We start from the raw sequence: 564221 nt of genomic DNA, 5'->3' as shown, positions 1-564221 counted from the left end.
AGAGGAGCTAATGTTAGTATTCCCATCGAGGTGTCATCAGAAGGCACTCTGGGTCACTGGTGTATTGACTGAGTCCTCTGGGCGGTACAGCAGGCGTGTGAGGTGTGTCTGCATTAGTGTGTTTGCCGGTGTCACACATCTCCAAGGCGGTTTACAGAGAAAGAGAGAGAAACTGAAACTTGGAAAAAAAGAAAGAAAGAAAGAAAAAGGCCAGTTCAGTGCCACGATGCATATTTGTTTCATCCACGCAACCAACCAACCATCGGCCCACACACACACGAGCGCTGCCTTGACAACGCTCCACATGTTTAAACTGCAACAGAGAGCACAGCCAACGTCAGAAAACTGAAATTTCCTCCACCGGCTCAAGACACGGACAGACATCAAATCCAAAGTACGACCTTTCCTCAGTTCCTCTTTGGCTCGTTTTGGTTGAATTTATCAAAACAAGATCTCAATAAGGAAGCTGAGACGGTAAAACCAGATTGTGTGCATACCAGGAACTGGTGTGTGGGTTCAAATGCAGACAGTAACCTCATGGCATGAGGCCAACACTACCCATCATAAAATCTGCTGCATGTGTGTTTTGACGTAGATAAGGCAGTGGCAACCATGAACTTACAAGAACAGTTGCCCACAGCTCATAATACCATCAGTCAGTCTTATGAGTCATCCTGAAAATGGGTTACAGACCTTTCCTTTTTCTTTGCTTGGTATCCCATGACAGTGAATGGAACTGGAATAGGAAAAGAAAGGAAACTTCCCCCTTGTTGCACAATCTTTCAGACATGGTTGACATGCCTGCTCTGCTTAATGTCTTTATGTGAAACGATAGCGCGTTAACCTGAACTCTCCTGGGCGAGTAATATTATAACTGATAACAGCTCAGAACCTGTAGGAAGCAGGTTATCCCAACATGGGCCATATTCATAGGAGCGCTAATGTTGCGCTGCTGTGTTCCCAGTTGCAAGTCATACAAATGAAGAAAAACTGAAAAATTGATATTGAAAATTGAAAGTGAAAATCTCATATCTCAATGCACAACATATTTGATTTATCCTGTTAGCTTCCGTCTGACAACAGCCAACATTAGCATTCAGCCCGTTCCATGCTAATGTTATTGTTTGACACACGTTACACAGACTGATAGCAGAGACGTAAATGTATTCCAAAATGTCAGCGCACATCTTGGACACATTCATTTTAACCGTGACGTAACACATACTGGATGTAATCAAGTGGTAATGTTAGCTCGCAAGTGGTTGAATGCTAACATTAGCTAATGGGTTATCTATATGTTTTGCCTTGAAATATGACCCATGTTCCTCCAAATTTTCACTCTTTGTTGTCTTTTCTTCTGCTGATCAATCAGATAGCTGTGAAGCACAAGAACTTGTCATGTTCCTCGCGTTTTTACGAAGTGCGACCTGGAGCACAGCAGCACAACATTAGCACTCACCAGCATTCGAGCTCAGCACCCTGAGCACGTCATCAGAGGAGAATGAGTGCCGAGCGAACATGGTCTATTAAAGTAATGAAATGAAGCAACGCCAGTCATGCCACAGGGAAAAAAGTCAGCTTTAATTAAAACTGTAAGTCTTACAGTACATGCCATTGCAAGTCAGTCATCGTTTTTCACTTTAATTTGCGTCTTCTAAAAGCGGTTTGGTCTTTTTGTTTTTTTTTTCAAAACTGGTGAATACCACAGAACAAAGTAAAGTGTGATTGAAATACAGTTATTCGGCCATGGAAAAATCTCAAAGACGTACAAAGTACAAAGTACAAAGTCATTCAGTCACGTCGCTGTGGTTCAGTGAATGAAAATGTCTGAGAACCTCTAATAGCTGCCAAGCTGAACAAAAAGCCCAGGAACACACCAGCCATGGGCAGGGCTCACCAACTGTAAACGTTCAGCACTACTTGCATCAGTTTTGACAATGATTTATTAACATAACGTTTGAAAACCTGTTTTTTTTTGATGATAAGATAAAGTGTTTGAGATAGTTGTCCTTCTAAATACGTGCAGTCAAGATACATTCTGATCCTTGACAAATCCCTTAAAGACCGGATAAAAATCTGGTATTTTATCTATCTAATCCTAATTTTGTATGTTTTAAAGGTCCCATATTGTAGAAAATTAGATTTCCTGTCTTTTCAATTATAAAGCAGGTTGAGGTGCTCTATACTATAAATGCTATGGGAGCTTCAATCCCTTCAGTCCATGGAAGAAAGCGCCCATTACAGAAACGCTGCCTTTAAGTGAGTTATTAGGACTTCAGTAAAGTTGCGATGTCACAACTGTATAGTTGCCACTCTCAGCAAGGCTATAGTTGCAAAAAAGTCAACAGAGCTGAGGTGCAAACACAGTGGACAGTGTCTGCTCAGACACGTGAGAGCTGGCCAATCAGAGTACATTGGGTCTTTGCGTGTGTGTGTGTGTGTGTGTGTGTGTGTGTGTGTGGGGGGGGGTGGTCTTAAAGAGACATAGACAGAACAGAGCGTTAAGACAGGGTGAATAGAGGAGCTGCAGCAATGGTAAGTATAAGAAAAAATATCTGCTTTTTGAACATTAAAGCATGTAAACATCCAAACTAAAAGTATGAAACTAAAGATGAACATAACATGGAACCTTTAAAATATGTTACTAGGAATATACTTCTAAATATTACTTTATTCAAATATCAGAATTTAGACGTAAACTAATATGTAAAGAAGTAACTAATGGGCAGCTTCATAAATGATACCAGCACCAAGTTAAAATGCTACTGTGGGAGTGAATGGCTTCAACTGATGCCACTTAACTACCGTGAGAACTGACTCCAAACAATGGTCAGTTAACTAACAAAGTGACGGGCACAGAGCGGATACGTTTGCCAAGATTTACCATTTGTTTAGCCACAGTGTGAGGTACTTTTAGTTTGTTAATAAGGCAAATTTTGCTCTACACAGTATACACAGTTGGGGTTTGCTAACTAGGAACTACATTTAAAACATGTCTGTACTTTATTCACTTAAGCTACGTTTATTCATGGATTTCATATATTTATATATTTTAAGATTAACATGTCAGCTCTCTACATTTTACAAGAAATGTCCATCAGTTTGGGGTAACCGTGCTCAGTAAAAGTAGGTTAAAAACTTGACGTATGGGACTCTAAAAAGTTTTAAAAAGTAAAATCAAGAAAGCATACAGAGTCGTCCTCAACACGAGGATTTCTTGTGAACTTTAGCAGTAAACAGAATTAGATGTTCCAGGTTCCCAAAAAGAAATCAGTACATTTGAAGATTTAACACCCGGCCGTTAGCGGTGTGGTTCTAATCCCGACACAAACGCATCCTCACTGACTGGGTCAGCGCTGGAAGTTCAAACATCTCTACAATTATGATTAATAATGAAATACTACAATATATGTAAAAAGTGGAGCCACCATGGGAACCTGGTCGACCCTGTTTGCACATGCAGGAAGGCACTCCAGCAAATTTGGTTAACGAACGATTCACAGTCAGCTCCCGCTCCTCGTGTCCATTCAGCTACAGGTTTTTCTTTGCTACATATATTACTGGGTTTATCACTACTCTATAATCACCATGCATTACTCGGGGGTCATATCAACAAGCTGAGTTATAAAAAGTGTCAATTACAAACTGAATAGAATAAATCGAAATGAACATTTAGATGGAACGTGGTCCTCTCAACGGCTGTTTTTACGTCCTACTTGTCTCAAAAACGCCGATGTAGCCAACGAACCGCTTTGAAAAACAAACTTCCCAGGTGTTGTTTGTACTTTGCAGCATGCAGGTATGAGCTACGGTAAAAAGCATGCCGGTGCGGATGACGCAATCGCAAGTCTGTCACTGTGAGTGACAGCGAAAAGTATTCACACGCAGTCAAGAGGACTCGTAAAACACGAATATCACAACTAGATTTCACATCGTATACAAACGGCAGTTGGCTTCGGTTAATTCAAAAGAGGTTAGGTAAACAGTTTGGTGTCCTTGTTGGTCGTGTTTTTAATTACCGGACCCCCCAGAAGTGTCGCCTGGATCACTGGTAACAAGTGTCCAGGCTCCGAGGTAACCAGACTCCTAACTCCATGAACATCTCAACAGCTGTCGTCATGGCAACATCTTGCCATCCCAAAGTGGTTTTGATTTAAAGGTGCTCTTTGTAGTTTTTGGAGAAAGAAATATCAATCAGCGGAGAACATTTCTTCATTGACAACTAACTAAACAAACTCTCAGTTAAAAAAAACAAACAAATCTGCCGGTGAAGATCTTTCTCTTCTGATTGAAATTTCCACATAATGCACCTTTAACCTTGTCAAACATCCATCTTCTTCATGTCCTTTTTTCAATTGAGTGACCACACTCAAAGAATGCATGCTTGTTTCTTCCCCATTAGTACAAAGTTAAAACCTAAATAAAGATTAAAAAAAAAATAAATAAATACAGACAACTCAAAGCAGTTTTTTCTTGGACTCCAGCTGTCCGTTCACCTCCACACTCTCCCCGCTGGGCCCGTCCTCGGCTCTGGTGCACTTGATCCTCAGCAGCACGTTGGACAGCACGTCCTGGTACAGGCTGAGGCAGAGCCATCCCGGCAGGTACAGCAGGGTGATGAGCCCCATGAAGTTATGAGGGTAGTGAGAGTAGTCCCAGGAGCAGGCGCCGAACTGCCTGAGCGCCAGGCCCCAGGAGAACTCCCAGGCGTAGATGAAGCAGATGTAGATGGGGAGCCTCCGGCACGTCCCCCAGCCTCTGCCGAAGTGCAGGTGGAGGTAGAGCTTCTCCACCACGAAGCTGCAGCTGCCGTACATGAGGAAGGACCACAGGGACGTGTGGCCGCTCAGGGTCCGGTCGGACTTCTCCACCAGGTTGAAGACGGACGTGAAGATGACCTCGTCCAGGAAACCGTGCATCCCGAAGAACAGGAACCGCACGAGGCCGGGGAGAGCGCGAGGAGAGGGCCCCCGGTCGTGCGCGCTGTCCTCCGGGACGGGCCGCCGCGGGGGGTCGGGGTGGTACTGCAGCCCGGACAGCCATCTGTGGAACACCTGGGCGAAATACAGCGCCAGGACGTAGTGCACCACCAGCTGGGTCCCGGACACCAGCCTCACCTGCTCGGTCAGGGTGTTGATGTTCCCGATGAGGATCTGCAGCCCGATGTAGACGGACGGGTAGAAGACCAGGTGGAACACCACGGGCCGACCTCGGAAACACCTCTTCTGCGAGTAGATCTTCTCCAGCGCAAAGTGGGTCAGCGAGTGCATGACGCAGAGGTACGGGGAGGAGAAGCCCAGCAGCTTCGGGTCCCGGTGGTTCACGAGCCCCTGTAAGGACGAGAGCAGGACGTCCAGAGTCACCCCGTGCATCCCGTAGAAGTACAGCCGCATCCACCGCGGCAGCTCCCGCAGAGGCTCCGCCGCGTCCTCGCTCCCTCCGGGCGGTTCGTCTCCTTGCTGGCGGGGCGTTCGCGCCGATTTCAGGCCACCACCGGCGGGGTCTCCCGGGCGGCTGCGGGGGCCGTCTCGGCACCGACCGGCCATGATCAGTCAGTGTGCACGGAGAGATCCAGCCGTCCTCTTCCTACACATTGTTTTCTGTAGTGTTCCGCTGCTGCAGCATCTCCCGCACTGTAGAGTCGGTGTTGCGTTCACGGGCCCCACGGAAGAAACTGTGTTTGTGGAAGCAAACAGCAGTATCGAAGCTTAAAGGTGCACTATGTAGTTTTTTGGGGGAAACATTTCAATCAGAGAATAAAAAATTATGATTTTATGACAAACTGACCTTAAATGACAACACAATTTCAGACTGTTTTACTTTGTTTATATGTGGTGGACCCTGCCACCTTTTCTAGCTTCAAACAGTGTTCTGGGGACCTTATTTAGTTGTTTATTCAGTCATGCAAATAATAATAAATAAATAATGATATTGGCTCTGTGCAGTTTGTCTGGTGTTGTCAAAGATCAGCTGGTCTTTCTTGAATACCATCAAGCAGTTTACAAAAAGAAGGTTAGTTCTTGTTGATTATTTTGAAGGAAGTCTGAGTGTAAAATGACGGATTCAGATTCGTTACAGTCATGGTCTGTACTTCCTCATACACTTTATCTAGAGAGATGCTTTGTAGTTAATGGTTAACGTTCTTGTGGTGGACATTCCTCTCAAAGGTGCAGACATGTGTTGACACTGCCCTGACGGATTGATGTCTTGGCGTCAGGTTTGTGAGAATAACAATGTGGCAAAGCATAAGATCTAAAAAATGTTTAATAGGGACAGCTCGAATCCTCTTGAATTAAATCTCAGCAGCTTCAATGTGATTAAAAGCAGCATTTAAAACATGTTAAATAATATATTTGCATGAAAAAAAAAATTAAAAAACCCGAATCATGATTTAAAGTGATGAGGTGTAAAGCGGCAAATCACGGGCTGCTTGCAAACTGCTGTTTTTTTCCATTAGCATTCATGTCCACATTTCCCACAGCACCTGAAGGCGGCACGAGAGAGAACCCGACGGAGGAGGCGGTGTGAGCCGAGCGACGTTTGGACTCTGACGCGGTTATTAATTGAGCTCACGTCCCCCTGCGACGTCCTGACGCTGTTTAATTACGAGCGATTAATGGTAATTACAGCAGATTAGTGTGATGATAGACCTGCACGGGCCTGCGTAAACTCATCTGAACAACTGAAATGAAGCAAAGTAATCCATCATCTGTCATCATCACCACACCTACACCCGTTGCTGTGATAGATAGATAGATAGATAGATAGATAGATAGATAGATAGATAGATAGATAGATAGATAGATAGATTTTATTTTTTAAATTTTATTTCATGCATGTATTCTGCACGATGTGGATGCAGCTCCGTCACATTATCTACTTCCTCTTGTGGTTTCCTGCTTGCTGACTTTCAAGTGTTGCACTTTCATTGACTGTAAATAGACAACACAGTGACAAGTTGTTGTTGTTGTTGTTGTTTTTAAAAAAAACCCCACCCCAAACCAATTAATATGTGTGCAGTAAATCTAGATATGAGACTGTATTTCAGATATTATCCAGCCTGCAGCGATATACAGTATCTGGCCTGTACAGGTGAGGAGGCTCGCAGCACACCTGGATGACCACGGAGTGTCACTGCTGAGTGTGTGCGACCAAAATTGAGAGTGAGACTGTAGATAAGAGTTATTTTCACTGAAGGGAAGTGGCCCGCACTTTCATTAGAGGCTGTAAAGTGAGCCTGTGTGTGTGTGTGCTTGTGTGTGTAACATAACACTCATCTCTTGTCGAGATGTGTCTCATTGGTTCAGCTCTGATGTGCTTTGTGAAGAGGCTGCGTCATTGTGTGCTGAATGTATGTATTGGTGTTGTGTGTGAGTGAGTGTGTATGTGTGTCCTAATCCTTGGTGGAAGGTAATTAAGTGCATTTATTTAAGTACAAATCACAAGGAACGTATGAAATGGTCTCAGTTTAAAACTGATCCTCTGTATCCCGAGTCCTCAACAGGGAGGCGGTGACACTCAGAGATAGGAATTTTGTTTTCAGCTATTTGTTTTGACATGGCTGTTATCCATGGTGACCATATATACCAAAAATGCCCATTACCAGCTGTGTTTTAGCTAAACCTTTTCCACAATGAACTCTTCATTCCCTTTTTGCTGCCCTTGTTACATGTTCTGAGATAGTTTACGCTGCATCACCATCATCATCGCCATGGCCACAGATAGATATATTAGCTTATCACCATCCATTCGGCTAACATCCGTGTTTCAAAAACAAAAAACAGCAAAATTACATTGCATCTTTCGTTCACTCCCTTCCAAAAGAATGTTCACGCTGGCCGAATCAAGATCTTTAACCTGAGCAGGTGATGGTGCTTGTACCGTTTTTGTCCACAGGGGTCGCCAGAATCAACAACAGACATAACTCGTTGTCGCCGCTTTAAGTACTATTAAAGGTATTTGTTCTTTCCTCAAGTATTTCCTTTCTATCCTTTTATGAAACTTGTACTTATACTCCATTATATTTCTGTACTTTTTACTACACTACTTTTATCTGAGCATTATAGTTAGTGTAATCTATGCTAACAATATCCTCAGTAGTGTCTAAAATTGGCTCCATGTTGACGATCCACAATATTAAAACATTAAACATTAAACATTCGTACATATATTTGTAATGATAAAAACAGAATAATCTAATATTCTATAATTATAGAACACCCTCTGCATGATAAATAGGTTTGATGCTTACTTATAAGATACATCTGAACTTTTACGAACATTTTGAAATTCAGGAATTTTTAGACTATAGTACTTTTACTTATAAAGGCTCAGAGTACTTCTTCTAAAACTGCCATCAAAGAGTAGGAAAGTGTGTTTGTGTGCGTGTGTGTGTTTGTATTCTACCTCTCTTAAAACTCTCCCAGGGTTTCACAGTGTGCATTTGTCTGCATGTTGTGAGTGCTGTGTGAGTGACAGCCGGCCCCTGTGGGATGCAGGCTTGTGCACTCAAACGGTTTCATGTGTGTGCTTTTGTGAATTTTTCTGCCTGTGCCTATGTACGTCTGTGTGTGCGTATTTGTGTGTGTGTGTGTGTGTGTGTGTGTGTGCACTCAGAGGAAACAGAGATGTCAGTGGTCTTTCTGGGCCTCGGAGATAACGGCGTGCCTCCGCATGGTTTAAAACTATCAGAATCGCTCCGGCACAGAACGAGCCCACTCGGTCATGACCCAGAACCAGAGCAGGACAAATGTTCAAATAGTTTGTGTCAAATGCAGCATATAGATAAGATATGACCCCCTCTCCCTCTCCCTCTCTCTCACACACACCCACCCACACCTCCTATAGCACCATACCTCCTCCTCTAAGTGCAATGCTGCATGTAACAGCAGCCATAATTCTTCACGACAGCAGCGTTTGAACACTAGTAAATTATAACACCATTTATTATGCGACTAAGTGCAATTACAGTAAACAAATGAGATCATCATTGATATAAACAGTACACTCAGAGCATGTGAATCTCCGTGAATGCTGAATAACAGGCATTAGTTTTAAGACAGACAGCAGCAAAGCAATCTCAGACACTGTGCTGTTTTGTAATCTTGCTGAACATATTTAAAGGGTAAGCGCACTCAAAAATGAAAATGTAGTTATTATCAGCTCATCCAAATGTTGATGGAAAGTCGGCTGAAGCTACGAAGCCCACAACACATTTCTGGAGTGTCGCAGAGAAAACAGCTTCGCAGCATTCTCCTGACCAACTGGAAGCAGATGGGGACTTGTTTTAAAAATGGAAGAAAACAACCAAAAAGAAACGTAGAATGGCTCCATAGCGGTGGTCCGGCAAAATCCAAGTCTCTGGAAGCCCCAAGATTCAAAATTAATTTGAAAAGACATTATTTACAAAGGCAAATCTTCACTGTGGCTAAGCTAAGTGTTAGCACACATCCAGTTTAAATGGGTGCAGAAGCTTTACCACGTGTCAAAGGTTTAAATCACATCTTTCAAAATTGATTTCTGGAGACTTGGAGCCACTCCAGAGAAGTTCTGTGGACTACAAATCTTCACCCGGCTTACGAGGGTTAACTAGACAATGACTGTATTTTTATGTCAGGATATTGAACATGAACTGCCACATAAGCACACAACCATTTCACTGCATTCTGTCTGAAATACAGCTCAGTTCTCTTTTAGGTATTTGCATTAAATGGACAGTTTCGTTATTCTAAAACATATTTATCAATATTATGAATGACCCCTATTATGACGGATGATGAATCGGACAAAGAAGTTAGTTTCCTCGCAGCTAATCTTGAGGTTTTGAATAATATTCTGTGCAGTGAAGCCAGTCAGCTTCCCCCCTGCAGCAGAGGTAGAACAGGTCCGTGCCGCCTCACATATTAGATTCTTTTGTGTCACTGTGCGCTATTTTACAGTTTCATTTCATTTATCAGAGGACACAGAGAACCCCTGACAAACACGAGATGAAAGTTAGAGTAAAACGAGGAAAGAGAAAATGGACGCGTGAATACATCTGTAGCTCGGATAAGAACTGTTTTTGCGGCGCTGTAAATTATCTTGTGAAGTCGTGAGCATTTATTTCTCTGTCCCTTAGGGGCGGTGGAGACACGAACTAATTCTTTCCTCGTGTCTTATTACCGTCTTTTCAAACAACTTCCAGAATCGATGTTGCACAACGGGTAAGTTATCGTGCGGCAGGTTCCGGCTGTGAAACGCGCTCATGCTCCCCCTGTGTGCTGTGCGTCATTGACACTCTGTCTTATGTGTGTCAGGCAGGGCCCCAAAACACAAATTCTTGTGTCCTTCGGTGAAACATCTGCCAGCCAGTGAGTTTCAGTCTGTGTGTACGTCAGATGAAAACGCTGCAGACCTTGAGTTTATGTCCCACAGACAGCCGGTCTGTTCTGTTTTTCGTCTCCCCCGGGAGAATGTTTTGTGCATTCTAATGTGTTTTGGTGGATCCTAGTCAACCAAGTGTTGGATATTAGGGAGCGACAATGCAGCAGACAAATGTAAGACACTATTAAAGGGGCGTTATGCAGTTTTGGAGAAGGAATTCCATCTCAGAATTTTGATGTTTACAATATTATTGAGGTAGTAATACAAACCTAAAACATAACTGCATAAACAAGCTACTCTCAGGGGAAAATAAGGTCCCCAGAACACTGTTTAAAGCTAGAAGGGTGGCAGGGTCCGCCACATATAGACAAAGTAAAACAGTATGAAGTTGTGTTGTCCTTTAAGGTCTGTTTGTTTATTCAGTCATGAGAACAAAGGGAGTTTGTTTATGTAGTTTGTTTGTCAGTCAATGAAGATCTTTCATCTGTCATCCCAACTGGTACATACTGTACCTTTAAAACCCTCACTGTAGATTATTTGTTACGTCACACCAAAAAGAAAAAAAAAAAAAGTCTTTACATTTAGATTTAAATGTACAGCCAAGAATGCAACTTCAAAAACAGGTTTTCCTCAGGCTCAGACACTAGATGGCAGCAGTGCGATGCAGTCTCCTGTGGCTTGGGGTGGGCCCTGTTTTCATTCACAAGGACGAAAATAACACTGTTTGGCATTGAGTGCAATTTGAATGCATAGCGGTCATATGTGCACAGACAGGCCTTGAACTCCTTGAATCTGTGAGCTGATTAAAATGTTAACAATGGGAGGATTCAAGCCTATTCGCCCCGCTGGTAAGAGAGCCTGGGCATGTTCATCTAGTTTCTGTGGACCTTCAGGCTGTTTACACAAAGCATCTTGTAAATAGACCAAGCTGATGCACCATTCTAGTGGATTGATACCCTCCCTTCAATTGCATACAAAAACATTTTTCTCATCAGATGCGTCCTGTTAGGCTCATTAGGATTTGCGAGGGGGGGTGGGGGTGAGGGGGGGCTGTAAGATGAAGCTACGTGATGTTTGATTGATGCGACGCTTGGCCGCGTCCCGCAGGAAATGAATGTGAATCAGCAGCCGTGCACTTACAATGAGAAAACCTCGGAGAAATGTAATTTCAGAAGCCATTTCCTCCAGTTTGAGCCATTATTGAATGGACGGCTGGCCCCTGTACGCTCGCACTGACTCGTATGGTCAGGTCTGGGGTAGGGTAATGTGCTTTGTGTGCGTGCGCTCATAAGCTCATACTGTGTCTGCAGGGGCGGACTCAGGACGTTTAAGGGGAACGGGCTGGTAGGGCACCTGAGAGGACGCTTTATCACGTTTTCTCCACTGCAAAGGCACCCTAGAGGATGCTTTATCGTGTTTTTTCCACTGGAAGGGCACCCTAAAGGACATTATGTCTGGATTTCTCCAACGCTTGTGCGCCTGTTGCTCATATGAGAGACTCTTCGTGTGTGTGTGTGTGTGTGTTTGTGTGTGTGAATATGTGTCTCGGAGGAGGCGGAGGCGGGAGGGTGAAGAGAGGATAAAGATCAGTTTTTCTCGATACGAGGTTTACACTGTTCCCGGGAGTCACTCAGGCTCTTGTTTGCAGTTTTTTTCTCCCTCATTAGGAAAGCCTGCGCCACCCTGAGACCCCTCCGAGGGCTCACCCGGTCACACTGCAACAAAACACCTTGACTCCCTCCGCCTCGCCCACCTTCCCTCCCCTCCCCTAAACGCTCCCTCCATCTCGTATTCCGCTGTAATTTCACGAACCACATCTTCTTCCCGCTCTGATGGCAATATTTTTGAAACGTAATATATTCATTTAATGCCTCTCATAATAAGGCTATTGTTCCAGTTTTTCAGCTCACCTCACCCCTTTTCCCCTCCTGTCTTCTCATTTATTTTCCCGGGTTCTAACTTCTCTCTCATACTCTCCTGCGTAAGTCCCGGCGGATCCACCAGTATAATTAATCTGCTCCTCTCGCCACCCCTCCTCACCCACCTCATTCTCCCGCTGATCCTCTCCTCCTCTCTCGTTTCATCTCCGCAGTAACCTCGGCGACCCTCCTTTTAACCTTGTCATCTTAAATAACCCCTCTGCACCGCCCACTCCCTCCCTCGCTACAACCTTCACTTCCTGCTTTTTCTCCACCTTCCAGTCCTGCTTACCGCCCACCGCATAGCTTCGATTGTCTTTCCCTCCCCTTTCTTACTTTAGCACAGTCTTCACATCAGTGTTGTAACCTCTCACACCCCCCCCCCATGTTGCTCTTCTTCTTCCCTGTCTCTGACCTTTTTTTTCCCTTCTGCTCCTTTCTTTACCTAGGATCTATTTATATATATATATATATATATATATATATATATATATATATATATATATATATATATATATATATATATATATATATATATATATATATATATATATGTATATATTCTATTCATGTTGACATTTTTTCAGCAGTAACCACTCAGTGTAATGTAATTCTGCAATTACCTCTCCATCTCGCAAGTTTTGATTCTTAGTGGCGGAACATTCAGCTAAAACAGGAGATTTTAGATAGAAAGATCGACGCTCTTAACCTCAAGTGCATTGAAGTTATAATCCTCAAGTGTTCCATGAAACCTTTTCCTGTTAGCACCTTTCAATATTGAGCTTTAATTCGTAGTGGCGGGGTCCGCCATTCCCATTTTGTTGTACTCAGATTGCCTTCGAAAGCATGGTAGATTGACATGAAACGATGCATGACTGCGGGATAGGGTTACTGTTTTTAATCACATTTCCCTGGTCCTATCTGTTTCCCTCTCACACACGTCATGTGGTTTTATTAAGTTACCGCCTATGCAAAGACATTATATTTAGCCTCACATTGAAAGCATTCAAGCGGTGAATGAAACATGGCGAAGCAAAAAAACTGGAAATGTAATTTGTCGCCAAAGTTGGCGCTTACAGTGATCATTCATAAGGACTGCATCTAAAAAAACAAACCAGCCAGGACTGAAATCTTAAGAGAAACGTGGCTAAATGATTATAGACCTGCAGTCACGGGCCCCTCAGCTGTGGCGGCAGCGTGCACAGAAGCATCTTACTGTGTGACTCGTGCCTTGCTCTTCTAGTCCTGTATAACCTCCTCTCCTTTTCTAGCTCCTCCTCACTGTCTTGTCAACTTCCCCCGACAATTACAAGTCTTTTGTGTCCCCCTTTGACCTTTGCTCATCCCAATTACCCCTCCTCTCCTCCTCCTCCTCCTCCTCTGCAAACCCAGTTAGTTAGCTCAGCCCAGAACTCCAGATGCCCTCTGTGTACCTGTTGCCAGACAGTCCCTGTCCTCCTGCCTCGGGCTTAGCATTTCTCCCTCAGTCTAGACAGCAAGAGCAGCAGCAGCAGCAGCAGCATCAGAGAATGTCATGATTTAATTTTGCTCGTGAGAGAAAAAAACTGTCTGTTTCATGCTGGGACTACTTCGGTGGTAATTTGCAGGGATGGAACAAAAGAAAGTGGGTGTATGGAGAGACAGACAGGCGCTACTATGGGTTGTGTATTGTGAGCCTTTGTGCATCCCGTCCATTTTGTTTACCATCCTTTGGAGGCCCCCAGGGGGTGTTCCGGGAGATTGTAGCCATGGGATACCGACACTCTATGAGCGCGTGTCATTCTCCGATTGGTTCAGGCTGCCACCGGCTGGGGCATGTATTAGACCTGTGGTGATATGGATATGGATCATTGATGATGCTTCTCCTGTCTCCCTCTCTTTTGTCTGTGTGCGCCTGTTTTCTCTCCCTGTCTGGCTTTCTCTTTGTCCACTCGCAGACAGTTGGAGAGAGAGGGAGACAGGCGGCGTTGAAAAGGAGCAGGAGAGTTATCAGTGTGCCGGGTGACGGGTCAGCGCTGTCTGAGGATGTGCAGACACGAGAGCGTAGGATACTGTCTAATAACTTGCGGCGCCAGGAGGTAGACCAGAGAGTGCAGCAAGTGTGTTAGACTTCAGCTTCACCTGACCTCTGACCTGTGATGTTATGAGTTATATGTATATGTTCTTCCGTTGTCTGTGCTCTTGGTTTCCAGTGCGTGAATAAGAAAGTGGTGGTTGTCTGGGTCTGTTTCCCAGTGCATGCTGGGATAGACAACTTTAATCCAGAGTTACCGTTGTGCATCTTTAACTAGTTTTTAGTATCTGTTTCGTTTTTGTTCCCAATTCAGTTGAGTTACAGTTAACTACACGCACAGCTAACTAGCTAACGGCAGCTAACGGCACAGTTGACAGCTGTTAGCAATTGCTTAGCAACAGGTAAAGCTTTGTGTCCATCGGGAAACAGTGTAAATCAGAGGGGACCACAGATCAGAGTTAATCACCTCCGTGAGCGTGAGACTGTCTCAGACGGCGTTATTTTTTTCTACGAAGCGATCCCCATAGTCCTGCCATACTGCGCCCTGATTGGCTTTGACTTAGAGCCACCCAATTTGCATAACGAAGAACCAACGTATAAAGAAATGTAAAAAAGAAATCTAATCAAATGCAGAAATACAAAAGTTTGTAGATTAAGAAGGGGGAATGTATGATGAGGAAATAATACAGAAATCAAAACATAAAATGATATAAATCAATAGAATATTAATATCAATTTATGTCACTTTTAATAATTTATTGTTCAAATATTATTTTTAGTGCATTTAATGGAATATTCATGTATTTATTTAGAAATTTATTTATCTAGTTAATACGTTGGCAGTTTTGATCCTCCATACACATGCCTGTGTTGGCAAATCCTAATTTAAGTTCTAGTAACACTGCCAAGAAAATGGTTCAAGAGATGCTCTCGTTTACACAACAGTCTGCAAACTATATAATACATATTTCGTGCTTCTGTTTGAGTCTTTGGACTCTTTGGAATAAACAGAGCAACTAGGGAATTAGAGAGAATTAGTCCAAAATAAAATAAAAAAATATATAAAAATACCAAATAGAAATACATAAAACGTTTGTTACTACTTGAATCATTTTATCACTTTAATACCACTTAGTGTATAATAAAGACATACTTAGTTAACATGTAAAAATATTTCATGTCTTATTATCCTTTACTGATCCCCAAGAGGAAACGCAGGTGTTCCAGCGGCACGACGATGGAGCAACAGATGATTAGAGAAATGTAAAGAAAACAAACATCCTACTCATATAAGATGAGTAACAGACGCAAATACTCAGTCGTTTTAAAGATAAACCCATTTTGTCATTAAATATCACTCTCCAAGCGAAGTGCACCTCTGTTCTTGCTCTCTAAAAAGCCTATTCTTAGCACAGCTGGTGTCTTTGATGAATGTGACTGCTTGGATATGGAAATAAGCCACTTTGTTCAACTTCCTGATGTCAAAATGCCTCACAACCCGAAAATAAAGTTACAGCGGTGAATGAAGATGGGTGTTGAGACGCGGCGCGGTTGCTCCTGACGAAAAAAAATTCAATGAGGAAAACACAAAACAAAACAAAACCTTTCCTCTAATGAGGTCCCGCGGCGGGCTGCCTACACGGGGGTTAACAAACGAAAACTCTCCCGTGGATTTTCGTGAATGTTTCACCCTGAAAACTTGCGTGTTTTTTTGCTTTGTTTGCTCTGCAGCAGAGAGCTGTGAGGCAGGTTAAGATGAGGTCGCTGCTGTCGGTGTGAATGACTGAACACACTGTTCGCTAATAAAACTTGTCTTTCAATCAACTTTATCATGAATTACAAATTGAATCGTCACCAATAGACCCATCCTGCGATCTAAGGATGAGTATCAGTACACTGTTCTTTTTCTGCAGGCTTCCCATTTATTAAAAATTGACTTCTTGTCTGATTTAGAGTGATGAGTGGCTGTAGGCGAGCCTCCGACAGCAGCTCACTGTGTTAACATTATTCACAAATGGCCAAACGGTCTCTTTTACATGAATCACTGCCGCCGATCATTACTTCCTGGAAAAAAACAGAACCATTTTCAAAGCCATTAAACTGATTGCGCCAAAAATGTACATTGCACCCGTGTGTTTCCTTTTCCACAGATGATTTCCTGAAAGAGATTGTCACTCTATAGATAATCAGCACGGCGCGTCCCTCACATTACTGTCCCCTCCCCTGAGGAAACTCGTGTTTTTATGCTGTGTATCTGCTTACGAGAGCAACGCTCAATTCCTCATTTGTCTGTCTTTCCATTGGCCTCCAATCGTCTTTTTGTTCGTCTTTCAATTTAGCTCTCCTTCCCCCTCTGTCTTTTCCCCTCTCCCACTCCTCCTCCATGAGCGCGTGCCTCAGCTTTGTATTTTGGGGTCAGCTATGAAATTCGGCTCCTCCTCACTCGCTGCTCCCTGCAGTGCTGCCGAATGCTGAAGAGGATGCAGATGCTGCATGGTCTGGTTGTATTTGCATATCATTTGTATGGAGGTGGTCACTTTTGTGCGTTTTTCTTCCAGAGATTCTCTGTTATTCACTAATAGAGGTGGGTAGGGTTGCTGTGCGGCTATATCATTTGAGGGTAATTTGATGTTGACATTAGAGGTCAGCAGCTAATGGGCAAAAATAGCACTGAGTAATAAGTATTTACGGGTCCTACTGATTACAAATTGATGTCACATTTTGATAATTATACATCTGCAGTGCTTCTAAAAAGGTGCAAAATGAATGTGTCTCCGTTTCTTGAAAACCTGATTATGTTTGTGTAAGTCGACTACGAGGGCAATCTATTATGACTCACATCTGGCGACCCCTAGTGACCGTAATAAATATTATGGGGGGGGGGGGGAAGTCAGGCGAAGTACAATAAAGAGCAGCAAGCTCGGACTTTCATCCAGGTAGACTGCTTTTCCTGTCAGGTGTGAAACCAAAAGTCATTCACCCCTAACACCAACCCGAACCCCAGCCCAACCTTGGTGTTTTCCTAAACCTAACCAAATAGTTTTCTTGCCTAAACCTAACCAAATTAAAAAGTCCTGCTGTACACATCCATTTGATTAAAGTCACGGTTTCCTTCATGGCCTCGTAATGGTTCAAAACTAAGCAGATTGACATTTCAGCTTAATGACGACTGACTGAGCTGAAGCATTACTCCCGTCTGCAGGGGACACGTTACAAGTGGCTCCAAAGGGCAAAAGATGTTGCAGGAGGGAATAAAGACACACACTTTCCTCCACAATTAAAATTTCATCGAGCTACAGAACAGGCGCCGTGAGACTGTGAGCAGCACCAAAACCCTGGCTGCAGGCTACGCTCGAGGAGAGACTGCATCTGTTTTTTTCTTAAACAAGTCAATATCTCATAGCAGTAATTTATGCCAGAGCGAGATTTAGCAGATGAGGCTTCGACTTGCGCACAAAATTCATGCTTACGCTGATATTTTGTACCTGAGTTTTGATACATCCATCAACTCACATGCTTCATTGAACAATGACACGACAAAGAGTGACAAAGAGTGCTTTTGTGCTCGGCTCGCAGCTGTTTTTATCCATGAAGGTAGAAGAGCTTAAAATATCAATCCTCAGTATGTGTGCTGTGCTTGTGAAAAGTCCTAACAGCCAGTAAAAGTGGCCAGCTCATCGCTACCAACCCACAGATGTTCCACCCTTGTGCTCAGGCACATTACTCTCATTATTCTCATACCTCTGACAGCACACTGCGATGTTCAAGTGGCTGGATGACCCACTTATGAATATTTCTGCACAAAAATATATATTTTAAATCATTCATAGGTGCAATATTTAAGGATTTGAGTATAAAAAGGCAAGAAATAATTACAATTATTAACAGAATGTGAAGAAATAACAGTTTTGACCATATGTCATGGCCATCTACAGTATGTGTTGTATCACAGCCACAAGAGCAGACCGTTCAATAGTAAACCACACCGACAATCCCCTGGTTCTTCTAGCTCTGAGTGCAGGCAGAATCAACTAATAGGTAGCTACATGGCTAATTGAGCTAACAAGCTAACAGCAGCTAAAGGTAGCAGTGGTTGGCAGTTGCTCTGGTGATATGCTGCCCCACTGTTTGTTGGTGTTTGAATGCGACACATGGCACCTTTAAGCATGTGAATGGTACAACAAGCCAATAACAGTAAGGTAGCTGCATGGCTAACTGAGCGAACTAGCTGATGGCAGCAACAGATAGCAGCAGTTAGCGGTTGCTCTGGCGATATGCTGCCCCCTTTTTGCTGCTTTATGAATAAGACACATGGCCAGTTCTTACATATTGCAGCTTTAAGCATGTGAAAGGCCCAAAACAGCAATAGCAAAAATCAAAATGAAGTCCCTGCGGGGTCAGAGCCATTTGACACACGTCGTGAAGCTGGCAGCAAAACTTTTGACACAGAAGTGACTTATGTTGCTTGACTCATTGACCAGCCTCCTGAGAGTACTTAGATTTTTTTCCAGATGGTGACTCGTTCTTGGCCTGTGGTGGCTCCAGCTGAGGCAAAACAGTAATAAGGAAATGCTTTCATTTAACCGCTGAAATTCAATGACCTGGATAAATGTTTGGACACAGAGGGGAACTGAAGTCAGACTGGCTGGAAAGCGAGCTGCCACTGTCGGTGGAGAGAAGCTGGCAGCATACGCTGCGGCTGGACGATCGACACAAAATATTGACGCCGCTCACTCCCAATCAGGGTCATCACGACGGGCGCTAATCCCTGCAGTCTAGGATCACTCAGCAGCTGGTCGCATGGTGGAAAGCATTGCCTCTAGCACAGAAAAATCACATGAAATTCAAAAATTCACACATTGAGCGCTGGACTCTGGGTTAAGTGGCATATGTCCTAATAGAAAAATCCCATTAGTCCACAGCAGACCAGCCATACTCGTACAAAAATACTCTTTTTCTGGGTTTTTTTCACATGTGAGAGAGAACTGGCGAGCTGTCATTATCACCATCATTATCTTCATCTTCATCAGCCTGTGAGCATTTAATGAAGCGTTGCAGAGGTCAGGAAATGACTTAAGGTCATAATGACCCTTTTAGCACACTGAGGAAGGCGAGTATCCGCTGTCCATGACTAATGCTGGGGGGTGGGCTTCATACATATAGCTGCACACGCTTCTGCATGCATAGAGTGTATCTATACGACCCCCCCCCAGCCCCTCACTCAGTACAGTGTCACTGACTAACTGGGTTAGGGGGTGGGTATGGCAGTGAGGGGGAGGTTATAGGGCATTTCTCTGTGTATCACTGACCCGCATTAAGTTACATCGTATCCCCCAGAGAGAGGATATGATCCCCTGTGTCACTGGGAAATGAAGGCTGAACGGAAGTCGTAGGGGAGGAAGGGGGAAGGGGCGAGGAAAGCTGCATCTCCCTACGCAGTAAATAGTGATTTACCTTTTCACGTTGTCACTGACGGGTGTTTATTAGCAGTCATGGGTCAAACATATTGTTTCCTCTGCTTTCCTGTGATAATGAATCCATCTGTATTAGGTTTCCTGAGATCGTGAGTTATTCATGTCATCACGGAATAACAAGCGTTGATTTACGGAGATAACGAGATAATTCATCACGAGAAAAGCGGCTTCGTAGGATTCTTCAGACCGGACCATTAGACACACACGGTGCTCTGCGGAGTGGGCTCGGGAGTTTTCTTATGAATAATTGAATGTTTTACCAATTGGTTTGGTATGAGGCTATTTGAATTGTGGGCTACTGCAGGGACAGGTGTAACAAAAGTATTAATATGTAGCGTTTGCCTCTTTTCGCGGGCAATTTAGAGGGAGACACTTGTGAAACAGGAGCGGGCGTTCATTATGCCGTGTGGGTAAGTCCGAGATGGATATAAAAAGAATGTAAACAGCTTTAAAAAGATGCTGTGGTTGGTGTAGAAACGGGAGAATGAAACAATAGTCACACATAAACTGACCAACTGAAGGGAGATGAGTTACAGTCCAGGAGGCTACGATGCTTGTTTGTGTAGGGAAAGGAAGCTCCTCGAGGCTAATAAAGAATGTTTATGAATGAGTAAAACTGAAGTACAGTCTGATGCGTTCATCAATAATCGTTTTTTTTTCTGCCATGTATGCATGCTGGCACGGCACTGCAGATCTAATAACCATTAGACTCTAAGTAATGAGAGGGAGCAACCTTTTGCTTTCTCGTGATTTACAGATTAATTTATCTTATTTTGTCGAGATAAAGACACAAATGAATCAGTTATCTCGAGGGAACATGGATCATGGTTCAATGACTATTTCCCTGGTTTAACTTTGATTCACTGCAGTTGCACACACATTTTCCCTTAAAACAAGCATGTCTTCGTTTTTTCACTTGCAGCTTCACTGCCAAACAAAACTGTTAAGTAAATAAACTGTTGCCTTATAACCAACGTGTCTGAATGTGTGAACACCCACACACAGAATGAAATTAGATTCATTTCACAAGTTGGAGCAACCCCACGAAATTAAGTACGTACGACCGAACAGCAACAACAACAAGCAAATATAATGTGAAACTAATAATCATGTTGCTTATCAGTAACCTTTACCTTGTTGTGTTTAAAGAAGAACATTTTTCAGTGAATGGTTGAAATAAAGAGCAATCAAGAACACAAATGAAAGGCTGAATGAACTCTCTGTGGATATGTTTTTTTAAAAAAATTGACGCTGCAGCACAATGGCAATCTGCGTGTGATTCTTCCGCCTGGTAACCAGACGCAGCGGATCTGGCGTGTTTATCCGCGGTGCCGTGTTCCATTATCGTCCACGTTGTTCGCGATTTAATCTCGCAGCTGAACGACAACCAGGGGCGCCATTGTGAAATTGACACTCAAGTTGCAATAAACGTGAATTGTTCTTCGAGGAGCAACTTCAAAATAAAAAAAAAAACCTATAATATACCAACCGATGTTGGAGTTGAGGCTCTCTTGTGACACTCAGCCGGGCAACAGAAGAAACTAATTGAATATTACGATGCAGAGCAGCACTTCATTGACATTAGCGTGCCGTGCTGGTGAAACCTTGGGTTTATTCTCTGATGGACGCATGCTGCTCCTGGGAGAGAGCGTGGACAGATACTTCTCTCTCGCAGCTTCTCTCTCTCCTTCTGTCTTGACTTCTATGACTCACCTTTGCTCTTTTAGTTCTCTCTCTCTCTCTCTCTCTGCTACAGTATCTCTGCACCTCTCTCTCTCTCTCTCTCTCTCTCTCTCTTTCTCAACCTCTCGCCGTCTCATCTCCTCCACTGTTCTCTCGTGGTTTCTCTCTCCCACTCACCACCCACACCCACGGCCGTCTGCCTGTCTGCTAGGGCCCCGTGAGCACACACACAGACACACACAGACACACACACTAACGCACACGTAGCAGCTGAAGTCCATTTCCAGTGAAATGTCAGGGGAACGCTGAGCTAATGCCAACCATTAGATTCCACCAGCATTTAAAATCTGGCAGACTGTGAGCACATACGCTTGAATATGATAAGGATTTGGGCAAATGTGCCCGATTGTGCTGAACAGGAGCGTCGGAAAAACGTTGGCGCATGTATCAGCGTGCGCGTGTTATCCTGTCATCTGTCATCCATCATCTGTCACGGAGGTCAGGCAGAAGGTATCGAGGACGGAGAAACGAGAAATAGAGGCCACGTTCCACACATTCAATTTTTCTTTTCGCTCGCTTCCCTGGAGTAAAACTGTGTCTGCAACAAGGCAGACAATTATTCACATATTTGTGTGATCAATTTATACCATTAGTAGTTCTCAGGTTCACACGTTTTCCTTCCATGATTTCCCATGACGGTGAGATGGTACTGAGCTGATTTGGAACAAGCAACAAACATTCTCTGTATGTTAATGCCTTTGTCAGTAATGTATTATAGAGCACGGAGCCCAGATCTGTTGGAAATTATTCAATTAAACTCCGCGATTGGTGCGCGTCTACATTTGAAATCTATCTGCTTCAGTGCAGAGTACGTCCCGCACTGCATCACAGACCTTTTGTCACAAAAAAACATTGTTAGATTTAAATGTAGACTACAGTTTTTGGTCTGTTTTTTGTTTTCTGTAGAGATATACTCTCCTCTAAGCTGGAGTTCCAAGTAGGGACCACAGAGGACTGTTGAAGTGAAAACTTGTTAACGTTTCTCGTTTAGCAGCGCCCTCTAATGGCTGTAGTAAATAATACAGCTGCAAACGAGGACGTGCGGTGAGGTGAGTGAATCGACTGTGTAGGTAGGTAAGATGTCGGGGATGGACAGTCGGGTTAAACAAATCCAGGACTAACACAGTTAACCAAGTAGTTGTCTTGCCTAAACCTGCCAGAACTGTGAGTGTATGGTATGTGTGGCTGAGTTCTGCTTGAGAGACAAATATTTTTTCCTTTGAATAGATGCTAAAAAAGAGTTTGGAAACCCCTGAATAAGCAGGTGCTTCTCAAATGCAAATGAGTTTTAACAGGAAACTTCAGATGTCTTGTAAGTCCACGTGAGCCGAGCACCTGTGTGTTCCTGACACAGGACAAAAAAAACCAAAAACAACCAGCTCATCTAAACAGCATTCTCTGATGAGGCACTTGAGAATCTTATGTTCTGCTAACCGAGCTAACCTGGCACATTTCGGTCTCCTGCGTCCTTGCAATCATTGGCAGTCATGGATAAAGGCTCAGACGGAGGATTAAAGTACCTGAATTTAAGCGGCTGTATGCTACAGCGCTGCCTCATTAGATGGTTTAATATATATATATATATATATATATATATATATATATATATATATATATATATATATATATATATATATATATAAATAAGCCAAATTCTTGCTGCAGTCACAGCTGGAGGAACCAGTGGCCTGTGCATACACGTGTCTGTGTTTGTTTGTGTGTGTGTGTGTGTGTGTGTGTGTGTGTGGTAATTTGGGACACAGCACTAATGACCAAATTATAATTCAGCTCATACACGCAAGCAGGAGAGGCACACAAGTACACAAACACACGTGCGAGGAAAAGGCAACGATTGGTGGCTGTGCCTCTTTGCGTTCGTGTCTGTGTGTCTTCTTTTGTGAGCCTGCTTTAATGTGTGTGTGTCTGTGAGTGTGCGAGCTCTGTACGTTGATCCGTCTGCGCGCCCCGTCCCCTGCCTGCGCGAGATGACGAGGTCACTGGGCCGAGCCTCTTAACTTCACAGTTCAATTTGGATTTGCATAATCCTGGCGTTAATTTCCACAGGGTGCATCCATCCGGCGTATCTCGACAGGTGACGGGGGTTAGACAGCTATCCCATGTTCCACTGCTCTGCCGGCGGACCGGAGCGACGGAAACACGCGGGGGGGTAAAAAGACGAGTGCAGGAAACACTCGACGAGGAGCAGGCGATGATTTATTCCGAAACAAAGGGCGAACAAAGCCGGCGAAGTCAGTGTGATGCTGAAATTAAAAGGAGGAGAACGAAAACCATTACGGGTAAAGAAGCAGAAATCATCCATCTAATGCATATAGATGAGGAATAAATTGCAAAAAGAGACAAAGAGATTGCTTTTGCGGCCGCGTTCGTTTGCTCAGAGCGTCGCGACGAACAACAAAAATCGCTCGTTTTTTTAATTAGTTTGAACCACGAGATATTTCTCTATCAAAACGGGCCTGCGAGCCGAGCTGCTTGTCACTCACGCGTGAAAAAAAAAACAACAAAAAAATGAGAATGAAAACTGCGGATTAAAGCTTTGTTTGAAAGTCTCACTCTCACATCAGTGTAAGCTGCTCATTTTAACGTATCTCGCCTCAACACAAACACGGATTACGTGGAGAAACTTATGCATGTAAACACAGCGAGACCCTCCAGTACAACACTGTGGACTCGAGGAAGCAACGATAACCTTCACAGTAAACAGTCACATTACACGCCAGCTGAGTGGCTGACAGATGACACGATTGATCTCTCAATTTTGTTCTGAAACTGCAGAGCTAAAGCCAAGAGGCGATTCGCTTAGCATAAACACTTGAAGCAGGGCTGAACAGTTAGCCCGTCTCTGTTCCCAAAATACGGCTTGCAGCGTCTCTGAAGCTCATTAATTAGTAGGTTTACATACAGAAATATATAAATTATTGCTCGCCGAACAACAGCCAGGAGCAATAACATCTCAGAATCTTGTCATCGCGGTGCAGTTGGTTTTTACATTTCTATTCTTGTTTAATTAAACAAACCATACACAACATGCTAATGAGTGAGCTTTGGTGGTACTATATTTTCATTTTGGACAGAGCCAGGCCAGTTCTTTCCCCCGCATTTCAGTCTCTATGCAAAGCTGAGCTCTTCTTTGCTATAGTCAACCTGAAGTCAGAACTCGCTTTGGTAAACGACTTGCCGACTTTGGCTGATGGTTAGATAGTTCGCCAAACAGTACAAAATACAACTGGGCAAAAAGGCTGATGAGTCAATTTAAGTGTGTGGTCATGCCATACGATGCTAGAAAGCTTAGATTCTTGTGATAAAAAAACACACCAGAAAGGTAAAATCAACACACAAACATGCAGAAAAGCTAACTAACTAGCATGTAGGACGTTTTGCTAACTCACCCAAGTGTCTGGTTGTTCCAGTAGTGCATCGAACTGCAACAAAAACAGTCTTCTCTTAGTCCCAAATGTCCACTAGATTCAGCAACATATTCTGGTCCAAAACACAGTTTTCAATACATTAGTGGTGACAAAATGGCAAAAAAAAAACAACATATTATTGAGGCTTTTTTCATGCTTTTATCTGTTGAATGACAGCAGACAGCGTCATCCCTGAGATGGCACCCATTTGATTGATATAAGCTTATATGCCCGCCCTAGAGCCTACGACAGCCAATGATGGATCATGTAGAAAAGTGTGTTTTCACAGCAGGTTAATTAATTTATTCATAACAATCTTTTGCGCTGATGGAATTTGCAATGTGGCTTTCTTTTCTGATCATTTAAAAAAAAAAAAAAGAGTCATTTGTAAGCATTATATCCTACGCTCTGAAGTCTCTGATTGGTCGTCTTCACAAAGCTTGACTTCAACTGTCAACTCACAGACCAGTGTGGTTCCATAACTTTCCCAGAGACACATCAGTCGCGTCAGCCAAAGATTTTGGTGTGTTTACTGGGGGAACTACAGCTCTCAATTCGCTGTCGTGCAAGAAAACTGAGGGTATCCATAATAATGCTCAACATTATGATCTTTAGGCTCATGAACAAGGTGAAGACGGAACAAAGGCTTCCCAACTTCCTGAAATGGGACCATCTACAGATGACATGAACGCAGGGTTGGTCCACAAACATGGGATTCATCCTTTTGTCTGACTCTCAGATGGAAGGAAAGATTAATTTCCCATTATAAATTTAAAGTTTCTCAGCCCTAGCTGTGATAACTCAACAATGTCCCTTGAGTAGTTTTGTCAGTTGCAGATTGTGGAGAGCACTGGAAAACTCTTTATGCCCTGTGACTTACAAATTGACATTGACATTTAAAGACAACGGAGTGCCACTTTACTGCATTTTGAAATGCTCATGTCTGATATACTTCACTCTCTATCAGTTTTGATGTAATCCCTTCCACATAAACGCAGATCATCCCAGATAGCAACGCCTGAAACGTCTTCGATTTCACACGTTTCATCAAATCAGTCAGGTTGTCATCACTCGGTCTATCAGGAACATGGAAAAACAATTTTCCTTGGCAGCAGTTAATCGTCTCCGGAAAAAAAAAAGGAAGCCTCCCATTTCCCTCCAGGGTTAATAGAGGTGACAGTTGGCTCAGTGGTACCAAGATGGCCGCCGCCGTCTGAGTTTGACCCAGTGACACATTTCCTGTCCCATCTGTCTGTGGGACCCACAGGAGGCGAGAGTCCCCCCTGAACACCAAGGGACCAGGAGTGTATGTGTGTGTGTGTGTGTGTGTGTGTGTGTGTGTGTGTGTGAGGCTGCATCTCTATGTCGACTTAATGTTTACTCAGCGAGTCCCAGCTTGTCTCTGAATAATTCAGTCTTGTTCGTGCACACACACACGGATACACACTTTGCCATCCCAGTGGCACCGAGGGTGTGCTGTCAACCCCTGCTGTTAATTTGTACCAGACGCGCAGGAAATTTTTTTTTTTTTAAATTCAAATTTCTCTCTGCTGCTGTTTTCATTTCTGCATTTTGATATCTCATCTTCTCCCTCTGCTGTACCTTTGACCCTTATCTTTCTTCGCTTGCCTTTTTCTCTACTCATTTTTCTGCTTTATCTCTCGCTCCACATCTTTCATCCCCTCCGTGCTCTTCTTCCTCCTCACTCATGCATAAGTAAATGAAGAAGCGGGGAAACACATCTTACTACTTTCTAAAGTTCCACCTCTGAGCTTTTAAGGATTCATAATTGAGTAGTCGGCGAAGTGAGAAACAAAGAAATGAAATGCCCGGTCGCACCATAAAAAGCGTCATAATGAAGTTAATCTGTGCGTCTTTGTGAAGTATTTGGTTCTGGGAGCTTGGTGACTGTTTGTGGGGCGAGTAGACCTAGACAGTTTATCTTAAAGACGCGTTCGTATCATCAGCTCTTGTCCCATTACAGTGTGTAAACCACTGCTCTGGCAGAGGAGCTCAAAGCAAATGGTACATCCTCTATTTTGGACTCTCCTTCCCAGTCCCCCCCTGAGGTCAGTAACACTTTCAAGACCGCTTGCTATTGGTCAATGTGACAAATTTGTGGGCCAGAGTTACTCTAAATTTAACTCAACATGATTTGCACCACCATGATTGCATCCGCTGATTGGTGCGATTCTATTGGAATGAATCAAAATTGAGAAAATGTTTGTGTTCTTTTTACATGCAGGTGTGACTGAGCTTATTGCTACGTTCCCAGGGTCCTGTGTTTTCCCAGATGTACATATGTGCTCTCTCAGGGTCTTATGTTCCCACTCCAATACTTCCTATGTGATCTCCCAGGGGCCTTTGCTTCCAGGGTCCTATGTTTCCCAAGGTTCAATATACCCCAGGGACCTAAGTTCCCTACATTTACATGGCACATAATGGTACATAACAAAGGTTTTATGTTCCGAGGATCCTATTTACCACAGTTACACACATGTTCTCCTGAATTACTACGTTACCAGGGTCCTATGTTCTCATGGTTCTGTGCTGCTAGAGTCTTATGTTCCCCAGGTCTAGTGTTTGGGTTAGGGTCCAATGAAACCAACCGCAATAGGGGGTTCGTGTGAGTGAGCAGAATATTGAACTGGAGAACACAGGACCCTGGGAGAGCAGAAGCTAGGGAACCACGGAACGTAGGATCATCAAAAAGCATTAAAATACAGAACATGCAGTACGTGACTTACACAGTCTACACGATGCTCCAGTGTTCAAATTAATTTGTTGTACGTTTTAGTGCTTTAAACAGAGTGAATAACAACACGTGCATATCGATTATAAATCACTCATTCATTCACCCGATCATTAGATAATGCTTTATTTAATGCCGAACCACCGTAAATATTGATGCTCGCTGCCATGATGAGAGAGCTTCAAAGAATATCATCATGGACTGAATTGATTAATCAATGCGCCGCATGTAGACGGGGAACAGGAGGATGGGAAAAAAAGAGAGAAGGAGGGAGGGAAGAAGCGAAGGTGGAAGGGACACCAGAAAGGAAAAGATTAGAAAAGATGTACAGGGATTTGACTGAACATGTGACATGAAGGGAAAAAAGGGAGGCGCACACACACACACGAGGCGAGAACACAAACACACTCCCTGGCAGAGTCATTTTCAGTGATCCCCATTTCACTGTATCTCCAGCTAACAATCCTTATAATCTCACCAGCCCCAGAAATCTGACGGATCAAAGTATCACTCCTTCAAACTGCGGTGTTATTCTGCGCTCGGAGATGAAACACATCAAGGCTCAAGTGTGAGTCTGTGTGTGTGTGTTTGGTTGTGTGTACCCCTTTCTCCACTCTCTCTTCCTCCCATCACTCCCTCCCTCCTCCCCCCTGTACTTCCTCCTCTTCAGCACCGAGCTGCCTGATTGTGGCATGATACAGCAAAAATGCAAAGCGCCTTGAATGGATAAAATGGCTGGCGTTGTTTTCCTTCCTCCCCTCTGAGACGTCACTCCCCTTTATGTTCCTAAATTCTTCCTTTATTTCCCCCCCCTCGTTCTCTGATCCTCTACTTCTCTACATCTCCACACTTTCTCTGTTCATTTCCTCCTGTCCTCTCCCCCGCCTCTTTTCTGCCCTGCAACAGAACAAAACTCAGGGGTGAACAGTTCTCCTGAATTTATTCAGAATTATGACAGCGTCTGCTAAACCCACCCTTTTTTTTTTTATGGCCGCCTTTCACCGACTGTACTGTAAATCTGGGTGTGTGGAAATGCCATGCGTGTGTGCTCGCGCAGGCATCGAGCACTGTACATGGAGATGTAATCAATGTGAGTAACGGCTGATGTGTACGTGCACTTGTATGCGTGTGGGCGGGTTTTTATGCGTGCCAGACTTGGTCATGCATAATGAAAATGGTCTGGTCTTGTCTGGGCGTCCCCACTGAGATGGAGTTTAATTGATTAAATGGTTATTACATGCTAATCTACAATTACACACGCTGTCTATAGAGCGCCTCCTTGCTGTGTGCACTCAGGTGCTATCATTGCGTTTGTGCTGTATCTGCATGTATGTCTGTGTGCATCCATGCAAGTCTGAATGTGCATGTGTGCCAACAGTGCATACAGTATATGTGTGTGTGCCAGTATGTGTGTGTACACACACGTAGGGGCGGGCTGATGTATTTCTGTCCAATTAGCCAGTGACCCAATTCTCCCTGGCTGTCTCAGAGTCATTCTGTGGTTGTAATGGATTCACTCTATCATCATATCCAATCTCCCTGTCTGCATTACAGTGGAACACCACTCAATTCAACTCGCACATGACGCTCCCCTAACCAAGGACAGCTGAATCAATATCGGCGGACTTGGCCCCTCCCTTCCTTGTTTCTCCCCCCTCGTAGAAAAAGCGGTTTGCCAGACACGGATATGGGATTTTATCAAGAGCTACAAGTCCGTCCGCAGACACTGATATGTTTTGTGGCTGTAAATGGTGCAAATGTGCACTCTGCTGAACTTGCAAATGAATGACTATCTTCAATCACAGTCTCATCTATATTGTCAGTATGAGGGTGTAAAAAATAACATCTGCCCGTTTAACACAGCCAGATGAAACTGCCACGCTTTTCTTTTCTTCTTTTGGCCATAAGAACAAAACATATATAGATGCTAATAATTTTTGACTTGAGTGCAGTTAAGTTTAATTTAAACTTAAACGCACAGTAAACAGTGCTGCTCATTACTGAGAATAAAACGCCGCTGTTGTTGTGGCCAGTTTGAATCTCAAGGATAACACTGCTTACGCTAGCAAGCTAGCTTTACATCCACCGTACTAGTCTAACATAGATAGATAATTGAGTTTTTTAAACCTTTGTGTATTAAGAATGACAATAAATGTACCTTGTACTGTTGCTGACGCTAGCTAGCTAATGTAAACTTTGCTAACACTAACATTTACATTGCTAATGTTAGTTAATGTTGACCTTGCTAATGTTGGGGCAGTACAGTCTACTGGGCGCATTACTGTAGAACTTTACTGTTGATGTTTTACATCTTTTACAATAATAATTATGTTTTAAATACATAAAAAACTTTCTCATCATGAGTTTATTAGCTGTCAAGGAGACAAAATGATCATCATTATTACCAGACTGTTACATGGCATCAATTAGCCCAGCAGCTAGTAGGCAAGACCTTTTCCCTACCTGTTGCTTAACAACCCAGATGCACACGGAAAACTTTTACTTATTCACAGAACAGCTGCCAAATTCCAAAAATATTTCCATGCCACTGATTCATTCCTGATAGGGGGGTACATATCCTCCTCCTCTTACCCTTGGGACCATCTACCTGGTGTTATTGCTATCTGAGTGAAGGTGGTGCACTCAGGGGGATGAGGGGACAGAGATGGGGAATTTCAAAATAAAGGCGCATCTTAAAAATTATGATATGGATTTTTTTTTGTCAGTTTGCGTCGATCCTATTAGATCATGGCATCTTCGCATTATGGCTGTAATCACAAAATTGACCATGTACATGCATTTACAGTACTTCCTTATCGGCCTTTTAATACCGTTTCCTATTAAATTCTGCTTTGCTCTGTTGGACGGTGCGACCTTGGGGGTCAAAACTGAACACTGAAAACTCCTTCTGAATATTAATGAATAGGAATAATTTGACATTTTGCTTATTAGCTGCTCCCTTTGGACGGAGCCAGGCTTGCTGTTTCCTGCTGTTTTCATACATTGTGCGAAGCTAAGCTAAACAGCTGCCGGCAGTATTCACCTCACAGACATGAGAGAGGCATTCTTGGCAGGGCAGTGAGTGTAATCCATGACTGCAAAGTGAATTGTTAGGATAAAGAACCTTAGTGCTGAACCGGAACTTTGGCTTTACATCGGTGCTGAAGACATAAATACTTTTTTGGGGCACACATTTCTCATTAAACAACACACCACTCACGTGATTTAGTGTTCCTTACTGCCTCCTTATCCGCCTGCGGGTAGTAAGCGAGTCAGCCAAAAGGGAGCTGAAGTCAGCATCATGTCCAGCGTAATTCTCACACACTTGAAACATTTTAGAAGCAGCAGCCATGTACTGGTTGCAACGATTTCTTTTATTTTCTCTTTTATTCTTGAATTTTTGGAGGTCACCAGTGGTCCACGCTTGCAGCTGGCCAGCTGTGCTTCCAGTTTGTGCAACGGAACAGTGAGAAATCTAGCGCCCTATTGGCAATGATGGCACTTCATTACAGATATTTATGTCGCCCCACTTTCACGTTAACCTTTTACCCTTGTTGTTCTGCCCCGCTCGTACAAAACTGGCCGATTTCCAGGAAAGTCTTTTGTCATTGAGTGACAACACAATCAGTTTAGTCAGGATGATTAAGGATCCGAGCGCACACATATCTGAGGTGCTCTCGCCATTCATAGCTCACAGGCTCCTGTAGTCTCTATAGCTGCACACGTTATATATGTACAGTATATATAGGCGCTCTATTGGCGTAAATTAGTTAATTTTCTCTTAAAAGAGACAGTGTGGACGAATGACTCACAAACAAAACAGCAGCGGCTGGCTTTCACTGCTCAGACACTCGCTTTTCACTCGCGTGTATGCACGTGTGTGTGTGTGTGTGTGTGCGCGCACGTGGAAAGTGTTATCTGTCCACACACCTGTGTCAGTCAGAGACTGTATCCTGCTGCCCCACTCTCCTGTTGCCATGGTGAACTCCCTTCGGCCTACTGCGAGCGCATGGGTGTGTGTGCGCGCGTGTGTGTGCCTCTTCATGTGTGCAACTTCATGATTTGCTTTTAACGAACGATGTGTGCATCCGTGTTTGTTCCTCTGACCATTTGGCGCACATGCGTGTGTGTCAGCCTGTGTTCCGCCGGGTGCACGCGTCCTCTGCAATCAAACACAGAGCCAGATGTGGAGCAGGGGTGTGATGAGTCAGAGACGGTGGGAGGAAGAGGTCTTTGTCCTCTTTTAGTCGGGCTGCTTGTCGTCCACATTCTCTCCGGCTCTCCTGTCTTCGCCTCCTGTAATTTCTCTTGTCACGCAGGCTCTTATTAAAGGAATGGCACGAAGTACCGAATCGATCGCTATTAAAAGCAAAACCTGCGTATTGCATCAAGCCGCGGATTACAGCTGGCAGTGTCAACAATAAACTGGCGATTCGATGATGTCTCACTAATCCATCGCACAATCAATAGACAATTATGTCGGACAAACGTATCATTTGTTCGATCATTTCAGAGAAGCGCTGTCACAAAGAGCACAGCAGTGTCAGTGCTATTGACTGGAAATGCCATTATAGCCAACAATGCTCCCCAGAAATCCGTCCAAATCGGGTTCTTATTGGAGACGAACAAACTGCTAATGAGATGCACTTGTTTCCAAAAGCAGGGCTGACAGAGTGGAGCGCTGCACACTTCAACCACACTTGTGACACTCTCATGCTTATAGTGCGTGAGAGGCTGATGGTAGATTACAGGCCCGCCCCGCCACAGACAGGACCCTTACTATGTGCTGACAGTGAAGAGCGCTGCGTGTTCCAGTGTTAACGCTTCACAGCAGACATGAGCATTGAAAACTGAGGAGGCAAATGATAACGCAGAACGATGCTTGCGGCTTGTTGAACGACCACCAAAAGAAGTGATGTCTGATGTGGACGGGGACGGGGTCATGTTTTAAAGTCCGAATCAGTTTTGACACGTTCCCTCCATGACAACTTTCCCCCTCTTTCTCTGATGGTCTGGAAAATATAGCTACAGGAAATACTATGAAATGCACTGTTGCGCTTAATAAAATGACATTTGTCACATCTGGGTGTAAAGATGTGTGAATACTACAGTATGAATGAATGGAATAAAAAAAAAAACTTGTTGTGCTTTTCCTTTTCTGTCGCGTACTTTCATCAACATTTGTGAAAATGGTTTTGCTAGTACGTCACCTGAGAGCCCCTCTCCCAAAATGCCTGTAATTTTGAAAGGTACTACCCACCGAGTGTGGAGTCATAGGGGTTAAATAATGTCCCTCAGCCTGGTCCCTACGGTGGAAACACTCCTTGAAGCCAGGGAAAGTTGCAGTTGAAACTTAAAATTCTTCTTAGAAATTTTCACATAAAAAACCGTTGAAAATCACCATTTGGCTGAACAGGAGTTCACAAGTAAAAGCTGCTGTAGCACATAAAACGTTATTCCGGGATAATAGATCCGATGCACCGCGTCCTCACAGGATTACAACATGTTCAGTGTGAGATAAAGACGATTGTTTCTCCACTTCCTTGCTGACAATAATCGACTGAGAGTTGCTGTATGATTCCTGCACAGACTCAATAAGCTCTCTATCATCTCAGCTGCTCTGTCGTTTTTCGCCTCTTCTTCTCCTCTAACCACTTCGCTCTCTCCTCCTCCTTCTCCTCTCATTCACTTTCTTCCAGTCTGCGCTCATCCATCTCTCCAGTCCTCATCTGTCCTCCGAGTCTCTATCGCTCCCCCGTCCACTTTATCTCCTTCACCTTCTCCTCACTATCTCTCCTTATTACCGTCTCCCAGTCTTTTATCGGCTCCCTCGGTTATTTCTATCTTTGACTCTTGCCTGTTTTTATTCCAGCCTTGCCTCGCTTTTCTGGCCCCCCGCGTCTTCCCCCTCGCCGTGCGTGGGCTCCGATCGCAACACCGCTGTTTGAGTCACAGGGCCGCGGTGTGTTTGCATGCTGAGTATATATATAAATATATATATATATATATATATATATATATATATATATATATATATATATATATATATATATATAAATATGTGCACATTTTATGCATTTGCAAGACAGAATTTTTTTAGTCGTGTAACAAGTTGCAAACATCTGCGCTTCAAAAGCATCAACCCTGCTCCACCTAGCAACAGCCTGCACAGCACACACACACTCTCCTTTATTCTCACTTTCAACCTCCCCCTCCACCCCCGCCGCCCCCCCCACCGCCGTCATGCTGTGACTGGGAATACTTGTGATGAATTTACATGCAGGTATACTGGCACAGCCTTACACACACACACGCGCACACACAGCTCCTCTGCTACCGCTCTTTAAGCAGATCTGATGACGTTGGTTGCGGCTGCGTGAAAGCAGCCCTTTTGAAAGATGATATTCAAAAAGAGACCTTTTGGTTGCCATGGCAATGATGCTGATGTGTATGTGACAGGTTCGTCATAAATGCATTCGGATTGAGCACACCTCCGAGTAATTATACCTAGGATGAGAGCTCACTTCAAATCCATGCACAAACACACACGCAGATACACTTCTCTGCTGCTTTGTGATACACACACATGCACACAGACACACACACCACCACCTCCACCTACTCCGAAATGTTGGTATGAGTAAATATTGTAAGCATAACGACGACAGCTCTGTAATGGGAGCGCTGGTGACCTTTAGTTTTAATATGTTGTATTACACTTTCCCTCTTTTTCTCTCAAACACCAAACACAAGCAATCTACATGTGAGATTATATTTACCTAACACGCACACGAGCAGACACACCCAGCTTTTGCATAAACTGGGGCAGAATCTACATGGAGACAGGGAATAGCGGGCACCCAGGTAATTGTGTTAGTCTGATGTGTTCATTTATTTCAAAAGGTAATTCAAGGAAGTCGGCGAGCAGAGTACTGCAGATGTTTTTTTAAAGGTACTGCACAATACTTTGTTGAATTTATGCAAAATTTGTCTTGAATGACGGCTGGTCTCTTACGGTTTTTCTCCCAGAAAACTTGATTTACCTGAAAGGACTTAAGCTCTGGTATCCAGATTCTGTGGAATCCAAGAAGTGCTTTCACTAATCTTTGATACTTGTACAACTTTGAACATAAACAGCGATTGGAAGTGATTTATCCCAACGGAGCCGAGGTTCCCAAATGTTTTGCCCTCGCAGTTCACCACGGCTATTGTATCATATTGTGCTGTTACAATGCAGAATGCTACTATAGGGAAACCCTGAGAGGCAAGTGAGAAAAAAATGCTAGAATAATCATACTAAATTCCTATTTTCTTTGCCACTCAGGGCTGTGGCAGATCCCAGATGCACTTTATTAACTTGTTCCTGGCTCAGGGTGTCATCCCCTGTGCTCAGATTATCAAATGAAATGTGTAATACATAGGGATCCTACGTACATATCCCAAAAGCATCTTGACCTCACAAAACATTAAACAGCATCTGCAGTGATTCTTTTTTATTTTATTTATTTTTTCTTCTGGCGGGCAAAATCAAACCTTATGGTTCGGGCAGCCCTGCGATGGATGCTTATTGACAGACATATCCTCCCTTGCAGGCACTGCCTTCACTGGATATTAGATCACAGATACGTTTGAATTTTCCCAACGTTGCTTTGAAACCAAAACATCGCTGGAAGACAGGAGCCCCACTGTTAACAGAGCGCTACACCTGATGATGTACTCGACGTTAATGACTAGCAGTAATCTAACATGCCGTCTTCTTTCAACCAGTTCAACACAACAAACCCTCTTCAGTGTATCAGTGCTGGGGGGGCTTTGTTGTTCACGATCAGATAAGTACTTGACGTGGCGGAGACTTGAGACCAGGCTGTCCTCCGTGTTGTTTTTGATGGTTCAATCCGGGTCCATCAAACAACTAAACTTAACTTAGACTCAATGGCACACAGCTATGCCAAAAATACGTGACCATTTTTAATCCTGGAGGGTTTCATCCCCCCGTCTAGCAGTGAAGAAGACCCAGTAACGCCAGCTGCAGAGAAATCCCTCATCTTTGGTGGCACTTGGCATTTATCAGGACGTACGGTGCTCTGACATGTTGTGTAGAGCTCCCCTCAGGTGGGATACGACACACATGGGACACAATCCAGACACTGAAACCTGTGCAGCCAGTCTCTTCCAGACATTTTGAGACCATGACCCAATTGAGAAATGCTCTTTCATGGCTAGGCTTGTGTTAGCAGCACAACCGAGGAAGAGGAGTCCACCACCTAAACCCTCATGTTCATATTTCAGACGGAATTTTTTTATTTCCTCTGCTCGATACAGTTTTGCAATATTCAGAAGATGACTTGACTCGTGAAATCAACCCGTCAGTCGCCTTATTTTCACACTGTGAATCATTCAGTCAGGGCTTTTGTTTACTGTCTGTAAAACTGAACCAGTTATGCCCAGGAACTGATTGGAGGGCGCTTCAGATGGGATGTCGTCCATCTTGAAAGTCACCCCTGTAATTAACTGCTGAATGGGCTAAACTTGAGCAAAACAGCACTTCATCTCTGGCAGCGTCCCTTGAGGAAAGAGCCATCAGTGTAGCGGCCTGGACAGGATCAATCTATGAGGAGGGTAATTTAATTTAACCCTACGTACATAAAGACATGCAATATTACACACAGAAAAATACAGAATACTGTGCTTCTATCATTTTCTGTTATGTTTCCTTATATTCCGTTTTCAATTCTATGTTGTTCTTATAGTCTGGTTAGGCACAAAAAACACTTTATGACTTAACTGTGGGCACAAACACAGCTGGAAAATGTCCTGATGTCTCATTAAAAATATCCACTGCTTTCAGTCCAACAAATAATGAAATGCAAAAATATCTAGAATTTTTTTATGTCATGTGATAGTGAAGCCTCAGACATACAACAACACTGCACTCAAATGTTTGAGCAGATACGATGCGATATGTTGCACTATAGTATGTGTTATCCGTTGATGTAAAATGCAGCAGGATGCAGTTTGAGTCCAGCTCAAAGATGGCTGACCCCGCCATGAACAATGAAACCTCCATCACAGAGCTAATCAAGGAACGTAAATACAACAGGACGGCTATAGTGAAACCATGCGGACCATAAGCAGCTTCCAAAATTCTCATCACTGTGCACAAAGTTTTGTTTTACATGCACAAGCCCCCTCAACCACATCTGGTTACATGTGTGCAGAGTAACATCTGCTGAACTGAGCAGTTTGCTCTTTGCATATTAGTAAGCAGCTCATGTTCGGCAGACGCTAACAAGAGTGACAGAAAGGACCCTGTGTGTAAGCCTAATCTTTTTTTTTTCTAATAAAGGCTTAATATTTCATGAGATTAGGTGTATTTAAATTGCTTTTTTCGAGTGGGAACCGGACTCACGGTTCATTATGAGGCATTTCGTGCAGAACCAATAAATACTTTTGATGGAGAATGCCCTCTTGTAGAATGCTAATCACCACAAACCACTTTTTAAATGTCTTTAATTAACGCATCTGCTCAATAAGAGCCGGCGTACCAGCGGCATTAAAATATTAATAGAGGGAAAGTATCTCATTCTGGTGGGAAGCTGTTTGTAAAATATGTATCGCTGCAGAAAGCAGGACGATTATATAAATGGAGGTTGCTACTTATGTGCCGCCTTTGGTTTTATGTATCAGTTAGTCACTCACAGTCAGTCCAGCAGTTTACAGATATATTTAAATGATTATTCATATACGTACAAACCTAGGAGCTACAAAACAGCCAACAAAGACCCCCAGCAAAGCCTCTGTGTGTGTCTGCTGGCAGTGCTTGCGTGCTCCAGGCATTTCTTTGGACGACTCAAGTAGACTTTGGCCACTTGTAGCCCCGGAGGGAGTAAAAAAAAAAACCCTGACTGAAACAGTGTGACCACGGAGCTCTGTGGAACAAGGGAGCGAGGACAAAAGAGGTAGAAGAACGGGCCAAAGACGAGAAATAGAGATATAAGAGAGAGAGAGGCAGACACACAATGAGGGAGAGAGAGAGAGAGAGAGAGAGAGAGAGAGAGAGAGAGAGAGAGAGAGAGAGAGAGAGAGAGAGAGAGAGAGAGAGAGAGGAGGCGTCGTCACACAGAGAGCAAGGCTGTAGTGTGTCAGACACCGCCCACTTTGACCTTGGTCGCACCTCCTCCATTCATCCATTCACGCTGACGTACACAGTGGACACAAGGCAGCACACACACACACACACACACACACACGGGACAATACATGCCATGACTGAAGAAAACTTGTCGGGCGGCCAAGTCGAAACTGAATGCTGCGACTTCTTTCCTCACTTCCTTCCTGTTTTTGTTTTGTTTTTCTGTGAGCAGGACGGATTTTTTTGTCTCTCTTTACCACCGTCGTGTGTGTCCACTGCCCTCCACACAGTCTGAGTATCTGCGTGTGTGTGCGCACATGCTCGTGTGTGTAGGTGGGCAACTTTGTCGGACTGACGTCTTTGTGGATGTCGGGACACGGAGCCGGCCGGTCCGTTCGGATCACTCCCACACAGCATCACACCACCGAGGCAACGCGAACACACAGACAGACAGACAGACAGACAGACAGACACACACACACACACACACAGCAACTATTGTTCCAACTTGCCCATGTGACTGTGGAAACAACGCCTTTTTTCCCCCACCTTAAGAAACAGCTATAGGCGAGTGTGAACTCACATTGAGAGCCATTTAAAGCGGCTCTCAGGAATCCAACTACCAGCTTTTTACATTTTGTGGCGCACGCTCACATGACAGAACATGTAGCCACATGCTGCAAACATAGTCCATGTTTTGCCCTTTGTAGAATCCAACAATAAGGCTTTAATGTGGCCCCTGTGTTTATTGACTGGTCCTTTTAAAGGCTAGTGGATGAGGAGGAGGTTGCATCCGGATAATGGCAGGAAATATGTTGATATTTGTCAATTAATACGATAACATCTGGTTCTGCTTCCCTTCCAGGCTCAGTTCTGTCTGCCAGTGTGTTCTGAGGCCCTGCAGAGGCTGGCGTCACAGCCTCAGCACACAAGTCTTTTAGACAAGCTAGCCGCATGGCCAAAGGGATGTCAAAAACGGTTTTAAGTAAATTGCCTTGACAACTACTGGATGGATTGCATGTCATGTTGTACAAGGTCCCCGGAGTATGAAGCCAAACCCTGACTCCCCCTCATGCAGCGAGAGATCTAACCCTAACCGGCAAAAAAGTCTTGTGCACACATCAGTTCAGACGATGAATCCCAAAGACTTCTGTTCGCATTTGTGGTTTGAAGTAAAACATTTAAGTATTGGATGGATTTGTTAAAAATTTGATTGACATTCATCCAGCTCACATTATGCATTTTGTCAAATTTGATGATCCCTTAAGAGGAGCAACAGGTGAACTGGCCACCTGCTGACATCATACTCAAAACAAATCGAGGGCAGCAAATCACCAGTGGAAGTGCTAACTGTAGCTGCCGTCGGCTAATTAACAGTAATTATACCTGATTAATGTCAGCGTGCAAGCGTCGTCATTGTGAGCTGCTCTTAGCATGTCGCTAAAAGCACTGCCGTGTTCAAACACAGCCTACCAGAGCTGCTAGCATGGATGTAAACTAGCCTGTTAGCGTGTTGAAAGATGAAAATGCAAATTAAACTTCTGGTCTTACTCTTTCCTCCTGATATTTGCACTGTCTGCAGTAGCATTGTTTTTGCACAGTCTCATAAAACTGTGTGAAAATGTCAAACTCAATCACTCCATTTTCCATTTTCAATTTTCCAAGTGTTCTTATCACAAACTGTGAAACTATTTATTTTCTCCTCAGTTTTCCTCAGTTTTCCATCAACAGCACTTCTAACTCATGATGTATCTACTTTTTTAGTCTGGACACGATTCGTCTAATGTTCTTCCTCTGGCCCCATTCAGAACAAACTGCTTTTTATTCCTCGGTGCCTTTTTAGCTTGCTGTACAGTTAAGTGAGGACATGGAGCACAGTGGAGACGCCACAATGTCGAAATGCAGAACGGCAGCGTGGTACATTGAGCACTTAATGTCTCTCAACACATGAATGATGACAACCGGAGTGACCCATCCTATCCACCCTGCCTCCCTCCCACACACACACACACACACACACACACACAACATGGCCACACCCTTGCCTCTTTTCATGCAGCAGTCCATTCACACACGCCGCTCAACCATGTACAGTCGCGCGCGCACACACTTACACACAACAAACCCAACCAACGCTGCATAACACAAACAGCAGGGAGATGACGGTCGGATAGCGACCCCTCCCATTCTCTCCCTCCACCACGCACACACACACACTTTCTCTCTTTCCTCTCCATCCCTCTCTCTTCCCTCAGTTGGTCTTGCAGCACAAACACTTGACACAGAGTTGCACAAAGAGCGCTCTGTGATGGAGGGAAGCCTATGTGTGCATTGTACCGCAGTGCTTTGTCTTTGACCATCATCACACATCGTTCCCTCTCTCTCTCTCTCTCTCTCCATCTCTCTGTGTGGCGCTGTCCCTCCTACTGTGCTTGTAGGCTCCGGGCGACGAGTGTCTAACTCCCCAGGGTGCTCGCTATCCGGAGAGTTACGGCGCTGACAACGTTTGCTGGAATTGCACGAAAAAAGGGCTGAGGCGGTGTGAATGAATTCTGAGGCATATGTGTTGTAAAAAAGGTGCCCGGAAACTTAGAAAGTTGTGCAACAACAATGTGTTGTTCGCTCAAACTGAGTCATCCATATTCACAGTTTATAATGAGGGACCTTTCGTTGCGTCATCCCTCTCTTTCCTTTGTCATCCACCTCTCCTTCTGATATCTATGTTCACATCAACACGGCTGACAATGAGCTCTTTCTTTCCCTCTGTCTTCGCTCTCTTTCCTCTGTGTGTTATCTGCCACTCTGAATCGACACTCACAAATAAGAAAGAACTAACTGAAGAAATAACTGGTGAAAACTGGAAAAATTCAAGTAAAGAAAGTGTCCGCGAATGTCACAAAGCCTACTGTTGTGATGTGTTGTTAGATAATGTAATAAATGACTTTGATTGGCTGTTTGACACATGAATTCAACAACCAGGAGACAAAATGACCATATTTGTATGGTCCTTATTATAAGCTGTAGTTAATAGTGGTGGCGTAAAGATTCTGTAGACATTAACATTAATATTTCTATTAATGATGTGACAAACCTGGGCCCCTGGATTAATCTAAATGCACTCGGAAGAATGGGGGGGAAAGAAATACATGTCCGGCTACACCAATATGGTTCACAGTGCACCTGACTCAAAAATCAGCACGTTAGCTGATGTTTGGATTTGGTGGAAATGGTAAAAACCATGAGCGTGATGTTCATGAAGTGCAATTAGCTGCATTTTTTTTCAAATTTCTTTCCCCCAGCTGCCAAAGTGAAGCACCTGGGCACGGCTGTGTTCGTACAGCAAGTCACTTTATGTCTGTCAATGACAATTTATTTTGAAATTATACATTTGTGTCCCATTTTCCCCCATGCTGTAAAGTACTTACGGAAAAATACTAGATATACAGCACTTCATCACTTGTTTTTAGAACTGGAGTATTTAATTTGTTTGACTTTACTAAGAAATGTTAAGAACTTTATCAGAATTGCACTAAATCAAATTGTATTGCACTGAATCATTAAAAATTTAAAGTCCCTGGATCGTATTGAAGGTCTAGACGTGTATTGGATCATCTTAGTTGATCGATACAGAGGCCCTTCTAAGCCCTCGTATGATGCTGATTAACATTATTATGAATTGATCAGACTATATAAGTGTCATTATAGCATCATAAACTCTTTAGTGTTACATTATAAGACATTTGTTTTGAGGACTTGAGGAAGAGTTTGAAGAACTTCGATAAAAGTCATATACGTTTCTTGCTTTACTAATACATACATTATTATGCATTTATTAGCAGGTAGTTATGCAGGCCTTATTAAGGTTTATAACAATTAACAACAATCTTACAACACATAATAAAGTTACTAAATACTTTTAAAGGAAATATGAGTACTTAAACAACCTTATTACCGATTAACTGATGCTTTTTACAAGGATGTTGGTATAAAGTTTTTATAAATTTGTGCTAATTAATGCAAATGTTTGATAAAAACACAACTTTTGGTTCCTTCTCACAAGATATAAGATGTGATAACCGTGCACAGAAACTATAATGACAGACCTTTTAGTTTTGTGTAAGATTTAGAACAGCACCACTAAACTGGAATTTCTGGGGATTTTCAGCAGTGTCTGTAACTGCCAAACTGCATGTGTGTTTTCATAAAGCGCCATGCGAAGGAATCACTGCGTACGTGTTGTTTGTTTCTGTGAGACAGACAGAACGAGGCAAGAGGCATGAGAGAAAATGGTTGCTGAACGCTCTTGTTTATGAGTTCATTTTAGTTTGTGGTGAGTGCATCTGCCTCTGTGATCTACTCACTATTCCAAACAACCTGGCACAGATGCTCAGTGTGTGTGTGCGTGCATGTGTGTGTGTGTGTGTGTTTTATTTACAGGTCTGAGTATTCCTTTGTGTAAACTCACCGTCATCTAACCTTAGTCATGCATATGCACATGCTTGCAGACTGTGCATTTACCTTGCTACAGCAGTACATTCGGACTTTAAAAAGGTAACAGTCTAATTAATGGGCCGACACACTCGATGTAAGTTGTGTGTGATTGTGCACATGTGTCCGACTTTGTGTTTTACATGGTTCAGTAAAGCCCTGCAGTCTCACTGCTCTGCTTTCCCCATGACAACAGTGAGTCATTTCTTTCCCCTGTGGCTTATAGGGACACACGCACACGAAATCCTTGTGTAAATATCAGTCTTTTTATGTGCAAACTGTAGGAGGCTGAACAACCAAATAACCTTGTACTCTGACATGCAATTTAAATGCAACATTTTTCTCCGGGTACATGGATCTGAGATATGAGGATGGATTATGCCATGTGTGTGTGTTTGTGTGTGCGCGCGTGGGTGTGGGTTTGTGTGTGTAAGGTTACGTGAACATTTTTGAATCTTGCTCTGAAAGGGCTCTCTTCATTCAAAAGAATATTGTAATGCATTCTTTCTCCTCTCCTGCTGAGAACACAGGAGCAGAAGTCTTAGAGAACTTTGTCAGAATCGCCTAATATGTCCAATATTGGTCGTTCAAATCATCCAAAGAACTTTGACTTTAAAAGCTTAATATCACTGCATATAATGGTGAATATGTGATTTATGATTAATCACACCTCGCTACTGAAAAAGGATGTGGTGCGCCGTACCTATTAATTTTTCAGTAGGCTTCAGTTTGCTCAGTTGGCACTCTCCAAAGCTGTCTCCTTGAAACAGTAGTAAGCTAAAGGAGCAATATTTAAACATTTTGGCTTTTAACAAATTCTAAAATGTACATGAATTTTCAACAGAATGTAAGAAACAACAGTTTTGATGTTATATGGCAAAGACGTCTGTTTTGTGTTGCAGAAGTATCTATAAAATTGAGCATGCTAATAAGCTAACCCTGGCTCGTAATACCACGGTTCCTCAGGTGGGTTAGGGTTATGGTAAGTTTAGAGGAAGACAACTGAAGAAAGTCAGTAACCAATGTTTTTGTGAAAAAATGTGACTTTTCTGTAATATATTCATGAAAAAAAAAAAAATCCTCCAGAAAGTGTTAAGGAGCAGTGCCGTTTGGAGTCGATCGGTAACTATTTGTAGTGACACATATGGATAACATAGTTGGATCTAGGATTAGAGTTAGGGTTAGAGGCAGAACACTGACGTCAGTCAGCGACTGAGGGTTAGCCCTAAAATATTTGTGAAAAACAGAAATTCCACGATAATCCAATAAAAAAAAAAAAAACAGATGTGTCTCATTCAACTAGTAACCAAAGGCATAGTGACATTGATTTTGAGTCAATGGGTCAAATGAACTAGAAGCTATTGAATAAGATGTGTCCCTATGAACTATTTGTGTTTTTTCCAGAAGTTTCACACTTGCACATTGCAGTAGTTACATGCCATCACTTGTGCAGTGCCCGAACAAATCATGCTGTGCGGAGCAGATTATCTGGTTATACGAGAGGTTACACATCCAGTCTTAAACCTCCTCCACTGCTCACAGTCTAACTGTGGACACCCTGATAATATATCAAACATGTTTGATATTTACTGTTTAAAATCTGAATGATAACATCTTTACTTTCCACAAGCCAGACCACAACAACAAAAGAGGCATTTTAGCCCTTGATGCTCACGTTAGCTAGCATACGTCTGTTTGCAGTAACTTAAAAATCACAGCTCAAGTTGTCGCCCAAAAAAATAGAAAACCTGCATTGACCACATCTCCTCACTCATTCAGACTTGTATCATCTATCTATCTATCTATCTATCTATCTATCTATCTATCTATCTATCTATCTATCTATCTATCTATCTATCTATCTATCTGAATACAAATTCTGAAGCAACCATAATGATGGCGGACCTCTTCTGTCATTACAATTGCTGGCATGGTTGTAGACTATAGAAGAACTCTGGCCCAGAGGGAGGACGGACTCTGAGGTCATACAGAGGACACGGAATAAAAAAAGTGTGTTAGGAGTGTGTGCATGTGTGTGTGTGAGTGCATGGATGAATGCATAATATCATGAAAGTGAGGCACTGAGTGACAGTATGACCTCTATCTGGACGCGTTGCAGATGGCAACCTAGCTAACAAGCCAGTGAGATCAACATACATTAAGGTGGGGATGATGGGAAACATGAAAATGTGTTCAGGTGGAGTTATTGGGGCATGTTTTTGTCCACTGTTGTGTGTTTGATATCATCTGAGTGTGCGTCGGCTGACAGGAAATGACTCATTTCGAGGGGCTTTTGCAAACCGCACATGCAATTTTGCTATTTAGGATGCACAGGCACAAAATACACACACACACACGCACACACTTCGCAGGACCACACATTCACATTCGCCGTGTCCTCAGACTGCCACAAAACACTTCACACACACACACACAAACCACAGGCAGGGCCCAGCAATACTAGGTCAAGCTGTCTGTGTGTCATTAAAAATGGATAAACATTTGCCTTGCTGAGCTTGTGTGTGTGTGTGTGTGTGTTGCTATAAAGAGTTTTTTATTGGTCTGCCACTGAGGAAATAAGAAAGTCCCTCACTCCCTGATCCATTTTGGGTGAGTCATTGGCAGGTATGAACAGGAGATTAGACTAATGTGTGTGTGTGTGTGTGTGTGTGTGCAAAATGATCCTTTGAAGTGTATGTGTGTGGTGGTGGGTTAGTAAGTGGGTTTTTAGGGGTATCTGTGTGTGTGTGTGTGTGTGTGTGTGTGTGTGTGTGTGTGTGTGTGTGTGTGTATGTGTGTGGATTAGACTAATCTGTTCAAACGGAACGTTAAAGGTAGAGGTGGAAGGAAACCGGAGAATTAAGCAGAGACGGAGGAGCAGCAGTGATTGTGAGTATCAGTTTAAAGGTCCAGTGTGCAGGATTTAGAGGGATTTAGGGAATGGAAATGGAATATCATTTTTGCAGAAATGGAATAATCATAATATTCATACCTGAAACTAATATATGTTGTGTTTTCATTCCCTCATAATGAACCTTTTGAATCAACAGAAGGAGTGGGTTGACCATGGTGCACATCAATGTTTCTACAGTAGCCCAGAACAGACAAACTGAACACTGACCTTCGACATTTGTGGCATCCACTGATTCAAGATATCATAGCGTAGAACATGTAATGTATAGACTTTAAAAGATCCTGCCTCCATATGTTTCTCACTAATGTTCGATTAGAGATAATTGCAATTTCTTTTGTGTGTGTATATATCAGCCGATGTATTAATATTGCAATTTTTTACTATGAAATATTGGTAACAGCATTGGTCCCAAAAATAGGTTGGCTCTAATTTTAATGTTGTGATACAATAATTACATAATAATCATAGCATTTGGTGTAATGTCACACTGAGGGGGGGAACTAGAGGCGGACCCAAATGCAGACACAAGGGAGGCAGGAGGGGGGGAAGCAAAAAGCTGAAATTGACAAAAAAAACAAAAAAAACAAACAAAAAAAAAACCAACAACTTGAAAAAACAAAAAATGAGTCAAGGACCAAAAACAAAGCAGCAATAAAACAGCTCATACAGAAAAAGCAAAGACCAAAACAAATGAAAATATAAGAAATCTAAATCCAAACATACCAGTTGGGGAGAGGAAGTAGGAGACACCAGAGGGCATCACGGTGAGACGGATGGAGGATCACAGGAAACGTCACGGAACGAGCTGGCAAACACGTGAGGGAGAACACAGACTATATACACAAAGACACTAACGAGGGGATCAGGAACAGCTGAGGTGAGTGAGGAGGGAAGAGGACAGGTGAGGTAATGAACAGAAAAAACCCTGAGAGGGGAAAAACACACAGGAGAACTGAAAAGCAAGAAGTGACACAAGAGGGCATAATGTTAAAAGATAAAACAGAAAGCACAAGAAGAAGAAGAAGCGGATAAGAAAAGTAACTTCATTATCAGAAAACTTCTAAAGGGGTAAGTTAAAGCCGCACTTCTAATATCATGAACAGCAGTGTTAAAGTTATGTCAAAGGCATCTTTTGTACTTTGTCGCAGAGATTTCTGAGGAAGTTAGCGTGCTAATCAGCCAGTGAAGTCGCGGTGCGGACAGACTCCAACCAGCAAATATGGCCTCTTAGCTTAAATGTTAACTTAGCGTCTTGTTCGAATCTTACATATTACACTTTTAAAAGCAATTCAAAGGGGCACAGCTAAAGTCATGGACATGGTCTGTCACTGATTTAAAAAAAAAAAATCTCAAATTTATATTACAGGTTTATTATTTTACTTATGGTGAATTGCCAGAATCATTCACAGTGGCTGTTATGAAGCAGCTGATCATCCTTGTCGATGTAGATGTGGGCTGAACGCGTCTGCATGTACCTGCTGTAAATTGAGAAAATCATGGATTTTTATTTGCATTGTACTCACACATTATCCCTCCAGGCTTCATTTGTTCTCGTGCCAGCCAAGCGAAGATGCCATGTTCTTCCCAGACACAGGCTAAACAGCCACATCCCTCTGCACGTCAGAGAGGCTGCTTTCTCTCGTTAAGTGGGTTTTAATGTGTCTTATTATCCAAATCACTTGAGTATGGACTGTGACTACGTATTTAAAAATCCATGATTTTGGTAATTAGCATGAAAATTACGGTCACACTTAATTGGACCGCCATGGTGTTTCTTAATGCCCGCTGTTTGTATTTCCTGCCACAATCGTTCCTTTTTGACCACAGGACTTGTCTAAAAAAACCAAATAATAAACAGAATGGATTTCATGTTAAGCCATGTTGATTTATACATGCTCCCCCTGATGCTCAGGCCCAGGGTTTAATGTGCCATCATGGTGTGAAGACGGCACAGACACATCAAGAAAAACATCAAATCAACAACAAATCTCACTCGCGCTCACATTATTAATCAACCCACATTCTGTCTTCTTCCCAACTGCGCGCAAGAGCAAAACCATCTCAGAAAACAAACGAGCGGGAAGGAGAAGCCAGAGAAGAGAGAAAGAAAATGAACAGGATCCGAGTGGAGAGACACAGGCAGTGAAAAACAAGAAGCCAGTAAAATCCCAGTCGAGGCCGGGCAGTGTCTGCAGGCGGCAGCAGGGTCATGCATCCCTCTGCTAAATTTAAATCAAACAGAGACGGATCCGAGTTGAAATCAGTGTCCAAATCAGGACGAGCCACTGCGGCGCACACGCTGCACTGAGAAGGATGTGGGTGGGAAGGTAAGGCGGAGGCTGCAACACACAAACAACAAGAAAACAGAGGAGGACGGGAAGATTTCTCCCCTCGCTGTCATAACAGTTTGCGATGCATCCAGACCTGCGATGTCTTCTGACTGCGCTCGGAACAAAAATAACCATTCATCATCATGATGTGAGAGAAAAATCAATCGCGCTGGTGATGAGACGATCGCTCACGGCCTCCAATAAAGTGCAGGCATATGGGAAGTGCTGTGGGTTTTTGGAGCATTAAAAAAACATCTGACCTTATGTACAGATGTATGAACAGGTGACAAATTATAACTGATCAGAGTGAGGAGCTTAGTAAGCATCTGTATTTTTGTCTAACAGACAGTCACAGCAATGCTAAAGAAAGTACTGGCCAAGCAACACATCCTCATATCTGAAAGTCTAATGGCTTGATTGCCAGCGGCTCATTAAACGACATACATGACTTGGTTACAGTCGGCACAGATACGCTGTGCTCACAGTACAGATCCACAGGTGACGCCATACCCACTACCCTCCACTCAGTCCTCACACACCTTGAACAGCAGGTACATCAGAGGTGCTCTATGTTGACTTCAGCGCAGCGTTTACTACAATGAATTACCCATGAAGCCGTTTGGACAACCTCACACTCTGGACTTACGTACCGTGCGCTGCAACTGGATATTGAATTTCCTCGCACACGTCTCTACCAGCTGGCCAGCGAGAGGCTCCGAGGGGAGTCAGCCTGGTTATGCTGTTTGCGCTCATGTATTTTGGATGGGGGCCTGAAGTCTAAACAATGCACACTTAAAAAGATTTGAGATGTTTACTTACGAGGAAGGAAATACGTTGAACATGCTTGTCAGGCTTCATAAACAGTGTGTTCTGGTGCCTGACACCCACTGCAAAGTGTTGACAAGGAAACTCAACGGGAACATGTTCTCCTCTGCAAGGAAAGTTGAAAATGCTGCCTCCTCTCCGTACTTTCCCCGCGAACTATAGATAAGAAACGACATCCTGGGTTTGCACTGAATGTTGGCACGACTTACACAGTGCACTGCAGATTCACACAATTTGAGCTTAATCCCCAGAGAACGTGAGCTGCGACGACGGCACTAAAAGCTGCATAGCCCAGAGCCAAGTGTTGTTTTCCTGTCCCCGCAGGTAGATTCTGGCCCAGACCAGCGTGTTTTCTGTCCTGTTGAGGTAAGACTTAAAATATAATGAAATAAACAACAACCATGTTACGCAATCCAGAGCTCAGTTTAAAACCATAATAAAATCTGTGAGTGCTTTGGGTTTTTTTTTTTACAGGGGAATCTGTGAGGGATCAAGTATTCAGCACATCAGTGCACATTGTGAAATCAGTAAGTACCGTCTGTATATTTTATGCATTCAGTGTATTTTACTTTCATGCCATGGTCCGCCCAGCCTGTGCTTTCCGTGACACACCTTCGGATTATTCAGCCGATGGGTTCGTCCTTTGACCTTGAGCATGTGAAATGTCAGGCGGTGACAACAGACTTTAGGTGGGACGCAGCCGGCTGACAGCCAGCAAGGCGGGAAGCGCTTCGTCCAAGGCGCTGACATTTTGGGGAGGAGAATGTGAAATATTGGCTGACATTTGTGTTCAGGGAGTGTGTGTGTGTGTGTGTGTGTGTGTGTCTCCTTGGGGTTTGCGTGCATGTGACAGTTGTATTAGACGCGAGCCTCAGGAAGAAAGAGCGAGAGGAGGGAGAAGATAATGGCTAGATCCGAGGTGCAAACTTCCTGCTGTCTGGAAGATGTAGCTATCGTCCCACTTTGCACACTCGTACTAGACAATTTAAGAACTTGCTGGCCATCTTCATGGTCCACTGACTGTTTGGAGACTCAGGCAATATTAGAGGGACTTACAGTGTATCTCCACAGCAATACAGGATAATAGTGGTACTTAAGTTTATGGCCTTATAAACTTTCCTTCACCTATTGCTCCATGAAAATAGAAAAAAAATTGTAGGAGATTCGCAATGCATAAACATGATTTTGCACAGCAGAAATATGGCATTTCTCATCCATTTATTCGTCTTGTGACACTTCATCTATCTTGGGACCTCTTGAGAAGTCTTGACCCCAAGTTCTCCTGGTGCACTGAAACCAAGACTGAAATTCTTGACATCAGTACTGTCTGCCCGTCCTCATCAGATAAACAACGATATAGGCAGACTATGAAATTGGCTTCTTACTACCCATATCCAGTGACCTGGAGCAGCTGGAGTAATTATGGGATGGATGGCCGGAGAAAACACGCACAGGACTTTCAACCAGGAGACTGCTGTTCGTGTCTGTTGTGAAACCACTTAGAGTACGTATGTTTGTTTCAGAAGTAACACAGTTATGTTAACCCAAACCCAGATGTTTGCCTATCCCTAGCCGAATTGCTAACTGACAATGGAGGTCCGCTACACCTGTTGCTGGTACACTGCTGGTCATTTCATATAGTTTTGGGAACGGTGACGTACTGTTTGTCTTTAGGGGAATCGAAGGTAATCAACCTTTTCAGTAATTGTGTCTGGTGTACTGAGACTGAAATTTAAGGGAATAGTTTGAGTTATTTACCTTCTCATCATCAATACTGTTCTCATGTCTGTCTGTTGAATATGAAGCAGACACACACAGCAGCGGTTAGCTTAGCATAGAATAAGCAAGAGCCTGGTACAGCTCATCCTTCTTCTACAGCTCACTAATTAACACAATAGCATAATATGTTAAATCCATACAAAATCCAGTAACATTTAATAAGTGAATTTCAAATTTCTGTCAACTTATTGCCAATATATATACATTTTATTAATTTAACTATTGATTTGTACTTTTTCCAGGTACACTTACTGTATTGTTATTATAAATGAATGTGTCTAGAAATGTAAGTGACACTAATAATACAAAAAGGAGAAGAAGTGAACTGGCATATTGTCAGTGAAAAGTTCTTTTGCACCTAAAAAATCTTATTCAGCCTCATTCTTGAATGGGCTCATAACCTAATTACTTTGCTGATTCTAACTAGATATTGTAGCCTCTTGTGCGATAAAAATAGAAATCCAATCTCCGGCCAGGACTTGCAATATTGACGGCCATTCAGCCCGGCCACTAAAAAATCCCTGCTATTAGCGCTGCCAATGCACCATCACTTCTGTAATGACGGCAGCGGATGTCCATAAAGATTATCGTGTCTGGAAACTGTGACAATGCAAGACAGAGGACGTCGATATGACCTCGGCTGTCTCACCCCCGAGAGTGCGGAAGATGGAAGAATACACCGGGGAGAAGAGGGTCACGATCACCTTAACGAGGGAACAGAACATCACAGTCACCTTCTTGTAGAACAACCATGTGGATGAAAGAAAGGAGCGCCTCAAAATATGGAGTTTTATGATGCATTTATGTGTTTTAGTGGATTAAAAAGCACTTACCCAAATTGAGGTTGAGCAGTATTCCATGTCCTATGATGCATGGCACTGCATAAAGCACATTGCAATGCAGTACAGTGCTGCAGGCGTGCCGCAAGGCATTCTGGGATGTGTTTCTGTGTCTCCCAACACCTGCAATCTGGGAAAAAGCCTCAAGGTAATGTGCTGGTGTTACCTGACCAAATCTATTATTATGTAGAAAAAACTGCGGTGGAGCATTTGAGTGACAATGACACAATCGTTGATATGAGAAACCAACGAAATACAGTGAGTCAAGAACTAAAACCCTGTGGGCTCTGCTGGAACCAAAACAGGGACAGTGGAGCAGGACAGTCAAGGACAATCCAATGTAACCCTCCAACCATGACTGCTACACAAAGTAGAGAAAAAAAAAACAGAAACAACATAGTGAGTGCAGTGGAGTATTCCATCGCAGTGAAACACACTGAGTGTGTCAGTTGTATCGACAGTGTTTGGGGGATTTTCTTCCCTTCATACCTGTTGGCAGGTTAGCCTTTCTTTAACAGACTTGGTGTGCCGGGCGAAACAACGTGTGTGTGTGTGTGTGTGTATGTGTGTGTCAGAGCAAGAGCAGGGAGAGAAGAAAAAAGGGAGGGATGACATGGAAGAGGAAGAGAGAGGAAGTCTTATGGGGAGGAGAGAGCGAGCAAGGGAAGAGAGGTGGTGCCAAGGTACCCTGCTGTTTTCTCTCTGACTAGAGGGCACAGCATTTCCTCTCAGTGTGGTGCTTTTCATCACACACACACACACACACACACACACACACACACACACACACACACACACACACACACACACACACACAGGCTTTGAGCGGTGGTTCCCTGGAAGCTACAGTATCCTGAATTGTTGACTGTACACAGTTAGAAAAATACGAGTTTCCATACTGTAATTGCAGGGAAGGTTACAGATAAAGGAAAGAGGATGTGCACACTGGTTAACTGTTAACAAATGCTGAGTTTTCACAGTTAAACAAAGCACAATAAACTACAGTAATTACACTTTGAGAACACCTGATGGGTAATTATTTGGGATATAACAGTGAGCTGCAGTGAAATTTAAAGCAACAAAAATGGTACATTACAAGGAAATAACTAGGGCACCGTACAGCACCGTACAATAAATTAGTGATAAAACTATTGTAGGTAGGTACAAATGCCAAAATGCTAACTTCAGCTAAAATGCTAATAGGCTAACAACAGACTTACAGGCCCCCCAAGTGGTCCTACAAGGTACAGGGGCTGACAGCCTAATAGGCTAATATGCTGACAGGCTAAAATGCATACATGCTAACGGGCTAACGTGCTACAAGCAATATTGTTGTGATTATTAGCATGTTATTATGTGCATGTTATTAGTGCAGTTGCACGCATCGTGTGTGCCAGTTGAGGGTTTATTGTATTCAGGTTTGTGAAAAGTGAGAAAGCCCAACATGCCAGCTGGAGTACATGGCTAGAAGTCAGATCCAACCCCCTATTCCATGATCCTGCCCCGGTACTCTCCCGCCCCGCTCAACAATGCAGTTAGTCCCTTCATCAGCTGCCGTCTCCCCAGGAGGACTCTGTCGGTCGCAGCTTGCAGTCGAGTGGAACAATCATGCAGTCACACCTCAGGAACAGAAGGGGCCCCTCTCCCTCTGTTACAAACCCAATCTTTCCATCTCAAGGCGTCCTTGTGAAACAGCAGGCTGCAGCACCAAATGCTTTTTTTCTCCAAGGTTGAGGACTTGAGTCTGGCCTTGTCTTGTTTGAATTTTCCGAAGAGATGATTCATTTCATCACAGCACTGACCTGCCTGATAGAAATATGTTAATAATTGTTGCTTAGATACTTTGTTTCAACATGATATATAGGCCATATTCAAATGGCGGCCATTCTCCTCTGATATCATTCAGGGTGGGAAGCTCAAATGTCGTTACTCTTGCAAATTTATGTTGTTTCGCTGCTAGCTTATGGATAAGCAAGTGAAAGTCAGGCCGTATTTCAAGGTAAAACAACACTGGATGGTGTTAGACAACGGCTACCAGCTAACATTAGCATTGAACCACTTCCTAGCTAACATTACCGCTTGACATTGCAATACGATTCAATGGGAAATGCAATAAACATCTTGGATACATACTGTATGTTTAAGCCTTGAAGTGATGTAATCAACAGTAACGTTAGCTCGTAAGTGTTTCATTGCTAACATTCACTAATGGCTTATCAAATATGTTATTTTACCTTGAAATGCAGCCTGCTGTGATAGCAATCTGTTTAATTCCTTGTGGTTATACGACTTGCAACCTCAAACAAAGCAGCGTAATGTTCTTCCAGCATTTGAGATTCCCTCCCTGAGCATGAGGCCTCGGAGGACAATGGTCGCCATGAGAATGTGGTCCATGGTGACGGGGCTGAGACGAGCTTTTAACTAGTGGTCAAAACTGCTCATTCTAAATGCCATAAATGCTTCACTAACCTGTCAGACTTTGGGTTTTGGATCGGAGGTGCATCATTTATTTGCTCACCTGCATTATTGGTGAGTCTTGACATACTGGGTTCATTCTATTTTTTCACTGTTTTTAGGTTTCCCTGATTAGCTATCCATCAGCCTGTCTGGTCTCTTTCCGATCTGTCTTTCTGCTGCCCTGAATGTTTCATATCGTCTCATCCTCAGCCCCTTTTAAATGCACTTCTACCTGCATGTTTGGTTTCCCATCCCTCTCTCTCCATCTCTTCTTGTTTCTCACCAGCAGCGCTATCTGCCCGAACAAGTCAGCCTCCTCCTTATTCTTGATTTGCCACGCTTTTGTCACTGTGAGTTTTGTTTCTTTTCCATCACCCCTTCTCCCCTCATCTCACTCCCTCCCTGCTCACTCCCTTCTCGTACCCACAGCGAGTATGTGTCTATGTTAGCGTGTGTGCATGCGTGTGTGTTGTGTGTGTGTGTGTGTGTGTGTGTGTGTGTGTGTGTGTGTGTGTGTGTGTGTGTGTGTGTGTGTGTGTGTGCACAAGAGAGAAAGAGGCGACAATGTGCTCAGCCTTTCAGCCAGTCTGAAGCCAATCAATGGGGGCTTATCAGGATGTGCTGTGCTGTGCTCTGCGGCTGTCTGCAGCCGAATCCAGAGGCAGATAGGACTGAGCCGGGTCTGTCTGGGCTGGACGCAACAGGGGGTGGAAGAGGGGAAGGCTTAACAAGTGTGTGTGTGTGTGTGTGCGCGTGTGTGGACGGGAGTATTCAAGCGAATGTGTATTGCTGGATGTCACAAAGAGCGATAGAAGGAAGAGAGTGTGTTTGTCTTTGTGTCAATCAGGCGGAACGTGTGTGTGGAGAATTTGATGCTCAGGATGTGTCTGTGTTTTTGAGTGAGACTGTGTGTGTGTGTGTGCGGGTGCGTGCGTGTGTGTGTGTGTATGTATGTGTGTGTCAGATAAGGCTGCAAGTAATCAGCTCAATATTTGGTGTATAAATTGTCAGAACATGAAGATAAATGCTCAGGATCATTTTGTCGAGCGTTAGTCCAAGACCGAAAGATATTAAGTTCACTGTAATATGAGACAAAGAAAAGCAGCTCAAGTGTCTCACATATGAGGCTGAAACATGTTTGTCAAGTTTTCCATTCTTGTACGGGACATACAGTGATAACAGTGGTATATTAACCTCTCCAAACACTAATTAGTGAAACGGAAGAGCATTGATTTTAACCACACAGACAAAAAACAGGCTTTTAATTGCAATGGCAACTGTCAACTAATGTGACACGCCAGATGGTTTGTCTCGCATAAGGGTTTGTTTTGCGGAACAATCTGGAAAAGGAGCCGCTAGACATTCTTTGGAGAAGTCAGAGCCAGCACTCTCAAAACATACTTGGCAGATGATCGGACGAACCATCTGTCTATCGCTGTCTATTACATGCTGGCTTCATCTAGGGCGTTGACTCTAGGCTGGGTCAGGGCCGTGATCCACCACGATACAATTGCTGGCCCCCTTCACTCACTAACGCGCTGGTTTGCAAGTGCCCCACTATGTTGCGTCAAAAACCTTCAATGCCATTCATTGCTGTTTTTTCAATGAAACAAACTTCTGGATGCTACACTATGGAAGTTGCCCATAGATACCAGTGGCTCCATCGCTGATCGGTTCAACCCGTGCACGCTCAGCTGCAGCAAGTTTGCAAAGTACTTTCAATGGTTAAATTCATCTGCTATGGCTAGCTAGCTAGTTGAGCTTCTGTTAGCTTCATTAGCTGGTTTCAAGCGCTGTGTTTGCTTGACTTTGTGATGTTTCCAGCCGACTAATTTCAAAACAAGAACCATCATAGCCGTCTCAAACACACTTATGGGCTGCAGGTTTTAGACCATGCTAAAAGACCGAGGCTAAAGCTATATGTCCTTAGCATAAAGAGATGATAAGTGTGGAAGACATGAAAATAAAGTAACAGTACTGATTGTGTACTGCTATATAGACCTAGTTAGTCCTAGTAACCAATTGGCGAACATTAGCACCATCATATCAAATTTGGTTTGAGTGTACAGAGCAGGACAGAGCTGCAAAAGTTAATCTAAGATCTGATATATTAGAATCTCTGACTGGCAATCTTGTTAGATCCATTCTCTACACTTGCTTGAGAGGCTAAAATAAGACACCGCCCACCAAACTCTTTATATTCCTCACCGCGTTGCCCGGCTGCTGTGACTTTGACATCCGCTGTTTGAGGGAGGGGTTTAGTGAGCGGTTAATTGGCCATGCACATGCATAAAAAGAGAGAGCCGGTGATTATTGTGTGATTGGAAGACGGAGGATGAACGAACAAGTGTATGTGTGTATGCATGTGTAATTGTTTCATTTGGGCTTAGAGCCAACAAGCTAATTGTGAATCCAAAGCATGATGAGGGCCTTCAGTTTGGGTTGGGGGTCCTTTCAAACACTACCACAGACACATGCCCAGTTTCAGTTCCTGCTTTTGCACCACACTCTCCTCCTCCGCTCCTCCGCCTCCCTGCACTATGTTAATCACCAAGGCAACAAGTTACCTCAGTGACTTTTATGTTGTTTTGTTTGTCTCGCCCAATCTCCTCAGCTTCCTGCTGTTAGCTTCCAGAGCAGATTGACGCAGATTGCTTGAGGCAATTATAAACGTTAGCAATGAGGGGAGCCCGTTCCTCGCCTGAGCATTTGATTTGCCACCTTAATACATTTTATTAAAATTCAAAGCAATCACTCCAGAAATTTCACCTCCTGATGAAAATCTGATTTTCGACAGGAGTCGCCGCTCCCTCGGAATACTGACTACCAGAGGAGACTAATTGGGGTTTCAATTAGGGCTCCGCCGCACCACACCGCTCCTCCTCTCCGTCTAATTAAAACCTCCAACCGAGTAATTATTGGAAGAGATGGATAGGTAGAGGGATGGTAGAGGGGAGAAGAGGCACATAAAAGGGACGGACGGACTACACGGGGAGGTGGATGGACGGATTGAGGTGGTGGCAGAAAATTAGGAAGCGATGGACAGATGAAAGGGAAAGATGGTTAGGAGAGGGGGTGAGGGACGGAGGTGTGAAATACATGAACGTGGATAAAAATGAAGAGTGGAAAGGAGGGGATAAAGGGGCCATTACGGACAGATGGTGGAGGGCTGATGAGGGGAAGTAAGGATGAGGGGGAGGCAGAGAGGAAGGGTGTGATGGAGGGAGGGGTGCAATTTGCTTGGATCTCAAAAGGAAGGGCGATGGGGGTGGAAGAGGACACAGAGAAGAAAGATCACTAGACTCTAATGATCAGTCTGCAGGCTCAACCGTGTGTGTGTGTGTGCATGTGTGTGTGCGTGTGTGTGTGTGTCCGTGTGTGGGGAGGTTGCCATGGTGATAAGTGCAGCTCATTAGAGAGGCTCCATCAAGTCGTCAGCAGCAGGTGTCCATCCTACACACACAAATATCCATCAATCAATCTCTAATGTGTCGCATGAGTGCTATTAGAGATACCTGTGTTGGTCTATCTCCTAGATACCAGTGGCGGCAGGCATGTACGTATCGGCCATCAGGCGAACTTATTACTGCCGGTTTTGTTGGGCTTCAGCGTGGCTGTCTGGAGGTCACCTACAATTTTTTTCCTCCACCAGTTCTCCGCCACACCCTGCCCTCCTGCGCCGTTATTGGATAATACTTGTAACGTCAATGCAAGTTTAACTCTTAACTCTGGCTTGTAACTGTGAGGTTAAAGTAGGAGGACACAGTATGTGCAGGAAACCAGCTGGGTATTTCCAGCGCACTTCCAGTTGTATTCCAGAAAGAAACTACATAAATTACAGCAGCTTGGTCAGTGGCCTTCAGCGTTGAACTATGGCGTTCCTCTAACCCTCAAGTGGCAGTTTTGCAAAAGAAGTGCTCTGGGGTCAAGGTAGCGCTAATAGAAAAGCCCATGCAACGTCCAGTTAGATCAACATTCCAAGTATTATGACATATCATATATTTTACATTATGTTATCAACGTTGAACGTTTGTTGGTTAGGTTTAGGTTCGTAAATTACTTGGTAAGTTTAAGGCCCTAAAACTGCTCGGTTAGGTTTAGGTTATTTACCTTTCCTCTGGAACATAACTTATAAACAAACTAGTTTTTACACGTTGTCACAAACGGAACTCAAGCTTCACTCTCCTGGGGAAAGGTCCTGTGTTTGACCCGTCCAACCACCCCAACCACTGCCTGGCTACATTTTCTCCATGTGAGCTGGTCCGAAGAAAAAGTCCAGGGATTAATTCTGTTCCAGTGCATCCCTGAGTAGAGGTAAAGCTTCAGCAAACACACCCTCCTTCTCCGTCATAGACTTCACAGAGGCCATCTCAGTGAAGCCAGAGAGGATCTACAGCGTTGGTGTGTGTGTGTGTGTGTGTGTGTGTGTGTGTGTGTGTCTGTGTGGGTGTGTGAGTGAGTTAATGAAAGACATCATTGCACACTCTCCCTAAATCCCTCCTGTCACTACAGGCAGGGGTAGCTGAGCTGGAACAGGAACAGGTGTGTCGGTGTGGAATCAATAAAAGTACCTTACTGTTATTAGAGCCTGGGTAGTCACACGGTTCCTTTTAATGCACACACTGGAGAAGATTTTGGATATTCTCTTTAAAAGTGCTGTTACTTATAGACCTGGGCTTTCCAACAGAGTTCCAACAGATCAGGCTAACCAAGTCTCTAGTATGGCTGCACAGTGGTTAGTGTAGATACCCTGCCACGTGAACAGACTCAGGACTGCTGACGCTGCCTCCTTTTATGACTATTTCATGCAGTTGTTGTCCTTAACGCCTGCTGGAAACACACCGATCTTGATCTGTACTAAGTTCTTAGTATTCAATTCTTGTTATTGAGAAACCTTTATTTGCTCACATCTGCAAGGTACTTGATCCGACTCACACACTCCTCAACAAACACACCTTGAGTTGAAGTAAACAAAGCGTTTGCTGGCAGGACGGGAGCCGTGCATGCTAAACTTGATTCAGTTTTTGGAGTGCACAGCTCTCCCTTCTGTTCTCGCCGTGTTTGTGTACGAGGTCCGCCCTTCATCCCCCGCTTCATTTGAAAGAATCGTCAAACTGACAGACACTCAAGCACCTCTTTCATTTCTTTCTTCTCCACGCATCCTATTATTTCGGCGGACCAGTTATTTGCTCCGAACTGCCCCTATCAGGCGAGGTCTAACCAACCTTGTTATTTGACTCAACTCAACAGCCAGAACAAACAATGAGAAATGCCTCCCACGTTGTTTTGCTGCGAGTTATAGTGTCCATTAAGAGAGGAGTTATCTTTTTCTTTTGCAGTAACAACCACCGTCCAAAGCGGCGGTGGCGGCCTCGTTTTTATTTGATCTAACCATGTTAGACTCTGGGATATCTCATTCTCGGAAAAACAGACCCGGAACAGCTTCAGAATATATCACACCGTGATAACAGCGACGATACACACTACACAAGCAATTAAAGATGATACACGTCTCACAGGCCCCTTATAGACTCGCACACAGTCACACATTGCTTTCGTGGCAGTCCTTAAATTCCTGAAGTGCATCAAATTTAATTCATTTAAGGACACAATGAGCCAAAGATGTGATCAACTGAGTCTGAGGCGCTGCAGCAGACAATATTCGCCACAGCAAACTGGATTTTCACTGTGCAAATAATGCGTCTGCCTCAGTCAACAAGCAACAGCTATTATTTCTGGGCTACATACACGAACGTGAATTGCTTTTCAAATAGAAAATGTGGAGACACAAACTTTACACAAGGAAAGATAGAAAGATTACATGCAAGTTAAGCTAATATCACATTTTTCGGGAAACGAGAAAAATGGTATGAGAGCAAGCAAATGTTTCTTGTTTTGTTTTTTGCAGCATGCTATTTTATTAATGGGACCTTTTATGCTTTTAAAATGTTAATTCGTTCCTTCTGTGTATCTATATATTTTCTTGTGCATGTAAAAGATCTTGAAAGCTGAAAACTTGCAGAGGCTCCACTCTCCCACAGAAAACACTGCTCCTGAAATGCCTCGTCAGCAGTCCACCTTTAATGTTGTATCTTCGCGATATCACTTCATCATCATGTCACACATTCGCAAAAGGGCAAGGAAATATGTATTTAGTACAGCTGCTCCATTGTTGTTTGCGGTGCTGGCTCAGGCATGCGTGTGCTGACCAATCAGAGGGGACTGGGTATTCAGGAGGGTGCCCTTAAAGAGACAGGAGCGTAAACAGATAATTCCAGACAGAGGGGGAACACAGTGCTGGAACACTGGACATTATGAGAAAACAGATGCATTTTCTGTCTAGAAGTAAGCCAAAATAAATCCAATAAAATATGGACTTGAAAACGGGCACAATATGTCTCATTTAAAGACAAAGTGCTCAAAGACAAGATCAATACTGAAAAACCAATGGGAGTTCTCCTGGAACAAAATTACATTTATTTCAGAGCGTTCCATTAGATGTATTAACACCAAATATAGCTCATTAGGAAAAAATATATTGTTATAAAACACCAAGGAGACTCTCAGAGGGCGTTTCCATTGTCTTCCTCGGCTGTAATCGAAGCAGCACAAATGCGGTTTTCTCCAAAACTGACAGAGCATTGATTTAGTAGTGACAGCAATAACACAATGCTGTGCAGGCTATGGCTCCGGGGATGATAAAGCATCTCCATATGAGAACATTAACTCGATTTATCAGTTTGCAACACAGTATGATTGCGCGGCCCGAGCATAATTTTGCGAGCCTCCCACATATGGCCCTCTATAAGACGGAGCTGAGACGCCTTCAACAATAAATACAGCAGTTTGTCACAGCGTGAAGTTTTATATTAAGGCTCAAAGGCTAAGATGACTGTGGCGAGTGAAGTAATTACCCTTCAGTGATGAGTATGTGTAGTCTGACAGTTTAGTTGTTACTGCTGGGAGTCTCTGTGATTGTGTGTGAATGTGTGTGTGTGTGTGTGTGGGTGTCAGCGAGTGTGTCAGGCTGCCTGTGAACGTGTGTGTGCATTGTGCTTTTAAAGCATTTGTGCATTCTTTACTGCGCATGCCTGTGAGCCTTTCCTCCTTTGCCGGCAATGCAGTGGATGCTGCAGAGAGTAATCAGCGTGTCAGAAAACAGCTGGAGCAAACATCACGACTGATCTCCAGACACTGAAAAATGTGCAAAGCCGGCTATCGAGAAGCTGCCGTTATACCATATATCAAGTGCTGAGCTTTTTTACCCCAGACATGATGCTGCAGTATGGCTTATGTCTAATATGCTGATCCAGATGCAACTGTCACTCCTGTTCTAATGCAGCATCTCCGCCCACTCTGTACGATCCCCCTACACACCGTGCATTTTATTTAGCTTTAAGCGCTGTTCACATATTCATTGATTTCCCCGGAGAATTTCCTCTGATAGTGTAAAGGAACCTCGTCTGACAGCATCTGCCAGCTGCTAATGTGCCTGTTGGTGTGAAGTAGTTAAAATGTGGAGATAATGAGGTAAACACAGAACTTTTGAAAGCCAAGCTGCAGCCTGTTTGGAGACATTTTGGGTCTTTTTAGCCACATGGTTTCCCCCAAGTTTGAATACATGCTGCAAAAGTGCCCTCTAGGGTGCCCATCCAGTGGAGAAAATGCGAATAATTGCACTCTAGGGTGCCCTTTCAGTTGAAAAAAATTTACAAATTGCCCTGTAAGGTCCCCTTCCAGTGGGCAAAATGTGACAAATTGTCCTCTAGGGTGCCCTTCCAGTCAAATATTTTTTACAAATTGCCCTATGCGGTGCCCTACCAGTGGTCAAAATGTGAGGAGTGCTGTTTAGGGTAACCACCCAGTGGTCAAAATGTTATGAGGTGCCCTTACATTGAAAAAATACGATGAAGTTCCCTCTACGGTGCGCTTATATTGAAAATGTTTGACAAATTGGTCCCCTTTCAGTGGTCAAAATGTTATGAGGTGCCCTTTAAGGTGCCCTTACATTAAAAAAATGTGATTAAGTGGCCTCTCAGGTGCCCTTCCAGCAAATGTGTGAGGCCCCCCCCCCATACATATGGTGCCTGTTTTATTTCGCCCCTAAAACATCCTGAGTCCACCACTGTACACTGGCACAGTTAGGGTGAGCTGCCCCTTTAATGTCCACCGGCACTTAGCAGAGACTGCAACTCTAGACACTCGGTGTCTACAGATGCTGGTCTAGCAAAAGATTTTAGCTGATTACAGTAATCAGTTTTATGTCCAAGGTGAAGTAATTAGATTATTTAACAGTGGCAGGTGGCGTTCTGTCGTCTCATCAGGCTGCCAAAAGCAGGGAAAGCGCAGGTGTAACACGTAGCACTAATGATGATGCAGCTCCACTCAGGTAGGTCATGATGAACCGTGATGCTGGGCGAGCAGGTCGGACTGGAGAAATTATTAACAGATATGACCGAGATTTGGGGGTTTCTACAGCCAGAAGAAAACTTGACTGACACTTACAACTAAGAGGCTTTTATGGAATCTTTCCCTTTTGTCTTGAGAGGCTTTGTGAACAACCTGGTGAGCCTTTGACATAAAACCTGGGGATATCGGGGGAGTTTCTCCTCTGATCTCTTAATCTGAAATGGGACAGGCTAATTGGAGCTAAACCAGACAAAGCCCTCATAGTGCCTACCCTTTGGGTAATCTGCTGAAGGGATGAACATTTCAAGGTAGTTTGCTGCAGTTCTGCTTTTACAAAAATTCTCCATACTCGTCTCAATTAGAGAGGTCTGTGTGGTCAAATGCATGTCGCTATTTTGTTAAACCCTAAAATATCCAAAGCAACTGCAACATGAAACCAACTGACATTTTAAAAAAGCAGGTGAAAGTCATGTTCGAATATAAATATTGCAAGCCCCACTCTTTAGCTCACCCACTTATATTTTTCACTCACTTTGAGCAACTCTGGTGAATAATCAGCAGCTCATTTGCATTTTCCTCTTCACTTTCTATAATTGGGAGCATTTTCTGAACTGTGCTCTTCACAAGGGGACCTTATTTAAAAGTAAACTAGCAGTGAAACGTGTTCTCTGGCATGAGGATGTGCATAATATCCAGGTGAATATCAAATAACCCTGCTTCTGCCTCAGATACACTTCTTGGTGCAATCCAGCCTTTCCTCTTTGTTAGATTAAAAAAGATACACCTCACACATAAACTTTCTTTTGACCGTTTCCTTAAATAATCTTTTGTGATAATTTGCGGTGGTCTGTTTGTAGTGTATTCCATCAGTCAGTTTGTCGAAGGGATTCAGTAAATATCTAATTTCCCTCTTTTTGAAACTCCGCCATAAGCATCCATCAAGTCTCGGCTGAGTAGAGATTCAAATATCACACAGTGAGAGCCTAGTCGTTATTTTCTGCTGAAGGGTTGCATATTTAACTTACTTACTGGCCTTCCATCACTTGCTGCTGGAATTTAAATGTGATATTGTGCCTCGCCGGAGGAACGTCTTAAAACAGAAGTGGGCAAATGCTCCGTCTATAAATAATGCATATGAGCGCTATGTAAAACTATATTGTTACTTGTTCAAAAGTCCTGCTCTTGCTTCAAGGGAAAAAGATTAAAGATTCCCATTAGTAAAGCTCATTTAATATCCTTTATACATACATATTCAACAAAGGAGACACACTAGTGAATGACCTCATCGTCAGAGTTGGCTATATACACGATGTGATTGGTCGGCTCGCCAACAGTGGTACAAAGCACACCCAAGAAAAGCCAGGTGACAAGTTCAATTAGCATTGGTTATGTTCCATTAGCAATTTTAGCCGTCTGTCCCTCGACAACATCTAACATTTGCAACAACTAGAGCCACCACACTGTGCTCCACACTGGCTCTTCAGGAACCAATGACTGAATTCAAGGAGACTGCATTCATATATTTTTCAAGTACATGGTGACAGTGACAAGTATGAGAGGGTAAGTCACTGGCCAAGATGCTGTGCGTTTGCAGTGCATAAGCTATAAAAGTGCATGGCTAGTATATCTTTATACGTCATTTGACCGTGACTCTTTCAGTCACCGTCCACTGGGCGCTTTCTCTTAACAAGCCATCCCTGACGTGCTGACCTGCAATTCAGCCTTGGCCCTTGCGGAGGAGGGAATAGAAAAGACCTTTGAAGTGAAACAGATCTCCATCAGACTTTAACAAAGTAGCAGCTCAGAGCCCTGAGATGGAAAGAAACGGCAGGTAGAGAAAGACCACTTCTTTTTTTTTACTCCACCGAAGGCTGATAGGTGGTCCGTGTGTGGGCACATGTGCATGTCGAGCTCAAGACGCGAAAACTGCCAAGTCGAATGTGCATCAGAGAGATTTTTGGTTGAGTGTGTGCCTTTTGGGTCTGGGGGTGAAGGTGCCTTGCCTCACTGCACACACACAGGCACGCACATACATCCAAATGCACGTGGGGATGGTGATTTGGAGACCCTTCATTGAGCATGTCTCAAGCTTAGCCAAGCATTCAGCTCTCCCAGTGACCTAGAAATGAATGACAAGGCAAACAAAAGCCAGCTCCCTTCATGAGGGTTCATGAATTCTGCCATCAAGCGAAGAAGAGACAGGTCTGAGGTAAATATCTACACACCGACAACATTTATAAAGTTTACACTCATCGTGCTTTTAACCCTTTTTCTAGCTCGTCTTTATTCAGCGTTTCAGTCTAAATGACTGGATACACACTGCTGATGGTTATTAAGTACATGTTATACCTCAACCCATAAGCTAGAAAGTGTGAAAGTTCCTTGGCACTCCGACGCGCCCGTCACTCATCCATGTGTGCAGCCGACAACCTCTCGCTGAATGTCAGCAAACCCAATGAGCTGGTTATGGATTTTGTGAGTGAGCGGCAGAGGAGCTACACACATCATAGAGAATCTGACATGGCCTACACGCACGGACATCTCGGGAGGGAAGGCGAGGAATCACCTTTACCACCTCAGGCAGTTTAAGAGAGTCTCTGGGGGTCCCGAAGACCTTTTTCCCTCTGGTGCTGTGGAAAGCATCTTAAGAAGGATGGGGGGCATCACCAAGCAGTATTGGAATGGGAACTGCTCTGCCCCGGACCACAGAGCCCTACAGCGATTGGTGTGCTTGGCCGAGCTTACCGGCGGATCTATACTTCCAACTGTGCTGCGCTTATTCACCGGAGGCCACAGAGCCAGAGCTGGTAGGATTATAAACCACCCAGGCAATCTACTTTTCAGCTTCTACACTCACAACCCTTTCTGTACATCCACAGTAAGTCCAAGCGAGAGAGCCAAAGAAACTGTCACCAGGCCATCAGGGTGACACATTCTGACACATATTCAACATTCAACATTTTTTGCACAAGACTTTTTTTTTGGTATATTTTACAATAAGGACTGGACGGACATTTTCATCGGCATCAAAGTATCTCTTCTGTACATACAGGAAGAAATAACAATAAAAAAAACTCTAACCTACCCACCTATGATGTTTGATTTTTATACCTGTGCCTTGTGAAAGCCAGTGAAAGCACCGTGCCCTGGCGCTGAATGAGTCGCCGCCTGCTTTGAGTCGAGGTAACTTGAATATAACCTTAATTGTCATGAGATAGTGGTGATTATAGCACTGAATGGTATCCATGGCAACAGGGGTAATCAGGTGCCCTGGGAAAGTAGGTGGCTGTGCACACAAAAGTGCGGTGATCATGACCCATCTATACTATTTGATATTAATGACTGCGGCACAGGCTTCAGTTGCATATATCACTCTTTATGCTTCACAGGTGCTGCTGCTCTGACGTGACAGACAGCGTCTGTTCATTGCAAAAGCATTAACGGATCAAGGTTCAAATTCAGATTCTCGTAAAAAGACAAAATCACAAAATACTTTTCCCCCCTCTCTACAAAACCTCCAACTGAAATATGCACATTTCATGCATACAAATGTTTAATGACCTCGCAGAAGCATTCGAATCTTAGCAAATTTAACACAACGAGAGCAAAGAGGAGGGTGTGATGTCGCTCCATGCTGGGTGTTTTTCGGTGCGGGATCAGGCTGAAGGGACAGGAAGACCGTCTTTAGCCGAACAAAGAAGACAATCAAAGGACAAACTGCGCAGAGTGACACAGCACGCCCTCGCTCTCACCCACGCTAACTTACATCCAGCCGACATGTCGACTCACGGAGACTGGAAATGAGCAGGAGATGAGGTTTCGACCCACTGAGTCACATCTCGTCTGATCCTGTCTTATACATAAACATGATCAGCAGCAAGTGTGTGTGACCTAATCCGCCCTTTGTGCATGAGCTCGGATGTGCAAGGGCTGTTGCTGCACTGTGCGCTGAAGACCGAATGTTTTCATGGTGTCCTGCATGCTTGTTTTGCATTAAATATTTTATGGATCAGGAATGAATGTGCAGATGAATGTTGTGCCTTTCCCCCCCCCCCCTTTTGCAATGTGACATGTTGCGCATTTTAGCATAAAGGGCAATTACGCAGTATACATACGGAGAATGTCGCGTTTAATGGACCTGACAATCATATGCAAGAAACCAATCAACAAGTGTCAGCACGCACGCACACACACACACACACACACACACACACACACACACACACACACACACACACACACACACACACACACACACACACACACACACACACCATTCCCACCTCTGTTGGTTGCCCTGCACAAGCCTTTGGACAATTTGTTTAAGTTGTTTACTGTGTTGGAAGTATCTGGCTCTCTTCACTCCACTAACAGAGAGCAACAATGACTAATTTGCTCTCTGAACTTCTGTGTTGACGACCAAAGAGAACATCTGTCACGTTTTCTTTTAAACTTCCTGAGCACCCTTCAGCAGCTAATGTAAGTTTAGAAAGGGATTCAGCTAACGTAAACAAAGAGGGCTTCCACAGAGCCCCTTTTATCGCTGGTGCATTTACTGGCTATGCATTTTTATCAGACAGTGTTTTTGCACCTACTAGGTAATACTGTATGCACTGAGACCTGCGATCAACAGTCATACATCACTGGTTCCTTTTTCTAAAAAAAAAACCGAGTCCATAAGGATTCTGACACAAAGCCGGGAGCCGCACACAACTCAGCATCTCATCTCCGACTAAATCCCATTCTACCCACTCTTCAGAAAGTGAAATATTTATCTTGTCTTTTCCACAACACTGAACAGTAGTTGACTTGTGTTGCTAAATTATGTATTTATTCAACACGAAGCGGGCCTATTTGAATGTTTTTTTCCATTTTTTTTTTTGACCAGCCGGATCAAACTGTTGCCATTAAAATGTATGAGAGGGCAGGATGGCGCGCAGAGAAGAGGAAAATGAATGGATGGAAAAGATGGGGAGACAGAAAGGTATAGAAAGAGAGAGGAGCGGGGAGTGAGGGATATGATTAAGCAGTTCCCAGCGGACAATCTCAATATATCTTTGCAGTACGAAGCAATCTTCAAAATGAAAAGTCTCACTTAGTAAATACTGAAATGCAATATCAGTTGTGTGTGTGTCTGCCTGTAGGTGCACATACATGTGTGTCTGCTACTGCTTGACACTCTACACGATTGTCTGCTTGTCACTGTATGCGTGACGCTTGCAGGTACCTCATTGTGTTTGTGTGTGTGTAGATGACATGAGAGGTAAATGCTGCCATGCTGCAGCCTTGCGAAAGTTCCTTCTTTCCTCCTTCTTCTGTGACTGCTGATTTCTCCTTTGCCTCCCGTATTTTCAATAAATACTTGTATTAAGTCTCAGCTGATTCAAACGCATACGAGACATTCAGAACCTCAAAACTGTGTGATTTTCCCATTTAGTTATTCATCAACAGGGTGCATGATAAATGTCCCTTAAACCCATATCGCTATATGCTCTTCTAATTTTTCCATCTTTTACTAGCTTTTCTTAGTCCAGTCACAATAATAAGACAATAAAAATAATAATTAACAATAATTTAGCTCTATTTTGGTCCCCACCAACTCCAGAGGGCTCTAGCTGGCTTCATTTGTCTGCTGTTTGGTGCCTGGCAAGTAGTCTAGAGTGGGTGTTGTGAGATTCTTTGATGCAAACAGCTAATGAAAGTGATGAGAGTGAATCAAAAAATGTAGATAACAAACTTAAACAATGAGCTGAAAGACGCTAAAACGTTTCATAGAGCTGAGGGAAACTGCAGAGTGGAGTGACCCCTTAAACATATTCTAATGACCTGACATATTCATTCATTCTGTTGTTAGTATAAAAGTATTTCTATAGTGCAGCTTTGCAATACCACAGTGAAACAAAGCTCACAGCAGTGTGACTGTGACTGCACCCACGGCTTTCTGAAAGCTAGCCTTACTGCGGGTCACTAATGCACGGTCCCTGAATGGCTGGGCTTTCAATGTGAGATACACTACAGAAAAAGGGAAAATAGGAGAAAGTTAGAGAGATGGTAACTTCACTCCCTGGTTACCTAGCAACCATTCATAAAGCACAGCCAGACGAAAAAAAAACACCTCAGCTCGGCCAGATTGCTTGGCTGGAACTTCCTGTTTTTAATGAGTGCCCAGCCACACTTGGAAAAAAGCAGAAAGGTGGGAGCATCTCTGAGCAAACGCTAAAACCTGCAGCGAGGAGAAGAAAGAGTCTCTGAACAGCAGTCTCAGAATAGTATTTTTTGTGCAATCGCGTTTATGGATTGACAGTCCAACAACAAATATATACCAGACAGCACAAGATATACAGGGATGTTCAGTGGGACTAGGGAGAAAGGAAACGGTACAGATGTGCTTTGAAGTTGCCTACAGCCAAACATACAATAGGCACCAGGGTTTCCTCAGACTGCAGGCAAACCAGATTTCTTGTTCTCAAATCAGATCTATCCGCACTGTTTTTCCTACAAGTGATCATCTTGGATTTGCGCGTCCAGACTTCACCAACCAGCATAGGTTGCTCTGGTAACAACGTGGGCGTCAGTAACAGCACTGGGGAGGCGGATTTCCAACAGGAAAGTATGAGAAATGGTGATCCATCAACTCGCCCTTGAAACAATGTCACCATCAAGTCCTGGTGCAGAACTCCTCCACACCATACTTAGCTGCACAGACTCTGCTCAACCACTCCGGTGCACTTCTGTCAGTCTGGATTTGATGTCACTGTGTGGCGTACTGAGAGCGCCCTTTGAAATCTGATTTTGAGCTCCCAGACTGAATTAAATCTGTAGAAATTGGATTGTATTTCAAGACTGTCCTCCTCAGGAAAACAATATAGGTTGAAAAATGAGGTTGGTCATTACGACTGTGGTTTGTTTTAGGCGGCGGCCTCTCATGGCTGGAGTAGCAATTACAGCCTTGGAGGAGGACGTGAGGAGAAGTGGTATAAAGAGCAAGAATTAAACAATGTCAGGACTTTAAGTCAGGATACCGCTGTTCATTTCCAGTGTGAAACCAATTGTCAACGAGGGGTTCTCTCTGTCACGCAAGCCTGAACCCTAACCAAGTATTTTAATTGCCCTAACCTGATACTGTAACATGGGTGTTGAACTCTGTTTTATTTTAATTCCAAAACCAAGCTGCTTACTCCAACGTTGTTAAAGCTACTGTTTATTTTGATGGGTTCAGTACTTGGATCAGATGATCGCTGATGTGTTCCCCTTCCAGAAATAAACTGCAGTGTTTTACTTACCGGGAGACACGTGGTCAGTTACAGATCAGATACATGTAGTCACCTGCCACGTCACTCCAGTAACTCTATCCACCTGTGATCCCAGTTTGGCCTGGCAGCAGCTGATGCTGACAGGACTTACTGATTCTCTACTGCCTCATTTCAATGCTTGATTTGATATTTCAAAAAAGAAAAAAAAAACAATGGATGTATATTGACTGGAAAGAGAGTCAGAAATCAACAAACAAAAAAGTGAAATGTTCTTTTTCCATTATCCAAATGAGATTCTGTCATAATCCAGCTACGAGGGGCATCAATAAAACAATGCAGCTCCTTCTTCTTGTTTCTTGGGAGCTTGTCAAGAATGATTGTCTGCAGACATCAGACATCAGGTGTCCATGAAAACATTTCTTTGTGGGACTTCCGTCCCAGCAGCGCGAACAATGCCTCGATACTGCCGCACATTGTTGTATAACTATAATCAAGCCCTAGAATTTGGTCCCTCAGAGCCCAAAAATAGAAGCACAATGAAAGGGATTAAACAGTGACAGTGAAAAAAGTGGATCAGAACTTCTCAGCGTTTGATCGTGAAAAGGCTTTGCCACAAAAGGACGCTGGAACGGGGATAAAAGGCTCTCGAAGACTATCGCAAAAATGAAACAACGAAAAAAAGACGGATAAACAGCCACACACACACACACGCTCGCGTGCAAACACATATACACAGTCACAGTCGGGGCTGCAGACGCTTTAGCAAGTATGTCGCTGATTGAGGCTGATTGAGTGTGAGCGAGTGCCCTGGCAGGAGGCCAGCTGTTTTGGGGGGAAATTACGGAGATGAGCGGCACGTCGCCTGTCAGCTTTTTATTTTTTGGGACGAGGTGCCCCGTCACACACACACACACGCACGCACGCAGCACTTCTTCTGCGAGGGAGATAAAGGGAGGAAACAGATAAAAGCGTGAATTGTGGTGCATTTCAAAGCAAACAATCCCTCAGTTTTCATTAGATGATTGAGACCGTTCATTTTCTGCCTGAGAGATAAATGACAGATCGTCGGTGAATTGGATTCAAAGTGCAAAATGAGCCGCTGATTTGACAATAATGGGCTTAAATCCAGACTTCCCGAATGCTTTTCCATGCTAAATAAGTCATTTTAACCATTGGTGTGCGCCTCCATTGGAGCTCCCAGGGTGTCAAGGAAGACAAACGGAGTTCTTGTCAAGTGGAGCATATTCGAATGTGTGTTTGAAAATGTTTAGTCAGATCTGCAAAGGCTGTTCTTTGCTGTCTTCCCCCCCGAATGTCATCTAAAGTCACAACGCAAAAGTGCTGTTTTATGGAGACAAATCCTAAGATCTCCTCTCCCCTGCTGGTCTGCGTCTCTCTCTCTCTCTCTCTCTCTCTCCAGCCGTCACTCTCTGGCCTGACGAGAGTGAGAAATATGGGAGCGAATAAAACGAAAGAGACCTCCTCCTCACAACGGTGGGAGTGAGCGGCGTCCTCCGGGAGACCGAGCAAGGCGTCTTCGGTGGCTGCGGTAAAAGCTTTTTCTGGCATCTGCTCGGCGTTCCGACACGACAGCTAATTCTGTCGCAGGGAGGTATAAACAGTTCTGCTCGGCGTCCTTATCGCAAACACAAACCCGGGCCCGCTATCGTCATCGTTGTATAACACTTTGGATGCAACAGACAAAAGGGAAAAAAAAAAAAAAGGCAACGGAGGGGAGAGCGAGAAGGAGGGTGTGTGTAGGATGTGTTGGGAGAACAGAGCACAGTGATACATCGCTGATGAATATTTTAAAGGGTCCTCTGTTATATGGAGAGAGGAAAAGAAATGAAGACACAGGAGGAGCTTAAAGGAAATCAGGACATGAGGACGCACTCAGAGACTTATTCCCGAGGAGGATCATAGTTTTAGAGTGTTTTCTCTTTATGTTTCAGTGGAAAACGCGGCATTGCTCCACCGCTATAACCTCTCTCATACATTAAACATCATATATATCAAGCCTGTCGTTTCTTGTCCATGTTGTTCTCTTGTTCTTTGCTGTGACAGATGAAGATGCCGGCCGCTGGAGAAGAATAATCAAAGCCTGCGAGTCTCTGGATAGTTTGTGATGTCCAACGACCGTGTCACCTGCCAGCTTGCGCGACCTCGACCCCTTTATGTTTCTGAAACATTCAGAGCATGTCAATCAAAGACAGACTGGTGACGACCACAGTGGGCGTGTCATATTCTACACGTTGGAAAGGGACGATGGAGTCAAGACGCTGCTTGTTATTTGGATCAATGCCATCCACCTTGCTAGGACTGTTTACTTCTGTTTTACATTCTGCAGCACCCTCCACTGATGACGCACCCTTGATTTGAATGCCAACACAAACAGCAACGACGCGCAACACCGGTGGAAATGCGGGCTGCTTCGCTTTGACAGCACAGAGGAATCCCGAGCAGAACCAGAGCCGGAGCTAATCTGATAGAAAAGCTGGCGCACTACACATGTTCGGTTTACCTTCGAAGCTGCAGAGTGTACCCTGAGAGGCCAGACCAAAGAGGCAAACGATGAGTGATGCTACAGGTTTAACGCACGCTGATGTAACAAGGGAATTTACTTTCATTCCCATGGAAGCCGTCGGATTGGCGTCAGAGTCCCGAGGGCTCCGCTTTGAAGACGCTGCACACAATGCACCACAACTCAAGCCTTCATGAAACAAAACCAACTGATGAGGAATTATCTAATTTTGCTTTCTCGGTTTTGTTTGGCGATAATCGTGCATAATGATATGCAGATATCCTCTACACAGAGGTGTATAACACACAAACACTCTGCTTGAAGTAATTATTTGTGTTTCATATGGTCTTTTAGTGATCCTAGTAAAAATCCTTAAAAAAATGCATTGACTGCTTCACTGAAAAGTCAAGAAACTTTGAATGCGTAGATATGATGGACCAAGAAGTCTCTTACCTCAGTGAGATTCTGTACTGTGAGGAGTACAGGAGGGTTCATGTTTCTACATCACACCTCATGAAACTCGCTCAAAACTTGCTGCAGTGTCAAAATTGTAGAGCCTGTGTGTGCTCGTCTTTACCTTCAACTTGCCCTCTTCAGCAGGTGAGTGTGAAAACAGTCCTCCGGGGCAGGCATCCTTTCTCTTTCTCCGGCGCCTCCGCAGAACTGGATCTGTTCCATTTTCTCCTCTATGTTTCTCAGCCAACAGTCAAACATCACACTCATCTCATTCCTTACACCCACACAGTAAGGTGTGTTCACCTGTCATGGGAAACAACTCAGACTTAAAACACTGAAAACAGGGAAAATGACAAAACTCATACTGCAACTATTTGAGTGGCATTATGGGAAATGTAGGATGTAGGATAAAGCGGTTTTGTGGCTTGAAACACAGTGAAGAGCCAGGGGCTTTTGCTGTTGTTCTCCCCCCACTCTATTTTAAAAGTGTATTAAACTGCTCGAGTAGCCCTGGTGTGTCAATTAGATCCATGGCGACGACCCTTTGGCACCGAGGCAAGAGGCTGGATTATTTCTTTGCTCTGAAGACGCCGTGGGGAGATTTTCAGATTATACAGAGTTCTGCTTTTATTCGAGCGAAACAACAAATGATCAAAGATGACAACAGCCAACTTTCCTTTTGCTCGTCACGCAAATTGTTTTTTTGTAGGGGTCTCACAGGGAAGCGACGGCCTCAATACACACAACGAGTCAAGAGAGCAGTGATAGTACATTTAGGATTTTAATATACAGTTTTCAAGATAAAGTTCTTTGATAAACAAAGGGACAGTTTTTTGGCTATATAAAAAGCTATTTAGAAACCAGTGACTAGACTTGGAGACAACAGTGGTCATGTGCTTAACATTTTCAGGTATCAAATACAGACACAACTCGCTCAGAGTGAAGAGGATACTCACAAAACTCAGAATAAACGTCTCACTGACTGATTTTACAAGAATCACTTCATCAATAGTTTGAACCACGTTACTAAACACACTGAGCCATTTAGAATGAGCTATACTCCCAGAAATATGCAGAAAAAGAGAATCCGATTCGGGAGGTCAGTTTACGCTCGCGTCACAACACAGGCGGAAAAACCAGACTGGCTGAGTTAAATACAAAAAAAAAACAAAAAAACCCCACAATGGTCCGGTGCTGGGGCAATTCAATTCCCCCGGACAGGTTTACACACCGGCCCACAATAACCTGATAGTGGTGGTAATAAAAAGAGTTGTCAAACAGGCTGCAGGGCATTGTGTCGCGGTGCTGTTCCGCTCCGCTCCTGCCCATTTCCTCTATTATCTTGAAAAACTGCGGGCGGTGCCAGCCAGAGGCTACATCCACCTGCATCTCTTGGAGCTCATAAACCTGAGTTCATTAGAGCCAAAGGGTTGCTGGGAAAAGCAGAAACCCCAATCTTTATCCCTATCCAGTGTGTTCTGATACGACTGGCCTTCGGGGCTGCCGTCAGACCTTTAGCGATTGATGGTTTGTAGCGATACTCGTCGTCCTGTGTTGACTGAGGTGAGGGCAAACTGACCCCCACGCTAAGAGAGACACCCAGAGATAGTGTGCTACTACCACAAGAGCACGAGAGACAGACAAGAGAGAGAGAGAGAGAAGGTGTTTGGCAGTGCAGAATCGTATGCAAAAGATTCATCGCAATATACAGTATACCAATGAACATCACACACGGGTCATCACAGGGCTCGCCACCATCAATCTTGTAAATATTTTTTTTAAAAATTGATTTTTTTATTCAGTTTAACAAAATAAAGGTTTTTAAGAATACATTTTGGTCATCAACAGAAGCCCTCTATCATAGTACTACTGTATATGCACCAAGTGTTTGGGCTTTTCGGTTTTCAATATAACTTCAATTACCTGCATTGAAATAAGATGTGGTGGTGGCTTGAGCTGTGTTCTGACCCAGGTCTGATTGGTAGGATTAAGAAAACAGATTTACAGTACAATACACTTGTAAATTTACACACTGAAGAACATTTCATCGGTTCGCCTTGAAGACACAAGTAATGAAACTGCAACGGGTGAAATAGCCTGACTAGCCTGCTTTAGTTATGCCTGAAAAGCTTTCTATTGTCACACATGCTGTTTAATGAGGATGGGTCCTTTGTCAGACCTCTTAGCTGTAGCTAGCTAGCTAACTAAGCTAACAATGACAGCGTGAGTTGGTTGAAACTCCCTTCAGCTGATTTGTTAGACTCATTTTAAAACATGAATCTGGAAAAAAGGGAGTTTGAAACATGTAGGCTAATTGACGTCTAGGCCTACATACTTGCTAAGAGACTGAGGCTAAAGCTAACAGGTCCTAAGTATAAATTAGCATCATGACCAGTTGATCCCTGTAGCAGACACGTCAGTAAACAAGCATTGTTCTTGTGTTGTTGTGTAGAGCTAGTTCTAGTATTGTAAGAAAAAAAATCAATGAAGGACTACAAAAATTTGTTGTAACACAACGTTGTTTAACTGCTTTAGCACACATCCTTGTTTGTAACAGTAACAGCGTGTTTTCACTTTAACGTTATCAGATAACAGGCATTTAGGATGGTATCTTACCAATGTGTTTGGCAAACACAGGCTAATGCTATCTCAGGTAAGATAAATTGAGGTTGCTAAAGGGAACTCTTGCAAATCTCTGATAGCATCCACCCTGGAGGCTAGTTAGCAGGACACGTCAAGGACAGGTGATAAACATATTGTTTTATCCTTTCACATCTGATCTTTTTGATTTTGAGAGCACTATAAAAAGAGACACCACCCTCCACACTGTTTCAGTGTCAGACCGAAGCTTGACAAATCTGGCTAGCTGTGATTGCTAAGGCAGGACAGGATAATCAATAATTTTGACTTCATTTTCTCTTTGAATTTAGCTGTAAGCCGTAATCTTGCCTCAAGTTAATTTACGCACGTGTAGTAGCACTTCATTTTAAAGTTCAGCAATAGTAAATAAATAACTTGTACAAAAATTAAGCAACTTTCCAACAATTGGTACAAATATAGGCTAAGATCCTTATAATTACATTACAGCATTGTATTTACATTGTAATCAAACGATAATTTGAAATCCTCCTGGTAGATGATTGATAATTACTGTCCATCTAATTACAATAAACTACATTTCTGTACCAACGTAATAGTACAAATGTTCAGCTCAATATTGCATCTATTAAAGTATCTACAATGTTAATTACAAGTCTATAGCTTTGTCATTTATTAGTATTTACCAGTGACCTAGAAAACACTGAGTGATTACTTTACTGTAGAATTAAGTGCTACCACACTTGAGCTTGCAGTCGAGCAGTCACTCTCAACAAAAGGCAGTATTTACGCTCAGAGCTTCAGGTGACCTGTGTAAACTCTGTCAGCGGCAGCTCGGAGAATCCCCGCATTGATTTTCTTTATTCTCCAAACGTATTATTTTTCAAGTCTTCCAGAGTCGCAGATAACTGTGATCTGTCTTCTTGACCAAAACCAAAGTGCGCAGCTCAATTACTTGCGCTTCCAAGTCAAACCGATGGATTTGTTGTTTACAGCGCATTCATCATAAGAGCACCGAAGAAAGTGTACAGTATATATATATACAGCCCGAAGTGTAAGGCGTAACATGATACAACAGTGTAGTGCAGATATTCGTTTTCAGTCCAGTCCACGCCGAGTCCACCCCTTTCCGTTGTACTCCGCGGTGTTGTGTTCCATTGCTTTCCCCCTCTTTTCATATTCACTCTGTTCAATTGAATCTGTGGCGTTTAACTCGATTGCATTCCACTCCATTCAACGGCAATTAGATTTCAATTAGTCCGTTCCGAAACCCTTTTTTTAAATTCCACTCACGTCCTCTGTGTTTGTGTGTCTCTGAGACCAGCCCAGCTACGTTTGAGTCAACAGGATATTTTTCAATATACAGTGTAAATGTGTACATTTGGATTCTTCAATGCGCTCTCCCTCTCTGTTTCTTCTTTTTTTTTCCATTCCCCTCATGCGGAGACGCCCCTGCGTTGTTTTAATTACGACGAGCCTTGTTCCCGTGTGTGCAGCATTAAATGAACTGTACATGTACAGCTGTTGTCGTCCTGTTTTTCTATAGGCAGTGTCAGCCCGTATGTTTAGCTGGAGTTATTATACAAGGTTGCACTCTGTGATTAATTACTCCCCGTCATTTCGCCGGTGACACGTTTAGAAGGTGATCAGCACTGATTATACAGCACGGAGTGTCCCATACATAAATATCATTTTACAGTGGCCAAATACATTTATCATCACAAACCGAACCTATTGTGACATATTCTGTACAATCATTTCCCTATCTACATTGTACAGTGTACTATTCCCCCGTCCCTGTCATGATCCGCACAAGGCCCGCGGGGGACGCAGCAGTTTTTTTCTTTTTTTTTTTTTCTTTTTTTCGCTGCTTCGGAACAAGTTAACCTGATTCAGACCTCCTGTGAGGAACCAGACATCAGACAGGTTAAGAGACCAACTGTCCAAAGATATTTAGGCATACAAGGTCTACAGCAGGGAGGTTTGTTAGTTTTAAAGGTTTCAGGCAGGATTGCTAAAAATATGTACTGACCCTGTTTTTAGAGCACCCCAGGGCATGAGTGACGAGACGATGTGGCTTTTTTGTTAGATCTCCTGGAAAAGAAGTGTTACACCGTTACTGTAAATGTACGTTACTGTTGTAAGAAGTGAAGGTCGGGGGATGTGGGGCATTGGCTGAATGTGATTATTCATTGTCCAATTTTATCCATGCCCCCATTGAAAATGTAACTAGACCAGGTAAGGCAAATCTCTCCTAGCCGAGTCTGAGAAAACAAGCCAAAGGCTGAGCGGGCTACTGAAATCCCCCTCCCTGATGGGTCTGTTTAGCAGTTGGACCCTGCAGGTGTGTAGTTACTTAGCTCCCTGCGGATGGTGCTGAACGGCGACAGCTCCAGCTCGGTGGTGCACTCGTGTTCGTTATCGTCACTGGCCGTGGCCGAAGAGGGCGCGTGGTTACAGCAGCAGCAGCAGCAGCAGCAGTCCAGGAAGGCCCTCCCCAGGGGGCGACACAGGAGGAGCAGCAGCGCCGGCGTCACGGCGGCCCGGCAGAAGAGCAGCAGCTGGGAGAGAAGATGGAGGACGGACATGGTGTGCTCGGGAACGCCCGCCGCCATGTACGCCGAAACGATGTTGCAGATGTTCTCGGGCACCACGCAGGCGCCGTAGACGATTGCCAGCGCCACAACGGTGCAGTTCATCTGGCTCTCCAGCCGGATCTGCTTCTTGTTGCTGCGCACGCTGGCCTGCTCCGCGCGCCGGATCTTCCGCGCCGTTACCAACGAGCACCCAATGGTGAAGAGGGTTGGGAGGCAGAAGTAGCAGCCGAAGCACCACCACAGCCGGGCGCCCTCGTAGGTCAAGCCCAGCACGTAGAGCATGTCGGGGAGCGAGGTGGATATCCTGATGATGCAGCGCTCGACAGGGGGCTCGTCTGGGATTCCCGTGTCTTCCGTCACCAGCTGTCTGATGAGGAGCTCCGGCAGGGCCAGCAGGAGAGCACCGATCCAGATGACAGCCAGCTTAGCGGTGGTGGAGGTGCAGTTCTCAATCATCTCGTAGTACATCTGGACGTTGGTGGCCGCACGGAAACGGTCGATGCACAGAGCGCACAGGGTGAAGGTGGTCACGCCGAGGGAGGCCACCTGAAGGAGACAGATGAAGAGAAAATCATGTTAATATGTCATGGTCACAGTTTGACTAGGTTTAGGGAAAATAAAGGACTTTGTTAGATTTTCTCAAAAATAAAATAAAAAGTTGGCTAGGATCAGGCAAAAAAAAAAAAAATGTGGTTCCAGTTAGGAAAACATCATTCTTTGGTACTTAGGAGACCTAACTCATTACGTAAGGTACGTCACATCATGTATGTAATATTCCAACAGATGTTAACTTACTCATGTTACCCAAACTACAAACAAATTACTCTTGACTCTTGGTCAGTAACAGTTACACAACTAACCACCCGATCCTCCCTCAAGTCTCTGACTTTCTCACTTGTGTATTCCACTGCAGTAGATGGACGCTTAAACAAGTGACACCGGGGGGGTAACTACAGCACCACACTGTGAAGCGTAGGACCAAGAGACAAGCTGCTGTATTTGACACGGCGGGAGTAAGCACGGCCTTGCCATTGTGCTCGCGTGAATCAGGTTGCCTCGGCGATGCTGTTTACATCTTCAGACTCGGTGCGCGACACAGCACATGACTGCAGGGGAGAATAACAGGGTGAAAAAAGTGAGCCTCAGAGCTATGCTAACAATAGCCTCCCACGAGCTGACAGATGGGCTGAGCTGCGTGTAGCACTGATGTGACGGCTTCGTGAGTTTGAGTTGAGCTCCCTCCAGGTTCTCCGTCTTTAATGAATAAAACCATAACAATGAACCGAAAAAATCATTCGCAGCGTCGAAAATGTCATCGTGCACGTAAACATGTAGATTCTCTTTGCCTCACAACACAAATTACACGGGCCTCTCCACCAGTTGACGAGTCAGCTACCGGCACATACTGTAAATACAAAAAAAAAAGCAGGACACCCAGTAATGGCAGTGGCCTTTGGGTGCACCTGACACGAGTGTAATTACAAGCAGTGGAGCAACAGAAGCACAATGGAAGGCTGTAAGCTGCCATTAACACCGCACAGCATCCTCGAACGTGCACGTGTGTGTGTGTGTGTGAGAAGAGAAGCTGCAGACAGACAGAAATAGAGCGAGCCAACACACACACACACACACACAGTGGATTAAAAGCCGTCTACACTGCATTCATTCATTCACTCAAATGTCTCTCCACACGTCCCATTCAATGACAGTCACACTAATTAACAAAGTTCTGAAATATTCCACTGTTTTTTCTAATTTACATTTCACTCGAAACCTTCATGTATGAGCTAATTACCTCCACATTCTCGGTGTAAAAAAAAAAAGGTCTGCAAATTGTCAGAGAGCTCACAAATTTCCTCAGCATGTGAAAGCATCTGTTGGATTAACAGTCATTTTGGCAGAGTGGGCACCCTGTGAAACATCCCTCTGCAGCTGGAGTGTGTGCACGCGTGTGTGCGCGTGCGCGTGGTTCTATCCTTACATGAACCGGTTCCCTCCGAGTTTTCGCCTCGAGCACAAAATCTTCCAGACCAGCCACTGATCCGCCCCCCCCACCAGCATCCTCCCATCCTGCCTCACCTTGCCTACCTTTTCTTCCTCTGACTCTCAGTTATCTCGCCTCGTTTTCCATCCTCCTCAGCCTCTGTTCCTCTTCACTCACACCCCTCCTTCCCTCCTTCTCTCCATCCGCTCCCCTCGTCATATCAAATTTAATCACAACAGCCAGCTTCCCAGATGGCCCTGGTGAGCCACGGCTTTAGTGCTCTAAACACATACCTCCTGGACAGATATAGATGTACACACACTGCAAGATGCTCTGTGTATCTAGGTCTGACACACACACACACACACACACACACACACACACACACTGACCCTCTGACACACATGGATGTCCTAACCAGACTAATGAAGGGCGACCATGTGAAACAGCGAGGGGTAAGTGGGGCAGACAAACCACCGACGGGCTACGGCACACTGAACAGTAACTGTGATCAATGTGACTGCGCTCTGGACCAGGACGGTTTATCACCTGACGCCACGCCACAAATCTTGTAATTATAACTGTAGGAAATTGTTTTGAATCCAAGCCAAAGCAGCACAATAATTAGTCATTTAAGTGTGTCATTTTTTTTAAAGCCTGTTTATTTGATGGATTAATCCTTTAGGTGGTGTGCACGTTGCAGATGTTGTCACCTCACAGCTGAGTAACTGATGTTTGCAAAACCGTGCAGCAGACTTGAGCTAAGCTTATTTTCATCAATGTCCACAGGTGAAAAATATACTACTAAAAAGATATTTATTCTTAAGGAGACATATTAAGCTCACCAGTTTCATAATTTTACTTTGTGTTACTGTAAAGTAGGTTAACATGCTTTAATGCTCGGAGAACACCTCACTTTTCTCTCCTCCTCCAATATTTTAACTCCTGTCTCTTTAAGGCCCCGCCTCCCAAATACCCAGTCTGCTCTGATTGGTCAGCTCACACATGCCCGAGCCAGCATGGCGCGTCTCCACTCGGATCTCTGCTGATTTTGGCTTTCCGTTAGCTTCACTTCTACGAAGAATTTAGGCATAAATTACGCAAATGTGTTACGCGGTGATGTAGCGTGATGGCACAAAGTCTACTGACGAGGCGTGTCGGGCACTTCAGGAGCAGCGCTTTCTGCGGGAGGGAGGAGCTTCTGTTGGCATTGAGCTTTTAAACTTCCAAGACCTTTTTTACGTGCACAAGAAATTGTAGTATGCAACACTGAGGGAAAGGAAAAACAGCACAACAGGTCTGTGTGTGTGCAATCCATGGAGTGTCAATCAAGCTGGTGATCATTTAAAGAAATACTTTCACTGACGCGAATAAATTCTTCACTTCTTCAGGTTCACATGACGCTCTAAACCGGCGACCCCCTTGATCCAGTGAAAATCTAATCCAATTTGTAGTGTATAGAGATTAAAAAAAAAAAAAGTGCTATTGTGACCTGGATGTTTTGTGCAATATCCATGAAAAGATCACTCTGGTGAGCTGTCACGCTGATACGGAATCCCGACAGCTTTTTCCCTTATCCCCACTCCAGGTCGCTAATACGGCCGCGCCACTCAGTGCGCTCACTTCATTCTCTAAATAGCCCGTCGGCGTGGATACCTTCCGCTGAAATTGCTGTCTGCTATTTATATCGCCCTCTCCACATAACGCTATGTGTTAGCAATAGATTTCAGTGGCAACGGAGAACAATGGGTTTGTTTGACGGCTGCTGGCTCAAGGATTTTTTCCCGACTATCTTAATGGTTAAAGATGTCTGAACCCTGTGGACTTGCCTTACATCCCCTAGAAAATAAAGTTGTTATTCCTTTATAAATAGTTAAAGAAACATCATACCGGGTCGACTTATGAACCACTTCTTTGACTGTAAACATCCACACCTGTGTTTCCCATGTATGATGGCTTTAGTTGAATGCAAACACACACACACACACACACACACACACACACACACACACACACACACCGCTCATCCGGTACACGTGTACAGGTGCATGCACATGGTGAATATTTCATGGCTCGAACAACAGGGCTGGAGCGGCTTTAAAGGCTGTCACGGAGGAGCAGGGAAACACAGCTTTGATCAGCTCGTCGGGGAGGAGAGCAAGGGCAGGGCGAACAAGCATAGCTTTGTACTGGAGGGGAGATGAGAGAGAGAGAGAGAGTCCAAGAGTCAGGCCTGGTGGGGCGATGAAGCTGTGTGTTTGTGGGAGAGGGGTTATGCTAATGAGGGACCGAGAGAAGAGGGGCAGAAGAATGGAGGAGAGAGGAAAAAGGCAGTGGGAGAAGCAGACAATAGCGGAGGGGAGTCAGCCGTCGAGGAGTTCGAGAGGGTCCGAAGTGACGGGAGGAGAGAAACGAGCCCGGACATCTCCGGAATGATTAAAAATGTTAATATGGCATTTCCTCCGAAAGAGCGGCGTCGACCCCGTCATGTTCGCTTTAGCTGCCGGCGAGGTGACGGGCCTGCTCGCCTCAGGGCCTCTAAATTATTATTATTTCAAATCTTAATACTTATCCGTAACAGTAATGAATATTTGAACAAGGTGATTGTATTGTCTTTTTTGTTGTGTTTTCTTTGCCCCGAAACTCCCTTTAAAAGAGCCATTCTCAGCCATCTGGTGGGCCCACAGAGGCGACTGTACTGCAAAAATGGTTAGATGACACTTACAGATCTTGTTTTTTTAGAATTGGGGTAATTCGGGCTTGTCATTTAGTCACTTGCACAACCATGACATGATAATCGACTACTGGCGTTAGATGTATGGTTCCTATATAAACAACAGAGTGGTATTGATCGTTTTTGCTAATTCGCTGCAAGATAGTGAATGTGTGCACAGTGAAAAGCCAGTTAGCTTAGCTTATTAGCACATTATATCTCATTTTTTAAAATTATGGCTATTGGGGCTTATGTGCGCACCTGGGAGAGCATTTTACCCACCGTCCCTCGTAAACATCTGGACATAGACAGGCTGTTTCCCCTTGTCTATTATGCTAACCTCGGCTAGCCAACTACTGCCTGTAGCTGCATCTATTCTGTAGACCTACACACGAGAGTGGTATTGATCCTCTCTTCTAATTTGAAACAAGAAGGCCAATGTTGTTTTTCCAAAATTGTTGAATTATACATATTAATTATGGTTTTATTTTTTTGAAATGCTTTGTATCGACCATCACAATTTTCCTCAACTAAAAAGTCACCCGTCGCGGTCTTTTGAAGTTGCTCAGCACCATTTTTTCCACTTCACAGGTGACATGAAGTGGAAAAACGGAAATTTCTTCTCGACCTTGGACTTCAAGGGTTCAAGAAAAAAAAGGGAAAAGAAAAAAGGGAACATAAAAAGGCCTTTCATCTCCAACACATGTTTTTCAGGTCTTTGGCCGTCTATCTGCGCAGCAGGTGAGAAAGACATTTTCCCCCGGTGCTGTTTTTAATAACGGCCCATTAACTTCCTGATTAAAGGTCCTGCGAGCTGGTGGCACAAAGGCCTTGCGTTATTAATTGGGTTTTAACAAGGACTGGAGCAGCCTGTGCAGCCATACTGTGACTACAGCCACTGTCAGGGGTAATGGGTGTTATCAGGTGATGAATGAGCTGATGTGGACGCACAACAACAACAACAACACACACACACACACACACACACGGCCTTAGAGTAATAAGCCGGGGAGACAAAGGGTTACTCCAGCTGCAGTCTTCTTTCTAGGTTGAGTGCGTGACCCAGTGCAGGCTGCAGCAGACCATAACTCTAACCAGAGAGACCCTGCTGCTGACAGCCACCATCCGTCTCACAGCTGGGCTGTGCTGCCGGGAGAGGCAGAAACCTGATCTGTGTGAGCGTGCACACCCATTTGTGCGCGCGCGCGTGTGCCTGTGCACGTCCACGTTCATGCAGAATTATTTAAATGTCCGTCTTATTGCGCACGGGCAGAACTGTGAATCGTGCATTTGAGTTTAGAGTAATGGCATTATGATGTATTACGACAGACAAACCGCTAAATATATTCTTGGGGGTAGAGGAAGAATCCTCCCTGACGGGGACGCAACAGATCGCACGCCTCACGTCTGTGTCCATGTCACGGTTTGGAGGCACAGATCGGGTCGTGTTTCAACACTGTCAGTTGATAGGACGCCTCGCTGCATGACTGACTGAGTTATCAAATGATATAGGTAGGGGAAGCTTGGTCTCCATGAGGATGTGGTTGAAAGCTTAGAAAAACATAAAGTAAGTTGACTGTGTGTTGAGAATAGTTTTCTAACGCTGCTCTTCTCAAGGTCAAGAATGAACCTTCAACCTCGCCTGCTGGATTCACGTTGAAAACAATCTCACCACAAGGTCCCTTCAGTAGCTGTTCTGGTGCTTTCAGTCACATATCTTGATCTTCTCCAGCAGATGTGGAGTTGCCTATTTGTCAAGGAATTGTTCTAATTCTCAAACACCTATTTTTTTTGTTGAGCTTGGTGAGAAACTCAGTACTCAGACACCAGAGCAGCCAGTTAGCTTAGCTTAGCACGGAGACTGAAAACAAGGGGGAACAGCTAGCCTGGCTCTGCCCATCACCTCTGAAGCTCTCCGATTGACATGTTTAATCTGCCTAATCTTTTTTAAAAAAACAAAACGCTGCATTTTTTTAAGGCCTTTTATGTGCCAGACTATTCTTGGCAGCTTTCCGGAGTCTTGTCGTGACCGTGAGGTCGCCAGGCAACCAGCTGAGGAAGATTGATGCGATCGAAATCTCTCCAGAGCGCTCCTTGGGCTGAGTCTGTCTACTGAATGAACTTTCAGTCTTTTCTCTCTTCTGTTCTATGAACAAAAGGAACAATTCTACCAGCCAGGAACAGAGATCCATAGACTTCAAGAATAAATGGGGCAGGCCCTCACAAATATTCATCTTTCTGTCTGCTTTCTTTAATTAAATTGGTCACAACAATCCACTGCAGTATTCCACTCTATTTAGCTGCTTTACGGCCTTTCACAGCGTGTCTGAGGCAGTTTTTTTTTTTTTTTTTTTTTTTCCGCATGATAAATTTCTCTTCCATCAAATTATATCCTGACCTGCGGCAGATTTCCCCCCCGGACATTAAAAACACTTTAATTCAGCTCTCTGTGCACAGTCACTGCTGGAGGAGTCCAGTTCCAGACCACTGACGGCTGTCTGGAGTGTGACGTCGGAGGCAACGCAAAATATGCATTATTCTGCTCACTTGTCTAACCCACGTTGATCTGAAACATATCACCCATTCTTTCACCCCAACACACTTAATTCATAATGTTAACCAACTAATGAATATTTCATATTTACATGGATAATTATCAGTTTAGTTATTTGCACTCAACTGCAAGCCTAATCTTGGCTTCATGCTGTTGTCTTGTCTTGTCTCATTGTACAAAAAAACCCACAATATCCGCTCATCCGCGGACAAAGAGCTGGCTGAGTGGACTCACCATCATGCATTATGTAGAGCCGTTAATTATATACCCTGAATAATTTACATATCCTCCAATTAACCATCATTCGCGTGCCTAATAGACGGGGCTGAGAAGCGAGTCGGGCAGGAGATCTGGTGCGTACATGATCTGCGTGCACGTGTTGCCACAGTGTGTATACTGTAACTGTACGTGTGCATTCAGTGTATGAAGACTAATGTGTCCGTGTGTGTGTGTGTGTGTGGCCAAATGCTTTCATACTGTGTGTGAGTGAATGTGTGAGTGGGTCCTCCCCCCTGAGGCATGTTTTTAATCACAGATAGCTGATGCAGAGAGAAAGAGAGAGAGAGAGAAATGGGGAACAGCCGAGGGCAGTGATCAGTGGCGAGAAGGCCATCCCACCCATCTGGGGGATCAGCACACCCTACTGACTTTGTGTGTGTTAGTGTGTGTGTGTGTGTGTGTGTGTGTGTGTGAACAGGCAAGGTAGTTAGACGGACAGTCAACGGCTTTCTCGATGTGAGAAGTCGCCAACGAAAGGTGTTTGGACGCGGGCTCTCCCGGTCCAGCGGGTGGCCTCGTATTCTCAGATGCTACACGGACACGGAATTTGTCATTCAGACTTACTTACTCGCGAGTGTGCGTGTGCTCGTGCGTGAGCTGGAACAGTGAGCTGCGAACATGTCAAGCTGATGTATGTCCCGCCATTACCGCCAATTCCAGGACAATAAATGGGTCTACCTCTGGCTCCTTTCTCCCTCGATCCCAATCTATCGCGCTCTCACTTCCCTCAGCCTCCTTCTTGCTCGGCTTCAGTAGTCTGAAGCTGACTGTATGACAGTGAAGGACAGCCCACAGTTTTGGGACCACGGGGTATTGTGCTGCAGGGTCCAGATGCACAGACGAGGCACACGTACTAAAGGATTCACCACACAGTTGGGTGCAGCAGGGACAAATACAACAGAGCAGAGCAGAGCGTATAATTACAAACAGACTCGATATATTCAAATAGTGACATTTGTGTGATAGGGGACATAATTGTCGCCAGAGCCGTGCTGTAGTTTGAAATTGGAAAACGCATTATGACGCATGCACCGTCCATCAACACGAGCCGTCGCGCCCCAAACAATATGGCGGGACTGTTAGTGGAATTGCCAATGTGCCACAAAGCGGAGAACGAGTCCTCGGAGAGTCACTGGATTTATGTCCCGTGATGGAGATTGGCAATTAGCTGTAAATCAGGTTTTTAGAAAAGCAGTGGACACGGCCATTTCTGTCCGCCAGTGGGAGCGGTCGTTAAGCTGCCGCGCGCGAGGGACAAATTCATCCCCATCATTAGCTGTGTGCCATAAACCTGCATTCTGTCTAATGGTCAGAAGGGGGAGCCTGCTTCTCACTTGATTAATTATCTCAGTAAACCATTTCCTAATGAGTTTATGGTCTCAATCGCTAGTTTTAAGTCTTCCTCAACACATTTGGTTAATTATGGCCCCATTTAGAGTAAAACAGACGATAAAGCGGAGTGTGCTTCAGAGCGTGGCTACTTTGTGATTGACAAGTTGCTTCCATAGTGCACCCCGGGGGTTTCAAATTGGATCTAATCAGGATATCCTCTCCAAAAACCAAGATGGAGACGGGTGTGGAGCAGCCCACAAACCAAAAATGGGTGACGTCACGGGAAGTCCGCGCTTGATCCCGATGTATACTGCACTACATACACACATCCTACTCATAGTCTGCCTCGCTAAACTGCTAAACAATAAACCGAGGCGACAGGCACCCTCCAATAAAAGGCACGGCTGCATGAAAAGGCACACATTACTCTCCCGCGCTTTTTCAGTTGGTGATTCGACAGCGTCTCTTTATTTTGGAGTAATGAGACAAAAAAACTTTTTAAAGCCACTGCTTTACGGCAGCACAGCTCTGAACGAACCTTGACAAATGATTTATCCCCCCCCCCAACTCCTCTCCTGGCTTATGAAATGCTTACCGCGCTGCTTATTTGTTATTTTACCCTACTTTCATGTCTTATCCTAATCAACTGCCAGGTGCAGGAACCCAATTATTGCCCATTAGTTTTGGCTGAATTTGCCGCTCGGCGCATCACTTCCTGGAGGGGTCGTCTGCAGTGACAGCGGCATGAAACGGGAGCGTGTCTGAAATAACGCGGGCTGGCTGTAACCCACATCTCTATTTTGTGCAGCATTCTCACAGTTTCCCTGCCGTGTTTTCACTCACATCTCATGCCTAGAATCGCTTTCTCTTTGAGGTTTTGGTGCCTGCCACGCTCTGCTAAACCCTGAATAAAATACAAGGTTTGCTAAAGGGGAGCGCCATGGGAGGCTCCTCGCCCAGGGGGGACCGCGATACATTATCCATACCACCTCGCGATTGTTGGGCGCAGATTCAAGCATGTATGACCGAAAGTGTGTGTGTCCTCATCTCAGGCCAAATGTTGATCTAGGCTGTGACCGAATTTGGGTTAAGTGAAGAATAAAGTCACTCTATAGGGGGAAATCTGTGTGCATATGTGCGTGTGTGTGTGTGTTTCACTGAACGTTCCACAGGGAGAGAGAGTGAGCCCGAGGCTGCATTACTCACGGCCTGTTTTGACACACACACACACACACACACACACACACACACACACTGAAGGGCCCAGTGCACATGTCCTGATAGATATGCAATATAGAACACATATTCGCATGCAGTAATGAATTCAAAGAGACAAGCGAATGTCACTCCTCCACAAAAAAAAAAAACAAAACCGCACGCTCTGCTTTCAGAGTAGCCACTCGGTCGACGCGCCGCATGTTATTAAAGTTATTAAATAATATCCTGTGGCGGTTCTCGGCGAGTGCGTACGCAATACCACAGAGGAGGGGCTCCGTTTTCCTCCGATCCCCCAGTAATTAATACTTTATGCGCTCGCAAGGTGCTTGCAAATGAAATGAGATACCATTTGTGTGTTAGACGGCATGTGGCCGGTGAGAAAAGAAGAGACGATGGTGCAAATGCAAGCAATCTCTTACTTGTCGGTAATGAGAGTCGTACCGCTGCAATTAAATGTATGCATGTGAGGCCTGAAGCTACTGAAGCTGTGCTGCACATTCAGGTGAAGGCGATCAGACTTTGAGATTGCTCCAATTTCTTCGCTGGGATCAGTTTCCTTGCGGGACTATTTAGCGGTATCGTTCTTTAACCGCACCTTTCAAAAAGACAAGGAAAAAAAAAAAGCAGTAGGTGGTCTGTAACTCTCAATAGGTCATTTCTGTTGCTATGCAGATGGATGCAGATGCAGAGCCGGGCCTTCTGGAGGAATAAACACCCGCAGTCACATCGGATTCTGCTCTTAAGACTTAATAACGAGGTTGTCTTTGAGTTTTATTCACGTTAAGTTTAATCTCACTTGCCGACTTCCTTCTCCCGAAAGGAGCGACAGGTGTAACGCACCGTTAACGTGTTGATCTCTGATGGCTGAAACGAGATTTGGAATAATGTAAGTACACGACCCCGCAAAATATGCAACAAAGTTCAAGTCGTTTTTAGGGATTCTAAAGCAGAAACGTCCCATTTAATGTCCCCTTTAAATGATCTCTGTCTCACTGTAAATACTGAGTAACATGATGCGCCTCATCACACCGGCCATCACATGTGCAATCAGATGACTGATTTTCAGGTACACAAATCTGTGCATCGAAGTTTACCCCCTCTCACAGGGCCAGTGAGAGGATAATAACACACTGTTAACCAGCTCCTATTATGGCCTCATGACGTGGGAGCCCTGCCTGTGCTCAGGCCCTGCAGCCTCTGGAGGGTGGAGTCTGGAGGGATCCTGGTCACCTGTTCTCAGCTGAGGAAACTCAGACTCTGGCTGGGCTGGCTGTAATTTAAGATGCATTTAGGTCAAGACAAACCTGTTGAAAATCACGCGCGCTGTCTCCCCTCTTTGTCCTGCCTTTAAACCAGCTTGTGACAATGGCCATTCAAAGACGAGCTCGAGACCCCCCGGAGCTAGAAAACCCCTGTTTTTATTCATACAAAGACCTTGCGGGTGGGATGCGACACTGGTGTAATTGCAGCGAGGGCACAAAGGGGAAGGTATCGTCTGGGTGTAAACAACCTGTCTAGCATCCATCCACTGACACGAGAGCATAGGTGTGTGGAAGACAAACGGGAAAACAGGGAGAGACTGAGCGTGAGTGTGTGTGTGTGTGTGTGTGTGTGTGAATATAGATTACCTGTAATGTGGTTTTATCAGCTGACAGCAACAGTACAATGTGTAACCTTACAGCCTGGTGTGTATTCATGTGTCTTATCTACATGTCTTGAGGGCTCGGTGAGGCTCTCTCCCACCAGAAGCAGGTGTACAGAAGTGACTAACAGAGCCTCCTTGTTATTGGCTGAGGTGAAACCCTATTGTTTTTTTAATTTAAAAAAAACCCTCAACTCTATTAGTCCATTGACTCAGGCTGCAGGAGTGTGAAACTTCATTTTCACGCCCCGACGTGCTCCAGATTATGTCTTTTGTCACCGCAGAGGTGTGATCGCATCCAGACAAGGTTGGATGATATGTAAATGACACTGGATGAGCCCCGTTTACCATCTGTCAGCCCTGCCTGCGAGCACTGCCTCAACACCGCCACGAGTAATCGTCCCTGACACATTCAGAGCGCGCGGGAGGAGGAGAGAGAGGGAAGGAGAGACGGAATACATTTACCTCCACGTAGGGCACCACTTTGCAGGTGAACTCCCCCAGCAGCCACGACTTGGTCAGCTCGTGGAACACCACCATGGGCAGGCAGAAGAAGATGAGCACGAAATCCCACACGGCCAGGTTGGCCAGCAGCGAGTTGGAGATGCTCTTCATGTAGTAGTTCTGGCACACGATGCACAGGATGGCGATGTTGCCCGCGATGCCCACCAGGAAGATGACCCCGGAGACGCACGTGATCGCGTACGCGCCGTAGGTCTCGCTCGTCACCGGGTAGAACGGGTTCTTGATCTCGTCCCCGAAATCCTGCGAGCTGGGCGGCGTGATCGGAGTGGCGTCCCAGGGGTTGTCCTCCCGGAAGGTGAAGAACTCGGGCCTCCTGGTGAAGAGGTCAAAGGGCATGTCGGTGGAGGTGAGGGCCGCCGGCTTGGGGATGGGTTCCCATGGCGGCGACGCGTGAGGCTGTGCCGGCGCCGCCGGGCTTTTGTTCAGCCGGCTTCTCCCCCTCTTCCACGCTTTCTTCTGCTCGTCTTTTGTGCCTCTCTTGTGCCTGTCGCCCTCCTCGGGCACCCCTCCTCCGTCTCCCCGGCCCATTGAAGAGGGCTTAGCCGCATTGTAGTGTCCACCTGCTGGCGTCCCCGTGCCATTCAACTTTATCCTCTTGTTGTGGTGGCGCGTCGGGCCCCAGTGCGAGGCAGCGCTGGGATCCTCCACGGGCGTCACAGTCCTGCCGAAGTCGCGCTTGCCGTGTCCGACCCGCCACGTCTCCTCCGCGGCGACCCTCTTCCAGGGGTGAGTGGAGTTGAGGGTCCCCCGGAAGGTCGCGCGCTCCGCCGAGGACGCACCTGTGGCGTACCCCGGCGAGAGCGCACGGTCCCGGGCTTTATTTGGATGGAGCGAGGAGCCATGGAAAGTCCTGGCGGGGTCCTCTTTAGTCCGCACTTCTCCATTACTCCTCAGAGATAACAGCACATGAGCGTGGGCCAGTAACACAAACAACGTCCTCGGCGGCAGAATCTGCATGATCCAGGAATTTATCGAGCGCAGGTTCTTTTTTTTCCTTCTTCTTTTTTTTAATCCTCACAAGTGCATCCTGGTCCCCCTCCGTGGCAGCGCGGGGCTTACTCCTCCGTTCAGTCAACACCCATGTTGGGGGGGAGCCCGCGGTTTCAAGTACGCAGCCACATCCATGGTGCGAGCTCTGCAAAACTTGGAACTTGTGGTTATCCCAGCTTCTTCCCGTGCGCTATGCAGCAAACTCCCCCCTCTCTCCACCTCCCCCCCCCAAAATAAACCCAATAACGAGTCACTCCAGCTCCCAAAGTCTGGACATTACCGAGCAGGACAGCGGATCCAGAGGGGAAGAAGCGAGGAAGAGGAGAGAGGCTGCATGTCCACGCACACGGCGCCCAGTGTCCAGCTGCTGTGCAGATGCATCCAAAAAGAAAAGATAGATTCTCTCTCCTTCTCTGTCAGCGCGTTAGTTTAGTGGGCTGGGTCGGCTGGCAGCAGCAGCAGCAGCAGCAGAGGCAGCAGCAGCAATGCGGTGCAGTCCGGGTAAAGCCCACTAGGTTGTGATGCACGGGAGGAGAGAGAGAGTGTCAGAGAGAAAGAGAGAGAGAGGGGAGGGAAGGGAGGGAGGGGTTGGAAATGTGTCTGCTCCTCGTCCCTTTCCCCTCCTCAGCGTCCAGGCGTCTCACCTCCTCGGCTGTTCTTGAAGAAAATGGAGCTCCCCTGGCGGCTAACCCCGATCTGTCACTCCTCATCCATCACGGAGCATCCAGCGAGCAGCCCCGGAGCAGACTCCGGCTTCAGCCTCACCCCCACAGACCCATCACCTCCTCCTCCTCCTCCTCCTCCTCCTCCTCCCCGCGGCAGACGAGCCAGCCACGCCCGACAGGAGCGCTGATAAATATATAAGTCGGCTTTTAATTTTTTTTTTTTTTTTTTTTTTTTACGCACTTGGTGAACATCGAAGCAGATGCCGGTTAATGTTGTTAAAAAAAAAAAAAAAAAAAAAAAAGGAGTTGCGAGATTCTTTTCATCTCAGATATTCATCTTCGTGTGATCCGGACAGTTTAACTGAGGACGCTCACGCTGCGTAAAATGCACTTATTTGCCACTCTGGCGTGTTCGTTCACACTAATTACACCCAAGATAAGATATGGATCCATTATTCATGGTATTTATGATTTGTACTACTGCAAAGTCAGCACTAGAAATCTTTGGGAACAGCTCACCAACTGCTCTGACAGATTATTCAAATCCCCCCCCCCCCAGTGGAAGCACCACTGTCCCTGAAAGTGATCCTCATCAGTTTTCTCTGGATTGATCTAACCTAACTGTAGGGGATATGGACATCGATTGCGGCTTGTTCTACGGCTGCCTGCATCAAAAACTGCTGCGGATCGCCATTAAATTTGCTCTTTCACAAGCTAAAGGGCTCTTTTTAATTGATCTAACGGGAAAATCAAACAGACTGTAACGCTCGTGTTGTACGCTTCATTAAAAAGCTGCGCGTGGAAGACCTGCAGACTTGCAGTGGTAGAGGCCGGGCTTGAAGCAGGGCTGAAGTATCCCATTACTGTGAGGTGAACTGTGACCTCGTGCTGTGATGATGCACTTTAACTAAACTTTGACCTGACAGTGACAGTAAATAATTGTAATACTTCATTTAAAAAGTGCTTCTCCAGCCAGTAAAGAGTCGCCTAGATCAAGTGAGTCCCAGCCAGAGCTGCAGTGTACCTGAACCCAGAAGGAGGTAAGTTAGCTCGAAGTGGGAGCAAACTCTAGCAATGAATTGCGTCACAGTGCCGTTTTAAAGCACACCCTGCTTTATCCCCTATTTGACTCTAAATGGGATCATAATTGACATAACGAACATCACGCTGTGTTGAAGAGGACTTGAACAAAGCAACTGAGGCCATAAACCCACCAGGAAAGCTTTTACTGAGGTAATAACTCGAGGGAGAAGTGGGGTCATTTTCTCATAAGCTTATATATAATCAGAAACCAGTGGAGTTGCACCCTGCTGGTCATTCTGTACAGGCTTCACTTCACCTAGAAGCTACGTCCTTATGATACATAGACAGTGTAGGGTGTGTCTGCTGTTCACATAAGTTGGGGTCCACCACTGAAGAAGACCACTGAAGGATATGTGGCTACAGTCATCAGATACACACAAACACGACCCACAACCTGTGACTAGGTGCTCCAGACTATGTCCAGCAGCCCAGTCAATAATTGGAGAGACTCTCAGGAGTAAATGAAATGAGCACATTATGTCTCAAGTGCTGTAAGTGCTCTTAGTGGATCTTTGACACCGCTGCAGGCCAACGTGCTGCAGTCCCACAGGACGCATAAGGTGCGTATATGGGACTTTTTGAGAAACGGAAGCATGTGAAAATGTACCGATCAAATGCAAACACGTGTTTACGAACAAATACTTTGAATATTTGCAGTTATACTTACCCGTGTACTTGTTTATCACACAGGTAGTGAGGGAGGCGGAGAGAGGGAGGGGGAGTGAATTGGCAAACACGGCGGACATCTAGCTGCTGACCTTCTACATCAAATGGGTGATAGGAGCCAATTCCTAGCAGGGAGGCAAACACACACACACACGCACACACACAAACACACACACACACACACACACACACACACACACACACACACACACCACACATTCCCACACAGCCAAGTTCCACCAAGGGGGGAGAATGCTGAAGATAGATGACTCGACTCGCTCCTGCCAATATCTTCATCTGACCTGGATTCGACTTGAAAGAAAAAGTTGCCCACGTAAAGTTTCACCCTGAAATTTTCCAGAGAGCGCCGTAAGGTGCGTTGGATTCAGTGCCAGTTTAATAATCCCCCGTCGGCAAACGTGAGAATTGGAGCGATGAGATGTGTGGTTCGCTCAGACATACAGACGCTGCCGAGGGAGGAGGAAAAAATCCTTGTTCACTCTCAGCATCTTAACTGTTCTTCGCAGCGTGCAGGTGGGCAACGTACTGAAGAGGATTAAGGACAGTTCTGACTTTCCCCCCCCACCAATATGACTTTTCCCCCAAAATCTGAGATTAAAATCAGTATCAGAATTTGGGGTTTAAAGTCGGGACTCTGAGAAAAAAGGGACCATTCTGAGTTTAAAGTCAGAATTCTAAGTTGAATGGCAGAATTCTGAAAAGAAAGGCAGAATTTCTGAACTTGAAATTTGAGTTTAAGGATGGGATTTTGAGGAAAAAGGAATTATTCCGACTTCAAACTCAGAATTCCAGGTTTTAAGTCAGGATTCTGCGAACAAAGTCAAAATCCTGAGTTTAAAGTCAGGATTCCGAATGCCGACCGTGGCACTAATCCTCTTTTATACCAGTGAGCCATGTGTGGCTTTATTGAAATGAACAGGGAAACACTTGATTTCACTCCTTGATATCAAAACACTTTGAGTGTGAGCCAATCCAGGCAAAGCTAATCACTCCATGCCCGCGTACATGCAGGTGAAACTCCTTCAAATTACACTTTGCGTGTCTGACCTTGAAAATACCACCACAGCAACTTACGGCCCATTTTAATCAGCAGGGAAGGAGCGGGGGGCAACACTTTACATGTAATTATCATGTCTATTGTGTGTGTGTGTGTTTGTGTGCGGTCTGGGGAGACTGTCTGCTGGTTGCCGTGTGTGTGTGTGTGTGTGTGTGGAGATAAAGAAGAGAGGTTCTCTCGCAGATGTACTCATGCGTGGAAACACTCAAACAGTTCAGACACAGAGGGACATCAAGGGCACACACCATGCGAAAACACAAACCGCCGCACACATGGCGCAGAGGCTCGAGGTTAGTGGGGCACGCTCGAACCAACGAGGGCTTCGCCGTGTACGCACTGCAATAAATTAGTAATATTCAGGCACCACACTGCACTCAGACAGGCTAAACAAAACAGACAACAGACCCACAAACACAAACACAACAGTGTACGGAGGCCTCGATGAATTATAGAAGCACTCGGTTTAAGTCAACGTGATCAGCGCAACGTTTCTCATACTTTTACCCGTCTGAATTATTTACACCTCCACCATCCCCGAGGTCTTGTCTGTAAAAGTTATTTATCTAAATAAATCAGCAGGAGGAGAGATATTTCTGTTAATCAACTCGCCTGCAGCTGCAATTTGTAAGAATTGTCTCCGTGAAGTCGGAGAGTTAAGAGTCTTTTTCTGAAACTGCAGTCAAGGAGAGCCTTCTTATTCAGGATTCGCCATTGCAGGCATATCAGTTTGACTTCTCGATTTAGGTTTTTCTGAAGAGTTCCACGTCTTTTCTGTCAAATATTGATTTCGTTAGCTGTGGGGGCGTGCTGAGGCTTGACATATTGGGCTGTTGTTCTTGAAAGCCTCTCGCCGCCGACGTTCTTCAGGCTTCGTCTCTTTGTGATGAATGCCATCATCTTCCAGTCGTGTCAGCGCACCTTCAGCAGGCTCTCAGGAGGGATGGTATTTTGCCAGGCTGCGAGCATGATCAACATATGACTCAGAGTGGGCCCGGCACAGGCCAACGTGTAGCCCAATGCTGCCATCTAGTGCTATGAGAAGGAGTAACAAGACCCTCCTATCAAACTCAGTTTCATCAGGGGCCACATCAGAACCTTGTGATTGACCTCAAATAGCCACCTCTAATTATAAGACCAGCCTTTATAACTCTACTTGCTTAAACAAGGTGCAATATGTAAGATTTTTACAGCTAAGAATGAGCTAAAAATATAAACTGTAATATGTATTGCATTACTGAGATATCTACTGAAGTTAGCATGCTAATCAGTTAGCCTCAACTCGGTTAAAAGCTCCAGTGCTAGAGGTGTAAACACCAAACCTCCCCTGGTCCCCCGAGCTCCCTGTCCGGACCGCTGGCTGCACTGCTAACCAAGCTAACATGCTAACTGCAGCTCTGGTGAGCACGCAGCACGAGTGCCTCTGATGGAAATGGCTACATGATATTGAGCTGCTGTCTATTCGCATACTTACACCTGGCAGCTCGATACCTTGAATGCACGGCTAAGAAAATCACGATGCATTCAGGGACATGTAGTTCAAGAATATAGAATTGTATTGTGCAATTTATATTCTTTGCAAACCCTCAAGAAATGTGGTGCCAGGCTAGTTTCTGCACATCTATCAACTTATGTCAGAAAAAAGTAAATACAACAAAGTTTAAAAAAAAAAAAAAAAAAATATATATATATATTTGGCACGTTAAAAAAATGCCCTTTTTTCCATCCCTATGCCTTTCTTTTGATAATCTTTTACAATGTTTTGTCGTTACCTTTATCCAAAGAGTTTCCCTCACTAGTTGTCTTGCACCATCTTTTTCCTTTTAAAATGTCCCCAAGATGTCTTTTCTCTTCATCCCACCTTTTGCACTTTTTTGATTACCCTCCCGTTGGTCCTTCTATCTCATCCCACCTCTGATTGAGAGCATAATTATTCTTGTATTAAGGGCGCCAAGGTGATCTGATTTTGCATACAAGGTGGTGTTTTACCGGAGAAGGAGCCGGAGCAGAGGGAGACGTGACTTTGAATATTCCTGAGTGAAACGTCTCGCTCTTCAGATGCTGAAGTGGAGATGAAGCGTTAGCGGGGGGAACGATCTGTTTTTTCACAGCAGGTAACAGCATGACATACTGTGTGTGCAGAGATCGGGGCATTAGCTGAAGACTCTTCTATATGACGCCAGTAAATGACCCTAACAGAGATGCAATTACAGTAAATCGTCTCATCTCACGGATCCTGACGTGCTTTAAGTGGATGAACGAGTGTCGTGGAGAGTGGAGACATCGAAACACTTGACTTCTTGAACCCGCCGTTTAATTAACCAACAACACAAGCAGCATCCTAGAGGAGAAATACATATCCTTGACTATGGATAGATAGATGGATCATTCTGGGTCAAGTGCCATGTAAGTGCTCTCCATGCTTTGGCTGCTGTAATAAGGTCAGCTAAAGAAACAGTTTGCAGTATGTTGGGCCTAATTTACTCACCTTAGCTGTTGAGCTGATGATAAGTCTTTTATATCACATTGGTGTTTGCTTTGTGTATTTTATCATGTTTTATATTCAGGTCCGCGAGTGTTGTGTTTCTTTTATCGACAGAGATACTGTAGAGTTCCTCTTGCAAACAATGAAGATAAACTTGTTGGTGTCGTTGAAATTAAGAATCCAGTGACTGTTGATTCAATTAGATTTAATGAAATTAAATGGCACTCACAACAATATAAAAGAGGTATATATTTACAATTATTCAAGCATCTGGAGCTGGAAGCTGCATCTCATTGAGTCAATGTCAAGAATGCTTTGAGTGAGTGGTTCTCATCATGGTGAGAGCGAGGAGCGACAGTTTTATACTTCGTGTGATGAGTGGAGAAGAAGCGATAAAGTCACCTGCGATCGAAACTTTGCTGAGCTTTGTATCTTTGAGCGTGGAGCAGATGGAGGAGGTGATTTGGAAACACTAATGTGAAGGGTGGGAAGAAAAAAGAAAGGTACATCTATTGTGACCAGACATATTGACTGTTGATAGGTTTTAAGGGGGAGTCAGGTGTGAGTGATGAGTTGTGACAGCCTCTTACAGAGAGTGGACAGAAACGGGCTGAGCACACAGTCCTGGGTAATGACGGTGGCTTTTGCTGGTTGACAGTGTTGTTATCAACCTTTACTGCCTGAGGCGCGCCACTTTAAAGAAGAAGTGAACTTTAAAGTGCTTTAAGGAGCCTCCTAATCTCGTAAATTGCCGCTGGATGGTATTGGAAGCGAAGCAGAAATCAATGGGGAGGTTTGTTAGGTAGTGTTGTATGAGCGAGTGCAGGGGACAGGGCCACTGCATCGCCAGTTCTCCTGTGAGTCGGCTGGAGGGTTTCTAGGAGTTGAGCGACAGGTGGTTGAATTATGTCGAAAACAACTTTTAATTGAATCACAAGTTGTTTTTTGCAGATGTTCTCTTTGTTATCTCTATGATATGTACGGAGGCCTCGTCATCTCAGGTTGCAAGCTGATGTTTCAAAATCACAAGAGAAAACGTTCTGACAACAAATGGTAAAAGTTCATAAATTAGTTACTGTTTGATTATTTCCCACGGAGCGGTTTGTGTCCGTCGTGACTCACTCTCATGAAGTCAAATTTTATTGATAAACTGTCTCGTCATCCCAAGAAATCAGCCTTTTGTTTCCACAAGACAGCTTAACCTGTTAAAATAAAAACATGATGATTAGATAATGAAATAACTGAATTGAGATCTTGAGATAATGCAAGCGCACCAGTTCTCTACTGTGTTGATTCTAATCATTCATCTGAATCTTTCTGCATAAAATGAAGTTACAGAGTTGTCCTGAATTCAACCGGTGCCGTCTAACTTTTGATGTGAGCGAGCAGCACTGGGGATGACAATCTATCTGAGGTGACTCGGGCATAAATTGTTCACAGATGAGGTGATGTTTCATTATAATTTTATTCGCTTTTAATTCATCTTTACTGACTTCCTTCTCCGGGAAGTAGCGACAAGTGTCCTAATGAAACGCACCGCTGCCTTGTGTAAACCTGTGGAGCTTTTGGGATTGAACATTGTTGGAAGCATTTGAGATAAAGCAGGTAATACATGAGATTCATTTTAAACATTTTGATGCAGAATTATTATATACACTATATCATCCATCATGTACTTTCAGGTTTTTAACATGAATAATACCAATTGTGGTTGGGGGGGAACACAAGGCGAGCTTTAATTAAACAAAGCTCAATGATACAAAAACCAAGAGATCCAGATAAACCAAAAACAAGTCACACGGACCAAAGACAAAGTGACAACAAAAGCATAGTGCAAATCAATGAAAACCACAAGGAACAAAAAACAAAAACATACCAAGAGGAGACGCCGGCGAGATCACGGGTGGGAAATGCAGCGTGGCATCACAGGGGGAAGACGGAATGAACTCACAAAGGCACGAGGGAGAACAAAGACGACACACACAAACACACACACGCACTAATGAGGAGATCAGGAACAGCTGGAGTGAGGTGGGAAAAGGGACAGGTGAGCGGAAAAACACTGAGAGCAGGAACAGAAAAGCAAGACGCGACACATGAGGGAACAATTTCACAATAAAACAGGAAACGCATGAACAACAAAAACTGAGATCCCGACACCTATACCCAACCTTTGAACTTTTTCAATGTATAAGCAGTATAAATATAAATATAGTCTATATACTGACAAAATAGCATTGACTTTCAATCTAATTATGTTAAACAAGTTCTGTGTAAAGCATAATATTTAATGTACAGTTGATGTGAATGGATTGTGATTGTGATCCACAGCAACCCTGATTTACCGTGTTCTGTAGTATATAAGAGCAGCAGCACCCCCTGTTGTTCTGACCACGGTAATGCTGGCTTTTTATCTCAGTGGATGTGTCTAATATCTGCTTCACAAGCTAAATTTCTCCCCTGTCTCTCCCTAGTCATTATCAGAAGTGCGTAGAGTAGATCTTGATTGAATGATTGATCCTCCATTTGTGTTGGTGTGTGTTTCTCTATGACCAGCTGTACGCCCCGATGGTGAATATGAGGGTGAACAAACAGTTAATGTGTGTCTATATATCCATGTGTTCCTGCTGCACATGAATTCCAATGTCCTTCTCGGCTGTGAAGTTCTTCAGAGGGGATATTTCATGCACCTCGGGTCACCGAGGCCCTGCGCCAGCCCCCCCACCCCCTCCACAACACCTGATGCTCTTCCTTTGTCTTTTCATCCTCCCCGCTCTGTCACCTGCAGGTCTGCCTGCCACCGAGGGAGCACAACACATTTTCCGTTATAATTCAACAATGCACAGATGGCGGAGATTGCTATTTAAATATGCAGGGAATACCAATTTCTGCTCAGGCGGGAACGGTAAACAGAAGCACTGAATGCAACCCAATTTTTCTCTCTCTTGTTTTTTTTTTTTTTTTCTTTTTTATCTTCAGCATATTTTTTTTTTTCTTATGGAAGCGCTGGAAAGACACATTTATTTTGGTCTCTAATGAAGTGTGCGGTGTGGGTGTGTGGGCGTATGCACATTTGCATGCGAGCGTGCCTGAGTGTGTGCCGTGTGTGTGTGAGTGTGAAGATGTCAATGTTGCCTGTTGTGTGATTATTATTGCTTTTCTAACTACTCATGTGCAGCTCCTCAGTTGGCCAGCAGGTGTCACTGTGTGACTGAAAGACAGGGGAAGAGTGACGAAGGATAGAAGAACTTTAGATTAGAACATTAAACACAGTGCTTTTTTTATATACATGTATATTTTTTGCATAATCAACGTAGCGTATCAGGATGTATACACTGACAAACAGCTATGATGCTCCATTCACTGCCCTCTCTGTTTAGAGACAGAAGATGCAGTCTTGGCTCTGCTGGCTCGCTGCTGACCTGTAAACAGCGCTCCCCCTCTACACACTAATGACTCCTTACATGTCTCCGTGCTCCCTATAGCTTCATCATTAGGCTACGTGTATTGGGGTCAGAGGAAGAAAACCTAATGCTCATGAGTTTCAACTTGGCCATAGGGGATCTGCTAACAGGCACCCACACTCAACACCAGCTATCTTGCATACTGTACTGCGTACGTGTGTGTAACAGAGAGAAGGAAAATGAATCAGACACTGTCAATCTATCTATCTATGTTTACCTGCTGCTAGGCAACAGCATCTATAAGCCAAGAAAAGACTTAAAGTAACATAAGCTAGCAAGCGGCTAACGTAAATCCTTCCTCATCCGTAACTGAGAAACGTGCTTCACTTTTCACACTTTCCTTTGTATACATTGTTAATAGTTTACCATTTGTTTTTGTATGTAGTGTTTGCAAACATTTTTGATCATTCAGATAATCGCATAGGTGTTTTTAACTAGTCAGCTAGCCTGCCTGGCTTCCTAAGGGCTGTGCTCATGCACAAAATACCCTTCTCTCTGATTTACGATATAAATCCATTATCCACCAATGAGGTCGGAGCTTTGCTGCTCGCTTTTACGAGACCGAGAGTTAAAAAAAGTGAGCCATGCCAACCTAACATTTACATGTATCATTGTTAGCGGTGATCTATCTAGCAAAAGGATCAAAAATGCTAAAAACACTATAAACAAAAATGAACAGTGAAGTATTTACAATATATAAAAAGGAAACTGTTACAAGAGTACTAGTTTAACTAAGTTGTAGAGAGTTAGCACTGGAGGCTAAAGGTGTTCAGTTCTTTCAACAGATATACGGTATGTCACACATGTGCATGCGAGGAATTGAAGGAAGCTAGCGATCTCACTTGCTAGCTTTCCTGCGAGCCATTTAGTTAGCCATCTTGCTAGCTGTCTATATAAATCAAAAGCTAATTTTGAGAAAGGAATGTAACATTTAAAACATCAGAAAGACAACTGTCTTCTCTGGTGCCATACCAAAAGACAAACACTAATCCAAAATTGCTCATACTAGTCCCACCACTTATTTATAAGTGCTAAATCACATACATTACAAAGGGTAGTATAGGCAAAGTCCTTTCAGGAAAGTCTCGCCACTCAGCAGCCATCTTGGCGACGCCTCCAGGCAAGTTATTTCGAGCTATCGATACCAGGTCCTTACTGAAAACTGAGGTACTGCATGTATAGAAACACTGGCCAAATCAGCTCAGTCCAGAGTACCGTGATGTGACACTGTGAGGCCAGAAGGGACAGGTGCAAAATGAAAAAAGCAGCTAGTGGCACATGGTAAGTTGGATTTGTGGAGTCACTAACATACGCAGCGGTGGAGAAAGGAAAATGTAGCGCTCGAGGAGACTCCGGCTCAGCGTGGCCTTGTTTTCTGCTTCATTAATCCTGCATCCGAAGGGCTCCTCGACTACACAAGTTTGTGCACGACCGTGTGCAGACGCAGCGTGCCAGCGTATTGGCACGTCATGTATGTGTCTGTTTGCTGTGTGTTGTAGGTGCTGACTCTGTGGCTCATTACAGACCACCGGGGAGTCCTGTGGCCTCCGACTAGCAAGGAAGAGGAGGAGGAGGAGGAGGAGGAGGAGGAGAAATCTGTGACCCAGACATGAATAAAGATGGCGGTATGGGGACGCTAACTCTGCCAGGGTCCCATTGGACACTCTGTCTACTAGCTGACAGCTTCAAACAGCTAACTCTGCATTTGTGCCACACTCTGCGGACACGTAGGCTTCAATTTATGCATGTGGTTATCATACATTTTGAATATTGTTCACATACTGTGGCTTTAATGAAGGACAGCAATGCATTTTTTTTTTTTTTTTTAGAAATCACTGTCCTTTTATAAGTTGTCAGACAGTCTGAGCAGCAGCAGTGACATCTGTGATATTCGATGGATAGATTTGTTGTCTTTTATGGGGGGAGGTGTTACAGACAGATCAGAGATTCCCCAAGGTCCTGATGTGAGCAGAGAGTTCTCCATATCCAGAAACAAACATGACTTTTTAAAAAAAATTTATTAAACCACCTTAATACAAATAGATAATTCAAAATATGTAATTTACTAAATGTATGAGTATTAATAAGTAATTCTGTTTGTTCACCAAATTACAAAATGTGCATTCAGGGAGGCCCTGAAAAAATGTCTGCCTGGAGCAGTCTGGCCCTGTGCACGGCTGCAGAACAACAGAGGGAGGGGAATATCGAAACAAAGTGCATGGGGGGGCGTCGACAGCAAAACAAGCACTTTGAGGTCATCTGTAAACTTATTTCATGTTATATATGATCGAATAAATAGCAAACCTTGCATAACGGTCGTGTTTGCTATAAGCATGTCTCGTAACTACCCTGTTGAAAATCATCTTGAACTCATCGCTGTTCTTAATTTCTCATAAGCCACGTCTGTTGTCTGCCTCTTTTTAACATCTGTGACATCTGTGAGAATTACCGACACCTCGAGCTAGACGTCATTTCAAAGGAGACGGCTGTCACGGTGACGAGCGTGTGTTGGAATGGGGTAACTTGACTGGCTGTGAGGAGGGGTTAGTGTGTGTCCATGGGCTTTTATACTTTTCAGGAGTTTGTTTAAACTGAATCACGAGTCAGAGAAATTGTTGAAAAAAAAAACAAAAAAACCAAACTGCAGCTGTGTCTGGGTAGCCAAGGCCTCATATCGGTCTGGTGCGAGGAGGAGCTGCCGGTGGCTGCATTTCTTAGACAACAAAGCAGATGTCCGGGAGATTTTCCTCCGTTGTCAATAGTATCATTTGCTTTAAAATGATGCATCTGCTTTGTGTACCTCCCGGCCAGTTACCTTTTTGGAGACATTTTTAAGCAGTTTTAGCAATCATAACACAGCGTTCAGACGCATTTTTCAGGGGCTTCGGCTTGGCCGGAGGGGAATTACTGTGATCAAGGAGATGGGGTGAAAAGGGTCTTTTAAACCTCGCGGCGGCTCGGGGAAGGAGTCGAATCGGTATTACCAAAGTGCACACGGAGACGTATTAGAGAGGGATTTTTTTTTTTTTTTTTAATGCTGGGCTGTGAACTGTGCGAGCGGGGCTGAAACTCAGCAGGGCAGATCTTGTGGATTCAGCGCAGCGACCATTTATTTGTACTTTACAGCATACAGATTCCCTCACAGCGTCGGCCTGAATGGTAAAATACAATAGCAGCTATAAAGGATTAAGAGCAGGAGGAGGAGGGAGGGTTTAAAAGGTTACCAAGGCCTTATTGCCTCAGCTTGACGGAAGTGGAAGTGAAGCAGCGTATGAATCAAGTTATTAGAAAGTGTTAGCTGTGGCCGCCATCGCCGCTCCCTGAAAGAGACGGATATGGCGCGCGTTCCCTCTGCTGTATGAGGCTGTGAAAGCAGTCCGTTTTTTTTTTTTTTTTTTTTTTAAATAATATCCGTGAGTGTCGGGAGATGCTTGATGTACAGTACCGTCGGCATTCATCACATTGTTACATTTTGTATTAGCGTCGAGAAACGAGGACTACAATCCCGATATTGACAGAACTCCGAAAGTATCAGCATTACGGCCAAAAGCTCAGGGATGATATGACGCACACAGAAAATAGGGGGCAGAAACACGGAAATGAGGCTGGATTCATATTGGCGGCATGACAACAACAACAACAACAAAAAACCCATCCCTGACCCCTCCACTGCCGCTCGGGTACATTTGAGAACTATAATAAAATATATGCGGCGGCGTCGTCCGAAAGATTTCATTTGCGCCGAGCCGAAAGACCCCAAACCTCTCATCTTCTCTCCGACCACAGAGCGTGAAGGGGGGAGAAAGAGAGAAAAAATAAATAAATCAACAACATAATAACACTGTGAAAATCCTCCATTATTCCAGCTGAGACATCTGCTTCTGTAATGAAACCAACAAACAAACATGCATTATTCAACCAGCCAGCCGGTTCCACATTGAGTGGAAACGAGCAAAAAAAAAAAAACAGAGTCCAATAATTACTGCTGCAGAAAAATGATGAAGTGCCACACTTACACCTAAACGGCCTTATTTACACTCATTTGTTAGCAGCAAATCGGGAGGTGAAACAGTTGTGTAGTCTTTGCGTGCGTGTGAAGTGTGTAGCGTACTGTACAGCTTCACGGACAGTCCCTCCCCCCCTGCAGATGGGGAAGTGCCTGTGTCGTTTTTTATGATGAAACCAAACATTAGGGTTGCAATCAAGTGCCGCTCAAAATTAGAATTTGTACAGCGGATGAGAGTGATGATGATGCTGCAACAGGGAACAGGCCACACACACTCACACACACACACACAGGAGAAAAGTAGACGACCTCGATCTCGAATGGGATCACTCCAGCAGCGACACCCGTCAACATGTCCACCTTCTGCAATGCTGAACGACTCTGAGCCAGGGACGTTATTCACACAGTGGCCATTTTCCAAATCTGGAGGACCATCCTGCCAAATTTCGAGCTAAAACAACACATTTGATAACTCGTAAGCTGATGTTAGCACTCAACAACTTTCTCGCCGATTTCTTGATTCACGCCTTTTCCCGAGTTGTATCATGTCAAACAGTAACGCTAACTAGAATGTGGTTGAATGCTAATGTCAGCTGTTCGGTCGGTTATGAGGGAATTTCACTGTAGAATTTATGCAGAAAGCAATACATATAATAGTAGTTGGGATATTTCAGTCTGCATCGAAGTGATGGATTGACAACTTGCTGCACACTTCCACACATTCTCAGAGACCTGCCGCAGACGTAGTCACGAATGCAGAATACCCACACTTTGCAGGCAGGCACAGACATTAAGGAAAAGACTTACAATGGATATGGACACCAACTCCTCTGCACTTTCCTAAGCCATCTCTTTCCAACATGCTTTGCATACTCACTTGTTATCTGCAACTGAACAACTTGACGTGTGCGTAGAGAAGACACAGCGCATGAAAAATGGGAGAAAGAGGGTGAAGGGAGACGGAAAGAGATGGAAGACCAAAACGTAAAAGAAAGAAAGGACAAAGAACCAAAAAAAAACTGTAATGAAGAGAGGCAGGCGAGCCGGTGAGAATTAAACGATGCGGAGTGAACCCAGAAAGAAAGGTGCGAGGACGAGGGGAGAGGGAAGAGGGCAACAAAAAAATCGACAATTAACGACAACGAGCGAGGGCGAGATGAATTATGCATCGGCGCGACTAGAGGGCAGCAGGAAACTAATCTGGAGAGGAGGAGATGCCAGACTGATACAAGCTCCATTCATCTCTAAAAGTGACCTTCTATACCTTTCCCATACCTCAGTTCAAAACCAACAGTCAGACTGAGGGCGAGGGCGAGAAAAAGTAACAGAAAAGGCAGAGGATGATTGCCCAAAAAGTGAGCGCGATGGTGAACAGGACAGATGCCGAGTGTAGACAAAAATAAACAAGATGCAGCGAGAGGGAAAACTGTAAAGAGAGTGAGAAGGATGGAGCTTTTGAGGATAGGAGGTGCAGGGGAGAGTGTGAGCAGATGGGGTGAGGGATAAAGAGACGGGGGCGCAGGAGGAGCACCTTGACTTTGACTGCAGAGGTGAGGGGAGATGATGAAGTTGATCGCTATCTCGGCTTGGCTTAAGTGAAAGGATCAGTCCTTCTGCTTTGACCTGGGCAAAAAAAAAAAAAAAAAAACACGCCGCAAACAGCAGATGCAGTCACACATTTAAAGGCCCGAAAAACCTTTTACTTCTCCGTCAGCTGCTTACCATAAGTTACAGGATACGCAAACGCACTAAATCCACCGTTGTTGGAACACATTTGGCTGTTTCCCATGAAAGATTTCTCTATTTGGAAGAAGTGGGCAGGGCAAGGATGAGCAAGGGTTGTAACAGATACACACATAATCAACTCTGTACATGCATTTTAGCTTCTTTCAGTTCACCATTTTTGGTTTTCCAGCCCATAAATGCACTGCTTTGGTTTACTCTCACCAAGTTCACCTGAGTCAATTTTTGGCCAGTGGCAGGCATCGTATGTGCTGCTCAGCATCAGAGGACACGCAGAAAAAAGTGAGCGACTAGCTGGTGAATGAAGCGAAGCAATGACATGCCTATGCTGCCCTCTATCTGCCAGATGGACAACTCGTTCAGCTGGCAAGACATGTTTACAGCCAAACAAAATGAATTATCGTCAGTTTAAAGTTGTAGAGAAGTTGGTGGTTCGTCACATTTTACACTCGCCAGTTGATTCTATGTGAAATCTGATAATCAGTTGACCTTGAATTACCAATGTCCCAATACTCTAATGAAGCTTCAGTTGAGGTTTGCTCAGAGAAGGGTAGCTTTTACTGGGATAAGAAGATGAACAATTCTGCGTCCGTCTGGATTGACCTGTGAACTCCAGGGCAGAAAATCTAAACCAATGCTTGAGTTGGAGTTACTGCAGTTACTTGAACGGCCAGTTGTCATTGGCTCATAAAGCCAGTAAGTCCCCTTTAGACCCCAATGTAAAAATGTCCATACTTTTGAGGAGGCAGCCAAGGGCAGAGCCTGGGGCTTCTGGAGGAATTAACACCCAACACAAGGAGTCGAGGACAGCACAGAGTTTGTTTTTGACTCTTCTGGGATTCATCTTCACTCTCACTTCTCAAGCTGTCTGCAGCAGCGAGCCTCGGAGGCGCCAAATCCACTGTAACGTACTTTAATTGTGAGCGGAGGGGAAATGTACTGCATGAACGTACAGAGAAGAGATGGGAAAGGAAAAGACATGGAAGGATAGCAGGAATAAACTGTCTGTAGCATCAAAACATGCATTAGTCTGATCTGATCAGCCACTAATAAATAAATTGTATGTCAGCAAACTTAAAAACAAACTGTTTCCATCTCCAGTCACACCAGCCTATAAGGTTATAACTGTGGTAACCAGTCACTTTTCCTGCAAGACAGGATGTCACTGACTCAAAGACATGTATATAGAAAGTCAGTCAAATTTACATCCAGTCAACAAAGCAGGCAGTCAGTCAGTCAGGCGCTCTGAAAACTAGCCAGTCATTCAGCTGTCCACAAATCAATCCGTCACCCAGTCAGATGACGGACAAATAGTCCGTCAGCAAGCCACTCAGCTGCTCAGTCACTCTGTCAGATTTGTCACAGCAGAACCCTTCTGAGCGACACAGCAAGGAAGCAATTTTTTGCCGTCGCCTAACACGTCAACACGCGGCTCTGAAGAACCAAAGTGTTTGAATGATATGAGAGAAGGGAAAGGAAATAAAAACAGCCACAAGAAAAGGCCTAAATCACCGTCTCGGTTTGACATTAAACAGACAAAAGGGGAAATAAAACACACATGAACGCATCAGGATTGGGCAAGCAAGTAAAAAGGCAGAAGTCCTTTGGAACAGAACACACACTTTTTCAATATGGCAAGTACGCGCACACAGAGATCAGCGTGATGGGCGAACAAATTGCTTTTATTTTGTTCCGAGGCAAAAGAGCCGTCATATTCACGACAGAATTAAGATTATACGCTTCATACGAATGTGAAGTGCATTTTGAGATGACACACACAGGGCTAAAAGCACAGGCACACGGGAGTATTTGCATAGGCTGACAGAGGCATGCTTTTAAAAAACACACAAAAAAATACATACAAGCAAACAGGCTATGACAAGAATTCAAAAGAAATAATGACAACCCAAATTCCCAGGGTGAAAGCCCAATTATTTGCTGCAAAAAGCTCATTGCAGGCTGTTAACTCTCACAGACACAGCTCCAACCTGTCACCAGCTCTCTACATGATTTTATGCTCTTATGGCAGCTTTCAAAGCTGAAGAAAAGGAGATGGTGCCTCCTGAGAGTCCAAGACAAAAAAGAAAAAAAAAAAAAAAAAAGTGTCGTCCTTCTTAACCATATCCAAACAGATCCCAGCACTGTTTTTTCCCCTCTATTCCACACTGGTCATTTTTATACTAGGCAGCAAGCCAATGTGGCCGGCCTTTTTGCGCCTTGGTCCGTGGATTTAGCCTACCCCAGTGGTGGCCAACTAGCAGCTTTTTTGAAAAGATGGAATATTACACCTCCCTTTTAGATAGCCAAGGCGGCACATTGCAGCCAACCACCTTTTCTATCGAATGTCTGTAAAGAAATGTCTGCTACACACATCTGTCTTTTACATCTTTGATGCCTATTGAGTCTTAGAATATCATATATGCAACCGTTTGAAAATCCAACCACTGGAGGTTTTTTAAGACGTCAAGTGTCAATATCCAATAGAGCAAAAAACGCCCAAACATGTCTATTTCCCCTTTAGTTCCCTAGTGGAGAGGAATAAAGACCTCCGATTGCATATTTCCCTCATGTATTAGTCTGAGCCATTTCTCTGTTGAGTCTACAGTCATACTTCTATGACTTCTACCCTTTGAGCCTTGTAGTGTTTCATTAGTTTTTACAGACATTTGGGATAACGTAAGTAAACAACTCAATAAAACAGGACCATACGGGATTATCTTGAATTACTTCACATAGTAAACTCAGCATATGAGGAAAATAACCTCGACAGACGACGGATACGTTTTACTTGGGAGCTCTTCTTTAATTTCTGTATCAGCGTTTGGGTGTTTACTGGTGTTAGCAAGTTTGCAGCCTTGTTAAGTGGTCTGTAAGCAGTTTCTGATTAAACAGATGAGATTAAAAGCAAAGTCCGTGTGTACCTGATAATGTCTGAGTGGATCAGGCAGCCGAGCTCTCTTTGTTTCTGTCTCTTCAGCCTGTCCGACTCCCTCCTCCCTCTTGTCTCGGCCTTTGTCTTTGTTCCTCTGTATTGTTATCTGTGTTTCTCTCTCTTCCCTTTCCCTTTCAATCCTTTTATCACTGTCTATGGGCTTTCTCCAACTCCTCTCATTATCTCCCGCATCCCCCTCAATCCATCTCCCTTTGCTTTGGCCGTGGTCCTGTTTGGCCTCCTCTCCGTCTCTCTCAGATCACTGATCTTTCTGTACCGAAGCCCGAGGAAATCAGCATACGGTTGGAGCCATTTCCTTCCAGAGCTTGACATCGATCTGAAAAAAAAAACAAAACAAACAAAAAAAATCAAAAAACAAAACCGTTCTGGTTGAACTTGAATCACAGCTGGAAGGCGTGATAGCTTGAACCATTAGGAATACTTTAACATTGAATTTCAAAAGACAAAACGCATTTGTGTGTGTGTGTGTGTGTTGGTGTAAATGTGTTTAGGCCTACGCTGGTGAAGTATGGACTGACAGGAACCAGTGGAGAGAAGTATGAGTGTGCAACTTGGTTCTGACACACACCCACACTCTACTGCCCTCGGACATTACCACAGACCTGAGCATAAACACATCTAAGCGCCAATATGTGAAAAAGGTTTTTCACACATTGTTTGCCTAGAAATACATACATTATACCCCACTGCATCTAGAGTGTAAACAGTACAGTACATTTGTGTTTTTAACTCGATCCAGTTTGGGTTTCGTTGACTGCCCCAGAAATACTCTCCGTTCAAAACTCATCTATTTCTTTTCCAGTAGAACCAGATCCTGCGAGTATACAGCAGCAGTTTGACAGCTCGCCCCGACTGGAAAAACTACCACAAAGGCACATAAGCAGCTTATAACCAACCGTATTTCCAGTTCTTGTTAGGCAGTGACCTCTAGTGGTGGAAGCTGTTATTACGGCAGTACAGGAGGAAATCAGGTGAATTAGGAGGAGATCTTGGATTGACGGGTTTTAGTAGCACAGGACTTTCATGTCAACTTGTGGTTATTTTAAGTAAGTAATTTACGTAATTGATATCAGCTTTACTGTACATAACCTAAGTATGTATCATGTGTCTACAGTAAGTTAAATTAGTAGCCTAGTTAACTGAAACCAAACCATGATGTTTTCCTAAACCTAACTAAGTAGTTTTTTAGCCTAAACCAATCATACCTCCAGTGTATGACAGTCAGATGAGAATGTGTCAACCATGAGGCTGTGATGATTTGAGATACTTACATGCTAATTTACTACTAACAATGCTACAATGTTAGTATAATGTTAAGCCTACCTCGGTTGATCTTACTTTAGCATGTCAGCATGCCAACATTTGCTAAATGTGCTAAACGGTAATAAAACTGTACAGCCAACAGTGAGAGAACTGTTATAAGTTTTGCATTAATTTGGTTATAAATCCAAAAACGGAACCTAGTGGTAGCACCAGAGAACAAAGTGTTACAGAATACAACTTCTGAGGGGGACATAAATGTCTTTGCCACATTTCATGGGACAGTAGTCGCTGAGACATTTTGCTCAAAGTGGAAAAATGTGAATTTCACTTCACTTCTCTCCTTCGGAAGGAACTGTGTGGACACCAAAGTCCACATAATCCGGGAGCTATAGCAGATTCATCTAATACCACGGACACGCAGACCAACACTGCTGAACATAGAACTATGCTGCATCTCAAAAAGATCATGGCAGTGCACAAGAAATAAGACTAATATGAAGATTGTGAAAAAATGTAAACATAAACAAAAACAAAATAGAATGTTATACAAACGTAATAACTGAAGTCTTCAAAACATAAGAGAGACGATAAAAGAAAAAGTCACATTATATGTGTCCCTAAAGACAGTGCAGAAGGAAAACTATGCTGCTGTTCAAATATTCATAAAGACAAGATGTTGAGCACATAGTCATTTTGTTAATCCCCGCTCCAACACACACTCACACTCACACACAATAGTCTGAATAAATGGATGCGCTTCAGCTGTAGGTAACCTTCACTCCTCTGTGAAACATCTGTTACTGCATTGCAGAGGCTGTTGGAAGGCAGAATGAAAAAGAATGTTTTTTTTTTCCCTCAGAGTGAGACTTGATGCAGGGAGAAGTTATTTCACGATAAATGGCGTTGAAGCAGAGGTGCGGAGCCTTGACGGACAGAACATGTTGGGGGCAGATTTGTCTGAAGCCACAAAGTAAGGGGGAAAAAAACTGAGAGAAGGAGGTAGGGAGGGAAATGATGAGGGAGCGAGAGGGAGAAAGGGAAGCCAGACACCAGGTGCTTTCATTAGCAGAAATTGTGAACATACAGTCTGTTTAAAATGGAGCAGAGGTCTGGTTTGTAGGTCTGAACATGAAAAGAGCATCTTCAAAAGGCAGAGAAGTGAAGAGTTTTCACGGTCACAGAATGTAAACATATTTCAAACATTGCCGAGGTCAGGCTCGAGGGTCAGGAGATGAAAAAAAAAGGAAAAAAGGAAAGGGGGGTCGAGGTGGAGGCTTTGGGGCTGTAACAGAACAAACTGTTGAAATGGATCAAAGGTCACGTTAAGGTGTCGGGCAATAAAACGCGCAACGTGGAAGCAGCGCTGAAAGGGAGACCAACGGGGCGAGAGGTGTCATGACATCTGACCGTGCCTTCACAAAGAGAAATGGGTAGGCATTCAAAAACAAAGGGTGTGGAAAGAGCAAGAGGAGGGAGCGTGAAATATATTTTGTTTGGAGTTCCTGTGTGGGCACGAGGTTAAGGATGAAAGTTGCATGGAGGGCCGCCATTGAAACCAAAGCATTACCACAAATACTGTGTCTCTGCACACCGTAAGATCAATCTGCACAGAAATAACACCCGTTTACACCTGCAAATTGCGTGCAGTGCACACACCAGTCAGGTGACCTTGGTCTTCATCCATTGTCAGGTGACATCATTGCTAGTGTTACAAAATGAATCTATAACGGTTGCAGTTGCGGGTTAAGCAGCAAAAGTACTTGGTTAGGTTTAGGAAAAAAATATGTTACACACCCTGTTTGCCAGAATCAGCTTTGGGAATGTCGATATGTTCCATTTCCTTATATTACTTTATATTAAAATTGATCTTGTGACAACACTGTGCTCAACATCTGGTTAGGTTCAGGCACAAAACCTTAGGGTTAGGAAAACATCATCTTTTGGCTTTAAATACTTGCTTTGGTCAGGACAAACGCAGCTGGAGATTTCCCCACTTCCTGTCTAAAATGTCTGGTTTCTGTCTCCTCAAACACACCTGGTCATTTTTCAGAGGTCCTCTCAAAAATATCCAGTGTTAGAGTTATAGAAAGATCATGTCTTTGCTTAAAAGTCCTGCTTCGGTCGCCACAACCATGGCTGGAGAAGATGGAGATGTTTGCTTCAAAAATATCTGGTTTCTGTCTCCACAAACGCGGCTGGAAATTTCCCAGAGGTCTCCTTATTTTAAAAAATGAAATAACGAAACTGTACCGCAGGGATGCTGGAAATCAGTCACAACTGCAGGTCAATCTGTATGGTCACATCATAGTAAATAGTGCACAAGAGTAACACCTGACAGATCAACAATGTCAAGCCCAAGCAATGTAACAAAATGGAATAGGTCCACTGCCACGTGTGTGGGCATTTGAGCGCAAACATTTGTAGAGTTGCAGATTTTCGCATGCACATTTGACGGATGACAGGGTAATGAGTACCTCTGCCCTATGAATTGACAGTTTTTTAAGACCATGCACACTCACAGAGAGATATGAGAGACTTGGAAAAGTAAAAATAACAAGTGAAAAACAAAATGAAAAGAGGAGCGATTTTCTCCTCCCACCAATATAAGGTCAATTCGGCCATTTTAACAAGACCTCCACTGACAATCGAATGCCATTGAAATGAATAAAAGTGCTCGAGGCACTTGAGCGAAAGCTCGGGAGGGGGTAAGACCGCGAAAAATAAGAATAAGGCAAGGAAAAGAAAGCGTGAAATAACGAGGAGATGGGGGATGACACAAGAAGTGAATGAGAAAACCTGAGTCTGAAACAACAAAAGGGACACAGGAAATGATAAAGACGCGAAACCACGGGGGAGTAAGAGTGAGAAACAAGATGATAGGGACAAGGCACTGAGAAAATGTGAGAGCGGCTCGTAACATCTGCTGCTGGTTGTAAAAAAAAAAAGGTTTTCTAAAAGGTCAGATTCGTGGTAGGCCATTTAGGGATAAGTGCGGCAGCGCTAGTCGGGGTCTTTGCTGCCTTTAGGCAAATAAAGGGGTTTGAAATCCAACAGTTAACCCTACGTGCCACGGGGGGAATGGAACGATGTCACCGAAATCAGCACATGACTTTTTATCAAACATCACCATTTGTCATTTTTTACAGTGGATGCGAGGATGGGGAGATGCTGCCAACGGCGGGCCTGACTCAAACCCCTCAGGACAGCGCGATGTATGCAAATTAGGTTTGAGAAGTCATCACTCAGAACGCTCATCCTCCGCTCTCTGTAGCTCGGCCTCCTACCTGGGAAAAGGAGTCGTTATCGAAATGACACGGTGGTCTTTGTGCGTGGCATTAGCGTCCCTTCTGTTAATGGCTCCTCAAGTGGATATGACAAGTGTTGACGCTGATATCGCTGACTGAATTAAATGCTCTGCACTGTAGTTGCGCGGGTTGTGGTTGGTGAATTGTCGAGTTAAGAGCAGCCTCTCTTTTACCCAGTTTACTTGTCTGCCTTGTAGAAGGCGTTTTCATACACTGCACAGATCTGACCTTGTAACACATCCCAGAAAGTATCCTTAATAATATGACAGGGTAAAGGTACATATTAAAATACAGTAACTGTTGTGTAAATTTAATTTTAGGAATAGTGGTGTGTGAACTCATTTTGAACGCATTTTGTTTAGCTTCGCTTGCTCACGTGCGCTCACATGAATCCAGTTTGGAATTATTTTTCCATTACACTGTACTCACGAGCAGTGGGTGTCATAATTGCAGTGGCAGGCTGAGACTTGAGAGTCTCGCACACTCTAATAATCAACACCATTTGTGTCAGCGGCTCCATCAGATGGCACGGGCGGCGTTTGGGATCGCTGTGCTCGCTGTTCTCGGCTGTATTAACCTCGTTCCAAGTGTGGTTGTGTGCCTGCCAAAGGCTGTTTAACTCTAAGTGGTAATTATGCCGTGTTAAACTGATGTGACATTTCCCACACATCAGCGCAGCATATGTCTCCATTACAATGCGTTTCGGCTCAACATGTAACAGCAAAAATCGAGAAGTCTGACACGCCGCAGTTTCTTTATGTCACTGCTGGTTAAGGCCGGTGCCATTAAAGGCTATTTAGGCCACTTTACATTAGACCTGTTGATTCGGTGCAGCTGGAGGACAGATCCTGATCGGGGGGGAGTGATGGGCAGCATACTGTCTAGTGGTGATTACTGCTTATGGCTATTGGACTCCTGTGTGGTGAGGCTAGATTTGCTGGAGAGGCTTGTCTGTTTGTGTTTTATGATCTGGTATCACGTACCTGGTTCAGGTTAAGTTAACTTGGTAAAGATGGCTTATGTTTACAGGTGAGGAGGATTTGGATGTCAAGTTAAGGTTCAGCGTTTGACATTTTTGGAACTCTGCCTTTTAATTTTCTTAGCCAAAGCTGGATGAGGCGACCGGTACCACTGCTGGGGCTGTGGAAGCTGTACATATTGTATGTCTGTATGCTTGTCTACATGCTACTGTGACAAGTGAATTTCCCCGATGTGGGATGAATAAAAGTCTCAAGTCTAAAGTCATGTCTGTGCTAAAGAGGCACCAGCTGCCAGTTAGCTTAGCTTAGCACAAAGACTGCTGTTCATATTTAGCTCACAAACTTGAGAGTGGTATCAATCTTCTCATCTCAGCCTTGCCAGGAAAGTAAATAACATTATTTTCCAAAACACAAGACGGACGTTCAGTGTGATAATCGTCAGGACTCAATGATATTGTCCCGTCTCTGTCCCACCACACATTATAATCTTAATTTTCACAAGAAGTCCATTTTCCTCCGAGCTCTCACCAGACTCTCACTGACCACAGTGCATATTAATGAATGTCAGGTTACATCATTTGCCTTAAACTGGAGGTGCTTATATTATGAGGGAGAAGTTAGTTACATAACATGTGATTACCTTGGACAAAAATTGAATCGGTCGTGTGACGAACGCGCTCTCAGTTTTCAAAATCTTCTAATGTGTCTGTTGAACCTGTGTGCGCCTCTGGGAAATGGATGGAAGGAAGGTGTTGCCCTATCACGTCGCTGTCTTGTGACTGTATGACATTTGAGGAACAAGAAAGAGTATTAATGGCTCTGGGCCACATGGCCACACACACACGTACGTACAGGCCTTGGTGTGGTGATGGAATGTTTGAGACCATATTTTAACATGGTGACGGATTCCTTAAACATTGCTTTTAAAAGAAAACCTTTAAAATTCTCATATTGTTCTCAAAATTGTGGGATTCATAATTTTTACAGGAGCAATTTATACTTTAAATACGAAAAAAAATCTGTACCTTCATTTATTATCCATTTATCTATCTTTAAAGGCAAATCTAACTGCGGGCAGTGAAGAAGCATCTGACAAAAAAGGCAGGAGACTGAGTACCCAAGAAAAAACTAAGAATACAAAACTAAGAACAAACCACAGACGGATTAGGAACACAAAGCTGGAACACAGGACACACAAACGCTGACAAACTGAGGAAAACAGACAAACTGACAGAGTAAGGGAAAAACACAGGGATTAAACACACTGGGCTGATTAACCAACCAAAAAGAAAAAACAAAAAGAAAAAAAAAACGCAGCCGTAAACAGGCAGGAAGAATCCAAAGACAGGAAGTGTAAAGAAAGCACCACACATGAGGTGAGAACTTCCAAAATAAAATAGGAAATAACTGAGCAAAAGCCCAAAAGCACAGATATGTTGAAAGTTGACATTTTCTGTATGCTGCAAATTGATGTTCCGAAAGGGCTGATCATCATGAAGAAGCTGAAGGGTACACCCTTTTGAAATGCAACAATATTTTGATGAGCAAAAACAAGTTGAGCGATTCATTCTTAAGTGGCAAAAAACCTTGGTTCATGGTGAAAAGAAATATCTGTTGGGGGCTTTTCAAGCAAAGCACAAAGACGTTGAATCTTCTCTTGTAAACGCACATGAAGAGAGCGGAGCACATTTTCTAATGCGACTGTTTCTACCAGTTCCCATCTCAGCACTGGTCCACGGACCTCTCTCCTCTTTCCAAAGGAGAAGTAATAATGTTAAGAGAGTGGGCGAGTAAAGCTCCTGTTAAGTGGCAGAGACAATCAGAGAGTGTGTGTCAGCCTTGATATCTGAGCTGCTCCCAATCCCCTGCGTTAATAAGGGAGGGAGAGGAATTCAATACACTCATAGATAAAATAAGTCCACTGAAACCTGTTGCCAATTACCAGGCTGCGGCCATCCCTGGAGTTTTCGTGTGTGTGTGTGTGTGTGTGTGTGTGTGTGTGTGTGTGTGTGTGTGTGTGCGCACACTCGAAGCTACATGTGTGCCAGTGCACATGTTATAGTCCTGCAGATCACGTGTTACATGTGTGTACATATGTATTTGCTCATTTGTCAGATGATGTCTGTTCACTGCTGGTATCACTAGACTTCACACTGCACAGTTTTTGACCATGTTTCCATCTGTGGATTCTCTCATCCATAATCTTGAGAGAATAAAGGCTTTGGAGGAAGAAATAAGACAGGGAGAGACCACGATGAAGAAGAAAAAATAAGGCCTCGAGAGGAAAAGCTAACTGGACTGAGGTATTGTGGGTCTATTCAAAAGATAACACGCTCATGGAGGTGCACAGAAACCAAATGCAATAAATGGAAGACTGTGTGATGGAAGAAGGAGAAAAATGGCAAATTGAATGGACCGTTAAAAAAATGGAGAGAGTGATTAGCTCCTTATCTATGTTTACGATCGTGAGGAGAAAAGCAATATAAAGAGAACACTTATTTGTTTAGTTCAGGAAGCAATTCTGTTATTTTAAAGGTGCACTACGTAGTTTTGGAGGAAGAGGTTTTGCCTGAAAGATGTTTTATGTTTAAACAAACTGCCTTTGTTTTCATGACTGAATACACAAAGGGAGGACAACACATCTTTACTCTGTTTTATTTAGTGTTAATTGTTTATATGTGGCAGACCCTGCCACCTGTCTAGCTTCAAACAGACTTCTGGGGACCTTATTTTCCTCTGAGTACAGCTTGTTCATTCAGCGACGGAAAAAAAATAATGTTCCTGAGTATGTATTTTACCTTTTTTAATATTTTAAATATCAAAACTGGAGTCTGAATGTTAAAAAAAAAATGTTTCTGCAAAGGAAGAAAAAGAAGCGTGAGGAGAAGATGGGAGAAGTGAGTGCAGAGGCAGAAAAAGCTTTTAAAGGCTAAATGATGAATTGAATAATCTCCTTTAATCCTCTAAAGTACTCTTCCCACGAGTGTGTATCTTGAGAGGATGACTTAAATAATATTTGTGATCCGAAGATGACAGAATTTCTTTTTTTTTCTTTTTCCTCTGCGAGGCAACATGAATATATAAACCCCTCCATCACTTTGAGCCGCTCGGCTGTGCGTTCGCCGGGGCATGCGTGCGTACGTGTGACGCGCAGCAGGTGGGGAAAGATTTCTGTATGGTTAACGTGAAAAAAACAAAACAAAACGTGTGTCTGTATAAGAGCTCTTGTGTGCAGTCCGGTGGGTAAAATAAGCATTGATTTTTTTTTTTTTTTTGTTTCAGACCAGCTGGGGTTGTCAGGTCCTTTCGTCGGATCAATAATTTCAGCACATTACGGCGCTCATACAGTAGCTTACCAGCGAGGGAATGAGTCACTCTGTTTGTCTGGTTGGCTGCATATGTGTGTGTGCGTGTGTTAGTATTGCAGGGGGCTCATCCACAAGTTCGCCTTTTTTTTCGTCTTTTACCAAAATTGGCAGGAGAAAAATGTTTCATGACTCTTTGATCGATCAATGCCATTAATCAAACCGTCGAGCGCGTGTGTTCGCTTTTGGTGAGCGTGTGTGTGTGTGTGTTTGTCTCCAAGTTTTTGGGGAGAAGACTGAAAATTGAAACTAAAAACTGGACTGAAGATTGAATTTGTGCATCCAACTGTGAGCACAAGAGCAGCGGAGGGAAAAAAAAAAGTTCGGAAATTCTTTGTTTACTTATGTAAAAAGTTGCAATACTGTAGGAACAAGATTTTCTTGTCTGCAGCGAGTGAGGTAAATCAAATCTGACAGTGAAAATGACTCTCTGGGACTTGATTTTATCTTACTGGATCCACTTTTTCTGCTTCCTATTGTCTCCTTTTGTCCCAAACCAACAATAAATCCCTCAACCAGATTCTCACATGCTATAACCCTTGTTGTACATTACAGTCAAGGGTATGGTATGGTATCATATGGTATCACATTTTATACCATGGTCTAGGGGAATACTTGATTCTGATTGGGTGCAGGGTGTCCATTAATCCCTGATATATGGACACCTACTAAGTTGTTCCAGTCAAATTGTCCGTTCACCGCTCTAAATTAATGCGCTAGCTTGTGTATCAATAAAAAGAATCGAAACGTTAGAATTTAGTGAGCAGACAGCCCTACAATTCGGAGGGACTTACTGGCAGCAGCCTGTTTAGCCTGGGTGACTCGAAGGAATACTTACTGACTCCTGAATGTATGTTTATCCCTGGCTAAAGTTAGCAAGCAAGCTAGGAGCACACGACACGTGGTTTAGACAACTTTGGGACCAGCTGGAGTCTGGAAGCACGGAGACCTCGGGGTGATTTTCAGCCGTATTTCTGGCAACCAAAGCAGGTTGTTTCTGCTATATGTTAACAATATGTTTTCCTAACCATGACAAGTATGTTTAGTGTCTAAGCCTAACCGTCGCAAAGACATTTCAAAAGTAACCTGTGCTAATGTACATCCACAATAACTATGTTGAACAGTCCTTATTTGAGTATCAAACCTTCCTAAATGTGCTTCCTTTCTTTCCGCCTCACAGGATCATTATCATGGCTCATGGCTGCACTCCACTGTTGTTACGCATGTTCAGTTGTGACAGTTATTTTTTTGACGGACGTGCACATCCTCACGTACAGCCTGTTCGGTCCCCCGATAAATCCTTCATGCTGTCAGGGCCTCTGGGAGCGGGGAATGAGACGGAGAGATAAACGATGTAAGGATGAAGATTAGAGGGAGAGACTGGGGGGGGGAGCAACAAACAGGAAATGAGACAACAGGAGTGGAGGAGCTGCGGGTTTACGGAGATAGGCGCCGTGAGAGAGTGAGGCGGATCAGGAGATGTGGCTGTGAGCAACGCTGCGTCGTAGAAGAGAGAAGTGACAGCGAGATGGAGGATCGAACACTCTGGAAAGACAGAGCGCAATGAAAGAAGTCTTGCAATGAATTAGACGATGAGTGGTAGACGAAAAGAATCCCAATGAGCAGGTTGACACCTTGCATGGCAGCAACAAATGTGTGAATGTGGCATGTGTTGTAAAAGTAATCTGAGTCGTCGGTATTCTGGTAAAGCGTGATCTAAATAGAACCCTTTTGCCATTTGTAAGGATACTTTTAGGAAAACTAGTAATAATTATGTTTATCCTCAATATAAACAGTGATAACCACATTTTATTTTGAAGTCCAACCATTATTTATTATACCATTTGTTGGTTTGCGAGCAGGATTACACAAAAACTACAATACGGACCTCTACAAAACTCGGTTGGAGGATGAGTCATGGCCCAGAATACAGCAGACACCATTAACACTGAGAGCAGATCCAGAAAAAGATAATCAGTATGGCAGTGCAGTGGTTAGCGCTGTTGTCCCACAGCAAGAGGAACCTGGATTTGAGTCCTGGTTGGTAGTTTGGTTCTCTCCTCCCAAGATCCAAAGATATACAAGGTTCATCGGTTATTCTAAATTGTCCATATGTGTGTGAATGTGAGCGTGAATGGTTGTTTGTCCCTATATGTCAGCCCTGTCGTGAACTAGCGACTAGGCCAGGGTGTATTTCAGTGTCAGCTGGGACCGGCTCCAGCCCTCCCTGTGACCCTGGACGGGATAAGTGGTTTCAGATAATGGATGAATGGATCCAGGAGTTTTTCTCAGTTTGTTCTCACTTCATTGCCAGATAGGGAATGTTTCATCATTTCTGTTAATTTCTGCATGGATTTTGATGAATTACATGAGAGCCTATAACTGGTAAATTTAATCTGTTGGTGTTTTAAAATCGATGAGTGATGCAGGGCTATTGAGTTTGGTATTGAGTGAGGCTTGATTGAATTAATGGAGATTGTTGCGCTCTCTACCAATCGCCATTCTAGTTTATCAAATTATTTTATTTCCTGAAGAGGCAAACAATAACTAGGATGCTAATTCGACAGCTACGTTTACAAGCCAAGAGATATCTATGGTTTTCAGATTATATCAAGCAACTTACTGATGAGTAATAGCTGCCAAAACGCTAGAAATGTCTGCATGAAATGAGCTGTGTACGCTTGGCATTGAATCAGACAGAGTCCTATCACTTCCTGTACCGTCAGGCCCAGTTGTCTACAAAACCCTCTTCGAGTTAGTCCTCACATGCCAGTGCCGTCGACCGAGGCACTGGCCTAGAACTGGAGTTCGTCCTGGGGCACTGCACTGTGACCGCCCGCCGCTCCTCAGGGTTAAGCGAAGATAACAAGTTTCACTACATTCTGCCGGGTATGATTGTGAAAAGTACTCCTACATGGAGGTACAACTTTGTCTCGGTCCATTTTAGATCACTGTTGCCTGTCAGTCGGATGCAAAACAACCCTCATCCCACCGCACCATTTCAATCCCAATATTCCCCTGTGCCAGACGCAGTTAGAATGTCATTTATCCCACTAAGATTTAGCAAACAGTGAAGTGACTTTTGTGCACATATTTGCACATTTCTGCTTCCCGTTTCGTTATACTTGTGTTTTTATATATACCTTATAGCAGATAGTCGTTTACTTGCTTATCAATGTTGAAATACTCATAAGATTTATGGACTTCACATTGTGTGTGTGTATGGGTGTGTGTGGTCCAGAATGTATTTGATAGTGCCACTGAAAGACAAGAAACAAGATTAATATCCAGTAATCATCCCCCCTCAATAAAGTCCACATTGACAGATGAATCCACAGCTGTCAGAGATGTCTGACAGCTAAAAAGGAAGCTGCAGAATATTAACCAGCGTATAGCCTGCGGCACACGGGATCATAATGTATATAAACCTTTTTAGCCAATCTAAAGGGGATCATGCAAATGAAATGGGAGGAGACGGGATCAAAGTGGGTTTAGTGCCACTCGACACAGGGAGGCTTCTTTACACTCCGTGCTCCCTCCGCACTGCTGCTGCAGTCGGCTGTCATCGCCCCGCCGCCGCCGACAGATGGCGCTGTGGTACTTCAGTTTACTCCCACCAATTCCCGACCGGCATTTGGAGCCAGCAGACGGGGAACGGTGAGCTGGAGCACCATCGGTGAGATGGAATTCGCAGACAAAAGCACACTTACATCTAAAAAAGCAGCGTGTTTATGCAACTGAGACATTGGATTATGCAACTAAGACATCCCCCCCTGCCTGCCTCTCTGCTGTCCAGTCAGGAGGCGAGCGCGGTTGGCTGGCTGGCGTGCGCGTGAGGGGGAAGATTTGTGCGAGGACGGTTATGTGCTGAGCTTTAAAAAGTGCAATTTGGATTTCTCGACTTTTATGTGCTCCCACACCCTGTGTCAGCGTGTCTCTGCTGCTCCCCTCTCCTCTTACTTTTTACGGTTCCTATATTTGAGAAGGACGAGTTTGATACTGTGGCTGCATGCCCCGGCTCTCGGTCTCGCTGTCTGTCTCTCCGCGTTTCCCACTTTCTATGATATCCATTTTCAGCCTGTCTCCTTCTCTTTCACTCACACTCTCTCTCTCTCCCTCGCCGTCTCGAGTCTTTTTGTGTTTCTGGCTTATTTCATTCATTTTTTATTTTTTTTTTTCGCAGAACAATCGCTTCTTTTTGTCACAGGAATATCTATCGTGGACTCTATTCTAGTCTTCCCTCTCTAGCGGAAAAATAACGCCTGTCACCATGTGATATGCACACAAGTGCATGTTTTGCACACCACGCAGACACGGAAATTGGTTGCACCGCAGGCTTATGGTACACACATGTGGGACAAAATAAAGAATCACACGCACAAAAAGAATCACACACACAAACGCAGGATGCGGGTTGAGTCAATTTGCAAAGAAGGTGGCAAACAGTGTCCAGTGTAGTAAACATGAGCAGAGAAAGTATTCAAAACGTGGGTGGTACAATTTTATTGGATGTTTTGGGGTTCTTGCCTACATTTTTTTAAAAAAGTGAATTGGTTATATTATGTATTCTGGTGCAGGTGGTTTGATATATTGTATGTCTGTAGTAAAAATAGAAAAATGGTCAGTATGCCCATATTTTACAATTCTGTCCAGCAAAAGTGCCCAAGATAACACATTCGAAGTTTCTAAAAAGCCAGAAGTATGTAAATTGATTCACTGACTAATTTATAATAGCTTCATGGCACAGGCTCATGATAGATGGTGTTTTTTTTGGCTAAAAATACTAATTTGTTAACATTTCATATGGAAAATAACTGAAAACCACAAAATTCAATGAGATATGTAAATTAATGTGACATAATTAATCACCAACAATGACTTCTGCTGTTTTTTTTCCTATTTAGTACATTTAATAATCATCTAATGTAATGCTAACACTACAACACTAATGAAAAATACAATCTAGAGCTCTTCCTTGCCTTAATACCCTTCATCACTTCTTGATTATTTCACTTGTTCCCTCTTTAACTCCTCGCTTAATCTCTCCCTCTGTTTTTAGTCTCCTTTGCCATCTTTGTCTCCTCTTTCCTGTCATGTTTCCCTTCCTCCTGTCGAGTTTACTCTCTGTGCTTAAGGCTTTTTGTTGTTTTTTTGGCTGGCTTCAGTGACTAGTCTATGTGTTTGTGTGTGCGCGCTGTGTGTCAAGGTAGCATTAAAAAAATGTGTATGGAGCACTCTCTCAATAAGCAACTGGAATGGATTTTTATAGCTAATGAAGCACAGATGCAGCACAGAGTGAATGGCCCAACCCTAGTATAATGGCTGTGACACTTACAGTAGTAAATACGCTCTTGCTTAAATACCGAGATTACCTTTCAATGAAACCCCTTTGAACGCAATTTGTGTCACACTTTGAGTCACATTATGCAACACATTTAAAAAGCCACAAATAATAAGAAGGACATGCGCTGAATGGCTGCATATTATGTGTGTCCTTCAAGGAAAAAAGTCAATTCTCTCTTCACGCTAAGCCCTGGATAATGGATCGTAAATGTCACCAAGGCACAAGAAACAGCCAACCCCTCATCACCCCCACATTATACCACCATATCACAAACACACCAACATACCAGTGCTCCCCATGCATATGATTTATTTTGGCAGCACACAGTCTCAGAGGAATCACTGTGCTGGTGTCACAGGTGCTCCACGATAAAGGCACTCTGCTGCAGGGCTGATAGTCGCACACTCTCTTCAGCTCAGTAAGGTTAGCAGAGGAGCGCTGTTGGATGGCTTGCAGGGCAACGAGGGCGGCAGGGAGCTTTGTTCGTTTAGTTCTATTGCGACATCCATCAGTTGCCACGCCTTAACCATACTGTTGTTTAAAGCAGCTAAGGCATAACTGTAGGCCCCACCTCGCAAGCGTGACTCAGAGGATCCACTGCCAACGCCTTGGTGCCAGACACCACGGGGGAAAACCCCCCGTGGTCCTGTGTTCATGCCTCGATGGGTCGGAGCCAGGTTCGATCCGCGGTGGAGCCTCCATGGATTGGACTTGCTCCCGCATGTCCCACGGATGGCTGATCAAATTGGGATCTGGGTGGCAGCCATATTGAGGCTTTGAGCTCTTTGTCATGTTCTTAGGGTCCACTACTACCAGGGAGGGCCGTTGCAATGAGGGGGGATACTTGGCTTGCAATGGTGTCAGGGTATGTGGTACATGTTAAGGGGACCCAAGGTTTCCCAGCAGAACCTGGGATTTTAATGAGATGACGAACATCAGTCACTTCACCTCACAGGTACATTAGGAACCTGCATGTATCTTTCAGCATGAATGGTGCCTTCACAGATGTGCAAGTTTCCCATGCCATGTCCAATAAAACACCCACATACCATCGCAGATGCTGGAGAATTCAGAAGCATTTCTGGGTGTTGTTGCTGATGTATGACTTTAGCTTTGCGTTGCAGAGTACTTGCAGCTGACCTTGCAATTGCAGATGCCGCAACAAACTATCCTTACCAACGAAGGTTTTTCAAAGTGTTCCTGAGCCAATTTAGAAATATCTTGTCAATGATTGTTGGTTTTTTAAAGTGGTGCTTCCTGAGGGTTCGAAGGTCGTGGGCGGTTTAATCACAAAGTGTTGAACCTCACCCCATCCTTGCTTGTGAACGACCGAGCCTTTCACAAAGTGTACAAAACAATCAGATGTTGCATAACTCGCTTGCTTGGCTTCAGCTTTATACTATAAAATGTCAATGTTTATTTGAATTTTCAAAACTCAAAGAGATTTTGATGCTGACAGCTTCTGGCCACTCTAAATCCTTCCTTTGATAGACCCAGCTCCATTCATCCAACAAACCATAAAACTTCCAGAGTTCCCTGCTTTGCTTCTTCCTCTGCTACCATCTCTGTGTTAAACACAAATCCCTCATTATCTTCATCAGCGCAAGTGGAGTGAAGGTGTCTCTTCACCTTGTCTGTCTGGCTTTAGCTAATTCATTCATGCCTTCTTTACTTCTCTTGACTTTGATTCTCACGCCGCCTCTGTCTTCCCTAATTCCCACACTCTTATTTCATTACTCATTTTTTTTTTCACACTCCTGCCTGGTTATTCCCTCTTTCTTTTTTTTTCTTTCAAGTCTGACACCTCCTTCTTCTCTTCCGTGAAAAAACAAAATTCAAAATCATCATTCAAGAGAGAATGGAGATTATTTAACCAAATTAAAATACCCAGCGATGACGCCATTCATTTAGTCCCATTCCTCCGGCCTTAGAATAATGATTCATGACATATTCATTAAGTGAGTGTCTGCTGTTCTTACGCTACACAGACGTTCACTCGCACAAAAGATACAATAAGCAATCATGGTCATTACACACAACAGAGGTAACCACATTCACAGCCTATACACAGAGGACTCCACACGCACAGTCACTCAGACATTACAGGGACGAGGCGTACAGCAACTTTATGTAATTGCGATGGCAGGAACGCTGCGCGTAAACACGGATTGTGACGTGTGGAGCAAAACCGGAGTCTTTTATGAAGCGCTGGAGCTAGGTGAACACGATATCACAAGATCCAAGCCCTCAGGGGAGTACATGTTCCCTTGTTCGCTGTACAACAGCAGCACCGACAGCTGTTGTGTGTATGACGTGTGTGTATTGTGCATTGTAGTATTCAGTATGTGGGCAAGGTGTCTGAGTTTGCATGAAGGACCGCGAGCGACTGCAGCTTCACGTGGCGGAGCGTGTGCACGAGCCGCCCCGTGTTGTTTTTTTTTTTTTTTGTATTTACAGGTGTTGGGGAACGATTGGAAAAAAACAAAACTAAATGATGGTGATGGATGATGTGGAGGATCCATAACTCACTTTAGGTTCATTTCCTGGAAGACGATCGTGATATGAAAAACTTGTTTGCTCAGCCAACCCCCCCTTGCTGAAATGAGTGAGTCAGCCTGTGGCGAGTAAAGTATCAATACAAGATACAACCTTTGCTTTCATAACGACACTTCTCCCGTCTGCTCTATAGGAACTATCAGCAGGGAGCAAAGCGGTGATGTGGTGGAAGTCCTCAGAATTCATATTATTGCAAGGAATGAAAATGAACTCAATGCGGACGTGAGTACAGCACAATCAACACGGCTAAATGCTTGCTCGGAGGCAGAATGTAAATTGCACAAACTGGCGTCACACTGTTAATAAGTGACTTAACCCCACAGTTCTCTTTGGTTGAATAAAGTCTGGATGTGACTAAGGTTCAGCATCCTTGCACAAAATGGTGATTTTCCAGTGATTTTGCTGCTGCCGAGCTGAATGAAAAGGGCCACGAAGGGCATGTGCTTATCAGATGGAGATGGTGTGTGAGATTGGGAAGTCTCGGGGCATTTTCCTGTTCTTGACTGACAGACCAGTTTGCACACCGAAGTGCGATTCTGACTTGTGTATTTTACACAATAAAGAAATGGCGAATCACTATTATGCATACCCCTACTTTGTCAAACCGCAGTACAGTAAATCATGTTTCCATATCCTATGCCTGTCTGCATTAATCTCCCCAGCCCAGTCAGGAGCTTGAAAATCCATGCGGCTCATATAGAGTGAGTGGAAATGGAGGTGGGCGCTGTATGAATACCTATTGTGTTTATTACAGCGCACAACACCAAACAATGGCTGTTTTTTTGTGTGGCTGGGGAAGGGTAAGCATAAATAATCAGTATACCCATTAGCCGTGCTTGCACTAAACACTGGCAGCTACAAAAGGCAAGTTAACAATGAACCACGACAAATTAGGCGTGAGCCGAGAAGATAATCCGTGGCCCCGAGTGGAGACTTTGCCTCAGTAGGTGAGAGTGGGTGCCAAAACATTCAACACGTTTCCTTGACCCTGATGGAAAATGTCATGAGGTTAGGCAAGATGTGACACAGAATCGTAAGGTGCTAAGAGAAGATCTGACTGCACTTTCACAACAAAACTGTTGGGATGTTATTTTCTCCTTTCCCTTTGTAGAGGATGGTCCAGTGTACCCTATGTCAAATGGGAAGAACGGAAGCATACACAGACTTGCTCTTATCACAAGAAATGGTGCATTCATTTGCTGTTGGAATTATTGGAAAAAAAACACGAGTTGTCTGGAATTAAATTTGGAGTAAGTTGTAGTAAGATCCAACCAGGTTCTCTGCTTAAATGAGCATTTTTAACTCTGATTCAGAACAGCACACTGCATGTAGGATACTAAACACAAAGTTAAAGTTTGCCTCGATAGATAAGAAGATAGCTCTCGCAGCAAAAATATATTAAATCACAAAACTCACTCTCTGCTATGCTAAAGTAGTTAAAGAGTACACATACACTACACGTATGCAATGTCAGCCAGTTAGTCAGTGCGTTAATGTTATAACAGTTATTCAGGACCTCTATATGAATCCCTCACTGGAATGAAAACTGCAGTGTAGTGATACAGTTCAACTCAATTCAATTCAAAACTGTGACAAAGCTTAACTTTTTTTTTGTAATGATTTTCTCTTTTTCTTGACACCGTCTCTCTCTCTTTCACCCTCTCTCTGAAACACAGACAGACACATTGTGAATAGGTCACAAGAGAGTAATTTGTCATGATTAGCAGATGGCTACTGGCAGACCATTCAAACTCCTTTATCCACTGCTGCAAGGTGCAAAGTGATGAAGTCAGATAGAGAGAGAGGAGGTCAAGAACAAGTAACTGTGTGTTTCTGTTCAGATTGTACTTCCATCAAACTATAACATGATCATCAGTCTTTACCTCGTGGCACATTTCTCAGCCAGTCATTTACACACTGAAAGCACTTCCCAGCTTCGGCAGTTACTAATGATATATCACAGATGTACATATTAATGCTGTTTTAATACAATAACCTTTCCCATAAAGGCTCTTTTTGCAGTAAAATTGATTGAACAGTGGGACCGATGCATATATGGTGGATGCCATAAGTTGTAGCTAAATCAAAACATATTTCAGTTTTAGGAAGTTGCAAAAGTCAACTTTTGATTGTTCTCAGACTCCATATTTTATGAATGTTCTGCAAATTTACCAACAATATAAAAACGGCAGAATCTTTATTCGGCCCAATAACTCCTATATCCAAACAAATGATCTCACCTCTGATACAGACAAAGGAGGTGTGCACAGAGACTTTAAAGATGTAAGAGCCAGCGGGCAAACACCGTCCCGCACATCTAATGGGGTAATTGGCCTGTCAGCGTGCAACTGAGGCTCCCTTTGACCCATAATGGCCATGCTTACCAATACTTTGACCTTGAGCAGGGGCCATGATAAAAGAGGCTAATTTCCAGGGTGTGGGAGGCCACTTTGATGCATGGCATCATTTTGAGCCCGCTCTGAGAGGCTCTTGGGACGTTCTGTGTACCACTAAAGGTCAGTTGAAAAAGGTCACACGTTGACAGAATACACAAATAACAATAAATATCGAGCATATGGGAGAGGTTTTGTGATTGTGGGCATGGAAAAAGATCGTGTGTGCATTTTTCAAACATACAAACATACAATGAAAGCAAGTCTGGTGGTATTTTGTTTCCTGACCTGGTTAAATGACCATACAAGTTGCACATATAATATACAATTATGAACTTTATTATGGTTTTATTATGGCCTTTTCTTTTAAAAGCGCACAAAACCACCCACACACACAACTTTTACACATCCTGACCATATGTTGTTGTAACTCAAATGACATCTGAGTTCTATATGTGAAACTAAGTAATCTCAGTTTGTCATCTACATTTCCCTAGAGCTTGATATGACACAACACATTTTCCCTCTCCACACCAAGTGCAGCTTGGCCGAGAAACTTTCCAGACAAGCATCAGATTTTGGAGACGTCTGAAAGACTAAACGCGCATCTGAGATAACTTATTTCACTTCCGCATAATTCCCCACAGACACAGAATGTTTGTGTAATCTGTGGCATAATTAGACAGTATTAGCAGGACTCCTCTGGAGGGGAGATGGAGGTAGAGATGGCAGCGGAGATACCGGGAGGGGGAACAGGGGGAAGACAACAGGAAACAATAGGGAGGTTGAAGGTAGAGGAGGATGATAAAAGAGTAAAGGAGTCAATGGAGACACAAGGAGAGAGATTAATTAGGCGAGATATTCTGTTTTGTTGGAAATTCTTCCAACATTTGAACTACATTGAACTACATTTGAACTGAACCAGTGGCCTGGAAGTGGTCTCAGACAGATGTCTCTTGCTTTGCAACCATCTAAAAGCGCCCAGCGTTTTTTGCTGAAACCAGAAGGGAACGGTGGTCTAAAAGTTCACTAAAACAGTGGTTTCTTTCTTGGCAGCCATATGTAAAAGTACCTGGTCTCGTTGAGTAGATCGGAAAGTGAGGGGTGGTCTCAAACGGTGGCCTCTTGCTTCGCAGCCATCAAAAATGCCGGTTGAAACTGGAAGAGAGCCGTGGTCTTGAAGTTCATTCAAACTGTTTTTTTGTTAAAAAAGGAAAAACGAAAGCTGGTCTCAAAATGGTCTCAAACAGCGGTCTCTCGCTTGGCATCAGTCTCAAAATACATCAATAAGTTGGTTTAGTTGTGAAGCGAACATCTCAAAGTTCACTTAAACAGTGGCCTCTCTTGGCAGCCATTTCTAGAAGCACCTGGCTTTCTTGATCAGGAAGTGAAAGGCGGTCTCAAACACGGCAGTTCTTTTGGCTGAAACGGGAAGCGAACGCTCGTCTCAACAAGTGGCATCCTGCTTGGCACTGTCTCGCCCGGCTGTTCCGCTCTCCTCCTGATAAGAGAATTACGTAAACTCAGCGCAAGATGATCTTAACCTCTTTATCCTATTGACGTAAAGTGTGTTTAAACGTACGCATTCACATGTCTGAGTGCGACCGTGTGTGCGCGGGTGCATGCGTGTGTCAGCGTGTGTGAGCTTCTCTTGGCTGCCGACACCAATCTGTGAATAGGAGTGGGATGAGAGAGGCTCTATTTTGGGGTCTGGAGCCACGTCCGTCTGTCAGTGTGGGGAGAGATGATAAACCGTTACACAACGGCGAGGGAGCGACGGAGGCTGAGTAGGTTTTTCGGAAGCTCGTTTGCTAGTTTTTAAAAATACACGTTTCATACGCTGCTTTAGGGGGGTATTGTTTCGAATGAATGCTGATTAAATTCAAAAGTTTAAAAAAAGAAACAGGCGGTGGGGGGGAGGGGGAGAAGAGGCGGATAGAGAGAGAGAGAGAGAGAGAGAGAGAGAGAGAGAGAGAGCCATAAGGAGGCAGAAGGAAATGGCAGCAGCGGAAAGAAGAATGCGCGTCTAACACGTCGGTGTAGCGGATATGTCGACCGATGTTGGCTTCTTGCGTTTTACGCCAGTCGTAGTTCGTCCACCAGAGAGCACCGATTGTCTGTTTTCTTTGCAGTGTGCGAGTGCTGAAACATGTCGCACTCACTCAACTCTTTCACCATTGTTACATATATAGATGAAAATGTAAAAATGTGCTTCAAATGTGAGGTTGGAGTCACTGGACAGGGGGTAAACCAAATGTATGGCCAAAAGTAAAATCTCCTTGGGGGAATTTCTGATCTCTGTCTATACTCTTCCAACCTCATTTTTCAAACAACATACACAGTCACATCTTCCATCAATTATCTGTTGCCCTCAACTAACTTTAAAGTGAACTTTTAATGTAACATGACCCATTATCTTACCAAACAAATACTAACATATTGTTACCAGGTATTTTATCTCATATGTATGTTATTTGTTTCACAAAACCAGTGTGGCAGGCAGAGAAGATACAACAGTTCGGGCATGAGCGTGAAAGAAGTAAAGAAGGGAGGTAACTTGATCCCACACATGGGGGGACGGAGTGCAGTACAAACACGAATAAACAAAAAGAGGCACGCGCCATCAAAATTTCACTGCTTCTCATTGTCACACCCTGGAACGAGCTCTGCGAGGCTTCGCGGCGCAAAGTACCTTTTCTTTTCCATTTGTTCACAGAGGAAGATGAAAAGTACGAACAAAACAAAAGTTTGTGAATCACGGTGAGTGGGAGGGAGAGGGGGCTGCGAGGACCGCGACTCCAGAGGATGTAGAGAGGAAGAGAGACGACAAAAGAGGGAACATGAGTTCCACAGATTGAGTTCTTCTACTCTGGTAGGACGTTATTACACCTGCTCACACACACACACACACACACACACACACACACACACACACACACTGTCACATCTAAGGCTGCATTGTTGCGATCAGGAAAGACAGAATAAATTACTCTGTCTGACTGAGTTTCATGCATGAGTGCGCACACAAACACACACACACACACACACACACACACACACACACGTGCGCGCCCACATCGACATTCACGACCGTGCAAGCATAATGAAGGCTGGTGCTATGAGAAAGAGATACACATGCAGTATACAGATAGGTTACCCATAGAAACATGAATAAAATATAGTATTAAGAGATTTTCTATTTTTTTTAAAAAAAGAAATTAAGATCCAAGTTCACCTGAGACAAGCTGACAAGAGGGAGACTGAAGAGATTATTACACTTCATGAAAAGATAGAAAAAGAGGCGACGCCTCCACCATGCCAAGGCAAGGCTGCTTTCAACATCCGTCACTTACGAACAAAGAGCTAAGTTATGTCATTTTTAAATTCTCTTTCTGACAAATACACTCTTTCAGCCTCACCTTTTACACTGCTTTCAAGGATGTATGATTGAAAACATTCTCCAGTTCATCTGAGAGTGTGCTTAGCTTGGGCTTTTGTCAAGTGACCCCAGAAGGGCTGCATGTACATCATGACAGTCAAAGCTGGGAGGCTGAGTCACAGGAGTTTTACAATGACAAAGCTTATCATTGAAAAGTTATATATTACTTTGTGGTGTGTCTGGAGGGTAAGTTTGTGGAAACAGTAGCGACAGATTTATGGTTTTTATCAGTTTGTCATTGTGTTTGACACACAGTTAAACAGATTATTGCCATTTCAGTATTCAAACTCAAACTTGCCACTGTATGACAAACAAAGCAATTGGTCAGATATTCATTTAAGCACTAGTTTTGTCTATTAAATGTGAAAAAAAACAAACAAAACAAAACTTGAGTGATGTTCTTCTTCAACTAAATAATGAAGACATGTAGTAATTGTTGTAGTGTGGCAAGGATAGTAAAAAAATATACTTTTATTATCCTATTCGACACTTTATAATAACCATCAATAATACATCGGAAATTGATAGTTACATTTTCAGTTAATAGCTTGTTAGCATGTTAGCAAGCATGGTTTATTGTAATGCAGCAACTGATGTTTATGATATTTTGTAAATATTTTGTAGACATTATCTGGAACGCCATCATTAAGTTTAATAAATAGTTAATCAAGCATTTCCATTTTGAAATTGTTAAAATTAATACAACAAACTATTAGATTCAATTAAGAACAAACTCACCATTTATCAGTGAAGGTTGTTATAAAGTCTTAAGATGTATTTATTAACCAGGATCTAAAGTAAATGTTCACTACATAAAAGTTCACCAGGATGATTACAAACGTCATCCTCGATTGGCTGAAACACAGTAAAAGCTGTAAAATGCAGTAAAATCAAACTGCTTGTTTATAAGAATTCTTACCATATTTATTGTGTTGTTCAGCTATTCAGATACTCCTTAAGAACTGTATTGCATGTCAGATTATGAACATGAAATGATTCAAAAAGCAATAAGCAGCCCGCGTCTGCTTCATGCCTGGCGGCTGTTCTTAAATCACCGTAAAGCTCCGTGTGCACTGCCTGATTGTTTAAATGCCATACAGGAGGAGCGCTTCGAGAGAAACCATCCGTGGGTGTTGAAAGGAAAGAGGAGTACGACTTGGTAATGGAGGTGCTGCAATCCAGATGGGCACGTCCCATTTTTTTTTTGTTTTCCACAAATCATTTTAGAGTTTTATTTGAATACAGCTCAGGGTGATTTGTGAGGCCAGAGCCTACCCAAGGCCAAAACGTTGACAGTCTCGTCCTCACCTGTTGTTCTCGTCAAGAAGCTCACAGTTATAGTTCCGACCTTGGAAGACTTGAAAGAGAAGAGTGAAGAGAAAAAGTTTTTTTTTTTTTTTTTCCCAGACACATACAGCGCTGAAGTGAGGCTGAGCTTTCCGAGCTGCTCTGTGTCTTAAAAGTTACCACTGCCCCACAAAGGTGAATCTGACTGTAGGGAATACGAGAACCTGTTCTACCAAAAGTTTATTAGGAACACTCTTTTTTTGTTTTATCCATGTAACATAAAACAAGCGCTGTGTGCAAGTGTCCAAGATTTCCTCAGTGAGAGATTTTTTTAAAATATATTTTGGGGGTCAGGGTAGAAAAGAAAAGAAAACCTCAGAAAAAGGTTTCTTTTGGTCGAGAAACCATGTTTTCTTTCTCTGACTATACAATGGCCCTAAAATGCTGTGGTAAATTAGAGACAACCAATAATGACCAATAACAATTTAGAGCTGTCATGATTCAATAATCAGTCAGTTGACAGTTATTCGCATATCAAGCATATATAACGTTCATTTCTTGTTTTCAGCTTCTCAAATGTAAACAACTGTTCTACATCAGTGTAAACTAAATGCTTTTTTGGAAACAGTAAGTGGATTAACAAGTCAATCAGCAGGAAATAATCAGGAACTTTGATTATCAATCAAGTGTTTCTGTCACTTTAATGACATGCCTCACTGTATGAAGACGTTGGCCAGACTGTAAGTCCGTTACGTTTGTCCAAACAAAGATGTCTGAACAACTATTGGGTGGACAGTCATTGCATTTTGGTTTGATGTGTTTGTTCCCAAGAGGATGATGGCAACCGAATTTATGATCCCCAACTTGAACTGTGGCGTCACCATCAGGCCGAAATTTTCGCTTTGTAATTATCACCTAACGTTTCCTTTTGTGCATTTGGCAGGTGAAAATTTAAACTGCTGTGCAAAGTACAGCTGCTTTTCTCTCACAGTGACCATGGCAGCCTCACAGAGCTGCTTGTGTGGCTCTGAACTCCTCTGAGCTCGTTGGAGCAAAAATACGAACAATTCTGTGCGACCGGCTCCCCCAAGGTGAGAAATGTAATGTTTTTCTCAGCCTGTAAAATTAAATATCCTTGGTGTTCGTCTAACAAAAAAGGCATCTGAATATGTCCCCTTGGAAAATATGTTTGACATATTTGATTGAAAAAAACATTTGATTGAAAATGAACAGATAAGAAGGCGGCATTCAATAAAGTGTTCAGATCTCCACCTTACAGGCTTACGATCAAGACGGCTGGAAAGATTAAAAAAGAGTGGCTTCATTCACTTTGTACTGTGCTTAACTTAATGGATCGTAACATATCGGTTATGGAATCAATCCGCAGATGTTGTGGTTCAAAGATGAAAAGAAACTTTTCTATTAAGTAATTCAGTAATTCAGAGACATGACAAAGGCAAAAATGTGACCTACAACCGTCTGGATAAGCCTTGTGTGGAGCCTATTTGTAGGTCGCAAAGCCTGCTGTGGAATGCAAAAACTGCTAAAAAAAGATTGAAAATATAGACTCACAAACTTGATCAAATGTTAAAAGGTTCTAGGTACTCCAGAAAATCTATCAGTGCCTTTTAAAGCACCAAGTGTCCCTAGTGGAAACAAGAATCCTAACAAAAACTAAGAGGCTGCCGGGTCCAGTCAATGATATGCGAGATGAGCTGTGAACGGATTCATGCACACAAGACCAAAAGCATGATCCCAGTAATTACCGTTTGCAGCCCTGCCATCTGGTTTGGTGGGTATTTATTTCACAAATGATCAACATTTCTATACAAACAAACAGTTGACTCAAGCGAGACTTACATAACTATACTTTTTTTTTTTTTCCACCTTGTGATGATTCAACATGAGTTGACACGGCGCCATCACTCACATAGAAACGTGGCACCCCCGACACGCACAATCTGCTCAGTGTTTTCTACAGTTTGCCTACATCCTCAGTCGAACTCCGTCGGCTCTGGCTGAGTCTCCCTGTGCTGGTGTTACAACGGCGCCTTGGCAGCCAGGCAGCTCGCTGGCACTCCTCGTGCTCGCGGCAGCAGTGGGTCTCAATCGGCTAATAATGACGAACAGACTCGATGGGCTACAATGCAGCGGTAGCAACAAGTGGGTATTTCGGCGGCACATTTTCATCAGCGGGTCCAACACAAGGTCCCACTCAGAAATGATTCCGATGCAATTTACGGCTGTGAGACTGCGCTGCTTTGCAGGAGAGGGAGTCTGACAGAAAACACGATGGAAGACAGAAACAAACACTGAAGAAATACTTGTTGGCCATTGTCACTTGATTGGGATGTGTCATTCCTCGTCTCTCTCTGGCGTATGTGTGTGTCTATAGGTGGATGCTGACAGTCGGCCGCCTTGCTACCATCTATTCTCATTATCTCCCTGTCTGCCTGTGCTGAGCTGATCCCGTCTGTCTGTCTTCTGCTCCCACCCTCCCTTGATACAGGTCCTGAGCGTGCCCATTGTTGCATTTCTCTCTTGTCAGAAAGGGAGACGTGGCAGAGGGAGAAAGAGGGGAAGGGGAGCGAAAGAGAAAGAGAAGATTTTCACTCCAATTGCTCTCTGTCGCTGACAGGAGCGCGGCGGAGAAGGCCAGTCGAAGAAGTGAGCCTCGACACTTTTTGCTGACACGTTCCGGCCTCATTCCGGGGGAGAAACACCGTCGCGTGTCGGCGCGACTCGAGGCGAAAACGGATGGAGAAAGAGGGCCGATGGGAGAGGAGTACAGGGAGGCCGGCGCGTCCTCATACATTTTGATGACACAGGCTGCTGCCCCGTCGATCCCTGTGCCGTGACATTGCAGAGACATGGCGTGATGACACACACGCGCGCTGTGGATGTTGGCGACTGCTGCCCACCTGACAACTCGACACGGCTCTGCCTATCAGTGCTGACAAGGACATCCATCTTTTTGTCCTGGAGTTACCGCACACACACACACACTCACGGACACAGCAGATACACCAACTTAGATACGCCACAGCCAAGTATGGCACGCGTGACAACAGACCCCCCCCCCACCTGCCGTCTCCAACAAACACTCAGCTTTCATCACTATCCAACTAAACCCCATCAAACGGCCCGAGGCGACCGAGCAGGGGTTAAACAGATTTCTGAGCCCGAGTTTACTGAACTTTATAGATAGATGGGCTTTGTTAGTCATCTCAGGGGAGCGAACCGTGGCGCTGCTTCGACCCCTGCGCACAATGGGACCAGAAGTCAGTGGAGTGAGGGTGAGGCAGGTGGGAAAAAAAAAGAGAAAGAAATCAATTTGTTTGAGGTGGTCTTTTCACCGCGCACCGCTTGAAATGGTCCATCACACAGCACCGAGGCCAAAGCTGGTATCAGATTGGAGCTGGAGCAGCCGGCAAAACAAGGAAAACTCAAGTCCTTTTTCTTCTTTATTGAAGTTGTGTCGTCAAAAAATTTAGGATTGAGAACATTTCGAATAACTTCAATTTTCAGAATGCAGAGTAAGGAGACATTCAGCTGAGGGTTGGAAGCGTCTTTGAAAGTTACATGCTTTACAACACTTTTTGTAAACCAAATCACAGAGTTCCAGTCGCCTGAATACATTTTGGCGATGTACGTTTCAGCAAAAAATATGAATAAAAGGACTTGTTGAAACTTCACATTTCTTTAGTCTCAGTTTTCTATCCCAGACTAGTGATCTGGTGTAGAGGAGATCAATCATAACTTAGTCTTAATGTAGCCAATGTTTAGTCCATTAGAGCTTGGTTGTAGAGACACTGACCTGATTTGTGCTGTTCCTAATGCCAGCCTGATTGCGTTTGAGAAATAGAACCTGTCAGCTGGCGCCGGATGCGTGCAGGTCCGTTCCTGAGCGTGTGTTCCGCGGGCCGTATCTCCACTCCGACCCACGCTCATCTCGACGAGGCTCCGCTTATGCTCCATCGGCTGTGTTAAGTTTGCAGCTGAACTCTGGTCATGCCTTCGCGACGCATTACCGCAGACACACACACACACAAAGGGGCATGAAACAAATACTAAGGACACACGGGCGACAATAACCTCACACACATCCATGTGTATGTACGGGAATAACAGAATTATGAGTGACAGGCGGAGAGCACGTTGTGAGAGTCGCGCAGACAGACGGTGATGGATTCAGGATGGTAATGGGGTGGACTTGGAGACGACTGGTGGTCCGGAGGGAGAGACGCTGATTGACTGGCTGAGTGAGGACGGACGTAATGAGATGACGCGAGTTAATGAACAGGACAACGGAGAGAGGAGAGGGAGGGCAAAAAAAAAAAAAAAAAAGCACAAACGGCAAAAATGCAAAGAGACAATCCCACACAGTGCATCTGTGTATTATGTAAACTGCCTTGATCGGATGAAACACGCACTGAATTATAATGACATAGGCGGTTTCACTTGTTACACTACATTAAGCCATGAAATGCTCCACATGTTATGCAAAACACAAACATGGTAGCTGGGGACACGGACGTGTTTCAGCTGAATCCACTTCTGTGTATGACTAACATGATGATGCTGGCACTTCCGTTCGGCTCTTTGGGGCCCGATATTCCTCAGCTACACACACACACACACAATGTGGAAATACTGGACTGTGGTTAATCGGCGAAAAATCTCGAGGATTTTGACAAAATACACAGCGGAAGTACAAAGCAGAACGAGATCCAGCAGGCTTTAGTCAGGACAGAGCGGGATTTGTGCTACAACTCCTTGTCCGCACAGTTGCACTGTAACCGTTGTACAACGTACAGTTAAGTATCGCTCAGCCGGCAAAAGACTGTGCAGGAGAAGGGACTAACTGCTGAACTGCAAATGAGACTCCTTTTCTGAGAGTACAGTGCAAAAAGGGTCAAGCTGGCTGCCACAGAGGACTGTGCTCTGGCAGCGGACTCCATACATACTGCATGTTTTATTTACAGGCGCAGTATACACTCAGTGGCCACTTAAACAGTGGTGTGTTACACTTTAATGGAAGTCTGACTCATGTTTAACCTTTTATGAAGCACCTGATGGTCAGTTTTGGGTAAAACTTGGCGTTAATTTGGCTGTATGTTTAATCTTGCATGTGTACATAGTCCAATTCAACACCACGGCAAACTATGTCCATGAAAAGTTAAACGGATACTACTCTGACAGTGCCAATCAAAAGCAAACATCCATTTCTTTGCAGAGATAGATTTATTACTGAGCCATCGACTTGGATTGCAGTAGATGGCGTACCTAAATAAAGTAGCCACTGACTGTACGATACCTTCAAGCTTACAGGGGAAGCATAAGTTTTTCCTGTATGCCACAACGCTCGGCTAAATTAAGCACGCACATCGCCTACATTAATATATTCGTGCGCAGTGTGGACGGATTCTGAGAAAAACAGCGGTAAACGCTTCACTTCACATGAATTGCAATATATTGCTGAAGAATTAACAGCAACATGTTATATCACTCTGTTACTGCAAAAACAGATGTATCACAAAAGAAAAAACTGTGGTGCCGAAAAAGCATGGGATGTGATATTACGGCATACATTTGAAAGTCTCATTTCCTTGCATGTGGCGCTGGCATCTACAGCATATTCCTACTTGTCCATGCATAATGTACTTCATCTTGAGGAATTTCTGAGGGGTACCTAAGCATTAAATCCTGTTTACTGTGGCATACGGTGCCCGTGGAGAAACTCACCTTTTCTTTTCTTCTTTTTTTTTTTTTGTCTTATTTTTCAGAGAGAGACTGAGAGTTTTCTGAGAGGATTTCAATTTGGAGACCCTGTTAATGCATTTTCTCTCACTGAATCCTGAAACCTGCCGGGTTGGCAAGTGTAAATGCATTTATATTTACAGTGGGCTCAGTGGGAATGTGCTTACAGAAGGAAAAAGAGCATTACTCACCTCCAGTAGGAGCTTACACCGGGCCGCTGCCCAGAACTAGTCGGCTGTTTTAACCTTCTGCTTACTATCTGAGCAGAAGGTTAAATAAATATTTGTCAAGCTCTGAGAAAGCATAGACTCTGGGTTGAACTATGCAGCGATACATCATACTGTAAATATACAGTATAAAAAACAGAAAATGACTGGAGTAAGCAGAACCTCCCACTGAAATGCTATTTTATAACTCAAAAACTTGAATTTTCGTGTATCTGCACATTTGTGTGTACGTGAGCGGGGAATGTGTTTTGCGTGCGCACAGGTAGCAATTTATCCCGGCAAGGACAAGCTGTGTTAATGTCTTTGTGCACGAGTGCTCCACATCCAGCTGAGACTGTGATACAGAGCAGATGTGTGGTGCTTTATCCACAGCCACTCATCCATCAGAGGTTACTCTCTGGAAGACTGGAGATGTGCGAAAAAGGAGTACCTCGGTGTGTGTGTGTGTGTGTGTGTGTGTGTGTGTGAGAGAGAGAGATGGAGCATCTGTGGTTTTTCAAAATGTGTCTCAACACAGACACATGATATGCCTGAATCCGTGTAAAGGGGATGTAGACGGGGTGAGAAAATACAAGCGGGGAGAGGGAGGCGAGACAAAAACGAAACAAAAAAAAAACGAAACAACCTGGGCTTCTGATAAGACGCGCAGGACGCGAGAGAGGCACAAATACAGGCAGAGCGGGAGAGAAGGAGGGTTAACAGAGTGGAGAAATAGCCTGAAAGTTGGTACTGATATTTAATCTAGGCGATACATCATTAATCATACTTGGAGCAGAATACGATGAATGTTCCCAGCTCAGATAATGAGAAGAAAAGTTAACTAAAGTTCATTGCGTGTGTGTGTGTGTGTGTCTCCAAAGTCCAAAGAGAAAACTGTGTGTTATTCATATCATTACATGATCTGCAACCACACCATATGCACGTACTGCATGTACACACACAGGCTTGGTGCTCTGATGGGCACGCACACAGCGTTCAGAAGACTAGTTTGAAGTTTATGCCAAGCTAATTTTAAACTGTCCGTTTAACCCTGTCACACAATGTTGTCAACCACAATGGACAAAGCATGATGACTCATGGTATTTCAAAATTGTGTGGGTCGTAAATTTGGTGTCGATAACAAAAACGTCAACCTGTCAAACCCTAACTCTAACTTACTGGAGCTCGTACAACACAGTTGTTTTTTTAATTTATTTTTTTATCTAACACAAGGTGCTCTGGCAGTTCCCTTTCCTTGGAACCTCGCTTGAATGTTTTTCAACCATCCACAGGCAGCTTTTTTTCTGAGGTTAAGGCTCTGAGGTGTTTACCTGCTCCCTCATAAATCCTGTACTGCAGCATCAGAGCTAAGCAGTGCTTCCTTTCAGTGCTTGAAGTGTGCCAGTATTCACCGGCCATGCAGCACGGCCACTTTAATGTCTCACTTTTTGGGTATTCCAGCACTGCTCACGAGCAGCCGGTACCCTCTCTTTGCTGCTCCCTCTGTATCAGGTTCTTTGGACTATTCATAATGGCCTCGTGACACACTGCACTGCCAGGGAGCACTACGTGACTCTCACCCTCCCATCCCTGTCTGCCTGCTCGCCTCTGCCGGCGCTCAGAGCGCTTTATAACACTTTCTAATCATCACAAACAATCAGTTGGTAATTATCTTGATGACCTTTACCCGTTGTGTGGGACTGAACGGAAAAGAGACACTTTTTGACTTCATTCGTGAATATTTTAGCACACACAATGTCATTGATCATTGAAAAGAAACAGTAAGAAGAAGAGTTACCAAAAACAAAGAAATACACAATTAAGTGTTTTTTTGTTTTTTTTTCCTGCTGCTGTGGATGCAGAAAGCTGTGAAGCTGATGGCCGTTCTCCAGATCAGCGCCGGTTGGAGTTTGACCGCTCCTGAACTCCTACTGAGATACGAACGGCACCAAATGAATGTGTTCCACCGACATGAAATATCCGGGTAATTATTAAGTTGGCAGCAGCATTAGTGCTGCAGTGTGAATAGACCCTCATTAACCTCCGCCGGACTGCACATCGGATTCTGCGGCTTTTTCACTCGACAAAAACGCAGATACATGAGTGAGCTGTGGTCCTGCGGCACCACAAAAAAGAATGGCATCTGAAAAATGTATGAGTACAGCCCCCCCCCGTTTGGAAGCCGGGGAGCCATCGGCCGATCACCAGCTCGTGCGGTGATCTGTGAAGCCGATTTTAACTCGATTAGGCTGTTTAGACTTTGAAGTCGGCGGAAAAAGTGAAAGACCGGCGGACAGAAAAACGGAGGAGCGAGGACGGCAGAGATGGAGAATTCAGTGTAACAGCTGTGCGCATCTCATATCCTCAGTGAGGCGGCCGGCATTAGAGTTTTTCTGAGGAGGGAGAGATTTGTAAAACATGCACATTACAACAATGGCTGGAGCATAATCTGCCCAATCCCATTACTGGCTAGAACCATCCACAGAGACACACACACACACACACACACACACACACACACGCATAGATGAAAGGAGGAAATCTGTCGCTGTGTGTGTTTGTGTGAGGGAGAGATGAGGGAGGCAGCAGAGATGGGAGGAAAGGAAGACATGAAGGACAGGGGGAATGCTGGAGACAGGAAGTGACAGACATGAAGGGGAGACTGCGTGTTTGTGCGTCTGTGGGTGTCTGGGAGAACTTTGCTGCATAACGGCAAGACGACGTGGCAAGGTGTGCGCATCGCAGTTCTGCAGACATGGCAGTTCAACAAAAGACTGCATTCTTGGGAGCGCAGCCTTGGACTGAAAGCAGCGAGTTATTGATTGTCTCCGAGTGTCGAGCCGCTGGCTGAGGAGCTGAGTCTGTTGCGTGCTGTTCACAAGTGTTGCCAAGTGTCCTTCATCATTGGAAAGTGTTGTGAAATCATTGGCTTTTGGGTTTTGCTTACACTTTTTGTAAGATAAGGCCAGAATCTTAGTTTAAAGCGTTTAAAAAATGAACATTATCAACGGGCTGTGAAGAAACAACAGTGCTGATGTTACGTCAAAGTCGTTTATGCGTTGTGTGGTGGTGATGTCTACGGAAGTTAGCATGCTAACCAGCTAGCCCCGGACTGTCCTGTATCATAACAACACTTTGTAACCAGCAAAAAGGCGTTAGTTTGACGGTTTGTCGTTTTAGTTGGCCGATACATGTCAGTGTCAAGAAATGAACTCATTAACTCGTTGCCAAACACAGTTCATTTAAACTGGACATGAGCTAAATTTGGACACAAGCTAAGTAAAACTCACCCAACAATCTTTGTCTGTCTTTCCACAGATCACGTCTGGTTTGGTCGAAATGAATTCTCTTTGCTAAGTGAGCTGACAACAGTAGTTACTTACAATCAAGGATAGAGTCAAAGTGGGAAAAATGTGTGAAGGTGCCGTCTCTTAACTCTAACTATATCATGATTATCTACCCGTGTTTTGCCCCCGCCACTCAAACGTCTTGAGTCTGCCGCTGGCTTATAAATGAATAGGGAAATAGATTTTCCAATTCTCAGGATTCAATATTGAGTACACAGATTGCATTTAAAACCACATTATTATATCAGTGGTTGGAGGCATGTCCTGGTGTTGAGATGAGCCTCTCGAACAGCGCTCCCTCCCAGGATTTCAGCATCCACCACCAAACTCACACCAAAACACATGAGGCAGGGTGTGTATGCATCATAAAGAATTGGTAACACAAGCGACGAAGTGGTTTGTACTACATGTGGTCTGACTACATCACAAATCAAAAGAGTTTCAAGCCTGATCTGAATGTCCAACCCTGGAAGACTGTGGTATTTTTTTCAAACTGTCTACCCTGAAAGACACTCCAAGTGTTTCCCTCGGTTGTTCACATGAAAACTGACAAAAACAGCTGGGTATTGAATTGAAAAAAAAAAAGACAGCGAGAGAGAGAGAGAGAGAGAGAGAGACGTTTCTCTTCAGAGTGGAGTGGTTGTTTTCCGACGTCAGAAAGGTGTCAGGGGAGCGGGTTTCTGAAGCTTTTTCAAGCGTTCAAAAAGCACTTCTGATCGAGTACACTGGCATTTTGCGAAGAACTTCTTGCCTGTGGATTAAACTAAAGAGCAGCCAGTGTCTTTGCTGTGCTGCTGCAGTTTGCACGAGTTTGTAGCATTGACTGTATAGAATATGCACAAAGCTTCCTGGTATGAAAAGTGAGGCCAACGGAGAAAAAAATCCACTGGTTTCAAAGATAAGTCTGTAAGCTTATGTGAAAATAAGCTTCTTGATTTATTACTTCAGTGATCAGTCTTCAGTGTGTTTGTTTTTTTAATTTCTATCCAAAATTCGAAGTCTTCTTCATTTATGGTACAGTTTAGAGTAAAATAAACATCTCTTCATGCAGTTTCTTCGTATGTGTCTTGGTAAACAGTAAACAATGGCTATGAAACTGCCACTTTCACTGTCTCACTGAGCTACAGCTGAGTTCTGATTAACAACATTAATAATGTATATAGCACAACATCTCATACTATGGCACAACATGTACCAGCAGAGTATATCTTGGTTTCTTGCCCTATAGACCCATGCTGCATTATGGGTGGCCTACATAGGAGTGCAGCTCTCTCAACATAACAGGATTACCAACTAGTCCGAGGGTCAGAAGCTGTGCGTTGAAGCACAACTTCTGACCCCCAGGAATGCTGAAGTGTTGACAACCTAGGCTAAGAGGAAACTGAAATGACCTGAGACGGGCTCAGCTGTTGATAGAGTCAGTCGTTCAGAGGAATGAGCTATCACGCCGACTCTTGTAGACGGTGGATCCAATCATCAGCGTTCATCTGGAGTATGTTTTCTCCTCTCTCGGCGAGCCGGCATCCACGAGGGTAAACAACTCTGAGAATCCAAAAGCTGCACTAAGACTTTTATTATTGCGGTAAGCAGATACAATAAGTTGTCAAGGGTACAGCTTTGATAGCTGACTTTATGCTTCATAAAAGAGAGCTGGCGTCTTGAGACAGCTCGTGTGGAGTAAGTCCACAAGCAGTGAAACTCAGTGGGTCATTTAATCACAGACGTTAACGGCGTGCCCATCCTCTGCTGAGCCTTGTCGTTCACCGGCTTATTAATGAAGTCACTCACAACAACAACATAGAAAGTGTTCTTGGCCGGGGGTGGTGGAGATCTACTTTTGATCTCAGTTTGTCATCTTATTTATACTGTAAGAGTGTTCGCTCCAATAACAAAGATTTACAACCATGTGGGATTTTGCAAAGCAGACAAAGAAATCAAGACGTCAGAAGACATATTTGGATCTTCCTACATGCCGCTGTTTGATGATGCTCTCATCTGATCATATAGAAGAACTTTGATTCAGAAATACGTGACCGGGTGCCACTGAGTGGGAGTGGAGATAAACTTTAGACCTCGTACACATCAAATATAATCGCATCCTAATGAGCTTTCTGCGAGTGCAGACAGCGTGGCTCAGGCGTCGGCTTGCTATTTAAGGGAATCGCTTAACAAACAACTCATGCATAACACTACATGTTCGACAGTAAACACTTGGATGTCATGTAAAAGTTGAGAAGTTGAGAGTTGAGAAACACATTAGTGGGATGATGGAAGGGAGAGGAATACATGTCCTACGATATTTCTACAAAATGTGTCATATGTTCACATTACATGGGAAGGTGGTGAACTTGCGGGTGAGAAGGCAGCCGAGCCAGTAACCATGTCCAGCGTGAAACCACTGGCTATTTTTAGCCTGGGACAACAGCTTTTTAACATTTGTACGCATGACTCCACTGGATAGTTTGAAGGAGGCCGTGGGACAAGTTCCAGGGCTGTTTGTGTCAATTGAAGCAGGTATTTTACACCGAAACATGATGTTTTCCTAATCTAAGGTACTTGCTGTGCCTGAAGCCAACAACAACATAAGCAGTGCATGGGAAGAGATGATGGATCCTGTGGACACATACCCTTACATAGAGAAGAAAACAGTTGCGCATGCTGTAGAATGGTTAATACAGTGAACGATGTCAACAACAACTTGGCTGATTATCTGAATCTGATCTGGCAACAGTTTCAATGCCGACTCATCATCAAGGTCTACACAAATTCATGAATTCTTTCTTCATGACTTCAGCAGGTTCTGTCTTTTCGTGGTCACAGGACGCTGCTGCGTGTGACCAGGCGCAGTATTTAAAAAATGTCAAACACCTGCGGTGTGCTAACTATTACAGCTAGACACTGTTTACTCTGTCTCATCGCCACCAGTCTCAGAGCCAAACGTCTCTTTTTTTTTTAATTGACACAGCACCTGTAGCAGCCTCTGTCGCAATACATTTCACCTTTCTCTCCCCTCTGTCTCATTATGAACTTCATGACTTGCTCCCGCTGCCAATCCTGCACTCCACTAAAGGTATTTTAATTAAGAAAACTTTAATACCTAAACTTTTCTTCAATGGAATGTATCCTCTGCCCTGCTTTCATTAACCTCAAGCAAGCAAGACCTGACCGCAGTGCACTCAAAGAAGCAATACAGTTTAAAATGCTAATGATCCCAACAGATATAAACACATATATTGTCCAAGAAATTAGGAGACTCGCAAAAAAATCTCTCCTACTAGCAAATAAGTGACAAAATCAATGGATGGTAAGGCTGCTCACATATGTGGCAGCAGCAGGGGTCAACATGCCCTCCAGTCGTTTATGATATTTTTTGGATTTTCCGCCCTGAGCAGAGAGCCTTTCTCCTTGACTTCCCTCAGATCTGCAGACCAACACCATCACCTCCTTTAACCTAAACATAACAAACTGACTGGTGAAGCTTGTTTGAGGCAGCGAACAGCCTGGGAGAAAGCGCTTGATGTTCCCACTAAGGCAAAGAAAGAAAAAAAAAAAAAAAATCCTTTAACGTCAACGATATGTGCTCACCTGTCTGACCCGAATTTTTGCCATTTGATGCCTCCTGCTGTGCTGAGAGATAAACATTTTTAAGGTTGCGGCTTCTTTCTTTACAGTTCACTGCCGCTGCATTTTCAGTTCTCCCGCACAGAGAGAGAGAAAATAACTTTCATGTTCTCTGTTGAGCAATGCGCGCCTGATTCTTCAACTCAGTTAACGGCAATACATCGGCCAGGTACTGCACGGCTCTAAGGATGTCTTTTGAATTATCTTGACAGCTATGAGATGGTTTACCCAGAACGTTGTGCAGACCATCATGATAACCAGACGATGAATACTACAGACTTCGGGGATACCCTGACTTTTACTCTAGGGTCACCATGAAGTTGGCATATATCAAGATTGTTCCAGATTGCAGTGGACCATCCGAGTGCCATCAGCACATCACATCCCCGTGGTGTGTGGGCTGGATGGTACCAGATTTCTTCAACGCGACCAGATCAGATGCTCAGCTGTCATCTCCGTTGCAACAAATCACTGTACTTCTGTTCTAATGGTTTGGCAGGCTTTTTGTGTAGCGGAATAGAATCTGAATCTGCAACAAACCTGACGCCTGCATTTGAATTCTGAATATTTTGCGAGGCAACTGTCTTTTTTGTCTGACCTGGTTGGTCAGTCTTATTTACTGTTGCACAGTCCTGGTTTTCTTCAGAGGCACAAGTAATTATTTTCCCATCCATCTTTCAGTCAAGCAGTGGTCAACAGGGGATCGGATGCACCCACAGAGGTCTACGCGACTTGATTGAAATGAAATAATCAGACCCTTCGTCACACCAGTACTCTGTTCTGAGTCTCTACACCGCCACATAGAAAAAAAGCCATTTTTCCATCCGTATTTCTCAACTGTAAAGTCAGACATTCATGAATTTCTGCCTTCCTGCATTTTAAATGGACGACATTAACCTAGAGATGCCGCCCCTCCCTGTCTCATGGCATTCCCATTAAAAGTTATGGTGTTGTGCTTCAGACGCGTCCCCAGCCTCCAATAAAACTCCTGACCAAGCAGGACCTAATTACACCGTAGTCTTCCGCTCTGCGCTCTCTGGAGACGCGTGCACCACAGATACCCTGCTGTGTGAGAAAACATCCCAGTGTGTTGTATGTGGATTAGTGCGAGCAGTTAATCATGGACTTGTGTAGGTGCATCAAGCTCCTCCGACCTCTGGGTTTGCCCACGTAGGCTTGTGTGCTCACCGCATGACAAACCCGGCAGCCATCACGAGGAAGCTTCCTAATTGAGTTGCTGTGAGTCAGCGGAAAAAAAACATAAAAGTGTGCGTCTGTCTCTCCTCCTCTTTTCTCTTTACTTTTCTCCCCATCATCTAGGTTATATTCACCACCGGCCGGTTCCACCGTGATTAATGATGTCTAGGTCAGATTAAATATCGGGCCCAAACACCGACATCCTGACTTCCTCCTCTGTTGACCTCTCTATCACAACCCCGATTCCTTTTTCGATCTCCTGCTCTGTTCTTATTATTGCTCCTCTCCTCCTTCATACATCATTATAAATATGCTCCTCTGACTTTCTTTTTGTACTTACTTTAATCACTTTACTTTTATAATCCCTCCATCACTGTCCTTCTCATCATCCCCCCCCCCCCGTCTATTTCGTCTATTTTTACTTGTTTATCTCTACGTCCTTCTCCTCCATCTCTTCCTCTATCTCGGCCTATCTGTGTCCACATTTGTCTCCTTTCATGCTTCCCTTTATCTGTTCCCTCCGTGTCTGTGTCTTCTCCCCCGTTCCTCCTTTTCTTCGCGTCCTACCTTCTCTAATTGACCAAAGCTGAGGAGAAACCCATTACACCATGACAGACTTTCTGAAAGATGAATAGCTTCGGCGCAAAATGTCAAACCCAGCGTTGTGTATATAATCTGCATCACGCCGTCCCACATACCATTACGGGCTGACTCATATCCGCGCGGCGCGAGAGTTCAAATAGTCAAGTTGTTTTGCCATCTCTCAAAGTAACATGAAGCCCATTAATGACCTGGAAAGTCAAAGAGAAAGTCTTTTAAGGGGGAAGTGGAATAGTGAGTTTGCATGTGCATGACTGTGCATTGTGTGTCCCAACGCCTTTGAATTTACATCACAGTAACCACTGTATTAATAGGGCTTATGTCGTCACCCTGTGTGTGTGTAGGCAGATGCAAGTTAAAGAACGTGTGCACGGCAAATAAGTGATAATAAGAAATATCGTCATAACAGGCCTATCTGTGACGTGAGTTATTTTAAGGTAATAAGTTTATCCAGTGTAAAAGTACATGCAAAACAATAAAAATTGCTCAGTGAGTTATGTATTACACAGACGTAGGCGGTTACATTCCTTCCTCTCAGGCCTCGTGCAGTAATTCAGTTATTGATTGCAGTCACTGTGTTGCAGACTCCTTGTCAGTATGCCCACAGGAGAAGCCAGGGGACCGGCATTGGCTTAACTATGACAATTACGATAAAATATCAGCTAATACTCCATAATCATGACGTAATAAACAATGAAAAGAAAACAGTGCTTTTACGTATTTCAATGAGTGATACATAGTGTGGTAAAGGTCCCATATTATGCTCATTTACAAGCTAGCATCTTCAGTTTTGGTTTTGCACGTTTCAGTGATTGAAAAAACATTATTTTTTTCGCATACTGAAATACAGCCTGACTCTTTAAGTCTCCCCTCACACTCCGTCGCAGGACTGAGCAGGCTTAACCACAGATGTTTCTTTTCCTGTTTGTATCTCTTTTGCTCACAGAATATGAAGAGAAATTCCCTCACATAAAATTCACCTCAGCAGTGCTTTTTGATTGTTTTATCAAGACATTTCTCATGTTACACGGTAGAGACTGGAGAGGATGGTTTGACAGTTCAGCATTTTGTGTGTATCATGCAGTGTGAGGTTCGCACTGGTCTTGGTCTTGACTTGCCTTAATCTTGGGCTTCACTCATTCTCATCCTGCCTTGGTCTTGGTCTTGATTCGGTCTTTTCCTGCCTTTGTCTCGGACTGGACTTGGTTTCAACCCCTTGAAGTCACGGTCTTGTCTCAGTCTTGATGCACTCTTATCCTGGCCATGACTTGCCGTTGATCTAGCACGTCTTGACAAAACACTGGTTACTGGATGTTTTGTTAAAATTACTCTGCACTAATTTAAGTTAGGGAAGGATTTTTCCGTGGTGAAGACGAAGAATAACTAAAATGGAATCGTTGAAGCAAGAAAAAGTTACTCCCTGGAGAAAGCTGATTGACTGTTAAGTCTCATCCCCAGATTTTCCAATACTGTCACTATGGGTTGGCAGCTGCGGTGACACCAACCTGAAGCATCAGTGTTTGACAACCTGGGGATAAGATTTAACAATCACCCATCTCTTTCCAAGTAGGGTTTTTTTCTTTGCTTCAACATAACCCCACTGAATTTAACCACCCCAACTTAAATGTCTGGTAAGTTCAGATTCTGTACACCTCATTGCAATGTCCTCATAAACCAAAGTGTCCTCACGAGGCTGCGCAGTGTCATGTGTTAGTCCTCACACACTCAGGTAAACAGGCCCCGACACACACATAAGATGATCACTGTTTACTCCGCATCCAGAGTGGAGCCATTTTGCTACTTCGTAGTAGTTTTATTACAGCTTTCTGTGTGTGTGTGTGTGTGTGTGTGTGTGTGTGTGTGTGTGTGTGTGTCCTGCATGCCAGATCGCATCAATGAGCCACCCACACTGCCGGCAGAGCGAGCTTGGAGTGTGAGACTGTGCTTCGCTTCCAACACATTTATAATTCAACATACTGTCACAGCTCCACTCATCTCTCATCCCACTCCCATCCTCTCATAGCTCCCCCTCTCTCACCTGTATCTTCCTCTTCTCCTTCGTGCTTTCTCTCTTCCCGACAACAACCGTACCTCTCACCCCTCACACCCTTTCTCATCTCTGCACTCTTTTTCCATTCTCCCTGCCAATCCCCTCCCTTATCTCAACCTTCCTCCCTTTTTTTCTTTTTTTTTTTTTTTTTTACTGCCGCTCTCCCTTCCCGATAATATTATTTCCCAGAGCAAGGGATGGCATTAGCAGTCCATATGCCTCGGCACCAACATGCAATATGCCGGCACATGACAAGATTGTGTCATCCCCCCGCAAACTGCAGAGAGTGAAAGCAGGCATGCATCAATACCATTCACCAGCCAACCGTGACAGGCAGCCATCCGCCGCATGATAACCACACTGGTGACTATTCCCCCTTCTCCCTTCTTACATGTCTCCTTATACTGCTTTTCTTTTTCAGCGCGTCCTGCATCCACCCTTCGTGGCTGGTAACTGCAATAAGCAAATTTACATCAGCCCAAAGCAACGTACTGTGCTCAAAGGGATTACATCTTACATTTCATTCTCTCATTTTTTTTTGTTTGTTTTTTTTAAATTCTTTTACCTCCTACTCATTCTCTGTATCTGTCTTTCTTCATAATCATTTTCTGTATCAGTCCCTCATTGTTCTCCTCATTCTCTTTTTGTTTTATAATTGTTCAATAATCTTTACCTCACGCCGAACGTCAAAACCCTTCCTTTCTTTATCGTGAGTATATGTCTGCTATGTTTTGATATGACAGCAATATACATTGTGATGTTTTTTAGCGTATACAGTATACACCACAAAAGGTCCCCCTGCAAAACTTTTAATCAGAAAAACGTGTCACTCCCTAAAGAAATAACAACATTTGAAATTCTGACTTAATGAGTTAAGACTAATCTCTAATACATGAGGCAATTAAAGCATCCAGCGTACTCAACAAATATAGAATAAACTCTCGGCATAAGTAAAACTTTGTTAAATAACACATTTTATTCTACAGCAAGCTTGCGAGAAAAAGAAGGACATTAAAAGTATATACGCAAACAATTAGAACAATTAAATCAAGTTAAAAATTAATTAGTGCTTCTACAACTAAATGCAGGAAGTTGTAAAATTGGTATTATTTTGTAGCACCCTGATGCTCCTCATGTGCTGGTCGGCACCTTGCACGGCAGCCACCACCATCAGTGTATGAATTACAGTAATCAGTCGCTTTGGACAAAAGCATCCATGATAGAACGCCACGAATGTGAATGTATAATTTTTTTTTCAAGATAGTCCCCGTTTCTGATTAAGCTACGATCGTCAAAAATCGTTGCGATGACTTTGTTAATTAACTGAAAGCACATTGCTACATTGAGAGTCACCACGGATTCCAGGTTAAAAAAACACTGGTAATCTTCAAAATACAGCTCAGTCCGCATTGAATGAATTTATACCGATCAACCACCTGCCTCATATTGTGTAGTTCCATTTTTTAGAGCCAAAACAGCTTTGACCCACTGAGGCATGGACTTTATAAGACCTCTGAAGGTGTGCTGTGGTATCTGGCACTAAGACAGTAGCAGCAGATCCTTTAAATCCTGTAAATTGTGAGGTAGGGGCCTCCATGGATTGAACTTGTTTGTCCCGCAGATCCCACAGATGCTTGATTGAATTGGGAATCTGGAGGCCTGGTCAAAATCTTAGTCCCCAGTCAGATCTCCTCACTGGTGATGAGACTTAAACTATGGTTCTTTTACACCTCGCCTTCACATGAAAGTTGGATGATCTGGACTCATTAGGATCGAAAAAGTCTGATATTTTTCAGTCACAATCAGAGTTTTTGCCTCCTCCACGGTGAAGTCAGAAACAGGCTGCTCATAATTTGATGTGACTGAACTATTCCTGTCTCTCAGCACGCCGCCAACACCTGCACGACTCCAATACTTTTTTTTTTCTTCCTTTACGCGCCATTCGTTTTCAATTTTGCAACCGTTCCTTTCATATCATATCCATCCGTGCATCTCCCTATCTCTCTCTCTCAGAGAGCGCAGAGCGTTGAAGATAAAGATTTGGAATCGAAGTACAAATACGAACGAAGGCGAGCGCTATCTTGCTATGTAAATACTCTGCTATCAGTGACAAGCAGCAATGTCGCCGTTCATGGCAGCGTATTTACCTGCAAGCTGACGCCCAAAAATGAGCTTTGACAGTCACAGTTGGAGGCATTCCGCTATTTCATGAAACGACTTGCAGCGGTGAATACATACATTGATTGGAATATGACATATTAACAATCAAGTGCAAATTATTGTACTCCAGCTGGTGGAGGTGGAATTACTTTGCATTTAAAGCTCCTGTCACAGACAAGCTGTTACAAATCTGAGACTGAGACCGGTTGTTTGGGGCACACACACACGCAATTCTAATTCTGAATGGAAAAATTAATTCTTCCTTACAGCCCTCTGTGCTCAAGAGCCAGAGGGACATGACTGACCTTTGCACACACACACACAGACACACAGACACACAGACACACACACAATATGCCTGTAGCTCTGGGAATCCACATTGAGTCATCTCCCCTCTGAGCTCCACAGCCTCCATTCACTTCAGACGGAGCGCTGCTGAGAGGACAAGAGAGAGATAGCGAGAGAGGGTCGGCACGAGGTGGAGAAGGAACACAACAATGTGTGAATGTGGAGGGAAAAGTCAGAGGAGGGATGAGACCGGATGTTAAAGATCAGTGGTTCCCTTGCTAATTAATGGTCTGATACGATGACGGCTTAGGTGCGCTGAATTCAAAGGGACGTGCACATCTCCGCACGTACATATGTGACAGATACTGCGATGGCCAGAACTAGAAAACGGACCTCACCAGAATACTGAAGTAAAGTCCAAATGCCAAACTCGGTAGCTCAGAGCAATACATAGGAGGGAAGTCAGCAAGGTTCAACAAGGCAGATGAGTGGCAGGCAAGAGCAGGACACAAAAACAGCGTGATGAAACAAACTCATACTGGATCTGGTGAAAAATCGGTATCCAAACAGGCCACGGTGCAATAGGAAGGCTAGTCTGCGACAAGAAGTAAGACAGTCTGCCGAAAAAAGGTCTGTTCTGGTCGTCACAGATACATTCACATTGCATTTTGAAGTTTGCATCCATTTTCATGGACTACACATCAACAAAGACTGTAAGTCTGTATGCACACAAAAGGCAGCAAAATGTAAATGAAGAAATGTAAAAAATAACAAGGAAACCGATTAGTAGACTAGTCAGACATTATTCAGCTCGTTCAATAATAATTCTGAGGTAATCAGACTTTTAACTCTTAAAACTTACAGTGTGGTGACTGAACACACTGAGCGAACCAGCGAGCTGCAGCCATTTTTGGTGATGAAACAACATCAGTCCAGATAAATACTGATATTCTGCATATTGCTGTGAGCATATGTGTAAACTCTTCTTGTAACAGTTGCTAAAGCATTTAGCTGTCAGGCTAATAATAACAAACTAACAACGTGATCTAGATTACTGTAATCATTTGTGCTCTTGTCTCATATGATGAACTTATACAGACTTTTTTTTGTTTGTTTTGGGACTCCATATGCTTGTGCAATACATTCTGGGAGTCAAGATGCATCCACACCAGCACACACAGACACACACACACACACACACACACACACACACACACACACACACACACACACACACACACATCAGTATGCCATGTTGCCAGGAGTAGCGGAGGGAAATTCATTGCCCCTGGCAGTTTGTGTAAACAGCCTTTGCAGAAAATGACAAACTTGATTAATTGAATTCTGCCACCATTTTGCCGCCACAACAAAGAGGACGAGGGCGACTGTCACACACTGCACATATCAGCGGTGGCGGAGTTTCTCATCCCTGCATACTGAAATTTATGATTGATTTCACCAATTTCCTACAGTCTGCCATCTGTATTTAAACATTACTCGTCCCAGAGCCGCTAATGCAAATATAACTAACATGTGACACGCAGAAAATGATGCACGTGGTTTAAAATGATGATGATGAAATGAGTTTAATGAGTCTGCTGTCTCCAGTGGGCGTCTGCTCGAGACAAATATTGAGAATAAAGACTCCATTTCCAGTAGGACGCATGCACACGGCACAAACTGCGACCTTGAAACAGCGGCAAATAAATCAAATTAGCCATACTGAAAAATGATCCGTCCTCCGTGTCAAGCTGATGTTTAAGTCGCTGAGATAACTTTGCTCTGGAGAAAGAGGGGAAAAAAACAGGGACAAGGAAATTTAAGGAACAAGAGATGGAAGCTTCGGCGGTAGAAAAAGAAATTGCCTTGAGGTCACGGAGGTGGGAAACTGTCTTCTCTAATGCACTTTCCATTTGTCAGAGAGTATCAGTCAGAGCCACACAGCGAGAGGCACGCGCAGCAGCCGAACGCTGAGCTACTAAAGCGCACCGTCACCCATTTCAGGCATCATTACTCGGCAGAATTTTCCAAACTCGTTGTAGATACAATTTTCCACGCTTTAACCAGGGAAACAAACCAAGTGGAAATAAACAAAACTTATGTCCGCCGCCCTGAGATGTTATGCATTACAGCGGGAAAGGGGGAGTGTGTGAGGAAGGTTGTGGGAGGGCATCGCTCTTGTTAGCTCAGATTACAACACGCTTCCTCGTGTTTTCAATTAAGCTCCGGTGACTGGGCCGCACTTGGCTTATTGTGAGGTGGTGTCACAGCTGCGAGCCACGGCGAAGTGTTTACAAGAGTCAGATTCATGACGCACGTTTCTCTGTCACTGCACATTCCTGTAGCCTAAGAGCGGGAAACTGGTTCAGTGGATAATGATTCCGCTGTATATCTATATATATGTCACCCGGGTTAATAGCCATGTTTTCTAGCCACATGTGGCCGAACATCCCCCAGTGTAGAGGAACGTCGCTATGCTTCTCCCAGTGAAAAAATGGTGGAACTGCTTCCCCCTTCAAATGAGCACTTGTCCGTCTGAAGGGATTTTCTTGAAGGATGTGAGAAAATTACAGAAAAAGTGGCCGGTGGCGTCGGTAGTTTGGCGAGCGATATAAATGCACCATGATCTTTGCATCATTTCGCATCATGTCAAATGCGCTGCTATGTGCCGAAAAGCGGTGGGGACATCGGGGCTCGAATGAAGGGGCACTTTTTGAATGGTCTTCAACATATGTGGTTTTGGGCAATGTAATGGGGGGGTTAGAGTCAATTACGGCTGGAGGAGAACTGCATAACAGCATATCAAAAGGGCAAAGCCTGGGCTACTACAGAGTCTAATACAAAAATACTCAGGAAAAAACACAATGAAGCTGACTGACCAACCGCAGTGAACTTCAACATGCACAATGCCAACATCACACCTCTTGTAGGAAGCAGCAGTACATGTCAGTCAGCTGTCTTCCTTAATTAACATTTGTTGGTTGCGAGCTATTTGACATAACATTTTGAACAAACTGTGTGTGTGTGTGTGTGGACCAAATTGTCTTGTGGTGCTCTGCGTGTTTTGCTCTCGGCTCTTTCTTGTCTCCTGTTAATCTCGATCTCAGTTAAGTGTCTCGCATAAATGAAGCTTCTGCTAACTCGCTCACTGATCTCAGTAGTAGTTTATATGTCATTTAGACTCGGTGTCGCTGCTTATTCACAGGAGGCAGAGCTCTGTCGCCCTTAGCACAGATGTTCCATTCATATTTTATTGTTCGGAATCGAATTCGCGATTGATTTTTTATCATATCTTTAAAAAGTCGTACCAAAAAATGTCAAAAGCAGCAATCTCCCCTCTCGAGTTCTTAATCATTCTGGACGGCAAAGACCCATTTATTGGTGTCGTTTTCTCATGAGCATAAAAAAAAAAAGCGAGGAACATTTTATTATTTGTGTGGTTTCAGACGGAGTTTACAGTCTGTGTCACTGCCGCTTTAATGACTTATTCATAAACCCTGTCAGGGGCTGGATCTATTTTAACAAATATACAGCGGCATGAGAGTTCTGCGCTTGGCCCCGCTGAATTTTTCATAACATATAACAGAGTGGAAGGGAGGCGGATGGAGGGAGGAGTAAGGAGTTAAGAATCGCACGTTCACACGGGGAGTGACGATTCACGGAGTCTCTCACACACACGGACAAAAGGACTCCTGCTGCTGATACGAGCAACGGCGGGTTTAAGGAAACGATTCTCGGCCTGTTTATTGTTGTGTGTGAGTTGCCTTTGTGTCCGTGGCTCTCACTCCGTCCCTCGTGTCATCTGGACACAGCCTCTGCTCTCATTATCTTCAGGATCTTTTCCTTTTCCTTCCAGAGTTCACATTTGATCTCTTTGCATTGTTCTCCCTTTGCCACTTTATCTGACTTCCTCACACGCACCGTCTCCCATGCTGCGTCATATAAAAAAGAAGGAGATGACTGGTATCAGAAACCTCCCTCTTCTGGGTTTTCCTCACTTATTCGCTGCAGCCCCGCCCGTCTTGCTCCTGCTTCCCTCTCGTTTTCTTTCTTTCTCCCTCAATGTTTCTCTTCCTCGTCGTCGCCCGTCGTCCTTCAGCACTGAGTCATCCCCTCATGTGCATTCAGCAATTGTCCCCCCGTTGAGTCCTGCCTCTCAGCCAATCTCACCTTCCTGAATAAATCCCTCCCACATCACCTCGCCGGGCCGGCGGGGGAAAATTGGAAACTTGTCATTGCTTTTTCGGAAGATTACCTTTCATGTATACCAAAAACATTATTGGAGAATTGTGATGCATTAGATGGCCCGTCCCGCTAATATATAACATCGGGGAGCTGTTGACATTTTGAGAGATATGGTTAGTCAGGCTCCTGTCGAGACTGTAAGGGCCAAACAGCAACGCCCGGCCCAGCAGGCACCAGGGATTAGTGTGCGCTCTTACACGGTAACAAACGTCAGACCTCAAAGGGATGCAACAGCTAATCATATTGTTTTCATGAGCTTAGCATAAACTTTTTCTGTTGTTTCCCTGTCTGAGTGAAGGGATGGCAATGTGTCAAAAATATACACTGCATAAGGTTTTCCTTAACTTGTTCTTGTTCCTTGAAATATATGTAAAACTACCCTGAATGCCTCTCCCGGTCCAGCCTAAAGTTAATTCAAAGCATTCAGAGTACAGGCATGCTTTTGGGCTCTTTTAAAAAGTTTATAAGCTGAATGTTTTTCCTCTTGCTGTCAGAAGCTCTGTGAGAACACACCGTACCATGCATTTTCTCACCTACATTTTATATTACAAAAATAAGTCGACAGATGATCAGTAACTGCCCCTTTTTAAGTGGAAAACAACATCATAAAGTGTTACATGGTCCAAGTTCAAATTAGAAACTAATATAATTGAAAAGTGACACTGAATAATCAGGTGCCTGGCAAAAACAATGCCACTTTGTGACCCTTTGAGCATATAAAATAGTCAAGTGCCTACTGAACGAGCAAAATGCATGAAACTATACAAACCTGCATCATTTCCAAATTTAGGGCATTACAAATTGATATACACTATAAATTGCTGGATTTGAAATGTCATTGGCTACATGGTGCGTCATCTGGAGGAAACAGGCTGCTCATCTGGAGGTTTGCGTTGGAAGCAGCCCGGGAGAGAAGAGAAGGAAGAGAGAGTCGCTCACTTGTCTACACGATCGCTCGCTGGCTGTTGTAGGCTCTAGGACGGGCGTGGAAGCTCTTGTGTGCTCAAATGAGCCATCTGTCAAACGGCCTCTGTCTCAGGATCAGGGATAACTGCATCTGCTGTGAAGCGAGGAGTCTTTATCAGATGAAAGCATGAAAAAGCATGCGCGATCACAGTTTTTGTCTCCACGCATGGAAAACTGTGTTTTTGATTAAATATGTTACTGAAATATATGTAGCACACATGTGGGAATAAGATCTTTTGTTTCCTGGCAACAAGAGGTCGGTGCATCTATTATATGGGCATGTTCAGCTCTACCTTTGTCAAGCTGGTCAACCATGAACGGGTTGTTCCGAGTGGAGGTCAGCTCAGCTTTGGATTATTGTTTGCGTGGTACAGCGCTCCGACCTTCAGAAGTCAGACTACAGCTCATGCTTGTGTTGCATTCAGAATCTCCGCATTTGAGGTCAACATTGAGCTTGTCACTTTGGTTTCAATAGAAAGTCAGTGTCGACAACAATACCCGTGTTTCCATCAGCAAATTACTGGGCACACTTTGAAGTGGCGCATTAGAAATGGTTGATGAAAAATCCCCCATCCAAAAAACAGTGCGTTTTTTAAGTTCTTGAAGTGTTTACATCTTCCATCGAGTGCTTTATTTTTCTTAAGTTCTGATGTAGAGAAAATGACCGGCTGTTAACCATTCGAGGAGAACAGAGATCTGATGTAGCTGTCTACATGCTGATACATGAAATATTTTATTTCAGTGATGTTTTCTTTTGTTTTTCACTGTTCTAAGTTCATTGGCACTTTTTTTTTTAAAATTACATCATCTAGTTGCACTCCCTTCCTTTGCAATGGTGTCATGGTTTTCTGACTGGGTAATTGGTGCTACCTATTGCTTATATCATAAATAACAACTACACTTTACAAAACATTTGGACGGAGATACAACTCATACCACCTGACTTTCTCCTTTGCTCTTGTCATAATTACTCCAGCCACTAGAGGGCTGGTGAAAGATATATGTTGTTTTGGTGGAAGAAAACAAGTGACGCTGCCTCGGTGTTGTACTGATTCCTTATTCACCTCTGCGTTTCCTAAGAGCAACCAGCAAGCCAGCTGATAATGCTGCATCTGTCTCCAGGGGCAACCGAGGCCAACAGATATGACGTCTTAAGAAATTGCTATGAGAAATTAAAACATGATTAAATTAACATAGTTTCTTTTTAAGATTCCGATACCCAGTGGAATCCTGATGTTTGTATGGATGTGTGAAGAGTGACCTTATTGTCGTCGGCTCAGAAAGTGGTCTTCATAATTGGCTTGGCATCACACCGTGTTCCCACTCTCCTCGATCAAGCTCCTATAAATGCGTCTGCGTTAGACATCCAATTCCAACTGAACCCTCTTCAGTAACAAATCGACCTGTTCCCTTGAGTTCCCTCACAGTCGGGACTCGGTACAGCATGTGAAAATTAAGTCATCAATATTTCAAAACTAATTTAGAAACATTCATTTCAGTGATAAGTGATTACAACTGGCTGTGATGATAGCATATATTATAGCAGCCAGATCACAAAATGCTTTTTTTTTCCCAGTCTGGGAACACACACTCGACCAAACACACTGTGATACAACAGGACATAATATAAAAAGCTGTGACTTTGACCCACACTTAGCATGATCCTTCCCACATACTGTACATCTGGTGGAGGTGCAGTGTTTGCGTATGCAGACTGAGTCCTAGGCACTACAACACGGCGAGGGAGTAGTTTTGATGTCGTGACTGATCTGAAAGTGGACTAAGTGTTTTGTCTGCTGGAGTGCTTTTTAACACTGCTTTTAAGGGATACCCGCCCGCTATCTAACCCTGTGTGTGTGCGCATTGTGTTTGCATGTGGCCTCACCGACTTTCCTTAAAAAAGGTCTTTTTTTACAGAGGCACGAATGGAAGAAGTAAGAAGGAAAAACCAGCCTCAGCAAAAACAATAACAGGAGAAGGACAGAGTGTGCTGAGGGTAAAACAGGAGGGGAAAAAAAAAACAAAAAACTGTGAGTGTGCTGAAGTTCAGCAATGCGGTTTCAATTAGTCCATATGAAAGAGTGGCCCTTTTGCGGTCCTTTAAAATGTCATTTCTAATGGCTAGGATTATTGAAGCACTGCGTGATTGTGCTCCTGCACACTTTGAAGCAGCATATGGCTCGATAATGTAATAAGAGCAATAATGACGGTAACAACAACATAAAAGAATAGTTTCGACTGTTTCAGGAGGTTTTTATCAATCTACCTGTCTAGAATTTAAACAGCATACATAAGCAGTTAAGCAGGATTAGTCAAGATACAACTCTTATGAAACAGCCTTATTAAAGGAGACATGTTGTGCTTCATCATGTTTTCCCTCTCCTTCAGTGTGTTGTGCAAGTTTTTGTGTAGGTACGACGTCTTGAAAGTTGAAAAGCTCAATGACGGCACCAGCAGGAGCTCCACGCTCCCACAGAAAACACTGCCAAGCCAGTATTCCCACCTTTAATTTCTGTTACCTTGTGACATCACACATCACCATGTGACACATTGGCATAATTAATGCATATATTCATGGTAGAAATCTGGAAACAGGAGAAATTGGAACTGTGAGCTGACCAATCAGAGCAGAGTGGGGGCTCCAGAAGGGATAGACAGAGGGGGATCTATCTATCTATCAATCTATCATCAAGTTCATTCTCTCAGTTAATGAAATGTATTTTTTTTCGAGGATGCACTACATATCAACCTCACAGCCTAGTACTGTTGCAGACATATAATTGTATAAACGCTGGCCCCAGTTCACAGAATGGGTCAGCTAGGAGTCAAAAGCAGTGAAAGAAAGATAAAGGAGGAAGGTTTATGACTAAAAAGTCCCTGTATGCATAGCTTCACCTTTTAGATCTGCTGTTGATATCAAGTGCATTTGTTCGTCACCCTCTGAAAACCACCCGGGAGATGATGTGCCTCTGTTTCCATTGTTGAATTGTGTTATTACCGATTCACTGTATATATTTACCCTTTAGTTCCCCTAATGTCTCTGCTGGGCCTGCAGTGAATGTTGAGCAGGGATGCTGCGATAACACTACTCATTCTATTTCCAAATACAAAACACAATGCATTTTTCTGACTGCTGCTCGATTACCGAGCACTTTGGTGGATATACAATTTGATGTTTGTAAGCAGACACAGGCGAAACACTTTCTTTTTACTGTCCCAACCATAAATCAAACACGTGTGAGCACGGCCCTCCAATAAAAGACTTCAATTCACACATAAATCTTTCTTGTTTTCCTCTCAACATCTCTGAAAACACATCAGGTTTCTCATAATGTCCAGTTCAGCAGCTCTGTATTCCCCCCCCTGTCTGAAAAGATCTGTATTTCTTTCTGTCTCTTCAAGGCCACTCCCTCCTGGATACTCAGTCTGCTCTGATTGGTCAGCTCACACATGCCTGAACCAGCACCGCTAACAACAACAACAGAGCAGCTGTGCTACATAAATTCTCATGTGCCAAACAAACAAGCCGTTAACGGGAAACACTTATGTGTGACATGGTGATGTCAAGAAGTCACAGAACAGAAGGGGCTACTGCTGAGGTGTTTCAGGCACTTCAGGAGCCATGTTTTCTCTGGGAGATTGGAGCTTTCGTCGGTGTGGCCTTGCATGCACAAGAACTTTTACCTTGTAAACCTCGAAACTCAAAATAATATCTTGTTTACGTCTGTAAAATCCCTCAAACTTTTGTATATAAAATACATTTGCCCGCGCAAGAAAATAACTATCATTAAATTACACATCGCCTTTCTCTAAAGTGATTGGATGTTGTCCATTTATATTTTCCCTTCCAAATGTTTGTAAAATAGGTGAACGCTTCTGATCCATTTCAGATAAGCTCAGCGTGAACGTGTCTCTCGTCTGTAGCTGGCTGGCTCCTACCTGTGCCTCAAATTAAATGATTTTGGATGCCCGCCAAGACAGCTTGTTCCCTATTACCACCCAAAAGAAGTCAAACCACCCTCGCAGTACACAGCGCTCTTCACTCATCCTCCAAATGTAAAAGAAAAAGTTATTGAGTGTGTGTGTGTGTGTGTGTGTGTGTGTGTGTGTGTGTGTGTGTGAAGGAATGTCTACTGCAGCCACTGTGTCTGCGTCATTTTAATTGTACATGTATTTGCGGTACTTAAGATGTCTACGTGTGTGTCTATGCAACTCCATGGGTCACTCAGGGAACAATACATCTCCAATTTTACACGGCAAGAACAGGATGAAATCTGGGCTGACACTGTGACATTAATTTGAAAACGGAAGGCTCGGTCTAAAGGATGGGTGTAATATTCATTCTGCATACCTGTACCCTCCCTGTAGTCAAATGGAGTTGGCTGTGCTAAATGGAAATTGATGCAGACATTAGAGACGCTGAGTTCTTTGGCGCTTCAAAGCTGCGGCAGGCAGGAATTTCAGCGTTGACATTTGTAGTCACTCGGTGATGTTTGCTGGATGGATCGACAGAGAGACCAAACCCCATAAAGAAATGAGGGATGGGTGTAAAAGCACCATTAGCTGGAATATTCTTTCAATTCTCAATGTGTTCAACAAGATGTCTCTCAGTTTAGATGGCACGAGTGCGCACTTTAGAATGTTAATGTGTGTGATATGCGCGTGTGTGATCTGTGAACAGATCGGCCCAGTCGACAACGCAACGGTAGACTCTCAAGTCACGTCCAGCACATGTATGTCAGAGTCCGTTTTTGTGTGCAGGTGATAAGCCAAATACCTCGAGTTCTGTTGAGAACATATACGTTCGAATACCGTGAGTAGAATCAAGCATCTGTCTCCGGCTCACACAAGTGCGTGTTGTCAGTCAATGCTCAACTCATGTCTGTGCAGGGACGTTTTAAACAGTCAGTGTGTTCAGCTACTCCGTACTTTGGTAGCCTCCAACTGAATCTCTTTAGTTCCTCTCGTCCTGTTTGTACTTTCAAACGTCCGCTGTCTGGACCAGGGGGTGGATATCCTGACAGGGTCCGACTGAGAACCTGAGGTGGTAGATACTTGTAAACCATAAGGAAGCCTTGCCCTAAAGCATACCCTGCTTTATCTCTTCTATCTTTTTAAGTTTGAAAGGAATCATGATTTAAAAGACGGACACCATGCTGTATTGAGAAGACTGTTGATAGAGGCCATAAACTTTTTGGGAAACTGTTCACCGGGGTAATAAATCAACTGAGAAGTGGGGTCGTTTTCTCATAAGTTTACATACATTTAGGCCTCTTTTAGAAACCAGTGGGGTTGCCCCCTGCTGGCCATATGAAAAAAATGCCGGTTTAAGGTTATTCTGCTTTATTTTTCAGACCTGAAACCTCCAATCATATTATAATCAGTGGTGCTTACTTGCAGACGCAACATATTGCCTAACCACGTGATTTCGTTGCCTGATATTTACGGAACAACAACTGCTGCATGTATTTTTCTTGTTGCCATGACGACAGTGGTCAACTGACTGCAGATCTGCTCTCCACAGAGCTTATAGCGAGGACTGCCAGATAGCCTGGACGCAAAATCTGACTTCACGTATGCAATTTGAAAGTGTAAAACACGTGTTATTTGTACGCATTTGATGAAACCGGGTTGTTATCAGCATCGCCTCAAAACAGGAACTGTCAGAGTCTGTCTTTCACATTCTCTCTTTCTTCATCTCCTCTGTCTGCTCCTGATTCAGTTTCCCTCTCCTTCTACCCGATCGCTCTCACATAAAATCCACTGGGGGTGTTGCAATTTATGTGTCTGTATTTGTTTATGTGGACATGTGCAGCAATTCCATCTTCGAGGTTGAATACTGCATCGCCGAAGCAAGCATGCCCAAGGCTACACCTATCCTGGCCACTCCAACATGATACGACCAGCTCTTTATCCCTAAACATGGAGTACGCTTTTTTAATGTTGTTTATTTTTTTATCTTTTCACCCGCTGCCTCTCACTCTCTAAGCCCCCCCACATACCAGCTTTGAAGCTTTGGATCGCACACAAGGTGTAGTGGAGTGTGGGTTGTTATAAAATAGGGGGTTGAAAGTGAGGACAGATTGAAAGAATTGGGGAAAAGATATGAAAGTGGAGCACTGCTACGATTGAGAGTTTGGAAGTAAAAAAATTCCTGGAAGTTGTCACACAGCGTAACAGCTCCAATTTTTTTTCTCCAGCGGGGGAGACTTGATGGCAAATTATTGCACATTACTGACGAGCAGCTACGTGTCCTGGAGGAATGTAATGGATCCAGTCAGTTATGGACAAGTCAATTTGCTCAAGTCTGACCTTTCCCTCGCTCTGAATTCCTCTCATGCTCTGAGCTGAAAGTTAACTATGCATCTTGCATTCACTTTAAAGCAGCAGACTGTGCTCACGCAGATGACTCATTAAATTTGAAGTGTTTCTCACTTTTTCTCACAACTTTCTCTCCGCATGTTTTGCATACTGAGTCGGTACCTTCAGTTACTCCCCCACCTCTGGACTCTTTATCAATCTATAACACAGTCTGTGATGAGAATCAAGCAAGTCAACCTCAAGACCCTGCTAAAAGTCAAGCAAGACAAGTCAAGTCATCGCTCTGGTCAAGAAACGTACACATCAATGCTTAAATAGCCAGCAAGTTAGCAAAAAAAGATGCACTTATTGTGATGGGTGAGGTTGTATGAGGTGGTGTTTCTTTTTTCTTTTCACAACATAATCTTCCAAATTTTGTTTTTTTGAGCTAAAGCCTTCACTGTACACAGCTGCCTCGTGAGCGGTCCTCTGCTGGTCTGCATCTTCGTAGGCTGCCAGTTTAGCATGCAATAGACAACAAATTACCAAATCATGTTACAAAAAACGAATGTTACTTCTCGTTACCTCTCAAAAGAAGCCAAGTCTATTTGAGCTACCCGTCCCAAGTTTACACACCAAGTCTTTTATGAATGTTAGGCAAGCGAGTACTCCTCTTGAGTCTGACTCTTCCACCTCTGAATATCACTGTGCTAACATGCGTGGAAATGCTAACATGCTGGCTGTCAGCAGGTCATTTCTACCACTTTCAATATCCAAGTTTAGCATGTTAGCAATTGTCTAACAAGACAAGTAATTGCTGTGGTCAAGAAAGAGAAAACTCAAGATTAGCTTTATCGCTAACACTCATACAGCCAATAAGTTAGCTAAAAAGACACTGATAAAGCGCTTGTGTTTCATTAACATTAAACACAAAGTACAGCTAAGGCTGATGGGAATTGTATTATCTTTCAAGGGATGAAGCTGTTATTACTGTTGGGGCTGCTGACTTCTCCATCCTCACAAGTCCCAGCAGCAGGACGATTCCCTGGCAGGGTCCTGGATCCGGTTTCATCAGCCTTGCTGTCGGTCTGTTCAAAGAGGTGTTCAAGTTCTCTTGTTTCGCTGCTGGAGGAAGAAAAAAAAATAATTAATGAAAGTACAAGGCAAATGCATGCAGGAACTTCCTGTCTGCCTGAAATATGAATGGGACCCGTGCATCTCCTTGACCCCCTTTTCTTCCCTCCAATCCAGAACATCCCCGCCATCTGCCTCTGTCTCTCACTCTTACACATGTGCCCACACCCTAGAGTGTATCTAAACACAGAACGGCATACACAAGAACACCAAGTTGACTAAACGAGACAAAGCACTATTGGCTCGAGCAAGACAGAGGATTGTGTTGCGGTGATCTACTAGGGCAATTCTCCATTCGGAGCAGCGCATTAAACATGCTTTTAAAGAGCAGCGGTAAAATGTGAGGCTTGGGGATTGGAGGGATGAATCCTTCTCGACAGTCTTTTCCCTGGCCTCACTATAGCTCCACATTACTGGGTTTGGAATTGGCCAGGAAAGATAACGGGTGATGGAAAAGTAAATGCATTTCACTGTGATGTTTAAAGGCTGGGGAAAAAATAGACAAATTACACAGAAGAGAGAGAAAATTGAAGCGAGCATATGTGAAGAATCACATAGTGATTGGAGTCATTGTCAGAAAAAGAAAAGCTCTCGTACCTTGTAAATGTTTCTAAATGCAGTACTCTAAGAACTTTTCAACATAACTTGGAGTGCTGGCACAAAGCATTTTCTCCCCACGAATAACGGACAAATTATCTTACGTCACCATCCCGACTGTATATGACTACCACAAAGAAGTTCATTCGGTCTTTCTGCACTCAGTAAATATACTCTTCTAAACACCGGGGAGCAAGAATTGATTGCCCATTCACTGTAGCTCAGTGAAGTCATGGTCATTTAAGAGAGAGTCCAGTGTTATGATTGTACTTTGTGGTGGCCCATTTTTCTGTGCATTTTGTTTCAGAGGTGCTTGACGGAGCTGTGCCGGTCCACATGCCTGCAGCACATCGAGTGTTATCGGCACCTGCTCTCATACCTGGACCTTCCTTCTGCACAGTTCCAGATCATTGTCGCCAGCGCCAATGGTACTTGATCGCGCTCAGTATCTCTCAGGTTGATGTATTTAGGAAGCCTTTTTTTCGTGTTTTCAACCACTCACCACCCAGCCTCCCGTGCCAACTGCCTCAACTGCCTGAGCCAGCCTCTCTTGTTAACCTAGAGTCTCCACCCGCACCGCCCAGGGAGCCCTCGGCCCTGCGCTCGAGCTCAGCGTCTCATCCTGCCAGCAAAATCAGGATCCTGGATCAATAAATTCACCTTTCAAGGCACCCTGTGTTTGCCCTCACTTTTGGGTCCACCTGTTTCTTACTACAACCGTTACACACAGACTCATGCCAAAATATGTAACAGAGCCGCCAGTCCAGTAGAGGAACAGGGATTGACCCTAGCCAAGTAGTTTCTGGGGCCCGAACCTATCCAAGCATTTTTGGAGCCTTTATTTGAAAAGTAAAATATGACGGTGCATAATTATTTTGTTATAATCACAGCACGGTTAGTTGAAGCCAGATGAGGAAGAAGAAGAAGAAGCATCTTGGAAGAATACACCTCAGTCAGCAACGATGGATAATGACACATTTTCCCTGTATGCTACTTGTACGAAGGACATTATCAGTACTGGATAGTCGTTTCAGCAGAGCACTCACTCAAACCTGTAACTTCATGTCACCTGCATCTTTCATTTAACACATACAAGCTCACGGATTGTTCTTAACTGGCGACTTTATTCTTTAATATCAAAGTTTTCTGAGAAATATGTTAACTTTATTCTGAAAATCATATTTATGTGTTTGTTTTCCAAACAGTTGCCCTTATACTCTGTGATTCAAACCAAATACAGAAACCCAATCTCACCACACCAGCTCATTAAACACTTACGTTCAGAAATCCTTTAGATCAACATCATTAGAGGATAATTACATGGATACGACGATGAACTAATGATCATGCTGGAGTTTATTGAGAGTGGCAGGAATACCTCAGCATGTCTCCCAAACCCGGCAGTATGCAACATGAATTGCGATTTCAAAACGTATGAAAAAGAAGAGAAAAAAAAGAGCTCTGGGGTTAAAAATCATCACAGAATGGAGAAAACCACAACAATAGTGCCTTTTTTTCTGAATACTGCTACCTCTGATAACAAAGCAGGGTTTGCTGTTCCCCTCCGTGTTGCCATTTTCCTTCTTACAGCCCATCCTGCTGCATTCATCAGAGCTGCACGGTCTCTCAGAGGGGAATCAAGGGCTGTGCTCGGACACTGAATGGAGGAAAATAGATGTGTGCTTTCCGAAGGAGTTACTAAACATTGAAAGACTTTCTTCTTTTTTTTCTTTCTTTTTTTTTCTTTTTCCTTTGGCTGCATGCAAGTATGTTGTCCATCTTAATCAAAGAACTGATCCAAGAAGGTAAACTCCTCCGACGTTTTGTTCAGATTGTTTTAAGATGCATGCATGCGTTGCCTGAGGGTCATGAACTCACAGTGAACAAACTCCAAGTTTGTTTTTTTTTTAAAACAAAACAAAACAGAATTATGCTTTATGGTGCCCAGCTATCAGAGCCAAGCGGGGGAATCAATGAGTATACACGGTAGAGGAAGCAGTCTGTAGGGCAGCATGTGTTCTAAAGGTCAAACAAGAAGAAGCAAAAGAATGCTGGACAAAGTTTGTTCCTACAAAGTTTGTTCCTACAAACCTATGTATAAATACCATATATATATATATATATATATATATATATATATATATATATATATATAAATATATATATATATATACACTATATTACCAAAAGTATTCGCTCACCCATTCAAATGATCAGAATCAGGTGTTCTAATCACTTGGCCTGGCCCCAGGTGTATAAATTCAAGCACTCAGGCATGCAGACTGTGAAACAAGACATTTGTGAAAGAATGGGCCGCTCTCAGGAGCTCAGTGAATTCCAGCGTGGAACTGTCATAGGATGCCACTTGTGCAACAAATCCAGTCGTGAAATTTCCTCGCTCCTAAATATTCCACAGTCAACTGTCAGCTCTATTATAACAAAATGGAAGCGTTTGGGAACAACAGCAACTCAGCCACGAAGTGGTAGGCCACGTAAAGTGACGGAGAGGGGTCAGCGGATGCTGAAGCGCATAGTGCAAAGAGGTCGCCGACTTTCTGCACAGTCAATTGCTAGAGAGCTACAAACTTCATGTGACCTTCAGATTAGCCCAAGTACAGTACGCAGAGAGCTTCATGGAATGGGTTTCCATGGCCGAGCAGCTGCAGCCAAGCCACACATCACCAAGTGCAATGCAAGGCGTCGGATGCAATGGTGTAAAGCACGCCGTCACTGGCCTCTAGAGCAGTGGAGACGCGTTCTCTGGAGTGATGAATCACGCTTTTCCATCTGGCAATCTGATGGACGAGTCTGGGTTTGGAGGTTGCCAGGAGAACGGTACATTTCAGATTGCATTGTGCCAACTGTGAAATTTGGTGGAGGAGGAATTATGGTATGGGGTTGTTTTTCAGGAGCTGGGCTTGGCCCCTTAGTTCCAGTGAAAGGAACATTGAATGCTTCAGGATACCAAAACATTTTGGACAATTCCATGCTCCCAACCTTGTGGGAACAGTTTGGAGCGGGCCCCTTCCTCTTCCAACATGACTGTGCACCAGTGCACAAAGCAAGGTCCATAAAGACGTGGATGACAGAGTCTGGTGTGGATGAACTTGACTGGCCTGCACAATATATATATATATATAATATAATTATATATGTATACATTTCTCCAAAATGGGTTTTTCTGGCTGAGGTGTTCATCATGGGATCACTTCATATAGAAGCACCAGCTGTCAACTTGGGCTAGCTGTTAGCTCAAGCCAGTATAAATCAAACCTGCCTATCTGCATTAGATTACATTTAGACATTTCAGTTAACACCATAATTCAGGCACAGTAAGTGCAACTGCAAACTGCTCCTAAATTCCTGGATCACTAGATCCCGAGGCAGGTGATAAATATTGGGGTGGATATTGCGGCCAGAGGAGGGTAAGCAGACATTAGATGAAACGCAAGGTAAAGAAAGTGCGTATTTTCTATAACGTAATGTGCTATTAGGTTGCAAAGTTGTCCCTGGTTCACATTAGTTGGTCAGGTGATTAACGTCCAGCCTTGGTTGCTTGGGTGTAGTGCTTAAGATGTGCCTCCGTCTTTGGCTCGTTGCTTCCTGCTTGTTGCCAGTCCAGGTGCCTCAAAAGGTTAGAGTTACTGATTTACTGTAATGCACAGAAGCTTTGTGCCAGGGCTCTGGTAACATTTCATGAAATGTGACTTGTTTGCCATCATCACACACCTGCCATCGCACTGATGGGCGAGCTCATAAACCGGAAGTGCAGAATACATGTCTTTTCGGATGGTCAAAAAAAGGAAGGAAAAGCCTCAGTCCAAACACTATTGATCCAACCCAAGCGCCAGACAATATGTTGGTGATATATGCTTCTACAAACCACAGATTTGTTGAAAAGATTTTAAGGTTCACCTTTGGGGTTTTTATGTGACTAGCTACTTAAGCTCTGGTACAGTTTAGGCATAAGAACCACTCAGTTAGCTAAAGACTTTGGCCTAAACTAACTGTGTTGGTCGCCACAAACACAGATGGAGACGTCCAGACTTCGTGTATGAAATATCTGGTGTTGGTCGCCACAACAGAACATCTGGAAAAATGTCCAGAGGTCTCCTCAAAAATACCAAGTGGTATCACGTTTACAAAGGTTGAACCACGGGCTCTGACTCCAGTCAGTGGCTCTACGCTGGTAACTCCACCACCATCCCACCAACCTCATGATATAAAATCAGGTTGTGAGAATGTAATTGTTATTGCAGTTTATGTTCCTTGTGTTGTGTTCCATGTTCTTGTTCGGCTGTAGAGTAGCTTTCTAAGCCTGAAAGAAGAGACACAAAAGCCTGTTTTACAGACAGAATACATAACTGGTGACAGTTTAAAGAAAACATGGTTGTTAACCAAGAATGGTGGATGATTTTATTAAAATTATTGTTAAAACTGAATTATGGGTCATGTAGGATCCAGGGTTTTGGAAGCTCAACCCACTCTGAGGACAAAATGTCAGAATGTTTAGGCCTCTGTTAAAATAATTTCAGCCTCTCTTCTATTCTTCTGTTCTGTTGTTATTATGAATATTATTATTATTATAAATTGCTCAATGAGCAGGAATAATTATCAGACTACGCCATCAGTTATGTCTACTGTGCCCCCATTCAAGTATGCCCTGAACTAAGTAACTGCTCGTTGAATATTGTCTCCTTTATATGCTGTATATGCTTCATTACATCCTCCACCTGCTTTTTCACCTCTCTATGCACTTTATCCCCCGTTTCCCTCCCACATCACCCCTTGTTCCCCTTGTTCCATCTCCTCCTCTCCCTCAGCTCTCTTCCTTGCGAGGTTGAGCTACTATGAAGAGCCTCTGCGCTAAACGTAGTGGTGCTCTGCACCGAGCCGACACCCAGCCCACACACCCAAGCACACACAAACACACACACACACACATACATAGAGATAGACAGACACTTATCCACCCACACACTGCAGACTCTAACTCCACGGGGACTACAAAGGGAACTGATTCACAGGGCCACTGCATTGTATGGCCCCACAATGAAACTGATGAGACTGACAACACACACAAGTTTTTTAATCGGAGGTGGGGTTGGGCCTTGTCTCCTGTGTGATGCTTTGTGCGTCAGAAGCAACATCACTGCCCGTTTACTCTTTCTCTGACACGTCGCTGCTTTTAGGCTCACGTTTTTCAGAGATTACCGCAACAGAGACTGCGTCGAGCTTTGAAGGTGTGACTGATCACATCCAGCCATTAAATGTGGCAGTAGCGCACTGCAAGGTGAAGCTGTTGCCGTGTGGGAGGTGTTTAAGTTACTTTATATATTTGAATTTCATATTCATCTTCCATCTGTTTCTGTCAGTTCAATTGAAAGTGTTGAGCTAAAACAAATATGAGGCAGCTTATCACCAGAGTAACTGCCAACTGCTGCTAACTGTGGCTGCACTTAGTTGGTTAGCGTCGGTGTTAACGCCGCTAGCATGGAAGCTTTAGAGCAAGACAGGTGGGGCTAGCTGGTTAGCATGCTAACTTCAGCACTTATCTCTGCAACAAAATTCGTAAAAGTTATTTCTTCACTTTATGTTCAAAAAAATGTGTTAATTTTCTAATGTTTTCAACTCAAATTATAGCGTGTTTCACTGATCAAGTCACATTCTTTAAATTCTTTTCTCATAGTGCAGTAAGAGGCTGCTTTTGTTCCCCCATCTTGTTTAATAGACCTGTTTTTATAAAGGAATGGCAATGCTAATGAGGCTGTTAACTCAGTGACAAACACATTGCATTTCCCCGTAACTGTAAAAGCATCCCACCCACTCGCCGGTGGAAAGATTTTTATGTGAATAGCGGGCCGCAGGTAATGTTCTGTAACCTAACCCAGCTCTAATGTGTGTTGACGGGGCAGGACAGGAATGCAGGAATGAAACTGAACTCCATACCAGAGAGATTCTCGTCACTGGCTGGTAGAGGAGACCATGGAGCATAGAGCAGGCCCCCGAACATCACTGCTCAGGCTGTGGTGCCGATTAATGACATCACGGCTTGGCTTGCCACGGCACGAGACCTCGAAAAAAACCCAAACCTGAAACATGAGCTGCGACGAGTTGTGAACAATGCAAATTGTCCCTCAGGTAGAACGGAGCCGCCGCTGCTGCTGGCATGCTTTGCGAAAAAAATGGAGAGTCATTGACAGAACTGCACTGCGGAGAGTGAACCGGAGAGAGGAACAGTTCAAAGATGAGGAGATGTGAGACGCGGAGAGGCAGGCGGAGAATGGAGAGGGAGATATTTCAATGCGTGGGAGAGCGCGAGGCAGAGAGAGGCGCAGAGAGCACGCACGGAAACCAAACAGGGAGAAACAAGACAAGGGGAATATGACCAGAAAGTGTGTGTGAGAGAGTGTGTGTGACAACATTTGCAACAAGAGAGCAACGGAGCAGGAGAGCGAGGGGCAACAATTTCGGGAAAAAAAAGAAAAAAAATTAAAAACAGGACATGGCAGCAGGAGAAAAGGGAGAGTGGTGGAGATAGAGACAAGCGAGAGGAGAAGAGGGTACAAGACAGCTTTTATTACACAACATGTGCTGTGGACAGACGGTGGTGAATAATGTATTAAGGCTTTTACACTGCTCTTGTACTTTTGCACCAGAGTAGAAAATGAGCTGGCGTGTGGAACAAAATGTTTAGCTAAGTTTTCACATCTTAACCCGGGAGGCTATTTTTAAACATTAACGCGACAGGACGTACGCGGAAAATATGCAGGAGAGCACACAAACTGAAAGCACACAGTCAGATTTCACACGTGTCCTTATGCTACTATGTTTTTATCATCTTTAAAAAATGTTTTTAATCAGAACAGCGATAAATGTTGTGCTTTAATTGGATCATCTGGATGTGTTCTTTGCTCCTCTTTCAGCGGCACTCAACAAAAAAACAAATTGAAAATCTTAAAAAGCACATTTAGTAAACTAGCGAGTATTTATAGCGCCTTAAAGTAATACAAGGTCTGTGTCAACGATGATGATAAAGGAACATACCGCCCACACAACAATGGAGATTTATATGAGAAAAAGTTGCTGAGTACTGGAGCTTCAGATGGAATTTGTTGACAAACGATAAATGCAACATTTTCCAATAATCTGTTGATGTCATTCATTATCATTCACCAATACATACAGACTCAGAACCAGACATTCCTTTATTAGTCCCGCAATCGGTGAAATTTGTGAGTTGCAGCAGCCAAAGGATGGTTCAGTATAACAATAAACAACAAAAATAATTAAAAATACAACAACAATATACGAAAAAGGTAAAAACAAGAGCAGGAATAGAAATAGAGTCACATATACATAACATGTACTCCATTCTGTTTCTTCGAAGAAGTTAATTCGCAAGACTTTTTTGGAATGACTGGAAAAGAAAGACATGTTTATTGCTCATTCCAAAAAAAAAAAAAGAAAGACTTTACATTGAGCAATAAACCAAACGACTGAACATCCAACCAATTGTCCAAAGAGTAAATTTCACATTGCAGTTGCAAAAACTTCATGGACAAGAGTTTTTGGTGGGTTAAAAGAAACCTCACTTCTCCCACTTCTCCAAATTAAGCACGGATGGTTCGACATTAAAATTCAGGTCTTTATGGATCTTTATCCAGCTCATCCAAGTCACACAGCTCAGATTAAAAAACAAAAAAAACAAAAAACAGAAAGTGGTCTACAGCGGGAAAGTGAGCCATTTGGAGCAAATACGGATGGAGTGATGAACGAAAAGAGCCGGGGTGACATTTGCTTCACACCCAAGTGAGTTTGTAGTCATGCAGTTGACTCGGCTAACCTCCGACACTGTCAACCCCCCCCTCCACCCCCCCCCCACTCCACCCCCCCTCCACCCCACTCCACCCCACTCCTCCCTGTGATGGACTTGGAGGCAGCCCACCCTGTCTGCTGCCAGTCATATTGGTCTTCCTGGCAAGGCGGCTTGTCAGAGGTCCCGCCAAGGCTGGGAACGCACCAGTCCCGAGGCCAGGGGGACACAGCGAGTGAGGGAATTTGGCAGTAATGGAGTGTAAAAAGAGACGAACAGGGAGGGGGGGTGAACGGAAAGAAGAATATAGCATACTGGAAGCAACGGAGGAAGACAGGAGGAGAAGAAACTGCAAAAAAGAGACCCAGAGAGATGACGCTATTTTTTTTTTTTTTGGCAAAAGAGAGAGAGAGCGTGAAGAAATCCTGTCAGCATAATTAAAATTAAATGATTGGAAGTCATCCTCTGTTTCTCCCCGACTCACAACTCTCTTCCAACTCGTGTCTGTAAACAACTCCGTTAATGAGACACAATCTCTCACTCTGTCTCTCTCTCACACACACACACACACACATACACACACACACACACACACACGCATGCTGGCAAGGACGACAGACACAAACACACACCGTCTCCCATGCAAACCCATACCACAGACAACACACACAGCTCCACACTGACTCGCTCACCCAGTGTACACAGATATAATGAGAGTCTGGTGTTTACACTGTGAAGACTGATGGCTGTTATTAAGTCGGAATGTGTCTTGCTCTTTCAGATACGTTTATTTGGGACTCGACGGGCCCAAATTGCACATCTTCATCTCACAGGTGCATTCCGCAGGAAGGAAAAAAAAAATAAAAAAATCATACATGCAGTGTCGCGTAAAGACAGTGCTGAACATATAACTCATGCAGGTGAGCACCGGCAATGAACGACGATCCAGAACTCCTGCTGTTTTTCGGCAATTTCTAATATGCAAATGTCTGTTCTTTGATCCACTACATTACTTGTCTGGGACATTACTCGATCTGAATCTATGATTAAGCTGCTGCACGACCAACAAATGAAACACCCGAAGAAGAATTTACATCTGAGCGGGTCTCAATATAAAACCTTTATCATGTTAATTTCCTTACAGTTGTGACACTTTTTGCTGCTTTTTTTTTTCGTTCGAAGAAGAATTCAGATCACACTTTGGGCGCAAGTTCTATTTACACATGTTTACATTCATCAGCTTTTTTTTACGTAACTTAAAAACAAAGCGCTCTTGACTCTTGGGTCACAAACAGGACGCAGACCTAGTACTAGACAGAGGAAAGCCCAGTGTATGACCATTCCAATCTTGATCTTAATACTACTAGTTCTACTACTACTACTTGGGGGGGACGGGTACCTACGGCATCACAGCTGGAAGCCCGAGGCCTCTGACCAGGCTGCTGTAGTTGTAACACTGTGGGGGTAAGAACAGGCTGCTCTCCACTAGCTACAGCTTATCAGATAGACCTGAAGCGTGTAACGTGGCGGCCCGCTTTATTGGTTTTCGTCAGGCCCACACACACATACGATCGAACCGTCTGATAAGCTGACACCGCGATGCACATGTAGTACTGTATGTGTCACGTATGGGACAGCTCGGGGCTGTAGTGTTTGCAATTCTGTTTAGGAAAACACATAGGCGGGCGGCTAAATATACACACACTTGCAGACACAAACATACGTATGCAGACGCGCATAACATACACAACATTTGCACACATTGAAAAAACATAGAGAATCAGTCAGACGTGCACATGTGCATGTATGAAATCGTACAAGAAAAAACATGCCTCCTTCCCCCTGTGACTCGTAAATGGGCTCGAGTATGTTGTTGCTTTGTGCAAGCGCTGTCTATATTGGGCATGCATGCTCATGAATGGGTGTCTGGGTCCAGCATGGACAGGGCCCACTGCCACACACTCACACACACGTTTAGTGCAGCAGTGTGACTTGACTAGATCAGTTGAAAACATCGGAAGTTGTTGACATTATTTTACCAACACCCGGTCGATTGCTGTCTCGGTCCCTGCCCAGGTGTGTGTGTGTGTGTGTGTGTGTGTTTGGTATGTGTGAGAGATAGTGATACACTTCACCTTACAATATACATTTGAACAGAGGTACAATAAAACTGTATTCTGCTGCGGTTATGATGCAAGCTGAAGCTATACTTTGATGTAAAACAGGCCTATCTCTCCCATATGCATAATGTATGGTGTACTGTATTTTACAGCATAGAGGAGTGTAATAGTCAGTGTGTTCATCCATCTGTGTATATGATATCTATCTCAGATAGATATCTGCACATAATGTTTTAGTGCTTGGCTTCAGCATATGTATTGAACTCAGAACACAGTACAGTGTGGAGGCTCTATTCTTGCCTCGTATCCTGGGAAGCTGTGCAGCACCTGTTTACAATATTCAAATCTCTGCTCTTGTATTCAGGTCTTTAAAAATAAGTATCCCATTGTTGAGCTGCATGTTTGCATGGTGATTTGTTTTTGTTGCGCGTGTTCTCGTGCCAAAACTCCTGAAAAGGACTGGAGGATTAAGAAGACATCCGTTTCTTAACTTAGGGTTAAATGTGTGTGTAGTGAGGGTGGTCCCTCCTCTGTTTACGAACAGTGTGATGGGAAAAAAAAGGATCCTGTTATCCATTGCAATATGAAACTTTCCTGAAATAATGATTCATCTTAAAGTAACTACTTACTAACACTTAGTAATACAAAATAATAAGAATGTGTCTCAAAATAAAGACTTGGTGTCTCAATAGAATAACTTAATGTTACAATATAATCAATTAATAACTCAAATTATTGAGAAACGCTGTTGATATTATAACTGTTGAGCTTGTTCTCACCTCTTGAAGCATCCCTCTGCGTCCTAACCCTAACCCTCTTAGACGACTATTATGTTGTGCGAAAACCATACAAATACTTTTTAAAAAAAATTTTGCCTCAACCTAACCAAGTAGTTTTGGCATTTAAACCCAACCAACTAGCTTTTGTCCCTAAACCCGACCAGGTGGTTTTTGTCCCTAAGCCTGAACCTAACTAAGTAGATTTTGTCCTGTCCTATGTCAAATGTGAGTTGTTTACTGGCAAATTCAATTCTGAAAGAGTAACTACACCTCTTATTGCTAACTTGAGCCTTTCAAGTCCAAAATTGGCACTAGAATCTTAGGCTACTAACTTAGAACGTGTTGTGACTAGTATTACAAAGTCACATGCACTAGCTGTTTTTTTTTTTTTATTCCATTGGTATTGGTCTCCAAAATTAGATGCCATCTCAAAATAATGACTTGGTATCTCAAAAGGAATGACTTAATATGTCAAAATCATTAGATGCTTTCTCAGAATATCGACTTCATATTTCAAAATGGGAACATTTTGACTGCCATCGCAAAAACTCGGGCACCAGCTTAAGCTCATTAATTTGAGAAAGTAACCCATTATTCTGAAATCCAAAGTCTTAATTTTGAGATATGAGTCATCATTTCAAGCAAGTATTTCACTTTTTTTTTTATCACATTGGCGGGAATGGTCTTCCGTACTCGTCCTCTCAGTGAACCATTCCACCACTTTCCCATCAGAGCCCACCCCTGCTGTGAGCGTTTCTTGACAAATGACGTCTTTTCCCGACTTGCTGAGGTCGCTTTTAGTTTTGGCTGCTGATGACACAGTGAGAAACTTCATGAGGGAGGAAGGGAAAAAGAGGAGGGTGTGCAACCTCAGGAGAATTTACCACCATCAAATTCAGCTTTGAAAAACAAAGCAGGCCTTAATTAATACTAAATGACTAATTGATGAACAATGCAACAGAATGTGTTCAGGGGAAGGTTGTTTGATCATGTAGATTAGGGATTGTGGGCTGTATGACACACAAGCAAAATAAACTTACAAAACAATACTTTCGTGCCAAGTTGTGTGTGTGTGTGTGTGTGTGTGTCCTTTACTAGCTAGTTTGTGAGCGCTTGTTTCTGTGTTTGCACGTGAGAATGCTTCTGTCACCAAGGGCATGACCGGTAATTAGCATTAGCTTTCCTGCCTTTGTTTCGTTGGAAGGTTATTATAATGCAAGTGATAATGGGACTTTTGAGAACATTTTGGGGTAAGGTAAAATAAAACGCTGTTTAGGGAATAAGCGCAAAAGTCCAGACTCAGTTTGGAGTCTGGCTGTGATAACGATGTGTAGATAAAGAGAGTGGAGGAAGTCAAAAGATTTATAGGCTTTAATAAATCATCAGGTTGTATCTAAACAACAGGAATGAGGTTTTGACACCTTTTCAGCAAGTGCCGGTGTATTCCTTCTGCACAGGCGCTTGGTAGTACAGTCTTTTCAATTTACCCAAAGACTTGCCAGCCCATATTTGAGGCTTCAGTGGGCAGGCTAAAGTTTTAAAATCTGTAGAAATCACTGTGCTGATCATACCTCGCTGGGATTGTAATTATGAGTCTAATTGGGGACGAGGACAAGAGGGGAGACATCGTCACCTCCAAAGTACCGAAAGTCAAGCTCACACTCAATACTGCTCTGTACTGAGCGTTCATGCTTCAGACACGGCACTTGTGCACGCAGAGCAGAAATTGTTTTCATGTGGGTGGGTTTCAAGACTACATAAAATGAGAACCAAAGAGGAGCTTGTTTTCTCAGACTTTATTCGTCTGAAGCAAAGTGTTGATCCTTCGAATGCTGTATTGGACGTTTACCCTGTCAGAGGCAGAAGGTTGAAGCATTTGGATTGGCCCTCGATAACCTAATCGCCAAAACATATACTGGCAATGTACATCTTTGCAAACCATGGATATTTATTTTTCTTTCTTTCTGTCTCTCCGTCTTTCTTTCTTTCTTAGTTAGTAGACAGATCGTGTTTTGACAAATATTCCATTTCAAGGTTATTTGTGGAGATAACTCTGCTAGAAATCCAAAGCAGTCTGTTGTTCTTCCTCCAACACTTGAGTATCCCATTTTCCCATTTGCATAGCCATCACTTTAATTCTCTTGATTCCCCTCCCTGCTCATGATGCTTGTGATCTTGCAAATGAGAGCAGCTGAGGCATTACACACTGAGAGATGGAGATGGTAAGGCTTTGAAACACACCTTTAAATCTAAATCTGGTTCCAGCTCGCTCGAGAGAAATTTGCAATTTAGATACGATGGCGCCAAGGCAGCTGAGGCTCACCATCTGATCACGTTTGACTACTTTAAACACTCCTCCCAGGTCACTTATCATATATTCGGAGAGCCAACACCATAATTACATTTGATATCTGCAAAAAAAAGAAGAGTTTCTGCAAACTAGACTGAGGTGAAGTCCCATTATTGCTGACTAAGCTGTAATGTCTCACTGCCTTTAATGCCAACAGACACAGAGCCTGCTTGGAATTCAATTTATTCATTAGAGCCCTGATTTCAATAATAGCACGGGGGTAAAAAAAAATAAAATGTTATCTCATATTATTCTAAAAGTGCAAAGTAAAACAAAAAAGTTAATTCAGAATGTGAATATGGGGATAAAAAAAGTGACCTCGTCAGGTTATCACTGACTCGGATATTACTGTTTTAATGTTTTTTTATTAAAAGTGCTGTTACATCCACTCCTTATCATCATTTTTTGGGGGGGATTTGAAGGAAAAACCGACGTGAAAGGAGGGGACACAATGGTGGAGTAAGACAGGAAGGAGGTAAATCACAAAGAACAGATAGTACGTGAACAAGTGGGGAGGTGGAAATTGAAGTAAAGCCGCCTCTCTTCTCTCCGCCAAGACAGAGAGATGGAGCGGTGCCAAAATACTGCCGGCAGGTAATGAGAGGATGTAGAAATGCCTCTCCTCCTCGTCTTCCTCCTTCCCCGTCCTGTCTGCCAAGGCTGGGTGGTAAAAGCCTTTTTATCTCGTTGTAAGGCATTATCACATGTCACTCCGTCACTAATATACCTCCACTCCCAGCCACACAGCCAGCATGAGAGAGAAACGGAATGGGTGAAAGGACTTTGAAAAGAAAAAGAAAAAAAGGGAGTCTAGCCTAGAAAGATATGGCAATCGTGTGTGTTTGTGTGCGCAGCGGAATAGATGCCTGCTTGAGCGTGAGCATTTTACACCTTGCGCATGACTGCAGCCGAATCCATTTAGAGGGGAGAGAGGCCCTCAATCTGACTGACAACTCTTTCCACACAGTTAAGAATCGCAAGCAAACAGCCCGTGCGGGGAAACTCCGGTTAGAACTCCGCGACGCCGTGGGGGCGACGGAGGATTTCACACACGATCACGCAAGCATCTCCGACTCAGACCTCCGCGCCGCACGCTCCACGCGGCACCCGCTTAAAAAGATATCATTCCAAACGCTACAGAGCAACATGCGGCTGACACGTGGCTGCAATGTCAATAATGCATCTACCTTACGTGAGCACAGTTTATTCAGGCCTGTCTGGTTTTTTTTGTTTGTCTTTTTCATGCCGTTGACCTTGAATGGAAGGACAGTGTTGCTTTTTCTTCCTTCTTGGAAGTAGAAGTTTTGCAATCCTCACAGGCAGAGGCGGAGAGTAAGGCTGAGGGTGGGGAGGACTGCAGTCATACTGGAGGTTTTGTTCATCACAAACAAAGCTATTAAGTTAGATTTATTAATAAACCACTCAAAATCAACAGGGTTGGGGTGCAGAGAAAGAGCAGCTTTACGCTTCAACCGTATGCCAAAAATACAGACGCCGGAAAGTCGGCTATGAAATTACATGCAATCATAGCTCATGTGACGTACCTAGTACCTAGGTCAGATCAGGCACATTAAGCCCTTTCATACGGAGTATTTCCTTTAATGATGTACTTTTATAAGTGAAGACGCCACATTCAGTAATATTTAATGTCTCTACAGCGAATATCTTGGCACATTTCAATAGCAAAACTAAAATCCATGGCTGTAAGCTTGACAGGACGGTGGAAACTCTGCAGAGTTCATCTTTTAGCTTCTAAATAAATATGTATAGACTCTGATGGAGCTCCAGCTGCTGCGGGTAATGTCATTAACGTCCTCCTCATTAAAGATATAGTTTATATTTTGCCTACAAATCATCCACCGTCAATCAGAGTTACATTTTTTTATTACCAGGCCACTTGATCCGCAGATAATCCTGCAGATATTTGCGATCAGCACGTTACTTGAGCAGAGCAGAAGATTTAGGGAGGGCTCAGCGTTCTCATGCCTACCTTGGCCGCCACCCTTGTTCGCAGGTAGTGCACATTCCGACACAACTAATGTTCCTGAATCTAACAGACAAGGTTTACGCGTCGACACACAATGAAACTCTACATCAGCAAAACAGGCCTGATGTTCCCCGACTGTACGCGCCGCACCGGGAGGACGAACAGGTAAACAAGTTAAATGTAGTACTTCCACGTCAACACACTCCTGTCAAAACAGAGATGCGAAGAAATTCCAGCAGCGTCAGCTAAAACGTCTGACTCATGAAAGCTTTTAAATCCTATTTCCCACCCACTTTTTTCCCCCCTGCATTGTTTAGTTTACCGGGACATTCCTTCTTTTAGGCCGCGCAAACAGCTTTCTCGTCAGCGTTTATTTATTTATAACGGAGCTTTAACTACTTTGGGGTGGAGGGGGGGTTTAGCATCAAATATGTCCTCACAGACTGTTGACATTTTGTCAGAGGGATTTGGAACACAATTCAACAGAATCACATTACGAGTCGCAGTCACCAGAAATGAAAAGAAAGAAATCAGTGTCTCTTGACGTCCCCGCTGACAGAGTAAATATAGATTTTTTTTTTTCTTTTTGTAACATAAGATGTTGGACTTAAGGCTTTTAGTGATAACAAACTCTTAAGCCTGCAGTATATTATGTATCTGTGCTCACAATGGCCCGACGCTACGCTCTTAACCGCCGGTAACACAGTGCCAGGATTAATTTTAGAGACAGGTCTATGAAATCACACCTTGTTCAATTCAACCTTCTCTGTAATGAAAAACCCTAATGTGACTCTAATGGTGTTACTTTCAACTCATGGGTCTAAATGCCACACTTAGTGTGTCACACCGTGTTCTCGGCGCTTCTTTCCGCCGGTAATGCCTCGTTCAAAAGGGGAATCAAATGATAGCGAAAGCTCAACATAATTTCTGTCTTCAAAATGAACTTGTACAAACCTGAACGATGTGACAGTTTGTGAACGGGGAAAAGGAAAACACTCAGCAAAGTGAGCTAATCCCAGCGACACAGAGGAGCTCATCTCTCTACATGCAACAAAAGAAAAGATACAGTTTTTCTCTCCCGTGATGCCCCTCGGCAACAGCTGTGCACTGTCTGATGCAATTACTGAAGCCAATTCATTATGAACTTGAGGAGAATTACATCATTGATCATAAGGTAACCCGGCAGTTAACTTACATGCACTGTGTCTGGGTTGGGTTCACATTACATTCTGAGTCCCACCTACATATTAGCTCAATTAGATATATGACTGCATTCCTTAGAATGTGGGATGATTGTGATGATGAACATAACAAAGAAATAAAGCTACAGTCGTTTGAATGAATCATCAGCTGCTTAGACACACACAAATCTTTGTCGTCCATGTACAGTCGTAAAAACTGTAATAACAACACTGTTAAACTACTGACTGTAAGAAAAATATGGATGTCACTTTGATAAGTGAAGCCAATGCATAAATGCCTTAAATCAGAATTATTTCTAATGGCCAGCGTGGGGGCAACTCCAGTGGTTGCAAAAACAGGACTGATTGTATATCAGCTTATGAGAAAACAACCCTACTTCTCACTCGATTCATTACCCCAGTGAGCTGTTTCTTAATGAGTTCATGGTGTCAGTCTATTGGTTCAAGTCTTCTCTAATGCAGCATGATGCTCATTTTGTTATTTAGAGCAGAACAGATGTTAAAGCAGGGAATCCCTCATAGGTTGTGGCTGCCTTGTCACTGCCAAGTAGCTACAGGGTGCCTTGGTTTCTCAGTCAGAGCTCATCATGATATGTTCTTCAGCTCAATTCTCTTGTCCAAATTTTGTCACCTCTGGCTTAAGAAAAAAAAAACAAACAAAAAAAAAAATCAAGGTGGCAACAGACAGAATACCACACTCAAAGTTTCAGCATCAGCAGTGGCTCAGGTGGAGACGCTGAGGTGGAGTAGAAGCTAGTGGCAAAGCTCAGGGGTTATACCAACACTGGAGAAGTTGAGGAGAAGCTATGTTAAATGGGAAGGTGAGCAAAAACACACAGAGAGATTGGAGCAGCTCAGCTCCATGTCGTGGAGTCAAAAAAAAAAAAAAAATCTGGCAGTGAGTGGAGCGCAGTACTTAAACTGGCGCTGATGATTAGGTGAGCTGCAGGTGTGTGAGGAAGGAGCTCCAGACCTCCTAGAAAAACCACGGCCAGCCTCTGTAACACACATCTCAAAACATTCTGGCACAACAAAACACCAAGCACAGGAGAAAAAAACACACAAAGCCAGTCCAGATCATGAACAGTGGGTGCATCACGTGTGTTACACACTCTTTTTTCTTATTACTGAAGGCAAAGTTAAAAGTTTCCGGCCCTAATTAGCTCTTCATCAAGCGCAGAGGATAAGCACACACAGTATATTTATACATAAATATGCATGAATACATAAATATACTCTACACAGTTCAGATTCATTCATACAGATCTACACTTAACTAAAATGTTATTATTACTATTATTTACAGGCATTTGAAAGGAAAACACACATCAAAAGAACAGTAAATGGCCACTTAGACATACATCTCCGTGATTATCAGTTCATCACCATTTAAAGGCAAAGAAATGGCCACAGAATTAACAAATAATTGCACTGTTTTCTTCCTCAAGCGGTAATAAATGTTGAACGTTCATAAGTGCTTGTAGATGAATATGAGGCAGGCTGGTGAAAAAGGAGCAAATCCGTCAGCGCTTGAAATAAACTCGGTAAAAATGGAACAAACTGCCCCCGTTGGAATACCATTAGTTTGAAATCAGTGGAAGCCGTGTTCCTCAGGGTGCCGTATAATAAGACCGTATGCCAGGTTGTGATAAGCAGCAGGCAATAGGCACGCCCATTAAAAGTAATTGACAAGAATGATAACAAGTACCGCCAGTCTCTCTATCACATACACACTATAAACACACACACACACAACTCTTTTGCTTGTGTCCTAGGTTTTTTTGTATTTCTCTATATTTTCTATAAACGTCACTTTCAGACTCCCAGTCGAGCAGTCCTCTTCAAGCTCTCAAACTCAAAATGCTCCCGCACTTCCTTTAGCAAAACCTTTTTGTAACTTACATCCTTTTTTACTTACAGTACAGAACAATAAATCTCACGCAGCGGGCAGAAATTCACTTAGCCGCTTCAGATTCAGCTCAGTGACGGTTGCTGGAGTTTAATTCATTTCAATGGTAATAGAGACCAAAGGAAAGCGGTGTAATAGTCATAAATGTCACACGGTGCATTTATTAAAAACAGAGAGAAGACCAAAAAAAAAAAAAAAAAAGGAACAATTTTGCCACACATCCATTTATCAGTCCTTTTTTTTAATATTAGTTACTCTTGTGATGAAGGGGCACAGGAACGACAGAGCAGCCAATATGCAGCGGGGTAAACAAACACAACACTCAAGGGAAGTTGCAGATATATCATTTGGCTAACATGCAGAGACATTCACACTATCATTCAGAATCTTCAATTCACCTGAACTGCATGTGTGTGGGAGGAAACCCAGCGCAGTGAGAGAAAATGCGTCAAGACTCAGCACGGACGGGTCCAGATTTGAATCAAGGCCCTTTGCTAACCCGATACGCAATGAGTGTTGATTAACAAGCGTTCTTTTTGTGGCCACTTGGGGGCAGTCTTACAACCTGAGAACAACATCTGACATATTACCTCCTTGTACTTTTGACATAAAATGCCCTGTGAAGCCGATGAAGACTGCAGGCTGTAGTTAGTTTCTCTGTACTTGTTAATTTGCATACTTGCTGCCTTGATTGGTTGGTTGGGATTAGTGATGGTCGAGAAGTGGCGATTGGTTCATGCTGTTAGCCGCTAGCTTGTTAACATCTGCGCTCTTATCGGCATTACAGTACCTTGCCAGTTTCCACATTTAGGTTGCTAGCTTGGAGGTAGTTGCTGCTGGTCCACACAGCCAAGGCGATTTTCAAAACAGTAGCGGAAGGAAGGAAGGAAGGAAGGAAGGAAGGAAGGAAGGAAGGAAGGAAGGAAAAATAATAATTGTGATAGTAACAATGCCAACGGGCACTTGTGTTACAGGTTGACCAGGATCACGCCTTTATCAAAACCTTCTGCTCCTCCTCACACACACAGTACACCACGCACAAAGCCACTATCCCATGGGGACTGACCTTCAACATAAATTGCGATACACGTCTTGCATGTGCTCCTCTCCCAGCGATGGCCCTGCATCTTCTTCTCACCTTCCCCCCTCTTCCCCGCTGCACTCCCTTCAGCTGGGTTTGTATTTTGCGAGCGCGGAGCACAGTGTTTCTGTCACTGGGGAGTGTCAGCATGTCTCTTCACTTGATATGCATTAGATTTTCCACACTTTCTGGCAGTTATCTGATTCCAACTCAATACGCTGCCGAGGGAAATTGAGTCCTAAGGCCAAGAGAGAGGGGGAGAGAAGTTTTTGGCGGCTTTTTAAATTCATTACAGTATTGTGTTGCGGTCTCGACGGAGCTCGCCTGGCAGCACGAGGCCACGGAGGTGTGTGTTATAGCAATACAGAGAGAATACGGGAGAGCCTTTGCAAACCACGCTGCCACTGCAATAGAGGGGCTGTTCTCCTCACCACACTTTAATATAACCTGCTTACTTGTTGAAACTGTGCAAGCGAGTGGAAATACGACGAAGATATTAATGTCCCAGCCTCATACTGTATGAGGAGCTCACAGTGTTGACAGGTGGAAAAGAACCGCCGAGGATTCATTCTGCGATTTTTAAAGCACAAATCCTGCTCCGCTAACTTTTTATTTTCGCCTCACAAGCAGTGGGGCCCGTGAACATCCTCGTCAGTCAATCAGTTGGTCAGTCCATCCGACACTTTGGCTCGGTGAAAAAAATATTCTAATTGGCTCATTACTGTTACATTTGCCGAGCTCATTCACACATCAAAGATGAAAACCCCTTTTGATTTCTATGACCCATGTGGCCTTTTTTTCCCTCGCACTAACCTCAGGAATCAACTCTACTGTACATTAGCCAGGCCAGAAGTGAGCTTTTGAAGAAGTATACCGGCCATTTGGTATTTCATGAAGTTGGCAGGCTTGAATGGAAATGGTTAAAAGGAAAGGTCAATATCAGTACAGGTGGAGAAGCGGAGATATCATGTCTTTATAGTTCCTAGTATAGGTGAGACTCCATGACACAAGCTAGCATGTGTAGGCCCGTTCCTGTCTGAAAATGGATGAAATGTAACATTTTGCAGCTCATTCTCACAGCTGTAGAAATATAGTATGACCAGTGATGGTACAAAGTATGGATGGAGCTTTTGGTCTGAAAAAAAGTAACCAGAAAGGAGGCAACTCCACTGGTTGCAGAAAGAAGCAAGATGCATAAAGCTTATGGGACTTATGGGACTTCTCACTTTATGTATTTCCTCAGTAAACAGTTTCCTAATTAGTTTATGGTCATGGTCACTAGTTTCAGGTCTTCTTCAATAAAGCATGATTTTCATTTTGTACATTATGGTTCCATTTGGAGCACAATAAGCAATAAAGCAGGGTATGTCACCACAAAAACGCCTGGAGATGGTCCGTCTTCCTGTGGAAAAAAAAAAAGCTGGTTGTGGTTTCCACAGAAACGTCAGGAAATCTACCCACAGGGTCCAACAGCGATCACCCGTTCAGCATGTAATAATGACACCAACATCCCCTTGACCTCAAGCAGTGAAAGTCAGCTAATGAACATAAAGCGTGAACATGATATGCCACCTTTGGCATATGTCACAAACGGCAACCTTGGACCTATCTGTGGTTTGCAGAAGCATTAATGACTAACATTATATCCGGGCCACTGGGCTGCTGCCAGAGCACGCCCCCTCTTAAAAACTGAGATAGTGACGGTCATAATGACAAACTCGAGGCTTCCAATCTGTGGCCCACAAACTGTTGGACTGGAATACGGGAATAGTTTGACATTTTGTCAAATATCCTTATTTGCTTTCTTGCGAAGAGTTAGTTGAAGAAGTCGATAACACTCTCGCATCTGTGTGCTGAATATAGGAGCAGAAAACTAATGACGGCAATATGCAGTATACCAACATGGCGTTTAATATTCTCTATGTTAACCAGCCAATATTAGCACAGCAACAGCGCAGCTCTTTTATTACATGCCTAGTTCCCAGTTGTGATGAAAAATGGTTCCAATCTATATGTCTTGGCTGAGGCATATCTCAAGGAGCAGCAAGAACAGCTACTAAAGTAATGTGACAGGTGATAAAAGAGAGCTGTGCTAATCAACTGCTGCTGGTGGAAGACCACTTTACTCTCTCTAGGAATATCATCTCCACCCCTCACATTATTTTCCCCACTGTGTGGCCACTGTGTAATTTCTATTTTTCAATGAATATTTACACATTCTCAGGCAGACGTCCCTATAGCTATACGGGTACCGGCTTTTATAGGAAGGCAGGCATCCATAACGTGAATTTCTGCGATGAAAAGCAAAAGGGCACTGGCACATTTTCCATAACATCAAAGTGTGTCAAGCTGCCCGCGTGTCTGCAGTCTGAGTTTCGTAGCTAGAACAAACTCAAAGTGATGGCAAGAGCATGAACTTCCCCGAGTGGCCGGTGATCTAACAGAGCAACGCTTAATCGACACACAGATGCAACACTACAGTGGAGCTGCTCTTTGAAGGGATATCGTCTTTCTCTGCTCTTTTCCTGTCACTGTTTTTTTTTATTTTTTTTTATTCTGATTTTGTACTAAATTGAGTCTTAAAACAGTTTTTAACATATCGCTGTTGTTTCCGTCTTGCCTCTTCCATTGTTGTGTTGTGTTAATTCGAGGCCCCCTCCCCCTCCTTCATTTTCATACTCTCTCCATCTTGGTCATTTTCACCAAGTCTCCCCAGTTTTATCTTTCTCTGTCTCTCTGCCTCTGAAGACCGGTTCGCTGACAGATGTGTGTAGAGAATAGCTTCTGACAACTCGGGTATTCCTCTCATCTGTCATCCTGACCGCCTGAATGTCTGTGCCTGGGAGAGAGTGAGGGAGAGAGAGAGAGAGAGAGAGAGAGAGACGGAGAGGTAAGTCGCAGGAGAGGCAACAAATGAAAGTAAGGGTACCAGGGGAAACAATTAATTTAAAGTGCAGGGTTGTGCATTTTTTGGTTAAGTGGTTCTCCTGTCAATGGAGAGGAGTTATCCATTTACTTTGCTGGTCCATGTGCTGCCTCCGTCAATAGGTGGTGAAAAGTGATTGGCTCCAGAAGGGGAACATGTTTGTTTTTCATCTATTCCTTCTGACTAACTAGAATAACTGCTTTCCCTGTGTTTATGCCTCGGCTTCCAATGCAGCTTACAGTGCACAAATCTATCCAATCCACAACTTTTTTTCTTGATTAGTCTTCACCTATTTACTATCCGATCAACTGTGGACTATGGTTTCAAGGCAGGCGACTGTAAACCCAGTGTATTTCACCTTTCCAGCACCGAAAAGTAGACAGTTAGTTTGATTAGTGATTTAAGTTGGTGATTAAACGTTCAATGGTACTTTATCCTGCTTCTTAGGGCTTGGTAGAGATGAACATGGGGCTAAAATTGGACTAGTACTAGTAGCAGTTATGAGTTATCTGTTGGCAGCCTTCCCAATGTGTCAATATGTGACGAGTTTGGAATGAGACTCCAAAATCAATTTTTCCTGCAAATACAAATTTAACCTAAACAGACGGTAAGTGTAGCATTGTCACAAAATCAGTGGTTTATTTCCATATATTTTGAAACTTGCATCGTTCACCAGGGCTGGCAGTCTTCTTCACTGCTGCATCTCCTGCTGTATTACTGGTACCAAACATCTATGAGTGGAACACCGATTTACTTTTTAGCAGCGCACGAGACAGTCAGGATGGAATCTTCCATCGCACCATCAGTGCTAAATGAAATCCACAGTGAAGCTATATATTAATCCATTACAACAGCACACACATGACACATCAACAGGTACGTAGACCTGAAATAGCCATGTTCACATGTGCTAAGCACTGTATAATGTCAGGTGTGATTAGGGGTGATAATTGCATTGCTATCCATTCGGTGTACAGCGGTGTCCATAATAATCAGTCCTCTTTCAGCTGTGATAAGTGAAATGATAGTCAAGTGTTAAGTGCTGCTCTGCTGGTTGGCAGAATCCTGGAATGACTTCTGGGGCCTTTGAGACTTTCAGACCTCATTTCGAAACCTTTGTGCCAGCCATGCTTCATGTTGTGAGAAGGTAACAGTGCGGCAAGTGAAGGTCCACCGGTTCAGTTGGGCTCTCATTACTCTGTACAGGGCCAGAGGAACCGAGTGGATGAACTGCATCTCCTCCGCGCTGAATAAAAGGGTCAACTGTTCTTCCAGAGGCCTGTAATCAAAGCCCATTTTGTACTCCCACTAAATTACAGTGTGTTTTTCCCCTGCCAACGTTTTGTGCTGCTTTGTATGCAGGGAGAAGAACCTGGCTGTGTGTATGTGTGATCAGGCGTACATGTCTTTCTATAAGAACGCGCGAGGACTCGGGCACACTCGAGCAAGCATGTAGATTTGTTTGTTTCCGTGATGTCGGGAATCCAATCTTCAAGGCTCGGCTCTCACCCACATTTCATCAGCTCCGAATCCTCGCATGAATATAAATGCGGCGTCAGTTCACCGCAGGCATGTTCGCATTACCCAAGAATGTCAACTGCCATCTCCTGGATCTCAAATTATAACGTTTCCGATTGTTTTCAAATCCTCCCTCTTGCTCGTTTTAATCACAGGGTACATGAGTCAAAATTCAGATGGATAAAATGGCCTCCTCGGTCCCGAATCAAAGTCTTCATGTCCGCGGTCGACGCAGGATTGTTGGCGCAGAATTAATCACGAAGACCTCGCTCCCTCGTGACAAAGAATGTGCTTCACGGCACGTTCCCGCCATTTCAACATAACCCAACGCAACGTCGGTTCTCTGCGCCACATCACAGCAAGTGTTGACTCTGCAGTGCTTTGCTTGAGAGGCCACTTTAATTAGGAACAGGTCAAACGAACAGGCAAAGATTAGGTCCCTTTAGCAGGGACTTAAAATTGATCGCTGAGGGGCTTTTCGCTCAGGAAATTGGTTCATGGCGATGGCAGCTGCATCGGGTAAAAGGCGTTTATCAAACTAACTTCACTCCTCTGCTTGTGCGGCGATCCTTTTCCTCACACGTCTCCACCTCATTGTTACTAATTTGTCCATTTGTCAAAATGCAACTCTTCCTGGTATTTCTTTAGACATTTATGCCTCCTAAATGCTCAGGTCTTTCAAGCCCCCACATCTTGCAGTCAGTTTTTTTTCTGGTTTTTTTTTTACTTCCGCTTTTTTTTTTCTTTACTTTCTATTAAGATCAAGTTTTAAACCCACACTGAAACAACCCCGATGATACCATCAAGGGTGAAATTTTCACATATCTCTCCAAAAACTCTTGAAAACTCTTACAAAAACGTCTTACAACTCTATGCTGACAAGTAGCCTACACCTCATGACAAACAACAGTTCTTTAATGAGGGTTCGTACTTCATAGCAGGAGCAGTCCTTATTCCAGGCAAGGTGACACACTTCTGCCATAAGATGCTGCAGGAATTCTGTGAAGATTTTTTTTTTTTTTTTATGTGAGAAAGAGCACTTTTCTACTTTGCTTTCAATAATGATCTAAGTATTAAAGGCGCTATTTGTAAGAAAAGTAGATTTTTGAGCCTCATTCCCCCTTAATGCTTTTCAAGGACTTCGAAAATAATCCTCCCCAATGCACAATATTAAGAGTTTATCTCCTTCTGCATCCAGACTGCCTCTTTCATTGCAGACGTTAAATGTTTGTTATTCGTCCGTAATAACTGAATAATGTTGTTACTTTTAATTAAAGTGCAAAAAAAAAAAATCAAAGTCCCTCAGAGGGGAGAGACCGAATCCTGATTACTTTATTTAGTCTGTTTATTCATTAATAGGCAATATTGAATTTATGTTCATTAGCAGGGGCTAATGAGAGTGCCCTGCTGTGCAGCGTGTTCTGGGGAATCATTGTTCATGTGTGTGAGTGCAAGCAGGTATTTGTGCCCAATACATGTGTGTGTGAGCAATTGTCTGAATTTACACGTGTGTTTCCTTATATGTACAGGTGAGGAGTCGCGCATTTAGGCACGTGCATGTTGGTTCCTCTCCCCTCCTGCAATCTGCAGTGAATGGCCAGTGTCTTTGGAGATACCGCGCAAATCTTAAAATACATTATTCAATGCAGTCATTACTGATGATGAACAATGGGAATTCACACAGGGGTATAATACATCCGTGTTACAGAGAGATCACATTACTCAAACGTAAATGAATTTGAGAAATGTGCTGGAAATCATCCGCATCGTCGTTTTCACGCGAAAAAACAGTCACATCAGACAACAATTAGCCCCAACAGCTGCGAGCAGATCAGCAGACAAATTGAACCCTCATTACTGGCAAGTCATTACTTATTAATAATGGGTTTTTTTGTCATGCGAGCTGACATGTTGATGAATAAAGCTGGGCTGCGTGATTATCGGCTGATTGGTGACATCTTTTCTTCATCGGTGTCGCGGTGTTGTCAGCTTTTGGCGAGTTCAGAGCATTTAAATTGACGGTTCCTCGCTATGTGAATGACACCGACCCTGACAGAGGGGTGTGTCGCTGCTCTGGAAATATGAGTCAGCGTTGTAAGTTATGAGTGATGCGAGGGATTGCCTTAAGTTAACCTCGTCTCTTCTTAGCTGACTTTAAATGACTTTGTGACAAATGGTCAACAGTACATTTTTGTGCTTGCAGTAGAAAACCACAGGACTTCGTTTTCTTCCCTTCAAGATCTTACTCAACTTGTCCGGAGCAACAAAAACAATTTGCAGCCATTTTTGTGATGACAAAAATGGAGGTTTTTAACAGGATATGGGGACATCACCAGCTGTGATTCATGGAGAGCAAAACAGGCATTTTAGGCCCAAGATGTGGTCTTATCCTAACCCTAACCAAAAGGTTTTTGTGCCCACACCTATCCAGACCATAACCACTGTCAAAACATCAGTTTTGAACCAAAGAGATGTTAAGTTGCACTGCTTATATTATAATACATGTGTACTTTGTGAAAAATGGCCAACAGTAAATGGTGTCTACGTGCTTGCATTTCTAAACCTCCTGACATTTTTTTTTTCCTTTAAGATCTCACTTTGTCTTGTCTGAAGCAAACAGTTTTGGCACAAAAAAAAAAAAAAAAAAAAAAAAAAAAATCCCACTCAGGCTCTTGTACAAACTTTTCCCCCTGACCTGTTTTTTGCTGCTTCCACTCATCACCCCTCTTCTCCCTGACTCAGGAGTTTCAGTGCTTGGCCCAGATGGAGTTACTCATACCAGCAGACCATATTTTCTTTGAATGGGCTCCAGTCGGCCACTTTACGGGGCTGAGTGGTCCGGGAGGTATACCTTACAAATTAGCCCATCGTCCCCCTGCCATTTGTTACCGCTGACAGAACCCAATGTCAGTGAATTACAGCTAATACACCTGAGCTGTGCTCTCATTTCAATAGCAGCTGCTAAAGAGGTTTTTGCAGTCTAATAAGCTCAGTGAGGATTAAAGTGTCTCTGCTCAAATGATGTTGAACACCTGTGGATGTAGTTTGTGTACTCAGCAAGCACTTCAGCATCAAAACTGGAATTTCATATGTAAAAACAAAACAATTAAGAAAAAAAATCTTGGAATTAAATGTTGCTGATCAGCACCAAAGAAAAGAACAAGATAATGTTGCTTCTTAGTACGTCATCAAATCTTGTGGGTACAAAAATGACAGCTGTTGGTGATCACAGTTTGCTTCATATAAAGTGAGACTTTTTGTAATATTACTTTGAAATCCACCAGGATCCTTTGTGATTTAACTTTGATTTATTTTTTTCTGGATTCTGGGTTTTTCTAGGAATTTTCCCAGATTTTAAGAATACTTTTCCCAGATTCCGCCAATAATACCCCAAGACTTTCTTTTTTTTTTAGGGATTTTTCTGGGATTTTTCTACTTCTGTGACTTTTACGAGATCTTACCAGGATTTTTATTGTGTGGCTTTTCATGGATTTTGGGGGGTATGCTTCATAAAGTCAGTTTGTATACCAGCAGGGGGCCTCAGGTTGTAGCTGTGACATGTACCCTTTGCGGTCGATTCAGTCAGTGTTCTCTCATTCATGTTTCCACATTGCATACTACAGTTTATAAGAAACATCGCAAGTTAAATTCAGAATTAAGGACTACTGGAGTCAATATTTACATAACAACCAGTAAGCCTCCCTCTGCAAAAATAAAATAGACTGCTTTATTATAATAAAGTGGTGATTTGCTTCGTTCCAAGATGTTTTAGAAATGAAACTGGGTGATTACATTAGTCAAATATGCAACATTGTATTGCTGTTCGGTTATTCTGTTCCAGGAGGAAGCAAATCTGTCTCAAAATTGCAAAACCTACTTCTCACAGCAAACTAAATGGGAAAATACCCACTGATTACATGAGTGGATACAGAATCAGTCCAGCAGAGCCGCTAAATCTCTTGTAAAATCTGCCCTGAACATGATGTGTGACCGGTCAGTTTGTTTGTGTGCCCGGAGGGACGCGAATTTCTATTGCGTTGAACCCTGAGGGAGGCAATCTATGATTCCCATGGGAGAGAAGTGGAGAGATGCCGACAGTCTGCCAGAGGTGGTGGGCGGGCGAGAGAGGATAGAGGCCGAGGAAATGAGAACGAGAAACCACAACAGTCAAGGGGAAAAAACAGAAATGTGTAAAGAATAAGAGAAAACACATTCACTCTGAGCAATCCTGCCGCTCCCTACCTCGCTCCCCAACTCTCCTTTTCTAACTAATATAGATTCAATACATCAATTACAGCTTTTACCTGCGCTCACCTCATCAATGTTGAATGTCCCCGGAGAGGAGGGAAGAAGCACCGAGTGAAGCGGAACACAAGTGAATATGTGACAGGCAGAGTTACACGACGGTACGAGAGTCGCTCCCAGAGGAAACGCCGAGCTCTATTTCACCGCTGATGCCTTGTCACTTCAAACTCTTCATCTGTTACCTGCTGACCAGTGAACTCTTCCTGCGTCTCTGGAAACTGCATGATTTTGTCGCTTTTCACTGTGGTATTGTTTGAGCCAATTACATGTGCTTTCCCACTGTATTTCATTTCAGGTACTTCTACTCTATTTGTAAGTAGTGCATTTTTACCCATACTATCATCGTCTTTATTGTGTTTTAATCTACAGTATTATTCATTTTCTTTTAATGCAGAGGGCCTATCAGAACTGTTTTCACTTATGGTATGATAAGTGATTTTCAGTGTGTAGGGTTTATGTGTATCTATTGGCAGATGTGGAGTAAAATACTTATGTACTTAAATAATGTTTTCATGAGTGTATCATTATTCTTCTTAGTTACCTTAGAATGAGGCTTTGAAGACAGATGTGGTCTGTTGCATCATCGTGTTTCTACTGTAGCCCAGAATGAACAACCCAAACACTGGATCTAAAGGCCCTTTTGCGTTTTTTTTCCACCCTTAGCGACCATCACAAAGGAGGGTAAAACCAGGTGTATTTTATCATCAGCTCTGCTAGAACTACTAAAACCTCCACACTGGTCTTTTTAACTAAAGAAAACAAACACTCCATGACTAATCTCACCGAGCATTACTCAGCAGTACGTTACTGTGAAAAAGTCAGCCGCAGCACAACCCTCTAAACCATCATTTATTTTTTTTCTAACCCCAAAACAATCCGAATTATTCATGAACATTTGTCCTTATTTACATATTTCCAGAGTCGCACTGCTAACAGCGTGACCTCAAGCTACAACGCAGAACAGGTGAAGTTTAAAAAAAAAAACTCAGGTTGTGCTGTTGATATGGTTGTCGTGTTGCATTTCAGTAATTTTCCCGATAAATGTCTACAAGCTCTCTGAGAGATGCCACGAGGGGATTTTTTATTTATTTTTTTATTGTTATTTTTTTTAACCCTCTTGCCAGGTTTCTGGCTGACCTGTCACTTTGATTGGCATTTAGCTCCAAATGCCAATCACTAAACGCATTAGGGTTGATATTTTCACATGAACCTGCAAGCACGAGAGAAAAAATGGCTCATTTCTCGACCTGGTGTTTTCCCATCTGTCTGTCACAGGTTCGCCATCACTTGGTGCTGCATGTGATTCAAGCCGCCTTGCCTATGAAGTCGTCATGCACATGCTCATTTGAATGCACTTACAGGGAGGATATGTTCATTATTAAGTTATAATCTGTCACATTGACTCACTGAAGCTTCATCCATGATGACAAAGTTTATTCCGGGTTACCAAACACTGAAACCAGATGCGTTTTTGAAACAGTTGCTCTCTGCACTTCTATTGTAATTCATTAAACTTTGATGCAAACAAATAATGCAACTTGGAAAAAAAAAAAGGCCAATTAAACACTCACTGTGATAGAATATCTGTTAAAAGTTTCAAGCCTCTGAATGGATTCTCAGAGCATACTGAGATAAATCTAAAAATGACAGCCGTAATATACGTTGTGAATATAAATGATGCCCCCTAAACCAACTCGTGCAGTCATTTAAATATTATTGTGACAAGCTACACTGTCGTATAAGAATCAGAGTTGTCCTCCTTTTGAATTAATTCATGTCTGTCTCTTCCCGGTGCTGCACACTGAGCACAAACAGAACAGCTGACACAGATGAAAAATCAGCCGGCTTCGAGAACAGAATCTCCCGTCTTGTAATCCCAGACACAACATCAACTTGCAGAGCAGCTTATGGCCTATAGTCTGCCTATGGGTAAAAACTACAATGCCATTACAGCGAAGTGAAAAGTGCTCTTTCGCCTGTCTGAGTGGTATATGTGGTCCATTTGCAGCCGCTGGGGGAGAGCGCAGACCTTTGCTGCGGCCTCCAAAATCAGTTGTCAGCTAACGCGCCGCCATCAGCGGCAGATTGAACCGATCAGACGGGCCTGTAAACTCGTTTTAAGAGTAGTTTCATTGACAAGGTCTCCTCATTCAGGGACGGCTCGGGTGGTAAATCCATCTGAACTCAATATACTCACCTCTGAAAGCCGTCATATAAATCCCCGTGACGCACGATCATGATATGCAGCGGTTATAGGGGCTTTGGAAGACATGATTTCTAGACAAGGCCAGAAACAAAAGAATGCAGTATTTACCCACAAATCCACTGCTTAATGTACTGTTCTGATTTAGTGGCTGGCCAGAGCGTATCCTCTATTAAATCTTGAAGTGAAAGCTGATGTAGATGTCCATGGTATACAGAAATGTCAGTGACTTTACTTAGACAACTTAGCTTTTGTCCAGTCCCGTAGAGTGAAAGGCTTGGTACGCATGTGTAGTTTTGGCTCTGGTCTAGAGTAAAAAGTTGAAAGATTTAAAAGATTTTATTTAATCTGAATTTTCTTTCTGTGTGTCTAACAAACGATCAGTAGGTAAAAAGCATTCATTCATGCCTTAGTCGGTAATGAGACCAGAGAGAGCTCATTCTCATAAAAGCTACAGTTCCATGGAATACTGGCTGCTGTAGAGTGCCGGCACCTTTTTTCCAAAAAAATAATAATAATAAAAAATAATTGAAGTACTAGTTACACCAAATGGAGCTGTGGTCTATAGTGCAGGGTACAGGTAAGTGAATGTGATTCATTTAACGAGTCAATTTTCAAATGAAATTCTATCGCTTGGTCCCAGCCAGCACCCATGACCTCCAGTGAATCATTTCTCTCTCCCTCTCCTCTTGTTTCCCCGAGTCTATAACAGTTGCACAGTGTGACTGGAAGAATGAACAACTGGCAGGGAGCTGAAACTCCCCTGAGGAGCCGAGATGTCAGCCAGATAGAACCAAGATGGAGTAAGCCATTGTTCCTCACTACTGGCTCCACTTCATCAAGTCCTGGAGCTTTGATCATTAGGCTGTGGAAAAGGGTCAGGTGGGACAAAGAGGAAGCCCTCACCTCGAATTAATTCACTCCACACATTGAGTTGACAAGAATTTGAACAAGCTCTGATCTTTAACTTTGGATAGGCGAAGCCCTGCGAGGTCAGAAAGGGGGGGTCGATCAGTTTAAACCACTTGGTTTCGAGATGCCTTCTAGAAACTGTTGGGGCAAACGTGATTTATTAGATCCATTGATGGGGGCGGGGGGGGCGGCTCAAACTGATGATTTGTTCAAAGTGCCTGTATCTTAGATGGCTCCAATATAATATTAAAAGGGCAAATAAAACGTGTTTGTGCTAAATGCAAGGCAAAGATGCAAGCAGTCCTGTGAGCTGTGAGGTGCGGCCTCCGTGGTGAAAACTAATTTAACACCGTCTGTTTTATATTCATATGTTATGTCACATAAACTGTGTCATTTTTAAATGAAAAACTATTTAAAATGCAACACCTCAGTGTCTGAGTTTGTTATGTCACACAGATAAGGTGGTAGCTAAATCAAGCCCCCAGGATGAGAGCCAGGCTTCCAAGTTGGCAGAGGGTAATTATTAAGACATGTGATGCACACTGGTCCAAACAGTATTTTTCCTATAAACTTACACTGTGAAAGAAGCGGCTGTAAAACTGAATATATTTTGTGTGTGTGTCAGAATATCATACATTCGGTCCAGTAACATTTCAAAGGTCTAGAAGAGCCGCACAGTTAAATAATGTTATCCCTGGGTTCAAACTGGAAGTTAGCGAGCTCGCTGGCACAGCGTCTTCAGAGTGGGTGCTCTATGAGATGGGAGATACACTGTGCATTTCTGCCATGGTGGATTTCAATCAATGGAGCTGAAAAATATTGCTGTAGAAAACAAATGAATCTTGGGAAAATAACTTGAAGCATCGCTAAGCTACAAAATACACAATCATCATGTTAGCAAAACTGCACCATCACTCAGCTCATCTGAGGTATATGTCTAGATAACTAGATAAACATGGAATCTTGTACAAGAGGTCACATAGCACTACGGTACTCCATCATGGCTTCTGTTAAAATTGTCCCGATGAGCTGACATTCAGCTGACATTAAAATACCAAAGCTACCATTCTGTTTCGAGATAATTTGTTTCCTCATTAGATGCGATATCAACTTCTTTGTTGCAGACAACAAAAAAAACAATATTATCTGGAGCACGCTCAAACGAATGCAAAGAGGACGCGATGAGAGAAAGAGTGTGCGAGGCGATGGTGACCTTCTCAACTCATCGCACATCAGTAGAAGTCCACAGGAACAAACATACATGGAGCGACGCAACCTTAGGGAACATTTCACGCTTTTTATTGTGGAAAACACTGAGATGCAATTGATTGATGTTTGCCGTGCAATTATAAACCTGAGAAAGACCCGGATTACAGTCTTTCATTGAGTCCTTTTGTTGTTGACATTCAGAATATTAAATTCCCATGTTACAGATTAGAGTTTCTCCTTTGAAATGACACAAACAGATATTTCATGATCAGAGGCGAGATTAATTGGTTGCTGCCATCTCAAGAAATACTTGTTAAGGGGCGCCTCTGTGATATTAATTGATGCGGTTGTGGTCTATTAAATTTTCAGTTTTACACTGTCAGTCATCATGTAAGCTGTTTTGCGGGGAAAAACACTCCATCAATGGCAATCTCTAATACCACCTTTATTGTGAAATATGCAAAGCTATTGTTAGCGGGATGAAAGCTCGATCAATCAGTACATTTGTAGGCCTATTGAACGCTGTCAGACAACTTGATTAACTTGATTAATAAGGCTTTTACTTACTCTGATGAACAACAATGGCTCAGTGTCGACGCCTGTAACAGTATTGCATTAGGGTGCCTATGTGGACATCAATGGAAAACGGTTGGCTTTTCCCACTTACAGGGTGAATTTGCTGTCAGAATGTTTTGACGGATCAATATCAGCAGCAAAACATATACTTGATCGCACATTTAATTATCACCTGCAAAGTATCATGTGATGGACTGTGGTCTTTTAATGGAGCCGCAAAGAACTTTCATTTTTGCTGATTCTGGCGGTCCCTGTGGACAAAAGCAGTCAGTGTTTGCAGGATGCATGGCAGGCATTAGGAATGAGTGGAATGTAATGATAGTGAAGCCAACCAAACCTTTATCAGACAGGCTGATATTCTTCGTTAGCCACATGTGAGCCTACAGCTAACAGATCTGGGTTGCTTGGTAATAGCAATTTTCTTCTTGAGGCGTCAGTATACAATTGAGCCTATACTTTAACAAGCTTAATGCTCTTCAAAGTCAAATATGTCAGACAACTCATAAAGCTTACCTTGCTAATTTAACTAAACAGGTTTTGTCACCCCCTTGTGGTTGTTAGGTAACCAGCAGAGACTCCAGTCCCTGCCAATGCGCACAACCCCATCCCTCCCTGCATGTCATTTTTAGACCTCTATTGGCTACTTCTACTTTTAGCTTCCTACTAACCTAGCTTTCATAATGCTTTCAGGACTGTCCACCGGGACACAAAGGAAGCATGTCTACCATTGTGCAACCAAAACAGGAAAAGGCATTGTTTTCCTGCGGTCTCTATCCCCAGGTACCGTTGGAACGACTGGATTATCTGGTGAAAAAGAACCAAGCTGATATGTGTTTGCTCTTACCAGTGGGACTCAAGACGGTTCAACTCAGGCATTCTTCCTACTACATCAGTAATTAATGGACTTTCTGACTTGTAAAACCAACTTGGTGTTATACTCTGCCTTTTGGTTGACCTACTCTCATTTCCCGCCACTCGTGAATTTCTCCTAGCACTAGTGAATTTTTCCCCAAATGTTCAGCTTTATCTCTGAGAGGAGCTCCCCAAATTTGTGACATTTGATTTGCTTTGACATGCAAGTTTTTGTCACCTTTTCAGTCATATTCTTGTATATCTGTTTAATCTCTACAATTCCATTTGATCCATGCGCACATGCGATTGTCATAATTTCTCTGAAGGGCACCCATTTAAGGGCAAACACAAATTCCAACTGTTTTCTTCCTGTGTGTGTGTAATCAGTTCAGTGGGAATTTGCTTGACCTTGGTTCAAAGAAAAATAACTTTTTTTTTTTTCTCTTAGAAACAAAAGGGAGAAAATTAGGCGCAGCATAAAAGAAACCTTCTTCTTTCCACAACCAACCTTCAGGCAACACTGAATGTATAATGTATCGCTAGTTAATATATTCCATAAAGATTTTTTATTGGGGAACTTTCTTGGTTAAAGTGGGAAGGGTGAAAAGCAGAATTCAATATCAGGCAATGTGAGGATTTGGCTCTTACACGGCATCTACTGGAAATCTGAATTTAAATTGAAATGTGAGTTTAAGGGAAAAATCTTAGCTCTAGGAAAGGTTGTGCTCATCCTACTTTATGAAGCCATTAGATGTGGTGTGTTGATGCACATTTATTTTGACACGCCAACATCAATTACAGACATCAATTCATTAATACTCATCTGTGCTCCGAGTCGCCCCAGTGGTGTAACTCGGGCCCACCTGTTTTCGGCGATAAAGATTGGATTAGGGGTGGGGATGGCGCTCGCTGAAGATGCGGGCGTATTCCTTTTGGCAACGGCGTGAAACAGAACAGACTGTGTTAATCTTGAACGTCCAGTCTCATTCGAACGGTCATTTATCACCCTGACTCTCAAATCCAGTGAGTGGAAAGGACCTGTGAGTATCATATGGACATCCTTGTCACTAGGTGTGAAAAAGAAAACTGAGTAAAGATGTGTGGTTGTATATTCACCCACTCCCTTACCTTAGAATTAAATCGATCTAATTAGAGACACATACAAGACTAATGACGAATGGCTGCACATGTGTGGGGGTGTTTTTGGATTGGCAGGGACCAGACAGCTAGACAGATCAGGGTAACATTAGAAAAAGTGAGTCACACATAGATTGAAATATTAAAAGTGACCTTGCTCATGTTTGGCTAAGGTGTGCACAGCATTACATCTCCCTTCTTTTGAGAGGAGCTGTTATTTGGTGAGAGATAAAAGCATCAATACTGTGATACAATCTTCTTAACGGTACCATTTATACCAGCCAAAAATAAAACATTCCCCCTTCTCCATGTTTTCTACATTAAAAATTACCTTCTTTCAGCTAACTGATGACCATGGCAGCATTATTGCAAGAGATTAGCCGTCAGCTGACCATAGTCCCCCCCTGTCCTTGGCCCCCACAGTGGCTTAGCGGAAACACTGCATAATTTGCCTGTTAATGAAAAGGTCGGCAACTCTAATATTATGCAGGGAGGCTATCCGCTACACTGGTCATTTGTGCAAACATATCAGAGTTAATCAGGAGAAGGGGCCTGCAGAGCAGCAACAAAAGAGGGGAAGTGGGGAGGGAGAAGTCCAGCAGAATTTCCTGAAAACACAATTTTCAGAAAGGCATAAAGAATCCAGGTATGCTACACTGAGGGTGTGTGCACTTGTAACGTAAGTTCTCTGTGAAGACTCCTTGATCCATAGATCATAATATTGATTAATCCTTTTATACTTATTGTATTTACACATATCTGATGGAATTAAAATCAACTGACTTTGATAAACAACTGAAACAAAAATGTGTACAATTGTCTTATCAATGATGTGATTAAACTGAAAATTGGACAAATTGAATAAATTGTAGCCACAGGTTTCTCTAACCTGATGCGCCAGATGGTTTTGTTACACATAACAATCGGAGACAACATACCATCAGATCTAATTGACCTGATCCCTGGATAGATGGGCTGATCTGAGTTGCCCCTAGAAACGCTTTAGAAAAGGTGAGGCAGTTCAATAGAATACTTGGTGATTGGATGAACCATCCGGCTATCAGTGTCTATCACGGGCTAACTTCAAGAAGAGAACAAATACCAGCCATCTGGTAAATGAAACTCTTACTGACGGTTGGTTGGGAGTGAAGTGAAAACATACTTTTCACTGAGAAAGTGCTGTTCTTTGCTCTTCTCTCAACAAAATATACTCTCTAATTGACATATAACTGAAGCTAAAGCGGCTACGCTAACCTCCTGAGGAACCACCACTCTCGTTTTCAAGCGAACAGTCTTAACTTAGTTAAACAAATATGGCATGGTAAGAATAATCACATTTCAAACACAAACACAAACACAAACACACACACGCACACACACACCCACACCTTGTTGCAGTGGCTTAAGAAGTGTGGCAGTTTGCCTGAGGGGGATTTCCCTCCCCCTTCATTTCCCTCATGCCTGGTTAAACATGATGTATTCACCCTGTCATTTCTACCTGTCCCTATGGAATCAATGGGCCATGGACCCATAAATGTACATTACTAGCCACTGTTATGTACGCCATCCTGCATCCACCCCCTGTATTATACATGGGTACTACACGAGGAGAGTCCCTTGAATGGTCCTACAGTCCTAATGGTCTGCACTTCTGTGCAGACTGTCCCCAACTGTAATATTTTTTGCATAACAATACATTATTGTTGAGTGCAGAGTTCAATTAAAAAAAACGAAAAAAAAAAAAAAAAACTGTTGGCACGTGAACTGTGCAGGCATGCCAATTTGGATCATCATGTGCATCTGTGTGAAGTACAGAAAGGCTGGGTCAAGTGAATAATAAATCAGAGGGTGTGATGATTAATACATATGCACTCAGCCCAACATCACTAGTCTCATCACTTTAAAACAGCCATACCAAGCTCCAGGAAGCATGACAGGAAGCGGCTCAACACATGGGAAGATGCATTGTGGGTAATGGAGGCGGCAGGTTTGGATAAGTAAGAGGAATGTGTGGGAAAATAAAATAATCTCTGGTTCTGCTGAATCAGTTTCAAACATTTGTCTGTACATAATGCAAAACCAGTGGAGAACTGAGTTAAACCTGGTGCCTACATTACCCACAATGCAATATTAGCCACCAAATGGCACCTCTGGAGGCATTTCTTTTAGACTTTTGTCATCAATGCAGAAAACAAGCAAGCAAGCTTTTTTACATATCATCTATCACAGACACAAAAAAGATAAAATAAAAAAGAAGCCAGGATAAAATACCACACAAAATATTGAGGAAGAGCAGATAAAATGTAGCAAAACATAAATATTCTAAGAAGGAGGGTTTGCAACTTCTTGTAACTTACATTTCAAGCATGCTGAGATGCTTGTGGGCTGCTGATTGAAAGGAGCGATCACCCCGAGTCTTGAGATGTGTCCGAGCAACACTTAGAAAACCCTGGGTGGAGGACCTAAGGGCTCGACTTGTAGTGCAGGGGTACAGGGGGTCTGGAGTCCGGCCATGTAGGGCTCAATAAGTAGCCAAGTGTAGAAGAAGCTTTTCATACACACTTCATACTGCACTTACTTTATGCATACTGAGATGCAGATTGATGCTTTGACTTTCCTGCTTCAGCCACATTAACGTGTTCTCTTTTTTTCAGCTCAATTCAATTCAACCTTTATTTAAGCCTCAGAAGTCATTGAGGTGTCCATAATTTGCAATGATGTTGAGATACACAAAAATATACAGAATGAAAATAAATTTAAAAAACATTACTCCTGCATCTGCTGGTTAAAGACTGGTTTATCTTTCGTTCTTTCATTCTGTTTCATTACTCTGTGTTTGTTGTTGATGAAAATGATGTGAAAGTGACCTCCACTGAGCGCGGAGTCAAGCAACGCTAATTCCATCAAAATACCAATAACTTGTTTTGCGCTTCCTCATATACATGCAGACATATACCACACAGTGTGTACGCATGTATTCCTTTATGTATCAATGCCTCGCTGATACAGTCTAACACTGCAATCTCCACAAATGTATTATTTATTTGTGTTGGATAGCATCAATCTGAAAGGTATTCACTGATGTTTAGTTCAACATACTTTTCAATAACAGTCCTTTTGTGTTCAGTAACACGTGTGACATCCCAGAGGAGACAGCTTCTTCTTAATACTCTCTGAGGAGAGATTTCAATCTTGAATTGTCTCGTCACAACAACCTACCTACACGCAGTGTGCGCCTGCTGTGCAAGGTTGCGTGTGCACATGAGTGTACCTATGCATAAAAAAAAAAGAAAATTCAGGTTTCACTTAGTGTCGTTCTAGATGTGATGAGATCTCTGGGGGGTTTCAACCCCATCTGCACCTCCTCTCTCTCTCTCACTCTGCCCTCGCTATCTGTGATCACAATGAGCCCTGCGTTTTGTCTCAGCTCATGTTCCCCGATAACAGCTAATGAAGAATCACAGTGACAGTGTCTCCCCGCTCGCCCCTCAGAAAGGATTCAATGAATTAATAATGAAATTCTGACACAAACGAAAGGCTGCGAGTGCGGCGGAGTGCCCCTCGTCTGGGATAATGAGAAACCTTTGGCTGATTCTCATAAGTGCGTCTGTTTGTGTATGTTGTGCGTGTGTTTCTTGTATGTCAGGGGTGGAAGAAGTTTTCAGATCGTTTATCCAAGTAACTGAGCAAGGGGAAAATGCCTTTTGGGCTGCAACGAAATTTTTCACTCCAATACTGCAAATGACCACAGGGTCAGATCGGAGTCAGTAATGACGTCTCATCACTTAAAGGTGCAAAATGTAACAATTTTAGTGTAAAACCCTGGTGCTCTGAGTTCCCAGTCCAGGCAGAGTCAGCTAATAAGCCCGCAAGCTTACTAGCTAATGCCAGCTACAGCAGCAGTTTCTATGCCGGCACTTCTTTAATTGAAAATAGGTGGCAATTTCTTACATATTGGACCTTTAATCACTTAGCGGCACAGGGGTTGAATCTGAAGCTGTTATCCTGTTTCCTGTCTATATTCATCTATAAAAAAGGCCCAGAAATAAATTAAAGAAACTGAAAGATACTCCGTAAAGTACAAGTATCTTTAACTGTGTTTAAGTAGAGTACTTTAGCAAATGTTTCCCTCACTGGTGACCACTGATCATGGATTAAACTGTGTGTACAAAGTGCACATAATCCCATCTCTTCTTCACATGATCATGTCTGTCCTCTTAATCTCATCAGCTTTTGTCCACTTTCATCTAATAACAACACTTTGAAGCATGACTCCAGAGCTCAAATTAATTGCAAACCCTGAATCGTGACAGAACCCCACTCGTGTCTCAACAATCTCATTTTCCTCTCTTTTCCACCATAAAGCAGGTTATCGTTTGAATTTTGCCGGTAATGAACACCTGGGCACTTCATAACCAGCGGCGATTGGGGACCATTTGGTGCAAGGATTCAATTAAGCCTCGCCGGTGTTTGGCATGCCGATGTTAGCGAGAGAAGAGATGACTTATGTAAGATCAGGTTTGACTGTGTCCAGATTGTGCCTGCCGTGTTCTACACAGAAATAAGACAACTGCCGGAGGGAAAATGCTTTACTGAATTCTTGGAAATGGAAATTATGTTTTTCAAAAATCGCTTATGTGCTTTCATGCTGAGAGTTAAATGGGAAAATCAATACCGCTCTCAGCCTGTCCTCACCTACCTGTTAGCATAGGTTTGCATGAAGACTGAAGGTAACAGCTGGCCTGGCCCTGGCCAAAATCCAGAATCCTATCAGAGTGTCTAATCTAAAAATCACACATTTGATCACATTTATTTATTCCATACGAAACCCAAAGTGAAACATTTTGTCACTGTGATGTTGCCAGTGGTGATGCCATGAAGTCAGTGTGCCCAGCCTAGAAATACACAATTACATGAACCCCATTACAACCACAATCTGTTGTTATTACAGTTTAGGTTTTGTATGCAAAATTGTATACACAAATTAGATATAAAGTGCTATGTAGGCTTGTGCTCAGCTGACCATCTCGTGGGTGGAGCCTTATATTTAGATTTAGTGCAGATTAATATAGAAGAACTGGATAGTGAATGCAATGATGGCATCTATTCACTTCAGTCAGTGGTGCTTGCTCTGCCCTAAATCCAAAAAGGTTTCCAGGTTCCTATTGAATTTACATTTACATTGTGATGATGTCACAGACTTTTAGATTACTTTCCTCAACCTCCATGGATCAAACATTTTGAAGAGAGTTTTAACTGACCTTGTCTGTTACAGACTTCTTGGTCTTAATAACAATGGTAATTATACAAACAATTATGAACATCATTATTACAGCCTAACAATAGATCCTGTTAAATTATCTAGCACTAGCACTCTGGGGCGTTTCCCCAAAAGTTTTCTTTTTGATCTCTATAATTTGACACTATGGAGAGAATACAACATAGCGATGGCATCTGTGAAAAGTCATGCCCTAAAACATCACGGAGCCCACTGACTCACTGCTATCTGAGGTGTTTGAAATGGAGCGTGCAGTGAACAGAGCCAAGCTCCCACAGGTTCAGCAGATTGGTCCAAGCTGAAAGATCAGATATAGCCATATGGTGGACCTGATGCTATATTGCTCTTTCTCCGTCTCTCCCCTCCAGCAGAGTGCAAACTGTCGGATGATGAGGCGGGCTTCTCTGAACAGTCAGTCATCTTCTCACATGGGAGAGACATCAAAGGGAGCTCAGAGACTCGGCCTCAGACTGAATATTCTCTATATGCAAACACACAGCTGACCAAAACAAAACAGGTTAGCCTGGCCTGCTTTTCAAAAAACATTTGCAATTCAAATCACGGTCTCGCGCATTTACTCGATATAATGAAGCTCATATTTGTCGGGGCAGTTTAGTTTGTGAACTGTTGAGTTTGCAAGCCGGCAGACGGTTTCTTATAAGCCCAACTATTCCATGTGTGACACTTGGCCCCTGAAGTGCAAGATCAGCTATTACTTAAGAATATGATTGCTGATACACTTCTATCTCGGAACTGCTGAGGAGGCTGGGAGGATCAACCTGTGCAACCCATACTGAATTTTGAGGCCGGTGCACACAACGTTGCAAGCTAGTTGCAGACACATAGTGGAATTGGTGAGACTGCATATAAATTTAGAGCAGGTGTCTGGTTGAGATAGCAGACACTATGCGTCAGAGTTATTTAGGAAGTAAGCATGGACAATGATCAATGATTCATTTATTGTTTGATTGTACTACTCACATTTTTTGTTTTCTGTAAAGTGTTCCCATTATTGACATTGTCCTTTCAGCAATGACAATACTTGCTAATCTGGGCATGGGGCAACCTCATTCATCAGAGTACAAGTGGGCAACAGAAACAAGGAGTCAACCAAGCAGACCTTATAGCAATACAGTGAAACCCCCACCTGAGATACTGGTCAGTCCTTTATTCAGAGAACTCCTGGAGCGGCTGTGGTTCAGGAGATGGATAGAGTCATCCACTGAATGGGTCAGTGGTTGATCACTGTATGTCAAAGTATCTTAGAAAAGATACTAGACTCCAAATTGCTTCAAATGGCTGTTTTATCAGGGAATGAGTGTCTCAGAATGACAGGGCACATAAATACTGTGAGACACTCTGGATACGAAGAGCTGGTTCACTCCTGATCAGCAGGTCGGCAACATGCATGGTAGCCCAATGGCAGAACGGGGGACTGTGACAAGTGTAGTAAAGCGTTTTGAGTAATCACTAGAGTCAATTTTCCATTTACTTCATTAGACATTTCTTATGTGCTGATTCAAAAGTTGACCAGTTCATGAAATCTTGACGGACTGTCCACTAACTTTAATCTTCAGATATTTTACTTGTAAGCCAACATGTGTGACAAAACCCTAAAAGTGCTCAAGATAATGGAGATTTTGACCGCCTTCTGTTTGATGCCAACAGAGCCAGTTCCCTCTGCTGATGAACACTGTAGGAAAGCGAACAGAAGCTTCAGAACAGGCGAACAAGTGGACCTTGACCTTCACCAAATTGTCAATTATAAACAGCTATCAACGCTTACAGACTCTGCAGTGTTTCCTGCTCCGATGGACTTCATTGTAGCAGTTACTTTGGCCATTACACTGACCCCACTCATATCCCTTTCCTGCAGTCATCAAGCTAGTTTCTGCATTGGTAGCCACTGAAAACCCCACTGGGGACTGCTACAATCGTGGGTCCGTGATAATAAATGACAAATTAAAAGATGGGTTGATGTTGGAAACCCCCACATGTACCCAGATGGTATTTTTCGTATCTGTGGGCCATTTGAGTGGCTGCAACTATAAACAATTTTATGCCATCTGCCAAGTGATGGATTTGAGTCCATCTGTCTAATCAAGCATCTCTAGAAGCTTGTTCCCGGTTTGCGCCAAGGGTGAGGAATGGTAATCAGCAGCCATAGGTTTATGCAAATTCAAATGTGTACTGCATAGATTTTGTCCGAGGAATTTAATTTCATCCTAACAAGAGGCTACATCCTCTCCGTCATATGGATTATTTCAGTCAGCTGTGGCAGGCCGCGCTGTGCTTATTTATTATTTATACACTGCAGAAGAGGGGATATTCTCTTATTGTACAGCGCTACACCATGGCATATTAGATTTAAAGTAAAGTATTTTTATGCTCCCCTGTCAGATGGGAACCAGGGAAAAGTTTGTTAAGATTTCTCTGAGCATGATTTTAGCATTCAGAAAAATCCATCCATACACACCTGGTGGTTGCCTGGCCTCCTGCTATATCCTGTTTTATTGGTTTATTTCAGTGTCTTATGAGATTTCTACCATACATCAGGATCAGTTTCCAAGTCATGGGGCATGCTGCTCACTCTGTGCAAATCACTTTGTAATATCTTGTGAGTCCAGCCATGAAAAAAAGTTTAATAATGCTATAGTTACAAGCGGATATTAGATCGCAAGAGCGGATATTTTGGTAGAAAACAAAACATTTCACTGACACATTCAGTTGGCAAAATTTTTTTAAGACTTGCCACATAGGTTAATTAAAAATATCTCTGCCCTGAGGAGTGTTTTCATTCAGTAAGGTAACTCCATTGGTCCAAGTTTGTGTTATAGTATATCGTGACGTCTGTAATGTGATCAAATTGGTTCACATGGTTCCCACCAAGATGGTCTCCTCTATTGTCTTTTGCAATAATGTGATGAAGTGAAATGTTGTTAAATTCATTCTGGATTGCAGTTATCCTGATATTGTCAGCCCTCAGTGTTCTCCTACGCACCTGTAGATCCATAGGTGTGCAAAAGTTTTACTATGTGAATGCTTTGAACTTAAAATCTGACCACATCTTACACATTGTTCCATCGGGTAAAGTTTAGTTAGCTTCACATTTTAAATTTATTCATGATGGTTTTTATAAACCGAATACTTCAAATATTAAATGCTGGTACAGTTATGGACCATTTTAAATACATAGAATTTCTAATGACATCAGTGATGACTGTCAGCTGAATAGAAAGTTAACCACAAATGTACAACTTGGGAACCTTTATTTGAATCCCGAAAAACCATTGAGTGCATGCCCTCATTTTCAACAATGTTGAGAGCACAAAAAAACAGAATAGGTGCAAAACTGTGATACCAAACAGAAACAAGGAACATAATCACAGAGTGAATAAACTGGATGGGTACATCAAAATGATAACAGATAAGAAGCGATATGACAGTATACAAATAAAATGGAAAGTGCTTGAAAATGATAAGATACTGCATTACAAATAAAACTAAGGTCCATCAAAGATAAATGGCACACAGGGCAACACGGAGTTAAAAACAGTTACATTCAAATGCTGTGCAGTTTGAAATCAAAGTCTTAAACTGACCTATAGGTGTAACTGTACCAAGTTTATATGTACGTTGTAAAATGTTCCAAGTGTAATGCAGCTAACCCCAACCCTTCAAGCATTATACGGTCACTAGAGTGTGTTGAATAGTGACTCTGTTACCAGTTTAATAAAAATCTGATATTGGCGGTGGCATTTTGCACTTCAAGGCTTTAAAAAGAAACAGAGTGGCACGTCACGTCTTACTGTTAAAGGTGCCCATCCAACATTTTCATATGGAATGCGACAATGAGTGCAACAACAGTCACCAGTAATGAATTATGGCTTTTTGAACACTGAAAATGGAGACATGAATCACTGTTAGGCACATTCCACTGCACCAGCTCTACCTGAGAAACACTGTAGTCAACTATTGATCCTCAACTAATCTGATATGCCAAGTTCTTTTTTTTTTTCTTCTCCATAAATTCTCCTTTGATAAATAACCCGCGCTCTCTGCCGAGGTGAGCTGTTCCAGGACTGAACTGCAATTACTGCACGGTTCAGGTTCACGAAAGAATTGAGACTCTGGGCGATAGGTAACTGACTGCTGTTCATCTACTTGGGTTAAGCGCTTGAAAATCCATGGATTTGTACTTTTACACTAATTCAGTTTGAAGTTTAGCCCTGTCCGCCGTAGTCCATTAATATTTATCTTTTTCATCGGAGTTTGTCCCTGTGAAACACGCCTCAGCGCTCCTTCAGCACAAATCATCCAACCAACCCATTCACAACACGCATCACGCATTTTTGCACACACACACACACACGTGTTAGGGACTAGATGACCACACAGGTACACACGACGCATGTACGTACACACACACACACACACACACACACACACACACACACACACACACACACACGCTCGCGCAAGTGCCTGGCTAACAAGACAGCTTGACATGTGCGAGCGGCTTTGTGCTGACCGGTGGGGGTTTCTAACTGACGTTAGGAGAAATCCCACAGTCATTTAACTCCTGGCCTGGCTGTTTTCACACCAGCTCTCGGTAGACTGCTTAACACAAGCTGGGCTGTCAGAAGGGAGAGAGACGGGGGCGTGTGTGTGTGGAGGGGGGTAGGAAAATGAGAGAGTGTGTCTGAGCATACCTCTGCATATGTCTGCCTGTTGGTCTCTGAATTTACCTTGAGTACATTTGAATTGCGTGCGAACAGTGCAGTGTGTGTCAGTGTGTGTGTGTGTGTGTGTGAGTGTGTGTGTGTGTGTGGAGCAGGAGGGTGCCTCTAATGAGCTCTGTGGCCGAGGGTAAAGAGGAGCCTAGTGCGTTGAAAATCCCTCATGAGACCGTCTCGCCTGTTTGTGTGTGTGTGTGTTTCTCTCCCTTTGAGTGTAAGGCACGTTGTGATGGCAAAGGATAAACAGAATACAAGAACATAAATACATTTAAAAAAAATGATATATTTAGAAACAGAAATAATTAAATAACTGGCCAAAAGCAAGGTGAGCATGCGCGGGCTGAGAATTGTTTCATCCGGTTCTTCTGGTTTTAGTTGGAGGGCCCTTAAAGCGAAACTCACCTTTCAGGTCTCTCTGCAAAGTTTAGCCCGGAGTCGTCTGTCTTTACCCATCTTGTCTGAAATTTTCATTGTCTTTCTCAACATAAATTGCATCATGTATCACAACTTGACCAGCTCTTGATGGACGTCCGTGCCTGATTCGGCACAGTAGCATGCTTCCTCACAGGACTGCCCAGGGTCTAACAGTAGAGAGCCACTCCAGGCTACAGTATTCTGGTCGATGCTAAGGTGGGAACAGAGAGGAAGCCGCCTATATCATTTGCAAAACGACCAATGTTGCGGCCCCCTTGTTAACCTGCTAACACTGTTACATGCGGGAGACACTTCCATTGTTTACATGTGACGATTGCCTCCTCTACTCTGGTTTATGGCTTCTTTGTTGAATGCAATCAAGGCATTCAAGTTGCATTCTCCCATATGGCATTAAAACAATACTAATTACGGCAGCACCCGGGTGCATGTCACTTTCATTTTAAATTATATACACGCATCTAGTGGGGATTGTACATGTCTCTGCCGCTGTGTCGTGGCTGTTCTTTGACTTGGAGTGTATTCGTGAGTGTGAGAATGTGTCAGATGTCCTGTTGGCGAATCCTGGTCGACTTGATTGCCCAGGGCTGCGTGCCAATGTGCCTGGGCACATTACACGGCGCTCAAACATTCCTAACCGGGAAAAATAAGGGGCGAGGGGAGGACACGTTCTGCGGGAGTGATCACAGAAAGATCACCAAGAGGGCTGACATTTTTTGGGAGAAAAGAGCCAAGCTCAGCTGTCTGACGAGTCTAATTGATGCATTGCCAAGAAATCTGTCACCGCAGCGTGTCAACAGAGTCGCTCGGAGTAAAGTGGAAGGCGAAGGGATGTGATATATTAGATTCATGGGCTTTTGAGGCAGTGTTATTTCAAAGAAGGAAAGGAGAGAGAGCGGGCAAGCCAGCAGAAAGGAAGGGGGGGGTGGTACAAAGAGGACAGATATCAGCAGAGAGAGAGAGAGAACAGGAAAAACGGGACACAGCGAAAATTGATTGAGGACACAAAAAGAAGCCAAGAAAATGAACATAAAGAAAGCATAAAATGAAATCTCTTAGCGCAGGAGGGGTGTGATTGTTAGAATCGCCAGCTGATTACTTTAAAATTTGGTTTCATACGAGCCGAACACCAGGGTTGAGGACGGATTAGTTTAGGAAATTCATGTCTTGCTCTTAATAAGATTTCAATGTGCTTGTCAGCCTGTTGCTGCGAGAGCTTAGTGACGCACCAGACGTACTGTATACCTCCTATTGTCAGCGAGCGCGGTAATGCACTCTCTCTTACCTGGCTTTGTTACAGCGTAATGAGAAGTGTGTTTTGCCTGCTATCTCCCTGGCTCACACCGCTGATTCGGCCCCTGTCAAGATGTGTCTGCATTGTGATTTTCCTCCCGATGGGAAATGAACCGCACGGAGGGAAAATAAAAGAGTGGGAATTTGGAAAGAATAAAAGGAAGGGGGAGAAACAAAGCAGATGTACTGAGGGGGCACCTGGGAGTGATTATAGAAGTAAAAAGAAACAAGAAACAAAAAAAAAAATGACAGTTAAAAATGACAGAAAATTCAACAAAGCAGACAGAGTCTTTAAAATGGCAAAGACAGATGCCCTGAGGGTCACCTGTGCACCTTGCGGCAAAGTTAAACAGGTCAGGGCTCAAGGCTTTCAGTATTCTTTAACTTTGCGCAGGAGTTCAAACCCTCCTGGAACACTTCCCCTTTTCAAAGTCTGGTATTGCATATGCATCCAATATTAATCCCCACCATCCATTTCTTTCTCTTCTCCCATTGTTCCCAGATCTTTTGTGTTAAATAGGGGTTAAACACACTGTTATTTCGTGGGGAAAAAAAGACTGTGAATGTTCTCCCGCATATTAATCTCTTATAAAAATGCCTGTGTCTTAACACTGGGCTCAGAGGTCAGAAGTGACGAAAAAACGATGTAGTCAGTGTAGAAAAATGAATGACTGGCTGTGATGACTCATCTCAGACAGGAAAGCTGAGAGGTGTCAGGTATTATTGAGTGGCAAAATCGGTGTAGGGAGGAAGGTCAGAGTGGAAGGAGGTGTCAACACACATCTGAACTTGTTTAACACCGGAATAGAATATCATTGTTCGTTTTTATTAACATTGCTCATGTATATGTAACAAAGAAAAAGAAGGTCCTCTTGTCTTAGAGAGGTAGTCATTTTAATCAAAGCCATGTTTCCCTGATCATAACACAAACCATAATCTTTCCCTGAACTCAACCTAACACATCCTCATACCTCAGCGACTGAATAGGTGGATTGCCATTAACTTACTCTGTTTGTACACTAAAGCGAGTCAGCATTGACTTTAGGTTTCACGTTGGACAGGAACAGCAATCTCCTGGTTGAAGGTCATGTGCTTCTACCTAACCATCAATCCTTGACTTCCTCCATGAATGGACTTTATACTGCTTTACTCGACTTCCTCTTTCTTTGCTGTACAATTGACTATGACCATTAGGGATCGCCTTATGACAAGAAACATAAATATATGGCTCCTAATTAATTCAAACACTAAGAGGCCTTGAGGCATTCTGGCACCAAGAAAACAGCAAAAACAAACAAAACAAACAAAAAAAGATAAATTTTTTTGCAATACTATGTGCAAAACATCCTGTTGACGAGGACAAATAAAGTCTCTTTCTAGACTCTCATTTGGAAATGGCAAGTATTGATTTTATTGATGATTGTTAAGGTAATCCAGATGTTCATGAACAAGTCTGAGCACAGATGAAATCAAGAGTTTGATCAACTGCTGCTCACATATTCTGGTCGTGAGTGAAAAAGGAGCCTTAATGGCAGCTTACTGGAACAACAGTAAATCAGTTACACTACCTGAGTTGTTCAAGATGTGGAAACTCTACCTCCAAGGTTCCATGCATTACTTAAGTTTCTTGTCAACGTGTGCACAAAAGATGTCTGGACACGTATAATGCTTCCAGGTTCAGGACATGCAGTGACGGTGGTGTGTGAATTGCGTAAAATTAGGGTCAAGAGTCGCGGTCGTGAGTGACAGATAACAATTTATTGCGTTAATGCTGAAAAATGCCCACTGGCAGGGCCCTGAGACAAAGCGAGAAAGAAAGAAGAAAGGAAGAAAGCCCATTTATTTAAACTGAACGATCCAGTCATCACAGAGCCGAGATAAACAACTCATCAAAGAGCACTCCAATTGGATTCAACCACGCACACACACACACACAACCACACACACACTTGTAAGTGGCCCAATCAACTGCGGACTGGGGAAACACTCCTAAGTAGCATTATTTGCCTCTTGACTCAGCATTTCTTCACTAACAGAAAGGCGCAGAGACAAATGCTCACAACAAAAGCCTGCTATTGATCCGATGCCTGCTGAATCAAATGCATACGGCGACCAGAGAAAGCCAATTTGCAGAACAAACAAAGATTTTCCAGTCAGGCTGTCTTAAGAAATAACAGTGACTGACTTCTAGAAAAAAAAAAAAAAAAAAAAATCAGACTGAACCGTCAGTTTTTCTTGCAAATACTAAAGCTACCACAAGAACCCTGAAAAGAATGGTGTAGATGCTCTTGGATAGTTATGAACACATTTACATTAGCGTTAAGGTAATCAGTTGATAGACTGCTGCAAAGTTTCCCTCAAAATTTTGGCGCATAGGGCATACAATAAGGCCAAAGGCCTGTTGTATCTAGCCACATACTGAAAGACTTGAAAGCCAAATTGCTGTAGATCAATGAAAATGACTTTAATGTTCAGTGTATCTACAGTATGTAATAAAAAACTGCAACGTAAACAGCAATTTACTTGTATTTACTTCCAAACTAAACTCATTATAAGCCAACCATCTAGTAGTAGCCTCATGTTTAACAGACAGATGGCAACAACAGCAACACTTAACAATTAAGTCTTGGTAGTTGCTGCTTTGTGGGATAAAACATGTAAACAAACCTAGATTAGCTAGCTAGCGTTAGCAACATTAAAAAAAAAGCTTCTGTTAGCAACATTAACACTTGCTAGCCTGCGTTAGCCAAGTCAACGTTAACTCATGTGAGCAACATTAATGTTAGCTAGCGTTTGCAATGTTAGCTGGCACAACAAACTGGCAACCACCTTGCAGAGGGAGATGATTCGAACAACAGCTGTGTTGTCATGTAAATGCAATGGAAGGGGAAGATCAAATGTCACATTTATTGGATTATTGTTATCAATAACACCTTTAATTCTCTCGTAAATGTAAAAAACAAATTGAAGGTGTTATTATCCCACAAAACAAAGGGGATTAAGTCTATAAATCTCAAAATACTCCTTTAAACTAGACCTCATAGCCTGGTAACCATAATAGGTTAGCTTAGCATTCACTTAGCAATCTAGTTACATGGACATACAGCCATTCAGCTTCTCCACCAGACAGACAAGCATACAAGTCAGCAAACTAAACGGCCTGGTAGCCATCCAGCTCACCAGCCAAATATTCATTTATTCAGTAAACCAGATGACGAGCCAGCCAGTCAGTCACACAGGCAGTCGCTCAATCACCCAGCCACACATTCTGTCCACCACAAAGCAGCCTACGTCATTTGGTGGTCAGCCAGGGTCTCATCCAGCTGGCCAAAAACCCCAGTCAGAAAAGTCAACTGAATGTTTGGCGAACCAGACCATTCTCTCGTTTGGTCTCTCGGCCAACCAAATCAGCTTTTCAGCCAACATTGCTGCTGGGTTCCAAAAAAATAAATAAATAAATGAGTACGAGCAACAGCAGACATGAAGCGCATGAGCAAGAGAGAAGGAGTAAGAGGCAAAAAATCAAGATAAACAGAGAGGAAAATAATAAGAGCGTGCCAGAGTACAGCTCAGCATTCAGCATCAGAGCCAGCACATGCTATAATACACACTGCATCCATTCAGTATCAGGCTGGCTATTAGAAACGGATATGTAATTAAATGTGTGTACATGCACGTGTGTGAAGGCGCGCGGTGCACACACGCAACACCACACTGGTAATGAATTTCATTTTGTCTCTTTACGAGTGTAAATGAATGAGAAGAACCAAGAGAGGTGATCATTTGGAAGACAGACAAGAGAGCTAATAGAGCAATAAACACAATAGTAATATTTCATTTTAATAATGGGACAGAATTAGCCAAAATGAGTGGCTATAATGGAGAGTGGCGAGAGATGACACGGGAGCACCTTTGATGCACATTTTACGTTTTATGAGGCACAATGCGGCCAAAAGCACTTCATCATCATTATGCACATTGTCGGTGCACACATGCCAACACTCATCTGCACACAAACACACACACACACTGTATATACAACCCGCACAGCTACACACATGCGTGCATGTATAGACACGAAACCTTTGGGATATTAATTTGATATGAGATAAAGCTTTTTGAACAGCTGGTTGAAAGCCTTTTGTGCCAGGCTCTCCCTGGTGCTACTGCCTTTTGTTTCATGATAAATCACGCCCTAACCCTGTGTGTGTGTGTGAGTGTGATAACAGAATTAAAAAACTCAATGTATCGCGAAAAACGACTCATCATGATGGTTTGACGCGGCACCCCAGGGGCCGGCGTGCAGAGCCGAGGTGGTATGGATCGAACATGTGGCCGGACATAAAAACATAAAAATAACAGGCGAAGCAGAGGGATCAGCACAATTTGTGGTGACCGTTAAACAGCCCTCCGGTAACGCGCACCCCTCGTGTTTTTGAGTAATCCACATCTCGAAACACTCCTCATGGCTGCTATTTTTCGCAGCACCCCTTATGAAGATATTTATATGCAAGTATTCTGCTTTTATTGATTCACAGCAAATGTTCTGCACCAGTGGTGGGAGTAGTGTGACACTTATACAGTACAGCGCAGCATTAAGACATGCGGAGGATTCAACAACACCAGCAGCCTGGGGTTGTATCTCGTATTATTTAACCACGAACACCCTCTTTTTCTAACCCAGTTTTACTTATAGTTTTATTTCTATTAGTGAGAGTCAGGAATAACCTATTTAGAGTCTGGCAGTAAACACTTTGCAGATATATTCAATTATAATAATGTTTTTGTCTGTTGAAGAAAGATGCAGTCTTGATGGTAGCACATTTCCCCATGAGCATTAACGTTTAGCCGATGCAAAACAGGTGCCGGTGGTTTTTCGTTTGTTTTCCATGAGTTTAGCGGACTGTCATAGTGACACTATGCGTACTGTATGTGAATTATGTCTGTTTTGCAGCAGTAGAAGAAGTATGTGGATCCATTAAAGCCACCCCAATGGAAAATATAATGCTTTAAATACACAATTAATGTAACAGAAGATTCCTGCTGATATATTGATGATATGAGTTAAGTACCATATTTTCCTGAAGTATGAATTACCATAACATGGAAATACTAGAGTAAATCACACATTCTTTCAAAATTGTGCTTAAATATACAATTTGTAATTTCTGAGGGGAAAAAAAATAAAAAAGAAAGATGGAGGGGCGGAGTTTGGGGCATGAATCGTTGCTCAGGCCACTTCTGGGGTTGGGTGTAGAGCCAGAACTGCTAGAGACAAAACTTTTCAACATTAAGTAAAATACCTGAGTAAATGTACAATGTGACTTTCAACCACTGATGCTGTGTGTGAAGTGTGGGTACTGTGCAGCTTCTGTGTAAGTTTGAATATTTCTGTATTACACATTAGCACAAATTAGCAAGTATAAGGGAAACTGTGTCATTAAATATGCTAATACAAAACTGAAGCAGATTTACAGTCTCTTATTTAAGATCGCAACCCTTGAGGGAAGTAAGCACATTTTAAATGCAGATTTCATAGCCTATTTCCTCTTAAATTTGGAATAAAATGTGTTTGTGGGGAGCTAAGAAGCTCAAAGAAACCAATGGCCCTCACAAGCTATATTTGATTTGATCCATCACTGGAAACTTGTCTCCTGCATCCGAGACATTGCTGTGCTCCAAACTACAAGCTGCTTCGACTAAGTGAATCCGACGGCTCAGTCAGACACCTCGCTTCCAGCTGCTGTTGTGCTGTACACGCTGAGCGGCTCTGCCGGCAAACGCTGCTTCAACCTCGGTTTATTACGTACGCTGCTGCTGACCTGCCTGACCTGCACAGATCTCACCTTCAGAAGTCGAGGTCTTGTCAGAAAACCACAGCAGTGTGTCATGACTGTTGAATGACTTTTTCCACCATTTTTGGTGATTAGCGATGGAATCCCTATTTGCTGGCAAAGACTTTGTTTTCTCACGGTGAAAGAGGAAAGAGGTTGCTGCAGCCTGCACAGTTTTCACCGCTCACAGTCTTAGCATTGGGCTACAAAGTTTTATATATATATATATATATATATATATATATCTATATATATATATATATATATATAAAATACTATCGACTACATGTTTTTGAACCCACTACAAGTGAGTGAGTACTGCAGACAACTCGAGTCTACCACATCTCAGCACACTAAATTGTGATGTAATAACTGTGTTTCATCTACTTTCCAAGCTCCCACTGGCTTCTATTTTAGATTATCTATTTAGATTTGAGTCTTGAAACGTGCTTGAGACTGTTAATTCATTGAGGTGACTTTGTTTTTACATTCTGTTGAATGCAGTTAAAACAGGGACTGCATTTTAAAAATCCCCCATTATTGTGTTTGTATGAAGTATAACATGTAGAGATTTTTAATTGTGAAATTCAAGAAAAAATTAAAAATGTTGTCAAAAATGTTTTACAAGTATAACATATGCAGATGGAGAGTGAGATACTTCTCTCTGTCAAAGTCACACCAGACCCCCACTGTGATCAACTGTAAATATGTCTTTAAAGCAAACCCTGTCCCCAGAATACATATAGGCAATGTATGCTCCTTTAAACCATGGATATGTTCATAATGAAAATGTTTCATGTTGTGGTTAGGTTTAGGAAATATACTGTTTAGGCTTAAAGTGCCTGGTTTTGTTGCTGCAAATGCTCTAGATGATGACATGACATCCCTATGAAACACTTGGAAAGACTGGAGATTTCCTGATATCTCATCAAAAATATCTAGTAATTGCACACTTACCAAAACTTACAGTCTTGAACAGCAGCCACTGGCTGCAGCCTTCACACCTACGTATAACATCAACATCATACCCTACCCTTCAACTACTTACATGAATGTCAGCTGGACAAACGCCAATATGTTACGTATTATACATAGAAATGTTAAAATATCCATGGTCGCAGAAATGTAAACTACCAATATTCTATAGTGGCGACTGGGCTGATTTAATGATATCTAATATTTTGTCAGGAAACACTTCTTGAATAAAATCAATCACTTTAAGTTAGAAAAGCCATGGCAACTTTTCATGTCCTCCATGATGCAAATAAGTGGATTTTGATTTTGAAAGAGCCATGGACGACAAGGTTATTGAAACTGCAAGTGCAGCTGTGGTAAAAAAAAATGTAATAAATAAATACAAAAAAATGAAAAATATATATATTTTAACTCACAGTCTGTGTCATGAAGGAACTGATGAATTTTCAGCCTCCTCAGTCACCTTCCTTTTTAGCAGAGGCCATTGAAGAATTTGCACAAGGCTTTTGGCAAACTGTGCATTTTCATTATTTGCCTCATATGTTGTCGGGTTTGGCATAGCCTCGGAGAACTGCCGCCGGTGGGAATTAAAAGAGCAGGCTGGTTGAATGCATGGCCGCAGGCTGCAAGGCAAGATACTAAAGAGCCATAGTAAAGGACTCCAGGGAGCTGAGGTTATATGAGGCAGTCATGGATTTTGAATCAAAAAGAAGCAGCATTTAGCTAAAATGTCAAAGTCCAGTGTGTAGGATATAGGGGTACTTAGTGGGCAAAAGTGGACAATAATCATTTTGTTATTCATAATTATTTGTTTTCATTAGTGGATTATCACGTGAAAGAAGGAATTGTGTTCCTCATTTGAATATTAGTCTTCTATAAATACAGCAGCAATGGGTCCTTTTCCACAGAATAAGCTGTGTTTGTGCAGTAGCCCAGGATGGACAAAACAAACACTGGCTTCAGAGAGGGCCTTTAGCATTTTTCTGAGTTTTAGTGGCCACAGAAGCTGCGGGTTAGGCGAGGGGTGTTTAGTTGGTTGCAATCTGAAACGACACCACTAGACGACACAAATTTCCTTTAACAGCAGGATTAGCCACATTATAGTTGTGGCAAAAGAAGACAAAGCCATATTTGCTGATGGTAGTGGAACATCTGGATTGATCACAGTCTATCCTGTTGAACTGGCCATTTGGAGCACCAGAACTTCCCCCGGTGGTATGGTCTGTGCTGACCTTAGAAATGATGTTCACATAAACAAAAGAATTCAAGCACAATGGAGAAGAGAAGTATGCGAAAACATAAGTGTCTAATAGTGCATCCTGCTAATCCTAATGCATATGCGGGTGAGTACCAGAATATTGGTTGTCACCTTGCGTGACAACCACCGCTATCAGTGTAGGAATGTATGAATTACTGTAAGCCGCTTTGGTCAAAAGCGTCTGATGAGTGACCTAAAATGTAAATGCATAGTGAACATGGCGCGGTCATTTCAAGTCAAACACCTGCAGTTTGTCATTAGAGTGCTCCCATTGAGCACATTTCCAGGTTTTGGTCTCATCTAAATGCCACAGAAAAAGAGATTTAGAGTGTCAAAAATAGGTATTGTCTTAAAGCCAAAGTCATACGTATGTGGGAGTACAGGGAAGAGACAGAGAGGAAGGGAGAGAATTAATGAAAGGGACACAGATAGTGTTATTGAGGCTCTCTTTTATTCATCCTCGTGTAATATTATTTCTACAGTCTTGACGTCTTGTCAGGGTCTTCGGCTCGTTGATAACTGTGTCCACTTTTCCCACGGGGCCCATTCTAAAGGGCTTTTATTCAGCATTAGCACCACACTCTTATCTAGGGAGTACAGACGCTCACATGCACGACGCACAGGCGCCGACACAAACACACACACATTTGCTCCTATTGCATTATGCTTCCACACACATTAACCGCAATGGAAACAATCAAGTTCCCACGCATGTGGGTACGCATACAGAATAGGCTTATACATGACACACATACAAACTCAACCATAGGATCAAAGTAAACGGCTCCGATTATTTACATTCTCCTTTGCAAAATCGAAGCATACGAAAATGTGACTCGGAAAAAACTGTCCTGACACAGAGCCGTCACTCATATTCTATTGTTGTCGTGACTTTGCACAGTCTAATGAAAGACAAATACAGGGGGTGACCCTGTGTGGGTTTTCATTACCATAAATGATAAAAGATATAAATGCAAATTGCAGGCTTTGTTCCCCATGAATATCTTAAAGAAAAAAATGCACCCCGCAAACTGAGAGGAATAATATTATAAAAAAGCATGTGAAAAGACAAGCTGTGCTGCTGTTAAACTTAAGAACACGAAAATGATCTCTCTATGGAAGTGACCAACTATGGCACGTTTGATTTAAAGAATTGTATATTTATTAGTTATATTAAGAGTTGTGATAAGAATACTGATACCACTTCTAATCAAAGTAGTGTCGACCTTCTCACCTTAGTCACTGAGAAAATGAGAAATACACATTTTGGGCCCTGGAGCATTAATTAAAGTATGATTTATTTGTAATATTTATTTTCTGTTTTTTGTAATAAATGCACATCCTAGTTTATTTACCAATCTAAAAAGCACATTTGCTGGAGAGATTTATACTTATGCTAACGCTCCTAACCTTGCTCAGACTAGCTGGCAATGGTCAACATTGGTAATGCTAATTGGCTAACTTTGGGACTGTACTTTATGTACCCAACTGAACCCAGCTCAGAAGTCAGCTATTCTTACGTTTTTTTTAATTTTGTTTGTTGATTGTTTTACCACTAACTAGGGTCTACCAAGACTGTTGATGCTGACAAAATACAGATACCATGTGATATCAACGGCATTGTACGACTGGCTCACAAACCATGTTAGGAGCTGGAACTAACGCGATAAACACTGTAAAATTATTTTCCCCATTCATAATAATGTTTCCAAGGAAAACAGATACTTTCATTGTGCGCCTTTCCTCAAGCTTGTAGATGTATTCTTTAAAGAAACATAAAAATGTTGTTCAAGCAATTCAAGTTGCTGTAGTGTAGTACAGGGCAAGGTGTGCTCAATCTGCAGCTGCGTAGTTCGATGCTGCTACTTAAACCTACACACGGGGCCTTTAATTCACTCGAATTAGTAAGAATAACAAGCAACTAATGGTAAAGAATTCAAGGGTCAAAAGCACTTGCATTCAGCTCATGAAGAGTTTAAATGAATGCTTTAGTACAAGCCTGATAAGCGCTTTCACTACATGACCGTTTATCAACTACTGAAAGTGGGCTTGTCGAGGGCTTTTCAACATCGAGTAGAAGCTAGCAGAATGTGAGGTTTATTTCAACGTAACATTATGACACACTGGACCTCAGGGTTGAAACAGGGAAAAAAGGTGTGTGTGTGACTAAATGACACCAGATTTGCTTGTAGAATTAATAGTAAGAAAGAGAAAGAGCAAAAAAAAAAAAAAATTGTAAGAGTTTTTTGAGCAACCCACATGGGCACATGGGTTTGAACTCTGGGAACTCGTGTGTGCTTACACTTTTCCGCCTTTATGTATATGTGTAGTTCAGAGTACCGTATAGAGAGTGTGTGTGTGTGTGTGTGTGTGTGTGTGTGTGTGTGTAATTTGTTGCTTTCATGCTGATTTCTGCTCCTCTCCAGTGGTCTCCTCACAGCGGTGGACCAGCCTCACTAGCGCAGAGCTGTCAATCAAAAAAACAGTTCCACACATGCACACACACACACACACACACACACACTACCAAAACTACTGGAGTACAGAGATTTCAGCGAGCTCCTCTCTGCTGTTATTGTCATGGTAAAGGGATGTCAATCTAACAACAGTGATGGACATCCGTTCTGTAGCACTTTGACAATCCAGAGATGCATGCGAGGTACATATGGCACACAGCTGTTCAGGGTGGAGCATGTGTAGGTGAGGAGGCGTGAAAATGGATGGAACAACGGACGAAAAAGCAACCAAACAACAGTCCCTTCGGTGTTGCAGTGTGTAGTTCATCGATTGCCGAAGTTCAAATTCACTGTTGATGAAAACAAACAACTGACAGTAATCAGATACTGCGTCTATTGCTTGCTAATAATTGAGAGAATTCAAAGAGACATAGAGCAACATAATCTCAATATAAAATAAAGGCTTTCTTTATTTCTTTCTTTTACATCTTCTAAATGAGATTCTCTCCTAGGCCCACACGGTTGAAGTACACCCACAGCAACTGCTATAACCCCACCTAAACACACAGTCATCCATCTCCAAAATGAAATCTCATGCAGGTAATACATCCAAACTTTCTGTTTAAAGCCACCCACACACATTAGCATACAGCACATAGTGTATTTAACAATGGACCGAGGGTTAACTTATATACTTTCATCGCTATTTCTGGGAGTCATGTTCCCAGTTGCGTTGCAATGAAGCCATGTATGTTTGATCTTTAAAAAAAATGACACACTCTTCAAGCCAATTGCCAGAATAGATATTGGCGATGTACATTTACGCAAAAGGATGTGTTGAAACCACTCGGTTACAGGAGTTGGAAAGAGGTGATGTTTTAGCATGAAATACCTGACAATACCATAAAATATACAGAAATATGGGTAGAGATGTCCCTTGGCCTCCTTAAAAATATCCAGTTGTAAAATGCTTATCCGGGGATGTCACGCTTACAAATGCTGAAACACAGTCTTGAACTGTGGTCACTGGCTTGATGGCCTTCTCGCCTGACTCCACCATCCTCCCCTCCCTCCACCTCCTGACATGAATGTAAACATGTAAAGTGAACTTGAAATATCAAAATGATATGCAGCCTACAGCAGATACAAATGTGAATGTCCAAGTGGTTTGCAGAACCATTTAGGTGCCAACATGTTATCCTGACAACTGGGCTGCACTTTAACACCACGGACACTGCATCGAGGTGCGGACCGTCCTGACTTACCTCTCGAAGAGCACATTGATCATACAGTCAAGCCTTACGCAAGGCTCCCATTCCATCTTCAGACTTTTTTTTCTTTATCTAACTGCCTTTACAGACTGCTTTATCAATGGTCTGAGTCAATACAGTTTTTTCTTTTTACTTTTAATAGTATACAGCTGTAGGATAGGGAGCATAAATCGACCCGATAAAATTCTTTCAGGAGAATTCAGCTGATCAAGCAGTGTCTCCTATAATTGTCTCAGCCATAATAAAGACATGTGGGGTATTCTTAGAATACAGCTAATCTAACATGTCATCTGATATTTGGCCTAATGATTGATTTATATATTGCCAATATAAAAATATATATATATACATCAGTATCAGACAAACATAAAGGTTTATTTTGAAGTTACGGTTAGGTAAGCGTGCTCTTTTAAGTTTCTGACTACTGTAAACATTAAACTTGCAGTATGCCTTCTCACTCCAGGAGAATAGTTGTTTTTATTTATTCGCCAGTGGTCGTTTGCATATTTAACCTTCTTTCCCCACTCCCTCTTCCACTCCTCGGCTTATCATGTCAAAATCAAATCAGACCGCGAACAGCAAACAAGTCAGCATTCCATTTACTTAATGAGTGATGCTGATGGCCCACTTCCATGTTAATAAAACTCATATGCTAATTATTGTTTTGAGCCAGTTAATTAAAACTAAGTGTGCTAACAAGTGTTTATTTACAGTGTTCATCTGAGTCGAAACAGAAGGCCCAGAGCATGCTCACGGGTCAAAAGTAGTCCATCCTCATTAGACGAAGATCCATCAAACTTTAATGTGGTCACACTGGTCAGTCACACATAAAACACATAACACGCGGGGTGAGGCTGCTTTTTGTTCTGTGTTTAAAGCTGCAGTTAAGTTTCCATTAGCTCAACTTATTCATTAGTGGATAAACAAAAAATGCACTAATTCATGTCATTTTTTTTTGTTTTCATTATAGTTAGGTAGATTTGTGACTTGTATATATTTGCACTCAGGTTTGGCTCTGTCAACATTTATCTTCTGGGCTGTTCTAATGAGATTTAATAGCATTTCTTATAAATACAGAAATGTAGAATGGATGAATATGTCGAGTACAGTCATCAGTGAATTCTTTTCACTGCCCTGGATACTGTAGATTTGCCCTTAAGATAATGAACATTTGACTTTTTAAACATTTTTACCATTTATTAATCCTGTATTTTCACCTTTAAGATATATGTTTTTTTTAATCCTTTCACCTTTGAATGCATCATTCTGTCTTTATAATCCACTTAACGACAATAATGCTCTTGTTAGAGGTATGGATTTAAACGATTTCATTGCATTGTAACACTTTTTTCACAAAGGACATTTGTGGGCTCTCCTCCGACTCTGGTTGTTTATTCCTCCAGAAGGTCTGGCTCTCCACCACTCTCTATCCTCCAAAGCTAGCCTGCTCTGATTAGCAGATTAGCCTCTATTCCACCGAGCCCTCCCAACACAACACTTGGCAAATGTCTTTTGTTTTTTTCCACTGCAATTGCTGCAACACCTTGAACTCTACACCCTTACTTCCTGCCCCTAGGCATACATGGAACTAGACATACATGTTGGTGTGCTGAAATGTTCAACATGAAAACATCCTCAAGATACTGGACTGGAATGAACACAAATCAATTCCCATTTAATGTTTACCTGTTGCCATGTTGCTATATTTTTCTCTGTCTGTTGTCTTCGGAATAGAAGTTAAGCATAAGAGGAGACGGGGACCACTGGACATGGCTTTATCGTCAGGTACGTCTGATAACCTATCACTGACGTCAGAGGCAGAGTGGAAATCATTTTACAGTGTAATGATGTGAATAGTGCGCCAAATGCATACATGTGAAACACGAGGCCGGTGCATTTTCAAACGTGATTATGGTAATCTTCATTGTTACTCTTAATTGCAGCATAAAGGCCAAAGTATACAGAATTAACAGCATGTTATTAAGGTAGTGATTATGGAAATTAACACAAAATTACAATCAACCTCAGATTGTGTGCTGCACGCTTTGATCTGCGCGGCGGCTGCATCATTCATATGTGGGCCCGCCTCTCTATTGTGTGTTTAGACAAAAAAATGTTGAGTTTTGATGAGATGCTTTTGTGTTTGGTGGTTGAACTTTCACACCCAATGTGGGTTTGCATCTGTTCGCCAGTGTGTGCACACACGCGAGTGTATAAAAAAGTGTGCGTGTGTGCCTACTTCCGTCTGCTCTTGTGTTTGTGAATTAGTGATGCAGCTAACAGTGGTATTAACGGCTGTGCTGAGCCCCCAAAAAAACCAAAGGCCACGTAGGGAGAAATAAAAGCCCTCAGAGAACAATCATTATGAATCCGGCAATGAAAACACCAGTGTGTGCCAGTCCTCAGTTCAGTTCTCTGCATTATTCATTCGCTGACAGCAAAACAAATATTAACATATCAAATATTAACATCAATTCCCCTGATACATTCATACCACTCCAGAACTAAAAAGGGCAATTTAACGCCACATTTGAAACTCAAGTTAAAGGAATGTATTCATGTCAGCACAGGAGAGTTGTGGAGGATTTCACAGAGAACACCAGATAGATGATTTGCCATAACACTGTTTGGTCAATTTGCCTGTGGAGGATAAATTTGCCTTGAACCTACTTAAATTTAATCACATCACCTTCGATTTCATAGTAATTTCTTGTGGGAAGAATCTCAAAGATATAAAAAACATGGGCCAGGACTCAGTAAATCAACACTTTCTCTGATAATGAACGCGATGCTGATTTTATTACCGAGCATATTAAAAGGAAATGTTTTGATTTTCTGAAAGCTCAGAAATCTCATTTAGGTGTTAATGCTCCAAGGAGATTTTTTTCCCCTCAAGGTTTTTTAAATGATAAAAAGGTTCCATTTGGTGTAATTTATCCTCAAAGACATTGCCAAGACAGTAGCTGATCACATAAAACAGCTGTGATGGGTAAGAGCCTGTTTTTTAGATCACATTTTACGTCACAATTTACATGAATTATGAGATCAAACCTGCAAATTCGTGTGATTTTCAAACACTGAGGCATCAGCCATCTGAGGTACAGGTCAGGTCCCTTGACTCTTATTATATTCTGATACAATCACTAATTAACCAAGACACAATACAAAACAAGCTGTTTCTGCAGTACAATAACAATCTGTAATGAGAGCTGTGAAGTAGGTGCCGTCTTTCCTTTCATTGTGTCTCTCTGGCACCAGCGGGATTATTTTCTTATTCTGCTGGTCTTTTGTTTCCTCGATGATCACCAGGAGACATCAGGACAAAAAGAGGAGATGACCCTTCGCACCCTATTATCCAAAAAAATGACAACCATTCACACCACGCTTTAGCAAATGTTTCTACTTATTGTCCGTCTTTTCATCTCGAGTCTGACAGGACTGATCCACAGTTGCATTAATTTGTACCTGATTAATATAAAACTGTATAGAACTCTCCCTCCCCACCTTTTTTTTTTTTTTAAACCTTGCTAGTGGCACGGCTTTAGGCATTGGAGTGACTATCTTGCTTGCTTCTCCACGTTGATCCAGGGCTAAAGATCTCAACACTATCTGGTGGATTACCATGAAGTTTGGTACAGGTACTTTTTGGTTCTCAGAGGATGAATCCTACTTATTAGAAGTCCTCTGGCTCTACCTCAAATGCTGCCATGGGGGTCACATTTGGGATTTCGAATGGAATGCCTTAACATTATTGGATGGATTGCTGGAGGAAATTTTTTACCATGTCATTCATTCCAAAACATTATAATATACATATAATATACAATATACAACAATATACAAGATGGTTCCTCTCAATTTGACGTAAATTCCTAACAGAGAACTGACGTGAAGTAACACTTTCATTCCACTGAAGTTGATAACAGAGACATATTTTCATCCCATGTGTTAATATAATGCCTCTTAATCGCCTCTGTTATGAGATGAATATTACAGCGTTGCCAGGTGCTGCGGAAACCTGTTGAGTCTGCCTTTCAGTCTGTCTCCTCTTCAGATTTCTCGATTGTCTCTTTCAGAGACTTCTCCATTCAGTCTGCGAACAGTACCTAAATCCATCACCCAGCCTCGCTCAGTCTCTCGTATCCCCATCTGCCACAGTACCTCGGCTACAGGGATCAAATCCACAGGTTTAATTGTCTCCTGCCCTTTGGACGTATCCCTGCTCCCGAACTGGCAGGGCGTCTGCGGGATTTAAGAAACCCTTTACCCTTTTAAAACATTCATTCATAAGGGCGATGTTTAAGCCACTCTGTGACATCCCTTGGACATCTGCAATATGGCTCAGCTTAATACATTATTTAATCCCTCTATTATGATAAGGATTACAAAGAGAAGACAGACACAGAGTGGCAGACTAGTGAAAGGAATTGGGGAGGAGGAAGCAGAAGCGAGAAAGGAAGGCCTCGACCTGACATGTTACAGGGTGGTTTGACCCTCTTTGATAGCACCGGTGTAATGTTTGACCCCTGATGGAGACGAGAGAGCTCAGTATAGGGGTTGGGGATGGGGTGCGAGGGGAACGAGCGAGAGTGGGAGGACCTGTGTTTGACATGAGTTTGACCCCTTTCAGGGAGTAATTGGCTACAGCCATTTTTTACACCGCCAGCTGAAGGTGGCGGACATGCAATGACAATAGGCAGTATCACAAAAAAGAGACTTCTGAGCACGAGAGTCAGGCAGTGAGAGATTTAAAAGAAATCTGCAGATTACTCAAATATCGGGCTTAACTTTCTTCTCCTGTATCTGATTTTATTGGACCAGTTCAGACAATCAACTGCAGGAGACAAGCCAATATTGAATCCACTCAGGCAGTAAGAAATGGTTCATAATAAAAAAAAAGAAGGCTCAGTCGATGCCACATCACCCTGAATGCAGAAATTTCCCAGTCCATATCATTCATGGATCATGGATTTTCTCAAAAAAGCAAACATGTAAAGTCTTTGATGAAATTGATAAGATGAAGCTGTACTTAAATAGTTGTTAGTTACAAGTTTGGGAAGTTTTAGTACTATTTCTTGTTTCTTTTATTACTATAAACCAAGAAGTCAGACATAATGACAGGTAAATCATGATCATTTGATGACCTGTCATCCAGTCAATGCATAAGGAAAACCTAATGTCACTCCAGGGAATGGCAGCTATTCATACTGCACTTCACTGCATTTGACAGCGTTAATTATCTTCTCTAATAATAACAAAGACCTCAGAAAGAACCTGTTGTTCTTTGGCATCATTAGTCAAGCCTTCAACTTGACCTCATCTGTCATTAAACAAAATAATGGACAAATAAACAGAAGTTGAAAAAGGGGCATTTTCTTGTACTTCAGCTTTAGCCACTTTTAATGAAGACTTGCTGAAATGCACGGACACAAGCACAGCACATCGGTTTTTCTACCCACATTTAAATGATGTTACTATGGTAACCCAGTTGCAGATAGTGGATAACTATTCAGGGCATAACTAGCTTGTAAGGGGCCGTGATCTGCAGCTAAATCGAACAAATTTCTGCGGTTTAACGTTTGAAGTCATACATGCCACTTCGACCATCACAAGTGCACAAGTACAAAACACACAGGTCAAATCAATAAGCGAGAGACCAGAGAGAGAGTTGGGGAGGGAAGAGGAGGGTCAATGCTGAAGTTTGCAAAGCAGGAGAGAGAAAATGAGAAAATGTTGAAAGGAGGGTTAACAGAAAGAGTAAGGGGAAGCTGGAGTGAAAGAAAAGCAAAGAAAGAAGGTAAACCCAATGAGTTTCTTGTTACAATGCAATGTTTTGCTGGGAAAATTTAGCATTCATATAGATTCCAACTGACGCACAACACACTGTCGCAGACCAAGTGCACGTCCTCATGGTGATGGCCCCCCCTGATGGTGGCCCAGCTGCCAGAAGAAAATATTGGCAACGTTCCTGCAAAACACTGACATGTTCACATTTCAAGTCAATGGTACTATAATCATGATAAATTGCCCAAAATCTAACCACACCATAAGCACAGCATTGTCACAACAAACAAACATATGTTGCAAAATGTATTCAGGCTATTGGGTTGGGTTGCAGATGGCAGTACCCCAACCTGATCGAGCATCTGTAAGACATGCCAAATAAGGTCCATCTCGCAAACCCATGGGCTCAAAGGATCTGCCAACAATACCCTGGTGCCAGACACAAGACACCCGTAGAGGTCCTGTGTTAATGCTACGATGGGTCAGAGCCAAGTTTGATCCCCAATAGGTACTCCGTGGATCAGACTTTTTCTATGGATGCTTGATTGGGATCTGGGGAATTTGGAGGTCAAGTTAACGCGATTATGGTGTGATAGGGGTAGTTGTTCTGCAGAGAGGACCACTGCCATCGAGGAGTGCTGCTGCCATGAAGCGTACTTGGTCTGCAACTGTATTTGTGTGGGCGGTGCGTGACAAGGACCAGAGGTTTCCCTGCAGAACATTGCATTGTAACAAAATTATCAACTTGTTAGTGCTTTTTAATGTTGGGGCTGATAAGCGTAAATGTTGATAAGGCAAGGTCCCTGCTTCAATAAAGTGCATCGGTGATAATACTAGTATTTACAGTATCTTATGCACTGACTGCTATAACGCTTGATGAATCTCTGTCACCTCTTGGTACCTGAATATCCCCCGGGGTACTGGATCATACTTGTGCAACTTGAACCATGCTGCCTGGCACATTAGCGCACACTGTAATACTCTTTAGGAGGGCAACAAGACAATTGCGGAGGCGCAGGGGAGAGAAGAGAAGGATGTATGAAACAGGAGAGGGATCCCAGGAACTGGAGGGCAAAAAGGGGTGAGACGCAGAGTCGAAGAAAGACAGCGAGGCATGAGGGAGATAGACAAGGGGCGAGAACGACAAAGCCAGGGAAGAATGAGGAAATGAGACAGAAACAGATACAGCGTGGCAGAGAATAAGCAAGGTGGCAGGAAGAACGACATAGATCGAGGAGGAGCGCGAGGAACACAACGGCGGACGAACGAACGAGCGAGTGAGGACGGAGGAGGAAGAGGAGGTGGAGGAGGAGTGCTGAGAGGAGAAGACGTTGGCGGTGTACAGATTTCTCCTCCATTACGTTCTGAAAAGAGAGAAACAAGGGATGCAAGGCAGAGATAAGAGGAAGTTGATTAAAGAGGCACTGCCAAAGAAAAGAGGCCCTGTATTTAGCATTCTCCTGGCACTGCGGAGGCTTATTTTCATGTCCTAGTTTGTCAAAATGAGAGGGAGCCAGAGGGTAACGGCAGAGGAGACACAGGCAGCGAGCACACAGAGATAGTCATGTTATGTGATTGAGACAGAGAGAGGGAACAAATACAAAGCAGACTGAGGCAGATATCGAGAGATTGAGAGAGCTCTTCATCTAATTATCAAACCCTTAGCATCGTTTCTCCGCCACATGCCGCACTTCACGAAACGAACTGTAAAATCACATTGTTACACGCAGATGTTGACAATTACATGAGAAAGGACTGAAAACAAGAGATGTGCGGCTCTTTCTCTTGCTTCACCAGGATCTCATTTGTGATGACTATATTGAGCATGTTGATGCGGTGGTATGGCTTGGCAAGGGAGGTTTCATCACAGCAGAAGAGGGAGGTGTGTGGTCGTCAACATGGTTTTGATCATTGACTTTCAGCCACAGAGAAGGTTTTGAGCCCGGGGCTTATATCAGCCATATCTTATATTTACTCCTCTTTTGGGTGTTTTGTTTTTAATTTCAGTTTTACCTTTTCTTCTCCCCTCCTTTCCTAAAAGTTACTTTCACACACAAGTTGTTTGGATTAGCAAACACTACTAAGCCCATACTACTTATCATATTTTAATCAACGTAAAAAGACAAATAATTATAAAGGTTTCTGCAAACTAATCACTACCCATGCAGTTCAATGCTCTTGGAGGCTGATTAACATCTTTATATTCAGGCAACTCAATAAATAACATTTTCATAATATAACCCAATGAATTCAAATGGATTCTTCGCAGTACTTCTGTTTAAAAGCCTCTCAGAGTCGGCTATTAGCTTCAAATATGGATACATGGCACATTTTCATTTTCAAGGATATTTGAAAATTTGAAATCATATAATGAGAATGTCTGCATTCAATATTTAGGATGCATTACACCGCTGTGCATGATTTTTGTTCGGCTTGAAACTAAAGTGACAAAATGAACTCATTAGGATTCTGAAGCAGTCGCGTGCAATAAAACAGTAATCCAACCAAGCAGTGAAATCTGAGGACTTTGTTGTAGCTGACTGAAGCCGTTTACCCAAATGAACTCTGAGCAATGTCTTGACAATCTGGAGTCCAGAGTCTGGACGTTGTCTGGACTTGGCTTTTCACACATGTAATACACAACAGGAGATGCTGGTACTGATGACTGGTTGTCTCAAGACAGGCAGGGAAAAAAGTTTATGCCGAGAGACAGGGCTCACCGTTTGACAAATGATTGCATTAGGACATACAAAACGGATTTCATAAAATCATTCAGGAAACAGTACTGAAGCCAAAGTATTGGTAACATTTTTGAAATCTTTTAAATGACACCCAGCCTTAGCTCTGAGCGACAGAAAATACCCTGTGTGGTTTATCCACCTAGAAAGGTGCACAGGAAAAGGAGGCGGGCCAGTTGAGAAAATTCTACCTGAATTTGGAAGCATCTGCTGATATCAACAGTGTTAAAGCTTGAAAAGGAACAAAGCAGCTACGCTCACACGCTCACTTGCTGTGCAGGACGATGACCCGCTCTATTTACAGACACGGGATCAATGGGACACAGACTTTGTACCAGAGCGCTGGCAGGGTTAAGCCCGGGCCAACTGATTTGGATATTTGCATTCACACTTGCAGTTCCTCGGGGCGATGTCCAGACAATTCCAGGGTAGCAGTGCGTGGACTTGACACTATGATCTCACAGGAGTATCATAAACAGGGCTCGGCAGTGCGAGTATTTCATTCACATTCGCCGCTAAAAATAGATTCACCAGTGAGAAAAAAAAAAAAAAAAGTACGAGCATTGGTGTAGTAAGAGACCATAAGCTGTGAGATAAGATCTGTTGGAAATAATAAGTAATAATGAAAAAGAAATAATGGGGGCTACTAGTGAGCGTCATTCATTTTCTTTAAGGCTATTTTCATTTCATTTTGGCAGAGTCTGACCGACTTGATGATCACACGGAGGACCAGGCAGACTAGTTCATTTTTGCCTGGGCGGCAGGAGTCACAGACCAGCAAGAGTCTCAGCTGCCTTAGTGCAACATGAAGGGGATGCTGGACACAAACTCTGCTCCTCGCTGTCAAGGTGCTGGACTTTGTTCTCCTGACTAAAGGATCTAAATCCAGGCAGCAATTACATTTTCCTCCCAAATGTATCTGGCAAAGTAAATTTGTCATATAAAAATAGTGTGTAGGAGATCGCTTCTCCTTTTTTCCCCCGCTCTTGTCCTCATCTCTCTCTCAAATCCCCCCACGTGCTTCTGCTCTACTATCTCCCACCTCTACTTTACTCCATCATTTCCGTTGTAGCAGCTCCTCTGTCCTCCCCTGTTGCTCTCGTCTCCTCTCCCCCCTCCCCCTCCTCCCCCTCTGTGCAGCCTGTAGGTGGCATAGAGGCATGTAAATTGGCACAGAGTGCAAGCGGAGTGATCTGAAAACCCATTTCTGCTCCACAGGCGCCGTGAAAGACGCCGCTGTCATATCCCCTCCGTTCCACCGCACTCCTCGCGGCTTTCACGCCGACCCCCACCCCGCGCCGCCGCCGCTCATCCCGTCATCTCCTCACTCCAATTATCTATTTTAACTCCGTCCATTTCTCTCCTCGTCTTCGCTCTCTTTAGCTCCACTTTCTCACTTGGCACTGACTTTTTTGTCCCTCCTTTCTCAGTCACTCCTTCATCATTCTGCTCCTTAGTTCCACCCTCCTCCTCCTCCTCTCCTCCTCTTTGTGCCGGTCATCAGATTATTCCGTTGCCTCCAAAGCAGCATGTATTTTTCTATCTATTTCCACGCATGGACAAGGGAAGAGGAAGGGCCACTGACAGAGATTATGCAGGCGTGTTATGTCATGAACCAAATAGTTGATAGTAAGTCGTGAATAATAAGTCTGGTCCTGAAGACATAACGAGCCGTTGGAAATACAGACCTGCCCCTAACGTTTAGCCCTTTCTCTGTGTTTTGTGCATTCATGCCTCGGGGTATTGTCTTCCTAATTCCTGTTTGGATAGAGGTGAAAGGTGAAGCGCCAAGGCTACATGGCACAATAGTCTCTGCTTTTTGACGTCTTCCCCCCCTTTTGGCACATGGCATATGCCGCTAAAAATTTTATCAAAGTCCAGCAGTGAAGTTGCTGCACTTCGCCGCTCCTCTAATATCATTGCAGATTAGCAGGGTCGGAGCACAGGGTGCTAATGTTAGCCCAAAGCACCGCCAGGTAATGAAGTCGTGTTCTGCTTTCATTGACGCCGCGATTGATAGCGTGAAGTTGCATATGAAATGCGAGCAGCCACGACTTTCTATCTCGGTCAAGTGAATGGAGGATGACACTGAGGTAACAGCAGAATTACAACAGTGACGCCAGAGAAATCACCGCGGCTAAAGAGGACACATTGTCAATGTCCGGTTGCGTCTGATGACGGATGAGGGTCTTGAGGGGCTGTCCCATTTCAAAGGGGATTAAAAAAAAGATCAAGATTAAGATAATTTCTTGTTTGCCGCTCTCATTATTGATGTTAAAGGGGACTGCTTGTATTTTTAAACCTGGGCCTTGGTTTTGGTCGCCCAACAAAACAAAACATGAGTCTTTGCAAGAGGAGATGTCTCACTCTGAAGTTTAACAAGAGGTATGTTGTCGCAGGAAGACGGAGACAGAAATGTGAACAGCGTGGGAGAGAGGAGTTTGGAGTTTACTCAGTGAAACAGCCGGCAAGAATATATTTTTCAAAGTCACGGAACTGATTTCAACATCTCATCTAGATGAGGCAACAACTGTATCAACTGACCTTTCATGACATTACAGAGCGAGACTTTGTGTGTTACAAAGTGTTACAAAAAGGATCTTACAAATCTTGCAACAAATCTAATTCTGTAAGGAATCGTTTTGTAATGTTGCGGGCAGAGGCAATCTACCGGACTGATTCCAAAACCTTAGTTAAGTAGGTATCATTTAAACACCAATTGATGTGAATAAAAGGCCCAGATTTAAAAATATCTGAACTGCCTTTTAACTGGCGGCCAACAAAACTCAATGCTTCCTGTTAAAAGGAAGACTTTTAATTTGAAAATTCTGGAGAAAGTACCGAGTTCCAGCTATCACAGCTAAACATCCTTTTGGAAAAAAAGGAAAGATTTGGAATGAAGTTGAACAAAGTTGACAACAACGAGCCACCGAGCAATGCATCACACGGGTTCCTCCTGCACGACTCCCTCCTCCCCTCTCACCTCCTTTCGTTTTCTCGCAACTTTGTCACCACCTCTCCTTAATCTCTCTCCCCTCCTTGCTCCCTTCCCTCCTCTCCTCCACTGCCAGCTCTGCACCTCTATGTTCGCTCCCCCTCCCTCCCACCGTGCATGTGATTTCATCTTTCATCTCCTCTGCACACCCTTTCCCCTCCCTTCTTTCTCTCTCTCTCCCGTCCGCTTGCCTGCCCGCCTGTTCGCTCGCTCGCTCTCCCACCACCTAATGGGGTGCTGTTGCTATGGTAACGCGGGAAGAACATGCTTGCATTCCAGTGTGAAAAAAGACGAAAGCTTGCAAAGTGTCTCATTCTCTCTCTCTTTTTTTTTCCGCTGTCTTATGTCAAATTCAAACGCACTTTTTGCATGAATGGGCTGTAAAAGCAGATGCCTCACACGGCGCAGGAAGAGAAGGGACAGCAAGCGACGACGACGCCTTAGACCCAATATTGATTAATACGGTTATAAATAATTGATGACAGTATTAGTCGTATGAAAAGCATACATAATATCATATATCCATGAAATTTACATACAGATTATACTCATGCATGCTTTGAACACACACATTGCACATCTGGTACATAGGTAATTAATAGCTGTTTCTCCAAACTGATGGCAACATAAAGAAATACACAGACATTTCTCATAATTTCAGGAATGATTCGCAAGATTTGGAAATGTATTTCTATCATCTCGTTCCTTTAGACGTGTTCCTGCTTAATGCTTAAGGTTTTGTCTTTTCTTACCCCATCAATGAATTTAGCTCGGTCTGTGTACACATTTCTATTGGCAATTAAAAAGAGGTAAAACTGTGATTAGTCGTAGGTTTTAATCTCACACTCGCCCACTGTTTACTCCATTCGTTTAAGTTTTGCTGGCTGTGGGTGGTAAAGAGGGATTTAGCCGGTGTTTGTCAGAGCAGTTCATTCTCATTCCATTTTGGGGAGGAAAATGGTTCCAGTGGTTCCTTTCCTGAAAAGGTAAAGCAGCTTTGCTCCAAAACTACAAATCTGGATATTACTCAGATTCTGTCAGTCATCCTGATCCTATTTAATAGCATCATCAGTGAAGAGGAGGGCCATAAATGTTTGATTCATTGAAGATGTCAACTCAATGTGTAGTTTGATCCAGTGTCTAAAATGTTTACACATTTAGCAGAGGCCACATACATAAGGATAGGTTGAGTTTATCCAAAGCAGACTGGTCTGTTATAAACCTTTTGGATTGCCTGCGGTGAGTATTTTTGCTCAGGTCAATGGTGCGTGGGAGCATTTCCATTGAAAAGGTAAATGACAGACCTTCGTCTTTTCCAGAACACCATTTCTTGCCCCTCTTCACCCATCTTACAATGTGTTTTATTCTCTCTCTTATGCTTTTTTCTCTACTTTTTCAACTAGCTTTCTCAGTACCATAGGGGAAGAAGTCAACCGAGCTGGTGAGAAGGGAAATTATAGCCCTTTTCTCTCTGAAAGCAAGAACACCACAAACAGTTCATGACACAATGAGGACGACAAAGTCGATCATTTTATTGACTTGGCCATTGCGCAGCCCATCTTCAGAAAAGAACAACCATTAAAGTCAACTGTGAAAGCAGCTTACGGTGACCCACATTTACGCTTCTGGTTGGGTGACTGGCCTCTAGAGACTGAAGGAATTATTACGGCAGCAAAGGAGGAAGTCAGGCGAAGTAGTACAAAGACCGACAAGTCTGCATGTGGAGGAGGTTTGGGATGGATGGTTTGGACTGTTCATGTCCAGCGGGAGACGAAAAGTCAAAGGATGAGTTATTTTAACTGACAAAGTTAAGTTACGTCACGTACATAAACATACCGTAAGTCAAGTCCACAACTTCATTATCTTAAAGCAGGTAATGTAGTTATTGTAACCCAAACCAAAATGTTTTCCTAAAAGTAACCAAGTAGTTTTCTTGCTTAAACCTAATTCCGAGTGTACCATGAAGGTCTGGTATGCTGCTTGATGTTGTTTTAGAGGTCACAGGCTATTGACCTGTTCAGACATTTAGGTGCAGTATAAGATTAGTTGAGACTACAGTGCATTTTTTTAAAAAAAGGGAAAAAAAAAGTTTATTTCTATCTGTCATGGGGAAGGGTTTTCTGTAGTTTCATCAAACATGTCATGCAGCCACAAGACTGTCAGCTAATGTTAAAATAATGCCACAGTTTAGATTATCAGCTCCTGTCATCTGAAAATGACAGGAGCTCGAGGCTGGAACAACTCTGAGGCGGGAGCATTTTTCATGTAAATGAACTCCTTGTTGGCGCTACGGATGGCAGCCATGGTGAACTGATGTACTTGTTTGTAATTCAGAGGAAAAATAATTAATATGATAAATTAATTCCGTGAAAGCCAATTTAAGACTTCATCAGGGACACATTTTTCAAACAATATTTCAGCAACAGCTGAAAGGGCTTTATTAAAGCCTTTGTTGAGACACGGGGATCATTTTTGGGTCGTTGAAAGACTTTTTCTATCACTTTTCTGTCTGACACTTCTGACACATGCTGATGGAGTGCTGGTTCTCCCTGAGGCTTTTCACACCACAAAATGGACCGTTAGCGCCAACAACATTTTTGACTTAATAAAAGAATATCTATCAATGCTGGGCAGATGGACACTGTAGAGGAACTCAGTTAACCCTCTTTTACATAAATGATTTGACATTCTTGCAGGTAATCAACAAACCAAGGTGGCCATTGTAATTTATATTTCATTTGTCTATTCCTGTTACTAACAGTGTCAATAACTTCCTATTTGTTTATTTATTGTGCAGACTACCTCCTGAAATACAACATTAAATTTGAGGAGGGCTGTCTAGAAATCCCTGTATTTGGTGAGTCACTGTGATCTTGACGGCTGTTGGTCAGATCGTTTACTTCATCATAAGCACCAGTGCAATGCTTTAAAAAACACCACCTGACAAGTAAGGGCCCTGTTGATGGTCGGTCGCCTGCCAATTTCTGAACCGTCGGTGAGTGTCTAGTTGTGGCACCACACCATTTCAAGTAGTGAGGCCTCTGTCAGCATTTTTTGGGCTGAGTGAGTGTGTGGAATAGGCAGTGGAGCAAGTCAGTGAGAGAAATCCCTCTGATTGGCTAAGCAAATCGGTACACGAGAAGAACAAATTTTAAAAAGTGTCACCTTCCCTGGGCCTGTTGCTGTAGCATCCGTTTCTACCCACTTTTCAGCTCTGCCTCAGTGCTATTCGCACCTGTTTGTCAGACATATTCTTGATTAGAAGAGGCTATTAGCAAGAGTGCTGTCAAACGCCACTTTATCATAATAATGTTTTGTATGTCTGTATTCGTGAGGTTTCCAGATAATGGTTCGTTTTATTTTAATGCTCATCTCGCCTTGAGTTTCGGCTGCCTTTGTGTCTTTCCCGGCTTTGTGATGGTGTTACCCTGCCCTGATTAGTTTCACCTGTCGCTCATTAGCCTTTCCTCCATAGTGTATTTATATCACGTCTAAGTGCCAGTTTATGATTTCTTTTTTTTTTCACTAAAAGGCTCAACATTCCAGCTTACACCAGGATATAATTGACACTATTTTATCAGCAATTATATTACAAACAACAAGCAGCAAACTACACGCTTTACATGTTGGTTCTTTAGATTCTGACATGATGATATGATGTTATTTTTGAAGAGAAGTACTATTGTGTACAGGGTATCTTATGTTTTCTGTGTTCTGTGTGAACTGTGCTAGACTTCTTTGCCTGATTACCCTTATCTGTTTTTTGACCCTTTCCCACCATCAAGTCAGCCTTTTGCACCTTTGGATGGTGTGCATCAAACTAATGAACTGCCTTTGCTCTGCTCCTGGTGTATTCAGTGAGGTCTGATCTCTTGTTTTCCCATTTGCCCTACCTACAGCTGTAACACTAGTTTAATCCTAACACACTGGACAAGGACATGATAGTAAAAAATATCGTCTTTCCCTTTCAAAAGTAGCAGAGTAGAAGTATTAAGTAGAATGTGCAGAGGAGATGAAGGATGAAATCACATGCACGGTGGGAGGGAGGGGGAGCGAACATAGAGGTGCAGAGCTGGCAGTGGAGGAAAGGGGGGAAGGGAGCAAGGAGGGGAGAGATTAAGGAGGTGACAAAGTTGCGAGAATTGTGTAGTGAAAAGTGCAGTGCAAGTATGTCAAAATACAGTAACTGAGGAAAATGTAATTACGGTCTAACGTATGCCTGACTTCATCCAACCTTTTTGCGCACAGCACAGTGCAAGAGATGGGAGGTGCGTTTGGATACGGCCTATCACTCGTCCCTAAAAGTTACAGGCGGCTGGTGCAATGCAGATCAGTTAAGGTGGGGCAATGGAAGGAGTGATGGGTAGACGAGCAGAACGACGCATAACAGATGTTAAAGAGTGGAGAGATTGAGAGCAATAAAAACACTAAAAACCTACGACAAACACAGATGCGCGATGGCTACTCGATAATGGCCGCTGCTATGGTCTCGCGGTGCCCAATGCAAGAATGCCTTGGGGTTATTATCGTACATTGCTATGACAATGTAGGGTCCAAACACAGCCCAGCAAATCACTGTAGAAACAAATTCCATTATCACAGCTTGTATGCATTCCCAGTTCAATTTAAGATAACAGACGTTTGTGGCGATTGATTTTTGAATGAATGACTTCCTGGAGACTGATGTCTATTTGTGATTGTGGGTTTCCTCGCCCGCTAAATGTATTTTCACAATGCTTCCCCCTCCGGTCCAAATACAAATGAACGTTTTCAGACGGGACCAGAAAAAAGCAGGGGCAAATGAATGAAAACGCCTCCTCCATTTCCTCCTGTGTGTGTTTATTTACTTGTTTGTTTTTTTCTCTTTGACATGCAAAGTCACAAGTATGACCCATTCACACTAACACACACTGTGTGACAATGTTGAACTCGATGAGGGAGGAAGGGCGGAGGAGAGGGGGCGATCATCCCCGCTGGTGTTTAACAAAAAGAGAAGGTGGCCCTTTGACAATTTGACAGTGGAGAAAACGGAATATCGACTAGCTTGCACTTTCCTGGGAAACATAACGTAATAAAGTGCCCTCAAGTCTGCCCCGCTGTCTGCGTGCTGGTGCCCAACTGCTTCCAGCTGGTACCCTTTTGATTTTTTCAACCCTTGCCCCTCAAACAAGTCTAAGTCCTCCGCTGCTTTGTGAAGATCTTCTATGGACTACAGCCATTCCTAACCAGTCGTATTATCTTTTTCAGTGTGCTTAGTTTTTGTCAGATGATGCAGGACCTCAACCTCGATCTTGGTCCCCAAAAATCATAATCTTGCACTCAGTACACTCCCTCACACACACACACACGCACGCACACACACACACACACACACACACACACACACACACACACACACACACACACACACGCACACACACGCACACACAGGTGTAGGAAACAGATCAGAGGGCAGTTTGTAACTCCATTAGCTGAAAGGTCATTCTCTCTCCATTAGCCGTGCACATCTGTCAGGATACATAAACTCCCATTTTAACTTTAAATCCATTAGAACATGAGCTACAAATAGACGGGCACAGAACAACAAGTGAACAGGAAATCAATTCAAAACGTAACATTTGGAATAAGACGGGTTAAACTTGTGGGTACTGAGAGGTTTTGCTTTCACGCTCACAAGGAGAGATCAGGGAGGAGAACTGAATCTGTGGACACTCACAGACAGCCGGTGACGTAACAAGATGAACCCACCCAACTTTTCTTCCCTTTACGCTCAGTCTCTGGCTAGGTGACCTTTTATGGCCGCACCTTAACAGAATGCTAACAGAGCCCTGCAGCAACTGGGAGGAATGGAAGGAAAGAGAGACAGTGGTGGCGGACTGGATTTTATTTCATTTTTTCATTTTGGGAGTTTAAAAGGAGCAAGTAGAGGAGAAGAACCACGAGATGAGCCACTGGAGTTAACCTTTGAGGAAGGGAAATAACAGATATGAGATCCGGGGAGACTTTGATGGATATTTCGAGCAGAGATAAGCAAAAGGTCTGGGAGGTAAAAACATGTGTGACACCTGAACTAGAGGATAGAGGGAGAGGCTGAGGGAAAAACAAACACGGTCAGCACAGGTGGTTTTCTCTTCCTCCATGACCTGTTTCTACCATCCACATTATTTATGGCATAGAGGATGCAGTTGCAGTCTCAGCCAATAATGCTCATAATCAGTGCATGACCTCCAGACTGCTGTTAATGCAGGACCTGTCAGTCCTTGTGACATACAGGAGAGTTTCCACCGCTGGTTCATCTGTAACATGAAACTGACCAGAACTAAAAGACTAAATATCTTATTTTTCCGCTTTGTCCAGACCAAATAAAATGAACTATGGGTTTGAAAGCATAACAAAGACATGAAGGCGGAAAGAGATTTACAGAAGGGAGGGAAGAATGACTGGAACAAGAGGGGACATAGAAAATTAGTGAAATATGTCAAATCTGAGAGGAAGGGGAAAAGAAGCAATAGTTTATGGGTGCTAGTAAAAGGAGGATAACAGGAAGAAAAGGAAAAAGAGATGGTCAACATCAGACTGGTTTATGCAATATTCCTAAAAAAACACTATTCCCACTGTTAAAGCTACTGTTTGATTTAGTTTCACGGTTCTGGGTAGTTGAAGGAACATGTAAGTAATGCAAGCTTGTACTGCAACTGTGTGTAACATCGGGAGCAACTGAAAACCTCGGTCAAATAACTTGTGTGTGCACACACTCGGCTGATTCTGATTCTGAAGCAGTGCCAAGAGTCCTTCCTTTGCAGCACTTATTGTAACCATCAAAATGCCTTAATTATGACTGCTTAAGTGGTGGAATAAAGGGCATTTTAACACTTGTGGTTTGGTTCATTTCTTCCGCACCAACTGGAAAAAAAAATGAAGCACTTTTTGCATTTTAATTCCAGTCAAGTTCCTGTTGACACTGATGTTTAAGGAACACACTGAGAGGAGTAAACAGAAAGTTGTACGGACTGATTCACTCATTAAGTTTGGGAAATCAGAACCGATGGCAGTTTGTGCAGCCCTTCATTGCTACTGATGTGTATTTATGTTCTTTGTTGTCATATAAAGCTCACAAAGAAATAACAGATTATTAGCCTTATTAGTAATAATAACAATAGACAGCAAAGCAGTGGAGACAGGAAGAAAAGGAGGCATCTTGTACAGCCATAATTTGGGGCTTTGTCACACACATCTTACCATGTAATGTTCATACAACTTACAGGCTATTGCCTTCTTGACAGTTCATGAACAGCAGATGGATTTATTCCTAATTTAAGTGGCAACAAACAAACAACAGCTTGGCCCGTTGGTCTGCACCAGGGCTGTACTGACAGCTTGCAAACCAGCGAGGGTAGAAAGAAACAAACATTTTCAAGAGATACATTTATTCTAGTTAAATAGTTATCCACAAGACATTGACAACACTTTATAAGTTCTGCTTTATTTCTTAACATAATCAAAGTAGTTAGTCATGTCAAAATGCTCAAAAGAAAGTTTGATAATGATGTTTTTGGTTTAACATTCTCAGTCTTGAGCAACACTGCAATGAATGAAACTTTTAAGTATTCAGTAATCAACTGACTGCAATTGAAAGCAAGCGGAATTCAGGACCCCGGTGCTCTTTCAATATCTCTTTGGCCCTTTAAGGGTCCTTAAGGAAAACTGCTGGAGAAAGAAATAATCAAAAGTCAAGTGTAAGCATGGATGCAATCTTGGAAGCTTAATTAGGAGGAAAACATCATGAGTCAGATGGGAGTTGAGTTTTCTTTCTTGATTTGGCATTCTAAGTGTTGGCTTGATGACATTTGTTTTTTTTTTTACCCAAATGGACATCCACACTTACAGTCTCGCTTACATGCCAAACACCCTCCACCCTCACGCAAACATCTGCAGCAACTCCAACAGGCGTGCCAACAGCCCTAGAGCAAGCAAGGCATGTACCTGCACCTTACTTCCTTGGTTACACATGGTAATCAATGATAGATGGATCCAGCCTCACACGTTGCCTTCCACGTCTCAGCTGAACAACCACGAACAAAAGCAGTATCATAAAAAAAATAACAGAATACATTATATATTCCATTCATAATGCATTGTTTCTTCACAGCAGGCAGAAAACGGAATTGGCGAGCCAGCCAGGGGTGGCTTACTTATTATTTTGATGATGAGGCTCTGAACATTATGCTGGAAAATATTGTTTTTATGCAGGCTATTGAGCCGTCAAGGTGGTTTTTTGTCACGCTTTTATCTCACCGCGCACATACAAACACATACATATTAATTAATTTGGGATCTCGAGCCATGTGGGGAAAGTATTTCATGTCTGAATTTGTCATTTCTCCTGCAGCATCATGTTTACACTGACCCTCTTTCTTCATCCTCTAGCTGAATTTGCTTTACAAGATGTGTTACTGGAAAGGAAGAGAGTCTTTCCTCAATGTGTAGCTTCAAGTTCTTGCTTCTGCATGCTGCAACCCCTTAATGCCGAACAGCAATGCAGCTTTAATAGTGAGAGCAAAGGAGAACTGCATCATTAAGCAAAGACAGACGGAGCGATAAAGAAGGCAGGGAGCGGTTGTGACAGGAGAAAGAGGGGCAGAAGAAAATGACTAGTAATAAAAAGAAAGGGATGTGTAGAAAGAGAGACGACCGAAAAGAGGAGCGGGGGGGCACTTGGGAACACCAGAGGAAAAGGTGGGAATCTCTTTAAAGTGCAAATTGATTAGAAGGGGTTGCAACTGAAGAAGCAGTGTGTGTCGCTGCACAAGAGGAATATGTGCATGGATGTGTGTTTCTGTACATTTCGCAGCACAGCTTGTGCAACCCCGTGAACGCAGACGTGTGTCCTACTGTCCTGTTGCATGAATTCATGTGGAGGTGTATTAGAACGTGAGAATGCAGTGTGTGTGTGTGTGTGTGTGTGTGTGTGTGTGTGTGTGTGTGTGTGTGTGTGTGTGTGTGTGTGCTGCAGACAGGAAGACTGAGTCTGGATAATGGGGAGTCAGAGGGCTCTGGTCTATTGCTCTTATTGGTATTCTGGCTCTCTGCCCGGCAGACAGAGGGAGAGTCTCTGATTGTGTGGCACAGAGGGAGGAGAAGAGAAACCAGAGATGAGCAGTTTTAGGTTGGGTGGACGGAGAGAGGGGCGAAGGAAAGAGAGAGAAGAAGAGACGAATTGGAAAATGAGAACAAAAGGCAGAGAGAAAGGTGAGGGCAGCAACAGAAAGAAGCAAAAAAAAAAAATTCTCACTCAGCAGGGAACCCCGAAGGAGAGTCGGCTCGGAATAAAGTGGGGATGAGACAGGGCAAAGAAAAGTCAAAAAGTGAAAGTCAAAAACATTTGATCCTGAAACCACCTCATTAAAATCACACCTCCGATATTTTACCGTCTTCTTACTCCTTGAGCATGCGCACAGCTAGTTCTGTTGCTAATGAAGAAGATGAACAACGCAGGAAGCGGGGAATTTTGTTAAGCATCATTACTCACTCAAACCCACAAATCCAATTAATCCAGTTTAATATATTCATTTTTTCTCCCAACAATGTTTATTGATTGTCACAACATCAACAACTCATTGCACACACACACACACACACACACACACACACACACACGGGTCTGAATTAACACCGGTTCAAGTTTCGCTCCGGCATCTTTGTTAAGCTTGAATTCTGCATTGTACCGTATTACCTAATTGGACATATATGTGTCACAAAAAAATGAATTAATTATCAAATAAGTGGTGGCCATTTTTTTCTATACAAAATACAGAACATCTGAACAAAATCTCAAGAACGGCAACCTAAGATTTCGCACACACCACACACACCAGCACAGTTGCAGTCATTGCAGGCGGCTGTATCAGCCCAGGTGCTTCATATGGGCGAAGTCTGTCCTTTTCTAGGTAACAAATAAAAAAAGAACCCCAGATGTTTGGCAAGGTTGACTGTTCACTCCTCATAGTAGATGTCATTTTTGGAGGTTGCAAAGATGCAGATAGTAAAGATAAAAGTAAAGATATCATGTTAATTATATATTCAGAATTTTTTTTGTTTTTTATATTTTTTCGTCTGTTTGTTTTTAAATCTGAAATTAGATAATTAAAATGCAATATACAATCTAAAATGTAACTAGTGACTAAAGTTGTGAAATAAATGTAATGAGTAAAAAGTAAAACATTATAACAAACAACAACAAGAAATGTTATAGTGGAGTTTATGTATAAAGTAGAAGAAAATGGATACGATGAAGTAAAATACATCAGAACTGTATTCAAGTACAGCACTTCAGTAGATTTACTTAGTTACAGTCCAGAACTGACAGGAACTGTCCATGTTCTTATCCTGCAGTGTTTGCAAATTAAATATATATGACATCTCTTTCAAATATGCTTCATATTAGATCCTTTTCCGAGTTCCGGCACACACGCAGACCCTTCTCATTGTAGTACCTCGTCATGCCTCCCCTCGGGCACATTTGTCCAGTATTTACAAGTCTATTACGGAGTCATTATGTTCAGGCAGTGCGGAGGGCAGCTGCTGTATAATCCTGACAGGAGCTGTGCTGTCATTCATATCAGATCCGTATATGCCCCCCTGATGGCTGGGTAGAAATAGCCCCACACAGGCATCAGCATAAACACACAAACACACACACACACACACACACACACACACACACACACACACACACACACACACACACACACACACACACACACTTAGAGACATGCGTACATACACAGTCTGTCAGTGTGCATCAAGGCACCTTAACACATTAAGCACATACTTTATGAGGGTGCGTCTTCATCTGAATGAAAGGAGAAGAAGTTTTGAAATGCCAGCGGGGGTCAAAGGTGATGGAATATGAGCATGATCTCTTTTATTACGCTTCCTTACTCTCACGCAGTAATTTCTCTCCTCCATCTGTCTCTGTCCTCCAACCTTTTTTTCCTTACGCTTCCTCTCTTGCCTGCTCTCTCACTGTCAAACTTTTTTTTTTTCTTCTCACTATCCGCCGATGAAGCTGAAGATAGAGAAGCAGGAGAGAGATTAAACACAGAGAGTGTAAGTGATCACCCCGCCGAGTGCAACTGCCACTTTAAGGCGGCAGCCGCTGGCCGACTGCAAACACTCACACAACCTCCCCAAAAACCCCAAACACTCTATGTACACACCAACACTAGAATAAACTACAATATACTCTATATACAAGAAAAAAAGTTTGAAACTCACTCGCTCCGTAGGTCACTCGCTCACAGAGAGAACGAGAGAAGGAGAGAGAGCGATATCGAGAGAGACGTGCAGTAGATAGAGGAATTCGTATTCACAGAGGAGGATTACCTGGTATCCGTGTCACATCCCCTGTAGCAAATCGTGCAACACAGATCCAAACCTGACAGCTACAAAGGAGGAAATACTGCTTTCACTGTTATAATCCCCTCTGTAATATAGAACAGGAGGAGAGCACCAGGATATTTCACCCCCCCTGATTCTGTTTTTTTACTTCAAGACGGACAGGTGGATACAGAACAACGGGCAGATAGTGCTGATTGTATTTCTGTATTTAACACTGACAGTCATTGTACCACTGATGTCTGAGGCCAGAGGCTTATGAGGCCGACCTGCAAACACAGCTGAAACTGATAAAAACTGACAAGTGAAAAAAGAACAAAAAAGAAATCTTGTTCCAGAAGTGATTTTCCTTGTTCCTGCAACGGCTCCAGGTTTCCTGTGCAGCGCACCGATCAGGTCACAATTACACCAACATCGACAGAATACATTACTATCTATTCAATGATGCACATGTTTAAATTACTCAATAAAACAAAGTAAAAACATTTGCACGTTGCTTCTTTTTCGGCACGATTAACCTCTCAATATTTTTGCAGTCTTTAGTTGTGGGTGAGCTTGGGAACCAGACGAGCTCCAGAAGCTCTGGCAGATGCATCTGGCCTCCCTCCCAATCAGACATATTTCCATCAGACTGGGCCTGTGGCAGTCCAGCAGCAACTGTTTATGTAATACAGGAGAAATAAGTGAACCCAGCAGCTGAACCATGTTTGTATGTTTGTTTTTTGTTGTCCAACTTTTGGTGTGGCGAGCAAAAACTTCCTGTGCTAGCGGTATGAACACTCTGCCAGTGCACTGACCTCCCAGTCTGGACTGCAAGCTGCCTTGCTAACTATGGTTACTAGCTAACAGCAGTTACAGTCAGCAGCAGTTAGCGGGCTACCCTAGTGATATGCTGCTCCCTATTTGTTTTTGTTTTTTTCAAGGTGTTTTAAATCAGCTAGATCCAGATTTTTGTGTGGATCAGCATCAGATTGTACTCATTCATAGATACCAGCCACCTTTACAGTATATGCCACTAAATATTTTGTTATCCTGGTGACAAACCAACCAACCAACAAACGTACTCAAAAGCAAAAGCAAATAGTCTGAAGTATGTAATTAAGTTTCTTTCCATTTCAAACCTCTTTGGAGACATTCATATAAAGACACTTATATATTGGGACTTGCACAGTCAATACAGTAATAAATATATATATATATATTTTTTTTTTCCCTGCAAAACAGCAATTGCCTAATCTCTGGTTGTGTGTGGAAGCACACTAGACACAGTCGGCAGATTTCACTGTAGCTTCCTGGCCTGAGGGGAAGTACTCTTAAAGGGCAGCCGGAGTGATCTGCATCACATTTCAGACCCAGACACCGAGAGACGCACACTCACACATGCATAATATATGCTGGAGCACACACAACATTGTGCAACAGTGCTTATGCCTAGTCAGTATAATGCCTGAAATGCCCTCGTCCACCCACGCACAGCCAATCGTGTAGCTGTTATCGCTGCAAGAGGGAACATTCTCCAGCGCATTTGCTCACACATAAACACACGCACACATGCGCCTCTCATCTCTCACTAGAAGAGCCTGAGGTGATCTACGATTAAAGAGAAACTCCACATTAAATTAGTTATCAAAGGTAAAGCACTGAAAGTTACGAGTACAGTACGTTGCAGATTTAATGGGCTTAACCTGGTTGTATTGCAGTGAGTCTCACAAATACACAAAACCTGAGCAGTGTTCAAAGGAACTGCTTATTCAGGGGAAAGAAGATCCAATGCAAATCTTTCACTGTGGGGTCTGTACATCATCCAGAGTAACTTGGAAATTATTTATGAAAATAGATGCAACGCTGTTTAAATGGTATATATTTCTAATTTGCACCATAAACAAAATGTGTTTTACTTCTATTTAATCATGGTGGAGGTGTAAATATTAGAGAAAGCCATTTAAATACCCCAGCAAATAAACCAAAAAAAATCATGCATGCATAGATAACACAGGAGAAATGTACGGAACGCATTCTTGCATATGTACTCGGTCAGCCCCCTGAAAAAAAATGTGTTTCCACCAGCAAACTAAATACGCAGCAGCTTGTTTGATTTATGGACGAGCCCATGAGATCATGGCTGGAAGAGCAAGCAATGAGCCAGATGTTTTCTTAATGGAATGAATGTTTTACAGGTGATACAGGGTTGATGTATCGTAATGCGGAGGCCCGTAGCCTCAAATCATCTCGGATTGGCATAATTTGCAGGTTGCTCGGGAGCGATCAACCACACAGACATTGGAAGCGTGGGAGGAAAAAGGACGTCCTACGAGTTTGGGTGGGTGTGATATTATCAGCTCCACTTTGCAAGTAAAAACAGAGGTGAGGTGAAAGCGTGGCTATTTCTAAAAACTGCACAAACAAAATCAAGTTGATCTGCCTGGCTATAGATAAAGGAGGTAAGCAACATAATTGCATTAATTATATTGGCAAAGTGTGGTTTCTGTTAAGCATGGATGGAGGAAACTTTACAAGGGAATACATTTTCACTCATGGGGTTTAAAAAGTGGATTAATCTTCACTCCTGTTAAGTACCCTGACTGCGGCAGTGTTACATGGATTTGGCTTCCATTGTCAGGTGTTTATGTACTGTAATGCTGACTGCTGACTGCACAACCATTACAGAGAGAAACTGGGAGAAAAGAGATGACCAGAGTCTTACATTATTATTGGAATAACAAAATATACATAACAAAAAGGTTTAGTCGTTTATCTGACATTCGGATGTAAAATACTGACATATTACATCTTTAAATTTACATTTCTAATGCATGGCTTTTGCACTGTGAAGCTGCTGCGTTTACTTATGTAAATGATCTGAATATTTCTTCCACCTCTGGGAAAGGGAGAATATATGGCATGATATTTTTCAATTTGGGTGAATCGGTCCTTTAAAATGGATTCTCGATACATTATTGCTTTCTTAAAAATGCAATCGGAAGCCGAAATTACTTCAGATGAGCTGAAAACGCTTCCCGAGCACGCCGGGCTGCTGATAATGCATTGAAAACGCATCAGAAATGCATTGGTCTCAGTAGAACGGACCGACCGGATCGCAACGCCGCTGAAGTCTCACAGTCTCACGGCTTCTCTCCCTCTCTCTGCCAGGGTCTGGCGATACGTTACCTTTGAAGAGCAATAAATGTGAGCCGTATAACAAATCACACGGATCCCATAGTCTGTGTGTTATTTAGTTATTTATGCCTCGTGGAGAAATGGCTCTCCATTCCTTCCGAGCAGCACTTATTAGTGTCACATGTGGAAGATTTCTCCCCTCGGGTTGTCATGCCAATGTGGAAGCACAGTATGAGTTTTTAAATATATTTGACTGGAAGGGAAAGAGAGTGCGTGCAGGAGTGTGTGTGTGTGTGTGTGTGTGCATGTGTGTGTGTGTGCGTGAGTGCGCGTCTGTGTGAGGCGTGCGTACACATTTCTGTACCCAGCATCGCAGCTTCCATTACAATATGGGTCACGCCTCCGTGATCTACTTAGAGGAGATGAAGTGAGCGTGTCCAGAAGCATACATTGTGTGTGGGTTCGTATGCTGCACGCACCTTTGTGTGGCTGAAGCAAGGTGTGCCTGCGCCATGTGTGTTGAAAAGATACCCACAGGGGCTTTTCTGCAACTTCCAGGGAATCTGTGAAAGGCGAGACAGAGAAATCGAGGGTTAGTGGGAGAGGATGCCCAGACATGAAAGCCTCCCGTATAATGGAGATAATAGGCTGTGGATCGACGAGTGGAGGCCAGTAAATTAATGGGCCCTCCTTGACACAAAGTCCATTTGTTAGTTTTGAAGCGTTGTGACAGTTAATTACTGAGGGTTGGCTTCAGTGGACCACTCCACTTAGGCCGCCTCAGAGAAGAAAAACATTTCCTGTTGCGGGCGGAGACAGAGAGGACAGCTTTAGATGCTGTGGTTTAAAAAAGTATGTCGGCGTGCGCCTGTGTGAGTGCTTTTGGGTTGCGCGCGCCGCAGGTGTGTCAGCGCAACAGAAATCTCTTCTTTTTCCTAAACCACTAATTTGCCTCACCAAATAGGTTTCGGAGGAAATTGCCGCTTTGATTACGTTCGCTGTCAACATTTTTTCTCCAATCCAGGATGTGTCACGCCCTCCAGGTTGGGGTGGATAATTAGGGCTTTTCAGAAGAGAGAATGTAATTTGCATCACCAAGTCTCCTCAAACACTTTGTTAAGGTTAAAGAGAGAATCCTGATTTTGGTTAAATATTTGACTCCCGACTTTTTCACATTTAATCAAGACCACGACTTCCCCTCAGAGTGCTTTGAATCGCCCGAACATAACCATGGAAACAGAAATCATGGTCAACTGTAGATTTTGTAAGGAGAATAAGAGAAATATACCGACAGTGACCATTTAAAGAGAAGTTCAATAAGAACATTTCCTCAAAAAAAGTGTGGGGCAGCATTATCTCCTTTAAAGGGACAGTCCACACTACAATCAAAATATTCTTTCATATTCTTTCTTTTACCTAAAGCATTTTTAATCCACACAGATCGTTCTGTGTGAGTGGCCAAAGAGTCATCTCTCAAATGTAATGGAAGTACATGGCACTCACGTTCTGGTGCTTAAATAACAAACTAAGCTAGGGTATGAGGTCCAGGCGAAGAGAGGTGGAGAAGCACAGATGAGGACAGCGAGTGGGAACAGGGCTGGGCTAGCTAGGACTGGATGCAGCACAGGCGGCCCTGGAAAAGGTTGGACTAATTAGACAGATGCAAGACAGGTGTGAAGGGATAATGAGGCTGGTGAGGAGGAAACAAAACACTGGGACGGGGCAACCCACCAAACTACATCTGACAAACGTATCGCAGCACAGAAACGTAAATAACGGCGTACAAGAAGCTTGGGCTCATGACAGCATGGGATGTAAATACAGTGGCTTCCAGTCGCAGGAAAAGGAAACGGCCGATATGCGACTCCGGCTGGCCAAACAATGTAAAATTATAGACTGCTGTGCCTGCAGAGACCTTTCCCAACTAAAACATCTGGGATCAAGCTGGTGCACTTGACGGGAGGACCATCTTCTGAGCTGAGGACAGGTGGACTCTGTGTTTATAACACGGATGCTTGGTGCTCACGGTCAAAGTTGATGGATGGTGTTTCCCAGATGTCGAACTTTTGACATGATGATGACGATCATATTGTCATCGCCACTCGCCACCTATTCCATTTGTCATGCAACCCTGTGTTGTTTAATGACAAATCAATTACCTTGGACCTGATTTTGGAGTAAACTGTCCCTGTATTTGTTTGCTCATGCTAATTATTTTTCAAAACCTTATTTGTAGGAGACAGAGTTGATCCGCTGAAGTCTGGATTTACTTGCTTCGCTGTCTGATGTACAGTGGCAGTGCTTGTTGCACAAGCCACATCAAAATAGTAAAAGCTTAAAAGTACTTCACTTCCTCATGTTTCCCGGGTTCCAGATGGTTCCACATCCAAAAGAGGTCTGCTGTTGTGCCCGTAGACAACTGTTTCCCCAGTTGGAAGTACAGCTGAGCCAATCAAAGCTTTGCAGACAGGATTAAGAACGAGGATGCTACATTTCTCTCCCAGAGCAAGAATATATTGAGAAAGTAAATTACATCACATTGCAATACATGCTGTGAATTGACATTTTCCTTGACAAACTTTAAGTTAACTGCGCCATCCACCCACTACCACAGCTGATTACATCACTCACTCCTGATTGGTCAGTGCCCCTCTCCAAATAGAAAACGGCTGGCTTGTACACAATATTAGACTGAATAGTGACACAGTCATATAATCAGGCCACACCGACGGAGGAAGCGCGATTCATCGATAACGTCATCACTGCGATTGACTGATCTCAGTAGCGGTGTTTATTCAAAACCTGCATGTATTTTACAAAAGCCTGGTTTCAGCCTTGAGAAAAGTTAGTTGGCTACTGTCACATAAGATGGTGCAAACCTACTTCTCACTGTCGCAATATTCACCGTAGCAACAACATAATTGTGCTGTCTGTTGCTTTCTTGGCTTTGATGTTGACACCTTGGAACGCAACGTAAACGCAGACGGTTGAAGGGATGCGAATCAAATCCTCCAAAACATGCTCTCATCTTTCCATCTGTGTGCTCGACGCGCAGCAAAATACTCATTTTCTTATAAAACGCCACTTGAATTATATTCAAAGCTGTCAAATAAACGCACCAGGAGCCATAACTAGAAAGCATCTCTGTGTGGTCTTGCAGCTCTTTATAACTGGTATTTGGTATCCGAGACCGAGATAAGTTATTTGTATTCCAGTTGAGAGACACTCCCCAAAGAATACCAATTAGTGAAGGTTACCTCTACCTCAGCCAGTTTGAATGTTTGACAGTGTTTCTTTAAGTGTGTGTTTGCGCTGTGACTCCCTGGATTTAGTCTTCTTAAATCTGATAGGAGTCCTTCTGGCAGAGAGATCAGTTAAACTGGAGATTGGGTGCCATCAGGGAATATTTTGTCTGTTTACAAACCTCTTTCTTTAAAATAATTGGCTTCATTGTGAAGTTTGCCTATTATTATTGATTAAGGCGTTATTCTAAACATATTTCTTTTAAGTTAAGTTTTTTTTTCTCCGATAGACCAAACTCTGACTGAGCTTTCATCAAGGCCGCACTGACACGGTTACCGAGCCTCTATGTTGAATTTGATTTCAACGCTACACATCATTTTGTGGGAGTTGGTGTCACATCTTTTAAAATGGCAGACGTCTTATTTCAGTGAATCTCTCCAAATGTCAAGCTAAAGTGAAAGACTGATTTTACCTTTGTCACCGTGATCTTGTCAGACAGATACCAGCGCAGCCTCCGTCTCTGTATTCACTGACAGTAAAGGACTCTCAGTGGAACCGACCTGCTGGTTACGCCTCAAGAAACTTTTTGTGCATTTATCCGTGTTGCCTCCACGCAATTTAAATTGGCATTACTTTACATTTATTTAGCTGACACTTTTCGCTAAAGGGACTTACAAGTGGTGCATTTGATCGAGTGGATTCAACACAAAATAGGGCTGCAACCAGGGCCAGGTAGTTAGACAGATTACACTACTGACCATTGGTAAACAACTGTCAAACAAATGGCACAAGATTATAATTATGCTCATTTATTTAATTTAGTTTAGGGAAATTGTTAGCGTAGGGTTTCTGTGGCTGTTTTGTACTTAAAAGGATTACCTAGCTAATTTGCAGATTCATTTACAATCTATGCTATGTTTATAGGACAGTAAAATAGTGTGAATGACAACACATTTAAACTCAACATGTTACCGTTTTGATAGATTAAAGCAATAAACAGGAAATTCATATCTGAGCATGCATGAGTTAAAGAGTTAAAAGGGATAATTTGATTTCTGATAAAAGTATGTTACAGTGTATTACCAAGATTAAAAAAAAAAAGAAAGAAAGAAAGTACTTTATAAGAAGTATATTTTCCAAGCATGTGTCCATAAATTCCTTTAAACCTTTTGCCTGTCTTGGTGCCCATTTCTGGGTCCAGCTACAATCAATCATCATTAAAATTATGCATTTTTCTGAAACCAAAAGAACTGGAGTCTTCAGCTGCTAAAATATCTGAGATTAATATCACTGAAACATTTACAGTGTCAATTGAAAAGAAGCACATTCAACAGTAGAAATGTAGTATAGATATAATTATGAAGTGAAAATCACTCTATTCTTTTTCTGAACCTTCCGAGAATATTTTTATCATCTTCTAAATATGAAACTGTTGATTGATTGATCAGTTAGTCAATGAAGGGGATTTTTGGTATTTGGTATTTCAGTCTTTTCTCAAGCCACGATTCCAGGTTGGTGGTTCCAGCTTATTGACTGACACCTTTGATTTAATTAAATGGTTAATGAAGTCGTAGTTGTCTACATGTCTGTTTTCACCCTCTTCTTGCTCTCTTCCCCATGAAAAAAAAAGACTAAATATGAATATCATGCAAGAAATATACACAAAAAGTGCCACTATAAACCAGATAGGAGCACTTGAGAGAAACAGATTGGTATCCGTGCACACGCTTGGAGGAAATCCAACAAAATTACGTTTATGTTCTATTTATTGTCTGGAATAACAGACAATTACCTTTGTTTTGCCTGAGGCAACATATGTGTGCGACTGAGAGGGAGTTACACCGGGACATCCTGGAAGAGAGAGATCAAGAACAGAAGATTCCTCTCGAGCCGTGTTCAGTCGGAGTAAAAGCACGAGAGGGAGAAGCTGAAGAGGCGTGGAAGCGAAAATGAAAGAGGGGGACAGAATTAGGGTGGGGAACTCCACTCATTATTCAGCAGGCCCTTCAGATCTCAAACACTGTCAAGTCTCCACGGTGTTGAAAGAGGATAAAACAGGAGAAAATAAATTTGGGGAATAAGATCAGCCCCAAATTCATTAGAAACCCAGTCTGACCCCCTGCCCATCAATAAAGTGGGGCTTTAGGCTGGACTGACAGAACTGTGAGACTCATAAAATATGGTTTTATCAGCATGGCCAATCAAAAAAAAATGCAAATAAGCTGCTTAAAAACTTCAGTCATGATCTGTTTGTTCAACTATAACCTACAGAGAGAAAATGTGTGTAATTGTAATAAATTGGTGTGAATTTTAATTAACTGCCCTGTGTCAAGTTAGAGCCACGTCTCTGGTCGTTTTATTGGACTCTCAGCACTTTCTTCACAGCGGGTCTTTACTTGTTTCCATCAGGGTGGCGGTGTTACCTCCCAGATATACACCACAAGGTCTTTTATTCCATCAGCTACCATCCATCACTGAAAATGTAATTTGACCTTTCCATCACATCCATTATAATTATTGTTTTTCGGAAGGTCCCCACACTGTAGAAGGCGATATTTTCATTTATTTTTTGATTATGAGGCAGGTCTAGGTGCTGTGTCAATACTGTGAAAAGATCATAACACTTCGTCTCCAGAGACAAACAGCCCATATTCAGGAACTGTCACAGTGTTGTGATATCACAATGATACAGTCATCAACCTCAGCCCAGCAGAAAACATGCTCAGGCCTGTCAGAGCTGGCCAATCAGAACATACTGGGCTTGTTGGAAAGGGGGCTTAATGAGACAGGTACCGAAAAGGAATGTTTAGAAATAGAGTGAACAGATGTGTTGCACGAATGGACAATATGAGACAAATAACACGTTTTTTGACCCATAAAGCATGTCAACATTTTCTAGTAGATACCCAGAGTGAATGCATGACCCTGAAAATTTGCTTAATATGGGATCGTTAAGTGATAATGTTTACTTCTGGTAAGCAGCTGGCTACTTGTTAACTCACAAAGTGTTGTTTTCCACATCTGGTGTTTGCAGGAAACGCAAATTCAGATAGGAACTGCATTCTTGAGGTTTGGAAACCAACCAACGAAATGAATGCGGACCATCTAGTTTAACTACTGTGTTGTGTGTGGGCCATATGGGCAATGTTACATGTGTGGAAACAAACCTTTCTGAAAGGTTTAACAGACTGTTAAACCTCTCCGTTGGTCTCTGATATCATCTCGTTGTTTGCTTCACATTAACCTGCTAATATAAATAATTATACATATTTTTTGTGAGTTGGTGGAGACTATTCAGCAGCTCTGTCAGCTGTGAGACACTGGGAGCTGTGAACACATGGAGATGTAAATGCCTTCTGTCGCTTAATCCACTGTTGTGGCCAAATCAATTTTAACATCTTGACTGGGATCGATAAAAGCAACACGGTTCTGCATTTGACAGGCAACAGACTGGTCACCCCCGTGCCCTGATTCAGGCAAATGGGAGCAAGCTCGCCGCCTTTCCAAACTCTCAAATCTCTTTCTGGAACTTTTAAACTAGCTCTTGTAGCCAGTGTAGCCTCAGATGAGTTCACAAAGTGGTTTTATAGGACTGTTTAGGTAAAATAATACATTTCTGGCTAAGCTGCTTGCGCACCAGTGTGTGAGTTTAATGTTAGTTGAGAGCAGCAAGGCTGTCGACACCAGGGAAGGGTTCCAGCCCAAACTACAAGAGGGCTGTGGAGCAGTAACTCTCGAATGACTGTAGAGCATTGAGTGATTTTACAAGGAGCAGCAGTGTGTGCAGCAGCAGCAGCACCATGGAGAGCTCCTCTCCTCAGAGTGCAGGCACTTGCCCGCTGATCCGTGCACCGTCTCGCGACACTGACTTTAAAACAGTAGGAGCCCGACTTTTCCACAGCAGCGCAGGGTTTTTCTGAATTTCCGTCCTAGATGTTAAATTATCGTCCAGGGACAGGTGATGCATCAGGCCTTTTTAGCAAAGCAAAGCGCTCTTTTAGCCGTTCACAACGAGCAGCTCCTTGTCTCTTGTCCGCGGAGCTGTTAGAAGCCTAACCCCTCGGAGGGCAGGTCTGATGGCTGCTGAGCGAAAAGGAGGAGCTCATTTACTTTGCTCACGCAGTCTCTCAGAATCACTCTGGGGATTCAAACCAACAGCCTGCTCTGCAATTTGCCTTAGAGCTCTAGGCTATTGTTACCCTTCTACCGGGTTATGAGTTAGTAGACACCAGAGAAATGCAACCGGGACATAAAAATCATACAAAAATGACCCACTGTGATGTGTAACAGGAATGATGGGAGAAGAAGGGGAGTGTATTTTGCAACATTTGAGCTGCACTTCAATTTTATCGCAGCATGTTGAACACAAGCACCACATGTGTTTGACATGTGATAGGGATGCAACACAAAGCTGCCTCTTCTATTTGTTCATTTCACACAAATTGTTTTTTAGTTAACTAGTGGAAGACAAGCGAATTTATAATTGAAACAGTTTTCTACTCACATTGGACGGATTACACATGTGTATGTATTGTAATGTGCTTTGCTGCTCACAGGGCAGACAATAACATTAACCATCAACCTAAATGTATCGCTAATGGTTAAGAATTGGTTGCATTTGATTTGATTTGAACAATAGTCTAACATGAGTGTGAATGTCCAGCTGTTATCAGTCCCGGAGGAAAACAAATAGTGGAAATTTTACGGTAGGTTTCAATGTTAAGGAAAAATACAGTAAGTCGGCATTGAAAAACATTTCATTGCAAACTAAAGGTTGTGTATATATTGGCTGCCGGCACAAGAGTCATGAGCATTTTCTTTAAAAAATTCTGTTCATATTAGTTATTATCAGAGCAATATGTTGAATTCTGCTTCCCTGTACAAACACGACCATCAGCAGTTACAATAATTACAGTTATAAGACACGGTTGAGATGCCAAAAGTATTTCACTGTGAACGTGTTTCAGCATATCTTTCTTTCATCTTTTCCTTCTGGTGCTTCTTTAATCGAGAAATCTATCAGTCTCCCTCCATATTTGCACTGATGTTTGTCTCCCTCATATCCACATAAACCTATAAATAACTATAAGGAGACCCTGAAACTGGTTTGTTAGGCTTTCCACTGTTCCAACAGTCCCCAAATGCCTCATAATGTTACACAAGTAAAAGAAGAATTAATGGATCTGCCCTGTGTTTCTGATCTGCTCCATCATTACTTATCATTTATCATTCTTTGTTGGCCAATACTTCACCCTTCTACCAAGTTTCATGAATATTGATCCAGTACTTTTTTTCCCCTGTAATCCTGCTAACAAACAGACAAAGTGACTCAAAAGCAGAGCCTCCTATCTTCAGTAAATATGGCTCATATACCTAATGGCTGGGCCACATGAGCTGCACAGTATCAGCGCTTATATAAAAGGAGATTTTCTTTTAAAAAGTCCCTCAAGAGCTGACATTATGTGGCAATTAAATGCATAATGTCATCTTGGCTGTCAGTCTTCCACTGGTAAACTCGACAATTAGAGCGTCCTCAGGGATTTGTTTGGACCTGCAATCAGGACACTTGGCAGTGACCTTTAGAGGGTTCACACATGTTTGGGGGTCAAACGTACAAAGAGCGACCTGATTATTCCAACAAAGGAACAGGTTAACATTGATTGCAAGCTTCGCCACAAATTAAGCTCAGTCTTAATTGGTAATCTCCAAGGCAGGCTGGATCCTTCTGTTCTTCTTCTTCTTTTTATCACCTCGCATTTATCTTTCGGGAAGGTGCTTTCTCCTCTGCAGTCGTTTCCTTTTTTTCTGAAGAGGAACTAATCACAATCAGGACTGAGAAATGTCACTTCAGTTCTGTCTGAGACACTCGGAACAACTTTAATTATTACGACAAAAACAATCTAAATCTGAATACATTCTCTGTGATACGGGGCCGACCGAATTCTGTCAGAATCACCAGCGGTTTTACGTCTGACACAGTCGGATGAGCAGACAGGCAGAAAAAGCCAATCCATAACTCGAGGGACCTGACGCTCAGACATTCCTATAATCTGTACACTTCAGCGAAGGGGTTCTGTTTTCTGTTTTTCTGAACTGACACACATACTCCCATGCACATGCACACACACACACACACACGCCGATGTACACAGAGCCCCACACACACTCTAAGCCATTTGTTAAAGTGATTCATGAATAGCGGTATTGGGAACTGATGACTCGTAGCAGCTCCGATGTCATCCAAGGATCCTCCTTTTCCTTATTCACAGCTTTGCGCGCACACACACACACACACACACACACACACACACACACACACACACACCAGCCCAAACCATTCATATCCGACCCTATGTTATCCATTTTCATTTGCAGAATTTACACCCCGCACCGTAGCTCTTGGCCCCCCGCTCTAAATCCATAAGTTGATTCACAGCTGATGCAACGTGGTATTGCTGTTGTTTTCTCCCTATGATTGGTGGTTTACAGGTTTATTACTTGGGTTTGACATATCTTTCTGTGGGTCAGTGGGCTTATTACTGGATATACTGTAAATCCTCGCTGTGATTGACAGAGGATCATGGACGCTCTCGCTATAGTCAACCGACAGTATACAGAGGTGTGACCGAGCTGCAGCACAATCTCGAGATGTAAATACAACGCTGTGGAGGTGTGAAGACCGTTTGGTTTGGATGGTGTTTTCTGATCAAATGCAATTATTTGTTGACATGACCATGAAGACTAAAAGCGATTTATTTTTTTCTTTGAAAAAAAAAAAAATGTGATTCACTGTAATTAATGGAATATTTTGACATATGCTTGCCAAGATTTTCATACCAGGTTGATACTGTGGATGTACTGTATAAATTAATATATGGAGATACCCAACTTCCCATCCAAAAAAAATATACATTCGACAAACGCAGATGGAGATTTCTCGACCTCCTGTCAAAAATATCTGTTTTTGTCACCACAAACACCACTGGAGATGTTCCGATTTGGAAATTGGCCTCAAAGCCCAGAACCCTTCCAGGGGACTTGGTAGATACCAGCTTCATATCTGTCCTCTACAGCGAGGAGGTGATTATCCAGCCTGGTCTCCACACAACAACTTTCCTTTAGCTCACTGAAATACAAGGATCCATCTCATTTGTTTTTTCTGTACTCGAGATGCAAAAGTCTACAAGACTGTTTATTTACTCTATGCTAAGCTAAGCTAACCGCCTCTGGGTTCTAATTCCATAGCTCATGCTGGTAAGAGTGATATCAGTCTCCTCCTCTAACTCTCAGCAAGAGCATGAATATTTTCCAAAGTATCAACCTTTTTCGCTAAGCTGAGTCTATCAGAAGAATAGTACTTGTAGGCCGTCCTCCGGGGTCAGGGAAGCTCAAACTCGGCGGTAAGAAGAATTTGGGAAGCCAAAGGGAAGGATGTTCTGCTAACTTCATTTGGGCTGTGATGTCTGCTGGGATTTCTAGATTCTGATGTGTTCAAGTTCAAATGGGAACTTGTTCGCGAGTCTGAGCAAGATGAGGCGTGAGATTGCCTGGCAGATTTGTTCAGGCGTTCCACGAGACTGTTGTGGCGAAGAGTGAGCTGAGCCTCAAGGTTAAATTGTCCAATTACCTGTCGATGTGAGTTTTATCCCTCACCTTCAGTCATGAGCTTTGGGTAGTGACCGAAAGAACACGATTTTGAAGATTTCAGAAGGAATTTTCTCAGGATGATATACGGAAAGGACCCCAAAGCAGACCTGCTGCCTCTTGGCATTAAAACAGGCAGAGTGAGGCTGTGCTGGCATCTGATCAGGATCCCAACTTCTTTCCGAGGAGATCCCGAAGCAGAACCGGAGCGACCTGGAGGGATTATATATCCAATCTGACCTAGGACTGCCTCAGGATCCCCTCAGGATTATCCACGGGCAAGAAATTGTACGTTGTCTGAAATATTGCACTTCCCGCACCGCTACAAGTATCATACAGACTGCGCCTATTAAAGACTTCAATCTAGGTCAGAGTTAAACATCTAAATTTATGTCTGAATTTAATCACCTGAAACTTTTATACTGTACCCCAGTGGCAACAGTTCATACCATACAGTGTGTTATCTAATGGGCTCCAGTTGGTTGAAGGCAACACATAAAGGAAGTGGAGTGAGTGGAGGTAATGAGTCAGGCAGCCCTGAGCTCCAGAGGGGGGGACCTATAAAGTCTGAGATTGATAGAGTTTTTTAATGTGTCCAGAGTCACATCTTGTTAAGGGAAGCTATAATTCCTACCTGTGCCCGTGGGATAGTATCACTTCCTCAAATCAAACTTCGGGTTTATGACAGTGGGAGAAGGGTGAGAAAAGGACATTACAGCCATGTTGACTTAGAGGCAGACTGCAGTTAGAGGAAAACTGCAGTTTTTGTCTGCAGCCGGCATGAGATCTTGGGAATATAATCCACCTTTTAGCTCTACTTTTGGAAAGGACACTGCCTTTTTTTTTTCTTTTTTTTTTTTCGAGCAGAGTGCGAGCACAAACCATGACGTGGAGCACAAAACACGCGATGAGCTGCGATGATGCTGAACCTCAGACAACCCGAGGCCTTGTATTTGCATTTGGGAAAATGCAATCTACTCCGAATGTGTGTGTGTGTGTGTGCACTGATACCACACACCCACATGTGCACACAAACGCAATAAAATGTCACTGGTAATGGTCTTTTTTCGACTTCTTTGACTGTGACATTTAAAAATCTTTGGAAATGCAAGGGCAGTTTGTCCCGGGGTGGTGCGAAGAACAGTGAAACCAGCCACACCATTGTTTTCAATTTTAATTGCTAATTTGATAGCGAGGGACAAGATTAGATGTGGGGTTTAATTTTTTTCAAAGGGGAGGACAATCGGTCGTGCTCCCCGCTCCCCCAGCAAGGAATTCAGCTCCGCCACTCATTGTCGGTGGTACTCTGACTGCACTGCCTGCAACACAACAGTAAATGACTCAGCAGTACAGAGGGCATTCCCGGGAGGGCTTGAAAGGGAGCTGCTATCCAGAGAAAGCGGCCTCCATGCCAAACTTGTATTTTGTTTCCCTCCATTTGAATCGATATGAGTTAAAAAGTACAAAAAAAAAAAAAAAAAAGTATTGGGGGAACGACAAAAATTCAGGATTTTTTTTAATGCCAAACTTCCACAAAGATTGTGGAGTTTCAACAAAGACATACCCATCACAGCTCTTCCGGCAGACTCTGGTTGTCTTTGTTCTCCCCACGAGGCTCGGGACTTTTGTCTCTGCCTCCCCGTGAGTCAGCAGAGCCCACTAAGCACCGACCGACTCCATCAGATCGCGAGGGGGAAGGATGAAAAACGGTTTTAGCAAAACGGTTTCAAACGCAGCCGGTCATCTCATTTTTTTTTTTTTTTTTTCTGTCTGCTCATGAGTCGAGCGAAGCCTCGGTCTTTAAAATAATGAGTGCGAGTCGGGGGAATTGGCCATCCGAAATTATGAGAGAGGGAGGGAGATGTTAAAAAAAAGTCAGGGAGAAGTAATAATAATGAGTGTGGGATCGTTTCAACAGATGAGACACTTCAGTAGATGAGATCTTAGAATAATCTGGCATTTGAGGCACATTTTTATACACACAGCATATGTCTGAGACTAGCTGTCAGGGAAAGGGCTTCAAAATAATAATGAAAGCGTACTAAACTCTAAATCTAACCCTTCTCCGGTATAAACTGTTGACATGCAAAGATTCTCCACACCTATGATGACCTTTTCTGGGCGTACGTCTCAGCGCCGCGCTGGAAATCAAACGCGAGTCGAGGCCTCAGCGACATGATCAGAAGGCCGATCTCCTGATAGTGGAAATAACGGCAATTAGAAGGGTTTCGTCACGAACGGTAATGAGAAAGCCGCTTCGGGATCCCATCGCAAATCAAAATGTTCCATCAAGAAACCACCAAACTGAATGTTTTTTTTTTTTTTTTTTTCACCGCTATCCGCGATCCTTTGAAGTAATCTCATTTTGTGAGGAGCAGAATTGGCAGGCAGATTAACATCTTAAACTCGTAATATGTGCTTGCCAGATAAGCACCCACATCGCATGAAAAATGAAGACGCAAAAGCTCACAGGGAGCGTGATGAATGTACGGCGTGGGTATTATTTTCCCTCACCGACGTGTGCACAACTGCTCATTACTGCTGAATTATTCTTTACTGCTGCTTGATTTATGAACACTTGAGAGAATTCAGTGCTAAGACCCTGATAAATATGCTCTTTGATTTATAGCACTACCAAGGAGGGCGCTGTCAAAGTAAATTGACCGATGTCTGTTTTAGGGAACATTTCTCTCCATCTGTTTTTGTTGTAAGCCTGGGTCATGGTACCGCATTTAATGTGAAAGTTGCTGCTTGCGGTGACAAGCTCATGGAGAAAATATCACTCCACCAGGGATTTTGCTGGTTTGTGTTATGGTCTGTAGCCTTTAATTTTCTGGGGAGCTCCCTATGAAGCTTTTTAGTATCCATCAGCTCACTGTTTTGGTTTCACGGCCTGTAGCAGTACAGCTTCGGTTAACTTTGTATGGTGGAAAAAGTTGCTTACTTTTCAGTAGATAAGCAACATCAGGACCCTGACACACGGGGCGAATGATTGGACACTGGCCAATGTTGGGACTGTGGGTGGGCTTTAGTGGCTTTAGCTGTTGCAGTGTTTCCTGCACCAGTAGCACTGGTCGGTCCTTGACCGCAGCTTTTTAGCCAGTTGAGCTTGCAGGATTGGCGGCGGTGAGAGAAATCACTCTGATAACACTGTTCAACTGAGCGAATCAGAATAAAAAGAACTCCTTTCAAGCCTGTTACTCGGTATTCATGATTTCACACGTTTTGGGTTTCCTTTTGTACATATGCAGTCCTCTGGTTTTCGGATTTGAATGACAATCCAGACAGCTACCTGGTGGTAGGGTGAGGGTGTTTTTCTTACTCCGAACATAGCTAGTTCCTGTCGGCTGCAGTCTTTGCGTTCAAGTACAAATCTATATGACAGACAGAGTCAGCTAACACGACAGCTAGCTGCACGGTTAACTGAGCTAACTGGCAAACGACTGCGACAGTCAGCAGCAGTTAGTAGTTACTATGGTGATACAATGCCCCCGAATTCAACAGGTGGCCAATTATTACATACTGCACCTTTAAAAAAAAAAAACAACAGGAAAGGAAAATGAGAGGGAGGTGGCTGCTCAGAGATGCGTCCAGGTGTCTCGCAGTGACAGAACAAAAGATTTTCATCAACAAATTTAGCCGGGACGCATATTTGTACCAGTCAGCCACACAGAGGGAAACACAGCCCGGACCGGCAGAACAGGCACAACGCTACTGTTCAACATCCAGAACAATAATGTTCTGAAGCATTTTTCCTGGATCACTGGCACTTTATGAATAACCAGGCATGGGAACTCAGAACCTGAGTTATTATAAGCAGGAGAGAGGTGCTAGGCGGAGGGGGGGAGGGGGAGACACCGAGGCAGGTGGAGAGACGGATTAAGACAGAAGAAAGATGGCGATAAGGAGAGCGATAAAGTCTGAGAGTCGCTGTTGTCAAGAGTCAAGAAGACTGAGATAAAGGTTGAGAGATTCTACTCAAGAAAGGATTACTGAATTATTGAGATCCAGACCTTACAGCAACGCGGGTGAATACTGTTATATTGCTTTGAGTGGAAAACGCAGAATCAGGTTTAAACACAAATCTTTAATCCTCATGTGAAAAAAACGGCAGTTTTTTTTTTTTGACTGAAAAGTGCTAAAGAACAAGCAGAAAAAAACTCCAGTGCACATGTCACGCAATCTATCATTAGTGTCTTTCCTAACCTCGGCTCCAAAACCAGGTATAATGACCAAAAGATGAGTAAAAGAGCGAGAGATGCTGAACGAAAAGCAGGAAGGCAGAGGGAAACAAGGCCAACTCTGCCGGCGGAGAAGAAAATGCGCCAGGAAAAAAAAAAAGGAGTGCCAGCGAGAAACTCGAAGAAAAGAAAAACATCATCCATTTAGTGCTGATACAAACACTTACTCCAATAAGTCCTCCGCCATCGATTTCACAGCCAGAGAGAATTTGTGTTCGATGCGCGAGTTATTCAGCGCAACCATTCACTGTGACCATCCCAGCTAGGGGAAATCAATTGAAGTTAAAAATCAAATCTCATTTAATTTTGCCAGACCAAACCCCCCCACCCCACCCCCATTTCAAAGAAAGTTAAAGATTTGAAAGAAGGCAAGGGGGGATGAGGAAAATAACAGAGGGAAGAAGGGACTGAGAACAAATGGCAGTGAAGTAGAGGGAGAGCGAGCGCAGTGGGACTGTGCCTCTCTCAGCTGGAGTTCAACTTCAAAAATGACAAAACTGGACTGGCTACTTTTTCTTGGGGAGTCGATGCATCTGTCTTGCCAGAACTTATGACGTGTGTGATGATGCGTCAAACAGCTCAAAAGACTGAAATTGCAACGTGCGCCTCTGTCTGCCTCTCTCTCTCTCTCTCTCTCTCTCTCTCTCTCTCTCTCTTGCATGTGCATTTAAGGGAGAATTGAGCAAAAGTTTCATTATGGACTGGAACCAGAAGCTCCCTCAAACTTGCAGGCGACGGTTTTGAATGACAAGTTCACAGACTCTGAAGAAAAAGATGCAAAGGAGGCGAGTGTTATTGTGACAGGGAGCCACAAACATCTGACAGCTGCCGGGGGCTTTGAATCTGAAAACGCCATTCACCATTTTACAAGTCATTTCTCCCTCTAAATTATTTTGGCGCTGTTATTAGGAAGAAAACAGACGTTATTTCAGTTATCGTGTTTTGATCTCTTTTCTTAAGTTCCGATTTTGTTTGTGCTTTAATAATATGATAATCCCTAAATATTGGCTGATATCGCAGTACCGTGAGTAAAACAGGTTTACTCTGGTGGAACTGCCGCCTAAGTGAATGTCTTGGAGTCCTGCCACCAATTATTTTTTCTTAACTCCATAATTTCGGGGAAATCTCATCAGAACTGTGCCGACTGAGCTCCCCTTCACTTGCAGAACTTGCCTGGAAGGCAGTCGGGGGCTGATTGCATAATGAGCCGCTGCCTTTGTAAAATCGGTAAATTTGCAAATTCACTGATTAAGGACATTTCAGTGTGTTTTCAGATGGATCAGAGGGAAAAGTTGCCCCGCTTTCATGTCCATAAAGCACAGCAAATGTTTATTTCCTATTTTCCACCTGATCTTCATGGTGGCTGCCTGCATGGATGCAAAAGAAAACTCTGGAAAGTAACAAAAAAAAAGGCACAGGCGAGCAGGAGAGGTAAGCGAAGGTTATATGTGACAAAACTGGATATAAAACTCAGGGAGACAGAGACTTACTTGACTACGAATGGGACCAGAGTATGGAAAAGAGGACAGGTCAGAGGAAAGGAAATGAGAAATGAAACACACACGGGTGACGGACAAAGAAAGAGTGAAAGTGGAGAATAAGTCATAATGACCAAACCAAAAAAAAAGTGAAGTGACAACTTTAAGAGAGGTTGAGGGTGAGAGAGAGAGAGAGAGAGGAAGAGGGGGGGAAGGGTTGGACGCGAGCCATTTTAATTTGTCCGTGATGAAACTGATGGATGACGCCCACAGGACTGCTAACTGTAATAACTACAGCGCGGAGAAACTCTGACACACACGAACACGGACGCTCACTTTATAGACAGATCCATCGAGAGACACGAGACAGCAGCCGTCGCCCTTCATGTGACCCATCAGCAGTGCGAACAACGCTTACCTACTGGTACATCCTTTAAGTTTATACTCAGATGCTTTTTTGTGATGTGTGATCAATGTAAGTTAAAGCTAAATACAAACAAACATACATCAAGCATACAGTGCAAGGCACCTAAGTATTCGTTGTGGTAAATAAAGAAATAAAAATGGGGCTAAAACTCCCAAATTTGTTTAAGTAGCTGAAATCTTGTAACAAACTAAATCAATAATCAAAACTGCATAATTGTGAAAACAAAAGAAAAACAAAACAGCGGGATAAAACAAAAGGCACAAATGTGTTGCGATGCCAAAATAAGATCAGAGGCAAAAAATCAATGACTCGGAACAGAATCAAAAGTTCCATCTAAATTCTGGAATATTGGTTCCAAACAAAGAAAAAGAAAAACATGAGGCGCAAAAATAACAAACAATTAGGTAAAAAATAAGAGCCAAAAAGTTTTTTATGGAAGGTTTGTTCCCAATTTTTCATGGAAAAGTTACAAAAACCTCTCTAAATCAAGTAATGAAAATTGTGTTGACTTGCTGTTTCCCTTTTCCTTTGTTTAATTTTCTATCTTATGCACAAAAAGCACTTTGTCAGGTTTAGGCTCATTTTAGCTCGAAATACCTGCTTTGGTCTCCACAAACACGGCTGGAGTTGTCCTGACTTCAACACACAGCACGCTGAGCTGCCCTGGTCAGAAAATACCCAGTGGTTCCACATTTAGAAATGTTAACACTCAGTCTTGAACTGCGGTCACTGGCTTGGCAGCCTTCTCCCTTCTGTAACTCCACCCCAGCACCTCCCAGTTTCAAGAGGTAATGTTCAAGGGTTAATCTGCAGCAGTCGTACGTGCTGCTTGCCGGATTGGCAGCAGGAGCCAGTTACTGTGGCGCGGACTCGTTTGATGGGACGGTGGTGGGAACGACGAGCTGCGGCATGAAAAGTGCGCTCAGAAATCACAGCTGTCAGAGGCCATGATTTTTTAAATTTTTTCTTTAAACCAGTGCCTTGTAAAAGTAAAAGGCGACTCAAAGATTGGGCTCATCGTTTAACACTTTAAAAATGATTCAGCCTCCATAAAACCTAACTATGCCGCAGTAAATACCTTGAAATGAGTCATAACGTTGACGATGAGTTGATCAAGAGCAGAAGCAGTTTCTCACTTTTATCAAAATGTGTCCAGGAGGCTCAAAGATAATGGTTGTGCTGCTTCAAAAATAGTGTAAAATCAATATTATTCTTTCCTTTTAAAGCCTGTTCTGGAACTTCGACTAAAGGTGCACAAAATATATCACTAGCTCAAAAGAACTGTAAAATTAATACATTTTTATTACTGCCTGCACTTTGTCTCTTTGCTTTAAAAGTAACGGTAAAGGTGAACTGCATTTGGGACAGACTATATTTGATATAGGCTTGTTGTTCTTCCTGGTCCTTAGATTTAACGCATTGCATCAGATCTGAGTGTTGCAGTGAAGGTCTCTGTAAGCGTCTGAGAACAATGAACACACTGGTTCAAACCTGTCTAAATTTGCTTTGTTGCTTTCTCCCCAATGTGGGAGAGAAAAGCCAGTTTCTATTGTCATCTCCTTTTCACGTCCGGTGTTTTAGACTTGATCTCTCGCCGCGTGCGTCTCCATCCCTGTTCCATCCCTGCTCCCCTCCTTTGTTACAGAAAATCATCCATTTGACCCCTTTCCCCTGTAATCTTTGGTTTACTCCTTCCAGCTTTTCTCACCCAGGGTCTCTCACATTTGCAGTCTCTGACACTTGTCGACTCCCCCCTCGGCGCGTCTCCTCGGGGGAACACCCACTGCCACCTTAAGTACCGTTCCATTACCCTGCGAGCTCAGGGGAACTTTCCTTTTATTGAGAACGAGCCTTCAAGGGCTGAGAGAGTGAGTCAACAACTAGGCATCCTCTAGTGGTGCATCTTACCTCGACTGCATTCTAATTTTTCATACTTTCATCTGCACAATGTGCCAGTAATAGATTGTTTTCAGTAAAGAACCTCTTAATCTTGTTTTTTTTTTTCTTTGAACGTTAAACAAAGCAGCTGAAACACAACAACAAAAGCACGACGAGAAATGGTGCAGGTGAGATTTAAAACAAAACAAAACCTTGAGGTATATGAGAAATCTCACCTCAATACACATTGAAAGCAAATGTAAAAGTCATGTAGTGACAAAAACAGGCAAACAAACAATAGGATTAAAATGCAAACGCATAGATGGCTACATAATATTTGTTTATATTAAAAGATGATACGATGTTGGTGGGTGGGCTCAGTAGCATGGAACAGGATGGTTTTGTACAGTAGCATGTGCAAAGGAAGTAGGCGTAAATACGGTATATATTTCAAATGAAAACAAACGTGTTAGCTATGCAATATTTTCTTTATTTTGATGTAACTAGGATAATAATGTTACACTGTGACAGAGATAAATAACAGTAAATCAGAGCCAACTTTGGACATAAGGACAAAAATCGTGATTGTGACAGAAATAGAACGGTACTGTCAGCTTAAAATACTGGAAAGAAGAAGGATAACACTGCAGAACATGAATAAATAAAATGCATGAAGAATAGGAGTGGTCCAATAATAGAGGCCTTCGGGACCCCGCATGTTATAATGGTCAATCTATTAATGCTAACAAACCACAGAGTAAATTATGGATACAATTGTAAGTGATTCCAGTAAAACCACAGTGGTGTTTTTTTTTTTTTTTTTTTTTTTTTTTTGGAGTAAGATGTCATGGTTAAAACTGTCAAAAGCCTTAAATGAGTCGAGAATCCTTCCTGTTATTTGAAAGCCGTATGTATTTTGTAAACCTGAAGCACAGCCATTTCTGTGGCACAATTTCTCCAAAATCCATATTGGTGTTCCTTCAGGAGGTACCACTCCCAGAGCTGTTTCATAATTCAATTTCAAACCAGCTCTCTCAAAACTCTTTGAGAAACATGGAAGGACAAAAACAACAACTTGTGAAAAATAAGTTTGGCCTCTAGATTTCAACACAGAAACAACTTCAGCAATTTTACGGTCATTGTGGATCATTCGAGTTATTGCATGGCTTGACAACTGCAGAGCTCCATTTGATGATCAGACACGACCTGGAGTCATCATGACCGCATTGTCAGTGATGACAACAAGCTCTGGAGAGGCAGACAGCAACCTCTCTGAAACTCGGATGGAGACCCAGCAGTAGGACTTTTCCTCTTTGACAGAGCTGTGCAACATCATGCATCTGCAACAATCTCCTCTTGATGGTGTGTTCGGCAATGCGGGGAAATGTTTGGACCACCTCATGAAGTACAGTGTGTGCGACAGCAAAGATATGAAATGAGCAAAACCGCCATTTTTCGTGAAATCGATAATGTTAACATGAAGCATGAATGAGCTTTGAGCCATCCTCCCCCTCCTCCTCACTGCTTTGTTCGTCTCCTCCTCTACACGTTGTGCTTTCTGGCTAAAAAATCACACTGTTTCCATAGAGACGGATTTACTGCCTGATGACTTGCGGTCACGGAAGTGCAGGAAGGAAAAGAAATGACAGGGCACTGAAACATGTGGAGTTTTCTATTGTTATGCCTCAGAGATTTTCACTCTGAAAAGTTCCCGCACCTTGTCCAGGGGCTCCAGACATGCAAGGAAAAAAATACATCTTGCAGTTGACGGAGTCTGAAAACATGAAGGGACCTATTTAAATGATTTATGGAGCATGGTCCCTTTGTGGGGCATGTGCATTAAGGGTGTATCAAATTTGACTGTCTTGTTATCGGTCCCTCTATCATTCCCAGCTGTGTTCTGGTCGTAACTTGACCCCGTCCATGTGTGTGTAATAGTGATGCGCAGATTGGGTGGATCATTGCCGTACCTCGTGCACATTCACCACTATCAGAATTTAATGTTGATTTATGCTCTGTGCTTGTCTACACATTGAAAAAAGGTCACCTACACAGTCCAGACTCATTCAGAGAAATTGTTTGGAGTCAGGCTGATAAATCTTGAGCTGCATTAGTGCAGTCAAAACGATTCATTTTCAGAAGCGACAACAAGTTTAATTCAGTTTGCTCCGAAGTTTTCCCCGTGCCCCGCCAGATTTATAACCACAGCTTTTTAGTTTTGCTGCTTCACTGTGCCACGGCATTCGCTTCAATGACACTCTGAGCATGAAAATGTTTAAAAGGACTAAAAGCATCCTCTTTAATCATCTAACATTGCAGGATAAATACAGAGGCCATTGACTATACATTAGGTTTTTGTTGGGGTATGTTGCATTCACTTTCTGCAGCCCTAAGATGATAATGCACCCGAGTACACCTGATTTTAAGACCAATACGCCCATGGACGCACATACGGGTGCAAATAGTACTTTCAGCCTCATGGTGGCATTAGAGAAAGTGTCAATGGATGTCCTCCTCTGGGGACCACGGGAATAGTATGATAATCCATCCATAGGGTTTAAGACTTTTTAGTTTGGACAAAGTGATGGACAGAGCAGCTGACAGACTGACATTACTATCCAAAATTCAAAAAACGAGACAGCAAGAGGAACACAGAAAATCATCAACATTTTTTCTTCAAATAAATGAGAGAAAAAACTAGGTTTGGTACGCCTTCTATCAACAACTCTTCTTACTCTTAACTTCAAGGTGTCGATGTAACAACTACTGAACTGCTTGTACACTGGTGGTACAGTTGGTGACATCGCACGAAGCTGAGTCTCACAGGAGATTGGTCATCAGGTGAACGACTTCCTCATCCAAATCAAAGTGAGCAGAAACGACTTAAACTGCCTCATACCCTATTCTAGTGAGAACGTCTGGCATTCAGCAGCTCAAAGTCGGTGCTTCCTCACACAGCAGTACACACACAAACACACGCAACTAAAAAGCTAGCAGCAGACCTGGTCAAATGCCTCACAGCACTTATGTTGGTAAAATAGCTTCACCTGCTGTCGAAACCAGCTGACATCTCCCTTTATCCGTCAGCTTTCCCCACAATTGCATCAGCACCCAGAGTCACCGTGGCCTCACGCCTACACGAGGGAGCCAGAAAGTGATTGTGTACTGAAGTCTTTCCCGACTCAGAGTGCTCACTTGAGGAGAAGCGCGACAGCTTGTGTGTGTACCCACACAAACCGAGCGTGTTGGACCTCACTTTACGTGCGCACAAACGCTGTGTGTGTCCGGCACATATAACCATGTCGATACTCACAAAGGAGCCCGACTCTGGCTCTGACTAACGTGCCATGTGCCGGCCTCCTGCGCTGCTTTCATGGTATGCTTCAAGCCGTGACGCAGTTTCTGTCTTGGGAACATGTCCCTCGTGAGCTCCATCTCTCCAGCCTAATACTGCACCACTATCAGTTTTCTCCAAACATGCTCTTTGGCATTCTAATAACTGCCAAAGATTGGATGTGAATTGCTGATTCAGTGAAGCTAAACTTAAATCAAGAATCCATGGGATCCCTATGGGTGTTTTATGCAGTTAATTTCGGTTTCATGTTTTGGGGGTTTGAGATATTCACCTTTGAAGCTTTGGGACTATTTAGTTAAAAACTAGATAAAAGTAGTAATGAAAACTGTCTTCTCTGTGAGTTATCCTTAGGGTACCTGGGAAATTATTCACTTTAATTTCAGTTGAGACGTCTTGTTGACTGTCATTTTTAAGATCTTTGACGACCACGCATACTGTATAATTGCAGTCATTCATATTGTATCAGGGACAGGGATGGAAATAGCATTAAAATATTAGTTTAAAGACATTTTACTCAAGTATTATTACTTCTTTTAAGAGGAGAACTTGGACAAGGGTAAGTTAAAAAAGGAGTCCTAGTGGAACTACAAAATGAACTGCATTAAATGTCAGCATTTACCTTAGTGGAACAACATCACGCCACCAAGCCCTAATGTCCAAACCAATAATAAATGTAATGCACTTGATGCGCGCGGCAGTCTGTATGAATGATCACATTTACATAATAAAGTTTTGAAGAAATTAAAATAATAATTCTTGAGAAAGTATACCATCAGATTAGTGTATAAAGTGTATTTTCAGCTCATAAGCTTTTCATTTATGTATATTCAGAGTTTTAAAACATAGACCAACTTTAAACTTGGTACAACACTTAAACAAAATCAAATTTATTTGCTAGCGAGTGAAAACTGTTGGAGACACTCATTTTTGAAAATGAAAGATTCTTCACTCAGGTAAAACAAGATTTAATGATATTCATTTGGTTGTTATACCATTCTACAACAACTATTTCCATTAATACAAATTGCCAAGTATCCTAAGTGTTTCGTAGATGTTCAGTGCCAATTTCAACCGTATCCAGTGAAAAATAAGCAAAAGGTGAGGCTTGGAATATACATACACAGAATTGCAAAAGTGATGAAATTTAGACTACCTAAAAACAGTATTTGGAGTACAGTTATAGGATTTTGCAAGGTCCCATGCCTCCTATATGAGTTTTAACATTATTTTTTGAATGACCCAAATGAAATTAATCACTTCAGCCCCGGGAAACTGCTTAAGTAATGTTACTTGAGCGATTTCTGGAATGACTGACTCTTTAACTAATAAAAAACACAACCTAATTACTCAGAATTCTATCGCACCTTTAAATGAGTTCCCTCGAATGCTGATTTTTATGGGATTTTTTTGTCCTTGTTCCCCCCCCACACGATTAACTACACTCAATATTTAAGGCGTCATAAAAATGAGATCGCACAACAGGATGAAGCAAGTGAATGGACGGGGGCTGTCTTTTGCAGTTGATTTACTGTAGATTACAGAGCTGACATTGCACTGATTGTGACTGCAGGTAACATGTGCCCTCCTCCATCATGACACTATGTGCTGTGTCAGCCACGCGGAGTGTTTCAGCTACAGTGTGGCGTCTGTGGCCTGATGTATAGTGCTGATGCCTTAAAGTCAACAAGCAGACACAGAGGGGATTAAAGACTTCTATCATGTTCAGGGTTTTTTTTTTTTTTTTTTTTTTTTTTTAAGTGTTGCAGACAGTACATGTGCTGCTGTCGGGGTTACAGAGCAGCACAACACAGAGACAAACATGACAGGAATGTGATCAGTGATGACAGAACAATGTATCTAGTTGTTATTGGAAAATAACTGTTAACATTGTTTTTATCTAAAACATTAGTAAATTTAATTATGAGGTGAAGTAATTATTTGAATGATCAAAATCATGTTAACAGGGTCGGGTCAGGGGTTAAATTATGTGTCTTGTAGATCATTATGAACAGAAGTGTGTTGCCGTACAGCCAGCTCCCCATAATATGTCTCTCTGTTTAATAACCGTCTTATGAATAGTGTGTGTTCTCATACATAGTTGTAATCACACCAACTTCGATGTGATGTGATCGGCCCAAACATCGCCGTCATGGCTTGCAATAACCTGGCTACATATTTGCAAGTCCACAGGGCTCCGATTTGGAATTCAAATGTGAGTCTACGCGCAGATGAACAAGCGCAACTCCAAACAAGTTGATTCGAACTGAAAGACACACTTCTCTTTAAAGATTGATCGTGTTTTAAATCTGCCAGTAGTTTTCTCTTGAGTAAAAATTATGAATCCTTATTGAACTTTAAATCACACTCAACGCACCGTACACTGTTACTTGTATGCATGGCTACTGCAGCTTTGCTGTTTAGAAAAACATACGTAATCTCTTGCATTCACTAAACTACACTTAAAAGGACATAACAGAGGGTAACTACTGACTATGTAAAGGGCCTTCACATTGTTGAAGTGTCATAGCTTTGCAACTCACCTAAAACATTGTCTTTTTAAGCCTGACCAGGTTTTCCTTGTTCCTTAAACCTGACCAAGTGATTTTGTTCCGTAAACTTGACCAAATAGTGGCAGACAACTGAACAGGAACAGAGGATAATGGGTGAAGTTTGTGTCGATATAATAAGTGAACATTAAAACTTCATACTTCAGACAGGAGAGTGCTACTCCCATTTGGCCACAATGGCTTGCTCCAGTTATCCTAGTTTTCCAAGTTGAAATAATGGACCTGGAACAACATTAATGATGATGTCCTTGGAAAAACACCAAAACAACACTATCAGGTACACCTACGGGGACACATCACAGACATACTACATATGGTGCATCTTGAGCATATGTCGACATCTACAGACTGCAGTACTTAAATAACACTGAAAGCAGAACAGAAAAAGGAAAACCAGGAAATAATTCATAATCATCCATAATTTTTCCAGGGTAGAGAAAGGTAGAGGCATGAACTGACATCTGAAAAATGAATTCTCAGTTCTCAAACGGGGAAGTGACTTGACTGTGACCAAGCCAGTGGGGAAAAGTCCACAGATAATATTCACCAGAAACAAATTTCTGGATGAATTTGCATGTCAGATCCCAATACACAGGGCTAATCATTAACACCTATGTGCGTGGCAGCTCGACTCGGGCTGCAACGATTTGAATAGCAAACAAATGCATCTGCACTAACAGCAGTATTTCTGATGTCATTCTAACAATGCTGCACAACTGCATGGTTGGATAAGCTACACATACCATTCTGTAATTTTGTGACACCTGCCCAGTTGGCAACACAGCAAAAATTATACTGTATCAAAAAAATAAATTCAGAGTTTTTTTTCTTTGGTACATGTGTAACTAAGTTGTAAGCAGATCATAAAGCACTGAGACAAGGTGGCTCGGCTCGGCTGCGTGTGAACAATTGTGACAGCTGGCAAGAAACATAATCAACATGACGATGCAGTGTGATTCTCAGCGCACCCTCTGTTCCCAGATCTGAAGACTCAAGAGGCGGGAAGATATTCTGTATGACACCATATTCTGGTATTCTATACACAGAACAGTGCTGCCAATTTGCAGTGAAGCTCATTTGGGTCAGAATAGTTGTGATTTTCTATTTATTTTTTTTCTTTTATAGCCATCACGCCACTCATCCAGCTTTGTTAGAACTAAATATAAAAGCCGGCGTTAACATGCGCACACTCACAAACACACAGAGTCGCCGCCAGATGTCCATTTATCTGTGCAGAGTGTTATTCGAAGCATTAGAGGCGGCCATTGGGGCATGACAGTACTGGCTCGTGAATACTGATGGTGTTGCCCCTCTTATTTGGGAGTCTTAAAGAGTCAGACAGCATCAGTCAGGTGTGCGAGATAATGAGGGAACATGTCGGCATGCAGGGGCAGTTTTAGGACTTCAAAGGGCCTCGAGCAAATATCAAGATAAGGCCCTACGGACCTGTTTACACAAACACATGCTGTCAATATCTGCAAAATATGAATATACAGCGCTCAAAACACTACTAGTCATACTAACTTTACCGTAACTAGATTAACATGCCCCTTTTTAAGCCCATACTACATTTGAAGTGTGACATATATATTTGTGTTATTTCATTTTTTTAACATTTAATTTCAATTTTGGGAATATAAAATGTATCTGCTGCCAGTCGAGTCACCAGAACAAAAACATGGGCAGTCTTATACATACATAAAAAATGTGTTTAATTTCACACTGTGTGTGTTATATCAACATGGCTACAGTACATGTATGTTCACAAAACATGTATAAGAACTGACTGTCATATCAATTTACGGTACCGATAAAATCCCTTTGAATAAAAAGTGCTCATCAACAGAAATGAAAAAAATCAACTTAAATACATCGAGGCCAATTCCATTTCCTTAGTTTTCAAAGTGCACAAGTATTGTATTTCTAGTGTTGTTGTATTTTTGCTGTTGCTTTTGTGTTGTATGAACACATCAGACTAAAAGGAAAAATTCAAATGTAGGAGATGACACCTGCCAGACAACAGTCACCCATCCAGAGTTGACTACCTTTCGTTAATCATTAATCTCTCTCCATCTGTTTTTTTGTTACTATGTACACATGTGCAAAACAACCTGGTTCCCTTTTCATAGCTTACATCACCCTGACACTGAATATGAAACCTGTGACATCTCAACACTGAGACAAATTCACCACACTGACAGCACTCTGCGCCTGACCTCAGCTGGTAAGAGAGACTTTTTTTTCCAGAATCACAAGCAATAGAATGGATGAAATGTAGTACAGTAGTTATCATACTTGGAATTATGTTGAGAAATGTATTTAAGCAACATTACGTAACTTTTTTAAACCTTAAACTAAGAGCTTCCAAATCATTTGGGCGGGGGGGCTTTCTAATGTTGATTTCTACATAATGTTGCTTTAAGTCAAACATGGGTATGCACTGGTTGCACAATTAGAAATGACGGATCCTGCTTCAATATTTCACTCTCATAAGGCTTCCTATCTTTGTTATTTAAATAATCTGTTCATTTCACCTGTTGTCTCTGTTCCTTTTACTTAGTCTCATCATTACAATGATCCCCACCATGACTGTGAGGATGACACTTGTGTTGCTCTTGCTGTGTTTAGGTAAGAGGTCCCATCTTAGTTTTGTCTCAAGCTGCCCCGCAAAGTTTTCTCAGCTTTGAATAAGAATGTATTATATATATATATATATATATATATATATATATATATATATATATATATATATATATATATATATATATATATATATATATATATATATATATATATATATATATATATATATATATATATATATATATATATATATATATATATATATGTATTCTATATTTGCACTTGTATTTTGATTATATTTGTATTTGAATGTACTCACACTCTGTCTGTCTGTCTGTCTGTCTCTATGCTGCTTCCACTGATACTTGTGAGATGTTTATAATGTCTTTTGTTATTTTCATGGCTCATAATTGTTTGTTAAGTTAAGAAATAAATTATTGTTTTGTCTTCCTCTTGACAGGATTTGTTCACTTCACCTTTCCATCAACCCGTCTACGACATTTTAGTTTTGCTGAAGATAAAGAAAAATGGGGTGATTCATTGACAAGATGTAAGCAGAAAAATGAATCAGCTGTAACTCTGTATGATGACGAGGACGCCAAGTTCACAGCCAATTTTACATATACGGAAACTGTTTGGCTTGGTCTGCGTAAGGTGCGAAATATCACTTGGTCAAACGGTAGACCTTTCACATTCAATAAATCATCTGTGGATGTGACAAACGGGACGCAAAGGTGTCAAGCTATTGAGAGAAATACATGGAAAGATTATAACTGTTCAAGGCTGGAATATTTCATGTGTGAGCTGTTTTGGGGTAAGTTTGATTTTTTTTCTTTTCTTTTTCATGTTGCAAAATTTTATCGGAAAAAATGACATTGAACAAAACAGAAATCAAATCGACAAAATAACAATCAGAAGCCATGCTTGGAAGGTCTGCGAGGCTATGTTTTGAGCTTAATACTAACATACCAATGATAAGTAGGCATGATTTATACCATGTCCAACATCTTATCTGAGTCAAAACATCATAGTGTTGTTGTTTTACTTTGCTTTCAATTTTCAGTTTGAACTGTGTATTGATAATTGGTTTACTTTTAAGTCATGAGAACAAAGATGTCAGCCAGCACAAACAAATCCAAAGAAAGTCTAAGTACTAACTTTGTTGCCTCATTTGTGAAAGAAATACATTGCCTCGTATTATTGCTTCATCTGCAGTATTGATTTACGTTTTGCAGGTCCCAACATTACTAATTACACCCTGGTTGGAATCAAGAAGACCTGGTGTCAGGCCCGGGAACACTGCAGAAATCTCCACGGTGATTTGGTCAGCATCAGTAATGATGTACAAAATAACCAAGTGATTGAAAAGGGAAATAACGGAAGCTTTTGGATTGGACTCATGCACGATGAATGGGAGTGGGAAGACAAAGGCTGCTCTTCATTCAGAAAATGGACTGAGGAACAGCCTGGCAACTGCACAGTACATCCTACTTACAAGCTAGCTCCAGAAATGCAAAGATTTGATTGTATGTCAAATGCAAACCTCTTTTGTTCCAGAGGTAAGCAAAAGAAAACCAAATCAACTCAATTACTTACTTTAATGTTACACTTAATGTGAAAACCCAAGATCAAATGGGATTCACATTATGCCACATTATACAGCATGTACAACATACCCAGCAAGTGACGCTGAGCAAATGATTAGACAACATGAGCCTGACATTATGACAGTGGTCATGATAATAATACTTTATTTAAGAGGGAAGGTTTATGTTTCAGTGAAGCACAATTGAATGCAAAATGTTTAACAAAAGTCTTTTATAACTTGATGTACTTTGTATTTGTTTCAGGTGTTTCTTAATAACTGACTTTTGTCTTTTCACTTTGCACTCTGTCATTCGGAATACTGTGTTTAAAATGGAATAACAAAAATGGAAATTTGAGGAATATGCAGAGATTTGCCTAAAGAATACACATCTAAGTATAGAAGGATGCAACACATCTGAATGATACATTCATATAGGTAGAAAGTAGTGCTTACACTTTACACAAGTCCCAAGCCAGTCTGTACCTCTGTGAGAATAGAAGAACATATTGTATAGTTATCAAAAGCAGCATGTTAGAATATGGTTTGTGTGGGGCCTACAAAGACTTTTATAGTGGTAGCTACATTTTGCAGTGAGGACGATTTGGTCCTTGTCTGTCTGATGCAGCTGTCGACCAAAGCTCTGGTAAATTTGACTTGGATCGTGATCAGTGTATCATCTCCATAAGATCATTCCTCTCTCAGGTTTTTGTATGTTTGTAAATGCTAACCACATTCTGAAGCTGCAGGGTTTGGCCAATAGGCTTTGAGACAGCTTGTGCATGTTACCAGTCCACCTCAGTGTGAAGAGACTCACAGTGATTCATGGTGTGTTTGATAGGAATGTGGCTGGACTGCTTGTGAATCTTACCGTCCTTTCCCTTCTTTCATTTCAGGTCATGTGAGAATCAAAGTCATTAAAATAGAATCTACTTGGGAACAGGCCTTTGACTACTGCAAGGCCAAACACACACGCCTGCTGTGGATTGAGAACGTCGAAGATCAGAATGCTGTTGTACAGTGGCTGAATCACACCCAGGCAGACGGTCCACTCTGGATCGGTCTGAGGCAGAGTCGTGTCTTCGGATTCTGGATTTGGACAAGCGACAGGGTGGTGGGCTACAGCAACTGGAAGGATAACACACAGCCCGAGCTGCCCTTGTCCAACCACTGTGGCGTCATCAAGAAAAGTGACAACTACACTTGGAGCGATGAGAACTGTTTGGTTCCGCTGCATTTTCTTTGTGAGGAGGAGATTTACTTCATGGATGACTAGTTTGTAGTTACAAAGCTTTTTTAGTGATAGATTAGGTTTTGGTGGAATATCTATGCAAGGTCGGTGCCTGATCACAGAGATGAGTCAGCCACATAACCAAAGATTTGAATTTACTGCTCTGATTCCTAATTGACTTTCTTTGCTAACAATACAGTGGCTCTAATGAAGTGTTTATATGTTGTTTTATTGAATTATATTATGTAATTTTTATATTCTGTTTTTTTTTTTTTAATTATAAGTCCAGAAATGCATATTATTCAATGTTGAAATGAAAGTGTAAACATGTAATAATATGTTAGAAATGAAGTCACTTATCTGGTGGTGACATGTTGTAATGGCTCTCTTTCTCCTGTTGATGTTTTGTGGGTGACATAACTCTCATTCCCCATGTGCCACTCAAATCAATCCAATCAATCCATTTGAGCTCATGTTTGTATATTTGTTTCTATGACGTCCCACTTGGGGGCCACGTCCCACTTTGTGATAATTCAACTTATCCTGCTTTTCTATTTACACATATAACGTTTAAGTTTTTCATGTATCACTGTAGAGTGATTCTGTGTTTGTTTGCATTTACAGTGAATAAATCAATAATTATGATACATTTCGAGCACTGAGAGTCTGAAATAAGAAAATGTGTCCTAATCAATTCAACCTGATGCGTTAATCTTGCATTAATTTTCTCTAATGCACATCATTGCTGGGAAATAACTCTTCATTGAATTTATTATAACATGTATACATTAATAAACATATTATTCAACAAGTGTCCACTGATATTACTTTACATATTGACAAAACGTTATGTTAATAATTTCTGCTATAGTGTTTCATTGCAGCTAAATCTGTAAGTGATAGACGATGCCAGTATTCCTAAAATGCTGTTTTGACACTAGCAGTGTAGTTAAATGCAACAAGTTGAGTGCATATCTCCGCCAAGGCCCAGCGGTCACCTTTAAATTCTGTCAAGCCCAATCAAAAATCAAAACAAAGTTGGATCCACATCAAATTATACCCATTCATAGATTTTTTTTTTTTTTTGTATTGAGATGCATCATTATTCCTTGAGAAATTAAGTAAAATGTCAACAAATGTTGACAAACCTGAACACGGTGGAATCAAGGTTAGTGTCGGCTCCGAAAAACTAAAGCAAGAGGGGACGAGGGGAGAATGGAAAAGGCAAAACGGGCAAAAACCAAGGGTGGCAGGATAAACAGGCGCATGATGAGCCAAAAACAGCATTGTGAATTTATATTGAGGAGAGGGAAAAGACACGAGAAGATAGAGTTGAGAGAGAGATAGATTTAAAACAGAATACATAGAATCTGGAGAGAAAGATGGAAACAAAACAAAGAAGAAGAAGAAAACAGGAAGCTTGGACAACATCCAGGACCGTTATTCACACTGTGGACAAACTTGAAATGAAGGCTCAATCCGTCACACCCCCTCACTCATCATTATAACTCATCAAACATCGCACAGCCTCAATGTGTGTGTGCGTATGTGTGTGTGTGTGTTTATAGGCCTCTTGATCATTGCTCATTCCAGGAGAACAGACAATCTCTTGACTTGTCGCTCTGCTCGCTCCTCACTTGACCATTATGCGACGTACGTGCACAAGTGTGTGATCATAGCTCATCGAGAGGGAATCAGAGCTTCTCGGGAAACACACTCCTCCGCTGCATAAATCACCAGCCACTGAGGATCCTGACTTGCAGCCAAGCACACTTCTTGGTGGAAAAGCAGCAAATTTTCCTTGGCAGAAAATGCAGACCAAAGAAGAGGATGACAGACGGCCCCATTTGGGGTTGAATGACGGGCCGAGCCTGGAGTCCATTCTGCCAGTGCTGAAGCGCAACACAGTCATGCCTCCACCCGGAGTGGGCCAGATGTAAGCAGCACATGTGGTTCTGGTGATGGCTAAAGCACCTAGCACTCTTGACCTAACATTTACCATCGCTTGTAAATATCACATATCACATACGACATAAAGCCCAACACCAAATGTGTCAAATGTTACTGTTTTCAGTAGACTAACAGTATTATTAATGTTCTGTAACTGCACACTTTTCATTTGAAGAAAAGTATGCCATTTTTAACATTATTACATCATTGAAAAAAAAAGAAAAAGTTGTGAGATTGTGTTTCATTGCTGGTCAAGTAATTACATTTGCGGCTGTTTCAGTCAGGCTGACTGCATATTTTGTTACATTTTGAGGAAATAATTTAATTACTGAACGCTACCTAACAACCAGTTTTACTCCAAAATTTAACTAATGAACTACACCAAACCTGTGTATGCCAATCAGTCTTTGTTCCAATATGTATTATTCCACAGAGTTTACCCATCAAGTCCTCAAACTCCATTTTCTGTCACTAAGTGATTATCATGCAGCAGTTTGAAATGACACCCACTTGAGGTTTAGACAGCTTGTGCATGTTAAATAACAGTTGGTGCTGATACTGAATGTAAAAAAAAAAAAGCTGTTTGTGTGGAGAACAACAGTGTAACACAACGGCCACTGCAGCTGACACCAACCACAGGGCATTTATTGGCTTTTACCTCATGAACAATTTAAACTTCTATTAATATCCAAAGAAATTATACTGATTTTGCAAAAGGATGCCAGGTTACTTCATGCAGCATTGTGTGTACATTTCTATACCTTGCATGTAGCCTTTGATATAACACTGCACATTTACGAAACATGCACTTCAAGAAGTCCTGGGTGTCACTGCTCAGACAGAGAAAATTCACTACACTCCAGTCCATCCTGGTCAGTATCCACCAATATGCAGAAGCATGCACCTTTTGGACAGTCCGTCACACAACAGGAAAGCTGATGGGATGAAAAACAAACTCTGCAGCAATGGGTTTTTCTCTGGAACCTACTGGCTGCCAGTGGACTGCTGGAGGGTGACTTGGGGACTGGTTTTGATTCTGACTAGATTCTTGGCAGCGAATGGCCTGCTGTCTGGTGCATGACTTGCATGCAGGCTGACGTGATGGTGTGTGGGCCATTGGCAGTAAAAATATTTAGTAGAAAGACTAGAGGACAGCGATCCAAGAGAGTCTGCCATCGTCGTCACCATCACTGCTGCTCGGAGCAGGCGTGTAGGACCCTGTCAACATCCTTATCCAAACTGCAAACATGATCGCAATGGAGCCATTTTCATATTAGCTTTGCAACTATTATGCATGCAAAAATCATAATCCCTGACCATCATAATCACAGAGATTTAACAATGGACTTAATTTGCCAAGGCTTCTTGCTCAAGCCTTGTGTATTGCCGAGCTGAACATTTTTATATGCAAATTATACAGTCCTTTCAATCATGTGTTCCTTCCATGCAATCTAACGCAGCATACTGTTGTTGTTATTAGGGTTAGTAACAGTATCAGTACGGAACCCTACAGAAAATTACCTCCAATTGTGATGACTCACTGAAACTTTTGTTGCAACCACAGTGAGAGTGGCATCGAGCAGAAAGTATAGCACATTTTCAGCACTTCGGTGCAGAAGGGGAAGTGAAAGTTTCACTTCTCGACTCTCGTCTGGTTTGGAAATGCTTCAGCATCCCCAAGGAGGATCGATGGATGGTGACACTTTACTGTATATTCATTTTTAGTAATCATCTCACACCCCCTTGTCAGGGTCCAGACATCCTGGTAAGGAACCATTGCTCTAGGAAGCAGCTTCTTAGATGTTTTATATTAATAATGAAAGATTATTAATCTGCATGGATAGTAAGGCGCTGGAACAGACTAGAGAAAAACTGGAAGTAGAAAAATATGATACAGTATAAAACTGAACAGTTTGCCAAAATCCCCCTACTTTCTCAAAACTTTGACTAGAAATACAGGGTCTAGACTCATACTCTTCTTCAAATGTATTTTAATGCGGGTTGCATCCTGGCTGCAACCTGCATTTGTCCGAAGGCACGAAGAGACGAGTGACAGAGGGAGCGACACGGAGTGATGGAAAGAAAACGGGCGAAGGGCCAGAGGAAGGGAGAGGAAGAGGAGCAGATGGAGAGAGGCAAAGCGAGAAGAGCAGCGGGGCCTGTCAAACTATTAACGTCATGGTGTGAGCCCGGGGGCTCCCGGTGACACGGGAGATGAGTGCATGGCGATCCGAACGGACACACGTACACACCAGGCAACTCTGCTGAAACCAGCCGACCTATTACATCCCATCATCCCAGGTCTGAGTGAGCAACATTGACTGGAAGAGATTATGCTGATGGTGGGTCAGTCTGTGCGATCGTTGTGTTCTGTGCCCATGCTCATTGATCATACTGCAAACACATCTTAAGGAGAAACACATACAAATAAATATGAATCGTTATGAGTTGCCAGACACTCTCATCAGGCCCACATACTGCGTGGAATGATGTGGTGTCTGCTCCTGTTTGTCAGAACTGGACAAAGTCTCGGATTGAACTGAACTGTGGCCCAGATTTGGGCCAGTTCTGGTTTATCTGGTTTGCTCTTGGCTGATGTGTGGCCACGCAACGGCCTGCTTGTGGCTCGGATCCAGCAAACAAGACTGGTTCGTCCAACGCCATCATTCCAGGCAGTATGTACAACACTGTCTGGTGTGGGCCAGATCTGGGCCACAACAATTATGCTACCTGGGTCTGGTATTACTGTTGGCTACTATAAGCAGCCTGGCTTCTATCAGAAGAAGAACATAACCGTAAGAAACCCAGATCTCAGTGCTATGAATAGGATAAAACATCCGTTGTATTAGCAAGGACACAGGTTTTGTTACGTTCTGATCTAGTTTTGATCCATCTACCAGTCTCAGGAAGCAAGTATCAGTGAGGGACCAGACCTAAACACAACACCAGCACTCCCCAGTGAGTTGGTGCCCATCTGTTTATGGCTGTTTTATCTCTTCTTTTTTGCCTCCTCCATCAGCAGGGTTCTTTTTCTGTAGAGCTTGAACAGTTATTCCATGTATTCCATTGTTACCCTGGGATAGCAACCACTTCTTCCTGCTTTTTGGTCACACGATGGAAGGCCCATTACTTTTGTCCTGTAATTCTGCTGTAATTGCTGTAATTATCGGGTTAGGGACAGAGACAGGGACAGTGTCATTTGTGTACAGCCACTACACTGTGCAATCACTATTTACTTCAGAATGATAAGCTGAAGCAAAAAAGTTGACCATTGACACAGAAAGCAGCAATGTGTTTATAATTGAGTAGTTTGACCTTGCCAGTATGTCTGGTAGTCTGAATGGCCTTCTGCTAATAGTGACCTATAAGTCTACCCAATAAAAGACAACTGGAATTTCAGATGAATAAAATGACGTGTAAAAATGTATTTTTAGACTGCAACTATTCTCATTCATAGCTACACCCGACTGCAATGTTTCTTATTCTTACTCCAGCGATGTGTTACTATTGTATCTATCCGTCTCCCCGCTGCTCAGTTGTAATAGCTGAATCACACAACACAGCCTCTCGGCGTGTCCCAGATTCCTGAAACTCAGAGTCCCAAGCCAAACGCTACAGCCGTGAGCTCGGCGACTCTTTCACAGTGGTCTTCTGTCTGCCTTTCCTGCGCCTTTTCTATTTTCTGCTACTTTCACAGCGCATCAAAACAAACAAATGGCCCTGAATATCCTCTCTTTCCTGTAGAGATGGAAAACACACACATAGTCAAGCTGGACGTGAGAGCGTTTGTATATTAATTTTTAAAGAAAGCTCACACTGAGTATAGTGCAGTGAATTGACTCAATGGAGGTTTATTATAATTGCTAGTTGGTTACCACTGGCGACCAGAAATCCCTGCCCCTTGCTTCAGCCGGGAAACGCTGTCATAATTAGTATTCCAGTCCAGACCCTAACAACCTTTCATGAGGCTCCTGCCGCTAATGGCTGATTTCACAATATCTGCATGAGTGATGGCATCTCAGACATGTTCAGTGTAACGACGGCTAATTTACATTGGAAATTAGCCACGGGAGCAGCCTAAGGGTCATGGTAGTAGAGTTGTTGTGGAGGTAGGTGCATGTGTGTGGAGCAGTCCTCCGGGACCCGATCCTTTCTCTCATGACACCTCTGACCAGTGAGAAGTTCAAACGAGTCCCAACTCACCAATATTCTTCAATCGTTTTGTTCATTCGCGTATAAAGATGCTTCATTTTCTGTCATTCTCTCCTGCTACACTACCGCATTTGTCCCTCCCTTTCTGCATACTGTTACCTCCCTCCTTCAGTCCTTGCCCTCCTCTGTCACTCCATTCCTGGTCCTCTTATTACAAATTTACGAAACAGCCACATTTCCCCTGCAGTTCTCTTTTACAAGACTGTAAACAGCCAACCCTCGAGTCGTCCCTCCACTCCTCTGACAACACAAAGCCCATTTGCAAGTGTGTCTGCCGAGAGTGTGCACTTCAGAAAGTTAACAAGCAGCGAGGCGCAGAATTGTGTGTATCAGAAAACCAGACGCATTGATTCCCCTGTGCTAAAAGACTTTTTTTTTTTAATATGCCAGCTGCCAAGAGGTAAGAGCCACCGTCCCATGATGATTTCCCTTGAATGTTCTAACATTATTATTGAGCATTCGGAGCGTTTGCATTCGATGCAACTTGCGAGCCTTACCTGCAGATTGCTCCCAAAAAATGCTTTAATTGTTGAAGTGCCGTTGTACCTTATGCTCCTGAACACTGAAAAAAAACATTTTTGAAAATGCACAGCACGACCAGACAGTCACACGGGAGCTGGGTGGAGGAGGATGTTTGTTAATGTTACATCATTTTGGCAACATGAGCGACTGTGACTCTCCTGGATGCCCCCTCACAAAATAGATCCCCGTTACAGTGCATGAGATAGTATGAAATGCAAATTCACTAACCTAAGTATGATATTATTTAATGTTTGTGTCAAAGTTTAAGTTTGAATTAATGAATTATGGATTAAAGGTGCAATTTGAAGAAGAAAATGCCCAGAATTAAACAGTAGCTCCAAAAGTGACCAACAACTGTTGCTCCTTGACCAGCTGTCCTCTGCTACCGTTACCTAAATAGCTCATGGCTCAGTTGGCTGTGGAAACGGTGGCCCTAGAGTTTGTCTGTACTAGTACCGCAAATCACATAAGGAGTCACCACAGACACATGGAGCCCGGCATCATCTATCCTCAACTTGATTTGGATGCCAGAGAGTGAAGATGGCTGGACACCGATGCTGACGCTGGATGAAAAAAGGTGTATAGAGCTGGAAAACTTTCACATCTTACATCTGTTTTCATTTTGTTTATGTCAACTGTGTTTTATAATGAGCTTTTGAACACTTATCTTTCTTCACACTCTGTTGATATTGTTCATTTTGTAATGTTTTAAACTAAGAGTCTACACACATCTTAATTACCTTTATAAATAAAGATAAATGAATACATAAGATGTCACTGAGACTTTATGTGAAGTATGGCATGTGCTTCAGAAACTATTAATGTTTAGAATAGTTTGGTCTTTTAATTGAAGGATTAATTTTGTTTTATCACTTCATATTATACATTGAATAATGGTGCTGCAAGAATTTGGCAGCATTTACAACAGCATTTCTTATTATCATCATTATAAGTTATTCTGACATATAATTCCCCCTCTTTTGTCTAAAGTGTGATATTTGTTAAATGAAGATGTACCAATAATATCTCAAATGGTGGTATTTTACTTTCCATAGCTAAATCGGCTTTTGAGGGTTTCACAAATAAGGCAAAGCAATTGTTTTTAAAGATGAAATGTGTATTTTTTGGTGAACAAACTGCGAAACAAATCTTTGCTGCCATTATATCTAAGTGTACTTTGTAATTAAACATCTTAGACACCCAGCTGATTTGTATAGTACGGTGGTCATGTTGTTGTGCGTGTACTGTATGGAGGCGTCTCCTGCCTGTAAAACACCAAGGTCAGACTGCACTGAGAAGATGTACCTTTCAAGGTCACAACAAACAGTAAATTGACTGTTGATGATAACAGACCGCTACAAACGCCGTCCAATATCTATGATAATAACAGGTTGGTTAGTTTTGTTGAGGGTAGTGCTCTGTATCTATCCTCTGTATCACTGTGTTTATCACCAGCCTGGGTTGCTATCAGCCACCATCTTGTGTCATCAAAACCAAATACAGTCCAATCCATTACGACTTACAATCCCTGTTATCATTTCCACATTTACCATTCCATTGTCTCTAAAGTGTGCTGTATCTCTGTTTTGAGAGGTGGTATGCTATCCACGCACACTGCTATTACTACAAATGTGTAGAAGTTACAATCTGCTATCTCCATCTGTGTTTCCAAATGGAAGTTTTATGTGGACCAAGATGTTCCCTCTTATCACTGATCATCTACAGTAATACTGGAAGCCATTTCTTAACTGGACAGCAACTGGTCTCAGCTGGGTTCAAGCCAACTTAATATGTCTTTGATGAGGATATGCGGTATTGATTCATCGTCTTTAAAGTTGAACAACATAGAAGTACATGAAGTATAGCAGCAGATATGGACAACTTTAACCTTTAAGGGTTAAGTTGTCCATATTAGTTGCTATTTCCTGGAGGACTTATGATGGAAAACGTCTCCTAAGACTTTCAAAATAAAGGTTCTGCAGTCAAGATTGCAATAATACATACTACACAATGTCTGGGTAGACATTCAAATTAAAGCGTGCTGATGAGCAGTTCGCATAGAATGATATATTATTACTTTTATAATATTATTATGACTTCTGGAACGGTCAAAGTTTGCTTAGGTTTAGGCAAAATAGATGACTTGGTCAGGTTAAGGAGGGGTCAGGGTTAGGGGGTCATTGGGCCACAGTTAATTTCTACTCTGGTTGGTTGGATATGGCCCAGACTTGGGCCAGTTCTGGTTTATCTGGTTCACCCTTGTATGACATGTGGCCATGCCTAACCCCTAACCCTAGCCCTCAGATCTAACAAACAAGAGTGGGCCACACAAATGCCATCATTCCACACAGTCTGAAAGCCGGATGAACGGTCCTTGTACAATTTTGCTGTACAGGGAATAATTCACATGGCTCAGAAAGCTATTTAAGAATTAATTTAGTTTATTTACTACTGTATGATGCTATTAATAACTGTGAATGTGCATTTAATCATATTGCTGTGCCAGTGACAAAGACAACTTTAAATTCAGGGTATTTCCTATATGCAAATAGAATACACTGTAGAGCTTTCTGTAATAGCCACAGATGCTCTTCCACTGCCACAAGAATCAATTTCATTTGTCAATCATAGCTGTCATATTAAAAGTAATATTTATTTCTGTATATGCAGCACATGTGATTACACAACTGGTGCCTCCATTACAGGGAGCGTCCCATTGTCAATTAGCGTTTCTCTGCTTCTGCGTTGGCATTATGTTGTCAGTGTTTTGCTACAGTTATCACTTTTAATTGCCACCAATTGAGCAATTGTGGTTATGTGTACAAAATGTCTAGCTACTGTGAAATAAGCAATTAGCCCTCAACACTGAATATATATGGCTACCCCACATATAGATTCAACCATACACACATGCACACACATATTAAAATGTGCTGGCATGCATCTGTCAGAAATGGGTGTATGCATGCCGCACATGCACGCACACACACACACACACCAAATATTGATTGTGTTTGCGCTTGCTGTTGTGCTGAGCTCAGCAAGTATGAAGGCTTGGCTCATTGCCCATTTTCTGCACGTTGTGTTGATATTTCACAATTTCTCACTGACTCATATTATTTATTGGGGGCATTCAGCGTACATTATTTGCATTTAATCATTGATTGATAATCATCATTTACACTGACTGATTAAATACAATTAACATCAAGTGCAAGGGAAACACGACATGGAAATGGGTGTATTCAAACAGTCAGCATGATAACAGCTTATGTATCCAGACAGTTATGGAGGGAGTATGTATTATTCCACATTAGAAAATTGTGTTTGGCTTGCCTCCCTTTTCAACAGATGAGACTACAGCTACAGCATACAGAACAGCACCCCAGGAAGTGGTGGTGGATGATCTTGTACATTAATAGTAGTTATAGTTAAGAAGTACCTATACTGTGATGTATAACAACACAAAAGTTCATGTTACTCATTCAAAATCTTACCTAATTGATAATACTGAAGTAGTATGTACTTAAAGACTAGCAATCAAATAATATATCACTACTTTTACATTATTAGATTCATTAGAAAAAAAAAAGAAAAAAAAAAAGATATCCAGTTAGGAAGTTAAGTAAATGTGTCCATCTTCAGGGACTGGCACAAGTCCAAAGCAGCATAACATTCAATTACTCATTTAAGGAGGTCAAATGTGAACTCATGTATACTGCTTAAGTAAAAGGTAACCTTCCACCGCAGGAACTGGTGCACCTGGGTTCCCTGAAGTCTGCGAGGGTTGGCCCAACTGTCTACTGTGCAAGAACACCATTCTTGTGCCATCTCTAGCAGTAAGTCAGAGAGTTTTTTGAAGTACAGAAATAGCCGGTGTAAGAGAAAATGTTCCTTATTGATATTCTAGGTGCTGTATCGTAGGCAACTGGAGTTGTTTCAGTCTCTTGAAACAGCTCCAGTTGCCTACAATGCAGCGCCTAGATTTACTATGACCAGCATGACTGAGTACCTTCATCAACTTATTGATATTCAGCAACCCATTGGTATGCTTGGCAGACACAATCACTGCTTAAAGTCCTGAATAACATACAGCACTACACATCACACTGAAGAACTATCACGCCACTTCCACCTACATTTGTGCTGCCATTCATAAGAAATTATAGCATGTGATGAATGGAACAATCACAGCATTCGACACTGATAACAGCATCGTATCACAGAATACTGCTGTGACCTATGCATTGAATCATTGTGTTGCCACAGGACAATTCAGCAGGCTTGAATGTAACCTTTTTTTTTCTTTGCATAACATGACCCTGTTTATACAGTGTATATGGAATCATATTCTGCACGTACTGAAAAGGGCAAAGGTTTAGAGTTTATCTAAAGGAAAAAGTGACCCCCTCCAAAAAGAGGTCAACAAGGTGCACCATATTTAAATAATTGTAAGGCTGTGGAAGAAAACAGCATGCTGATATCATTGTTTTACCAAATAACACGATATCCACAACGTGTTTTTGTCCCTGAAAAGACCTCTGATGAAAACAATGTGCTGCTAAACATGTCCACTGAGATATGAACCAAAACAAGATGTAAAAAAGCAGGTGTGGATGCAGGAAGACTGATGTGACTCATTGAGATGTTAATTAGACTTTGCAACAAGCACAAATATAAGCTCCGCAAGATGCAATCCACACGTCTTTGACGTGGTCGTGCACATGTTGATGTGCACAGTCCTGAGAAAGGCATGCAGGGGCTTGAGCCTGGTCTCATCTCTGAGCATCTAGGCTCGGCACAAGTCTCTTCCAGGCATAGTGTCTTCACGCCTCAACACAACCTTGCACCTGACAATTCCATATGCTCACCCTTCTTCCTCCAACCACTAGATTTCTATACCAAACTGTGACTCTTTTCTTTTTACTCCATACACAATCCCTTCCAGAAGTAACAAGGCTCTTCCTCTCCCTGTTCCGACAGTATGTCCTCTGTTTTTCACTCTCTGTCAATTGGTGAATTGATAGTGCACTTAACATTTCTGTATTGGTGGCCAGTTGACACGCCAAAACAAGAAAAGGCATCTTAACACCAGGGAGAAGTTAATTCTTCTGCAAGCAAAAAATGAATGCTTGAAACGTTTTGGGGAAATGGCAGGGAACAAGGCTGGGCACGTCGCCCTCTCTGCCAACACAATTGAGTAGAAGACACAAAATTGCAGAGGATGTGAGAGGCAATTGTTTGAGAGGCTTAGTGAGTCCCCGTGGCATGCCATTCAAGTGGATGAGTCCACAGATGCAGAAAAACAGGCGTCTATCAGGATGACTTCTGGGAGGGGGGGGATTCACTCTCTGATTTGTTGCTGCTGACTAAAACAGCATGACAGGAGATTTACAGGGGCCGTTGTTAAACACTGTCAATGTCCAGCAGAGTGATCTGGATGCTCTGTGTGGCTGTGCGAACAAATGGAAAGGAGAGCCCACTCTGTGTTGGTGAGATTCTTGCAACAGATTATTACTGGGACTGACTAGGTCAAACATATTTGGATAAGATGCAAAATGGATCTGCAATACAAGTAGTCTTTTCTAGATGTGGAGGTCAAACCATACGGAACTTGTCTCTGGCTCATTTCAGACTAGACAAAAAACCCACTAACACCCACTTACATCTAACATTTGTGCTCGGTGGGAAAGGGTCCTTGCAGCATTCAATCCCAGGTCAAATGACTCCGCAGTAGATTGTTCTCTGCGCACCAGTCTGCAAGATTGTTGGTTCCTTCCCAAAATGGATTCCCATCGTTGTTTATAACGCGGCTGATGATGGCGGTGTCAACCACATACATACAATAGAGTTCTCCTGAAGTCCAAGAGAGCAGTCACGGGTGTGTTGTGTCTATTGAGCACTCACACGGAGGAGATGTGACTGCCAGTCTGAACTGTCTGGGGTCTGCTTGTGAGGAAATCCAATATCTGGTTGCAGAGTGTTAAGTTTTCCACTAAGCTTCATGGGTGAGGTGAGGGTATTCATTGGTCAAGTCCTGTACAACGCAGGCAGTGGATAGCGAATGGTGTACACCAGCAATATACCCAGTGGTTTCACCTCTTGTTAGCTTATGAGGTTTGTGTCAATGATAAATTTTGCAGCTCGGCAAATTGCTGGATCTAATAAATATGCGCTAACCACATCCATGTGACAACTGCTAGGAGCTTCCTTGTTCTTGATGTATTTGGAGGCCATTTTAGACTTCATTTAGTCAACAGTAAAGAGATGATGTGCAATGAGAGGAGAGAGAAATTGAATACAAAGTACAGTGTTAAAACCCCGGCAACTTGGGTGCCAGCTTTTTGACCATTGTTATTAGCTCGGGCCAAGCCTGATGCCTGAGTGAAGGAGTGTTGAATAGTCCTGATGGCCTGCTAGCTTTTTCATGCTTTCTTTGATGACATGTTGTCTTGACATAGGCATCAACATCGTAACTCTTGGCTAAATCTAAGCCAGGCTCACGCTTTGCTGGATAGTTCAGAGAGTTGAGAGTTCACATCAAGCCACCATCTACTGTCCTATTTCTACTTCTCAGAAAGCTACATCTCCCACATCAGAGAGGGAATTCTTTTGAACTTTCAAAGCAAATCCGAAATCTTGGGGCAAAATGAGTTGAGCTGCGTTTCCTGCATATTGTACATGAACTACATGGGAGAAAGAAACTGCCAGTGCCTGTCAACTTTTTCTGCAGCATCACCTCCTCACACTGCCAGCGGGAGCTTGAGGGTTTTTTTTCCCCATCTGCAAGGGACCCGAGAGCAGGAGAAGAATGAACAGACTGCTGTGTGTCACCAGTTTGTCTCTGAATCATTATCTCTCACAACACAGCGTGTGGAAAAACTGCTGCAACAAAAATGATGGTTTATACACTTAATTAACATCCCATTCTGTCTGCTTCATGTGGGTTAAAGTGAGGTCAGGATACCACGAACTTGCCACAAGAGCGCTGATGACTCTGTTGTCTTTTCCCTTCCATAAACTTGTGAGGCTTTCAGTACTGCGCTCACATTAATACTGGCTTGATGCAGTTGCCATGAGAGTTCGATGGGGATATGACTAAACCTGGCATAACCTAGACCCCATTTTTTTCTTTATTCAAAATACTGGGAAATACTTAATTTTACAGGTCCAGAAATGTCATTATAGGTAAGTGGAAGTTATATGTAATGTATATGTGTAATTTCTTTTAATTTACCCCCAATGTAGCACAATAATTACTTTAAGATGTGTTGAAAATTACCCCACCATCATTCAATGATTAGCTCCTGCTGTCTTTCAACAAGCAGTTAATCAAATAGCTGGTAATTTCTTTCAATCATATCCCAGGAATCTTCAGCTGGTTTCTGCTTAGTGTCCTCTGATCATGGCATTTTTTAATACCCAACTAGTTTCTGTCTAACAGGAAGACTGTCTTTTCATTCACCTCTCTCCCTGCTCCCTTCATTCACCTGACATAGGCGTTTCTTCGTGTACTCCCTCTCAATTTAACCAACCAGATTCTGCACCACAATGTCAGCCATTCATCCCTCTGCTGTCAAACTCAAAAAAAGGCTCTCCTCTCTGCTGTCAGCTGTCGTTTCAGGCATTCGCGTGACCCTCCTCCGCCTTTTCAGCCAGTGGCAAAGTTCTACTTGTCAGAATCAACTCCCCCTGTGGTCAGATCTCCAGGATGCTCCTTCCTCCATCACCACCACCACCAGTGTCTAGCCTCCATCGGGGGGGTTTCCTGTTCTACACACAGCTTCATCACCTTCCCAGTGAGTCCAACCACCATAGACTCTCATTCTCTTTATACGCACAGCAATAAATCTTCATGTTCACGCAAAGAATCATGCATCTCTCCTGATTCAGATGAGTTAAATTACATGGGCTGCTGTGGGGGAGTTAGACAGAAATGAGTTGGAAGATAAGCTGCGGCAACTAACTTGCATCTAGTTTCCTGCTAAGGGGAAGTTGGACAGAAACTAGTTGGAAGTTAAGCTGCAACAGGTCAGTTAAATGTAGAGTCCTGCGGAGAAGTTAGACTGAAACTCACTGGGATATGATGCGATCAGCAGATGTTAGTCAGAAACTAGTTGGATGTTCAGCTTCAACAACTCACTTAACTTTAGTGACTGAGGAAACGTTCGAAGGAAACCAGTTGGAAATGAAGCCGCAAACACTCACTTCGTCTTAATAGCTTGCTGAGGAGAAGTTAGGCAGGAACTAGTCTGACGTTCCCTGGAAATGCATTAAAGAGATCCCCAGCTGTTTATTTATTAACTGCTTGCTGAAAAATAGCAGAGTAGTATTATTGAATAATAGTGGGGTAACTGTCAACACATTTTGAGATAATCAAGACTGTAATTGGGGGTTAATTGTATTTCATTTATTTCTGTTCTACTCTTCTGTCCCACTGCTAGTTTCGCATTCAACAACAATCAAAAAACCCTTTTTCTTCATGACTACCTTCGTCCCTTCTGCTCTGACTGCATGATTCAACAATGTGGGCAAGCATGCATGCGCGTAGATCTCAGTGTGTTTTCTCCTTCTCTGACCCTCGCTAACACGCATACGACACACGAACGAGATGAGCAGCATGCCAATTTTTTCCTGCTGCCGTGAGGGACGACGACCGTACAGTACAATCCAAACCTCATGTGAAATATTCATTCAAGCCCGTCTTTTCTGTCAGGCGTCGCGCCTGCACATGCAAACGACACACAGGCAAACGACTACACACAGATGTGTGCACACATCATGGCGGGGTTTGTTCAGCCACTGGGGGCCGAGGTTGTGATGAATGATTGCAGATAATACAGAGGGGGAGAAAAAAAAAAAAAAAAAAAAAACGTGGAACGCATCAAAGAGCTCCCTTCAAAAGGATTCTCGGGCCGGCGGCTCTCCTCTGTACAGCAGTAGGACAGCGAGTCGGTTACATCTTTAAAAAGTGAGACTCTGTGTGAGAATTTCTTCTTTTTTGACAAGATACTACCCTCTTCAACAAGTTCATTATTTCATTTCTTGCTCTGTCGGTTGCCCCTATTCTTTCCCCGTTCTTCCTTTTCTCTTCGTTTCTTAACTTCTTCTCACGTCTTGTCTCCTCATGTCTCCTCACTCACTACCTCCCTCATTACTCTACCGCTTTCTTTCTTATTTCTCCCTCCTTCAGCTTTATTTCACATAATCTCCACCTTTATCTGGACCATCATTTTCTACCACCTCCTTCCTTCATTTTCTCTGCCATCCTTGCCCCTTCTTCTTCTTCTTCTCCTCACCCGTCCACCTTGTCTTCACTCTTGATCTCCCCGACCTCTCATTATCTTTACTAATAACACTCCCAGTTGCATCCTCCCTATTTCTTCTGCACTTTTCTGGCCTTTCATGAACATACTCTGCATCTCTCCATCCCTCACCATTTTCCTCCTGGGTAAACAGCCAATCACAGCCTCTGGTAGAGTGCTGTCACGGACCCCCATGGCACGGAAAAAAGAACAAAGTGAACTACAACGGCTCCCAGAGGGAAAAACCTTGTCCGCCCGCCACCGGTGGTTCAGCAGCCCTGACACACAAGCAGGCACAAACTGGAAAAAGGCATTTGAAAAGATTTGCATACACACAAAAAAACAAAGTTGAATGTACTTGAGGGGGACTTCCAGGAGTTCAAGTAAAGTGCAGATGGAGATGTAAAAAAGAAATGAAAATCCATGAAATAAATTAAAAAAACTGATTTTGAAGATACGGCTCCAAATCTTTTTTTTGCAAAACCTCGTCCTCTCTGGCCGGCGATTATTCACAGATTAAAAAGCACTGGCAGGCATTTACCAAACACAGCAATGTCTTGCCAATACACACACACACACACACACACACACACACGCTGCGCTCACCCAGACACGCTTATCGTTTCCACAAATACCATTTCTGAGGCATTATCACACGTTTTTTTATTTTTATCTGCAACCTGTTTTAATTATGGGGGACACACTGACATCATTACAGAGATTGCTATAACACAAAAGATTGCTTTGTATTTTGCTTCGGTCAAAATCTTAGTATTTTAAAGGCACGCCCGACCATAACTGTGACTAATGGCTGTAATAAACTTGACTTGAGGTGATGGTATTAATTCAAATGTGTTTAATTTTCTCCATGGTGACTAGGATGCAGTTTGTCCCCGACAAATTCTACAGAATTCAAGCTACCCACCAGCTAATGGTTGTATAATCATTGGGTTGGTTAATCGCTCCAAATGCTATTTGATCTGTGCATATATCATGATGGGGCATCAAAAATATTTGTATGATTTACACAGATAAAAGAGCTGAATTTTGGTATTAAGTATTCTGACACATGACATATATTGAATACAAATACTGTTGCTGTCTTAAAAATATGTTATCAACAGATATTTTTATTTCATTTTAAAGGGATTGCTACCAGAAGCATTCCAGCTGTCAGGATCGAATGTTGGCACTTCTTGTTCGCATTCCTGCAAACCATAGATGTGTCACAGGTTGTCATTGGTACCCAACGTGGCATATGAGGTTCATGTATACTCATCATGAAGGGAATGGTGATGGCATTTCATGGATTTACACCAACTGAGCTCCCAGGGTGCCTGGTGGTGGCGCTATACAAGCCGACAAGGCCGCAATTTGAGTCACACGACTGGACATTTAGACGCCTGGGGACATTTCCCGGAATGGCACCAAGACGGGGCATTTCTTTAAGGAAACCTGCAGATGTCTCCAGCTATTTCTGTGGTGACAAAACCGGTTATTTTTCATGGAAGTTGGACCATCTCCATCTGTGATCATGGCGACCAAAACAAGTACTTTAAGCCAAACCATGATGTTTTCCTTACCCTGACCGAGGGGCCTGGTGCGTTAATCTGACCATGAACACAGCGAGACGTCAAGAGAGCAATCCCAACCTCAACAAACGGAAAGTAGCAAAATAAAGTCATTTTCGGTTGCAGAAATGAACTCAGCTGACATTTATTCTGGCTCCTGGGTTTTCAAATTCTTATAGACCTTATATCAAACGCTAATCTATATCAGTCACATTTCGTGTTTCCTTGTGTATTCAGCAAAATGCTCTGCTGTTGATGCCTGCATTTAAACAACATGCGTTTGACCAGTGGCCTTCTTGTACTTTAAACCAAGTGTACTACCTGTAATTAAAAGTCAGGGAAACTAATTCCATTCTGTTCCTCCTCCTGCAGCACGGATAACGCTGCAAGGATTAGCTCTGGTCTTAGTCGTGCCTCCCCACCTGCTGCGAGGTAAGCATAATGATTTCACTCACCGTAATCACTGTAGCATTTACTTGTATTGTGCGGGAGTGGTGTCTCCCGGGGAGGTTATGAATGGGAATGTAAAGCGGCCAGCCTAACACGGTGTTATCAAATTGCTCCTCCTGCCCTTTTTGCAAATTCGCACGCTTGCACACAAGCTTGCAGACTCCTAATCACGTTGGAGCAGCAGCGGGGGTCGGCAGAGTGAATGGTCTTGATAGATGTTGCCATCGTCCACAAAATCTGAGTTGGTCAAAAAGGAGGAGAGGATCCCTATCACTGTGTGGCTCTATCCATTATTGATTAGAGAGGGCAGGAGTGTGTGTGGTGGTGGGTGAGAGAGAAAGATGGACACCGAGAATGACTCAGAGCAGGTTTGGGAGAAGCAAAAGTGGGGCAGGGGGGAGTGAAAGTAATGAAGGGGGGCAACAGCATGAGAGGAGTGGACCAGAGAAAGCGAGGAGATTATAAGAGCGAGGAGGAGGAGGAGGGAACCACCAGATATGTGACATAGGGAGCAAAAGGGCCGGGAGACTCAAACATGCCGTGAGTCAAACTGAATAATGTTTCCAAAACACTATCCGTCTGCAGAATACAAATCGCTGCGCGGCCATATGCATTTCGTCTTTTCATACATTTCATATAATGCATTCAGCTCGTTTTTGTACGCCCACCACACAGGACGCTTACAAAAACACTGCCGATTCCCATGTGTGTCTGTGTGTGTGGGAGCACAAAAAAGAAGTGGTGCTATAGACAGAGGCGGACGGAGCTAACCAAAACCTGTAAAGCTAGACAGTCACCATGTTATAACTGATTTGCTTGGTCCGTTAATAAAAATGAAGTAATGGGTTGACAGGAAGTTACGTGCGGGACAGTTTCTTAGTCGTATTCTCCACAGAGGAGAATAAGGCCAGCAGAACACTGTTTTATGCAAGAAGAGTGGCCGGGTCTGTAACATATGAACATAGTCATTAAAGTCTATTATGTGTTGATGCGCTTTACAGCCTATTTAGTTTTGTTATCTCTGGACAGATCCAAGCAAGCTGCTCCTCCCTGCTCCTTGTCTTTATGCTGGCTGTTACCGCCTTGGCATACAAGGTTCAGCACAGCTTCGAAGGCTGCTACAGGTGGACAAATTTCAGCAGTTGTGAACGGTAATCAGACTGATGTCTCAATGTAATTGGGTAATTATTTGTCAATACTGCCATTTGACACATCAGCACACTGGGCGACTTCTTGCCTCGGGATGCATAATTCTCAGTGGCTCCCAATGGAGAAGGCTGAAAAAACATAGAATTATCTATTATTATATCATTCAGTGATCGGGCTGTACTAGGAAGCCATCTAATGATACAAATGAGAAGGTTTTCGGTGCTGCACACTCACATAAATGCTATTTTGGATGAAGCAATTGAAATCACAATTTATACAGCTGATTTTCTTTTTAACCCACTTACCAGATATGCAATCACACAAACTTTTTTACATAAAAAAAGTCCAAAAAGTAAAAAAGAAAAAGAAAAACTGTACCCAAATACCATGATTCATAAAGTTCCCACAGAGAAGTCTTGATCTATGAGTTGCTCTCGCATCGTCTGCGGTGACGCTTGTGAAGTAATAGGAGCTGACATATTCCCCTCTCTCAGCCAAGCTCTGGTTCAGTGATGCCTGTAAAATAACATCAAAATGCTTTGCAATGCCCTGAGGTGCTATGCACGGCTGTGAAGAGCCGCTCTGAAGAAATTATTGGTGTCAAGGCAAATCTGCGACGTATAATTTCCACTATTCTTTCTCTTTTTACACCTGTTTTTCACTTCCTGGAAACCTCCTGTCGTATACAGAATTTGTTATTTACACCAGTTGTTGTGTGTGTGTCATGTAGTGCATAATAAAGCCCCTCCCTGTGAGTGGGCTCCCTGAAACACTATATTATAATGAGTGTGCTGTGTAAAAAAATGATCACATAAAGTCAAACACATCACACCAAGAACCGTATTGTTTTGTATCCTCTCAGCACGTACTTACCCACTGCATATTATGCTCGGAAGTAAAGCGTAGTTGTAGCTTTTCTTGTTGCTAAGAGATCATTGAAAGGCTTTTCGGCTTTGTTTTTTATTGATTTCATTCCACAGCTAAGATAGCAACTGCTCATAAACAGAGGGAAAAAAACAAACTTGGGAATGTGAATGTGTTTTACCACATTCAACAGCTCAATTGAAATGGAGGGGGTGTCCTGCAGGTGCTGTGAAACCTTAGATTGTTTAATAAATAGTGGCATCACCCATTGATTTGTGGATTACCACTTAAAGTCTAAAGTTTGGCATTTGGCCAGTGCCATCTTGGAGCCTGAAGTGACCATATATGGATGAAAAGGTGGAGCTTGGTAGAATATCTTGTTTGGATCTGACTTAGAACCTGTGGTTGGCAAAGTTAACACGTCCTAAAACACATCAGGCTTTAACGTTTATTTTACTCTAAATAACTTGACATAACTTACAAAATGAACATCATGCTGTGTTGATGAAGACTTGAAACTAGTGATTGAAACCATAAACTAATTTATAAACTGTTTGGTGAGGTAAAAAATCAAATGAGAAGTGGGGTTGTTTTCTCATAAGCTTACATAAAATCAGACCTTTTGGCAACCAGTGAAGTCACCCCCTTTGCAGGCTTGTGGCCCTTCTTTTTAAGGCTTTTCAGCACTTCCCATCGCTATTTCAGAACCAGCAGCTTCAAAGAACTTAATATATTTTCTCTGTATAAAATCAAGCTAATAGCTCAAGTCAGGTGTCATAGCTACCACACAGCATCTGGTCAGGTGAGATTTAACCAGTCCCTGCCTTGACACCGCTTCCCTTCAGGACACTGAACTGTCTCGTACCTGAAAAACCCAAGTGCACCACCTTTCAATAAATCCTCCTCTATCTGTCTGTCCCTCTTTTTAAACTAGCTTCATCCTTCATTTACACAAATGGATGCTAGCCATTGTTGCAAACTGTGACAAAATATAAATGAAAATCACAAGGTTGTAATAAATAATCAACAGCAGCGAGTTAAAAAATGTACGTTCATGCAAAATAGATAAATATGCTTAAAGATTTACTTGCTCTACTTGAGCTGAAGGCAGATATGGACTGTGTTCTGCTGATATGTGTGTGTTATTTTGGTATTTTTCACCCAGCAGGGCACAGACCTCCCCTTCACAGCTTGATTCATTAACTTTTTGGTATATTTCTCAGCCAACTTTGCGAGCATATTTTCAGATTTTTTTAAGCAGTGGGGTAAAATAAGTGCTCTAATCCTCTGTGTGTCCTGACCGAAAATATTTGCATATCCTCCGTGCAACCATATTTTCTTGTTGCAGCTTGTATAACAAACCGGGAGTGTGTTCATGCTTTAGAGTTTCTCATCTCCCTATTGCCAAGGTGGTATTTAACAATTTGTGTCTCTACTTAATGTAATGCCCCTTCCATTGGGTACCCTCACTCAGAAACAGAGACTTCAGCCTGCCCCTGCAGACCTTTATGCTTTACCGCCCGTGCATGCGAATACAAACATGCATACAGTATGCGCGCACACACACACACGGACACACACCCATTGTGTCCTCGTATGTGCACGCTCACACACACTCGCCAAGTCAATGACACACCCAGCGGGCATGGCGTGACATGACCAATCTCTGGCACGGCAGTAAGATGCCTTTTGGCACTTTCTGAATGGAACCCCTGAAAAGGAAAGTGGAGGAGAGCCATTTCAGCCATTAGACGAAAAATGCCTTGACATGGCAGGGGCAGAGGAAGGGGCTCGTACGTATAAAATTGTGGCCCCACAATAGGCAATCCTTCAGGGGCATCCATTTTTCAGAATCAGGCGCCATTACGATAATGGGTCAGGGCTTTTAAAGGTAAAACCTATCTGACGGCTAAAATGTTTCTGGTATTTCCTTTCTCTTTTTGACCCATTCTCCGACCTTGTTGGCGACGAGTAGGAGGACAAAAGTGGTTTAACATGCAGGTGAACATGGAGACAGTGACAATACATCTGTCTATGTGGTTTCTAATAGATATGTGCGCACTTTCCGGCTCATCTCATAAAAAATGCAATGAGGCATCCATCTACACAAAGGAATAAAAGCAGGCGGATATTTCATTTCAATGTTAGGGGGAGCACTGTTGTATTAAAGGTATATAGGTGAAACACTGATGTTTACTATTAAGCTACTCTGGATTACTGCAAGGTGAATAACTTCAGGGTTATACCAGCCAAGTAATAATATTGTGGCACACAAGATTCATCCATGAGGTGATAGCCCAAACAAAACAGGGCCCTTATCTTTAAAACTTACAAATGCATTGTTTTGCATATAAAATAAGCACAATTGTTTTGAGTGCCAAAGGTGGAGTTTGTAGGCCAAAGTTGGCCCATGAGGTTTGGCCTGCAACACGTTGCGAGTAAAAAAAGTTTGAAATGCATTTTATGCAACTTGATTTGATTTGATTTGCTTGATCTTGATGTTTGGCTGCATTTGCAAAGTCGTTCACTCACTAGATGTTGATCATAAGCCAAGTGAGCCCATTTCAATCTAATAACATGTTATGGCCAGATGTTACTGTCGCTGGTTCAGGTCATGTTAACTCAGTGTGCTGTTACTGTTCTGTTTTTCGACTTTTAATCTGAAAAGTTGTTACAGAAACCTGCAACGTTTTGTACTCACCAATGATGGGGCTAAAAAAATGCGCTGAATCGCACCAAATTACTACATAGTGTTGCTTAAAGGGAATGTGGCACCTCAGTATCATTTTGCATTTTACAATACAATACAATACAATGAAATAAAATACAAAGGTGTTTGTTTTTCACCCGTGGCTCAATTTTAAGCTTCACCTCAGGTCGTCCAAGTGAAGGAATTTGGGCATCGCTGGTGTAGCGTTTCGAGAGAGAAACTGTGTTTATCCCAGAAAGGAAGGTCGAGACCTCCCTGCCCATGCACCCGTAATTAACACCTACCAGCAGGTTGAACCAACGGCCATCACAGGCCTGTGGGCTAAATGAGCACAACGATAATTTAAATGTAGCTGCTGGGCTTCGTGGAGGCAAAGTTTGTACGTTTTTCCAGAGAGAGGAACTTGTAAAGGCAAAATCCACTGCCTGCTCTCCTTTTCAACTTAGACTTTGAGCAACCAAGGTGCATAACAGAGAGGGGAGACCACCGAGCCCAACTGATTGCTGTGAAATACAAAGAGACACTGGACTTTTATCAGTAGCTCTTCCTCTCTCTCTTTGGTCTGCAGCTTAAAAAGCTTTGGCGCTCCCTTAAACTTCTTAAGAACTTTAAGATCAGTAGCTCCGAATATCACAAGAAGGTCACCGTATAATGTTCCTCTGGCATATCGGAAAATGCACATGCACAAAAGCACCCATTTAAATTTAATTATTTACTACACTGATTGCCCTCGCTATCGGCTTTAATAAGCGGCTCGGCATTAGCCTCAGAGGCTTTTATGACCGTCTTAACAGTCTTGTCCCATTATGTTGACTTTCATGCCAATTTACATGAAAAGCCGAAACATTAAACCTCTCCTTTGTTGCAGGGAGAACACGGACGGTAATTGAGAGAAATTCAATCTGCGAGTTATAACAGATTAGCCATCTCCTGAGATAAACATGTACAGAGGGAATAATGATCAATGGAGGAGTGTGTGAAGTGAAAAAAGTCTGAAAACAGCAGGTAAGGTTATTCCTGATTCCTGTCATTCCAATTGTTTTTTTGTGAATTAAAAATGGGGATTCAGATAACATGATGCTGTTGACGGATTACTTTACAAATAAGACAAAGGCAGGTGTGTATAAGAGATGGTGCTCTAAATGTGATGTATTCCCTTCATAAAAAGTTCAAAAGCTCAAATACAGGTCCTGATGAGAGCGTTAAAAACCTCATTAACATAAAGAACCTTGATTATCTTGCCAGTGGAAGAAGAATCTGGTCTTAGTCCAGTTTTGTTCACACAACGTGTCTGAATAGCCCATAATTATTCTCAATTGGTTGCACTGAATTGACAACAAAAGGTCTATTTGCTTCTCTGATAATATTCTATAAATGATGCCCATCGTGCTTTTACTCCCATGTCTCAGTCATTGGCAGCCACGATAGCAGCTAATCTTCAAATAGTGCAGCATGCGCTATCAGGATCCGAGCCACAAACGGAGAGAATTGTTTTACGCTCTGGAGGGCTGCACCCTGCTCCAGACCTGCATGGGGATTTTTGTGTTATTCACTTTTTCAGGAATCTTGGCCATGTGAGCTGATTCTGGCACCAACCAAATGTCTGCCTTTTGAATCCTGCCGCAAAGGCACCAAATGAGTAACAGGGATGTCTCCGCCAAGATGGCAATCTGCTCAATATGGTCATATATCCTTGTCGAAGCTCCCTCCAGCAGAGGAGCCTTTTTCTTACTTTCTTGTCACATTTTTTGACAATCAATCAATGCTGAACTTCAGAAGTTGCCTTTTTACTAAATGCTTTACTGAGTGTTTATGGTGCTTTGAAGCAAATCAGTCACAAATCCCACTATGCAGTGAATCAATAACCCGTCCTGTTGGCAAAACTAAAAAGAGACCACATTTTTTTTGGACAGGCTACCCGCGAATCAAAAAATACAGAAGTTCCTGCTTGTGACAGCCCAGATTGACAACATCAATGGTGTCCTCTTTGGCCGAGCTGTGACGTTAGCCAGCTTAGTAGCTAGTTAGCTGGTCTCTTGTCCATAGTAGATGTACAGTATATGCACGCTCTCCTCTACACCATAAAACGGTTGGGGTGTGTGGTTCAGTAGAAAGACAATAGTTCCAACAACTCTGGGGCAGTGGTGGACTCGTGATGTTTAAAAAAATTACAATTTGTATGGTGTATGTATGCTGAGGGCACTGGACTGGTTCCCTACAGTACACTTTACCACGTCTTGTCCACTAGAAGGGCATCCTAGATGGCACTTCATCATGTTTCATCGACCATATGGGCATCCAAGAGGGCACTTTCACAGCGATTTCTCAAACATGGGGGCACCGAGTGCGCTCCCCTTGTATTTGCGTTTGAGGTTAGCTGGCCCTTTAACTGTCTCCTCCCATGGTTGCCAGATTCATCTGTTCCAGACAGCAAAATGTTCTGCAGACTCCAATTTCACAAAATAAAAGTAAGCAGTCAGTGACAGAAAACATGGCAGAGATACAAAGAAGCAACTGAAAAACACAAATCATGCACTTGCATATGACTCGATTTTTGTATTTGCATTTACTCAGACTTCATTTTCTCTCTCAGCCTCCACTTCTCCCCCTTCTCCTCTGTGCACTTTCTAAATTTCTGGCTTATTTAATCAATTTTCTCCCTTACAATAGACTTCCTATCACCAAGACAAGTTGGTTTAATATTCCACCTCATTCCAGCACATGCAGCAGACGCATTTAAGTCACTCACTCACTTTCTCATCCGGCTCAGTTGTGTTTGCCAACTTGACGTCTTTTTCATTTGCTTATTCATTACAGGGCGAGATGGGGTGGGAAGCAGTTTTATTCATCGTAAGTGTAAATCTTTTCCACTTTCTGGTGTTCTCCAATGTACACTGCTGAAATCTAAACCTGGAGTTGTTGTTAAAGGCCAATGCTGACATTTTTTAAGTCAAGCAGCAGTTTTGTGTTCCTATTTAACATCTTTGAATTGAACTGTATCTGTGGCCAAAAGAATCTTGGGTTTCAACAAGAATGTTATAGTCAGTTGAGCTGGAAATCCTTTGAAGCACCATGCAGAACGTGGATTAACAGTCCCTGATGAAAATGGAAGCTACTGAATTTCTCATCGGTTAAAGTGCTCTCACAGACTTGACCACTGCGGATGTTTTGCACGTATCTGGCCATGAGCACTTTACAGGTAGTTTACTAAACATTTAAATGTACACATATAAATCATTTAATGGGGAAAATGTGGAGGATTTAAGATACAACCTTGAAAAAAAACATCTAGCCTGTATTTAGTTAAAATCTGGTTAAAATTTAACACACGACGTTTAGGGAGGTTTAGGGAAAAGTCACACCGAGTAAAAGACGCAAATAAACAGAAAAGAATAAAGTAAAATATAGCAGTAGTATAAAATATAGGGGTATAGTGAAGTAAAGTCTCACGATTAAACACCCCCGACCCCCAATCACCTACAGCACAGCAGTGTCTTGAGGAAAATGCTAATGCTATAATGCTAATATGCTCACATTGAGAGACGAAATGTCTTTAAGAAACCCAAGCATGTCCAGTTGCCTTCATACAGCTCTGATATACCATGACCTAGATGACTGAGACCCTTCACCAACATTAGCACACTAATAAGGCTAAGATGTGTAGCATATTGTATTTACCATGATAACATTCTTAATTTAGCTATGCTAGCATGCTTATCTGTGCTAATTGGCATTAAACAGAATGAATAAAGTAATGACATTAATTTTGAAGGTATTTGGCTATAAACCGAACATAGAGGAGCATATAATTGGACTGATTTGAGCGGATGATGGTGCAAAATGAGATCACCAACGCTATTACAATTTATCCTGAAAGGGAAATAAAACCAGTCCGTCAAGTACGTGTTTAATTATTTCACTTGATGAGAGGAAGTTGATCAGCAGGGGGCACTAGAGAAAAGGTAAGAGGATCACCAAAGTCATTAGGCTTCATCCTCTGGGGACTATGAATGTCTCTCCAAATTTGTATTACAATCAGTTCTATAGCTGTTGGGATCATTACTGCCCAATCAATAACTGAAACACAATATGAGTGTGATTGTTTGGGGATTGGTAATTACACACAATTGTCAAGTGTTTGCATCTGAACAAGGCACATACATAGAACAGCAACCTGTACAGAACTGGTACTGACATTTCATTCAACCGACAGACCGACCAACATTTTCACCAACAGGGCCATAGCACTAACATGGCTAGAATTACAAGAAAACAATGTGCTAAAATGTAATAAAAGCCCAGCCTAACCCAATCTGCTTTGAGGTATTTCTACAAAAAACCTGAGATACAATTTGACCCAATCTTACACACATCCCTGTCTAATTTTTCGTGTCTGTATTTCTGTTCTGTCTCTCCTTCCCTTCTCCACTCCTCTGCGGTTCAATTCTTCAAGACCTTAAGGAGAAAGCTCAGGTCAGCAGGAGTAACAGCAAAGTCACCCGTTGTTCGGAGACAAAGGGACTTGACAAATCACTGTCAAAACCTTGTGTGTATTGCACTCCCGCGCACAATAGAGGACAAGATTGTGTGTCAGCTTCGTTTCCACTGTCAAGGCTCTCTGGCAAAGCGCAGCCTGAAAAGCAATTACGTTCATCAGGGAGACGTGCGCATGGTTTGAAATTAATTCCTATTGTCGAGCAAATGGCGGGGAAGAGGATTTTTTTTCTCCCCTGACGGATTGACTCACTGAGACACAGAGCTCGTTGACGCACTTGTCAAGAGAGCAGTCATATTTTAAGGAAGTTCCTCACCATCTCTGTCCTTCATTCTTACTATCGCAGCCCTTCCACCGAGATTTAATAGTATATCAAGTTGCATTTAAACTCGGTCAGTGGGATCTTTTCCTCGGTTTTCTTTATTTCGATGCGTCTCACATTGAAGCTTGATTTCAGGGGATGATTTTAGTAATAACTCCCAACTCAAATATCGCAGTTTGTTCAATGTTCTTATGCTTCAATTTATGAAGCTCTACTTATCCCTATATTATTACTTTTGGACTGTTTTGAACATTGTCAAACAGTCCCAGTTCAGTTGAGTTTAGGCACCAAAACTACTTGGTATAGTTTAGGAAAAGATCATACTTTGGGTTAAAATGACAATGTTAAGTCTCATAATGGGTAAGTTACCTAAGTATGTTGCTCACTTAATGGAAGTAATGGTTGTCCCCTCTGTAAGTAACTAACTTACATAACTTAACAAATCACTCGTGACCCCTCACAGGAGCCTCCACCTCCGGTAGAGTCCCGTATATGACTCATACTTACTATAATTGCTTTCTCGTATTGTGGTTCATCCTGTTTCGGACTCATGAAAACATCATCAGTGTCAGCGAGAATGTACATACTCATAAAAACTGCATTAATGCTCGTAGAGATCAGCACCACGCCAAGATGGCAAGAGGATTAGCTGGGAATTTCTTATGTAACAGGCCAAAACCACCGACCAACCCACAGCGTTTGTCTTTGGCAACCCAAGAATGAGACTCAATAATTGACTATCTTTCTGCCATACTTGCAACCATTTGATACACATGAGCTCGGGCACACAAGGGAGTGTAATGTGATGTAAAGCCTTCACCACACACCACACAGCTGAGCCTCTTTTAGAAATCTAGAAAGAAATATGCATAAGACATTGGCTCTCATCCTGGGTATCTGGACCTGAAGGGGACCTGACTTAATTTCCAGTGGTTGTGAGAAAAAATAATAACCTTTTTTACACTGATCGCATGTACTAGTGATACAATTTGCCTTAAAATAAATCATATTGAGTATATTTATGAGAGTGTGCATGCAGTTCTGGTGACACAACAACTCAATGACACATTCACAATGTTGTGAGTTAAAAGTGTTTTTCATTCGGTACTCAGGACTGGCTGCCATTTCAATTTGTGTGTTTATGCCACTTGACATCTTCCACGGAACGCCACTTCTCACCGACAGAGACAAATAATTTCTTCTGCGCACATCTTGCAAATCAGCCAAACATTGTTAATTTTTTCAAACTCAATGGCGGATTTTCATGAAAGAGGCCCAATTTGTTTTTCAGTGAATTCTAAAGGCTGTAAATACTACCTGAAGGAGTCATGAGATTTTTTTTTTTTTTCAAAGGCGCATTTCAAAGGTGTAAATACAATCCAGCTAAATCAAATTTGCACAAAAGATGGATGTGAGCTGGAGCCGAGTGTTAATGCCTGATGCTGAATGGGGCCTCTTAAAGCACCTGGTCCTCCTGCACTGCTCCCTCTTCACAGCTTAGCTTGCCAGCTAATATTTATACAGCCACATGCTTCAACAGATGTTAACCACATGTAGCAAGCTATAATCAGAGGCTAAGCGTGCTACCGTGTAGCGAGCTATAAACCAGGAGGAGATCTTCTGTCTTCTCCCTCCCTCTGCCTTCACCTCGTTTTCATCTTCTTTCAGGGAGCGCTAAGCCTCATATAGACAGCTATAAAACAGGGCCGTCTAAGTAACACGCATGTTTAAGTACATCTTTGGGGCCAGAAATCCTTCCAACGCGTAATCTTTTATCCCGCCTTTCTCTACCTTTTATCCTCTCCCCGGTTATCCTCGTCCTCTCCTCCACATGCCTCCCTCGCCTTCCCTCCCTCTCCTCATCCAGAAATGATGGTTTCCCTTTCCCTCAGCTTCTTTTCACAAGATTTAGGGTAGCTGTCTTCCGCCGAGCCATATGCCACGGGCTAACAGCACGCAGGCAAGCACAGTAGCCATCAACAGCTGTGAGTCAACTCAGCAGCTGCTTCTATAGGTGTTACCAGCAGACTCATCACCCTTACACCTCGTAATCTTGTCAACATGTGACCTCGGAGTCGTGTAGATAATCTGCCCCTCAGCAACAGATGCCCCGTTATGATACCAGAAAAGAATAAGACACGGGATTACACCGTTAGCACTTGCTCCTCTGTTAGTCACATGAAGGTTTAGGGTGAGGGGGCGTTAAGGAAAAAGAACATCAGCACAGGGATACGCTTATGTAGTGTGGTGACATGCATACAACTGGTACAGAAAACAGTACCACAGCCCTCCCCAACCTGGTGGTATGCTATCTGCGTGGCAACAAAATGGACAGCACAAAAGAAATAGAAAAAGAGGGAGCACAGTAAAAGGAGGAAAGTGGCTAAATATTGTAAAAATATGAATACAGCATCTTCACTGGAAAGGGAAGTTCACCCAAAAAAATTACAATTCAGTCATTATCCTTCTCATCTGCATGCCGATGAAAATGTTGGGGGACGTTTAGAAGTCCACGGAGCATTTCTAGTGAGCATTCTCCTAAACTACTAAGGTAGATGAAGACCTGACCTAAAAGGGAAAACACAAAATGTCTCTAACAGCTCGTCCGATGTAATACCAAGTCTCTTGAAGACTTGAAGACAATATTTACAACCTTTCGTTAAGCTGAAAGCTTCATTTTAGCTTCTAAGCTAAACGCATACCCAGTCTGAAGTGGGTGCTTGGGTCCTCTACAACACTTTTTTTCCCCAGTTGTCCCCATCTGCATCAGTTATTAGGAGAATGTTGCAATGCTATTTTGCTGTAAACCTCCAGAAATGTTTTGTGGACTCCAGAACTTCACCCGACTTACAGCGACACGGGGGTGAAGTAGATAAAGACTGAATTTTCATTTTGGGGTGAACTGTTTTTTTAAAAACAGGACAAAACATGCTAGTGAGGCCGCCGTGAGAGTGTCGCATCACAGCTACCTTTTCTGAGATGATTCTATGTTTTGAAAATCTTAATCATGCCTGGAAGATTGAGACCTGCATAGTACCGTCTGTAAGGTGAGAGCAGCTCCAGGTGCTCGGCACCACCAGAACTTCATGGTGACAAACAAAAGTCCAGTCGGAGCCCTGAGAGAATGCCAGCTGCTTACTCCTGTTGCCAATTATGGAAGCAACTAACTCTTGGCTGTTTTTAACTTTTTTCGGATGTTGCTTTAAGTACAAAATATGTTAATGAAAAAAACATTTTAACAACGCCCTGATAGTAAGCACGCACACACGCACGTGAATGGAGTGCGTGTACTGACACTATTTTCCCCATGTGAATTACCATCCCGATCCGCCCCTGCATGTAGCTACAGTACAAACTTCGGAGAGCCGCAACAATACGGTCCTATCTGTTTCTCTGCATGCAAATAAGGCTCTTAACATTCCTTATTCACGAACATCTCCACCCGAATATATAAAGAGGGAGAGATCAAGAGGTGCTCTAACCTGTGTGCTGTTAACAGATGGTGTTTTGAAAAGACTCTGCACTGAGAAAAATAGCAGAGAGCGCCGTGGATAAAACTATATTCAGAACCAGAAAAACGGTGAAATCTTGATCTGTGAGCTAAACACCTGTTGCACACAAGCCAACAGTTGTGCTGCTTGTGTAAAAATAACTTATATGGTTAGTTCTTACATTACAATCCCATGTTCCCAAACAATACCTCGTTGAACAAAGGAAATATTGGCAGTGTGGAGGGACATTCTTGAACAGAACCGATTACGTGATTGTATGTTGTGGGACGGTTATATGAGCAAAGAAATCATGAATCCACAAAGTTTAAGCTGTCTTAACTATTCTCCGTGAGAGAGAGAAAAATAAAACTTGTTGGGTGTGAAAGCAGTTTGGATGTGACTTGTACCCTGTTAGTAAGGGTTCACAGTGTGACAGGATGCACTTAAACACAATCTGACAGTCACATACCATCATATTCACCCGATCTTATCTTACTCAGTCTGACTCGCTGGGTCTCGACTATGGCCATAAACCTGACATTGGGTGCCTATAATTATAGCTACCTGCCCGTTACTGTTTCCAAATCCCTATCGCTCTGGAAATCCAAAGCAACCACCTCTAAGCTAGCAACCTGCACGCTGAAAATAAAAAGCTAACCTAACCCAAACCTGGTCGCTAATGAACCTATACAATAGTAGTCCAGTTGCGGAGTGCGATACTCAAGCCAGTCAGCTCCGTCAGTGTGACTGTATTACAGGCTGAGCTGAATTCAACAAACAGCATTCTGACGAAGCTGTTTATACTCTCAAGTCGTGTGAAGACTGAGTGGAGGGCGGTGGATATGGCATCCTCTGTGGATCTATTGGCCGGGTCAGGGCTCGCAAGGATGTTACTGTTGATGTGCTCGGGAACCAGTTTCTCAAAATGTCATTTTGGCAAAGGACTTGTTGCTTTCACTTGAAGAATCCCCAGTTGGTACATTACATGTGTGTGTTATTGACTGGGGTTAATGGGAATCCATGAGGTTTAAAACTAACAGGTGTAAAGCTTGAGTTAAATCTGCTAAATCGATGGTCTGTAGCAACACAGTTTAGTCCTCTATATCTTTTTTCCAATATATTTCTGTGGTATTGGACTGGTATTTTGTGTTCTTTTTCTACTGCAGCTTGTTTATAGTATGTAACAATGTCAGCTCTGTTTTCAACACTTGGCTTCACTGAGAACTCCCAATTTATCTTTTTTAATTCTGCATCAGTAATCAGACTCACGAAACTGGGAAAAGTGCCCACACCGGCGGCAGCCAGCTGTATCTTCAACAGGCATGCAAACATCTGTAAGAACCAGGATGCGTATCACTGGTGAGTCTATTTAAGGTAATAGCATCCCCTGGCACAGGCCATCTGACAGAGCTAATTACGATAAAGTCTCGGCTGGGAGGTTTTGCACGCTGCCTGAGAAACCTTAAACACAGAGAAACCGGCTGTTTTTCACAGTTTCTTTTCTTGCTTTGTCTTCACTCTCAAATCACTCTTCCATACCTCAAGCACTCTCAACTCCCAAATGGAGGCCTTCCTCATTAAGGGGATGGAAGCATTTCAGATTTCTCTTCCTCCTCCTCCTCCTCCTCCTCCTCCCTTCTCCTCCTCCTCCTCCTCCTCCTCCCTTCTCCTCCTCACCTCCTCCTCCGCACGACACTGTAGGAGGCTTGATTGACGGATGAGACATTTCTGTCGCTGGCGTCCCTCCCAGGTGTCCCATCTTCTCACTGGGGGGATGTTTATACATAGGCGCGCAGACACATGCTCGGAAAGACTGACAGAAACAATTGTGCGCATGTTCTCACAAATAGAAACGAGCGGAGGGGTACACAACCACACACACGGCCACGGGTCTATTGATGCATTCACTTGTCCCAAGACGACCCACGAGAAATGGGAATTGTGAAATTACGGGACACTAAACGTAAAAATAAGCAGTGGGTTTATGATGTTGGTGGATATGATTGTCTCTTTCACGGTTACAGGTAACCAGAACAATACATGTCCTCATGCTCTGTCTAATTTAGTTCCTGTTTTTGTGAACATGCCTACATTTCTGACTATGTGATGTTCTGGAGCTCCCAGTGTTCAGGAATAGACTGACGTACAATATCTGCAAATACTTCTGTCTTTGTGTACACAACTGTATGTGTGCGACCGTGTGTGTGTGTGTTGGTGCGAGTGTGTGTGTGTGTGTGACCGTGATGGTGGAGTGTGTGTGTTAAATAGCGAGGAGAAAGTTTGCATTCACTGCGGGGGAACCTGGAGACATTTTTTTGTTTGTTCCCTCACTTCCAATAATTCAGATGATAGTGCACACTGCCACACTGCCACACACACACACACACACACACACAGTTTTGTACTAAATATAAAGCTGAATTGAAAATGAGAAAATACAAACTAAGAATCGTCATTCTCTGGGAAAACTATTTTTTGATTCTCCAGTGCCGGTAAATCCTATTAGCAATGAGATAGAGAGAAACAAAACAAAGCAAAACTAAACTAAATGAGAGCTGCTTCCCCTTCAGCCAAAGTGAGTAAGAATTATGTTTGAATAAATGAATAAATTCAATATAAAAACAATCTTCCTCTAAACTCCAAATGACATGGTTATCTGCTCATGGTTCAGGACACTGAGGACAGTTATACAGTAAATCTCCAAGGAAAAATATAATTCTATTATAGCATCTGAAGAGTAAAATAATTTAAACTTTTGTTGCTTGAACCAGACTTTTTTTGCTTCACTGTAGAAAAGAACAAGTTGGAAAAGGCCTTCCTCAGGGAGTGTTTTTACCGTCACTCAGGACCTCAAATGAACAGCAGCTGAAGTTCATCCCTCCAAAGTCAATGATTGTTCTACAGCACTGTCATGGAGTCCATCCTCTCCTCCTCCATCACCATCTGGCATGTCCTGCCACGGCTACAGACAAGGGCGGATGTCAGCCCTGCTGAGAAGGTTATTGGCTGCAATCTGCCGTCCCATCAGGACCTGTATACCTCCAGGGCCCAGAGGCCAGCAGGTAAGATTATTGGCTGAACCCTCCCCAACCCATACGGAAACCTTTTCCATGTATGCCATGTTAAATTTACACATAGTCCATATTACGCTCACATTTGAAGCCGCCACTCATCACATCACTGTAGTTCTGTACGTCTGAACTACAGATCTCTATCCGTCTATATGTACATTGCAGATCTTCTCGGACTAACTACCGCATTGATATTCAAAATCAATGGCATTTCTTTATTAACCTTTTCAGTTCTTCTTTATGGATCATCAACTCATGACATGAGAGGTTTTTTTTTTGCCTGGGATATGCAGCTTTACCCCCATCTTTTCCCTTCAGTATCATGTCATGAATGTAGCCATGAACTCTTACAGCAGTCTCTTCACACCAACTCACCTGGAAACATTAAAAAGTCAGCCGGAGACAACCATTAACTGAGGTAACACTAACTTAATTAGCTGGAGACTTACAGCAGACACACATCTGCTATTTGCAAAGTCTGGGGGTAGTCAGCTAGAAATGAGAAGCCTGCTCCTGTCTCCCTCTGTGTTAAATTGATGAACAAAACGTTATTCATATTGCACCTTTCATACACAGAATGCAGCTCAGCAACAAAAAACCCCAAAACATGGGTTTAAACCATGCACAAGGACAAAAAGGAGAAAATTAGTGTTGCTGGAATTAAAAAGGAATTAAGCCTTTAAATCTCTTTAGATTAAAACAGACAGTTGTTTATTATAGGCTGTGCTATAAAAATGTTTTAGGTTGTAGCTAAACAACTGTCCACTAAGTCAGCAAGTCTAACATTTATAGACACAATTCACATTATGGGGGTGTTCAGGCTACAAGCCTGAGGGTTTTTGTGGTGACTTTGGGAGTAGCTAAAAAGCAGCTATGGGGGATCTTATACATTTGTTATTAACAGTTACAGTAAACAGTGCCCAACATATGCGACTTCTTTGACAGCCGCTGCAAGTCCCCAGACTGCCTTAAAAAATCGTTTCATTTGTGCAAGTTCTTAACCGACTGGGAGTTCTTGTTAATTCGGCAAACACTATCCATGAAGATATTTCTTTTTTTGTGTAAAATAGCACTGGACTGTTTGTTCACTTGGTGTACGTGTTGACATGATAGCAAGTGGTCACTCGAAACCCATACTTAATGCCAGGTGTGAACTTCACAGGCATAAAGATGTCCAGTTGGGATCGAATCACTGAGGCGAGGTGTTAAAAACAGGTCTGAATTGCTTCTTCTTCTGAGTGTATTTCTTGCCCAGTGTGTGTGTGCCATGCAAACACAAAGACTTGGCAGATAAGACAACTATCACACCATCGATAATAAGCATGAGACTGAATTGCCTTCAAATTGCCCTCAAAGCTAAAATGTAATTCTGTTTAATTTCCATCAACTTTTTTGATGAAAGTTACTTGAGCATAACTTTCTGAACTTAATTTTGTTTTCTGGCATCAGACTGTGGCTCGATCAGCCCCGGCCCGTCTGTCATTTCATTAAATTGATTAGATACGTGAACTGCTGAGGATAGACTAGGAGATGTCATCACTCATTTCATTTTACAGTTCTGAGTGTCATAAAAATGTAATGTCAATCAACCTCAAAGGAGGCTACTGCTCGCTGAGACTTGCCAGCAGGAGCCTGAATAAATAACTCAAATTCTGTGGTAGCATTAAGTATTTCAGTCCTAGTTCAGCTGTCAGCGCGATGAGATGCTTGATAAACACGACCCAGATCAGAACCCTCTGACAGCCAATCGGGCTGCTGCTGCTGCTCCAACGCCTCGATTCTCCATCCACACAGACGCACAACAGTGAACCATCTGTTTTGTTTTGTTTTTTTCCCTGCGACACAAAACGTACACACCCACACATTTAAACACCGATATTTCAAGTGGGAATAGGTGTGATTTTCGCAAAGAGAGCAGTTCTTCTTCAGCCACCCACTGTTTTCTGTCTCATTGGCCACTCCGTCTGAGATTGGTAATTGAATTAGTGGGCCGGAGACAACATGGATTATTGCCCCTGTTGGAAAGCGTGTCCTGTACCCTGCCCACATTTACAGCGAGTAAATATTATCCGAACGTCCAAACAAAAACAAGATATTAGGAGTGGAAAAAAAAAAACATGTCATGAAAGAGAAAAACACAGGACTAGGTTTTTGTTTTGTTTCCTCTATTAGCCTGATGTCCATTGCAGCTATCACAGAGAGGCTGAAAGGTCATTAGGTGCTCTTTTCGCTAACAAGGTCCCACAGGAACAAAGCCTAATCAGGTCACCTTTAAAAAGCCCATAATTTAAAACTAATGTCAATGGAAGGAAAGGCCACACTTTCTTTCCCTTCTGCCCAGCAATGGCCCGAATGAGAGCTGACCTAGGATCAGTTACACAAGTGTGCATGACTCACTGCAAAATTAAGATTCATTTCATTATCTGATTCACAAAAACCTGATGCTCTTTGATCGTCTATTTTTAATACCGTGCATCACACTAAGATTGGTGTTACGCACGTTTGAGTTCAGCAACCCTGAGCTTAAAATATGAGTTTGCCAAAAAGGAAAATTCAGCTATTGTAAACTCCCCCCAGTGTTGAAGGAAAATTGAGCTTTGTAGTCTTCACAGCAAAACAGCATTGCAGCGTTCTCCTAGACAGTTGAAGTAGATGGGGATTTGTTTTAAATGTTATAAAAAAAAAAACAAAAAAAAAACAGCTTGTCTAGCGTACTTCAAGTCTTTGAAAACCTGGGGACCCCAAATTGATTTAAAAAGACATTGTTTACTTGCTTTTTCAAGTCCCCACCTACTTCAGCAAAACTTCACCCAACTCTCGATCCATATAGCTGTGAGTCAATAATGATTGAAGTTTAGTTTTTGGTTGCACTTTTCCTTTAACTTTGAGTGTGCACAGGGCTCACAGTTGATCGTCCCCTCCCAAACATGGCCAAATCAGATCTCAAACCATGCATCAGTCTTCAACTGGGCTCACAATTGATTCTGCTTTTTTTTTTTTTAAGTGCGAGCCCAGTGAGTTAAATATTTAACTATCATGAATTCTTTAGAAGTAGTTGTCGCCATAAATCTTATTTTTATTTCCTCATAGACGGTCTTGTGAGTAATGGCGTGGCATTAATCATCCTGCTTGTTTCCTAACCACAGCCTGGCTGCTCTGTGTGCTGTATTACACCTGTGGCAAAGTGGCTGAACAGCTGAGTGTGTGCTCCAGGGGTGTGCACTCACACCTGATACACCTTGACCTGAAATAACCAGTGGCATTTTCACTTACGTCTTGCCTGAGATTTGCATAGAGATAAGGTCATTTGCATGCCGAAGTGGGTGTTTTAAAATAACTGCATGATTATGTGTGTCTCTGCTTGAGCCTCTTCTTAGAGTGAGATTTGATCACCGGAGGTTTCATGCATATAAATGTCATATTGCCGGCACCTTTGTCATGCCCTATTGTAACAGTTGTCAAATAAAGTATCACCACTTGCTGCACTTATTGACCCCAAAGAAAAGTGTCTGCTACTAGAATAAAATGAAAGGAAATAACATTTTTACGAATTGGGTTATGGTCGGTTTATTATCAGTCCTCCACACCTGCGCTCTGTCGCTTTTGTCAGTCTGATTCACTGCTAATTAATCACGCCAAATCCGCCCCTGCACACACAGCAGCTGTATCACTCACTCAGTAAGTGACAACGGGGTCAGAACATCCACCATCTGGTTTCTTTCAGGGAAACACCGGAAGACTCTCTGTCAGATTTACATGTGCAATGACAAACAAGTGTCAAGGGACGCGGCCCGTGATCCCCCCGACACTTATCCATTTTAATCACATTCACGAGACAGCTAATCCGACCTCTGTTTACACGAATCAGCTGCATGACAGAAAACTGAAGTTTCCGACATCTGCTTCGGAGGGGGATTTACTACAATTCCCAGGGTGACTCCTGATGAGCGATGTGAAAACTCCAGAACGTGTGGAGAAAGCGCTGACGAGAGCAAAAGGCTTTCTCCACTCAAGACGGGATGAGAGCTGTCTCATCAAGAGTGCAACATTTGGCCGCGCGTTGATCTTTTGATGCTTCAGTCTGTCAAAATGCCGGTGATTTTTGTCGAACATTCCAGATGTATCACAAATGCACACCACTGATTGAATTCCTAAGAGTGCAGCATGGGAATGCAATCTGACTGTTTGATCCACCACTTGAATGGACTGACCTTCAAATTTGTACAGAGATTTATGGTCTCCAGAAGATGAATCCAGATGAACTTGGTGATCCAATGACTTTTGCTCAAGCGCCAGCATGAGATTAATGTTGGGGGTCTGGAATGAAATGTCTCATCGTCTATCAGATGGATTACCATAACATTTGTGATTCATGTTTCCCAGAGGATGAATTGTTGTCACAATCTCTTATCTCTTAATGAAGTACCATCATCAGGTCCTCTTCTATAAACTGTCCCAATGCATTGGCAAATACATCAGCAAAGAGTCTCAGATGTATCTTGAGTTGAGTGTTAATTAGTAAATGTCAACATGCTAATGTGTTAAGACAGTGAAAATGGTTGAGCTTATTCCTGCTGAACATCTCTACAATGTTAGTGTAGCATTGTCACTGGGAGCATGAAGGCATGCCACTGTTCGGGTTTAACTCAAAGCACCAACTGGGCTAAGTTTAGCTTCAGCTGCTAGCATGGCTGATCAACAATTAAGGTGAAAGATACCTTATGATTACCAACAATCTCAAGATGGTGTAATTGACACTTCTCTAGGTCTGAGTCACCACTGACATTTTTTCACCTTTAGGAAAATGCTAAAACTCTGGACTATAACTGAAGGGTAAACAGCGTTAAATTGTTTCTGTTGATGTACAACACATAATGTTTGTTTATTAATGAAAAAAAAGAAGATGGTTGATCGTTCAGTCTCTTTCCCAGGTCATCAGATCCCGACACTTTGGGCTGGTAATGCACAGCATCAGCAATCTCCATGAATTGTTTTTAAGCTTGATAAACTCTCTTATTTGACCAGGACAGTGAAACATTTCAAGACAAATGGAACGGCACCTTTTTTTTCTGCAAAACCAACAAACCCCAAAAAGTCCTAGTCTGAATACTTTTACATGGAATTCTTCCACCGAGCTCGAGTCTTTAAGCACACCGAGTCCACGCTGGTCGTATGAAATGTGCTGCATGAATAAACTTGACCTGTTGTCATGGTTTACACATCAGAACTGCTGTTATTATTGGCTGGCAACAAATCTCTCTTTAAAAAGGTAGCATTTGGCTTATGAAAATGGTTTCATGGGGTTTAGGGTCACAGAACACGCTTCACAATATTTCCTGGGCTGATTCCAGTAAATAAGCAGGTAGGAGTTCAGTGTTTTCCTCAAGGACACTGGGGATTTGGCTGTTCAAAAAAAAAAACCACAATGCCAACAGCAGAAATTGTTGCTGTGATTTTATGTCTACAGAGCAAGGCCATTTCCTCTCCATGTACTATTTTGTCTACACGTCAGCCTCGACATCAAGGGAGCATTTCATGGCATCCAGGAGAGCCGACAAACATACTACACATGAAAAAAACAGCAATTCGTGGGAACGCATCCACAGAACGTTACATCTTTTCATCTGACATCTACATGTAGGGCACACCATCCTCGCGTGAGCGGCATTTTAACGTCGCCTTCAGCGTTATTGATTCTTCCTTCTCCATCAAGAGTGGATCCACTGATGCCGCCGACTGCTTCCTTCTCGGCTCACATGTGTTTCTGAAGGCTGGACATCCAGTGGATTGTTGCAAGCTTCCAGTGAAGGGAATTCTGTCCAGTTTGCTTCAACATCTACCCCCCCCAGGCCTTCTTTCTGGCAGATTTCTCCCATCAACATGGTGTCTGCTGGGAGACCACTACATCGAGAGGAGGGAATGTTGGAGAGGAGGGCGGAAGAGATCTAAGAGCATTTATTGGATGTAAATAATATATAAGGCAAAGCAAATTGTAGTAAAATCAAACTCGGAAAGAGATCTATTCTGCTGGATAAACTGAGGGATGTTCTAAAAATCGGGGTTTATCAGAGAATCAAAAAGTGTGAAATCAAAATCAAATGAATGTTGTTGCAACTGAGAATTGTTATAATGAGAACTAGCAGCTTGAGAGAGAAGCTTGAAAGTGTGAGCACTTCCGCCGTGTCACAGCAATGGCAGGAATCTGCAGGAAACACACATGTAGACAGCGGAACGCAGCATATGTACAGAAAAATATCATCAAAACAACATTTGTCAACTGAACATTTTCCTTGACCCTGAACCTGAACTATCCCTTTATAGCCTTTTTGTGTGGCCAAAAGCCAATTTGGTGCTGTTGCAGGCAGACTTCAAATGAACATAGATAAGGAGGATGTCAAACTACAGCACAGGAAGGAAAGTGAAGTAATTCAAACATAAAACATTAAACTCTCACTTTTGTTCTCGAGTGTTTCAGTCAGATTTGACCGGTGATTCTATACATGCAGTGTGTGTGCCCAAGTGATCACTGAAAGTGAAGTTATGACTCTCTCTCCATTCATTTACATGGGGGCCTGGCCTTGTTAGCCCAAAGTAACTGCTCCCAGGTGTTGCTGATACGGCTGCTCAGTGGCAAGGCTTGCACGTAAGGACTTTTATTTTAAACAGAGGCTGATGGGAATGTTATCATTTTAGCTAATAGCCAAGTAGTCACCGGAGCTGCTGCATTTCATCCTGAGAGACAAACGGATGTAGGTAGAACATGTCATGGCTATTTTCTTTGAAAATTGAATTTGACAAGGCCATTTAAAACTTCAAACCATACATTTGAACCTGGTGTTATAGCACTGTAGACAAAAACTAAAAGGGATCACAAAAGTCATTGGGAGTCATCATCAAGGGAACATGATATATTTTCATGGAAAACCATTCAATAGTTGTTGAGATATTTCGCTCTATAGACAAGTAGACTACACGAAAAATGAGGAACCAATAAAGGGAAAATCGCTCAAAAAGTATAATTGCTTATTAGCGACATTACCGTTTTCGGTTACCAGACCCATCTGTCTTATCACTTACCCAGGGATCATTTACGACAGGACCCCAGAGTGACGCCCCATGAAACAACAAAACGTACAAACAGCCAACCAATCTACACATTTGCAAAACATTCCTTTATTATAAATAAATCTCCTTTTTGTATAAAAACTGGCATGCTTCAACCATGGCATTTTACAGGTTCACAACCCAAGGCTACAACCCGGTTAGCCAAGACAGCAGGAGGAAACACACTCATCTCATTAAGCAAGGGCGATCCATCAGACAACGGTGAGACAAGAATGAAAAAATCGTCACAACCACAAAAATACTTACAAGTAGAGAAGAACAACAAACATGTTAGAGTCTCATAGATTTTCTCGTACATTTCTCTTTTTTAAATATCTTTTTGAAAATGTAATCTGTTAAATCTCTTTCCCGGCCCCATCTTTGCCCTTTTTAGATATAATGTCTACATGGTTTCTGAGAGGTTTTTTTTTTTTTCTTTTTACATTTTTTAACCTTTTTTTCTTTTCGTGTTTTTTTTGTTGACATTTTCTTTTTTGGGGGGAGGATTTAATAGTTACTCGGTCCGCCACAGCATCCTGTGGCATGTCGCTTTTTTCATGTTGTGTCTTTTTTTTTTTTTTTTTAAAACAGTTAAGTTCATGGTAGGACCAATGAGCTGTGAGCAGCGGGGAAGCAGGCACACTTGACTGGCTGTTTATGTGGTCCCACCTCTCCGTGGTTTGATGCGGAACAATACAAAATGTCTCATGCTTGGATTCCATTGGGCACTCTTGTCCATCCGCCGGGTTCTTCGGCCGATCGGCCAAGAACGACGGCTCCTCTTTTCGTTTGGCACGGCCCTCGAGACACGCCCCCCCCCACTTCCCCTTCTCCTGTCCAAACCCTCCCTTCTCCTCCTTCTCATTCTTCTTCTTCTTCTTCTGTGGTCCCTTCAAATGGCATGATTGCTGTAGCTGACATATGTTGTCTTAGTTGATGAAGCTGTGTGAAAGGGGAGGGAAATGGAAACAAGGGAAAAGGAGTTGGAGGGAGGTGCGGAGAGGGAAAAACAGAATGGAGGCAGAGAGACAGATTGGAGGGATGGAGGGGGCAGAGGGAAGGAAACAGATTAGAAAGAGCAGCTGAGAGCAGATTTGGCTACAGATGGTCACGTAACAGCGTCACGTCCACAGTCCACCTGAGCTGTCGGGGCTTTTTTGTCAAACCCATTATGTCTCGTGTCCCCTCAAGCGCTCCGCAGTAAATGTCAAAGTTTTGGCAGGGACCACAGGGCGTCTAACTGCGCCATTGTTACACTCTGATGCTTTCATACAAACCCCTTTTCTGTCTTTTACTCGTGTTTTCGCCATCACCCTGCTGGAATAATGGAAAAAGTCCTTGATGAAAAAAGAATAAAATATAACCGGTATCAAAGAAATGAGTGGTGAGTGCATGCAGGCTGGGGGACAAAAAAAAGCTTTTTATTGATATTTTCTGAAGAGCACTCTTAAGCAAAATGTCAAGTACTGGAAAAAAGAGTAGAGGCTTGGGTACTTGCATTCAGCCTGTCACCACTGTGTGAATAAATTGTTGCTCAGGCCATATGGAACTTTTTGGGAGGTGAAGCAGGTGAGTTTGAGAGGGCAAACTAACCGTCACCCCCTAACTTTTGCATATTGAACAAACCTTCTTCACTCACGCCAATAAAGTGCTAACACTCTCTACATCCAGGTTTTGCAGACTACTCAGAAACACTGACACATCCATCTGTTTATGTGATTAGACACAAAGACGTGTTCGAACGCCACCTACACCCGCAGCTATTAAGAGAAATGCACACATACACACGCGCCAAAGGACTTACAAATCCACTTACATTTATAGAATGATGGAGGCTCACACAAAAACATATGTGCCAACACACACACACGCACACAAACACACACACACACACTCCTGTCATTTCATCTGCAGATTGCTGACGCAGGAGAACCGACTCGACACAAAATACAGCTTTGAAGTGGATGCAACGGTGCGTCACTGTCAGAGCACGGGGAGAGCGCACCACGCTATTAAAAAACTGTCACGTTTGCAGCTGTTTTGCCACGCAACCAAAAGGCATCAGGCGTGAAATGAATTTTTTGAATTCGAATTAAACTTTTTACTTAATTAAGAGCCAAACAGAAGGTCCATGCGGGCAGAAATGTACATGAGGGATGTTTGTTGTTTGTTTGTTTGTTCTACTCCATCATGACACCGGTTATCTCCGTAATAATGTATTACAATGAAGTACATATATGTTGAACATCAATATTTCACATTCAGTAGTGTTCAGTTTTAATCTCTCTGGATGTGTATGTGTGGTATCGTGCATGTATATTATATGTTTTTTTTTAATGATTTCTAGTTGTAAAATGTTACTGCACTTCAACTACTGATGATCTGAAAGGGTAAGCCCACCAATTTTACACATTAGAGTGTGTTTGTATGGAGCCTCTGGTGGCTCTGGACGGAGCTGTAAGTAACTGGTACAGCACGTCGCCTCCAGTGATGTCATTATTGGTTGCATTGTGGGTAATGTAGGCAACAGGTTTTAATTTGATTAGATGAGGCAGAACCAGAGATATTACCCATTTTTTTATTCTGTGCATTCTTCTTCCTGTACAAACCCCTGGTGCCTACATTACCCACAATGCAACTTAGTCACAGCGTGACATCACTGGAGGTAATTTAGCAGACCCCATGCAGCTTCTTCTTGGTGGAGCTACCCTTTAAGATCATCAGGTGTCACTTTAAATAGTAACCCTTTAATATTTAAGTCCACATGTTTTTAAGCTTTAAATGAACTTCTGTAGATGTAGTAGTTTTATATAGTTTATTATATGTATAATTATAAAAATTCGGTGTTCTCTTACTCACTGTTGGTCTCCATGCTCTCACATAGCTCAGTCTTGACCTCTCCGTTGGGCCGGTCTCCTCCCTTCTGGCTCAGTTTCCCCGACATGGTGGCGGCTGTCACGATCGCCTGCATCATCATCCAGGAAGCCATTGATTGGAAATTAGGATAATTAGCATGGTAAGACTGTGACTGTGTTTTCCTAGTTAATTTTAAATCATATTCCACAAATTGTAAGATTTATTAGAAATCAAATTGAACCAATCAAATCGTCCCCCTCACCTTAAAGCTGCGTTTTCGTTTGGGTACGTTCTGCTCGGGGTGGAAGAGGATGATGTAGACCTTGGGCATGTAGAGCATCCCCAGAGACACAGAGGCGGACAGGCTGAGAGAGATGGTCAGGGTGGTAGTTTGGATATACATCTAGAGAGGAGGGAGACACAGAGAGAGGGAGAGAGAGTTAGACACAGAGCCGTTTGTCACATTTCAAGTTGTCAGAGATAGTCTGTGTAACAGTCCAAACACAGAATGCGTCTGACGAGGGGAGAGAGGAGGACAGATGGGACAAGGCGGGGAGACAGGAAGTAAAGGATTGTTTAACGAGAGCGGAATTAGCAGGAAAGTGTGTGTAGTGACAGCTACAGAGTCACGCAGACAAAGTCGGATCAAACGGTATATGAAATGATGGCACCGATCAAGTCGCTTAATTGCCCGTGTGCTGCCGAGCTTGTCTATTCATCTAAGAACGGTAAATGATTCTTAGCATTTTTTGGCAAGCTGAAACACCAGATGCGTGTGGTTTAATGCAAGCTGAAAGCGATAGAAATGACACTGAACTGACTTTCAGGCTTGTTTTCCTGAGAGTTTGGATGGAATGAGCAGCAAGTCTAATGACAGAAAATGTGTTTGGGACGAACAGAGACCTTCACCAGGATGACTTATTGAACACGTCTACAAGGTCAAAAAATTGAACCGAGCACTGGCTACCGACGTCTCCGATGCTGTTACCGTAAATACCATCACTGGCTGGCTTCTAAGCAAAAAACCTGAGTAAAATACAACATTGTGCTAAAATCTTAGAGAACATCGTGACCACACCGTCAACGGGACACATCCGGTTTTTCACAAGATTTGCAGTGTGTTTTGGCTCAGGGTGCTACCAGCTAATGGAGCTAATATCTTTTAGCTAATGGCCGAAATACTAAGCTGAACACATAGCAGGACAAGCGATTTCAGTTCAGACACATAAGACGGTGAACTGCAGATTCATTTGACAACACTGATAGTCAATTGCACAGTTGGAGGTAAAAAGACTAACAACTATAAAGGATTCTACAGTGGCCCTGAGGGTTAAAACACAATAACATCTTTGACACACATTCCACAAAACACAGTAGAATTTTGGATTTTTTAAATGTTGTGGGGTTTTTTCAAAAAGTATTTGTTTTCTGAAATGTCACTGTGGTTTGTGAAATGTGTTTTTCTAAAATGTCGTGTTTTCCATAATGTAGTTGTACTTTGTTAAAAAAAAAGAAATGTACTTGGGTTTTGCCCCTTGGGGCCACCATAGCATAATTAAGTAAAGCATGTTGATCTGGGGTAGATTTACAGTTATTTCAAGTAAGAAATTATGGGATGGTGATGAAAAAAAGTTAGTCTGCGGCACAGTACATGAGACACTTCTAGGAAGAGAAAACTTCATTTTTTTTTCAGAGACTGAACTGTTAGCGAGCAGTTTAAGGCGAGTTGAATGACTGCAGCTGTGCTGTCAAACAGACAGGCAGGCAGTCACTTACTGCCCTTGAGGGCACTAGTTAGAGTGTACAGACACTGGAATGAAAGACAGATATGATGACGCTATGTAGACAGAACTGATATGTACATCCTACTAAATTTAACCGCTTTATTACGCTACCCTTAAATTCTGCCGAGAAAGTCAGAGGACAGTGGTAATGAAAGAAGAAGACACTCTGGCAGACACACATATACACACTGCAGTGGACAGCGCACTAGTCCTCAGGTCCTTAGTGGGCTTCACAGAGTAGTTTGGAGGAGGACAGACCTGACACAGCTGACAAGCTCTCAAGATATGGAGCTCATCAGGAGAGAGCTGTCTGCCGAATACTGAGAGAGACAGACAAAGGAAGGAGGGGTGAGACGGATGGAAATATGGGAGGGAACAGTAGAAATATAAAGACGAAGTCTGGAAGGGAGAGTGATAGCGAGGTATTGGGGGGAGGTGGGAAAAATGAATCAAAAAACGATGTTATGAGAAGGGGGCAAGTGAGGAAAAGAGGAGGGGAATATGAGTTGTGGAGACACTGATGAAGTGAGAAGGTGAGCAGGAGAACAGAAAGACAACAGTGGCCAGCTGGACTGTCGCACTGATTGAGACAGCGCTGGTACCGGCAGTCTGACAAGAGGGAGAAAGTGGAACAGAAAGAAAGTAAAGCTGCACTGTTAACTGCGACCACACACCTTAAACAGCGAATTGCTGAAAATCTCTGCAGTGCTGTAGATTTACTTCGGATTAAGTTTGATCCACTACAGTTGACTTCATTCTTGTTCAGGAAGTAGAACAATTTCTGTACATGCCAATGGTGCAATTGCGGCATGCAGCACAAACAACTGAAAAGGCCATGATGTATAGAGGTACTGCTTCACAGACTCGATCAAGAATAAAGACTTACTCTTACTATCACATACAATAAGGTGCTACCCAACAACATACAAGAAATATACATCTAGTATATATGTCAAACATTTTATCTTAAAAGTTTGCAGCCTCTATGATTTGGATTTTGAACTTGGTCAGAGGCTGGGATGCCCTGGTTCCCACTTTTGCCTGCCACCGGGCATACATAACACCCAGGTATCTGACCAGGATGCCTAGAACTCAGTGGAGAGATTACAGATCTCATCTGGCCTTGAACGCCTCAGGTTCCCCCGGGAGGAGCAGCAAAGTGTCTCAGGGGAGGGTGATGTCTGGAATATTCCTGTTAGCCTCCTGCCACTGCCGCCTCACCTCAGATGAGAGGAAGGAAACTGGTGGATGGATGGACTTGGTGATGTTGTAGTTTTGACAATGTATAATTAACTGTGCAGCCCTCCATACACATAAAGTGAGTACAAAATGGACTTGTGAAAGGCTCATTTGTGCGACTAAATTATTTTTTTAACCATGACACTCTTGGGACAAAAATAGACGACAGCATATGCTTCATTTTCTTTTTCTAATTTGGTAATTGAAGCCAGAATTATTAGCAGACTGTAAATGCTGTAAATATGCCTCTAGAACAGGTTTCATTTTTGCGGGGAAAAAAATAAAAAATAAAATAACATTAGGCCATTTGTGGAAAATTAGAAGAGGACATTATAAAAACTAAAGCAAGTATGACCTCAGAAGTTACAGCCCTGAGCTACCGCGGCACGACTGTTTAACCAGAATAGACATGAATAGTTTCATTTTCTCTGAATGCAGTAAGGAATACATAACATGTCAGCAGAAACACATCATTTGGTAAAAGCTGTCTAATTTCTTAGCAGAACCTGACTAGACCTAAACCTAATTCTACCCTCAACAATAAAAAAAAAAACAAAACTTCTATATCACTTTTAAACTATTCTTATATCCTTTCCTACCTCTCCCCTGCGTCCTTGGACACTTCATTATGTAAAGCTCCTTGAATTGCTTCTGTGTATGAAATGTGCCATGTATATATAAGGTGCCCTCACCTTGCCTAAACCCGAGTCTTAACCCTCAATCATCTATCTCAAGGTCTCAAACTTGGTCCTCGCTAATATGGAGTAAAGAGAGCGTGCACACATGCCTCTGGGCGTGAGTTGATAACATTGACAGTAGCCAAAGGGAACGGGGACTGCACAGCCAATCAAGTGAAGGCGAACTGGCGCGCACACACGCACACAAACACACACACATGCACTCCCTCTAGACACTCCAAGAAAACTCATTTAAGTATGTAAGTAAGTTGTGTTGTATTGACAAAATATATACCTTTCATTGACCATGCTTATGGTATACAGACAGTATTTATGAGCTTTACATGTGAATGACTTGGCTGACATTCCTGCAGTACCATCACAGAGCGGGTCGGCTGGTGTTACAGAGCCCTGCCTGCAGCTCCCCCACAGGCTCCGACAGAGGCTTAAACTCCACTCACAATCCACACACACACACACACACACACACACACACAGAGCAGTCGTAGTTATTCGAGACGAATCAGCAATCAAGCAAGGGGAAATAAGATCACGAGCGAGAGATGCAAGAGAGAATCTGAGGATTCAGTTTGCCATATTGTTTCTTCCTCATATTCCCTGCCAACAAATTGCACTCAATTGAATTGCACTGATACAGGGATCAGTGAGCGGTTGTATCACAGAGGAACAGATGGAGTATTTTCAGTGGGAGGGACGAAAGATATTGGAGAAAAGAGCCAAAATGGAATGACCTGGAGGAAAAAAAAAAAAAAAAAGCATGAATAACAGTGTAAATGACAGGAAAGGAGAGATTCCCTTAAGCAGTGAACTTGCTCTTATCAAACCAGCAGGGTGCCCGCTGATAGACGCTTCCATTACATCTAGCCTTCAGTCCAAAGTTGTGGCTTTCAGCTGTTATTTACCCAAAGAGACACATACAGGCACTCAGTGAAGACGGAAACTGTCCTCCTCCGTCCCCGCTGTCCACCGCTGATAATGGCTAAAAATGTGCGCGTCGGGAAGAGAGCTCTATTATCCCAGAAGTCACACTCGGAAAGCGGACGATTAGCCACGGATGGCTGCGCACAATGTGTTCCCTCAAGGTTTAAAACATTTACAGACGGAGGCTCTCCGGCCCCTGATAGGGAGAGATTTAGGAAGAGGAACAGAGGGGTGGAGTGATGGTTGATGTGCTTTTAACACCTGAGCAGAGAGAAAAGGTGGGTGGAGGAGTGGGACGGGGGGGAGACTGGAAAAAATAGAAAGGGAAAGAAAAATGCACTCTCGACTGTGGACAAATACTTGGCTTCGCTCGGCGCTTTCTTTTATTCTGGTGGTTAAAGAAAGTGATGCTTTGGCTAAAATGCCGGTCAGTGAGTGATACTGCCCAAATTGAGTCAGCAGTGCTGATTATGGAGGAGTGCTTTTATGGTCCTCTCAGGGGCATCGAAGGATTTTTGTTTTCAGCCCCTTGTTATTTTCCAATTAGTGATTAAAGGACAGTTCCACTGTTGTTTAACACATATCAGTAACATTTTGAAATGACCATCACTAACAAATGGTGAATTTATAGTTAATTACTTCACAGTAAACAACCAAAAAAATGCCGTAAATGCCCAGAATGCCCACTTGCAATTTTATGGTAAAGAATTGCTTCATGAATGGTATCTAAAGCATTTTATTGGACATGTTTCACTTGTTCCATTTCAGTGTTCATTAACAGTGAAATAACTGTTAACTAACATGTTATGATTGATGGTGACTAATTTGTAACTTATCACATTATTTTTTTCCATACTGAAAATATTAGCATTTTATTCTCAAAGCGATGTCCAACAATGATCACACACATATCGTTGGTACCCTCAGTCCCAGCAGGCCGCAATCATCAGGATCTCCTGGGTGGCAGAACTTGTTTTTAAGCCAGAGGAAGTGCTGTGCAAGGTGTCAACGAGGCACAAGCGTGATAGACCATGGTGGTAGTTGAAGGAGGTGGTGGTGAAGTTACAGACAAGAAGGCTGAGTTTCAACATCTGTAACTGGATATATTATCAAGGAGACCTTGATGTTTTGACAAGACTTTGAAGCATCTCCAGCCATGTTGTTGGCAACCAAAACAGGTAAATTAAGCCAAAACATTACAAACAAAACATGTTTTGCTAAACCTAACCACCCTACTGGTGCTGACAGTATTAAATGTAAAATTACAAAATTAAATGTAAAATTGCAACATAAAGAGATGAAAAGCTTCATTATGTCCATGGTTTTGAAGAAACAGTAAATGAAAGCATTTATTATGGCAGTTGGGTTGGAGCAGAGGAGTGTGACCTCCAGATGCAGGTGGATGTGGGAGTTTTTTTCCTAGATACAGAGGAATAAAAACAGCACGACTTTTAGGCTTGATGCCAAATCCATTTTTTTTCCTCAGGGCAATATGAGCACCATTTTATCTGGCAGTGCAATGCCGTTTAATGTAAGTCACCAAATGGCTGTATGAGAATGCATTTCCCGGGAGACATGTCTGATCCCTTGAGACAGACAGATTGATAGTTAGGCCACCCATCAGTGAGTTAAGTGCAAAGAGAGCAGTCTTCTCTTCACAGCAGATAACTGAAGCATGACAGCTTTCCTGGACTGCCAGTCTGGATGGGCTTGGCTGTGCTATAGAAACAGCCTGTGAACACTACATCAGAAGCAGATTAACTAAATTACACCTATCTTCTTCTGCAGACACTGCAATTTCCACAGAGATGGAGGAAATATACGACAAGTGCACATTAAGTGCGAGCCCTAAAACATATGACTTGTAAATGAAGAATGGCATTGTCATGGAGCACGTCTAGCGGGCGCCTCGCCTTTCAAAATAAGAGGGCGGTCGAACTTATAGAAGTCGAATGTGATCGCTGCTTTCAAGACCAGGCTGTAGGGAATATACTGAGCCGCGCGCACACGCACACACACACACACACACACACACTCTCACAGACACAAATCCTGACCTCTCATGGTTGATGAACCAAGACACGAAACACTCTGACTCATTACACTGCTCCTCTGATTTATTGCAACCTCTTTCATATGTACCACTGAGTGAGAATAAGGGATGGTGAAATCAAAGAGCTCTGGCCAGCAACATGGCCAACATAGCCAACAGCAAGAGGGAGGGGGAGACAGACAGATACAGGGAGACGGAACGGGAGAGACAGATGGCGCCTCGTCGTGGGCAAGTGGGATGGAGAACAAACAAGTGGAGGTAAAACAAAACAAAGGAAGCAGGTGAACAAGGAGGAAGAAAGAAAGCGGACAAAGAGAAAGACGTGATGATGACAAAGCAGTGAAGACGGACCGTGACTGAAGTGAGGAACAGAGTATTCTAGCTCTGATGAAATACGTTTATTTTTTCTCCTCACAGGAGACTTATGAGGAAACTCGCAGGTGTTCAAATTAACACAACTTCACTGTGTTAAATCAAGCAACCAGATTTTTGTTGTGTTGCCAGGGAGCTGAGTAGTTACCTGTTGTACTGTGTTGGCATTGCTGTGCACAGTGTGGCATTTTTGATCAAGTATTTAAGGCAAAATCGAATTCAGTTGTAGATAAAAGTGTTGGTGATGATAATACACAGGAAGTCTGGACTCAGTGTAACTGATGTTATTCAGTCATTACCCTTAAAACAACCTCATTCGTGCCCAAAAAAGACACCGGTAGTTTCATGTGTTGGGGTCCATTGGAAGAAACTGGTTTGAAGAAATCTCACAATGGAAGAATATCTGCCCCTCGCTTGGAAAGTGTCGTAATGAATGGCTGTGCTTTTGCATAAAGATGAACTCATGTTCAACTCTCTGCTGCAGCAGAGTCGCTGGGATTTCATGCCAGACATCACTCCTCTCTCCGTATGTCTCCCAGCTCTCATTTAGAATAAATGACTACTGGCAGCTTTGTTTCATGTCCCGAGTCAGCAAACGGTCAGAGAGAAAAAGCATGAGCGTGAGAAAGCATTGTGTATGAGTTTCATTCCACAAAACGTCTCATATCTCCCCAATCGCTTCATCACTTCCTTGCCTCATCTCTGCCCCACACTCCAAACTACCTTGTATTTCACCCTGAAATGTTTTCTTCCACCCTCCCCCCTACTTTTTTCAGGTCTGCCTATTTGTCTTCTCGAATCTCTTTCTGATTTAATCTTGTTGCCTTCTTGTTGACTTTCCTTTTTGCCCAATTTCTCTGTTTTATTTTTTTCTTTCCATCTCAGCTCTGCTCAGTGAACATGCTACCGTCTGTGCATTGATAACCAGCTGAAGCGTCCTCGATTGGTCCCTGTCCTGACTGAACCATTTTACGAGCAAGGTGACTTTAAAGACTGCCCGAGGGTCCTAAACTAACTTCACAGCACCATTTAGGTCGGTGCCAAAATCTCCTCTGTGCATGACACCTCCTGTTTCCATCCACTCACACCGCGGGGCCACTCATCTATTTAATCACCTGAGCCATGGGAGGCTAAGGATTTTTATTCATTAATGAGAGCATGACCAAACCACATTTGCCACTTATGGAAATGAAAAACGATCTACTATTTCTTTTTGAAATGTCCTGTTTTTGTTCATGACAGTCTCAGTTTCAGTGTGTGTGGGATCCATTATGTTAAGCAGTGTATGTATTCAGAAAAGGTGGGCTTTTTAGATATGAGACGTTAGTGGATGGTAAAACTGTGTGTTTTGGAGAAAATTGTGTTCTTTGTCCCATTAGCAACAAAAAGTAAAGTTAAATGACAGTCAGCAGGATTGTTAGCATGGAGAGCGTAGTTCACTCTTTCATAAAAGTCTTCATATGAAATGATCTAAAGAACAAAAGGCTAGTACAGAGAAAACAGTCCAGAGCGCTACTGTGACTGATTTAAGGAAGCTGTAGATGTGCTCGATCGGAAGGCTAAAGAGGTACAATAATGCCCGGTTTTTGATCACCTCACTCCAAACTGAATAAAGCTCAAGGTGACGCCAACAAAGAAAAAACTTCAACCGCACTGAGAGGAAACTAGATTCAAGGTTTCCTGGTTAATTTCACATTAACTGATGCTCGTCTCCTCCGCAACTCTCAGTGAGGCAGTGGAACACATCAGCACTCATACAGTCATAAGCTGCTTAGCGATACAGCTGTAGTGACAAGGACAACAACAGACTGCTCAGAGCTGAAATCTTTGCGTTTAGCCACGCCAGATTAGCATTTTTTAATGCCTTAGCGATTAGTTTACTCTGAGAATAATAGGATACCTTTTTGTTCAATTCAAAAGGAAATTTATCTAATACCAATCAACAAAAAACATTACTTGCATTCGAGAACTCACAATTAAGCGTCACTTAACTAATTAATTCAGACTTATCCAAATCCTTCTGAAGCGTAAATGTTCCACTGAAGAACATTTATTAAGTGCACTTCTTTTGTCAATACTTCTGTTTAGGATATTGCACCCCAATTATGCAATTGACTAAATCCATATTTTATGGGCTGTGAACAGTTTTCTTTTTCACTGAATCCGGCTGCTTTAAATAGATGGATGCCAACCTCCTTAAAAAACTGGTAGTGAAGAAAAATACTCACATGTAGTAGGTCCTAAAATAACTTCACACCCATCAGTTCACAGCCTCATTGGGACAGTTACGTCAGTATTTATTTTTTCATTTGTTTTACAAAAAGGGTGGGATCGACCAGCTCATTCTTTTTCAAAGAATTTCTGAAAGGTGAGAGGAGGAGGTGCTATTTAGTATTTTAAGCACGGAACTGTTCCTTTTATAGCCTTTTTAGTCTCAAAATGTGCTTTATTCAGAGCTTGTTAAATCCTCAAATTGCGCTTCTCCAGACGCCTATCACACACATCTTTCCAACGCGGCTGTGTGATGAAAAGCTCCGACGCAGGATTCTCCACCGTGATATTTTAACTTTGTGTCAGTGCAGCTTAATTGGGCCCAAGCGTGGTCACTTCCCGTCCACAAGTGCCTCATTACTTTCAACAAAACTGCACTTAGAAATATTTTCCTCCGCTGGAAATCCATACCGGTCTGGGGTCTGTGATTCATGAGAGAGGGCACGGGGTATGTTTTGTTACATCTGCGTTTGCTCTGCCACAGCTTGTTAGTGTCCCTCTTATTGTCTTGCAGATCTGTGCGAGGTTCCCGCCAGCGTTCTCAAGTCGAGCAAGTTCTGAGTCGCGCACAGAGGTTTCATTGTAATGCATACAGGGAGGGTGTCCCCGTTGAGAAAAAGGCTCCCTCTCCCCTTCTTCGCTCTCTCCTAACTGACATGATTGTGGCCCCGCTGTGCACAGCTCCAGCCAATTAAAATACCCAGCGAGGACTTTACATGGGGCATCATCAGTCAGCAGACTGCCGTCCAAGTCTCAGGGAGGGAAAAAAAAAAAATCGTGTCACACCTTGAGCATGTAAAATGGGATTAACTGTATGCCAGCTCCTCTGTTATGGATGTTAAATTGGAATTTCTCCACAGCTGACACTGTGCAATCCTGACAGAAACTGAGCTGGAAGCGATACAAAAAAACACGTTTCCACAGTAGCAGCGAGTTGCTATGCAGTCCCAACAATCTTTTGTGATTCTAATGACATTCATCCAAGTAAAAAATAAATCAAGGAACTAAAAATTTGTTGACTTTATTAAGGCGAGCACATGAGTGCTCCTCGTCTTTAATTATATTTTGCTGAAAACAGAACACCAGCTCCTCTTAATCAACGCTGTGTTGAATTTGGAGCAAATGTCAACAGCCCCCCCCCCCATTGCCTTACAGAGTCATCAGCGTATTGTCGCATTGACAGTTTCCTTAATCACGCACTCCTCAGTGTTCGCAGAAGTGCCGTGCGTCTGCTGCTAACACTACTGCACTAATTAACGCTAATTGTGAGGAAGGTGATCGGTGTTGTTTAAAAGCAGCTCAAAGCTCATCTCGCTCAGACTACACAATGACTTTGGCACACGCTCTTTCACAATTCGAATTATGAAGAAAGTTCAAGGTCCAGTAAAATGAATTTGATTAAATGAGCGTCACCGGACTGTTTTTACAAAGGCTCTGAGCTGCTCCCAGACTTGCGGCGGTTTCATTAAAAATTCAGCACCGTGTAAAGCTATAGTTCATGTGCTTTAATTCTAGATCGATTCGCTTCAGGTTATAGTGAAGTTACAGTTAGTGTAGTTGTAGGCAGGCCCACAAAGGGCACTGAAAGGGCACCCTGGAGGCCACTTCATCATGGTTTATCTATACCAATTGGGCATCCTAGAGCACGGCGCCAAGTCCGCCAGTGACAGAAAGATAACAAGGGCTCTGTTATTTCGTAACAGAGTATTCTAAAGTTGCTGTATAGTAAAATCTATAGTGTGAACCTTGATTGTGCTCTACAGTTAAGCCAGCTTCAGCCAGTTAAGACAGCTATCTGTCAAATTAGGGCAGCTGCTGTAGAGATTTTACATGCATAATGAAAAAAGATAGAGGGAAATGTTAGATGTGACAAGCTGACATCATTTTTCGTTTGCATCTTCTGCCTTGGTTAGTTAGTGCCTCTTCGGGAGTCTTCTCAGTCTCACTCTACAGGTGGTGCTGATGCCCATATGTGAACAGTAACTCACACAGCTGCTACTCTGATAGACACACATTGTGCACAAAGTTGTGAACGTGCAGGCACATAACTGCTCCACCACACTTCTCGTACCTCCACTCTCCCCTTTGGGTACTGACATACAAACTACTAATAGCGTGACCTTTGTCACACTGGCTTAACGCTTAATGAGGGACGACACTCACATACCCCAGAGACACTGAAGTTCGAGTGATCTGGAAGCAGCGGCTGGAATAAGAACTGAAACATTGTGGCGCTACCACACAACTGTTTGTTTAGCAGACTGTTTATTCCCGATCCTGACTTTAATACCTCGCTGAGTCTGACAGAGCTCTAAAGTCTGCCAAGCAACCGGACCCGCATTTGTACATCAACATCTTGAAAGGCAGCAAAGTTTGAATTTGAAAAAGTGTATACTTTGGAAGAGGTTAAAGACTTCCAACACAACTGCTGAATCAGCTGGTTTCCCTTTTGTTGGAGCCTCCGATTATGTATTTCTGATTTGTTTTTTGTTTTTTTGTTTTTTTTTGTGCTGTGTCATGCAGTCTGTCCCTCTACAGGGTGACACCTGCAGGGATGAAGACATGTCACCTTAGGCAGAGGTGGAAAGTAAACAGAATATACAACAGCATAAATGATGGTTGTTATCCAAGTGTGGTGAAAGAGATGCAGGAGCGATGGAGGTGACTGAAGCAGCGACTCCTGAAAGAGAATTTTGGGCAAAAGTTTTGGATTTATGCTGTTCTCTTGCCTGTCGTTATTGCTCCCCGGAGAAGAGTTTTTTTAAAATGCATGTGTCTGCGGCGCGCGCTCGTGCGTGTATACATGTGTGTGAGGTCCCCCCTTGGGTGCCCCCCACCACCACCACCGCCACCATCCTTCAACATCTCCCTGTTTGATGTCAGGATCTGACACCCGCTGTCTGTCTCTCCTTATTTTCAGCCAAACGACAAAATCCCACCAGAACCCCGCTAAAAGATTGTGAAAACCTATTCCTTCAAAAATGAATGAAAGCTACACCCCCTCTCCCCCCCAACACACACAGCCTTGTTGGAGATAATCACCCCAAGGATTGGTAAACTCTGTCAGAATAAAGACGACATGACGTCTAAATCCAGCAGGGGAAAGAAACATCGTTCGGACGTGATGTGCTCTCTGTGCGTGATCTGTTGATCCCTGTTCATGGGAGTTATGAGCTTACGTGTGGGCTTATCAGTTCCCTGGTATGTTACCTTGACTGTAAAAATAAAGCTGTCTCTCTCTCTCTCTCCATTTATATATAGTCTGAGTAGAAACTTCCTGTTAATATAATCTGCAGTATTTACTGTGCCAAAAGTACATACAATCGTGGCGTACTTTCAACAGTTTGCAGTTAAATTGAAAGAATTTTTTTTTTTTGCATATCATGACATCATCCCCGCTTTGAGCACAGTTCTTTACTTGGGAGACAACACATATTACATATATGACAGTAACAGGAGTTATTTAATGATACTTTAGATTTTGAAATCGATGATAACTTATCCTTCATGCAGGATGTCATGAATTTTGCGTCCAATCAACAAACCTAATTTTTAGGTTTGGAAAAAAGGTAAAAAGGTATAAAGCCAGATTTGAAATCTCATTGGCTACATGATGTGTCAGTCACCGAGTGGCTGGTGTTTAAGTGGCTCAGGAAAGAGGGAAGGGAGTATAGTGTGGGCCTTCTGTCTCTGTGATCACTCAATGGCTGTTGCAGGCTGCAGGCAGGGCATCGGTGCTCCTGTCTGACACCCTCAACCCCAGTTTGTCCCTAATTCAACACCATTTATCCATGTGGTACCGTGTTTTGCACTGACTATTTCCCTGAAATGGCTCTACTGGACATCTTGGAACAAGAGACGACAGTTTTTGTCGAATTTTTGATTCACTGCTGAAACACTCTGACGCTTCGTCCTCGAGTTGCCAAAATTTCAGCCGCGCCTGTTTGTCTGTTTGTTTGCTTGTTGGGTTAGGGTTAGGGTTCAGACTATTTGGGAGCATCAGCCTTTGGTTAGTAGGGGTGTAGCCCAAACCAATAACATTCCAAATGGTGTAAGGGCGCAAGTGTGCATTCAAGAGAAACTGTTGAGGAGGGACCAACTTTGAATGTTGTATTTATAAACCGACAAATCCCTCTCATTCTGCCTTCATTTATCTGGCTTTATTGACTTTATAGCCAGTGACACGAGCTGCGGCTGAATCATCCAGTGGCCAGTCAAAGTACAAATGGAAACAAATTGAGCGTTACAACAAACCCTGCAATGCAATCTCCCCGAGGCACTCGTGTGGCATAGCTCGGGATGGCTGTGTGTGTGTGCGTGTGTGTGACAGAGTCTGTCTGATGCACTTTCTAAACACTCATGACCCCCACAGCTCCGGCCATCTCCCTGACTCCTAAGCGATTCAGACGTTTGTCTCCGTTTCCCTTCTTTCTCCTCATCACTCTTTCTTTTCGTATCTCTCAGTAATATGATTTTACCCCGCGTCATCTTTGATCCCTCTCTCTTTAATATCAGCTTGGCGTTCTTCCTCCATCTTTAGTGTCTGATGGCTGTGCAAATCCCACCCTCCTCGCTTTCTGTCTGCCAGTAATAGTCGACTTCGCATCATTCTGCACTCCCACACTCTCTGATTCACTCTCTCTTTGCTGCCTTTTTTTTTCCACTTTTCCCGCCTCCTTTTCTTTCTCTCAAGCTCCCTTTTCTCCCAGTCTGCCTCTCACCTCCTCTGTCTCCCCCTGCCTATTCAGATTACTGTAGATTGATCACCGACAGTTACTCCTGGTAAGGATCTGGGCGGTCACTGGCTCTCCACCAGGACCACAGCCACAGTCATAAATCTGTCAGCAAGCCGGGACACTGTGTGTGTGTGTGTGTGTGTGTGTGTGTGTGTGTGTGTGTGTGTGTGTGTGTGTGTGTGTGTGTGTGTGTGTGTGTGTTGTGTGCTGAAACCGATTTGTGAGGCAGGTATATGGATTGCGCATGTTCTTTGTATACTCCTGAGGACCAAATGCAATCACAGGGAGACAAACAAAAAAAAAATGGATGAAGTTACTCAAAGTGAAGCCATCTGCCGTTCTTCAATCGTTAAAGGGGGGCATTTTGAGGTCAGGACACTCGGGCCTCTCTGTGGTCCAAGGTTGGACGCTTGTGCGTGTCCGCGTGGGAGGACGGGCTGAGTGTGAGAGATGGCGAATGTGTCGCAGATAATGTGAATGGGAGGCCTTGAGAGTCGGAGGTGAGTATGAATAGCGGCTTCAGAGACTACACCTGTGGATTCAAGCTGCTCAGACCACGCAGCTCTGTCCGCCCACTAACACCCTGCAGAGCTCAGTTCCCGAGCTGGGTTTCAGCAGTAAAGAATTCTGGGATGTTTCACTGTATGCATCCCCATATGTGAAAAAAAATAAATAAATAAAATAATTCTCAATGTTTTTTTTCTGAAAAATTCCAATCACCTGTGAAAATGATCAAAATTTTGTTTCCACAGGTGACAACTTTATTGGCTTTAACTTATTTCTATGAAGCAGTCGTCAATTATTAAAGTAGAAAACTTGTCTACTTCGGGGTACTTCACCAGATTAATGTTTAAACATGGCTCTCACTAAGCAACACTAAGTAACAGTATTTTCTGTTCAGATGTTAAAATTTGATCTAAAAATATTAAATTTGTGCGTAAATTCAAATGTATGTGACATGTCCAACATTGGTGCGCATTTTTTTCTGGATGGGTTTGAATTTAAAGGTGCATGACATCAAAATATCTCAGCAGCAGACATCAATTAATGTAAGTGCAACTAATGAACAGAAAACTCACAAAATATGAGACAAAATATGTCTCTGCAAAAAAAACAAACAGTTAAAACACACACGCTGTGAAAAAATGACACTCGTGGATACACAAACACACACAAACACACACACACACACACACACACTCAGCGAGTGGGTTTGTGGGTAGCAGCGGGGCGCTTGATTCTTCCTCTGTTGGAGGCAGGAGATAACAAGCTGACCATATTTAAGACATCTGGAGAACAGGAAGAGGTGGCTCATGGGGAGAAAGAAAGAGAGAGATATAGATGAAGAGACAGAGAGAGAGGAGAAGAGAGGGTGGGGGGGAGAAAGAAAGAAAGAAAGGAGAAGGACGGGTCTTCTGTCTGTAGTGTCAGAGGCGGAGGAATGATGAGGCTGACACAGAGAGAGATAGCTGGAGAGAGGATGAACCCTGTGGTTAGGGCTTTACAACAAGCAGAGAGAGGCAGAGGGAAGCACACACACACACACACGCACACGCACACACACGCACACACAACCTTTCACATTTCTGCAGGGTGCGGCAGAAGCTGTTTGGAGCCAGCAGCCTCTGCATGGTAGCATGACCTATTTCGAAACAATGCTTCCCTCGCCGGTGATGGTTAAGAATCCTTCTCTTGCTCTTTCTCGATTTACCTCTCACATTCTTATTCCTGAGTCTCGCTGTCTGCCGGCATGTCCCCCATCTCCTCGCTGTTAACTTTCCCTTTCGATTTACATCCCTCCCCTCGCTTCGCCTTTCTCCTCCTCTGTCTGTTTTGTGTTGTTTTTTTTCCCTTTCTTTTTCCTTTCCTTCCCTCCCCTCCTCTCCTCTTCCCTGCCCACCGTGACTCAGAGCTGTGTTGAGCATTCAGAGGAGAGCAGTGTGAGGCACAGGACAGGAGCGCAGGAGGGGAGGAGAAAAAAAAAAACAAAGAACAGGCTGTGGAAGGGACCAAGCACAGTGAAGAACGAGTGTGTGAGGACAGAAGTCTTTATAAGCTACGACGCTTCATTCAACCATGTAGCTAAGAGGAAATGATGGATTTGTTTAGGTTGAAGGTTATGCATCACTTCCTTTCTTCCTTACATACTGCACTGTACCGTCCAACAGGCTTGCTAATCTATTCTGCTGGACTTTGACTCATCTGGTGATTTTACTGTACCAAACAGATATGCAGTGAAGCTGACCCAGGGAGAGGCAACTACAGATGCCATTTCAACTCCTCAAAGGTTGATTATAGGATCCTGTACACACACTGGTTATATCTGACAAGAGCACCGCCCGAAGGAACAATCGCAAAACACATAACTGCAAGAACAATGAGTCAAAGAGAAGATGATCGTAGAAGTTCATCGGGAATCTTGACCTGAAGGTTAACTTGCTTGCTTTGCCAGCGCTTTCAGACACTTCACGGTGCGCGCCTTCACATCTCTGCTGGTACACGCTAAAGATGGGAGCAACCCCAGAGAGGACAACATCTCGAGACCAAGCGAAGGCCATGAACCAGACAAGATCAGCTGTGAAAACTGTTCACAGCTCATGCTTCACTCTCTATAAGCTCTTAACTGCAATCTGAGATGTATCTCTCTAAGTCAATCTGTTTCTCTTTATGGACATAACTACAGGCTCACTGCACAGTCTGTGTAGACATGGGATCAGTCTCATTTCCATTACAAGGGGTAGTGGTTGAAATCTCCTGTCAGTCGGGACGAGCCTTGCAGTCGATAGCGTTTATGTGAATGGATTGCCATTTATCTGATGGAGATAGAAAAGCATGGATGCTCGCAATCATATCAAATAAAAAACAACACTGCTTCATTACTTGGCCATTAGCAGTACTCCAAAGCACTCATTTTAGCAACTTGTGCTCCTACTCTGCCAGTTTGCACTGATATTAGACGAGCGGTACCAACAGCATGGTATTTTTATGATATGTTTAGTCCATTTCGGGCAAAGTTGAGGAGCCACACCATTTACCATTTTTTCACTAAATTTTATCCTCAAAGTCTGAAAATATATGCTGTTGCCAATATGGAATGATGATATATGACTGTAGTAGAATCTGGGACTCAGGGTTGCCATGGTATTAACCCTATAACCATTAACCACGCCCCCATTCTCTGTTTGAGAGGGTGCGTCGATCGTTAGACTGGAAGACGAACGAACTGGAGGGGGCGCTTCGACCTAAAAGAACATCAGAAGTTCTTGCTCAGTATCTAGGAGGGAATTGTGCTACAGTGCGTTACTCAAATGAATGCAGCAGTTTATTAAATAGCATTAGAGCACTGACAATATGGAAGAACGGTGAAGGTGTGCGTGGCGGCCAATTGACGACAAAGTTGATCATAATGCGAGTCATGTTGTCACCTAACCTCCCACTAACTTCACTGAAGCCCCCTTCCCTTTCTCCCCCGTCGGAAACCAAACCCATGCCCTCGGCGGAGCTCCCCTCATTAAAGCCCCATCAGCGAGTCACATCATTACCTGTTTATTCCTTTCACTCGTCTCTCTCCTCCCTCTCCTCTGCTCCCTCTGTAAGCCAGCCAGCTGCCACGCACTCCAGAGGATATTCCAATTAGAAACAACATACACAGACACACAAGTGTGCACTGGTGGATATTCCAATTAAACACAACACGCCGGGCGAACACACTCCAACGCAAAACACACAAGAAGCCGCCGGTGGACGTTCTAATTAGCCGAAGAAACACGGCGTGGACGCTGCTCAGTACCAGACCAGTACGACAAGACGCTTCGGCACGTCAGATAACGAACACACATGCGGAGACACACACACACACGCTCATGTAAGTCACAGAATTACAGTCAAATGACCTCTGCATGCCTGAACACACCCTAGGATTCTATGATGACTGGGGAAGGTGAGCACAAAAAAATAATAATTGAAACTTTTCTTTTGTTTTTTTTTGTTTTTTTTTACTGCAGTCACTATAAACTTCCTGCATCAGTAACCGCTCCAGAACATCCCGGCTTTTTGAGGATTCTCAAAAATCTAAACACGAAATAAACAAATAAAAGGGAGCGAAAGGGAAAAAAAAAACAAAAAAAAACTATGAAACATCCAGCAAGAGTATGATTTCCCTGATGTGTGATTAGGCGCGATCACTTTGATGTCAGCTCTTTGCTATGCGACAGCGGCGGGCGCCTGCCTTGAAAGGAAAATGGGCTGAGACGCAACGAGAGGGAGAAATGAAAATTGCCTGAATGACACTCCAAAAACAGGGGCAGACTATAAGAGTCATGTCGAGGAGGATGACACGGCGGGCCAGAATACTGATATTTGACATTGTGCGGATTGACTGGCGTGCATTCTCAAGGACGCATTTTGTTTTGCTGCCAAACATAAACGTGATTAATTTCTTTTCTGAAAAGCAGCTCTGGATTCGTATCTCGACGGTGTATGTTTACGTTCGGGTCATGTTCTAACTGAGGGCCGTGAATGATGCAGCGCTGTCTATCCGTTCGCCGCCACCGCCGCTTATCTTCCCACCGTATGTGCGCATCAACTGCACCCGGCGGTTTAGTGCCGTGATGTACAACCTGTGACATGTGCATTGAAAGACCGGCCATGAGTCTCGATGACCGTAAGTGCTTAAGCGTCCCCGTTGTTAAAACTAGATCAGTCACGCTATCACGAAATGGAATCAGCAAACAGCTGCTGCTTTAGCTGAGGCGAACACAGTGGTTTACTATGTGTGCGTTGTTATGAATCAGATTAGCTGTGTGAGTGCGGTATGTTCACGACTCCTTAACCACCTGATTCAAAGAGGCAAGGTGAAAGGACGGCTTTTTTTTTTTTTTACGTTGTCACACAATCAGTCCATCACTCACATACCTGTACGCTGTTTTCCAAGAGGCAGCCTAATAAAGCTCATCATTATGGCAGTGGTTTTTCCTTCTTAGGCTGTATTATATGAAGGATTTTTAGAGGCCTGAGGGAAGTGAAAACACCCAGCATCAAAACACTAAATTCTTGTACTACATTCTTGTTTATCCATTTTATCATTTGTAGATGATACTAGCCCCCGGCTGTCTGCAGCAATCAATGCCATTCACACCTCGGGAGATGTAGCAAATAGTTTCTGATGCCCAAACTGAAACAAATTATGAAAACTGAAATTAATAATTGTGAAAAAATAACAAACTTAAAATCCCCAACCTTCCCCCAGCTGCTGCCGCCTTCATCGGTTGGGTTGGTTAGGTTTGGGCATGAAGAGTGAGATCAGGTAGAGATGGGGTGAGAATATCAGGCCGCAGGAGAGCCGACCGAGCCTGATAACATCTGGTTTAGCACCGGGCTAACTTGGAATGGGGATAAAATGATTTAATCATGCAGCTCTTCCAGACATTCCAAATTCTATCAGGCAGAATAGATCAAATCATGACAAACAAGTCATTTTGCGAGGGTTGTAAAACTAAAAAGATCAATCAGAATGTAAGCTAATAGAGCTAAATGTTTTTGGGCCATTTGTTGGACCAGTGGCTTCAAAGCCTGGCACTCCTCCTAGGGAGCCAATTGTAAGTGACCAAAGTAGCTGCTGCTTGACGATTCTAATGCAGATACAAATGGATACTCCATTGTTGTATGTTTGCAATGTTTGGGAGCCACTGCCCTCAGGTATTCAAGAATGTTTATGTGTGAATATGGTTGCCAGTAAACCACAATGCACATGCAGATAAAGCACTGGGCATCCATACCGAGCCAATCTGAATCCTATAAAAAAAAAAAGGGCTTCCCACACACACGCGGACACACACCACCTTGCCAAAGTTACATCGCACTCACATCATACAGCCATCAATAATTGACAAAAGGTAGGAGGCATAAGCTCGACAGTACAACCCCTCTAAAAGCCTGGGCTGTGGATCCAGTCAATCAGCCAGACAGAAAAGTCCTCTTGTACTCACGGAGGATTGTCAGAAGATTTTAGACTCAAAGACATTAGTATAGCTTCAATTGAAACACATATCTGTCTCTCAGTGCCAAGGGATGCCTTTTTGATCTCCGAGAAAAAAAGTTGTCGATGGATGAAAGCGAGAGGAGACTTCCCGGCATAGCAATACATGCAAATTTATGACTCGAAAAGGTGATTTCAAAACTTAATAACGCTGCAAAACGCTCTCGGGAGAGCAGAGAGCCCATAATGCACACCATCGCCACCCACTTGTCGACAAATTGTTCTGATAAAAGGTATTTCACACGTATATACATACATATCATCTGTATCACACAAGCGCACATACACACAAACACATGCGAGACACACAAATTCATCCTTCCTGCAGACTGCGACGTCTCAAAGGGAAACTGCTTTAAATCCCAAACAGGTCATACACAGGGTAATCCAACAGACAGACACATCGTCTCATCCTCTCTGCTGGCACAGAAATGCTTAAGATGATGGGGATGAAGTACAGATATATGTAATATACTCACACTCTCTGTAGACTGTAGTTTACAAAGAAAGTGTTACAAGCAGCAGTTTAAGTATGGTAGCAGGTTGGATATATGGTGGGATAGACACAAACGTACCCTCTCTGCAGACTGCGACGTGCCAAAGAAGATGGGTATGAACGCCAGCCAGATGATGCAGGTGGTGTACATGGTAAATCCGATGGGCTTGGCCTCATTGAAGGTTTCGGGCACGCTTCGCGTCTTGATGGCGTAAACCGTGCACGTCACCATCAGCAGGATGGAGTAACCCAGGGAGCAAATGAGGGACAGGTCCGAGATGTCGCACTTGAGGACGCCGCGCGCCGCCAAGGGGTCCTGGGTCCGCTGCTCGCCGTAATCCACGACCGTGTGGGGAGGGTCCACCGCGAACCAGACGAAGACCCCGAGAAGCTGGACGGAGATGAGCGAGAAGGTGATGACGAGCTGGGAGGCCGGAGAGATGAACCTGGGGAGGAAAGGATCGTGGATATGAGGAGGTGGCGAAATTTTTTAGCCAATCCATCTAGATTGTTTTGGTGCGAGTTGCCAAGTTCTGGAAATAACGCTCAAATGTAATCAAAATTGATGGCTAACTGTGTTTCATGTCGGAGCTGTTTTCTTTCTAACGAGCTACATCCACCCACACTATCACACATATGTGTTTAAACCACTCGCACAGGAGCTAAGAACTGGGACTGGGGCTAACTGGTTAGCATGCTAACTTCAGTCTAACTGAAGCAAATAACACTGGATATCTCTGCCACAAAATACACGGACACCATTTCCTCAAAATTGTTGCTTACTCTGCTTATAATTTCAGCTAGTTATTAGTCGGTTTTCAATTCAGATTCTTACATATTGCACCTTTAACTGTGTCCTCTCCTCACTCTGCTGAGCTGGCATCTTAGCTAGCTTAGCTGTCATAGCTTCTTTGAGCACCACAAACATAGATATCTGTATGTCACAAAATCCATCTACATGGATTAACAGTGCAACAGGTAAGAATAGAAATATGTATTTTGGACTTTTGGCTTAACTGTCCCTTTAAATTCCGCGCTCACACCAACGCACACTCCCACAAGAGTTGGAGGGAGATCTAGGAAAACATAATGATAGGATTTCAGGGTGGAGAAAGAGGAGCAGTTTCAGTAGCCCATGGCGCTGGGTAGAGGAAATGTAATGATCATCCAGGATGCCAGGGAGATAAAATGGGAACAAATAATACCAGAAAAACAAAAGCTGGATTTTCACTCACACCCTTTGTGAAGAAACAACCTGCTCACTCAAGCTCCCGGGCTCAAAGGAGGCTTACTGCCAGACATCCTGAACGCACAACACACACCGAAACCTCTCACTGTACGTATGCGTGACCCTCGCCCTCTATCGTGCTGCAGTTGTCGCCGAGTGTATTCACTGTAATTTGTCATTTTAAATGCTAAATCACTTTTGTATTTCCTGGAAAACAAGCTACAAATATGGAAATACCTAATCATCATAAAATAGCAGTGCAACAACGGTAACTCTCACAGCTGGATGGTGCCAAAGGGAAAAAAAACAAAACAAAAAAAAACAGATGACCATCTGGGTAGCAGGGACATGAACCAGAGTATTATTAAATACTGCATTAACATTTTAGCCACTTCTCTCTCACAGAGTCACTCACACTGAGTGCAAACAGTACAATAGGTGAGTGTGAGTTCATGACTCTCATAAATAATGGATGAAAAATAAATGATGAATAATGATTGCAAGCAGCTCGGTAAGGAAGAAGTGGAGGTTAGGTCTTTGTGTGAGTACACACTTACAGCGACCTTTTATTGCCACTACACTCATCGAAAACCTAAGCGCGCTGAACGCACAGGGGACCGGAAGGCAGCGTGCGTACCTGGGCGCCGTTACGGACTTCTTCCCTTGCTCGAAGATGCGGTGTATCCTGTTGGTCTTGGTGAGGAGCGCTGCATAGCTGAAGCACATGCCCAGGCCCAGGAAGATCCTCCGGAACGAGCACACTCCCACGTCGGGCGTCGCGATCATCAGGAACGTGATGGCGTAGCACAGGAAGATTCCCGTCAGCAGCACGTAGCTCATCTCCCGCCCCGACGCCCGCACGATGGGTGTGTCGTTGTACCGGACGAAGGTGACGATGACGAAAGAGGTGGCGATGATGCCCAGCATGGAGATGAAGACGGGCACGACGGCCCAGGGGGAGTGCCACTCCAGCTTGATGATCGGGATGGGGACGCAGCCGGTGCGGTTGGTATCGGGTCGCATCTCGTACGGACACAGCTCACATGTGAACTCTGATGCCTGCGAAAGAAACAGATACGATTAAAGAGAGAAGACTTGATGGAAGAGCTTTAAAGGCCCCAAATATTGTTAAAAGTCATTATTAGTTATTAACTTCTGTAGGGTTGTGATGCTGCAAATAAACAGTCACCACTCTCAGCCATGTTTGAAAATACATGGTCACAGCCGATGCTAAAACACCGTGAGCAGAGCCTGCTCAGGTCCGTTAGAGCTGACCAATCAGAGCAGACTGGGCTTTTTGGGAGGGGGCAGGGGGGCCTTAAGGAGACAGGAGCTACAAATGTAGCATTCAGACAGAGGGTGAATAAAGGTGCTGCAGCAGTGGACAGGAAAAAATATATGCGCTTTCGAATATTAAAGCATGGAAAGAATAAACAGCTCATTTATAGGCTTGGTGTAATGTGGAACCTTTAAGACGTATATTGATCAAGCTAATTACTTTCTCTCATAAAATCCATTAAGGAGTATTAACTGTGAACTTGAACTGTATTAACAAAGAACAGTTGTCAATGTTTTGGTCAATCAGTGCTTTGGGCCTCAGACTTTTTTCAATAGCCTTCAAATGATTAGCGATGCTTTCAGTAACTCAGCTTTCTTTTCGGCGATCTGAAAAAAATGTTTTCATGACAGATGGAGTCAACAGAGACAGAGCCAGATATCGGACAAGACGTCAAGTCGATTCCAGCGAGGGGACAGCTGAAGGCAAATCTGGAAGGACCAAGCGGCAATCCGATTTGTGTCTTGCAAATCAATTTGCATACGTGCAGTTAAATAAGGTTTTTGAAAAAATCCAAACTCTGACTAGGAGAGCGGTTCATCTGTATAAAGCTCCAACATTAACGCCTCATGCTATAAATCCCCGATGCTTTCGTTCAGAGACATGTCAACAGCTGATTAATTCACCAGGCAGTCGAGGCACAACTGTTGTGTGTTATCCATCTCTGTAAACTGACTGGTTAAAAAAAAAAAAGGCACACATTTACAAGTTTTGGAACACTTGCTCTTTAGTTTGCTTTTCTTGTTTTTGTCACGCCGCTAGACTATTTTCCATTCTGCTAAAATCCCAGATCTATAATAAATGTGTCAACAGATTATGGATTTTACAGCAAATGCATGTATCTGCAAAATGAGTATTGATTGCGTGCTCTGACAAGCATCGCCGGCTGCAGTTAAAGGCTGGTATTTTCTTTTTTTTTCCCCCTCCTTTATTGCATCCTAAACGAGGGAAGTCTTTGCGCGTTCGCTCGCTCATGGATTTTTCAAACTTAATAAGAAGGATGGTGTGCTGCCAAATTGCCCCCGACTGTAATATAATTAACACAGGGAATGCATCTTTATAACATGTGCTCACACCCTTTTTTTCCTCCTCACCTCAAATTATGTACTTTCATTTGCCACAATGGCGTCTGAAGGGTTCCTCCTTGAATATGTAAATCAAAAAATTGGCCACATACTGTACATAGAAGTGGCTCAGCTTTTTGATTGCCTGAAATTATCTGGAACAAAAAAACCTGATCACCACTTAGGGGAATGGAACTGTGGAGTAAAAGCAGGCAGGCGGCAGATGTCAGAAGGAGCATATGTTACAAAACATGTTCATAATGTCACAAAAGTACAATCTCTGCAAACACATACTGTGTATATAACACATAAATAGGACTGATGGTGTCTTCAAATTGTTAAGCAGGTGCAGGATATTCAAGCAAGTGCAGATATTTGTTCAAAATCTATATTTTTTTACCACAATTCTATTGACCAATCAATTGTCAACAAGAGAACTGCTTCGACGGAGAGCTCCTGAGCTTTCTTTTGCTTTTCAGACGTCAATCAAGCTTATTGACCCGTCAGAAATCCCTTTTCATTTGGTGTGACTTTACAGAAACAATAAGGATGGAAAATTGATTTTTTTTTTTTTTCATTGATGCAAAAATTCAATATTTGGGCTTACGATAATTCTGTAAAATGACTTTGCTATTGATTGCCAGAATGCACCTGGATGTATCACACCGGACTGTGACTTGTTTCAACAAGTCCAATTTAAGTTTTTCAGAACTGTTTCTGAACCGTTGAGAACGCACTGTGAAGCTTATCTTGCATCCATAATTGGAAAAATAAGAGTAAGAGTAATTCCAATTACTGAATTGATACTAAGCTAATTATTGAATTGGAATACTGAATCCTGAGCATTAACAGTGCATGTCAACTATCCATTACTTTACTATACTATGCAAAAAAAAAATAATGCTTGGGGTGTATTTTGCTGCATGCAGCATGAGAATCATGGCTCTTCTCGCATTATTTTCTTTACAAACTGAGTTACACACTAAGACTTGCACTTCATTGTCACATCTTAACAGGCCATCATAGGTAACAGCCAGAAAACAGCAACAAGAGGAAAGATGTGGGACAAGCTATGGAGGCCCAAATGTTCAACATCACAGGGGATGGGTGAACTTCCACCCGTGCCGACAGCGAGCGGCGGTGGCCTGGATTTGTACCTGATAGTGGTATCCTTCACAGCGCTCGCAGTGCCAGCAGCACGGCACACCTTTGACCACCTTCTTCCTTTCGCCCGTTCGGCACGGAATGCTGCATACTGAGGGTGGGAGGGATGGGTCACCTGACTTCCAACGCATGGCCTCGACCTAGGAGAGGAGAGGGGAGGTTACAAATGGAAAATGTAGATTTTTTTTTTCTGTCTTCAGTGCAACAGAACAAACAGGAAATAATTTGTGTATTCAGGTGGCAAAACAAAACGTTCCCACCTTATTGAGGGATATAAAGCGGCGATAAGACTGGCAGCCATCTGCTGGAGCTGACATTACTTTGTGTTAACAGTCCTTTAACACAGTTTCTCTGTACCTGCACAAAGTGTGTCTTCGGGGCAACTCGGAGAGCAATTAGCAGGAGCAGATCCTCTGATCGTTTTCCTGAGCGCCGCCGGGCACGAAACTAACACCAGCTAGTCTGGAAGCCAGCAATCAGACCATAATCAGATCTGGCACAAACAGACCATCTGTATTTCCTTCTGTGTGTGTGTGTGTGTGTGTTTGTCTGTGTGCATATGTTCTTCCATGTGTGCGTTTTGTTTGCTTGCGTTTGTGTCACTCCAACATTATTGAGAATCCCTGAGCTTTCCCTTATGTCTGCTGTGTGCGAGTCTGGATGTGCGCGTTTTTTAATTTGTCGTTATGTGTGCAAGCGTTTGTAATTCTGTCATTACAGCGAGTCCCTGAGGTTCCTTCACTGCCGAGGGGTGCTGGGGAAAATGGAGCATTACTGTTTTAAACGGGCACACGATGTACCAGTCCAACAAAAACTAGTTAGGGGGAAAAAGCCATCAGGGACTGAGGAAATGGTCTTGATTTGATCACTGACACACACAGACATGCACACACACACACACTCACACACTTGGCTGTTTGTGAGTTAGTGCCGCTAATATATCTGTCAGGAGAAACACTTCAAAGGTCCCCTATTCTGCTCATTTTCAGGTTCCTACTTTTATTTTGTGTGTACTAGAATTTAAATTTTTAATGTTTAAAAAACAGATTACATTTCTGATACTGTCCATTGCTGCAGCACCTCTATTCACCCTCAGTCTGAGCTCTGTCTCTTTAAGACCACCCCCCTGAAAGCCCAACTGCTCTCAGCTCTCACAGGAGTTTTCCGGATAAGCTCTGCTGGTGCTTTAGAAACTACAGGGGGCGTGGCTGAGGGTGGTGACTGTGTCGTTGTGACATCACCATGTCCTAACCACTTGTTTGAAGATGCAGTTTATAATAATTGGCCCCCTCTTGGATTGATACTCAAAACAAATGAGGGGGCAGTTTATCACTAGGGTAACCGCTATTTGCAGCCAACTGTAGCTGTTGCTGTTAGCTAGTTAGCTTAGCTAGCTGTGCAGCTAGCAGTCTAGACAGGGACCTTAGCGCTCCAGGAAAGTGTTTATACAGCTAATACAGGCTCTTTGGATCAGGACAGGCTGGGTTTAGCCGGTAAGCATGCTTACTTAGCTTTCTCTACAACACAGCATGCAGATGTCATAAAGTCAAAAGTGTTATTTCTTTGTTGGTAACTTTATTATTTATTTTTTGCCTTTTCTGCAAGGACCTTACATATTGCACCTTTAAAGGCTCAGTCTCCCAGTGTGGGCTGTATGCATTTATGTTTTGGTACTTTTCACAGTAGAAAACTAGCAACTAGACCTGCTTCAAGACACAAAAAGCTCATTGTCTACAATATGGGACCATTAATGATAAAAAAAAATAATGAAAATAATCATCCTGGTTTGTGTGTGTGTGTATGCGTGTGTGTGTGTATGTGTGTGCGGGGGAGGGTATTTAGCACCATTCAAAACTTTTGGAACTCTTTCGGTTGGGTGCACCTTTCCTGTTTATTGAGTATTTTTTACTCATTATTTATTCATAGCCTCAGCAGTTATTGCAAAATTTTTGGCATCCTTATTTGGTAACCACGATAAATAATGCACGACCCAGAACAGCACAGACCTGGTTTTGAACCCCCCTACTCTTCCATTACATTCTTGAATGACACTATAATATCTGGAATTGGAAATATGTTGATCGTGAAACCTTTTTTTTTTTTTTTTTTTTTAACCTGCAGCCGTCACAGCCATCTGCCACTGTGTCTTCAAACCCGACCGGATTGGTTTAAGAAATCAGGTACATCTGCTTATTTGTCACCTGTCAAAGCGCCCAATCATGTGTGTCCTAACTAACGTGTGTTGTCCTTTGTGCTCCTGCAGTCTCTCTCTCTCGCTCTCTCTCTCTCTCAGACAGCCAGGGCCGTCCATCAAGCAGAAAGCACTTTGTGTCTATTAGTCTTCTCATCTGTCATCTGGCCTTTCTAATGAAGTCCTGGGTGGTTTTGTAACGCAGAGCACTCCAGCACGCTCAAGGAGTTCTGTGTGCATGCATATATGTGTGAGTGAGCAACGGAGGCAAAGACAATGGAATGACAGCTTGCTTGCGCATGAAATCATGTGTTTTTGTTTCCTGGTTCCAGTGTTTACAGACTGTATATATTGTCTGTGTGTGTGTGTGTGTGACCTTGTGTAGGCGCGAGCCATCTTACGTCCCTGCGCAAGACTTTCACAAAAGAAAATAAGAACAAGTGTTGAAAAAAAAAATTCAATTCCAGCTTAGTTTTGCATCCGACAGCTGACTGTGAAGCCATGGCGATGTTGAGCTTTCATTCTGCCGAGGCGTTGGCTCTGTAACGCCTCACCAGCTCCAATAAGCCACTCAAATCAAAATAGGTTTTGGATCATCGTGACGGCATTTTTTCTTTATTACGCAGAAGTGAGCGGCCGGAGCGAGTGGAGACAGAAAAGTGGGTTCAATATGCAGTGAGCTGGAAACACACTAGCAATAATGTTTGTGTTGTTTTTGCACTCTTGTTTAGATTATAATTTCTTTATTGCATTTCCTGAGAGCGCTGTGAGCAGGAAATTAATGGAAGTTATAAAACATGGAGACACTAAGGCTCCATGATCTCCCAAACAAACCAGACGACTTCAGCGTTGGTGTTTTTACGTACTTACTGACTCCCGTGTGTGTGTGTGTGTGTGTGTGTGCGTGTGTGTGTTTAAAATCTCACTCTGAGGTGTAGTTTATTGGTCCAGGAGCCGATGACTCTGTACTCCGCGGTGGACCTGTTGGTGTTCTGGTACTGGAAGATATCGTATCGTCCTGGAGCGTCGCCATTCTCGTTGAAAACCACTGGTGTGTTGGCACTTCCTGAAACGAAAAACAGCAGATGTTTGAGAGGTTGCTTCTTGTGATGCTACTGTATTGACACATAGATGTGTACTCAAATGACTTCTTTCTGCATTGATTGGCACAGGGATGAACACAACACCCACAAAGAAAAAAAGTCTCATGTGGAGCTCCGTTGTCTGATTTTGTTTGAACTTCCAAGCACGTTTTCTTCCTAGAATATTGCCGCTGGCCTGAGCTGAATATTTCCCCCAATACGCCGGGCTGATAAAATGACACTTTGCAAGAAATGGCCAGAATTTGCAGGTAATCCAAAACTTAAGGGGGCAGCATAACCACTGACATCTTGGCACCACTGTATGCTCTTTCTTGTAGCTATTTATGACTGCAGCAACTTTCACTGAGTAGCTGAGTTAGACTTGGAGCAGGTAGCCCTGTTAGCTGACGGTCGATAAGGCTCAGCGCGACGGACCTCAGCCGGCTCCAGCTGAACAAAGCTGGACACCAGACTGGCAATGATCACAGCCTCTGAGACTGACAGATGCCAGTTTGAAGACAAGGGATACAACTCACAGGTGATATATAGCAGCGCTGAAGGTGTATGGTTGTATTTTTCTGATTGAGTTGATTAGACTGAATAACAAACTTGCCACATCCGCCAGCTAAAACTTATTATCTAGACCTGGTTAGCATGCTAATCTCAGTAAGCATCTTTGCAACACAGTACGTAGAAGCTTTACACACAACATCACCACTGTTGATGTTGCTATGCTTTGAACTACATTTTGGCCACATCCTACAATTTGGTCCTTGAATAATATGCATGCAACAATTCTAATATTGACTATGGTTTCTTGTTGTGTACATTTTGAAAAGTGTATTTCTCCATTTGCCAGCAAGCCATCATCGAAAGAGTAGACATATCAAAATATTCTTTCCCATAATGATAGAAACTTGAGGTTCGCTGCAATATGAAGGGAAAAACAAAGCGTAAATAACATGTGAGCATCGGCCATCGTTTACAATGAGTCGAAAGCCTCCGTAATAAAATTCAGCCTGTTAAAGGACACACTGTTGAAATGCTTTTCTGGAGTACAAAGGAACAGCTCGGAAATTCACAGATTCTTTGTTGAAAGAAATACATTTTCCATAACGGCTACTCCAGCTTATGACCACCTGTGAATTCACCACAGTTTAAATGTAGGTGTTGCAAAAGACTGTAAATGCATGATGGAAATACAGAAGTGGTAGAAGTGGAAGAAGTGGAAGTGGATAATCAACATACTCCTAACATAATATTCCCCCCTACCTCTGCAATGAAACCCTACATACACAAATTACATACTTGCGGTACATATACATTTAATGGAGCAATATTGCCTCCGGCGGTGTGCGTTAAGGAGCTGTAAGAGCAAAAGCACTGTCACCTTTAATTTTTAATGGAGGCCGTGTTGGAATGCACCTGCGTGCGTGTGGGCCACAGAGCGCCGTGATTGAATATGCACACGCATGGATACGTTTATGTGCCCTCAAAGGTTTCGTTTTCTCGCCGCCAATAAGGCTTAACGCAAACCTTTTATCCCTCACCCTCTTATGTAGCGGCGCAATCAAATCAAATTGCTGAATCTGGCATAGCATAAAGGAAATCCAATTACAGTGTGCATGTGGAGAAAGGGCTGCATTATGGAAACTCCACCTGTGTAGTATAAGTCACTGATATGGCGGGATGATGCCAAGAAGATATATATATATATATATATATTATAGATATATAGATAGATAGATACCTGTTTAAGGCAAAACAAGAGAGTGAAGATTGGAAATAGAGAATGAAAACAGAGACAAAGGAGAACAAGAAAACATTCGTGCCAGAAACAGAAAACACCAACAGAAATACATATAAAGAAAAAGGTGCTTCAAAAAAAAAAAAAAGAGAGAGAGAAATTGAATTGAAAGACAGACAAAAGGAAGAGAAAGACAGTTAAAAAGAGACGGGTGGATGGCAAAAAAGATTGCACAATAGAAAACTAATCACACAGTCAGAGAGGGAGAAAAGCACGACAAAGGGAAGTAGAGAGGAGGGAGGCTCGGAGACAGGAGCGTAAAGGCTCTCCCACTTTGATCATAAGTCATGAGAGATATACACATAATGAGTAAGAGAGGGAGAATAAGCAAGAATGAGCGCGAGCCGTCTCAGCGAGAGGGATGAAGAAAGACGACTGGAGGAAAAAACTGAATCGATGGGAGAGACGCAAGCCGAGGTCTCAATCTCTCATTGTTACAAGTTATGAATGGGGTCCATTTCTGTGAGCGCTGGTACATGTCCAACTGTAGCTATTGTGCCTCCCACTTTAATTGTCCTCCTCACACACGCTTGCAATTACTAGATACCAAAGGGGAACTTAAAAAAAGACCTGCAGTGAGGTATTTTTGCAACTCGCAGTAGGATATGCTCAATTAGTGTGAATTTCACAGACTTCCTTACATCCCGATCTGAGTTGATTTGCATACAGCATAGCTGGCGTCAGGCATGAGTTCTGCTGGCGTGTGATTAATGTGCCACCACCTCTCTGGCTTAGTTAGTTAGCGCGTTTGCTGTGTAGTAGCACACAGGATGATGTCATGGATGTCTTTACCCCGGTGACTACAGCATATCATAGGGCAACCAGCCGCCCTCTAAATCCTCCCAAAGCTCCCGACCAAGATGAATTCCTTCACTCTCCCTGATCCCTCTAACTCCAGTGCTCTTCCTCAACCTCCCCCTGTCTTCTTGATCTCCATATTTCCATACTTCTCTGTTTTGGGCATTCATGCATGGGGGTGGGCTAAAGTGTTCATGAACGGAGGTCTTTCAGATGTGAGGGGTCATGAGAACTCTCTTTTATTTCAATGTCTAATGGTCTTTTTTTTCTTGATGAGTCGCACACAGCAATTGCAACTAGTGTGCTGATGCCTCGGCAAACAGTCACATTGTTGCTGCTTATTTGGGCGTGAGTGTTGCACTCCCCCCTCTGACGTCTGTGTCGCCCCAAAATTTGAATTAAGTCCAACAGCAAAGTTGTTGTACTGTCATACACAGTATAAATACCAATTGTTTTTCCCCCTCCTCTGGACCTTCCACTTTCTTACGGGCTCCACTGTCGTCACCATCACCTCATCCCTGTGTTCCTAATTACTTCTTTCCTTCCTCTCACCATCATTCCATCTCCCAGCTCTCACTCTATCTGCTTTTGGGCTCTTTACCTCCCACCAAACCCCTCTATCCCTGAGCATATCTGCTCGTCCCTTCGCCTATCAAAACAGGGTGCTGTTTTGAGCACAAAATTTAAGGAAACAGCGAGAGGGATAATCAACATGAACACGGCCAAATAAAAAAGGGAGGCAATTTAGTCATTTACTAAATGTATCCAGAGTGAGAGAGAGTTAACAAGAGCTTGCCTGGATGCCATCTTTTCCCTCAGCACTCTCCTGTTAGCCGATTTTCTTCCAATTGTGCTTTTCCACCAATCATGCCTTTTTAGAGACGGTCAGCAGTGCAGCAACTAAAACAAAAGCCCAGAGCAGAGACACGCTGGCAATGTAGACACTGAAAGCAGCGGTTACCTTGATAAGAAAATGATGATTCAAGCTCATAGTGTTTTGCACCATTTGCTGCTTTTTTTTTTTTCCTGGGTAAGACAGCACACGCTTGCAAGCAGCAGCAATTACCGCAAACACACATACAATAGGCATGACGGGAGTTGGCAGTAACTAGCCACCATGTTGGGAAAACAGGTAGCTGAAAACCCCTCATCAGTTCTGATGGAAAAAGTGCCTGGACCGGCATCGACGGGCCTGATGAATTTCCGTTTCTGTTCGGTTTATCTAACACAACGTATTTGGAAAAAAGGGCTCATGTTCTCAGCTGTGAATGCGTCCAACAGGGGCACGAGGAATAATTAAAAACGCATCTCGTATCACATGAAATAATGATGTGCTCTTCTAGTGTTTGAATTTAAGAACATTTAATTAAAGCTGTTGGAGCGGACAAGACAAAATTCAGTAAGAACCAAAGAATCGTTAAACCCGTGAATGTGTGTAGCTTTTTGGAGGCCTGTATTGTTGAACTATTGGACTTGTAAATGGGCAAATTTTTGTTTTTGTTCCTAACACATTGTACCTCAAAACAGCTTGTTTTGCAAGATTTTTACACATACAAGAGGAGAAATGGCTTCAAAGTACATATTAAACTCATGTTAGCCCTTTGCAAACAGCTAGTTCATGTATCAGGAGCTCTGTCTCTGTTTGCAGGCGCGTAAAAAAGTTGCACAGCAGGTCAGCATCAAAAGCACTCTTTAAGCAGTCAAACGGCCCCTGTCAGTGTTTTAAATATTACTTCTGCTACATTTTACTGGTATAGACTTCAAGGCTGAGCTATTATTAACTTCTTGCATCCTTTTTTATAAACTAGTGGGTAGTTTATAGGTGATGTGGGTAAGAATTGCGGTTTAAACAATGCAAAAATGTGAATTGTCAACAGAATGTGAAGAAAGTTCTGATGCCAAGGCACACACGCGTATGTATCCTGTTGCAGTTGAGTTAGCATGCTAACCAGCTAGTGCCTAGCCACTTTGTACAACCAGCAGTAGTTAATAACACCACCCACCCTGTGCAGGTAGATGCAGCTAATACGACAGCTAGCTGCACGTTCACCTGAGCAACAGCTACAGTTAGCAGCAGTTAGCGGCAATATTTGGAGCTGGTTGGAGCATGTATTTGACAATACAATTCTTACATACTGCACCGTCAATTTACAGTGATGCATCATAGTCTATGAGAGCATCATATGTTTGAAGAGTCGCTGCCGGTGAGACAACGTAACTGAGAACATGTTGGGACTTTATTAGACCTTTAACAGAAGACTGCTGATCGTGCTAAATTCCTAGGCATCCTGTGACGCTAATTCCCCCTCCACCTCATCTGCATTCATTTAGCATAACCTGGAGCAAGATGACACAGGAAGAGCAGCAAAGCCCGGGAGTTAGATGCATTGTGAACGCAATGCAAAGTGACGCTGAGATCTTGAGTTCGACTTTCTTATGTGAGCGAGGTCGGTCGCTCAGGTCGGGCTGCTCGAGCAAGGCGAGGCCGACGCTTCTGGTTGAAGGGGGAGCGTGCGAGGCCTCCTCGCTGCCACAGCAAAGCACCGCGGCATCATGGGAAATGCTTCTCCGCTGACGTGTCCCCGAGCAAGATACCGTTTCCCCCTGCCAGCCAGAGGCACCGCTCTGTAGCTTCCCCGCAGAGTCGGAGGCGTCCCCTTTAGGGCTCAACAACAGAATACCACCAGAAAGCTGCCACTCTCGCAACTTCTCTCAGTGGGGCTGCGTGGGAAGTTCACAGGTCATGACATACAGTAGGATTTGTGCAAAGGAATGAAAGATTTCAAGCAAGAAAGCCAGTGTGAGTCTAAATTGAGCTGAAATGGACTGAAAAAAGGAAAAAGAAAAAGGATAGAGTGCGATATAGAAGAGGCATCGCGAGCAAGACAGCCTCAACCCTCAGTAGGCTTTTCTGCCACAGAGAGGCAGAGAGAGAGGAAACAACAAAAAGAGATGGAGGAAAATGAGTGACAGAGGGAGACAGAAGAAGAAAAAAGTCGAGAGTAAGCAGGTCTGTGGGTTTGCATCAAACCCCATCCATCTGACAGATAGACGCAGGGACTTAAAAGCAAAGAGAAGAGGGAGAAAATGAGGGCGAACAAGGGAGGATGTGCCCGAATATCACACAGCGAGGGAGATGAAAAGCCCCCGAACTTTCTTCGTTTGACAGAAAAAAAAGGGGGGAAAAAGAGACAGAAACAAATGGAGAGGAGATGGAGAGAGCGGCAAAAGAACGTGCAAGAATATCAATTAGCAAAGGCCTTAAAAAAAATCCTCCTCGGGCTGATGGAGATAGGAACGGGCAGATGGAAGAAGGAGAGGGGCCGAGGGAGACGGAGGGTGTTCGAATAGCCTTAAACCTGCCTGTTACTAGAGCTGGAGAGACAAAGGAAAAGTGGAAATTATAAAGAGAGGAAGGACGGGGGAGAGAAAAGAGAGTCAGAGAGTTAGTGAGGGAGAGGCAGGAGGGCTGTTAGGGAAGCCCCTCAGCCTTGCCCAGTTCACTTTGGAAAACGCTAAGAGTGAATAGCAAGTCTTTGTATCAGAGACTAAGTGTTTATGACAGGGAGATGCAAAAAAAAAGAAAAGAAAAACTACACTGCGGCACGCATTAATAAAACATGGGTCCGCGTGCAAGTGCGTTCCCGGCTTTTGCCAACAGCCTCCCATCTGTGTGCTGTGCATCTATAGCACTAATAGGGGAGGAACGACAGGAAAGAGACGCAAACGGACAGTTGAAGGATCCGAGAAAGACAGAAGAAGAGTAAAAATGAAGCCTGGACTCGCCCTAAGATGTGAGAGAGTAACCGAAACCGAGAGGCCGGTTAGCTCATGTCTACGCCGCTTTTTTTTCCTCTTGCCTCCTTTCTGAATTTTCAATCCCATTACTTTGCAGTGTTTTCCGAGCCGGCCTTCACCGCTCACTGCAAAGAAAACCATCCTCGCGGCCAAACCCCTCCCCTCCTTCCACGGCAGCTGTTTCCCCTTCCTCCCCCTCCTCCCGTTCACAGCATCCCCATCCTCCCACTTTTACCTCGCAGCCTCGCTCCATCCTGCCGCTCTCTAGCTTAAAAAAAACTACCCATTTTCTTGCCTCTTTTCCAAAGTGCTCTAACTTCCCCTCCTCGTCCTCCTCCTCCTCCTCCCATCGTCTATCCATCCCTCTCTCTCTCTCTCTCTCTCTCTCTCTCTCTCTCTCTCTCTCTCTGAGCAGGGGAAAAAAACAAAACATACAGGCAAGGAAAAGGACACACTTAGTCCAAGAGAGAAAAAAAGAGCAGATAATAGAACACGCGGAAGGAAACAATGCACGTTTTTTTGAAGAGGATCCAGATCTAAACGGTTCCCACTGTGAGCAAGAATGAAAACATCCGGGCTTAATAGCGTAAGTGAGATTAAGACGGAGAGAGAGGAAGGGCCGGGACAAAAGAAAGATTGTTTGAGAAAAGAAAAGAAAAAGAAAAAGACACACACACGCACACACGGAGTGCAAGACAAGCTTTGTATGACAATCACCAGTAATTACACGAAAAACCCATTTGAGGAGCCTCCATCTGTGTCATGATCTGCATTCACCGCGGAGAAAATGGGCAAGAGAGAGGAGTGAGACAAAAAGCGATTAAAAAAAAAAAAGAAAAGAAAAACAGAGGGAGAGGGGCACTATTAGGCTGATCAAAAGAGACAAAACAGCCTGAACTACAAGGCTGGATGGAAATACAATTCAGAGAGAATGGAAAGGAGGGAGAGGAGGAGTAAACAAAAACGAGAATCGAGGAGTTACATTACAGAAATCTGGGGAAAAGAGGATAAGAGGGGTAAAAGGAGAGCCCCGACGGGATACATGTGACTCCGCTTTCACATATTATCGAACACGTACAGTAAATGCAGTTTAGTGCGAGTCTCAACAGCAACTAAGTAAGTCGATATACCCCAAACCCTTCATCATCCATCCTTGACTGTGTCCTTATTTCCTCATTCCCTTGTCTCCACCTCCGTCCATCCACCCACCCACCACATAACAGACCTACCTTCTTGTGCTCGTACTTTACATGGGTATTTCCATTTTCCGCTACATTATACTTCCACTCCACCACATTTCTGAGGCAAATACTGTACTTTTCACTCCTTTACATTTCTTTCACCACTTTAGTTATGGGTAACTTTGCAGAGTGCATGCTCAACCCAGCAAATGTTGGCTAAGTAGACTCCTGGGAAACCCCAGATGTGGATGTTGAAACTTAATGTATCTTTATATGAAACTTTAATTTTCTGGTTCTCTCTTGTCACGATGCTCTGGTAAGTTTTCACTTCGTCGAGTGGTATGACATGAACTTTAGTCAGCCATTAGTATACATATTAAATACATATAAATACAAGTATGATTTACTTTTATGTGGACTTTTGATGCCAAGTACATTCCATATTGGCCATTTTTCTCAAGGATTGCTCTTATGGGTGACTTTCCCTTTAACCAGCGTAGTATTTGAACACTATATCTTAACTTTTCCTCAAGTATGACGTCGGGCACTTTCTACAACACTGCTCAAAGGTGCGTTTTTAACATTTGACGCACTTGTTCTGAGTCAACAACATTTTAACAGGAAGGCTGATCCATAGCTCTGACCAGTGGTCAAAGGAGAAAACTATTGATAGTCATCCACCCTGCAGTATTATTTCATTTCCTGTAAAAAACAACAACAACAACAACAAAAATCTCTGGTTATTTTGTTATGTACAACACTTTATAATGAAGAAAATGGTGGTTTTTCACCAGTGGTAACTTCAAAGGACTCCTGTGGTACAGCTGAAGCTGTACACGATGAAACCGTGACATAAAGTAGATATCTAAACATACATACAGAGGGACTCTTCACAAACCACACACATTCAGTTAGAAGCTAGAAAAGTACTGAGAGCTGACAGTAACGCAGAGACTTTTGAAAAATGGTCCAACTCCAGTCCATCTCAGGTGCAGCTCGGCTCAACTCTGCATGGGTGATCCCGCGATGGAAACATAAAATCAGCATGAAAACGAAAAATCCCCAAAAGTGTGCTTGTGTTTTCCTGTCTCTGCAGTCGACAGACTCACGTTTTATCTGGTTAAATCTGTTCTCCGTCAAACAACACATTCCTGACAAAAAAAAAGATATGTTGTTTTTCAGACACACTGCAGAGATGCTAGATTTAGTGGTGTCTTAGGATATGCAATAACAAATTATTATTTCTTTCTCTCATTTCCTCAAACTCAATTCAACTCCAATTCAGGTTTGTTTATGTGTCTGTGTGGATCCATGTCTGCCTGTCCACTGTATTCATTTTTGGTGTGCTTTTATGTCGAGCAATTCTATTCTGTTTTCTTATCTCGGAAATTTTTTATTCAGTGAATGATGGCCTTGCAGAAATTGTGGGGAAATTGAGTGTATAACATAGCACTGATAAGATAATGAGAAGAAGAGGGAGAGAACACACTATATGGAGGGAAAGAAATGAGCTGTCAGTCTGGATGTCAGCATACTGATCACGCAGGATATGACTTTCTGCCATCGCAACGCAGCTGTTCAACAACTCGCCACATCGAAATGAAATAAATATACATGCGGAAAATGTGAGAGGCCTCCCGCGCTGCGTTCACTGTGACGGAGCACTTACCAGTGTTTGCAAGGGATACCACCTGTACAAGGTTGGACATTACGCCAATAATCTCCTACTTACTACCTGCTGCTTGTAAGTGAGCAGCAGGTAGTAAGTAGGAGATTATGTGTGAGTCGAAGGGAGTGATGTTCCTGTCTGCGTGACAGACTCACAGGTACGAAAACACTCAAAAAAGCAGCATGACATAACGTAGACAAATACCCACACTGTGATGGGACGTGAGACTTAATATCGTCGAAAACATTCATTATTTTACTATTGTGAAATATATTCAAGTACTAATATGTAATATATATAGAGAATGGTTGCTAAGCTATCTGGGGAGAGCGCTCAGCACGGCATTGTAGGTGGGTGATAGGTAACATCTGTGGCTACCTCCTCTGTTCAAAGACGTCTCTGAACAGAGGAGGTGACCTGAGACATAACAACATAAGTCCAGTAGCCTATGATACAGCACCTAGATTTACAGTGACCTGGATGACTGAGAGCCTTCATCGACACGTATAGGTGAAAGATACGAGGCATAACATGTTAATAAGTGACCTTCAGAAGTGCCTCCGTGCAGAGTTTATGCTAAACTAAGCTATAATCACCTTGATTGACAGACACAAGGCAATGGTTTTACCAATTTTCCCATCCAGTGCTCCACGAAAGAACTGAAAAGCTTATGAGAATAAAATGTCAGAATATCTGTCAAAATAGCCGGTTAACATTTCAAACACATTCATCTGGCCCACACACACAGTGTGCAATCATGGCACTTGTGTGGTCCAACCCTGAGCCACAGGCGGGCTGTAGCATGGCCACATGTCAGGGCCATATGGGCCAGGTGATCTGAAATGTTGACAGGCTTTATTTTGTTATCTGGGACTCAGACCACTTGCTTTTTACTGAATAGTAAACATATTCTACTGAGGATTTTCCGTGTACTGTTATGTATGTGACATATTTCAGAGCTGTAACCAGAAGGCATTTGTTTGAAAAATGACTAAAAACCATTGAACGATAACCACAATAGTCAAAGCGCTGTCAAACGACTAATCGTTTCAGATATACGGCAGCGTTTCACAAAATGACAAACTATTTAAATCAGGGGTCTCAAACTCAATTTACCTGGGGGCCGCTGGAGGCAGAGTCTGGGTGAGGCCGGGCCGCAACAGGTATTCCACAAAAAAAAGCTTTGTTAAAAAAAAAAAAAAATCCAATATTCTCAAACGTCATTATTAACACTATGGAGTAAAATGTTTTCATGAACAAATCTTTTTCCGCAAATGATTGAGTACATTCCATTCACCCAAAAGATGTTTTCGAATGATTTGTCCGTGAACGTCACATCATTGCAGAGCAAGTGTGGAGTGCATGAAGCCGGGACAGTGGGACGCCATTATTTATTTATTATACACACACCATGAGATGCAGCCATGGAGGCTTTATCGACTGGCTATTATTTTCTATAACAACTCAATTTTGAAAAGATAATTTAATTTAGTTTTCCAAAATGCGCCATATAATAACGTTAACGTACAATGATTTACGCACAGAAAGTGAACTTCGGACTTCACTCTTGTTTCACTACTTATTTTTCTCTTTGCTTGTCTCCTCCACCATCTTTCTCTTGAGCTGGATATTTCTCCCATAAAGTTTCTCAAGAGTCTGTTTCTCTCAATCCACGTCTTTCTTTCTAAAGTCGTGCTCTGTACAATATAAAAATCTGCCTTCTCATTGTTTTCTGAGAGTTTCTTGCTTCAAGGTCATCTTGTCCCGGTGAAGCTTGATAATTTCCTGTCAGCACCACTTCTCTGTCTCTCCTCTATCTCTTCTTGTTCTTCTGAATATCATTTTATTCAGGTGGGCACGTATCGCACGACTCCATTCTTTTGTTTTTTTTTACTCCTGCTTTGCCATGGCTTTCCTTGCCAAATGGTGAAAATGTCTACTACATGACTCTCGTTCATCTTTCTTTCATCTCTCACACACCTTCTCTTGTTGTCTTTCGCTTTATCTCTCCTGCCAACTACGCTTTCGCCTTTTCCCCGGCCAGCTGTCCATCTTTCCTCCCCATCAACACCGCCTGATTCCCTCTCCCTCCCTACCTGCACCCTCGATCTCCTCTCCATATGTTCTCCCAGCAAGGTTATTACGCCCAGGCATAGACTCTCCACTCCCATAACCCCACCTTTTGTCTCCTTCACTCCCTTCTCCTCTCTCCAAGATCATTAATGCCTGGTCAGGTTCATCATCTTCAGGTGACTCACTCCTCCGGTGGTCTACCTCCCCTCTCTGAGGTCATTATGAGAGCTTGAGCTTCATCATCTCCCAGCTGGTAAGTCCTTCCGAATCCCACACTCTTCTCGCATCACCGCAGTCCCTCCCTCCCTCCCTCCCTCTCTTTTCGCCTGAGGTTGTTACAGCCAGGTATAGAGTTCATCATCTCAAAGTCAAGCTGCTCTAATTAGTGCACGTCAGCTCCCATGATGATGTCCATCTTGTCTCCCGGCAGGAGATATATAACCTGGCAGTGATAAGATCGCAATTAAGAGTTTTCACGCATGGCACACACACACAAACAAACACACATTTGTACAGAAGATAAAAGTAGGCGGCTGTCATTTGTTGGCGTGCCAAAAAACACATCCTTGGTTGATCCATGTGGTCTTTCTCTCACTGTATTAAAGACTTACATTTAAGGATAATTGAACTTTAGGCTGCAGTGTAAATAAGGTTGTCTCCAGGGGTTATGTTGGAATATATTATGTCTGGAGGGAGTGCAAAATGCATATTATAGGTATAGTTTAATATCTATCCATCAAATATCCAAAACTGCCTGTCCTCTGTAGGGTCACAGGGGGGAGGGGCATTGACAGGTCGCCAGTTCTTCACAGGGTTGATATAATCTACATCTACATGGGAAATAGACCCTTTTTTCCTGGCAGACATTTTGACTCGTCAGAACAGAAGAAGGCGCAGGAATTTGCGGTGTTAATGACGGCAATGACATTCCATTCAGGTGAGCCGGTTCCGGGGCTCCGGCATTGTGCATGTTCACTCACCGACACGGCTCACCGGGACGTTTAATAGAGAGCAGCCATTGTTAGGGCTATTGATCACACCTGCGCTTCTCCTGCTTTGACGGGTCGAAAAATATCTGCCATCAGAGTGTTCCATTCAGAGCGACCAGTCGACCCGACCTTGATGCCTTTGGACTGTGGGAGGAAGACGGAACATCTGGAGGGAAGCCTGCACAGAAAAGATCAAACCTTGAACCCCTCTTCCATCCAAACTGCTGAGCCACAATTGATCATTGAGGTATTTGAGGATATGGGCGAGTTTGCGAACAACTTGATATATTGTTGTTATATTATTATGTATCATTTATATTAAAAGAAAAAATAATGCTTTAACTGAATAATTCTAGCTTCAAACAGTGTTCTGGGGACCGTACGTTCCACTGGGGACAGCTTGTTTATTCAGTTATGGGAAAAATAATGATTTCTCAGTTTGTATTATTACCTCATTAATACTGTAAATATTAAAATCCTGTATTTGAATTTCTACATTTCTACGCTACAAAGTTTACGAGTTAGACTTGAATGCAGCTTCAAGTGCCATCAGGTGCCCACATGCTTCACCGTACAAAGTGATGTAGATTCTTCAGTCACCTCTCCCTGCAGACTCTCAGCATAATTATTTCATCACATGGATGTAGGGGAAAGCCTTCACAGATCTACTTTTTTTCATCTTTTTTCAACTGAGCCCCAGACAACCCAGGCTTAATTTATTCACGGTTATGTCTGTCCAAGACAACTGCTCTGAGGGTTCCAAATGCAGTAGCAAAAACACAAACAAAAAAACAAAACTGATTTCAGAACAGAATTCACTCACCATATGAACCTCGACAACATAAAACCCGATGGCTCCATATGCATTTTTCCTTACCAACCATACTGAGACACCGGCACTGATATTTTATATGAGCCATACCTGCACATGTGACAGTCATCAAGCAATCATCCTCCACCACTGCATACCAAACAATCAAGACATGGACAGGGACAGGATACAGCCAAAATCACTTCAGAAGTGAAAAGAAACCACATTTCATACCACATGTAAAGTTTCAAACTTCCAAAAATCATATTCATTCTTCATTTTGAGTAGATACATCATTATAAATACCTTCATCTCCATCCAGAAGAGGTTACACAAACACAACAACATATTCATATACCACAATATGAAACAACGGATATCCAAGGTTGTGTAACCTGCTGTTAAATTTCCAGTACGAAATATGTGTTGGGTTTCACATATTTCTCAATATGAATTTGATAGAGATTCGACGGGAAAAAAAATAAGCAAGGCCAAAGACACACACTGTAGCCTTCAGTCAGTGAGTCAACGCTTCTACAAAAGTACGAATGACAGGACAGAGAACGAAGCACAAGTTTGACATAAAGTTTCATGGAGACAATAGAGAGAGCCAGGAAGAAAAGAGAGGCGACAACTGAAGGACAGAGACGTGACGGAGAGAGAAAGAAACTAGAAGAGGTTCGCACGGCAACAGCAGAGGAAAAGAAAGACTCATGGCGCAAGAAACATTAGCAACAGCTGCGTTTGAAAAGAAAGCCACTCTGAGATGTACTTACAGCCGACAAAGCCAGCAGAATGTGAATAGGCCAAATTAATCTGTGTGGGCGACCACATTGTGTGTGTGTGTGTGTGTGTGTGCAGCGTGTGTTGTTTCTGCAAGAACAAAAATCTGAATCCATTATACCGCATACAGGCAGACAACAGAGTTATTATTCCGGACAAAAAGTGAAAAAAGAGGAAAAGTACCTTCGAGTGAACAAACTCTATTCTAATCAACAAGAGCAACAAACGCACAAATCAAATTGCTTTGTTCACAGGTGTGTTGTTTATTATTTCAGTTTGACTTGCAGAACTTTGCAGTTTAGTTGCAGGGTTTCATTTGATTTCCTTTTTGTTTTCTCATTTTCTAGACTTTTTGCGAGTTTGTGCTACTAAAAAACAATTTGAGATTAGTTTTTCACGAAGTTTAGGACAACTTTAACAACTATAACATTTTGGGGGCATTTTGATTTTATGGGTTAAGATGCCCCAGTATACGCTTTAAAGGTGGGCGTTAAAGGTGCAACATGTAAGATTTGGCCACCTGTCATACATATACACTCCAAACAATAGAAGTACTTGCTTACGGCCGCCAACTTTAGCTGACGTTGGCTAGTAGGTTCAGTTAACTGAGCAGCTGGAGGACGTATTTCCAGGCTGCATTGATTAGACTGTCACCCTCTGGTACAACGTGGATAGGGACTAGTTGGTTAATTTGCTAACTTGTCTGCTACAAAGTTCAAAGCCATCTTCCGAATAACATCAGCTCTGTTATTTCTTTGCATTATGTTGACAATTTTTGGTAAATTTTTTTTGACTGTTTTAAGCTGGAAATTCTCACATATTACACCTTTAATAAAGCAGCCATGACTCAGAAGTCAGAGCCTCAGATCCTTTCATGTACCCTGATTGCTCTGCCCACTGCGGCATAATGTCACCATCCTTTGACTGAAGCTCTTTCTCTCTTTAATAACAACACTAGATAGATAGGGGCAGCTCATAGTCCCACACAGGCATGATTCCACTGAAGGACTTATCAAGATGATACTTACGTGACGATGCACACATTTAATAAGTAGAAGAAAGCAGCTGTAAGCCTTGGAAGAATTTTCCTTCTGCTCGAAGTCTGGGTTTACTCATAATGGCCTTTGTTGTTTGTGTGCATTAGCTTCTGCTTTCTTTTTTCCGTGGATGAATGTGTGTGTTTGCCTGATAAGCCAATAAATTCACCGACAAATAAAAGCTGGACGGCACGATGTCGCTCCAGGGTTTGTTTCCTTATTGTTTGGCCTACTTACTCTGCAATGCACCAGCCCCTGTTTGTCTGTGTGCCTCCCTGTGCAGCGTTTCTGGAGTTCAATTCAAATAGGTGAGTCTGAGGTAAGGTATCATTTTGGAAATTTACCACAAAAGATAGATATTTTCCTCTTCTGCAATGCACACGCTTTCTGTCCAATTTTCTAGCTACAAAATGCACGCATTGTACTGACGTCACAGAGAACCTGTCGTGAGCGTCACACATTGCCACCCTGGCAAAAGGAGAAAAAGGCTTTAGTGGAACATCCTCATCAACTTTTTCATAGTTGCATTGGAAAGCACTCTGACTGTAAACATCAAACTGGGAGGCCATAGGAGAGCAAAAGACAACACCCACCCAAGCCTGAGGTATGTTCACTCGCTGCCATCTGACAAAAGATACAGAAGTATCCACTGCTATGTCCACCAAACTATGGAGCAAGTTTGCTATAAATGCTACTTTATAGTCTGTGTCGTATAAAGACAATAAAAATTAACCTTAAACCTTAAGAGGCCGCCCTATTCACGAAGGATCATATTTCCATGACCAATACATTAAGTCATGGGAATACCAGTCTTGTTGGAGGAAATGTCCTCCTGGAAATCCAACAGTTGAACACATCCTAATTAGTTTGTCGTCTCTTTCCATGTCCCCTCACCTTCCTTTCCTTTTAACATTCTGCGTCCTTGCCCGTCTCTTTTGCCTGTTACGCTTCTCTTTTTTTAAGTTGAATTGTCAAGGTGCAGCTCCAACAGGAGAACAACCGCTGCCCGAACAACTTTAAATCATCCCCTCCCTTTAGCTGTCCTGTTCTCTTATGCAGCCGCTACAAAGGTGAATTGGTATGGATCCAGAGAGAGCAGAGAGAAAAAGAAAGAATCCATACTCCAGCCACTTTAACTCATTCCCTCCTTTTAAGAGTCACAAACACAGGGAGTGATACAGAGCTGCCTCCATGTTCCCCCATCTTCTTCACGCGTTATCTATGTCATGTCGACCCCAAACAGATCGATGGCAAAACTACTTTTAATTGGAAAACAAAAATATACCCAACCATTTTCACATTAAGACACATAAAGCAGCCGACTTGAAAGCTTTGAATCTTGCAGGCGTCCGTCGATGTAAACAACCCAGATAAGAGTAAATACAACAAAAAGTCACCCAACAAACCCCATCACTCTTCGTCTGCCCCTCAGACAAATACAGCATTTTAAACATTTAAGGACAAGGAAATGGGCTGAATAAGTACTTTAAGGTTTTGTAGAAACTTTGAAAGATAGATAGATATCCCCCTTTTTACAATTTCCTGTAAATCTTTGAGGCAAAGCTCTGGAGTGAAAAATGAAAATGATGAAGGTATTAAAACCCCCCCACTGTTTTTCTGTTGCAAGCAAATGAACTCACAACAGAAGCCGAACTAGTTTTTGGGAGCTGGAAGAACAATATTTCATGGGAAGCAACGGTAATGTGGACAGTAACGACTCCAGAAATCGAAGAGAAGCCAAATGACTATGGGAAAAGACCCAGGAGGGACCCATCTGTGAACAGAAGATTCAGAAATAGTTCCACTATTCTGTATAGATGTTAGGATTTCCCAGATTTACTTAACAACAGTGTTTGTATGACCAACTATCAGTGTATCAAAAACAATTTTCAGTAAGACATGAGTCAAAGAAACATGGGAAATATTTTTTTTACCTCATTGTACCTTTCTATCTTTTGTAACAAGGACCAATACTGGCAATTCTCCATGTTTTAGAAGACTGGATCCACTTTATCTGAACAGTCTGCCACTGTGATCCAGTCATGTCTCCGACTCATACATTCTTCGGCTATTCTCAGGAAATACTAAAAGGGAAGCCGCGAATGGGGAGTGAACAATCATTTATTCATACCTTAGTTATTTTGAGACTTTCAAGTCTTTGATCAGTAAATTATACATCTGTTGGCATTGGAAATTTGGGGATATGTGCTGCAAACAGATGGGTTGGCTACCGCTGACATTTTAACTGATACAGTACCAATACCATTACCCAGATTTTGGTACTGGTACCCAATGTACTTTTGTTTCAGTACTTCAGTACCCCCTCTGTAGTAACAAAAGTGTAACATCAGTTGTTAAATATAAGATGCCAAACTGGGTGTAACATTGGCTTTTCTTTGAAAGAGGAAGCCGTTCAAAGACCTTGAACTGGCACTTTACCCAACCTGGACAGCAGGACTGAAATGTAGAAACTGATGGAATATCAGCACAGTCTTCTACTATATGTATGTAAAAGTATTTGACACTCTTGGACAGAGTAAAAAAATCTGACATTATGCTTTGGTCTACTAAAAAGTATGTTGGTAAGGAAATTCAGACTGGGCAGTAGCTCAGTTTTGGCTAGCATGATTAAAAACAAAAATATAATGTCAATCTAGAGAGTGAAGGACAGCGGAGCCCTGTTATCTCCAGCAACAACTTCTCCAACCAGCTGGTTAGTTACCTGAAAATGTCAATGAAGCTGTCGATGCATCACGTTGCAATGTTTCGCTGTTCATAAAGCGGTTTCACTCTCCAGTATGGAGCCCAGTGCTGGCTGCAGGCACGGCAACATCATCATCTGCTCTATGAGGTACCCGAATTAGGCACCATGCGTTTCATTGTGAATTGGTACTCAGTAGCACCGATGTAATTCAGTTAGTACCTTTAAATGTATCCCTAGATAATAAAAAAGAAAAGCAGGGACTGCAAAAAAAACAAAAAAACAAATCAGGTCATTACTGAAGGTGACGCTGAAGGTGATGCTTTCATCTGGAACTTTCTGTTGATCCCTCTGAAGGTGTCCTGGTCATAAAAAGACATTTCAAATGGAAAAGGCCTGTTTGATAACTTCGACATCAAACTGTTATTCCCATATCATTTATTTATTATTTTTTCTTAGCTCTATCTAATCTATTTTTTTTTTATGTTCTGCCACGGAGGATGGTCGCAGCACATTTCTGTGTTGGCCAACTTTCAGTAAGTGAGAAGAGTTCAGTGATTCATCGAGGTATAAAGTTTGCGACCTTGTGGTTATGGGATGATATCTCTGCCCTCTAGGCCAGCAACAAGAGAGAAACACACCAAAGCACGAACCCGCTGTTGCAGCATGAAAGAGCAATCAGAGGCCGCCCGCGAATTGGTTTCTGACACTCCAAGGGATTACAGACAGAGATAGCAACAACACGGACACACCTTGCGCACAAATTCACGCACTCACGCCATTTCAATCTTACCTCCAAAACTTAAATCAGACAAGTATTTCTCTAATCCTCACAGTATCCCCCTCTCTAGCCCACATGCTCTCCACACGATATTTGACAGAGCGGCACAGGAAATGAAAAAAGGCAGACGGCAAAGCAGGTAGAGTCGCTGCGGAGGGGAGGGGGGGGGATTAATGAGAGAATATTCAAACGAGGTGTCTGATATTATTTAGGAGGAAATGAGTAAATGTTTGTCACCCACTTAAATTTGTCACCGGCGGAGGAAGTCGTGCAGAGTGCGGAAATGAAAGATTGAGCACCGCAGGATCGAAACTGATACGGGACCGAATCTGCATAGAGCGGACTGTATGCAGATAGTGTGTTTGGAGAAAAGCATCGAGCTTAAGTAGCTAATAAAGCTGAACACGCTACATGCAACACACACATTTTTTTCTTCTATGATAAGGATGAGACAAATTAGACGAGGAGCTGGGCTTAGCATTGTTAAAGTGTGAGCTGTATTAGTCGAGTCAGGGCGGATAAACGCTGTGGGATTACCGCACAGCGTCTAAGCATTCAAAGGCTCTGCTTTTTCTTATAAAAAGAGCCTAATTGTTCACCATGCTTCTTCTTTACATTAGTCTGGAACAACTGATCTCTGCTGCAAGACACTGGAAAGAAGGGGGGAAAAAAAAAATCTAGCTGTATTTTGCTGATACATTAGCTGTGTGTGATATAAACTGTCAGTATCTATTCACCACACATTCGCCTTTTCTATGACTCACCATTGAAGTTGACGGCGCGGATGTGGCTGAGCAGCTCTTTGCCGTCGATGTTGGCCATGCGCGGGCAGAGGCCCGGGTACCCGTAGCAGAGCTCCCGGTGCATGCGGTGCAGGGCGTGGGCCATGGCGTACACGGCGTCCATCACGAACTGAACCTTGCCCTCTTGCTCGTAGCTGGAGTCCCGACCAACTTTTTCTAAACCTGAGAGAAGGTGGAAAAAGGGAAAGTAGTTAGAGGGGAAATGAACGACATTAAAAAAAAAAAAAGAAAAGACACCTCAGATCGCCTCTGTTGGAGCAATTTGGAATTGAAGTCTTGATAAGGATATGTGCGGCAGGCTTAATGCAAAAGATCCAGGGTTAGAGTCTGAAAATCTCTTATTTCATTTAGAATTTTTGGTATTCCAGACGCTTTTTCAACCAACATTCAGAGAAGCAAAATCCTACCTTTCTCGGAATTTGTCTACAGAAGCGTCCGAACCGAACAATATCCTACATTCAAAACCCTAAATTTGGATGGCATGGCCTTGACCTGAATTCATAATAGCTGCCAAGAATGGCATCCCCACCGTTGTTCGATCTGTATGTCAGAAGCAGTGAGGACAAACACTTAAAATGGATGTTATCCTGTTATCTTTAAACTCTGTGGGTCGTGTGTTAATAGACATACAATATAGCTTGTCCTCTGTGAAACGATTGATGCCTCTGATTCACTGGACCTAAAAACTGAACACCTATCTTTTCCTCTCCATTACAGCAAGCTTGCCAGCCAGTGACAGGTGAAATGAAACAGCCGTCAAGGATACAGGCATGCCAGGACAAGCGCTGACTGAAGGATCCAGTTTTAAGTTCTAGTTAAGAGAGCCATGTTTAAGAATTGCCTAGTCGGAATAATTTGACTCCCCTTGAGACTTAAGACAGAACAAGCAGCCAGGAAATGTTCCGCAATGAGGCCCCAAATATAAGGAGCAATGGCAGAAAAATAAAATGTGTGTAATAGAGACGAAGGCTACATAAGATGACAGAGACCCAAGCAGAAGGCAATATGTAGACCTTGGCTGAGGAAGAGGAGAAAAAAAAAAAGAGAGATGAAAGGAAGCCACCAGGTAAATATTAAATCTAAAAATTGGGGTGGAAGAGAGGGAGAAAGAGGGATGACACACAGAAAAAGAACTTGTGCGAGACATGTTGACCGTCAGACAGGTAGCGGAGCACCCAGGGCACTCGGCCTGACAATGACAAATAAGTCCTCTCAGCCCATTCTCGCCCTGGTAGCGAAGTTACAGAGAGAAGAACAACATGCTCCTTTTTTTACATCTTCGGAACCACTGATAATGGCATTTCCTTGTCTCGGGGAAAGGCAAGAAAGCGTTTCAGAGAAGACAAAATAAACTCCTCTGTCCTCTTTCTGAACCTCGTCACCGGGGCCTCATGTTGAGGTCTTCTCTACAGTCATACGTTTGACCAAAGCGACTCATATTTTGTTAGTTGTTCAAGTACTTAGATGTGCTCCAGCGCGCTCCTCTTGTGTTTCCGTCCTTCCTTTAAAGTTATGTGGCTTATCTCATGACTGCAGCCTAATTAATAACTGCAGAGTTGTGTTTAAGCTCATCAATTGGCGATGAAACAAATGCATATTTACTGCCGGCCTTCGTGCTCCGAGCACACGTATGCACGCGCTCACACAAGCCGACATACTTCTCTAACACGTACGGCACACGCAGACACAAAGACGCGCACACACACACACAAATTTCAAATAACATCCTTGTTGCAATTCATTGGGAGGGTTTTATGTAACGGCTCATTAGCATAATGAGCTAATGCAAGAGAGAGCAGAGGGGAAATAAGAAGCCCTTGGTGTGTTATGAAGGAAATCAGTAATTGATGATGACGGTCTTTTGCTCTGTTTTTCACCAAAAGTTCAAGGAGTTGGGACGACTATAGGAAATACAAACACTGTAAATTCATCATCTTTCTTTTTATCTCCCCGTCCTTCCGTAACTCTCGTCGCTCTCTGACATACTTTTTTGCTGTTGCCCCTCTGTGTTCTCTCCCCATCTCGTATATCTGCCTCATTTTCTGTCTCTCCTCCTCCCTCTTGCCTCCCGTATTCCCCCATTCGCTCGCCCCGCTTCCCACCACCACCGCCTGTCTCTCGGCTTTATTCACCCATTTCTTACAAGTGGCAAGTCACCTTCAGGCAAGGCAAACCGAATCAAAACCCTGTCTGGGCTTGAGTTGAATTAACAAGACCAGAGGCCCCTCAATCAATATGAGAATCCATAAGGAATTAATGGGGTCCTGAGAATGAAATCCAATCCACAGTTATAGCAGGCTGTCGGGTGTTTTGTATGCATGTCTGTATTTATGTGTGTGTTGTCGGTGGTGGTGGTGTGTGCACTAGTGTGTGTGTGGGCCACAGCAGGAAGTTAGCTGGCATCGTCTCGGTGCCACATGGTCCATCCAAGTAGCTGTTCACTATGCTGGAGAAATAATGGAGCTCATCTCCTCTCAATCCCTGGATAACAGAGCCGTACAGTACCTTCAAGTGTGTGTGCACGAAGAGAGTAAAGGCACAGAGACAATTAATGTGTGTGTGTGTGTGTGTGTGTGTGTGTGTGTGTGTGTGTGTGTGTGTGTGTGTGTGTGTGTGTGTGACGCAGGAGGAAAGTAGTGCTCCCTCTCCCCCTAAATGGTGAACTTGTATTCAGCCTCACACACTCACATTACCATCTCTGGTTGTCAGATGCAACATCCTGTAAACTGGTATCTTGTTTTTCCTCTGTCTCTTGTGCTTTGCTCCTGCTCCAGGGGGTAGCACAGCACTTTCTACTGCTGCCCTGTTTTCTCATTCCTGTTTTTGCACATTCTCGCCTAATATGGTGGCCAGTAAAGCCTCAGTCCCTTGGGTCGTGAAGACTGTGGCAAAAGTTTGATAAAAATGCACCTCATGCTGGTCTGTGGATCACAACCTTTAAATTTGACATTTCATTAGTAAAAAAAAAAAAAAAAAAAAAAAAAAAAAAAAACAGCTGCACAAATGACAGTAACCTTTATTTATCCAGAGGAGGCATGCACCTACAGCCAACAACCTGCTCTGTATTTGTAATAGCACACATTCACACCTCAGTGGCTGCTGAGAGAGGGAGCGCTTTTCTCATTAGCTTCTGGAATTCTGGCCACGAGCCCGGTTTCACACGCTCACGGCCAAATCTATATTTAATTGTCTTTATTTCCTACCAGTAGAATGAACAGTGTGTATGGTGTAAAAGTACCTGGTTTTTTTTCAGTTTTTGATTCAGTTTTTGAATGTACTGTGCTGCTGCCCCCCAAAAATGTAATGGTGTCAGGCTATTACGCTGTGTCAAACAATACTACTGTGGCCTAAAAGTTTTTTAAGGGGTTTAAAAGTCTTGCTGTGCCCTGAGGTTACTCTGGCAACAGCCTCAGTAATGTGATTGATGCTACTTAGCCCCAGATAAAAACCCTTTGGGCAGCAGGGCGATGGGAATACTATATTGGACCAACTGCTGCGTGTCGTGGAAAGAAAAAAAAAAAAACAATAGAGAAGTGCAGCAAGGTGAAGCTAATGTAGCTAACTGACTGGCTAACTGCCTTGATGGAATCCAATTTGTGGTCAATTGACTGCTCTTGTCACAGATCTCGGTTGAACCACCCGTCCGATACAAAGAATGCAGATTTAACATTTAACAAAGAGTTTATGGAAGTTGACACTCGGGTGAGTTTAAAGCTCTTAAATCTATGCACAGCAGCAGTTTAAATGGTACAAATCTACCATTTAAGTTGTAGGCTGAAATAATTGAATTGTTCTCTGCAGGGATTAAAGTATTTAAACATTTGTGCTTGTCTCTTATCCTTCTTAGTGCGGATTGACTTCTCTGAACGCAGGATAATGGAGAAATGTGATGTCCTCTTTGAACTTAGACTGCTGAATGACCTTCAGTCTCAATTACATGTTCTGAAATTGGAGATTGAAATGTGTGCCTCCTAATGCATAGAGGATTGATCTAATATGGTTTAATCTAGTTTTGTAGCTAACTAAACAATCTGAATGTCATTCACAGAGAAAACAAAAATAGTCCTATATCTGGCAATAAGATGCTTGACACGTTGGTTGCAGCAGCGTCACAAGAGTTGTGGGGTTTAATCCCTCAGTGGTGTTCTTTCAAGTTTAAATTTGCATTTATTGATTGATTTCTTGTTCTGTTTGTATCATGTATTCCTGTATTTAAAGATACCTTGAAAGAAACCTAAAGATCTTCTCACCATTTCCATGGCAAACTTGGTATTGAATGCCATTTGCCATTTATGTGATGGAGATAGAAAGGCATGGAGACTCACAATTCATTCACAACTTTGAACTATCGAATACAAAAAGGAAGCTGCTTCCTTACCTTACCACCAGTGGTGCTTCCCAGGCTAACATTAGCAACCCCTGCCAGTCTGCATCAATATTAGAGGAGCGGTACCAAGTGCAGCAACTTCATTGCTGGACTCCAGTTAAGTTTTGGGTTTTATATACCAGCAAAGAGGGGAATGGAACATTGAAATACGTCTTTGTTGCGGTATGGAGGGGTAGGAATAAGTGGTAGGGGCAAGGGGGCAATGTTACCAAGTCGATGTTAAATATGCCACGCATTAAATAGTATGACATATGAAATTTGAGTGTTTACTTTTTGCACTAATGTTGGTGGAAACATTTGTGTTCGGATTTGAACGCCCTCGGTGTGTTCAGACAATTAAAAGTGAAATCTGTAATGATACATTTTACACCTTTTGCGCTGTAACAGTTGTTTTGCCAAGAGTTAGATTACCTTTGGGAGTCTTTACCTCCAGATATGAAAGCTCACACAGGGAAGCCGACTGAATATACATCCTTATGGCCATATGGCTTATTGTCACAACACAGCACATAGCCTACACACAGATTAGTCCAACCTATGCGCACCCTCCTCATCTACACTGGCTGATTATGTGCATCATCTGCCGCATTGCTCCCAGTGCATCACAGCACAGTGCAGAATGTAGTTAAAGGATGCAATCTCAAAAAACTAGTTCGATGATAATACAGCACGCTGACACATCTCTATACAGGCTGAATAATCAACAGGCTGCCTTAATATCCTAACATAATTACGAACCTAATTATTCTGATAGTCAGTAAATAGAGCTAAACAGGAAATAAATGAGTGTAAATGTACTGTCAGCACTGAAGTGGTACTCTACCAAAAATCCATCTTTTTAGCATCAAACACATGTCAAGGCTGCAGAGGCAGCTGCTAAAGGTCTGTAGCTCTATCCTTATAGACAAACTCCAGAAATGTTACACGTTAAAGGACATTTACAGGTCTCGGCGAGTGCTACTGCATATATGTGAAAAAAAGCAGTGTAGACAGTGGGCCACCTGTTAAATCCCAGTAGCGCAGTAGTAATTCCGCAGACCTATAAACACACTTCAATGTGTAAAAGTGGTGGGGTTGCCTTCTAATGTGAAGCAGAGTGAAGAAAAAAAAAAATATTCAAACATACATAAAAAAGTTTAGAACTACTCCTGCAGCAAGATCCATTTTCCATTTTCATCAACATCATAAACCTCTGACCTCTCAGATATCACAGGTCACAACTTCCTCATTTTATCCCGTTAGACATTCACAAACAAAATCTCATTGTAACTATGGTACGAATCCCTAAATTATAGCCATTAATGTTTTGTGAGGTCATAGTGACATTGACCTCTGACGTCTGTTCCGTTCCTCCTTGAGTTACAGTGATCCTGTGTACCAAATCTGAAGAAATGTCCTCAATGTGTTTCTGAAAGTTCGAGAATGGGGGAAAAGCACTGAATGGATGACAGAAAAGTTGATGACTCCGCAAGCCTTACTTTCATTTGACTGTGACTGAGTACATACAATACATTTAGGTTTTCTGTGCACGTTTACTAAGAAATATTGCATACTCCATTTCTCCTTAAGTTACCTATTGTAATAGCCTGCAATATTTCTATTTTCTGGTGTAACCGCTGCTGCCCCGCTGATATTTGGAAACTTTTCAACATCCTGCCGCAGAGAGAAAAGGGGACTTCAGTTCACAGTGCTTTCTTAATGCCGCGCTCACGGGGGCCGCAGGGTGCTGTACTGTCAGCACACAAACCTAAAAACACACATCAGAGGCGGGATGTCCAATTAAGGGTAACTCCAAATTAAACTATAACACTTTCAGTATCGCCCTGTGGAGAGCACAGCTGCCTTCCAAACGGCCTCAGAGTCAGGATGTCAGCAAGGGGAGTATTGATAGAGGGGTTTGCCTCGACCTTTTAAAACTGACCCATAAAAACGAGAATACTGATTGCAGTCATTATTCTGTAACCAGATTTGTGACCTTGTGACACGGAGCGCGTGTTTCCGAAACGAGGCGAATTTGTCCTCGTGCATCCGCACGTGCGCGTGCTTATACATCCATGCGAAGGAAAACTAAATGAACGACAGAAGCGTTTGTATTCTGAGCCGTAGTTCACGGGATAATGAGGACCTCTCCGCTGTCCTTACGAGATGTGAAATGACACGATGCATCATTAATCAGCATATCGCAAGACAATGCAATCTGTGCCCTGAGACAGTTAAACGACTGGCGCAGTCATGAGTTGTGCTAACTGGGAAAAAACACTACTCTCTCTGTTTCCTGGGATTGCGTCAGGTGTTGTAACCCAGAGCGCGGTGTGTGTGTGTGTGTGTGTGTGTGTGTGTGTGTGTGTGTGTTGGAGTGTGTGTGAGGAGTACAATACAATGCAGCTTTTATTGGATCTGTCTGGTCCATTGTCTGCAGCCAGTAACAGCCTGTCAAATCAATGAAGTGGCCCACAAAACGATTCATTTCATCTCTCTGCGCATGAAAAGGTGCAAAATAAAGACATTTTTGAGCCTTTAACACACGTGGCATGCTGTACAGTCTTGGTTTTTTATGTGTGTGAAAGAAGTGGAGGAGATACTGTAAACGGGAACACGGGCTGAGATGGAGGTGAAGGCACAGAGATGCTAAGAGACGGACTGACAGGATGTTTGTTCGTTAATATGCACCCCGTCTGTCTTGTACACATTACACTTTATTCCGTTTTTCTAGCCAGCAGCTGTTAAATTAAATTCAGCCTTTTTCTGCTCTGTGTTAATGACATCTGAGACCACAGGCAGCTCGGGGTTGGTTGGCTGCTCGGTAAGAAGGAAAAAAAAAATAAAGACTTGGAAAAACTCTGAGAGGCAGAAGCGGAGATGAAAAGTGACTTTCATGTCTCATAAAAGATCTGCTAACCCCCCCCCCCCCCCCGAAAAAAAAAAAAAATAACGCACGAGGACACAATCATCTCCATATCTGCCTCTGAGTCATTTTCATATAGTTTTTCTTTTTTTTTTGGGTTGATTATTTGTTCTCGGTGCGCGGGCATGTGAGGCCGGGGCGCTGTGATCTGTTTAACAGCAGGCACTCATCTTGGTTCTGCGTTAATAAGAAGCCACAGGCACGGCAGACGCTCCCGTTCGGAAAGTTGCCTCGTGATGAAAGTTTTCTTTGAAATTGAGATGATCCGCCATTTGTAGATCGCGACACCTGCTGATACAGACTGTATGGTTGAAGAGGATTTACACTTGAAAGCCCTTAGACGACAAAAGATAACAGTTTTGCAGTCGGGACCCAGCACTTTAAGGACATCTTTGAAGATGGGAGTCACGGCGGTAACGCTCATCATTACCATTATTCAAACTCGATATCGCATTGTGAAACAGACCTCTTCGAGTGCCTCTTCAACTGCACGAAGTACCATTTAAGTTGTCTAACGTGGCATTTCGACATCAGCGCAGAGGTGGTGCTGCCACTCACACCGGTGGAAACATCAGGATTAGCGGAGATAACAGCAACCCAAATATAACCTCAACAGTAGACGTGAGGAGCTGAAGTTAAACACAGAAAGCCCGGCGAATTCTAAAGTGACCTCCTGAAGAATTCATGAAACAGAAATGGTTATTCTTAGTCATTATTTGCCTTTTGAGGCGCAGCATGCTGGGTGCCGAGCTGATGGTTTTTAGGGACTGTTGGTGGAACAGATGTTAGACGATGGAGGAAATGCATCATGTTTAAATTGAAACAAAAGTCCGCTGAAGATGAATCCTTCTTTGTGCTATAATCAAACTGTCAGTTGTGTTCAATTATGAGTTTCTTCAAGGGTAAAACGCATCACTTTCTGCACATGTATCAATCTAACGATGATGTCTAAAATTGTACATACCTATTTTCAAATATTCCTCCAGTCACCGGTTCAGGCCTGTGTTGTATGAAAGCATGAAATAAAAATCCTCTTAGGCAGCAGTTTTCTTGAGTCTTTGTTGTGGGAGTTCTTCAAAGGTGTTCGAAACTTGAATGCACCGACATCCAAAGCTCCTGCTCACGCTTGTGTTAGCACACAACAACAGTGGCGCTTTGATAAATATGATGTGAACAAAATGTTCGCTGCCTCAAAGTTCTGAGTCTGTGCAGGTTGCTTTTTCAACCACAAGTGAAAGACGTTTTCATCACCTATCAGTTACTTCCCATTGTCTGTCACTCTGAATTTAAAGCAACATTATGGAACCACCTTACCATCATTTTGATGGTACAGTTGTCTTGTAATGGGGTGAATGGGGTCTCTATCACTTGTTTCTTGTAACTTCAGTGAGCGGCTAGGATCACAGCGTTACATACATGTTTACTTCAACATACACATTTTCATGACGTTGTTACAGACCTGGGATTTGTATTTAAGACAGTGGTGTTGCATTTTAAAAAACTCTAAATGCCGATTTCAAAATAATGCGGCTTTAATTAATATGCAAAAGCCTCATGAGGGTCCTTCAACCTAGACACACGTTACAGAACTTTTTCGAGGAAGGTGTTTCACAAAATAATTAAAATTATTCTTTATGGATCACAAAAACAAACAAACAAAATAAAAAAATAGAACATAACCGTGCTTTCTGTTTGCTAACATAACATTTACAACTACCTTACTGAATCTGTCACTTCTGTTGTTCAGACTCTCAATCTCCATTTTGATAGCCATTTGTGCTCGACATGCGACCTCTGACTGAAAAAGGTGAAGCGACGTAGAAAACAGGTCCTATCAGCCCCACTTCCCACACGACTCTATGTTGCTTACATTAGCAGGCAGGCCAGCTCAATTTATTTTTATTAAATAGTATTATTGAATTATTAAAATACCCTCTGCACGCGGCGTTCTTTCAAGTGGACAGACTGTTAAACCAAACTCAACAAAACACTGTCTTTTCTTCTTCAGTCATCATGATGTTGAAGTTGAAAACTTAAAGCCAGCCCCCATATATCTCCTGCCTCATATTGCAGGGCGGCTCAATGGCCACTAAAATATGTCCCTCGCTGCCTCGCTGTGTCTAATACAAACACAAACCAATACATCGAGGCGATGAGGTGAGGCTAATGCAGCGGCACTGACTGGCTAAGTGCCTTGATGGATGCCTTCATGGACCAGCGTGTGCTAGCCAGTATTTTTTTTACACTGGGAGTGATTGATGGCATCACGGCTGACAGACAGACTAATGATTTGGACAAGCTCCTTAATTAAACATCAATTAGGAACACACATTCAATTCCCTCCTTCTCCCCTCCCATCGCCGGAAAAAAAAAAGGCTCGTCTCTTTTTCGTTTTGCTTTTTTCCTCTGTTCTGTCAGGCAGGCTCACATACATATACACAGATATTTATTCCCCCCCCTTTCAGGATGCTGATGAGATGAATATGGGAATAATTAAGTGAGGAAATGTATTTATAAAGCTTGGATAACGTAAACTCAATTCAGATGGTTGTGAATAGATTTACATAAAGGTTGCTTAATTAACTCCTCTCTCATTTATCAAACATGTCTGAGAGACATCAGGGAGATGACAGGATAGGGAAAAAGCTGCCCACACACGCATCACAACTCAGACACTTATAAATCACTGTCATGACAAATCCAACATATGCAGCTATGTTAGTTTAAATCTGTTTTTTTGTTTATGTGTGATAACATAAGGCAAGAAAAAAGCAACACACCCGCCCACAAAAACCTGCACATACACACACACAGAGTGCAGAGTTTGCTTGTTATAACTATACTTGTCTGGCTCGGGGCTAGCTTCAGGGCTAATCTGCCAAGACAGAAATGAATAATCAATAGAATAGAATAGGAAATGAGCATCAGACAGAGATTTGGCTCTACATGATTTGACAAGAGAGCGCTGAAGCCAAGGCGTATGTCAATACGCCGCCGCACAAATAGCAGCCATCGGATTGAAGACTGTGTGTATTTCTGCTTGTTCCATAATTTGCGCTTAAGTTTTGTGTGTGTGAAACAAAAGAAGGTCAATGCCAAAAAATCACTTACATATCATTCAGCTGGTGAGTATGTATGCGCGTAGAGGCAAGGCTAAAAAGGTCAAAATGTGAAAAAAATAATAATAATAATAAATGCATCTGCCAAAAACTTGAATTTCATTAGGCAGAAAATGTTTGTCTGAAAGATGAAAATCTATTCTTACAGCTTGAGTCTTATTTCTGTAGTTATGGACATAAGCTCTTTAAGTTTCAGCATCTAAACCACTTTTTTTTTTTCAGGTAAACACCACTTACCAACAAGTGTTGGTAACCGTTGAGCGCACAACTACAGCAAGTGCATTGAGTTGAACTGGGAAGTTGGTCTGGAGATTTTGATGGATGTTTGAGCACTGACCTCCACGTCTGCCTTCACTTTCTCTTCCAAATACGTTTTGGGCGTTTGTTTAAAAGGCAACTCGGCTCCCCTGATATCTTGTTTCTGCTGACCTCCAGCGGTTTGACCTCAAAGCACTGATGTGAAAGACAGACTGTGCCAGTACACCGTGGCACCCCTCGTGACTGTGGTAACGGCTGCATGCAGTCAGTGTAGAAAAAATGACTTGAAACATTCATCCACAGAGTGCACCGAACACTGGGGTTAAGTTACTGGAACGAAACCTTTCATCATCAGATCGCTTGTTTTGCTGCTAGTGTGAGCAGCTGTAGCTCAGGAGGTAGGGCTACTCAGTCGCTGATCAAGGAACTATCACTGGGGTGCTTTGTTAATGAAGCGCTGTATCACTCCTGATGAGCAGGTCGGCCCATGCGTGGCAACCTCTGCCATCAGTTTATGAATAAATGAGTTCAAATGTAACCTTCTTTCTAACATTATATGTTTCACAATGTAATGAACCAGGCCCTATCCATGCTTGGAAACGTTGACTGAAGCTTTCCAGGATTCCCCTTTCACATCCAATCATGGTACTATCACCTGTTGCCAATTGGGCAGTACTTGTTATTATTCTGCAAATACAATTTCTAAAAAACCCTTCTCTATTAAACCAGCTGTCTCAACAAATAACTCTCTGAAATAACTCTCCTTCAAGAACCATTTTGCAGACAAGCCATTTTTGGTTCCAGTTGGCACCTTTATTGTTCTGCGTGTATTGCGTTGAGAGAAAACATTAAAGAGATTGTCTTTATGGTGTTCCATACGTCGAGCAAGACCTGCAAACCATCACAATTTGTTCTAGATAACTTCCCCAATTTTCAGTCAGGGTTGTCGAAACGATGGCAACAACTACAATAGAGGCGTCATGACACTGAATTACGGACCGTCTAATTGTCACGCTGACATGTCTGGGTTATTTACTGTCTGAACTGATCTCTCGTTGAACCCGGCCTAACCCTCGCCGCCCTCAGACCTCCCGTTGGACAGCAGCATGAATCTTTTCTGCTTTATAAAGAGCGATTGGCTGCGGAGCACCACTTTTCATGAATAATGTGATGCCGCAGACGTATGTGGCTAATATATATTTCATCCCTATATTATTACTGGTATATATTACTGCTGATAGTACACAGAGCTATTATAAATTATTCATTAGTCATTATTCATATTATGCTGAATCACTGTCCTGGCACCATTCAGCTATAGGCTCCCCAGCTCTCTCCCTCTCTCTCTTTCTCTCTGCCTTCAACTTTTTTTTTTAATTTCCTTTTGTCAGTCCGTTCTTCTCTCAATCTCTCTCCTACACAGCTTTCACACGAGCAAATAAACAAGAATTTTTCGTTTTGTGCCGCTGAGGGACCATTTTCTATCAGCAGGCCTCCCTGTATTTCTCTCCCGAGCAAAATATATACACACAAACACACCTGCCAAAAAAAAAAAAAGGGGAGAGATGGAACAAAAAGCGACAGAGAAAGTGCTCGATAACGTTAGGGGAGAGAGGATAGGGTAGAAAATTGAATCAAACGAGACAGAGGGATGGGTGGTGAGAAAAAAAGAACACCTAAACAAGAGTGGGAATGAGAGATGATAAATAGATGGTGAGTTTGTGGATGGGGGGTTAGTGGGAAACAAATACAACAACAGAGGAGAGGGAGGGAGGAGGTGGAGGTATGCAGCTGAAGAGAGGACGAACCGTAAAATCACATTAGCAGAGCAGCACTTGTTCTCCTTAGCCGGCAACAACCTGCCACCGCATACAGAAATATGTGTGTGTGTGTGTGTGTGTGTGTGTGTGTGGATACATTTGTTGTTTCGCTTCACATGCTTTCATTGAATCCATACATTTAAAGCCCTTGCACATGAGACGAGGGGTGAAAAAAAAGGGAAGAAACACCAGCGGTAAATGAGGTTCTGGGCCGTGGACCGGTAATAAACAAGCCCCCTGTTGCTTAGACAGATCAGCTGAACCGCTGAACTGTTTATTATGATTAACATTGCATTTCTCTAATTTCTGTTTTTTTATTTCCACAAGTTGCAAGCTGCGTCGTAGTGTTTCGTTGGCCAGTATTACAGGTAGGAAATCTCCGGTATATTATGGCAAACACACTGTACATCTGTGTTGTTTCAGTGCGTCTGCCTTATTTAATTTGTGTGCTTGAGCAGTCTCATGCCTGTATCCATTTCCAGGTGTGTATCAGTGGGCCACAGCGAGCAGTAGCTCACCTGGACCTGCTGACATGGATTACCCTGTGTGAGTGTGTATGGGTGTGTGTGTGTGGGATGATGACAGATGGGGCATCTCGACGCCGACGCTTTCAAGCGCACAGTCGTGCCTTTGACGGCGTGCACGTCCACACGGATGAAGTGCCGTGGGCGCACGTCATATACATGCATCCCCCGTACGTATCAATCAGCATTGAGTCGCTCACATGCACATATGTGCCATCGAAGAGAGCACTTAGATAACCATGCTCTCCACAGAGAGATGAGAAGGGATCATTCCGCTGCTGCTTAATGACACTTCATCTCACCTATACTCAAAATGTAATGGCCGCCATGAGTCACAGAGCAAGGTGTTCCCGGCCCCCGCGATCCGTCTGTCTGCGCCGTGTCTGTCTCTAATTGTCCATCTGTGTTCGCCTCCATCCGTCAAGTCTGTTCGGCCCTGAAGCCGTTTCACATGGGAAGGGAACAGTTTACCCAGCCTGCGAGCCTAATAACCCTCCTTCCCCGTCGACCTCATTAGGGTACGGTCTATTTGCGGAGAGCGAACATGCGTTTGCACGCGGTGAGGGTGGGGTGGGGGTGGTGCCGGCGCTAAGTCAGGATATAATTAACTCCTGGAATTGTAGCGTCTCACGCCGACACATCCGCGCACACATCGCTGGATTTTTGCATAAAAAAAAAAAAAAAAAAAAAATCTTTTACCAAGTAAGAAAAACATCCTCATGTTCAGAAAGCATCAAACTATCACCCATTAGCCTTTACAAGATAATTTCCCCATTAATAACACTCTGTAAAGTATTAATATTTTATGTTAAACTAGGGAAATGTAAAGCTCTATATGTGTGTGTGTGTGTGTGTGTGTGTGTGTGTGTGTGTGTGTAAGCATTTGATAATCTTCTGTTTGCCCATGAAGTTACAGCGCAACCTTCATTAGGCGGCTGTGGAGGGAAACCGTGGTCTCATGGTAATCTCGCTAATCAGGAGAAGTAGACCAGAGAGCTTAAATTATTCGGAGAGGATTTTCACTTGCAGTTTGCACCCCCTTCATGAGTCCTTTATAGATTCTTTATCACCTGGAAGACCGCTTTAATGTCCCGTCGCGAATGGCAAAACACTTTTCCTGCGAGTCTGACCTAATTTTCTGGGACGCAGTGTTTGTTTCTGACCTGGGCTCGATTTTTGCTTTAACTTCAGCAAACATCATCCAGGCAATGTCATGTAGGCATCGAAAGTTCCCACTCTTAAAAGGTGCAATGTGTATTTTAGGGAAATACTCATTCTGTTTATATGTAGCGGACCCTGCCACCTTTCTAGGTTCAACCAGTGTTCTGGCGACCTTATTTTCTTCTGAGAGCAGCTTGTTCATTCAGTATCAGAATTGCTTCTCCCAAACTACACGGTGCCCATTTGAGTGTACTGTAATCCAAAGTGATTCTGCATCGCTTGGTCGCTCTTCACTGCCTGTACACCCGCACCGTGTACCCCCACCCCCCATTCAGTCGGGTGAAAAGACCTCTGACCGAGTGTTATTGGACACACCAAACCTTGCATTCAGCACTGGATTCACTCATAATAAGCGACACGAGCGCACACTGTACGGCCGCCTGAAATACACAATATCACAAACAGCACTGCGAATAGCTCTTCCAAGATATCTAGCCCATCAGCCCGGAGTAAAAGTGCACTTTGTTTACAGAACAGGCTTTTTTATTTGCCACGTTCGGCCGATGAGGTTCTGTGACCATGTGGGCAGACTGTGACTGAGCTCTCATCGCTGGGAGTGATTGAGAGGGAGGGGGACAGAGAAAGAGATATTTTAAAGATATGATAGTTAAAGAATAGCTAAAAATGACCTACGTTTGGCATTTGTTGCATTATATGGTTTGCACTCCCCGATCAAATTCCTTCTTGTTCCTTCTTGCTCCATTGTTCATTGTTAGAATGTATAAAATACAATTTAAAAGTTAATGCTGGGTAATATATTGATAGTATATGTGCTATCTGGCCTCTTCTGGTTTTAAAGGCTGCACTAAAGTTAAAAAATTACCTTACTTACCAGATTGTTCCACTTGTTCTAATTATTGCTTTTATCCGTATTATTGATCATTACCACTCAAAGATTTCATATAAGTGCCGGTAGCGCTGTTTTCCACTCAGCTGGACAGAATTCGTCCTGGTGTACCTTGAGATGGGTGACTGTACTGTGTATATACATTAATTAATTGTATTCATTAGTTACTGTGTGCGAGCACATCCAGTCACTCAGGGCGACTTTGAGATGACAAACTTTTATTCATCCAGCTGAAAGGAGACCTGACTTATCATCATAACAACCACCTGACACTTCACATCTGTTTTTTTTTTCATTCTGACAGAATCCTCTATGCCTGCAACATTGAAGCATCATTATTTGTTTGGCTTTTGACACCATGGGATTACGTGCATCTCTCTACTTCATCTTCCTCTTCTTCTTCTCCCTCTCTCTTTCATTCTCTCCACCTTTATGTGCAGAACTTTGTCAAGGCCTGTCACAGCTTATGAATTTGAGATTTGGCCTGGAAACCATCAAACCGACTTGGCAACAGTGACAGTCATCATGAGGCATTAGATAAAAAAAATTGTGATGTTTCATTTTTAGCCGAGTCCTAGCCTTTATGAAGATTTAAAAATACTGGGATATAGATCATACTAAAAGTTTTCTTTCTAAATTGCTAAATGCTTAGCTTTTTCGACTTTGAACACATTGCCCAAGTTCTGCTGTCAGTAATTATACCGCGCTTTGCCAAATACCGTATCTTCATATGCTCCCATATTTGACAGAGCAGGGGGAAATGTCAGGCCGCGAGTAAGAGTTGCAGGACGAGAGAAAGTCGCACAGAGAAGAAAAGTTGAATGAAGACTGACAGTCTGCAAAGCAAAGAAAGATCACAAAGGCCAGGAAAAGGGAAGATAAAATATTGCCGCGCTTCCCTCGAGAGCGACACAACCCACACAGGAGGAAAGACAAAGAGGAGTAAAAAAAGGCAACGGTGTAACAACCTTGTTTCCTGCTCGCTCTGCACTTTAATTCCTGTGTGTGTACCTGAGGCTTATAGCTCCTGTCACAACCAATGTTATTCACTGGTGGAATAGATCTATTGATGGGCCCGGGCGGGGAAGTGTGTGGACAGAATGTGTGTGTGTGTGTGTGTGTGTGTGTGTGTGTGTGTGTGTGTGTGTGTGAGTATGAACGTGCCTTTCATGCTTGGTCTCTGCTCTTTTGTGTGTGTGTGTGTGTGTGTGTGTGTGTGTGTGTGTGTGTGTGTGTGTGTGTGTGTGTGTGTGTGTGTGTGATGTCTGGCCAGGTGAGTTTGAGAGCGGGGAAAAATCAGTTCCACAGAGCAAGGATCTGATGATTTCAGTGAGTCTACTTTTTGAGTTTCTTGTGTTAAAGGGATAGTTTGTGTTTTTTGAAGTGGGGTTCCCTACCGTAATCACCGATCAGCGCGGACTCAGTTTGGAGAAGCAGAGAGCTGCTCCAGCCCAGACACTCTGCTTTGTACTACAGTGAACGGGGTCCAGATGCAAAGTGAATTTCAACCACCTAAGTCAAGGCCCACCTAAAAAAATCTATATCAGTTCAAATGTACGTTGTATAGAGAAAATTCACACCGCTTTACACTGCTGTCAGAGCGCCCTATCTTTTGGCACTACATTTTCTCAACCGTAGAACCTCCGTATCACCTATCCGTGCCAAAAGAAAGGGCGGTCTGACGGTGCTCAGCCAAACCATCCTCTTAGTTTGCGCCACGGTTTAGGTTTTTTGTTTAGTTGATTAGTTTTTTTTTTGTTTTGTTTTTAGTTGTTGTTGGTCCTGAGGACCAAAATAAAACAGGTGTCACGTTTTATCTCCACTTCCTGTCTTAGTACTTTTCCCCAAACTTTTGACTGCCCGGTTAGTTTTACCTGTCTCTTATTAGTCTTCTCTCACATGTGTTTTTGTGTGTCTTTCTGTCTCCCTTTGACAGTTCATCAGTTTCCTCCACGTCTGTCCTTTGTTCTCTGTTCTTCGGTCCTGTTTTCGCACCACCAGTTCCTGCCTGCGTTCCCAGCGCCTCATTGGTCTGTACTTTATTTAGTCTTGTGCTTCATTATTTGTTATCGGATTTGCCCCTGCCTGCTGCTGTTTTGTTCTTCGGATCACAGCTTTGCTTTATTCAAGCTCTCTTTTTTGTTTCTGCCTCGGTGTTTTTGCATTTTTTTGCCAAACTGAACACTTTGCCTGATAATGGATGAAACAGGTCCCGAGGAGAAAAGACATGCTTCCAGATTTCACTGGACTTGGTGCCAGGCCTTACACTTAGCGACATTTGCCTCCTGCATCACTTGTTTGACTCACTGAAGACTGCTCCTGATTTTTTTTTTACTTCCTCCTCTCGTTTTGGAAAGTCTGTCTGGCAATAATGGCTCCTGAGAACACACACACACACACACTGTCAGTATGTTTGAACTTGAAGAGTTACTTTTCTGATGCCAATTGTAGATCTTGACTTTTGATTGCTTTTTGTAGATTTTTAGGCTGTTCTTTTTGTTTTGTTTTCAAAATATGCTTCGCTGTGAGTGGAAAGAGTCCACTTTACTTCTGTATCCTTGTATTCATTTAATAAATCTGTGATGTTGGGTCAAATGGCCTAGCCATTTGCCGGTATTCCAGAAAAAAATCTTCATTTTCACATCCTGGTGTTGGCAATGCTAATGGGGATCTGATAAAGAATCACAGAGTGGCGAGAACCAGTCAGAGTGTGGATCCCCAACTGTGTTTGTGTATGATATATTGACTCCCATCTGTCCTCTGGGACATTTAAGTCTTCTCTTTACTCCATCATGCAGAGCATGATGGGATTAGAGGCACATTTTCCCGTGAACTGGAAGGATGTGGAAAATTGCAGCTCCGTCACCAATGGCACCCAAGATCGGTCAATCATTCGATTCATTTATATTTCAGCCTTCATCTGTTTACTGCCATTTCACTCCAATTAGGCGCCTCCTGCTCTGATCTGTTGGACTGATCCGAGCGAAATCTAATTCCACCAGCCGTCACAGTGAACCGTATTTCATATTTTTCAGTTCAGTCAAATGGATCTATCTAAAAGACAGGATGTGTGCGTGTGAGCAAAGACAGAGCTTGCAACATGTATACTTGCATGTACCTGCGTCCCGCTAGAAACGAGGCCAGTGGGACTTGCGGATCCCGTTAATTAAACAGAGCCTGTGCACTCGTCCGCGGTCGTGTCTGCGGCCACCAGGCATGTCAGCCTGTGCGATCATTGTAAGTGTGCATGTCGGCTTATCTGTGATGTGGCGTCTGCTTCAGTCAGCTTCCCCCCTCAGGCATCAGTTTTACCTGACTGCACGCTTTCAACAGAGCAGATTTTATTTCAGCATCTGAGCTGTCCGGGCTGATGTGCTTATGGGCATATCAGCCACGCCTGAGAGAAAAAAAAGGCTTTTTACTTCACTCAGAAGTTTCTTGGATTTCCCTTTTTTTCTCCCTTGTGTGTTTGCTGTTCTTTTTCATGAAATAACAAAGGATGAAGGTTGAGGTAATGTACTGTAAATAAATTATTAGGATGAATTTGCTGGACTGGAGAACAGATGTCTAGAGCAGCAAGAACTGTTTTTTTTTTTTTTTTTTTTTTAAAACACAACACAAAATCCCTCTGAAAGATATCTTATGACAACTACAATGCTGTATGTGTGTTTTTACTTTCCACCGAACATTTCCATAAAATATTCACAAGCTTCGCATTGTTCGCTTTGCACTCACAATCAAGTCAGGACGATATCATGCAGGCAGGACTGAAAGACAGACGCAAAGCAGCTGCATGAGTCACGTCGAGGGAGAAAAGCCTCAGTTGACGCCGAGTGATGAAACAGCGACGTGCTCGCCGGCATCTAACAAAACCAAACCATTCCTCAAAACTGTGAGACGCGATTTCTGACATTTAGAAGTTCGTTTTTGTTATCAGTTGAAACAATTCAAACAGAACATTTTTTTTCCACTGCCTGAAATGGCAGCTAGCAATCTTTGTGCAGAAACGCATTTACAGCGTGTGATAAAAAATATTATGTCACACTGATACAGGGGAAAAGGCTCATATTATGTTCTGATAAAATGTTGACTCAATTTTTTAAATCAAAGATTGCTCATGCTGCTCAAAATGTTCAGTACTCCTTGAAAACTTTTTTTTGCCAATACAGCAGATGTTCAGATTTACATGAGAGCCATGTTTGTTTGGAGAGCATTATAATTTAAAAGAAGAAGATAAAAAATGATATTATGTAATAGCATATCAGTCATGAGGGCAATTTATATCATTTATGAGTGCTTTAGTTTTGATATGTTCAGTAAATTCTACTGATAATATTGGTATTTAATGACATAATTAAGACTTTTTACTTGTGATACCTTCTCCACAAGTTATTTTGGAAGTCGGGCAAAGTCTTAATTATTCACCTTAAAGGGTGATTCTGCCAGTTTTACAAATTATGATGCATTTGCAGTTCTTAGAGTATACCTACATATGTGAATAAAGTAGCATAAAGCCTTTCGTGGCTCCAAAGGAAGCTGCATGTAATCCAATAAATTGCCTCCAGTGATATCATACAATTGACTAAGTTGCATAGTGGGTAATGTAGGCGAAAGATTTTGAAAAGGAAGGAGAATGTGTGAAATAAAAAAGTTAGTATCTATCAAGATAAGCTGCCCGCGATGTGTCCAACAATGGTGTGCAATGCTAGACCAGTGGACTGCTTTTCATCATTTGGCAGCTTCATTACCCACAATCCAATTCAACCACTGAGTGACATCACTGGAGGCAGTTTATCAGACTAGGTGCTGCTTCCTCTGGAGCCATGAAAGACTTTATACTACTTGTTTTTTACTCATAAAGTGTAGTACTCCCCAAACACACAAACCCTGTAAACACAGTTTAATGTGTAAAATTGGTGGAGTTGCCCTTTAAGAGGCCTTTCCACAGCTCTGGTATCAATAGCAGACTACTGTTTTAATTAGTTGTTGTTTTTTTGAGAGGTCAGAGTATGTTGTTTTCAAGCTCCGGTCACATTTGGCGCAGATTCATAAAGTTTCCACTCTCATTTCCGTCTCCTAGCCTCAATCTGACGCATCTCACTGGCTTGTCCTCTCTCATTTGTTATTTTTCCTCCATTATTCACGTATTTCATGAGAATTTCTTTGTCTCTCCGTTTTCTAATTTGTACTGCCGAAACGACATTTCACTCCCTCTTCCTGTTCATTCGCTTTTTTGCACGTCTCAACGCCGTCTCCCTTTCTGTTTGTCTCTCCCACTCAAGCCAATCACATGCAATAATCACACCCATTTCCACATTCTCCCATCAGCTGTGTCACCGCGGCGACCTTGAGCAGCAGGCTGCTGATTGGCTTCTGTGTTGATGATTCGGAGGTCAGGAACCCCCGCCACTTGGAATTAATGGACTCTGTCGCACGACTACAGAGACCCCCTTGACAAATACACGCCCACGTACACAGATGCCACGGCCAGTAATAGGCGGTCAATAGGAGTCGCAGCCCTTACAAACCTAATTATGTGAAGTAATGGTGGGCATCACCCGGGGAATACTCACAGTGACACACATGTACATACAGGCTCAGTCGCAGCAGCGTAGGGGTCACATGGAACCCATTCCCAGGGTTTTACGTTTGTGATCACGGACATACACGCAGGTGGCGTCCATCGGCATCGCTAACCCCGCGCACTAAGTGTGCCATCTTTTAGCGTAGCCGCCGGCAGGTGTGTGACTGTGAGAGTGCACACACAGCCCTATCTAGATCGCGTGCACACAGGAGACACGAGGGTTACACATTGGCAGCGGCGCTTGGCCTTGTGTAAAATAACAAGCTGCCAGCATTTCGACACGGCTGCAAAACACAGGTCAGAGCGTGCATTTGACAAGCACACACACACACATATACACAGAGGAGACTAAATTACCGTATTCACAAGGACAGATTCCGACAATTATCTAATTTCCCTTTTAGCTCAGAGAACACAAACAATTGTTCTTGTTGAGCTGTATGGTTCCCCAGAGCCCAGCAGCAACTGTGATCTGTGCTTTTAAGGTACTTATTACAGACAGCACTGCCCTCTGCAATATATATTTTAATTAAACTCTCTTGCATGTCCCTGTTGACCAATCTCCACAGCCAGGATTGTTCCAATGAGCCCTAACCCCCCCACCCCCCACCCGGTGCAGATTTTTGTGAGCTGGCCTAATTGGTAAAGGGCCAGACAGACGGGCTGCTTCCAGAGTGAACTAGTTTCTCTGGTGACTTCAATATTGTGACAAGTGAGAGCTGCGGAGAGACATAAAAAGAACCACAATAGTTTTTTGGGGGGGAGTATCTTAAGCTGGATGCCGCATTGATTAGCATTTCGGCTGGTCCTTGTTTTGCAAGGAAAGAAGAGGGCAGATGCGAGCAGTGGTGGGAGATGTGTTTAGATCCTTAACTTAAGTAAGAGAACTAATACCACAATGCAAAAGTGCATTTGATTCGCATTCTCATTTACATTTTCTCTGTATACATTCTCTTTTGGGTAAAAGTAGGTTAGTATAATCAGCAAGATGTGCTCTTTCTTTAGTCTTTCTTCAGTTAGATAGTCTTTTACACTTATATCTGATGTTTCATGGATGAATATCACTGCTGCGGTAATGTGAGTGTTGCATTTCACTGCTGCACGTGTTAAGGTTGAGTTCATCATTACATGCGGGCATACTGCCACAGATTTCCCAAATTCTAGTTCACAAGGCTTCTGATTTGATTCTATTCAACATAAACTTGGTAGTCAGCGGCAGTTTTCCTAAGAACTAAAAGAGATTCTGAGGGAACAGCTTCTGCAGACTATACAAGGAACCCTGTAAACTGGTGCGTTGTTAGAGATATTGTTCACATCATAGATTAAGTGGTTTTCATTCTAATTGAGGGAAATTGTGTTTCTTCCTCAGCCCAGTTGAGTGACATTTGGCATTCCCTGTAGATGTACATATTTTTTTGTTATTTCTTTTTTTTTTTTTTTTTTTTATGTAGGTCAGGGTTGGTTCATAAGCATTTTACTGCCAGTATCGCCACAAAGTAATGACAGATCTAGGTGTATGTATTTCAACAAAAGAAAATAAGAAATGAAATCTTTCAGAGCCCTTTAGGGATTTACTCGCCAAATGAAAAACCTACCCCATTTTGTGTTTGGAAGATGTCAATTTAGACAAATTTAGATTTAGATAAAGCAGTACTTCAGTACAGTACTTGAGTAAATGTACTTCACAACGTCCACATCTGGGATCTTGTTAATGCGGTGCATGGATGAGAGAGAACCAATTAGAACTGACCACCTGCCAGATCTGTTCGTGGGTAGAACTTACAACCCTCTCAACATCTGCGGAGTTAGAACACTTTCTCTCAAACTGGCAAAATGATTTGTTGCAGCCTCTGTCACAGGTGTAAAAAACTCTAGCTGGAAGCATTTCTCTCTCCTTCTTTTTTTTTTTTTTTTTTTTTGCCTGTACTCTCCAAACAAAGTAGACCCTAATTACCGTTTTGGAAAAATAAGTGCAGACTCTTACCTGTGCATTTCTTCAGGCTGCCGGGCCGTTTACCGTGCATCCCCAGCTTACAGTTGAAGTTCTCTTCCCAGAACTCCGCGAACCAAACATTTCTTCTGTTGTTGGACAGCGAGCGGCTACGGAAATACCGATCAAACGCTGTTTAAAAAAAGACAGAATAGGCAGTTAGAAGTTAGAAGTTAGATACAGTGAGTGAAGAGAGGCTTGTGTTTGTTTCCCTCTTTGAAACTGCACCGAATACATCTATCCGTCCACAAAGACGACTGAGCCAGCGTCATTCTGATTAGGCGGGCTTCATATCAACGGAGGCCGCCTGCATTTAAATAAATGAGGTGTTCATGACGCCGTAATACGTTCTGACTCACAAAGGCGCGTGTTATGAATAGCCTGTGCATCCAAAGTATGACTGAAAAGCCATTTTCTGTGGAGCCATCCAGTGTTGGGAGCTCCTATCAAATACTGGAGCTGATACAGCAGGGAGAGCAAACATTTTAGAATGAGCTTTCACGGGCTGCGTTGGCAAGTTGTCCGATTTAATAAGTGTGTGGGGGGGGACAGAGAAACGGGGGAAGAGCACATTTCTCCACTCACAGAAATGGAAATGCCTGTCAGAGAATGGCAGGCTGAGATGAAGAGATGGGCGAGAGAAAAGAGAAATGAGGGAGACAAGAACACTCCTTGTAGTTGTACACTACTTAGTTCATACCAGAATTAATTGGGGAAAACAGCTTTTTGCTTTGTTGTCTGTGAGAAAAAGATAGCAAGACTCTGAATTCCTCAGAAGACATCCTCTGTCCTCAAGTTGCCTCACGTCTGTCCCTGGAAGACTGCGAGGAACCATTAAACTTCCCTAATAAAGAGAAGGTGTCATTTCCAACACCCCTGCCGCTGCAGTTTAGGGGCGATACAGTGCACATGAAGCAACGACAGAGGGTGGGAGGAATCACCGGGGACTATCAGACCGACTTGGACAGCCTGTGCCATGCCTGATTTGCTGTAAAAGCCGACAAGAGCTGCCTCGATTAATCTCCTCTGCTGTCAGTGAAACTGCCCCTCCGTGCACCTGTGTGGCTCAGTGAGAGGCTGCTGGGAACGCTGGCTTCACCCGCTGTGCAGCTCAACAGGTTGTAGACGTCGACTGGGATCCCTCGCTCCTCACTGCGTTCACAGATGACGATGTAAGCATTTGCAGTACTTTGGGATTCTTTAAACACCGAAAGGTAAAGGGATCTATTTCCAGTGAGTGGGTAATAATTCAGATTAGTGACATTTATGGGAAAAAATACACTTATTTGATTCACTGTGTTAGATATGAAAGATATGAAGATCGATGAGGTTAAGGTTAGGACTTATCCGTCTCAGGCTGCAAGGAGCCTTGGTGTCAGGGGTTAGGTTTCTGGTATCAGGGCTGAACACTGGTGGCTGGTTCAGGCCCATCCTCCATCCAGGACATTGCTAACCATCCACCCCGGCTGATCCACCATGCCCCACATGCTGCTCCCTCACTAGAAGGTGGGCCCAGCTGCCGCTCATAAAGCTCTATATTCTCCTGGTACTGGTGCTTTGGTTTGGCATCTGGGGTTGGATGCCAGTCCAAAGCGCCAGTATCCAACTATTTATGTCTCTCCAGGACTTTTTTTTTTTTTTTTTACCAAAGAGATAGCAGCACTTACAGGTAAGATTAGGCTTTTGCATATGTTTTTGTGTATTTTCAGATTTTACTCCAGTCCACCACAGAGTTGAAACGAAACAAATCTAACTAAACATTGTCATTGTCACAAAGGCCTGCTGCATTATTTCTGGATTATATTGCATGAAATTGTTAGGTGGCTAATGATACCTATGATACATTGGTAATTACATACACAGCCTCCATTACTCCTCTGCTGGTTCCATCACACACAACTCTGTCAAAGCTGATTTAAACTTCGGCATAGGCTCTCTCTCCCTCACTTAAGGTCTATATCTCGTCGCCTTTGTGTCCCTCCAGGAGTCAATTATCTAATAGGGAGCTCTGACAGAGAGCAAATGAGGGTATCCTCCATGGCCTAATGGCAAAAACTTGTTGCCCGCTGGGATCAAGAGTATGGGAACACGAGTGTGTTTCACATTCTGTTTCTAGTCTGTCGCCCTGTCCCCTTAATTTGATCTATTAGACTTGGAGCACAAACGCAAACACACACACACACACACACACACACACGCACACACACCTTCTGCTTCCTTTCATTTGTCGTGCAGCCAGGTGGGTGAAAAGAGTCACAGAGCGGAAAAAAAAAATCTCTGGGATTTATCACAACTCTTTTAAAAGATCCCTGTTTAGTTGCCGATGTGGTAGGACATAAAAAAACACAGAATCATTGTATCTATTTCCTTCACACACACACACACACACACACACACACACACACACACACACACACACACTCTCTTACCATCCACAGATGCTCGTTTGGGAAGAATGGTGATGGCTCCCTCGGCCACTCTCTCCTGGCCAACCACGGGAGAGATTTTGGAACCCCAGCTGTCCGAGCCCACCCACAGGAAGTGACCCGTCTGGTTGTTCCTTTTAGCTGCGTCGAGAACTCGTCTGGCGGAGGAAAGACCGGAGAGATTTAACCGTTATTGTAGCCCAGGAAAGAACAACAAAAATAGTGTTAAGTGTCTCTGGCTGGATCCCATTGATCCATATAAACAGTTCAGTAGGATTTTCTAATGAGAATGATTTCAATCGGAAATCGTCCCCGTTATCACAGCGAGCGATGCCTGTGAGCTAGTTCAGCAGGACAACTTGAGCTACATGTCTCACTTTTTCTCCCAACTCCCTTTGGCTGTCAACACCACTGCTGCCCTGAGTTGGGTGGTTTGCTGCATGTGTTTTTTTTTTGTTTTGTTTTGTTTTTCAGCCCTACCATCACCTCAGCGTCCACCTGCAGGATCTATCAGGGGGGATTTAAGGTGTCTCGCTCTTCACTCCCCAATATCTCTGTGCAAACATACCTCCGGGGAGTGATGAGTTGGAGCCTAGATGCCAAAGTCTAACCATGTTTTTGCTGCTATTATAAACATGTCGAGCTGCACTGAATTGCTGCATGTTTCAAGTTGTCAGAATGTGCAGAATGTCTCTTTGGTAATAAAAGCGGAAAAACTCCAGAGCAGCGGCAGCGGGGGACTTGTTTGAGTGCGCGGCACGTACCGTATGTCGTCCTCATTAGCGAACATGATGATGGCCCTGGCATTGGAGGTCTCCAGCAGGCGTCTGATGATCTTGTCAAACTCCCCTGGCCTGGGCTCCCTGGGGATCTTCAAGGACTGGGCAATACACACACCACCTGGGACAGAAAGAGCAACACAGAATGCATTAACTGTTTTTACGTCGCTGATTTGCATCCCTTCATTTCGTATTCATCGCTCATGTTTAGTCGCTCTCCCTTTGGCCTATACCCAGTTCATAAAGCTGTGTTTTACACTCCCTTTGGTGCGTGGAAGTGGTGTGGGTTTCACACTTCCAAAAGCCTCAACACCGTGAGATAAAAATGAGAATAAAGGGATGGTTTGGCGTGACAGCAGCAGCCAGTGTTGATATTCAATTTTTTGAAAAATCCAAACCCCAGGATATGTTGTTACTAGCCAACTGATTTGGGGGGATGCCAAGACTCCGCAGCAACAAGCAATAACTCCAGTATTATTCAAAATATATGAGTTCACATATATAGTCGCCATGTAAAACATTCATGCCAAAACACAGGTTATGAAATAAGAGTGAGAGAGTTGCATGAGATGAGGTATATGGGGAGAAAAGAAAAAGAGGGAAGAAGAAGCACTGGAGCGGGCGGGGGAACTACAAAGAGGTAAGGAAGATAACATTAGAGAATGTGTGAAAAGGAAATTCTGATGAAGGTGTGAGAGGAAAAACCCAGGAAAAAAAAAAAAAATGAAGCTGCCTCATGACTTAAAATATCATCACCGTGCACAGTGTGAGGATCAGGAAATGTCCTCTACCCACTTGTTCCTTTCCTGTCCTCCAGGATGACAACCATAGCAATCACAGCCATATTAGTCACTCCACTCAATATGCGATAATGAGGAAGCTCTCTCTCTCTCTCTCTCTCTCTCTCTCTCTCACACACACACACACACAAATACACACACACACCCACGCAAATGATTCATGCTTAATCCTGGAAACATGGGGACAAAAAATATGTAATAGTTTTTGAATGACTTTCAAAACAAAATGAGCGCCCACGTTTGCAGCCACACACTCAACTGCACTCCAACATCCCATACTGCTTTGCACTAATCCCACCTTTTAATTTAAGCTCTGTCCTGTTAATTAGGACTGCTTCATCAGATCAGTAGGCCAGCCCAAGGTGTAAAGGTGTATGTACGTGTTTCTTATGATTCACTGTCAGACATTAAAGCTGCTGTTACAATAAGACTGAGTGTATCTATTTATCTATGTATCTGTGTGTGTGTGTGTGTGTGTGTGTGTGTGTGTGTTCAACTTTGTCATTTGTCTGCACGTATCTGTGTGTGAGACAGTGTGAATGATGTCCTCTTTTCCTTCCCTGCCTGTTCCAGCCCATTTATTGAACATCTGTACAGTCTGTCGCTTTCACTATATCACACTCCTTAATCACACAGACACGCGCACACACTCTTACACAAGCAGACGGGGGTATAGCAGCGCGCACGACTGGTAAAACAAATGCTCATTAGCCTTAAATTAAAGGCCTCTCAAGGATAATCGCTACAGTGGAGAAAAAAAAATCTGCAGAGGCACCCCCGTCTACTTCTCTCTATCATTAAAGACAAATACTTGGAATTTCATTTACTTGCGCAAGGATAATCACCAGCTTGATGTGCACTTTTGCGTGCTTCCACACAGATTCAAGACAGCTGATAAGAAAAAGATGCTTACAGTGTGTCCACACACATGCAAAAGCACGAAAGTGTTGCATAGGACAAGGGTTGGGGTTGGATCAACTGTAAAGGGTTAGCATCAGAGAAGTTACAAAGGGTTAGTTGGGGAAGATGGAAAGGGTCTGGCCCAGAAGACGCTATAAAGGTTTAGGGTTAGAGAAGATATCAGTGGTCTGGGGATGGATTTAGCAATAGAGAAGATAGCAAAGTTCAGGGGTCAGGGGTTAGAAAACATAAACGGTCAGGGCTAGAGGAAGCTGTAAAGGTTGGAGGGTCACAGAAGTTATAAAAGGTTAGGATCAAAAGTTACAAGAGGTTGGAGTTGGGGAAGATGCAAAGGATCAGGGCCCGGGGAAGCTATAAAATGTTAAAATGAAGATATCAAGGGTCTGGGGGTGGGAGTTGGGGGTTAAAGGTGCCATAAAGGGTTAGGGAAGTCATAAACAGTTGGAGCTAGAACAGTTCTAAAGGGTGAGGGTTTGGGAAGATGTTAAGGGTTGGATTTAGAGAAGATAGCAAAGTTCAGGGGCTAGAGGTTGGAGATGTAATAAAGGGTTAGCGTTAGGGAAGAGTTGGATTTAGGTGTTTGATTTAGGTGTAATAAAAGGTTAGGGTTAAACAATATAGAAGGGGCCAGGGGAAGCCATTAAGGGGGTGAGGAAAGTTATAAAGGGTTGTGGTTAGATAATTCTAGGGCTGTATACAGCGGGGTTCAAATCATTGTCTGTTTATGGCCCATCACCATCAAAAACTGCCGCCACAGAAAACAGATTTCCCAACTTAAGACAATATCACATCACATCGTTGAGTCTGTGCGTAAGCGTTTTCAAGTATAAGACAGTCACAGACACATCTAACTGCAAGTGTCGCAGCAAAATCCACCGCTACCATTAGAGCACTTCTCGTCTTTGATGGCGCCACAGAGAAAAAGCAGCTCTTTAAAGGCAAACGTCAGTTATTAGTGAGCACCTTCTCCCCTCCGTTGAAAGTAAAGCTGCGAGGTTAAGTCGGGAGAAACATCACCTTTTTTTTTTTTTCAAGAAATCACTCAAAGAACGTCTACTTGAAAGCAGAAGTCGTTGAATAAAAAGGAGACGTTGGAAGGGAGAGATTCGACATCAAAACCCCTTGCACAGTTGACACTCCAGACAGAGTATTTGCTTCATGCTGCAAAATAGAAATGTTGAGGAAAAAGAGAGAAGAGATCTTGTAAACAATAGCTAGTTTTGAGGCCATCCTTTTTGTGTTGTCTGAAGAGCACATAGTGCGAGACAAAGATTCGGTCAGATGTGAAGAAGTGTTCCTGAGAACTACAAGCCCTCATATTGATTTCCGTGAAGAGCTGGGTTGAAAGAAAACCAAAAAAACCCTGCATATCTGGCACCCGACATGGAGTGAAAGCCTTCTGCTCCTCCGCTGAATCAAATAACCGAATAATGCTGGGGCCGTCCGCGTTAGATGCACATCATAATCAAAATAAATAGAGCAATAAATGCATGAAAAGGTCGTCAGCAAGTCAATAATGCCCCTCATTTTTCGACAAAGTCTAAATTAGTTGCTTGATTTAGAGAAACCATCGTGGAAAGAATTAATCTCAACTTCAAACGGCAGCCACACTTGTTATGGACGGTCTCGCTCTCCTTCCTCGACCCACAAAATCACAATCTGCGGGCTCAAAATTTGGCTGATTGTGTAAAAACTGGATAATTAATTGTTTAGAGACACCGCGTCACGGCCCAGGCATGCTAATATGAGGCTGGTCAGAAATTCTCTTTATTCGCTTCAGATAAAAGAATGGTCTCAGCTGTATTGGATCACAGCAACAGTCAGTTTATTACATAATTCAGCAATTGTAAGCACGCTCAGCGACAACAGGCTAATTGAATTGGCTTCATCCGATGAGCAGCGACACAGAGTTTATCTCTAATAACCTGATTATTGAGGCTTCAATGTGGAACAGAATGTGACCGAATCGTAATTCCCTCACTCTAGTTATGTGTGTCTGTGTGTGTGTGTGTCTGTGTGTGTGTGTACTCGTGAGTTTGTCTTTTGGTGTAGGTGTGAAGCGTACTTTTGTGAGCCCAGAAGTCTGCTCTCGCACATGTGTGTGGGTGTCACCCAACGGGCCACAGCGCACCGATTAGTGTGTTAAGTGCACACACACGATTGCACACTTGAGCGTACAACTGCTTCTGTGCGTCTCCTCCGCAGCTGTTTAAGAAATGGGACGCTGAGTGCAAGTGGTGCTGATAAACTCGATATCAAGTGTGTGTGTGTGTCCGGCGCCCCTTCAAATGAAAACCCCTCATCGTCGGTAATTAACTCCATTCTGTTTTGAGATGAAATTCATTCTGTTTCAGGACAGGAAACGCTGCCGCCTCAGTGTTTAATTAACAATCTGCTTCCCTCCCACTCTCCTCTCTTTCTCTCTTTCTCCCTCTCTCTGCACCAATTCATCCATTAACCAACAGAGGCTTTTTTTTTTTTTTCCCGCGCTGTGCATTTCTTGCATCCCGTGTTTTTCTCCCCACCTTTAGCTTGTCAGACTTTTCACGCAGGATTGCATCTCAAAAATAATTCAATCAAAAATTCAGCGGTGCATCGACTGGAGGAGATAACCGGCAAGTTTACAATACACCTGCTATAGCGCACAGTGTGTGGCAGCGGAACCCCGCTTTCAAATGCCAAATGTGCGTCCAATCAGAACTCGCTTGGACTTTTAACAATCAAGCTGAGATCTTTGTCCAAGGAGAGCGCCGTTTTGTCAAATGATGCCAATCTATGCTACACGATGTATGGTTGTAATACACAGAGTAAAAGAACTGGAAATAAACCTAATTATTGAACAACCGCTAATTAACTTCAAAGAACATGAAGAAATAAAAGGTGATTTGGAGTGCAATAAACGACCATTTGACTCAAAAATTATCAGTCTGTCCAAATCGGTTGGGTTGACTTCACCTGACTTTCCATCGCTGTGGAGGCGAGTAGATCATGACGGAATTTGGAACTCGAAAACTCGAATTTGCAATGAAAGAATAACAGAAACAAACTCAAGCGAGCATAAAAACGATTGAGTTCTTTAATTTAGTTTGGTGCTTATTGAAATGTAGCACTGCGGCTCTCAGTAGTAGTATTGTTCGAAGACATTACTCCAATGGCATTCAATTACATCACCTCAAACAGCTCACCATACCATGCACAAAACCTCCATTCAGCACTGCAGGAGGAACACACTCATGCATCCTGTAATGTATTTATACCCAAATTACAGCTGCAACACACACACAGACAGTAATGTGGTTTCCTGCTAAGCAAGATAGATGAGTAATGAGAGTAACTTTAAAGCTAGCTGCCTTTATGCCACTGGCACTGCAGAGTGTGTGTGTGCGTGTGTGTGTGTGTGTGCGTGTGTGTGTGTGTGTGTGTGTGTGTGTGTGTGTGTAACAAAATGAAAGGAAGGCAGCGGAATCAAAGTCCCTGCCTTTAATGATTCTTCCATTAAGATATAGCTGTGTCACCCTCACCGACTTTAAGTGTGTGTGTCCCTGCAACTCTGACACACACACACACACACACACACACACACACACACACACACACACACACACACCTAACACAGAAATGCACCCAGGCACATAAACAAGTGACATATGAGGCGGCAGACAAATCCACGCAGGAAGAAATTAATTTCTACCTCCGGCTTAGTGGGCATTTCTTTGATAACAAAAAAAAAAAAAAAACTGTCCTCTGCATTCATCCCCCACAGAAACACCTGCAATGAACTCCTATTATTGGAATCTTCACGCTAACATGCAGCAAACACTAGCGTGCACGCGCTGATTTTGACACACTTCCTTTCTTCTCCAAACCTCATTAGCACAGCTTTAAAATTAAAAGTTGCCCTCTGCTTCTCCATGCTTTGTTCGTGGCTCGGGGAACTCTGCAGCGTGGGCCTTTGAAGTCGCTGATTTATGTGGGTGTGTGCGCGTGTATGTGTGGATTTCCCTACACTTCCCGAAACGAACGTCCGCCTTTGCGTGTTATTCCGTGTGCACTCCAGTAACCGTGCCCACGACACACACACACACACACACACACACACACACACACACACACACACACACCGGCTCTGCCCGGGCGAGTGGAAGAAGCGTTGCGGTAAATATTGTGTTCTGCATTTTTTTTTTTCTTCGCTCCCAGTTGAAACTTTCCTCCCCGGGCTTTCTAATGAATCATTGACAACACCCACGGAACCGCTGTCCCAGGAAATTTACATCCTCCCATTAAAATATGCCTTGAAGGACACTAGGCCTCGGCTGCAAATGGGTTTGGAAATTTAAGACAGTCCTAACCCGAAACCCCCGAAAAGATGGTGCTGAGACCTGAGCCAAGCCCCAGGTGGAGGAGCTCATGTGGGGCCGTGCCAGACTTAAGCTTGAAATTGCTAATAATAAGCTGATAATGAATCGCCGATGCGGGTGTGTGTGGCGGGGAGGGGAAACGGGCAAAGTTGTTTGAGTTTTACAGAAATTGAATGTACGTTTGGGAAATGTTTGTCCGATACACACTGAGATGAAATCATGAGCGATGAGATGAGTTGTCAGAGTGTAAATTGAGGCACTGGTTTGCATTGGCAGCGGGATATTGGATATTTGCGAGATTTACTGTGCACATAATAAAAATGTTTCAAGTGGTGCTCAGACAAAATACAATAATTTGTGGGACCTATCTAAAAAAAGCTAATTCTCACTCGAGCCTCTGTGTATTATAGCAGAATTTAATAATAAAGTGATAACCACAGGAGCTATCCTTCAGTCTGTATCCACTTTGTGTTATTATTATAATTGTAGACAATGCAGAAATCCTCATTTTCTGGGTTCTGCATATGTACTGCAGTGGTTCCTACTGTACCACTGCACTGTAGTGACTGCTCCATAGATGGATTCGTGCCTCAGACAAAGAAAGTAAGGTAAAACTTTGAAACTTTGAGCAATGAATGTGACAACAGCTTCTCCAACTGAAGGAAGGGGGAGAAACCTTTTTCGTTCAAAGTCTGGCTTCCTATGAGCATGATCTGTGACATCACAAGTAGGTTTGGATTCCAATCCTGGTCCAGTGTTCAGCACACACAAATGTGATGCGGAAACTAGAAGCCTCCGGCGCAAATATGCTGAAAATGGATGATACAGTAATGTAGGAGAGTGATGTTGTGAGATGGGAGATATTTGCATATTCATTTATTCTGGATTTTTTTAATGATTAAGAAGGGGTACGGGCCATTTTAGGGATTGTTGGTGCGGTAATTTCTTTCGGGAAAAGGTCACATCAGACACACATTAGAGAATATCTTTTTTTATGACTTAATACGGGTGTAAAGAATCCTTAATACACATTTCCAAATAGGTCAGCACTAACGGGGCACTTTCGGCAATGCCAAGTCAAACCACGCGGCGCTTATTTCCATTTTTATTAGCTGACTCGAGCCAATCCACGCTGTGCCCGTGATGGACCCTCTCTGCGACGGATACCAAATTGTGCAACTACCGCCTCCATGTGGGCTGAGGTGCCGCCTGGCAACCGCCGACCAAAGCGTGACAACCCTCCCCGTGCCACTGTTGTGATTTGGTGACTGGAGATAGAGAGTCTCTGTGTGTTCAGCTCTACTTTTGGAGCTTCTGCTGTAACTGAATCTCTGTGGTTTGAAGTTCACTTTCTCTTTGTACTTTCAGATATCTGCTTTGCTTCACTTCTTCACATCATGCTCCCTCCTGCTGTGGGAGTCGTATTGAGTTACCACCCGTCTAAACCCGACATTTCCAAATTTTGATGCTTTTATAATGAGAGCTCAAATAACTAAATAACTGAGGGCTTTTATTGTGAAGAATTTACAGGAAATTAAATGTGTTTGAAAGGGAATAAGCATAGCTTTGTGAGCTTATTGTTCAGTAATATTGCAAAGAGTAGGAGTATTTACAGCTGCTCCGCTGGCCACTACTCAATAAAACCATCATTAGACCTTCAAGTAGGTAGCTCAAGTTGGTGCTTTGCTGTCATACCCAATCAAACTGAGAAATCATGAATAATATTATAGTAAAATATATTATCTTCACATCTTCATTCGAGAAACTGTAATTGTTGATGATTCACGTACATTAAAAGGTTCAGTGTGTAAGAATTGGCCACCTGTTGGATTCATACTCAACAAATCCGGGAACTACGGCTGCACAATTAGTGATATTGCGATTCCCATAAAGTTGGTAACACTTTATGACAACCATCATTAATAGACAGTACATTTATAGATAATTAAACACAAGTAAATAGTTTTTTCTCTGTCAACAACACAGCGTTTTATGAACTGTTTGTTAAGCAGTGTTTTATGTAACGTTGCAGCCGATGTTTGAGATACAATCAACCAGAAATTTAAAATGCATCAGCGATTATGTGTTACTACAAAGTGACACAGTGCAGTGTTAGAACAAATGGACCTGTTGTTACCATTATATAATCATGTTTGTGTTTTGTTTTCTTTTTTCTACTTCGCAGAAAACAAATGGCGGGCAGTGCAGGGAGTGTGCGAAGGGGACAGAGGGTGATGAATGTCAGTATAAAAGAAAACATGGAAGTCAACGTGCAGCACACGACATCCCCCATCTTTCACTGCATTAATATTACAGAGGAACTATAGCAAATAACCCTTATCATCCATCTACTCTGCACTTGCATTATTGAGAGTAATAGCCTTGACAGTTATTGTAGAAGTCGCCCCTCCCCCCTTTTGCTTGTACATCTGCATTATTTATCAAATTAGCAGCCATTGGAGGTGTCCTATGTCATGCATCTGTCTTCTATCAGTACCTGATACACTGCCAGCATGGTATAATTATTCCATCCGGCCTCCTTTAGCATAGAAAGTGATGAGAATCTTTAATTCTTATGTGGCTAAAAAGGGAACAAAATTTGAATTGCGGATATAATTCACCTCTCTGGGGGCGAAGTCGCAGGGCAGCGACCCTGCAGAGTGATTGAATTAAAAAGCCAGACTTTGACTTTTGCTCCCACTTTATTTTGTACATAGGGGACAGGCTGTGCCGCTTTCCAGTATACAGATACCTGGAAGTGAGGGGAGAACACAAAGAACAGATTGGACCTTGTTCAGACTTAGACATCATATCATTTCTGTGTGTGCGTGTGTGTGTGTGTGTGCAGGAAAGAGGGGAATACACAGAGACATAGCGAGTCTGGATGCCAGTGGAGGGTTTGGAGGTTTCGAGTCGGGGAAGGAAAATATGAGAAACAAAACAAAACACACACACAAAAAAAAAAAAAAAAAAAACAACACAAGGGAGACGGCGGGACGGAAGATCCCAGCCTTTTAACGTCTCAGTCACGTGTACCATCCCACAGACGGCACGTGTGTGTATGCCTGTGTGATGGTGGTGGTGGTGGAGGAATGGGTGGGGCAGCAGGTCTGTCTTCACCGCAGGAGTCGAGCAGTCTAGCTGAAGTCAGCACTCACGCAGGTCTGAGGGGAGACAGACGGACACCTAATGCATGGAGCAGCGTCTGTGTGTGCGTGGTGTGTGCGTGTGTGCATGTGTGCGAAAAGACAACCTGCACATACTGCATGTCTATATGTAGCCTCTACTCATGCGTGCAGTCAGTATTGGTTTCTAATACGAAGACACAAAGAATCTATTCCACCCCTCAAACGCTTGTGTGCAGATGGATGAATGATAAAGCCAGAGCGACTGTAAATATAATCAAAATAAATAATATAAATTGAAGTGTAAATAAGGCAACAGCTTCAGGCGTTAATATAGCACAGCAATACTAGTTAATTTAGCCAACCTAGCGGGTATAAAAGGAGCATAAAGAGAACACAGTGTCTACATTCTCTCTGAGCTGGATTTCAATCCATCTTGCAGTAAGAATCTCCATTAGACATCACGAATGGCCTTCGTCCAAGACACTCTGTCAACAGATCACGTTTGATCCAGTCTTCAATGGGGATTTATTTGCTTTTCCAAATATCCTGATTAAAACAAACAACAGCATATTGTCTATGTCTGAGGGAATTACATTTCTTAAAATACACTTGGCAAGGTCTTTACAGAAGTGCAGAGCAGGCACTGGCCAATACATCAGCTCGCCTTTCTTTTTCGAGAACATAATGAGGCAAATGCTTCTTGGAATAAATCCCAGTGAGGTGTCTCGTTTACTGTTACTGGTAGACCAGGGCTGGGCTGACGGGCCGCACCATTGTCCTAGCCAGTGGCTGACAGACCATCCTAACAGTGTGACAGACAAACTGACAGCACAAGAATGTAATGTGTCCTCTCAGAGTTGTCGGTGTTGACATGTGGGAGGCGAAATGAAAAGCAGCTTGTTGCTAAATAAACATCTCTCTTTGTTTTTCATGTGTGAATAAACTGACTGAACAGACTGACCTTAAAAAAGGACAACACAATTTCATTCTGTTTTACTTTGTTTATACGTGGTGGACCCTGCCACCTTTCTCTCTTCAAACATTTTTTTTCTGGGGGCCTTATCTTCTACTGAGAACAGCTTGTTTATTCGGTTACGGAAAAAATAAATATGAGTTTGTGTTGTTACCAGTTTTGCCACTGTTACCTTGAAAAAGTAACTTAGTTACTTTACTGATTACTTTTAAAAGCAACTAAGTTAGATTACAAGTTACTTTATTACTTACATTCAGCGCAGCCTTCAGATTTCTCTGAGTAGGAACAAAAAGATGTTCTGTGTGGCAGCACAGCATTGATAGTAGAAGGGATCTTTTCAATTATGGCACTAAGCGAGGGCGAGTCATCTGTGTTTAAGTACAGCATTTCCTCTACAACATACCACCCGACCAACTTCTTCAACTCTCTCCCATTTACTTGTTTTGCACCCAAGTGTAGTTTTTGTTGTTTGGGTGGTGGGGGACCTCCTGGAGAGGTCGAAGCCGTGGCTTTGCTCACAGCTCTCTGCTTAACTCTGCTTTTGAAGCTTGATAGCACCTTGTCGCCAGCACAGAGTGTACAACGAACCTTAATGTTCTCACATTTAGCTGACACAAACTCAAAATAACGACTGAATTTCCAGCAAAAAAAAATGCACATCTCTCTCCTCCCTCCATTGTTGCTTGTGTTTGTGTTGCTGCGTGATGTTACATGTGAGCTGTCCTCGTGCTGAAAATGTGACTTGTCGCATACGTGACGTCACTCCCCCGGAAGCAAGAAGAAAGCAAAAATATACATTTTTACTGGTAAATTACAAAAACAATAGTAACGCACAGTACTTTGAATAAGTAACTTTAATCTGATAACTGGTTTGGAAATATTAACGAATTAGATTACCCGTTACTCAAAAAAGTGGTCAGATTAGAGTAAGGCCTTACTTTAATCTGACCACATTTTTCATCACTGGTTATTACCTCATATATATTGTCAATATTAAGATTCAGAGTTTTCATTTCTTCTACAAAACTACATAACGGCCATTTCTAAGTTTAGCAAACCCAAGACGCTTGGTTACATTGGTGAGGAGATGTTTCTTTTCGTCAGCCAGCTCTGTATCTCTCAATCTGTCCGGTACTACATACGTTTTCTTAGCTTAATGCTGTGCCATGCTGATACGGTACACGTCACCCAACCCTTTGCTGGAAAATAAAGCTCACTGTCAAATATTCTGCCTCCATGACACATTGTTCCAACAAGTGTTTGATAACTACTGCGAAAACAAAGTACGAGTACCTCAAAATTGTACTCAGACCTGAGTAAATTTCCTGCTATCGTTTGTTATTCCGAGTTTTGACCGTAAGATTGACTGCTGCAATTATTCATCACTTACAGTTTATTGGTTCCAAATATCAGTTATTGGTCTCCTTGATTACTAGTACTCACATCAGCCCTGAACAAGTCTCTTAAGTTGATCCCTAGTGCAGACACTGGAAATTTTACATCCAAAATCTGTCCCAGACTTACACGTCAGAAATGCCTTCAATCGACAGCTGTGCGCCTTTTGTTTACACACAGATGGAAGAGAGTGTGTTCACCGCTCAACTGCGTAATCTCATCAGCCACAGAGACAGCTCAAATGAACTGTTTACCATCAGTCCTGCCGTGAGAGTTGACAAGTGCGACTGGAGACTCGTTGTGTGAGTCTTCAGGCGGCAGACAAGTCAGTTAACGTCTCCATCGAATCGTCTGACCTTCTGCCACCTGTCACGCATCGTAGATACTTCCAATCAATCCGATTAATCCCACTGGCTTTTTCGGCCGGACGACAGCATCGCGGCGGGGATGGATCGGAGAGAGCAGATGGACGGAGAGAGAGAGGACAGATAGTGGGAAAGAGATAGGAGACTGAGGAATACCGGGGCGGGTGAGACAACGTCAAGGAAGAAATGAGGGAAAGGATGGAAAGATGAGAAGATGTAAGGCAACGTGGAAAGGCGATAAGCAAGGTATGATTGGATGTGAGGCCACAGATAGAAAGCACAAGGTCAACACTGAGCTCAGAGATCACAAAGACTGAACATGTCCACTACTCTCCATCCCCCCTCCTCTCCCCACCCCTCTGACTTCTGAGCCTCGATCTCTCTTTCTGCCACTCTACCGTTGGCTAACATTCTCTCTTTTTCCTTGAGAGAAGACTTTTCTTCCATTTTTCTGGCATTTTTCTTTCTCTCTTTCGCCCTCTCTCCCCTGCACACACTATCTGACAGTAATCAGACATCCAATTACAGCAGTGCCCTCAGACAAGGACTATGTGCTTGCATGTGTGTGTGTGTGTGTGTGTGTGTGTGTGTTTGTGCTTCAATGGCTGTTGAACAGACACACACACACACACACACACACACACAGCAATAGAGTGTCAGATCCCTGGTGATGCTTGTTACTCCCCAAGCCAGGATGCCCTGCTGTCCTCCATCCCATGTCTTATCTGGGGATGAGGGATCTAAGACACACACGCACACACACACACACACACACAAAAACCCAAACAGATACATAGGAAACTTGCAAAAATACATCTGACAGATACCGATAACACGAAGGGCTATAAATGCAGAAACAGACTCACTCACACGACATTACAGAGTACGTTTAAACATTTAACAGGAGGATCTTAGCGAAGGCGTGGTGTTCCATCTCCCCCGTGTGCTGCTGTGATGCCACAGACCCAACAGTGAAACAGAATTTCATTAAAATACTTGACCTTTATTGTAACTTCTCTGACAGCCAACCATGTTACATTTACACATTCTAAACTGTACATACACTGGATCTAAGCTGCACCACATTTCACTGAATGGATGAACTGGACACATTGGGTTGAGAATAATAGATCTGATATGGAAGGTTCGTAGTTTTTCACTTGTTACTTGTCAACAGGCACCAGAGGCGGTCGACTTAGGTTAAATAATTGGGGGGCAAAAAAACGTAGGTAAATGATAAATATAGCCTGCAGGTGAAGGGAAGGGTTTCCCCTGTGTCAGCTGGCGATGTTTTTCACCGCAGGCAAGATAAAATCACAAAAGAAAAACAAAACATTCTTTAATCAATCATCTGATACTTTATTGGACCTCTTTGCATAATGTTACTTTTCCAGCCCCAGCTGCTAGGCTTACTGGGTTGGTAAACTGTTGTACTTTACTTCAGCACGACTCATGGTTGGTAACTAGTGTTCACTCTCGGCTGCCTTCAGGAGCCGTGTTTGGCCACTGCAGGTGAAACCCAAAATTTAATTAAAGCTTTTAAATAACGACATAACGGGGGATTTTTGTTGCGAAGCATTTACAGGATAGAAAAAGAAAATCCCTGCCATGCTCAGCTGCCATGCCCGATCTGAGTCATGTTTATGAAGGAGCCCCACTACTTCTCGCAGTCCTACTATTCTCTGAGCCGGTTCTCCAGAATTTTAGGACAATGAGCATATCTGTTAAACAAGTTCCAGAAACATCTTACTTTGGTCAAATTATGAGCCAAGCATGGTCGGACTTTTGTCGTAGTTCAATATATATAAAATGCTCAATATGCATAATAACAGTGTTTGATGATTTTACACTATTAAAAGTCTTCATACCAGACATAAAGAGAGCAGAGGCCAGTAACACAAGAGCAAATAAGTGGTGCATGTTAGATGATATGAGCTGAGCCTTTATCACCAAAGACTTCACCAGTGTAACACAACACCTGAAAGTGAGGGGGACAGATGTTTGCCCCCCTTCCCTTATTTCTCAGCATGAGGAATGGATGCTTTTTTTTCTCTCTAAAAGCATTTCCAGAGTCATAGATTCTCATACTTAAGATCTGAGACATTTGTGTTCGCCGAAATATCAATAGAAGCAAGTGCTTTAGATGATTATCTAAAAATCATGCTCCCGGGGGCAAGTTGTATTGTTATTGGAATGTTTGGTGCTGCTCAGTGGAAAATTATTTTGAAATTTTACACATAAAGAACTTATCATTTCAACTTATGTCTACAAAATGTGATAATTCTTCCCACCAACAGAATAATGAATAGTGCTTACCACACAGTGTTAGTATGATGTTTGCTTTGTAGAAAACAGCTGCTGCACTTCTAACATGTACTGTAAACAGTACCTAATGGAGCATGGGCTCTGCATCTGTTAAATATCTCTGCAGGCAAAATACTTGATGATTTCTCGCAAACAATAAGCAGGGATCCACCCATCATTCTGCCAAACTACACGACACGACGAGAAAGCGTCGAACCCAAGTCACGGCGGTCTGCATGCAAGCGAACGCACGCTCCGTTCAACAGTTTGTCAATGTTTATCTCCATCGAATCAACAGAACCAGTCACCCAGCGGTGCACAAAGCCTCGACTGTGAAATGCAAAATTGCACATCTGCAAGTTAATGCAGTCATTCATAAGAGACGTTTGCCGTGTTAAACCCCATGCACACTCAGAAACACATTAAATATTCAACTTTGTTGATAAGTCAACACAGCGGCCAATCAGCCAGTCATTTCTCCCTACTGGAATCTGCCAATGAACACAATATACGGTCTGCATTATGGTTTTTTGAATAGCAATGACCACACGGGCTTATTGCTGCTGATAGCATCTGTGTGGGAAAACATGACGCCTGAATGGGAATGAAAAGAAAAAGCGTGGCTGAATACATTACAGGTTGTGGGTGTGCATGCGTGTCTTTTGCGTGTGTGTGTGCACTGCAACAGGCACCTGAATCTGGCAGAGGCCTTTGTGTGTTAATGTATCTCTACAGTCAGTTGGGTGACATGGTAGCTCTGTATGCACGCAATCGCCCCCCCCCACCCACCCGAGTAAAGATGAATGTATGGATGTGACTGGGGCGGGTAAACATGCATTTATCATGCTGTTTTTGATATGCATCTCTATACGTAGAGGAGTCAAATTCATGTGCCTTGATGACATTTTGTTGCAGCTGTCGTCGCTGTGAATATTTTGGTGGTAGAAAGTGTAGGTGGGTGGATTTTGAACAATAACAGGATTTATTTGCATTGTTTCCAGGCATTTACTTGCCTCCAGTGAGCAATTATGGCATCCTAAAGAAATTCCGCCTCGATTTGAAGGAGTGCTTTCTCTTTACCCAAAATCCTATACCATATACTTTGTGCAGCCCGTGTGTGACAGCTTCCCCTCAACATGTCATGCGTGAAAGCACATGGTTTTTCCAGACAAATCTGCCTCGTTTTCCACTAGAACTGCATTAAAAATGTGCCATTTACAATCAATATGTTTCCCTGGAAGACCGCAAAGGAGAAGAAAATGAAAATGAAATTTTTCTTATGACTTGAAATGATATTTTTTTCACATTAACATTAACCCCAACCCCTTATTAACCAACCCTAACAGTACATTGTTTGTTTTAAAATGTGTTACCAACTTTTTTTTAATAATGACATTAACCCCGACCTTAACCCTGTCCCTAACCCCTAACCCTGACAATGATATTTTAATATATCAGCCTTATCAGCATTCGCTGACTATCATTCATAGGGTCCAATCCAATACAGTATGCTGCTTTTCTTCACAGTGAATATAAAGGAGCACCTTATTCTTTGGCCAGGTGCTGTGAATGCACTATTGCTTTGGCCAACTCTGCCCTCATGAATAGATTTCACCAGATCAATACGTCTTGCACATGAACTATTCTTCAGGTATCGACGTCTTCTCTATTGGCCTAGGGCTCTGCTTCTTATTGCAGCGGCATCAATGGACACAGTGCTTACTGCCAAAAGCTTGGATGGAAGAAAAAAAAAAAAGTTCAAGCAGCGCTGCATAGGCCTACATGAGTCAGATGGCTCTTTTTTCCCATGACGGAGCAAAGGGAGGCTTTGCAATGGTGAAGTGACATTTTCGACAGAGACACAAAGGTTTTTCTCTGGTCTGCGAGTGTTTGATGTTTTAGCGACTTGCCCTCAACTTGACTGCACCTCAGTAGCCGGAGAGGTTCATGAATTTGGTGTTAAAGATTGAGGTGATTTGAGTCTGGGCCTGTTTATGAACCAGTGTCAGCAAGTCGAACAGGAGGGGAGTAAGAATGTGATCCTTATATTTGGTGCCCAAAAGACTTCCAGGGTTTTACCCTACTATTATACCACCTGAGCCAAATTAAAGTAAAATCAATGTGGTAAGCTTCAGAACTAACTAAATATCAGGTAGCTGTAGTTGGTCCCCAGTGGACTTCCTTAGCAAGTTTTATCATTTATCTTTTTGGGTCTTGATTATCTATAATCTTCTGCATGCACCTATGCCTTCCACAAACCTTGGGAAGACTTCTCTCCTGCCAACTGCATCACAGTTGCATGTGCTCAATAGCTCATAAAAATAGTGGCCACTATCTGTGTGCTCAGTAACTGGGAGATTCATATGCATGAACAGAGGCTGCCTGGGGGAGACGATGGGACTGCTATTTTGACGTGCTTACTTTTATTTGCAAGGTAACACTTGAGGCAAAGTAGGGAATTTCTTGCAACTACCTCAGTGTCAGGCATGGTCATTATCAGAAATGCGATGCAAACAATTTGAAAATGCTGCATAATAACAGTGAACAAATTTACAATTTACAAAGCGATGTAACACCGCGTTTCCACACCCTTTTGTGTGGTGCCAGTGATTATGGACGAATGCCCCCCATGTTCAACCCAAGGAAATGCATGAATGGAAGGACAGAAAATGGCAATATAAACATGAGAGAACGTTCTCTGTTTTTCATGGAACTCTACTGTATCAAGTCCAAAACAGGACCCACTAGACTCATACCTCCGTCACAGACCACTGGGCCCTACTGTTTTGAGACATCTTAGGTTTGCTCTTTCTATCACTAGCTTGCTGTTTGGCTTCTAACCCTGTGAGAAGCAACACCCTACCGCCCCTTTATCCTCTTCCTTCTGTTCTAAAATCAATTCTTCAAACTCCTCTCCATCAGTTTCATCCATCCTGATCAATTCTACTGAAAGGAGCTAATGGTGAAACACGTCTTACTCTTCTTTCTACTGCCCCTTTGATTGCCTCTCAACCTGGCCACTCCGGGTGGGATGTTGCATATCTATCCACGATCCTTCATCTTCCTCTCCTTCATCCATCCCTCCGCAGCGTCTTCACCTGCCCTTCCATGCATCCATCGGCGTCACACTGTGCATCCACCGCCCCCACCCCACCCCCGAACCCCCCCGCGCACCCCCCGTGAGTCTATCAGTAGCATGTGGCTCGTCTTTGATCCATCTCAATTACACTTCCCACCACAACAGTAAACAGGGAGTGAGGGAGAGACTGAAATAGACACCGTGTGGCTTCTATGTTGCCGTCACCTACTCGGCGGTGGGAGCATGCACTGGAAAACATACTGTCCATTAGAGTGTGACTCAGTAACAGCAGTTAACTGGTGCGGTGAGCAAAGATTTCCAGTGGTTAAGTGAAACATCCCATATGATCTTAAATAATGGTCTGAAGAGAAAAAAAAATCAACTCATAGAGAGATAAATAAATTGCCTTTCTTGGACTTCGTTTGCTCAATGACTCGACGCAATTTGATTGTGTGCTCGGTTGCGCTGGATTGCGAAGGAGGGCAGCGAGGCTTGTAGAAAAGGGTAGAGGGACAGAGTCGAGTCTATTGGCATTTACTAAGTACTTAACAAAGGTGAGTGTGTCACAGACAAACAGTGACAAGGGACAAACCACACACACACACACACACACACACGCACACACACACACACACACACACACACACACACACACAGGAAAGGAAATGTCCTCCGCTCAACAGACCTCATAAACACTAATGCAAAAAGAACACAAAGGGCCTGTGTACACACACACACACACACACACACACCTTCACACTTTCGACCCCAGCTGGTCGACGATGTTGGCTCGAGGAAAAAAGGGGTCAGTGGTGATGGTTTTACAGTTGAGTAAGGAGAGAACTTGAAACAGTTTGACTGCACCTCAGACTGGACATTACTGCGGGATCACTGACTAGAGGAAGAGAGGAGAAGAGAATGTTCCAATTATGTGCTTGTGAAATGCACTCTCGCTATTTGAGGATATTGAGCCAACATTTCATAAAAGGTTCCACCAGGTGGTAGTTCCCTTGGAGACCCCCCCAAAAAAACATTGCTATACCTGCAGATTTCAAACACATGCACACCTGCACACACACACACACACACACACACACACACACACACACACACACACTATTAGATTTGTTATATGAGAGAGAAACAGCAGATCAATCCGGCTTTCCTCCTGGGTTACCAGATATCTCTTGGATCATTCTATCCACCCGTCTGTCTGTTTTGCTGTCTAGAAGATAGACAGCCACCAATTGTATATATGAGCCCATAAGAACATTACCAGTACATACACAACAACAGAAAGTGTGTGTGGGAGGAAATGGCCACTGGGGTATGGAACAGTTTTTTTGTGTTGGCTCAAATATGATAGAATACTTTACAAGCGAATGCACTAGTCTCTATAGCGATAAAGGCTTTATTACAGTACAAGTAACCAGGGCTGATAAGATAATGGCAACCCTCCATTAGGGTTAGGGTTAGTATTGTATGCTGTATTCATGTGCTCATCTGATGGTCCTACTTCCCAAGTTCGGAAGCATTCCTTCCGACATGCTTCTGTTCATGTGCGTCAAGTCGGAATGTGGACACCAAAAAGAATTAGGTTAGTTGTTTTGCATTTTATTGCTTAAAGCTTTATGTCAAGCGTCAACCCAATGTTTACTTTCATCCACCATGTTTCACATTCATTTGAGGACAACTCTGCTACTTGTTGACCAGATTTTTCTCCAACTTTTCCAATTGCTGCTAGGGGGCATTCACGTGAATTTTCAAGGTTGGAAATACCTGATTCCAATTATTAGTCATGGTAGCACTAGGAGCATTGTTATTACATAGTAGTAGGGTACATTTATATAGGTCACAATCTAATCGCACTAGCCACACTCCAATGTTTTGCCTGATTTGGTCTGAATGAGGCCACACTCAGACCCACTACAGTCAAAGTCAAGTTGTAATTTAGACAAATCCAACCTCCTACTGGGGATCATATCCAAAGCAAGGAGTGAGCAGGATGTGAAGTCTATTTACGCATTCTGTCCATTCATTCCACACCAACTCCTGTCTCCAATGTCATGTCTGTTTTCGGCACCAGCTGTCAATCAGCGTCATACCTCCTGAGGTGCTAACAGGACATAAACCAGCCATATTGTCTTCACAAGGCTGACTGACAGGAAATATACTTAAGTTGTTCAGTTTTTATGCAGGCTTCACAGGAAGAAATCAGAATTGTTATTACTCAGTGATGCACTGATTTTATTCCCCTGCTGGGGAAACCGGCAAGCTCAAAGCAACAGTGGGAGCCTTGATCACTCATTACCAGTTAGGAAGTTCACAAGATATGAATAGCAGGAGGTTTATCTTTTGTGCGATGACACCGAAATATGAAAAATAGTAAAAGCCTCAAAAGGCCAAAGATAATCAGTAGTCATCAGACTTGTGCTGTGTGTTGAGCTTATGTACATCGGTGCGTTGATGTGACTACATGAAGACGTGCGCGTCTCTCTCACGCTCCCTCTTTCTTTCACACAGTGAGAGTCCATGCCGACTGTTGGTATGAGCACTCGATATGAGAGGAGGGGTTAAGATGTTTTTCTTTTCCCTCTGTTTCCATTAAAGACCATCAAATGTGATCCGCTCTCTGCTGCGCGACCTACGACCCTGTAATCTAGGAAGTGTGAGACTGATCTGCTCCTCCGCGGGCCCCCATGCCGCTCAGGGCCAATCAAGTGGCCACATAACACCATTATTTCAGCCTTCTCCTGCGTGGGGATGTCAGTACCCATCCATCGATTCCCCTCCCTTCTTTAATCCCTCCGTATTCATCTTCTCTCTCCCTGTCTACCCCCTGCCTTCTCATGCGCTCATGCCTCCCTCCCCGCTCCGTTATCAGGCGTCGACCGTCCCATTCTCTCCACCTCCATCTGCCTGTCCTCCCAGCACCCCTTCTCTCTTTAGAAACTCTCCATCCATCTATCCCTTCCTCGAAGGCCCTCGCGGCCAAAGCTCCATAATGAAATCCCAGCAAGCCTTATTGTGTTGATTAAAGCTGTCAGAAAGGAACTAAGAGAGGAAAAATACAGCCGGTAACGGGGGAAAACAAGGGCTCACTGGTGCGTTGCCAATGCCCTTGTTTCAGCTACTGTTTGTTTCTTCCTTCCTCTGTAACTCCTGTTTTTCCCTTTCAGCCTACACACACACACACACACACACACACACACACACACACACACACACACACACACACACACACACTATTGGTCTCTCACTCTTTCCATCCTCCACCCTTCCCTCCCTCCATCCATTTCTGTGTAACCAGCACCTCTGGAGGTATGTTCAATAACCCCTTGACCTAAACTTAATGTAATTCTGTCAAACCACATTTGCCTGGCAGGCCGCTTTCCTCGAGCTGTTACCTTACCACAGGATATTGCTGGAGTGTTACTGGTCTGCAGCTGCATTCAGACGCTTCATTTGGTCTTAAAAAAATAAAACAAGGAAATTGTTACTATTGCTTATTCCAGTCCTGCCCTGCGTTTGGTTTAGCAGTATATTTTCTCTCTATAGCTATTTTGCATCAGACCTAATGTACACCTTTCCTGTTGTAGCTTGTAACACTTTCAACGGGGTAATGTTAGCTAGAAGGTGGCCCATAAGAGGTTGTTACATACAGGGTTTTATCTTGAGATGTTTTCCCAAGACTTGTTGTTGTGGAGGCACTAAACCTCGCCTGAAATGAAAAGCACTTCAACAAAATGTGAATGCATTTCAAGGGTCTCATGATGTGCTCATCTTCAGGTTCGTACTTATTTTGGGTGTGTGTTAGAAAATGTTTCTCTCATACTGTCCATTGCTGCAGCACCTCTATTCACCCTCTTTCTGTACCCTGCTTTTGAGGGCCAGTCTGCTCTGATTGGTCAGCTATCACAGGCCCGAGCAGGCACCGCCCACTAGATTTTCACATCAGCTCTGTCGGTGTTTTTGCAACCACGGCCCTGCTGGGGTCTTTGCTGATGGGGGTGGTGGTGTGTTGTTGTGACATCACAACCTTACAGAAGTCCAGACAACAACACAGCTGTGTGCATTTCTCTGTATACTTTCACAGTATTTATAGCACCTGGACCTGCTATATATTAAAAAAGGACATGGAAATCTCATTCCCCACAATATGAGACCGTTAATGAAATATAATAGTATGGTAAATATGCTTCAGGGAAGATGAGCGGTGGTGCTACATCACACAGCAAAAGCCACACATCTCTACTGAGAAAAGAAATTAAAACCGCTATCAAGTTGCTACATTTATAGTGAGACGGATTCACAGCGATTAATCAGACCAGCGCACCGTGATGTCTCGAATAAGGACAAAACCTCATGAATTTTTGCGTGTTGGGAAAAGAGTCACAATCAGGTGCTGATGTCTGAGAAAAGCGCTCATCAGTTTTCCGGGGGGGACGCCCTGCAACGGGAGCACCAGAAAATAAGCTTCCTGATGCCGACATATGAAGCAATAAACTGAAAGCCGAGCAACTGCTCTCAAGAAACGATCACAATCCCGAAAGTTTTCCCTGAAAAGAGAAATTGGAAACTAAGCGGGGACGTGGGAATTAATTCTCAACTCAATGATAACAGCACGTTAGAGTGAGTAGAGGAGAGCAAGACACTTGTATTTTCTCTCAGCCATGCATTTTTCAGATAAAAATTGTTAGCCAGAACATTCATTTGAGAAGCAGAGGTCTAATATACTGAATGTGTGCAACAAACAGAGAAATATTGACGTGAAATTGTTTACAAATGCGAGATTTGCACCGCATGTCAACACACCCGGTCTGTGAATCTAGTTGCTATAAATATCATGTAACGATTGTCACCCAACAAACACACACAAGCATATAATTATACAGTTACACTCTATAAAACCAAAGTTAACACACATACATAGGTTCATTTCCAAGTCCCCCGCCTGCATGAGCACAGGAAAAGGATCAAGCGTCACCATCATCACCAGGCAGCCTTGAACACTGTATCCTCCTGAGGCCGACCTTCCATTAACGTTACATTATCAGAGAGACGGGAGGATGACAGCTCGACACAACTGCACATCAACTGTTTCTCTTTCAATTACGCAGATGACAGAGAAAACCGCAGGCGATCGAGCCGGACAATCTGCGAGGGGTCTTTTTTTGAGGGGGCCTTGGAAGCGATTCGCCTGCGTGCCCGTGACGGAACAGCTCGCAACTGGTCCTGCTGAGCGCAAAAAAAAAAAAAAGAAAAAAGAAAAAGAAAAGCGAGTTTGAGCTTTGCCAGGTGTTTTAATGAGGACGGCGCAAAAAACAATCACCGGCTCTGTCACTTTGTCGGATATTTGGAAGTGCTGCAGGAGTTGGGGGGGCGAGGCGATGGAGGCTTATCAGACGCTCTCAAATGGGAACCATATGGTAATGCCATCGAGCATTTCACCATCGTCGAACTTCAAGGAAGAGCAGGGTTTGCAATTAACATCGCGCACTCGTGGCAACTTTTTAAACTCAGCAGAGAACGGAGAATTTAAAATAGTCACTATAGGGGAGACTATATAGCAAGAAGACCAAACTGGAGACTGTGCAGGCATGGCTCCATGAAATACCATGTGGACGCGATATGAAAAAAGAAAATTATACTTCTGTTCAGTAAACCCGCAGCGCCGGTCCAAATTGACAGGGAGAGGCCCTTCGTAATTGACAAAAGGTACAGCATTCTACTTTGTGATCCTCCTCTCATTTACATTCACAGCGCCGACACTCGGTTGTTACTCTCACACAGAGCGACTAACAATGGCTGCAACAACAGTGTGAGCCTCAACTTCAAGCATGACGGCGACAGTTAGCTGTGCGGAGGCCAAGTCTCTCTATTAAATACAAGAAATACCCGTAGTTTCCGGATAATGATAATCAAATAGAGAAGTGGTCAGTAAACAGATAGGAGAATAACTTCTTCCTAACAAAACAGGATTAAAGAGAGGGCCCAGAGTCTGTCTGCATGATAGACTGTGTTCCATCGATTGGACTAATTCCAGAGCGCTCTGATTAAGATGTCTGAGTTTAATATTTCCAACAAAAGGACACCTTTAAAACACCGCAACTCTCTTTTAAAAAGGGCTCTAACAGGTATTGATTTGGTGTGTAATGATGGCTGTGGATCTGATGATAGCACTCTGGGAAAAAAGGTGGCTCGGGCGCCCATGAGATGAGCTTTGGTTGTAAAAAAAAAAAGACTTGATCACTGAAAATGTTCGAGATGGTTATTTAGCCAATCAACCTCTGTGCTCTTGTGCACGCTGTCATGTGAGAACGTTTAACTATTTTCATTATCAAAATGCTTTAATCAACATTGGATCTTCAAATTACTTGTAATGTTCCACCAATATTCACAACTCATTGAACTCTAGGAATGAAGTGACTGACTAATACAAGTTTTCTGTACTGATCCTTGACAGTGAGTAGTGAGTTACATCTGCATGTCAGCAAGGTAAATCATCCCAATCAGTTAAAACATTTCAGTGTAATGCATCCAAGTAAAGGTGCGATTTTTTGAGGCATGGAAAGATCTTTCTCTTCAGATGAAAATTTCTTCCCCTAAACTACAAACTAAATAAACAGACACACTTCCATTTCATGACTGAATAAACTGACCTTGAGTTCAACACAATTTCATACCATTTTACTTTGTTTATATTCAGCGGACCCTGCCACCTTTCTGTCTTCAAACAGTGTTCTGGGGACGCTATTTTCTTGTTTATTCACGTATTGTTTGTTCAATTTAAAAAAAAAAAAAAAACACGTCTGTATTTGTATTATTACCTTATTAATATTGTAAATAATTAAAGCCAAAGTGGTGCCCCTTTAAGCATCTGATGGCTTCATCCCAACATTGCACCAATCATTTCAAAAAAGATCACCAGGTTGCTAATGGAGGTCAGTCGTCTGATACATGACAGCCTGATGGGGCCCGTGACGCCGAACCCTCCAGTCTCATTACGCGCCTTGTGGTCCGACCGTTCAGTCAAGCGGTTCTGCCACAAAAGCGAATCGATAACTTGATCAGAAAGTCATTGAGAGGGGTTATTGGTGGCCTGGGTAGAAAAGGGTTGTTTATCAGAAGACACCGGCACAGGAAAAACACATGACCCGGCCATTTCTGCCACGTCCCCCCGAATCAATGGGAGGACGATCAGGAGAGATATTGGCAACATGAGAGCAGGATGAGCAATACTCTCCTCAGCACAAAAACAATTGATAGGCAATCCATCTCGCCTCGAGCCGGGGTGACGCACACACAGACCGTCAGACACACAAAGGAGGGAAGGCCTCACACGCTCACCTGCATCTGAACGAAATTAGAAGCTTTTATTTATTAGATTTTTGAGCACGTATTTATATGACGATAGCACACACACCTTCACACACTCTCCCTACATAACGGTTCCTGATTTCTCATAAAAAAAGGGTCTCTAGTGTCCCCTGGGCAGCTCTTATTCCTTATAACCAGCTGGATGGCTCCTGGCTAGTAAATAAAGTACAAGAGAGGATGTGGAAGAGTGGAAGGGGGGGAAGAAGGAAAGGAAAGGTGGATGAGGTAGAGGACATAGATGGGTGACGGAGACTTGTAAAAGATTCATTAGGCATTCACGCTGTGCACTGGAGAGCCTCCGATGCCTCGCAGTAAAAGTGAGAGAGGGGATAAGAGAGGGTGGGGTGGCAGAGAAGAGGAGGAGGAGGAGGGTAGAGAGATGCAAATAATGAGGGGGAGGAATAGGCAATTGGAGGGGAAAGTGAGTGGGAAGAGAAAGCAAATAGGGGAAAAGGTGGTGGCGAGGCTGCGCGGCACGATGGGGGAATTCAACGATGGGAGAGCAGGGATGGAAAAAGGGACACGGAGCCAGTGAGCTGGTGAATTCAGGAGAGAGAGAAAAGAGGAAGTGCAGAATGAACGAGTAAGACGGCAAAAATGAGAGAGAGAGAGAGAGAGAGAGAGAGAGAGAGAGAGAGAGAGAGAGAGAGAGAGAGAGAGAGAGAGAGAGAGAGAGCCAGGAGGAGAGTGTTGCCGTGCCATAAAATGCCAGCTGTATGCCACTGCAGTCTCTCCCCTCTCATCACAGCGCTGTGTGAGTTATCGCTGTGTCTACTACCTGACACACACACGCACACACACACGCACACACACACACACACACACACACACACACACAAACACACAGGATCATCCCTTCCAGTTTACAGCATGTTCGCTGATTACTTGGATCTCCTCTCCAGGTCTTTATGAGCTGTGGAGGCTGCTCGCAACAGCAACATTTACTGGCCACTTGTGTGCATGGCTGGCTGCCTGCGTGTGTGTTTGGAGTGTGTATGTGTGTATACTAAACTATGCTAGCCCAGTAAAGCAAAGTTGTTTCTGGGAATTTTACCCCCCAGCCTTATAAAATGCCCCCATCTGGATCGACAGATACACAAAGAAACGCAGGCAGATACACGTATGCGGCTGCAGCTCCGTGTACAGAACGCTTCAGGACGGCAAAGGCCAAGGTCGGACATGAAAAGCTCCATTATGGTGAGAATGAAAGGGGAAAGAATCCAGCCTGAAATGATTTTGCACACACAGAGGTTCAAGAATTAAAAGACCAAGTCATCAGCTTTGCGTGAAATATAACAATACATACATTTCAAATTACCTTTGAACATTCTACCCAAACTTTTTTGTACAACCGAGTTTCCGTCTCCCAGGCAGCCATCGCTTCACTTGATTCCAGCGTGCCGCGGAAATCAACCCGCAGAGACCTTAAATCTTGCTTGAAATAGGTAATCCATCACGCTGAGCACTTCATTGCCTTTATTTTTCTGTTGTCTGAGTTACTCTGTCACCGTGCGGCAGCACCGTTATGAGCGGAGGGAAAATCTGTTGGATTCAGGGACAGTCTGACATATCAGTTTTGGGAACCAGGTAGCGGAAAGAAAGCCGCTCTAACTCACTGTCCCTTCCAGAATATTAATGGTACATCACGCACTTGACAATGCTTTCTGGCAGCCAGTTGTTGATTCTCAGATGTGTGAGCAACCTTGTCTGCTTCACCAAGGAGAGTTTAGAGAATGCTTGACAACTGAATAACCTTTAGAGGAGACCTATTGTGTGTGTGTGGGGTTTTTTTCTCCTTCTTTGTTTTATATATAGTCCAGGTGATGTGACAAAATTGTTCTCTTTTATATAAAAGTGTGAAACTGGGTACAGTTGTACAATTTGGGGCTCATGAATATTACCAGATACAGAGCCATTGCGAAAAATGCCATGTGGCAGCCATGACGGCCATTTAACTTCTCCGCCATAACTGAATTATATATTTTGCATCAAATCTCCCGAACCAAACATGATAACACAGAAATGGTAACATCTACGTTTTCATGGTCAAGGATTACAGTGACAACATAGACAACATCATAAATTATTCAAGTGGTGAATTCAGGTGCACTGTGAGAAGAAAACTAGGTACTGTCTCGCAATGGAAACACACCTGCCAAAATGTCCTTTCAGGAGGTATGATGCACATGACATAAATCATAAATCAAAATGGCTGCCATGGCCGCTAGTCTACAACTGCACAAAGTTTAAAGCTTTTATGTTACATATCACCCAGACTAACATGTTCTGAAAAATGCAAAGGGTCATGAAAGTTGCGATGTCCGCACCAACAAAAACTGCTCTTGAAATCCCTCATCAGTAGCCCCACCTTTAGTACCGTGACCTAGTGACAGTCCTAGTGACATTTGCACCAAAAAATAATTGATTTAGCATAGCTCTGCTGTTGTTGTGCTGGGTCAGGCATGTGTGAGCTGACTAATCAGAAGAGACGGAGTGTTCGGGAGGGAGGCCCTGAAAGAGACAGGAGCTAAAACAGAGCATTTAAGGCAGAGAGGGAATACAGTACTGCAGCACTTTGATGTTTTATGTTTTGGTGAGCACCAAAGCATCGAAAACTATTCTAGTAGTAGCCAGAAATGAAATCATGAACCTGGAAATTAGCATAATATGGCTCAAGTCTCCTTTGGGCCCCTGCTTCTGTTCTTTGAGTTGAGCAAAGAGTGCATTTTATTTCAGATGTGTGCCTATAATTGCACACTTCCTTCCTAGAGAACACAGGTATAAAGTAGGTATAATTTTGGTCAAACAAAAAAATTTATTTTACGACAGGCTGTGCATATTTAATTCCCACAGGAAAAAAAGACAAATCACTCTGTCAGCCTCAGTAGGACAGGGCTTTCTAAGTGCATGTATGACAATAGACCAAATGAGAAACCTCAGTTGGAAGACTCGAGCCCACTTAGTCACTAATCACTGGTTTCCTTAATACTGCACCAATAAATGCGCACACAGTGACTGACACTCCTGAGTCTTATCAGTGGTTCCCATAGGCTTTAGGTCTGTCTCATTCTCTCTTATCTTAATAAGGTTGGTCTTAACTCTAATGTGATGGACGGCACCTCTCAGGTAATGGATTCAAAATGACGCGCACACACCAACTATCCCCCGCACTGCGCTTACACACTTAAATACGCAAGAATTCGTGGTCACACACAGGCATTCTCGAGCTCTTCTTTTTTTTTTTGCGTTCACACACACACACACACACGCACGCCCTCCTCTCGTCTTAGAGTGGACGCCGGTGCTGTCAGCCTTGTCTAACAGTCTCCCTCTGATCTCCCTTGTGCAATCGCAAACCACCCACGGCACACTTAAGGTTGGAAATTACAAGGTTAGGGTCACGACTTGAATGCGCAGAGTAGTCATTCAGCTCTCTGGCGCAGCAGAAGTAGCGTGCTGTGACAGCTTGATCAAAATATAGGGATATAACTAGCAGTAATTTACATTATTCATCCACCTGACATATATTTATGTATCAGCCACAACTCGGAAATTGATTATTTACCAGTGCTACCCAAAAAAGGGCATTAAAATTAGCCAAATTCAGAAATCCCATGGTTTTCTAACCAATGGTCCAAGCATTTAGCAGATATAGTATATAAAGAAGAGTGAACCATCGCAAAACCCTCCATTTGTGAAGCTTTAATAAACAAGTGTTTGGCGTAACGGTCCCATATTATGCTAATTTTCAGGTGCATACATTTATTTTGGGTTTACATGCTTTCATGCTGTCCATCGCTGCAGCACCTCTATTTAACCTTCTATCGGAGTGCTCTGTCTTTTTAAGGTTCCTCCCCTCGAAAGCCCAGAGTGCTCTGATTGGCCAGCTCTCACAGGCCTGAGCAGACATCCCCACATTGTGTTTTACACCTGCCCTGCTAATATTTTTGCAACCTCAGCCCTGCAAGTCCTGACAGCTTGTTTGAAAGCGAGTCTTATACAGCACCTACATCTGCTTTATGATAAAAATGACTTAGTGATATGACCAAAGCATTGTTTCCAGGTATAGATAATGTCCTTGTCCAGATAATGTAGCATACTGGTATCACAATATAGTCAGTTTTCTGCAAATTCAAATGAATAAATGTTTCTTTATAAGTTCAACTCACGGGAAGTACATAGTCATAGTTGTCATATCTGATTTTTTGCACACCCAAAGCCATGTACATTGGACAGAACTGGCCTATCCTTGTAGAGACACACACCTTAGCAGCTCAGTCCGCAGTTTACGGTACTTTTACTGTTCAGAACTACCCCCGTCTTTGTCACATTCAATCTCCTCCATGTTTGTTTGTGCCGCCTTTATGCGTTTATTCCCTGCCTGCATCCCTGCCATAGAGAATGAACGCAACCCAAATGGCACAATAGAGCATAATACGAAACAGTGTAGCTGTTTTCCTATCACCGCCCCATGCTGCGGATATATCGCCATGTCTGCAGCCTTGTTTGTTGTCCTCTTGACTTCTCTGAGTATTTGCGAATCAAGTGGCAGTATCCCCTCTCATCACTAATTCATCCACTCAGATTGAGTTTTGATTACACATTTCGGCCTGTCAAGTGGTGATAAAATTTGCGATTCGTCGGTCGTACATTCTTCCGCAGAAGAGTAACTCTGAAGTGCCAAACGAGTGGAGTAGTTAACCTAAATCATAATTTGATTAAATGAGATATAGTTATGAGAAGGAATGCCCTCCTCTATTTGTCTGAATCACCATCTCTGGAGTGATCTGACAGAATTCTGCAGGGCCCTTCAAATCAAATCTTACAGCTCTGCCGATTTTTCTCTCTGTCCCGCTCGTCTATCAGTTGCGCTCACTCCATCTTTCCCTTCAAACCCTCGACCAACATCTGTTCGCTCCTGTCTTTTTCAACCATCTTTTTCTTGCTCTTACCCTCCCCATCGTTCCCACCGCTCACCTCGCTTTCACTCCATTCATCCCTCCCGTTCCTCTCTCTCCTCCCCCATCTCTGTCTCCCACCCCTCATCTGTGTCGTCGTCCTTAATGTATCCTTTATCCGTCTCTTTTTCCTCTCCCTCCCAACCTTCGATCTCCGCGCCCCCTCCCCCCGTTTTGTCTCCCGTTCGGCCTGTCTCCTCTTTTTCCTCTCCTGGTGAAGTGAATCGCAATTGGTTCCTCCCAATCGCTTCACAGGCGAGCCCAGAGAGGGAAAAATGTCTCCAGTAAAAGATTATGAGGCAGATCCATAACGGCTGTCAAAGCTAACAAGGGAGAGCACTGGATCACACACACAAATATTATCACACACACACACACACACACACACACACACACACACACACATTAGTACACTAATATCCATGAGCACACACACAGATACAGCTGCCAACAATAAGTACATGTACATGCAGTACATTACCCAATAGGTGTAACAACGTGGCACATCCCAACAGTAGAAAATCACAGACATGAGCACACAAACACACACACACACACACACACACACACACACACGCACACACACACACACACACACACACCTCATTCAAACTCATTTATCGCCTCCATTTGAATTACAGAAACTTCCAAACTTGCACATCCTATCTTAACTGTTTTGGTAACCGTCGTAATTGGGGTGAGGAGCTAATTAAGAAAAAAAACAGCCATTACAGAACAGAGCAGCTCCCGTAAGGAGAGAACTTGTTTAATCGATACGGCTGCTCTTTTATCGCTGTGCCGCAACCAACACAATCCCGACAGGTGGAACGTCTTCTCTGAGAAGACTTAGGGGATGTGATCACAGCAGGCGCCGCAGGGCCGCAATCCAGAAGTTAGCCAAGTAACTGCAACCAGCTTTTGAAGAGGCCAACCTGGCAGCATGAGGCTGTCTCCTGGTAGCTGAGAAAAGCGCTTCGTTTTCATCCTCCCTGTCATCTCCAGGTCAGCATTGCTGTAAATTTCCCCTGAAAAAGAAACATTTGGGATTTCTCTTCAATTCTCACCAACAGCTCCAGCTCCAATGTCCAAGCTTAAGTGCTCATAATACATTTTTCTTTTTTTGTATGTTTCAGTATGTTTAAATGAGTACCATCAGTTGCTAGGTAAAAGACATAAAAGTTGATGTTGGATTTAGTAAGATATGATGAAATGATATCAGATAAGATTCCTTCAGTTTTCAAGGATTTTTATTTGCTACATAAATCAAACTGATTATAATCATATTAACCACAATTTTCTGAAAAGAAAATCTGTGATTATTAGTTGAAACGTGCATCCATTTATAGAGCAAAGGACCAACATTTATCAAAAATAAGCTATTTCACTAAGGCCGGATGGGAACATCAATACCATTCTCACAGCTGTCCTTTGATTATTAAAGGCTACAGCCAGTAGCCAGTTAGCTTAGCTTAGCTTAGCTTAAAGACTGGAAACAGTGGGACACAGCTAGCCACACTTTCAAAATATAAATTTGCCGTTTTAATATGCCAAGCAGTTTCTTGACCGCTACAAATAACTTTCCAGAGTCTCTGTTGGATGCCAAACAGTGATGACAAGACTACAGAAAGCGACTCCCCCCTCTGGCACATAACCCTCTGAAAAAACACACATCTTTGAATTTTTACTTGGCTTTTCGTCTTGAATCAACAAACAAGATATAAGACTTAATTAGAGGTGCTGGTGGGGGGGATTATGGAACCTTTGGAGAGATGAGATAACCTGCGCCGCTGGCTGTAGCCTCGTATTTACCATCGAAACATGAGAGCGGCATTGATCTCATCTAGTGCTCTGCAGGGAAGTGATTGAGTGTTGTCCGAAAAAAAAAATGGTTTAAATAACCAGCCACCTCAGCCTCCTCGTCATTAGCAGGGGCTCCATTCAAAGCTTAATAACCTCCTTTCAGAGCAGGTTTTGTCTCAGCACATTACAGACACAGGCAATAAACTAAATAAAGCCAGGAATGAGCGGCAAAAATGTTTACTCGACTCTTTTTGGTATTGTTCGATATGAGAAAGACAGAAGTGAGAAAGCCACACTTCACCTCACTTCGTCTCACCCCCCTTTCCCTTTCCCTCTCCTCCATCTTTTCTCCCTGACCTCCACACACCTTTTTGTTTTTCCACTCTCTTCCGCTGCATCACATTTTATACGCTGCCTTTCATGTGACCAGAGAAAGGAATACCAATGGGCGCTGCAAAGTCAAAGACAGACGGAGAGGACAGAAGATTTTTTTAAAACATTAAGATGAATGCAGCGGAAAGGGGGATTCACGTGAATGTGAATAGCGGGGGCTATGAATATGAATGTGAGCTCTGGTGACGGGGGAGTATACTGTCGAAAAAGTGCTCGGAATAATTTCCATCACACGACATCCACCTCTCTCCCTCCCTCTGTGTCTTTGCGGTTCAATCTCTCCCTCTCCCTCCATCCTTGTTGTTTTGCGTTCAACCCTCCCACTGCAGTGGAATGCAAAGAGGTCTCAGCTCTCACCCGGGGGGTTTTACTCCCTGGGGATTCTGTGATCTCTCTCTCCCTCTCTCTCTCTCCTTCAATTTCAATTTCAATTCCAATGCCCTCCATTGGCAACACAGTTGAACAATATTGGCGGAGCATCAAAAAGCCTCTCTCTCTCTCTCCCTCTACCCCTCTCGCTTCCTCTTGCCCTTCACCCTCTTCTTGGTTTGAAAATCTATTTTCAATGCAAGAAAAAGCACAGAAAACATCTCTCTTACACACCGACTTTACAGCTCCGAGTTGCTTTTCTTTAGACAATCGTGTTCTCAAATCTCTCAGGCTTACTCTGTACTCCTTCTGTCTCGTTCTGTTTTTCAATCTCAATGTGCTTCCGAGTCGCTGAATCCCGTATTCAGCGAAGCAACAGGTGTGCGGTGTATACGCCCCGAGTGGGCCAGCCGGCCCTCCCAGGCAAACAGAGGGTAATTTACATTGCCTCAATCCAGACTTGCTCACTTCTCCTTCACCGATTCACGGTCCGGATCCGCCACCATCATGACTCCTTCCCCCTCCTGGATTCATCATCACCTGCAACCGGCGACATCACCCTATGAGGTTCTCAGATCGCAGAGCCTCAAAGTCATGTTACTCATCTGGAGCATTTGAGGAATTAGTGTCTCCTCAGTCGTGAGCCTTAGTCAGCGCACAAGTCAGCAATTTGTTTTAATGCATGAGGCACAAGCTGCTGATATGAGCGAGAACGGAAGGAATGCAATCTGTTATGCAATTAATTAACTTAGCGAAGCAATGCTTCTGCCACCACGACATCAAGATGAGTCACACCTGTCTCATTCTGCTTACAGTTTACATTTAAGAGACAGTTTGTGAGAATTTAAGTTCAGATTGAGGAGGCACAGAAGTTTTGACATTTTGATGTCCACCTATGTATTGTCTTTCAGAGATAGCTAGTGAAGTTAGTATGCTAAACAGCTAGCACCGTCCCAACCCGTTCCGAACCTCCTGTGCTAGCAGTGTAACTGAGCTAACTCACTAATGTCAGCTATTGTTAGCAGCAGTTTACAGTTACACTGATGATGTACTGCCCCCTATTTGTTTTAAGCATTCATTTGACAGGTGGATTCTGTGGGATGCAGGTGGTGTTACAGTAACTCATAAGTAGGTTTTAAAGATGTGTTCATTTGTTTGTGCTCAGAAGGGGTGAAAGGTGTTTAAAGCGTTGTTTTGGCAATGACACAATCTGTTGAATATGTGCATTTAATTCCATGTTGTGCGTGTGAGATTCTCCCATTGTCTTCATCGACTGAACTCTCCTTCCTCTGTTTTGGAACGGCTTCTCTCCAAATCTCTGAATGTCCTCCAAAACCCAAGGCCCCCCGCTGTCCAATCCATCACACATGTACACCAGAAAGACCGCCTATCCCGAGAATAATGAGGTCTAATCAGCGTGTTCAATCCCCAAAACTGGATTTGCCTCTTCACGGGAAGCCACTGGAAGTCGCATTGATTTGTGGTTGTATAGAAGAGAGGGCAGTAGCTGCAAAATAGAAAAGAAACCTTCATGTGTAAAACAGAGAGAGAGAGATTCCGAGGATTAAGGCCACAACTAATGATTATTTTCATTGATGATTCATCTGTTCATTATTTTGACCGATTTTGAAGATGGTGTTTCCTCTTAACAAGCTGCAATCAGAAAATTTGGACTTTTTTAAAATAAAAAAACACTCTGAACAATTAATGAATAATGAAAACAGATTAATAATTTATTTAAAGGAGACCTATTATGCTAATTTGTAGGTTCATAGATTTGTTTGGTTTTGGTGACAACTAGAATAGGTTCGAATGGCTTTGTTAAACAGAATCCCCTGTCTGAAACCCTCTGTTTAAGCTCCTCTCTCTTTAAGGCCCCCCGTCTCCTCTGATTGGCCAGCTCGCACACGCCTGACCCAGCACCCCTACCAACAACAGAGCAGCTGTGCTAAATTGATTCTTGAGTGCCAAACAAACTACTAAGCATAGTTATGCAAACATCACAAAGTCACGGAATAGATGCAGATACTGCCGACGAGCCGGCTCAGGAGCAGTGGAACATTTTTTACTTGCCGAAAGAAAGTCGTCAGAAAAAAAATGCCTTCTTCTTTTGTCCACTGTATAAAAAAATGCATAAACTGTGTGGAGTGAATGGAAATGATGACAGTGGAGCACACAGACAGATACCACAGCAGAAAGACAGAAAAAAAGGAAATCATGACCGTTCTGTTCGATTACAAAGACTAAAGTTAATTCCAAAGAACTCCGGATGGAGATGAGGTACAAACAGGACAAAAGAGATCACATGTCAGAGTCGCTTAACCGACATGAGAGTGCTAACAAGAGTCCCGTGACCTTTGTGATTAACAGCGGTAGAGGACATCAAATGAAGCCCGCGGGTAGTCAAGAGCTTCAATTAGCCAAAGCAGCAATACCTGTCCTTCAAATTAATCCCATCTTTCCATCTATCTTCCTGTCCCGCTTCTTCAAAGCCTAGTTAGCACTAACTGGGCTTCGAATTAATCACACTTTCATCTCCCTCTCTTTTATGCCATATATTCTCCTCGCGCCGTCTCTTCCATTCTCTTCCGCGGCGGCCAGCTAAATTAGTTGTTCTCTCTCATCTTCATCACCTTCCACTCTCCCCCTCTCAAAATGTTCATCTCCCCGTCACTTAATGGCCCTCTGAAAGCCGATGTCCTCACCCCCCCCCCCCCCAAAAAAAAACCGCGCTTTGACTCATTTAACGTCTCATTCATACTTGTCCGTCCCTGCCCTCATTTTCCAAAAGCCATCAAGCTTTCCAATTCCCCTCTCCCTTTACTGTCCTCCAAAAAAAAATGAAAAAAAGAAAAAGGCCCAACCTTGTTCTGATCACCCGCTCTGTCTGTCTGTCTGTCACGTCACCACCCCCCCTTCCATTTTCCACACGCCATCAACCTCTCCCTCTTCCCCAAATCTCCCCGTCTCGTTTTACATTTCACTGATTCAGAGAAAACAGAGAGGCGCTTCGTCCTTGCATTCATGTTTGTCCTTCTCCAGAAATGCCCAGGGTGGTGATAAAGCGATGTGAAAACACTGAAGCTGTGATCATTTCATATCAGGGCGCGCGGACACAATGGTCGCACAATGACCAGGTCCGGGGATCAAGATTAAAGAAAATGTCAAAGCTGCGAATCAATCAGAGAGTCGATTTATAAAAGGCCACCTTTTTTTGCTGTGATTGGGGGGCATCATTACTCCAAAATACCTGGTACACAAACACCCTGATCTTTTAGAGTTTACTGTTTAGCATTTTTAATCATTTCATTTTCATCATCAAATTACCACATTTGGATAATTGCTGCAAATTAATCACATCGATGCAGGGAGAGGAAAAAAAAAAAACATGGTTTGCTCTGTGATGGGAAAGAGGAAAAAAGGTGAGAATGGGGGTTTAATTCACAGGCGCACCAGTGATAAAGTCCTCACGCACACAGGTGTTCTCTATCCCACATAATTAGACATTTTTACAAGGCTAAACTGGCGTCAACAGGCTGTGAGTGAGCGGGAACTCCCACACCCTCGCTGTACCTGTTCACGGATTGACCGCGGCGACGGCTAGCGTGGGTCCACCAAGACTCACATTACTATTGCTGAGCCATTATCGGATGTGAACGTAGGGCTTCGCAACTAAATGGCCCGAGTAAGATTCACTACATCTGAGTCCACTGCTGACTGGTGATGATGCTCTATAGTGAAAATTGAGGAACACCTTTTGCTTGCATGCTAGGTCTCAGCAGAGTCTTCGGCCACCACCACCACCATCACCAGTAGCTGGACTCCACGTCGTTTGTTGCTGCTACCGAGGGCAGATGCCTCTCAATCACAACATCTCCCTGTAGACTTCAAACACTGCATACCTCCCGACTCAATTATCACATAGCATCTGCTGTAATAAACATTATTACCCGCCGTCGTCGTAATAGTTTCAGCTTCATGGCAGAATGTGGTCCTGGAGACACCTTTTTTATAGCGGGAACCGTATCGGGGACGCATTTTTAAGTACTTTGCCAGGCGATTACACGTCTGTCAACACAAAACGTACAGGGTTGTAGTGAGGGTCAAATAAAGGAAGGTTAAGTATGAAGATGCTGTAAATGTGGTCCAGCCTATACATACTGAGCTAATGTTATGCTACAGAGACTAGTGAAGAAGGAGAAGAAGAAAAGGTAGAAGAAGGAGAGCTTTATTAATCCCCCTAATCATTTTTTTTTTTAACTGTGTTGTTATTTTACACTCAAACACACACACACACACACACACACACACACACACACACACACACACACACACACACACAGGCTTGTAATACACACAGATGCATAATACAAGAACTATAAACACATCAATTTATGTGTATGCTAACCACCAGAGAGTTGAACCGGCACCTCCTTACCACCCTTTACCTTTGTTTTTCTTCTTCTTCATCTTATATAAGCACTAAATAATACAGCGAATGCAAGTATCAAGGACAACATGTTTTGGAAGCAGTGTGTAACCCACGACAACCCAGCGTACAACTACACTATCGTGCACAAAAGGAGACAAACATTAAGACGTGGCTGCCTGCACTCCACTGCAATCTAATAGGGAAAATCTCTGAGGAGAAGCCGCACACAAATACACACTCACTGCAAATCCCACGGAAAATACAGCTACTGGAGACATCAACACAACAAACACATTTACACGCACATACAGTACACACACACAGCCCGGAGGGCGTTGTTGCTCTTTCTATGGTAATTGCATGATCAGGTATTCCAGTTAAGCACTCTCAGGAGAACTGCCTGACGCTATGTTAAACAGTCCGTTCTGTTATAGCTGTCACTGTAGTGCCGCTTTTGTGAGTGGAAGTGTGTGTGTGTGTGTGTGTGTGTGTGTGTGTGTGTGTGTGTGTGTGTGTGTGTGTGTGTGTGTGTGTGTGTGTGTGTGTGTGCGCGCACGTATCACACTCAGTGCTCTTCCTCCTAACAGGTATGCCTCTTTCTTCACCCGCTATTTGCATCTTTTTCATCATCCCCTCCCGTCAATTTACATCAACTTTCCTTAACAGGTTTGTGTGTGCGACAGGAGCGACAGTGGCAAAGTGCAACCTGGGAATTCATTACGGAGAGAAAAGGACCACATGTGTGCAACATCTGCATGTTCGGATCAACAAAAGCCCTCTTTAATTTGGTGCCAGATTAGTATATCTGCACCTGCGAGAAACAAAAGACTGTTGTTTCGCACGCAGGCGCGCAAGCTACACTGTTTCTACTGTGGTGTTTATACACTGCCTCACACAAACACACACACACAGAGGCAAACACACAATTTCTTGGTTGTTAATTAACGCCATGAAAGGACAACATAAGCTGTGACTGGCTGAAAGAGAACCCATCTAGCTTGGCTGTGCTCACTATGGGCTTTAACTGACAATACAAGCAGACTGGTTATTAATGAGCATGCACACACACACACACACACACGCACACCCACACACTATCCCTCTCTGTCTCCCTCACACACGCACACACACACACACAAATACAGCATACAATGTGCACACACACACAAAAAAACCCACGACAGCACACATACATGAGGTGTGGTGCATAGAACAGGAGATATTTAACACTCACGAAGCACACGGCAGTGACCATTAACACGCACGCACACATACACACATTACAAGACAGCTAAGGGTTGTAAATGGCTCCGATCCTATTTACAGTAAGTCTTTTAGGAATGCCCGAAAAATGATTACATCATTGACTTTCCTATGGGTCTTCATTAGCTCTTTCTCTAACTGTCTCGCAGAAACACACACACACACACACACACACACACACACATCTCGGGCTTGCTAGCCAATTACAGAGGCAGAAATTGTGTTGTGCTGAACTCCTGAGGCAATTAGATATTTATTAAGAGACAGATCCCGAGATCTCAATAGATAAAACATACATACTGTATACATATGTATGCACACACACACAAGCACAAGCACAAGCATAGCCGCTAGTAGGAATATCTTCCAGCTATACAATCCACTTCACATCAAAACATCTCTTTGAAAACATCCTTGACTCAGATGTCAATCTATTGATCGTAAACTGGCAGCTGCTGGAGGGCGCTGACATTTCTGCACATGATGCAGGTGGTGCAACAGGTGGCGCACAAAACTCCCAGTGAGAGAGACACGCCGCAGCTTCCAGTGTTGTGATATTCAATTTACTCCGACTTGCTTTTGGTGCTCGCTCTTCAGTCGACACTCGTTATCTTGTTTTGAGTTTAAACACTTGATCTGTCTCTGATTTCTTCCCGGGCTCCCAATCAATCAGTTCACCACCCGCACTTTTACTGCCACTCCAGCGACTCGACAACTTGAATTCCTCCTTCGCTCAAAAGTGTTATTTTTCGCCGCGTAGAATGATGTATAAGCAGAGTTTGTCTGTTTTTCACATTTCTCTGAGCTCTCTCTGAGTGTGGGGTTTTATGAAGGCAGGCCTATGAGCATGATTTGTGACATCACAAATACTTGGGAGCCAAAGCTGGTTCAATATTTAGCTACAACAGTGTGATGTAGCACCTCCAATGCACAAACACAATTACACTAAAGCAGTAGACATCTTGTGTTAAACTTGTGAAATGAGATGAATTGCCTATTCAGTGAGAGGGAGGAAAAGTGCCATTTTAGGGGTCTAATGTGGTGAGGATGCAAGAACAACTGCATTTTGATTTAGATGACTGTCAGTATACTTTATATTTTCTTTATTGCCATTTAGGAACAACTACAAACACTTCATTACACAATCATACAAACTACTTCAGATCGAGTATAGAGTATAGGAGGCCAGATACTGGGACACCCGACTGGCCGGCAGCGTATCAGTGCAAACACACAGAGATTTCTCCATAACCTTATTCTGAATGTATTCGAACAGCGAGAGGAAACTTATACCTCGAGAGATCTAAATTTATCTTTCAAAGACACCCACGTTAATGTCAGCTTAGACGGATTCCAATGGTGACAAATTTTCACAGCAGAAGTATCAGCCCACTCCTGCAGTATATCCATTCCTCTCACCACTGGAATCCATTGTGACTGAGGGGAACTCAAGCTGACAACAGCTGTGCCAACTGCAAACTTTTCACAGCCCCCTTTCAGGCCTGCAGTGGTGCAGAGTGGTCGTATAGGAAAGATGGATTTCAGGTGGAGTAATACTTAAAAGCCACCACTTTGGAATAACTAAGGGTTATGCAGTTTCTAACATTAAAACGTTCAAAGACGCCATCAGGCTCTTGATAAAATGGCTTCATGTCAGGGAGGATCATTTATTTAAAGAAGTCAAAAGCATAATCTAGTTACATAATCATCATTACACCATAAATCCACTCATACCATTATTTGATGCAATGCTGTTGATGGTTACTTTTAATTGAAGCATGTGTCGTGGCACCATAAGGTGCTGGAGCATGAAGCAATATCAGGGAACATCAAACCCTAACTAACCCTCTGCGACTAAGAATTGTTTTCATCACCAATCAATCTGAAGTTTATTTTCTTAACTGACTGATTAGTCGTTTGGTCTATATAATGTCAGAAAACTGTAAGAGATGTTAATCAGTGTTGATCAAACACCAAAGACACTCAGTTTACTGTCATAGATGATTAAAGAATCCATAAAATGTTACCATCAACTAAAAAAACTAGTGGACAAACACGTACTGCATCACAATCTAGCAAAAACTGTCTTTTTTTATTCCCAAACCTCCATTTCAGTAAAACATATAGTCCAGAAGACAGTATTCCGTGCATAAATGGCAACCAAATAGCGAAAAACTAAACTGCACACATCTTGAGTTAAAACGGTTAATTGACACCTCATTCGACAGTTAGGAGCTTATATGCCTGCCCTGTGACCTGAAACAGCCAAGAGAGATTGTGAAGATGGGAAACTACACCCTATCAATCATTTATGTACATTCTAAACAAATTAATCAATTATAAAAATGGGCGGTGATGAATTTAATAGCTGACAAGGAGTTATTCGATTAATGAATTGCTGGAGCTGCCGCCTCAAAATATTGTTTGAACAGTACAAACCCTATACATGTGCATGCACAACACCGGCACATTGTTCAACACACACGACAACAGCTGAAGTAAAAGGCTGTCAGGTTAGCAAATATCACTATATTGAAAAAAAAAAAAAAATCAAACTATAGTGAAGTTTGAGTGACACAAATGTCCAGCGCCCGTTGGCAGCTGTTGGCCTTTCCTGCGTGCGTGTATAGAATACAGTACATGCTTTAAAACTAAGGGAGGTAAACGACACGTATTATGGGTGGGCTCAGCGCAGCGCAGATAGCCTGCAGGTACAGGACTGGTGTTACAGCTCTTTATGTATCCTGTCAAATCAAATGTGGCGGAACGATTGTTTATGTAGCCTGTCAAAGCTAGGCAACCGTGGAATGAAATTCACCTTGCAATAAAGACTGAAGACCTCCATTTGACCCTGACCCAGAGCGGGACTGACATCTCTGTTGTATTGATAAACACATCTTCCCTACCTGATGACTTCCTCTACTGTGGGAGCCTCTATCTGTTTTCTACCCGTCTCTCAGCTTAGGCGTCGAGAGACCGAGTGCAGGCAACAAAGATACTGACAGGTTCCTGTAAAAGCTCAACGGCAGTGATCCAGGCTGACAAAATGCAGCCGATAATGTAACTGGTTACCATCTTGAAAGGAGGGCGACACTGATAAGAAAATAGCCAATCACACGCTACATGGGCAGACGAAGAGCCACGTATTTGAGAAGATATGGGACTTCATTGATCCATTTTGGAGAAATGAGGTCATCACAGCATAAGAAGGCATAAAGCACATATTAACTAGGAATTAAAGGTAAACAAAGATATATTAATAATAGTGGGCTTGTGGTGGTACAGAACTTTGTGAATGAAAAATAATCCAGGAAACACTAACACGCTACTGTGTAAAATCGTAAGTTAACTGTTTTATTACCACCTTGTCATGCAGCCACTGCAGAATATCCTCTCTGATTCATTACAGTCGTCACGCCGAGGCTTTGAAATTACTTTCTATTCTCAAAGTGTGCGTCACGCTCCCCCCCATGGCTGCTGTGGAGAGGCATGCAGGGACATCTACCTCTCCTGAGAGAAGAATTTCTAATGCACTCAGTAAGCAACTTGATATTTTATTCATTATTCATAAACTGCGCTTTAACAAATGCACCAGCTCTGTTTATTTCTATTTTATGTATCATCCTGTTATCTTTACGATATATTTTATTCATTACTTAAACGGTGTCTGTATTTCTTGCTGTTTCTTGCTGTTGTCTTTCAGTGTGAAGCACTTTGTTACGTCTGTTCTACAAAGGGAAACAAAAACTTGGATGATGACTGAGGTGCCTGAAGCAGTGTACAAAACACAATACCCACCTGTTCTGGATTAACACAGTGCTGTAATTTTCAGAATCACAGAACAAATAACTGACATTGAATTTGTACTTGTTCTGTGAGTCTATTACATTACTGTACCTTAATGCAAAGCTTTGGCTGACGCAAGGGGAAAACACTTGGTGGCGTATAACGTGCGTCAGAACACCTGCAGACATTAATTATTTTATGATGTCTTCTCCCTGGATCAGCCTGTGACAGCCTTTTTTACCATTATTGCATACACATCAATGCATTTGGTATTTAATGCACTTAAGGGTGCACTGGTAAAAAGTGAGGACAATGCAGACATGCCTTGAACCTGCATTTCTTATGACCAGCATGGGCAACTCCACAGTACTAAAAAAAAAAGAAGGGTTTTTATATGTAAACTTGTGAGAAAATTACCCAACTTCTCATTTGATTTATTGACTTAGTAAACAGTCCAATGGTCCAATCTTAAGGAACATTGATGTCTTTGTCTTTATGTTCTAAGTCAGCTCCACCCTCTCATCCCAACACGGTCTCTTCTTGCGAAAACAACAAGATGGCGACGAATGTAATGCCCAACTTAAGCAGCAGTCTATGAGCCAAGGTGACGTCACAGTGGATTTATGATTGGCATCAGCAAGGGTACTCTCAGAAATTAGTTTGTTGTTTTCTCTATTCTTAGTTTTCTGTAGAACTCTTGTCATCTGACGACAAACTCTCCTGGCCAGTCAAATACATGCAAGGTGCATTACCATTCTTTACCGTTGCAAGCATAAAGAGAAGCAGGAGAAAACAAATGTTATGAAGACAACTTTCCAGAGGTTTTCCAACCCTACCTTGAAGGTAAATTTAAACCATCAATGTCTTGGAGATTGATTAAACCTTCAAACTGGACTCCCTGGTTCATATTTTATCATCTCTCCCTACCCTGTAGCCATACGCCCACACCGCTGTGCTGCTGTCAGTCTGAATGCACACCTAACAGTGTGCAGCGTATGTACTGCACACTGTATGTGGCCACAAAATGGTGAATTTACAGCTCCCTCTTTCTCACTCATGCATTTTGTATGACAATGTAACATCCAGGGTTTTTATCCCATTTGGTTTAAATATTTTGCTGCAGGCTCCTGTGCTGTGGTGCATTCATAGTGCTGTGGAAATCTCGAGTTTCCCCCGACTTTATAGTGTCATGAAGAAAAAGGAACCATTGAACACACTCGTCAGTAGCGCCAATGAACTCCTGAAGAAGACGTGAGGTTCCTGTTTGTTTTCTGGGTTTGACTGCATGAAACTGCAACATCCGCTGGGATTGCTTGTTTCTCTTTTAATCTCCACATCTAATCTGTCACTCCAATGATAAAATGCATCGAATGCCTACAATAACCAATTGCCCGTCTTGTTTGAACCCGCAGGAGAATGTCTAGGTTGTCTGAAGTGTCCATGTTATGACTCCATGCAGCCCGCTGACCCGTTGAGACATACTGGCATTTTAATAAAGTGTGGGACCCTGGCGCTTGACTCTCCTGGAGGTATACTGCACTGTCTCGGGTTCAACATCACCCTGCTGGCACGAGTTAGGGCAGCAAATTTTATGAGGGTCACCGCGGCAGAGACAGCCAGAGACAGGGAGGTCGAGATGAAGAAATAAAACCAGTAAGACAGAGTGAGATGGCTAGAGAGGAACGGAAGAATGAGAAACAAAGAGCTGTGAAAACCCGAGCGATAAATGCAGCGAGAGAGACTCTGGCGTGAAAACAGCTGAGCGGGCGTCGTCCTCATGTCATGATGTTATAATCTGTGATTGCTGGTGGGAACAGCAGTTCTTTCACAATGGCATTTATAGCCCGGCTCACACCTGTACTCCACCAGACGGGGGGGGGGGGGTGGTGACGATGAGTCACCGCTCTCCTCTGGGATCATGTCAAGAGATTCTAAACAGATCAGACTGTACTAAGTCTGCACTAAGCTGGAGTCCCTTTTGGAAAAATTCAGATCTCAGCTGTATCAAATAAAACAAAAACAAAAAAAACCTCCTCAGCTTGTCTGTTTCCCCCATCTCCTTCTCTCTGTGTGATATAAATTTAATAAGTGATATCAATCAGGGATAAATGCTTTTACATGGATTCATCTCGAGTGTACTTCGAGCAACCACAGTATTTAGTACATCATAGAGCATTGTCCGACCGCAGGCAGCTGAAGTGTAAATCAGTGAGGAGAGGTTTTGCAGTGATCAATAGGACAAAGCTAATCTTGCTGTCAGTCAAGGACGAAGCTAATTCCAGTAACAGTCAACAGTGAATGCTTAATTTGACTGTAAGACGGAGAGAAAGGGGTCGCATGGTTGAAAGTCAATAGCTCAGCACTAGTTTCATGCAACAGGAGTGAGGCGAGTTATTTAATTCAGGCGCAACGGGACAAAAGAACCAGTATCTGTGGCCAAGGAGCACATCATTAACTGGGATATTAAAAGAGGGTTATGGGTTGTAACATTTTCCCAGTGTGGGTGCCAGCCTCGAATGAGATCAAAGTTTAAGCTAATATTAGCTGCTTTGTCACGTTTTCTTTATTGGATTTGGAGAAGTTCCATGTCGTCTACAAGGCGTGTTATGTCTGCCAACATCAGTACGTCTCTAGAGGGTTATGTTAGCATTACATATGTTGTCATTACATTGACATGAACCTATTCACAATACTTGGTCTAACAAAGCCCTGTATGGCAAAACAAGAACAATGCTGCTTTACTGTGCCCACGGATCATTTACCTGTGAGACATGCAGCTTAGCCTCAGTGTTAGCCTGTTAGCACTGAGAGCATTCCTAAAACGCCTTCACTAGATCCTCACTTGAAAAAGGTGTCAGCTTGAAATACTAAAAAGTCAGTTATCCCGACTAACTTGTGTAACTATTACTAGCTAGCTCAACAGCCACTGTCGGGAAATGAGAGGCATGCTTTTGCGTACCTCTGTATGAGTTCTGGGTGGTAAGTCAGTCCTTGTTAATATTGTAAACTGGGTATAAAGTATGTGCCATGGTGATCACCCCCAAAAATGCTGTGAGGTGCCCTCTCGGATGCCCCTATGGTAAATAAAACATCAAAAGTGCCCTTTAGGGTGCCCTTCCAGTGGACAAAATGTGGTGAAGTTCCCTCTAGGTTGCTCTAACAGTGCCCTTTCTGCACGCTGAGTCCAGGACTGGACAGGAGTGTACTTCCTACACAATATAGTGGTTTCAATCTAGTCCATTATTTTAAGTAAATGGCAAAAAAAGCAGTTCAGTTCTAAGCCAGCGTCTATTAGAGGTCTTCTCTCTCTCTTTGTCTCGAGACATCCAGACTTGACTGGTATCTGAGGAAAGTGTATTGTTTTGTGCTGTGTTCAACATATTACTGAAATTCATTTGGTATTCTCCTGAAAGAGAACACTATATCCACACTCCATTTATAGTCTGACTAGCACCTGCAATTGACTGCAGGGCAGGTCTGTCTCCACTGCCGGTCAAAACGAGAGAGAAAGTGAGAAGTTGAGAGGGGTTGATGAGATTTCTATTCCCTCCCCACATCGCTCATCTTTCTCACTCTACTTTTGTCTGCCGCGCACTGACTTCTCTCTCTGCTCCGCTCGCTTCCACTCATGTCCGTTTCTCTTTTCCTCAGGTTTTTGCAGGTGCGGGGCTTTCGTCAGACTAAAATGCAGCAGCAGCAGCAGCAGCAGCTCGCAGGAGCGTCGGCAGGCAAACCACAGGAGTCTGAAGCCAAACGCCTACCACATCCCGCTCCAACATCCCCCGGCAATCGATCAGGCTGGCTCCATTTGCTTGCCAGGCCCACTCTGGTGATTAATTGGGCCGGGGTTGCAGACCATGTGCCCACTATATTTCGAATTCAAGTCTGGTTTGTTGTCTTTATGATAAAATGAAACGTGGAGGATCCCTACAGAGGAACTGGGTCATTACAGCAGCAAGGAATGAAGCACAATACTGCAAAGTCTGCATTTTTTTTTTTTTTTTATTGGAGACATTGTACTTCAGTTCTAAGACTAAGGGCAGAATATGTATCATAGGAGGAGGTTACATAAGGAAATCTAAAAGAGGTACACCGATAAAAAGTCGGCAGGAAGAGTGAATTATGTCTCAAGCAGAAAGATATTTAGCAAGCTTTAGAGAACAAACATATATCATAAGGGAAAAAATGAATAATAAATGAATATCTCGCCGTGGCCTCGCTGTAATCGACAGTGAAATCATTCACACAGGGAGTGCAGCTCTCCTCGACTATCATTATCATTTCTCAGAAGCCCTTAAAAGTAATCCATGCGGCAGTTGTTAATGAAGCACATTCAGAAAAGTTTCGACTTCACAGGACGATTTTTTTCTTTTTTTTTTCCTCCGCTCCGTTCATGAAAAAAAAAAACAGAGAGAGAGAGAGAGAGAGAGAGAGCCTAACACTAACAGCCTTCTGTGCGGGCCTGGCGAACAGTCTCACACTGGAGTGGTGGATAATGATCCTCCGCTTTACATCCCTATGGCTTCCAGTCACAGTGATCATCTAGTTGTCTGTGCCTGGCAGTTGGACAGACAGCTGCACTACCAATTACGCTCATCCAAAAGCAGGCAGTTTAATTAGTTGAAGGGTGGTCGTTGAAGGGGGCTCCTCCCGAAACAGCCATTGTGAAAAACAATAATTACCTACGGTAACGTTAATTACTCAGTATCTCTCAAGTCTCGTTCTATGAAACCGCAATATTTTGTACACCTGAATAAAGAGATTTTCCTAAATAATAACTCATTTTCTTCTCTGGCTGCAACAAATTGACAGTCAGCTGTTAGTGATCAAAGACAAGACAGGCCAAGACCTCCGGGGCCAAGGAAGCATTTCTCTCACGCGTTCGCACTTCACAATACCTAGCAGCAGCTTCTCTCCCTGCTTGAACGGACACCAGGAAATAACACATTGGAGGGTGGCGTGGCACACACATGCGCACCTCGACACACACGCACAAACACCCACCCACGGGTGTAGCCACAAGAGGACATATGGTCATTCCCGCCATAGGGGAGGAGGTATAACACAATAAGCCAGAAAAAAGCAGGGTTGGCAGGGTCTACATGTTATCTGTGTGTATATGTGTGTGTGCATGTGTGGGTGTATTTTCACGTGTGTTAGTGCTCAGTGTGGCGTTTCCGAAAATCATCTACCCCTCCGCTCCACGAGGAGGCCATTTTGCCTTTACGCTTCCATGGATCCGTGACTGCAAACTGGCGAAACAGACAGGGGGGAGAGGAGAGGAGAGGCTGCTGCAGAGACCCGAGTGTGTGTAAGATGCAGGCGGTGAAGGAGAGAGCGACAGAGATGGGAGTGTGTGTGGTGTGTGTGCGTGTGTGTGTGTGTAGGCACAGGTGTAAGTGTGTGTAATTTGCCTAAGCCTCTGGATTTGTCTCTTCAGAGTGATTCCGAGGGAACATAGGGCTTAAGGCCATCGCACTGCAGGGATTTGTCACACACATGCGGTATGCACACACATACAAGCCGAGCGGTGCCTGCACATATCGGCGCATTCCTACAAAGACACCTGCACAAAGGGGGCGGTGGGGCACGCTAACGGCCAAGATATGAGGAGATACAGCCGTCAGCAGAGTGAGATTACAGGCTCACGTATGACAGGAGTGTTTATTTTCTTTAATTCCAGCTGCACCGGGGCTTTTCTCTGCTTTCTATCTGCGGCTGTCAGTGTTGCCAGGTTTGCTTTCCCTTCAATAAAAAAAAAAAAAACTCTCAGATGAAATCCATTAAATTTCACCAAAAAAGTTAAGTGGCACCAATTCCCTCGCGGCTGCAGAACCTCCATCTTCTGTCGTCCATCTGCCTTTTTTCAATTAGGGATCTCCTCTAATACACCACATATCTGCCTGTTAGCCAAAAAGTGTCACTCCTGTAGGATATTACGATCTCATGAGCTCAGAGTCTGTCAAAGCATCTGGAGGAAATGGCAAATTAGCTGTTCTAGTGAGACCCAGAATCTTGTCTTTGCTGTATTTACTCCTCTGTCATCTTTTTTAACAAGCTTCATTCGGCTTTACATCTCTGACTTCCACAGCCTCTCCTTCAATATGTCCTGAAGTTGATGAGGAGGACGAGGGGATGACTCTGTTTGTGTGTGTGTGTGTGTGTGTGTGTGTGTGTGTGTGTGTGTGCGTGCGTGCGTGCGCGCGTGTGTGTGTGTGTGACAGCGCCCCGGGGGGAACACAGACTTTGAGCGGATTAATATGATCTAAATATAAACAGTGCTAATCAGGACATCAACGTAGGCACAGGGATACACAGATATATGCACACTCACACTACCGTTTCATGTGCGCACACACACTCACACTGTGCAACAAAAAAAAATAAAAAAAAATATGCATGACCACAGTGTTGCCTCGCATCTCTATCTCACACTGTCATCTTTTTTCATCTTTTTCATCTTTCGGCATCAGAAAACAAGTTTGGGGACGGGAACGTTCAAGGGGCTTTGAAAACCAGCAAGTCATCCATATCCAGTGGTTTATTACGCGATTACAAGTTCTGAGCTAAACACTGAGCTCCAAAGCTGTAGGTGTGATCTGACAGCAGCACAAACAATCGATTCATGTTTGCTCCAATTATCATCAATTATGAAGGGGACAGTTGGGAAATGTTGTTATTGTGATATGAGACTATATATTGTCTCGTCGAGAGGTGTCCTAAGTGTTGTCTAAAGGCTGCATTGCAGTAAAGTGAACTTGTCGAACCGGACTGTTCAACTTGTTCTAATACTTGCCTATACCCCCTTAGTCATTATACAACATTACTGGTGATTACTGATCAGGAATATCATCGTGTTAATATGATGTCTATGTCAAGGTATTTGCTCAAAAACAGAGAAGTGAAAGACTTGTTGACTAGACTTTTTGGTCTGGCTCTCAGTAGTTTGTAAGTGACAGGGAGAGAACATTTCTTTAGGTCTGGAAGAAATGAAAATACATAAAATATATAAAGTTATTTGTTCTTGTTTATTTCATTGAATATCAGTGATTATAATAACTGAAGGGCTTACATACAGCGCAGTTGCTAGAATAAATGTTAGCTGAGTAAGCCACATTCAAGCTGAACATTTCCTTATGTTGCTACTTCAGGTTCGTTTTGGTTGAATTTTCCTTTTCTGTGCTGTGCTCTTGGTCTGCTTATGTTTAGGCACAAGAATAATTTGTTTCAGGGTTGGGAAAGCACCATGGTTTGGCTTTAAAACCCATTCTGGTTGATGGAAATGGTTCAAATTGATATGAACAATGGACTGTTTTGGTCGTCACGGATACAGATGTAAAATAAAAACAAAAAACAAACGGCTGAAAGGATCTCCAGTTGTCCTTACAAATATGACTCGGGCTGCGGTCGGCCTTGTGGGCTGTAATGACATGATGTTGTGATATCTGATTTTGTCGTACAGTCGTAGCATTTATGAAGTGTCTTCGAGCATCGACAGCATAGGATGCTTTTTAATACACACTGATGCATGTACCTGCAGCGCAACATACACACAGCTACAACACGACAGAAACACATGTGTAAAATGCCCGAGGTACTCCACAGAGGAGAGTTAATAACATGACCTGCCGAGATGAGATCTCATCATCGCTCATAATGGGCTTCTAATACATCATGAGATTACGATGCATGTGTGAGGGAGGGTGTGTGTATGTGTGTGCGGAGAGCGAAAGCGAGATCAAGAGCAGAGTGGCTGTGGACCGCCTGCAGGAGAAGAAGACAAGAAGACAAACAAGAAGAAGAAGACAAACAAAAAAAAGTAGGGCTGCAGAGAGAGAGAGAGACAAAGCCATGTTGTTTTTTTTTCTCTCTCTTTCATTGAAAGCTTCCCCGCGTTCCCCCCACACTGTAAGAACAGCCGGAGGCATGTGCATTGAGTCCAATGACCATGACTCGCAAACACACACACACACACTTGGAGGTAACACAAGCATCACAAAGCTGCTTGTTGAGCGGCACATTTGCGTGTGTTTTCTACCTCATGAATTTAGAGCGTGGTTGACGCCTCCTGGAGGAACAGGCAAAAGCCATTTTTCTTTTTCTTTTTTTTTTTTTTTTTTACTTTTCCATCCTTGTGACTAAACTTTTTACACACTATATAGTTATTTCCCGATGCCCGCTATAGCCATACAAGCCCCAAACAAACAAAAAAAAACCCTTTAAATTCCGAATCAAATAATAGCCTCTAACCCTGCCTTAACCCTTAACAAAACTTGCTCTAACCTCGGTATACATGCGGACCACGCTGCCAGCGTGCGTCTGTGTGTGGGATGTAAAGTGAGAAGAGAAACCTTGCCGGAAGCGATGAGGAGCACTCTGCTGGAGACGAAAAATCTGACATCATAAACTTTTCTCCTCCACAAACAGAAACTCTGCCACTCCGTCCACACTTCCCTGCCTCGCGCCCCTTCACCCTCCCCGTCCCTTGCTGCCATGGCAACGCAGCAGCCAAATCCAGAAAAACACATTCGAGTAATGAAAACGACTAAATAAATAATTTGTGAGGAATGGATTTGAAAAGAAAATCAATGCATGAGTAATGCCCAGGTCTTTCATTTTAACTAGATATTTTACTGGCTGTCTGTCTGTGTTCAGGTGCTTTGGTCGCCCGTCGTTAGGATAAATAAACCCTGATATATATCAGAAAGTAAATGCATCCGAGGTTGGCTTGGAGTAACCGTACCAGAACCACAATTTCCGTGTATAGAAATGACTTGAAAGAAGAATAAAACTATGAATCATGCATTCCTTTAATTAAATTTCCGCATAAATTAACATATTAACCTCAAAATCTCACATCAAAGGAGAGCAATTTCGAATGTGAGAGGAGGGGGGAGAGCAAGAGAAATTCACACATAAATAAGGGATGAAAGTTAAATACAGGAAGAATGAAAGGAGTTTGAATATGGGGGAAAACTATCGCATCCACTCTCTCTTTCAACATATAGAACATTCAACACAAGTGTACAATACAGTATATAATGAGGAAGAGATTGGAGAATTAAATTAGTTCCACAGGGAAGACAAGCTCTGCCCTCCTCTCAGTTTTCATTCAAACTGTGGTGATGCACTGTAAACAAACAAACAAAATAAATCTGCTTTCCTTTGACTCTGACGGTGAAGAAGAACCCCGCCGACGAGACACACAGCGCACAGATCCAGCGCCCTGGCCTCGCCACTGTTCCTGTCGGACAAATGAGTAGCCAGCGCATGCCTCCTCTGACTGTGTGTCTGTCTGTCTGTCTTTCATAAAGGGGTCGAAATTCTTGTCATCAGAATTGCCATGGCAACAGGACAGCGGTCTGCTGCTGATACTGACTTGATGTCCCACACTGTTGATGCCCAAGTGGCAAATGGCTTTTTTTTTTTGCATATCCCCAAACCACACCATGTTCATGGCTAATCTGAGTTTTAAATAGATTGCAGTCAAAATTGAAAATAATCGCTTTTTTTAGGAAACAAACGAGTGCAAGCCAAATGTCAGCTGTCACTGAATTACATGGAACACTAAACAAAAAAAAACAAAAAAAGATGAGATGACACGCCAAGTTACAAGTCAACAAGACAGTATCCTGTTTGATGGCTTGAAAGCCAGGACCCCTCAAGCAGCTGCAGCTAATGTTACCATGCCTGCTGCTCGTCCTTGGAAAGTTGAACCCTCCAACATGAATGATGACGCATCACCATATTTGAAATCTTTATGTTATTAATTGGTTAGTTGGTTAGGTTGTTGTTGGACATTACTGGGCTTTTTCTCACTAACTTGACTGACTCTAGCTTAGCATTCTCACTAGCGTTAGCCAAAACTCAGCAGCTGGCAGCATCCAGAATGACGTGAAAATGAAAACGTCCTTTCCAACATGCTGTTTAGTGTGCTGAACAGTCCTAATCCTTATCAAACTTGATGTACATGAATTGAATACTATTCAAAGGGAAATATACCACCATGAAAGCAGTGCTGTATATGTCGGTGTTGGATCAGGAAGACTATAAACCCGCGTATTTCTGCCCTGTCCTGATTGTTATTAATGTCCCTTTTTGATTTGTATGATTTGTATGTAGTGGAGTACGGCGCTGATATTGCATCAGTTTCTTCATTTTAGACCAGCTATCCAGGTAGAGTGCACAGCATTAGAACAGTTTCTATTCATTATTCATATTTTTTCACAACTGCAATGACAGATTTGTTATAACAGCGAATCAAAAAAAAGGGTACCAGTACCCAATTCCAGGTACCAGCGCTGGTATCATTATAAAATATAAATGGTACCCAAGCCTAGTGTGGATTCGCTCTATTTAACAATCATTTGATCTCAGCTTCATTCTAGTGCTCTACTTTTATTTATTCAGAGGAGCTCCAGTTATTCTGCCCTTTAGACCACAAAAACATCTTCAAAACATCATGATGCCTCAAGTAGAAAGCTAGTAGTTGATCAGTAGTAAAAGGTTTGGAGCACAATTACATCGTCTCTACAACCTCATACACATCCCCCACTCTGTCACTCTCTGCTGCCTCTGCTGCTGCGGCTGCTTTAGCCTTGAAAAGCTAAACTTCATTTTCAAATGGATCTGAAACATTGTGTTGGCCATTGTTGCCGCTTTCAGTGTGTAGATGTTTAACCACTGTTATATGCATCTATTTAACTATGGTTTGTATGAGCTTGATGCAACATCTGTTCATAAAATGGCTCAAAGCAGCAGAGACTTTTTTGGGCGAGTCATGAGATTGGGTTCACTCCTTGACACTGCAGGATGCCAGCGTTTGTTTCCCATTTGTCTCCCAGGTCTGGCTTCCAACACGGACGTCCCAGATGTTTGGAACTTCCCACCGGCTTGTGGACACAACGAGAGTGACTGAGAGGACTGCTTTTAATTGGGGTTGTGTTGCCAGGAAATAATTTAGGCCCGAGCGCTGCTTCCTGTGGGCTGTTAGCAAATGCTGCAACCTGGACCCGCCGAGAATGTTAACGTCCGAGAGCGCATCCATCGCTTTGCTCCTTCCTTTAGATACTGCAGTCGTTCCTTAAATCAAGCCATTTGTAGAATGTGTAATGAGGCAACACATTACACATTTCTTGCTGCCCGTGTGCCCTCGCTTCAGGGCTGATGGCTAAATGCATTCTTGCACACATACATTACATTATTTGGTGCGCACATCTGGCATGACTTTTAGGTAGTGTGAAGATTTAATACAGCATGATGAGGAAAGAATGGTCTGCCTATAGGTCTGTATTATTTATGTTCACCTCTGTTTCACCTCTGTTTGAATTTTCAAGTACAGTTAACGTGCCGTATAGTCGGCTCAGAGCGAGACAGGCTCTGCAGTCAGTTCGAACCAAAGTGACACTTTACTGACCTGTAATGATTAAGTAATATCACTGAATGTGGCAATGGCATAGGTGCTTAATGAGTGGCTGCGTGACACAGAAAGGGGATAAGATGGATGAGCGCTCGCCTCCTTGGACTTCTGCGTGGGTTGTGCAAATTTGAGTCCGCGCATGTGTTCAGAAGTGGAAACGATTTTCCTTCTTTTTCATCATCTCAGCATTTCTCTTTCATTATCTCCACTCAAAGTGCTTACCTGCCTCTAGACTGTCCTGATAAGAGAAATGAATGCACTTCCCGTTTCCCCCAGCGTGAGATCGCTTGTTGCCGTGTGACAGTTGCCACTAAGAAGCAAACCCCTGGAGTAGTGTGACGGCAGTGAGGACGGCTAGTGGCTTTGACACTGGATATCACAACATGTTATTGCCAGGAAGAATATACTTGACTGTCGAGTTTCATCAACCGATCTTCAAAAATTGATGCTTTGGGTTGGTGGCTCAGGTCGGTTGCGAACACGGAGCATCAGTATTTGACAATCTGGGGATGAGACCCAACAATCAACTATCTCTTTCCAGGAACTTACATGTTGCTGCTTTCACACAGACCACAATATTTCCCCTAACCACACACCTACACAAACTGATGTTCAGTGTAGATGTTTTGGGGGCTTAGAGGTTTTTGTTCCCCATCAACTGCCAGGGGAAATAGCTGTAAATAGTCTCTAGCCTCTAAATGCACCACTATGTAATGGAAAGATCAATTATCTGCCTGACAGATACCTGGAGCCCTGCATTCGAGGGGATATCGTCTGAAAAGCAATTAAATATAGGGGCTAAAAGGTGCCAGGGTGAAACGGGATCACACAGCATTGTTTAACGTTATTATTCACATGCTGGTAGATATGCAGTGTGAATCGCATAACCCTGGGTTAACAATTCCCAGGGAAAATGCTGTGTAAATAACCCTAATAATAACTATCCGGTTGATAATAATGATAATGATAAAGCTATCCAAAAAATGTAGTGGAGTAAAGGGTCTATTATTTGCCTCCAAATTTAAGTGGACTATAAATATGAGGCAACACATTTAAATACTCAAGTAAAAAAAACAAATACCTAAAGCAAAATGCTTAAGCAAATAGTGGTTAGATTCATTTTATCACTGCTTATTCTAAATGTCGACAATCGTGTGAATATTTAATTTTTACTGCTAATGAATATAGTTTCCAAACGTCTGATATTGGTTACTAATAATCAGCATCAATCCCTGATTGCTCACGTTTTTTGCTCAGGCTTTTTGTGTTACAACTTCCTCTTTGGCTGGAAACTCCAGTGGTTACATTATGACAAGCACCAACTTCCACATACACACATTGTTAATACACAAATATTGATCTGGAGAAAAGGGCAAAAAATGCCAAGTGTGTCATTTTGGGAAGGAGTGACAAACAAGTCTTACTGGTTACTCCCTCCCCCTTGGCTCTCCTCTTGCTTACTCCTCGTTCCACTTTCTCCCATATTGTCGGTCTCCAATCATGAAAAAGTGACAGGATACCAAGTTTACTGCTGTGAATTAGTCACTCACATGTTCACGCTCAAACCAGGCGTCAGCAGCATTACGTCTTCAGTCTGTGTGTGTGTGTGTGTGTGTGTGTGTGTGTGTGTGTGTGAGTTCTCTCATGAATAATGTCTGCATGCACACAAACACGCAAACACACCTATTTACATGTTTTAAGCGCCACCGACAGCTGTTCCATACTGGCGGCTTAAAGGTGTGAAAACGACTTTCAGCGCACGATCCTCCCATCACAGAGAAAGCAGATCATCTTAGAAGTGAATATGTTAAGCGGCATGACAAGAAAGTCGTGTTGTCGACTTTTCAAGGTGCAGATTTCTTTTAAAGACTTTAAAACTGCCAGACTTCAGAATATTTTATCCACATGATGCATCACATATTTATTCAGTTTCTACTTCATGCATTGATCCCGTCTCTCCTGTGAACCAGCTCTGTTGAGTTTGAAAGTCTAAATTAGATCTACATGAAGCCAATGTCAGTGTCTATCACTTGAGCTAACAGATCAATATGAACTGATTTATGCCGCGCTCGCAGCATCTGAGCCTTCAGTAAAGTGAGACGGACAGCAGAAAGAGAGGAGATGCAGAAGCAGGCGGGGGGTGTTCGCCCAAGACAAATTAAACAGCAGCACCAAAACCACATAATGAAAAACACAGAAGCAGCAAACAAGGGGGGACGAACAGGAGGGATACAAAGGGAGGGAGAGAGGAAAAACTAAGTGAAGATATAAGGCCATGTCTAAGCCTGCATAAATTCCCATTTCTCTTTTGAATAATAACAGTTTCATTCTGGAGTGAGGAATGGGGAAGGCTCCGGTAAGTGGTGAAACTTTTAAATCCGTGGTTCCGTGCTGCCGGAGAGGGAATAAATTACACTGTCAGACTCAAACTATGGAGACGCAGCTCGGTTTGTTAGAACAGAGAGTGTTGCAAATGTCTCCGACTCTCAGCCACTACCCGCCATTTGTCAGCTTCCACTGCCAGCTCTGTTGCGTAATTGGGTCGGCCATCAGCAGTCATTTAGATGTAAATATGAGGGGCAGCCGATGTAAGAGAAGAACTGGGCTTCGATAGGTGAGACTCCACTTTTTCTTCCAGCTGAGACTGAGTTAGGGCTGTGACACACACAGACTTCGGTGACAATCTAGTTTTTCCTGGTGAGTCGTGTAGAGCCTTGTCGGTGTCTTGCAGGCTGAAATCACTGTGATCGGGTGTTCAGCTCAGCGCCTGTCAATTTAGTACCCGTCATTACCCATTAAGTGCTGTTTCTCCCTTTTTGTTCCCTTCACATCTTCAGCTCTGCTGTTTGCAACTTTTTTTACCTGGCATATTCTTGATTAGAAGTGACTAAATTAGCGAGATTTGTTTTAGCAACGATCTGATTATCGGCAGTTCTGGTTTCCCTTTTTGAATACAGAATGCAGAGTACCGCCACCTAGTGGTATGGAGATGTATTTCCTCTCCATTACAAGGTGGTGGCCTTTACCATGTGTTCAGGTCAACAGGTTCAGGTTTCCACTACAGTTACATTACAGTTATCATGTTCCGTTGCATTGCATTACAAATGGTCACAGTTTGGTTAGGTTTAGGCCCAAAAACTACTTGGTTGGGTTCAGGAAAAGATCGTACTTTAGGTTCAAATAACTATGTTGAATTTAGAAACTCATGTAACTTGTACTTTGCTGCTTATGTTGCATAATTTAGAAACAAATCACTTTTGACTCACAGTCACAAATAGGACTTGATCTCTGGTCTGCAGAGGGAAAGTCCAGTATCCATCCGTTTCTCGTTCCCTATGCAACTGCACGAGTGGGCACTTCAACAAGCGATGCTGGTGGAGTAAGTAGGGACACTGATGGGACTGCTGTATTTGAAGCATTGGGAGTTAGAACAGGTTGGTTCAAGATTTGCTTCCCAGCTCTTTGGTAGAAAGACAGGTGACGTGAAGTAATGACAGTCAGCTTTCATCGGCGAAAGTGGGGGGGGCGGCGGGGGGCTGGAGGCTGGAGGCCCACAAGGGAACACTGTTTGCTATATGTTTAAAGCTCAGTGTTTTATCAAACATCTTCTTCCATTTCTTCTCTAAAAACACACAGAAATTATAGATGATGTGATGAAGACCTACAATAAAATTCCAATATCTTTAATTTAATGTCCAAGAGTCAAAGTCAAAAACCTTTCAACACTGGTGTCTGAGGGTGTTTTTCTTATTTTTTCCCACCCGCCTTTAATGTGCTGAAAAAGTCCTGCAGAACCAAGAAATGTTGTCTTCCATGTGTAATACCAGTGTGAGAATATTTTTTTTATGACTTTAATGTCACGGAACAAATACAGACGGATGACACGTCAGGAAGAAGAACAGAGAGGTCAGGAGTGACGGATGGGCTTGAAAAAGTGAAACGAGAGAGGGCGAACTGTGACAGAAGAAGAGGAAAAGCACATTACACCATGAGAAGAAAAGTACAGGGGCATGACTAGAACATCTGTAGTGTGATTATGATAAGGAAACTTGTAGCCCAATAAGCTATAAGTTCCACCGTGGAAATAGGATCGTGCAAACGAGGATGGCGGAGGATGAGTGAAAAAGAAAGTAGACAGGAGAAGACAAGATAACAGAGAGAAATAGAAGAAATGAAGGAATCGGAGAAACTCAGAATGGCTTGAGAGAAATAAACAGACAAAAAGACAGATGGAGACCATCGATTGCTCCTCCTGCATCCCGGCATTCCAGCAATCTGACATGGATCGTTGTAGAAGCAACAATGCAATCACAGCGCCGACAGAGTTGTAATTCTGCCCCATTCACTCCCAGCTAATCAGCCCCTGCCAGCTCACCATCCATCAGCTTGTTGGGCTGTGTGTGTGTGTGTGTGTGTGTGTGTGTGTCTGTGTGTGTGTCTGTCTGTGTCTGTGGGTGGATGAGTTCGTATTTGTAACTGAGGAGAATCGAAGGCAGTGGGACGATATGGTTTTGTCTGGGCACATGCACATGTAGTTATCGAACTTTGATTTATTAGCAGCGAGGCACAGAGTAACAAAAGACACCCACAGTAACTTCTTCAGCACTCCACTCTGATCCTGCCAGGTGGAAGAGTCATTTGTCTCTCTGTGTGTGAGAGGGCCGGTGTTTCATCTCTGATCTGGTACAGCCGGAGAGAGCCTGGCAATATATCTCAGAAATGTTCTACCAGACAGAGGGAGAGTCCTTCTAGCACTCTACTTCAGTAAGAGTGTCTGTCATATAGTGTTAAAGGTACATGGGTGGACACCAGACTGGGACTGAACACAGCCTCTGAGACCAGCAGGTGCCGTGTTCAGTACAGAGGCGATTTACAGCGACTCTGATCAAGACTATGACTCCGGCGGGGAGGGGAGTGACATGCAGTGAGGAAGGAGTGCAAGACAGGTATCAGCAGTGGGTGAAAGTGAAGTCTAAAGCCAGAATAGTTACACGTCTTCCACAGTGAATACAGGATTAATTTGACCAAACAGAGATGATTTAGAAGCAGATTAAGACCGTTTCAGTGAATTTTCTTTAGTTTCAGTTAATTTAAATGTGTTAGTGATGAGTTGCTGAGTAATTTAAGCTTGTGTCAGTTTGGTAAAATGGAGAATTGTGAATTAAGACCGTGTCCAGTATTATTTTGCTTTTTAGTAAAGAAAACATATCAGTAAAACTCGGGGGTAATTGGACTTTGCCCCTTGAGGTACAAAGTGGTATCAGGAGACGGGACAGGCTGGGGCTAGTTGCTCGGCATGCTCACCCCAGTAGACACCTCTTCAACACAGGTCATATTTTACAAATGTCATCCTTGTCATTGCAGTCTTCCTTTAACTTCCTCTTATTTTGCGTTGGTTAAGATCCAGGTGGCTGTAGGAGGTTTGTTTAGCCTTGGCAGTATGCAACAGAGGCGCTAACAGAAATACCACAGGGCAAAAACCAGGTTATTAAAAAGGCTATTTCTGCTTCACGTTACAATATTCCATTTTTGTGCACTTAATTTACTTAATGGGATTAAGTGAGGCTTAAATGACCTGACAGAACAATTTAAATGTGTGCATTTTGCGATACAAGGCAGGTGAACTACCCAGCCTAAATTCTAATACTGAAGAGAGAGGTTCTGCAGGCTCGCCCATTATTGGCTCACTGTGTCACAGATCTTTGTGCATGACTGCTAATTGAAATCTCTGCAGCTTTCACACAGTTAAAGGATGCTGAATTCCAGCGTGGCATGCCTTCTGTCCGAATCTGGATTAAAGAGTGACTTTAATAGGTTTCATTTCACATCATGTGAAGAAAATAACAAAAAGGAACAATGACCTCTCCACTTCCTCTCTCTTTATTGCAGTACATTTCAAAGAGACGCGCCTGCCAACCCGACAGAATCACACTATTCTCTGTTTGTACTGTTTTTTTTTTTTTTTTTAAGCTCATCCATGCATTTCTCCATTTGTTTGCTGAGTGGAAATAAGGAGTCTAATTTTCGCCGCACTCTTGCATCAGCACACAATAGCTCGGATGTGATCACTAGAGGCCGACAACATCAAAGTTGAGTTCTGCCTTTGATCGCCGACTGTAAATCTAATTTCCTACAAATGATGCTTCCAGCTTAAAACCGGTAAGCTATGCTAAGCCCTTCCCCAAAATCATCCAAGTGACACTGTTTATTATGGCGAAACTGCTGTTTTTTTTAAAGAGATGCCATGAAAGAGGATTGCACTGAGTGGAGTTATATTTGTCTACATACATCCCATCCAGTAAGTGTGTCTTTTTATTAGAATGTACATTGTTCTGTCTCTTAAAGGACCTTGAGGTTCTCCCAAGTCAAACAAGCATTTTTTATTTATTTTTTATTTTTTTGCAGTGTGCATGCAACATCGGAGCTCAAAGTTTATTTTAACCATGACCCCCAGTGCCCTTCTTCAGCCGGAGATGAGAAATTGAAATGAAAAAAAAAAAGAAGTAAAAAAAAAAACAGAGAGATGAGGAAGTAAAGAGAAAACACCTTAAGTTACTGGAGCAGAACGGTGAAGAGGCTTCAAAGTGCTTTTAAGTCGTGCAGGAGGATTCCGGCTCCCTGAAAAAAAAACAACACACTCCCGCATCAAAACACACACACACACTTGCATAACCTCACTTGTATATGCACACAAACAAACACACGTCCCCGAAAAATCACAGCGAAGAAACACACGTACACCTTGGCTAACGTAAGCTGCACAAACACGCACGATCCAGGACATGCACATACACACACAAGCTCGCAGACAGACACACACCTATGTGTACTGAGGAGTGCAGTAATATTGCTGAAATTACTTTTGGGGCTTAGCAGCCACTGGCTGAGCTTTTTTCTCTCCCCGATCTCTGGGTGGACTCTGAGAGGCCAAGTAGGGAAAAAATAGAGGGCACACACACACACACACACACACACACACACACACGCACGCACACCCACACACCCACACACACACCCAATACCCTATTTCTCTCTCTCTCTATCTGTATGTCTGTCTACTCTCCATCGCTCTGACATAAGGGAATATGAGGAGTTCTCACCTCTGTCAAGAAAATCACTGGAGCTGAAACAGACACTACGCATCAAATTGTGAGCACAGTAGAGGTATTACAGCACATTTCACCACGGCAACTTTGTGTAAAAGCATGTACAGTCTGCACCGTGTGTCCTTTCGCACTGTAACTGAGCTTTCATCGGTGCACTCTGAAAAAACTTTAACTTGCCGCTATGATTCTGCTCAAACATGACAAATTTATGTCTCTGGCAACAAGGCCTTGATATCAGCCGTGTAATATACCGCACATCAGCAAAAAAACGGCTTTGTAGGCAAATCTAATTATTCCTCCAATTCCCCTCCACCAGTAATCACCGAGATGGGGCTGAAAATACAGAGGTGGTTGAAAAGGCATCGCAGGCAAACCCTAGAGTTTTCCTGAAATCAGTAGGTAATTTCTGCTGGACTTGATATCGCGCCAACAGGGGAAAATTGCTAAAAATGGCTGTTTCAGCTAGATGGGAGGAAATTCACAGAGCTGCTCAGGTAATAATTACCATCTCAAGATGTCCTCTGGCAATACTAATGCCATCCGCAGAGGGCTGTTAACTCCTAATAGATATTGTCAATTCCACCCAGGTGAGAGATTGGCAACATAAGGCTAACATCAGCCAGATCATAATAGAGTCTCGAGACCGAGAGAGCTGTTAATGACCTCATTGAGATAATTTATGTTGCAGAGAAAAATACACACACGCTATATTCAGCGAGACGAGGAAAGCAAATAAGTATACAAGAAACACTAATGCTATTGATGTAGTCAGCCTGTAGAAACCTACCCGCTGATCAATCAATTAGCCAGTCAAAAGGAAATGAGTCGTCAACTGTTTTGATGATTGATTAGTCGTTTAGTAATTTTCAAAGCAGAAAGGTCAAACATTCAAGCTTCTTATATGAAGGGATTTTCTGCTTTTCTGTGTCATTCATGATTATACATGAATTTTTGGGTTGGTGACTGTTAGTCTGTTTCTGCAAAAACCACAGATTAGTTCAAACTCAACATTTCTTTGTGCTGCCACTCTGCATTTGATTGGTTCAATTCTCAATTTCTTGTCTTGGCACAATGCCGAGCTTATGCTCTTCTCAGGTTTGGGGAAAAGAACCACTTGGTCAGGATTCGGAAAAACATTGTGGTTTGGGTTTCGCCACAAAAACAGCTGAAAATCTCCATACAGAGTTGAACTGTGGCATAGTTAGTAAATTATTAGTAAATTATGAACGTTAAGAAGAAACAGCAATGAGTTTGCCTGAGTATTAATCCTATGCTTGTTTTATCCCAACCACCAACTCTGTCCTCCTCATTGTGTGGATTGTGTTGCTCTCATACCTGTCACCTGATTTCCTCCTTTGCTCCCGTCATAATTCCTACCGTCACTAGAGGGTCGCCACCAATCAATAAATGAAATTGTACTAAGCTGCTTGCGTGGACGTCCAATGCAGCCAGATCTCTGGTGAGGACAGGTACAACTACATCTGCAGAAGATTTTCTAAATACTCAGAATCAGTTTCATAAGGACAAGCAGACCAGAATCCAACAGCAGGAACAAATCAACGAGCAACTGAGACTTCAGGGGCCTTTCACAAGATCAACAAATACAGCTTCAAATTGAGATGGAAGCCATGGCTGGTGTAATTTGTTACAACTGGATTGGGCTGATGGTTGCAATGCCCGCGCGTGTCTGCACGTGGTGGGGGGTTAGCATCAGTTGTGAGGGGGGAGTATAATCAAGGACGAGGAAGAGAGAGCTAAATCGACTCACGTCAGTTGAGTGAGAGTTTGAGAGTGTTTGTTTGCCTTGTAGTGCTTCTTCTTGAGCATTTATCAGTGTCTTTGTGAGACTCTGGGTGTGTGTGTTAAGAGAACTTTGTAGTCAGTGTAATAACTGGAGTCACTGATATATTTGAGAATTCATTCATACATACCATGCATTCATTTCTTTGTGTTTTAGCATTCTAAGTTCTTTAATCACATGTATTACTCTTATCATATTATCCTATTTATAATGCATGTTGCTAAGTAGTGTAATCACATTAATTTCCTATGATCATTATGATGTGAGAATGCTGCTACAAGTGTGTGGAAGGGTTTCTAAATCATCCTCAGGACTAATACTGCATTTTTTTTCATTAACAATGCAAGCAAAGAGGTTTTCCAACACGAGTGTGGTCGAAGAGTGCTGCACACATGCCTATACAGAGACATGTCTTATGCACAGTGTGCGTCACAATGCATTTCAATTAAGAAAGTATGATTCTCCTAGCCTGAATAAAACAACATAAGCTAGTAGCAAGACTTGGATAAGCGGAGACTCCATTTGTGGAGGGCACGAGTGGACTGGAAGAGAACTAAAGAGGCGAAGCTAAGCAAAAAGGCGGAAGATTAGTTTAGAGCCAGAGAACTAATTAAATGAATCTGGAGATAAACGTTTAATTATTTTCTCTCAGCCCTTTTTTTCCCTCTCCTGCTCATTTCCTTCGCCTTCTTCACTGCTGCCTTTCTAGAGCTGGTGCAGAGCGGGCCGGTGTCAGGGGGAGGTGACTGTTCTGTGCCGGTGAATCCGTCCACGCACAGACACCGATATACAAATTCAACCCGCAGCCTCTCTCATTGACAAAAAAAGTCCCCTTCTCTCACACACACAGATACACACACCCTCACTCCCTCTGCCTGTTTGAATGTAGAAGTGGTAGTTTTAATCCCAGGTGGGTTCCACAAGGAGGTGAGGAAGGGTACTGGAAGGAGAAACGGCCGTGACTTGATTTAAAAGACCCACTTGTCTTCGGTGAGTACACCACCACTTCCTTTTTCATAGTACAGTGATCCATATGCGCCCCTAACACGGATCGATATGGAGGCTGGAGTCCCTTTGGCTTGGCGAGACTCACCGCCATATGCTGCAATTTCCACAGTGAAGGGCTAGCAGTGGGGTGGCGCTGTGAGTGGAGCGGCTTCGGCTGGACGGAGCACCTGTTTTGTGGAGCTTCCACATAAAACACTAGCAGGTCTGGACACAGTCTCCTATAATAATTTAGCTTTAAATGCTGTATCGTAGGCAACCAGACATGTTTCAGTTTCTTGAAGATGTTCCACCTCTCATCTTTCATATAGATATATAAGATATATATAGATACATATATACTGATTTAGCACTTTTTCTTCAATGAACAGTGATCTTCTCATTGCTAATAATCGCTTCGATTTGACACAACGCCCATTTCACCACTGCATATGGAGCGCTGCCAGACTCTACAACCTTTGAAAATGACTCCCCGATAAATCTCCCTCAAGTTGACCTTCATGCAATTATTTGTTCATTAACCTTTGATCGCAGGGCTACATCAGTTTATTGTGCACATAAACAAAAACGTTGCTTTGTGCGCCCGGTTTGTGAACACTTACTAATGATGAGTAAACATGTTCGGCCCCGTGCTCACTGAGCTGTGTCCGTTACTAGTTCTGGATGACTGGATAGCCATGGCTGGGGGTGACAACACACGCGGGCTGCATGCGCTGTTGAAGTCACGGCGAATATATTTCAGGATGCAGGCATGCTTGAGCAGACTAGGGAAACAAAAACATTTTATAAAACAGACTGCTGGATAAACGTGGGATGAATAGAGTCCTCCAAACAATAAAAGTTGTAGCATTGATGAAACATCATCACTTCAGCGAGGGAAGTATTCAATACAGACATTTCATGCCGACGTGCCTGTCAACAGTTTCTCTTTTCAGCTGCTTTTCTACAACTTTTTCCAAGATATATGTTCAGGAGATCCTCCTTTTTACAGCACATGTTCATGTTGAAACTTTGTCATGAAAAACCGCATTGAAACAACAATTATATGTCATATTGATGTGTAAAAAGGAGCAAGAGTCAAGCTAGGCAGGCTAGCTTTGTGAGGCTATGTAAGCATGTTACAAGCAGCTCAAAATGACAGTGATATCATGCTGAGGCTCAGTAGACATGATGTTTGCCAGATATCTACAAGTTAAGCACCATATTCTGCTATCATCAGCTAATTAAAGCTAAATGAAAAGTACAGAACAGATTGAGTATTCGGCCATAAACAAAAAGACACAGGAGGAATGAGATAGTTTTACCTGAGAAATGCACAAGATGAAAAGCTGATCACCGTTAAAATTCATCATGAGGCAAACTTGAATATCTCATGATGAATTTTCAGAGTCGTCAGGATTAATTCTCTTGGGACCACAAATGTCTGTGAGAATTAGTAATGTCATCCGTCCTGTCGTCATTGACATATTGTTGAGAAACTGGTCACGGTGCTAGAGAGAAAGTCAGAGAATCAATTGCTTTCCTCCTCTGGGGACCATGAAACGTTTCATTGCTATCCATCCAATACAAGGGTGCCTATGGGGCTATTTGCTGTCCAACATTAAACTTCAACAGGAGCCAAAATTCACAGGCCTTTTGTCATTTTCATTCTAAATTACACCAATAAATAACCAATTTTCCATCTAAAACCACTCTTTTGCATGTATTGGTTGCAAATTGTTTAAAGCATTTGCATTGAATCCATTCCTGCTGTGACCTTAAATCTAAAGTTGTCTAAAGTTTTCCTCGAAGCAGTCCCTCTGAAACAAAAATATTTTGCTGACTGCCTTGCAGACCGGGCTGAAAAATAACTTGTTCAGAGTCACAGTTCTACATGACTCCTCCTGGGAGCGGAGGAACACAGCAGCTGTGAGGCAGCAAACAAAAAGTAGGACATATTCCATTTCAAATGTGTATTGAAGAAGTAAATATTTAACTTTCCCTATGTGTTTAATAAGAAAAGACGCAAGCGGAGTGCAAAGAGGCGTGACTGGGCAGAAATTAAATACTTTAGCACCGTAGCGCCACACACTTGTCTGTGACCCCTGACTTATGCTAACAAGACTCCAGCACCTACCCCAAAACTTTTTTGCTGATTAATATGCATGCAAGCACGCACACACATATTGTCAAGAATCATCGGTGAACGATTACGCACCAATTAATACGGATGTTTGGTATCAGTATGCAGAGTGCCCTGTAAGCTGCAATCATTACGCTGCAATCACAAAATAATCACCCCAGAAATTCCCTGTGGCTTTGCATATGTGTGTGTGTCTCTAAAGACGCCCACCTGTGTCACTTTAAAAATGTCTGTGTGTGTGTGTGTGTGTGTGTGTGTGTGTGTGTGTGTGTGTGTGTGTGTGTGTGTGTGTGTGCGCATGAAGGTGAGGAAGCATCTATATATACACACACAGCATCTCTGTGTGTGTTTGCAGTGGCAGGGAGTGCTCTGCATCTATATTAGAACCCCCATCATTATTCCATCGCTGTTCTCACTTCCTTGTCCTATTGTGTCTTTCCTGGTATATTCTGCTCCTCAGCTTGATTCAACGCTCTCACTCACACACACCCACTTTGAACTCTCCCTCTTCTTCACCCTTTTCTTTTTCTTTTTTTTTCCCTGCTCACCATCCCCTTCATCTTCTTGGTTCTGTTCACATCTGCAGAGCCGCAGAGTAAACTGACTGACTGACTGCTGTCACAGCATGTAGCCCTCTCAAACACACGCACACACACGTAGAGGGCAAGGGGTGTGCACGATCTGCTGACTCTCAGAACACAAAGACACACATTGCTGAGGACTGCGTTACCCTTTACAGTGACACACACACACACACACACACACACACACACATACCGATCTGACACCACAGTAAACATCTATGTGCTGACTGCCACAGCCTGCAGCCCTCCGAGCGAGCCGGCTCCAAGACACGTTACAGAGACAGAGGTGGACGGACAGACGTACGCAGAGCTGTCATCTCCTAAGCAACGCACAAACAATGCAGAAAAAGCAGCAGAGGGAAAGACCTGAGTCAAGGGATGATAGAAACATCTCAACCGATACTCTCGCAAATGGATTCTTTACGTGTCCTTACTCCTGTCAGTCCGTAAATATTTGTCAGCATCCAATGTGACGTGTTTTCTATAAACATTCGAGGCGTAAACGGAGAAACCAACAGCATTTTGATCTGTCAACATCACTTGGCGGATTTCACAAGCTGATTTGAGGCAGCGTTCACCCAAACTCGATGCTCAGAGGACCACGGGGACCGTGCTTTTAAGTCTCACATCAAAGCAGACGAGTCATCCATCTCTGCGTTCCCCTCCCCCTCTGCGTCTCTGCGACGCTCATTTACTCGAGTGTAATTTACCCTCATCTCTCTTGCCAGGACCTAATGAAGGAGTGAGAGTGTGAAATTGACTCGTACATATTTCACTATTGACACGTGTGTGATAGGTGAGAAATTACAGAACAATCAAGTAATGAGTACATGAGCTGGGAAAAAAAAAACATCAATGCAAATGCTTCCATTGAGTACTGCAGGGGCCACTGAATGGTTTAATGGTTGGCATATGATGGCTATCATAGTGCTGAATGACTGATGGTAAAGACGGCCCAGGGAAAATAAATTGCATTCACACCAGTTGATGTGAGAGTGCTTGGTAATTACATCCTCGTAAAATGGTACAGTAATGGTAGTAAATAAAACTCTTTTTTTCATTCTAACAAGAACCCTGTTGGATGTTTACTATCCACAGGTTTCTAATGGGGAGTTCACTAATTGGAGGTTACAGGGGAACATTTATGGGTGTTACCACTCCTGGAAGCATCATGTCACGGAACTAAGTAACAAAGTATGATAATGATTTAGAGTGGATAGCTAAGTGGGTTGGTTAATATCAAGAAGAACAATTATCAGCATCCTGTTATCATAGCGCACATCGGCTGGTGGCAGGACGCACTGGAAGCCGCACCCATAATTCACACTAGGTGTCACTAGAGCTGGGACTAATGTCGATAGAAAAACAAACTAATTTGTGTCCATTTTGCAATAACAGGAACAAAATGCGTTTAGGATGAGGACGTAACTAGAAGCATCTTGGCTCCATGTATGGCTCTTTTCTGCCAATTACCTATGGTTCTTGAACCGGTACCATCGGAGATCCTTGGAACCTTGGCGCTATCTAGCAACTCAGTATAAGTTTTCCACAAGTTTTGAGTTGAACCATTGTAATCAAGGATGCGTCTTCAGTGGAGGGCATTGGCCCAATGAATAAAAGTTTTGTTGGAAGTCTCACCAACATCTTCCCAATAAGCAAACGCTCCACACGCTATGTTTTTCCAATGTAACTCCTGCCAACATCTGCAAGATGTACAGTACAGTATGTGTGATATTGGAGCTGTTCCTTGTTGATGGTAAAAGGGCAACAGTTGATCCTGGTCCTGAATGGGGCGCTTTCAAGGACAAAGAAATGCTTTCAATATCGGGTATCCATCTTCCTATAGACCCATGAACGCCTCATCAGGAAGTAATCGATTGTTCTCCATCATCATTATCAAACTCCAAATGAAGTTATATCTTGTGGAATTAAGTTGCGGAGACCTGTAGAATCATGGAGCACTGAGGCCCAGCACCTTATTAAGACACTTAATCTTGTGTCCAATTTGTCACCCTCCTGTACATCTCTAAGATATACTTACAAGCGCTATCTACTGATTCTTTGTTTAATTAGATTTGACGGAGCATATCCAGCTAATTCCCGGGAACGTTACGCACCACGGCAAAGTTTTTATGACAGCGACTCCATGCTCATACAAGAGCCATTGTTAAAAAACTGCATACACATAAAGCCAAAAGGAAAGATAAGAAGACAGCTGCACTCGTCCGTCAAAAGCTTGCTTCGATTACTCTCTGTCTCGCCACAGCCGGCAATCCAAAGCCTGCAATTTGCCCAAAGAGTGAATTTTCTCTCGGGTTTCCCTGAGAGATTGAAACAACAGTGTAGTCTTTGGCTCAGCTCTCTCTAAATCCATTCAAATCATAACCTACGCTGAAGTGACAGACCACCGAACGTGCTGTGAAGTAAAAGTGCAAACTGAAGTTACAGATATCAATCTTCGAAAGAAAGCAGTCCTGATTTTATTGAAGATTTCCCCGGAGCCCCATCTTGACAGCCACTTGGCTACACATCAGTGGCAAAACAGGTTACATCCACGAATCACAACAATCTGACTTTGAATCCTCTCGTTGCAGCGATGCGCTAAAGTCTAAATAGGAGAGAGCAGAGCTCCTACCAGTTTCCCTGGAGATCTGGATGAAGGCCTCGACACCGCTCTCTCCGTAGTTGCCCTCCGAGGCTAGCGTGGACACGTAGTTCCACTCCATAGCCGTGACAATGTCCATCATGGCCTGGGCCTGGTAGGAGTCCGGCGGCACCACACGGGAGAAGAAGTCGTAGCGGGTGTTGTCGCTCAGCTCTGGTGCCGTGGAGGCGTAGCTGATTTGGGGGATCTGAGCAAGAGAAGGCAAGAGAGGAAAGGGTTAGACATTGTGAAACAGATGAAAGAGTGGGGGTTTAATGCAGCATGTTGATTAAATGATTGGAATAATGGTAGTCCCACCAGGTCAAGGTCAAGGTTAGGACTGGCATTTACTTGGTTTCCATTGACTCCTTTGTCAGTATCAAAATCTGTTAATGCATTTTGAGTAATATTCAGTGTTATCCATTCTGTTTTCTATTTCCCCACCGAGATAGCTTGGATGCCCATTTTAACACGTGAGGAATTTGAGTTTCATGCACATCGAGGAACTCTGCTGACATGTGGTTAAACGCTTCACAGCATCTAAATATTGTCATTGTCTATCAAACCAGCACTGCGAACCATAATAAGCTGTCTTTCTCCGCCCCCCTGCTGATTTTATGTGAATGTTATGAATGCTCTGATTATGGAAGGGTATAAATAACGTTTGGTTTGTGATGACAGTCTTAGTTTTTCATTAGTTTCAATAGCTAGCGCCCAGGCATTACGGTTAGCATCCAATGTGCTCCAGGCACTGTGGATTTTGGAGCCATCCCACAACATTTTCTCTCCCCCGTCCTGCCGGAGCAGCACTCTCTTCTCCTTCCAGGACCTCCTGATTTACAAATTAAGCACTGTAGGAGGACTGTGTGTTTTCTAAAGTTATGGTTCATTTCATGTCATCTTTATCATCCCAATCAATTATTTTGCCCACCAGCAAAGGAATCATCCTTTCTCTAAATAAAAAAAAGTGAGTAAGGCAGGGATAATTCTTGTCTATTTTACGCCTTCATGCATATCTTTATGGGATGTATATGTAGAAAAGAGTTATAAATGCTTCACACTCCCTGTGGGATCGCAGTTATTAATAATTCTCTGCGAAGTGAGCAGATAAGTTGTCATCCCGAATGTTAAAATTCAGCTGCAGCGCTGCAGACTAACCGTTGGCTCAGTGATGAGGAAGAGACAAACAAGCGATTCAGGAGGGAACAGGTAAGATGGGGGGGCCAAAGCAAAAGTGGCAAATGATCAAGAATCAGAATGTGGAGTGGACGCTGCTTTTCAGCGCCGGCGTCACGGTGAAGACGATCTGACGCTGAAAGGACGGGCGCAAAAGAGACAGCTGGGGCCAGAAGGGAGGACAGACAGACAAAAAGCACAACGGGAGGGAGGGAGGATGGAGAGACAGAGGTTGACAGAATGACAGGACACACACACAAACACACACATACACAGAGGTATTGCTCATGATAGGTAGCGTAACAGGCGGGAGGTGTTAGATGGCTGACAGGCAGATTGATTCTTCCCCAGACAGAGGGGGACAGCAAGGGAAGACCCTGTACTTGCCAACACACACACACACAGATATTGGACAGACGTCTCATTGGCATTCATTGGTAGTAAGGCGCAACTGCCAATCCAAACCAAAACCTAAGGTGTGCCAGCTCTCTGAGCAATTATAAATGTCTACAATTGATGAACACAGCAAAACCGGTTGGTACTGCTAGAAAGGATTTAAGACGGACAGTGTGTGTATGCATGTGTGTGTGTGTGTGTGTGTGTGTGACCGGAATGTTTCTACAGCCCATCACTCACTGTCTTTACTCCCTTTGAGTGTCATCTGAAATGTCCCTGCCACATCAAACCTACACCTGTCTTTGCCATTTTTAAAGGTCAGGGATCTTTGCAGCATCTTCTTCTTCAGTGGTGCTGAAGCACTGCAGCAAGCGGGAGGAAAACAGCCCTGAAGGAGCTTGTTTACCGAAAAGCAAATATGTATTTGACTTTCTTGGACCGCCGCAATAACAAAAAATGAATTCTTAACCCGAGCAGTATTCGTTTCACCTCCTCCAGCACAGAGTATTGAAAGATCAAACAGCTAATATGTTTTTCTTCCACGACAGCGATCAATGCACACCACTGAGTCGACGGAGTCTCTATTTTTTTTTTTTTTTTTTTTCAGTGGTTGGATATCTAATTTTGGATCAAAACTGTTTTGTTCTTTTTTGTTTTTCTGTTTTCACTGTTTTAATAACCCCCCATTACTTGCAGTGAACTACGTAGGAGTTCACATTTGGGACACTCGAGCGTTGTTACTGGTCCTCGCTGCCTGGGGAACACAATTGGAAACTTTCATAAACTTCAGGACTCATATGTATAATTCATAGAGGATGGAGAAAAACAAACGGAAAGCAAGAAAAAGAAATCAAAGCAAGGGCCAGCAGAGGGAAACTATCAGTAAAACAACTGTTTTTTTTTCGGATCTGCACTGTATATAGGTGCATTAATTTGTATTTGTCTGTGTGGCTCCTCTGTTTCACTTGTCCTTTTACTCTCTATGTGCATTTAAATAAGAGAATATCCATTTCAAAGAGAAATGAAAGCGCAGCTGCAGGAATATGAGATATTTGTCTGTTTACAACAGCAATGGGAAAGCAACCCTGTGACCTGGACCAAACCTGGTACTTTGATCTTCTGTTATTGCGCTCTACAGCTGGGAAGCTGGGAAACTGAGACATACACAGACACAAACACACACTTGTGCACGCCACACAGTCATCCTCTTGTCATATTCCTCCGAGTCATTACTGAGTAAGAGGAGGGAAAGGCAGAGAGAAACAAAAACAGAGAGGGAGAGAGCATAAAGATCCAGTGACATCCACTATTGTCTGCTGCAGGCACAGACCCCATACTGTCTTCCACACCCACACCTGTGCTTTCTAAAAATGAAGATTTCTCCAGATAGTTCTCCACTCACACAACCATAAACACACACACACACACACACACACACACACACGAGTCACTTGTGATGAGATGTGCTCAGTCATCGCAGGTTCCTGAGTGTCAGGAATCATTCATGTGGTGCTTTTTTCAAAGCAAGCAGATTATACCTCCAATCCCCCTAATTCCATTTGCTATAATATATATGTATGTGTGTGTGTGTGTGTGTGTGTGTGTGTGTGTGGGGGGGGGGGGGGGGGGGGGGGGTGGAAGTGTGTGTATATAAAGGGAAAGAGTATGTGTGTGCTGTTGAATGTGCACCACCAATTAGCACTAGAAACAACTTTTCACTTATCAATGAGGTAAGGTATTGTTTTGAATACTTGCTAGTTAATTTGCATGTTGCACTTATAATCTTTTTCAGTGCTCATTCTGATCTTTTTAAAACCATGTTGGCATCGTTGCTAAGTAGCTATGTGGCTTCTCCATCTGCCACCTTGACATCACAACATGGCTATTGTTGCCAAAACTAGTAGGTGAGCGGTGAGGTTGCTGACGCTAGCTAACACCAACATTGCTATTACTAGCTAACATTAAAATTGCTAACGCTCACTCAAGACTGTGGATGTTGACGAAACATAGATACTACATGATACCAACAGCACCAACACCAAAACAAAAAATTGGACCCAACAGCACAATTTAATTGTTAATGCACATTATTATTATTTGTCTACAAAACAATGCTACCAACATGACCTTTAACTTTTAGCGCCACCATCAGGTCATAACATCAGTTTGTTCAACATTTTGGTTGATGACCATATACCTACAAAAGTTTTTGCATTCCTTTTAGCCTCAGCTGTGCTTTGTGTTTATTGACGATTAGTAAATGTTAGCATCCTGACATGTTACACTAAGTTGATGCTACCAAGTCATGTAAGCATTAAGCACTAAAACTGCAAGTAGCAATTATTTTCATTAACAATTAATTAATGTGATAAACGCTTAGTTTATAAAATGACAAAAATAAATTGGGAAGAATGTTCATCACAATTTTGGCCCAAAGTGAAGTGTTTCAGTTGCTTCTCTTGTCCAACCAACAGTTGAAAATGACAAAGACAAGCAACAAATCTTACATTTATGAAGATGGAACCAGTTTTAAATCACTGAACTTGACTAGAGTCTCCAGTTTTGCCTTATTTATGTTAACGGTCCTCAAACACCACAGTACCAAAATTTAGGGGAGTGGAAAATATTCGGTTAAGAAGCATCTGTATAATAAACAAATGATAAGAGATCTTAATTGTAGATGCATTTATTAGTGAAATTTCAAACAACTAAACTGTCATAAAACCACGGCATTTCAGGGCCTTTCTGCTTTCACTGCTGTTCCATAATGAGGACATGCTGAGTCGTTGATCCTCTGTTGCCAAAGTTCTCTGGATTACAAAGCATGAAAACCTAAATGCTGACAGCACTGCAGTGCTCACCCTCTTGAACTATTCTCAGCAGAGTCAAAAAGTATCAGAACCAGCACTTAGTTCCTTTTCCTCTCTACCTAAACCTCCTGAGAAGCCTGAACTCTTCAAGCAAACAAGAAACAGAAGCCCATCTATCTCATGTTGCGAGACTGCCACTGAACGTCAATTTGGCCGATCCCGCTAAGATATTAAGTCTTTGTTCTTTTGCTTAAAAAATTGATCACAATGAAAACATAGAACAGACTTCCCTTGGCTATAGAAGAACAGAGATTAATTCTTAATTGAACTGAATTCCCCCTCCAAGCAAAGACTATCGAGAAAGCACAAGACTAATACGTTTTCCCTCCATGACAACAATCAATGCACACCAGTTAGCTGATGAAGTCTCATTTTTCTGAGTGATGGAAAACATGTTAAAGACAAACTTTTCCTAAGTAGGGCTTTTAATAGACAATCATGTTTGTTGCCAATGATTTTGAACTCAGCAGGGAAGTGAAACCAATTTAGAGCAATATCCTCAAACTCCTACCAACTATAGACAGTCATGTCTGCCCACTCTGCTCCTTAATGGATTTGGCGATAGTGGGGAACAGTTTCATCCCTCACTATAGATCAGGCTGAATCCCACTGGGGAGCTGAACAGATAACTAGCAGCCGGATTTGGACCCTAAGAGACCTAATGATCAGGGACAGTGGCTTCTTTGTGGAGTTTTTCTGGCCGTGGCCAAATGTAGGAGTTTGGTCCTTTTTGACCAAAACATGGAAACAATTTCAAACAAATGACACTGGAGAGCACTGGAAATGTGTTGAGTAGAGCTGCAATGACTAGTCGATTGATCAGAATAAAATTAACTGTCAACTATTATGAAAATCAACCCTTTCAGTTATTTTTCAAACATCATTGTCAAACAGTTGGTGGATTCAGCCTCCATCATCGAGACATAGCATAGCAGTCCATTACTGTGTTTTGGATATAGTTGCTTTAACACCTGTTGTGAACCGTAACTGAGCACACACGAACCACACTCAGGACCACCTTTTTTTAACCAGACCTGGGAATGGATCGTGAAACCACACCAGAGTACACTAATCAAACAACCTGGACTGGGTGTGAGAGCACCTGGAGAGGCTTTGGGTTTCAGACCATTCGTTGGGCAAACGAGCAAAATACGTTAGTTTGGGATAGATACTTCTGTGTAGTTTGCCAGGAGGCAAAACAAACTAAATGATGGTAAATTGCAGCCCAAATCCAAAGGAGTAGGGTAAGGAGTGTTACAGTATATAGTCTGCAACCTGTGCTCTGCTTTCAAGCTGAAGAAACCTTTAAATGGCTGAAAGTGACCTTTTTGAAATGCCACTTGAAAAGTCCAAGGGAAATCAAAGATATGTGAGGCGGAATAAAGGCTCCTGGTCCCTTAAAAAGATACTCTAGTATTCCTCTTGTTATGTAGAGGCCTCAGAGAAGTGCAGCTTTGACCTACACTGGCCCTTGAACAGTAGGGCCCGACCAGCATGAAGCTAATCCTATCCTTAGCCTCATCTAGGAGGCTCATTATGTGTTGTAGCTATGCGAATAAATGTTGTGCATCTGTATGTATTGATATCTAATAGTCGGCAGGAACAACATGCACACATCATGACTGTGTGTGTGCGCGTGAGTGTGTATCTGGCGGTAATGGAGCTGTCGGGGGCCACAGTCTGAGCATTAGGTTGATAGATGGCAGTGGTCTGAAGCTAATTAACCCCCACTGCATTACACACATACACACACACACACAGATCAGTGTCAGACAGTGGATTGGATATGTTGTAGCACTTGCGCGCACACACATTCCCAGCAAAAGTAAGATTTACTGTGGCTGATCGCGATCAATGATGGTGATTGAATTAACCAAACACAAGCATGTCCAGATGTACACGCACGCGCTAAATGAGCAACCAAATTCACTTAAGTTTAATCTTAGAGAGAAAAAATCTAATATATTTTAATTTATGGTAGTTTTCAGGCCCAGCAGCAACCCACATTTTTTTTCGGGGTTGATCATGAACATTTTTGTGACTGAGAAACCAGAGCATGGAAAAATTGAGGAGGATGGAAGGTGCACATACTGTAAATTGATCTGGCCCGTGTGGAGCCCTGATTTTGAGCCAGCCCGGAGAGTTGTTTACTTGCTCGAAAATTTGACTCGGCCCTCTAACAGCCAGCCGCGGTCTGTGTCTAATGAGGAGAGGACTGGCACAGTGGGACCTCAGCAAGTTAATTTAGCAGGACGGAGACTGTTGGGGCTGAGAGTTGGGTGTCTCTCGCCCTGTCTAACCCTGCTGTCCCTGTCTGGGTCCATCTGTCTCTCTTTTCCTTCTCGCTGTTTGGCTCATCGCCCCTGCATCTATCCTGCCGTCCTCTGTGTTTCCCATTATTCTCATTTTGCTGCAAAATGCAACTACCATGTATTTACCTCCTGGTTGGTTGGTTGGTTGGGCTGGTTGGTTTTTTTTGTCAGCAGGATTACACAGAAAACTACTCAATGAAACTTGGACGGAGGATGGGTCTTGGCCCAGGATAGACCCCACTCAGTTTGGGGGAAAATAAGGGATAGATCCAGGACTTCATTGTGAGATAAGAATTTCTCAGGAATAAGGCATGGATTTTGATGTGAAAATCCTCTTAATCATTCAATGGAAATCATCTATATTTCTTAAGTATCATTTCATACAAATCTTCCCAAAATTCATATCAGTTGTCTATGAAAACTTTTGGATTCCCAGTGACAATTTACAAAATAAAGTTCTGTGGCTTTGAATGACGTTTGGCAGCACAGCACGACTCTTTTATGACTAACCCACCAGGAAGCGAGTGAGGTTTAGACAGTATTTGAAAATGTGACAATAATTTTACAAAAAACATTTTTATTGCCAGCGCATGGATGTTATATTGATCAAAAAACAAATGCAGGAAATCACACAAAAAGGCCAGTTTGAAAGCCAGAGAGGTGGGGAAGGGAGGCACAGAGGGACAAAGAAAAGAAATATCAACCCATTCTATCGAACCTCACCGTTACTTTCTCAGGAGCACAGATGCTCTTTTAATTGCTGATAAACAACATTGATATTCCCTTTACTGTCTCAGCTTTTCCCCATATCCATTCAGAATAGAATAGTTGCCTGTAATTTGTTTGCTGACAAGCAAATGAAAACAGGTCTGACAAGATGAAAGAAAGACACTGAGGGAAAGTAGGTAACAGGAAGACACTTCACGAGAGCACAAAGACAGAAGAAAAGAGGCCGAGAGAGATGAAGAAACAACAGAGAAGTCTGCATGAGAGGGGGGCATGGAGCTAGAGGCAGGGAGAGGGAAAATATGACATGGAAACATTTAATCTGAGGAACGAGAATCGAGACGAGACGTGAGAAAAGGGGAAGATGAGAGGGAATGTTTAGCAGATGCATTAAGGGGAGGGAGTGGAAAGAAACAAAGAAATGAAAAGGTGAAAGGATAACCAGGGAGGAGGGAAACAGAAAAGAGACAGATGAAGCAAACTGAGATAATTGATGGGAACCAACAAATGGAGACGGGAGGCGAGGAAATGCAGATTCCTCGCGAAAGAGGCCGCAATGGGAAAAGGGAGATCTGAGTGCAACAGCAAAGTGAGAGGAGTGTTTAAAAAAGCCAAGAGGTTGAGAAAAGAGAGGGAGATGACACTGATAGAAGATGAGAAACAAAAGGGAATGGGGAAAGAGGCTATCATGCAGAATGCAAATGAGCGGAACAGAAGTGACAAAGATGAGATTGATATAGGCGAGAGCGACGAAAGAGGAGAGGAATTACAAAGGAGAAACTAAGATAAAACGACAGAACAAGACAAGCAGACACAGGTCTGGTTTGCATGCTGAGGCTCCATTTAACCCCTTCGTGTCCGCGCCTCTCATTCCGCACTTGTATAAATCACCAGAATTGGACTGCCGTGTGCAATCTCGACTGTGCCGTCGAGCGAAGAGATGAATCGCACGCATGTGTCACAGTCACAAAAATGTAAATCTTCAGTAGATGAGAAGAATTCAGCCTGTCGTTCAGTTAGCTGTCTATAGACGTTGAGGTTTTCTGGGAGTGTGTGCATGCAAGGAGCCCAATTACTGACCCTGCGATCAGTTAATTCCCTGGAGTAATTCGGCAGCCCTGTCCAGACTTTAGCAGCGAAGGTGTTCATCTGGCGCTGGGTAATTCCTCACCACCTACACTGCCCACTCTGTTTTTCAGGACGGTATTGGCTTTACATGCATCATTCAGCATGCAGCATCAATAACTGGCAGTTTGCAGCACCGTTAACATAAGCCGACTGTTAGCTTAGCAGCACTTGGGACTCTTGCACTCACATTAAAAAGGCAAACATGAACATGATTTGATCGACTCAGCTTCATGGGTTGAGGAGACGGAGGTATAAATACAGGATTAGGAGTCTGCATCCATGCCAGCAGCGCTGTGAGGCCAAGGAGAGCAGCGCTTTGAGCTAAATGCAAACATCAGCTAATCTCTGCAATTAATTTACCCCCACTAGCTAACGGCATAATGTTGGCCAGTCTTCCTGGGGTCAAAGGTAACATGCTGATATAAGGTTCACCACAGTCACCATCCTGATTTAGCATGTGAGCATGCTAGTATTTACCATTTAGTACTAAACACAGAGGCTAAAAGCTAGCTGAAAGTATTGTACAAAACTATGATTTTAGCCGCATTATACCACCATGAACAGTCTTACCACAGCTTGGTAAGTACAAATTGTACAAATTGAATGGCAAGAAGTTTCAGAGACATTTCACAAAAAATAAATAAATAAAATCTAACACTTGTGGTTGGACTAGAGGAAATGTCAGGGAATTGATGCAGTCAATAAAGGCTTCATTCTCTGGGGATCATTCAAAATTTCATGGCATCTATCCAAAATAGTCAATATATCACCTTTGTAAGGTCCAGAGTAGCAGATCGACCCTCAACTGGACTATTGCCTTTCCTGGAGCAACAGCTTTAAAAGCGGCTCAATATGTATCAATATATAAATATGTTTGGGGTTGTTTTCAAGGTTCTAAACAAACAGCGGACAGCACAAGAGAAATGATTTTATTTCCGTACAGAAAGGATTATTTCAAGGCCATAACTGGGCACTGAGCAGAAACATCACACATGAATACCTCAGGAAATAGATGATATGAAGGAAAGATGAAAAATGTCAGCAGATGTACATGTTTTAGTATCATTCTTTGCAGAACAACACTGTACCTATAGAGTCAAAAAAAGACCCCAGACTATGGATTGGTGTGTTTTATAGATCATTCCACCTGTAATATTTTGAAATTACAAGGAAATACAGGCTAGGATAGAGTCTAGAAACCAATAATTAGATTAATGTGGCCTACTGGGAAAGATTGAGTCCTGGCATGCATGTGAATGTCACTTGACACACACACCCACCAACCGATCCAAACATGATTGTAGACCAAGTGTAACCCCTCAGAACAGCTTGAGGAAGCCACCATGAGCTCAAGGCACTGACTGGGCCCCCAAATTCCCCAGATCCTAATCCGATCGAGCATATGTGGGACACGCTGGAGCCAGTCCGATCCACTGAGGCGCCACACCCCAGAGCTGTTTTGGCTGCACAATATTAAGTAGCTGGTTTCAATGATGACTGCAGATTACCCCATTACCAAGTCAGACATTCTGTTCTCAGTGTTACCAAATGGGAACATGAATATGAAAAATACAGGATGGAACCTAAATTTGAACCCCTTCATACGCCTGCAGGTACTACATGCTCAGGGTGACAATGAATTAACCATGGTGACACAGGCAGCTCTGCCACAGAAGCAGCACATAACACCGACCCACCGCCTAAGTCAATTTAAATTTCAAGAGGAACCTTATTAAAGGCTGCACTTAGGTCGAAGGATTTACAATTGCGGCAGTGAATCCGCACCTGCTGCTCGGTAAAGGTCAGAGGCTTGGCTGGAGGACAGGTGGCGGTGGTGGCGGTGGTGGTGCCAGTATCGGCATGGTCACACACATAAATGCACACACACACACACACACACACACACACACACACACACACGTGCAGTGCCAATTTTGGTGAAATGATGTCTGGGCTTTCGAGGCTTAGGCACACACACACACACACACACACACACACACACACACACACACACACACACACACACACACACAGAATCACTGCCAATATCAGCAAGGTGAGGGTGGCCAGGGGGCTGGAGGCCAGGGACCTCATGCTACGGCCTTTAATATATCTCTGTCAATATATTATCACTGTCTCTCTCACACAAACACACACATCTCCACTGGTCTGGAACCAGCACAAACAGCCATCTGTCCTCACCTTTGACTGTCCTGAATACAAATCTGGTAAACGATACACGACGAATACTGAAGGACACGAGCGGCAGACTTTCATCTATCTCCCATCTTTAATTATCTCGTATTAAAAACCCACTATTCGGCGCGGACATCTTGACAGGTAAAGCAGCATCTGAGTGCCTCCTGTTTTCATTTTTGACAGGAGAAGATGCAGCAACAAACCGAGGCGTTCCAAACCTATTTTAATGACTCTTCTCAAAAGACGGGCCAACATTCAGGCAGAAACATTCACCAGATAAAGTTGTATAAGTAAGATGCCTAACTTTCTGCAAAGCCTTATGACATGTAGAAGGTTTTAGTCCAGCAAACTGACATTAATAGCGGAACAAACAACAAAAGCATGTGGATTAATACTCTTATTATTTCTGACAGTTGCGTTAGAAGAAAAGTCTCTGTGAATTGCTTATTATCTGGTGTCTATTATTACTCCTGGCGATTAAATCAGTACGGAGTAGTCACCGGCTCTAGTTGCTGTCAATTAAACTTATTTATAAATCAAATTATAATTTTCTTAGCCAACTCCTGTGATGGGAGAGAGGGAAAAAACCGTTACGATTAAAGACTGATTTTGATAATTCGCCTCCTCTCACGCACCCAAACAATCTACTGCATGACTGATTTTATCGATTGAACGAATATATAAATAATAACTTTTATCGCCTCTGAGTCACTCCTGATGCCATCACTCACTTCGTTTCCGAGAGTCTTTCACTGTCCTTTATCTCTTCAGCTCTCACTTTTCTCCCCCAGCACCTCTCGAATAAACGTATCGGGCCTAGAGCACCCATAAGTCAGACTGGGTGACATGGCCTTGAAGTCATCACAGATTATATACCTTGTGTGTAACTTGAGGTGGAATCTTTACAAATCGCGGTCATTATTACAAGTTGTTTGATGTCCTGTCCAATACAGCACAAGTAGGATCGAGTGGGACGTTCTTGTCCATTTAGAAAATGAGATCACTTTGCTGTGACGCAACCTGCAAAACCAGCACGAGACAAGACCCAAGCCATATAACAACATCAAACTCCAAGACAATACTTAGTCTCTACTTCCATTCTTCTGATTGTGTTTGTATTCCACTGCACCACTCCACCAACTTAAATCTCGTGCAGTGACAAACACACACATACTGCAGGAGGACGGCACAAGAGGACTCGATTCCAGCCAGACGCCTGCAGCTTCCCCTCTCTGTTTTGTCTCTCCCTGCCGTGTACACAAAAGCTCTATCCCACAGCGTTGCGTTTTGAGTTTTGTGCATGATAGCGTGTGTATTTGGGCGCGTGTGTCAACGACTGCCGCTTGACACCTGCCAGCATCCGCGCTCAGCGTTCCCGCGTGCGTCCTCGCATCCCGCTGCGACGCGGAGGCGAACGCGTTAATTCCTCCAGACAAACGCGTTGAGATAAACTGACACACATCTCAGTCACTTTCATAGATATAAGCAGCCAAACACACACTGAGAAAAATTACACTGTACACACCTGCCAGTGTTGGAGCGAGTCAGAGTTTCAAGCAGGTATTCCCTCGCATCAAACCCTTTAGGCGCACAATCCCGTTGTTACACTTGTAAATGAGCCTCATACATCATGCAATATGCCAGCAGACCTGCACGGAAAAGCATTCTAAGTCTGTTTAATGAAAAACAACTTAGCAGCAAATTAGACGCTTTTTTTAAAAAAAAAAAAACACTCAAGCATGCGTGATCTGGTTGTGAAATAAGTTTTTTTTACGGTTAAGCGTTCGGTGCGAGGACAATCTTTCGAGACGAACACAAGGATGACAGATTTCCCTGGGGCAGACAAAATGAATGCTTGCCCACACATGGCTCAAGTACGCTACGTCGTGACTGCCAACAGTGTGTGTGGGGGATTTTTTTTCTTTTTTTTTTGGGGATCGCGTGGGAGCCGGGACTCCTCAGCGCTCCATCAGTCGCTGCGGTGTGCATATGTTGATTTATTTCTCTGTATCAACTCGTTGACCCCTCACAAGAGACCCATCTACGCTCAGCAGGCGACCACTTCAAATCGGTCTTGTTTTGCATATCGCATTATGTATCTGCATCGGAAGGTGCACGCGTGCGTGTGTGTGTGTGTTATCGCTGAAATCCATCAACACCTGTGCTGAGATTGCAAGTGCACCATCGGGTCTTTCATCAGAAGAAGTGACAGATTGCACAGACAAAAACTGTTGCCAGATTTGTATGATTCATATCAATATTGACAGATGCATCGTGACTGCCTGACAAACACAAAATAAAGTAAATAAATGTGATGGTACAGAACCTTTTTCTTTTTGGGTAAACAGTGGAGAGAGAGAGAGACTGTCTGTAGTACTTTCACTCAAAAAATGAGATCAGATGGTGATGTCTTACAAAAGTTTCTCAATAATCCATCAGTTATTTTTTATACATGCTCTTTAATAGTGTAATAAAGACTTTAGTCACGTATATTTTGGAGACAGTTACCTGCCTGATGGTACAGTACTGCAACGCTTCCAAGCGTCTGGCATTTGACCAAAACAGGCTACAACCTCTGACAACCATGCAAACATTTACTGACCTATAGATAGACTTGCATCAGTAGTACTCAATGAATGGGACATGACGGATCATGTGGACACGTAACATTGGCTAGATTTACCATTTATACTGTTGTTAAAGCTAGTCTGCTACATGTCAAATTGCCAGATGCAGCACCTGTCTTTTGACCAGGATGCGCGATGACAGAGCAAAACATAGTAGAGGAAGCTGCTATCAACAATACTGAACCACATCTGATCACACTTATTTCCAAAATCAATAAAAAACAACAGCTACTTTGTGGAAGTTCTTGCTTCTCCTTTTGAAATACACTGACATCTTTTTAAAATAATATTTGCTATTTCCTTTTTTTCCCCCCTTCATGCATCACAGTAATCTATGATGTTATGATCATGGTATTGACTTATCCTGCTAGTGGTCTGCTGGGCTTTAAACATCAGTAGTAATGTCAACTTTAACATCTGCAATCAATAACTTTTTTTAAATTACAGATAAAACAATTTTATGGAAAATAATATGAGTCATTTATTGATGTAGTTTCTATGTTACATACATCTTAAAAAGTCATTTTCAATTTTACTTGTCAGTTTTTATGGGACCAATTGTACCTTTAATTGAGTCTGGACTTCCAGTACTACCCACCACTTTAATTGAATACAGTTAAAATATGTTCGTGGAGTTGAATCAATGCCTAACTCACACAGTTTTAATTTAAACTTCACTAAAATTCTCTTTTCTGATTTAACACTGACTACACAGCTAAGCTGTTTGAGTTGGCTTTAGTATGTGCTGGGCAGATCGTAGTTCTAAGTGCTTGAAGGGATTTTTTTGCTTATGAGGCAATTCCTTGATCTTAATTTAATACAAATCTGAATGAATCACTGATGGATATGAGCTCGTGTGGCGGAGTCGGGGATGTGACCTGCGTTTGAAATTTGTGTTCTTGAGTTAAAAAGGAGATTATTAACTGCTCAATTTAGCAGCTTACAATAGCGAGTTTCATCTCCGTGAGAGGCGGAGCTTTTGCTCTGTGTGCTGCCGTTGTACCTGCAGATGAAAGAGTCATTGTTGGATGTGAGAGGTTTGTGTGAGGGAGAAATCCCTGGAGGGGGTTCCCGTACTGTGGGTTAGAGGGCAGGATGCAGTGTCATTACATTTTGTTGTGTAACAGAACAGACTACTGATATAATGACACACTCAGGACCCAGAGTCTATGTCCGGCACATGTACTGTGGTTTAAGTGGGCTTTTGGTGTCAAAGGTTACAACTGTGGACCTATAAGGGGTTCTATACTGCAATTTAGGTAAGGATCACAATGACTCAGTACCAGTTGTGGGGTTTCAGTCCCCTGAGCAGCGAGTGTCCAGTCTTAGCCTCACCACTGTATCTGCCACAGCAGGCTCACGCTTGCCAAGTTTAGTTATTACAATATAACTTTGTTTTTTTGTAAAATGCAAACACTGGTGCTCGTGGGTTGTATTTCTTGGGGCTTGTTTCCAAAGTGCATTTGCTTATGTGGGCTTGCTCCCTATATGTCTGCTCTCTTTCTATGGCCGTCTATTAAATAATTCAAATGGCTGGTAGTTGGCTTACTGTAGTGTCTGTCCACAGCCCCATTAACCTATTTTATTTATTAGGGTTATGGATACAACTGCTCAGGCCTGTCTGGAACATGTTGATTGCAATGATAGCAGCTTTGTCTTGGTCTCTATTTGGTGTAGGGAAGTGTTTTAGGCTAGTTTATGTACATATTTATGGTTCATCATGTTCATATTTAAGAATCTTGCTTAATGTGAGCTGATTCTGAAACATTCACAGAACAGTCTTTATAGCATTTTATGCAGGTACTTGTTCATGTAAAAGATCTTGACAGTTTAAAAGGTCAACCAACCAACAGAAGCTCTTCTCTCCCACAGAAAACGCTACTCCTTAAACGAACATTAAAGCATGTAAACCTATTCTAGTAGTAAACCAAATTAAGATTATGAACCTTTAAATGTGCATAATATGCCTCTTAAAAAGTCTGACAAAATTTTACAATCAACTCATACAGGTTTAGCGTTAGCACGAGCCAAAATACAGCTCAAGAGTCACCCCTGTCATCAAAATCCATGTTTATCTGCTCAAAATCTACATCCTGCTAAGTTCTGGTACTGCTGTCACTGTAGCCTTTGTAAACCATACATGCTGCACTATTCAAATGGAAAATTGCAAAGGAATGCAGTGGAGGCACAGATGATCATTATTCATGTTTACCTCCTGTCTACACATAAACACAGTCCCTCTGGTATGTGCCCCCCCACCCTTTGCGAGAAGCAGCTTCTTCCCCCTTGATTCTAAAAATGCAGTGCTGACAAGATGAATACCCCCCCCCCCCCCACACACACACAAACTGTTTACTGTACCGCTGATTAAAGTGATTCTAATTTTGAGAATCAAACAGCTTGTTGCCACAGCAGTCCCCGTGCCTTTTGCAGCACAGCAAAAAGCACAAATGTATTCTGACATTTCAACAATTGTTTCGGGGTTGAAGCAACAGTGCAGCAGATGGTGTGAGACATTACACTCATCTATTTCTTGTGCTCCCGAGCATCGCTTAATGGCCGCTCATGCGGGCCCACCAACAGGTTAACAGAGACAAATAGAAAGTGACTCGTTCAAATAGTGGCTGTGCTGTTGATAAAGGGGGCGGCTGAATTGAAATGGCAGAAAAGTGACTGTAAGTAAATGGAGAGTAATTGTAGAAGCACATCAGCTAAGTTTGGTTAAAAAAAAAAAAACTAAAAAAAAACTAAAAAACAAGCAATTGCCAGTGAAGAGCAGGAAGAAAAATTTGGTCTTTAATCAGCTAAGTTGTTCTGCGTTCAATTTGTGGCTGTGAAGTGGTTTTAATCAAGTCACGTAGGAGGCTATTTGAGGGCGCGGGCACTCGGAAAACTACTTGCAATAAAAGAGAAAGTCTTACTTATTAATGTGAGCACACTTGATCGTCCGATGTTGAAGGGAGCAATATTTCTATGCCTTTTTTTTGATTCTGAAGCAGATTTAGGTTTGTAATCAAAACACTCAACCCACGGACAATTGCACACAGCCGTCAGTACTTCCGTGAGGTTGTGCTGTCACTCGCACAACCCTACAGTCACCGCTGTATATGAACATAAAAATGACCTTTATTTGCTCTGGAAGTTGGTCAACATTTATTGTTTCAAGTGCAGTGTGAGTTCAAACCCAGAAGGTAATCACAGTCAAACATCAGGTGACTGTGCTCACACAGTGTTAACAGGTGTACGGCAGAAAAACAGCTGCAGCGTAATAGTTCATAATATAACTGTGTTTGCCTTTTAAAGACAAGGTTAAGGGTAAAAGATACAACATTTCTCCCACTTTTTTTTAGTTTCCCCAACATTAACCTCACTCCATTAAATGAAAACGAGAACCGTTCTCGCAGCCTGTTGGGGAAAGCACACGCAAGAGTGGTCGAGGACGAGCTCATTATCTGTACCATATGGTCTCGAGGGACACGGTATCATTTTATTTTTAGGGAAGAACGCTCCTGCGCTCTCGTTCACACATGCACACACCCGCTGAGAGGAAGTAATACCATTTCCCGAGGACCCCCCTCGTCTTTCCAATCCACTTCCACCTCCACACTCTTGCAACCCTTTATATGTAGACAAACACAAACACATGACCACAAAAAGTTTCTCTTGATCCCTTTTCTTTTGTTACCATTATTTTATGAGACACTTTAACAAAATCAGACTCCAGCTGGCGTAAATCACTGCTACACCTCAGTGTTGTCACTTTAACAAACTCGTCGTCTGACTCATCGGCTGCTCCATTAGCATGCATGTACCGCACTTGACTCTGATTCAGTGAATATCAATTCTTACACTTTCCCTTTTGTGCATTTAAAGAAGTACCATGTGTATGGGGAAGATAGATGTTTTTAATATGTGCACGCACGCATCCAACAACAAGATTAACTTGTGTTGGCCTGCCGGAATTTAAATTTGCACCGTGTGTGTGTGTGTGTGTGTGTGTGTGTGTGTGTGTGTGTGTGTGTGTGCACATGTACATTCACATACCTGTACACTAGAGCACATGAATCCAGCTTGCAATTTGCCATTATGCTGTTAATGTGTCTGACTGAGTAACAGGCAGCGGTGCGCACACAGATTTAATGCGCTAATGCAGTGTTGGCTAATAGAAAGAGCTACTGCTCAAAACACACGCTCTCAACAGCCTATTAATATAATGGGATGGGAGGGAGGGAGCAAGGGAGGAGGAGAAGAATGAAGAGGGAAAGGGAGGGAGGAGAAAGAGGGATGGAGGGACGGTATTAATATAATCTGTGGGTGGGAGTAGACTGGGGCAACAACGTCAGAAAAAGAGAGGCAGCGATGGAGAGAATCTCAGGGCAGATAGAGGAAGAGCGCGGGGAGATCAATATGAAATATCTATAATGCAAAGGGATGAATGCGGAGAGAAAGAAAGAGACGGATGGGAAGACCGGAATATGTTTAAGATCACAGCTTCTGAGTGTGATGACTGGTGTGACGGAGGGAGACAGGAAGAAAAGTTCTGGGTACGGATATAAAACAGACGTCAAAAGTTAGTAAAAGAGAAGAGAGACGCAACTTTGTTTGGCAAGCGCACACTTCACTAAGCAAAATCATCTTTGAATGCCTTGGGGGAAATGACGTATAGAAAACTGGTGAAAAATGAGGGTTTTAAAGCAGAACGCCGGCTCATTAGTTACAGATCCACAAGCGCGGCGTAAGAAAACTAAACAAAAAAACACAAAAAGAAAAAAAAAAAAAACCACTGGCTCATTAACAATCAAACCGTGCGAGTGTTGCTTGAAACTTCCGCGCCGCAAATTAGACCACATTGTAGGAGAATTATATCAGATGTGACGGCGGCTGTAGCTCTCACTATGCAACCCCTCGGGAGGGAAAAATAGTCTGATTAAAAGGCAAAAATAGATGTGAGGACAGAGACATTCGGGGAGTTGACAGTGTGACCGACTCTTTTCTTGAGTCTTCCAATGAGACTAACTGCATGGCGCGTATTTGCTCCACAAAAGCTCCTTCATCAAAAAAAAAAAAAAACAAGCATCAATTGACTTTTCGTGTGCAGCTTAGAATTTTTCTTTAGTCCGTCTTCACTGCTTCTTTATATTTTCAGTCCACAGCAGCTTTTAAATATTTGGACTCTATGGGACTTCATTTTTCTGTCCACACATGTCCTCTCCCTGACTGTTGACACTAAGTCCTCTCAACTTTTTCTATATCCACAATTCTCTTCTTCAGCTCACACTTCACACTTTCTTTTAACGCCCTTTTCACTTTCTCAACCCACCGTCTAGTTGTTGCTCTACATATCTACCTCGAATCTATCTGTGACAGGAGACAAAAGGAAAACTATGCATGATGCTAATTTTCAGACTCATCTTTTTTATTTGGGTTGCTACTTGAACAGGTAAACATGCTTTAGTGTTCATACTGTCCAGTGCAGCAGGTTATCTGAGATGCTGTTTTAGCTCCTTTCTCTTTAAGGCTTCCCTCCCAAAAACCAAGTCTGCTCTGATTGGTCCGCTCACCCACACCTATGCCAGAATATGCTAGCAACAACGGAGCAGCTGTGCGAAGTTGCCGCTAGAAACAAATTCTGCAACTGTGTGACACGTTGATGTTAAGTACTGATGGAATTTAAGGCAGGGCTCCTGACGAGGCGTTTGAGGAGCAGTGTTTTCTGTTCATTCCACGTTTCCTCTCAGTTCTTTTTGTGACGGACAGCTCATGTGTGCTGCTTCCAACAAGTGTTCTAAGTTAATTGTCAGAGACGTTTGTCTTTACAGTAAACAATAGTGATTCAACCTATAATTATGCTATAAAAGCTTGTATGTGTGTTTTTTTTACAACACACTTCTTTGCTGGGAAATTCCTCAAGCCAAAAAGAAGTAGTGCATTTAAAGGACGCCTATTTTGTTGTTGTTGTTTTTCCAAAGGTTGCGGTGCATGTAAAAGATCTGACAGGTAAGAAGGTAAAAGTTTACTGCACCAACAGAAGCTTCACTCTCCAACAGAAAACACTGCTTCTGAAATGCCTCGTCGGTAGCCCCGCCTTTAATTTGTGACTTTCTGACATCACACATTTCAATAAATTAACAGGAGACAGGAGCCAAAACAGTGTTTCAGAGTGGGGAAAACAGAGCTGCTACATTGGACAGTATGACAAAACTGATGTTTTTAAGTACTAAAGCATGTAAAGCTATTCTAGCAGTAACCCAAAATACAATTATAAAGAATAATATGGTATTTTTTATGCTCTGGTGGCAGCAATAGGAGATTTGCTGGAGCAGGTAATGCAGTGCACAGGTTGTCATAGCTGTGAATGCATAAAATAGCATCCCCCACAAGGTAAAACTCATTCAAGAGAAGACGTGTGCTCTCGAAAAGTGCAATTAGAGCTTTGGCACCAATTACTGTAAACTGCCAGTTAAAAATACAATAAATATCACTTTAACATTATGTGGAAGTGAAACTTCCATTATTCCCTCTCCGTCTCTCAGCAATCAGAAGTCCTCCACAGCTGTCTCCGCATCATTCCCCAGCCTCATCTCAGTCCCAGCTTTTCATCTCTGCCCCCCAACGCTCCCCTGCCATCTCTCCCCACCTCGACTCCTCTCTTCACTTATTTACACCTCTGTCCTAACACCCCTGCAGGTATTCTGTCCTGTCTCTCCTCAAAGCCCTGAGCCCAGCAGCCTGTACACGACTCCTGTTCTTTTATCCACTCAGAGAGGGTACCTACCACTTTGATCACGAGGAAAGCGGCTGGAGTTTTGCATTATCGGTCATTTATAATTTGATTTTTTTGTATGTTTTTAGGCAGAACTCGCGGACACAAATGAACTTGTCACCCATGTAGAGAAAAGGGATTACAGTCTAACGCAAGTCTAAATGTACCCCTTTCTTCACCCTGACTCTGACGCACATTTGCATTTTATACCCGCGTTCTCTTTGAATGGAACGCTTTCAATTTTGCCGCCTGTCTTTGTCTGTCTGGATATAGAAAGCAAGAATAAAGCAGCAACAGAGCGCGGGAATGAAAGACGACCGTTATTTCAGTCGCTACATCACATGTCGCCCCTCCGTCTCTCGTCGTGACGTCCCGAATTCCCCGAGTCATTCTCACCCATTCTCACCCTCCGTCTTTCTCCATTCACATCTCCCTCGACAATCTCCCATGCTCTTTCACACATTCTGGTTGCTCTGTCCCACTCTCTCTGTGCCGCAGCTGCCTTTGCACGCCTGTGTTTCTCATTCAAAACTTAAAACCAAGAGTAAAGTCCGATGTGTTGTGCTCTTTTCACCTCATTTTTCAGACTCGGGTTTGTGTCCTTTAGTTAGAAAAGAGGTGTGTAGATAATATAGATGCCAAAGGGACAACTCTTTTACCTTGACAGTGAAGGGTATTGGCTGTCCCACCCCCCCTTCAGCTCAGTCAATCATACTCATGCCCCATTCACTTGTCACATATCTTGATGAGCTGTCTACCTTGAAATGACAGGTTTCCCCAACACTGAAATAACAGCCTGGAGAAGCAGAGAGAGAAAACCAACCATGTATTAGTCCTTGCTTAGCATTTGCGTGTCAGCCGCACATCTTTTATTTTACCAACTGCTTTTCGCCGATCACTGAGATGATTTCTTTGCGCTCCTCGATATCTAGCCCTTGACTAGAACGTCCATGACATTCCATTCTTTCAGCAGTGGAGGAGATTCAGGGCTGCACAAGCAAGCTGGGTCTAGCGCTCGTTACGTAAATGACGGCACTTTTCAATTTTCAGATTTTAAAAAAAAGATCAATATCTAAATTCAGCAATTTGGGGTAAATCAGTATCTTATCATCAGCAGGGATACAGCAGAGAGTAACCGCACCATCACTATCAAGATCTGGTCTGAATGATGCCATCTTGATCCTTCTGCCTGTCAAAATATGATGAGGATGTGCAGCGGCGTTCTGAAGAAGAGAAGAAAAAGGTGCTGCTAGGGCGAGACAGACTTTGCTGAGCCCCTTTGGCACAGGAAGGCATTATCAAGAAACAGAGAGAGACAGTGTAACTATTGGCAATGTTTATCACCGTCACCGACTGTCAGAGAATGACTCATGTCTGTCTCGGTTTTCAGTTTGCGCGTCGATGTTCAAACAACAGGAGTTCCAGGGAAAGGGTTACGGGTGGTGCAAAGTGTTGGTTTGAATGAAACCAGCATGTTTTCTTACTTGGTAACAAATCGATCGGAAAGGAAGTCTTGCTGGGTTTTCCATCCAAATCTCGCTCAGACTGTGACAAGCTGAGTTTGGGCAAACTGCCAAAGAGAAATGGAAATTGATGCGCATTTTTCAATTCACACCGCTCCAACATTTTACAAATATTAGGATTGATACGTCAAGACAAGCTGCTGGAGATTTTCCAGTCATATTCCCTTGAGAAAAAAAGAGGCAGAACAAGGTGGCATAAATGATCAATCGTCAAATCTCAGACAGGGAAAAAACAATGGAAAATGGAAAAACACAATGGGAATAGGCTAAATAAGTTTGATTAAGGGTTAGGGCTCGGATGGTAGGGTTAGCTGATCTTGCCTGGACCTTTTCAGCCAAGTATAACAGTTGTACGTCTTTATTTTCCAATATTATTATTCCATTTGGAAAGGTTTTAGTTCTTGTCGGTTTAGCCGTGCAAAACAAACCACAACCGTTCCGAGGTTTCAGCTGGTTAATGCTACTGATGATCTTGGATGGCGACCAAACCTACCAACAATCCCAAAGCGTCAGTATTTGACAGGCAGGTATTGAGAAATCCACTTTCTTAGAAATTAGACATTTAACTTGTCCAGTTTTGAAGGTATTAATAAGCTCATGTTTGGTACATTGATTAAAGCTGCACTGATCAATAATTGCAAAAAGGTATACAACTGAAAGGTGCTGCAGCTGTGCAGAAAACCAACTCCAAATTGTTAACGCTGGCCCATATCTGCTGGATGTGTAAACAGGTAACTGTTGGCTATTACGTCCTATCAACTTTATGTAGCCATGTCAGTGTTGTCCTTACAGGAGCCCAAAAGTCAGTTATTGCAGTTCTGGCTTACTATTCCTGAATAAGCTTTTGTGAATTTGTCCTTACACATCAGTTACTCCAAGTGGCAGTGGCTGTAACGGCGTATGAGAGCTCAAACCTGATTCTGTGATATAAATGACAATCTGAACACAGCGGGGTCTCGGGGACCGGTGCGTAACCTGCCGCTGTGGTTTTTTCCATCTCCTCCCCGACCTCCCCCCGGTGCGTTTCTAATGCAGTTTGTCTCCAGAAATGTTTCGACAGCGTTCCACACCCCGCTCCCTTAATGATGACAGTAATGAAAGGTGATGGAGCTGCTGTCATACACGCGCTCGTACCTTCCTTAAGCAGGCAGAAAACCGCGGTTAGACACACTTCCGAGCCCTGTCCAGCACACATCGAGACGCAGCTAGTCGCGCGGATTACATAAGTGCAGAGAGGTGTATAATGGGTGGATTTATAATAGATTTCTCCAACTCGGCAATTGCAAGTGAACTTATAATTGGGGTTTTGGCCCAAAAATGTAATGTGAGGTGTTTACAGAGCATGCACACACAAGGGTTAGGGTCGAGGTTAGGGCTGCGGTCACTCAGGAATTTGAAGAGTGTTTTGCATATGAGATACAGGATGTATATGATAATGTTTCCATCAACCCACATATCATCTTAAACTCGAGGGAAAATGAAACACCATGCTCATCTCCTAAAACCCTCGGCTGCTTCGTCATCCCTCACGCTCATCTTGCCGCAGGACCGATGAACAGGATTCTTCTCCGTTATTTCCGGCTGTCTGTCTCAGTCCATCTGTCAGCCTCTTCTCTGAACAGGACAGTGATATGATTTCTAGGACAGCGCACTTTTTAACTGACAGTGGGTTCAGCCTCTACGTCAATCAGTCTCTATTTGCGAGGAGGGCGGTAAATGCAGTTTTTTCCTCCCCGAAACACAAAAGCCTTTGTGTCTTACCTGGCCGTCTTTTCTTCTGTCCAACAGCCGTGAGACCCATTAAAACCATGAACTGCTTTTCAGTGTGACAGTTCTGCGTTGAAGGATAATCAAAACGCAATTTGTCATTTTGACAAATAAAAGATAATTGCTGCCCTGAAACGCAGTTACTCACATATAATTGAATCATCGTCAACAGCACAATCATCATCGGCTTTAATTCGGGGGGAAAGCAGCTGCTCAGCTGAGCACACGAGCCAACGAATAACATCCTTAGGACATTTAAAATACGCCAGCTTGACGTCGATTGGGAGGTGGTGCGGAGCAGCCAATCGCAGGGCGGGAGAAGCCCCGCAGGTAGTCAATCATGTAAGTGGATCAGCACACAGTTGGCTGCATTACACAAGTGGTATTAAACTTTCTGAGAGCCGCTGCAGTATTAAATTAGTGCTCTCTCTACTTTCTCTCAGTCTCTCCTCCCATACTGCACTGTCTGTGATTTTGCCTCCGAAGCTACAAGCCAGCCAAACTTTTGGTCAATTGGCCCGGAAAGTTTTTCCTTTCAGACTCCCTGGATTGGCCGAGGCCTGCGGAGAAAACGGACAGAAGAGTATTTGCAGTATTCTGGAAACACCACCGTGATCGGCACAGGCAACTACCGACGGTTGCCACTGTACATCTCAGTGTCTGTCAGTCCACCAGACAACGGGCACGACTTCCTCTCTGCTTATCTCGTCTCTCTGCACACCGGCCCGTCTCTTCGTCAGCCCTGAAGACTCGCGGCTATCACGCTTTATCCTCTTGTCCCCCTGACTGTTATTGCAAAAAACACCCAAGCGTTTGAAAAAGGGATGCACGCGTGTGACCCTCTCACAATGACACGGTGTCGACGAAAACAACAACAAACAAAAAGACAGAAGAAGAGACGATATGCGAAATGACACCGCTCTTCACTTCGCATCAGCGCTTTCTATTCTTTCGGCTCTTATGTCCTCTGCTTTCCTCCTGTCATTCTCTAATGCAGTTTATCTCGAGTTCAGCCCAACTCAACTCAATCCTGTTGTGCTGCCTTCACGATGAAGATATTCTATCACAGCCTGCCAGATGTGATGAAATAAAACGTTTATCTTAAAAATGTCAGAGCATGAAATAGAATATATCTGGGCTCGAAAAAAAATAAGCAGGGAAGTCGGAGAGGCACATCTTCTGGAGGAATAAACACCCAGAGTCACTACGGCTTCTGCTCCAATCCAGAGGCATTTACAGGTGAGAGGAGGGCTCAAAGATTGCTTCTCAAGCTTTGGGGATGAAAAAGCAGATTAATCTTCACTCCCGCTTATCAACCGGACTGCAGCAATGTTCTGCAGAGGGAACTAGCAGAGTTAACAGCTAACAGAAATAACAGAGCTAACAGATAACAGAGCTAAATACACAATTAGCATCTTACAGAACTAAAGAGAACAGCAATTTAGTGTGACTAAACAAGTTAACAGTAAGTTTACCAACCTGTGTACAGTTTGAGGAAAAGATTACTTTCAATGCTAAACGTTTAAACTAAACAACTATAGATGATCACACTGTGAAGAAACAACATTTTGGTTTGGAAAAATTTTGAAGCTCACTTTGAGGCAGTAAAATAATGCTTTTTTTACCGTCTGTGGGATAAAAGAAGTTTGGAGAAAAAAAGTTAGTCCGATAAGCTTTATTTTACATATCATGATCAAGGACAGGCTGGTATTGCTGAAATTGCACTGACTGCATTAATTACACGTCTATTCTTTCGTTTTTCTCTTCCTCTTACGGGATGTATCAGAAGATCAGAGGGAAGGCAGCATCTGGGCTGTGTGTCTGTGTGTGCGTGTGAGGGCTTTGAAGCTTCCTGTTGGCACGCACACACACACACACACACACACACACACACACACACACAGTATAGGCTAATGTGTGTGCAAATGTAATAATATCAATCCAGGTACAAAAAAAAAGGATGCGAAGAACAAAGCGGGCTTTTGTGCAGGCGCCACACCTACAGTACTCGTGTCCACGCACACATTTCCGTGTGCATCATTCGCACATCAACACACTTACAGTTGGAGAGGCTGAGAACAGGGTTAGAGGGAGGTTAACAACATTTTGAATTGTCCACTATTATACAGTATGTGCACTTTGACTGGCAGCCCACATCTCTCCTCTGTCTCTCATCTTCCCGTCTGCCGCCTCGCTCGCCGTTTTTATCTCCAACGCACAAATATTAACACACCGCTTTCTTCCCTCTTACACACACTTGCTCATGATTCACTCCCCTTTTTCCTCTTTACCAATGTGAGTGCTCTTTTTTTTTTTTCTTCTTCTTTTCTAGTTATATATCTCTGTCTGCTCGGATTCTTTGATCAGTTTGTCTGTTTCATCTCGCCTGGTGCCACTCTTTCTCTCAAACTCTGTCTCACCCTCTCTTTAAATTCTCTGACGTCTCCCTGTTTTGTGGTGGGGGTTTTTTTTTTCTTCTTTTTTTTACTACCGCTGAAGCTTTACTGAGCTGTACCAATCCATGCAGCGCCAAACACACAAAATCCAGCGCTTAGACAGACGTGAGTGCTCACATTTCGGTTCCAAACTGACCGTCTACTAGGGGGCAGATGTAGAAGGGGGGGGGGGGAGTCAAAGGTTGATTTGGGGTGTAGTTGTAAAAGGAGAAAGCAGTACAAAGGAAGTGAAAAAGGTAGGGTGAAAGCAGTAGAGATGTATAATTTACTCGCTCACCATTTCATTAAATATAGATGGGCATTAGAGCAGAGAGAGATCATCCTGACTTTAGCACAATGGTACTACTGAGATCTCTGTCTCTGATGTGCTGAGAGCACACACACACACACACACACACACACACACACACACACACTCAGGGACACACCCATGCACGCAATTGAGCACCGTCAGATGTGAAAAAGACATCGACAAGAGCTCCCACGCTTTCCCTCACGCACACGCACATTTCCTTGGCGGTGGCCAAGGCGGGGGGGATCAACCATTACAGTGTCTGTCGGTCATTACGCCTTATTCCCCCCAGTGATGGATGTAACACTTTGTGGCGCTGCAAAATGTGTTTTGGAAATGTGTTTGGAATTGCTTTGTGGCACTGCTGAATGCTTTTGGAATAGGATCATAACAGGCTGAGAGCCACTGTAATACCATTGTGGAGCAAGTGGCAGGGCGCCGCCTCAGTGTAAGTGACTGATTGGTGCGTGCGCGTTGGGGAGAAGGTGCGTGTGTATGTGTGTGTGTGTGTGTGCTGTTTAGGTTGCAAGTCCCGGGCCTGATGGCTCGCGATCGTGTGATCGATGTTCGAGCGCGTCCGCATAACGCAACGTGACTCCGACAATTAAGTGTGTCTTGCCGGCGTTTTCAACCACAGTTATGAGGTTTGTCACCTGCATTATGCCGTCGGCTGGATGCCTTGCATCTCAGGGAGAGAAAAAAAAATCTGATTTGCGCGGTTAAGGCGGCAGAGATTTAAAGCTATGATCTTTGGGGCCGCAGCTGCAACGCAGGGAGACGATTATCTGGTCGGATTTGGGCACTTTCGAGCCTCCTATCAATAGCAGTGAAACCAGGAGGTGGCGGAGGTTTCACAGATTTACTTTAAAGCACCTCTGTCAACAGTTGGACCGATCTGAGCTGCAGCGATAGCATCAAACATTTTTGATATTTACAACTTGACATTTTGCAGAGGTCCTGAAGAATTCTGTTGAGCGCGAGCATCAGCGGTTGCGAAGGGAGACGAGGTCACAGCGATGCATCTTAACATTTCTACCACCGTTGAAATTGGTGACAGAGTGCACCTTAAGGTGATATTTCTGGATTTGGTACAGTAATGAGCCTATAGATGCCATGGAGAGTCCCACGAACAGAAATGTCAGGGAGGTGGTACAGCCGCAGTCATCCCTGACCGAGCCCCCTCAGGCCCCCCAGGCCATCCAGGATTAATCAATGGATCTCAGCCTCATTATATCCAGGACGTGGATGCCGGCCATGTATAGATTAGGCAGATGTGATCCTTCACCCTGCGGCCCAGGCTCACTCGATTTTGAAACTTTGCACTCACATGCTTTACACATCACAACAGCTCGGCTCTCATAAGCGGATGATTTCTGACACACTGCTGCACAATCAGAAACTTCCGCCGTTCTATTTCCCCCTCTTGCCGTGTCTCACAAACTTTTCTCCAGGCTGCATTCAGCGGTAAGAAAAGATTTCATGGACCCCAGAAGAGCAACTGTCATGCTGATGGACATCAGCTTGCAGCTCATGTACAAGGATATAACGAGGAGAGAGTTTTCAGCAAAGTGCAAATAATTGATGGCCACTGATAGCAGAGAGGGCTGAAAAATTACACGTCTTAAGCTAGAGATCCCGCGTGGGATACGGCTGCAAACAAACTACTAATGTTCAACCGAAAAAATCTCCTGATATGAATATTGAATCGAGCATGTTTAATTCAGGTTAGCCTCGAATATTGAACCGGAGAGAGGAGGAACTCGCGGCAGAAACACACTTAACTTGAAGTAGCTGTAAGGAGGGAAAAGGAGTGGATTAGCATCGCTAATGTTAGCATACATCACTCAATGCATCTGCTGCAGAGCTGAGCAGACACACGAGGAGTGCTGTGAGGTGAGGATGCATCCATGACACGCAACCCGCGGTAGACCGGGTTTGAAGCTCAAACTGAAATTCTGATTTAAGGTTCTCTGTGCAGCCTCGAGGGAAGACATTTTGATCAAAAGGAGAGCGATCTTCATTGGCTGATTTCTTTACGCCTGAAAAAATTGAATAAATGAAATGAATAAACTGGACAAAAACTGACCTTAAAAGGACAATTTTATACTTTGTTTTACTTTTGTTTATATGTGGCGGACCCTGCCACCTTTCTAGCTGGGACCTTATTTTCCTCTGAGAACAGCTTGTTTACTGAACATATATTTCTGAGTTCGAAGTGTCTCCTCGTTGATACTCTAAATATTTCAATTCTGTGTTTTAATCTCTTCTCCAAAACTGCACGGCGCCCCTTTAAAATGGGCTCCTTGCGTTTGACATCGCTGCATGGTAAACTGTGCGTATGACAGATGGCTAGGCATAGATGTCCTTTCGTTGCAACAAAACATATATGACAAGAGTTTTTTCTTTTTTATTCCATGCCTGTTTTCTGTAGAGCACAGACACTGACACACACACACACACACCACAACAATCCAGGGGTCACACAAACATGACATCTGGAGGGAGATGCCCTTGGGTGAGCATGATTTCAGCCAGACTACCGCCTTCGACGTGTCAGGGAGACAAATGTGTGTGTGCGTTTGTGTATTTCCCCCAAGATAACATCTTCCAGCAGAAAGGCCACAAATGTTCACTTGAAGGCAAAGGAAATCTGTTTCAGTAAAGCTTTCTCAAGGATGTGTGTGTGTCTGTGTGTGCGCACGCATGCGTGCCAACAAATAGCCCAGTGTGACAAGCACGTAACCCAAGTGTATCTTTGTGATTCATTACCATCACACACCATTGTACCATTTTCCTTTAACGTCGAGGCTGATAACATAATGACATTTAATGATATGAATCCATTTACATTAAATAGGATCGTACGTCACGGCTCTTGCTGGATTAAAAAAAAACATGTTTTCAGTCCATCTGTTGACAAAAGAACACATCAGCATTCAAGCCTGTTTCACTGGCCTTCATCTGAATACTTCACATATTTGATGGGTGGACATTTTTGGCAAATTATTCTTTTTAACAGAATGAAAACTACTCAGCGGGCGAGGCCAGGGCGACTTCCTGGTCCAAGATTTCTTCAGAATAAAGACAACGAAATTAAATCCCTTTTCATTCCTCTGAGTATCCAGCTATCTTACACCCACACTTTAAGTGTTCAGTTCCAAGATAGATACATGTTACATCAACCTCTGACACCTGCTGCCAGAGGTCACAGTTACAGACGGTTCATCTTTGTAGAATTGTATAAATTGATTAAAATTCACAATGATTCATTTCACCCTGAATGATTAATAGCAGGGAGCAATCAGTCATCAGCGAGCAAATGAGATCCTTCAGGTTGATCAAGGCCCCTGTTCGATCGGTCCAAGATTAGTCACCCGTGTTCTCACACTGCTACGACCAGCAAGTGCTTAACCGCTGTTTAACAACCGTTTACTGGAAGGCTGGTTGAGCTGTGTTATTTGATCATCTTTCCAAATTGAATGCGTTAAAAAAAATTAAAAATGGTAACTTCTTTTGTGTGGAAACATTTTCTGGACGTAATAACCCCCGGTGGTGCAGTGCTGAGAACTTAATAAGAACTTAATAAGAGCGTCTCATGCCACACAATAAAAAATAAACAGGCTAACATTTGTTCCAGGAATAGAAGGAGAATTATGTTAAATACGAGTGGTTTTCATCAAGTTTCCACTCGAGTGGAAGTCAGGCTGTGTAGATGCGAAGATGTTTGTGGAATGGGCACCCCGTGGATTTAAGTGGGGAATGACCTTCCACTGGCACACAAGATGTTAACAGATCCCTTATACACACATACATACACACTGCACCTTTGTGTATTCAAGAAGGTAGCCAGTGCATTTAAATGAGCACACCGTTTACACAACACTCACATTCATACAAGGTGACCGCTTGAGAAACATGGCCTTGCCTGTACTGTGCTGTACTGTGCATGCATGTGTGTATGAGTTTAAAGAGGTGATTTTGTGATTTACACAACGCACACATGTACAACAGTGAATACATGTGTGCATCTTGGTATTTGTACATGCATCTACCTATTTGTGTTAGTGTATGTGTAGACAAGCTGCAGCATGATGATAAACAAGGATGACTCGCCCTGTAAAAAATGAACTTTTAGCACAAATGCGCGCGCTCACACACTTGTTATCCACTGTTTTCTTCTCTCGATCCCAGCGCGTAAGAAGGGAAGTGTACGGTATGTTACGACGTGTGCCTTGTATGTGAATGACACAGCACAGCCTTATGAAGTGTGTGTGTGTGTGTGTGTGTGAGACTGTGTGCGTGGTACAGGTGCGCACCCTCCCCTACCACCACCAACGCCAGCACCCATCAGACAGGTTTACACCCATGTGTAATGGAGCCGGGCAGCTCGGCTCCGCTGGGCACTGGGGAACTTTCTGATGTCTCCTCCAGTACACCTGCCTCCAGACATGAATATTTATGAGGGTACATCAGCAAACCAAAAGCTACTAATTATAGTATTGCGCCAACTCAGCAAGCCCGGTTTTTGCATTCCCACCTGCCATCCCCGACTTGGAAGTCTTTTTTGCCTCACCGGCTTGGAATCAGGAAACGTCCTCCTCCTGCTTATTATCAATATTTATGAACCAGTCAACAGACCAAGGGAACTATTTATTATAATAGTGTGCAGACCATCATGCAGTTGCAAAGTTACGGTAGCTTGTGTCTCCATCTGGCATCCACAATCTGGAAATCTCTCTCCTTGCCATTTTAGATTCCAGCAGCTAGCCTTGGTTAGAGTAAATAAATAAATAAATAAATAAATAAATAAATAAATAAATAAATAAATAAATAACCCGAGGAATACATAGTACTGTATGTTCCCTGGTGCTTTAACTTTTTTGTCAGTTTGTTTTGTTTTACTTTTTTTCACAATGGCCCCTTTTGTCGAAATCCCATGCCAATCAAAAAGAAAACACATAGAAATAGGTGTTTTATAAGGGAACCCACTCCAGTGCTCCTTAATGATGTGATATTTGTGCCTTCAGTCCCCACGCAAACCAATTAAATGCTACCGGCTCAGCAACCAAAAAAAGTGGATGTCAGAGTTAACCGGTGGCTGGTGAAGACAGGCTAGGAGTTGTAATCAAAATATGCATTTTCTCATGTTTTGAGTCTACTTTCTGTCCTCTGCTAGTCAGAAATTGCTTGCTGCTGCTTGGACTGTTGAATTGCTGACTAATCAAAACAGAGAAGGTCCACGGAGACAGAATGTACAGTATATATCAGTACACATAGATAGTTTTACAAATTGATTGTTTGGGAAAAAAAGTAGAAAAATGGCAAGTTAACTTCAGGAAATGAGATAAAAACGTGTTTGAGAGAGTGGTTTTCATAGCCAAGGATGCTTGAAAACAGAATGGATCCAGCCTTACATGACGAACATCGCGCCCTTTCTACAGGGTGAAACAGAATGCCTCGTACAGCAGATGGTAAGAATGCCAAAGGGAGACAACAAAGCTCCCTACAAGGTTACATGAAGGCCGAGACGAAGTGTTTCGGCACCAGCGTCAAACGAGGTGGTGGGTGTTCCCATGTGCCGCTGTCATGCGTTTTGACACGGAGCTGACCCACACATGCATGACCGTGACCACGCAGGACACACGTGTACACGGTCAGATTCTCCGCATCACCCGCAGCTCATCAGCATGACTGGGTTATTTTTAGAAAAACACAACAGGGCTCGCCTTTCCCCAAAGTAGAGAATATTTTGTCGAAGTAAAAGTCCTTCAAAAAGGAAACAGGAACAGGGGCTTGTGGGAATGCTGTGTGAAGTACATCTGAGAGGCAGATGGTGAGAATGCAAAAAAAACGAGACAGGAGGAAGGCAGATCAAATGGGAATGGATGCCCAAAGTTGTTTACTAATCCCCAATGTGAAAAAAACATATGAAATATGAATTCTGAAAAAGTGTATATTACAGGAACAGGGTTTTTTTTGTTTGTTTTTTTTAAAAAAGGCATTAGGATCGGACTTAACTGCATATCCACATGAGGCACAGCGGAGACATTCACACTTACAGCCCAGCCTGGCACAGCAGGACTTACATTACAAATTAATAGGAACAACTGATGAAAGTGCAAATATGAGCGTAAAGAATGCAGATGGGATAAAGAAGGGCTAGATATATTAAAACAAATACGAGAGAAAGTAGGTGTGTAATGATCCATCAACAATCCAGTATCATCATCTTTTAAGTATGATGATACGGATCGACTTAAGGTATTCCCTCAGTATGTCAGAGTAAGCTCGGTCATCCAAGCGCGCCTCCTTCGGAAAACATGTCGACGGCGCTGACACCAGGAGGCAGTGGCAAGCAGCCAAGAAGGATGAGGATGAGGTTACTCTCCTGACATGAATAAAGCAGAGGTGTGGAAATGTCTTTAGATTTTGGAGATAAACAGCATCTCGCTCAGCAGTTTGCTAACGTTTTGCTCTCGGTATGGCACTAACAGCTGCTCTGTTCCAAAAAATAAAAATAAAAAAAACATGCACACAGACTGAAATTGAACTGTGGACTTCTGTTGGGAGATCCAGTAACGCAACCAAACCAAAGAAATAGTCCACTGGCTGCTGGGCTAATTTTTTTTTTGTTTGTTTCATGGACAAAGGAGAATGATGTCGGTGCTGTCTCATATCGACCCCTCACAGAATGAGTCATGAGGCCCCCTGCAACACGCAATGGCTAACATACAATTCAGCTCTTTTTTTCATGATGTTAAAGGAGAGAAAAGCAAACCAGAAACACCTGGAGAACAGAAGCACCGGTCGTGGGAAATGGGGGATTTGCAAGGCAGAAAACAACAGACGTGTTGAACTGTTGGCTAAACTCACATTTACATTGTCATCATCACCTGTGCGGATTAACGAACACCACCGTGTCGTAGTCTGCATGCTGCTAATGATGCTGCCGCTGCTGACACATTTCCAAATCTAGCCTCTAGTTTGCCAGGTGTGCTTGCTGTTGAGGAAGGTGCACAAAAGACCGAGGGCTCTTCTCTAAAAATTAATTATCAACCTCTCTCGGCAGCATTGTCACAGCTTGCTTATAAATACTGTCTGGTGCTGTGTGTGCGTCTGGAAGTGAGGCGTTGTTTTACATGTTTGTTGACGGCCTCAAAGTAGACGGGTTAAGACGTCTACCTGCTTACTCCTCCACACTGTCGGTGCAACCCAAGACGCTATGTCCCTCTTGAAGATACTTCGGAAGGGGCGGGGGGGCAACACCAACATAATTTTGGAGCATTTTACACTTTCAGGATGGAAAGGTACCAAGCTTTTAAGGCAGGAGTGCAGATTTGGCATACTTTTTTTTTTTTTTTTCCTCATTTTGTTGCCAAATAAGATCAAATTTAAAGAGGGGAAGGATTATTATGAGGTCGACGCTATATTTCTCTTCTAGTCAATACATCCGAGTGGATTATTGTAGAATAAGTGCCCATTAACCGTGAATTCTGTTGCCAGTGCCATTGTTACATTTCATCCCTGCCAAGATCTGCCATTGTTTCCTACGGCAGTACTCATTGTGTCGCGCCCCTGCATTTATTCTGTTTCAGAGTATGCAAAAGGTCACTGTGACATTTATTTCTCAACCTAAATGCATCACAGGTGAGTTAGCTTGTGAGTCATACATGAGCACTACGACAGCGAGGACACTTCTGTATGAGCTTGGGGCTTTCAGGGCGTCTGATATCCAGTAAGTTGTACATTTTGTTCTCCAGTGACAGCGCGTAGAGCGACAGTGAGGAAAAAGTGAGAATGGAAATACACCAATTGGAATTCTTCAGGCGCTCACAGCACCTGCCCGTTTCTGATAAATTATGACTGTTTTTTTTTTGGAGGGGGGGATTTTTATTTATCTTTCTGAACAACAGCGGGAAGTCAGAAAAGCAGACAGCGAGAGGGAGGGAGGGGGGAAGTTGAAGGAGGAGAAAGACGGAGACTGAGAGATACATGAGGAGACAGCGACAGGGGACTGAGTGACACAGATCTTCGCCCGCAGCCTAACAGCTGGCAATCCTTCTCTCGGCTTCCTACAGCTCTATCTGCTTCTTAGGAAAGAACAGATAATGACAAGGGGATGGAGTATGAGGTACAAAGTATAAACGCTTCAGGAGGGTCTGACCGACAGAGTGTGCACCGGTGCGTGAACGCACTCAGACACACAAACACACGTAGCACCACCACATCTATTATATCAACCATATATACCCTTGATTCTTTAGCCATATTCACAGGTACCAGTGTTATCATCATTGTTGGTGATGGAAAGAGTTTCATGTGGCGCATTCCCACTGGATGGGGAAAGTTTTACTGACTTTATCACTGACAAACATTGTTAAAACCCAAACAGTGCGCAGACAACGTATACCAACGGCAACCACCCAAAAATATTCAATAATATTCACTTTTATGCGACAAATCACTCACACATCTGCGGTCTCCTATTGGTTATACTACAGATTATAAATCTGTTGAATTTTCCATCCATTCCATCCACACGGGACGAACAGTATCACAGGACCGGTAAATACCCGGTGGAATTTTACAAATTGTGTCATTTGCACTGGGAATAAGATTACAGACATCCTCCACAATTATTACAAATGACTAAAGGTCCCCAGGTAATACTAGGCTTTTGGTGTATTTGGATGTTGTTTTTAGCCTTTGTTAAATGGCATCATTGGCTTTAAAAGTACCTGATTTTGCCAGGTTTCTCATTCTGTCTACCACTTAGTTTATCTATTAACATATTTCTAATCTTTCTAATCTAATGTATCATCTGATGACTGTTTAGCCTCCTCATGTGGACACATTTAAAAAAAAACAAAAAAACAAAATGCTTTTATCACCAAAATCTTGTCTCTTACCTGCAGATATACATTCTAGTGTCGGAGATCCAACAGTCATATGATAACAGTGATTACGGTGTTTTGTATAATGTAGTGTTTTCCAAAATACTGTGTTTTGTGAGATGCTGTATCAGTTTATAGAAATCGGTGTATATTACACTGTGGTTGGTGACACATGCACGTTGTTACATATCGTGAAAACCACGTCGTCAGCTGACAACCAGGTCACTTTAAAAAAAAGATTGGAGAAGAGAAAGCAAAATCCATCAAAACCCAGCTGGTATTTTCCCCAAAGTGTGGCGGTTCAAGAGGCGACAGAGAGAGAGCAGGTTCAGCTGACACAGCGACGCGGTGATTGATGTGACAAGAAACAGACTCTTTGAGTGTCTCACATACAAAACAAGCACACATGTTTCAAAGGAGAGGCGCCGCCAACGCACACAAACACAGCAGCACAATGCCCCCTCAGGTCTAGAGGCAGATCAGAGGTCGCTGTGTCATCGCAGCTGACAGTCAAACGCGGTGAACGAGAAATCTGCACACGGCAGAAATAAAAAAAAAGTGGGGTACAAAGAAGGAGAAGGGCGGCTGAGAAGACAGCGACAGAGGAATGGGAAAAAAAAAAAGAAAAATCACACAAGGCAAAAGATGGAAGAGGCGAGAGATGACTTGCTCAGCACCATCAACAAACCCCGCCTGATAATGTGCTCATTTTCATGTCGCAGCCGACAGCAAAGAAAAGAAGTCAGATATGACAAGACGGGCGAGGGGGAAGATTAAAAGCGCAGAGCGGCACTGTACGACTGTGTCTCCAGATGTAGTCAAGTAAACTGGGGAGCGCGGCGGGGTGGGCTGGTTTCTGTCCTGTTCCTTCAGGCACGCTGAGGCATGACGCTGCAAGATGCAAAATCCGTCTTGGAATTTCAATGACTGAAACTTTCTCCAAGTGTCTATCCCGCACAAATCCTCTTAACCCATCTCTGCTAACAAACCGCCAATCTAACCACTTCTGCCTCTCTCGCACAAAAATCCCCTAACACCTGCTTTTTTTTTTTTTTTTTGTGCAAGATATTAGTTTCCTGTCATCCATCCCTCCCTTCTTTCCTATTAGCGCCTGGAAACCACTTCCACAATCTTTTTTATCAATCCATCCATCCTAACCGGTCTAGCCATGACAAGCATCTCCCACCAGCCCACCCCTCAACACCTTCTTCAACCTCGCTCCTACTCCTCGCAGCCTCTTGCCTCCCTGTCAGGGTCCATTAGTTCAGCCTGGCTGCTGATTTCCCCCAGCAGTAACCCCTCTAACCTCGCTCTGCTCCAGGGGAAGGGGGGCTGAGACACCTTTTAAAAAGCAAAACATCCTTGGCTGGCCCACAACACACAGTGGAGCAGCAGATGGGACCCGTCCACCTCACATGCTCCTGCTGGCCATCCATGACGATTTTTCCCTTCTCTCACGCAAGAGTACAATATTGATTCATTTCCAGGACACAATCAGGAATATGTCTCTCAATTACTACAAAATAAAAGCAAAGCAGATCTCTTGGAGGTCCCCAATTCCTAGAAATGTGCTTGACGTATGAGCTTCAACGTGCGCCTGCTCTAATAAGTACAAATGAGAAATAAACAGTATGTACAGAAGAAGAACACAACTCTTTAACCATTCTTGAAAAAACATGAACAAAACAAGACACATGAAATGGGTGTTATATACTGTTTTTACACCAAAGTCAGCATGCATGTGCAGTCCTTCCTTACACCAGTAGACAAGTTTGCCACATCACATTTGACATCACGAACAGGAAACTGTAAAAAGTAGCATGTGACAATGTTATAGTTTAAAATATATTTTTTACTTGGGTGTCTCTTTCAGACTCATAGCTGACTGAACCATGTTTAATGGAAAGTTTAAACATCCGAAACATCTACACACATCGTACTGTATCATGGCACCAGAAAAGTCCAGTCAGATGTCATGTAGAGGCTCAGCAAGGCAGTCAAACCCTGTCATTGTGGCCTTGTATGTGTTTTTTTGTGCATTTTTATCACCTCCCAAAATCAATACTAGTAAACTTGCAACTTGCTAGAAAACTAGAAACTTGCAAACAAAACAAACCTGAAAAAAATGCATACATTGTTGGAGGACATTTGTATAAAGCCCTAATGGGGCCAGTGGCCCAATCTCCAGAGCCGTTTACGTCATCATCATGAATGTGGTCATTAGTGTGACCCGTCATGAACTCCTGCAGAAAACTGTACATTAAAACCGGAAAGAAATGTTCCAACCAGGCCAAAATATGTTGTGTGTGTGTGTGTGTGTGTGTGTGTGTGTGCCCGAGGTCATTAGTGTGCAGAGATGGTCCTGGGAGGTCGTGCTGGGTCGTGGTTGCAACTCCACTGGCAGCATAATGACATGACCTATTGATCTAGAGAGGATTGCAGGGTGTTACCGACCTCTGGGGAGACATAACAGAGGGTGGAGGGGAGAAGAATAAAATCAGTATGGCTGTGCGTGTGTGTGTGTTTGCGATGGTTGTTGGGAGTCGTGCGGTGCAAAGGTTTGTACATGCAGGTGGTGTTTAGACATGGTGATGAAAGGATTAAACTTCATCAGTGCTCCCTGGTAGATGATCAACTCAAGGTCAGCTAACTTTTATTCTTGGCGTTTTCAGCCACAGTTGATCCAGCAAGTTTGATGAAAGATAATTTACTCAAATCAAATTGTGAAAAATTCCAAATATTCTGATTCTTAGATGGTATTAATCAGAAAAATTAACAGATGAGAAATAATTGTCTGAAATGTATCAACAATGCCAGGAGTCTACTGCCACGCTAGTTCAATTTTCATGCTCTACTTTGAGCTAAATGGCAACATCAGCACGCCAAGACGCTCACAGTGAAAGTTTTAACGTATTGATGTGGAGCAGGGATGAGGTTTAGCACGCCAGCCACCTTAGTTTAAGTTGTTAGCATGATAATATTCGCTCATCAACACTAAAACGTAAAGTTCAGCAGAGGCTCCAGTCGACTGTCTGACAGTTCTGGAGGGAATTAAATCAAAGTATTGGACAAACCAGTTCCGGCCCTTGATGAAATGTTAAACTACATCATTTCTCATTATGGCAAACACAATCAAAAATCCATATTGTGTGATCAGTCAGTCTCCCCCCTCTGCATCGACTTATCTGTACTGCAAAACGTAGCCATGACTCCAGGCCTCCCACACTCCTCGCTGATGCTTTAGCAGAGTTGGAGTGTGCAGTTACCCTTTGCAGGACCGCCAAAATCATAAGGACTCATTCTCTAGGGACCTTGAATGTCAGTAGAAAATTTCACCTTAATCCATCCAGTAGCTCTTAAGATTCATTCTCGCCCCGACCAAAGTGGCTGGACTACTGCTTCTCCTTATTAACAATACATTAAAAAAGTTCATTAGACATTAGTGAGCTGAAATTCGACTCGAGCTGTGTCGGAGTATCTAATTCCGGCTGATGCGATTCTCACCGAACGACCTCTGAGGAGGAGAATGTCTGAGTGCAAACGGCCGGCGGACTCTGATCAATAATTGTGTTGTCTCAGCTAATTGAAGCTGACACTAATAATTGGGAGGGCTGACGGTAACATGCCTGCTGATACCGTCATTGATGAAAAGGCCGATGGCAGCGCTACATACTCCCTTTGATAGGACGGTGAGAGCAATGAGCAGCAGTTTTGTTTTGACAGGGTCAATCCAGGTAAACGCCATTATCTCTTAATGATTTGCAACCTATAAATAGGTTACACATTAGAGGATGTAGGCAAAGACTTTCGGATGACTCACCAGGTCCTTCAGGCTCAAAGGTTCGGCACAGCTGAATGTCACATTCAGACATTTTGAGCAGTCGTTGAACGCAAGGATTTTTCACGTGTTTGGATCCAGTTATTGATAGCTAGAGGGATAAGGCTGTCAAGATGGTCGTCGGAACGGTGAGTAAGGACGGATTCAGGCGGCCTGAGACAGGAAAGGGTAGATAAAAGAGATGCATACGGTGCCGAAGAGGTGAAAGTAGGGATAGACACAGAAGATAAACAGATGCGTCTGTGGAGTTAGGCTAACCCGGCGGCCAGCACACAGTGTTATGATCGAGTGCAAAATAACACCTCCTGTCCCCCGACTGCTTGTGTGTTCACATTGCTCTCTTTCGTCATCCATCTCTTCCTTTGCGCTCGTCCCTCTCCTCTCTCTTCCCCTCTTCTCTCCTTTCTTGACTCCACCCCTTCTTGCCCGAAGAGCTTAGCACCGATTTTTTTCTCTTTTCCTCTCCCTGCGGTAACAATACGTTTTATTACGTCTGATAATGGCCCTTTTTTTTTGTTTTGTTTTTTTATAACCTTAACAGGCAAACACGCAACGGTGCTTTATTGATCGGAGGAGGAGGGTTCATGTCGAGAGCTATTTATGGAAAGAACCCAAAATGATAGAGGAGAGAAATTAAACGAGTCAGGGATAAATAATCTGCTTTAAGGTCTTACTCATCTCCAGGACTTCACCTTGCCCGCTCGCAGTCTGATCTTGACATGCAGGGTGTAACCTCCCCACTGAAGGAAAGAAGTCTGCCTTTGGCACAATGTGTTATTACCACTTGGTGATCTGAGCAGTGAGAGAACCCGTCACTCGGAGGGGTTGCTATTGTTGGATTAGCCCGCCCTTATTTGAGTGTTTTATCTTGAGTCTTAAGCACCGCGGAGGTGTACAAAAGTGTACTACATTGTAGTGTAGGGATTTAAACGATATAGTGGATGTTTTTTGTTTTTTTTTATCACCAGCAAACTTATTCAAACTAACTTTATTCATATAAACTAGTCAAACACAAGTGCTTAGGTGGTGAAAATAGCATATACAAATGACAAAATGGGTAAAATTACATACAAATGATTTGATTTCCAAGTGTAAACCTTAAAATCTAATAGAAAGCATATATTACCAGATCTGAAATCTGAGCTGCAGCAATCATTTTGTGTGGCATGTAAGCGGTTAAGGAGAAAGGGCACAGAGCAGGAAGTGGGTCTCCGGTCTTCACGATCACTCTTTAGCTGTTGTAGGCTCCAGTGCAGGCATAGAAACTCATAACTGGTCAAATGAGGTTTTAATCGAACGGCTGCCAGCTCAGGATCTCAGGATTACCAGTGAAAATCTATCTGGCTGACGGAGCTGGCAGTGGCATATAGGTTTAAAGTCCCTGCTGGAAAAAATAAAATAGTTTTTGACATTCTGTACTTGGATGACCCTGACTGTTGGAGATGCACACTCAATTTGGCCATCTCAGACTGCTATAGCCTCATATTAGTTTCAGAATGAGTTTTTGCACAGATTGAGGATTTGGCGTGCGAGTGTTGCATTAAGACGGACTTGTGAGAGTCCAAATCTACCCTTTGATGTGTTTTCCTTCTACCATTTGGTATTCAGATATAATGAGTGCTACAACTCTAAATGGTATCCTTTCCCAATAGTAGGTGCTACTATTAGGTACGATGAGATTATGAGATAGCGAGTTGAGTACTAAGTGCCAATGCTGCACTTCTTTTCATTCGTTACACTGGGGTAAGGCCATTGTGGGGTTTTGCCTTCTCTATTTAGTGTTCTGCTTTTAACCACCTCTTTTATCGCCCACTCTTCATCTCTCATTAACTCCTCTTCCTCTTTCTACTTGGACTGCTCAATTTCTTTAAACTTTTTTGTCGCCAAAACCTCTCCAGCCTGCAGTCCAACCACTCCATTCATTCCACTCTCCTCCCTCTCTTTTCCCTCCATAATATCTTTTACCCTCTCTCAGCCGTTCAATATCCCTTGTAGCGGCGTCCCTCCCCTCCACCAGCACTTCTATCATTCCATCACTCATCTCTCCAAGAGCACAGCCAGTGATGCCTGCTGCCACGCAGAGGAAAAAACACATTTTCTGTCATATTGCCATGTCAGTGAAATTTAGGAGCTGTGTGTGTTTGTGTGTTTGTGTGTGTGTGTGCGTGTCTCTGCTTCAAGGGTACTTTCATCATCAAATTCCATTTCCTTTGCAGACAAACACTTCTGCCGGCAGGCTGGCAGACAAGAGGGAATGAGAGAGCGAACGAGTGTGTACGTGTGTGTGTGTGTGTGTGTGTGTGTGTGTGTGTGTGTGTGGGTGTGCGTGTGTGTGTGTTTGTGTTGGCTACTCAGGGCAGACATTAGGATGCACTGGCTCTTGTGTTGCTTTTATTTTTATTTGTTTGTTTTTCCCCTCCCACAGCGGAGGAGAGCACCATTGAAGCGATACTGGTATTGGATTTTTCTCTTATTTTAAAATGGCCGTGGAGGGGTTTTACATGAGTCAAACACTGACACACATTCATGAACCACACACACACACACACAGATGTGCTCAAACAGATAGTACAGTTATGCGAAAAGGCAATTACAGTGTGATATGGCAGCATAGTGGACTAAATTCTCACCAAAACAGGTGCACATTTTGACAACACAACTACCGCACTGCAGTATGACCAAACCACAGTGATCCCCTGCACACACACACACACACACACACACAGAGTTCATATTTGTTCCTAAAGGAAGAAGATCTGCTGTTTATGAGCTGCATCCGGCTCCACTGAGTGTGTTCGTGTCCTCTCCATGTGTCTGCACTTCCACAACTCTGTGGTTGGTGCGCGCGCGCGTGCGTGCGTGCGTGCGCGTGCGTGTGTGTGTGTGTGTGTGTGTGTGTGTGTGTGTGTGTGTGTGTGTGTGTGTGTGTGTGTGTGTGTGTGTGTGTGTGTGTCCTACAAGCGCAGGGACAACCCTGTGGTGAGTGACCAATAAGTGACCGGTCATTGAGCTGGCAAAAGCTGGATATCCCCTTGGCACAGCGCCCTGTGTGTGTGACACAGGAAGCACAGGGACGATACAGGGGAACACCACGGAGAGAGTCGACAGTTGGCACTCAATGATGCACACGGGAAACATCAAATCCGTTCACAAAATGCAACTATGCACACTGGCTTCATAATAAACGTGAACTGGAAGCATTGCACTTGCTGTGCCACTTTTCCGCGCCGTGGATTCAGCCACCCTCAGCAGAGGAGGATCTTTCCCCGGGACCTACAGCTGGATCCTGCAGAGCTCTCCGCAGGCAGAGCACTTGAACTTCACCAGAGAGAGTCTTAATCACCTGGTGGTAAAAAAAAGGAGCCTGGGCGGTTGATGGGCTCCCCCGAGACGAGCAGCAGAGAAAATGAGGAAAATTAATGAGGGGCCTGATTTTGAATGAGGAAAAGGGTGCGTGAGTAAGTCGGAGCCGACTGAGACGAGGACAGAAGGCCGAGGCTAGCTCCCGTCCCAGCAAGTAACTTGAGTAATTTGTTTCGCTTCGATTCCCAGAAGTTGTTTCTGACCCTTTTTATTGGTTTGGACACTGTGACGTTCAAGCACTAAAAAGACAATTCTTTCCTCAACTTCAACTATCTTTACTGTCAACAGTCTTCAGCTCCAGTTCATATGGCTTAATACTAGATGCACTGTGAGTATGTGGCACTAACATACTGGAGCTTTTCAATGTGACTGTCCTTTCCAACTAGACAAGATACAAAGTTTAATATATAAACCTGGGCTAAGAACATGTTGCCAACATGCTTACATAGAGAGAACAAGAGTGGGAAACAGAATAACCACTTTCTTAAAATGGGATTTAAAGGTCACGTATTGTAGAAGGAGATGTTCCCATGTCTTTTTGGATTATAAAGAAGGTCTTGGTGCTATATTAATACTGGGAAAGTATCAAAATGAATCAATCGACAGAGAAAGGCACACAGCGTATTCAGAATGGGTGCCTTTAAATGAGCCATCAGGACATCTATAAGGTTGTGATGTCACACCTGTACAGCCACGTCCCCAACAGAGTCGTGGTTGCTAAAACACCTGCAGAGCTGATGCAAAAACACAGGCAGCGTTGCCTGCTCAAGCCTGTGAGAATTGACCAATCAGAGCAGATTTTTTTTGGAGGGGTAGTCTTTAAAGAGACAGGCACTAGAACGGATCATTCAGACAGAGGATGAATAAAGGGCGCTGCAGTGATTGACAGTATGAGAGCAATCATGACATTTTTGAACATTAATCATGTAAACATTGTCCAGTAGACACCCAAAATAAAGGTATGAAACTGGAAAAGAGCAAACTATGGGATCTTTTTTAAAAAAGTCAAAATTAGGTTTTGAATACGATGATACAAGAGACAAATATCCCCGTTCAGGGTGGGCATGAAGACTGTAGAGAGAGGAGAGAGAAAATGATTAGCGGTGATGTGCTGGCACCGAGGAGACACACATATTCTTTCGGGCGAAATTATGTGAAGTGAGAAAGCAAAAACAAATTCACAGTCCACAGAGGGATCATAGACAAATGGTTGGCACCACCAGCATAGCACAGAGCCGTCGCACTCCTGCCAGTTTCTGGGTGTGTTAGCCCACAACAAACCTTCCCTAATTGTGTATTTGATGATATAAAATCACATAAAGCATGAAAACAGAATAAAGTTGTTCATGGAGACGGCGGGGGGGGTTGCAAAAGATTGGCACTGACATATTGGCACTGGAGGGCTGGTAAACATTTGGCAGCGGCGAGCCTGAATAAACACATCTAACTGCGGGAAGAATAATATAAGAAACAAGTTTCATAACGAGGGATTTACAGTAAGCTGGCAAACGTTCTGGAGTTGTGTTCACATGCGTTCAAGAACTCCTAATTGAATATCTTATGAAGAAGACAAGTGAAATAAATGTTTTCTGTTTTTTTTTTTTCTCAGTCATCTAGGAACATATTACAGAAATTAAAGGCAAAGGGGTGAAAAGCGGCTCACAGTGTTGTCTGTGGGCGTCCAATAAAAGCATTTAATTATAGCAAACAGGCTTAAAGTGAAGAAAATATTGTATTCGTGACAGTGGCGGCGGCGGCGGTGGCGGTGGACACCATTCGCACTGAGCTGGCGTTGCATCAGCAGCCGGTCGACTCCCTGTCGCTCTGGCTTTCATTTGATCTAGCGTAATTCAGTAAGGGGCGGAAAAATAACGTTAGAATGGCCCTCCAAAGTAGAGACTCAATATAGCGGAGGGGTATGAAAGGAAGGTGGTAGGTGGTAAGTTGCCAGAGGGTGTATGTGGGTGCAGGTAATTTTTATAAACTCAATCCATTAAAAAAAGAAAAGAAAAAAAAAAAAAATGACAACTCCTCACAGGAGGGATCAAACAGTCAGTACATTAGCCGAAACCTGCATTTTACTTCAGCATAACATAACATTTAAAACTGAGCCGGAGGTGGGAACGCACACTGAAAGGCTGACACTGATTTGGCACAAAAAAAATGCTACGTGGGTCTGTTTGTGGGCATGTCTCTCTCTCTCAAAAAAACGCATTCATATTTGATGAAGAGCAATAAAATATGAATGTGAGAAAAAGTGAGAGCACCACATCCTCGAAAGCAAGAACTGGGAAGGGGAAACCCAAAAAAAAAAAAAAAAAAAGAGGGCTTCACCTTTATTTAACCTGACAGCTTTCGCAAGAAAAGTGGTGGTGATGTTCGGGAAATTGAGGTCTTCCCCTGTTCGCCGCGAAAGCCGGCTCCGCTGGGCCTTTTTTTCGGTGCTTTGCTCAATAGCACTGAAACGGGAGTTGTTTACAGGGGATCAAAGGCTTCTCATAGAGGCTTGCCTTTGCCAAGAGACTGCACTTTGAGAACACAAAAAAAACAGGAGGTAGCCCAGTTGGAAAGTTATTGCAAACTTGGCAGAATGTTGGAGTAGAAACATCAGCAATAGACAAATTTCAACCTTACCATTTTCTTGTTTCTTTACTCCTCTATACCTGCAAAGTAAACGTCTTTTTGAGGCTGTGGACAAAACAAGCCGTTTGAGGGGTTCATCTGGGATTTAGAGAAACACATTTGACCTTTTTAGACATTTTCTGATCACTAGTTACAGCCCTAGTTTTGGCACGACAGCACAAAGAGGTGAAGGACCTCTGACTGTAGCGCCAGAAAAACTGTTGCGCTTCTTCTCCTCTAACGATGAAGTTATTAGAATTCTCTGGATCTGCAAAAATCGTGGCTGACGAGGTCAAACACGCTGGCACTCAAGAAACATGTAAATGGGAAAAAAATAAGAAAACATCTTAATCAGTGTGAAAACTCAGGCCTGGGGCACCCACGTGGCATCGACTGGATATGCAGTGTCTTTTTTTTCCTGTGGCAATAGCATTGTTTCTTGTTTTCATGTGCCTTGATGGAAATGTCTCGGGACGTTGCAGCTCAGCCTTTTTTATACGGCGTATTCCTGTATTTCATGAGCCTTTGCCCTTTACCACCACAAAGAGAATAGACTCGCGATGTCTCCCCGCGAAGATCTAAAAGACTGAATCCCCACAAGAACGGCGGAACGGAAAACACACTGACCTTCGCGGCAAAGACACACAGCGCACATATATTCAGTGCTCGCACCGTGAACGCAGAGATGGCGCTGCTGTTTACTACGCTCTCGGTTTGAGTTTACGCGATGAAGCCGACGAAAGCGAGAGCGTGACTTTGAAGATTGCAGAGCAAAGGGAACCCCCCCTGCTGCTCGCTGTGATCCGGGAGACACGGCTCCTCTTGTGTCCTCGTAACGCACTTCTCAAGCCTGTCCTCGTCTGCTCTTAAAGCGTGTTTTGCATTCATGGATCTCTGCGGCCCCTCAAATCTTGATTATCTTTGAAATTCGCCGACTGCTGCGAGATTCTGTATAATACAATAGTAAGTCCAGAAGTGTGGATTCATCCTAAAAACAGATTATCATCTCTCCCCTTTGCCAGCCTGTTTGGGCTGCGGCTGCGACTCTCCACATCACGTATGAGGATATCAGTTTCGTCTCCGGCCCCTCCTCTCCATTACCAGACTGTCGGTGCATATGGGGGGAAGAGTGCTGCCGAAGTGACCCGCCGATAATGCAGATAATGGATTCTACTTGATTCCGCACTGCTTCCTCACACCCTGAGAGTCAAATCAAAAAATAAGAGCCTGGAATCAATCCATTTAACCCCTTAACGGAATCCGAGGGGTCCAAGATTTGTTCATTGTGTTATTTATCGATCGTGCGCACTTTCACACACACTCGCACACACTGATCAGTGCATTGATTAAAGCTCTGTTAGGAGGCTGGGATCATGTATCGTGACCCTACCCCCAGCGCGCAGGAAAAGAAGCAGATAGTAGAAAGTAATCAAGGCCACGGGGACCACCGTGTGTGTGCGCTTCAATATGTGGGTCGTACCTATGTGCCTGTGTGTATGTGTATGTAACTGAGAGAATAATCAAAATCTACAGAGGCTTCAGCATGGATTAATGCTGAGGACCACATCCTGCATGCTAAACCTGGCGACCCTGGGGACACACACACACGTAAACACACGCACACACGTCTTCTGTATGCTGAAGGGTCCAATGGCTCTGCAAATAAGATAGCCAGGGCAAATGTCTTCTTCTGAGGATATGGATCATCTGGGCAATAACAGAAACGTAAGGATTGTGAGGATAACGGAGGGTGTGTGTGTGTGTGTGTGTGTGTGTGTGTGTGTGTGTGTGTGTGTGTGTGTGTGTGTGTGTGCGCATGCGTGCAGTCGCGTGTGGATCCAAGCGATGTTGAAGCTCTGGCATTTGCTTGACTCCCACACAGTCAATCTATTTAATTAGCTGATTTAAATGAAGAATTTTAAATGTGCATGAGTCAAAAATGAAAAAGTGATGAGACTTCGGGCAAGTTCTGCGCTTCTTAATATGCAAAAGCAAGAAATAAATATATGGGGGGGAGAGAGAGAGAGAGAGAGAGAGAGATTTCGCAGGGACACACGCAGATGTACAAAAACACACACACACACACACACACACACACACACACACACACACACACACAGGATTCCATCTCCCGCAGCTGACCCTCAAAGTCTTTTCCCGTCTCCCAGGGAGAATAACCGAGAGAAAGAAGAGAATGTTCCGTTTTTTTTTATTGGGAAAACAATCCGTCCTAATCTGCAGAGAGATGCCTCTCATCACCCCTCTCTATTCATTTGTTCCCATCAGCAGAGCTCGCCACCCACGCACACACACACACTTCCGGATACTTAGACAGAGATACTCTTTTATCCGTCTCTCCAAGCTTCTGGGGTTAAGTAGGTGTGTGTGTGTGTGTGTGTGTGTGTGTGTGTGTGTGTGTGTGTGTGTGTGTGTGTGTGTGTCCTGCTGTGAATGTTTTCACTGTGCCACCAAACAGGAAGGAGGAAGTCCCCTCCAGCTGCTTTTATATCGCATCTTTAGAAATAAATAAATAAATAAAAATACAGCACCATGGACAGATTCGTACTGTATAATGCAGAGAGAGGGAGAGGGGAGCGGGGAGGACTGAGCGGATAATCTGCACCCGCTGGTTTCTCTGAAGAACAACAATGCTAACAAGCTATTTTGGAGACATTGAGAGAAAAAAAAATGTGGGGATTTGTTCCGAGCAAATGTGGCTAAACTCTTAGTGGCGGAAATGTCAAAACAGAATAAAGGCCTATTTCTGACGGGTTCCCACAAGAGTAGACATGCATCCCACTGAGAGTCAGTCCCTGGGCAACAGGCTAAATTTGACTTCCCATGGGGATGAAAAAAACCAGGATGGTCTCCATTATCTAAAAGCTGTTGTATGTTATGCAAGTGTCTCACCACAATGAGGGCAGTAGGGTGGCCTGCTGAAGTGTCCTCGAGCAAGTTGCTACCAACTCTTTCTGTTCTGGACTCCAACTTTACTTTTTAAAGTGAACCGTTTGTTTTGAAGCGTATTTGTCAGAGGAACATTGCATCACTTAAGGGCTTTTCACACCGTATATGCTCATTCTGACCCTTGAACAACCTCTACTGTTTTCACACATTAATTATTAACCCCGTGTTCACACAAGCCGTGGGTGATGTGATTCACACTGAATTTCTACTAGACCTGGGTCAAAATGCAGCTGATGTTAACATTCGTGACTACTCCGTTTACTTCAGCCCCGTTTGAAACTGGCACCTTTAGCCTTCTGTTTGGTAGATTTTCAGGGGATATCCCTGCAAACTCAGGGCTAACCTTGTGCCGAGGTAGGGCCAGCAAGCCCCCTGGCTAAAGTCAGGGCAAGCCCATTTTGAAATATGCCAGGCACTGATGGGGAGTAACGCATTAGAAGTAACGCTGCATGTTACATTCTGGCTAAACTGAACATGTAACACATGCAGACCAATTCACTTAACTTATTTAAAGAGGAATATCTTTTTTTTCAACTGGCTACAACCACAGTACAAAAACGGCATCAGCTTCTGTGAGTCACTGGTCATGCTGTTAGGTTGGGGCTGAGAAGGCTCCGACAGTACTTTTAACACAGGATTAAACGCAGCCTGTGAAGTCCCTCTCACACAGTTCCATGCATTCTGACCAGAGGGCGGGCCTAAACACACTCAATCATCTGGTTGTTGACCAGCGCAGGTATTAAACAGAGCAGGGGTCGTGCCACAAGTTAGTTAAGATAGCAATGACCGATTCATTTACTCGCCCATATTTTCCACCAGATGGTCCTCAGATACGAGCCAGTGCCACCTCATTACCATAAAGTAGCTTTAATTTGAAAAGTTCATTCGCAAATTGCTTTGAAAAACACTCCCAATCCCGTTCATGGGGGGTTGAATGAGTCATTGAGAACGTGAGTGTCCGTGAACAGAAGCCGGGGTCAGCGCGGTACGACGTGAAAGAATTGTTAATGACTTTTTTCACACGTCCTTGCACACCATTCTGAGAAAAGTCTCTACAGTTGGCACAGCGATCTGTTAGCAGTAGAGCCGTTACATTGTACAGACTAACGCCAAGACTCCTCCACTGTCTCACTGAGTTAGAAACAAACACAAGTTTAAATCAGTCTGGGGTAACACACACACACACACACACACACACACTCAGCTCACTTCTGTCTCACTGTCAATGTCCAAAGTTCCACAAATCTGTCTCCTCACTACACACACACACACATCACCATCTCCCTGTGGCCGGTGGCTATGGATTTTCAAGCACTTCCCATCTCAGATGACCAGCCAATCAATGAGCTACGTTCAATTAGCCAAGTCCGAGCACCTGGTGGCTCTGCAGCAAGATAGCTCTGTGTGTGTGTGTGTGTGTGTGTGTGTGTGTGTGTCTATGTGTTACCTGATAGCTGATAGCTCTCAGGACAGAGATGCACTCCCATATCTGATGTGTGCCGATCTAAGTGAGCAGTGGCCTCTGTGCACACACACACACACACAAGTTGACGAAAGCTTTTTAGATCTCCTGCACGCTCCTCTTACACACACACACACACATACAAACCCTTCCAGCATAAACCTCTTATATTAATTCAAGGACAGACATACGTACACACTCACAGATTTCTATACACACTGGATCACACACACACACACAGACATATTGAGGCAAATTCCCATGGCGCTGTGCAACGGATCTATAAAACTCTTCTATGAAAGTATTTTATATGTAATTGCTGCACACGCTGATTATTCTGGGGAACACAGGGAGCTCTCAGCAATCTCAAAATACATTTCCAACATTAGAATTCAGATTTTGTTTAAAAGGTTTTTTTCAGAGTGTGCATAATATAAAAAAAGTATATACTTAAAACTGCCAAGAAAGCATACGCAAAAGCACAGCAAAGAAAATGTCCTCCAACTATTAACACCTCCTAAAGCAAAGAAACATGTATTTGTTAGATGACATATAGATCAAGATGCATAAAACCAAAACATAACGTGACAAAAGAGAGCGGATGAGAGAGGATGCGGGTTTGTGGACCTTTTGACCTTCAGTGATTGAAGCAGTCAGTGCTATTCAGTTTGATCAGGGGGTTAACATGCACTGATCACACGGATGTCACGCGAGGGATGAGATTGGGAGGTGGCGATGAAGAGGTGAAAAGTCGACTGTGTGACCGGCCGATCGGCGAGGATCGTTACCACAGTCCTTCTCCTCAACATTCTCTCATTCAGGCTGCGGACTGTCGAGCGTGGATGATGAGGACAACATGTGCCTGAATGAGTGGCCACCCATCCGTGTTTGATAATTGATAATTCAGAGTATCAGAGCTGCAACCGACATTATCGATGAACCAGTTAGTTGTCTGGTCCATAAAATGTCAGGAGAGCATGTCCCAGGGTGACACCCTCGGATGTCTCGTTTCGTCCACAACCCAAAGATAATCAGTTTACTGTCACAGAGGAGTAAAGAAACCACGAAATATTCACATTTAAGACATTTGGATTGGAGAATTTTTTCGAATGGGGAAAAATAAAGATATTGATCAAATAATCGCTCCGGCTCTACAGCATATGGGCCATGATTATTTGTTTGTCACACGAAGAAGAAGTATACTTCAAGTTCATTTTATTAAGCAATGTACTGTGAGTAAAGTTCAAGCATATTACCCAAGTATACTCAATGTAGTAAGTATACTAATAATATCAGTACAGTGTGCTACTTCAACACTTCTCGGGGCTAAAATGGCCCACTTTTTAGTCTGTAAACTACATGTCTAAGGATTACAATAGTAAACTTTGAGTACATAAGTTTTCATCTATGGTTTTTTTGTACTGCTACGTTGCTGTAACCCATGAATGAACTTATGAAAGTACTGATGATATACTTCTGGCCCTCTTTTTCTAATCTGGGCATCATGAAAGATGCTACAGTAAATAGTTATTTCATATGACTATGATGAATGAGGACAGCCATATGCATCGCTGTAATGTTTCTTGGATCCTGACTGCTGTCCGTGATTGAATTCCCAATACAGGGCTTTTTGTAATATCACAAACCCATCGTGTTTTCTGTGAGGACACGCCAATTTCAGATCCAACTCAGCAGATTCGTAAACCGTCGGCTTTTTTTTGACAAGCAGAGCGAGCGTGAGAGAAAAACAAATACAGTCGGGACGTGAGAGCTTAAACGCAATCCAGGTGGATATGAATCAAAATTAGTACAAGAAAAAAAAAAAACTTTAAAAAACAAGGAAGTATAGTCAGCAACTTGCAGAATGGGGAATGTATGTTTGACAGACAGGAAGGCAAAATTAGATTCTAGCTTCAACAGATGGATGAACGTGCTCTAAAAACCGCCAGTGAGAAAACACTGAGACGGAGTGGTAAAAAAAAAAATAGTCGGAAAAGCCCAAAAATAGAGATTAATTTGCTGGAAAAAAAATAAAAATTGGCAACCAAAGACACAGGGCAGATTGTGTGTCTGTGTCTTACAGACATAAACAAACAACAGTCAGCAAGGGGAATATAATGGAGGCATATTTAAAGAAGGTGGGCAGACAGGAGGGGATTTTCTGTGAAGACAGGCGACATTAATCAAAAAAGTCACTTAACTTCCAAACAGAAATCACCAGCTGACAGATGACAGATCCCTCCTTTCAAAACACACATGGATTTACTGTCAGAAGCTGTCTATCCTTCACACACACACGCATGCACACACGCACGCACACACACGCACACACATTCACAAAGAGGAAGCTCTTATGCACCCACACCCAGATCTCCTCAGAGGACCAAATGCACTCAGACAGGCCTGCTTAAACCTCTCACTTTTTATTCTTAGGCTGTGAAAAATGGCGCAAAAATAACTTTTTTTTGCCCCCCAATTCACATGCACACATACACGCGCACACACACACACTCCGAGGGGTGTAGCCAAGCCAATTAAAAAGGGAAGTGGTTGTGAAAGGGGAATCAAAGACAGGAGACATTATTTATAACTTCAAAGTCTGTGGTGACAATATGACTGCTGCTGGAGAGGAGTGCAGCTGCCTCCCCTCTCCCCGAGATATAGAGGCTCTCTTTCAGCCTGTAGTACAACAGTCTGTGGGACGTTTCAACAGAAGTGGCACTCACTCGCCCACCCACCGCACACACTCATAATCAAAGAGATAGAGGAGAGACGGTGGGAAGGGAGCACAGATGAAAGCGATCTTAAAGAAATAGAGAGGACAGATTAGTGGGAACAATGTAGAGAAGGAGAGGAAGATGAGAAAAAAATGTGACGGTGGATGAAGCTGCAAGCGCGCCTGCTGGAGATATTCAGTTTCGGCTTGACCGTGCAAACCGAAGGCCACACCTGTGGGAAGAAAAAAAAAAAAAAAACAATTCACAATTTCGATTGTTGCCTCGTGGGGCGCCGTCTCCATTTCCTCCTCTGGCTCGTCGCCTCGCTTTACCCCATCTGCACCCTCTCGCACCGAGTTAGATAAATCTTTATCTGCCCCAAGTGGTGTGGTGTGTCAGGAAAAAAAATATATATAAAAAATGGTGACGTGTGCGAGTGTGTGTTGTGTTTTGGGCTAGTCTTCCTCCTCCACAGGTGCAGCATCACCTTCAGAGACAGGAAGGAAGGAAAGAAGACAGAAAGACACTTGAGCCTCATATTCCAACACGATAAAAGGTTTCTTGCACATCAGAGACACTTACATCCATCTCTTCTGAGAGTAACCTGCATATCAAATTCATTTCTTTCTGATACCCAAAACATATGCTTCTAACCTGTAGCTCTTTGCTGCTTGCTGCATTCTCTCTCTCTCTCTCTCTCTCTCTCGCTCTCTCGCTCTCTCGCTCTCTCGCTCTCTCGCTCAAAATAAACGCCCCAACTAGCTCAGGCTGTCATAAAGAATTATACCAAAAAATGAGTCTATCTCAGCCAAATCTGATTCAAACAGAGGACTACAGGGGTGCTCAGTAGATCGGTTGGTCGGCGTCGGCTCCTGCTGTTGCGTGTCGTTTTCCCCGTCTCATCCCCAAAACTCATCAGGCAACGAGTCATCACGCTTCTAGACCCGACTTGGCACTTTCTGTTGCGACCATTCCGTTTTACAACCAGTCAAGCTTACTGACAGAAAAAGGAGCGCTGGGTGTCTAGCCTTCAAGAAACGAGGTCCGCTCTGTCAGTCACTCAATTAACACGTACAACACACACACACACAAATTAGCACACAAATCAGCTGTATATATCCAATGAGCCAACAGATCTCTTTTAATATGCTGGTAGATAAACATTTCTTATTCCCATGACTCGTGAAATGTGTGTGCGTGCGTGTGTGTGTGTGTGTGTGTGTGTGTGTGTGTGTGTGTGTGTGTGTGTGTGTGTGTGTGTGTGTGTGTGTGTGTGTGTGTGTGTGTGTGTGAGTGTTTAATCCAGTATTACCAGTAGGAGGTGGTGATGCCCTCAGGCTGTACTTTCCTCTGATGAGATCTTGACAGTTAAGGTTTATTCCTCTGCATCTCCCTCCCTCCCCTCCTCGCTGCTTTCCATTCCCACTCCTTCACCGCTTCTCCTTTTCTCTTCCTCCTCTATAATTGCTCTGCCTCTTTACAGCTCTCTCCATTTTCAGTTCAGCGCGCTTCCTCCATCGTTCCCTCACCCTCCTCTTTCAAATTAATCTCTTACTGTCCCCGTTTCACCCACACCTTTCTCTCTGTCCTCTCGTATTGCTGGGCTTGTCCACCTTTTGGGTTCGCCTTCAAGTCCCGGCCTTCTATCTCCCTTTGAATCTTCCTCCTCCCACTCTCTCCAGCTCATTTTCCAGTCCTCCCTCTCAGCGGGTGATTAGCGGCTTAGAGGTCGAAACGCGGGAACCCTGCGAAAGGAACAGCTTCACTTCTAACCCGGCAGTGGGTGGGCAAAGAGCCGCACACACTCCAACAGACACACAGACACTACAGAACGGGGCAATAAGGAGAAACTAATTGTCAGCTGTCTTTAACCTGTACCTTCACTTGCCAGTTTGATTGCAGCCTTCTCATACAAAGCGGAGTGTAGAAGCTCCGCGGTGCAGTCTGGTCCTGGAGTGCATGTGGGTGTGCATACATATAAAGAGCACGGATGCAAACACACACACACACACACACACACACACACACACACACACGCTTATCCACAATGTCATTGCTTACCCTTTGTCGAACCGTTGCTTGAATTGTTGCTTTAAACTCTCAGGTCTCCAATTCTCATACCAATAATAAAAACAACAATAACAATAATACTCCCTGGCGTACTACAGTGACATTAGAGCTTTCTCGCCTGCACTCCCGAGATGTATAAATCCATTATGTCTTTCAATATGACATTTTAAAAAGGTCACATTTAGGTCGTTGTGGGATTGAAGGAGGGGGATCAAACTGCGGGTGTACGGAACGGTATAAGTACTGTTTTGCTCCCCATACTCTGTACTCTGACAAACAAGCCAGAAATGTAATTTGTTTACCAGTGTACCATCATTTAAGCATTAGGCAAGCCCTCCCAAAATCCTGGTGAGCTCCTCTAATGACGCCGTCAACAGCGGAGTCTATGAGTGGTGCAGTTTATAGCATTACAACAGTTTCATCTTATTTGCCCAATTCAACTCTGTGGGTGGGTTAAAGCTTTTCAAAATGGACACTGTATAACAGATTTGTTAAAACACTCACTCACTCACTCAGGTAGTACTCTAAGTGAGAGGCGAGAGAGTGCGAGACACTAAGCCCAAATTCATCATGCATAATTGATGCGGTCTTCACTCTGTCCATTTTCTGTGACGCTCGCTCTCCCTCCCACACCCATGTCTCTTCCTCACTCCGAAAGGCATACCCTTGCAAGGAGATGACTGTACAACTCATGTAGATGTGTGTGTGTGTGTGAGTGGATGACTGCAGATCGCAGAGGAAGAGGGTGTGTGTTTACTGTAAGTCTGCGCAAAAACTCAGCGTGCGTGTACATGCATATTTACCACATCTCTCTGACAGGACGACACGGAAACAAGCGCAGTAGTGAACTCCGGCTCTCACCTCCACCTCTTGTAGTTGCATAAATAGAGAGCGCAGATTGGATGCAAGCAGCGCTCGAGTCTCAAGTCACCACTGCAGAATGTAAAACGCACTCGGGTACACACTCACTCTCTCTCACACACAATCTATACACAAGCCTTCAAGTAGTCGGTACCCAGAGGAAAGTAGTGCTGAGTGTCGGTGTGCCCTAGTTATGTGATACCTCTCTGTCTTCCCCCGTGCCATCCGACCTACTGCCACTAGAATGACCCTCGGTCAAACTAAGTGACCTTCAACCAAGTGCCCCTCTGGTACTCCCATGAGCCCCTCTACTAGGCCCATGTGACCCCAAGTGCTCTCAAGTGCCCCTCTACTATATGCAAGTGCTTCTATACTTCTCTCAAGTGACCCTCTGGTAAACTTCAGAGCCCCTCCACCATGGTCAAGTGCCCTTCTGCTACACCAAATGCCCATATACTCTCTCATGTGCCCCTCTACTACACCCAAACGCCCTTTAATGTACTCAAGTGCCCCTTTACTATACTCAGTTGCCCCGCTGGTATACTCAAGTGCCCCTCTACTACTACACCCAAGTGCATCTGTACTGCCCTCAAGTGACCCCCTGGTATACTTCAGAGCCCATACACTATGGTCAAGTGAACCTCTGCTCTGCCAAAGTGCCTCTCTGTTGTATTCAAGTGTCCCTCTACTGTCCCCAAGTGTCCCTCTACTATACCCGAGTGCCCCTGTGGTAAACTCAAGTACACCTCTACTACGCTAGGGTTGCCCCTACATTACACTCAAGTGCCCATTTACTGTGCCTGAGTGCTCCCCTAAAAGTGCCACTCTGGTACGCCCAAAAGCAACTTTAGTCCGTCCCTATTCCCCTCTCTTTTCCCCCGTAGTATACCCGAATGTCCCTCCAGTACGCCCAAACTGCTCGGGGCAATCTTAACCATATATCCAAGCCCAACCATAAACCTGCTCGCGGTAGAGGTGCCCTTCAACTCCTCTCATTACTCCGTCATGAATTCTTTTCTTCACTCCCTCCCCTCCTGTCCCCCTCTCTCCGTAGTTCGCTCTCTTTTTCCATTTCAAAATTTATTAGCTATGACAAAAAGAGGGAACGCAAAAAAGCTGTCACTGTCATTCACACAGGCACAAAACGCACTGAATGGAAAAAAAAACAAAAAACAAACATATATATGCGGGAGCCGGCACTCTCATTTGCCAAAACAAGAAATGGAGAAGGAGTGAGGGCGGAGATGCGGACCAAGTATGAGGTATAGATTACGACAGGAGAGGAAAAGGAAGGGGAAGGGAAAGGGAAAAAGAAAAAACTTTATTTCTTGTTCTTCCAAAATGAATTTCAAGGCTCATCTGCTCTGGGTGATGTTGGCGTTCACGGCCTAACAGCCTCAGATAAATACGGACTCAGCTCTGGGAGGACAACCAGCCAACATCATCTGTTATATGGACATTGACAGAGAAGGGAGGGGAAGACTGAAGATTAAAATAGAGAGAAGCGGGCGGAGAAAATAGGTTAAAGAAGGGAAGTGAGTGAGTGTGAGACAGGGCAGTTAGGGAAACAAAGCCAGCCACACAAACATGAGGAAAGTGAGAAGTGGGGCTAAAGACAAAAAACGTGCTGATGCGGAATGACTGTGGAAGAAAAATACCAACGACTACTGTTGGACTGTTCCGTGATGTTATAACTTTCTTTACAGACAAAGTGCATCATGGGGGGTTGGAGTGGAAATGCACACAAAACACATGTAAAGCATTCTTGATTGTTGGGTGCTGATTTCAGAAAGCTGGATCTTCAACCGGTACCTGAATCATGTTTTTACACCACTTTCAGATTGTCCCAATAATATCCCGTGAATTACCTTTTGGTCACTATTATTTGTCCAGCACGAATAACAACGTTGTGCTCACAAAGTTGAACGCTGATATCTGGGAACAGTGCCACTGCTAAAAAGGAGTCTGACAGGGTAAGGAACAAGAGCTATCAGACAGATTTCAAACAAACCCTGGTCAACAGTTATTACATCAATACTTAAACAATTGTTCTATAATAAGTCTACAAAGATGTGAAAAAGAAAAATACATAAAAATGCCTGTCACAATATTGTAAAGCCCACGGTGCCGTCTTCAAATTGCTTGTTTTGTCTGATGATGATTAAAAACTGGCAGATATTCAGTTTCCTATCGATAAAGAAACTTCTTAGACAACTGAGCGAGAATCACACAGAGCGACGTGGTTCCGCCTCTACTTTGCTTCCACTCCTTTAACCTTTTCAAATTGAATCTTTTCTGCTCCCTTTCTTCCTCCTCCTGCCCCATTATCTCATAAAGGCTCATATCAGACTCAGATGGTTTCTTTCAGAGACAGAAGTTAAAGTTTATCACTCAATCTACGTACCGCTCTAAAGCTTAACTACGATGTCTGGGGCAACAATAAAGATAGAATGAAGACACCAAGAGCTGATGGGACTCAATTGCCTGAAGGTTGAAGGCTCAATGCCACACTGACGGAGGACGTAGTGAAGCAAGGCGTGTGTGCGTGTGTGTTCAAATCTGTGTGAGACAGAAACAGTGATATTATGGGCCAATGTCAAATTCTTTGCATGTGTAGATGCCTGCCAGTCGTACTTGCACATCTCTCATAAAGCCTGTTTCCTGATTGGATTATATAACCATCAGCAAATTTACTGCCAACTGATATAAGCAAAGGTGTGCGTGTGTGTGTGTGTGTGCAGAAGGCCTGGATATTAGTGTTTCTGGGTCTGCGTGTCTGTTTGTGTGTTGGCCTTGCTGGTGCCAGTCAGGCATGACAGGAGGAGAGAATTAAAACCCGTAGGCACCCAGAGACCTTCTCACATACCAATGTGGTGTGTGCGTGTGTGTGTGTGTGCGTATGTGTGTGTGTGCGTGTGTGTGTGTGTGTGTGTGTGTGTGTGTGTGTGTGTGTGTGTGTGTGTGTATAGAGAGAGAGTGACCTTCTCTCCAGACTAGTGTCACAGACGGCTGGTTTTGGTACCAACCCTTTGGCTTTTAGAGGCCTATGGGCAACGTATACCACCGTCTGGGAGGGACTTTAAATGTGAGAGTGTGTGCTATGATTGCGTTTGCGTGTGTGCACACCAGCTCTATGAGAACAAGCTCTTCCCTCACCAAATCGCCCTTACGTGGTTTACTTTTTCTCTGATTCAAAGCTGAAATGTCAGAAACGTGGTTTAGGCTGTCCTCATTCCACTTCCTTCTCTTAATAATAAACCTTTTTTTTTTGTTTTTCCAATTCTGTTACATGGATAAAAAACAAGACAGCAACCAGTCTAAGATTGTTCTTCAAGGACATCATTATCTCCCACTGCCTTGCAAAAAAATCTAGCAAATCTATTTCTAATCATAGAGAAAGATAAGTGAAAATCAAAAACATTGTTTGAAAAAAAGCTTCTGATAACTACAGAACTTGCCTGAGAATCATGTATTACATTTCCTCAATATCAAAGTAGGTTATTTTAAAAGATAGTATTAACTTATGTGTCGCTCTATCAATATTTTTCAACGTTACTCTGAGAGATTGATGCCCTTTGACTTTGAAACATGGAGCAGCAACTTCATCAGAAAGTCAACTACCACAACCGTTGACCGTCTGAACCATTTGGGGAGACTTGAGTTCGGGAACAAATCTGTTTGGTGCACCTGGGTGCTTTGGAAGCCTTTGGAACTGCATGAACAGCGTCTGCTCCGAGTTCAGGAACACATCTGGAAATGTAATCAAAGTTCATGAGTGTCTTGCCTACCAGTTTATAACAGTTATTATAAAGAACTGACAGGGAAAAGAATGGAACTGAGCATTTCTAACTGCACTCGGTACTCAACTCATCAGGACTTCAGGCGGCTATGAGTGGCTTTTTGATGGTGGTTTCTTGGTTGGAGGCATAGGCTGCAGCGTATTGTGATCGTGCGGTCTTTTCTGAGGTTGCTAAAACTACATAAGCTAACGGTCGGAAAACTTGATCTGTCGAGGGGGGGTCTTACTACGTGTCATGGTGTGTTAGACCATGGATTAAATTTACACCAGAACATCCCTTTCACACCGTCTAGTTCAGTAGAGATTGGAAGATGGTGCCCGAGGTGGAATCAGTAGTAACGCTGTGTCGTTGGACCAGACGATTGTGGTGAAGATAGACCTAAGCCGGAAGGCACTGAGAGCTCTGATTTACCAATCGATCGGTGTTCAGGATAGGGTTGGTCAATCGTTGATGGCTGACAGTTATCGTATACTGAGCCCTCTTCCATCATTGCATCGTTACTGAAGGCCCTCCACCAGAGAGTGCAAACAGCCCCCTCAGAGTTGCGTTAACGCAGGAGTGTTGGCGTTTGTGACGTGGGTGAGAAAATTCAAAGATGTTTTATTCATATTAAAGCTGCCTAGTTAAGCAAACCAGTGTTTTCGTTTCTTTGCTTAGCTTTCTCAGTATAACTAGCCTGCTAACTTTTGAGGCTGAATGCAGCTCAGTCATGGATGTGTGGTGCTGAGACGAAGACTCTTTTAAACAAGCTCAGGGATGAATGTTGGATGCACACCAGGCATCCATGTTTCAACATGGACATCTTCATATGCCTCAGTCATATGATCAGAATCCCTGATGGGTGACCCCCTCTCGAGGCATTCCGGGCACATCCGAATGGGAGGACACTCCGAGGTAGACGGAGATCTCGCTTGAGGGATTACTTATTTCATCTGGCCTGGGAACACCTTGGGATCCCCTGGAGAGGAGCGATGTCTGGAATACTGATCCGAGTTAAGGGAGGCAAAATGGATGGATGGATGGATGGATGGACGTAAGATGCATTTCCTCAGTATAACAGACTCATACTCAGTTCGGACAGTCATGGTGTCCAAATGAGAGCTTAATGTGAGAATGCACACCAGGGAGTGAATAAACAAGTAAGGGAGATTGGTTGTAGCATGTGAAAGCTCAGAGGCATATGGCATGTGTCTTTGCCTTTTCATGAGGTTAACCGTACTCAAAAGGATGTGTAGTCCTGCCTTCCTGCCTTCTCACATGTGTGCCGTTTTCCTTCATCTAATGGCCCATCCGTCCATTCATCCACCCAGCCATCTATAAATAGTTGTCAGGTAGTGAGTACTTGAGTAAAGTTTGAGCCTTGGAATCGCTCCTGTTAGGGAAACATGTTAGACTCTGTGCCAATTAATGACCTCCTTGAAGTCAGGGACAAATTTGTTAAAACACAAAAGGCCCTTTAGGAGGCTTACATTTCATCGTCTATCATCAAACTATAACAGTGAACTGAAGAAGCCTTTGGATTCATCAAGTTTACCAGACAATTAGCAAGAGCTCACAGTATTGTACAGCTTTGTAATGTTCATTGTCTGCTCATTGGTTCATGTCCTCAATATGCATATGCTGATAGAGGACACCTCTTGGTTTTAAATGAACCCTCGCTGTGGTCTTGAGGTTGCTTTGCTTTGTATTCAGCGCAAGTCATGCACAGCCTCTCCTACATACATAAGCACAGACACACTCTGTTGGTCTCTCTCTCTAACTCACACACACACACTTTCTCAGAGCCTCCATAGGCCCAATTAAATAGCCATAATTACTGCCAGACAGCAATGAGAGGTCGGAATAGCAAACAGCATCCATTTTTTAACCTGCAGTAGACGTTTTGTTGCATTCAAGTCCCTGAACATGACAGCAGTGGAGAGGACAAGGAGAGGAGGAGATGATAGAAGAGGAGTCAGGAGACAGAGTGCAGGAACTTAGAAATCTATGTGTGCATAAGCAAGATGTAGAGAGCAAGTGTGGCAATGGAGGAGGCGGCAGATATTAAATGGGTGTTTATGTTGCTGAAGAAGTTAATTTAGCAAAAGCAACATAATGATTAAAAATGCATGCACCGATTGCACACTCTTAATCATACACACATAAAAAATAGAAAAAATATTAGGACTACTCCTTCAAAACTTGGATTATTGCTCATTCTGTATGGGTACAGTCATACACCGATCAGCCACGACATTAAAACCACTGACAGGAGAAGTGAATAACCACAGTCAACTCTGGAGAAACCTTGGGTCCTGGTGTTCATTGAGGCCACTTGATGAACACCGTCAGAGACCATTATATTCCAAGCACCAGCACTCCTTGATGGCAGGACAATGCCCAAGGTCTCGACCTGGCCTCCGAAACTTACAGATTCCAATCTGATCGAGCATCCATGAGACATCCCTGAACAAAGTCCAATCTGTGGCGGTCCCATCATGGATCAGACCTGGTTCTGTCCCCTGGAGTTGGCCCGTGGTGTCTGGCACCAGGGCGATGGTGGCAGATCCTTTGAGTTCTATAGGCAATGAGATGGGGCCCAAGAGATGCTTGACTGGGAGCTGGGCAGGGCAGGCCAGGTCAAGGCCTTGAGCTCTTTATCATGTTCCTCTGGCCATTCCTGAGATGATCATTGTTATTCACTTCACTTGCCAGGGGTTTTGTAATGTTCTGGCTGATCAGTGTATCTGCCACAAGGAACCATGGCATATCTTAATTCACATCGCTACCCTCTAGAAAACACTGCAGATGGATGACGAGAGTCAGCAGCATTAATGTCAATCTGAATAAATGAGTGCTTAAAAGCAGCATAATTTAACCTAATTTGCCCCCAAATCAAACCAAGTGGAGCGCTAATGTGTACGACTGCTGTTTCTATGATGATAAGTACCCAAAGAAAAACATTTAGTGCAGAACTCACAGCCAAAACAGGGACAGATGTGAAGCCAACTATAAAAATATCTAGTTGCAAAGTGAGGGGAAAAAAAACACATAAATACCGTAAAAACCTTTATTTTTCATGTATTTCATACAACTTGGCAGGCTAGTTAACAGGACTGATAGGCCTGAGACTGAAGGGCTATAGTTTAACTACGACTATGGTCAACGTGTCTATCAATAGCACAGCAAGTCCTGTGAACGGGTCCTTGAGCAAGACACATTTCATGCAATTAGCACTTTCAAGCTCCCCTGAACAAAAGAAAGTCCGAGCCATCCTGTCACCTTAAGTGTGTTATGTTATGTTATGACAGTATCTCTCCTGCCATCACCCTCCCCAGACCCGCCCAACAATGTCTCGAACTTTCAATTACTGCATGTTTCATTAGGCAACAGAAGATACACTTGGTGTACGTGCAAGTAAAGAAATCATGTGTACACATGTAGGAACATTTCAGACCAGTTTGTCTGCAGTGCTGTACAATAAGTGCCTCTTACTTTACCAGAATACAGAGAAGATTCAGTGTTCGAGATGTAAATGTGTAGTGCAGTGTCAGCTTTTATTTTTGTACGAGCCTTTCTTGATCATCGTAAAATGTGGTAAATCACCCTTTTCACTTTTAACTTCCTCATCGATTCCAATGAGCGTTTGATCATTTGAAGTGCCGAAACAAACGATCTTAAGACGCACCCATCTTGAGAGACAAAAAGACTTGCCGAATTTAAAATGCAAGTGCTGCGATAGGTTTAATCAAACTGGACTGGCCTTGAATCAACACGCTGAATCAATGCTGGATTACATTCATACTTTGAATTCTCTTTCTGTTCACAATGTGCAAACTCCCTAGGCTTGAGGCAGCAGCTGATGTGAAATTGTCTGTGCGACCAAATGTGTTGGCTACAGCGACACCGCCGCACCTGCCGCTGTGCCCCACATTCACGTGCACCCGCCTTCAAAGCAGACACGCGTGCACACTCAACCCTCGCTGTCTCTGGACGCTGAAAAACCTGCTACGGCAGCAGAAACCTGACAAGGGCTCAACTCGACACATCCTCCCTTTTTCCTCTTTTTCCTGCTCGTGCACCATGTCTCTCTCAAAGGACAAAGTGTGTCATTTATTTCAATGTTTCACGCCCCCGTCACTGTTTGCATTTGAATGAGTACACATGTTGCTTTCTCTTGCTGCAATAAATGTCTTGCTTATGCATGAGCTCATTTAGGAGTATGTGTGTGTGTTTGTGTTATACCCAGAGACTAATACCTCAAGGCTGAGTCTGTTATCACCAATAGCCTGCTAAATTAATCAGTACCCCTCAGGCCTCTTGACCAGACCTGAGGCACACACACACACACACACACACACATCAGTCATATGCTTTCGCAATATTGCAGAGGCATCACTCACCGAGGCAAACAGGCCCAACAGCACCCAGTGGAGAAATACTGAGACCAGGTGAGACATATAGAAGGCATGCTCTCATACACAACACACAAACAAGTGCGCACACACACATAAATGTGTACAAGGAGAGAATAGGCACAAAAAATTATGTGTTTTTATTACTTCATAGTGAAGTGTTGAGCAAGAAAGAGAGAAAGAAACACAATAATTGACTTTGTTAGCCTGTCTTTTTGCAGGCTTGTGTGTGTGTGTGTAGAAGAGAAATACATGTCACTAGGTTAGTTATGAATACATTACCACGCAGAGGGGAGGAAATTACTGTGCAATCTCTGCGAATGTATGTACCGTTTGTGTGTGTGTGTGTGTGTGTGTGAGTGTGTGAGAGAGAGAGAGGGAGAGTAGTTGTGTGCACGCGCAAACTGCAGCAGTGTAAATCTAATTCCCATTTCCATAATGGCACCTCCAACTGAAGAACACCCGCTCCTGTTCCCTCTCACTTTTCTCTCTCTCTCTCTCTCTCACAGACACACACACACATAAATGAAAGCACACACGTTTCCCCTTAAAAACAAATTCGAACAGTGCATCTCCACTCACTTAAAGCGCATTGTTTAATCGCACATACACACCTACAATTCCAATATTCACACATACGTCATCCTGTATATATACCCAGATATGCCAATAATTCAACTGTAAATCTGTATAAATCCCTTTTAGGGCAAGATACGGGAAGAATTCCCAACAAAAGCTGATAGATACAGCATCACCACCACAAGTTGTTTTGGTGGTTGCACAGTTATGACAACTGTCTTTGATTAACCGCTGTGTACCTGGACGCATGAGGGATTCAAAGCCAACACCCACTCAGACATTTACCACTTTTTTCCGTCGGCTGGGCTAGATGTTTGTTTAAAGCCAGAGAAACAGACGCAAGGCAAGCTAGCAGGGTTTGCAGAGTTAGCTTAACACTTGGCTAATTCCCCTGACAGGTTAATTGGCTAAAAACATCTCTACCGACATTGCGATAAACAAACAAATATACTAAACATTGCCTGGGAAGTTTAATATTGTGAAATTTACTGAACCACTATAGCGTTGTGCTTACAACAACAGTCACCTCCTGGTAGACAAGTGGCGGCTGATTTACATCGCTGCAATACTGAACTTTTTAAGTAATGTTACGGGACACACTGCTGTTAACATTAGTTTGCTGTTGTTGATACCGTCAGCTCTATAAATTACTTAGTACCTCTATGGTGGGTGGATACATCCATCTGGTCTTCAGAGAGCCTATAAAGTGTCCATTACGGTACATATTTAATTATTATAAAACATACGCTCATACCTTTGTTGCGCTTGTCCACCTATGCACAGAAAAAGAAAATCTCCCCTCACACTCTTTATCTCCATTTCCTTCTATGCCAATAAAAGACAATATGCGCAGTGCGTCACAGTAACCTTTACGACGGCCATGTGGTTTAGAACTGTTAAAACCACCTCTTCTCTTAGGTATAACGGGCTTAGTCCATTAGTAGCCGACAGACATACAGATCCATATGTCCAGACTGGGTTTTAATACAGCCACACTTAACCAGCCGGGAGCAGCTATCCCTGTGTGCGAGGGTAGGAGTGAGAAAGTTGGTGCATTAGAAGGAGACAATAAGATGTAAAGGCCCAGCGCGACGGTTCGTGCTTTCAAGCTACCTTGCTGAATGTACTGTGACAGACATTTTGCATGAAGATGTTTTGTTTGCTCGCTATATTGCTTCACGAATACTCAGGCTTTCTCTTGACTGATCCATGTTTACTTCACATGAGTGCACCCGACAGAAACCGGTTGGAGAATAAACAGCGCAAGTGGAGCTATTTAGCTTCTGCACGATGCATGTCGCATGTCGGCGACAACAGGCTCCTCTAATGGTGCTATAAAGATTCTGAAAAGGTGTTCAACAAGCTTAAACCGAAAGATTTTCTTCCTCAGCAGCAGACGTGTTTGGTAGCACACAGACCACACATTCAGCAAGACCTCAGCAAAAAATGAGGTTAGTGGTAATGGACTGGTAAATTGTTCTGCGTCCATCCTGGAGCTCACTATTCATTATCCGCAGCTGGACGGCTGAATATAAAGGGGATTTCTTATCAACATTGTTTTTTTTGCTTTTTGTTTTTTGTTTTTTTTATTTGAAAGATTGCTGTCCCCCCAACCACTTGTTATCAGGCGTGAATGATTAAAAACAACTGTAAAACAGAAAGTGAATAGGAAACAAATGGCAGATGAGGAAAAAGACATGAGCAGGTTCAAAATGAAGCAAGACGCCCTCACAGCACCGATAAAGCCAACCGTTTTGAAACATAAAGTCCCTTTTGGTGAGTCGACTGAGCCCCAGAGGGACACACAAGAGTTCAGAGTGTGTGTCTGTGTCCTTTGAAGGCAAGCTTTTATTTCTTCTCAACCCTCTTAGCTGTTTTAAATTGGACACTTAAGCTGACGTTGAGCACTACCTTGAAATTCACAAACCAGAATTTATTTTCATTTCCAGGTTATTCCAGCTCATGAATGGGGTTTTTATTTACGTTTCAATGTGCGTGATTGTTTCAGTTTTTACAGCCCGTTTTAAACACATCAGGCATGTCACTGACATAAATAAAAAATAAATAAAAATTCATCCTCAAAAAAAGCCACATCTTATTGACAGCGCATACATCAGCAGCAGAGTCGCACCGAGGCGAGAAAATGGAAATGCGCTAAAATACACCAGACGTTATATCGTTTAATTAAAGAAAAATCACATGTTTCTTCCAAAGTTTATAATGAGTTTCAACTTCTTCATCTTTGTCTTTGAAAGCTTTTCATTTATCTGTGTTTGTTTTATGTATTTTTTTTTTTTTTTACCAGAGCATATGGCAGCTACTGTGAAGGAGTCCCTTATCTAGTGAGATAACACTCAACATTTAGCCTTGGATAAATTAATGAGTTTATGGCTCCTAAACAAAAGTGTTCATCTTTCCTTCAGCCCTGAGCTGCAGTTTTCAAGGTCTCATATTCTGCTTATTCTCAGGTTTATTTTGGCCGTCTACTAGAATTTATCCACATGCTTTGATGGTTAAAAAAAAATGTTTGTTTTTTTCCCCCCAATCTTATTCATCGCTGTAGCACCCTTATTCACCCTCTGCCAGAACTCTCAGTTTTAGTGCCTGTTTCTGTAAGGCCCTTCTCCCAGAAATGCTCAATCTGCCATGATTGGTCAGCTCTCACAGGCTTGAGCAGGGCACCGCCCACATTGGCTCTGAATGTGTGCAAGGTATCTGAATGTGAGTGTTTCGCTGTGGACACAACTTTCACAGTATTTATACAGCACCTAGACCTGCTTTATGATCAAATCAGACATTCTCCCATTCTACAATATGATACCTTTAAAATAGCAGTGGTGAAGTTCAGAGTTACAGCAGAAAGGTGTGATTTTATCATAGCATTGCACCTCCATCTTCAGCGCTTCTGATACAAAACATAAGTAAAATGTCAAAAAGACATCCAGGACTATATTACGAGGTGAGCCATTTTAAAATTAAGCCTGGTTACCACTATCCCCTTACTACAACAAAAACAGCAACAGTGTTAATGTGTGTGTGTGTGTGTGCGTGTGCGTGTGCGTGTGCGTGTGCGTGTGTGTGTGTGTGTGTGTGTGTGTGTGTGCCTCCCTGTGCATCCCAGTCTGCACACGTGCACCCGCATGTGTGCGAACTCATTTTTTTCTGTGCATAAACCTTGGCAGGTGTCCAGCTCCACTTGGACGGAGCTCAGTGAGAGAAGGGAAAGACTTGTCTTGTCTTAGTGGTTAAATCCCCTCCGAGACGGCGAGGAACACGCTCAGAGAGTTTTATGTATTGTTGCGGAGCTGCTTTTTTTATGGAGTGAAGCGGCGGTTAAGCACACCCAGAGGCTTTCTCAATCGCCTCGCCAACAGGTATTATGATACGCAGGCTTAGGGTTCACTGACGGACCATCAGAAGAAAAGCTATGTTGCAGGAAAATTGGCCAATTACCATTATAATTATACGACACAGAATCTGGTTGAACACAACACAAATTAGACAAAAGATCTATTATCTGAAACGTTCTATGCAAATTCCAATTATGTAAATGTTATTATGTAACTGCAATCGTAACATTTTCCCTTATTTCACATAAACTACACATTCTGTCTACTATGCTGCAATTTACAGAAGTAAAAAGTAACATTAAAGGAAATGTTTTGAGGCATAATGTGTTTTCTTTGTACCGACATCTTCAACAGAACACTGAATGTTTAAAATATGAATAGAGATTCTGGGTGTTAAATTTGCATTCTTTCTACTGGCCAGCAGGGGGCGACTCCACTGGTTTCAAAAACATGTCAGAGATTATATGTAAACTTATGAGAAAATTACCTTACTTCTCAACTCTTCTTCAATACAACATGATTCTCATAAGGAAATTATGGTCCCATTCAGTTTACGATAAATCATAATGTAAGTCTTTTGGGTGTGTTTAACTTAAGTCACAACTACAGTGTAAATTTGGGTTCATGTTCCCATTTTCCACCAAGATGAACCAAGTGCTACTTCTGGATGCTAAACCACACTGGCTCAATTCTTGCATAGAGTAAATCATTGTCATTATTTGTGTCGGAGGTGACCAACTCAAAGAAGCACAAGATGACTTCTGTCTTTGTTGAACTTCAGCTCTCTGCGTGGCCCTGTTGGCATCACTCTTCAGCACTGTGGGCTCAAACTTCCTCCTGGATAACATTTGACACCAACATTAGTTGACCCAAAATATAAAAGTGTTCTCATTTTCAGTATCTCCAGATCAGCCACATTTCTAAAGCAATGTGTGGTAGAAGAGCTTGTTCAAAATAATCAAATTATTTAACATCACATTTCAGTTAATTCCTCAAAAAGTCAGAATAATTCAAGCTGAGCTATTGCTAAACATAGAACATGAATACTGTAAGAGATAGTGTGTTCTTCATTCTGCCACCGCAGCACAAAGTTACTCCGCACCACTTCTTTTCTAATACAAAACGAAAAAAAAAATAGTGAGCAAAAGCTACCAAAAAGGCGTGTGACCAAAATAGCTTACAGGGCCTGTTTTGTTATTTATGACTATGTAGTTGATGACGTGGCGATCTGTATTTTTAGACTTCAAAACATTTAAGTAAGAAGCTCCCGGGGACGCTGCACACAACAAGACTCTATCAGCAGGGATTCCCAGAGGAGGAGCTGCAACTGAGGAAGATCCATAAGCAAGTATTGAACATGTGGTTTTGCTTCAGAAGGCTTCAGTCATGCTGCAGTACATTTAAATGTTTGGAGAAATGTAATGGTCACATTTAAACAACACATCACCAGCATTAGGAAGTTTTGATCTGTATGTGACTATTAAAAAAAATAGGTATTTTTAGAGTTTAGTTTGCTGGAGAAATATAGTCAGGGCTACAGCAGTCACTTAAAGGGAAGCAGAAGAGTATTTACTAAGAAATAAATGGTCCAAAAGACACCTGAGCGGGTGTGAAAGGTTGTAATTTCGGGCAGAGTGTGTGTGAAAAGAAGAGAGAACGCAGGTGTTTGGCAGGGAGTCGACGCTGTGAATGATGCCCTTTGAAGGTCGGGGCTGACAAAAGGAGAGGCTGGAGCACAAGACGGGTTTGAAATGAGCAATGGGGGGGTTGTCAGCACCATACTGTTTTTTCAAGAGTAAGCTTGTGATCAAAATGTCACCGGTTCCAAAGTTTTAAAGCACCTTGTAGCATGCGGCTTGAAACAACATGGTGTCATGTAATATCAGAGAGCTAAACAGTCAGAGAAGGGCACAGTCCACACACAAGTCAACCCAACCGGAAAAACATTACCCTAAATAGATTTGATAACTGAATCCCAAACTGTGTTGTATTATAGCCACTTTGGTATTGAACTTTAGAGAAAAAAAGAAAAAAAAAAACACTGAGAAAACATTAACCAATATATCCTGGTACCAACAGCACTGAGAGTGTGTGACTGGCCTGCTACTGCAGCAGCTGCACAACCCTGGTGTGTCGAAGTCGAGCAGAGCTGATCGACTTGAACATTCTCTAAATATATTTGCATAAGCATTTAATGCCTCCATTCACTTTATGGGCATCAAATTTAGCACTTTATCGGGTTCAATTAATTTAAAATGTGCAAATTGGTTCTAATTTAGCTGCTTCTCTATGTCTGTTGTCCACGGTATGCATTCACCACATTATAATCCTGCCCAGTGTCCCGCCCACAGCACTTCCTGATTGGTTATACGTCACTAGTAATGGCCTATCAACAATGAGGGTTCCTAGAGTCCTTGCCAGCACTCCATGCTATTGTGTGTCAGAGAAAAAGAATCAGATATTGACACAACAAAACCTCACAATTTCATCATCTACTCCAGTGTCGATAAGGATGTCCAGTTTCCCTGTTACACCCACAGTCATGTCCTAAGGGGATTTCACTCCAAGAGGCGTTGAATCAAACTGAACAAATTGATATTTGTTCACTGTGATGAAGCAGCTGGAGCTAAATTCATCCTAATGCAATCATTGGGATTTATCCTCTGGGGCCTTTGAATCTCTGAGGAACATTTCTAAAGCAATCTATCCAATAGTTTTTCAGACGCTTCACCTTAAATCATAGAAGTAAACGTCACTGCGGCACGAGAGGAAAGGTCAACGGGTCAGAGGTTGAAAGTCGCATCAATTTGTAATACTGAGCTCTCTCACGTTCGCATTTTATCTTCTAACTTAGCGACAGAGAGGTTGCATGAGGGAATACTGTGCAGAGAACTCTCTTCAAATAACGCCACTTTCACTTTGCAGGTCAGTCGTGGTTTTAAGATGAAAATGCTGTTGACTGGATTGGGAAGCACTTATTAACAGGTGTGATGACTGTGTATTAATAGGGTGCGACGGCTGGTGAGCTTGTAAATAGCAGTCCAGCCTACTCCAGCAAACATGGATATGTGGGTGGAAACATCCCCTAATTAGGGGCGGTCTGTTTTATGTCTTCCTACGTTGGTTCTCCACTCCTATTCCTTTCCTCCTTTCTCTCCACACTGTACTCTCCTCCCGTCATGTGATTTCCTCCCCGCTCCTGCACACAGCCCGGTGTGAACCAATAGTGCAAATTACAATTAATTACAGAAGGTCAAATGAAGCAGCTAAACGCTCTCCCAGCACTATAATTTTGCTTTAATTTGATTTGCAATCACCGTTGTGAGATTCTCCACATCGATAGTTGACTCTGGGGATGTTTGCCGGTGCGTAATGCATCTTTGGTTTTGGATATTAAAAAGGTCTTGGGCTCATCCAGTTCAAATGAGGAAAAAAAAAACAAACAAACAAATCAGAAAAAGCAGCAGCAGGTGTTTTCGCTAATGTCTCCCAGCAGATAGCATTAGATTAACTGACTTGGCTGACAGAGGGAACATTTACGGGCTCTTTAATATTTTCTATTGTCAAAACACTGCGCAATCAATCATGCGAAATCACTGATTAATCACCGGCTCAACGTTCAGCAGTCAGGCCCGTAAAAGTCACCGAAAACAACTGGAAGACATTTCGGAGCAGCCGCATCGAAGCAAAAAATAAAACTAACTCATTTTGTCTCTGTGTGTCCCTCCCTCGGTGCTCCCCTGACCGAGGGGAAAGGAAACACATCAAAGCGTTCCTAAATGTCATCCTAATTACCACAGACGTCGCGCCGAAATATCACAAATATACCAAAATACCAAGGCCTCGAGGTTCCTTTCATCGGGTAACCCTTCCAGTTTATCTCGGGCAATCAAAGCCACGTCGGAACTGGAGGGGGGAGTCAACAGCAAGTCAGGCTGCGTGTGTGTGTGCGATTCAGCATGAGTCACAGCAGACAGACAGACAGACAGACAGACACAGAAGTGTCACAAGTAAGTAAGAAGTAAACATTGATGGCTTGTTACGATAAGCTGTTAAACAAGTCGAGGACCCAAATGCAGACAACACACAGGAAGCAGGATTGGTGGGTGGTGGTTGGGGGGGGTGGCAAAAGGTGAGCTTTAAAGCCGAATGATACAACCAAACCAAGATATCGAGGAAAACTAAAAACAGGTAAATAACACCCAAATGGGGCAGAAGCAATGTGCAAATCAGGGAAAACTCCAGGAGCAAATATTTGGAAAAACTACCACAAGGAGGAGACACTGGAGAAGACACTGGGGGAGGAAGACGGAACAAACTGACGTGACACGAAGGAGAACAAAGACAACACCAACGATGGGATGAGGACCAGGTGGAGTAAGGAGGGAAAAGGACAGCTGAGGGGAAGGAGTGGATCAAACACAGAAAGGAGGGAAAAACACACAGAAGCGAGACATAAGGGCATAATATCAAAATAAAACAGGAAACACAAGAACAACGAGACAGCGTGAACTGTGACAGCCGCATGAGAATTTCTGGGGCTACTAGTAACATACAGTGTGCTTTTTACAGCAACTGTTACAGCCATCAAACTATTGTCAAAGCAGGCGTGCCACCATTATAGACTTAATACAAGTGCTGCACTCCCCCAGCATGAGACTTTCCATCACTCTACGGTAAGCAGGAGTGCAGCTTTAACACCAAATTAAAAACAAGGGATTTCAAGCCTGCCGGCACCCCCTAATTAACCAACAACCTGGAAAGCCACTGCGGCTCGTCCCGACAGGTGTTTTCACTTAATCTGCCTGATGAGACAGATTCTTCAGGACCGTGATTGACTGACCGCTTGCATAAGGTGGCACTGGCCCTCTTCATTTCATTTTTTTTACAGTAATAAACTGAGTGCAAATCAAGGAATGTAAATCAGAAACATACCAACAGGGAGACACTGGAGGAGAGCGCAGGGTGGCATCACAAGGGGGGGAACAGAAGGAACTGACAAAGACATGAGGGAGGATAAAGACTTTACACACACACACACACACACACACACACACACACACACACACACACACACACACACACACACACACACACTAACGAGGGGATCAGGTACAGGTGGTGTGAGGAGGGAAACGGGACAGGTGAGGGAAAGGAGCGGAAAAACACTGACAGGAGGAACGGAAAAGCATGCAGCAACGCATGAGGGCACAATTTCAAAATAAAACAGGAAACAAGAGAACACAAAAAGCTGGGATCATAACAATAACATGTGAAGCACAGCAGTCATATTTTGTTACATAATAATCTGTTGTTGTAGATTACAGTAGGTCAGCTGTAGAATAACAGTGCTGGAAACTGTAGAAGAGTGATGATGTGTGTGCCAATCTATAGTGCTGTGTATGTATTGTCTACCAGGAATTATTCCACCCCATTAACTGGACTCACATATTCCCACAATGCACGGTAAAAGCACTGTACATTTCGGACTGGGCGGTAAATCGACTCTTTTAAGATGTACCAGTAAATTTTCTGCTGAGATATAATTTTAGCCGATACCGTTCGACTCATCTCTCTCACTCCCCGCCTCACTTTTATTACCAATAGTGCTTCACAGCACGGCTCCTCTGCTTTAATCAGTCTGTTAATTACTCCACAGAGGGACACAGGTACATCAAACGTGCTGAGCTAAATGCCACCAGTGTCATGAACAAAGTGCCCACGGAAGCAGACGTGCGATAAAACTAGTTTGTTTGAGGGTTTTTCCGTGCTTGTTTGGGGGTGCGAGGTGAATCCCAGCACATCGCCACCTTTCTGCTTGGTAGCTGCAGTCTGCGGTGTGAAAGTGAGACGGCACCTGGATGCTGTCGACAGATGGGGGGGAAAAAAAGCACAGCGCAAAGAAAACATAAGAAAACAGATTTTCGGTACAATTTCAAGTTTTTCAGCTCCCAAACACATAATTTAAATTGTCTCAAATAACAACTGCTTTGACACTTTTATCGACTACACTGTCCTGCAAAACTTGCAACCTCCGCAGCACCGGTGCTATATGCAAAAAAGTTTTTTGAAGTATTTTGAAAAATAATTCCAAAAATGTGTATTTTTATGTGCTGTTCTTAAGTCAAACTATGCCTGTGATTAGGATTAATTGCAATCATTACAGTAGATCATCAGAAGGCTTTAGTACATCCAGAGAGGGAGCAGATTCTGTTCCAGGCCTCCATATTTCACTGCCATGTTTCTACTGACATACTGGCAGACGTACCAAACAGGCAGGGAAGGATAAAGCGAGGGGCGTTCCCTTGATATGTTTGATGCGCAGCCTTGCTGCTAGATTCCATTAAATCCTACATACCAGGCCTTTAAGACTGAACTGATTTTACCTTTAAAACCACGAAAGACTGTCCATTACATGCCAAGTTCACCCCCAAAATTAACTGTAAAAATTTTTTTTTAAATCCCACTGTAGCTGCATCCTCGAGCTGTGGATCCATTCGACAGAGAGCGAAGTGTCAGAGAGGGAATAATGAGCTAAGCGTGTGAACTTTTGGACTCGGAGTGCAATAATTCACCTACAAAACTGTTGGATTGTGCTGCTCGGGAAAAACAGATGGAGGCTTTTTTCGGGATTTGTTAAAAAAGACAGCCTCATTAAGTGCGACGGGGGAAGCGAGAGGAGCGCAGCACAAGTGCGGGGGTTAACTTCACTGCGTGTTTGCTTTTTTTTCTTGCAAACTTGGAGAGAGTTGAATAATGACTGCAGTTTTCATTCCGGGAGGGGGGGCTGACGTACTGTGTTCCATCATATACATCTGCTGCTACTGATAAAGCAGTGGAGCATGTGAGAGTATATATTGTCTTAATAAAAACTAATATGAACAGACATAAAATGACTGCCGAGGAGGGGAGACAAACTGCGCTTTAATGGCTTCTGTTGTGTTCATCGGAAACACGCGCATGCTCGTCCTGTTTGCACACACACGCGTTCAAGCTACTTTACATAACAGAGGGAGGGAGGGTAATAAAGACGAGGAATAGCCGAGTCACAGATCAGCTCCATTATCTCATAGCGAGCATGCCCGGTGAGCTATCGTCCAGTGTCCATTACCAAGAAGGATATGTACGAAACATGCTAATCGGTTAGCTTAGCCCACTCCAGTGCTGCACTTCTTCCCCTCCATCCCTCATTCACGCCGGCACTTTGCAAATAATTTTTTAGGAGGTGAAAAGAGAGCGAGAAGCGATGAAAAGCGTGAGAGAGAAGGGTTGAGTGCTGAGAGGAGTGTAAAGTTTGCCAAGGAAAGGAGGGAGCGAGGGACGTAAAAGAGAGAGAAAGTGACAGAGGGGAGGGGAAGAGGTGATGAAATAGCGAGACAGAGAGGGAAAGGGAACCCCGGAGAGGAAGAGAGAGGGAGAGGTGGAGGGTTGCAGAGGTGAAGTTCGATTCCGGGGTGGAGGGAGATACAAATGAGGGCTTGTCGGAGGGGAGGTGAGAGGCGGCGCTCTCCTCTCCTCTGTCTGAGCCGTGATCATTCCGAAAACACGCATCTCATTCAGTGATCTCTCGTCCCGTCGTCTTTTATCCTGTTTGTCCTGCTCTGTACCCTCCGTCTCTGTCCACCCTCCTTCGCTCGGATCCCCTCTCTTCTTTCCCCTCACTCATCCCCTATGCATAATTCACGGCGAGATTCCAGCGTGACGGGCGTCGGCCATTAAAAATACATGGGGACACTGCGCCGAGGCCGTTTAGTGCTGCCTTACCTTCGGAGGAGGAAGCGCCACCGGCTAAGGGCGGCAAGGGCAGAGAGAGGGAGCAAAGAGCTAAGGAAAGCATGTGAAAAGAGGAGGCAGAGGGGAAAAAAGGGGGGAAAGAGCACCGGAGAGCGGAGGTACAGTTGCATCACACTTTTATCTTCTTCCGGCATTTGGTTCGCGTTTCCGGCTGCAGTGAACTCACGAGTTAGAGTTCACTCCTTGTTTAACTTTTGTGTGCAGATGTGGGTGGGTTTTGCCAACAGAAACACTGTTTTTGGAAATGGAGGAGCGATGATTCAAGAATGCGCTGCAGCGCTGCCCAATCAGTCTGCGATCACTGGTTAATCACCCACAGTAGAACCGTGACCTCTCTTCGACATGGGGAAAAAAAACTCCCATCCGGCCACTTACAAAGGAAAAACTGATGCCTTCCAGCAAAAATTCAAAAGGCAGCTAACACAGTGCGTAACACACATCCACACTCGCCCACATCATCGACAGGGTTCACAGGTGTCCATTTATCAGAAGTTAACTGACACCCTGAAGGCCAATCGGAATCGAGTATTCACCCAGACTATGGTGTAATTCTGCATGTTGTTCAGGTGAGTTTTATCCTTCGATTATACCAAATGTTTCCGTCAATGTTCATACCCAGAGAAATCATTTCATTCAAGGTAGTTGCCTTTCATTCGCTGTAGGGACTGAACACAGTGTGAGTAAAACATGGTCACACAGATTTTCATCAACAATGGCGGCTGTTTAACAATGAAAACAACAGCCCCCATGATCCAACGCCACTTATGTCTTTTGTTTTCTCTTGATTGAGAGATCCTTAGCAGCAGAAAACACTGCGTCTTACTCATCTGTGGATGCAGAAAGACTCACAGCCATCTCAGAAATGTGACAAAACAACAACACGATATGCAGTCTTACTCACATGTATCAAACTTGAGTATGTTTTCTATGTGCCACGGGCTAATAATAGGCTACTTTATGGTTAAATAAAGGATTAGTGAGAAGATAAAATACAGTTGGGAAAGTCCAAATGGGTAATGAATCCAATCAATTACATGTTTTTGTACAGGAAATGGCAATATTACCACGAGTCGGGGAATTTACAACTCCTTCAGGCTATCACAGCGGAAATGACTCTATGATCTGGAGGAGAGGAGAGGAGAGGAGAGGAGAGGAGAGGAGAGGAAGCACTGAAGAAGGGAGAGAGACGACTCCTGGCAGGCTATGAATGCGGATTAAGGGGGAAAAAAGAAAGAAACATTTTCCCTCTCTCTCCTCCTTGACCTCCAGCTTAAGGGGGTAATTGCCAAAACCCTGCAAATAATGCACTCTCTTTCTCTCTCTCTTTCTCTCTCTCACACACATACACGTCAGGCCAACAGACGCCAACACGAAGACAGTCACAAACCATTAGGCCATAAACAAAGCTCCTATTTCCCATTTTATTCTCCGTCAATCAATAAATCAATCACAATCCATCGCCTCAGTTTGAACAGGGCAAACACACAACAGGGGCAGAAACACTGATGGGGGTGTGTGATAAAGAAGACAGAACCAGTGCCATATCTAGCGTATGTCATGTTCTACATAGATCTCAAAAGGAGGACATCTATTTTAAACACGCACACACACACAAACAAGCGTGCACGTCTCCCCCCTCAAATATATCGCTTTCTGTGGCAGGACACCCGCTTTCTTTTTTCTTTTCTGCTAATGTTCTTTCCATGTCTTCTCGCCTCTTCCCCTTTCATAAATAATACCCCGCTGCTATTAACGCGGCTGCAGGAGATGGCACGCGCACAAGAAAAGGGGGGAGGAAAGAGAAGTGAAATAGATTGAGGCACGCCGAGAGCGGGAAAGCAGGGATGTGAAGGAAAAAAAAGCCAAGCACTTAACCTCCGATTTTTTGTTTTTTTTCCTTCCCTTATCCTTCTTCCTCCCACCTGCTCTCTCTGATCTAATGCAACATCGCTGCGAGATGTAAAAACACCTCCTGCAACCCGTCTTTCTCCCTCGAGTCTTCAGCTGCTCTTTTTTTTTTTTCCTCTGGCGATTACCGTTTTACTACCATCCCTCTCCTTATCTATCACCTTTACTGCCCCTGCCTCCTTTTTTTCCATTTTTTTTACTGGCCTCAGCTTCCTCTTTAAGGAGATTGGAGGGGAAGGAAAGGCGAAAAATGAAAGAAAGTGGACAAAAGAAAACAAGATAATGGTGCGAAAACGGATCAAAAGGGGGATCTGTATCGTGAAAGAAGGAGAGGAAGAGTCAGAAGCGTGCGGCACACCATTTTCTCTCGACTTTCATTTCGCCAAACATCATGGACCTTCTTCATGCCGATGTTCGCTGATCCACATCAAACGCACACATGATATTATCATCCGCGTTTCGGCTCCAGTCTACGCCAACAGCTACGCTGCACCTCCTCAGAAAGTGGTCCAAATCCCATTTTGCTTACCCCCTCCCCCAAAGTCTCATTTCCTCTCCGTATCCTGTCCTACTTTCAGTTGGCATTTATCAAAGATACTATGTATTTGGAATGTGTTTTTAAAATCTTTGAACTACTCGGGGTGTTCTTGTTTCAACTAGTTCCCTCGTCTTCTACAGCCCCGACGCTCTGAAGAGATGAGGCAGACTTAATGAAGCACTTGTGTCTCCGAAATATTAAAAATGTATTCAAATGCAAATGCGTGTATTTTTTCATGTCCAATTCCTGTCTACGCCCCAGTAACAGACTTGAGAAATTTATGACTCGTGTGTCATTCAATTTTAAAAGAATTTCACTGGGAATCGCAATTAAATCTCACTGCATTTTCTTTTTGAAGTAGAAAAGCGTACTTAAAGGGGCACTGCGTAGTTTCGGAGAAGAAATTCAACCTTAGAATTTCAGTGTATACAATATTAATAAGGTAATGATTTGTAATCAGAAGTATTTTTTCCATCACTGAATGAACAAGCTGTTCTCAGAGGATCATGAGGTCCCCAGAGCACTGTTTGATGCTGGAAAGGTGGCAGGGTCCGCCACATATAAACAAAGTAAAACAGTATGAAACTGTGTTGTCCTTTAAGGTCAGTTTGTTTATTCAGTTTATTCAGTCATGAAAACTTAAATTTGTTTATTCAGTTTGTTTAGACATAAAAACTCAGTCAAATAATAGATCAGTCTCTCCTGATTACATTTTATTTCCCTTTAAAGGAGACACATCATGCCCATTTTCAGGTTCATAATTTCATCTTAGTCTAATACTACAAGTTGACATGCTTTAACGCTCAAAAAACAGATCCCCCTGTCTCCTGTCTATATAAGGCCCTCCCTCCCGAAAACCCAGTCTCCCCTGATTGGTCAGGTCAGACATGCCTGAGCCAGCACCACTCACCGTGTCTACGGTCAGCTCTGTTGTGTTTTCATCTTCCAGTGGGCTTCACTTCTACAGGGATAATAGGCAGAAGTTATGAGAATGTCACATGGTGACCCAGCTGATTTTTATACAAAATAATGAATAAATGAAAAAGTACAATACGGAACATTGCCTCTACCCATGAGGCTCCACTGCACTATTCTGAATTTACCACCCAAGTGTTCATTCTGCCACTTATGGTCGCAACAATAAGCCCACAAAGATTGTCCAGCAGCCGCTCAGATCGATTGCAGTGGCAACCAGCGAGCGAGCACTCGGATAATTTGTGACAACAAAAGCAGATCGAGGAGCAGCTGCCAGCACAGACTGGATTCTTGTTGTTCCAATCATAACAAACGTTGTAACATCCAACAGGAACATTTGGTCTCTTTTTAACAGGCAGACGCATCAAGCAGACACAACAGCGAGTCAACACTTTGGGACTGGCGGTAACAGATTCAACAGAATCTCTGTTTTCCCATTTTGGACACCTCCCATAGTCATTTTCAGGCTGCCACCAAATGTCACACCTGCATTGCTGCATAATGTGTGTGTGTGTGTGTGTGTGTGTGTGTGTGTGTGTGTGTGTGTGTTGAGGCCTTTCGAATAGGACTGAAAGGTGACCCAAATAGTTTTGTGAGACACGCGGCACCCTCGCTGAGGAAATATGACACACGCTGGTTTGCTCATTGCATGATCACAGGTTCGTGTTTCGAGATGCTGACCTGTCCTCGCTGTCACGTCAATCAAACGGAATGAAAAGACACAAGTAACACGCACATGCTGTAAACAGGTCTTCCATGCACCTGTGAGCTATGCACAGCTCAGCCATAAACCACAGCGGGCAGACTGGGGTCAGCTGTGGTTTTTCACTATGCACTGGTTTTATTAGTGGCGCTGCGCCGAAGCAACATCAGGCAGGTCATTAAAGAAATGATGTATAAAGCAGGACTAAGAATCATTTGACTGAGAGAGAGTTAGGATTGTATAGCGTCGCTCCACTGTGATGGAATACAAAAACATTTAAAATGTTTGGGAAATCCATTGGGAAAAATGTTAAAAGTGGGAAAAAACATTGTAACCATTAATAGCTGAAAGCTGACACCCGACCACAACCAAGCCATGTTTGCTTTCCTAGTTGCCAAATCAGTTGCCAGCATGGACAGTAATGCTCACAGTATGAATTTGTGTAATCCTGGATGACATTTATCACATCCCCGTCTTAAAGCACTCCCTGAGACCTGTTGGTGTTCTTTCTTTGCATGAGCCATGTGGTCCAGGTAGGCGTGCGCGCTGTTTGAATTCTGCATGGCATCACGCGTAGGCTGAGAAGCCTTTTTGTACCTACTCGGTGCAAAGAGGGGAATTGTGGAGGAAAGAGTTTTAGCCACTGTGATTAGGACATGGCATGACATCAGTGTAGACAATAACAGCGCATCAAAATATAAATAACACTCATTTGTTAGTGAAAGTTTCCTGGTGGAAGCTACTTTTAACACATTTATAAACAAATAGTGCTTTTAAAAAGTGATCAGACGAAAATGTGTCATTTGAAAATCCCATTGTGGTGTCCTCGGTGGAAATGACGCCTATGGGTGAACACGATCATCTCATCTAGTTACACCTGGTCAAGGGTGACATCTTCTGACAAAAAATTGAGGATAGCCCTAAACAGCTAAGACTGCACTGTGTGAAAGGCTCTTAACTGAGCTAACAAGCTAATAACAGCTACTGTGGTTACTTAAGCAACAAGTTAAGCTATCTGTCCATCAGGAGAACTCACAGAGCGCCATTTTCTCCCCCAAATGATTGTCCATTATCACCGACATAGTTGTTGGTGTGTGATGTAGAGCCGGGAGATCGCCCGACGAAGCTACGTAGTGGAAGATGTTGGGATTGACAGAGGCACCGTTCTCCTATAACAAGTAAGTGTACTGATGGAAGGTAAAATAGGTTGCTTTGTATAACAACGTTCAAGTTTTAACTTAAATGACAGCGACTAAGTTCAGGCAGCTGCTCTGGTTTTCGTAAATTGCCAAACATCTCATTTTGCGCTCCGGAGCCCAGTTTCCGCTCTGCCGGTCCTCCCTCGATCTCATTTCTCCCTCCTCGTCGGGTTCATTCATTTCCAATGAGAGAATCCATTACCGCCGCATCATCCCAACGCACGTACGCTGTCTTCCAAAAGCAAGCGGTGAAATCATGCGTGCTGAAAACATCTCATTGAGGGAGACCGAAGTTACAACGTAAAGTCATGTTGGAGCGACGAGTTGAGTTTGCACGACAAAGGAAACACACAGGGCGAACGCCATCTAAATGTACTACTTTTCTTAATTATCTAAGTTTTAGTGCGGCTCCTGCTGTCGCCGGGAGCGCTCCCTCACAGCGGATACGTTTGCTTTTAGTGAAACAGAGGTGTAAACAACACCAATTAACATTGCCAGTGTTGTGTTATTGCGCGCGCTGGCACACTAGCACAGCATCCCATCTCAATTAAAATAAAATGTGGGTGTTGGCTGAGCGGTTAGCATTAGCATCTCACAGAACGCCCAAATACTAACAGGGTGTTTGCGGAGTTTGCAGGCAAAGAATGTTGGAGTTGGAGCTGCGTAGTCGCAATGCCGGAGTGTAACGCGACACGGGCGTGACTGGGCTTCTCCCGCTCCGTCGAGTCAAAGCGGCCGCCCGCCATCCAGCTGCGATGTGTGAAACCCTCGCCTGTGTGTAAATGGCTTCACTTGTCCCCTTATCTGAGCTCCTATTCAGCCACAAACCTGATGAAAGGCAGAGGAGCGATAGGATCTCATTCCACTTTAATGCTCTACACACTGGTCCTCTCACCGTGAGCGCACACATGCAGATAGCACCCACCAGACACTTTCTATCTCCGTTACTCTCCTCCACCTCTCTCGCAAAACATTCAATTAACGCCTCTCGGGAAACCCCTCCCCTCCACACACACACACCGATCCGTAACACAGTCGGCAGGTTCATCAGACGTGTTTCCAGTGACCTCTTGTTCCTCATCAGGGAGCTTGATTAAAGTTTAAATTACTTTTCCGCGGTATTCAATCAAAAGGCCGTAAGTGCATGCACACGTGTTTATATGTTGTGACTGTGTGTGTGTGTGTGTGTGTACGCAGCAGATCGATAATACACTGCCTTGAAGAGCAGCAGCATGAATGTACTAATGTTTCAGTTTTGACCCCATGCATGTGTTTTTCCGGGACGCTGATCACAGTTCACACCAGGGGTGCCCAATCAATTCCCCTTATAGGGCCGAAACTAGATCTTAATGGAGGCTTCTACACACTTATAATACATTTACATTTTCTGCGTATGTAAATGTCTTCTCTGCCGCTGAATAGGGATTTTTCCCAATTTCAAGGCTTTTTAAGGGCATTCTTTACCTTATCTGAATCCAGCACCTGAGAGCTAAATGCTCATTTTGGGCTACACAGGAACAAATGAAGTCGACTTGACCTGACTTATCCAGGGAGGAGTCACTCGCTAGTTTTTAAAAACAATGCCAAGCTTCACTGACACATCATTCAAGCACCTGTAAAAAAAAATTTAAAAAAAATTTTTTTAAAAATCTGCTCATCCAAATTTCCCTGCTTATCACTTTTTTTCTGCCGCCAGTTTAAAAGGATTCGCTCCGTTCGGCGGCGAACAAATCCAATTATGTCCTCGTTCGCACGTTTACATACGGCTCTTGTGAAGGAATCATCTCCAGGCAACTCAACAAATGAAAGCAATAAATAATTTCAGAAGGACAATTAAGTCTCCCCTCATTAACCGTTCACTCATTAAGTCTGCCTTCGTTAGTCGAGGTTGGGCGATCGCGACCCTGCCCGTCTGTGGCGACCGTGATATTTCCCCCCTGCAGTCGTCTCAGAGCGAAACAGTGCGCTCGCGACCAACGTTCAGAAAACCCGAGACTCGCTCTCCTCCTAATGAGTTCTCCCGCTCGCTGTGCAGCGAGCTCTGTGGCTTCATTATCGTCACTCTGTTAATGCGTAATGCCGCCGTGAAAGAAATCAACACCACATCAGTACGCTCCAGAGGATGCCGCCGTCTCTCCTGCTCGCTTTTTGACTTTTTGCCTTCTCGAGTCTTTGTCCTTTAAGTCTGACTTCCATTAAGTCTTTCTTATTCCTCAGTGTCTCCTTCACACTCCCCCTCCCCTCCTCTCTGCTGTCATTATTCAATCAAACGGTCTGCAGGATTAGGACCAAGACTGCAGACCAAATGCCGCCTGACCTTGGGAGTAAAAGCAAATCTATTAGGAATTGCGACTGAATTGGCGTCTGAATTACACGACTCTGTTTCCTCTTAATTGCATTTTAATGCAGCTGTTGTCATCCTCGCGAAGCCGGGCGCCAAATTGATTTGTAATTCAGCTGGTGTGTCGCTGCGCCTCAAAAGGAGATTGTTCTCAAAAGCCCCAGCCTGCTGTACGTTCCGAGGGTCTGAGCAAACATTTGCTCTGGCTAATTTGCCTAACAGCAGACAGTGTGTGATTTTTTTTATTCGGAGACATGCTGTGCACACAGATAGAAGGAAGTTTCGCGCATGTATCCACTGCGGCCCTGCTCTCTTTCGGCATCACGGGGGCCACCTGGGAGCAGGGGAATGCTCGTGTCACACAATGTGTTGCGCATAAATCCACCTCAAACAACAGAGAGAAAAGGGGGGCTGCACTTAGGAAAGCAATCATGGCGATGGCGATACACAAGCCAGATGAATATATCAGCGATATCACACGGCACAGTGGTTAATTCTCCAGAGGGACAGAGAGGCAAGGAGGCTGTGGCTGAATTATGGAAGCAATCGGAAAAGGCTCGTCCGCATACATACGCATACACAGATACACATATGTAAAACCTGCAAACCCTTGAGTAACGGCACACGGAGCGCTCACACATGAAGCGAGGCGGTACGGGAGAGCGTGGGAACCACTGCTTCTGACCTTGGCCTCCAAACACACAAGCAGAGACGCAGACATAAGCTGTCTACTCAACGGAGACGACAACGCGCAAGTTTGTTTGCATATGTTTGAAAAGCTGAATTAAGTGGAACTGACGCTGATTGAATGAAGGGTCGAGATTCCGGTGTGTGTGTGTGTGTGTGTGTGTGTGTGTGTGTGTGTGTGTGTGTGTGCGCGTGTTGTGTGTGCATAATGGCTGTGTTTCCCAAATTCCCCCGAGGCAAAGTCATCACATTCGCACTCACCGGGGGACAGCCACCACCTATCAATTTGTGAATTGAATTTCATTTTCGGCGTCCAGTGCACAGCGTGCGGGTGTCACAGAGTGAAATGGGCCTCTCGCTTCATTGAAATGGCGAGCAAGGCCTCCCTGATAACAGAGCAGACACACACACACACACAGATAGCCCATTAGCGACAGCGTGGATGTGATGTCTTGCTCTTTTAAAATGAAGTTAGATCTGCTGTAGTAGCCATACCTGAGTGTGTTCATTAGGTTTTCCAGTGCAAATATTAGCAGGTGGCTGTGGATCGAGTTTCCTTCAAGGTGGCTCGAGAAGGTGACCAAAACTCTCTGAGGCCCACCGATCCATAATGCCGCTGTAATTACACCAACCGTGCACGAACGCAATCAATACCCCGAGCATGAAGCGGTTACTTTCGGAGGGTGAGTGCTCGCAGAGAGAAACGAGGACAAAATGCGAGATGAAACTATATTACTCTGCATGAGTGTTTTCCGCGAGAGGAGCAGCAAACCGGAATCGAGCGCCTGCTGATGATGGAGGGGGACGTGTCGGGCTCCAGGTGTGTGCCCTCCGTGTTGAGGCCGCAATTTGTAAACCCCCAGAGCAGCATCTCCCTGCCCGTCAATAGTTTGCTCATTAATTCGATTCCCCACAGTGGCGAGAAACAATGTGCATTGTTGACATTGAAAACAGAGCCGCGCATGAGCTCGCTAGACACCAGTCCAGCTGCTGGTCCACACACCCTCATCCTGCTGCAATACTGAACATATTAAGGTGCCACAGGAACGGATTTTGGCTGATACCATTCAAAAATGTAATAAAATTGTCACCATAATGTGAACAGTTGTATTGCGCTGTAAAGATGTCTACTGAAGTTAGCAGGCTAACCAAACTCCCAGTTTGGACTGCTCGCTGCACGGCTAACTGAGCTACCTAGCAAATGGCAGCTACAGTGGCCGATTCTTATGTATTGCACCTTTAAGGGATACTTACAGCTAATTCCAGCTTGGACTTTTTTTTTTGGTTTTCTTTTCTTACGTTTGGACTTTCAGCCAACATTTCCAATCAGGATTACTGGGATTGTACTCAGCAAGTTAGTTGCTCAGATCTGGGAATGTGACACGTCCACTAAAAAGAAACCGCACAGGGCAATAAAACACGACCAGTCAGACAATCCGATTTTCTGACATCTTATGTGCACTCTCTCTTGATTTTACCCCTCAATAAAGTGGTTTGATCAACATTTTAAACCCCTAACCCATTTGTTTTGACCCCTTGCTTTCCTTTAAGAGAAGCCCAGAGAGGTTAAAATCATTTAGTACTTGCCAAGAATTAATAACATCCATTCCATTTGGACTTGATGTATGAGAAAATGCCCTCTTGTACCCCTTTGGTAGATTAAAAATGATCAATGGTGCTGAGTCTGCCACTGGGTAATATGTCTGTTCATACATGGTATATTCTTATTTCTTGCCCCAGCAGACTAATATTCCCAGGCGTCACCTGTTACTTTGGTCTGTATAATGTTACCATAACCAAGAGAAAAAATGCTTTAATAATCCAGATCTATTCTTTAACTCTGTGATTTCTGTGTTTCCTTTCAACGCAGCATTGAAATCCTGACACGTTTGGATGACCCTCATTTGCTCTGTTCTTTTTATATGCTAAACTCTTTTGGAATTTCCTCAGAAATCCGCCGCAGCGACGGCCTGGTTTCCCCACGAGGATTAACAAAAGTTCTCATCTTGTTACGTCTTATGTCATCGCCTCTCTTCACTCCGTATCATCCCACAAAGCAGAAGCGGTTACAGATAATCTTCAAAAGAGGAACCAGCGACAAAGGAAACACCAACACAACTTTTTTTTTTGTTTGACTTGATTTTTCTGTGATTGTCAGCGTGCCATTCCCTCGGCGGCTGGGCACGGTGGTGGAGGGAAAAAGAAAAAATAAAAAAGAGCAAAAAGAACAGGGCTGTTTTCTTGAGGATTTGGATGTGGAGTTTTTTTTCATGCAATCTGTTGTTTGAATCGCTTTTGTCTGCCGCAAGATTAAAAGACACACACACACACGCACACCCTCCCAGTGCTTTACCGCGCCCCTTGTGTTGAGTGGGCGACTCGCTGTGACTGGCACTGTCAGATTAGCCCATTTAAACGAGACGTATATTTATTGCAGCATGTTTGTGTGTGTGTGTGTGTGTGTGTGTGTGTGTGTGTGTGTGTGTATGTGTGTGTGTGTATATGTGTGTGCATGTGTGTCAGTGTGTCCTCCATACTATTTTGAGACCCCTAATGCGAGCTGCATTATTCATGTTAAACCGTGCAGAGGAAGATACAGTCATGTGCCATATAATACTACTGCCATGGGCCTCTTGTTGATATCATCTCTCTCTCAAACACACACACACACACACACACACACACACACACACACACAAACATGCACAGGTACGTTCACTAAATACTTAAGACTCCCACACACACGCACGCAAAGAAACGTTGGCACGCTTATCTAAACATACTGTTACATATATACATATCGGTGGACGTGCACAAGATTCACACCCACACTGACATACAACAAACACACACACACACACACACACACACGTGTAAACAGACGCACACAATGCACTAAATCGCATTAGGCAAATGAGAGCGAGGCGGTGCGGCGCCGGAGAAGGCGCTCCTGTTCGAGTGCTGCCGCTGTGACAGATCCTGGCATAAATCATGTTTAGTCCTTGTTGTTGTTTAATGTGCAAATCTTCCATTCAAAGCACAAGCTGGTTGTTAACAAGTTCCTTCAAACACACACGCACACATATTCTATTGTATGGATTTTTGCAAGAATGGGAGGCATAAAATGTGTGGCCGCAAACTCACACACACACACACACACACACACACACACACAGGCTGAAAAAGAGTGTGGGACGGATGTGGGTGTGAAATGCCATGGGCGTCATTACTGGACTCATATTTCATAATCATTCGACCATCCATCAGCGCTGCTCAGCTAATGATGACAACGCCAACACACACTCTCATAGAGAAAACACACCTAGAGAGACATGAGCATCCTCCAATCGCAGATGTGAGAGCTTCAGCAAGGACGCACACACGAGAGGAGAACGCTGTTGCATGCATACACATGAGCACTAGTCAGGACGCTCAATTAGGCCCACACATGTACTAGAAAAACAGACTGACACAGAGAGGGATCCTTTTGGACGACACACACACACACACACACACACACACACACGCACTTGTGCACACACAGAAACGCGCGCTGCAGTGAATGAAGTGGCTGTTGACAGATTTCAGCAGTAATTGATACCCGTGTTTGGCAGCCATTTTTATTTGGCTCAACCACAAGCCAGGAATGATCTAAGCCGTGAAGCACAAACACACACACACACACACACACACACACACAAAGCTCTTCCTTGCGAGCATCGCTTGACACATCTTGACACTCGTCTCACACACATGCACACACATTTCTTACACACAAGAGATAAAATGACACTTAGGGTTTCCAAAGGCGAATGCTTAAAAAAAAAAAAAAAAAAGCTGCTTTCCCAATCGGTTAAGAAAGACGTGGCACTGCTGCCGCTGTCGAAAACTCTAGCAAGACTGACTAGATTTTAATTGGCTGTCATCGTTGAACTTTATCTCAGCAGCGATGATGAGTGAGGGGAAGGTTGGAAATGGCATGCACAGAGATGTTCACACAGTAGACAGCAGAGGGGAGAAAAGAGAAAAGGGAGTCAAATCTTACCTTAAACAGGCGCAAGATGTTGGCCACCATAATGGACACTGAGCTGGCCGCCGCTCCGATCACACCTACGATTTTATCCGGCTTGGTGAAGATCGGAGGGTCTCCGTTAGCGCAGCGGACATCAGAGCCGTCCCTCTCTATCAAGGCCTGCACAAAAGTCAGGGACTGCTCCAGTGCGTACGTGTCCCTGGAGCAGGTATCCAAGATCCGGGCCCCCAGCGTGATATTGGGCAGCAGCTCAGGGTCCTTGTTGATCAGGTCAATGGCGAACATCATGGCCTCCAAACGATGGATGCCCTTTTCCTTTTTCAGCTCCCCACATGGCGTGCCACGGTCCCCGCGCGAGTGCACCGGAAATAATCCGCCGAGGATGATGTCCCCGTCCAGTCGGATGGAGTGGGCGTACTCAGGCGCCGCCGCGGGATCTGTTGGGATCCGTTGAGGGGAGGTGACTGGAAGGAACCAAGTGTAGGTAGTAGCCATGAGCAGGAAGATAAGAGAGGGGGACTGTGGGTAGGAAGTCGGGTTCCACTGTGGTTCCATGATCAACGAATGATTACCAAACAAGGGCCAAGGCGATACTCGAAGGGGCTTCAGCACGGTATTCCAAAACTGTAGAAAAGTAGTGCCTTCCTATTGGTCAAAAGAAGGGGGAAGGGACCCCAGGGGTGGAGCTAGCCGAGCCCCATGAGCGAATCATATTCCAGAAGAGGCAGCGTGACGAAGAGATGGCGGCGTCACAATGTGGCGGCGATGCAGCAGAGATCTAGTCGGGAAGTTCGGAGCCTGTAATCCACGAGTCACATCTTCAGTGGAGCCTGTTGAGGAAGAGACAGAGACAGGATGTCTGAGCACCAGTGTGATGTGAACACCAAGCTGCTGCAGGGATGTACGGTCCACCTGACAAACATGTGTAAACCACTCGCGGGCACAACAAAAACGCAGCCAAGCATACCGAAAAAAAAAAAAAACAAGTCACAAAAAGACACACATGCTCATTTGCCCGCACACCCTCGCACGGGCACAGCCATTCCAGGAGATCCCTGTCAAAATTTGCACTGCCATCCCATAATTGAAAACCCAAAAGTCTGTCAGTTTGTAATCACCTCTACACACACACACTCATCTCTTGGCATATCGATGAGTGGAACAGCTGCTAAAATGACAGCAGAGAACCTTGGCGAGCTCCTCGGGCTATTCGCGGACTACCTGCTGCAGTGGAGATTGGGGAAAAAGACGAACGGAGCGAGGGGGAGGGAGGTCGGGAGGGAGACGGCGGAGACACCGGCGGAAGAGAGGGAGATGGGGGAGGAGAGACAGAAAGAGGAACCGAGTGAGACAATGTGAGAGAAACGGAGACAGCAGTGAAAAGGCAGAGAGCAGAGCCCCCGGGGCAAGTGTGTTGCATCATTCAAACACCTGCTGTTTCATCTGCGGCTAAATGAACACATTATATCCAGTACAACCTGCTATGTACACACACACACACACACAAAGAAAACACAACAGGTAGATCTAATGTCTACTGTTGTTTCTTCGCATTAACAGTTATGAATGCTGATTTGCCATGTCTGCTTCCACCCACTGCAGGGAGTTTGCACCTCTCATCCCCCGCCAGTAATAATGTCATGCTCTTCCCACGAGCTGCACATTAAGCAGGCATATCCTCGAAAAAGTGCTGAAAAGTTGGTCTGGGTCAGAAGTGGAAATTGGTTGTGACAAACTGGTTTCCTCTTACTTGATGTAAGCGCTAATGCGCCATCATTGGTCGAGGCCCGGGGGATTTTATTTTCTCACTGGCTTCACTTGATCCACAATCCTCGATTTTACCTCTGTTGAGATCTTAAGGTGGGTTCAGTTTTGTTTACCCCATACATTTCTCCAGGAAAAGCCAACAGAGCATTCATTATTGTTTGGAAGGGATAAATAGCTCTTAAGAAAGATGTAATGTTAGAGATGACTCTGAATGAAGAATTGCACCAGATATTGCATTAAATTTATGTCATTACATCATTTCTACCAATTCAGGCCGTCACTCTGAAACAAGACGCTTTATTATAGATGTCCTGCTTACCTCAATACACACAAGCTATGCTATTGAGGTGGCCTTTTTTCACACAGTTTAGCCAATTAATTAGCTTTGTCGTTCATTCCATTGCTTATCTCCCCTGAGAGAATGACTTCCTCTGAGGGGAGACAGACCACAGTGCATTATCTTGAAAAGAACAGTTGGACATTTCCATTATTCTCGTTCGTCTGAGGAGTTAGATGAGAAGGTTGACAGGCCTTTTGCTCTCATACACAGGTAACAGCTAGCAAGCTAGGGAGCAAATACTGTAAGGGGAAACAGCTAGCCTACTCTGTCTGTTATTTACTTTCTTGCCAAGAGTTAGATGAGAATATTGATATGAATGTCATGTTTATAGACCTACATTCAACGCAAGGCCACAACTAGCATCCGGTTAGCTTGATACACATACAGAGTGGACATTCTTTATCCTTTTAGAGGTACTGCACACCAGTACCTCTAAAAGTAGTCATTCTTTAAGAAAACTGTAGAAAAACCGAAGTGTAAAAATGACAATCGGTGGTTTTACGTCTGGTTTACGTGTGGGACAATTTCCTGACCGGGTACAGTGACTTCCTGTCGTAAAGTGTGTGAGGTTGTCCAAAAAAATGTGTCCAGCATAGATGACGATAACAATGCAGTACAAGTTGTTCATCCAGCTGTAAAGAACTTGGTAGATGAGTTTTGTCACACCTGGACTGCTGTTTTCCCTTGTTTCTACTCATTATTTCCCTTGTCTCTACTCATTATGCTATGCTAAGCTAATTGGCTGCTGGGTGTAGTCACATGTTATATACATCAGTCCCAAAGACATATACGTTCTTGAATTCTACTTCCAATTTCAAACATTAAAGTGTGGATCATTTTCAAATATGAAGCCAGGCTACATTCAAGGTTGGAACCAGGTGAAGTTGGCGATTGCCCAATGGCTCTAAACCCTAAGAGGTCCCCAAGACCACAGGTTTACCATGTGGCAATTAGTCTGTGTCAATATAATGAGTTGCAAATGTATTTTTACGCGGGATGCATCACATTCGAAACTAAAACGATGGCCACCTTAAAGCAGCACCTGCATTACATCTAGGCAGTTTTGCCCCACAGCCTCCTAGTGGGTCACTCTGGCCCCGCCTATATCACGCTACATGAGGTCCAACTGATGAACTGGAACCGCACCATCTCTTCTGGCTTTGGGACCAGACTGTCCAAGCAAATCAAAGCATCATTTAACTTTAACCTTTGGAAAAAAAAACATTCAGCAGACCTGCTTGATTTCACCCACAAGGACCCCTAACAGGTTTCCGGGGCTTAGATCTCATCACAGCGTGAGCCGCCCTCTTCACTGAATCCATTTATAATTCGATTCTGTCCCAATTAATTCATCAGTTTCTCTCCACTCTAAATGGAATTAGGTCAAAGCCACTCATACACAGACAAGCCGTGGCTATGATAGAAAGCCCTGCTTTTTATATAGGGTAGCTGGTGTTCTCCTCGCCACAATATTGTTTATTCAACACTTTTTCCCTGGATTCATGCTCCACTTGGCTCAGGCACAGGAAGGGTCCAAATGAGGTCTGGGTAGCCTGCCATTAAGACAATTAAACAGTTCATACCCACGCCTGATTACTGTCTAATAGGATCCACATTTGGCAAAAACTGGATCTTCCCAAACAAGGAGCTAACAGATGGACTTAATGGGAATATTTAACCCGACAGGAGCATGCTCATGATTTAAAAAAAGTTACATTAATCCAAGATGTAAGTACATGAACACATCCCGAGAGGGCCGCCAAAAAAAATCAGATCAGGGCAATGTGTGAACGTTTCGTGACTGAACTGAGGCCCCAAGGTTATTAAAAGTTTCATGTCTCATTTGCACTAACTGAGAATTATCACATTTCCCGATGACTGAGAATCAGCGACACCCTCGTCGCTGTGGCCGTGCTGTATGTCATGCACCTGATCTTGTTCTATCCTGTGACTCTTTTTACTCTTTGCTCCCAGGAGAGTCCTTGTGCTTTATGGCGCTTTGCAAAGGCTCAAAAAATCCACATTATTCCTCCCGCGTGGCAGCCTAAAAGAAGGCGACAGAAGGAGGTTTCCGGCACTGTGAGGGTCGGTGGCGCAAAAGATGAAGAGGGGTGAAAGCCCCGAGAGGCTCATCGCTCTTTTTTAATTTGCACCCACGGCTGGCTGTCGAGTTGAGAGTTGCCCACTGGTGTCTCCTTTTTTTCAGTTTCCTCCCTACCTGGCCTCCTTGGCCTTCCTCCTCTCCTCCCCATTCCACCTCAACTCCTCAAGATTCTCCGTTCTCTCCCTCCTGCAGGCCTCCTCATCTCTCCAGGGAGCTCGCTGCTCTTTTCAGATAGCTTTTCTGCCACCCTATCCTCTCTCTCTCTCTCTCTCTCTCTCTCTCTCTCTCTCTCTCTCTCTCACACACACACACACACAAATTTATGTGTTTTTCGGGGTCTCCCATCCAACAATTGCGGTTTGGCTTCTTCGTTGCTTCCTTTTCAGTCTCCTCCCATTCATACCTCACTTTTTTTTTTCTCACTCTACCTGTTCCCTAGCCTCCCACTTTCCAGCTGCGTTCTTTCAGTGATTTTGGCAGGATCATGTCACCAAAGAGGTGGGAGGACTTGATGCATTCAGTGTCACTGCAATAAATAAATAAATATTGAGCAAGAATGCATGGGTATATGGGATTTTTTTTTTTTTTTTCATTTTAGCATCATCTATAACAGAAGACTCACGTTCTCTCTGCCACATCCTGACTCCTTCCATATGTGGATGAAGACATTTAAATCCCAGCTTACATTGCTAAGAGACAATAGACTCAGCTCAGGCATGATTTTCATAGAAGACACCTCTTCTGACATGATTAAGTCATGTGTATGCAGATAAAAACACAGCCCACAGGTTCAAGAAAAAAAGCCATGCCAGATCAAGGTGTATGGGTGTATGCTGATTATGCTATAGGCTGATTGTCTCTGTGCAGCAGCAGCAGCAGAGCTGCTGGTGGTGGCATTCTGATGCACCCTAATTAAGACAGTGCCATCCACAGTATAAGCAGAGAAACACCATTATGGAGCTGTTTCATCTGTTTGCCATTCCCACGCAATATTGAGAAACCCCTCAGAAACACATACCTCTCCCCATGTGCCGCTGAGACATTTACTCACCTAACCACTATGGCTCAGAATCCGTGCGTAATGAAAATGACGAGTAGGAATCAATAAATTCCCAACAGAATGGCGAATTGAGACAATAAATTCAAAAAGAAATATCCACCCACAGACAAAAAAAAGAGGAGGCAACAGCATTTAGTCAGATGGAGAAGGGGTGAAAAATTTTTTTTAAAAAAGGCGAAATGATTTTTATATGAGATACCTCAGACAATCAAATCCATCCGACTGTGTGTGAAGGGGTGAAGAAGCGTCGTCTCCAGCCTCCCTCCGCGGACTCCTTGGGGTCCCTGTCCGCCTCGGGCAACTTCCTTGCGGAGCTCAGCAGTTTTTTTTTTCCCCTCTCTCCTCCTCTCCAAATACCAGTCCTCAACACAGGAGAGAGATTTTTGTTTTATTATTATATTCTTTTTTTTTTTTCACCCCCGCAACGGCAAAACGGATTTAAAAAGACAATAAGGACCATCCGCGAGGCGAAGACGCGAAGAGGGGAAAAAGACACGAAGACGCACAGAAAGAAAGGAGGGAGGAAAAGAGCGCGCTCCGTCGTGACCGGCAAAGGAAAAGATGCAATTAATAACCCCGCACTTGTTTAAGGTGACAACAGAGGGAGGCTGCCTGTAGCGAAGTCAATGCCCAAGAATGAGCCTCGGATACAGGGAGAGGGAGAGAGAGAGAGAGAGAGAGAGAACGAGAGAGGGGGAGAGAGAGAGAGAGAGAGGGGGGTGCAGAGGAATTCATCACACCCGGAATCTGTCACTCATGATCAATAATGTTGGTAAAACCCATCTGATTTCTAACCTCTCCTAACTTTACGCACTTTGCGCATTCAATAAATAAATAAAAAATAAAAATAAAAAAATCCCTTTCCATTCAAAGTCCATCCACTCGGACGCGCGCCGCAACACTCCTCTCCAGCTCCCCTCGGTGCTGAAAGGGACAGCGCACGACTCACACAGCCCCAACACACACACACACACACGCGACATTAAACATATGTATCTCAAGGCGTCGTGTCTGCAAATCACCGTCTTAATTGCGCCACCGCTGTCGTCCGGCAGAGTCTGCCCATTCAATCAAGTTTATTACCAATCAATCGGATCGATGGTTTTTCGACAATGGAAGGGGGGGCTTCGGTTATTCGAGCACATTAATAAGTCATCAAAATATGCTCACGCGGGCGTTGCGCCACACTCTTTTAATTGCCTCAACTTCAATCCATTTTTTACTGCGCCCATTGACCCCCCCCCCTCCCCGCCCCTCCACCCTGTAAAAAAACAAACAAACAAAAAAAAAAAACAGAGCGCTGCGGCTCTTTGTGCGGGGTCGGAATTAAATAAATGAACCGCATCCCATCTGCTGTGTAATAACAATTTGATAAGGCGCGTGGAGTGTGGAAACCAGGCAATCGAAACCCCCAGACCCGGTGCTGGTTCTCTGGTGCGACTGTGTGGAAGATGCGCGCAACGGGAAACCCAACTGTAGTGGGTGGTTGGGGTGGGGGGGCTCACCTGAGAGGAGGGACACGGTGCGATGGCGCCATCTTGTGGCGGGGGTCCCGTAATTGCAGCAGAGAAAAACACATCATCTACTTAGAAAGATAACTAAATAAATAAACTGTGGGATATCTGGATGCATTGAAATAGGAACAAACTACAACAGTGAAAGGAAATCTGATAAATTGCCTCCAGCAGATAACACTCAGTGTCTGAATTGCATTGTGGGTAATGTAGGCATCAGGTCATTTGCTTTTAACCTGCCCTTAATGAGCCCAATAGTCACAATAGGGCTAGACTGCTTTTTACAACATTGTGCCTACATTACCCACAATGCAACTTGGTCACGGAGCGACATCCCTGGACGTAATTTATCAAACAGTGGAGTGTGCTTCCCAAGACCTGTAAACAAATTTTAATATGTGAATTTGGTGGCGTTACCCTTAAAAGCTGCAGTTTGGAGTTTTGAGATGGAAGAGGACTTAGCCAAAATATTTGTTACCAGGTAATCATTACCTGGTGCGACACCATGCTGCCGTTCTGTAACATGAGTATCATTATTTCTCTAAAGCAATTCAACCATCTCAGAGCATACTGAACACAAAGTAATGTTGTAACTGCTCGCTCACTTGAAAGACACTTTTGCTAACCAGTAGTCATAAAGACAAAGCCAAACACTGGAGTTAGCATACAAGCTAACAAGCTAGATTCAGCAACAAGCTACGTAGCTGGACTGGCACCACAGCCTTGTGGTTAAAACAAAGAATTAAACATATATCAAGGAGGGGTCCTTACTTGTCCCTCAGAAAAGCAGCCAACTCTGCCTCACTCTTCAGTCTTTACAAATTCCGCAGCTCCCTCCTCCTCCAAAATTAAGCTCCGATATTTATCCTTGTTTTCCCTCTGGCTCGGTTAAATTCTTTCTTTTTACACTGCTTTTCTTCTTCAATCTTCTCATTTCTTCTCTTCGATGTGGGCAATGGTGGGGCATTTTTCGGCTCTGTTGTTGTTGTCCGTTCTCCAACATTGTTTACCATTTGGGCTTGAGCTAGAACCTACCTGAAAATATAAGAGCAGACATTGCACCTGTGTGGGGGAGGGGCACTGAGGGTGGGAGGCTGCCAGCAGTATGCATGAGAATGACTGACACTTCTCAGATGCTCCCCTTGGCTCTGATTGGTTGCGCTGATCCGGGAGCAGTGGATTATTGCAAATCAAATTAGGGCCACTGGGTGGAGCCACAGACAGTGGATTTTTACACAGCTGACCTGTTTCTTATTCTACAGATCATAATGACAATTTTAGCAAATATTTTTTAAAAAAGTAAAAACAGTTACAGACTGCAGCTTTAAATACTACTTGTATCAATAATAAGAATCCAAAAAGGAAATATGTAATACCATAAAACTCACTGTGGCCATTTCTTTTTTAGCATTAACTACTTTTAATACATTAAGCATAGCCTGTTTTGCTGATGCTACCTGAATACTTTTACTTAAAAGTAGCATATGGAAGAAGTTCAGCATTACAGTTTCTAAAAACGATGAGGCTTTCATCATATAGTTTGTTGAGCTGTGTACATTCTCCCAAATTAACTCAAGCTAAGGTGTGTTTCATTAGATTGCCGACACTACTTCCAGTCAGCCAACAAGGAGAAATTCAAGGTGAATAAAACTACTGTCAGTTTCAGTTTCTCCGCATAAATCTTTTTGTTTTGATTGTGATTAGAAAAGCTATGAAGTCGCAGCTGTATTCTGACTCCATTTCCCATGATGCAACCATTTTTTTGTCAGAGCCGACCTACCTAAATGGAGCATGGGCTTGTCTTTCAAACCTCACAGGTCCATTTGAGAATTGAAGTAAGAAAGATGAAGTTGACTTTTGAATTGATGACTTTTTCATGTTAGTCAGGCTTTCTGTTATACATCTGTCATCTCAAAGCCAAAGAGGATACTGTCACACTACCAGAGGATACCCCTCACTGATTCCTTTTCACCAAGTGTGTTTCACCAGCATCGTGTCAGTCTTGGAGACGTCAAAAGGAATGATATACTGCAGCGCAGGAAATAATGTGAGAAAGTAGAAGTACAGGGGGGAAATGCAAATGTCCAAAGAAGCAATTCCTGAGGAGGCAAGTGAAATCTTCTCTCCGCAAACACAGTAAACAAACATGACGGATGGAAGTATGTGACTCAGACATGAGGACAGAAAAAAAAGGAAGGCACACAAAACTCCCCTGTGAGGTTTGAAGCGGTACATTTTTATTTATTAAGTGGTTGGTTTTAACATTCTCGTCACATCGGAAATGCTTCTCTAACTCTTCTCAGGTTCTCTAGGAGGTGAGTTTTAATAACATATTACAACTGATGATGAAAGAAATGACAAAAACAAAAAACAAAACACACATACGTCCTAAGAGTCTCTTGAGGTTTGATTAAAGTTCTCTTCTTGTCACAATCCAACAAAAAAGTTCCTTCAAAAAGGAACGAGATGCAAAGAAAGTACAACTAATGGTGGAACAAGCTTGTGTCATTAATTAACAGTGACAGTAACTAGTCGGACATATTCGAAGCATATGGTCAACCAACAGTTAAGTACAAGTCAATAACTATTGTGACTATTATAACTATTATTTATACCAGAATACATATATACATGTTTACAAGACCTTGTTGCAGTTCTCGGTTAGAAAAATAAAGTTTGGTCTTTCCTTTTTTTCTGGTTTTTGTTCCATTTCATGGCTTTCTGTTTGAACATTAAGACATATCTACATTTGGTCTTCCTTGATTCTTCCCTCCCGACTCATACGCCAGTGTTTTCAAAGACTACCTCTGGGTGACGTTGGTGCGGCCCCGCTTGAAGTCTGAGTGCATGAAAGCATGTTTTGAATGGAACAGATGCAGCACTTAGTCCCCCCATTAGAAACAGAAATTACAAAGAAAAGCTCACAAAGTTTATTTGAAAGAGCTCTGGAACGATTAATGGAACAAAAAGTTGAATGTAAACCTTTAAAAACTTGTAGAAAAATCTGTTTTCATGTTCACAGCCCCCCACATTCTTGCCTGTTCCGAATCAGGTATCAACACCTCAAACAGCTGGTGTCGATCCAAACCTGTTGCACCTGCTGTTTAGACACTAAACACGTCTGCTTTGAAATAAATCACAAGCACCTACTTTGCTGTCTGGGATTTGAGGACCAATTTCTGAAGTGGCCAAATGAAGTGAAGCAATGAGTGTGGTCTACACTTCAGTTAACAGTGGGTGGTGACAGGTTTCTGAACGTAGATATGCATCACATAGAGTTAGCGATATTTTTCTCTTAACACAGAAAATCTTCCAGTTAATGGTTTCTGATATCTTAGGCAGTATGGCTGTTACTGTAACACCCCATCTGCAAAAACTGTGCATTCAAACACACAAATGAGACCTTAATAATGTAGGAAGTCCTATCCTTCCTGCGCACTGTAAACTGGATCCTCACACATTAGCAGAGGTGCATAAGCATGAGGGGGATAATAATGGTGTTAATTTGATAGTTTTGCCTGTGGTACCTGCTGTTTATAATGAATGCCAAATCAATCTGAGTTGAAACACCTGTTAATATTCTCACTGTATGATCTTGTGTTGTTTTATACTATTAATCATAACCACTTAAAGGAGACCTTTTATGCTTTTTTCCCATTCCTTCAGCATGTTATATAGATTTTTGTGTATGTAGAAGATCTATGAAGTTAAAAAGGTTGATGTCTGAACCAACAGAAGCTCCTCTCTCCCACAGAAAACACTGCTCCTTTCACATAAATGGTTGATTCGATTCATAACGTAACTCCCTCGGGTCACAAACTGATGTCCTTGCTTCACGTAGCCTGGTTATAAGAGCAACATCAGACTATCACAGGAACTGATAAATGGAGGTAAAACAGGGTACGGTCAAAGTATAAGAATCACCCTTCACATTTGTTCCTCACATATGACAAAAATAACAGGAAGTAAAGAAAACACAACTCAACACTCAAAATCAATTGAAGAGAAAATTGAAAACACTTTGGGTTTTCCCTTACTTTGACCATACATTATGTAATTAATGGACATTTAATCATCTAATACGTGACTCCAACTGGGACTAGAATTCTATTTGCTTCTCAGTGGCAACCTTTACATG

General features: G+C 43.2%; 4 protein-coding genes and 2 long non-coding RNA genes across 32 annotated transcripts; 1 reads left to right on the top strand and 5 right to left on the bottom strand.

Annotated features, from left to right (window-relative positions):
• Positions 1-1554: 1554 nt before the first annotated feature.
• On the bottom strand, positions 1555-5745 carry LOC119032850 (transmembrane protein 229A). Its single transcript, XM_037122455.1, has one exon. It carries the CDS (start codon positions 5544-5546, stop codon positions 4458-4460), a length of 1089 nt encoding a protein of 362 aa, XP_036978350.1. The 5' UTR covers positions 5547-5745; the 3' UTR covers positions 1555-4457.
• A 46766-nt stretch (positions 5746-52511) lies between these two features.
• On the bottom strand, positions 52512-91266 carry gpr37b (G protein-coupled receptor 37b). Of its 2 annotated transcripts, XM_037122416.1 has the most exons (4): positions 89475-91266; positions 77047-77833; positions 72214-72395; positions 52512-52802 (listed from the first exon to the last, which is right to left on the bottom strand). In XM_037122416.1, the coding sequence occupies exons 1-3, from the start codon at positions 90489-90491 to the stop codon at positions 72361-72363; spliced, it is 1839 nt and encodes a 612-aa protein (XP_036978311.1). In that variant the 5' UTR covers positions 90492-91266; the 3' UTR covers positions 52512-52802; positions 72214-72360. The 2 variants fall into 2 exon arrangements, with proteins under 2 accessions (XP_036978311.1, XP_036978312.1); XM_037122417.1 differs by lacking the exons at positions 52512-52802; positions 72214-72395 and having other exon boundaries at positions 75327-77833; positions 89475-91264.
• A 5420-nt stretch (positions 91267-96686) lies between these two features.
• LOC119032629 lies at positions 96687-99111 on the bottom strand. Its single transcript, XR_005078990.1, has 2 exons — positions 98375-99111; positions 96687-97700 (listed from the first exon to the last, which is right to left on the bottom strand). It is a non-coding gene; the product is annotated as an uncharacterized LOC119032629 (long non-coding RNA).
• Positions 99112-107357: 8246 nt separating this feature from the next.
• grm8a (glutamate receptor, metabotropic 8a) lies at positions 107358-561123 on the bottom strand. 26 transcript variants are annotated; one of them, XM_037121952.1, is made up of 17 exons: positions 560855-561123; positions 558769-558931; positions 553311-554128; positions 465960-466176; positions 397569-397704; positions 396808-396962; positions 394373-394510; positions 371685-371885; positions 352337-352476; positions 349213-349359; positions 346293-346714; positions 344507-344873; positions 324083-324223; positions 323820-323929; positions 249996-250079; positions 164328-164461; positions 107358-108980 (listed from the first exon to the last, which is right to left on the bottom strand). In XM_037121952.1, the coding sequence occupies exons 3-17, from the start codon at positions 553851-553853 to the stop codon at positions 108898-108900; spliced, it is 3018 nt and encodes a 1005-aa protein (XP_036977847.1). In that variant the 5' UTR covers positions 553854-554128; positions 558769-558931; positions 560855-561123; the 3' UTR covers positions 107358-108897. The 26 variants fall into 26 exon arrangements, with proteins under 26 accessions (XP_036977847.1, XP_036977851.1, XP_036977849.1 ...); XM_037121956.1 differs by having other exon boundaries at positions 164328-164458; XM_037121960.1 differs by having other exon boundaries at positions 107359-108980; positions 323824-323929; positions 560855-561122.
• Positions 266951-280393, top strand: LOC119032592 (secretory phospholipase A2 receptor-like). The gene is made up of 6 exons (XM_037121979.1): positions 266951-267337; positions 276479-276573; positions 276910-276977; positions 277393-277746; positions 278168-278491; positions 279414-280393. Exons 3-6 carry the CDS (start codon positions 276923-276925, stop codon positions 279791-279793), a joined length of 1113 nt encoding a protein of 370 aa, XP_036977874.1. The 5' UTR covers positions 266951-267337; positions 276479-276573; positions 276910-276922; the 3' UTR covers positions 279794-280393.
• Positions 296766-299825, bottom strand: LOC119032593. Its single transcript, XR_005078958.1, has 4 exons — positions 299781-299825; positions 299294-299423; positions 297321-299035; positions 296766-297214 (listed from the first exon to the last, which is right to left on the bottom strand). It is a non-coding gene; the product is annotated as an uncharacterized LOC119032593 (long non-coding RNA).
• Positions 561124-564221: the final 3098 nt, after the last annotated feature.

The sequence above is a fragment of the Acanthopagrus latus genome, chromosome 14 (assembly GCF_904848185.1).
Source record: "Acanthopagrus latus isolate v.2019 chromosome 14, fAcaLat1.1, whole genome shotgun sequence".
NCBI lineage: Eukaryota > Metazoa > Chordata > Actinopteri > Spariformes > Sparidae > Acanthopagrus > Acanthopagrus latus.
Note: the sequence above shows the minus strand (reverse complement) of the source record. Positions and strands in the feature narration are given on the sequence as shown.

What these genes read in the sequence shown, in the direction of transcription:
- LOC119032850 (XM_037122455.1), bottom strand. Translation starts at nt 5,546, where the DNA reads ATGGCCGGTCGGTGCCGAGACGGCCCCCGCAGCCGCCCGGGAGACCCC.
- LOC119032592 (XM_037121979.1), top strand. Translation starts at nt 276,923, where the DNA reads ATGATCCCCACCATGACTGTGAGGATGACACTTGTGTTGCTCTTGCTG. An exon ending in CATGTGTGAGCTGTTTTGGG is followed by an intron (nt 277,747 to 278,167) that starts GTAAGTTTGATT and finishes TACGTTTTGCAG; the next exon opens with GTCCCAACATTACTAATTAC. An exon ending in AAACCTCTTTTGTTCCAGAG is followed by an intron (nt 278,492 to 279,413) that starts GTAAGCAAAAGA and finishes CTTTCATTTCAG; the next exon opens with GTCATGTGAGAATCAAAGTC.
- gpr37b (XM_037122416.1), bottom strand. Translation starts at nt 90,491, where the DNA reads ATGCAGATTCTGCCGCCGAGGACGTTGTTTGTGTTACTGGCCCACGCT. An exon ending in AAGTGGTGCCCTACGTGGAG is followed by an intron (nt 77,834 to 89,474) that starts GTAAATGTATTC and finishes TGTCTCCTTCAG; the next exon opens with GTGGCCTCCCTCGGCGTGAC. An exon ending in CACCATCCGCAGGGAGCTAA is followed by an intron (nt 72,396 to 77,046) that starts GTAACTACACAC and finishes TTCCCATGACAG; the next exon opens with GTGAACACACCTTACTGTGT.
- grm8a (XM_037121952.1), bottom strand. Translation starts at nt 553,853, where the DNA reads ATGGAACCACAGTGGAACCCGACTTCCTACCCACAGTCCCCCTCTCTT. An exon ending in GCTAATGAGGACGACATACG is followed by an intron (nt 396,963 to 397,568) that starts GTACGTGCCGCG and finishes TTCCTCCGCCAG; the next exon opens with ACGAGTTCTCGACGCAGCTA. An exon ending in CGTCGCAGTCTGCAGAGAGG is followed by an intron (nt 324,224 to 344,506) that starts GTACGTTTGTGT and finishes CCTCCTCTCTAG; the next exon opens with ATGTATATCCAAACTACCAC.